Here is a 576,716-nt window from a genome sequence, read left to right as displayed (position 1 = left end):
AGTATTACAGTTTGTTTTTCGAAACTCGAAAATGGGCGTCGACACAGGCGTGCCAGTAATACTATCCCTAGTGTGACGTCCACTGTACCCAAGATCCCTCACGCGTCTAGGATCCTCAGATTGTTTTTTTCCGCCATACTGGTCGGAAGCATCTTGCGGAGTTCCCTGGCCTTAGCCATACTTTTGCTGATCATTTAAATTTAAATTCTTATTTACTCCCTTCCCCACCCCAACGTCGACCCTCAACCTCGACGACGGCTGGAGAAGTCATCGACCGTTGGCTGCTGCACGACGGATCTGGGCCTCGGAAGGCCGCTGGCCTCGGCCCGGGCCTAGTAGGCCGCTGGCCTCGGCCCTTACAAGTAGGGAGAGTGGGGGGGGTGGTACATACTCTTCACTCTTGATATATAGGTACACCTTATATATTCCTACACTTAACAGCCCGCTGCCTCAAGGTGCGTATGGAGGGTACCCCTTTCCAATTCTGTCCCAAGTGCAATCGCAAATACCCTTGGGTCGACAGGCACGCCACGTGCAATCTCTGCTTGCCGAGGGACCACCCCGAAGCGATCTGCAGAGCGTGTAGTAGGTTTAAACCTAAGACACTTAAGGACCGTTCGACAAAGCGTTGGGCCCACCACGCCAGGCAGGAGGCCATGGCAGCGGAGGGCGCCTTCAGCGATGGCAGCGACGCCGTACTTTCGGACGGCGAGGGCATTACGGCGTCGAAAGACAGCCGGCGAGCGCAGGTCCCCGACCTCGGAAGGTCGTCCAGCAGGGCGGCTATGGGGAAGACCCCCGGCGACGCAAGCGCTACACACCTTACACACACTAAGCACACTAAGACCAACCGGACCTCGACGACGTCGACTTCCCGGAAAGAGGCACAAAAAGAACGGTCCGACTCGGTGTCCTCTGGGCGCTCTCGATCGAGATCGCCTCACGACGCAAGGCAATCATCCAATCTTGCCAAGAGTGCCTCGCTCCACACATTAACGGAAGTTCGATCGTCGGGAGACGAAGACGACTTCCACCCCCAGACCGCAAACAAAGAGACCGGGCCCGCAGTTAGCACCTGCGAGGCGCTAACTCTAAAAGCAAGGAAAACTCTTATACATCTCCAGATCTGGGGCCTCCAAGGGACAGGGGAAACATTTTTCCACGCACGGGGAGGGGGCAAAACAGCGAAAACCTTCCTTCCTCCCTAAGCAGTCAGACAGAGTCAAGTCTACTTCCAGCAAGGGTACCCTTGATAAGTCCACGAAGTTTCCTACTAAAGTCATCCCCTGTTCCAAAAAATGGTCCAGTGAGGACATAGACAGGGTCATGTCAAGGATGTCTTCCTTGGCCGATTTTTACGAGAAAAATCCAGATCATTTCCTTTCATATGACCCTCAAGGGGCCACACCCTCAGGTTCCTCTGACCCTATCCCTCTTAGTAAAAAGCCCCGGTTCGAAAGGCTGGACCCCCTCGAGGTACAGCCTTACGCAACTCCATACTCTACTCCACACCACAGATACCAAGGACAGCCTTTCTCTGAGAGTGGACAGGAATTTGAAATTATGGAGGAACAAACCGGGACTGATTACTACGCGGATGATGAGGACCTGGAGGAGGTGGAAGACGACCAGGAAATCTACAGGGTTGATTCCCCAGTAGAAAGCGAAGCGCCAGTTACCGACTCTCCAGTTGATAACCAGCCCCTCCTTAATGAAGTTCTCGGCTCGCGCAGCGGAACATTTTCACATCGACACCCACGGTGTACAGGAGGAAAGGGACTTCGCGGAGGAGTTGGTGGGAGAAAGGAGACCGGTCGTGCAGACCATCCCTATCCTTAAATCCATCCAACGAAGAATAGATCCATCCCTGGTGAATCCTAGCCTCACCAGAGCTGTCAACCCCAGAATCGAGAAGATTTTCCGGGCAGCCCAGTCTGACCCTCTTTATATAAGGGGACATCTTAAACCAGATTCCCTAGTGGTTACCAACACTCGGAAGAGGGCTGGCACGCCCTTATCCTCATCAGAAGCTCCTCCCGACAAGGAGAGCAAGAAACTTTACGGGTTTGGCAGGAAGGTAGCCTCAACGTCCGCCTACCAAGCAAGGATTGCTAATTCCACCACCCTGTTGGCCAGTTACAACTGCCATCAATGGGAAGAGGTCGCGGCGCTCATTGTCTCTGCTCCAGAACCGATTAAAGGCCAGTTGGCGCGGATCTCGGCAGAAGGGAGAGCCGTGTCTGGTTGCATTTTGAAAGCAACTTTCGACGCCGCGGACAACGCAGGCAGATTGATAGCAGAAGGTACTGTTATCAAAAGACATGCGTGGCTACGGCAGTCGGGGTTTAAAACAGAAACCCAGGCTTCTTTGATAGACAAGCCGGTGGAACCCGATCTATTGTTTGGGAAAGCGGTCGAAGACGCACTTAAAAATGCCAAGGACGAATACGAGACATTTAAATCCCTTGGCCAACTTACCAACAAACCCCCGAACCAGAGGGGAAACAGTAATTTTCATCGCCCACGCGGCCAAAATTCACAAAGGGGCAACTACGCCCAAGGACAGGGTACACAATGGAACAACCAACAGTCTACCCAAAGTTACGCCAGGGGTAACAAGAGAGGTCGTGGAAGAGGCAGAGGCAGCCCCAACAAGGGAGGTGGCACGCCTCCACCAAAGCAGTGACGCTCAGTTCAGGGTCCCTTCTCACGCAACCCCAGTAGGGGGACGCATTTCCGCCTTCACCCAGGCTTGGGAAGGGATCACCTCAGACAGATGGGTGCTGTCAACAGTGTCCGCAGGATATTGTATAGAATTGCTGCAGCGTCCCCGAAACCACCCTCCACGACAAAGAATACACTCCTTAGAACATCAGAAGATCCTTCTCGAGGAGATCGCCATTCTGCTAGAAAAGGACGCGATAGAACTCGTCCCGGGACACCAGGTAAACAAGGGTATCTATTCAACCTACTTCCTTGTGCCAAAGAAAGATTTGACAATGCGCCCAGTATTGGACTTACGGCCTGCCAACAAGTATGTCAAGCCCCAAAAATTACGTATGACAACGCTACAAGAGGTAATCCCCCTCCTAAAAAAGGGGGATTACATGGCAACCTTGGATATGAAAGATGCTTATTTTCATATTTCCATGCTCCCGGCGCACAGAAAGTACTTGCACTTCAAGGTAGACAGTCGCCACTACCAATTCAAGGTACTGCCCTTCGGAATAGCTTCAGCACCAAGGGTATTCACCAAGGTACTGGCGGTGGCAGCTGCACACCTACGCAGGGAGGCAATCCCAGTGTACCCTTATCTGGACAACTGGCTCATAACGGGGGAAACCCCAGGAATTTGCAGGACAAACATTCAGAGGACTATCGACCTCCTCCACGAATTAGGCTTCTCTATCAACGAGAAAAAGTCAAGTCTGGTGCCAAGCACCTCAAAACAGTTCCTAGGGGCAATCCTAGATACTCAGAAAGGGTTGACCTTCCCCTCGGAAGAAAGAATTCGGAATATACTACTGCAGATTCCACATTATCAGTCAGGTCAACAAATAACGGTACGCAAAGCAATGCGGTTACTGGGCATGATGGCGTCCTGCATTTACCTGGTCCCCCACGCGCGTCTGCGCATGCGTCCCATGCAGGAATGGTTGGCGAAACAGTGGTCTCAGGCAAGTGGTCAGTGGGACGATCTAGTGGTCGTTTCGCCAACACTCGTACAAAGCCTACACTGGTGGACAAGAGAGAATCTTGCAAAGGGGAAACCCTTTTACGATCCAGAAGTACAGGCAGTAGTGACTACAGATGCATGCCTGACTGGTTGGGGAGCTCACCATCTCCACCACACAGCTCAGGGTCTCTGGTCTCACTCAGTAGCCAAGAACCACATCAACCTGCTAGAGCTTCTGGCAGTATTCCGAGCGCTTCAGGCGTTCGAGCCCCATCTACGGAACTTGTCGGTGCAGATCCGGACGGACAGCACGACAGCCATGTTCTATCTGAACAAGCAAGGAGGGACTCGTTCGCCAAATCTGTCCAAGCTTGCCCAGAAAATATGGATATGGGCACTCAGACGGAACATCTTCCTGTCATCGCAACATGTTCCAGGGGAGCTCAATTCCCTAGCGGATGCTCTAAGCAGAGACTCCCTCCCAGAAGAACACGAATGGGTCCTTCACAGAGATGTCGTAGAAGATCTCTTCTCTCAGTGGGGTTTCCCCACTATAGACCTATTCGCCACAAGCGAAAACAAACAATGCCCAGGTTTTGCATCCAGGTTCCCCCAGCCAGGCTCCCAGGGGAACGCCCTGTGGATGAACTGGTCAGGGATGTTTGCGTACGCTTTTCCACCAACTCCTCTCATCAGGAAGGTGGTGTACAAGATGAACAAGGAAGCGATGACGCTCATCCTAGTTGCTCCCATGTGGGTGAGACAACCATGGTTTCCACACCTACGCAGGATGGCGGTGTGCGAACCCATCAAACTCCCAGCCTGGTACAACCTACTGTCCCAGCAACAAGGTCTAACAGTGCACCAAGAACCCAACTCAATGAACCTAGCAGCATGGCTCCTGAAGTCATAGAGTTTGGACATCTCAATTTACCACAGAGGTGTATGGACATCCTGAAAGAATCCAGGAAACCAAACACAAGGCACTGTTACTTTGACAAGTGGAAAAGATTCGTTATCTGGTATCAGAATAAACAAATCAACCCTGTTGATTGCACTCCTTCCGACGTAACATACATGCTCCACCTGCTGGATGCGGGATTGGTTTTTAACTCTCTGAAAGTACACCTGGCGCCCTATCGGCTTACACCACATCCCATAGCAAAGTATCGTGGTGGAAAGTACCAGTAGTTAAAGCCTTCATGGAAGGAGTAAAGAGACTTCACCCTCCTATTTCGAACCCACCGCCAGGATGGGACCTCAATGTGGTGCTAGCTAAGCTCATGGGACCCCCTTTTGAACCCATGCATAAAAGTAGTCTCAAACACCTGACTTATAAAACGGCCTTCTTAGTAGCCATTACCTCTATAAGAAGGGTCAGTGAAATTCAGGCTCTGTCAGTGCAGGATCCTTTCTTTACTATCCACAAGGACAAGCTGGTTTTACGCACACACCCTAGGTTCTCACCTAAATTTATATCCAAGTTCCATGTAAACCAGTCCATCGAGCTTCCGGCTTTCTTCCAGAACCCGCAAAGCTCGGCTGAGGTGAAACTACACACCCTAGATGTGCGTAGGGCGGTCCTCTACTATGTAAATAAAACCAGACCGCTAAGAAAAACAGATCAACTGTTTGTCTCCGTAGCTACAGGCAGAGAGGGGGATCGCGTCTCTAAAGGCGCTATCTCAAAGTGGATTATCAACTGTATACAGCTGTGTTACTCTCTTTCTGAAAGAACTCTGCCTTTTACGCCAAGGGCCCACTCTACTAGAGGCATTGGGGCCACTCTGGCTTTCATTGCAAATGTTCCCCTTGGCACCATTTGCAAAGCAGCTACTTGGAGCTCTATTCACACTTTTACTCAGCATTACTGCATTGACACTCATTCCAAGGCAGATACACAAGTGGGACAAGCGGTTCTAAGACATCTCTTTGCTCATGACCCTTCTCACATCCCACCTCCTTCTGGTACTGCTCGCTAATCTATGCACAGCATGTGATCTAAGCAGATTCCACAAGCCTCAGAAGGGATACATTACTCACCGTAATCGTATTTCTGATGCTTGTATCTGCTTAGATTCACATGCGACCCACCCTTCCTCCCCTCCGAGAGAAGGCGCATGATTGCTTGTAGTCTTACCTTTTCTGTCTATCTGCTTGGATTATCTGTACTCACGCTACTCCTCATGCTTCCTCATGTCAGAAAAAATACAATCTGAGGATCCTAGACGCGTGAGGGATCTTGGGTACAGTGGACGTCACACTAGGGATAGTATTACTGGCACGCCTGTGTCGACGCCCATTTTCGAGTTTCGAAAAACAAACTGTAATACTCTGCAGCTTCCACTAGATGTCGGCCTATGCACAGCATGTGAATCTAAGCAGATACAAGCATCAGAAATACGATTATGGTGAGTAATGTATCCTATATATATATATATATATATATATATATATATATATATATATATATATATATATATATATATATATATATATATATAGGCTTGTGGATCTGCTTAGAAATCACATGCTTTGCATAGTCCGCCATCTAGTGGAAGCTGCAGACTATTGCACATGAAGTTTTTCAAAGTTCGAAAAGGGTGTCGACAGGGCGTGTTTGTAATGTTACCCCTAGTGTGATGTACCCTCTACCCATGATCTCTCATGCATCGAGGTCCCTCAGATTATTTTTTCCACCATCGTGGATAGTCTTACCGCAGAGTCCCATACCAAAGTTACTTTGCTGTTTATTCCTTTTAATTTCAAGTGCCGGTTACTGATCGACACACCTTCTCGACAGCTAACCATCAGAATCATCTCCATGCCTGATTCCGGACACCGAGACAGATGTTGGTTCCGACAACGTGCCTCCGTCTACACCTGGCTCTGGCCTACCAGTAGGGAGAGCGGGAGGAATGATCCTTTCTGTATAGGAAATACCTCCCCCTACTGCCTTTGTCTTGCTGCCTCTTTGTCCACCTTTCATTATGGAACACACTCAGTTTAAATTATGTTAATATGCTTGTGCACATCACCACATAAAAACTAGCAGAACATATTGTGGGAGGTTTCACGGGAAAGGGTTAAACAGTGAGAGAGGTAGTGTGTGAGAGAGATTGGCAACGATTGGTACTGTCAGCAGTGTGCGGTATACACTACACTAACATGCCTTACTGCACTGAACAGTAATGGTAGAGGAGAGAGGGGGAGAGTTTACTGGTTGGAGAGTACTTGCTGTTGAGTGGAGTACCTGGTTCTTCAGTGCCATATTGGCAGGAGAAGTTTTAACTTCTTGCATGGTGGGGTGAGAACCTAGTAAATGTTTGCTTGCTTCCTTGGCCAGGGAATATTCCAATACCAAGACGAATGGTGATACTTTCGAGTGTTGCCTGGGTTCTAAACACACTCTCGCCTTTGTCCAGGCAGTGGGGGTCTTTGTATGCTAATTACATACGCCCACCCCTCCAGGAGGCAAAGCCAAAAGAGGGGAGGTGGGATGGTGGACGAGAAGAATGCCTGTGTAGGGAATGTTCTTTATTTCGTGGGGGTTGGGGGGCACAGGAGATAGTGGCCTTCTATTTTTACACTATATGTTGTGGTCTGTGTTCTATCTAATCTGAGGGTGTGTATGTGCTGCATTGCACTGTGGCCTTCCTGCCAGGTGAACAGGTATGCCCCCACTATGACCATGCAGCTGATATTGACCTGGGACCTTCAGCAATCTTTCTTCAATACAGAGACGGGAATTGAGTCCTTCAAATATTTACAACTACACTGGATTTAACTGGGAGACACCGGGTTGCAATTGGTGCAGTCAGGTGGGCAGACGGAACAGTAGCTTGCTTTTACAGAATTGTAAGATCTATTTTGCAGATCCTTACTGTATTCCCCTAGCATGGCGACTAGAGATGCAGGGCCTTTACTTGATGTACAGACTCTACAGTAAGCAAATATTGTAGAGCTGAAGGTTGAGGTCTGCAAACGGCACCTCTCTGGATGTTCTGTACTACATCATCAATGGCCCCTCGCCATTGAAAATACCGACTGGGTTAGATGGGAACTGTAGGCAGAAATTCATCTGGACATCCAAAGGTTGTAGATCAATGATTAGAAGAGTGGTTAGAAAGCCTCCCCCCCTCCCCCACACCCCACACGCCCAAATCCTGATGCTAGGGCAGGTTTTTGATGGCTTGAGGCAGACTCTTCCAGTCTGTTGCGTGTTGCAGTTATGGCCATGGTTGGTAGCATATTCCTCTATGCAGCGACTGGAACTCTACCTTTTGGATCAGCCATGCCAATCTTGCTAATCGTGTCCTGTGACGGAACAGAAGGTGTCTGAGATCTCAACTCCCCATCTTCAAAGACTGTTTTTCAACTGTCAGTGCTGCACTTGTATGGTAATAATGAATGATAATAAAGACAGAAAAATGTGGTAGTTTTATAATAATGTTTTACTGTTGCATTAAACATACATGGAAATAGCTTGGCTGCTCCGCAAATCCCCACAGGTGCTGGTTAAAAACCTTTGCCAAACTCACTCAGTAAGTTAATTGTCAATCGAAGCAACGTCAAAGTCTTTGGGAGAAGTTGGGGTAGCAAAGGTAACAATGTCTTTAATGGGAACACACGTCTAGGTGTCAGAGGGGAGGGGCGAAGTCTGTGGTGCATGGCACACAATCTCACGCTAAGGGTCCTGTTAAAGGGTGATAACCAAGTCGAGTGGCTTAGTCAGGTGTCAATGTGCCACTCTGCTGTAAGAGCAAGCAAACACAGACAGGGATTTAAAGTGTGGGATCTGGGAAGGGACCAACTAATTGATGCTTGGCACACAATCCCTTACCAACTATAGTTAAGTTGCCATTACCAAGTGGATGGCAGAGGAACAGCCTAAATCGGGTGAGAATGTGCCATTGTGCTGTAAGAGCAGTCTCCAGTGGAGAAGCGAAATAATTCAAGTGTCGGGAGTGGGATGGCAATAAAAAGGTGTGCTGCCTTCTCTGCATGCTATACCTAAGCAAAACATACAAGAATGGTGCTGAATTTGTTGCTGGTGGGGTGGTACACGTGGGGCGTGTACACTGCATGTACAATAATAGAGGAAAGTGTCTTTTATTTTTTTATTTTTTAGCTGGGGTTTGAATTGAGTACTGCTTATTGTACTCCCACTCTTAGGCATGATTTGAGGTATGTCTTTGACTCTTTGTGTGCTTATGGACTATGGGGTTTCTTTCTACTCCATATGGTGGTATCTGTTTTTCTGTATGTGTGGTACATAGCACCCTCAGTGCAGTACCACAGGGGTGTCATAGTGACCCCCAAACATAGACTCCATACCCTGGGACTGACTACTGTCTCCCAGGGCATGTAAAGTCACCATTGGCTTTACTAGTCCAAAATTGTGAACAGAACCAGTACAAACCATCATATTGTGGAAGTACTGGTAAGGGGTAATTCGATTACCCCTGGGTCTGTTTTTCAAGGGGGCACTGTCCCGTCCCGCCTTGTCGAGTTTCTGGCTGGCAATGGCTGGAAATGGTTACCACGCAAAATATTCCACTGGAATATTCTCTATGGGATTTTCCCATTCATTTTAAACGCACCACTTTTTGGTGCAATGTTAAAGATACCGCCGGTTTATTTATTTAATATTAAATCAACGGTTGGGTCTTTTTGCCAGAACTCGATTCTAAAATGGCGTTTGTGTCCGTCTCTGTAACTCTGACCAAGGTCGAGCCCTTTGTTCCACTATTTTGGCAGGCTTCTCCACAGAAGCCCTCCAAATGGTGCCACTCTGTCTGGCTTCCACAGGAAGGGTGGAGGGGGGAATTGGCACCCTGGACTGCATTGCCTTAGCAACCCAAGTCGCTCTCTACTCCGATTGGCCCACTGGTGAGCCACCCAGCTCACCACTTAGCATGTGTGATTGACAGCTAGGCTGATGAATGGGTTTTTCTGCATAAAAGCAGGGCCTTTGGGACTGGAACTTCAGAAGTCGCCACAGGACCTAAGAATCTGAAAAGGGACGAAGCTGAGCCATCTGCAACGACGACATCACCGGTGAAGCCCTGCTGCAGCTACCTCACCACTTTCCCGACGACAAGAGAAGATCTTCTGCTGGATGAGTCTTCTTCCTCTGAGCTGGTGGGACCAACCAGTTCACCCTTTTCGCCTTCCAAAGACAGCCCTTGGTCGAATCGCCCGTGCCAAGCACCCCGGCGGCCGGATAGCCAAGCTCACCACTTTTGACCGCGAATAAAAGGATCGCACCTTTTAATCGGGAACTCCGCGGCTGGTTTCATCCCTGTGCAGTGCAACGACTCCACGTTTCCTCCTCGATGAGATCTTATCTTCCCCTGGTCGGAACCACGAACTTCAACCACTGCCAGGAACAACTGCCCCCGCTGGAGCTTCCTTTCTCTTTAAGGTACTGTGTCCTGCCTGACCTCCCTTTCTACAGATTGCTAAAGGTGACCCTTAAATCCTTGGCTTCTAAACTGGGTTGGCTCCAGGCCTTCTAACTATATCTTCTGACTCACCCCAACTTCTTTTGAACACTATGCAAAGACTTTCAGTGAACATTTAACCGTGTGATCCTGGGCACATTTCGCTTGGCTCCCTTTAAAGTGGGCCTAGCCTATGAACTTTGGCTCTACAGTATAACCTGCCTTTCTCCCCTTGCTCTGAACTCTTAAGTGTTGGGAACGGTTTTATTTTATGTTCTGCCTTTTCTCTCCCTTTTTAACCTAAACTATTGGAGTGCCATCTAGGTTAAGCGCTCACTTCTGTCTTAACAAATAGTTGTGCTTTAACCCTGACTTGTCTGATAGTTATCAAGGGAGGTGTGTATACTTACCTGACTGTGTTTTAGATTACTTTTCATTGAGAGTGCTAGTGTATTACCTAAAGTGTGTTTTAAATAAATAACTATATACTTTTTATACAAAGCTCTGGTCAGTGTTTGTTTGCTCTATTGTGTATACTCTGCATACTGCCCTACTCTTCTTGAGAGAAGTCTGACTGCTCAGCCACAGCTACCAGGTAAATCTGGGTGGTGCAGACTGCTACCAATTGGGTTTACTGCTGCTCCTGTAGTCTTAATCTATTTGCAGTGTTCCCCAAGGCAACTGTACAGGATTCTGCCTAACAGTGGGGTAGGGCATGTACACTGTATGTACAATAATAGAGGAAAGTGTCTTTTTTTCTTTTTTTTTTTTTTTAGCTGGGGTTTGAATTGAGTACTGCTTATTGTGATGACAATGTGTGGGTTGAATCACATTTACGCTTCTCCTGGCTTAATTATTGCAGTGCTAGATTATTTACACTTTATTTATTTACAGAACATAGCCATCATTTAATCAGAAAGGCCAACATCCCAGGCAGAGCCGAATCTCAATCTACTACCATGTCTTTCTCCAAGTTATTGCATTCAATACACTAGACATTTCAACTATTACATCATAGCCAATTCCAAGAACCTGCTCCAAGTTTCATTGTAAATGTTACCTTATTTCTGCTGTCTCAGTGTGACTTTTGATCGGAGAGAGCTAGTGTAACCCCGAAAATCCATGCTGCTCTAGACCAAGGGCCTGTAACATTTGGATCTCCAGTTGTTTTGGAGTACAGCCCCCATGATCACTCACCATTGACTATGCTGGCCTGAAAAGTCTCTCAGAACCACCTTTTCAGCCAATAAGGCTGCCCTAAAAAGCCAGTTCTGCTGACCTGTCGGGACTTCCATGAGAGCATCCTCCCCCAGAATCTGTTTCTAAATCATATTCCATATCAAGCATTAGCACCTAGGACGGGCGGAGCAACCAATCGGGTTGCTCGGATCGCAGGCTGAATCCCATGATCCAAGCCTGTGTTCCAACAACCCAATGTCCACCAACCACCCCCCACCCCCTCAAACCCTCCTTTCCCTTAACCTTATTTATTTATTCGCATTTGTTGAGCGCACATCAGACCGAAGGCATCGTGGCGCTAGTTAGTGTTGCTTATACTTAGTTACATACAGTTCATGTCCGTACGGTTACATTGGACGAGAGATACTTTTTTTTACAGATATGCAAGAGCAGCAGGAGCACATGAAAACGGGGTTAGTTGAATAGGGCAGTTTTGAGCTTTTTTCGGAAGGAGAAGAGAGATGCATCAGCTCTGAGGTCAGAAGGTAGGGAATTCCAGAGTTCAGGTGCGAGGAAGGGGAAGCCTATGCCGCCTGCTTTGGTTCTGTTGATGCGAGGTATTGCTTGTTGATTCGTGTATTGCGCTCTTCTTGGTCTTGTGGATTGATATCTACCTATCGTGTCAGATAAATAAGAGGGAGCTGTGAGGTTGATGCATTTATGGGTGGTTGTGAGAATTTTGAAGGATATACGGTCTTTGACTGGGAGCCAGTGAGCTGCCTTTCTGGCTTGTGTGATGTGTTCTCTTTTTGGTATGCTGAGGGCTGCTCTGAGAGCGTTGTTTGGGTTGTTTGGAGCCTAGATACGTTTTTTTGGGAGGTGCCGGCTAGGAGTGCATTACAATAGTTTAGTTTGGCTCCTATAGTTGCTTGGGCGATGGAGAGGCAGCTATCCTTGGTTAGGAATGGTTTTATTGCGTTAATGAGTTTAGTACTCAGTGCTGAGGCCGAGACTATGGCGCTGACTTGTTTGTCCATGGATAGCGTTGCGTCTATGTGAGCCCCCAGTGTTTTGACTGAGGATAGGATTGGGATAATACAATTGTCTATGTTGAAATGGATGTACAGTGGGTTGAGGTTGGAGAGGGTGGATTTCTGTCCTAGAATGAGGATTTCGGTCTTGTCCCCGTTCAAGCAGAGGCCGTTAGTAGCCATCCATGCTTGTATGGTAGAGTAGATTTGCTGTAGGGTAGAGGCGTCTTGGTGATAATTCCCTGTCAGGGGGGAGGAGAACCTACGTGTCGTCGGCGTAGTTTCTGTAAGTGATCCCCAGCGCATCTAGTTTATCAAATAGTGGCTTGGTAAAAGGATTATAGAGCATGGGGGCAGTACAGGAACCTTGTGGCACACCACAGTGGATGATGGAGGGTGCTGCATGTGCTGTTAGAGAACACTTTCATCGCTCTACTCTCTAAGAATGATGTTACCCAGGATGCTGCGTCATTTGAGAAGTGTGCCGCGTGTGTCAGGTGACAGGTAAGAGCAGTGTGGTGTACCAGATCAAACGCAGCTTAAAGGTCAAGGAGGAGGAGGAGGGCGAGCTTGCCTTTGTCTAGGATGTTGGTAATTTCGTTTTTTAAGTCTAGAAGGGCAGTTTCAGTTCCGTGTCCCTTGCGGAACCCAGATTCTTTTACCTAGGATTGCGTTCGATTCAAGGTATAGTTGGATCTGTTTGTGGGCAACCTTGTCAAGTAGTTTCAGGAGGAATGGGACTGTGGTTCTCCAGCATGGGGTCTGGCATGGATTCACATGCTCATGAATATTCCCCGTCGTCAGGCCGGGAATCCTCGGTATAGAAAAAAATCAGTATCAGTCTCTTTTCTGATCTGTCTTAGTAACCAATCACTGGTCTCTGGGTCATACTGCCCCCAGCCAATGACTGCCCTCTCCCTAAGCCCCGCCTCCGGCAGCCATCCTCAGATTTTTACCGCACGTTCAAGTGTTGGGAGTCCTCGTGCTGTAGCTCTTGAGCTTTTGCTGCGTTTTTGCGCTTTTTCCGGAGATTTTTCTGATTTTTCGGTTAAATAGAGCCTCGAGCTCCACCGTTTCTACATCCGATCAACGGGGATCCGTTTCAGAGTTTTCTACGCCCCTCAAGGGTGAAGATTTTGTTGAGTTATGCTTTTGGAGGATTCCAGAAGTTCCGAGGCCTACCCCGGACATGGCCCAGGAGAAAGGAAGCTTGACGCCCGGGAAGCTGTTCAGGACCTGCCCTGGATGCCAGCTTCAGAATGTTTTCAAGGAGGACGAGCATTCGTTATGCCTCTGTCTCCATGAGGACAAGACGCACAAGGAGAAGGACTGTGCGTTTTCTGGGAACATGTCGGAGTGGACCATGAAGGATCGCCACCTCCGTCTCGCCAACTGGCTGGAAGGGAAGAGCCCGTCAGGCGAGAAGAAGAAAAATAAGTCAGAGCGGTCTTCTAAGTCCTGTGAGGGCGCCCCGGCGACGGGGGCCCAACAAAAGGCTAAGCACCGCGAGTCCGCGGGCACCGGGAGCGCCGAACGGTCGGGCTCCTTGGCCGCCAGGCAGCGTGCATCCTCCCTGGTGCCATCAACCAACAGCCAACGCTCTGGCTCGGGTAAGAGGAAGTCCGAGAACCTGGCAAAGCTTCTGGAGAGGCCCGGTCGATCTCGAAGATTCCGGCAGAGGGGGAGCGAGGCTCGGACCCTCCCCCCAAGGTGAAGGCCCCAGGCGTCCAGAAGGTGACGATGGCCTTAATTCACCCTGCTAAAACCTCGATTGAGGATGTCGCCGCGGCCCTGGCTCAGCCTGTGGAGGCTACACCAGTGGAGGCGCCCTCAGGACCCAGAGTCTCCCTGCCACCGCGTAGGGAGTCGTCTTTCAGGCCCATTGAGAAGACCCCCACGAAGTCCTCGTTGGAAAAGGTGCTGGTGGCCTTCGTGGATACGGACACGACCTCTGAAGAAGAGCTCATCGAAGTCGTGGAAGAGGCCCAGCCCATCGGGAGGGATCCCGACGACGAGAGCGACGGTGTCGCCGACAAGGCTCCTCAAGAGCCCTCGCGCCCGTCGTTTCCGGCGCCGCAGGACACCTGGGCGGCCATTTTGTCAGCGATTCAGTCCTTATGCTTGGAGATAAGGACAAGGTTGCCCCTTCCCCCGACGGAGGTACCTGAGCCAGACCCGACGGGGGAACCGGAGCCACGACCTTCGGAAAGTCCACCGCATAAGAGGAGGACGACGCATCCTACGCCACCTCTCCCACCTCTGCGGCCTGCTCTGCCTTCCCCCCGGTCTACTACCCACGGGGATGATATAGGCACGGCTACGACAGGTACAGATGACGACGGAGTCGACGACGGGACGTGTCCCCCGTCGCCCCCTGCTCGGGCGTCCCCGCCCGACGAGATTGGATCCTTTCATGCCATGATTTCCAGGGCATCTGAGCTTTTCCAGCTCTGCCCAGAAGAAAAGAAGAAAGAAGGGTTCCTTTACCAACGGCGCGAGGCTAAAAGGAAGACGGTCCTTGCCGTACCGCTTCTTGATGACCTCTGGGATGAGGGGCTCGCCCTCCTCAAGAATCCTGCCACGGCGCCGGCAAAGAGGGACCGGTACTAGAAGTACCGGGTCCCCGACGCTGCCCCCTTGTGCCTTCGGGCACAACCTACCCCGGATTCGGTTGTCTAGGCGGCGGCAAAGAAGAAAGCTGGGGGGGCATCGGCCTCGACATCAACTTCCCCGCCGGACGGCGAGGGCAGGAAGTTGGACACGATGGGACGACGGATCATCTCATCCGCAGCGACGACTATCAAGGCGGCCAACGCCCTGGCTATCGTAGCCCGCTACGACAGGGAGTTGTGGTTCAAAATCGCCCCTCTGTTAGACTTCCTTCCGGACGCCAAAAGGGCTGAGGCCCTTGAAATCCTACAGGAGGGGGAGATTGCTTCGGACCACGCCATCACGGTGGCAACGGACATCGCCGACACCGGTTTCCGTCAGTTGGCAACGGGCATTTACTTGAGACTACGAGGATGGCTCAAGGCCACACTTTTTCCGCCAGGATGTACAAACCAAGGTTTTGGACATGCCCTTCGACGGGAACAACCTGTTTGGGAAGGCGGTTGTTGAGTCCCTTCAGGCCATCAAGACAGACACAGAGACTGCCCGGACACTGGGAGTGCTCCAACAACGACGGCCGTCCTTTCGGAGCTCCGGATGCAGACAAGGTGCCTCCAAGGGATCCGGCAGTGGCTCCTCCACTTACCGCCAAGCGGCAAGATCTTCGTCCCAGGATGCCTACAGGGGACGCGGCAAGTCGGGTGGTGCCGGTCGTCGTCGACAAGGAGGCAAGGCGGCCTCCAAACAAGATTGAACCGCCCGTGGGGTCGGGCCCCCGCCGAAGCACCCCGGTGGGAGGCCGGCTGGCGAGGTTCGTCAGCGTGTGGGAGTCCACCTCCACCGACTGTTGGGTGCTGGACGCCCTGGTCCAAAGGCACGCCCTCGAGTTTCAGAAGTAGTGCCCTCGCGTTCCACCTGTGGCCAGGAAGGAAAATCACGTCCCTCAACTACTGTTGGAAGTAAGGGCGATGCTCAAGAAGGGTGCCATCGAGCTCGTCCCAAAGAGGCTTCGGGGCTCCGGAGTTTTCTCAAGGTACTTCCTCGTAAAAAAGAAGACAGGAGGATGGTGCCCCATCCTGGACCTACGACGACTGAACAAGTACATCAAGGCACAGAAGTTCCGGATGGTCACCCTCCAGCATGTGCTGGGACAGCTGGAGGAGGCGATTTCCTGTCGTCGTTGGACTTGGAGGATGCGTACTTCCACATCCCCATTCTAAAAAGACACCGAAAGTTCCTCAGGTTCGTGGTCCAAGGCCGGCACTACCAGTTCAAGGCCCTCCCGTTCGGATTGAAGTCGGCACCCAGGGTGTTCACCAAGTGCCTCGCACCGGTGGCGGCGCGGCTGCGCCTACAGGGGATCCACGTCTACCCCTACCTGGACGACTGGCTCATCCGGACAAGGACAAGGGAGCTCGCCGTGGAGCACACTGCGAAGACCGTCCAGCTGCTCACAGACCTGGGATTCTCCATCAACTTTCCAAAATCCCACCTGGTCCTGTCGCAAGTCGCCCTGTTTCTGGGAGCCAAGCTCGCCACAGTGGCGCGGCTGGCCTCGCCGTCGGAGGAAAGGACCAGGAACATTCTGGGCAAGGTGCAGCGTCTGCTGGCCACGGACATGGCCAGGGTAAGATCCATCAAGTCCCTCCTCGGGATGATGTCCTCCTGCATTTATCTGGTGCGCCTTTGCAGGCTTCGGATGAGACCCTTACAGGAGTTCCTCGATGCCCGCTGGATCCAGTCGACGGGCAGATTCGAAGACAGGATCCCTCAACGAGACGTTCCGTCAGGCGATCCGGTGGTGGAGTACCTGCTCCCATCTGTCGGCGGGCACGGACTTTCAGACCCCAGCCCACCAGGTGACGACGGACGCCTCCCTGGAAGGTTGGGGAGCACACTCCGGAGATCTTCACGCGAGAGGCCTTTGGCTCCCGGAGGAGAAGTCTCTCCACATCAACATCTTGGAGCTCCGCGTGGTGTTCTGGGCCCTCAGGTCCTTTCTTCCGTCCCTCAAGGGCAAGGTGGTGAGGATCTTCACCGACAACACCACCACGATGTTCTACATCCGGAAGCAGGGCGGAACCAGGTCCTCGGCCCTATCCAAGGAAGCCCAGGATCTGTGGCATTGGGCCATCGCCCAAGGGATGTTTCTGGTGCCTCTTCATCTGGCAGGAATAAAAAACACGATCGCCGACTCACTCAGCAGGGAGCTGCGCTCGTGCCACGAGTGGGAACTACGGCAGGATCAAGTGGATCGACTCTTCCGACGATGGGGTGAACCCCAAATCGATCTCTTCGCGACGGAGACGAATTCCAAGTGTCGGAGGTTCGCCAGCAGGTTCCCCCAGCCGAGGAGCATGGGCGATGCTTTCTCGTTCCCCTGGGACGGCCTATTTCTTTATGCGTTCCCTCCGCTGCCATTGCTGCTCTGGCTCATCAACCAGCTCAAGAGGTCCAGGTGCAGGATGATCCTCGTCGCACTGGCGTGGCCGAGGCAGATCTGGTTCCCGGACCTTCTGGACTTGTCAACGTCCCCACCAGTCAAGCTGCCGACGGACGCAGACCTTCTCTCCAGAGAAGGAGGCGCCATTCTTCACCACAACCCGGAGTCGCTGAGCTTGCAGGCCTGGCTCCTGCAGCACTAGAGTTTGGAGGGTACGACATCCCGGCCAACTGCAGAGAGGTTCTTGCAAAGGCCAGGGCGTCCTCAACTCTCAAGTGCTACAGACATAAATGGAAGAGGTTCTCTGTCTGGTGCCGTGCACAGAAGATTAACCCTCTGCGGATTACGGCCCCTCAAGTACTGCCGTAGGTACTACTGTCGCTGGCCAAAGCTGGACTGGCTCACGCCTCCATCAAAATACATCTGGCTGCAATCTCCCGATATACCAGGACGACGGGACGGGTGTCCTTGTGGTCTCATCGCCTGGTGAAAGAATTCATGAAGGGACTATTCCGATCATTCCCGCCGGTGAAGGCTCCCGCCCCGGCGTGGGAGCTTAATGTGGTGCTGACCAAGCTCATGGGGGCCCCATTCGTGTCTATACATTCGGCGCCTTTGAAGTTCCTGTCGTGGAAGACAGCTTTCCTCGTGGCCATCACCTCCGCACGACGAGTGGGAGAGATCCAGGCCCTATCTTGCAAGCATCCATATTTGACTTTTCATGACACGAGGGTGGTGCTGAGGACACACCCATCCTTTATGCCCAAGGTGCCGTCGGACTTCCACCTCAAAGAGCCCTTGGAGTTGCCAGTTTTCTTCCCGTCGCCTTCGTCGCCGCCCGAGAGGACTTTGCACTCGCTGGATGTAGCTAGAGCGCTAAAGTTCTACGTGGACCGCACGAAGAGTTTTCGGAAGACGTCACAACTGTTTGTGAACTTTGGGACTGTGAATCAAGGGAAGGCTCTCTCGAAGACTTCCATTTCCAGATGGCTCTCCGGCTGCATCATGCACTGTCACCGGTTGGCAAACCGACAGCTGCCTGGCAGTCCGAGAGCCCATTCGACGAGAGCGATCGCTGCTACCACGGCGTTCCTGTCTGGTGTGCCCCTGCTGGACATCTGCAGGGCTGCGACATGGAGGTCGACGCACACCTTCACAAGATTCTACTGCGTCGATCGGGACTCCAGGGAGGAGTCCAGGGTCGGCCAAGCAGTGCTGCGCAACCTGTTCGCCTAAGGTGAGCCTGGTGAGGAGGTAAGAGTTGCTTAATGTTGAGTTGTTGTATTGCTTAATGTTAAGCCTGTTGCCACCTCCCGTGGTTGTGCATGTGTGTACTGCTATGTATTCTCTTATTCATGAGCATGTGAATCCATGCCAGACCCCATGCTGGAGAAGGAACAAGTTACTTACAGGTAAGTAACTTGTTCCTTCTCCAGCATGGGGTCTGGCATGGATTCACATGCGAACCCTCCCGCCTACCCCGTCTGCGGCTCTTCACTTGGTCATACTGCCACTTTACGTGCTACCAAATCTGTGGATGGCTGCCGGAGGCGGGGCTTAGGGAGAGGGCAGTCATTGGCTGGGGGCAGTATGACCCAGAGACCAGTGATTGGTTACTACTAAGAAAGACAGATCAGAAACGAAACTGATACTGATTTTTTTCTATACCGAGGATTCCCGGCCTGACGGGGAATATTCATGAGCATGTGAATCCATGCCAGACCCATGCTGGAGAACAACAGTTACAGGTAAGTAACTTGTTCCTTATGGGTCGGTAGTTGTTAGGGTTAGCAGGGTCTAGCGTCGTTTTTTTTAAGAGAGGGCGTACCCAGGCCTCTTCAAGGCTTTCTGGGACTATGCCCGTTTTGAAGGAAGCATTGATGAAGGCTGTGAGAAGAGGGGCGAGTGGTTCTGCGCAATCTTTGATGATTTTAGAGGGGCATACATCACCCTTAGATTGTGAGGGTTTGAGGTGTCTGAGAATGTCAGTGACCTCGGTTTCAGAGATTTCGGTAAATGCAAATTTGGGCATGTTTCTTACTTTTACATTAGGTTTTATCTGTGCATGTGCACTTTGCTTTGGTAAGGTATTGAAGTGGTGGGATATTTTGTTTTGGAGGAGGTTTATTTTTGTAAGCATGGCTGATTGAATGCCTGTACACCATGCCTCGTCTTTGACGATCTCATCAGGGCATGTAGGTGTTATGGTTAGTTCTTTGAATATATTGAAAAGTTCTTTAGAGTGGGAGTTGGCATTGGAGATGCGGTGGTTGTAGGCTTCAGATTTAGCAAGGAAGATTGCATCTTTGTATTTTTTTGCTATGGATTTGAAGTTAGCTTTTGTGGTATCGCATGGGTTAAGCTGCCAATTTTTGAGTGCTAAGCGTTTGCCTTTGCGCAAAGTCTGGAGTTCCTCTGTGAACCAGGAATTGGAATGGAAGGATCTTTTTTCTTTTTTGTTTTCCAATGGGGCAACAGTGTTGACAGCCATTGTGATGGTGTCTTTGAATATTTCTGCGAGGATTTTGGGGTCAGCGGAGAACGGGGGCGCTAGGCATGGTAGATTGAGGAGTGCACTGATATTGTCTGCAGTGAGTTTTTTGCCGCTTCTGGCTAAGGTCGCTGGTGCTCTAGTAGGCACTTTGGCGCTTAGTAAAACAGGGATGTCAAATAGGAGAAGGTTGTGGTCTGTCTGTGTTACAGTTGTGGTCTACAATCCAATCTAGGATGCGTCCTTTAGCATGAGTAGGCGAAGTGCTCTTTTGAGAGAAGCCTAGGTCTTGGATGTCTTTGGCTAGAGAGATAGCAGTTTTGTCCTTAGAGTCGTTGAATCCGAAGTTAAGGTCACCTATAAGTAGTGATTTTGTGGATTTTTTAAGGTTGTTTCCTAGAAGGTGATTGACTTGACCTATGAAATTAGTGGTTGGGCCAGGTGGACGGTATACGGTATGAATATTTATTGTGCTATTTGGAGAGAGTGCTAATTTGACTGATAGGATGTCAATATTATCTTCGTCCTGGTGGGGTACGGTTCTGATAGTGTTTCTTTGTGAATAATGGCTACCCCCCCTCCGGTTCTGGCTATCCTATCTTGTCTAAGGATGGTATACCCTTGTGGTAGGGCTAGTGAAATGGCTGGGCCGGAAGCTTTGTTGAGCCATGTCTCTGTGATCGCGAGTAAGTCTAGATTTTGGGTAGTTATTAGGTCATTTACTTCGAATGCGTGGGCATTGAGTGATCGTACATTGATTAAGGCACATTTGTATAGCGTTGGGCAAAGGCAGGAGATTTTTTTGTGTATGGTGTGGGTGTCTGCTTTAGGTACAGTGGTACATTGAGAGTAGGAGTTGCCGCTCGGTGTAGTAAGTGTGGGTTTGAATTTGTGGCATATGGATGTATTATCACGGAGGTGGGGTGTGTGCACTTTAGAGGTGCGTTAGCTAAGTCTGCAATTTCTGTGTGGTATGTGTGTAGGGGTGGCATGGTGGTGGATAGGGATGGTGCGGGCTCGGAGTCTGTCTAGTCTGAGGCTGAGGTTAGGTATCATTAGTGCTGTGTTATTTGGAGTGTGTGAGGGCTTGGGCAGGAGGTCCATCGTGTGTCCTCGATGACGCGAGCTGATTTGATAGTGGTGGAGGTGCTTTGATGTAGAAGGGTGCGGTGTGGTCATAAAGGTGAGTAGCGTGCTAATTAAGCAGGTGAGGACGGACAGCGAGTACATAGCAAAATAGAAGTGGCAACCTGCCTAGATTACAATATCACAAAATGGAGCAAAATGCAGTGTTTAGACAGTAAACCTTCCTTTTCCCCATTCCTCCCAGCCCCACTTACCTGATGGCTGTTGCCGCTCTGTCTTCCTTCTTCTGGCCGCCATGGAAATGGAAGCTCTGTAGTGGCCATCTTGAGACTATCTTCAACGAATGAACGGTATGCTGCAAGGTGTCTAGTTAATTAATTCAAATGAAACTGCTATCATTACCCTGGGTTACCTTATTGGCAACCAGGGATGCGAATAGCAATAATCGCCTGTTCCCTGGGATGGAAACTGCACCTGGGACCCTCGTCAAAGACCCTTGTGTTCCCTTTGGCCCACAAGGAATGCACCTTACTGCATTACCATATCTTATGTTTTCAGGTGCCTTTCCTGTGTCTGCATCCCCCAGCATGCTTTGGAATCACTCATTCCCATCCATGCAATCTCTCAGAAGTCCAATATACTCTTAACAATTTAATTTGTCTGGCCCGTTCACACAAATTCAAAAACATCTGAGGTATGTTCTACATTTGGCCTTCCATCTCCCCCCAGTTATATCTATTCAAGTCTTTAATAACTAAGTCAAAGGCTTTTGGCCTTCAGGCAGAATCAGTCTTCCCATGTTCACTGCAGTGTGTTTTCCTTTCTTGAAACACGTCTGATTAGGGTCCACCAGCATTGGTTAAATGTTCTCAAAGTGTTTTGCCCTCGTCTTCGCCAGTATCTTGCGTATGAGTTAATAAGGCAATTAGACTTCAGAGTGCTGTAGAAGTCCTGTCCTCCTTCACCAAGACTGATATCGTGGTGTGCTAAACCGACATTGGAAGTGGACCCTCTTCCAGGATAATTTGTACATTGCCATGAGGTTGAATATGCGATCAAGCATTACCCTTTACAATTCTGCTGGGAATCATCCAGTCCTGGGCATTTCGCTGGCTTCATTATGTAGACTGCTTTCTTTAGTTCTTCCATTGAAAGATCGTTATCAAAGCTTACTTTCTCACCCTCTATCAATTTGGATATGTTACCATTTCCAAGAAGTCAGACGAGTCCACAATATTGGCTTCTTTCGGCTGCAGTGTTTTGGCCTTCAAAATATGGCAAGAACTCATTATTGATCACATCCGAGTCTTTTGTCTGGCCTCCAGACCTCTTCTCCTTGGCACCTATCCCTCTGTCGTTATCCCTCAATAGCAGCCAATGAACAAGTTGACAGTTACACTTCTCCCCCCTTTCAAAGTATGAGCAGTGTGTTACATACACTACCTATTCAGATATCAATTTGTTCAATTCATATGTATTTAGCTGGAGTTCCCCTTTTACTTGAAAGACTCATCAGTTGACCATGCCTGCCACATTGAAGGGCTTCCCAGTTCGTTTGATCCGCAACATCGCTGTTCCTGTTTGTTTACATAAAATATTCTGCTTCTTGCACAATTCGGTCCACCATCCCTTCATTCTCTAAAATAGAAATGTTCATTTATTTTCCCTGCGCAAATGTTTTGGAGTGTATAGTCTAGGTATACTTCTATCTAGATCAGAAATGTGAGTGCTACTGATCTTGCTCTTCAGAAAGTTCTGTGTATCCGTTTCAGCCGACAGCATAAAGTCAATTCACCATACACAGTGCACGTCAAGTGCCACGCAATGGGAACAATAGTCTCCATCGGTCGGGTGTGCCAACTGCCACAAGTATAGCAAGTTTAATTCATCTAGTAAAGCCTCAAGAGCCTATGGTTGCTGCCCCTCTCCCCCTGCAACGTCATGCTACTTGTGTCCAGTACTTCATTGAAGTCCCCTCCTAAAGAAATCAAATTAAATCCATTGGCCTGCAAATGTTGTGCGATGTTTTTGAACAATGATCTAGTCACCCATTGTGGGGGGGGTATAATATTACATATTGTCAATTCTTTCTCCTGGATTTTCATCATCACTGAAACAATCCTCCCTCCCTTCCTTCCTTCTTGCAAACTAAAATCACCACTGCACTTGATGTACCTTTATGAGGATGCAAATACCTGGCCCGCCCAGCCCTTGCACAGTTTTTGTGACTCTCCTTCTGTCAGGTGGGTTTATTGCAGTAGCGCCACACCAATCGCATTTTTCCCAAGGGTGTCAATATGTTCTTTTCCTCCTGACAGGGTTTGTTAACGCCATTAACATTCCATGCGACAATCGGTGCACTTCCGTTTGCTTGACCTATCCCAGTCATGTTTTTAACATGAATAGACCTTCTGTAGCAGGTGTTTCTGCAGAGAGAAAAGAGTAGAAGAAACAGAAGAGAGGACCCCATCCTCCCTGCTGCCCCCCCCCCCACCCCCCAGACACTCACCAAAAATCCTTGCAAAGGACCATTTAGAGACTGTCTACTATGTTCCACCCGTTGATACTTGGCTTTCAATTATTATATTATTATCCTAACAGATTTTATTGCCCCCTCCCCCGACACCCATGATCATCAGGCCATGAAAGGCATTCTGCATTCCCTCTCTCAATGTATGTAACCACTTCTGACATAGTAGCCGTTAAAGACAGTAACTGTGTGGCCCTTTACATTCATTTTGTGCACACAGCTAGTTCCCAATGATTGTGTTTCTTCTGAAAAGCAGATTTTCTCTGGGTTCAGGATGGTGTTTACCTCTATCATTAAATCCCCCATACCAACACGCCGTGGGACCTCTTCTAGTCTTCCTTTATTCCGCACTCTCATGTTACATTACCCATGAGTGCTTTACATCTTTCGGGTGGTCTCTCCTTAGTGCTTCGTGATGCTTTTCAGAGCCAAGACACTCTGTGCATTCAAATATTTGAGGAGAGGACTTGCTTCCTGTTGCTCGAGCCCAGAAGTTGGCTTTTAGTTCCCCATGCAAGGTGAGCCATTAACTACTTTTATCCTGTGGTGCCATATTACCCATCAGTTTACAAATTCAGCCTAATATAATTTAATGTAATGAAAATGGTACAACTGCAACAAAGTATTAACCTTGAGAGCCACGGAGGGTGGGGTTTATCCTGTATTCAAATTGAAGAGCTTGGACGGGCCCATCTGAACCAGGCCAAGAATAAAACAGGGTTGTGTACGCTGCTGGTCCCTTCCGCAGAAACACTTTCATTATTGCTGGTGTTGGGTGCCATTTTTGTCTTCAACGTTAGAGCAGAAGTGCATCCATCTTTGGGTTGCTGCTAAAGCTGGAGAAACACTTGAAGCAGACTAATGTTCGCGCTGAGTCTGAGGTTTCACATTTCAGATAAACCATGGGGAAAGGAGGAATGTGAGGTTGCCTGTGAGCGATGGCCGAGGGTCTGTTTGTCGAGGAAGAGGTAGGTTGGGTGGGCTCAACTCCACCAACAAGCCAGGGTCATTTGTGTCCTGGGAAGGAAGGCTATGCAAACTTTCCACTATGTAATGAATCGCACGCAATGATTGTTTTACCGCAAACCATGAGGCAAAGAGAACAGACGATGAAAGATTGAAACGTTCGTGCTTGTTCTTGCATACGTTTCCCATAAATGATGCATGCTGTTTTGAGGAACTAAAAAGGCAGATGGGATAACCAACATTTGTACAAAATACAGAAACCAGACGGTGTGTCATGTTTATTTTCTGTGTGTGCCCGCTCCTCCTACATGCGAGAGACTGGGATGTGAGAAGTAACCTGACAGAAGAGGTGCCTTATGGTCTCTGGCTATTTCGGAGGATGAGCTGACAATCTGCCGAGGAGCCAGGGGTGTTTGTTTAGCTGCATTGCCTGCTGCCGTTGCACATGCTGTTTTAAACTTGCCATCCTCTATAAAGCAACCACAATGCACACATTCTCGCTAATGAAATGGATCCCCGGGTTTTGAAAGGAGTTTGTTTTCAGTTAAGTGATTCATTTTTGGTTTGAGTGCTATCGTTTTTTGTTCTTTCTGGTGCATTGATGCCAACCCTCTCCCTGTGTTGTCTCTGGGATGTTGTTGCAACCCTCTCCCTTGTTGTCCCTGCAGCAATTTTCGCTAGTCCATTCCCTTAAAGAGAGAATGAGTAATACAGTCACGTAGATGTTATGTTCAGTACCCAGCTAACACGCCTGCAGCTAAAATGGAGTTTGCCTATAACCCAGATTCAGTTAAATTTGTTAAGTGGCATGAAAATACAGCTGGTTAATGGAGGATGAAAATTCCCACAATCATGTTCATTTGATCAGGGGTGACTAAATTCTGTCTGGGTCCTACTGGACTCTAAAGGATATAAAGCTAATCAAAAGGAGTGGTCAACCATTTCAATATGGAGTAAAGAAGCTTCACATAAAGTGGAATCACTGTTGCAAAAGCATTGGGAAGAAAAGGTTAAATTGGAGAAAAAGTTGGTAAAACTGTATTTTGTTGCTGGGCTTCTCCCGGCTATTAAAAATGATGTTGAAAAGGCAGTCATTGATTGAAAATGAAAACATATGTCTGAAACGATGCCAACAGTAGTGCTCATGTATAGTTTGTATTTAGATGAGGATCAAAAGACAGACAAGCTGTTGACACTGCAATAAGCTCTGTTTGACCGACCGCAAAAGCAAGCCCCTGCGGGACCTGGCACATGAGGGGGCGGGGGGGTTCAACAGACCTCAGAAATGTTGCCCCATTCAGTCCCAAACCCCACAATCAGCCCGCACAGGTTACTCAATGCCACTATTGCCAAGGGTTTGGCTACTGGAAAGCAGAATGATAGGAGGATAGCTTAACGGCAACATGCGCGCCTTGGAAGCAAGACGACACGAAGCAACACAGGTTCGATCCCTTGGTCCGCGCTTAGAAACCTCTGGGTGTTTAAGCGCGTTACAAATACGCAACTAAGATTAACAAGAAAGAATTATGCAACAAAAAAACAAAACAAAAATTCCTGTAACAGCGCCTTGATGCCCGCAGGCTGTGTGAGCACTTTAAAAATGCAAAATAAAAAAAATAAGAATGTCTTCACCAGTTTACCCCATACTTGCAAGCCCCTTCAAGTGTATATGGATGACCTAGTCAAATTGCAGAGACCCTGGTACCCTAGGCTACTAACACAGCCGATATAAGGGCCCCCCTAATCATCAAGGACACCCTGGTAATAGCAACAGTGTGCAAAGGCAACCTCAATATCAGCCTAGCAGATTAAATCTACAAGCAATGATACCGGTCACCTGTCGAGTTCCTCAGGGTTCAATCCTCTCCCCAGTGATGTTCAATCTATACATGGAACCGCTGGGAGCCCTCCTAGCTGCACACAACATCCACCAATATGCAGAAAACGCACAGCTGTACCTCAAGATCGACTCCTTCAAGGACATCCATACACTCAAAACCTGCCCGTCGCTGATGGTCTTGGATGTCCAGTGCATACTTGTAGCTCAACCCCTCCAAGACTGAATTCTTACTCCTCACCACCAACAACACTGCACGCACGAATCACCTTCAAGTCTTGCTGCATCATTTATAAGGCGATTGGAGTGTTGTGGATTCGGTATATGTTCTGTGCGCTCTTGACCACTTTTCTATTAGGTATGCAAAGTATAGATTTAGTAAAAATGGGTTATGTCAGAACTGGCAGCGACCCTACCTAACCCTCCAACTCATCCACCAAAGCTGGAAAAAAATTAACAATCAAAAGGGGTGTGGTGGTTAGGAAAGACGCGCTCAAGTTACACAGTCATTCAAAAACCAATAGGTGTTGTCTTGATATGAGAATGCTCACAGGTATAAATGTCTTGAATGACAATATTTATTTAACCGGTTAGACAGCCAACACGTGTTTCGACCGACGGGTCGTTCTCAAGACTGCATGAGTCCCATAATGCACATGTTAACAAATCAAGTAACATCCAAGATTGAGATGCATTATACAATTAAATGCAGTTCAATGCAAATTTCACAGAAAAGATATCAATTCAAAAGAACAAAAAAGAGTGACAAACATTGTATGTAAGACGTGAAAAATAAAATGACGTGTTGCCTATTTTCCTTCAAATGCGAACATCAGTATTTAAAAAAAAAACACATACCGATTGCAGGCGGGAGGGTTCAAGCAAATGATGAACATCAAATTGGGAAAGAGATACAAGATATCCAAAGTAAAACTGAAAATCAGTGAGATTCACAATTGCCAAACCCCTTTCCACCAATCAGTGGTTTGTAAGATTATGGATAGGGTGCACGGTTGGGCTTAGCGTTTAGCACTCTACAGTGGAATTAGTTACGTTAAATTCTACCACATGACCAGAAAGGGTTGTGCCCAATTTGGTTTGCTACCACAAATACCCTGATTCATTGTGCAGTAAAGTTGGGAATGTCAAAGAGCGTGCCAATACCCAGAGTGTTAAGGGATACCGATTACAATCCTTTATGAAACGGAGTGAGCCGTGCTGTTGTGATTGAAGTGAGGGTTGCTTCCTATAGTCGTATAGTGGAAAAGCACCATCTTACCCCAATGGTTAATCCTGTACAAATAGTTACTATAGATAAATAAAGGGGAAGACAATAAAGCATCACATTGGTATGTATCTATTACCAATATAAGAGGCAAATAATGCATGCTGAAAGCATACCTGAAAGTGGATTGATATCCAGATTTCCAGAATGAGTGCTGTCAGATCCGCATAATGCGTGACTTTAAACGTGTATTCACCAAAATATAGCCGTATTTCGTTTCAGCCTGCCATCAGTTGCTCAGTAGAACTTGTATACCTGAAACAAAGTAAGGTGTAACCTGTATAAGCTTCCAGGAGCCGAAATATCGCAAATCACTAAAAAGGCATGGCATTCGTGATGCAGCGTTATGTTGCAAATCACAGATGCCATGATAGAAATTGGCGTCCTTTCTGACACAAATGTACTTTATTTTTATAGAAGTCAATTATCTCTAATGGGTACCAATCCCCATAAAAGGCTAGTTGATATGGCTAAGTTAACATTATGTCGAAATATTTAGCAAATTGAGACTTACCGGAAAATAGGAGTAACCAGGGAATAAAGGGGCCAGATCCCCACGAGTAACGTTAAAGAACACGGACCGCTATTTCCGTGTTGTTCATATCAACCACTATGTCACGGGTGTGACGTAGTTGACGTGATGTCATACGTTCATGGCGTCTGATGTCATGAATGTAAACAAGATGGCATAGATGGAATTCCAAGGAACTGAAAATTAACATGGTATTATGGACGTGGTTAAGAGAGCCAATTATGCAGAACAAGTGTATAATGCGGGAAATGGGATTTAACCCAAAGCACCCATCAACCTCTTCTGAAGTTAAAACCATGGATCGGGTGGCAAACCCCAATTGTGAATTTTTTTTAAAAGAAATTTTTTGTTAAGAACTTAATTCCAATGAATAAATCAAGATTTGAATGAAGGATGACTGTAGTGGGGGCCCTGAAAAATTCCTCGGGCGTTACCCTATTCTCATATTAGACTGCTAGATGAATCACCCAACATAGAAATAGGAGTATAGGCCTAGTAATATGAATTCCTAAATGTCAATGTGAATAAGCCAAAGTAAGCAGTCAGTGCTTACAATATTTCGAAGAGAATTACAGTTGCTCTACCTATATATTGAACATTGTCAAATGGAACGGCTATGGGCTAAATAGTAAGTAGTATATATTGAAATATTAAAGCAACATAAATTCCTAAAATAAATTATATTATGGCTTCTGCCAACTCAGTGTATCTGTGCACTAGGTAGTGCAATCAGATTAACTTGCCAAATATGATGTTCGAGTAAAACAACATGTACATTCATTAGGCAAATGCCAAAATAAAAGAATCTTCAAATATGATAAAGAGTAGAGTGTGAATGTCAAACACAAGAGGAGGTCCTTCAATGCCAGAATTACAAAATAAGCTATTTGACATTCATGGCCAGTGTCAATAACAGTTTAGAGAAATACATGCATTTCAGGGTCACTGTTCAGGCCTCTTACAGTACATCTGAGGAAACAAATGTGTTTAGATTCCATTTGTCTCAGTCAGAGTTGAATATTGCCCCCTCTTCTGCCCCTACTTGCTTTCATAAGGCCCACAAATCTCAGATTTGCTTAGTCACTTAATTGGTGTTCTAATTGCCAATGTAAGGCTAAAGTCAATTTGGCCTCAGGCATCCTGAGACTCGCTAGATGTTCTCTGATTTGGATTCTCAATTGTCGGATGGTACTCCCAATATACAGTTTGCCACACACTCATATAATTGCGTACACAATATAACATGATTTGCAATTCATGAAACTGTTAATTTTGACAACTGTTCCAAAAGCATCAGTAAAAGATTGGCAATTATCATAAGAATATGGACATTGGTTGCAGTTTCCACATTTGAAAAAAAAACAGTTACTGTTTTGAGCCAGTTTCCACGAGAAGCAACGTCTGTGGTGTCCAAAAAAGATGGACATATTTTCTGTTTGATAGTAGGTGCTTTGGTGAACGTGAATTTGGGATTTTCAGACAAAATTGGTGCTAAATCCTTATCAAGTCGTAGGATGTGCCAGTGTGTTTTGAATAATTTATATAAAATTTGAGTCTCTTTGGAGACACTTGTGATAATGGATATTTGTGATGGTGTTTCCCTCGGTGACCTCTCATTCACCAAGTCATTCTGATTTTTATCTGTGAATTTCGATGCTGCTTTATTGATGGTATGCAATGAATACCCTCAATTCACAAATCTTTGTTTTAGAATGTCACATTCATTGGAGTAGTCTGAAGTCATACTGCAATTTCTTCTTGCTCTTTGGAATTCGCCACAGGGGATGTTGTCAATAGTGGCCCTTAGGTGACTACTCGGGGCAAATAGTACAGAATTGACTTCAGTTGGTTTACGATAAGTTTTGGTTTAAATAGTGTTATTCTTAGTAAAGATGTGTAATTCCAAAAAATCTATTTCTGCACGGCTGGAACTCCCAGGGAGTTTGATCTCAAAGGAGTTATTGTTAGTGTACTATAGGAAAGCTTGAAAATATACCGGTGTTCCCTTCCAAATTATCAGAATATCATCGATAAAGCGTCGCCACATGATCAAATTCTGACCGAACATTTCATTATTCAGAACATGTGTTTCGAAGGGATTGGTTCCTCTGACGTATTCCACATCTAGGACAGGTAATCACCACAGCTGTGCTGCTTGGGAACATTTTCTGCGTCCTGCGTTGATGACATCGATACGCCCCTTCGAGGACCTCCTCCGACAGCTGACGTCACCCGATGTTATATGTAGGACACGCGACGCCGGTAGCCTCAGTTCCGTTTTTTCTGCGAACGTGTTCGCTTTGGATATCTCGGCGCACCTCGGTTCTTCGAACTTGTTTTGTGAATTGCATCATGTCTTCTTTTACCCTGCGGTCGGGATTGATGAAGTGTCGAGACTGCGGTTCCAAGATTTCACTTACGGACCCGCACAACGTCTGCCTCTGGTGCCTCGGCTAGGACCATGCCACCGATGACTGTGACGAATGCCAGTCTTTGATGTCAAAGGCCTTGCGGGAGCGAAAGAAGAAGCTGTCGTTTGGTAGGGTTTACAAGCCCCGTAAGTCGAAATCCGCTGGGCTTTTGACCGATGATTCGAGGGGCGACTCCGCATCATCGGCGTAAGTCCAGGGAGTCTCCGTCCCAGAATGGTTCCTGCCATTTCTCTGCCTCTCGCCTCTCTCGCGGAAGCACCGTCACTGGTCGCCTTCTCCGTCCTCGTCCGAGGACTCCGCCAGACGGCGGGTTGCTTGTCCCAACAAGCATTCTTCTGCAGAATGGGATACATTTCGTACGGAGATGATGGTGTTTTTCCAATCGCAGGGCTCTGTTCCGTCCGCTCCTTCAAAAGAAACCGGCAGGGAACGTGCTAGGGCCACCGCTCGCACGCCTTTGGGCTTGGGCGGTCAGCGAGATCATCGGGAGCCTTCGAGGTCCCGATCGGACAAGGTGGATCGCTCTAGCCATGCCCGCTCCAGGTCCCGGTCCTCAATGCTCTCGGCACCGGCGGCACCTGTGAGGTCTTCTATGAAGACATCGGCGCCATGTCCGTCGAGGGACTCTCTCAAAGCTCTGCCTCGGAGGAAGTCTACGATGCCGAGGCAGTCGAAGGACACACACGGGGCACCGCCCTTGAGGCCTGTGTAGAAGCCATCGCCGCCACGCTCGACGTCGACACCGAATCCATCTATGCCTTTTGTGGAGGCTTTACCGGAGGTACCCCGTGCATCGGTGGAAACTCTGAGGAAGGCCCTGAAAAAGTCAGGGAGGCCGGTTTGTGAGCCTTTTTCTGTGCCCTCATCCAGGAATTTATTCCAGCCTCTGGATTATATTTCTGAGGTGGATGAAGGGTCTGAGGAAGGTTTGATTCCTGATGGCGTTCCTGACAAACTCTTGTCTGGTCATAGCCAGTTGGAAGACCTGCGTCAGTCGTTGCATGACGCCAGTGGTCTTGATACCTCCCCGGAGGTCGAGTTTGGCAGGCCTGAGCCTGGTACGCATGCTGAATCTTCATACAGGCGACTCATGTCGAGGGTGACAGAGTACTTGGGGTGGTCTGCGCACCAGTGGGTTTTCTGCAGGATGACCTGACAGATCTCCTTGACCAACGTCCACCCACTGACCCGGTGCTGCCATTTCATATGGCTTTACAGAGAAAGGTGGCGGCGGCGGCTTGGACTGCTCCGGTGAGTCTCCCGGCAGTGAGCAAGTCGTTGCTGGAAAAATACCATCCAGCCAGTAGCAACCCCTGCTACTTGACGACGCAGCCCACTCCGGAGAGGAGTTTGGTGCTGGCGGCTACGGCCCCGGCAAAGCAGGCTTCGTACCCTACCATCCCTCCTGATAGAGACGACAAACGTTTTGATGGCTGGGCAAAGAAAGTGTTTTCTTCAGGGGGTATGGCTTTACAGGCAGCCAACTCCGTGTGTGCCTTAGCACGTTTCACTCACACTCTGGAATTGTGTCTTTGGCGGCTGAACATATTCCCAAAGTGGAGGAACGGGATGGTTTTCTTGCCTTCGTTCAGGATGGCGAGGATGCCATGTGTGAATCCTTCAGTCGGGTCTGGCCTTGGCAGACTGTGTCAGCCGGTCCATGGCGGCGAACACCGTGATGCGCAGGTTTGCGTGGTTGCGGAAGTCGGTGTTTGCTGCTGACTTACAAGCCCGGCTTCTCAACATGCCCTTTGATGGTGTGCATCTTTTTGGCAGCAAGGCTGACGAGAGCCTTGAGAGGTTGCAGACCTCAAAGGCTGCAGCGAAGTTGTTGAGCGCTGCAGTTCGCCAACCTCTCCCTTTTTCGTCCTAGTGGACCGCAATGGAGGGGAGGTTCCTTTCGATACTACTCGTCTTTTGGTAGATCGAGGGGAGCGGCCAGTCAAAGGGGCCAATGTTAGGAGTACCAGAGGTGGAAAACAAGGTACTCGAGGTGCCAAGGCCGCTCAAGCTGTTGCCTCTTTGCCCTCAGGCACTGCCGCAGTCACTTCAGCTCAGTCCTCATAAAAGAAAGACGGGGGATTGAGACCCATCATGGACTTGCATTGTTTGAACAAGCTCCTCAGGAAGGACAAGTTCAAGATGGTTACACTCTCTCAAGTCCTCCCGGCCCTTCAACTTCAGGACTGGTTGGTGTCTCTTGACCTCAAGGACGCTTACTTTCATGTGCCGATTCATCCCAAGCACAAGAAGTACCTGAGGGTCGCGGGTGGCGTCTCGCACTTTCAGTTTTGGGTCCTGCCGTTCGGATTTACCTCCGCCCAGAGGGTCTTCACCAAGCTCATGGTGGTGGTGGCAGCATATCTCAGGAAAGGGGGTGATTCACGTCTACCCCTACCTGGACGATTGGTTGATCAGGGCACGCTCTCCCAAGCAAGTCCTGGATCATCTGTCAGTCAGCTGCCACTCCCTTCACAAGCTGGGCTTCTCCCTCAAATTAAAGAAGTCCCACTTGACACCTACCCAGCGGCTCCAGTACATCGGAGCAGTGCTCGACACATCACTGGGGCTGTTTTCCACCCCATGTGAGGGCTCATCACATTCTGCAGATGGTGAACAAGTTTCAACATGCCCAGTGTCTCCCGGCGTTCGAGTTCTTGAGGTTGCTCGGCCTCATGACATCCTGCATTCTCCTGGTGCCAGAGGCCAGGCTGCGGATGAGATCTCTGCAGTGGGCTCTCAAGATGCAGTGGTCACAGACCTCCGGCAGGATGTCGGATCCCGTTCAGGTGCCGCCCTCGGTCGCCCAGGATCTTCTATGGTGGGCCGTCAAAGGCCATCTGATGAAGGGGGCGCCATTTTGGCTACCCTGGCCGGAGGTGACGATCGTGACGGAGGCATCCCTGACGGGATGGGGAGCTCATGCCAACGAGTTGACAGTCAACGATCATTGGTCTCCGTCGGAGTCCAGACTCCATATCAAACTGTTGGAGCTGAGGGCCGTCAAGCTAGCACTGAAGGATTTTCTGCCGTCTGTGCGGGGGAAGAATGTCCTGAGTCTGACGGACAATACAGTGGCCATGTACTACCTCAACAAAAAGGCAGGGCAGGGTCTCTCCCACTGTGCAGAGAGGCGATGCAGCTCTGGTTCTGGGCCATCAGCAAGAAATTTCGATCTCGGCAGTTCATCTGGCCGGAGATGAAAACGGGGCGGCAGACGCTCTGAGCAGGCAGAGCACGGTCTCTCACGAGTGGGAGCTGGCTCAGGAAGTTCTCTTGGAGATCTTTGCCCTTTGGGGGACCCCACAAGTGGATCTCTTTGCCACCAGTGTCAACCGGAAGTGCGAAAGATTCTGCTTGCGGGAATTTCCTCCAAAAGGAGCCTTTGGGGACACGTTCATAGTGGAGTGGTCCTTCCCACTGCTGTATGCGTTTCCTCCAGTCCTCGTCATTCCACAAGTGCTGCGGAGGGTACAGAGGTTTGGTTCCCGAATGATCCTCATTGCTCCGGCATGGGCCAGGAGAACGTGGTAGCCGGACCTTCTCGACATGTCCAGCGGCCCTCCACGCCGTCTTCCCTACCGAGACGATCTGCTCTCACGGGAAGGGGGTCACGTTCTCCATCCAGAGGTCAAGTCCCTCAACCTTCAGGCTTGGCTTCTGAAAGGTTAAGGTATAAGGATTGGGACCTCCCTGAAGACGTGATGGAGGTGTTGCTTTCGGCCAGAAGGCCTGCAACAAAGTCCCTTTACCGTTGCCGTTGGAAAAAGTTCTCCGACTGGTGCAGGGTTAGGAATGTGGATCCTTTTTCATGTGCCATTCCTGTGGTTCAGTCTTTTTTGCTTTCGTTAGTCCATAAGGGCCTGCAAGTGGGTACCATTAAAGGTTACCTGCTGGCGCTGTCCATATTTAAGCGCTCGTCTGAGGAGTGTTCTTATTTTAAAATTCCTTTGATTTCTCAGTTTCTGAAAGGGCTCACTAATGTGTTCCCACCGTCTCCTTTCCAGGTGCCCGGTTGGGATTTGAACCTGGTTCTAAAATTCCTCATGGGAGCTCCGTTTTAGCCTTTACATTCTTGCCCTTTGAGACTGTTGACCTTGAAAACTGTATTTTTAGTTGCAGTGACTTCCACTCGCAGAGGGAGTTAGTTGCAGGCACTTTTCGTTAAACCACCCTTCACAGTGTTCCTATAAGGACAGGGTTGTCCTTGGGGTTCGTCCTTCTTTTCTTCCGAAAGTTGTGTTGGAATTTCATTTAAGCCAGAAGATCATTCTTATGGCGTTCTATCCTCCTCCGCCTCCTGGTAAGGAAGAGGAGAGGCTCCATAGGTTGGATCCTAGGAGAGCTTTAAGTTTCTACATCTCACGCATGTCCCGGGTCAGAGTGGACGATCAGCTCTTTGTAGGATACGCTGGAAGGCGTTTGGGACAAGCTGTTACTAAACAGACTTTGTCTAGATGGATTATCTTGACAATTTCTGAATGTTACCGCTTGGCGATTAAGGACCCTCCGGTAGGCTTACAGGCCCATTCTACTAGGGGTGTGGCTGCCTCTACTGCCCTGCAGAGGGATGTTCCCATTCTTAACATTTGTGAAGCAGCCACATGGGTCTCTGTCCATACTTTTGTGAAACACTACTCCCTGGATTCTATTCATGGGCAAGATTTGGCCTTTGGCAAGGTGGTCCTCTATTATGCAATTTAATTGGGCATTCTAAAATTCAAAAATGTTTTCCCACCTCCTTACGTTGGTACTGCTTTGGGAGTCTGTCATAGATGGAATACGTCGGAGGAACCAATCCCTTTGAAGAACAAGTTACTTTCTTACCTGGTAACGTTCTTTCGATGGGATGTTCCAACGACGTATTCCACATCGCTCCCTCCCTACCTGCCCCTCTACAGAATTTCTTATGTGATTGCAGCTTTCGTTTCCGCAAGGCTTTCTGTAGTCATTCTGGCAGAAGATTGGTGCCACACGTTCTGGGAAAAAACGACAACTGAGGCTACGGGCGTCGTGCGTCCTACATATAACATCGGGCGACGTCGGCCGTCTGAGGAGGTCCTCGAAGGGGCATATCAATGTCATTGACGCAGGACACAGACGCAGAACATTTTCCAAAGCAGCATAGCTGTGGTGTTTACCTGTCATAGATGTGGAATACGTCGTCGGAACATCCCATCGAAAGAATGTTACCAGGTAAGAAAGTAACTTGTTGTTCTTCATACTGTCACATAAAGAGATTAGCAAGTGAAGGTGCAAATTTAGCACCCATTGTAACTCCCCTTAGTTGTACATAATATTCATTGTCAAATATGAAAACATTATTACAAAGTACAAATCTCAGAAAACTTTTCAACATGTTGTGAATAGGAGGCTGAGTAATTCAGAAAAGTAGAATCAATCCCCTTCACCGCCAACTCATGATCTATGCTGGTATACAAGGAGACCACATCAATAGTGGCCAGCAGAAAATCTGGTTCCCATTTGACAGTTTTCAGAGACGGAAGTACATGAGTACTGTCTCTGATGTAAGATACAGTGGTAAGTACAAATGGTTTTAATGCCTCATCAAGATATTTGGATATGCCCTCTGGTGCCCAATTAATACCACTCATGATTGGTCTAATTTCAGGAAGTTGCTCAAAAGCCTTATGTATTTTCAGAAGAAAATAGTGTGGGCATGGTTGGTTCAGAGATGAAGAGAAATCTTTTTTCATCATCTGTTAGAAAACCTAAATATCGTCATTCAAGATATTTACACCTGTGATAATTCTCATATCAAGACAACACCTATTGGTTATTGAATTACTGTTTGTGTAACTTGAGCGCGTCTTTCCTACCCACCACACCCCTTTTGATGATCATTTATATGGCAGTCGCCCTTATGTCACCAAGCTACTTTGCAGAGAAACTCAGCATTCTCCGGCAGACAGCGTACCATGAGACGCCAGGACACATGCAGACCGCTGTAAAAAGGAAAGGACCAGAAAAGAAAACGAGCCTTCTTTGCCTACGCCCTAAGACTATGGAACTTCTTCCCTGTCAGCATCAGACTTGCCCCCCACACTGCGACAATTCAAAAAAGAACTCAAGACCCACCTCTTCAAGGAATCTCTCCTCCTTAACACCTAGGCCATCACGTTGCCTAGTGCACCACCTGACTAGCCAGACACTGCCCGCCCCTCTGCTCCCTGCCACCCAGTGCAACTGTACCCCTCTTCTATGACCCTCTATATCCTACCACCACGTAGATCTGTTCTGTTGTTACCTCCTGAAAAACGCTCTGTTATGCATCTGTACTGCTGTATACCTCTGTAAAGTGCTCCATTATGTATCTGTATTGTTATATACTACTTTAAAGTGCTCCATTGCTTCTCGAAGCAAGGTCAGCGCTCAATAAATTACATAATACTTAAAGCAACCCCCCTTCCCAACTTGATACTCAGATCTCATCTTGACATGAGATGCCTCAGGACCACGCGTTATTGTGCCCATATTTAAATTGGATACATCCAATCAACTCCCAGCTAGAATACAGAGAGGCCACACAAGTCTCCTAGTGGACACATCAGCTTCAGGAAAACCCCCTAGCAGCACAAAACGTTCCCCTACCTCATTCAGGGAAAGCTGCAGTTCTCCAGCATTGGATCTTTCATGGATTCACATGCTGTGAATATTTTCTGTTGTCAGGCTGGGAAGCCTCGATAACTTTAACTTAGCATTTTCCTATGGAAATCTTCGACACTTTAGTGTCCTATCGACGTTCTTTTTGGGTGCTTTAGGCTACACAGGACGTCTGATATAAATAGCTCTGCCCCCGGAGCTTCCTTCAGATTTCAACCGTCTCCAAACTGTTGGATCACCTTGTGTTTCTCTTCGTGTTTGGCACGTGCTTTTTGTATCTGGCCAGTATGTCATGTGTGGCCCAGAAAAAATAGCTGTTTAGGCTTTGCGCTACCTGCGGCCTAAAGAAGGTCTTCGAAGGGAATGGCCATACAGATTGTCTATACTGTCTGTACCCCCATCATTCGGCGGATCCCTGCGAGATATGCCAAGGGTTTTCACAGAAGACTTTGAAGGACCGTAACTGTTGGCTGAACGAGGGCACTCGCCTGGCTTCGGAAGTGGGTTCTGCCCGGGGGAGCCAGTCTTCAGTTACGGCAGAGAAGGCCTCTTTGCACCAACAGGCTGCGTCAGCGGAACCCACCACTAAGAAGCAACGGCCGGAGTTGCCTACGTCGGAGGTGGGGAGTGGTAGCAAGTAATCTACATCCATGTCGCATCATTCGAAAGGGGCGAGTGGCTCCTCGCTGTCCAAGTTGGATCGGCCAGACAAAGTCAAAGAGATCTGGTGGTAGGCCCGAGAAGTCGAAGGTGTCAGAAAAAGGCCAGGCGAAGCCAAGGGATTCTTCCTCGAAGCACTAGTCTAAAGATCATCATGGATAATAGTCCAGCCAGGACTCGTCGAAGCACCGTTCCGGTTCGTCCAAAAAGTCTGTCACCGGAGAAGGCTAAGACTGTAGTTCTGATGACGAGAGTGTCGTCGACGGATGTTCCCTCGTCGACGGTGGTGGTACAATCTGCTTTTCCGTCGACGGTGGTGGTATAATCTGCTTTTCCGTTGTCTACGGTTGTGTCTGCTCTGTCCACGGCAGTGACTGACAGTGGTCCGCTGTTGTTGTTGTTGGCGCTGATGGATTCGGAGGGCTTGTTGCCGATGGGAGGACCGTGGCAGCCTGCCGGCTTTGGGCCCATGCTTCCAGTGGACATTCTGCAACAGGAACCGGCTGCGTATTCTGTTTCCTCGGGAATGGAGGAGGAACAAGAGCCACTTTTCGATCTGTTGTATCTGGGTCTGCAAGATGCATGCCAGTCGACGTTGAGTGGGGTGTGGGCTGGGCCACCCCTTTACCCGTTTGTGAATCCACAGTCCCTGCTATCCTTGCAGGTGTTGAATACGCTCCAGTGGTCGTTGGGGCAACTGGATGCAAGGCTTCCTCCGAGCCCGTCAGCTCCAGTGGTTGAGTGTGGGCCTGTTGAGGCCCCTAGGAAGTCACCTCCAGTGTGGTTGCCATTGCCGGTGGATTGGACCGTCCCAAAGTCATCCTGAAGAGGGGGAGTTGCCAGATTTGGGTCCAGAGAGTGCTCAGCGTGATACCCTATCGACGGTGTCTTCATCACCAATGAGGGACGATGCATGGGATACGGATCATGAGGTGGGACAGCCCAGTAGCCCAGCTCAACCATCTCCACCGGATGATGTTGGGGCATTCCATGCCATGATGGTGAAAGCGTGTCAGGAGTTTGGCCTGGCTCCTGAGGAAGAATGTAAGGACTGCTTTCTCTTCGACCATATGGGGAATTGACGCAAGGCTGATCTTCTCAATTCCGATTCTAGACCACGTGTGGCAGGAGGGCCTGCGCATGATGCGCCACCCGTTTTCTGAACCTCCGGTGAAGGGGCGTCTGGAAAAGAAGTTCAAGGCTCCCGAGTTCACCCAAAGATTTCTTGTATCGCAGCCCATGCCCGAGTCGGTGGTCTCGGCAGCGGCTAGCCGTAAGGCCAGAAGCCAACACAAATGTGTTACGCCCCCGGACAGTGATGCCAGAAAACAGGATGTGTTTGGGAAGAGGAACCTGATGGTGGGGGCTACCACGGTGAAAGCTGCAAATTCCTTGGCTATTATGGCCAGGTATGACAGTGAGATGTGGCACAGGCTGGCCCCGATACTTGATCATCTCCCGCAGCAACACCGCAAGGAGGCAATGCTGCTGGTTCGAGAGAGGGAGGCGGCCTACAACCACAGGATCAACATTGCAGTGGACCTGGTGGTGGAGTCGGGTTTTAAGCAAATCAATAATGGTGTGGTACTCCGATGGCAGGCTTGGCTGTAGTGCACAAATTTTTGCCCAGAAGTCCAGTATAACGGCGTCAATATGTCCTGTGAGGGTGAACACTTGTTCAGGGAGAAGATTGACGAGGCCCTGAAGGGGATGAAAGAGGATACTGAGACGGTGAAGTCTTTAGGTTCCCTGCAGTCTTGCTGGTCTTTTTGCTCGTGTAGCCTCTGGTAATGCCCGGTTTGCCACCTCCCGAGACAGAAGATACGGGCGCTCCAGCTATTCGTCTCAAGGCTACAGGTGCTCTTTCCAGTCGGCTCAGAAGAGCAGAGACTTTCAAGCACAGCGCAAATAAGGTTCACACGCCTCGGCTGCTAAAGGGAGGCAGTCTAAGTCTCAACAATGACTGCCATACGGGCAGTCTGCTGGGGGGCAGGGTGGCAAACCACGTCGACGAGTGGCAATTTATCACTTCAGACCGCTGGGTGCTGGATACAGTACGTCTCGGCCACTCAGAGTTTGTGTCCTCCAGTCCCCATTTCGCCCTTGTATGTGGCACAACCGCCTCTTCCAGTCTTGTAGCAGGAGGTGGTACTCATGCTAGCGAAAGGGGCAATAGAACCAGTTCCAGTCTTGGAACGGGACCAGGGGGTGTACTCCTGGTATTTCATCGTAAAAAAGCCCAATGGCAAGCGGAGGCCTATTCTAGATCTTCAGCCACTAAACAAGAATCTGCTGTGAATATTTTCTGTTGTCAGGCTGGGAAGCCTCGATAACTTTAACTTAGCATTTTCCTATGGAAATCTTCGACACTTTAGTGTCCTATCGACGTTCTTTTTGGGTGCTTTAGGCTACACAGGACGTCTGATATAAATAGCTCTGCCCCCGGAGCTTCCTTCAGATTTCAACCGTCTCCAAACTGTTGGATCACCTTGTGTTTCTCTTCGTGTTTGGCACGTGCTTTTTGTATCTGGCCAGTATGTCATGTGTGGCCCAGAAAAAATAGCTGTTTAGGCTTTGCGCTACCTGCGGCCTAAAGAAGGTCTTCGAAGGGAATGGCCATACAGATTGTCTATACTGTCTGTACCCCCATCATTCGCCTGAAGTTCAAGATGCTCACACTTCAGGATGTCATCCGCTCGGTGCAACCGGGCAAGTTCCTGGCATCGTTAGATCTGCAAGATGCCTACTTGCACATCCGATGAGGCCACAACACTGCAAGTCCCTGCGTTTGGTGGTGGGGGAGGATCAATACCAGTTCTGTGTCCTCCTGTTTGGCCTGAAGTCGTCTCCCAGGACTTTCACAAAGTGCCTGGCTCCGGTGGCAGCCTTCCTCCCCAGGGAAGGCCATCATGTGTACTCCTACCTGGACGATTGGTTGGTAAGGGGTCTGTCGCCGGAACGGACAAGGGAGTCTCTCATGGCGACCATGGGCCTGTTGCAACGGCTGGGATTTGCTATCAACTTTGAAAAATCCTATTTGACACCGTCCAGGGAATTGGTATTTCTTGAGGCACAGTTTCTTACCCAGGACAATCTGGTGAAACCTTCCAGTGAAAGAGTGGTGAAGTTGCGGTCAAAGGCTGGCAAGTGGGGCTGTGGTACAGTGGTCTTGGTCCGAAGTTACATGTCGCTGTTGGGTGCCATAGCATCTTGTATTTCGCTCTTTCCAAATTGCCGCCTGTTCATGAGACCAGTGCAGGAATTCCTCGCAGACAGAGGGTTGTTGTCGGATGAAATGTTCATTGACGGGTGGCTGGTGGAAGCCCTTCGGTGGTCGACTTGCACAGACAATCTCGTACGGGGCATGCCCCTGCTGGAACCAGAGTTTCAGTTCACGATTGTGGCAGACGTTTCCCAAATGGGGTGGGGGGGGGGCTGCACCTCGGCAAGTCACAGGTACCGGGCCTATGGTCTTGGGGGATGGGGGGAATGGTTGCATTTCAATGTGCTGGAGTTGAGAGCTGTGCACTGGGCTCTGAAGTCATTTCTCCCTCGCATTCGAGGAGCAGTGGTGCAGGTGTTGACGGACAATACCACCACGATGTTCTATTTGAGGAAGCGGGGGGGGAAATGTTCTCGGATCCTGTCAAAGGAGACTCCAGAGGTCTGGCATTGGTCTCCGACTCAAGGGGTCCATATTGTAGTTTTCCATCTGCTGGGAGTTCTGAATGTTCAGGCAGACGCACTCAGCAGAGACACCTGTCAGCTGCACGAGTGGCGTCTGAAGAAGGAGCTGGTTGCAATAATGTTCCGAAAATGGGGGTCTCCCCAGATGGACTTGTTCGCCACGATGGAAAACAAACAGTGTCCAGGGTTTGCCAGCAGAGTGGCGCATCCTGACTCAATGGGGGGCGCGTTTTCGTTCCCGTGGACGTGTCTCTTCGTGTATCCGTTTCCCCCATTTCCACTGATTCGGAGAACGATCCAGTGGATGAGCAAGTACCATTGCAGAGTGATTTTGATAGCCCCGTTCTGGCCCAAGCAGATGTGGTTCTCAGATCTCCTCTAGCGGTGAAAGAGCTGTTTTGTCTAGGAGCGGACCAGGATCTCCTGTCTCCGGACGACGCCGAATGTGGCATCACAATCCAGCATCTCACAGCCTGGCTGTGTGGCTCCTGACCACGCAGAGTTCGGTCATCTAGGTATCTCGCAGGAGTGTAGTTGGATCTTGGAGGCGGCAAGGGCCCCTTCTACCAATGTATTGCATGGTCATAAATGGGCGAGGTTCTGTGCCTGGTTTGAGAGTCACCCAGAGATACAGCCATTGGACGTCTCTCCGGCCCAGATTCCCCCATACTAGTTAACGCCAGCCCCCATGCGCAAGATTTATCATCAATCAAGGTGAATTTGGCTGCGATTTCCAGGTTCACAAGACAGCGCCATGCTACTCCACTGTTTAGTGATCGCTTGGTCAAACATTTTCTGAAACGACTGTTTCGGACTCCCCCCGCATCCCACCCCCCCGGAGAACATTTTTGCACCGGTGTGGGGCCTCAATGTGGTTCTCTCTGCTCTGAAGAAGCCACTGTTTGAACCCATGTCGACGGCTTCCCTGAAGTTCCTCTTGTGGAAAGTTGCATTTCTGGTTGCGATCACGTCAGCCAGACGGGTGTCAGAATTGCAGGCGCTGATCATTGACCCTCCGTATCTGAGGTTTGAGGGACAAGGTTCTCCTGGCTACTAATCCGTACTTTATCCCGAAAGTGCCGTCAGCGTTTCACAAATTTGTTTCCATTGCCTTACCCTCGGTCATTACTAATGCCTCCACGCTGGACGTTAAGAAGGCGTTGACATTTTATCTGAACCGCACTCAAGACTTCCGGAGGTCGAAGCAGCTGTTTGTGGCATTTGATCCCTCCAAAAAAGGGCTATCTATTTCCAAGCAAGGGCTTTCCCGTTGGGTCTAGTCTACAATTTCATTATGTCATGCAAAGGCTGGCAAGCCTTTGAGGGGCACTCCTAAGGCCCATTCTACACGGTCCACGGCATCTTGGGCGGTGCTATGGTCTGGTATACTGCTCGTGGACATTTGCCAGGCGGCTTCCTGGGCGATGCTGCATACCTTCACCAGGCAATACTGTCTGGGGCAGCAGCATGTGGATGATGTGCAGGTGGAACAGGCAGTCTTCCAATGTCTGTTTCTGTAAGGTAGGCTTCGGGGAGTTTTCTGTTTTACTCACTTGCTGTTTTTTGTTCTCATGCATATTGGTGGAGGTTATTATTTGTTTGCCTTGCTCCGTTTTAGGGCATGGGTATGGTTTGCCTGTCGTGCACCTCCAAAAATGGGTCATACTGCTATGTAATCTATTCACAGCATGTGAATCCATGAAAGATCCAATGCTGGAGAAGGGAGTAGTTTCTTACCTGTAACTCCATTTCTCCAGCGTTGCTATCTTTCATGGATTCACATGCGCCCACCGGCCACCCCTGCAGACAAACCTTGGTTCAGGTTCCCTTTACTTTGGAGGTTCAAATCTGAAGTGAAGCCATGGGGGCGGGGCTATTTATATCAGACGTCCTATTGGTGTAGCCTAAAGCACCCAAAAAGAACATCGATAGGACACTAAAGTGTTGAAGTTTTCCATAGGAAAACGATAAGTTAAAGTTACCGAGGTTTCCCAGCCTGACGACGGGAAATATTCACAGCATGTGAATCCATGAAAGATACCAATGCTGGAGAAATGGAGTTACAGGTAAGAAACTACTCCCTTACCATGGGAATGGAAGGTGTTACTACGCGCCTGCCTTTAACCACCTCAACCGCATAAACCTCAGCCCAACTAACCCTAGAGAATTTTTGGGTATGGACTTCCTCAGCGCCATGAGCTTGACAATCTACTGCAGACCACACGGCTCATACATTAATCTATGTCAAGACCCTACATTGGTGGTAGATCTACCCACAACAGTAAAAGCATATAATCTAGCCACACATACTGAAGTACTTGCTGCATCACAGACATTTTGGCCCAATTGGGTTCAAGATGTTCCACAACACATGGGTCACAGGCTGAAATGATGCAGGACTTGTTACTTCCTGTGAACCAGTAGTGATACCTTTTTAAAGAGTTGCTTTCCCTAGAGTGAAGAAATACCCCCTTACTCCTTAAGCAATACAAGGAGTTCAACTCATTTTCTATGACCTATTGGCATAAAGTCTACACTGTCTCCCCTGCATTACCCCAATGTTCCCTGTGTGGAAGGGTGGTGCAAGTACACCGTTAAGATGCAGGGTACCAGTATAGTCAAATGACTTGGACTAGGCTGCCCCAGGGATTCATACACTCCCCCAGCATCTTTTCAAGGATTTGTGCATACTGATACAGCATCTCTTTGCTTCCTGGGAGATTCCACACTCATTCGGAATGTTTGATTTGTTGCTTTGCTCCTCTGATCAAGAAGCAGCACAGAAGGATGTTCATTATTTGCTAACTAAATTGGCAAATTCGCGCCACAAGCTGGCTCCATCAAAGTTGCAGTTGTCAATCTGAAGTACATTATGTGGGACACAGCTTTACGCCTGGTCACTGGGCCTTAGATCCGTTCAGAGTAAAGATCATGACGACTGTCTCCACCACACCAAAGCTGAATTCCGATGGTTCTTGAGTGTCTTAGGGTATCATCGGGCTTGGATTTTGGACTATGCCATTTTGGCACAGAGTTTTCAAAATGCATGTCAGCGGGACGCCCCAATGAGATTGTCTGGACACTGGTGTTGACAAAGGATTTTGAGGCATTGAAAAAATGCATTGTTTGGCCCAAGCGCTGGGTTTACCGTGTTATGAAAAAATGTTTGTTCTGTACTGCCATGAGTGCTCAGGCGTAGCGTCTGGAGTACTCGATGTTATTGAATAGTTGAATGATGAATTTTAGTTTTATTAGCTCGGTTGACGCACGTTCCCACCTCAGCCCAAGTTGCAGAACTCATTGCACTAACATCTGCATGCCATCTCTCATCCGCCGACTCCGTCACCGTAGACACAAACACATATGCATGGGGTGTAGCTCATGAATTTGGCCAAATTTGGAAAGAGCAGGGATTTCTAACCTCTGCATGGACACCTATTCTTAATGCCCCCTACATTGCAGCCGTTCTTGATGATATCTTGTTACCTAGCAACATTTCAATTGTCAAATGCTTTGCACGTACAAAGGGGGTAGACTGAGCTTTCAAAGGTCATCAAGCTTCTAACACAGCATGGGTTGTGGCCCTGGGGATAATACCACCTACATGTAGCACCCCGTGAAACCATGGCCTATATATATATATATATATATATATATATATATATATATATATATATATATATATATATATATATATATATATATATATGTGAGCGACAGTCAGGTGTATGTGACAGACGGTTTAAGAAAGCTGCAAACACTGGCCACAAAAGAGAAGGCCAGTTGGGAGAAGTGAAGGAAACAGAGGGGATTTGGAGACAGGTAGGGAATCTATAGTGCCTCAAAAGGCATTTTTTTTAGTTAGCCCGAAGTGTGCATGGATTAACACATGTGGATAGAATGAACACACCATGGTCCCACTGGTGTATTCGGCATGATGGGGCCCCAAGGTTCCAGCGGCAGCACGTCATACTGTTTGTCAATGTTCCAAATGCCACCAATCTAATCCAAGGGGATCCCAGAAGGTCCCTTTTGGGCTGGCACCGCCCATGGATTGCCCATTACAGGCCCTCCAAATTCACTTTGCCCACATGTCACCATCTTAACTCCTGCACCTACCTTCTTGTAGTGGTTTATGTATTCAGCGGATGGGTCAAACCATACCCCTGCAAGAGGGATGATGCCCAAACAGTAGCTGAGCACTTGAAACATTTTATGGGGAATCTGTCTCTATAAATAGTGACAGGGGTAGTGGGGTAGCATTTTGACAATGCTTTAATCTCTCTTATTAGTAAAGCAAAGCAGCGGAAGCAGGAGAACCAGTCTCTCATCGCTCCCATTGTAGGATTCTCTGCTGCAGTATTTTATTTCCTTGACATCTGCCCTCCAGTCTCTTCATTCGCAGGTCCCTGCCTCGTTTTGAGAACAGCCGACCAAGCCACTACATGACATACAGCCTGAAGATCTTCTTTTGTTTTTGTTAAATTTCACACCCAAAAGTCTGCGCTGAACTGTTATCACCATCCGCAAGTGTCAAATGTTGGCAGCAAACTGGTGGCAAAAGACATTGGGCCTCATTACGACCTCGGCGGAGGACCATGGTGCAATTAGCACCATGGTCCTGGCGGAAATTCGAAAATACCGCCATGGGGGTTGGCGGACTTACCGCCCCATTCCGACCTTGGCGGGGCGGTAAGTCCCCAATCCCCATTTTACCCTTCCCCATTCCCATTCTTGCCCCATAGGGCATAATGGGAGTGGGGAGGCGTTAATTACGCCACCGTAAATTACGGTGGCGTAATTAACACAAAGTTCCCTTACCGCCATGGTTTTTAACGCCTGCAAAAAGCAGGCGTTAAAATCACCATGGCGGAAAGGGAACTCGTAATTGGCGGAAAGGGGTCGGGCCAGTTTACGCTGGCGTAAACCCCTTTCCGCCAGGGTCGTAATGAGGCCCATTGTGTAATTGTCCTCGCCAGCATGTAGAAACAGATTGTAGAAGCGCTAGTAAGGAGGATGGTGTAGATATTCCTAGTAAGCATTATCTTTATTGTGTTCTCACAGAAGTTTGTATTTGTACAGCAATAGGTGCTAGATAATGTTTCATCTACTTCACGTCAAACACTACCCCTTGGTCATCAACAGAGGCGTGTATTTATCAAATGGTCAGTGCATGAATGTTATTGGGATTGTGAAAAGGTGACTCAGCCCATGTTCTACGTATGTACCAGTTTTAACAGTCCCCAAGAGCTGCCTGTTTGGAAATGTATGCCCGCTTGGTCTGCAATACATACAGAAAACAGGTTCACTACAATAGCCAAACACATTAGGTGGGAATGCGCACTTCCAGATAGTTTAAAACTCTAAAGTACCCGCCATTCCTATATTTGTGAAGTTCTCACCCGACAGATTGTATTGTACCAGGTTGTCTAACCAGCCCTTTTCAGTGGGCAAACTCTGAATGGGGTGTAACACTGGGTTTGGAACCAAATGATCAAAGGCCCGAGACCCCACTAACACTGCAATTGAAGGGAGGCAGGACCGTCTTAATTCACGACTGGTTCCAAACAGCCAATTCCAAGATGGCTGCCGGCAAGAACCAAACTAGCTGTCCCCAAGATGGTAGCCAATAGTCCTGCAGTTCCTAAGCCATGGTGAACACTGTAGCCAGCAGGAGCATGTGAACCCATGGCTTTATAAAGCACGCCCTGGGTACACGCCCCTGTTTTGCATTCAGGATTGCTGCCTGCAGCAAGGGTGCTCTGCATATCTGCTCTGACCCCAAATACTCGTGACAGACACAAGTAACACTTACCTGGATCTGCGGACTATCTGCCAGCTCCCTGAAAACCACTGCCTTTGCTCTCTAGCTCCCTGAAAACCACAGCAGTCACCCTGCAGCTCCTGAAAGTCAAAAGAAACCAGTCTGAAAGTGCCAGCAGCATAGCCAGCACTGCGCCGGCAACAAGAAGCATTCCTAACCACCTGAGCCCCGCACATGCCTACTTACCATCAGGGGGTTCTCTTCCGCCCCAGGTGACCTGGTCAGCAATACTGCACCTGCATCTGGAAAAGGTGACAGACATTAAAGGCTGAACAGCGTCCCTGGACAAGGATGAAGGCAAGACTAGAGACAAAACTATATCCACAATTGTGAAGACCCTGGACTGGTCACAACAGGCCTGGACCAGGACCAGTGAAGTAACTGGTCAGTAACTGCAAGCCTAAAAGTATTACGGTGAGTCCAGCCTCCATAGGGTTATGACCTGTGTTTGGGGAGGGAAGTTCCAGGTCTATAGCAATCCTCAATCCATGTTTTTATGGGACATCACTGCTGTCAAGCCACCCCGGGAGACAGCCATCTTCACATCCAAGCACTACTCCTTGCACCCTTAACACGCCTGTGCGTCATTGCAGAAGCGCCAGATGTAATTGCGGTAGGAAGAGGTGTGGGGGCAGTCCATAAGGGATCCACACACACCTGTGAGACATCAGGTGAGCATTGCAGAATGAAAAGCCCACATATTGGTCTCGCCTGGTTGCCATGGAATCTTCAGAGGTGGGATCTTCTAGCCATGGTCCTGAGGGAACTTAGAGCCTAGGTTCACGCTGCCTGTTCCGAAATGAATGCCTTTAGATGGAAAGTGGTGGTTGCCAGGGAGAGAAGCGAGGACTTGGCTAGGCATTTCGCTCAGACACAGGCAGGCCAGGTTCCCTGGCAATGGACCCAGGTACCGCCTTTGCCTGCGCTCCTGCCAGTACCCGTCCAGGTGATCACACCAGTCTTGGTCCTCTTAGCTCCCCCAGATTGCTTCACAGGTGACCCAACAAATGAGCTGTCTTTATGAATCAATGTTGATTTCACTTCCTTTGCATGCCAGGGGCCTTCCCAGATGATCAGAGTAGCCTTTGTGTTGTCCTTTTAAGGTGGTCACGCAGCCAATTGGAAGATTCCATTAGTCGAAAGAGAAGACCCCAGCCTATGTAACTTCCAGGGATTTCAAAAGGAAATCGAAAAAGTTATTTGATTGGGAGGCTCAGGCCCTTGACAATGAGCTACTGTCCCTCTGGCAAGGGTCCAAGGACCTGTTGACCTATATTTCCAATTTTAACAGACTAGTGGCAGAGACAAATTGGTCCGAGGACAAGCGGACTACCCTGTTCAAAGAGTTAAAAGATGTCCTAGCCCATGTAGTGAACCCACCAGACAATTGCCCTGAGTATATCGACCTGATAGTGTAGCTTGACCACCATTTGCAGGAAAGGAGGGTTGACCGCTGCTATCCCAGGTCCCGCCATAGGTACATACTGTGGTGCATGAATTGCTGTTGGAGGGACAGGGCCTCCTCGTCCTTGTCCTGCCACTTCTCAGTTGATTTTTTTAGTCTGTTTGTCTGCACAAGGTCTTCATTATTACCTTTTGGTGACATGTACCCATGTGATACCCCTGGGGCAACCATGGGTATGGGTACACCCTTGTACCACTAGTGTATGTACTGCCTTTCCTAACAGCCTTCGTCAATGCCTCCTTCACCACAGGGAGAGTCCCCACCTGCCTCAAGGAAGCATGGGTCCGACCCCTCATAAAGAAACCCACACTTGACCCCACCTCCCCTAATAACTACCGCCCCATCACCACTGTCCCTTTCCTCCTCAAGATTCTAGACAAAGCAGCCTACCTGCAGGTCCAGCACTTCCTTGAAGAACAGAACCTCCTTGGACTGAGACAATCCGGCTTTCGCCCCAGGCACGGGACAGAGACTGCCCTACTCGACCTCAAAAACCAAATGGACGACGCAAGGGACCAAGGCAAACCTGTCCTGCTCCGTCTCCTGGATCTGTCGGCAGCCTTTGATCTTGTAGACCACTACATCCTCTGCCACCACCTCTCCTCCACAGCCAACTTCTCTCAAGAAGCCACCACATGGATCACCTCCTTCCTCCAAGGCAGGACCATGCAGGTCTTCTCTGATCTAGCCACTGCGTCACCCACCATCATGCTATGTGGGGTGCCCCAAGGCTCCTGCCTCTCCCCTACCCTTTATAACATCTTCACCCGCCCCCTCTTCCTCATCCTTGACGCCATGGGCATCTCTTACACCAACTACGGCGACGATACACAGATCCTTCTCACGCTGACAGGCGACTATGACACAGACTCTGTTACCCTCAACAACATTTACAACACAATTCAAATGTGGATGGCTATCAACGGCCTCTGCGTTAACTCCGACAAAATTGAGCTCCTACTCGTAGGCTCCCCTGACACCATCAAGAAACTTGACGCACAGTTCAGTCACTTCACTATTGACTCAATCAGGATCCCAGTACTAGACACAGTAAAAACACTAGGCGTCTACTTAGACTCCAACCTATCCATGACCAGACAAGTAAACGCCATCGCCTCCTCTGCTGCTTACCATGCAAAACTCCTTAACGCAATCGGACCTTATCTGTCAAAAGAAACATGCACTAACATAGCCAGGGCCATAACTGGCTCGCGGCTTGATTACTGCAATATTCTCTTCCTAGGGACCTCCAACAAAAACCTCAAAGCTCCAAGTAATACAGAACAGTGCCCTGCGTGCTGCACAAGGCATTGCCAAGAGAGAGCACATCACCGCTGCCAGAAAAGCATCCCACTGGCTCCCCATAAAGGAAAGGATCTTATTGAAAGCGCTAAGCATCACCCACAAATGTGTCCATCTTGCCGCCCCAATGTACCTTTCCCAGAGGATCCACCCGGTCTCCTCCGCAAGACCCACTAGGTCACCCTATGCCAGCATGCTCTCAGTACCCAGGGTAAAAAGAGCCAGAGCAGAGGGCTCCAGCTTCCCGTACCTCGCTGCCGTACACTGGAACACCCTCCCTAGCTCCCTGCGCTCTGAACCCTCACTGGCCGCCTTTCGGAAAGCCTTGAAAATGACCCTGTTCATCTAACAAACATATGGCCTAGCCCTCATGAATGTCATGTATGATGCATTACGTGGTATGACACCACCCATATCTGATCACAGGTCACTGCCTCACTGTAACCCAAGGCACAACCTGTACCCATTGCAACTAAGTTTTCCTTACAAGTAACAGTGCCACAATGCCCCTGGGCTGTCTGCGCACTATATAAATGTAATAAATATGTTTTGGGGCACATGTGTGTTTCCCACAGAGCAGGGTATGGGCTGGCGGCGGCTACATGCTGATCTGATGCTGGCACTAGTTATCCTCAATTTTGGTGATACCCAGACCCTGCCATAGGAATCAATGGATTCCTACACAAAGGCAGGATAGCCACTGGTGGCCTCTTGTTTTGCTTTGCCATACCCCCTTGTTTCTCAAAGTCCTGAGAAGCCCTGGCTCTGTTTCCTTCCCCTGAATGGCTGTTGGGTGGAAGGACCATATATGGCTCTGGGACTGCTTCCTGCCAGACTGGCTGGAGCCTTCCCATGGGCTGCTTGTTGTGGGTACACCCTTTGGGTGGTGCCTACCTGAATGGAGTGAGTAGTCAATTTGCATTCTGTATTGCGGGTATCTGGTTTTGGTTGTCAGACACAATGCCTGAACCAACCCTGACTGAAACTGGAATTAATGCAGTGTATTGCACTGAGGCTGGGGAGTAGCCCCCAATCCGCATCCTGTGTTGTGGGTGTCTGGTTTCTGATGAATGGCCTGAATGCGTGTGAGCCTGATTGGGTGCTGCCTGCATGAATTCACTTGCATGTGATTGGCTGGCCAAGCTTTGCTCAGCCTGAGTGAATGGGGAGTGTTTTGTATAACAGGAGGCCTTGCACTCGCCTCCTTGTCAGAAGCTGAAACAAGAAACCTGAAGCAGAAACTGCAATCATCTTAAGCTTGTATACTGGAATTCAGCTGGAGAACGAATTCTGCGGCTGCATCTCATCAAATCTGAAAGCTGTCCTGAATCAAGGACTGAACCAGAGAGGACCTTGATAGGTGCCCTCTTCCTGTAGCTATGAGGGAACATCATGCAACTGCTGCTTTTCACCCAAAGTGTCCTGGAAAGAAGCAAGTCCTGTGTGCCTGCCGTCCAGAGACAGGATCTTTGTGGGTCCGGAAGAGGAGTGCCTGAACATCTTGAAGCCAAGAAGTTCATCTGTGTTGCTTAGGGCGCGGAGGAATGTTCTTGACCGATGGAAGCCAAGTTGCATAGAATCGCAGAAGAGGGGGTACCCTGGCATAGTGCTGCTTGACACCCGGAGCTGCGAAAGTTCAAAATCATTGAAGAATCCTTCAAGGGCCATCCCTGCCACATCTGTACACTTGTCCATGCGGGAGAAGGTACAGGGTTGCTGCCTGCAGTTGAGTTCCTACTGGTGGGTTTCCCAACACCAAAATCTGAAGATGTCCTGAGTGTCCAGACTTGGTGAGGGTCCGTAGTCAAGTCCAGTGGTTGTGTCCAAGCTGCCAGAAGCCATCCTGAGGTCTATGTTGCGGCTACAGTACAGAAGAACAGAAAGGGTATAAACCTGAAACTAACTTCTGCCACTGTAACCGTCGCCACCTAAAATCATCCATGGCCACCATGTGTCTTATCTTAATCAGCAAAGCCTTGTTAAGGTCCACAGCAAGTGACACCTTTGTGGGACATCCACAGTCTTGCGAAGTAACCCAACATCGTAGACCACGGCGGAAGACCTGCATTGCCATGCCAACACTGCTTGGTTCCCTTCTTGAGAACACTGACATCCCAGAAACTCCTCCTTCCATGGAGGGTCCATCCTCGAGGGGTCTCGTCGTGTAAAAGCAAGAAACTCCACCACTTCGCCTGCCAAGGCACCGAAGGTATTGTGCACCTTCCATCCTTGGGATTCCTCCAGGGGTCCCAGATTCGTCTTGGATCCTGTTCACCTGTGGCTTCTTGGGTAGTTAGGGGTAGTGGAATCTGTAAAAATGGAAGAAGACTATTACTGAACATATTTAGACTGGGCTGTAATATACAAGATAAAGTACACCTTAACCCTTCCTTCCAGGTTGCCCAGGTGGGCGGGTCCTCCTATAGTATTGCATTGTTTATCCTAAAGAAAGCATTCTCCTTATGTTCGAATTATTACCTGCCTATATACAGTGTACAGGGGGTGCCAACACCTCCCCTTTCAACTGAATATAGATAAAATGATAGGTAGGTCAAATAGTTCACTCTCCTGTCCATCATTGTAGAAATCAGGATGAATTGCCTTTATTAAAAGTAAAAAGTACATTAGATACTGCACACACTTGAATAGGGGTGGCATGAGAAATGAAGGGTGCTTTAATATTACACACTCCATAATTGCACAAGGATACATTATGAATGAAGTGTTTACAAAATAAGAAATGCTCACATAAATGAAGAATATAACTCCCTGATTAAAAGGAAAGCACAGTGTCAGATAAATATGTATTCTTTTAAAATGAATACTCAAATGTATATTGGTTTCCAGTGCTAAGCCAGGTGGGGGGAATTGTAAACCATGCCAAGGGTTTTCAGATAAGCAAGAGGGACTGATGCACTTGGAGACAGAGTTTGGCAGCATCTCGTAGTGAGTTGGTGAGGTTTGTTAGGTTAAAAATGGAATTGGCATAGAAATCAGACAAAATAAGATGGTTAGGCAATTAATAAAAGCTTAGATACATTTATCTGTGTTCTTATGGAGAAGGGTACGAAGTGTATCATACAAACTAATTTGAAATCCTAGCTGTATTATTTTGGCACCATAAAATAAGAGGATATATGTTCTCCAATGGTGTTAAGTACCAAAAAGACTTGGCATAACTTCAGTAAATAGATATGGTGCAGACATTGATTTGTGTAGAAATGTCCTCGGCAGGAGTTGAGCACGTTCATAGTTGTGTCCAGCCAAGTTTAAAATAGGCATTCATTTTGTGCGTCAGAGAAAATTGTGGATGCCAGATATGCTAATGTGGAGTTGTTGCACATGTGTGATAAGTTATCCAATAGTAATGAAGGGATGTTTGACCTTTGACTAAACTTGGCCTATCAAAAGCATACTCTGTACAAGGTGGTAAATTGCATAGAAGTGTTACGTAATCTTGACAAATCTATAAAGATAGGTTGGAGGCAAGCAAGCATTTGTGTGTGTTCTGTGCTTTGATGAATAAACACATTGTGCTCCCAGGCGTCTGTATTTTCCCGTTTCTGCCTAAGAGAAGATAGCATGATAATCCATGAATGCAGAGGGGGGGGGGCCTTTACATTATGGCCCCAGAGGACCCCCTATACAACAGTAATATCTATGAAGTTGCACATTGCTTTTAGTATTTCTTATGCTTTTTTTTAACATTTCTTTATTAATGCACTTGGTAGCACAGTTACGGCAGTACAAAAAAAACTGCAACCAAATGAAGTATTAAATCCAATAATATCTTGATGCTATGCAGCAGACTCAATAAGTAGATCTACATTACAGCATATGGCTATGCAGGGATGGGAGCAGTAGACAGCCTACAGTGAACGGAAAACATACACAAGAATGAACATTCAAGCAGTCCAGCTAATCGGGGGGGGGGGGGGGACTGTACATGCAGTTGGTATACTTTGAAGGGTTGCCAAATGTCAGTTGGCCGCCACCCTGGTTGCTGCATCATCGCCCACTGTTCTTCAGTGTTATTAGCCCACGCAACTGCACGCAGTCACTGCTTAGTCAGTGCCGCATGCTTGAGCCACAATAGGAATATGTAGTGCACCGCCAGCAACTAACCGAGCCTAGCAGGTTTTCACTAAAACCCCCCTCCATACCTCTAGGTCATTAAAAATATGGAAGAGACACTGTAGTGGTGTGGCAACAAAGTTACAACCAAAAATATCAGAGAGGGATGTACAGACATCTTTCCAGTAGTCCCAATTTAGTTCAATACCATACCATTTGATACTACCCGCCATTGCTTGTCCTGCATCTAGGACACACGCCCATATGGGCTTGGGAGATAAGTTTGTCTGGCCGGGGTGTAGTGGTATCTATGAAGAACCTTGAGCTGTATCAGATGGACTCTGGATTGGTAGGAGACCTTTCGGGTCTGCGTGCACATTGCCATCCAGGTCTCGTCTGTGATATTGAGGTCCACGTTTTGTGCCCATTTAGCATGGGCCTTACTTGGAGACGCATATGCATGGTCCTGGACCAGGTTATATAAGGACGAGACAGTTCCTCGGGCACATGCACGTTCATTAAGAAGCCCAGCATGGGGTCATCAGGGGGCTTAACAGGGAACTCCGCCCACACGCGCTTAAACGCCCCACGGATTCCCATGTACTGTAGCTATTGCGATGACCTGCAGTGCATCAAACCAGATATATCATCCACTACAATGATATTTGCATCCACATACATGCACTCTAGCATGTCGAATCCATTACACACCCACTGCCGCTCTGTTGCAGTATCCACTCTGTGGAGGGCTAGGGTGCAATTCCATAAGGGGAAACCACCATGGAAGGGATGAGTCGCCTCCAGAGTCTACCCCAAGCCAGCGTGGTCACACTAGCAGGGTCAAACAGGCAAAGGTCTGCGGCATCACCAGCTATCTAACATCCCGCTTCCCCGCCGGGTACTTCACGAGTTTAACATGCTCAACCGGAGAATCCTGCATGAACCAAAATGCTGCGTATTCTGCTTGTGCTGCTATCCAATACACTTTAAAGTTGGGTGCGGCAAATCCCCTTTGTGCATAAGGCATTGTTAATACTGACTTCTAGGTCCTTAAAGGACCCTGCACCGGCCATAGCGGGACATTTTGAAAAGAATAGAGCAGTTTGGGGAGGATCACCATTTAAGGGTGGCAATTTTCTCTGCGACTGTCTGCGGCAATCGTGCACTGGACTTGAGCTTAGTTGTGAGTTTTGTCAAATATATGGCATAGTTGCGATCAAATAGGGGAGCGTGTTGCCTAGCTACCGTCATACCCAAGTATTTTATCTCCGGGGGGGGGGGGGTGGGGGGGTCAGGTGAAACCAAAAAGGTCCAGAGGCTCTGTCGCTGCATCAGTTTGGGGAAGCATATCTGTCTTTGCACAGTTGACACAGAGTCCAGCTAACTCCCCAAAAGCAATGACATGCGTAATCGGAGCTAAGTGGTTGTGCGGTTCCCTAATGTACAGAATCGCATCATCAGCGTAGAGGGATATGATTTCCGGCTCCCCGGACAGTCTGATACCCTGTGCCTGTCTTCGTCAGATCAAGTCTGCCAGTGGCTCGATAACTGTCGCAAATAGCAGGGGGACCAAGGGGCATCCCTGAAATGTGCCTCTGGCCATTTTAAATGGGGCGGAAAGTGTATCATTGGAGCAGACCCTGGCAGATGGAGAAGTATACAGCAGTCGCACCAATGATACAAACGCATGTCCGAAGTTGCATTTATGTAACGCCTCAGCCATAAACTGCCATGAGATCGAGTCAAAGGCATGGCCTTCTGTGTAGCTGCCACTGCCTGTTCCAACGAGTCCACCTGAGCTAGGATATTAAAGAGCCAGCATAGTTTGAGCGCTGTGGATCGCCCAGGCATAAAGCCAACTTGATCAGGGTGAATGATGTGCGGCATGTAAGCGGACAGAATCTTTGCACATTGTTTTACCTCCGAGTTCATTAATAAGAGGGGATACGAGCTGCAGTGTTCTGCAGACTTGCTGGGCTTTAACAAAACGATAATTATCGCCTCTCTCTGCGTGGGCGGGAGCATACGCTTGTCCACGGCCTCAACCCACACTTTGCGTAGGAAGGGAGCTAAGAGATTTTTTAAATGATGGTAAAACTCGGCTGTAAAACCACCCAGCCTGGGACCTTGCCAGTGGGCAAAGCGTCTATAGCACAAGAGATGTCCTCTAACAAAATAGGGTTATCCAACTGCTGACAGCTTTGTAAGGGGGAGATCTCCAAAAAGTCCTCCATATCAGCAAGGGAGCAGGCATCTTTGTTAGAGTATAAGTCTGCGTAGAAGGCCTCAAACATCCGAGTGATCTCAGTGTGTGCACTAGGGTACCCAGACTGTCATAGACGGAAGGGATATAGTTGTTGCCTGTCGCATCATTCGGGCCAGCAGACCACCAGGCCACTCTCCATCCCTATAGCATCTTGCTGCCATCGGGGTGCTCAAGAACCGTAGTTCTCTTGCAGCGTTGTTGCAGAACTCATCCAGGGCCGCCTTCACTTGAGAGAGGGAAGCAGTAGGGGGTCGGGCTGCTTGCTTTAGCTCCAGACTCTGGTGCCTCGCCTCGTTATTTGAAATGTCCCTTTGTATGGTTTTAAAGACCCGGTGTTCTGTGGCCATTGCAATATCCTGTATGCATGCCTGAAAGGCCTCCCAGATTGTACCGGCATACGAGACAGACCCCACATTGGTCTTGAAGTATAGTTTAAAGTGCTCCCTGAGGTTACTCTCAAAGGCAACATCCAATCATGCCTAGGACCAGTTGGAGCAGGGATTAGCGAGTCCTTCCAAATGAAGGGCAAGCAAGATTGGGGAGTGATCAGAATATGTCCTGAGTAACACATCCACTTGGGCAACACCGCTGAGCCAGCAATTGGAGATTAACCATTAATCAATACGGGAGGATGAGTCATGGACCGAAAAGTAGGAGTGGTATGCACGCTCCTCCGGATGTAGACCGCCACATATCCACGATGCACATCTCAGTCATGCTATCATGCAACTTTCTAGCGGCCCTCTTCGAAGCATTCTGGCGCTGTGACCAGATTGGTCCAGGTTTATATCTAATATAGTGTTGAAGTCACCACCCCAAAGGACAGTTATAAGGGGGTAGAGGCCAGTATATCTGTAATTTCCTCATAGAATGCCAATATTGTGTTTATGAAGAAGGATCATTACCCCCCGTGATTGCGTAGAATATGCTGTGTAGAACCTGTTCTCCCAGTTTCTTGCGAACCCCTCATCCAGTAGCCATGGCATGGGTTTTTTGCAAAAAATAACTTGACTCTATTCCTCTCAATATGGGTAGAAGTTTACGTATTTTGCACAGCGTTCCCCAATCCACGCACCTTCCAACTTAAGCATGTGAGCTCACCCACATTCGGTATACCAGACGTTTGTGGACCACAAATCGAGAATTAACTGCATCAGTGCCCCGCTTGCGCTCCACTGCTGCACACGCCTGCTATTTAATAGTGCCTCTGGTCCTGTACCAAGTGGGTTTTGAACCCAACGGAACCCCCATCCCCTCCAACCACCCGCATTCTCCTCCCAATCAGGCATAGGTAACCTCCAAAATACACTACCCCAGCAACACTGCAACCTAGCATGGGGAGGCCGCCGCACGGTGGGGGTGGGGGGGTAACCCCAGGCTCAACCACAACCTATTGAAATAAAAGGCATGATTTTAAACCACAATATCTCTTGTGAGCACCTTTTTCAGAATGCTATTGGCATAGTGTGAACCACCAAAATGCCTATATCTTTATCTCAACAATGGCACGAGCTTTGCATAGCGGCAACACCGCTGGAAGAGAGTAGATGTGCAGCCCAGGGGCACCCTGGCTGTATACTGACTCAACGCTTGCTGTGCCCCGGGCTATCTGAACATTCATCCAAGAACTTCATGGGTTCTTCAGGTAAAGTAAAGAAGTACGTCTTGCCCCCCCACCCCCCTCTCAATATGTAGTTTAGCTGGGTGCAACATAGAATATTTTATGCCTGCTCACTGAGTCTCTTAACTACAAGAAACAACTTCTGTTCCTGCTGCACCGCTACCGAGAGGTCCGAGTAGATAGGCTACCTCTTAGACCCCAAATAGAGCTCCCCTTTTACTCAGGCAGCACGTAAAATAGCATCTCTGTCCTGGTAGTTTAACAATCTTGCAAATATGGGATGGGGCGGTGCTCCAGGTTTGGGCTTGCGGGTAAGGTAATGGTGAGCAGGTTACACCATGAACTGGTGCTGCCAGTGTAGGGTTGTCGAGTAGCGTGCAAAGTGGATCTTCCATGAAGTGTTCCATAGATCCATTCAGTAGATCTCCAATGATCTGGATATTATTCTGGTGCGACCTTGATTTGAATTCATTGTTTTTCTTAGTCACTAGCTGTACCTGCTTAGTCAGAGCCACCATGTCCGCCTTCAGCTGAGATAGGTCATCTTCCACAGTTCCCACTCTAATCTCGACTTCCATCAGCCACACATCGATTTTCTCGAGGTGGGATTTAAGGGAGCTAATGGCACCGCTCATGTTGTCCAGTTTTGTATGGATGGCCCTGAACCCCTCAAGCATGCACGCCATCATGCGTTGAGTCTCTGTGGGTTCACTGGCATCTATTGTGGCCACCTGGGGTTCCTTTGGGGCACCTTTAGTGAACATATTCATAGACCTTTGTTTCCTGCCAGCCCCCTTTGTCATCTCTGAACATGCAGATCTCAGTGACGCAGATCCCTGACCCCTCGGGCGACACTTATCACTCCACTCCAGGGGGAGCCAAGCTCAGAGATGCAGATCGAGGGGGGGGGGGGCTGTCCCATCCGCAGCCACTGCCAAGAGGAATAGCAAGGATTCTCCTCGAGGGCTCAAGACCTCTCCACGCCTCCATTAGGCAAGAAGTGCAGGCCACACAGCTAGCTCAGGATGTCTCCAGGAGGTGTACTACGGTCCTGGAAGTGGTATCAGTAACAAGGCCTTATGAATACATCAAGCAATCCACATCTGGGTGGATCTGCAGTTTCAGTAGTGTCTCGGCACCAAGCACCCCACCTTCACCTGCAGCCCCGTCTCCACTCTGACGCTGACCTTGCAGCACCTCTCCCTACTGATCTGAGTACTGCTGGTGCCTATATTGGCAATATACATGTGGGGTGCAGGGGCTGTCTAGCAATATCCTCTGTCTTGATTCAGGATGTCCAGGACGCTAACGCCGCCTGGCAGCTTCCCCAAATGGCAGCACTCGCCCACTCCAACTAATGTTCCTTGTACCTGTACCAGTTGGTGATCCAGCCGGTTGCACAGTTGTAATCCCAGGATATTATCCAGAGGAAACTTGGCAATGAGATGGTGTCCCCCGGGGCTCGGAGTCTGCTGCCCTGAAACATTAATGCTCCGGCTGGCGCTCTAAGGCTCTCCACGGCAGGCCCCCACCTGCAGAATCACTCTTCTTCCGCTGTAGCAGCTGACCAGCAGCCAGGAGCAACCTCCCCGCAGAGGTATCCAGAGCAGGGGAGCGGGATTTGCCAGTCCCCTACCGACGGTATAGATGCTGCTTCAAGATAGTTATGAGCCACAGATTGGAGACCGCCCCAGGGCATCACTCCTGCATGGCCCAGACATAGGCCGCCATTGCGCCCTGCGGCTGGATAACAGGTAGTCTGACCCGCACTGCAACACTCTGTCATCTCTTCCCCAAGCAGCAACCGACAAGTAAGCTGGAGGCCAACTCGATGCTCATTAATCCGCCCTCCGTGCCTATATCAGGCAGCTATAGGAGTCAACGAAGGCCGTGTCTTGCACCGAGTCGCAGGAGCTTTCTTAAAGTGCGCCATCTCAGCCTGAGTGCTGCAGCTCTCTGAATTCTTATGCTTTTTAATAACTGTCAGCAGTTGGTGCATTTTACCTGAATCTAAGTATATTGTGGTATCTCATAGCAGTGTAAATATTTGCCATTATGAGGATAGTGTTGCCTGAGTACAGTGTGTTATTTATTGCTGTATATATTTACCTGAACCTTATTTTATATAAAACTATTGTGTTGGCACATAACATAGTGTGTGGGCCTTCATTTGTGGGGGCTTGGGGATTCACTGTACCCGAGAACCTGCTTGCATCACCTCCCTTGAGTCTCAGCCTTGGTGACTCGACCTTTGCTACCATTGGAGAACCTTGGCTGGGGTGCTCTGTGCCTCTACCCCAACTGCATAGTGGGCAGAAGTACAGATACCACCTCAATTCTTTACACAGGTGGCAGAGTGATGGGATCACTATTTTTAAGACTCAGTGACTTTGCTACTTATAAAATATCCACTCTTTGGTAATTGAAGGTTTAGTGGTACATACTAAAGACATCACTTCAAACAATGGAACATATCACAATGGATACATTGACTAGAATGAGCTTGGAGGCTCTACAGAGTGCTTGTGAAGAGTGAGATATAGACTTTGAGGATATGTCTGGGGCACAGCGTATAGCTCTCCTTGTGGATTACCAGACTGATTGTGATACTCTTGATGAGGGTGGGGATTCCAATGGGGACCTTGCCTCTGAGGGTATTACAGACTATATTGCTGGGATTGTCACCTCAGCAGTGGGGGTGGCATTCCCAAACCCAGCCCTGAAACATGAACTCTTGAAATTGGAGCTACAAAGAGAAATGTTAACCTTTCATTACAAAACGTTGGAAACAGAAGCAGAGTTGAAAAGGAAAGAATTGGCACACCAAGTAATACTCAGACAGAGACAATGAACATCAAAGACTTCAGCTGGAGAAGGCCAAGGTGGAAACTTCAGCTAAACCAGTTCAGTGTGTCAGGTCTCCTGCCACCAATTTTATGAAAGATTTGTTTGTTGTGTGTGGAGGGTTCTGATATTCTCCAATGGATAGAGGAATTTGAGATGGCTTGTGATTTCATGATGTTGACCATAGGGATTGGGCTAAGTGTTATGACTGTATTCTGAAGCTGAGTGTGGAAGAAAGAGGCCAGTATGAGTGTATGAAAGCTACTTTGATTGCCAAGATTATCAAGACACCTACTCAATACCTTAGAAGGTTCAGGGAACGTAAGAAGAGAGATAGTGTGTCTTGGGTTGACTGGGTGAGTTTTGCCCATAGGACCATAATGGGGTGGATTGATGAATACTAGGTGAACACTTTTGGTGAATTACCTCGCCTCTTGTTTTTTGAGAATTTTTCTGAAGCCTGTTCACCAGAGCTGCATCAGTACATTGCTGAACAGAAACGTTTAGATCCTTTTAAATTGGCCAAGCGGGTCTCCCACAGGGTGTCTCCTAAGGATCCCAGTGGGAATGACAAGGACATAGAAAAAGGGACCTCTCAGAAACCTGAGGAGTCCAAGGAGCACCCATAGTCAAATAAACCAATACCTCCCTCTCTTAAATTGCAAGTTCCAGAAATCTTGTGGAAATATGTCTAATGCGCGGTGGGAGTAAGAGTAGTGGTCCTCCTGCTGTAAAGCAGACTCCCAGTGATGCTAATTCAGTTCCTCGCACACCCGGAACTTGCTGGGGATGTGGGGCCAATGATCACAGGAAGGGTGACCCCCCAAGTGTAAAGGTAAGTCACTTGGAGTTCAGGCTGTAAGCCTGGCCTGCTTTTACCCTATGCCTGAGGTGAAGGCCACTGTCCTCGCCTCCTTTGCAGGAATCACCAGTGGTTGGCACGCCATTTGAGAGGCTAGGCATCGCCATTGTCAGTCCTTTAGACGTTCCTACATCAGTTGAGCACAGGCTCATACTGGCACTTGTTGATCATGCCACCAGGTGCCCTGAGGCTATACTTTTCTTTTTAATTGTTAGTCTACAGACATTTCACAAATCTTAATATAAAAAAAAGAAACAAGTATAAAAGAACAAAACAAATCCTGCTTCACTACTACATTATACACAAAATCTATCATATTAAACAATTCATTGAGTAAATACACGTTTTTACAATTTATAAAACCAAGTAAATTCAGAACTCGTAACACTTCAAACACCAAACCGATTTCCTGCCCTGAGGCAAGTCTCTCCCAAAAAGGCCAGGAAGTGAGCCGTTCCTCCAGCCCCCACAAAACACGAGAAATGTTTCACTTTGAGGCTTTCACGGCTATACATTCGATCAAGATATGCCGTAGGGATTGGAATGTCTGTGTACTGCACAAGTTACATCCAGATTCCAGCGCCCCCGAATTACTCCTTGCCCGAATCCCCCGTTTCTCACCTGTTATTATGGCATTCAGCCTAAATCTTAGAAATTCTGTTCCTCATCTGGTATTTGGAGCGTCGGTGAGATATACCGGCAAGGTACTCCTGGACTTATCCTTAATCAAGTGAGTAGAAGCGATCACTGACGATCCATCACCTAACTCTGAGGGCCCAGTGCCGGTCCAGGGTGGCCTTCTGGACACCCAAAGGATTTACAATTATGTTTTCCATAGAGTGGTTTGCATTTTGCAGGATCTTAATAACGATACCTCACATTTGTGTCAGGACGGAGGAAACCCCAGAATTCATATGATGGGTTAAGTCTTCATACAGAGACTCCTTTTCTGGAACAAGTATGTGCCTTAAGAGTGCTATAAGTCTACAATCCAAAAGGGCCACCAATGATGTTGGGCCCAACTCATATCGAAGGCATGTCATCGGGACCGATTGTGGTAACTTCAGAACTTATTTCCAAATGCGGCCCTCAATCCTCACCCAATCCATAGACCAAGACCGTGGATCTACCTACAAACCATATTCTAATGTAGGAACAATTTTATTCCATAGAAACAAAACAGAGGGAGAATTCAATCTCTTAATTTGTGAGCAAAGCTGGTCCACCACCCGGTCCAGCCTCTCCACGAATGGAACCATAGAGGGCCCTTCACAGAGCACAAACCTCAAATACTTCACCTCTGTCACAACTGGAACCACTACTCCATTCAAATGCCATCTAAATGGAGGTGCACGTTTCAGAGGCCAACGGAAGAGTACTATGTTGGACTTGGATGGATTGATTATTAATTCATTGAGCACCACATATTGACCAAAAGCATCCAATAGTCTCTGCAATCCCACAGGCGTGTAGCCAAGCAAGACACACATCTACTGCGTATGCTAACCAAAATATGTTCCTGGAACCAATCTTTGGACTAACCAGAGCACAAGGGGAAAGAGCCAGAACTAAATCGACAAGATAAAGGTTAATGAGGCAGGGGGTGAGCCTGCACCCCTGCTTCACTCCCCTGCCGTAGGGATTGGACTGGAAAGATGACCTTCACCATCCAGGGGCACTTGGATTTTGGAATTGCCATAGAGGTGAATCAGTATTGTGAGCAAACCCTGTGGGATACCCCAGCTCTGAGGTTTACGCCAAAGACGTCCTCGATTGATCATATCGAAGGCTAGGAAGGGATCCAGCTTAGCCCCATATAGTACCGGGCCGCCCTTCTGCCAGGACCTGCTGATGGATATATTCGTAATCAACCCATTGAGAGAGGTGGAGAGGCCCCTCCTGAATCCAATCTCCTGTCTGTGAAGAATGGCCCTGGCTCCTGTCCAAGCCTCAAGATCTCTAAGGGCCGAGGCAACAAAGGGCAATAGGACGATAGTTAATTGGTAAGGCTCTGTTCCCTTTTTTTTATATGTGGGAATAACTATGGCTGATTCCCAATGGTCAGGGAGCATTCTAAGATCTATAATGTTTTTGAAAAGGTCCAAAAGAATCCCAGACTACAGCGAGGCATCTGATCTCATGATGGAATTTCACAGCCCGTTATGCCCTGCTGCTCCAGACGGAGAAGCCCTACTGATCAGTTCCTCGATATGTTCCTGAGATAAAGAGAGCCGCCAAGGCTCTGAATCCTGCCATTGCACTGTTCACTTTCCGTTTTCCTATTTAGCTGATGGAAGTGAGCCCGCCAGACTGCTTCAGGAATAATGTTGGACTGCAACGAGGACTGAGTCCTACCATCTCGATTTACCACAGCCCAGAACTTGCATGTGGACTGACTTCCCAAAGATCTTAACATCCACTCACTATCCCTTTGATGGTAAAAATATCTGAGAAGGCGACCATACTTTACAGGCATTCATTATACCTTTGTGTTGTTTCATATAGTCCAAGGGTGCAAGTACATTTCCTCCATTTAGAGACCAAATCGCTCTCCTCATGGCCTTTTTCCGAGCACTGCTAGCCTCGTCATATTCACCTCAAAAAGGATGTAACTTGACCAGGTTTATCCAATGACCATAAGAAATCATGGAAACGATTGGAACTTTTAAGATCAGCTGCCTCTCCCAATGCTCCTCCGGGTATATAGGGATGTAATTTTCTGTTTAGTGCTTTCCCGTTACCTTTAAATTGAATTATTCGGGTCCCAGACAGATTTACCGATAATGGCGACTTGTCCATCCTATACAACTGCTGTTTATCTAGATTCAATATTGCTGTTAGCATTTCATGGTCACTAAGATCCATATGCATGACTTCAAAATGATCACATTGTTCAAATGGATCTGCTGATAAAAATATGTAATCTATGAGGGAACAAAGAGAGCCCACTCTCCTGGTTGGTGCGGGGGGAATAGCTCCTTCAATATTGCCATTGATCATCTTCAAATTCCAGCAATGGAAAAAATCTGCCCAAATCTTCCCTTTGGATCTGGAGTGCCCCACAGCACCTTTCCAGCCTTCTGGCAAGAAACAGTAGGGGTTTAAATCCCCTGCTATTATGAGCCCTGGAAGATTATCTCTGGATAATACACTTGACAGAACCGAGGAAATCGATGACAAAAAATCATTAATGCACAGAGAAGGCGGGGTTCCAATATAGGTTGATTAAAACTATGTTCCTGTAGGATTCGGCCAATTCTGCTAATCGAAGAGAAGCAGTCGCGGCCAAAATACCTGGGTGGTTGACCAGGATCCTCACTAAATTGAAAAAAAACAGGATTTTGAGTTGCTATCACCAGGCCACCCGCTGGGCGGCCTCCATTAAGATTGGAAGCTAAGTTCTCAATGATGGATGAACTATCTCTCACGGAGGATTGCAGAAGCCATGTCTCCTGAAGGAGCGCTATGTCGTGGGCACCAGATATCTTCACTCCAGACCTCTTTGTTAAAAAACTACTGAAACCCTGTGTGTTCCAACTGAACCAAGAGATACCCTCTCCCCTCCTACAGCACGTCTCCAATCCGACCCAGAGGTGAGACAACCTGGGAAATAATCTGCAACAGCAAAGTAAGAACCTTGTTGTGGGGCTCCCTTGGCCTCTCCCCCATTACCTTTAAAGAATTGCCCTCTCCCTCCTGTTCTTTTGCCTGTAGATGCAACAGAAACCTCCTGAGAGGTGGTGGGCAGGCCATCAACCTGTGCCGATTCAGCCACCTGACCCAAACTCGGGAGGGTGCTTGACAATACATATCCCAATTTTTTAAACTCTGACCCAGCAGCTCTTAAGGCGTCCACCCGCATTCGGGAGTTTAGACCCAGTTAGAAAATATCAGTTCTTGTTTCAAAGGGAAAGCAGATATATTCTATATCAAGGGTAGAGGACAAATATAATTCTGGGATAGACCTAGTAATGGCCAACACCTGTGATCTGTTTAAAACAGACCGCCCCTTTCCTGTGGTAGACTGATACAGCCACAATCTGGGCAAAGAAGAACATTTTGTGTCCGCCGTACTCTCTCTCAACTTCTATTGGTTTTTCCCTGCACTCTCTGATGGGTCCAGAAGGTCGGGAATTGGGGGCGGTGGTAACACGCAGTCACTTACTACTGGTCCACACATCAAACATCACTTGGAATATCCGTTCCCGCGGCCCCCTCATTCCTAGATATGGGCTGCTTCTTTCTTTGGGTGAAAATTGGTGCCAATTTAATTGGGCGGACTAGATTCACCTGGACCGCCCCCCTCATTGGCATTGTGGAGGCTAGCACATTGACACTCAAGTCCGTCTGCGAGGGAAAATCTCTCACCTCATGAGATCTTACTGACTGCCCCAAAGTACTGGGAACTGGAGGAAGAGGTGTCTGGACTCCATTAGAAGCTCCTAGAACCCAAACTTCTGTACCTTCTGGACCTGACTCCACCACATTTCTAGCTCTTAATCTCTTCGTTCTGGATCTGTTTAGATTTTTTATTTTTGTGGCTTTAGCGCTAGGGTCAATACAAGACTGGAAGAAGAGACAATGCGATGCCTACCTGCCCCTATCTTGAGAATCCCTCAACCGAGAGTGAGAGGAACAAGAAGAAGGCAAAGTGCAAAGAGGAGCTTGGCACACAGGGGAATCTGCTAAAGCCCCAGAGGCACTAGGACCTGTATTACAATCGTTATCCAGCACATAGTCACATGGCAATTGCGCAAGTCTCACAAATTCCAAAATTGTCGACTGGGATAGGGGACTATCGTCGAATTCATCTTGCACAGCCCAGTGACCCCGAGGAATAGCTGTCTAGCCTCCCTCCCGCATCATGCTTTCCTCCCAAGCACTTGGAGAGGCATTTTTAAGGTGACTCAAGACAGTCTCCATACTGCCTGCAAGCAACGACATACGATCATTCATAGAAGATATATTAGCCTGCAAATCCCCCATCATCAAATCCTGTTTATCTACAGCTAATTTAATGTCCCTTAGGTTGTCAACAATCCCATGGTTAATAAAAGACCTCAATCCCACCAAGGAAGCATCGCCCACTTCGACGTCCTTAATCAGTGCCCTCAACGACCCTGTATCTAATTGCACTTCCCCCACAAAACATCAAAGAACTTAACCAATGAGTTCAGTACAAAGTATAAGGCATATATATGTCTTCAGGCCGGGTGACCTCTTCTGAAGCTGGCGGCGCTGTAGGTAGACGAGGGACCGAATTAATCGCAGCCCCACAGACAGCTGGCTCTCCTACTTCCCGACTGCGAAAAGTGAACTGGTTGCACATTTGGCAATCCTACCAACAATTTGCGACCAGCCAAATCATCTTCCAATCGCTGATCCACTGGCAGAGCCTCCAGTAAAGCAGACACCAATTCCAATTCAATATTTGTTCAACTCGCTGAAATTGCTCCACCCGCCGTAGAATACGCTGTGGGTGCGGCCTTATGATTCTGAACTTGAGCCTCTAGCGCTCCCTCCAAAGCTTCATCGAAAGTTCCCAGACTCCAGCCATAGACGTGGTCTGAAGGAAAGAAGGCTTTGATCTTTCTCCTTGGTGATGATGTAGATAAAGTGTACTATAGACAGTTATTTAGAGGGGGGTCCGTAGATGGAGACCTTGGTGTTGAGGTGGGGCTCAAAACTCCCATTCCAGAGGTGGACGGGTGCTGGGGAGTGAGGCTAGTAGATTAATTACTAATATAAGTAAAAACCCGTGAGGAGAGTATTACTGAAGTGAGATGGGGCAGGGGGTGGAACAAGTGCTGTCGAGTTCTGTTCGCACATAGCTGAATCCAATTCACACGCCCTTAAATCAATTCCGGTAAACTGCTTCTCAGGTTTTACATTTTGAGCACCCAAATAAAGTACCAATACAAAAGCTCCAAAACCGGTCAACCCGAGTATTGTCCGGGACCAAATACAACTCCAAAATACTCCTGAAAACTGCTAACCGGTTTACATTTATAAAGCACACAAAGGAGCCCTAGGGCATCATGGCGATGTTACATGAATGGCTTACTTAGTTAAAATAGCATGACAGCCTGTCTGTGGTTTGTGGTCACAGGGAACCTAATACCAGACAGGTAGCGGTTAGCGTATAATGTTACAGAGGATGGGGGGCTCTAAGGTACAGTGCATTAGAGGTGAACCAGCTACAGCTAATACCTTCATGAAACACATGTATAAAAGGGGAGAGCCTAAGTGTGAGGTGCGGACTAGTTGAAGAACCTCATTTTGAGGGCTCTGTGGAAGGATAGGGGCGAGGTCTCATCCTTAGGGTAGTTGGGAGAGCATTCCATTGTCTTGGCGCTATGAAGGGGAAGCTGGTGCCGCCCGCTTTGGCCCGTTTAATGGTGGGATGTACAATTGGTTGGAATAGTGTGATCGTTCAGGCCTGGTGGAGCTGGCTCTGATTACTTTCTCTGAAAGAAAAGAGGGGGCTTTGAGGGAGAGGCATTTGTGGGTTATGGCTAGGGTCTTGAAGATGTGTTCTTTGACTGGGAGCCAGTGTGCAGCGCGCCTAGCAATTGTGATAGTCTCCCTCTTGGGGATGTTTAGAGCTGCTCGGAGCACATTATTTCCAATAATATGTAGACTGTTTAGATTTTTTGCAGAGTTACCGGCAAAGGGAACATTGCAGTAGTCAAGTTTACTGCCTATGGTGGTTCTGGCTATTAAGAGACAGTTCTGGGTAGATGGGTAGGGATTAACTGCTTTGATCAGTTTCATGGTGAATGATACCGAAGAGGCAATGGCGCTAACTTGGCGTGTCATGGAAAGTGTGGAATTGCGGTACGCACCCAGGGTCTTTACTGAGGGTGAAACTGGGATTTGTGTGTTGTCTATGCTGAAGGAGCTGTATTGTTTTTCAAGTTTATTAAGGGTTTCCTTGGGGCCGACTAAGAGGATTTTAGTTTTGTCTCCGTTTAGGCAGAGATCATTGGCTGCCATACAAGCTTGGATGGCGGCATAGGTAATGTGAAGTGTTTAAGTATTACTTTCATATGCCCCATAGAGTGGGAGGAGGACCTGAATGTCGTCAGCATGTTTATTTTATTTTTTACATTTTTAAAGCGCTCACACAATCCGCGGGCATCGAGGCGCTGTTACAGGAATAGTTATCTTTTTTAATTTAGTTGCGTATTTGTTTTTGTCTTAGTTGCATATTTATAACATGCTTAAACACCCAGAGGTTTCTAAGCGCGGACCCGGGGATCGAACCTGTGTTGCTTCGTGTCATCTTGCTTCCAAAGCGCGCACGTTGCAGCTGAGTTATCCTCCCGGGACAAGCATGGTTTGTGTATGCTATGCCGAGCGCGTCCAGATTGTCAGAGAGGTTTAGTAAATATATAGTACAAGGTGGGCGAGGTACAGGAGACCTTTGGAACTCTGCAGTGAATGGTGGTAGGTGCTGCTAAGACCTGCTCGGAGAAACCCCTCATGGCTCTCCCTTCGAGGAAGGAAGTGATCCAGGTAGTGGCTTCTAGAATGAATTGAGCTGATGCCGTGAGATGTCTGCAGAGGGTCTTATGGTCAACTAGGTCAAACGCTGCAGATAAATCAAGGAGGAGGAGTAATGCTGGTTTCCCTTCATTCATGATTTCTGCTAATTGTTTTTTTAGGTCCAGTAAAGCTGATTAGGTTCCGTGGCCAGGGCGGAAACCCGATTGCCTCTTTCCTAAAATGCTGTTGGTTTCCAGGAAGTCCTGGATTTGGGTGTAGGTGGCTTTGTCAAGCCGGTCAAGTGGCACAGCGAGTAGAGCGCTCGCTTTGACACCGCAGGTTTCGAATCCCAGCAGGGCCAAACTCAGCCTTTCATCCTTCCGAAGTCGATAAATGAGCACCACACACCGTGGGTAATAATAAGCAGCGCTCAGATGCCTGAGGGTTCGTAGCGCTAAATAAATGCCAAATTATTATTATTATTATTATCTTTAGCAGAAATGGGACTGTGATGATGGGCCTATAGTTGTTGGGGGAGGAACGGGCTAGGGATGGTTTTTTCAGGAGTGGGTTTACCCAGGCCTCTTTAAGGCAAGGTGGGACAATGCCTGAAGCAAAGGAGGCATTTATGAATGCTGTGAGGAAAGGTGCTAGGGTGTGGGCACAGTCTCTGATGATATTGGCTTCTCTGATGATATTGGCTGGGCAGATATCACCTTTACAGTTGGAGGGTTTGATATTTTTGAGGAGGGCCAAGACTTCAGTTTCTGAGACATCTCTGAAGGTGAAGCGTGTCTTGTCTTGAGAGGGGGAGTTCGTGGTAGGGAGGATGGGAGGGTCTGTACTGGTCAGGGAGTTGTGATTGGAACTCATTTTGCCCTGTAAGAGGTCTATTTTATCCAGCATAGCTTTGTGAATGCTTGAGCACCAGGATTCGTCTTTAATGATGTCTTGGGTGCAGAGGGCTGGGGTCACTAGTTCCCTGATTTGGATTCTGGTTTGGCATTAATGGCAAATTAATGGCATTAATGATTCTTGTGTTGAGGGAGGTCGATTTGGCTAGGATAATGGCTTAAGGGAGCGTAGTTCCTGAAGTTCTGACGAATACCAGGAGTTGGCATGCTGAGTCACTTTGGCTTTCTTTCGTTCTAGAGGAGCTATGTTGTCAACTGCGTTTTTGAGGGTGAAGTTGTAGGTTTCGGCTAGAACAGTTGGGTCGTTGGAAAAAGGAGGCCTGAGGGCTGGGACCTCCAGATAGGTTAGGAGGTTGTCTTTGGTTAGTTTCCGGGTGCTGCTGGCTAGAGCTGGTGGTAGAGGTGTATTAGGCTTAATTGCTTTAGTGGACGTGGGCATGTGGTAGAGGAGCGGCACAGCAACCATGCTGCAGTGCTTTCATTTTCCTGAATTTGTAGTGCTAAGCAGGATGTTATTGCTTGTCTTTCAATAGCCCCACCATTAATCTCATAAATGAGAATGTCAACAAAAGTACCCCTGCTCCGCCTTGCTTGATTTTTAACTGCACGCCACGTGGGAACATGAGGGGTAACAACCTCTCAACAAATCTGGCTATTTAGCTTGTTTGACTCAGTTGTAGAGGTGTATCACAGACGCTTACTGCCACACACTGCAGCTACCACCATCAACATGTGTCGACCTTTGCTGGAGTTTGGGGGGGGGGGCTCAGCAGCAGTAAATGCTCTGACACTGGTGGACTGAGAGCCGAGCATCAGGGAGCTAGAGGAAAGGACCTCACCAGTACATGGACCATAGTTGCCAGGGCTCCCCTGGGTATTTTCACCAGAATGGGTTTCCCTAAAGAGGTAGTCTCTGACGGGATCTGATTTCATGTCTAGTCACATGCAAGCAATGTGGAAGTTGTATGGTATAACTTATGTGCGCTCTACATCCTACCACTCCCAGACCAATGGTTTGGTTGAGAGATTTAACAAACCGCTCAAAGGCATGTTGGGTGCTTTGGAAGAGCCACTGAGAATTAAATGATGCCTTCTATTACCATGCCTGCTGTTTGGCTACAGGCAGGTGCCTCAGGAGGTTGCTGCATTCAGCCCATTTGAGCTCTTCTTTAAACATCATGTGAGGGGGCCCCTTGCCTTAGAGAAGCTTTTGAAGCCACCCCTCCAGGTCCTGCCAAACTGGTCGGGGGATATGCATTAGGCCTCAGAAGGAGGATGGCACAGATGATGGACCAGGCATCAGCAAATCTCAAGGCTAGCCAAGAACTGAACAAGTATTGACATGACCTTAAAGCTTCACAAGTGGACTGGACTCCTGGCCAGGAGATCCTTGTAATGACGCCCACTAAGACTTGAGCTTTGGCAGGTAAGTGGACTGGACCCTTCAGGATAATCTCCAGGATGGGCAAAGTCAACTATCTGGTTGACATGGGTACCCCTGGGGTAGCCCCTCACGTCTTCCATGTTAACGGGCTCAAGCCATACCTCAGAAGAGAGGAAGCTTCATGCCTCCTGCTAGCCTCAGGGCAAGAGGAGGATGAGAGTGAGCACCTTCCTGACTTGCTACATAGCAACCCTCAGGATCACTCAGTGGAGGGAGTGCATCTCTCTCCAAATCCGATATCAGAGCAGCAGAGGGCATGCAGGGCTTTTCTCCAGCAGTATGTCCCTCGGTTTTCACTGACACTAGACCTCACCCCATGGTGCAGACATGTAATTTATAGGGGTGATAGTGTACCTGTCAAAAGCAGATGCTACAGTGTGTCAGACACTGTGAAGAACCACATCCAGGCAGAGGTTGCCAAGATGTTGGATCTGGGTGTAATTGAACCCTCAACCAGTCCATGGTCCAGCCCTATGGTCCTTGTACCCAATGCAGTTCCCAAGGATTGGAGATTCTGTGTGGACTACAGAGCAGTCAACACAGTCATCAGGGCAAATGAGCTTGTGGACACCATTGGTGCTGTCAGATTTGTAAGCAGCGTTGAACATCAGGCTGTTGGCAAATAGCTCTGATTGACCCGGCCAAGGAGATCACTGCTTTCTCAACCCCTGAGGGACTCCACCAATTTAGAGTCCTGCCTTTTGGGTTTATGAATGCCCCTGCCACCTCCCAAAGGCTAGTCAATCATGCCTTCAGTGGGCTAGAGGCCCTCTTTGTGGCCTATCTAGATAGCTTTGCTGCCTACAGTTTTACTTGGGTAGAGCATTTGACTCATTTGGATAAGGTGTTGCAGGCCATGAAAAGGGCCAACCTCTCTAAAAAGGTCACCAAGTGCCAGATAGCCCACCTTGGTCATGGGGTAGGGCCAAATCCAACCTCTCCCTAGCAAGGTACACAATGTACAGGACTGGGGGAGCTTTTCTGGGCCTTACTGGGTACTACAGAAACTTCATGGCAGACTATGGCACCATAGTTGCCCCACTGACAGCTCTTGACGTCACCCAAGCAACCTAGGAAGCTACATTGGCTTGAAGACTGTCAGAGGGCCTTTGATGGCTTGAAGGAAAGTCTGTGCACGGCACCTGTGTTGTGTGCTCCTGACTACAGCAAACCCTTTATTGCACAAACTGATGCCAGTGACACCGGAATTGGAGCTGTCTTGTCCCAGTTGGATGGCAAAGTGATAAAACATCCCATTATCTTCATCAGTAGGCAACTGAAAGGTAGAGCACTTAGGTGGGCCACTGCTGAAAAGGAATGTTTCAGTATAGTTTGGAGCTTTAGGCGTTTTAGACCTTACTGGGTCTACCTTCAAGGCCCAAACTGACCATCAGCCCTTAAAGTGGCTTATACAGATGAAGGGTGAAAACCCCAAACTGCTCAGGTGGTCTGTTATCCTGCAAGGGCTAGACTTAACTATTGAGCATAGACCAGGGAAGAGTCAGGATAATGCAGATGGCCTTTCCAGAAGGTATGTTGACCGTCTGGATGAGGGTGACAACCCTGTGGAGGCTTAGTTCACCCTAACCTCAGTCTTGAGGTGGGGGGATGACTGTGATGCTGGAAATGCTGTTAGCGGGACAAGCCCTCCTCATTCTTGTCATGCCACTTCTCTGTTGACTGTTGATGGTTTCTGTGGTGTGTTTTTCTGCACAGGAGTCAAGTGTGGGCCCCTGGCAGTGCAGCTCTTCATTCTTACTGTTTGGTGAACAGTACCCATGGGATACCCTTAGGGCCCCCATGGATAGGGAACAAACTTGTACACCTAGTGTATGTTTATGAGTACATGTGTGTTGCTCACAGAGCAATGTATGGGCTGATGGCAGCTACATGCTGATATGTTTGTGGAAACAGAAGACCCCCAGGGTGGTGTGCGCACATCAAAAAGGAAAAATTAAAGGCTGATATTTGTGTATGTTTCAGGCTGGCTGCAGCCGTGTGGCGAGTAAGGCGATTTTCCACTACCGCTTATGTAATAAACAAATGAGGGGAAAGAATCTGACCTCACAGGCTGCGCACTACATATATACTTGACGGTATAGGTAAATAGTAAAGAAAAGGTCCTGTAGTCAGAGTAGCTATAGAAACTTCTGTATTAATATTCATACAGATTAGCAATTATCAGAACAAACATATTTTTTCCCGTATTATTATTCATACAGTTTGATGATGTCAAGTTCAAGAGTTCAGCAACATATTTTATAAATGTGAATACCACATATACCACGCCGACACGTGCTTCAACCCTAAAAAAGGTCATCCTCAGGGCGTATCACAAGCTATTGTTTTAACAAATTGTGTTCCAATTTTTAGTCAAGACCTGGTTTTTATAACAAAGCATTTCAAAAGATATTTATATCATTCCCCTGTGATAAGAATGGAGAAACAAAAGCAGGGCAGGGGTAGAAGTGGAGAAAGTAAAACACAAAGAAAAGAAAACAGAAAAAAACATTGTTAGAAATGTCCCATTTCTGGTTTGTAATTATCACACACAGATTGTCAGAGTTTGCTCTGTCACTTAATACAAGCCTTGGTAAATCACCCACGTTATAATAGTAGTAATTACCCAAGATCTTTTACTTCGTATCAGTCTGTCACACAGAGTTTAGTAAACCGGTTCACATAATATAGTAACTTGGTAGATAGTATCCTTTGAGTGCGGTTTTTAGTCACTAGTTGGCCCAAACAGCTTGCCCTATTCTGTTAAAATAAATGATTACCACTTTATTTCATAGGTGACCGTTTACCCAAATCCCATTCTGATAGAACATTTTTGGGGGAGACATATTGATTTAGAATTACCTATGAGTCTGATTAATTTCAATATGATAGTTCTTCAAGGTCCCAGTTGTCAGGTATCTATTTGTTTGACCACTATAGGATATATAGAGAAGCACAGAAAGTCATATTTAATTTAGGCTGATAGCATGAGTGTACTGATAGTTCTCTGATTTATTACTACTAAATAGTATAAAAATTATCCTGTACCTGCATGAAGTATTAACTGTGGATAACGTAGCAACCGCTCATTCAATGCAAGTAGTTACCGGTGTATTTCCCTCTATTACTTATAAGGCCGTAATCTACAAAATTAAAAGTGAAAGACAAAATAGATTCCTGCTCAGTCTTTCGGTAATTGAATCATGGCGCAATCCTCAGAGGCATGTATGCCGCCTGCAGGTTTTTGTCCTCATAGACTAAATTGCACGCTCTCACTGGCTTCCATCTGGAAAAGCTCTCGCACAATGGCGAACGCCGTCTAGCAATGCGGCTGCATCGGAGGAAACATCAGTTGCTAAGCAACATGATAAGGGGCCCGGTCAGGTGACTTAGCATGTGAGCCCTGTTGCTAAGCACCCGTGTAGTTTCCCGGAAGAGCTTGGCTCAAAAAATAAGTGTTAGATTGTATGAATTAACACCGTTCGTACAATGTTTTTGTCAAAAGGTCCCTGTTTTAAAGCCTGATTATTGTGTGCACATGGTCGCTTGGCACATATAATATGCATTTTCCCTAAGAGCTCGGTTTCACAATTAAAGGGAGGGGTGTTTAAGTGGATGTAGTAACACCGTGATCTATATGCAAAAGATTCTCTATTTGTACCCAGATTATTTTGCATGATTAGTCGTCTGACACATCTAATAGGAAGCTTTAGTAATAGCTTGGAGATCTACATATTGTCAAATAACAGTTTGATAAATGTAGAAAGAGGCGGGTTAATACCGCAGTTGGTTAAGTCATTAAGATACAGGTCACATGGACCTTTCCATTTAAGACTATTGTATACCAATTAATGCATCCATGGTCCATGCATCACAAAGAGATCAATGCTAGTAGTTTAGCTATGTATAACAGTGAATGCTGGCTCCATGTAACAGACAAATAGTGCCCCATTCTTTTTTTTTTTTAATATGTGTCGGGCATTCCATTTCTCCTAATTTGTAACTGCATATCAAAAGCTATATATATACCACATTGGCTTCCCAAGGTTATACATCAGCATAATCACATCTAATAAATTATTGCCTGATATGTTCCAACATTCAGAAATTCTTATTTGGTATTTATAAAAAGACGTTGAGTTCATGCTCCTGGTTTAGACCAAGTGAAGGGCAGCGTAATTTTCAGATTAGTCTGGCTTCTTGCTGACGTAGCATCAATTCTCTGTCACCACCTCTCGGATGTGGTCGAATATGTTTGAGTCCAATGAATTTAATGTCTTTGCCGTTGTCTAGCTGATGGTATTATTGCCAGTGAGATGCTAGCGGTAGTCTGATGTCTTGGCTGTTGAGATTGTGCAAGTGTTCCCGAATCCGGAAACGTACCTCCCGGATTGTGCTGCCAATGTACATTTTCTTACACACACACTGGGTGCCATAAATTACAAATTTAGAGCGACAATTGATGAAGTCATGAATTATAACTTGAAGTCCTCCATGGCAAGTAAACATTTTCGTTGGTGACATCGCATATTGACAGAAGTTACATGAACAACATTTGTGACAGTGACTCTAGACATCCTCCTTATTGGGATACCCTGGCCCTGCCATAAGAAACAATGGATTCCTACACCACTGGTGACCTCTTGGTTTACTTTGCTTTACCCCTTTGTTTCTCAGTCCTAACTAGCCCTGGTTCTGTTCCCTTCTCCTGAATGGATGTTAGGTGGAAGGAGCATGTATGGTTATGGGGCTGCCTCCTACCAGGCTGGCTGGTGCCTTGCCATGGGCTGCTCGTTGTGGGTACACTCTTGGGATGGAGCCTACCTGAATGGAATGAGTAGTCAATCTGCATTCTGTGTGGTTGGTGTCTGGTTTTGGTTGTGTGACACAATGCCTGAGCCAGCCCTGACTGAAACTGGAATTAATGCAATGCCGTGTAGTGCGCTGAAAGGCTGGGGAGAAGCCCCCAATCCACATCCTGCGTTGTGGGTGTCTGGTTTCTGGTGAATGGCGTGAATTCTTGTGAGCCTGATTGGGTGCTACCTGCATGAATGCACTTGTGTGCGATTGGCAATGAATGCAGAGTGTTTGTATAACGGGGGGGCCTCACACTCGCCTCCTTGTCAGAAGCTGAAACAAGAAACCTGAATCAGAAGCTGAAGTCATCTTAAGCTTGCATCCTGGAATACAGCTGGAGGAAGAAATCTGCAGCTTAATCTCTTCATCTAATCTGAAAGTTGCCGTTCTGATTCAAGGACTGAACCAGAGAGGACCTGGATAGGCAACCTCGTCCCATGGCTACAAGGGAACATTGTGCAACTACTGCTCTTCACCCGAAGTGTCCTGGAAGCCAGTCCTGTGTGTCTGCCGTCCGGAGAAGGGATCTTTGTGGGTCCAGAGAGGCAATTAATATTTCTTAATTGCCAGTCTCTTAACCTCTCAAAAATAATCAGTCCTTCAGGGTAATTTTCTTCTTAGCATATGTTTTTCATCGTGGCACTCCTCATGGTTTTACTGGCTATGTGGTAATTCCCAATATGATAGTGAGTGTTGACATGTTGCATATTACAGGCACTTGTCCCCTCGTTCTCTAATGGCGACACAATTTGTAAACCATGTCCCATTCCTACTCCCAGTCTGCCTGGATAAAGCTACCTTCCTGGCAGCTTCTATTCTGCCTATTCAGAGTTGCATGTATCTTGTCACAAATAGTCCTACATTAATACTGCAGGCTGCATACTTTTCCGGATGCTAAAGGTATCTTGGTTCTATACTAGAAGTGAGGTAACCTCTTTGCAGATTTACTAATGTTGACCTTCAAATGTTTCTTGTCTCTCATTCTGAATAGCGCAAGAATGGAGAGGGTAGGGGCCTCAAAAGGGCGGAAACATGCTTAACTTGAATGCTGAACAGCAGCATAGTATGTCTCAGAGAGAGTATGGTCTCTAGGTAATACTGAATATTCCCATACAGATGCCTCTCATGAGAGAAGCGCACAGGTTATCAGTAAGAATGTATTTCTTGTTACCTCATTGCAGCGCGCAACATATGTCTTTTCGTCCGCACTCATTCACCCTTATCGGAATGTTGGCTTCAATCATCCGGCTTTTAAGAGCTGGGATGTCCGCTTACCAGTACTAAAATGAAAGAATCTTGCAGTGTTTTCCACAACAGGCCGGATGCATTAACATGCAATCAAGCCCTTTTTCTACAATTGCTGGGCTGCTCTGCCGTGGGGCACTCAAACATTTTATAGATCACTGAAATAACCTCACAATTACGTCCGCTGCTAGCATTCCCACCACAAGTCAAAATTAAAACATGTGATGACCCAGCCAGAACTGAGCCCTGCGTTTACCAGCCATCCCACAGAAATATTTGGCTGCCTGTCTTTTTATAAGATTCTGTGTGATTTAGACAATCTTGCAAGGCGCACGTGGAGAACGTTCTCCGTGCTTATCTGCAAGGGCTGCTAATTTCCTTTCTGGCATGATCACTGTGTTCTCTCTCGTGGGCTCTTAGTGAGGGGCCTGATTTATTTCTCTTGTCAACCCCCCTTTTCACATTCGTTCTCAACTGTGTTTTTCCAAACTGCTGCTCTGATGTAAAAACAGCAAGGATAAAAAACTATGTTTAATCCCCACTTGCAACTTCATGCAGACATTCTAACAAAACCAGGGCTCTGTTTAAGAATTTTTCAATCATCTTTTATATTTGTACACATTCCAGGCTTGCAGTTTAGCCGGACCTCCCCTACATCTCTCAGTTAAAACATTGCCACATGTTGCATTCCTTTTTCGCGCAGTGCACTTAATGCACGAGAAAAGTACTTCCATAACTCCGCCATTTCAATGTGAAAAATGTATCGTTCTGAGCACGATCTATTAGTTATCTTGCCTGCTATAAGGAAATACAACTTTAACTCCATAGCTGCTGGTTTGAAACACAATGTGTTAGCTTAAAGTACCAGCATTTTTACACTTCCGACAGGTTGTCTAACTCCGTTTGGGCTGCAATCACCACAAATTTGTGTGCTTTAAAACTACAATATCTGACCACTTCTGTTGATGCAATTTTTGCAATTTCAAAACCTTGGCTTGACGCCAATTTTTATTCAGCTTAAAATATAATTTTTATACTAGTTCCAATGTTTTAACTGCGCACGCATAAAGCGAGCCTCATGAACAGCCACAACATACAACTTTAGACACATAGTGTGACATGTAACAGAGTTAGACACAGACCCTGACCACCTGCATGCATGTCCCTCATTAATATTTTACTCCTGTTATTAATTTTTAAATGCAGTTAACGTATTTGTTTTGTTCCCACTCTCTATTGGCTATGGCAGCTTTTCACTCACCTTCTGCTCTCCCGACCCTCTCTTGATCACTGTCTTCTTCAGGTTATCATCTGGTCCGCTGGTCCCTTCAGGCCCCGCCTGCAGTCATTGTCTATGGGGAGCTTCACAGTCCACTCAGCCCGAAATGGCGAAGGACTTGTGATATTGCCGAAGACCTAGAGTTACTTTGTCAACGGCCATTAGGTGACATTTTTTTTTAATCAATAATTGATGGTCAGAAACCGTCCTCTTGCTACCAAATGTAAACGAGGACCTAATGACCTCTGACGGGCCCATGGGATCAGGGCTGGCCCTCGAATACCTTAAGACAAAGTAGCTGCACCTCGAGGAGTTTGGGGTGCAGGATTCAAATACTCCATCACAATCCAATAAGGACCACTCAAATGGATCAACACAGACTGTTAAAGTTCATAAGGGTTTATTCACCATAGCTGACACAGCGCAGCCCTAACAACTGTCCCCACGTTCCCTGCATCCAGGAGAACCCCCCTCTCAGCATTACACAGACACATTTATAGCAAAAATGGGAGGGAGCGAAATGCCCCACCTCTCCCTGCACAGTTTTAAGCAACTACATTGTTACATTAGCTCATTGTCCAATTAATTTTAATTGGACTAAAACCATCAAAATGAAATACATTCTAAAATGCATTCCTAACTTTGCTTTGGTGCTCGGTTCAACTTTTAATTGGTGCAGCTGGACTTTTCAGATTAGGGTTTCGACCAGGCCTGTCTGGTTTCTGCCCCTTAATCAAGTTTCTGAAGGCATGATTGTCCCTGAACGTCTCAACTTTTAAAATGATCTCATCATTGCATACTTTGAGCTTCTCAGTCTTCTTGTTCAAGCCACATTTTGGTTACATGCATTTTCATTTAAAGGCATTTTTAGCCTGAATGATTTCCTGTCTGTGTATAGAATATCTCATTGTCCATTCTGTGCTTTGCCACCTTACTACAGCATGGTGATGCCATTTTCGACTTTTATAGATACCACAGGATCTCATTACCTTTGAAAAATGCGTGTTAAGGGATATCAAAAAAATGAGCAAAAAGAATATCTCCACACGTCAGAATCTCACCAAGAAAGAAAGAACAGCTCTAAAACAATTAGCTGAGAACAGCAATATTGTGATCAAACCGGCTGACAAGGGGGGCGGGATTGTACTTATGACCAACGAACAATACTGCCACATGATCATGGACCTACTTAAGGACCAGACCAGTTACCATCCACTTAAATTAGACCCCACTCGTGAAATAAATACAGAGATTGCAGAATATGGTAGCCTTCGCTGCTGACCGTGAGTGGATTACACCCAAAGAAGCATCCTTTCTGACTTCTTCCCAGGAGCGTACTCCATGTTTGTACGCTTTTCCCAAGATGCACAAAGACATCCGGAACCCACCAGGACGTCCTATCATGTTGGGATGTGGCTCCATATTGGAACCCATTGGCAGATTCATTGACTATTTTTTTAAACCCATTTGCATCGGAACTAGATCATATCTCGGCGACACGACTCACACTATCCAACTGTTTGAAGGCCTCCCGTTTGACCCAGCATCTCAATATCTAGTCACCCTTGATATTAAATCACTGTACACGTCCATACCTCAAGGGGCAGCCATAGATTGTATTTACGAACATCTCACCCATAGTAGCACACAATCTAGGGTCCCGACTGAATTCATTATTGAACTCCTCACATTAGCCTTAAGCAAAAATTTCTTCACTTTCAACAAACAATTTTTTACAAATCAAGGGCACGGCCATGGGGGCAACATTTGCCCCGAGTCTGGCCATCCTATTCATGGCATCTTTTGAAGACAAATATGTTTACAACCAAACCAATCCATGGCTGGCACACATACAGAATTGGCAGAGGTACATTGACGACATTATTTTTCTGTGGTCAGGGGATGAATCCTCCCTTGGTAATTTCCTACTATGGCTCAACTCTTGTGACAATAATATTCAGTTTACAATGGAGTATGACCGCAAGACCATCCACTTTTTGGACTTAGAAATATCCAACACAGAAGACAAACTCACATGCAACCTCTACAGAAAACCCATAGATCATAATACTCTGCTTCACTTTAGAAGTGACCACCCACATCACGTCCAACAGAACTTACCATACGGGCAGTTCCTGCGAATTAGGAGGAACTGTACTTCATTACCTGATTATTATGCCAACTCTGATTTACTGACGGAAAGACTCCACCAAAGAGGGTACCCCAAAAAACTTGTATCCACTGCCCAGAAAAGGGCAAGATTCACCAATCGAGACAGCCTTCTGACACCTGAGCCATCACAAGAACAGGTGACCCAAGACAGGACCACATGCATCACCACACATGGCCCCAACTCACTTCAAATCAAAAGGACCATTAAAAAATATTGGCCTATAGTGAGGCTACAATTACCAGAGGAACCACTCCCCAGATTTGCCTTCAAGAGAGGGAGGAATATTAGAGAACATTTAGTACATTCCATGCACACACAGGACACCCCTACCACTGGACCCTGGAATTTACGTAAAATCACTGGACATTTTCCGTGCGGATCATGTTCAGTATGCAAATTCACCATGAAAACCAAGTCTTTTTTCATAAATGGAAGACCATGGACCTTGAAACATCACACGAACTGCAAAAGCAGCCAGGTGATCTATTGCATTCAGTGCCCATGTGGACACAGATATGTAGGTCAGACCATACGCAAGGTGGGGACCCGCATATCCGAACATCGATCTAGGATTCGCTGTAAGCTTACTACATCACCTATGGTAACACATTACCTAGAGAACCGACACACACCAGACGATCTCATCTGGTGGGTGCTAGAAAAAGACAAATCAGGTCCCAACATCCAAACCAGACTTCTCGCATTAGAAGCCAGATGGATCCATTGTTTGGACACCTTTGAACATGGCTTAAATGAACTTAACATTCCCCAGTTCTAAACAGACATTTTCCCATACAACAATTGTATCCTTCCAGCTCTCTCCCTCTCACACCCCCTCCATTGGGGTACGCCAGTTTGAGTCACCACTGATTTCCGACATGTCACTTTCCTTCTCCCCATGACATGACTCCTCTGACTCATGCCACCCGCTCCTACTAGGCAGGTAGGCACTGATTCCTGGCTGTTGAGGACCAGTTAACACTTCCATGTCCCCATTTGGTCCTCCCATTGTGACACCCTGTGGGCGTCTGCTTTACCGCTCACCATCTTTGTCTCGTCATGACTGGATATCTTCCCACACGCACACCGCCTCTCATCCCCTTCTGGTGGGGTACTGCAGTAGTCCACAGCTACTCCGTAGGATCACGGATACCCTCATGAGGGTCATGCTTTCTGGACAAGCATGCCCCTCCACAGCCATGACCCTCCCTCCCCTCCTACATCTTCACCCTTGATTTTTCAGGGTCCTGCCCACCCTTTCCGCTAGCGCGGGATCTGGGCACTCCCCGTCTTTAATCGCATTCTGCTCTGCAATCCGGTTCACTGTGTATGTTGCACACCGACTGAGGCCCCTCCCCCGTGCCTACGTGCACATTCCAGGGGTTCCCTGGCAACCGAGCCACGCTCCTGGCTTGCACAATGAAGCACCGCGCAGACTCACAGGCTGAGTTCTGATTACGCTGCGGGTGTGGCCCCGACAGCCAATGGCTGTCTGACACGTCTCTCACTCCCGCCCTCTACGAGCTTTACTGTTGCAGCTCGGCGTCTCCCTTCGCAGACAGGCTTCGTCCTGCACTACACAGAGTCGTTTGTACACTCTGCCCGCGCATCCGAAGCGTTGACTATTCAGGTAAGCCGTCACTTCCACTTTTTACGTAGCAATCATTTTCCTATGCCGGCCCCTGGTTCCATTCCTTCCTCCGCCCGCCTTCCATTAATGATCCCTCCCTCCTCCCTCTTCCAGGTCCTCTCCAGCTGACGGTCTCCTGGACTGCAGCCGGTTCTTGGAACCACACAGCAGTGCCGTTCCTGTTGGCACTCTCCCATTTGTGGGGTCGGATTTGCCTTTCACCATCCCATGGCCTCGGCGCGCTATCTATATTTCTATGTTGCCTGAATCTATTGAAGCTGCGCCTCTCTTGGTACCCCTTCCCACGGGAGGTCCCCAGCACCCCTGTGCGAATTGGATCTGTTCTTCAACAGATTCCCAGGTACCTTTTCCAAATCATTATATTTCTGTGACATGCGGGGAGCACTCGGTCTGTGGGGCACCACTCTTGGGGAGCATGCTGGATTAGAATTAGTTCACTTCTTTTCCACCACTTCCCTGTTCATTAGGCAGACACAGGAGAAAGTGTTACATGATTTTATTATTAGTTTACTTATCTCTGTTCTTCACTGTGGAGATTCCCTCTGCTATCTATCTATTTTAAGCACATTTTTTACTACTACACTTGATTTTAAACCCTGACTTATCTACTAAGATACTAACGGTAGGGACCACACACCCCACTTGTATACAGTCTTTTCTCTCTTCCGTACACTGAATTCCCCTTTTACTTCATTTTCCTTGCAGAACTCACCAGCCCTGATGAAGGCGGAATATTAGAACTGGTCCTCAGCCTTTAGGGACCGGCCTCCGCCGAAACGCAAGAACATGAGGGGAGTGTTGGGATCATCTCACCCACCCACACATCTTTTCAAATCCATTGGAATAGATTCCCCCACTGCATTGGCAAAACCTTGGAAACAGACGATGTACCTGAACAATAGTATCAGGATTTTTCTGTTTTGTTTTTACCCATCCAGACCATTATACTGGGAACATTAAAGATTCACTCCTTGACTAGAGCAGCACAACGAAAGGTTGTTTGTCTTGGAATTCTCCCCAAGACCCTGGCAGGACAGACAGACGTACCCAGGTCCTACCACTTTGCTGCCAACATTAACCGCATTTCCGGTTATACTTTTTCAGCCTATCACTCTTTTACTTCTTTTCTTTTCTGCATATCTGTCGCTCCCTGGACACCACCGCTTTTACTTAAATGCTTCTTTTTCTGTGATGAAATAACAGACTAAGTTTAGGTGTGTGTCACACCGCCCCAATTTGTTTTATATGTTTGGAGACTCATGTTTTTATTGTTGTTTTTTCACTTTTCTTTCCTTGTTGATTCATCACTTGTTGAATGCTTACATTAAAAAACACTTGTTATGTGAAAATTGCCTCCCTTCTGTATCTTACATATTGTGTCAAGAGGATTTATTTTCTCAAAACAATTGACTGTAGCATTCACTGCTTAAACATTGAGCTACCTAGGGGAGCCCCGGGAATCAAATGGCCCCTGTTTCAGCTCTTAACCTTTGGCACAGCGACACTTCCCTTTTCCATGATTTATATTTTCGACTTTATAAACACAATGCCTTAGAATACTAGTATGTTGTAACATTATAAAACCCATTTTTGCATAATTCAACATCACATAAGTCCCTTTGACTTTCTCAGGTTAGGTTTAAGTGGGGGGGGGGGGTCCACTTCATTCAGCTGTTGATTAAATTCATATATATATATAGGTTGGGACCTCCATTACAGTTGTGTGGGCCCTAAGGAAGCTGAGGCCCTACCTCTATGGGACCCGCTTCACTTTGCAAACTGACCATAAGCCCTTAAAGTGGCTAATGAACATGAAGGCAGAGAATCCAAAGTTGCTCAGGTGGTCCATAGGCCTCCAAGGTTTTGACTTCACCATTGAGCATAGGCCAGGTGTCCAACATAGCAATGCTGATGGGTTGTCCAGAATGTTTAGCCGACCTGAACATGACTCATCCAGGGGTGGATTAATTCCCCCTGTCCTTGGTCTGGGAGGGGCAAGTGATAGGAAAGATTCCCATTTATGTGAAGTTTTCCCTCCAGTTGTGTACCCCCCAACCTTTTGCTGCTGTTTAAACACCACAGTCTGACTTTTCCAGTGGAGCACAGCCTTCAGCTGCACTCCTCTGGGCTTTTCGCTCACTTTGTTATGGGGAAACTGACATGTCCTTAAAGACAGTCAGTACTGGGCGACTTTGTTTCCCTTAGTCCTTTTCAATGTTGCAACTTTTCTGCAACATGTTAAAAGTACACAATGTACCTTACAGTACAGTGCGCTTGGGTTGCCATTTCATTTTCAAAGGCCTTAGACCCTCTCAAAGGATTTTTATGGAGAAGTGCGGATGTGCCTTGGACAGGGCTGGTGGCAGCTATCTTTTCATGTAATTTTAACCCTTTCTTGCCATGCAAACCGCGTTTACTGTGGTTGGCACAGAAAGGTGGCCTGGCTCCAAAATGGCCATACCACAAGGTTCTTTTTCCTGCCCTTTGTGCATCTTGCCCCTTTCCCTTCCTCAGGTCGAAGACACTTTGACCCATTGGACCCATTGGAATAGTGGGACTAACTATTATCTGCACCTTCATCAATCCATGCAAGTAAGCCTTCTCGGAAGTGTCCCTGGGGCAACCAGTGGGCTGACCAGATTGCGCTGGACCTTTGCTCTGACACCACCGCCAATTCGAGGAAACCCTTGAAACTTGGTACATCGCCATCTCTCTTTTCACTGCACTCTCACACTGATTTCCGTACACTTGGCATTCCCAGGTCTGGAGTAAAGAGAGCGCGCCTGAATCGGAGTACATGCCGCAACTGTATCTCCCAGCTGTGCTGACTAACTTTGCAAGTTCCTTGCTGCTGTGCCCCTCTGTACCCTGAAGCCTGCTACGGTAAAACAGGCCTGATCCATCCACCAGGAGGGGAGAAATTACCACTGTCCCATTTGGGAATCAACGCTGTAACTTTGCAGCTGAAAGCCGCACAGCCGCCACATTTGAACCAGCAACCAAAGGGAACTCGAGTGCTGAAGTTTGGTCTGGAGTGCGCCAGGAGTCGGTGAGTACTTGCAACCCTTACCGGTTGCCCCTAGCACATCCACCTGTTTTTACGCACAATTGTCCCATGAGGGCCACTCTCCTTTCCCCAGATAGCATGAGCTATCAAACCATTCCCAAGTCCTGGAACCTGTTCTGCCCTCTTGGGGGAGACTGTCCATGAATAGTGGGAACTTATTCTGCATCACCTCACCCACCTTCCTGAGCTGCTACAGACACTACAAGAGACCCTGTTTTCGCCCTTCTGCACTGTCGCGTGCACCTCTCATCGTAGGGACTGGACTGCCTTTCAGTTAGGTATTGGACTTTGCAGAACTGCCTAAAGATAATTTGCACTGCTTGTTTCCTTCCCTTGCAGGCTGTGGACCCATTCTGTGCGTTTAACCCTTTAGGCCACTTGAAATTGCATATATGTATTTTAGGTGTTGGCTGAGTACAAAGTGTTATTTATTGCTGTATATATTTACCTGAACCTTATTTAACATAAAATGACTGTTAACACCATAATATAATGTGTGGACATTCCTGTGTGAGGGCTTTGGGGATTCATTGTACCTAAGAACCTGCCTGCATCACCTACCTCGAGTCTCAGCCTTTGCTTGTTCGTCCATTGCTACCATTAGAGCACCTTGGCTGGGGTTCTCTCTGCCTCTACCCAACTATATAGTGGACAGTAGTACAGAAACCGCATTCCAGTCTTTACACATGCGCCCTAAATCTGATACACTACCCAAACCTATGCAACTATGCAACGATTGAGGACCGCTGACCAGAGTGGTGAGGGAGGGACGCAGACAGCAACAGTTATGCTTGTACTACGGTAAGGCCGGACATTTTCTACGAGACTGCACAGCAAAACTTGAGACTGCACAGTAAAACTCACTCGGAAGGCTGTCTGTGCAGTAGATTCAGCTCCCCGAGCAGAAAAGTCTGAAAACTGTTGAGCCCTGCGGGCATTGAGGCCCACTTGTCGAGCGGCAGGAAAGTAACTCGGGTCTTGCACCTTGCCATACCCATTGTACTAATCTGTCCTCGGCAACCACAGAAAATGCATGCTCTGGAGGCTTCTGTGTCTGTGGACTGCAGAGCTAGAGGGAACTATATGGACCTTACCATGGCCACTCGGATAGGGATTCCATTGTGCCCCAAAGCCACAGCAGATAACGTGGTGGTCGGTGGACAGCACGCAGCTGACCTTTCGCTCAGTGACCCAGTGCTCCGAAGAAGTCATTCTGTTGTGTCAAGATGGGCAACGGGAACAAATATCTTTTTGATCTCATCGGTGCCTTGCGGTTTCAAATCATGCTAGGTATGCCCTGGTTAGACGTCCACAACCCTGGCCTTGATTGGAGAGCCAGGAACCTAACTTTTCCGGCAGATTGTAGGGACACCTGGTGTGTGATGGCCCCCTGCAATAATTGTTCCCTTACCTGCAAAAACATGCCACGCAGTTCGGACGTGTTTTTGGGATTGCTGGTGATCTACCTCCAGAATATGTGACTTCTTCCAGTAGGAACAAGCCAACACCTTACCCTTTCACAGGCCCTACAACTGCCAGATAGACCTGGTCCCGGAAGCACAAGTCCCCTGTAGCCAGATTTATGCATTAACTGAACAAGAAAACAAACAGCTTTGTACCTACTCGGACCAGTACTTGGCGAACTGATTTATCATGCTATCAAAGTCCCCAGTGGCCTTGTGTTACGCTCACCTGGTATCCACAGGGACGCCACCCAGCCGGGTTACTCGCTGGTATGCTTCTCAGCTTTGCCCTGATGTGGTCTGTGGGGAAGGTTCTGCCTGAAAATAATCGAGGACTGTGTTCAAGACTGACCGACTGGGGTAAGTATCCTCCCTCCACCACCGTATGATTTCAGTCCCTCTGGCGCCCTCTCCTCACCTTGTGGTAGAATTAGGCGTGCTCTCCGTCCTGCCTTCTTTGCAGGGGCGTGTTGTCTTTCATGGGCGAGTGCGGTCCAGTTACTTCACTGACGCCGGCCCGTTTGATATTGTTCAGGTAGGTCTTATTGCTGTTCTTTAGTTTTGTTGCATGCCTTTCTTTGTTTAAAATGTCTCTTTTTTTCTCCCTTAGATATGCGGAGCTTCAGCGCGGCGAACTGGCTTGGTTGAGCCCCGCTGGTAAATGATGGCGCATTAAGAGCACTATGATGCAGTAAGTAAGCGCTATGCGCAGCGCTGCGAAGTATTGCCTTTGCTAACCTGTGTTTTCCTTACTTGTAGGTCGCAGTGTTCTTCAGAGCGAGTGGAATGTCCGGAGTGGTGCCAGCCGAGAGGCGACCAGCCAGGTAAGCCTTTTGAGCAGTTCGTAATTTCTAAATGTCTCTACTGTTTTCTTTAATGTTGCCTCTATCTTCCTCTTTCAGGTCGTTCTGTCCGGGAGGTGTGCAGATTCGAGGAAGCTGTTCTCAGTAGCTGCGAGTGTTTAAAGATGAAGACTGCAGGTAAGATGCTGCTGCTAATGATGTTCCTTTTGTCTCCTTGCAGGTTCTGCTTCTCCGAGGATCGAGGGAATAGCTGGACACGGTGAGCATCACGTTGCAAGCTGCAAAGTAACGCGAAGCGTGTTGTCTTGCTCGGGTGTGGTTTAAATAGCCTCAACAAAATAGTCCAGGTAAAGTAGTCCCTAGGCTACCACACCCAGAACACTAGACTGCATAGGTTGGTTCTTAGGAACCAAGCTATGTGGATGCCTCCATGTTGGCTGACAATACAATAAAGTAGTTCCCAAACACATTGTTTTTCATGCTTATGAGCTTAGCGCCATAGGCGCCAGGACTGGCCGCATGAGGGCTTTTGACGAGGATGCCAGGCTCTAGAGGCCCGAGTCCTGACTTCAGCTGGCCAATGGGTTTGCCAGAAGGGGTTTTGGGGCGAGGGTCGTGACACCTTGCACCTCTTCTTTGTTCCTAAGAAGGAGGGGGACTTTACAAACCTGTATAGATAACAGAGCCCTAAATCATATGACGATAAAGAACAGGTACCCACTCCTGCTGATCCCCGTACTTGGGGACCAAGTTAAAGAGGCCAACATCTATACCAAACTAGACCATAGGAGGGCCAACCACCTCATGCGCATAAAAGGTGGTGAATGGAAGACCACTTTCTGCATGATATATGTCCTGTATGAGTATCAGGTCGTGCCCTTTGGGTTTTGCAATGTCCCGGCAGCCTTCCAATACCTCATGACTGACGTCTTACTGGAACTACTTGATGTCTGTGCCATTGTCTATATTGACAACATCTTGATTTATTCATGATCCCTGGTCGAACACAAAGGACGCGTGAGAGTTGTCCTGGAGAAGTTACGACAACATAATCTCTTAGCCAAGATGGAAAAGTATGCATTTCATGTAACAGAGGTGGAATTCCTAGATTTCATACTCTCGCCACATTGTGCATCGCATCACATTGCTGCTCCATAAGAACAAGACCTTCCAGTGAGATGAAGATTCTGAGCGGGCCTTCGTTACCTTGATAGACCGGTTCACTACCACACCCATCCTACAACACCCAAACCCCCTTACGTAGTGGAAACGAATGCCTCTCACATGGCCATGGGAGCCATTCTGTCTCAACAGAATCCCAACACTAGACAGCTGCTGACCATTGTGTTCTGGTCAAAGAAATTCACAGTGCCAGAACAAAGCTATGCCATCAAGCCGAATTCAAAGAAAGTCAACACCATCTATTGGGTGCCAGGCACCCTGTTATGGTTCTCACGGACCATAGGAATCTGTAATACCTAAAGACTACACAGGCCCAATCCACCAGACAGCTGCAATGGGCGCTCTTCTTTGCAGAATTCAAATTTGTCATCACCTTTCATCCGGGTGTACACAACCGTAAGGCAGATGCTTTGTCCAGGCTGGGGTGTGGAAAAGGCGAGGAAGAACATGCTTACGCCACACCAGAACCAATGGCAATCATCTCACCACATCGAATTGTGGGAGACATAGACACCGCACCTACCAAGTTACGGCTATTACAAGACATGGTTCGCGAGACATTTACACAAGAGGAGCTGCACGTTTGTGCCGCAGAACATCCAGAACGAACAATCAAAAATAAACTGCCCTACCACTGCAATCTGATGTAGCTTCCAGCCCTTCCAGTGTGCACGCAAGTGCTCCAAAGTGATCACAACACCCTGTTGGAAAGACATACAGGGATCACAAAAACCCTTGACAAGGTTCAACAGCATTACTGGTGGCCATTGCTTCGGGAAGACGTGGCTTCTTATGTGAGAACCTGTGACATCTGTGCCCGACAAAAGACACAAAGCAGCAAACCTCAAGGCCTCCAACTGCTTCCTGTACAACCCTGCAGCATGGCACACAATATCATTGGACTTTTATCCCAAACTTACCTAGAAGCCACAGGTTTGACACCATCCTAGTAGTAGTCGGCACAATTCATATCCCTGAAAGAAGCACCAAACACCACAACACTGGCCTATACCTTTCTGAACCGGATTATTAGACTCCATGGATTTCCCTCTGGGGTAGTCTCTGACCGGGAGAGCCAGTTTATGTCTCACTTATGGAGAAAGTGTTGTGCCCTAGCACAGATTGACATTAGTCGATCAACTAGTCCCCACCCACAAACCGATAGACAAACAGAGAGAACCAATCGGGTGCTAGAACAGTAGCTTTGATGCATGTTCTCACACACAGATCAGGATTGGGTGGGTCTCTTCTGGGTAGCAGAGTATGCCCACTGCATCACCATGCACAGCTCAACTGGGGTGTCCCCTTTCATTTTCCTCCACGGAAGGCACACCTCTACCTCGGTCTTTGAACCCCCCCCCCCCCGTTATGGTTTTGAGATGCCTGCAGTCCAATCCGTGCATGATACCATCCGTCACACAATGAACCAGGCTACAAAACACCTTCAACAAGCCAAAGACACTTGTAAGAAAAATGCAGATCGCAAAAGAGGACCCACACCGAAATACCAAGCGGGGCACCAATTGTGGTTGATAAACAAACACATGCAGTTGAAGGGGTCCAATACATTCCACCCTAGATATGTATATGTAGATCTGTATACCATAATCGCCCTTATCAACCCAGTGGCTGTCAAGTTGAGTCTCCCACTTTCACGCCGCATCCACCCAGTATTTCATGTGACATTGCTAAAGCTTGCCCAACCAGGCACACAACTCTCTTTACCCAACCCATTACTCCTACAGCTAGAAAACTCAGACCCCAAGTCTATAGATAATAAGAAAATGATGGGTCCCTTTCCTTACTAGATATGCAGCCATCTAGATTCCAAGCGGGTGAGAAACACTCTATACTACCTGATAGATTGGAAGGGTTATGGGGTTCTAGAAAGGTCATGGTACCAGCCGCCAATGTTCATGTCCCACGCTTAGTGTGTCGCTTTCATCGAGATCACCCAGACAAACCACTGCCTTGAAGGAGAGTGCTGTCATGATCACAGGGACTGAGACCCCACTAACACTGCAGGTCAAGGGAGACTGGACCATTGTAATTCATAGAGAGACAGTCTTGGTTACCTCGCAATGCATTTATTAGAGAATTCTATATATGAATGGATTCCCACTCTAAATGCGTTTTTTATACAGTGAACTTTTTATTACAGTGTTGACTCATAGGGCCTCATTATAACTTGTGCAGAATGTGTTTAACGGTGCCGGTAATGGTGCCGGCGCTGTTAAACCCACTCCGCACTATTACAAGGTCCCCTCGCGGGACCCGCTCTGGACGTCTGCTTTTTCCAGACGTCCATAGCGGGTCCCGCGAGGGGACCAGGGACCTCACATCCGGCCCTTTCGTAATGGGCCCGTTTGTAATGGGCCATTGTTAGCTCCCTCCCCATTCCCATTAACCCCTATGAGGGCTCGAATGGGAATGGGGAAGGACCGGGTCCGGGACCGGGCCCGGGTTCCCTGAAGGAGTAAATACCGGGTCCTCCATACTCGGAATGGCCCGGTATTTCCCCATTCAGGGAACCCGGACACGATTGTGGAGGCAGCCATGCCCTTATTAAGGGCACGGCTACCTCCAAAGTCTTAATGAGGCCCATAGTCTTGTGGTGGTCACCCGACATGTGTTTCGACCTCGAGGGATCTTTATCAAGGTAAGGTATAGTTTTCTAGGATGAGGGAGTGTTGCCCCAGGTCGATAACCCTTTGGGTTGGAGTTTTCTTATTGGGTCCCAGTCTTGGGTGTTTGGATTTGCCTGAGGCTGTCGTTGCAGTCCCGGCAGTGCTGCTGCAAATGGAGGGATTGCGCAATAAAAATGTCACTGTAAAAAAACGCATTTAGCGTGGGAATCAATTCATATATATGATTCTCAAACAAATGCATTGCGAGGTAACCAGGACTGTCTCTCTATACCTACCTAGAGGTGTGGGTTCACCTCTACCAACCTGTGACCTTGCACAGAAGAACCAGGACCACAAGACTAATGAATGGAGCTTAGCGCAAGAGCGTTCAAAACTAGAGCCCGATTCCTTTCCATTCCATTGTAATTCATGACTGGGTCCAAACAGCATATTCCAAGATGGCCACCACCAAGAACCAAACTAGCTGTTCCCCCAAAATGGCTGCCGCTAGTCCTGCAATTACTAAGCCCTTGTGAATGCTCTAGTCAGTAGGAGCATGTGAACCCAGGGCTTTATAAACCACTTCCTGGGTCCATACCGTACTCTGCGTTCAGGACTGCTGCCTGCATTAGTAGCAAGTGCATTCACTGTGAATCCGCTCTGACCCCCCAAAGTCTCCTGACGGACACAAGCAACACTTACCTGGATTCTCTGCCAGCTCCCTGAAAACTGTTGCCTTCACTCTCTGGCGCCCTGAAAACTGCTGCAGTTATACAGCAGCTCCTAGAAGTCAAAGAAAACCAGTTGATAAGCACCAGCAGCATAGCCAGCGCTGCGCCTGCAAGAAGCGTTTCTAACCACTTGAGACCTGCGCACGCCTACTTGCCCATCAGGAGAGTATCTTCTGCCCCAGGTGGCCCGGGCAGCAATATAGCACCTGCATCTGGAAAAGGAGAGCGACTGACATTAAACAAAACCTGAACAGCATTCCTGGACAAGGAAGAAGGCAAGACTAGAGACAAAACCATATCCACAATTGGAAAGACCCTCAACTGGTCATAGCAAGCCTGGACCAGGACCATTGAAGTAACAGGTCAGCAACTGTAAGCCTAAAAGTCCTACGGTGAGTCCATCCTCCATAGGGTTACGACCTGGGTTTGGGAAGGGGGGTCCTGGGGCTATAGTAATTCCAACCCTTCATGTTTTCAGGGGACATCACTGCTGTCAAGCCAGCCGGGAGACCACCTTCACAGCCACACCCTACCCCTTTTACTCCTAATACATCTGTGTGCCATTGAAGAAGTGGCACATGTAAATGCGGTAGGAAGAGGTGTGGGACACTCCACAAGGGATCCAGATGCCCCCACGAGACATCAGGTTAGCGTTACTTATCACCGTTTGTGGCCCACGATCCCATTACATATTGGCCACCTTGCCCACATAACCATAGGAGAAAAATCTATGCGCAATACATATACTCAAACAGAGGACAATAGCCCCCTGACATTACAGGCATTGGCACAACTACACCTGAGAGGCCTGCAGCCTATACGCTCCTCTGGTCAAGAACAGGTAAGGATCTGGGCCACCACTAGGCCAGTGGAGTAGCAATGGGGAATACAAAAGAAAATGAGGGTCAGTCAGGTGACATTAGCCATGGCAGTGACGGGATCATCAGAAATGTCCTTGATCACCGTGCCCATGCTAAGCGATCATCTTCATTAGAGGGTCATGTGTGCATGAAATTGGCATACATAACTGCTTCTGAATTGAATGAGTGATTGCTGGGTGTGCAACTACCTGCCACACCATTCTGAAGAGACTTGTCCTCTTGTTGCTTGTTGCTGTCTCTGACCTAGCAGTATGGAACTACTCCAATTTAGTGCTGGGACCCACACATTTGACTACCTCCAAGGGCCAGAGTAGATTGTCCAGGACGCTTAGAGTACACCTTACATACCACTTCCCTTTTTGTGTAGAGATGATGATGAGGAGGAGGAGGGGGGGTGGTGCTGGGTAATAAAATGGGGTGAAACTTTACAGTAGAACTACTTGCAAATGGCACTGCCCTACTGACAGGAGACAATTGGGGGACAGCCTTGTAGACAAATGGACCAATACCATGTTTCCTGTCTTGCGGTCACTGAAAAGGCAATGCTGGCTTAAGAATGTGCAGGCCTCTGTCATTAAGCAGTATTCTTATAATGAGACTAACAGTCCCATGGGCACAGTGAAGGGCAATGATCCCCTCACCAGGTTAGTGGGGCAATATCACTGCAACATGAACAACACTGAGTCATACTCTAGCCCGTACCGCCTAAATCACACTAGCCTGCCACTACCACGAGGGGTGTTTTTGGCTATGCAGGACAAGAGTGCATAAGGCACTACCGTCCCCATAGATGGGGGCGATGCACCGTTGCATATGCGTTTCCTAGGTTGCAGGTGTTTAGGGACCCCTTCACCCACTCACTGCATAAGAGGAGCAGAGAGGATGCCCTTAAAATGGTGGCTGCTTACCGTCAATTAATATCTTGCAAGAATGTAGGAGGGTGATCCCACAGATCACTCTATGAATTGGTGCACGTCATTCATGATCCCGTTTGGGGGCTCGGGTTCCGAATGGTCATGTTTCTCCTAGCAGGCAAACTCATATTGGTAATAAGTTGCTTGTTTTTCCGGCTAATATCGGCCTGGTGTACTAGTAGCACGAATCCCATTACCACAATAGCGCTGCACACACTCCCTGACACAGGCGTAGGGAGAGTGGATCACGATATAGGTCTGCAAGAATATTTTAGACTGACTAGGATGGCAGAGTGATGGTTTATAGTAAAATAGTATAAAATGTGGAGCGGCCATGTGGTGCCATTTTTTTTCTTCAGCGTTAGAGCAGAAGCTCAGCCATCTTGAGCTTGCTGTTAAAGCTGGAGAAACAAACTTGCAGTAGACAAAGGTTTGCGCTTTGACACATTTTAGATACACAAACCATGGGGGAAGGAGGAATGCAAGGTTGCCTGTGAGCGATGGGTGAGGATCTGTTTGTCAACAAAGTGATAACGGGGAGGGTTGTCTCAGCTAACAAGCTCAGGTCATTTGTGTCCTGGGAAGGAACGGCATGCAAACTTTCCACTACGTAATAGATTGCACACCATGACTGATTTACCACAAACCTTGAGGCTGAGTCTAGACATTAATGATCAAAAGCAAAGAGAACATAACATGAAATAGGTACACATTCTTGCATATGTTTGCCATACATTATGTATGCAGTTTTGAGGCATAAAAAGGCAGATGGAACAACCAACATTTGCACATAATTCAGAAATCAGAAAGAGATGCCGGTCAGAGTGGACTTCCTTTCCCCCAAATCTTGCTCTACCTTCCATAGAAAGTTGTAGATCCCTTTTGGGACTGTGTCATTCTTCCATCTCAGGTTGTAATTGGACCTGCTTAAGCTTCCTCGGGTGGATTGTCCACAGTAACAATCTTTATTTTCAGTTTTGGCTATTAGGTGGAGCTTTATAAGCTGACATTATTGTATTAGAGTAAAGCTAGGGAGAAATGGCCTATGAGGAGGGACATTAAGCTTGAAGGTGTTTGGTTATTTACCCACCCTTTGATTACCCATGTACATGCTAATCCCTATGGCCATTACCGTCCAATTCACACCCTTCCCATGCACGAAACACCTCCTCTCAGGATCTTGTTGAGCTAACTTTATCAAGCCTTACCTTCAAACGTTGTGTTCGCCAGTGTTTTCCCCCAAAGCAGTCTTCTGAGAGTTAATGACTTAATCGGAGCTGTAAATGTGCTATGGTGCAATCAGAGTTTTTACACCAGGTCTGCCTTCAGCCACTCGATTTATAAGCACTATACGTGTCCTTCACTGAAGTCCTGTTAAAAACCAGAATTGGCAAAGCCGACAGTTTTGTCTTGTATGTAAGTATTGGGCATTTTCCAGGCATTGCTTTTATATGCCCAGGTGCTTGCACCATTTTACAGCTGCTACCATCTATGGCCAGTTAATACCGCTACAGCAGTTCCTGGCAAGTCCCTTTCCCATGCCTAGACAAAAGCCAAAACTGTTGGAATTGCCAATGCTTGTTTACTATTGGATGAGCTCGTTATTATATTCAGTAACCACAAAAGTGATGGGTGGAAGGTTTTGAATGAATCTGAACCACTGGCATTGCTCTGGGCAACCTTCCACACCACTGTTTTTAGCCCGTCTGCGCCGTTGCAAAAGGGCTCCAGCCATATGTAAATCAGTCGGGTACTGCCACCAATGGTAGCAGTCCAGCCCAAACTGCTAGGCCGGGTTCCCTTTGCACAGAAACAAAAGCGGGCGAAAAAACGGTGGCCTGGAAGGTTGCCCAGAGCAATGCCCGTGGTTCAGATTCATTCAAAACCTTCCACCCATCACTTTTGTGGTCACGGTTTCTCACTATGTGAGAGAGGGTATGCCCAGACGTGGGTCCCTTGCTCGATGCACCATAGGGAACCAAGCTGGACCTCACTGAGGAGGCCCAACAAGGCTGAAACATGTCTGGGGTTGCTTGTGTTTCTGTGCAGAGGGGACCTGGCCAAGCACTTCGGGCTGGGCTGCTACCATTGTTGGCAGTACCTGACTGATTTGCATATGGCTGGACCCCTTTTGCAATGGCACACACGGGCTAAAAAACAGTGGTGTGGAAGGTTGCCCAGAGCAATGCCAGTGGTTCAGATTAATTCAAAACCTTCCACCCATCACTTTTGTGCTTACTGTTTGTCTCACTATGTGAGAGAGGGTATGCCCAGACATGGGTCCCTTGCTCGCTGCACCATAGGGAACCAAGCTGGACCTCACTGAGGAGGCCCAACAAGGCTGAAATATGTCAGGGGTTGCTTGTGTTTCCATGCAGAGGGGACCCGGCCTAGCTGTTTGGGCTGTGCTGCTACCATTGGTGGCAGTACCTGACTGATTTGCATATGGCTGAACCCTGAAAGGAGGTGTGGAAGGTTGCCCATAGCAATGCCAGTGGTCTAGATTCATTCAAAACCTTCCACCCATCACTTTTGTGGTGTTTGTTCGTCTCCCTATGTGAGAGAGGGTATGCCCAGACGCGGGTCCCTTGCTCGCTGCGCCCTAGGAAACCATTCTGCACCTCACTGAGGTCCTCATTATTATATTCAGGCAGGAGCTTCAGACCTAAGCTGCTGCTTTGTCAGCTGACATTCCAGACTCTGCAGTGCTAGTTTGGAAGCTATGAGAGTGTTCGCCTCTGGTGGCAAGGAGCAGAGTCTGATTCCCACCCTTTGGAATGGCCCTTCATTCACAGCCATTTCTGCCGTGATTTTAAGACCGGGAACCGATGGGCGGCTGCAGCGCACGCCTGCACGCCCGCACGCCCATTCCGTTGAATGGCAAGGTGCCATCTAGTGGTGAAATGATAAACTGCACCTAAAAAGGCTGGGACCAATCAACATGAACCAGTGTTGAGCTTTGTGGTCATGCATGGGTTTATTGTTCATATAGCCACAGGTACTGCAGCTGTGCAGTGTTCATCTGTGGGTGAGGTCTATGTGTAGAGATCCCTGTGGATAGGGGGCCGTGAAGTGTTCCCTCAGCATAACCTCTGTGTGGATTGCTTACTGTGCATGAGGACCGTGGCGTGTGCACAGTGGACCCAGTGTGCGTGGTGTATTCCTAGTGGACCCGGTGTGCCAGGAGGGCTCAGTGAATTGGAGTTACCTGCATAAACGTTGTCTCTGAAGAGTTCCCTGTACTCAAGTGCTCAGTGTGGAGGTGTGAGGGTATTGTATTCCCTGTAGACTTGGTCTATATGAAATGGTCAGTGTGGACCACATTGTCCATTCCATTTGGGAGATGTTTACTTTGCATTCTGGAACTTGTAGTCCTGGATTCATAAGGGGGGGGGGGCTACAGAACTACAAGGCCCAGAATGCAAAGTTAAATCCAGGACTCAAATCTAGCATCTCCTGAATGCAATGGATAATGTTGGCGTGTATGGAACAGAAAGAGCATGGCATAGACAGGGCAGGGCCTGAGCGGGCAAGGCCCACCCCCAATCTGTAAAGGCCCACTCAGCAGTCCTGTGTGGGTATTTGCAGATGTTAATGTCACTGCATTAGCTTCAGGCCCCGCTAGTTAGAATCCTGGCCCACCTGTTGTGGCTCGTCTACTGTGCAATAACAGTCGCTTCAGACAAGTATGCGGATCTCTGGTGAGGCATTGCAGTCACTTTTCTATTAACATAGCTGTGAGTGCTCGGTGTACCGGTGGGGGCTGTGCAGGGGGCGGATTCCTTGCTCATCCCTCCTTGGCATGGCTCTGCCTGCGGGCACGCCGCCCTGTCCAGTCCTCCTCTAACGCGGCTGTTGCTTGTCATGTTGTTGATGTGACCCCCTCCCTGCGGTAAATGGCCACCTGTCGCCCTTCTGTTCCTTGCAGGCAGGGGGTTGGGATTGGGTGTGTGTGTGTCTTGGTGGGGGTGTTGGGGGTGCCACGTAGAATTCCCGGGTGGAGGGCAGGGGGTGGCAGAGGCCTGTCAAGGTGACTGGGTGACTACAGAGCAGAGGCCGTTCTTTCAGCCGGAACACCCTGTAAGCGGAGGGCACCATTTCACACAAGGTATTTATAACTCCAAGGTGCCTCACAGTGGGTGATGATTTGCAAGATGTGGGAAACCTCCCAAAATACCAACCCGGAATTATATAAACCCCCCCCTACCCCCCAAAACCCCCTCTCGGATTTGCAGGTGCCTGGGCGGGGAAAAAATGGTTGGGCTCCCCTTATTTGCATACATAGTGACATCAGTGATATTACAGAAAATTATATCACATAATGAGCCTTTAATACGCAAAGGTATCATGGGAATTTAAATTAAAGACACGTTGCCATTAGCAAGAGACAGATGCAATGTGACGTCCAGTATATGAATTGTCACTGTTAATATTTACCTATGTGACAATATCAGGAGTGAGGCTTATTTAATTTTTTTATGTAGCAGACAGTGTGAGCGGAATACCTTGCAAAGACTACTCATTTTGGCAGATATAGAATAGTGAGATAAAAGGATTTGCCCTGGAGCACACACTTTGGTTAAGTGTCAAAGCCGGGATTTAAGACCCACGCCCAATCCCTGTCGGGGCAGGGATTGGATGCGGGGCAGACCGGGCAGGTTGCGTATACTGCAGGATTACGTTAAGGTACAATAGAGCCTATATCCTGGGAGATCTTGAGGCAGTCATCGTAAGCAATTTCGAAGGGCTTCAAACACTAACAAAATTAACAGGGCTCAAGTCCTAAAATAGAGATCACCATCCTGATAATGGATATCCTACCTAGCATTGCAATGGGAAGCGTTGACCATCTGACTTTTTGCCAGATATCCTACCTAGCATCGCAATGGGAAGCGTTGACCATCTGTTGACTTTTTGCCAGATATCCTACCTAGCATTGCAATGGGAAGCGTTGATCATCTGTTGACTTTTTGCCAGATATCCTGCCTAGCATTGCAATGGGAAGCAGTGACCATTTTTTGACTTTTTTTCTGATCGTCCGGTGTGTGTACTAGGTTAATATCCAGATAGCGTACCATTGTCTCGGGAGACGGGGGCAACGTGCTCGTCTTGGAAGTAAGACCACACGGAGCAACACAGGTTCGATGCCCAGGTCTGCGCTTAGAAACCTCTGGGTATTAAGCGTGTTATAAATAACCTATCATATCATATCATGTCAGGACTCTAGAGGAGCTGTCTGGGCTGAACTGTGCATGCTGTGGGGGAGGGGAGAGCTTTGGATTTTGCCGGATTGACTCTTAGAACCAGTACTCCACCAAAGGTGGTTAGCTCCTCCAGCAGCAGTTGCAGGTTTTCCTGGGGGTCTTACACATGCAACATTAAATCGTCAGCATGTTTGTTTGTTTATTCATTTGTTATGCGCACCAGACTCGTAAGTAAAGGGGCGCAGCAGTATGAAGATGCAACACGTCAGCTTTGGGAGCCGGTAGAAATGTAAACCCAGACTTCTGTGTCTGTCCTGTAAGGAACATGCCAGAGTTCAATGCCCACTGAAAAGGGCAGCAGACACAGCGGACATCCTTGACAAGTGCTTCTTGCGATCAGAATGGGAGCGGACGATATACCATTCGAACTTTGCCAAGATTTTATGATCTATGTTCAGCATTGATAAAGGCCTATATGAACCATAGGACGTTCTATCCTTACCCGATTTCGCCATCAAAATAATATTGGCCTTACCAGTGTGTAGGAGGAAGCTGCCCCTGCTTCTGCAAGTGCTGATAAAGACGAATCGGTTTGGGGGCTAGGGTAACTGGTTATCTGCAAAGTGGCAGTAGAACTACACACACAGCCTATCAGGGACTGAGGATTTCCCCAATGGCAACTCGCTAATAGTTTCTTTAATTTCAGTCTCAATGATAGGACATCCTAGTCATTCTCTACGGCAGTCTTCTAACCATATCATTGTTAGATCATCCAGGTCTTTATTAATAGTGCCTGGCTTGTTGGTGCTTACGGATGTGTATAGTTCGGGGTAAACATTCCTGAGGGTCTCATTTATCATGTTTGGGTCCATAGTTTAGCTTCCATCAACCCACCTCAGGCTGGCTACAGGTGTGCGTTTGTGCTCTTGTTTCAAGATTCGGCCCAGGATCTTACCCAGTCTCTCTTACCCATACTCCCTGGCGTCATTCACGCCAAACATGAATTTAATTTCCCGGTTGGCTAGTTCCTGAAATGTATCTTTTTGGGAAGTAATCACGGTAGTTACCGTAGCCGAAAAAAGGACCAATCACCCTCCCGCTCAAGATTTTTAAGACTACACTCCACCGTGGCCAGTTCCTTTTGAATCGATTTCAAAATCCCCCCGTTCCTTGGAAATATTGATTCCCCTGATACAAACTTTAAATGATTCCCACATTAGACTAAAGCCAGTGAGCAACCCTTCATTAACACAAAATGTGCATATTTCATCCCTCACGGACATAGTGAAGTTTTGGTCACTGACTGAATTCCCTTAAACCTCCAAAGGGAGTGAAAGACTTCCAGGCATCCCAGGTTTGGCACTACCATGACTGACACATGGTCAGACAAGGTCCTAGGGTGTATGGAGCAATCAATAGTGACTTTGAACAGTGAGGGTGTGAGTAGCCAATAGAAAGTATATTGCTTCTCATTGGCGTGTATGTCCCATCCACGCATCCCTTAAGGCAGGCTTGTCCAACCTTTTTGAATGTGGGGCCGAAGCATTCACTTTTTGTCACCCGGAGGGCCGGCGAGCCAAAAGTGAACATCCTGACCCAAAGCAGGATATTCAAAAGCGATGGTGTGTGACCTTTCACACAATAGCATCAAAGGCATAGCCATGCAGTCCCAAAGATAGCTTTTGGTGTTGGGGGCAGTGATGAAAGGTTAGTTTCTTGTGATTTCTTCCAGTGTGTATGTGTTGATATTTCTCGGAAATAGTGGGGGCGACCGAGCGTAACGAGGGAGCTATAACAATATAGGGAGGGTTTGCGGGGGTCGCCCCCCCCAGATTTTTTTTCCAAATATAGGGCTGAAATTGTGCATTTTACAGCAGGAAAAGTGACCAAAAAGCCATACGTTTACAATCAGTTCTAAAGGGGAACATGTACATTCCATGTCACTAACAGCAGACAAGAACATTGTAGAACACAACACATTTTAATGATCAATGTGTCCACAGTGTAAGACAGCACTGTCACTGATGTAACACATTGACATGCTGGTTGTGCCCAAAATATGCCTCTGTAGCAACATGTCTATGCTGGCTGTTACCAATTTAGGCCAGCATTGTCCTCTACAAAGCATGATTGATGCTGCCTGTGCATGTGCAGTGTGCCCAATACATATGCCAGCTTATCTCTGTAATACATATTCAATACTTCTGTGGTAATGAAAGAAGCATGATCCAATTCCAGGGGGCACCTGAGGCAGTAAAAGTCCTCCGCCACGGCCCGGTTTATTGGTCGGACCCAACATTGCAGAAATCAATTAATTAATAGTGTCCACGGACCCGACAAACATTGAACAAATAAATAAATCGGGCAGGGGAGCCGACTTATGAATTTCCCGGGTGGTGCCCAAATATAGGAAGTGACATACCAGCACTTATATGACCGCATTTGCACATAGTCGCCAACTTGGTGCGGGGGGGGCAGGGGCGTGCAGAACAGTGGAAACATTGGCTAGCATGTATTGCATATACTAAAGGCAAGTAAGAAGGAGGTTTAAGCCTTCCAGTTGCATCCCAGTAGGCCAATACTGCCCCTACTCCACCCCTCTATAATCATCCAGGTTGTAGTAGCCCTCAAAAGGCAGAGCAACACAACTAGGATAGGAGAACGAAATGCCATCCCATCCTGTGAGTGTGTCAAACCTCAGAGCAAAGACTGTGCGTGTGCCTTGGAGCACAATCTCACTAATTTGGTGCAATTCGCGCACGTGGGTGCATGGGAATGCCATGCGTGTGTGGGCTGCATACCCCGGATCACTTGCTCACTTCTTCACTGTGAAACTCTGTCCAAGGCAGTACTGTCCCAATGGTGAGAAGTGTCATATTTTCACATTAACTATGCTTAAGCACTTTGGGTTATTGAATAGTGCTGCTACATTCGGAGTAATTCCATCCCTTTAAATATATTAGCTCTTGTATAACCACAACAGTGTTGATTTATTCTGATGATGATGATGAAGATGATGTTAGACTTGCTCAATAGTTCTGGTTCTGTATCATTAAATGTACTTCAGATCTTCGGAGTCTCGGGAGGATAGCTCAGGAGCAACACAGGTTCGATCCCGCTGGGTACATTATACCTCTACATCTGTGCACCTCTCTTACCAAGAGTGGTGCACAGAGGGGTGCACAGATGTACAAATACACCCAACCCAAAACGATTTTTTAGAAATTGGGGGACAGACTTGCTTTGCATCTGTGCCTCCATTTCTAAAAATCGTTTTGGGTTGGGTTACTTCTACATCTGTGCACCCCTCTTGCCAAGCGGGGTGCACAGATGTACAAATACATCCAACCCAAAACGATTTTTAGAAATTGAGGGACAGACTTGCTTTGCATCTGTGCCTCCATTTCTAAAAATCGTTTTGGGTTGGGTGTACCTCTACCTCTGTGCACACAGATGTAGAAGTATACCCGAACCAAAACGATTTTTAGAAATTGAGGGACAGATGCAAAACAAGAGCATCTTGCTTTGCATCCGTCCCACAATTTTTAAACATTGTTTTTTACCCGGCTTTTACCTGGGCCGCCAGAGAGAGACACAGTATGGATGGAACAAAGGACCATCCATACTGCGTCTCTTCTCTCTGGCCTGGGGGGCCGGAGCACCCGCATACTCTGCGCCCCTGAAACTGGGCCGTGGCCTGTAACTGCCTCTGGTGCTGGGTGCACCAGAGGCAGTTACAGACCACGGCCCGGTTTATTTATTTATTTGTTCAATGTTTGTCGGGTACGTGGACCCGATTAATTTATTTATGCAGAAATAAATAAATTAATCGGGTCCACGGACCCGACAAACATTCAACAAATAAATAAATAAACCGGGCCGTGGCAGAGGCAGTAACAGTCCTCCGCCACGGCCTGGTTTATTTATTTATTTGTTCAATGTTTGCCGGGTCCGTGGACCCGATTAATTTATTTATTTCTGCAATGTAACATTGCAGAAATAAATTAATCGGGTCCACGGACCCGACAAACATTGAACAAATAAAGAAATACACCGGGCCGTGGTGGAGGACTGTTACTGCCTCTGGTGCCCCCCTCCCCCCTCCCCCTTTTAGGGGGCACCAGAGGCAGTAACAGTCCTCCACCACGGCCCGGTGTATTTCTTTATTTGTTCAATGTTGTCTGTACAGCCTCGCGGGCCACATGAAATGGCTTGGAGGGCCGCATTGTGGCCCGCGGGCCGTATGTTGGACAACCTTGCCTTAAGGTAAAAAAAGACATTCGTTCTATGTCTCCACGCATAGTTCTCGTGAGGCCCCTTTTTGCTTTGGACGATTTGTCCAGGTCTATATTAAAAACCGTGTTGAAGTCTCCCCTATTAGGATATTCGAATCAAGGTGTGGAGCGCATATTGCCAAATATGCTAGAAAAAAACAGTGTCATCAAAATTTGGGACATAAATGTTAAATATTGTCAAATATTTATGCCATGTCTCCTAGCCTAAGCAGCAAGTTTCATTGTCTTCAGCACGTTAAAAAGACCCCCAACTTTCCAAGATAAGCATCTCAAATCAGCCATCGTCTATCCAAAGAAATAGTCGACCTGCCCTCTCCCCCTCCTAGTGATATCCAAATCCATACAGCATGTATAGCCTCCCTTCATTTATATGCCTAGCACTGCTATCCGGAATGCAAATGGAATGAACGCCTACACATTTCCCCAGTGTCCACCCTCACTGTGCACTCCGACTAACAGTGATATCCCCTAACAATATCCTCCCATGATCAGCTTGGCCTACTCTCCGATCAATAATGGTGCTTCTGCACAAATGGGGGTCAGGGGTGTAGGAGTCTCCAGAGCAATGCCCCCTGAAAGTAAACGTGTCCGAAGCGAGCTACCACAGGGATGTGAGACTGGCTTGCGGCATACCCACACTGTGGAGTGTACATTCTCAGAGTTGGCAATTGCTCCAGAGGACTCGGAACTGCATGATCAGGTGGAGCTGCAGCTGTTTTATATTTGCTGATCAATAAAGTGTTGGGCTTCTGCAGGAGTCGTAAAAAAAGATCACCTTTGCCTGGAATAACATTTTGCATTGAATGTTCCTTTTCTTTCGATTTGCCTTAACTTCAATAAATGGTTTCTGCACTGCTCGGACAGCTGGGTTGAAATACGGGAACAGCTGGAGTTGGGCGCCGTCAGATTTGATCTCCTTCAGCTCTCTTGCAGCTTTTATTACGAGATTTCGGTCATGGTAGTTGAATATATTTGCTATTTTCGGCCCAGGAGGTTGTCCCAGTGCTGGTCTGGGCCCCATAAACCTATGGGCCTTCTCCACAAGGACATGTGGTGAGCAGATTGTCTAGGATGTCTGGTAGTATCTTGACAAGGAACAATTGCACCAGACCCTGAAACACTTGTTTCCGGAATCCCAAGTATCCAGATATTGTTCTGCCATGTACAGGACTCTAAATCTTAATGTATTGCTCGGACGGAGGCTAGTTCTTTCTTCAGCGTGGTAATACTCATGTCATGGTTATCCACACTGGTTTCTGTTCCTGTTATTCTGCCTTCTGCCTCTCCAAGCCTCCCACGCCTCCCACATAGCTGTTCCATCTTCTGCTGCGAGGCTTCCAGCCTATTCAAGAGGGTATCCTGTTTGTGGTACATTGATGTAATAGCGTTTTTCAGTTCTTCAAATATCTTCGTATAGCAGGGTTGCAATCTGGTTGTTTAGGCGGGTTCTGTGAGCCCCCTCGCTCGGCCGGCTCTCAAGATTTATCCCAGGTCACCCCACCATTGTGGAGTTTTGTGGCAAAGCCATCCAGCTTAGACTGCTTTTTAGCTGCACTGACATTGAACATTTTCCCCTGTGATCCACAGTGTGTATGTTGCAGGAAAGGTACGCCTATATGACCCACAGGACGATGTATGCTTGCCTGGTTTTGGCAGAAAAATTATATAGGCCTTCTGGAGGAAGGAAGGAGGAAGTTGCCCATGCTCCAGCTGTGCTGATAAATAGGGATTAGTTTGCTATTTGATGGATGGAGCCTTTTTGGTAGCACAGTTGAGGTCCATCACAGTACAGACTGCTGTATCGAGCTGACCTGCAGGGGCAACTTCGTCCTCCCGCTATCAGCCACACTTCGTCGCAGTGTATTATGCCGTCACACTCACCTCAGGGAGTTCCTTTCCCCCACAAGCAAGGTGGCACACACCCAATGTGCTTATACAGATTCAACTTTAGTGAGGCCTCCCACTTATTTTGCACCACCCCAACAAATGCCATATGTACCACTAATAAGCTACAAACCAGGCCTGTGTATAGTAAAAATATATATATTTATTTAAGGTTTGAGAAAATGGAATAGCAACCAAAAGCCTCAACCACCAATACTGTGGCACTACACCATATCACAAATTACTTTGGGTTATTAAAACACACAGGTAGAATTTTGAAATATGCAGTCACAACTTTCATCAGATTTAATTGCAAATGAATCAATAGAAAATATTCACAAAATATTAGAAAAATTGTTTTGGTTTTATTTTGAGAAAGGCAATGTTTGAGAAAGAAACTCAGTGGGAACATTGTTTTTCAACACACATTCAAGTGAGATGTAAGACTTTGTAATTCTGACTTTGGAATCACTGGGAATAAATGGGAAAATTCGTTTTACCCCCTCCCCATTCACTTGAAAGGTACCATTTGTGAATTACTTCTTTTGGGATTCAGGACCCCCCTTCTGGACAGAAATCTGGGGTTTCAGAAGAGCAATCACCAAAGTCTTTATGGTCTATACTGGTGCATGAATTTTGCTAGTTTCTAATTCTAACAACATTCATCCTGTGAATTTCTGTATGCAAATTCATTGATTTAACTTCAATTCAATGCACTAAGGATCTACACAGCTTTCCCCTCCCCACAATTTAATGGAAAAGATTAAGGCAGGCTGTTCCCAACATAATTCAATTTAAATGGATAGGGTGATTTTCTATAGTGGAATTAATTTGAATTACATTTAATAAACTGTGGCATGGGTCTTCCCAGTTCCACCCCCCTTACCCACTATGTGAGATGGAAATTAATGCTGGCAGCCCTCCCCCCCACACCTTTAGGATATATCTACTTACATGGGAGGTCTTGGTTATGGGGCATTGAGGTAAACAGCAGGGCTCCTCTGAGGACAGCACAGATCCATTCAAGGGCTTCAGTCAAAGATTTTATCCTGCACCCAGACTTCCTCTCACTCCTCTTATGGGGGTCCCAGCTAGCTTCTAGATTTCCCTGTCACTGTCTCTAATGCAAGGATTGAGGCCTCTCTGATGGTTGTTCTTTGCAAGAGTTCGGCAGTAGACTACCTCCAGGAATAACGTTCCTGTTCTGGTGTAAAATTAACCTCTTAAAGGGGTGAGGACAATCTGACATTATCATAATTCCCATGGTAAGTATTGGCTAGTAGTATCCCTTCATCTCCCACCAAGATACCCACTGGCTGCTGATGGGGCCAGGAGTTTGGAGATGTGTATGATGTAGGCTGAGGGAGGAGGAAAAATACATCATTTCAAAATTACAGATCGGTTTTACCTTTTTCGATTCTGAAAATCTAACAATATGACAGCAATGCTAATATGTCAGATAACTACATGAATCTATATATTTTTGGATTCTACATTTTATAAGAATTTTATTTCGACACGCCCTTCCTGGGCGTAGCTATCATTTTTCACAGTTTGCTGCGACAAAATAGCTAAAAATGGGACACTTCTCACATCAAACATTAATTTCATGATCTTCCACTTCATCAATTTTCCAGTTCCTCAGACTTCTGAAAATGCCAGAATCATAACTTTGATTTTAACATAAGTTATATATATCACCAACATTACATTTTTTACATGGTGTCAACGGGTTTCTTATCCCCTTTAAAATAAATCTGCGGTGAGCTCACAGGGGCATACGATTCTCGTTTAATTAACGAAAATGTGTTTAATGTTAAACATATGGCAATGCATTTCATGGGTCCCTCAGTTTCAGATAGCCCCACCAAATCTTAGGTTGCACTTCTCTTTAACCATGTGACCAGGCCATCTGCTGGGACATGTTTATTCTACCCTCTCCTCCTGAGCTTCAAAGGTCTTTGCTCAGAGCTAATGCACAATTTATGGGGAGGTTTGACCATAAGGGTCATTTCTGTTGGTCATGTTATCTATAAATTCCCCAGTTCAGATCTCTCTTGTAACATTTGTCATATTTTTAACTGAAGCTCCAAGCCAGTATTCTTGATAAACCCAGCCCCAAAGGTCTTGGGGTCAAAGTTGCAGCTCAGAGAGAAAAACAAATTGCAGTTCTCAATTCTGAAAGATTAGCATATTACATTTACCCATCGTGTACATGTAAAGTTCAATACTGCACCAGGGCCTGTTGTTCACAATATAATCTTTCTTTATATACTATTTAAACAGAAATAAGACCACTCTTGGTATTCTTCACAGAGATAGGCCATAGTTACATAAGGAACCAGTGTTCATTGCTACAAAAACAAAATAGGCCTTTCTCTTTACAGGCTGTCATTTTATATGATGAATATGAAGTCTCTTTATTTCTGATAAATGCAATATGTCACATGAATTTATTTCTTAAATGTAAGGCATCATTCCTCCTTTTTAGCTTCCAAATGCCCAGTGTTTAAAATGTATCTTTTCTTTCCATGTGCACTGTTGCAGTTTTGAATCTGTCAAAGTTGGCATTCTCCCTTTTTACACGAAATCAGCATCTGCAATGCCAATGACTTTTTGGAATCCATTGGACACAGTTAAAAATATTCCAGTTCTAATCCACACTCTCCTTCAACTTTGTGTCTTTGTCTTTAATTAAAGTAGAAATAGGCCCATTTGTATTCATTCACTAGGCCTTCGGTCGAAATCACTGTTTTGTACGGGCTTTTGTATTTCTATGGAACTCGATACTTAGGCAGCTTCACTCTCACAATGGGGCCTAGCATGGCCTCTCCATCTCTATCACTCTGGGGCTGTCTTTTTACCCCACAGTATACCAGACTGCTCAGATCAACCGCTCTGTGCAGCTGAGCGAGGCTACTCCTTGCGATCCCTGGCGGACCCTCGCCCAGCTCCCTGCTCGTATGGCTTCCCTGGAGTGGATGGAAATTGGCTAGTCTCACCCGTCTAGGTGGCCTTCACAGACATCAAGAGCACGGCTCTCCACACCGAGCTCTTTCACCAGAGGATGAGCAGGTTTGCGAGATGGCACAGCCTCCCTAAAAGGGGGGCGTTAGGGCACCAGGCCATAACATGGCAGAGGGCAAAGCCTCCCACCCCCCACCTCCTTCCCCCATCACAGGATGGGATACCTACTGTCAGGAAGCTAAGGTGACCTGGGGGAGATAGGCAAGGGGATTCTCCCTTGAGGGAGCGAGGGACTTGCAATTGGAAGGGTGAAGCGTTCTTTGCACCTTTCCAAGTGCCATCAGAGGCCCGGGGCCAGGGTCGTTAATGCAGCTAATGTTGTGGACGTTAATGCGTTGCTGTGCATCTTCCTGTAACTGCTGCGCCCTGAAAACCTCGGGTCTAGTGCGCATTACAAATAAACAAACAAACAAATAGCCGTGTAGGGCACTAACCAGCCTCTCTCTCTTCTTCAGATACCTGCAAGCAGCAGGGAAGCCTGGACCACCCACCACTCCCATACAGGAGTTTCTTTGCAGGTATGCTACATCTACTGTTGGTATTGTCACAGTTGGCGGTCTCACAGACAATGGAGCAAGGGAAAAAAAGCCTATTTGCAGAGGAAAAATGACATGGAGCGATTAGTCCCTTGTTTAGCCTAACGCAGTGAGGGGCGGAAAGGTCTTGAAAAAAAGGTGAACCCCCAGTTTTTAGCTTCCTGTCCCGGCTGGTGAAAAAGAGATAACAGCGATCCCTACAGCCCAATACCAGGGACGCACAATTCATCCTGAGCTGGAAGCTCAGGAGGTTTTGGGGAGTAAAACCTGGATCATGTAAAAAGTAGAAAAGTGGGCTACAGTGACAAAAAGGAAGCTGATGGGCTAAGAAAGAAGGGGGTGCTGGAATCGTACACCGCCTGTGTTGATTATGTGTGACGTATGTGTGGAATATTGATTTTGTGTGAACAATTAATAAACTGCAGCCTTGTTTTGCCACAAATACAATTATGCCTGGCCTACATTTGTTAGGGGAACTGGGCACATAAGAGCGCAAGGCCAACAGCAGGTCATAGCTGGGGAGATGCCGGACTAGCTATGTTATGGGTCCACCATTGCGACTGTACATTCCAGTCTGAATGTAGGCCTCGGGTTCATATTGGGAGGTTCTCTTGGCCTCCCCTCCTCAGCGGCTTGCTGACGTCGCACGCAACTGACTTCACGACTGCACCGCTGTCCTTGCGGACCCTCCGCTACGGAACCCTGACAGCTGCCACACTTCTGCAACAGCAATTTCCCTCAATTCAGACCAGGATTTGGTTAAGGATTATTGGGGCTTGCGCGGAGCTCCTCGTTCAAGCAGCCATGTTGGTCGTGGCTCGCTAGCGCACCCCACAAACATACACAAATCCTCTGTAAAAAAAACAAACCGGTGCGCACGCTCTGTGCCTACCCGAGCACTTCAAGATACATCATGAACGAACCAGGCAAAACTCGCACACACTTTGTTTACACTGCCTTAACTTTCGTCATTGCTCTACAAATGAAAGGATTTTTTCTTTAATAAAATATAAAGTGCGGTGTGGTTAAGAAGGTGCAACACTCTAATAAGTTAAACAATTCTAAAGGTTATAGTAAAAGTTAAGCTAGCAATGCAATTGATATTCCCAAACATATAGACAAATTTTCCTGAGTAACAAAATGTCCCAAATGTTGTGTGATAGAAGCTTTAATGTGTTAATACAACAGTTATTGAGCTACAAAGAAACAACAATGAATCCCCCATCAAAATTGCTGGTTGTAAGTCAGAGGTCTGCCCAACCAGGACTTTATTGCTGGTGCGCTGTAATTCTGTTCGGCGTTACATTTTGTGTACATACTCCCTGAAGGAAATGTACAGCGTCAGATGGGTCTCTGGCGCATTCTCTTGTTTAATGACAGCCACCAGAGTTACTGCCTCTACTGATCTTGGCAGCAATACATAGACACAAATCAAATGCGTTTCATATGACCTTGATAAAAGCACCATTAGTGCGAAACACGCGTTAGTCTATATTCGATAACAAATCGAGCTTCATATACTGCCAGTGGGCGTGTTGTTATTTGGAAATGTGTATATCAAACATTCATGCACTATTTCCATCTTGGGCTGTCGGATTACCGGGGCGGAAGTGTTTACTATACACGAGGTGGCAGTACGGCTAAATCCAGTTCATTGCTTCATTGGACCAACAATTTAGTGCAAATGGCAAAGCTTCTAAAGTGCTCCATCGCCTTTTTGTACGACAATCCGGAAAATTGATTAGCTAAAGCCAGGCTGAAAATGAGATGGTGGACCTCCCTAAGATAAACTGCCTCGGGGAGCATGATATGCGCCACACTTGCATGCCTTGGCATCTGAGACTTGGGGCGTGCCTGAGAAAACAAAAGGTTTCTGGGTTTGATACCCAGGTTCTGATCCACAAACTCCTTTGCTAGATGTGTAACCCTAAATGCAAGCGCATCCCCTAGTCAAGAAATATTTGAGACGACTCAACATTTGGATCCAACAGTTTGTATTTTCATTAATTTCAAAACATTCACAAGCATATGTTCTGGGTGTGTTAGTAAGTGTGACTTGATTGACAGCAAGTATGCCCGCTGTGAGGCTATCAGTTTCACCCTCTGTGCTTCTTCAAGGCAGATTACTCAAATCATTTTTAGTCCGACTCAAATAAAAAGTACTGCCAATTTAAACTTGGACAGCAGGTTCCTAGACGAGAAAGAGGAGATCCATGTGCATCAAGAGTTCCTATTGCATGTTTAGAAAACAAATGAAACAATAAAATAAGCGAGAGAAGAAGAGAAGAAATTAAGACAAATGATAGGTTTTCTATTAATGACACATGAGTAAATCATACACATCCTAAAGAAACAGAAAAACATCAACAAGTATTAGCACAATAACTAACAAATAATAAAAAGATGTGTAAATACAAATCAAGGATGACTTAGTCTGTGTTTAGAACCATCCTTCTGTGTGCCTGTTTCCAATCAAATCTTGGTTAATTCGTTTTTCAGAACACTGAAAAAGCCTTGAGCTTCTTCATTGTTGTCACATCCATCAAGTTTGAGGGACACTGACCAGTAGCTCATTTGTAATGTGCAGCCTCTCGAGAATTGGCCTCTTCCTCATTAGTCAACCGGCCATGTTCAGATAATGTCTTCATTGGACACAGTGTACTGCCAGTGGGCGTGGCTTAATTTGGAACTGTTTATACCAAACATGCATGCAGTATTTCCATCTTAGGCTACTGGATTACCCGGGCTAAGGTGTCTACTATAGACGAGGTGGCAGTCCGGCTGAATCCTATTCACTTCTGTACAGAGGTGTTGCTAGGTCTGGAAAAGACCCGGGGCTAGGCTGATGTAGGAACTGTCTGGTCTGGGGACTAGCTAGCTTTTTGGCTGTAGCTCCTGAGATTCTATCTGGGGCTACAACCAAAAGACCAGGGGCTATAGCCCCCTTAGCCCCCCCCCCCAGCAACGCCTCTGCTTCTGTATTTGACCAATTATTTAGTACATCATTCATTCACCGCCCATTTTTTTTTCCCGCTGAGTTTTTTACAGAAATATTTCGGCTGAAAAAAACTCGAAAAATATGGGTGGTTGGGTGGTGGGAGGACAGAGAATAAATAAAAGGGAAGGGGTTTTGGGAGGTAACCCCTCCACAAAAAAAAAAGATTCGAGGAGTTTTTCCAGCAAAAACATTTCGGCAAAAAACTCAGTGAAAATAAAATCCGGGGATGAATGCATATAGAAGCAGCTATTTATTGCAGGGGCAAGGCCTCTAACTGCTCCATCACCTTTTCGTACGAGAATAAGGAAAATTGATTAGCTGAAGCCAGGCTGAAAATGAGGTGCTGGACCTCACACAAAAATAAACTGCCTGGGGGCACCCGATGTGCGCCACGCTTGCATGCCTTGGCATCTGATAATCGGGGCGTGCCTGAGAAAACAAAAGGTTTCTGAACTTGATGGCCAGGCTCTGATCCACAAACACCTTTCGCCGAGCTTTGCAAGAGGATATCACAATTAAAAAAAAAACAGATATCTGTGAGGGGTCAGTATCACCAGGTTCTGGGCTCTGTGGTATGGGGAGGGGCGATACACTTGATTAAACTTGCATATGGTAAGTACATGTGAATGCAGCCTTTTTCTTGTATTGAGTCTGCTAGGATGATCAGATGTAAAGTCATCATTTTATGTGTCAGAGGGTGTGTTGAGTGGCCCTAGCTCTGCCACCCTTGGTTCGCCCACGTGAGCGGGCACTCTGTTCTCCCGCACAAGGAAAAGGTGGGCTAGCACCTACTATTCATGATCAGAGCCACTAGGGCAACATTTCAGTGCAGGCATCTGTTTGCTGACATGGGGGAGCCTCGTCATGGCCAATGTTGCTACATTCTAGCCAGAGTGGCTGCACCAATAATGCCCATTGCATATCCGCATGATGGCTTGTTCTCTTAGACTGGTATGCTGATTCTAGATGCAGTGCCCATGTCTTTAATTGCTGCGGTTCCTCTATAATCCACCTTGCTACTTTTCTCCGAGTATTTCCGCCTGCTACCTACCCAGTGAACCCTCTTGCTGGGTTATCCACTACCGGGTATGTCTGTTCTCTGGGAGATTGTGACATTTTGGTCAGTTGGAAGGACATGATTCTCCCTAGCTGTTAATTTGTGCCCCTCTGCTCATCTACATTACCACTATTGGTTTTGCTGGTTAATTCCAGTGTGCTGGACCCCACCTGACTCCACTTCATGTCCCACCAGAGTCCTAGCGAGGGATCTCAGCCCATTGTTTACTATGCTGCAGTGAGCAGTAGTCTTATCGGGCTGGTTTCCACGAATTGATTGGTTCCTGTGCTCGTGGCGTGTTCTACCCCGACGGTTCATGCAGACACCCTTCACGCGTGAACCAGCGGACCATAACCTAACCCTTCAGCGGTTAGTGGCCAGTTAGTGTGTTAGGAGGAGCTAAGTGTCACACATGGGAGATAGTCATCTATTATGTGTTGTTGTTTATCATGCAACCTCAGTGCATCAGGTAACCTAGTTACCCTGGAACCTCACTGCTATCTTTCAGTTATAGTTCTAGGTTCTAGAGTGGTGGATGGTTGATGCAGAGGGAAGAGAGGAGGACAGTCGTGGTGTCCCTGGCTGGGGGCCGTTTCCCCTGGAACGAACATCCATACATAATAAAGTGTGTTGACCAGTTACAACGTGTTCTGGAGTGTATTAATGCAACATAACATTGGCGACGAGGACTGGCCCAGGGAGAAACGGCCCCTGGCGAACTTGAGGAGATAGGCGCAGACGACCGGAGCGGAAAGCTGCACTTCGACACTATCTGGTGGACTCTCGGAGGGTCACGCACTTGATATTGACCATATAGCGGTTTGGCAAGCTGAGGAGATCCCGCAGAGCGAGGGGTTGCGACACCGCTTCGAAGGAGTCGGAAGGGATGCTGACAAGGATTGCAGGGACCACGTAAGGAGCCACGTCCCTGATAGACTTTACGGCTTATTGTGTTGGACATGCACAATGTTCTTCGACTCCAAGAATAACGGCACATGTACCTGATTTTGTACATTGATCCAGTTTCGGAGTGAGTAGCGCGAGAACCCCACACTACTCGCTGTTTACATTTGAGTCTGAATAGCCAAAGTTGGAGATTCCAGGTCACAGCGTGATCATCTCTTCCCCTGACACGGCAGCACGTCACCGCGGTCCTGAAGAAAGGACCTTAGGACGTGGCAGCCATTTTGCTTGTGACCTGACTGTTACTTCAAATATAGCTGCACGTCAGCATGTCCCTAGAGGAAGGGACCCTGCAACGTGGCGGCCATCTATGGTCCGCATCATAACATTGTTTTCCGGTTGCCTGCAGCTAGGCAACCATTTGTTTACAGTGATTGGGGAACATCACTCGTCTCACGGGACGGTACCTTGCAGCCTTATTTTTAATAGGAGAAACACCGCCGGTGAGTTGATGCAGGGTTATGAGAGTCCCTGATTTCACGTGTGATAGTGAAGAGATGCATCCCTGGATGTGCTTACGATTTTGAGAGGGTGTGCCATTGTGTTGTTCTTGGGAGTTGACATTATCCTGGGTGGGGCATGGCTAACGTACCTGCTCCAATTTTCTTTCTGCCCACCCAGGCAAACCTAAAGTGCATTGGTTACACTGGAAGGAAGGTTTTCATAAGTATGCACTTGCAGTTTTTGGTGCTATCTTCTCCAATGAGCGCAAGGAGGCTTTGCTTTTTCATTGTTTGGGGGTTGCAGGGCAAGAGGTTTTGAAAAAACTGCCATATCCCCCAGATGTACCCAAAGGGGGCCCCTATGAGAAGACATTAGCGAAATTGGATAAGCATTACTGTATTGAGGAGAACATACTAGAACGGTACACGTTTGCGACAAGGAGCCAGAAGTGTGGAGAGAGTATTGAGGATTTTGATACAGCCTTAAGGGGCTTAGCAGTTAAGTGTATGTTTGACCATTGTCAGGATGAGCATTGAAGGGATCAGTTAATGATTAAATGCTCCACTGACAACATCAGAAAGGAATTGTGGAAGGAAAGGAATCCTTCATTGGACAGGGCAATCGAAATTGCAAAGGCTGTGGAGCATACAGAGAAGTGCATAAGATTACTTCAGGCTGACAATCCTTCTGTTGAAAAACCCAAGTCAGATGACAATGAAGGTGCAATCCAGAAAGTATCCAAGGTGGCACAGAGACATATTGTAGGGCCCCCAAGGCGCTCTGTACAAATGGGCAGAAGACTTGAAAGTCGTCAATGGCCAGCTAGTAGAGCTTTGGGCCAGCAATGGTCTTCAGCAAGGGATGCCAAAGGGTTGACTAAGGAAACTAATGTTTTTAGGAATGTTGGAGAATCTGGATATTCTAAGGGCCCACCAGGAAGGAGATGTTACAGATGCGGGAGCCTATCACATTTGGCATCTGATAAAGAATGCTATGCGATTCACATTATATGTAATGATTGTGGTATGAGAGGACACATTGCTGGGTGTTGTAGGAATTATAATGCACACACAAGTCAGGTACATGAGGTTAGCATGGAGTATGAGGATGACCCATACAGTGAAACTGGTAGAGAGGTAGTGTTTTCCGTGAATGCTATTGATGGTAAGGTAAAGAAAAAAAACCTTATGCCACTGTGATAATTGGAGGAGTGCCAGTTTCGATGCTCATGGATAGTGGGGCAGATTACACTTTGATAAGTGTACAAGTGTGGAAGGAACAATTTGGATGCTGTACATTATGGGAAAATACTGTCAGAGTGAATGCTTATGGAGACATCCCCATAGAAATCATAGGATGTTTTGAGGCTGAACTGCAGTTTAAAGACAGGAAATCTACAGGAACTGTGTATGTTGCCAATAGAGGTGGAGAACTCCTTTCTTGGAGTGATCAAGTGGAACTAAGAATACGGCTTGAGGCAAGCCATCCTGAACAGGTTATGGTGGTGAAGAGTGAGGTTACCACCACGAACATCAATGTGGGTGTCACTGGGGTACAAACCAGTTGTGCATCCAATAAATTAGGATGCTTGAAGGGGTTTGTGTCATGATGCCTACCTCCAAGGAGCCAGGTCCGACCCAGCAACCCCAGAGGCAGGCATCATTTCCCCCAGGGAAGTGCCAGCGGGCCCAAGCTGGGGCCCTTTGGACACAGTCCTGGCGCCTTAGGCGCCAGGCTCATATTGGACCCCTGTCCTGGCGCCTTAGGCGCTAGGCTCATAAAGCTAGACATGTGTTCAAGTGTTTTAAGGTGCACTTACCTGATGCAGACCATGCTGCTACATCCAGGCCCTCTTGAGGCCTGAATGGAACTACTTTTCCTGTGGACCTACTTTCCCCTGGGTGTGGTCGGGGAAGGATACATACCTGATCGGTGGAAGGATACATACCTGGAACTTCATCCAAAGCTATTTAAACCACGCCCTGTCGGGGGAAATTCTCCCAGGGTCGGCAGAGCCGTCCGCGGACCTCCGGGCAGGGAGGCCCCAACTCCTCCCGTATATCCCAAAAAATGAGTTTGAGGCACACGCAAGAAGCAAGGTGGTTCTGCTGTTTATTGAACAAACGGCAGGGATGGATCAAGGAACGTACGCGTCCGTCCTGACACTCTCACCTCACCATGGGCTCGCAGGCTCTTTTTACCTTAGTATGACGCGTTACTTGCGTCACCTGGGAAAGTTAGCAAAAAACCTATCGCCACTCTGGATTGGCTCTTCGAGTGGTAGGGTTAGTATAGCATACGTATAGAGAGCTTTGTTAGTGGTCGAGGGTTAGTCAGGTGGTATACTTGGGTTGTCCCTTCAAATTGATACATGATAATTGTTACATGAAGGCCCCTGAGGATTGGTCAATGTTAGTGGCGTCAGTGATAAGAGCCCCATGTTCTGATTGGTCCACACACGAGCCCCCCAGTCTGGGACCATCGCTGTTCCCAGCTCGCGGTGCACCTGTCATTTGCAACAATGTTTCACTATTGATATGTGTAGACAATGTAAGATTTATTCATATGCTGGAAGGCCGGTTACTCCCACCGCTGCAGATGTCCTTTGAGGCGCTTACTTGTATCTGCCTGAGCCTTTGAAGCGGGGAATCCAGGCGTCTCTCTCCTCCCGGGCCTGGCACTCTGTCAGGTTCGGCTTGGTCACGTGAGGTGGGACCGTGGTTGAGGCATAATTCTGCACAATTAATATTGCATTTTCCACTGTGCGCCTCGCTTAATTGCAGGGGTGACCTTGGTGTCGACTTGTGGCATGCGAGTTAGCAACATCGTGCCCTTGACTGTCTGCTTCCGTCGGGCTCATTCTGCGGGCTCAGCAACTGTACTCTTGCTCATTCAATGTTCATGGAAAATTCTTGCTTGAGGCCTACTCGGGCCTGGTGTATAAGTGGAGCCGTTGGGTACACAGGCACTTTAGGTCATGGTGCCATATTGCTTTGTCCCCAGTATCGTGTCTTCATTAGACTTTTCGTTGTTGCACGTGGGTTTAGGAGAAGCGTAAGCAAGCTTTTAGATGAGTTCATTGTGCGTCTTGCGTTTCTGCATTTTGAGAAGCCTAAGTGAAAAATAATAAAGATGCGTGTCTGTGGGTGTGTCCGTCACCTACGTCATAGCACTGAATATGTTCTTCGTGCGGATTGGTGTGGGAGTGTCCAGTGTGTATGTTGCACGGGTATTCTGTCCGTTGGCTGAGTAGTCATGGCATCTCTAACGATGTGTTGAGTTAGTGCTGGATGATTTAGTCGAGTCCCTCCATGCCGCAGGCGTCGGCAAGGGTACGGCGGGCCGGCGGGCACGCGGGTGGGCACATCCGTATGTTCTTGTACCAGGGTATTTGGTCATCTGGCACATGGGCAAATTCTTCTCGTGGTGGGTGTCTGGGTCGTGATCCTCTAGGCCAGGGGTGGGAGATGAATGTTGGGAGCCGTTTCTTCCATTCTCCCACTTCAGCCCGATCAGCAACTCACGCTTCGCGTTGTTCTGCTCCTCGCAGCTGGACGCTCACCGTGTCAGCTCCTGCATCTGGACTTCAGCCACGCCTGTCAGCATCCTGGGTCACCTGATAAGAGAGAATTGGTGAGAAAGAAGACCTTACCTGCTAAAGCTGCATCACGGAGACTTCACACCGACGATCCTGAAAGGGAAGACATCATTTTAAAAGCATTTCGCTTCGATCGCTGCAGCGCTGCATTTCACTCACCTTTCCTGGTTACCTCCATCTTCAGCAGCGATCATCCGGATCCGCAGCCACTTCCCAGAGCCTAGAGAGAAAAAGACAAGAACACAAGGTGAGAGAAGGAAGGGAATAGGAAAAGCTCAGTTTCCTTCTAAGACTTACCTGTTGGGTCATTCCCATTTCATTTCGGGTCCTGCCGCTTCCTGGCATTCCGGACCCCGGCCCCTATGGGGAAAAAAGACAAAGACATTGAATGAGCGAATGCAAAGACATTACCCGAACGCTCTTCCCGAACTTACCTGTCATTTACTGGAACTGCACGTTTCACTTCGGGTCGGCGCCATATCTCCGGCATTCCGAACCCCGGCCCCTAAGGGGAAAAAGACATAAGCGTTAGCGCTTGCTGCAATAAGACAATGAACATTATTATTAAGCTTGAACTTTTGAACTTGCTACAGAACTCTTACAGCGCCTTACCTGAATAGTCAAGCTTATTTGAACTCCCATCAAACCTCAATCCAGTGAAGTAACTGGGTTTCAACGCGCCCCTGCATCAGAAGCAGGATGGAGAACTCATCCTTGCAGACCCTAAGGTGAGACTTCACGGGGAATTGTGGAAGGGTATCGTGGAGGGCTGGAAGGGAGTGGGAGGCTTGAGCATTATTCCGTCAGTAGGTAATACTCCCTTTTCACGCACAGGGGAATATTCCTGCGAGCCAGTGAGTCCATCTTCAGAGTCCTGCGCTTCACCGTAGAAGAAGCATCAGCACTCGAAGTCAGACCTGTGCCTCCATGGGAATCAGGTGAGCGTGACAGAACACGAAGCCTACCCACAATTTCCCACCCGGGCGCTATGGAGACTTCCGAGACAGATCAGCTGGCCAGCTTTTGGGGGAATTACGGGCAGAAGTGCACTCAGCCCGCCAGGAGACTAACGCTCTCAAAAGAGAACTGATCCTATCCAAGGAAAGAACAGATGACCTGGCCAAAAGGTTATTGCAGGCCCAGGCAGGGCACACTCCTTTACCTAATTCCAGAGATACTTCCACATCAATGGGTTTGAATAACCCGGTACAAATCAATCTACTTGGACACATGCCTTTGGCCCCGCCTGAACGTTTTGCGGGGGATCCCAAGAAATATGCCGTCTTTATGAACCAATGTCGTTTACACTTTCTATGCAGACCCGGGGCCTTCCCTAACGACCAGACCAAGGTAGCCTTTATACTATCTTACCTCAGTGGCAGTGCTGCCGATTGGTCTATTCCATTGGTAAATCAGGATGATCCCATTCTCAAGAATTTTCAGGGTTTCCAGGCCAGCATGGAAAGATTGTTTGCTCGACACTCTCAAGGACAGGCCCTTGATAACGAACTGCTATCCTTACGACAAGGTAATCAGGATCTTCTGTCCTACGTTGCCCTCTTTAATAGACTGGTTGTGGAAACTGGATGGCCAGAAAACAAAAGGATCACATTGTTTCATCGAGGCCTGCGTGGAGAGCTTAAGGATGTTCTAGCTCAGATAGTAGATCCACCCCAGGTCTGTGCAGACTACATAGACTTGGTGGTTCAACTTGATCACAGACTTCAAAATAGAAAAGCAGATCGGTTCAAGTACGAAACCCGAGTACCGATCAAAACCCATGCTAACTCCAAGAGTACCGACGTATCCGAACCTATGCAAATAGGCGGTGTTAAAGGACCATTAACACAGAAGGAACGAGAGAGAAGGCGGCAAATGCAACTTTGCCAGTATTGCGGGACATCCGGTCACTTTCTTCGAAATTGTCCGGTTAAACCACCTAAGAAGGTGGTTGGAGCCACTGATAACGATTTTTTGACACCTGATTCGGGAAACGACCTAGCCCGACAAGCGTAGGGGTCCGCTTGCCGAGCTTGAAAACAAACTCTTTGACCTCGCATTTTGTCATGCCAATGGTGCTCGTGGACCCAAAACAGCCTCAGCTGTTGCATGCTATAAAAGCATACATCGACAGTGGAGCTATTGGAAATTACATAGACCGTGAATTGGCTTCCAGGATTAAGCTCCCTCTCCGCCCGAAAGTAACCCAAGATGTCATTACTACAGTAGATGGAACCGAAATAGCCTCAGGGCCTGTAACGCATTCCACTGTTGAAATGACACTGGTGGGTCAGGATGGACATCGGGAAGCAATCGTGTTTGATGTGATCAAGGCCCCACAATTTCAAGTAATTCTTGGACTTCCTTGGTTAGAAACACATAATCCCAGAATTGACTGGCGAGCAAAGAAGATAAGTTTTCCTGATTGTGAACCAACTTGTTACCCAAGAAATCCAGTTATGGGTCTAGCCTCAGCAACTTCCACCCCTGTACAGCTACCGTCAGAATACCAAGAATTCCAAGACGTTTTTCAGAAGGAACAGGCTAACACGTTACCTCCCCATCGGTCTTATGATTGCCAAATCGATCTGGTACCCAATGCTCAACTACCTTGTAGTAGGATTTATGCCCTTACGGAACCAGAGAACCTACATTTGCGTCAGTATTTAGATCAGTACCTAGCCAATGGTTTTATTCGCCCGTCCAAGTCTCCTGTCTCCTCAGCTCTGTTCTTCGTGCCGAAAAAAGAGGGCGACCTTAGAACACGTATAGACTATCGTGCCCTAAATCAAATAACGATTAAGAATCGTTATGCTCTGCCCCTGATCCCTGAGCTTATCGACCAGGTGAAAGACGCTTGGGTGTACACCAAGTTAGATTGCCGAGGAGCTTATCACCTGGTGCGTATAAAAGAAGGCGACGAATGGAAGACTGCATTCCGCACCAAATTTGGGCTCTTCGAATATCAGGTGATGCCCTTCGGTTTGTGCAATGCACCTGCCGCCTTTCAGTACTTTATGAATGATGTTTTTCGGGAACGTATCGACGTCTGTGTCATTGTTTATATTGACGACATCCTGGTGTACTCCTCTTCAGAATCCGATCACAGAAAACATGTTAGGGCAGTTCTTGAGAAATTGCGCCAGCACAGACTATTTGCAAAGTTCGAGAAATGCGTTTTTCATACCACAGAAGTGGAGTTTCTCGGATTTATCCTGACACCTCAAGGAGTCCGAATGGACTCGCGAAAGGTGGACGCCATCCTCAAATGGCCATCTCCTAGCTCGGTGAAGGGAGTTCAGAGCATGCTCGGCTTCGCCAATTTCTATCGAAGATTCATCCCGGAATTTTGCCGAACAGTCCAACCCATCACAGCTCTCCTAAAGAAAAACAAACGCTTTGAATGGAAACTTGAGGCCGAACAAGCCTTTCAGGACCTGAAAACCAAATTCACCTCTGCACCTATATTGAAGCACCCGCACCCAGATCTCCCTTACATTGTGGAAACTGACGCATCCAGTTCGGCCATGGGAGCTGTCCTGTCGCAAAGAGACCCAGAAACTAACCAACTACACCCTGTGGCCTTTTGGTCCAGGAAATTTTCTCCTCCTGAAATCAACTACGCAATTACCGACAAAGAGTTACTGGCTATTAAATCTGCTTTCAAGGCTTGGCGTCACTACCTTCTCGGGGCAAGACACACCATCACCGTAATTACGGACCACAGAAATGTACAATATTTAAAGACGGCCAAGGCTCAATCTTCACGACAACTCCGATGGGCTCTATTCTTTGCGGAATTGTATTTTGTAATTACCTATCGCCCTGGCTGCAAGAATGGTAAAGCGGACGCCTTATCCCGGATTGGCATGGAAGAACCCAATTCGAGTTTAGAACCTGTGCCAATCATACCAGAACAAAGAATCTTAGGCCTAACTTCATTGCAAACTATTGAGGACATCCAAACCCAAGTAAAACAACTTCTAGACTCTTCAGCCTTACTGGAATGGAGTCAAAAGGGTCCTTATTACACCGTTAAGGATGACTTACCCTACTTCCAGGAGCGGTTGTTTCTGCCTAGTAAAGAATTGCAAGAACTTGTTATTGCCCATCATCATGAATCATTAATGGAAGGACACCCTGGTATCGCTAAAACGGAGGAAAAAATCAAACGCCACTTCTCGTGGCCTTCTTGGAGAAAAGACATAAAGTCTTTTGTTTTGTCTTGTGGAATTTGCACCCAAAACAAGGGTCAAAAGAAAAGGCCAGCCAGCCTACTTCAACCCTTGGATATTCCACCGGCACCCTGGCACACCTTGTCAATGGACTTTATAACTGACCTGCCTCCTTGTGCTGGTTACAACACTATCCTTGTAATTGTGGATCTATTCTCCAAAATGGCCCACTTTATCCCTTTAAAAGGTTTGCCTTCAGCTTCCACCTTGGCCAAGGAATTTCTGGAGAATATAGTTCGCATACATGGTTTCCCTTCCATATTAGTCTCGGATCGTGGAAGTCAATTTATCTCCCATTTTTGGAAGAAGTGTTGCCAACTAGCACAAATAGATGTGCGGCTATCCACCGGCCACCACCCCCAGACCGACGGACAAACCGAGAGAACCAATCAGACTCTCGAGCAATATCTTCGGTGCATGTTACACCAATCCGAGTTAAATTGGAAAAACATCCTTTGGATCGCAGAATATGCATACAACAATTCAGTGCATTCTGGAACCGGACAAACTCCTTTTTATACTTTGTATGGTCACCATCCTCGGACCTCTGATCTAGATCCACCTCTGACCCTGGAAATGCCCGCAGTAAATCATCTGCATTCCACAATAACCCAAGCCTTCAAAGAAGCTGCAACTCATTTACAGCAAGCCAAGAAAAAGTATAAAGAAAACGCTGATTTGCACCGAAGTAAAACTCCTCCTTACCAAGTAGGAGATCAGGTATGGCTAGCAACGAAACATTTACCCCTCAAGGGCCCGCGAACCTTCAATCCCAGATTCATAGGACCTTATCCCATCAAGGCTATAATCAATCCCGTGGCCTTTAAACTGGATTTACCGTCTAACATGCGTATTCATCCAGTTTTTCATGCATCACTTTTGAAGCCAGTACAACCAGGGACCCGACTGTCCAAGCCTCCAGACCCAGTTCAAATTGAAGGGGAATTAGAATTCGAAGTTAAAGACATTTTAGACTCCAAGGTGTTAAAGTTCAAACTCTTCTATCTTGTTGACTGGAAGGGATATGGACCTCAGGAGAGATCGTGGGAGCCTAGTAACCATGTTCACGCACCTCGATTAATACAAAGGTTCCACCGGAGATTTCTGAACAAGCCAAAACCCCCGGAGGGAACAACCTTGGGAGGGGCCTTGAGGGGGGGTACTGTCATGATGCCTACCTCCAAGGAGCCAGGTCCGACCCAGCAACCCCAGAGGCAGGCATCATTTCCCCCAGGGAAGTGCCAGCGGGCCCAAGCGGGGGCCCTCTGGACACAGTCCTGGCGCCGTAGGCGCCAGGCTCATGAAGCTAGACATGTGTTCAAGTGTTTTAAGGTGCACTTACCTGATGCAGACCATGCTGCTACATCCAGGCCCTCTTGAGGCCTGAATGGAACTACTTTTCCTGTGGACCTACTTTCCCCTGTGTGTGGTCGGGGAAGGATACATACCTGATCGGTGGAAGGATACATACCTGGAACTTCTTCCAAAGCTATTTAAATCACGCCCGATCAGCAACTCACGCTTCGCGTTGTTCTGCTCCTCGCAGCTGGACGCTCACCGTGTCAGCTCCTGCATCTGGACTTCAGCCACACCTGTCAGCATCCTGGGTCACCTGATAAGAGAGAATTGGTGAGAAAGAAGACCTTACCTGCTAAAGCTGCATCACGGAGACTTCACACCGACGATCCTGAAAGGGAAGACATCATTTTAAAAGCATTTCGCTTCGATCGCTGCAGCGCTGCATTTCACTCACCTTTCCTGGGCACCTCCATCTTCAGCAGCGATCATCCGGATCTGCAGCCACTTCCCAGAGCCTAGAGAGAAAAAGACAAGAACACAAGGTGAGAGAAGGAAGGGAATAGGAAAAGCTCAGTTTCCTTCTAAGACTTACCTGTTGGGTCATTCCCATTTCATTTCGGGTCCTGCCGCTTCCTGGCATTCCGGACCCCGGCCCCTATGGGGAAAAAAGACAAAGACATTGAATGAGCGAATGCAAAGACATTACCCGAACGCTCATCCAGAACTTACCTGTCATTTACTGGAACTGCACGTTTCACTTCGGGTCGGCGCCATATCTCCGGCATTCCGAACCCCGGCCCCTAAGGGGAAAAAGACATAAGCGTTAGCGCTTGCTGCAATAAGACAATGAACATTATTATTAAGCTTGAACTTTTGAACTTGCTACAGAACTCTTACAGCGCCTTACCTGAATAGTCAAGCTTATTTGAACTCCCATCAAACCTCAATCCAGTGAAGTAACTGGGTTTCAACGCGCCCCTGCATCAGAAGCAGGATGGAGAACTCATCCTTCCAGACCCTAAGGTGAGACTTCACGGGGAATCGAGGAAGGGTATCGTGGAGGGCTGGAAGGGAGTGGGAGGCTTGAGCATTATTCCGTCAGTAGGTAATACTCCCTTTTCACACACAGGGGAATATTCCTGCGAGCCAGTGAGTCCATCTTCAGAGTCCTGCGCTTCACCATAGAAGAAGCATCAGCACTCGAAGCCAGACCTGCGCCTCCGTGGGAATCAGGTGAGCGTGACAGTTTGTGCATAAAATTCGGTTAAGAAGGGGTGCCATTACCAAAATTGCTAAGCTGCGTACCTTTCCTCTGGCTCTTAGAGAATGGGTAGAAAAGGAATGGAAAGAATGGAAAGTGAAGGGGTGATAAAGAAAATTAACTCTTCAGAGTGGGTTAGCCCCATAGTGGTAGTTAAGAAAAGCAATGGGTCCTTGAGGTTATGCATCGACCTCAGACACTTGAATAGTATGGTGGTGGCTGATAGGTTTCCCTTACCCAGGATAGATGACCTGTTGGTGGGTGTATCTGGTGCCAAGGTGTTCTCCATTCTTGACTTAAAATCTGCCTACCATCAGGTAGAGTTGCATCCCAACTCTAGGGATTTTACAGCATTCATTACTCCAATTGGGCTGTTCAGATGTGTGCGTATGCCGTTTGGGTTAGTTTCTGCAGCGAGTGTCTTTGAAAGTATAATGTACAGGTTGCTTGGAAGTGAGAGAGGTGTTGTGTTACCAAGACGATGCGCTTGTGTGTGGGAGCAATGAAATGGAACATGATAAGCGGCTGGAGAGAGTCTTAGAGATATTGAAAGAAGCGGGTCTTACAGTGGCCTTGGAGAAATATATATTTAAAGCCGAAAAAGTGGTAGATCTGGGCCATGAAATCACAGGGGAGGGTGTCAAACCCAAAGAGGAAGCCATAGAAGCCATAAGTAGGATGGAGGCACCCGAATCGAAGGAGGATGTTTTGTCTTTCCTTGGCTTAGTAGAATTTTATGGCAAATTTATCAGAGGTCTGTCAGATATGTCAAAAAACATGAGAATGCTTACTCGCAAGGGAGTTACTTTCAGGTGGAGTGATCTATGTGAGGAGGAATGTGAGAAAATTAAAGATTCTATTGTTAATGCCCCCATTTTGAAGACTTTTGAGGAAGGTAAACATACCTTGCTCTTCGTGGACGCCAGTAACTATGGTATTGGTGCTGTCTTAATGCAGGAAGATCAATTGGGTCTGCACACTGTTGCATTTGCATCGATGTCTCTCAAAGGACCTGAAAACAGATACTCAGTGGTGGAAAAGGAAGCGCTAGCATGTGTCTGGGGAATGGAAACATTTAAGAGGTTTCTGTGGGGCAGAGAGTTCACGATTTGTACTGAACATAAGCCTTTGATTGGGATATTCACCAAAGGTGGCTTGGAAGGAGTATCCAGGCGCATCATGAAGTGGGTGACTTCGTTGCAAGGTCTTCAATATATTATGCTTCATGTCAGTGGTGAGACTAATGTTGTTACTGATGCCTTGTCCAGATCAGTGCAGAGGGAACATCGAATTGAGGATTGTCATTTGGGTTATGAGGAGAATGTAGAGATATTTCAGATGCATGAAACATTAAAGAAGGACGATTGGAATACTGCTTGTGCTGAAAATGCCACTTACCAAAAACTGTTGAGTTTGGTGATGGATGGTAAAATAAGGAGTTATAATGGTGATTTATGTGGATTTGCTAAAGTTAAGGAAGAACTATGGGTCGAGAATGGTTACTTATATAGGGGACATCAAATGGTGGTACCTTTCAAGATGAGAAATTTAATAATAGATTTGGCCCATGTTGGATACTTGGGTCTGGCCAGAACGAAAGGTTTGGTGAGGTTAGAGTTCTGATGGCCTGGTGTTGACAAGGATACTGAGGAACAGGTCAATTATTGCAGTGATTGTATTGAAGGAAATAAGGGACTCGGAATACAAAAAGTGCCCATGACTGTGAGGGAATCACCTAGAGTGCTGTGGGACGAGATTGCTCTGGATCTGTTGGGTCCATTTAATATTAGAGGTGGAAGAGACAGCTATGTGTTGGTAGTTATGGATCTGCTGTCAAAATGGCCTGAAATCTTCGTATTAAAAGATATTTCTAGCAGTAGTATTATAAAATTTATGGAACTGTTGTTTTGGAGAGAAGGATTCCCCAGAAAATGTCTGTCTGATAATGGCTTCCAATTGGTGTCCAGGGAATTTAGAGAGTTCCTGAGTAGTCATGGAATAGAACAATTGAACACATCTTTGTATCACCCCAGAACAATGGGTGTGTAGAACGCTTCAACTGGACTCTCATGGATGCCATTAGGATCGCTGTAGCCACTGGTGGTGATTGGATAAGAACGGTGATGGAAAGAACATTTCAATATAGACTAGCGCCCCGAAGTGTCAAAAGTGTGTCTCCGTTTGCAGAGATTTCAGACATGGAGAAGGTGACTGGATTAAGGTCAAGCTTCCTACCAAGGTACACAAGGGGGCTTCATTATTTTCCCAGCTCAAACAAGTTGTAAAAGACCTTGGTTCTTCTGTTTTGGTCAAAGGAGGTGGTGTCTGGAACAAAGAGAGGGTAGCTCTTTGCAAGAAAGTTAAGGATATGAATGTAGGTTGATTTAATTTTATTCTAAGGGGACCTGGTTCCACAGGTTTTAATTTTAATCACCACTTTCTATATCATTCATATTTCAGCAGTTTGTTGTGCAGTTCAGATTATACATTTTATTTTGTTTTTTGTTTTTTGTTTTGGAAAGGAGGTGTTAGGAGGAGCTAAGTGTCACACATGGGACATGGCCATCTATTATGTGTTGTTGTTTATCATGCAACCTCAGTGCATCAGGTAACTGTCGGGGTGATCTCCTTGAGGCCAGCAGAGCCGTCCGCGGACCTCCGGGCTGGGGAGGCCCCAATTCCTCCCGCGTCCCAAAAGGAGTACGAGATACACACAAGGAGAAAGGCAACTACTGCTGTTTATTAGAGTAACGGAAGGGATACGCTCAGTCCGTATGCATCCGGAGTGGCTCTTGTCGTTAGCGGGGCTCACAGGCCCTTTTTACAGCAGTATGACGCGCTACTTGCGTCACCTGGGAAATTCATCACAAAACCTATCGCCACTTCAGGTTGGTTCCCCGAGTGGTAGGGCTAGTATAGATCCCCTATGGGAAGAAACATTAGTGGATGAGGACGGGTCAGGTGGTACACTTGGGTTGTCCCTAACAGTTGTTACATTGGAATTGTTACAAGGGGACCTTTGGTGATTGGTTAAGAGTAATAGCGTCAGTGATGAGCACCCCTGTATTCTGATTGGTTCTCCCACGAGCCCCCAAGCCTGGGACCATCGTCGTTCCCAGCTCGTGGTGTACCTGAAGCTAGCAACAATGTGCAACTATGTGTTTGTGCGGAAAATTGACAGGTCTGCTTACGGGCTGGTGAGCAGGTCTTTCCCATTGCTGTAGGTGTCCAACTTGCCGCTTCGTTGTTGCAGATTGTGTCCCAGACGTGGGACCCTGGCGGTTCTCTGTCTCGTAGGCTTGGCACCTTGTCAGTTCGGCCTAGTCACGTGTGGGGACACCGTAGCTGGAGTAGAATTATGAGCATTAGATTTTGTATTTTGTCTCTGAGGGCTTGGCACCTGTAGGTATAACCTTGGCGCAGGGCATCGCGGCATGCAGGTTGCAACATCATGGCCTTGGCTGCGGGCTCTCGTTGGGGCTCGTTCTGCATGGTCAGCACTTGTATTTCGTTATGAGAGGATTTTCGTTTGCGAGGCTCCTGCTTGGGGACTCTTGCTTGCGGCCTACTTGGGCCTAGTCCGTGGGTGGCAGTACATAATCCATACCGTGGGGGTTGCAGGGTGACAGAGTGCCATACGCAGCATTAGATATACATGGTGGCATCTTCATAGTGATAGGTAGCAAAAAAAAGCATCGGCAAGCATATACACAAGCTCTTCAGGCGTCTTGCGTTTCTGTGGTGCTGTAGAAGGCCTATGTGAAAAATAACAATAATGCATGTCCGTGGGTATGTCAGTCCGCTACGTCATAGCACTGAGTATATTCTTCGTGTTGGTCGGTGTGTGAGTGACCAGTGTGCATGGTGGCACGTGTGTTCTTGTCTGTTGGCTATGTCGTCATGGCATCTCTAACGATGTGAATACTTGTGGTTGTTGTTCTATTCGAGCTGATCCATGTTGCAGGCGTTGGCTTGACCTGGGCGTGCTAGTGGGAATACTCTTCGTATATTCAACAAAGGTAGCAGGCACCCCTCTCTCGGAAGAACAAGGCATGATAACCTGTTCAGTGGTTGTTAACCACATTGAGAGTTCGCAGCCATCTGCTTTTTGCTCACTGTACCTTTCACAGATGGGAAATATCCATTTGCATATCAGTCTTTGTCCCGCCCACATGGGCAGTCCAGCACCAAAATGCTATGACAATTCCTCTCTGAACAAGAGTACCTACAGCAACCCCATACACATGTTTCAGCCTTGTTGGGCATCATCAGTGAGGTGAAGCTGAGCCTCTCTGAGCACAGTGAGCAGGGAGTCCACGTCTGGTTGCCCCCAGGTAACCTAGGGTGAACAACCCCAGGTTTCTTCAAAAAATTCAACAAAGGTAGCAGGCGCCCCTCTCTTGGAAGAACAAGGCATGATAACCTGTTCAGTGGTTGTTAGCCACATTGAGAGTTCGCAGCCATCTGCTTTTTGCTCACTGTACCTTTCACAGATGGGAAATATCCATTTGCATATCAGTCTGTGTCCCGCCCACATGGGCAGTCCAGTACCGAAATGCTATGACAATTCCTCTCTGAACAAGAGTACCTACAGCAACCCCATACACATGTTTCAGCCTTGTTGGGCATCATCAGTGAGGTGAAGCTGAGCCCCTCTGAGCACAGTGAGCAGGGAGTCCACGTCTGGTTGCCCCCAGGTAACCTAGGGTGACCAACCCCAAGTGCCTTCAAAAAATTCAACAAAGGTAGCAGGCGCCCCTCTCTCGGAAGAACCAGGCATGATAACCTGTTCAGTGGTTGTTAACCACATTGAGAGTTTGCAGCCATCTGCTTTTTGCTCACTGTACCTTTCTGCATGGTCAGCACTTGTATTTCGTTATGAGAGGATTTTCGTTTGCGAGGCTCCTGCCTGGGGGGGACTCTTGCTTGCGGCCTACTTAGGCCTAGTCCGTGGGTGGTGGTACATAATCCATACCGTGGGGGTTGCAGGGTGACAGAGTGCCATACGCAGCATTAGATATACATGGTGGCATCTTCATAGTGATAGGTAGCAAGTAGCAAAAAAAATAATCGGCAAGCATATACACGAGCTCTTCAGGCGTCTTGCGTTTCTGTGGTGCTGTAGGAGGCCTGTGTGAAAAATAACAATGATGCATGTCTGTGGGTATGTCAGTCCGCTACGTCATAGCACTGAGTATATTCTTTGTGTTGGTTGGTGTGTGAGTGACCAGTGTGCATGGTGGCACATGTGTTCTTGTCTGTTGGCTATGTCGTTATGGCATCTTTAATGATGTGAATACTTGTGGCTGTTGTTCTAGTCGAGCTGATCCATGTTGCAGGTGTCGGCTTGACCTGGGCGTGCTAGTGGGAATACTCTTCGTATATGCATGTTTTTGAAGCAGGGTACTTTGTCATCTGCTAAATACGTGAACTCCTCTCATGGGGGGTGCCTGGGCCGTGATCCCCTAGGCCATGGTCTGGATGAGATCGGGGGGAGGGTGTAATCCCATTCTCCCACTTCATAACCTAGTTACCCTGGAACCTCACTGCTATCTTTCAGTTATAGTTCTAGGTTCTAGAGTGGTGGATGGTTGATGCAGAGGGAAGAGAGGAGGACAGTCGTGGTGTCCCTGGCTGGGGGCCGTTTCCCCTGGAAAGAACATCTATACATAATAAAGTGTGTTGACCAGTTACACCGTGTTCTGGAGTATATTAATGCAACATAGCATAGTGGTAGTTAAATAAGAATTAGTGGCCGCGTGCTCAGAGAATGCTTCCGTACTGAATGCTCCTCCTACTCTACAAGGCCACATGTCTTATTTACTTGGTGGAGCTGCTCCCTAGTGTCATAACCAACCTTTACCAATAGGCGTTGGAAGGCCACGGCAGGCACGTGATGCATTCTGTAATATTCTCCTACATTAGTACTTCCGTGGGACTCCCAACTTCCAGTCTCAATGCTTGTTATGTCTCCTCGTGAAACATGCTCACTTTTTGACTGGTCGGCTAAAAGTGATGCTTATCTTCTCCTGCCAAGGCGGTAACAGGTGGGATGTACCTTTATTGAGCTCTGATAATCCCATCTTGCATAAATATGCACATTTTAATGCCATCCTTTGGAAATTGCTCAAATAATCGTTATACCACACATTGAAAAGGGCCGAGGTTTTTGACAGCAAACTGGGGTTGTCTGGATTTGGTTGTTTGTATTGCCCATGTCAGGACATTGATTTCCAAGGTCCATTGGTTCAGTCTTCCAGCATGGACGTTGTGATCAATTTCAGGGTCCCTTGGTACAAGTCCATCCATCAGCTGCAACCAGTGATTACATCATCCATGTAATTGTAGACATTATTTGGAGACTTCATGAAAGACGATCAAGGAAAAGAGCAAAAGCATCTCGTCCCTTTATTCTTAATCGGCTTCCGCGAACATATCTGCAAAACCAATTCTGGCTGATGTGCCTGTTCCCGGACCCGGAGGGCGCTCTCTTCAGGATTATCCAATGTCATGCTTGGAGGGTGGTCAGCCTCTGGCCACATCTGTTTCACTGCACCGTTGTGGTGGGACATCTCGCAGCATTTTACTGCCGTAAGTTTGGGGTGGATATAGGGCATTGGGCCGTGAGGGTGGAACGGAGGATATGGGGGTGGCCTCCTATTTAAAAAAAAAACACAGTAAAATTCAGCGAGATATCCCGGGTGGACAGATGCACCGGTTCCAAGCGCACTGGCCTGTCTGTCAGGGGGAATTCATATCAGCAAGTCTTTAGGGTATTGCTCGTCTGCATGGAGCCCATCACCTCTGCGAGTTGGCGATCAGGTGGAAGGCTCCATAACAACGCCATTTAAGAATATTGCCTCAGAGTCTGCTTACTGAGGAGTGTCGTGGAGAAGCTCCAGCAGATACCTCTATGTCTCAGCAGCTTGCCGCCTCAAGTGAGGGTGATCCTGTGGAAACAGAGAAATTGACATGAGGCCGGGACGCCCAAATGGAAACACACCAACACAGGTTACAAAGGACCATACAAAGCGCTTTATTTCAAAGTTACAAAGTTACCAAGTTATCAAAGTCAATTGACATGCGAATAGCTATTCGGCCTTCTGACTATCGCACAAACCTTCAACGTTAGGTTCGCACTGAAAGTGGGAGAGACCGAACATCGGGATGCTCGGGTTTTTATACAGTTTGTACCACATTGGCCAGCCCTCTTACAAGTTAACCATTCTTGGAACTATGGCTAGGGTTCGTAGCCAGGTCGAACACTCAATTTACATACATTAGATCAGTTCCGCTGATACGGTTACATATTTACACATAGGTTAAACAGAGGACAGGGTCTTAGTTCACGACCCTAACAGGTAGCCTGCGGACATATTATTCATTCACGGGTGCGGAGGTCACCATGGCCGAAGTCTTACTCGAAATGTGATACGGCCTCCATTTTGTGATTCGGGGTGACTTCCACACTGCAAGAATACCTAAAATGGCGGCTAAATCTAAGATGGCGGCTTACACGATTCTTTAAGGTCAAGACCTTGCCGCGGAACCTATGTACACAGTATCCTTTTAGACAGCTTGGCGTAGGCCAACATACATTAAAACAATGCGATTGGGGTCACAATATTATATCGATTTCCACAATCCCCCAGAATATTGTCAGAATGTGTTTTCTTGCTATGCAGGAACTACCACCGCCGAACTGACCATATGATTTTCCTATTACCCTGATACCGGAAGTCGAGATTCACATGGCCAAATTCATTCCCTTTCGTTCAAGGTCGATCAAGTCTTAGAAGGCTCTTTGGATGGCGGAGTCAGCCGCACATCCCCTTCGTCCGCAGGATCTCCTGTCTACAAGGCAAAAAGGAGAATTGAGGAGCTGCAATGAGTACCAAGGCCTCAATGTTACTGCTGTTGAAAGTCAATACCCTTTACCTTTGATTCCTAACCTAACTGACCGGGTCAAGGATGCTTCTCTGTTCACCAAATGCAGGCTTGGAGGGCTTACAATCTAGTAAGAATATGAGCAGGAGATGAATGGAAAACCTCTTTCAAAACCAAATGTACTCATTTTCAATATCTTGTGGTGCCATTTGGTGTCCATTTCAGCACTTTATTTCCAATGCATTTCCGATGCATTTCAAGATTTTACAGGAGAGTTTGTGGCAGTATATTTGAATGACATTTTGCCATGTTATATGTGCCAGCTGTGTCACTGAAAACACTTTCATGTTACTAGACCCACAATATACGACATATTTGCCCCAAAAAGAACATTTCTATGAGGCCTTTGCTCACAATAACTGACAGTACTCACACCATAACACATTTGCTGCACCAAATGCATGCCCGTAGTGCCACTGTAAAACATTTTCATGCTGCCTGTGAACAATAAATACCAGTACCACTACTGTAAAACTTTGGCATGCTGCCTGAACCCAGTGTATGTCGGGAATGCTATTTTTAATAGACATTAAAATATACCTGCCTTTCCCAAACTGTATTTGCCAGCTCTGCCATGGTAACAAAATACATTTCTCTGGTCTTTTAATCAACTATATATTTAGCTGTGGTTCACAATAGTGCCAAAGCATGTCAAAAGGGGGTCTGTCTTCTGAGAAGAGTGTCCGGAGGTTAGCTTCTAGACAGTTTAGAGCCTGTGGCGAAACATTAGAATGTGCCACTAAACTGGAAACCATGCACTGAAACCCCTCCCAAGACTTAGATAGATTTATCAAACTTGTTTAATTTAAGGTCTTAAAAGCAATACACAGCAATGGCAAATGCCAATGCCGCGTCTTCTCCTATCTCTTTTGAATTCACCATCTCTACTATTGCTCCACCTCACTTGGTTCTCATCATCTCCATCTATTGCCCTCCTGGTCCCACTGGGCCATTTCTTGATGAACTTGGGCATCTCCTTGATTCTCTTTCCACTAAACATCAACTCATTCTCTTAGGTGACTTTATCCTTCTCTTTCCAACCACTTCTCAGAAATCTGAACTTCAGTCTTAGTGGCCATGTGCTCCGCTCTATCCATAATCTACCAACCCATATTGGGAGTAACTCCTTGGATCTCTTATTCATCTCACCCCTCTCACAGCCACTAACACAACTGCCACACAATCCCTATCTGATCACTCCATTGTTTCCACCTCCATCTCCTCCACCCTCTGACCTCTGACTACACCACTTGCCTCGCCTATTGCTAAAAGGAAATGTAAACATTCTGCCATTCCTCCCTTTCTCTCTGACTTCCAGTTCTCACACGCCCCCTTCATACCTGATGCCTCATCCACTAACATTGCCTTCTCCAGCTTTTAATTCCTACTAGGACTCCTTCTCCTCTCCCTTCCCACTGCTAACTCTCACCCCTAAGTCTCAGCATCCTCAACCATGGGGCACACCAGTCATACGTTCTCGCCACACAGAAATGCGTCGGCTGCTGCACAAATGGAGGTGTACTAGCTTGCATGAGGACCTGAAACCCTACCTCTATGCCCTGACCCTTCTCAATTCCTCTATTGATAGAGCAAAAACATATTCCTACCTCACCCTCATTGGCTCTCACTCCAACAATCTTTGCTGACTATATGGTGCCAAACCCACTTCTTACTCATCTTAAAACTATGACCATCAACTCCACTCTGACAGCTAATGACCTAGCTAAATACTTTGCTGCAAACATTTCCAAAATTAGAGACTCTCCTGAACTTCTTCACACTCACTCCTCCTACATTCTGCCTACTCTACCATCATTCTCTGCCTCCATCTCCCACTTTAGTTACATTAATACTGAAGAAGTGCTGTCTCTACTGATGAAGGCTAACCCCTCTTGTGCCTCATCAGACCCTGTTTATCATCAGCTAGTCAAGCCTATTGCTCGATTGACTCCTCTCGCCTCACTTAACTCTTCAACCTGTCTTTCAGCTCCGCTTGCTTTCCCTCTATTTTCAAAACAACCATGGTCGTCCCTCCCTTAGGAAAGCAAGGGGCTGACCTGAACCTACTGGCTAATTTACGTCTTGTCTCTCTTTCAGCACTACTTTAAAGTGCTCACTAGGGTTGTGTTCAACTATCTGCCACATTTCTTAGACAACCACAACCTTCGAGAGCCACTAGAAGCAGGTTGTCTTTCCTGTCACTCCACAGAAGCTTCTCTTATGAATGTCTCCAACTTCATTGCCTCTGTTAAGAACCACCAAGCTATCCTCTCTCCTCCTTGATCTTGTCCACTGCCTCTGACACTGTCGATCACTCTGATATTCTCAATACACCAGTCTACCTCTAACTCCCTCAGGGTCAGTCGTTTTTCAAAGAAACGAGCTGGGGGGAGATCTGTCTTCAGCTAGGTCCACCCTCTGGAACAGCCTTCCTGCCACTCTAAACCTTGAGGAGAACCATCTCCGGTTCCGGAAGTAGCTCAAGACCTTCCTCTTTTCTTCTGCCTTCGCTCCCCCTCTGTCCTGCTGATCCGCTCTCTTGGCACTGTGCACCTGGCCACCCTCTGTCCCCCGGGCCCAGGTACCGGCTCACCCTGCCACCCTTCTGCACTGCCTCCCGGCCACCCCTCACACTGGGGACTGTACCTGTAACCCCCACAGTCCTCCACGCCCCATCTTATCTCTTCTTTTATGCACTTACCAAACTTACCCAGTTCTGCTGCCGTAAACCTAGCTCTTGCTACTTGCTGACCGCACTACCCCTGTTATTACTTCATTATCTATTTATTATTATTTATCTGTTCTCCTCTGCTCTGCACTTTCCACTCTCCCCCTTCCATGCACTTTTCCCCTTTCCCTTTCCCATGCACTTGTACGTTCTCAATGTCACTGGGCCTAGTAAGATCGTTGTTTTGTTCTCCCCTGTTTCCCCTCCCTTGCCTTGTCGCACTCTGAAACACTTGTGTACGAGCGCGATACAAATAAAATATCACATCATATCAATACTCTATCTTTTTTTGGGATTTGCAATCAAGCCCTTGCCTGGATTGAATCCTACCTGGCACCTTGCCAATTCTCTGCCTCCTGGAGCAACAGCACCTCTCAGCTCAATCCTGTAACTGTTGGTGTTCCACAAGGCTCGAACATTACATTCTACACCACTGTTCTTTGGGCACTAATCTCATCCTTTGGGTTCTCGTACAAACTCTTTGTGGACAACACCAAATATTCTTCTCTTTTCCTGACTCGCCACTGGTCTCTCTATAAGACATTCTGTCTGACTCTCTGCTATTAAATATTGGATGGTTTTGCACTCTCTGATGTTAGACTCTACCAAAACAGAGGTGCTCTTCTTCCCCGCCAAATACTCTCTCTCATAACCTATCCAATTCCCACCTGACACTCTCCCCTACACTTCTTCAGCTAGAAACCTCGGTATCATCTATGGCCCTTCTCACACTTTCTCTACTTTCATCTCCAAAACTGCAATGACGGCTCTACTCGACCCCCTAAATATTAAGTAAAACAGGCACGTCCTTCCTTTCTACACTGCTGAGCATCTCTTGAACACTCTTGTCTTCTCTTAAGTTGAAACTTTGTATCCTCCTTGAACTCCCGAACTGTACTTTCTGTCATCTCGACAAGATCGTTAGCTTTGTTACAATGACTCTCTTTGAGTTCCCCTCACTTCACACCAACTTCCTCATACCGTCACACGTCTAGATGGCTGACTATGCAAAACAAGGCTAGATTAAAATGTCTTCTCCTGGTTCACAAATGTATCCACAGTAAGCAGGGCCACACTTAGAGCAGGGCAGCCTGGCCGATTGCCAGGGGCGCCATTGGCCTCCCACCACAGCAGCTCTGGGGAGTCTTTCAAGGGGCTCCCACGAGTTGGCGTGATGGGAGTAGGCACAGCAAGTGCCCTATTAAAATTAAATGTGCACCGCTCTCTGTAGCAGAGTGCATTTAATAACAATAGGGTACTGATGCTTTTGCATTGTGCCTATCGAAAAATGTGGACCCTCCCCCTTCCCCGCATGACATGGGGCATGTGCTGGGAGGTGGTGGGGGGGTCGCCACAGTTTTGTCGCCGCTAAGGCCAGCCCTCGTGGTAAGGCACCACTGTAATCCCTGCTCTGCCTCCTAAACTACCCTTGCGGCACCACGCCCTCCCTGTGCTTCCTCTCACTTCTGCTCTTTCTCTCTTCTTGTTCCACTTTTGAGGAATTAGCTCCCCTGGACTTCCAAGAAACAGTCCACACCAATTTGTTCAAAACATAACTAAAAGCCCACCTCCTCGCCTCCGAGTTACCCTCTTAACCTACCTCACATCTTTCTTCTAGCTAACATTTCTCCCTCACATCTAATCTGTCTCCGTCCCTCACTTTCTCTTCCTACACTCTAGCACTTCACCCATCATGGTCACATCCCAAACACAGCTGGCCTCTTGCCTACCTGCACTTAAAAATGTCTAATGTTCCTTGTCCTTAATCTATGTCCACCCATGAACTGTTCCCCGTGGCTGTTCCATTTACTCCCCTCCACAACATGGTCAGAATGTCCCTCAAACTCAGCATATTGCAAGAAGATCACTGCGTCCCATCAAATCTGATATCTTATCTATTGTAAGTTCTTTTATGATGAAAAGAGCATTGTTCCTCCCTGTATATAAATAAAATAAAGCACAGAATATTGCAAAACAATTTAATGTCATTATTCATTATCCAATCTCCTAGGTTTTGCTGCTACAAAATTATTTATCGTTGTTGCATTATATTTTTGCAATGATTTTCCTCTCAATTGAATGCATAAATAAAACCAATTGCCCCTCTTCAGAATTTAAAGATGGTAAATATGTTTTTGTCATATTTAATGTACTAAAACTCCTCAACAAACAGCAGCGACACTTAAAATCAAAATCATAAGGGCGACCTGGAAACAATAAATATGTCTTTGTATGGTGACTAGGTTGCAACAAAGAAAGCATTTTCACCTTCCGCAACCAATTATTGGTGGTGTGGTCAATAACTATTGTCTAGGTAACAATGTGTAATGCTTTTTTGAATAGCGCCCATTGCAACCTGGATCACTTCCAGGGACTCACAATTTTCGTAGCTACGGCGCAGTGAGATTAAATGATTTGGCCAGAATTAGGATGACACATTGTGATTAAGTGGATTATATAGTTCTGGGGTTCAAAGGCAGCCCCCAGACAAAAAGGAAACCACATTAGGCTACATTGGCCTAAAATCCAGGGCATTGAAAACACACAGAGATGACCGTCAAAATGAAAGGGGAGCATTTCATTCCCAAATGCCACATCAAAATGCTGTTTCCAGAGAAATTAAATGGGCCTAAAAATGCAGAAACACTGTCTTTGAAATGTGAAAGCACAATTTTGTCTGGCAGACTGAAAGGCCAGCAATTCCTTTTCAAACTGCAAAACAGGAAACCACGGTTTCATTTGATAAACCAAAGACCATGGAAAATGTGTGCATTCTGCAGCTTGAAACCAGGAACATGGAAAATGAAACAACACTGCAGAAGTAAATTTAAAGATATACATGATCGAAATGGGGGGCTTGTCACAACTGTTTTGAAAGAAACTGCGAGGAGGAAGACTAAAATTAAGTGTGCCATATGTGTGAAGGACAAACAACTAAAATCAGAGGCCTATCTTTCACTACAGTATAAAAAATGAACGGCTCTATTCACAAAAAGAGAGTAGCGTGGAAAAATAAAGACATGTGCATCTGGGAGTGAAAACTACTGTTTATCAGTGAAACTCCAGTGCCTGTGCACGTTTAATATAAAGCATAATTTAAGGATGAACATTGATGGCCTGGCGCAGGAGAAATCTGCATACGAATTGAGGTTAAGTCTTAAAAGGACCAAATAAAAGAAATTGTAACATGTAAAGGCATCAGCTTATGTTCATGAAAAATGGCATCAGTTTCTGTTCAGGAGAAATGGCTTCAGTTTCTGTTCAGAACTCTCAAACACTGACCAAGAAGGAAGTTTGTTGGGGTTGGGAGTTGGGGCCTGCTCCCAAAGATAAACCACAGATGATCCTTTTTCCCTGAGAGAAAGAACGTTTATGGATTAATTGCAGGCAAGTCCAACAAAGAAAGCAGATGTCCAGAACTCATGTTCAGTTGGGGAAACAAAACCTATTGTGCAATTGAAGTCAAGATATGCATATACCCTTGGACATTGCCATACGTTTAGATGGAGGATCATACTTTGTTCATTTTTTCAGGAACCATATATCGCATGATAATGGAACACATATCAATGTAAAGCTTGTAAGAAGGCCTACCTGTGGTTTCAACGGTCATAACAAACTGGCCTTGAGACCAGGTGTTACAACCGAAAATGTGTTTTAGCTCGCCAGAAAATGCCACGAAGCAGAGATTTTGAGAGATGCTAGCTGAGTGAAGTATTTAATTGTATATGGAAAGTTGCAATCATGACTTTGATCATTTTTGAGGAAAATAAGAAAAACCCTCATTCGAACCTGCAACTGCGTGCAGTCACAGGACTCATTTCAAGAAGCCCAGCATGATAAGAAGAACCCAAATATATGTATATATATCTATACATAGATATATATATTGTTATGCTTAACTGTAAAGCAAAAATATTTGCCATGTTAGAGTTAAGTGCATAATTCGAATGTGTAAAATGTAAATTCAAGAGAGTGGCCTTATCCCTCCCAAAAGTTGGGCTTGGTAACTGAAGGGACCTATCAAAAGAGAAGGGGTTAAGCTTGGGATAAGGGGATGGAGTATCGTGGTCCAATCCCAAGTAGGAGCCAGTAAACTGGCACATCCTAATTTTAATAGTTGGGGGTGTAATTATGGGTTTATAAGATGTCGCACAATGGCAATCGGGGAATTTGCTGTCTGATATCACCTGAATGGGATTACCGTTGACCACATTTTTGGAGGAGACCAGGGAAGGACTACAATCTGGCCAGGATCTATACAAGGGGAAGCAGATGAGGGCTTGTTGCTGGAGCCATTCTTGACTGATCGTGGGGAGGCATCTAACCCAGTCCCAATGTTTCCCTTGAATAGCCAGAGGCCTTGAGGATTTTTCCCTGTGAGATGAAACCAAGAGATATTTTATGTAAGTAAATTTGTCCAACCAAACCAAGTCTTGTGGGGATCTGTTCAATTTAATATGTTCCCTTTATTGGTGGTGTGGGCAGACAAAGTAGATCCTTAGTATTTTAACTAAATAATATTGCCAACTAACATGGGGTGATTTTGTTGAAATTCAAGCTTACTCAACAACATTGCTTCCAGAGTGAATAAACATAAAGTCTGTAAAGTAACTGGGTAATCCTATTTCTGATTGCCAACCTACAAATTCCCTAAATGCCAGGGTGTATAGAAAACAAAATTCCCAACTGTTCACCATTTCTCAGACCCTGCCTTAAAGCAGAGGGGTGCTCTATATCTGGGGTTTTGTGCTGGTACAGAAGAGTCTTGCAAATTAAATAAAGTGAAGTCCCTGAGTGAAACACATACTCTCTACTGAGAGTGGGAAAGTGACTCCTGATAGATGAGAGATTCTCCATTGCATTCCGGTGAAGGAAGAAGGTTTTATATATATATACATATATATATATATATATATAATTGTTTTAAAAAATCTTTTGTGCTCCAACACTGCTAACTTTGCCTAGTGCACAGGGAAATAAAAAATACAGAGTGCTGCATGTAATTGTTCTTGCAAATAGAAAAGTGTTGCATATCATCTAAATTACACTTCACATCAAGTAGAGTGCCAAGCTTGTGATCTTGTCAACTAGTGTTTTCAATTTGGGTGAAACGTAGATGTTAGGAAAGAAGAACATTTGGGCTACGGAGTGAGGTGGTGTGATTTAAATATAAATATTAATTTTCCTATTCATTAATAAATATAGATACTTTATTCTATAATCCAGAGGCACAGTAACTGCTCTCCTGAACACCTGTGAAGAATTACTTGTATCTCTTGACTCCAACTCACTGACTGTTCTCATTCTACTCGATCTCTCCTCTGCTTTTGACATGGTCATCCACTCCAACCTCATAAACAGGCTCCATGATACCCTTGGTATCTCAGAGCGGGCACTGGGCTGGCTGACCTCCTTCCTCACTGACTGTCCCTCCCAAGTTATCCTGGGTTTTTTCTCTAGAAGCACGTAATTCTAACTCCACCTTTGGTGGTCCCCAGGGCTCTATCCTTTCGTCTTGTCTCTTTAACATCTATTTCTCTGAGCTTGCTCACCTTATCTCCACTTTCTCCCCGCACGTCCAGTGTAATGCAGATGACACTCAACTGTTCTTCAGATTACCCACCTGCATCTCTTCCGACTTCCTCTGTCATTCCTGATTTCCTGTCCACCATCCAGTCTTGTTGCACCTCCAATGATCTCTGTCTCAATGCCAGCAAGACTGAGAATCTTCCTATCGGGACTCCTGTTCCCTCTTTTCTCCCTTCACTCTGGCCGCCCTTTATGGGCTCTCCCCCTCCCCTTTCTCTGAAACCAGAAACCTGGGAGTTATCTTCGACTCCTCTTTCATTCCCCACATCTTGGACCTTGCCAACTCTACCTCCTCAGAGGCATCCTCCCTTTCCTCACTTTTCCCCAGAAGCGTAATGTTTCCAAGCTCTGGTGCTCTCCAGGCTGGACTATTGGAACAGCCTCTTCCTCAATCTACATTCTTCTTCTCTCCGCCCCCTACAGCTAATCCAGAATAGGGCTGCAAGACCTATCCTTGGCCTCAAACCCAGGGACTGTATCTCTCCAGCCCTAAAATCTCTCCACTTGCTCCCGGCTGCTGCAGAATCACATTTAAATCCCTCTGCATCATCCACAAGGCTGTCTAGGGCCGGGCACCACGCCATCTGCAACTTGCTCTCACCAAATATTCTCCTTCCAGACCCCTGCTATCCTCCGCCTCCAACTCTCGGCTTGTCAAGAGCTTCTCTAAGCAGAGAGTGGTTGGCTGTTCTCTTTCCTCAGCTGGCTCCCTCCTCTGAAACAGCCTCTCGCTTTCTCCCCATCTTGAACCGGATCTCCTCAAGTTCCACACGAACCTCAAGACTTTCCTCGTCTCCTCATTCCACCTCTCCCTCCCATGCTAAACCCCACAGTCGCTGTGATTGGTGGCCTGGGCCCTTGTGTCCTTCTGTGTCCTGGCCTCTGTCCAATCACCCAAGGCATGCGCCCTCCCCCTGCACTTGCCTTCGGGCACCAACTGGCCTGTGTTGTCCCACAGGCCCTGCACTTATTGTATTGGCTGGTGACCCTATTCCACCAAGTGGTCACTGCCTGGCACTTATCTGTTGCCTCTGCAACCGGCTCTCTAGCACGCCCCCTCCCCCTCCTCTGTGGAACCTCTGGCACTTACCCCCCCTGACCTGTTCCTTCTCTCTCTCTGCACTTGCATGCTCCAAATGTTCACAAGGCCTTGTAGGACCGCCTTTGTATTTTTGCTCATCACTGTTATCATACTCCATTGTCTTGCTGTTCCCGTCCCTTTGCCCTGCGGGCGCTTTGAAACACAATTTCTTAATGTATACGCGTCTTACCAATGCCCAATAAAATAAATAAATATATCTGGCTTACTTTGTGTTAAAGGATGAGGGGTCTAGGTGGTACGATATGAATCACAGACTGGGCTAGACTGAACTTGAAACGAGGCATACTGGTGTGACGCTTATGATTGGGCAAAGAAAGAATTCCTTGCGTCGATGGTTGCAGCATAAATATCTCCTAACATGGTGAAGTCAAGACTGGAGTCCTGGCTGGAATTGTGGCACGAAAACATATTTTCCAAGCTCTAGCCAGCACAAATATAAGTTAATGAGAGCCTAAACAAAGCATCTCTGGGTCTTACAGCTGCATTATAGAGAGTTTAAGACAACCGTGAAAGAAAATGCATCATAAGGTCAACTGCTTGTAGAAGTTATTTTCATAGCATGGAGCTTGTGCACCCCTCATATTTCCAATCACACAATATTTTCATTTCTTTAGGAACATCCCACTGAGAATATTGGCTGCCAGTTATGATATAATAGGTTATTTATAATGCGCTTTATTACCCAGATGTTTCTAAGCGCGGACCGGGGATCGAACCAGTGGTGCTCTGTGTCGTCTTGCTTCCAAGGCGAGCGCGTTGCCCCTGAGCTATCCTCCCCCTAGTTGCCCATTCAAGGCCGTGTGTGTGCATTCATCTGCCAATCATTGCTCCCCATTTACATTGCTCTGCTGACAACAAGGACATCTTAACGACACACCGGACAGATTCTGTACCATCCTGTTTTTGTTTTTCTGATGCAAAGCAAATAAAACCAAAAATAACCAAACAGGAACAGGGCTCATACATGTGTCTCCCAATGCATGCTGGGAAGAACTGATCTTGGGCCCTCCAGGAAGCTGTGCCTACCCATGTACAAAGACCGGAAGCTGCACACACTCATTAGCCAACGCCTTTCTTCATCCTGATCTTTGGTTTAGAGTCGTTGTTGGATACGGTCAACAAAGAATTTGTATGCGGTTGTTGTCCCGAGAGACCTCTTTCTGGGTTGTTTGCCGCACCACCTAAACAGTGCAGCGCACCAGGGCTAATGATGCCCTCAAACAAAGAGGGTGCTATCTTTGGAGGCACTGATGGTAATGCGTTAAGCACGGGCCAGGGAAAGGGAGTGAGTTACAAAGAGATGGCATGGGCGTGACGCTATGCATTACAAATGGCAGAGAGTTGCAGAGGCGTAGTTAGCCAAATGTGATTCCACTCCGGGCCTCATTCTGAGTTTGCCGGTCTGGAACAAATGCTGGTAATTCTGGCTCTGGCATTTTTTCCGAGTCGGCACTCTTCAAGTTTGCCAGTGGGGGCCACGGATCTCCTGGCAGGCCTGACCTCCCGGGAGTTCATGCCTCTACCTGCAAATAAATGCCTGAATCACTGGTAGCGTTACTAACGGTGCCAGTGCTTCAGGCAATTGCATCACATGGAGTCGGCAATGGGAACTCACCGGCTCTCCATCGCCCATAATATAATGCCGGGATATTGGGCAGCAGAGATGGTAAGGCTGGTACGGAATTACCGGCGGGATACCAGCAGACCTATAATGAGGGCTTATGAGATGTTTTTTGTTTAGCATCACAGTTGCAATATGTATGCAGTTTGGACTCCCTTAGAGTCACATGATAGCCCTCATCCTTTACAAGATGGTAAAATAAGTATAATTGCAGAGAGTAATAGCACCTGTAAGCAATGTACTTCAGAAATTCAATTTCAGCGGGATACTCCAGTTATTCTATGACGTGCTGCCTAGAATGCTGGTAAACAGTAGCCTTCAAGCCCTCGCAAAAGATCCAGAAGAGTGTGTTGGATCAACTGGTGAGGAAGATGAGCAGTGACATGTTTAGGCGCATGCTGTGGAGATGCAATCCCAGTAAGATAGTTCCGCCGGCTAATGCATCTACTGCAAAGGTGCCCTCAATCACCTGGGCTCTAATAATGCCACACGGGCCCCCCTGGAAGCCTGATCCAGCAGTGCACTGGTCCCACCAGCCACAGTACTGACACACTGACATCCCCCGCCAGTACATGCATACTCCCATGCACATATAACCACGCTCACCTACACACATTCACAGCGCAACACTGATACACAACTTCTTTTTAATACATTTTCTTTTTTAGTTCTTAAGAATACAGAAAAATGTATAACCCATTCTCTAGTCCACCCTCTGATCGACAAAATAACCCAATCAATTCTGATGAATGCCCAATTAATTATAGAAGCAGACATTCTACCATCGACAGAGGCAAAAACGAACCTTATCTGGAAGAATGGTTCCGCAACTTGGCCCTGTGGTCCACTAGTCTTCTTCGGCCTGACCAGAAGCAGAGTGGAAAGTTGCTTGACAATTCCCTACTTAGTGCCGCTCCAGCACAGTCAATCAGAAAAAGGCAGGCATGTCTAAATAGTCCTCATGAATGCCTATGAGTTGTGTTCCTTTGCCACCGGCCTGCTCTGTCTAGAGACCCAAGCTACTCTTCACTGATGACACCCAATAAGACTGAAACATGTCTGGGGATGCTTGTAGTCTCGTGCAGAAGGGATGTGACCTAACAGTTCAGGAAGGACTGCCCGTTTGGGGGTGGCACCAAGCTTGATTTGCATATGGTCTTTCCCCTTCTGTGATGGCTTAGCAGGCAAAGAACAATTGTCTGGAGGGTTGCCCAGAGCACTGCCAGAGGTTAAGATTAATTCTAAACCTTCCACCTATCACCTCTTTGTTTTTGCTTTGTCATTGCCACTGGCCTGCACGGTCTAGGGACCCAAGCTACTCCTCACCAATGACACCCAATAAGACTGAAACATGTCTGGGGATGCGTGTGGTCTTGTGCAGAAGGGATGTGATCTAGTAGTTCGTGAAGGACTGCCCTTTTGGGGGTGGCACCAAGCCTGATTTGCATATGGTCTTTCCCTTTCTGTGATGGCTTGGCAGGCAAAGAACGATGGTCTGGAGGGTTGCCCAGAGCAATGCCAGAGGTTAAGATTCATTCTAAACCTTCCAGCCATCACCTCTTTGTTTTTGCTTTTCCTTTGCCACCGGCACAGCTTACTGTCTGCAGAGGCCCCCAGGTCTCCATTTAGGAGAGTAGCCCAGACCGTATCCTCTCTGCCTGCTGGTAACCATTCTGTCATGCACAGCACTTCGGAAATGGGTCCAGATAAAATGCATAGAACACATTGGAAATTCAATAATACACCAAACGAAAAGTAAAATTTTAGAAGAAAGATCAAAATCAAGGCAGATTATCATACCACAGTTTTAAACCACAAGCGATGACAGCTTGTAGAAATCACTTAAAGAAAGCAGCCCTCGCTTGTTTATGAAAACAGAGGCCTCAGCCATACAAAGCACAAACTACTATACAAGGGACTAAAATGGGGGAGAAATGGGTTCTGGTTTCCCCAATTTTCACTGGCGGGGTACAGCAAAGTCGAGCCTCCAGAAGCTCCTGTCACGTCCCCATCAAGTTCAGCGCAGGAAGCGGCCTCAACCTAAACTGAGCAAACAGAGACGCTGCACCTCAGGGCAGATGACCCTCAAATAACCCTCTAACCTTGATTCCAAATGGGCTAGGGGAATCAGGCTTCTGGTGGCACTCTCTTCTTACACTGCCCTGCCGACTTGGCCATGACGATTCCTAGATTCCTCTGCGAGGGGCTTTCTTATTGCACTCGGGGCAACTCAGGTCTGAACTGGTGAGGGATCCCTTGCTCTGGGGCAAGAGCCAGAGCCATGTTTGATTTGGTTTAGGGTGCAAACACATTTGGTCGAAGGAGAATTGGACGCATTTATTTATTTTTTGACAGGTTGATTTTGCCGCATATACATGCAGGGGGTACCCCCGCATCCCTCTTAACCCACCTCCAATAATTATTCCCCTAATCCCACCCTTACATATATATGCCCAAATCTGCTGCTCGGTAGTATGCCATTCCTGTTTTATTTGGCAGAAGGACCATGTCTCCTGCAAAGAGAAGCACTGAGGGTGGCCGAAACCCCTGCAAGTTCATCTTCAGATCAGAGCCACCTGAGCGAAGCTTTGTGGATATGCAAATGAGCTCAAGTGCAAGCCTTTTCGCTCCCGAAAGTTCTCTTTCTCTTAAAGAGCGGTGCTATCTTATACATAGCATTGTTCAACCCAAGACAGACAGCTCTCAAGGATGCAGACAACTGGTTTAAGGCTTTTTCGTCTGGCGCCCTTGAGGTTGGAGCATTGGGGTATGTTTAGAATACACCAGCAAAGCGCTGTAGCGTGAGTGACTCGGCGGAAATGACTTAGTTTACTTTCACAGTTCAGGTAGAAGGGGTGTTTCAAGCTTTTCTAAACCCACCATATCTTCACTGGTGTATTCTAACCACACACCAAAGATAGGAGTGTCCTTGCCAAAGTACAAGCCAGAAGGAGGGGCTTAATCCTGTGTCACGAACATCCAAGATACACTTGCCTGCCCAGGGAATCGCTGCCTAGCCGATTCTGAGACGTAGGGAATGCTTGGCACCTCTGCGGATGTGAAGCCACACGAGGGTTGGGGAGAAACTCTTCCCATTTCAATGTGATTGATTGGACCTATTGGCTGATGACACTGAAGTGGACAGAGTTTTCATTTGTAGATTAAACCTGTTGCCAGGACTTGAGTGAGTCTCCGGTGCCCCAGGTTCTAGCTGTGTCCTCACTTCTCGCTTGTTGATGCTGACCTGCATTGCCCAGCTTTAAACCAATGTGTCTGATCCAGAAGGCCAGTGAGTTTGTTCTTATCATCTATTTCTGCTTTTCTCTGCAGCCCAGGAACCGGTAGGCCAGGGCTACTGGGCTGGGAGAGAGTGCTGCCACATCCTAGGGTGGCTGTGCCCCTGGGCGGGAGTCCTGGTTGCCCGGCTCATGCGGGGGGAGCCTCAGCTGTGGGACCAGATGGGTCAGATCTTCTAATTGGAGCATGATCTGAGAAGGGCGTCTACTGCTATCCCAAGACTTCCTGATACCCATGGAAGTGCAGCAACTATGGTGACCTTAATGCCGTCATCCACCGCCTGCTACACCCACTGGCTGTGCCAGCCTTGCACAGCGATGCACTGTTCTCTGCATCTCCCCACCATCTCTGCTCGCTCTCCTCACCAGTACCTTCCGTTTCTGCCTGTGTGTACAGGATTTGTGTACATCCGCCCCTTCTACAGTAAATTCCCTGGCCCCTTGTATGATCTCCCTCAGTATTCTGCCTCTGTATCTTCCTTTTCCATAAAGAACTTTGGGCCAGTTTGGTTAGTCAGAAGGTGTGATGCTGGAAATGCTTTTGGAGGAACAGGGCTCCTCGTCCTTGTCCTACCACTTCCCTGTATGTGTTTTCTGTATGTTTTCTGCACATAAATCCAGTTTGGACCCCTGGCAACGCAGCTGTTCATCTTTTCCTTTTGGTGAACAATACCCATGATATAATATATGATTTGGTATTTATAACCCACCTTTACACAAGTGTTTCTAGGCGTCACAAGACAAGGAGGGGAGACAGAGGGACGGCAAGACAACAATCTTACTAGGCCTTGTGACATTCTGATCGTGCAAGTGCAACGAGAAAGTGCAGGGGGGGAGGCGAGGGGAGAAGTGCAGGTAACAGGGATGAAGGGAAGTGCAGTCAGGGCAGCAGGGCTCTGAGCAAGTGTGAGGACAGCACAGGACTACATGGGTGCAGTCCCAGACTGGAAGTGCTGGGTAGGCCAGAAAGCAGTGCAGAGAGACTGGTCAAGGGTGGGGCGGGGGGGGTGATACCCTGTGTCACTCCGAGGGCAACTGTCAGGACGAGCAGACAGGCCGATTAGCAGGGGAGAGAGAAGGAAGAAGAGAAGAGGAAGGTTTTGAGCAGCATCTGGAACTTCAGGTGATCCGACTCAAGTCTGAGATGAAAATGGAGGCCATTCCAGTGGGAAGCACCTACAGAGGAGAGAAATCTACCACTCGCTCTCTGCTTGTAGAAGTGTCTGACCCGCCAAGAGTTTGAGGTAGCTGAGTGGAGGGTTCGAGAAGGTAGGTATTCAGGAAGAGAGTATTGGATATAGAGAGGACCACGGCCCCAGAAAGTCTTGTGGATTTTGAAGTGGGTCTTAAACTTGATCCTCGAGGCCAGTGGAGAGATGTCAGAGCTGGAAGATAGAGAGGGAGGATGTTGCAGTAGTCCAGCCTGGAGAGAACCAGAGCTCTGGAGCAGTGAGTTTCTGAGGGAAGATGAGAAAAGGTAGGATACCTCTGAGGAGGTGCAGCTGGAAGTGGGCCTTCCTGGCAAGGTCTGTGATGTGTGGAGAGGAGAGAGTGGAGTCAAAGATGGGACCCATGGGTAGAGGTTCACCCTTGTACCCCTGGTGTAGGTTTCTGTGCACCTGTGTGTTGCCCACGGAGCAGGGTATGGGCTGGTGGCACCTACATGCTAACTGAACAGTGGCTCTGGATGTCCTCCATTTTTGGGACACCCACCCAGGCCCTGTCATAGGAATCATTGGATTCCTGAACACTGGCAATATGGCCACGGTTACATCTTGGTTTCTTTTGCCATTACCCCTTGTTTCTCAAAGTCCTGAGATGCCCTGCCTCTGCTCCCTTCCCCTGAATGGCTGTTGGGAGGAAGGACCATATATGGCTCTGGGCGCTGCCCATGCCGGACAGCCTGGGGCTGCTTGTTGTGGGTACACTCTAGGGGTGGGACCTGAATGAATGAAGAGAGGAGTCAAATCAGATCCTGTGTTGTTGGTGCCTGCTTTTGGTTGTGTGACACAATGTCTGTGGTCTGCCTCAGCAGGCCTGACTGAAACTGGATTTAATGCAGTGTGTGTTCTGAAAGGCTGGGAGTTGCCTCCAATACACATTCGCTGTTTTGGGAAAATGGCCTGAATTCCCGTGAGCCTGATTGGATGCTGCCTGAGGAATGCACTACAGTGTGATTGGCTGACTAAGCCCAGCTCAGCGGAGTGAATGGGGGACATTTGTGTATAACAAGGGACCCCTCGCTTACCCCTGTGTCAGAAGCTTGGAGCCTCCTAGTAAGAAGCTCAAATCTCAGAAGCTTGTCTCCCGAGTCCAGCTGGAGGAAGAAGTCTGTGGCAACAGCTCTTCAACAAATCCAAAAGCTGCTTCAAAGACTGAACCAGAGAGGCGACCTCTTCCCGTATCTACGAGGGGACATCGTGCAACTGCTGCTCTTCACCCAAAGTATCATGGAAGCCAGCCCTGCATGCCTGCTGTCCTGCAGAGGTATCTTCGTGGGCAGGGTGAGACTGGGACAAGAAATAGGCCCGGCACCCCCCAGAAAGGTGGCCCTCCTCCGTGAAATGCAGCAATTCACGATCTTAAATAGTACCCTACTTTTGGAGGTTGAGAAGGGTAGATGGTGTTTGTTGCAAAAGCAAAGTAAAGATGACAAAAACCCAATAAACGCAGTATTTGTTATATAAATACAGTGCAGTGATTGTAACAGAGATATGATGAGAACCCTGAATATCGAGCATCACCCAATAACTAGGGGCTATCTATGTGGCTCCGGACTGGAGAACTAGTAGAGCACAGCATGCTGGAAAGCTAACCTGCAGACACGATGTAAACTATAACGTTTGCCCTTTTACATGAGTCTCGATGCTGCACCATTCCTACAGGGCGTGGAGAAAACAAACCGAGCGAGCAGAATGCATACCTCTGATCATACCAGACATGCTGCAATCAGGCTCCCGCTTTCACCCATCACAGGATTTGTTATTGTATATTTTGGTTTGTGCTGATTCCTCCTGCTTTTAGTGCAGCCTCTGCTGTAATAACAGGGGTTATTATTCCAATGAATGGTGGTCAAGGTATCAACCTCGGTTCCTAGTCACTTTTTTGAATGCAATATTTTTGAAATGCCATTTTGTTGGCACAAAATTGGCGAAGTAATTTTTAAAAAAATGTTTTTTTTTTTTTTTAATGGGGGGTTCCTCCCCAACACCCTTTTTTATATAAACACTTTGTTTTACTCGCGAAACCCAAAAAAACATATAAAATAAAAAAAACCATTCGGAATTTTTTTTCCCGGCAATTTGTTTTCGACAAAATGGCATGTCGAAAATATTTTTGGGATAATTTAACTAGATACCATCAACCTCATAGATGAAAGGCCGAGTTGGCCCGGCTGCAGGATTCGAACATGCAAAACGCAGGCTGGTGTGAGAAGCAAGCACTTAACCCATGAGCGACCCTCCTTTAACGCACACTTCATTTAAATCTGTGTGCAAGTGTTCTGTGTGTGGACGCAAAACGAATCACGCTGGGGACGTGAGGGCCTCTTAATAATGGCATTCTCACAGGAAGACTTGTTTGGTGCGTGCAGAGGCCTTGCATTTCCTTCCGTCACTTAGCTTCAGTCATCACAGAATCAGATTGTTGGTTCATGGACAGACAGGTGTGGACTTGCATTGTTTGGAGAAAGAGGACAGCATGTACCTGTATTGTGTTGTAAGCAGGAGGCAGGGCAAGGGGCATGTGTTGTCGGAGGTTCAGTTGCAGGACGCCAAGATATGGGCGTTTTGCTGGGAAATCTGGTGTGTGGCTTTTTGAGCCAAGCTGGATCCCCGGCAGCCCGCGCAGTCCGCCAGCTGCACTCTCTTATCTTAATATATTTATATCGCGCACCAAATGACCTGTAGGCTTACGAGTGCAGACAGCAAGTAACATGTAGTACAAACAATGGGGCTTCCAACAACAGATAACAGAGCCAGGCTTGGGGAGAGCAGTCCCATCAGATTGCCCCAGGCCCCGGGCCGCACGAAATGCGGGCCGATGAAGGGCCTGGGAGTTTAGGCGCGGGGTGGAGGGAAACGGCGCGAAAGCAGTAGGGAGGGGCGTCCGAACGGCGCCACAAGAAACAAAAGCCCAGGAAAGGGCAGGAAACAGCACCTGGGGAAGGTGCAAAAATATAACAGCAAGGGGCCGGGGGGAAACCCGGCCCCCAAGAAGGAACAAAAGGTCTGGGGTGTATAAGTAAGCCAGGAAAAGGTGAGGCGGCACAAACCAGGTAAAGAGCTCACCTCTCTCGGGTAGGCTCTTAGTGCCTGGATAAAGGGGAAGGAAAAACGTTTGCCACCCAACCCACCCTACAAGAATAACGGAAGAAGAAGGGAGCAGGCAGGAGCCGGAACGCCGAGTACTCTTTCGGTACACGGTCCAAAAGCAGGAGCAGGCAGGAGTGGGAACGCCGAGTACTCTTTCTGTACACGGTCCAAAGCATGTCGTAGGCGGCATGTGCCCAGGAACGAAGGCCCAAGGGTAACAAGGATGCAGGAGGAGCCTTGGGCAACTTCGAGACTGGACACAAGGTGCCCAAAAGCATATGGCAGTGTATTGATTTTGTTGTTTTGTATTTTCTGTGAGAAAATAAAATGCCTACGGTCTACAACTTTTCCATAAACATAAGTTGTCTGTGATTTATTACTTAGGTAGGGATCTGGTAAGAAGAGCAAAGCGAGCCCACACTACTCAGCCTATGGAGTGGCGCTGATTGCCCAGATCCAGCAGTGTGGCATTCCAAGCTCTTGGAGCGGCGAGGGAGAAAGCGCATTTCTTCACCTGCACAGGTTTACATGCCAGTATCTTAAATTGTTGGATCTGAGGGTCCTGATACTGTCACTATTAACCAGCACTTCACTCAAGTATGCAGGACTAACCCCAGTCACTTTTTTTTGTGTGAAAAGGAGGAGGCAAAATTGAATTCTGGCCTCAATGGGCAGCCAATGCAGACTGCGTCTGGCTTCAGACACATGGTCCCTCCTTCTGAGCCCCCAAACCACTCTAACAGCACTAGTTTGCACAGTTGCCAGTCTGGCACTGTCTGCCTTTGCAATGCCCACATGCAGGCCACTGCAGTAGTCCATTTTAGACCCTATGATGGCTCTGGCTAGTGTCTCGCAGCTGGTTTGGGAGATGTAAGGGCAAATCTGCTCTTGCAATTTAATATGATAGGCTGTCAATGAGATTAAGCTGCCCACATGGGCCTGCATATCCAGGTCTTATCCAAGTAAACGCCTAGTGTTATCTTTAATCGTAAGGTCCCAGCCTACTACTATAAAACAGGAGTGTTCATTTCCCATCTTCTGTAGTTTAGATTCTGTGCCTATCTACATCAGTTCTGTTTTCTCTTTATATAGCACCAAACCATTGCTTACCATCCAGGTTTGAGTGAGATTATATATTCTGTTAACAGACTTTTCATCCTCTCGGTAATGGCACGACAATGGGATGACACACTGTGTGTCATCCATGAAGTTTGTGAACTCAATTTTGTTTTCTTCCGGGAGGTCGACAAAGGGAACATTAAAGATGTTAAGGGCGGGGGATAAACCAGCCCGGGTTGGCACTCCATAGTCCAGGAGCGACGGTTCTGCCTCTGCCTCCTTGCTACATACTCGACACTAGTGGGTGTTCAAAAAAAGAACTAATCCGTAGGGTGGCATTATCCGAGAATCCTGCCACCTCCTTTACCCTGGTGACCCACAACCTGTGGTTCACGAGGTCAAAAGCCGTGGATAAGTCAAGGAGCATGAGTGTAGCGGCTTTCCCTCTGTCCATGACCTGAAGAGGTATGAATTTCAGGTCCAGCAGGGCCGTTTCCGTCCCATGCTCCTGCCTGAACCCAGAGTGTGGTCCTTCAAATGCTTTGAGACCTGCTCATAGGCAACCCGATCTGAGATTTTTAGCAGCAACACGGTATTTGTAATCACTCAGTAACTGGGCGGAGTCTCTGGACATAGGCCTGGCTTTTTTAACAGTAAGGTTATCCAACCTTTTTGCAAATTGGTCGGGACTTAATTCTCTCTAAAAGAAGCATTAACACATTTACAAAAGGTAGCTATCGATGTGGCGGAGCACGCCTTAATAACCATGCGAGGACACGCATCCGCTATACAGCAGCCGGTTTAAGCTTTTCAATAATTATGGGGAGTTCCGTTTCTGACATGGGTTTGAACTTGAATTGTTATGGTAGTCTCTTCAAGCAATAAGCCCCGAGCCGCGGGGCCATTACTGAGTCAGGTAAAGCCCCGGGGCCCAAAGTTATAGGCCCGAGCAAAGTAATAGTATGTTTACGCGTGTCAACCCTTTCTCAACGTGACCAAAAAAACGCTAAATACATGGCCACCATAGATCGGGGAGAAAGGATTAAAACTAGTCCCTTCTCCCTTTCAATTGCAGTCATTAAAAAGATAGACAAAAAAAGAAAACAAAATTGCTGCCAAGGATCGGGGCGAAGGGACTACATGTAGTCCCTTTCCATGACGGTTGGATGAAGAAAGGGAAGGAACTCTGTGGGACGCAGCGCTCCGAAGCACAGCATGTGAGTCTTTGTCAGCTGGGTAACGACCCGACGAGCCCCAATCAGATCGATTGATATAATCTGATTGTCCCTCGCTGGGTACTAATTATATATCAGCTAACATTTTAGCCATTTGGACCATGAGGGAGTCCTTTTTGAAGAGTGATTCCCGAGAACTAAATGACTCTTAGGATCTGACAGTTTTGACAGGTTAGGCACTATTAGATTATATGATTTTCCCAGGATTACATACTTCTGCTAAATGGTGAGCTAGGCTTTTAGCACAGTCTGCAATTGTGGCCCTTGACTAAATTGTTTCCCAGTTTTTGTCATGTAGCAAATATTTCTGAGTGTTTGATTTTTATGAACTAAAACAATACCCTGTTTTGTTGGCATAGCGTAGAATGTACACAAATCACATGATAAACCAACATGACACCATTTAAAAAAAATTACTCATGCAAAAGGAGAGAGTGTAATGTAGCTTTATTCGTGCCTTCATCAAAGAAAGTACACAAATGCACTAACTGGTGTGCACATACACATATCATCTCGGTTGTACTATTGCATTTTAAAGCTTTAAATGCCCCCAAACAAAAGGAACTGTATGATAAGGTCACCTGTAAATAGACATTGCTTAATACAGAGTTGCAGGCTCATAATGTGAATAATTGCATGTGCAATCGTACAGAAAAAGCCTACCATTTTGTGTGTCATATAAGCATACATGAAAGTAAACTCACCAGATGACTGTAACATTAGGTTGGCGCTCTCCTGCCTAGGACTTCTTCCACTCAACTGGTCTACGTGAAAAAAGGGCAGAGAATGGTCTAGGCAAGGCCCCCAGAATGAGATGAGGCAAAACGTTCTGCAGAAGGCAGCACAGTACCACACAGTGCAATAAGATGGTTTGACCAGGATAACAGTATTGTGCGCTGCAAAGCTGTGATATCAGCCTTTGGTTCTACAGACTCAAATGTGGAAGACCAGTCATCTCTACTGACTAATACTTTGCTATGTTTGTTTTTTATCATGAATACTTTTTGGCACAGTATGTTGCTTCATAACACAGTGGGCCATCACCCAAGTTTATATAGAGAATTTTAGGAACCACCGAGAGAGGAAAGGCTGAGTCTGCCTTGCCGGGATTTGGTACTGTGATCTGACATGACTGGAGAGCTCTGCAATGGGTGTTTAACACACTGAGCTATCCTCAAAGAAAGGTGAAAACATTACAGGGGTTGTGCAAAGGTGAACATACACACTGTATGCACTAGTGATCAGTGAATGCATCAGGGGTGCATTGCTCAGAACGGATCTTAGTTGTAAACAGCAGCCAGACCGCAGGTTCAGAACCTCAGCAGCGCAATTGACAATATCATGGCATGTATTATTTATGTCTTGTTGCGAAAAAGTGCAGTGGATTCTTTCTACCAGGCAGACAATTAGGGGCCTGGCATATGTGGATCTTTTGCCTTCCCAAAAAGATGTCTCTGGTCTGTCTGGGAGCAGAGGTGAAGGTGTGCTCCAGGTTGGCATTCTAAATGGCATTGTGGTTCGTGGTATCTGGCAGAGGGATGTTGGTGCATCTGTGGTGGGCTAGTGTGGCGTATAGGGACCTGAACTGTAGGTCTGTGTTTCTAGGAATGGTGTACATTCATGCCTTTAAGTGGACCTGGGCTCTGCCTGGTCAGTTTTGACAAATTGCCCACAAGCCAGGGTTCTAGTGCACAAAAGTAAATGAAATGAGTGACATTCCTACGGGGGGATATCGTGCACCTGCTGCTCTTCACCCAAAGTGTCCTGGAAGCCAGTCCTCTGTGCATACCACCCTGCAGAGGTATCTTCATTGGTCCTGAAGAGGGGTGTCAGACATCTTGAGCCCAAGAGGTCCACCAGAATCGTCCAGGGTCCAGAGGCTCTTGGTGATTGCTGGGATGCCAGATGGCTGTGTATCACCCAGAAGAGGGGGGTACCCTGGCATAGTGCTGCACGATGCCCAGAGTTTGCCAAGTTCCAACACACTGAAGAAATCTTCAAGGCGCACTGCACCCACGAAATCTGTCCACTTTTCAAATGCTGAGGAAGTCCAGTGTCCCCACCTGCGGGGTTTAGTGACCTTAACTGTAGGTCTGTGTTTCTAGGAATGGTGTACATTCAGGACTGTAAGTGGACCGGGGCTCTGCCTTAGCAGTTTTGAAAAATTGCCCTCAAGCCAGGGTTCTAATACAGAAAAGTGAATGAAATTAGTGACAATACTGGTCTTCTCCCGTAGATGGCACTATTGCCCATGTTTAGAAGAACACCATCATGTGGCATTGGATCATATGATTTCTTTTTTTTTTTTTATTCTTTTTTTATTAGGCAGCGTGGCAGCAAAACAACAGGCGAACAGCGCCCAGCAGGTACAAACTGACAATATAAATCATGATACAGTCATACGGAGATTGCACATTAAATGATTCAAAAAAACAGAATTACAAACGACATGCGGAGAGGGGAGGCTGATCAAAATAATATGGGGGGAGCTCTCAGACTAGTAAGAAAGAGCCGGTGGAGGGGAAGCAACCGGAGTCATGTCAAGGTCGGACAAGTAGGAGCGGAATCTAAGCCAGATGTCCCTAGGCCTGGAGTGGGTAGGTTGCATGTGAGACCACATTTCCTCGGAGTCAGAGGCCCAAGTAACCGCCTTTAACCATTGGGCATGTGTGGGGGGGAGAGGGGCGAAGCCAGCAGAGCAGGATGGACCGAACCGCTAAGAGCATGCAGAGGCCAGTCAGTTTTTTGGAGTTACGAGGGAGACCAGGGAGGTCATGGAAGAGACACAATGCTGGAGAAGGATCAATGGGGTGATCAAGCATAGCAGATACCGTCGAGCAGACCGCTCCCCAGAACTGTGAGAGGCGGGGGCAGGACCAGATCATGTGGATGTAGTCGGCGTCATCATGCCCGCATCGAGGGCAACTAGATGGATGCTCACTGGACATGCGATGCAATCTAGCCGGAGTATAGTGGAACCTATGCAGCACTTTTAACTGAATGAGTTTAAATTGGGAATTAAAGGACACCCGGTGAGTGCGGTCGCATATATGTGCCCAGCGGTCGTCTGACATTTCCACCCCCAGGTCCCTCTCCCAAGACCCCCTGAGTTTAGAAAATTCTGGAGAGGATCTGGACTGCAGCATGGAGTATAACCTGGAGATTTTACCTTTCATGGGTGAGGGGGAAGCGAGTTCCTCAATGGCCGGGTCGTCTGGTGGTAGCGCAGGGAATGTTGGATAATTGCGCTTAAGGCTCTTACGGAGAGACGCGTATTGGAGCCAGACACTCCGGTCACTCCTCAAGGGTAGAGGAAGATCAGTCCACTCGATGAATATGCCCTGGTCAAACACGTCCCGCAACAGCTCATAGCCTGCCTCGGCCCAGCGACGAACAGTAAGTGGTGTGACCTGGGGGACCCCCGGGAGGAAGTTCCAGAGGGGCAGGTTGCCGTGGAAGGCGCGGGCTATTCCTAGCAGCTTCCATGTTTTGGCTATTGCAAGGGATGTGCAGGCGACCGGACTCTGTGAGTCCAGTACCTGAGGAGCGGGTTGTATAACCAAAGAGCGGATTTCGCGATCACAGACCGCAAGTTTCTCGAGCCGGACATGGGGGGGGGGTCAGTTGTATTAAACCAATGGGAGATATATTGGATCTGGGATACTAGCCAATATTAGAGAAAATCAGGGGCACCAAAGCCCCCCCTGGCCATGGGGGTGGACAAGGTCTCATACTTAAGCCGGACCGCTCCCGAGTGCCAAAGGAAGGAGTTAATTGTACGAGTCAAGTCGCGAAAAAAGTCTGCGCCTGGCCACAAGGGTACGTTGGCAAACTTGTAAAGCAGCTGAGGTAACACCACCATTTTCAATAGGCCCATTCTGCCCGCGAGAGTGGGCAGTTTGTCCCAGGCTAGGGCCTTGGCGGACAGAAGTGTAAGGTATTTCCGGAAGTTCTCTTCGAGGGTTAGTGCCTGTTGGCGCGTTACTGCTATCCCCAGATAAGTGAATGCGGATTGAGCCCATGTGAATCCCAGAGTGCCAGGGGGGGGAGAGTGCATTCCGTGAGTGGGAAAAGGGTGGATTTCGAGCAATTCACCCTAAGGCCCGAGACCCGGCCAAAATAAATGATATCCTCCAGCACTGGAGGCAAGTTGAGGGATGGAGAGCGAATGAACAGTAACGCGTCATCCGCATATAGGGAAACTATGTCCGCCCTCCCGGCAGTACGGAGGCCTCTGTGGGCATGGCGATGCCGAAGCATGTCCGCGAAGGGTTCTATGGCAATTGCAAAAACCAAGGGAGAGAATGGGCACCCCTGCCTTGTCCCCCTGGCGATCCCAAAGGAAGGAGAGCAGTGGTCACCTGTATGGACCCTAGCCACGGGGGACGAATAAAGTAGCTTGACCCAAGAGAGAAAGGAGGGACCAAATTTACAGCTCTCGAGAACCCGCCAAAGGAATTGCCATGAAACCGAATCAAAGGCCTTTTGCATGTCCAGCGTAGCCGCTACAGCCTGAGTCTCTGGGCTAATCCTGTCAATTATATTAAATATACGCCTTAAGTTCAGGGAGGTGGACCGCCCCGGGACAAAGCCCGCTTGATCGGAATGAATGATGGACGGTAGGATGGGGGCCAACCTGAGAGCCAGGCCCTTTGCGTATATTTTGGCGTCGCAGTTTATAAGGGAAAGCGGACGATACGATCCACAATGCGAGGGAGGTTTGCCAGCCTTTAGCAATACTGTAATCGTGGCCTCACGTAGTGAAGGGGGGAACACACCTGTCTCGACCGACTCCTCCCACACAGCCAACAGGTGGGGAAGGAGAAGTGACTTATAGGACTTGTAAAATTCGACTGGGATACCATCGGAGCCGGGGGCTTTCCCCGAGGATAGGGAATCGATAGCGTCGGAGAGCTCTTCCAGTGTGAGTGGGGAATCAAGAGAGCCCGCGGCCTCAGGGGATAAAGTTGACAAGGGAAGGGATTTGAGAAAGGAGTCGATTTCTTCCACTGATACTTCGTCCGAATTGGAGTATAGGGACTCGTAGAAATTAAAGAATTCCGTGTTGACGTCCCGGGAGGTGACAGCCAAAGAGCCGTCCAGTCTCTCAATCCCGAGAATGTGTGGGGAACCCGTCTCATGTCGGATCAACCTCGCGAGGAATCGACCAGGGCGCTCGCCCTCCCCGTATTTCCGCGCGATACCTGGGTTGTCCAGAAACCTCTGTTCACGGTCAGCCAGGGAGCGAAATGTATCCAATTCCATCCCAATGGCCGCTAGGTTACCCAGAGAAGAGTGAAGTGAACATGCAGCCTCCAGGGTCGACAGCTTGGATTCACTCTCGGCTAGGCCTCTCCTAATTGATTTGAGGACTCCGTTTTCCTTGGAAATCGCAATCCCTCTAATATAGGCCTTGAAAGACTCCCATAGTGTGGCTATTGATGGTACCGAGCCTGCGTTTAACTCGAAGATCTCTTCAATAGAGTCCTCGAGCTCGGAATGAAACTCTGGATCAAGAAGGGCGAGGGGTTTCAGTTTCCAACAGCGGGACCGGCCAGGATCAGGGGCCCAACTCACGGTGATGGTCACTGGAGAGTGGTCAGACAAGGTTCTGGGTAAGATCATTAACTGTTTCACGTCTTTAACCAAGACATTGGAGATAACCCAGCGGTCAATTCGGGAGTATGAGTCGTGGACTGAAGAGTAAAATGAATAAACGCGAGAGTCGGGGTAAAAGAACCTCCATGCGTCCACCATGGCCAACCGGGGCAGAGATGATAATGCAGCATAGGCTGCCCTGGAAAGATGACGGGGCTTGGTCCCAGATCTATCAAGGGCCACATCGAAGATAGTATTAAAGTCCCCCCCCCCAGAGAATTGGAACAAGGGGGAAGCCATCTAGAAGGGACGTGACCTGTCTGTAGAACTCAGGGTCATCGAGGTTGGGGCCATAAATGTTCAGCAAAACCACTTCTTTCCCTTGAAGCGTGGCATGTAACAGAACATACCTGCCCAGGGGGTCAATATGTGAAGAGATGAGGGTGAACCGGAGACTCTTGTGAATAAGGGTCATGACCCCACGACTTTGAGTAGAGAAGTCGGTAAAGAACCTATGGGGGCCCCAGGTTTTGGCGAAACGCACGCATTGTTCCATGCGAGCATGTGTCTCCTGCAAAAAGAGGATCTTGGACCCGTGGCGCTCAGCCTGCAGCTGAAGCTGCCTCATCTTTCTATAGTTCCCCAACCCCCGAACATTCCAACTCATAAAGGTTAAGTCCCCCTCAGCCATAGATGTGGTAGTGGTATAGTCAAAAAAGGTGTCCAAGACCAATGGGTGAGTGCTGCACCCCAGTCCGCCCTAGCTGCCAGTGCCAATTTTCTGATAATAAAACCCCAAACATGTCCCACCCCCACCCACATCCCCCTCCCAAACAGAGGAATGACATTCCCAAACCCCCTCAACCAAAACCAAACTAGAGGCATCAGCGCCTGGGGGCCTGTAGGCCGGGCTGACCGCAGCGCTCCGGGCCGCAGCAGGACCAGTAGAGCTCAAGGTGCAACTACAAACATTGAATGTAACTTAGGCAGAGTGTCTTGCACTTAGCAGTATGGCACATCATTGAAATAAAAGGAGAAACTTGAACAAGCCGAATCCGGGAGAGAGGATCAATGCGGCTCCCGTGACGGGGAAGGGCCGAACCCGGCCGCCCCCCGCAGGACCCAGGGGGGAAGATGCAGAGTTGTGGACAAGAGAAGGAGGTCAGCCTGGGAAGTGTTCGTCCATAAACTTGGAGGCCTCTTCCGGGATCGTGAAGAAGAACACCTGATTAGCGTGTTCTATGCGCAGTTTGGCGGGGTAGAGCATGGCATATTTAATGGAGTGATCTCGCAGTCTCCGCTTCACAGCCTGAAAAGTCTTGCGTTCTCTTTGAACGGCAGTCGAGAAGTCGGGGTAAAGATGTATCCTCGCACCCCCCAATAAGAGCTCGCCCTTGTCCCTTGCAGCTCTGAGTAGAGTATCACGATCCCGGTAGTTCAGGACCTGGGCTATGATGGGACGAGGCGGAGCCCCGGGTCTGGGTTTAGCGGCAAGGGCACGGTGCGCCCGCTCAATAGCGAAGTGGGGGGAGAGCTTGGGCGAATCCAGGAGTGACATTAATGTGTGCTCAACGAAGTCCTCCATTGGCTCGTGCACCTCGTTCTCAGGGACCCCGATGATGCGAAGGTTATTGCGCCTTGAGCGGGATTCCAAGTCCTCGTTCTTCTTCTCCACCTCGAGGACTCGGCTTGAGAGAGCGACAACCTCGGAGCGCAGTGCACCCAGTGCATCCTCGGCGGAGCCGACCCGTGTCTCGACCTCTGACACGCGGCTATCGGTCCTCTCGATGTGGGCCTTGATTGAGGATATTGTGCCGTTCATATCATCCAGTTTTGAGTGTAGGGCAGTGAAACCCTCCCTGATAAAGTCCATCATGCCTTGGGGCTCAGGTGCCACTGCGGACGATGACGCCTCAGGGGCCTGTTCAACGGGGTCCTCCGGGGATCTCACAGCCGCCTTCGCAAACATATTGATGGAGCTCTGTTTCCTCGCGCCCCCCTTGGTCATTTTGACAATGGTGATGGTTGAGTGGGGTAAAGGGGAGCCACCAGCAGCCCCGAGAGGGAGACGGGGGGGATCCCAGGCCGTGCAAGTCAATAATCCAGGTAGGGTGCGTAACAAGAGAGGGAAGCAGGGAATATCGTGGCCACGAGACTATGCCGGAGAAGTGTAGGCTGCAGGGTTCCCGCCCGATCAGGAAGGTGTGGAAGACAGCCAGAGATGGGAGAGTAGGGACCAGCGGTAATGACGGAACTCTTCTGTAGAATATCGCTCCGGGTGGAGTGGCAGTAGCTTCCAAAGTAATGAGGCGGGGAGAGGCCAGCCCCCAGTGAACGATAGGGCCACACAGAGCGAGGGATTCCAGCCAAGGTAGAAGCAATATGAGGTTGGTGAAGGCCGAGTAGTCCCCCAAGGGGGGGGAGAGCGAGAGCTGGGCCTCAGAGCGGGAGAGCCAGGAAGGACAGGGCTCACCAGGCGGAGCCGGTCGTCGTTGCTTGTGGGCCTCAGACACCCCTCACCGCAGAGAGGGAGACCCGCCAAAGAGGGGTGACCCCAGAGTCCCGAGGCAGGGTGGCGGCAGTTCCGGCGTGAAAAGTCAGTGGAGCCTCCCCAGCACGCACCCGGAGGCCGCGTCGCTCCACCAGCACAGGGTGTGCAAGCAGGGGGGGGGAAGGTCCCCACGACCCCCCTTTTGGGTCCCAAGGAAGAAGGAAAGGAGACCCCACGGCGACTCCCAAGCTGGGACGAGGGATCAGTCCAGGCGCTTCTCCAGGAATGGCGGGGGCGGTGCGCGGTCGCGGCCCACAAGATCACCCCAGGAGGGGGGGTCGGCCCAGCGGGGCCCGAGGGCTGCAGGAGCACCGAGGCAGCGGCCGCAAGATCGCCCCCGGAGGCAGTGAGACCCCCCGCAGCACGTACCTGGACGCCGCGCCGCTCCAGCAGCGCAGCGCGTGCTGTCGGGGGGGAGAGGCTCCGGCGACCCCCCCCCACACGTCGCGGAGATCCTCTGAAGAGGGCGAGGAGGGCCCAAGATGAAGTATGCAGCAGGGGGGGGGAGCGGGACGGCCGCCTCACAGGCCCGACGTCCCTCCAGGGACACAGGGGCAGCCCGCCCCAGGCCGCACCGTCCCAGTAGAAGCGGCAGCCCGGCCGGCGGGTCACGATCCCGGGTCCCCGATGACCCCGCCGCCGGAAAAGATGAGGCACGCCGGCCCCCGCCGATGCCCGGGAGATGTGGGAGGCAGTGCAGCAGGGCCCCGGGCGGGTACGATCACCCTCCGCCCAGGCCGAGTCTTAGGCGCGCAGGAGCGCCGCAGGCGGGGGATGGGTGTTACGGAGTCGGGGAAAGCCCTTCCCGGCTCCGATTCACAGCAGGATCAGGACCGCAGGATCCCCGAAGCCGTGGCAGAAGAATCGTGTATCCGTACACGGCAGCAGATAGGAAAGGCGCCAGAGAACAGGGTTATGAGGTCCGCTCGCCACGGAGCTCACGCATCAGGCGGCCATCTTGCTCGGCGCACAACAGCGCCCCCTGGATCATATGATTTCTAACACTGAGGGAAAGGGAAAATATAATACAAAGCAAACATAAGACAAGAATCACAGATTTATTTCAAAGGAACTGAGGGAATGGAATGCAGAGTGACCTCTTTTGATTGTATCTCATATGTGAATATCTTTACATTAGTTGATTTTTTGACTGTGCATTAATTACATTTAACACACCTTTTAAAATAAGATTCTCGGTTAGCCCACCCCCTTCATTTCCATAGGCCCCCGTGTTTGTATAGGTTCTTTAGCTACTTGGGATTCTGGGGCCACGATAAATACATTTTATATCCCAACCCCACATTTTTCTTTGCAGCCCACTAGGAAACCTCCCCACTCAATGCCTTAATCCACTTAAAGCGCTGCGTACAGGTCACTGTGTTAGTCTGTGCTGTTTCTCTGAGTGTTGAGGGGTTGGCTAGGGTGTGGACGGTGCAATGATTTTGAGGTGCTTAGCGTCTGTTATCTGCCGTTGCCCGGAAGAGAACTCGATAATGGCTGCAGAAACCTTTTTGACATTGAGCCAATATGAAACCAAACCAAACCACAAACAATCATACCTCAACACCACATGACGACTATCGACCGGAAACGCACCTATGCTCAGCGACCGGTTTCTCCGGACTGAAGCTGCCAACAGCACATCACAGCTCTCTTGCTCTTTCTCCCGTTCAATCCCACTACCAAACCCCGCCTCACTCCTTGCATTCCAGATCCACAAGAGTGCCGCGAGACCACGCGAGTGGCAACAGTGCGCGGTACAAGAGCCTTTAACATGACATAACATTGAAAACACTAACAATGTTACAATTATTTGCTTATATCCAACCCCATTTTTGCTCCAACTTCTTATGCTGTATCTATCATGCAAGGTTCGTTTACGTCATTCTATTCCAGGGCACCAATTCAGGGCCCATAACGTATATTTTTTTTCTTTTTCTTTTTATTGTAACATTTAGTTTATACAAACTTTTATTACAAACTCAAACACAACAAACACACAAAATTACACAATTTCTCGTTGAATCTAAAACAATCCTATTATTCATTAATTAATTCTAGATTATAGATTAAGTCCAGGTTACATTCGAATGTCTACTTTCGCCTATCATCAAGGCCTGCTTTCTGTTGCAGTGACAACTTCTATCGTCAAGATTTTCTCTAAGAAATCTACCACTGCACACGTTTGTGGTACATTGTTACTAGAAAGCATCGTAAACCACCAGGCCTCCATGTTGGCATTTAGAGGGGCGTATTTCCCCAAATAAAACGATCTTTCAGAGATTAAATCGGAACATTCGATGATCAAATGTTTGGAGGACTCAACATGCTTTGTGCAATATCTACAAAGATGATCGTTGGTTTCTTTATCGTCTTTAATCCACAACATCTCTTTTATTTCAATAATATTCAGCTGAAATCTCAAGAACTGATTCCGATGGAATCTTGATGGGAATTTTGAAAGATATTTCGATAGGTGATGAAGACTATTAATTGCAGCTCCTCCCGCGTAGAGTGAAGTCACCAACTTACTATTAATTGCAGCTCCTCGCGCGTAGAATGAAGTCACCAACTTACTGCGTTGTTCATTGTTTTGTGTCCAATTCCACAATCTTAGTCTTCTAATGTATCATGGATCGCCCCAGCCCTCTCTGACTGCCCAAGGGCATCTTAAAGACCACGGGGCCTTTCAGACCTGCATGGGACTATGCGGCAATGCCACTATGCGGCAATGCCACTGGGCGTGCACCATGAATGACAACTGGCAAAGCCAGGCCCAGCACTACCGTGCTGGCTGTTACCAATAAAACAAGCATTGCCAATGCCAATAGTTTGGGCTTTTTTTGTAGGTATGAAGAGAAAGGCCCTTGCCAGGCACTGTCATAGTGGTATTAACTGGCCATTGATGCTAGCAGGTGCCAAATGGTGCCAGCACTTCCACATCTAATAGCAGCGGCTGGCAAATGCCTAATATTTATACACGAGTCAACAGTGTTGGCTTGGCCAACGATTGTTTTTAACAAGACTTGAGTGAAGGACATGCATAGTGCTTATAAATGGAGCAACTGAAGGCGGACCTGGTTGAGACATTTTTATTACACCAGTATTGTCTTTAGTCTTCCAATTAAGTCATGCTTTTAGAAAACACTGACAGGCACTTTGAGGGCAAAGTTTGATGGCAAAGCTTGAATAAAGTGAGCTGAACGAGTTCCCATGTTTTGGGCGGGGAAGCGCGGGCAGTGGGTGGAAATGGTCATGCCACACCATGGGCAGTCAATGGGTGGTAAAATAGCCAAACAGCACCTGCAAGCGTTGTCGCGCTCCTCATATGCCCTTTCTAATGCAATAGTTTCTGCTTAGTGCCACCTAAGAGCCCAAACTAAATATGTGCCTGTTAGACCCTGTCATATTTTGGAGAACGTCACTGTCCGCTCCGCCTTAAAAAGCACCACGTGATGCTGCGTTGACGCTCGTTCCGTAAACATTCCTGAGGAGGAAGGGAGGGAAGCACCAGGCAACTAAGCTTGCCCTGGCTGCCTTAAGTCTGCAAGGTGGCACACCCCTCAGCATTTGAAGTGTTGCTCCCCACCAAGATGTCGAGTCTAGTGGCACCCTGTGCATGCCACGTGCTGCAACGATGCCCTCGTGTGGTAGATGGTTAAGCAACGTGCCCGAGAGAGGGAGGCAATGGTGGGGGCAGGGCACGGTGGCGTTTCCCCTCCATGCATGAGGTCATATCGTGATGAAATCTCCGTGACAGGAATTTCTTTGCCGTCTCTGGACTTGTTCTCTCTGGAAAGTCTCACTGTTTACGAAACTTGAAGCGATAAAAGTGTCGCGGCCTGGGCGGCCTGCTCAGGCCGGCCCTGAGGTGGGAGTTAAAATAAGCCAGCAGCAGCAGCAGCTCAGCTCAGCTGCCAAGAGGGGACTCTGGGAGGCGTCCGGGCCCCGGTGCCCAGGGAGACGGTGCATGCCTGGAGGTGCCGCGCAGCACTGCCAGCGAGTGACACCCAACCCCACGCCCAGAGCCAGCGGAGCCCCGGGAGAGGGGGAGAGACCGCAGGTCACAGGGAGACAGAGAGGGAGCAGAAGAGACCGCAGGCGTCAGAGAGAGAGAGAGAGAGAGAGAGAGAGAAAGAGAGAAAGAGGCAGCAGGCGTCACAGCAGGAGCCACCAGGATAGACAGCAGAAGAGACAGCAGGTCACAGGGAGACAGAGAGAGAGAGAGAAGGCAGAAGAGACAGCGGGTGTCACGGCAGGAGCCGCCAGGAGGGACCGCGCGAGACAGCAGGTCACAGGGAGACAGAGAGGGAGCAGAAGAGACCGCAGGCGTCAGAGAGAGAGAGAGAGCGCCAGAGAGCAGAAAAGGCAGCAGGCGTCACAGCAGGAGCCACCAGGAGAGACAGCAGGTCACAGGGAGACAGAGAGAGAGAGGGCAGAAGAGACAGCGGGTGTCACGACAGTAGCCGCCAGGAGGGACCGCGCGAGACAGCAGGTCACAGGGAGACAGAGAGGGAGCAGAAGAGACCGCAGGCGTCAAAGAGAGAGCGAGCGAGCCAGCTAGCAGAAGAAGCAGCAGGCGTCACAGCAGGAGCCACCAGGAGACAGTAGAAGAGACAGCAGGTCACTGGGAGACAGAGAGAGAGAGGGCAGAAGAGACAGCGGGCGTCACGGCGGGAGCCGCCAGGAGAGACAGAGCAAGATAGCAGAAGAGACAGCAGGTCACAGGGAGACAGAGCGAGCAGAAGAGACAGCAGGTCACAGGGAGACAGAGAGCGAGCAGAAGAGACAGCAGGCGTCACAGCAGGAGCCCCCAGGAGGGACAGAGCAACACAGCAGGCACCCCTCACATGGGAAGCTAACAGGGGAGACGAAGCAATACAGCAGAAGAGACAACAAGTCACGGGGAGACGGAGAGAGAGAGTAGAAGAGACAGCAGGTGCCAGAGAAGGAGCCACCAAAAGAGACAGCAGCTCACAGGGAGCAGCCGAAGGAGACAGAGAGAGAACAGAACAGACTAGACAACAGTCGCCAGAAAGAGAGAGCGAGAAAGCAGGAGAGACAGCAGGCCATAGAGGGACAGAGAGCAGAGAGACAGAGAGGCTGCACGAGAGACCTTGTAGAAACAGCAGAACGAGAAAGAAGGAGTAAGAGGGGGAGGCCAACACTGGAGCAGACCATTGCCAGGAAGAGAGAGGCAGCAGAGAGACAGCTGGAAGCACAGACAGCCAATAGGGGAGAAAAAAGAGAGAGGTGGTAAAAGAGAGACGGTGTGAGATACACGACCGGAGAAAACGCCAGAGGCCGCCGGCGTGTGGCTGAAGAGGCAGTAAGTCACCCCCCCTGACAGTGACACCCAACCCCAGAGCAAGCTGATCCCCGGCAGAAGAGAGGCAGCGCCGAGCCAGCGGGAGGGAGCGAGTGAGGGAGAGAGACGGGAAGGCAGCGGGGCAGCACACAGACACAGTGCAGAGAGACAGGCGAGAGGGACAGCAAGCTAGCAGGAGGGAGGCTCGAGGCGCTGCAGAGGCAGGCACATGCAGAGTGCAGGCTCGGAGGAAGGCTGAGTGCAGGACACACTGGCAAGGCTAGCGGGAGGGAGGCTCGAGGCGCTGCAGAGGCAGGCACAGAGTGGCAGGCACAGAGTGACAGGCTCGGAGGAAGGCTGAGTGCAGGACACACTGGCAAGGCTAGCGGGAGGGAGGCTCGAGGCGCTGCAGAGGCAGGCACATGCAGAGTGCAGGCTCGGAGGAAGGCTGAGTGCAGGACAAACAGGCAAGGCTAGCGGGAGGGAGGCTCGAGGCGCTGCAGAGGCAGGCACAGAGTGACAGGCTCGGAGGAAGGCTGAGTGCAGGACACACAGGCAAGGCTAGCGGGAGGGAGGCTCGAGGCGCTGCAGAGGTAGGCACAGAGTGACAGGCTTAGAGGAAGGCTGAGTGCAGGACACACTGGCAAGGCTAGAAGGAGGGAGGCTCGAGGCGCTGCAGAGGCAGGCACAGAGTGACAGGCTCAGAGGAAGGCTGAGTGCAGGACACACAGGCAAGGCTAGCGGGAGGGAGGCTCGAGGCGCTGCAGAAGCAGGCACAGAGTGACAGGCTCGGAGGAAGGCTGAGTACAAGATACCCTGGGAGAGAGAGGGACTATGAAACTGGAGAAAAGGGGGCACAGAGTGAAAGGGGACATCAATAGGAGAGTGAGAGACTGCTGTGTAGAAACGGCAAGAGAGTAAAACAAAGAGTGGTTGATGGAAGCAAAGAGACACACAGAGTACAAAGGACAAGTAAGCGAGAGACAGGGAGGAGAAGACCGAGATCAGGCGAGATAGGAATAAAGAGACCGACACACCAGGGAGAGAGAGGCAAACAGTTGGTAGGGATAAAGAGACAGAGGCGGGGGTTAGAGAGAAAAAATAGTGAAATGTAGAGGGAAAAGAGGGGCACATCGAAATGTTAAGAGGAACAGTTAGAAGACAGGCAGGAACCGCCAGTGCGAAGAGACATCCCTAGAAAGGGGGATGGGAATGAGAGACAGGTCAGAAGAGTGGAAGGGGCGGTGTAGGCCGGAGGGGCAGCAGTAGGGTAGGGTTGAAGGGACTGTTTGGGAGGTACAGGCGGTGGGAGAGAGGGCACGAATTATCACAGGCGAGCAAGAGACGGACGAGAGACAGCCGCTCCAGGAAGTCCAGGAGAGTCGTCATGGATCCAGCACGGGAGGAGCCAGGCCAGCAGGTATGTGTGGGGGGCTGGGGGTGGGAGGGGGTCATTTCTCTATGCCCGGCCGGTTTCCCGGGTTGGGGGGGGGGGGCTCGTCTCGGGTTCCTTGTCTTCCCTGGGTTTCACAGGTTGCCCAGGTTACCAAAGCTTCCTTAGGTCCCCTGGGGCCCCAGCCCCCCCCCCCCAAATGTTTCTAAGTTTCTCTAGCTACAGCAGTTCCCCGTGTTGTCTGGGGCCCGTTGGTCACAAGGGTTCCCAAAGTATTCCTGGGTTTCCCTGTGTGGAGTTGTTCCCCCATGTTGTCTGGGTTCTCTTGATTACATGGTTTCCCAACGTTTATTCCTGGTTTTCCAGGTGCAGAGTAGTGCCCCATGTTGTCTGGGATCATTTGGTTACGAGCGCTGTCAACATTTTCCAAGGTTTCCCTATGTTGAGTAGTTCTCCTTGTTGTCTGGGGTCGTTTGGTTACAAGGGGTCCCAAAGTTTTCCTGGGTTTCCTTGTGTGCAGTAGTTCTCCATATTGCCAGGGCTCCTTTGTTTACAGGGGTTCCCAACGTTTTCCTTGGTTTCCCTGTGTTGAGCAGTTCCCATGTTGTCTGGGTTCTCTTTATTACAAGGGTTGACAACGTTTGTCTGGATTTTCCTGTGCAGAGAAGTTATCCTTGTTGCCTGAGAACCTTTGGTTACGAGGGTTTTCAGAGTTTTACTAGATTTCCGTGGGTCCAGTAGTTCCCCATTTTCTCTGGTTTTCCTTCGTTACTAGGGCGTCCAAGATTTTCATGGGTTTCCCTAGCTTCAGTAGTATCCCTGTGTTGTCTGGGGTCCTTTGGTTTCAATGGTTCCCAAAGTTTCCCTGTTTTAAGTAGTTCCCCATGTTTTCTGTGTTCCTTTGGTTACGGGGGTCGCCAAAGTTTTCCTAGATTTCCCTGTGTGGAGTAGTTCCCCAGGTTGTCTGGGGTCCTTTGGTTACGGGGGCTGCCAACGTTTTCCTAGGTTTCCCAGGATTCGGCAGTTCCCCATGTTGTCTTGGGTCTCTTGGTTACAAGGGTTTCCAGAGTTTTCCAAGGTTTCCCTGTGTTGAGTAGTTTCCATGTTTTCTGTGTTCCTCTACCTACAAGAGATCCCACATTTTTCCTGGGTTACTCCTGTGTGGAGTAGTTCCCCATACTTCCTGGGTTCTCTTTATTACAAGGGTTATCAAGGTTTTCCTGGGTTTCCCTGTGTTGAGTAGTTCCCCATGTTGTCTGGGGTCCTTTGGTTACGAGGCCTCCCAAAGTTTTCCTAGGTTTCCCTGTGTGGAATAGTTCCCCTTGTTTTCTGGGTTCCTTTGGTTACAAGGCCTCCCAAAGTTTTCCTAGGTTTCCGAGGCTTTGGTAGTTCACCATCTTGTCTGTATTCTTTTTGTTACAAGGCATCCCAGCGTTTTCCTGGGATTCCCTGTGTGCAGTAGTTCCCCATGTTGTCTGGGGTCCTTTGCTTACAAGGGTTTCCAAAACGTTCATGATTGTCCTTAGCTTCAGTAGCTTCCTATATTTTCTGGGTTATCTTGATAACAGGGTTTCCCAAGTTTTCCTCGGTTTCCGTGGGACCAGTAGGTCCCCATTTTCTCTGGGTTTCCTTATTATTAGGGTTCCCAAAGTTTTTCTGGGTTTCCTTACCTTCAGTAGTTCCCCATGTTGTCTGGCGTCTCATGCTTACAGAGGATCCCAAAGTTTTCCTGGGTTCCCCTGGCTTCGGTGTTTCTGCATATTTTCTGGGGTTTCTTGATTTCAAGAGTTTCCCTGGGGTTTCCTGGGTTCAGTAGTTTCTCATTATGTCTTGGCTCCCTTACTTACAGACTTCCCTAAGTTCCCCTGGTTTTACCTACGTTCATTAGTACCCCACGTGGCCTAGGTTCCCTTGGTTGCTAGGGCGTCTGGGAATTCGTGGGGTCCTCTAGGGTTCGATACCTGTGTTCCTCACGTTCCCTGCCTTGTTGCCCTCCAATCCTCGTGCTCCCGCATGGACGCCCCTGTGTATTCACTCTTCCTGTCCTGTTCTAGGGACCGCGATATGATTATGGTGATAAAAGAAAAAACATGTGGTGGTTTAAATAACTTCTATTTTTAAAATAGCAACTAATGGTGTGTTGGGATTGCTGGGATATTTACCGGTTGCGGTACACATAGTCTTGTCGTGTGATACCTAGTTATGATTGGGCGACATTTTAAAAACAATGATGTTTAGCATATCAAATGCTCACAAGGCCTTATGAATCCAGCAATGCTAATGTTTTTTTTGTGTTAAGTGAGTTCTTTTTATTAAGTTTGGTAATGAATAAATACGGAATATAATAAACAGCAGTTGGCAACAATTATAAGACATAGAAATTAAATCATTCATTGCCGGTCCGAGAGCACAGTGAGTACAGCGCTCGCTTTGACATCTGCGCAGAGCCTGGTGACGCAGGTTCGAATCCCGGCAGGGCCAAACTCAGCCTTTCATCCTTCCGAGGTCGATAAATGAGCACCACACACCGTGTGCAGTGCTCAGCATTTGTAGTGCTATTTAAATGCTAAATTACAATTAGGAATTATTATCCAATATAAACAGTTGAGTTAACAGGTAAAAGACATCAGCGTAGTGTATCAAGGTTGCAATAAATGCTGAAATTCACTAGATTTTCATATCAGCACTAATGTTGGATATGTATTTATCGAAATGGGGATATTGAAAGCGTTACTTTGTACTGGCATTCTTAGGGCAGAGACCATAGCAGTACAAGGAGGTAGGATGAGTCAAGCGAGTGCACATGGATAATGAGGTGGGTGGGGAGATCACGCATGTGATGGTCGCAAGGGGGCTTTGTGTCCAGGCAAGGGGCCCCTGAGGACCTGATGAGGTGTTCCTTAACCCCTTGAGTGCCAGGCTATTATGCAAGTCTATGCAAAACTTGGCCATTTTAAAGAGATGTGTTTTCAATTGCTTTCTGAATCGATTGGGCAAGTCCAGTGGAGTAGCTTTGCTGGAAATGTTGGGGATAGGAGGGTATGACATCCAAAGGAGATAAACGAGGGAGACAAAATGGTGTGCCATAAAAGTTTGGGGGGGGCAAATACCCTTGTACCCCACTAAATTACACCCATAGGCAAGTCTGATGTTGATGTTTCACGGTGGGTGAAATTTCCCCCAACAAAACAAAATTGGTGAAATATGCGCCCAGTTTCTTTCGCCCGTGGAGCTGAATCTTTTCCCGATTTGCCACTTTTGGGGGGCTTTTCAAATTTTTGGCAGATTTTTTGTTTTCTGAAACATTTCCGGCCCCCTAATAGGCTGACATGCCAGACAAAAAACAAAATTTTAAGCAAAAAAGCAACATTCTGGGAAGGAAAAGGTTGGCAACAGTCAATATTACACTGTGGGCGACACTGGCGAAGCAGGCACATTTTGGCCAGAATTGACACATGTTGCTAGGTCTGGAAAAGATCCGGACTGAGCTAATGTCGGGACTGTCGGGACTCGGGGCAAGCTAGCCTTTGACCCAGGCCCCGGGCCGCATGAAATGCGGAACGATAGAGGGTCTGGGAGTTTAGGCGCGGGGTGGGGGGAAAACGGCGCGAAGCGTAGGGAGGGGCGTCCGAATGGCGCCACAAGAAACAAAGGCCCAGGAAGGGCAGGAAGCAGCACCTGGGTAGGTGCGAAATATAACAACAGGAGGTCAGGGGGTAACCCGGCCGCCCCCAGGAAGGAACAAAAGGCCGGGGGGGTATAAGTAAGCCTGGAGAAGGAGAGGCGGCACAAACCAGGTAAGAGCTCACCTCTCTCGGGTAGGCTCTTGGTACCTGGAGAAGGGAAAGGAAAAACGTTGCCACCCAACCCACCCTGCAAAAAGAAACAGAAGAGGTGGGGGTGTGCAGGCAGGAGCCAGGACGCCGAGTACTCCTTCGGTATACGGTACAAGATGGTGCAAAAGTGGAAGAAAGAACGCCGAGTACTCTTTCGGTACACGGTCCAAGGGAAGAAGGAAGAAGCAAGAGGAAAGAACGCTGAGTACTCTTTCGGTACACGGTTCAGGAAACGTCGTAGGTGGCATGTGCCCAGGAACGAAGGCTCAGGGATAGCAAAGACTCAGAAGGAGCCTTGAGTGGCTTCGGAACTGGACACAATGTGCCCAAAAGCATATGTATATGTAATGTTTTGTTATAATGGTTTTTCTGTAAGAAAAATAAAATGCCTACGGCCTACAAATTTTCCATACACACAAAGTTGTCTGTAACTTATTATTAGGTAGGGTTCTGGTAAGAGCAGCAAGGTGAACCCACACTACTCAGCCTATTGGTTGTAGCCCATGAGCTTCTATCCAGTGCTACAACCATAACACCCAGGGCTATAGCCCACTAAGCCCCCCGCCCCCACGCTAGCAACGCATCACCAGTGCCATCTCTGATACGGTTGCTCTAGTGCTTTTCGCTTACGGCCAAATTAAATGTTTAGGGCAGCGAGTCTCTAAATCCAATCATTAGACTCCCAACCACACTGGGTTTTCAGGCTCGACACTGACTTAATAAATAACTCCTATTTAAATTCACTGCCTTTGTGTGGATGTCATCACAGTATTAGCTTGTACAGCGACACCCTACACTAAATGGAACCTTTTATTAAAACATGAGTGCCCGGGTGTCTGTGTCCGTGCCAAGTGTGAGGGCGCCACCTACCTATGGGCCAGACCTTTGACCTTTTAACAAAAAGAAAAATGGAGCGAATTAGTTTAGCACCAATTTTTTTTGCTAGATAACAGGGAGTGGAATAAACCGGTTTTGCCTACTCCATATTATCTAAAAAAATGTGCATTCGGACAAAAGGTTTTTACTTTTTATTTTTGATGCTTGCTGCTTAATATATTTATTTGTATGAAGGGAAACAAGGGGGGGGGCACTAGAAACTGAGTCCAACTCGCGCAGCACTTAACAATTAGTAACAAAAGTCTCCAGACAGTGAAAGTCACTGGAGAGCTGGACCTGCCGCAAGAACACGGCTGGGGGAGGTTTTGCCTGCACCTCATATAAAACAATAAGGAGTTTGCCTGGCTATCTCGCGTTAAACCAAGTAATCATCACAGAAACGATTACTATATAAATATATGTAAAAATATAATTTAAGAAATAAGTGAGTCAGCTGACACGTGTTTCAACCCACACAGGCCTTCCTCAAGGCAAAAAATGTTCAAGGTTCCCAGTTCAAGCTGGGTCTATCGCTCACTGCGAACAATTGAATCTCAAAAGCACATTTGGTCCACATAGGGGTGGCCAATATGGTGTGAATGCTGTCAATGGCATAATGTAATGACCTCCTGTTGGGCCTGTTACAGATCATTCCTAGGTTTCTTATTCAATAAGACAGCTACGTGGTTCCAGCTGGGTATTCCTACGTGGCCCACTTCAGGGACGTCATTTCACCAAAACGCTGGTGTAGCGGAAGTGACATCACACAACCCTTGACCTCTGATAACATCACAGGAAGTTATGTCATTTGCCGCCACCCTGAAGTGACAACACGGCAAGCGAAGGAATACAACCTTTAACTCCTTGATAAAACAGGAAGTAGCATCACAAAGCATTGTTCCTAAGTACACTACGAAGCATGTGGTTATGGTATCACTATAATGTGATATACATTTCATACCAGAATGGATCACCATATGTATCATTAATATCATTATGTTTAGGCCCATATTACCAAATTACTGCTATTGCAAGCAGACGTCCAAGGCCAAATGGTAATGATGTGTTTTTGTATAGCACTTACGCTTAAGCGCTTTATATAGAACAAATATACATACAATATCAAACAAGAAAGATGTGGATTATCGCATTGAGGGTCTGTGCGCTAGTATTCACTGTTTGTGTTAAACCTAGAGAAATTGAAGTGTAAGCTGCACTACCACCTGCGCCAGCCAATCCACCCTAGCTGGTACCAGAAAATATGTACAAGAAGGGAGTTGAGGTGGAGATGCGCTAAACACCATATGAATAAGAAGCACTAGTTATAAAATTGATGCTTTAATTGTTGCAGAAACAGCCGACACGTGTTTCGACACGCAGGTCGTTCTCAAGGCTGAGTAGTCACATGCACCATTTGATTTATCATATTTTGCATGACAGAAAAGAGGACACAAGAGATTGTTACAATCACATTAAATTTGGAAAAGGTGTAAACAAACCATATGACATTAAATCAAAAAATATAGTGACATATAATAAATATCACAAAACATTATATAAATAAAAAATCATTGGCATACCGTAAACCATGGTTGGAGGGTGGAGTAAACAGAAGCAAACGGTAGTTGTAAATAATGAAACAAAACAGAAAAAATACAGTAAGAAACATACTTGAACATTTGAGGAATACATCCTTCCTTAAATGGAAGTAAAACATAGGGGTTTCCTTGACCTATGCGCTGCAATACCGGAGCCCCCAATCAAGCATGGTGTGCACACATCACCCATGCAGATAATGAAGTTGTGAACGAGTCGACACCAAAAGTTAAGGACCACACTTTGAGTAGTAACCAATGGCTAATACAAAAGATACAAGATCAAAGTGATAAATTGAGCTTACCACAGATACACAAAGTATATCGGAGAAATCAATAAATGGGAAATCCCTGTGTAGAGCAAACATCAGTGTCAGATGGACAACTCAAAACAAAAGATTTCTGATAATTGTAAGCAAAAACAAGATATAGCCAAAATTGTTCGAGTCTACATACCACAAGAGGAAGAGCGTTATAAGTATCACGCTGGTATCAAGTCCAAGCCGTAATGGCCGTAGCCAATATATAACCTAAAAACCAATCAATAGAATATCTAAGTACTTAAGCCAGATAGTATGGAATCAGTTCACTGACAATTCAGCAGCAAAAGATCAAACTCACTCGTTAAATCGAGCAGTCACAGTTATAGAGGAGTTCCCCAGAGCAGTCATCAGTACCAGAGGTTGGAAAGAGATAAAGAAAAGGCAACCGACGTCACAGCGGTGACGTAGGTTGCGTCGCATGCATCAGGCGTCGCGTGAGTGACGTCAGTTGTAAACAAACAGTTAAAGTGAAAGTATACATAAGACTAAGCCGTCAAGTAGGGATAATATGGGGAAAACAAGTGATGTGGGGCCAATAACCCAATACTAATTAAAAGGAAGAAGAAAATACTAGAAAAGAAGCAGCAGACGTCACAGCGGTGACGTCCGTTGCGTAGAACGCAGTTAACGTCGCCCTGATGACGTAAGTGTATTCAAAACAGAGAAATAATTATCATAAACTCGAAGAGATAATAAGGATCAGCTCACTACCTATTCCAATGGTCGGGCATATCAAATACTTAAAATCAAATAAAATATTTAAACTCTAAGGGTGCCAGTGCACACGAGCATGATGTAGCGGCTCCGGCAAAGTGCGTCTCCATGTCCTGTTTGAAAACCATGCAATCCTGATTCATTTGTCAGAGTTATTACAAAAATACAGACATCTCGTGGTCTGTGTTGAGACCCCGTGTGGTACAACGTAATAGACAGATAATTTTCGCCTCCATTTGGCGCAATTTCAGTTGGAGGTTACCACCCCTTTTCCCCTTATGAGCCTTCAACAAACCAATGAAGCGCAAATTAGAAATGTCATCTAGCTGGTGTTCCAATTGCCAATGAACGGCCAAGGGTGACTTAGGTTCAAGCATTTTGAGGCTGGACAGGTGTTCCCGTATTCGGATACGGAGTTGACGAATGGTGCTACCCACATACAATTTCTCACAGGTACAAATAATAGCATAGACCACATGAGTAGTTTTGCAATTAATAAAATCACGTATTGGAATTTGAGTTCCAAAATGATCACAAAAGGTTTTACATTTGTCAACAGCCCAAGCGCATTGGTTACAATTGCCACATTTATGAAAACCCCCCGGTTGTTTTAACCACATGGAAGAACTTGGTTGGTTATCAAAAAATGAAGGACTCACAATACTTTTGATCGTAGGTGATCTTGTGAAAATGAATTTGGGCTTTGGAGTCAAAAATGGTTGTAGATCTTTGTCAAGTCTTAAGATATACCAATGCTTTGCAACCATTTTATATAGCAATGAAGAATCATTCGTGAATGGAGTGATTAGTGAAATATGTGACTAACTCATCAACGTGACCTCTTGACTAATGTGACTAGGTCAAAAGAGCATCCCTCACATATTTCACTAATCACTCCATTCACGAATGATTCTTCATTGCTATATAAAATGGTTGCAAAGCATTGGTATATCTTAAGACTTGACAAAGATCTACAACCATTTTTGACTCCAAAGCCCAAATTCATTTTCACAAGATCACCTACGATCAAAAGTATTGTGAGTCCTTCATTTTTTGATAACCAACCAAGTTCTTCCATGTGGTTAAAACAACCGGGGGGTTTTCATAAATGTGGCAATTGTAACCAATGCGCTTGGGCTGTTGACAAATGTAAAACCTTTTGTGATCATTTTGGAACTCAAATTCCAATACGTGATTTTATTAATTGCAAAACTACTCATGTGGTCTATGCTATTATTTGTACCTGTGAGAAATTGTATGTGGGTAGCACCATTCGTCAACTCCGTATCCGAATACGGGAACACCTGTCCAGCCTCAAAATGCTTGAACCTAAGTCACCCTTGGCCGTTCATTGGCAATTGGAACACCAGCTAGATGACATTTCTAATTTGCGCTTCATTGGTTTGTTGAAGGCTCATAAGGGGAAAAGGGGTGGTAACCTCCAACTGAAATTGCGCCAAATGGAGGCGAAAATTATCTGTCTATTACGTTGTACCACACGGGGTCTCAACACAGACCACGAGATGTCTGTATTTTTGTAATAACTCTGACAAATGAATCAGGATTGCATGGTTTTCAAACAGGACATGGAGACGCACTTTGCCGGAGCCGCTACATCATGCTCGTGTGCACTGGCACCCTTAGAGTTTAAATATTTTATTTGATTTTAAGTATTTGATATGCCCGACCATTGGAATAGGTAGTGAGCTGATCCTTATTATCTCTTCGAGTTTATGATAATTATTTCTCTGTTTTGAATACACTTACGTCATCAGGGCGACGTTAACTGCGTTCTACGCAACGGACGTCACCGCTGTGACGTCTGCTGCTTCTTTTCTAGTATTTTCTTCTTCCTTTTAATTAGTATTGGGTTATTGGCCCCACATCACTTGTTTTCCCCATATTATCCCTACTTGACGGCTTAGTCTTATGTATACTTTCACTTTAACTGTTTGTTTACAACTGACGTCACTCACGCGACGCCTGATGCATGCGACGCAACCTACGTCACCGCTGTGACGTCGGTTGCCTTTTCTTTATCTCTTTCCAACCTCTGGTACTGATGACTGCTCTGGGGAACTCCTCTATAACTGTGACTGCTCGATTTAACGAGTGAGTTTGATCTTTTGCTGCTGAATTGTCAGTGAACTGATTCCATACTATCTGGCTTAAGTACTTAGATATTCTATTGATTGGTTTTTAGGTTATATATTGGCTACGGCCATTACGGCTTGGACTTGATACCAGCGTGATACTTATAACGCTCTTCCTCTTGTGGTATGTAGACTCGAACAATTTTGGCTATATCTTGTTTTTGCTTACAATTATCAGAAATCTTTTGTTTTGAGTTGTCCATCTGACACTGATGTTTGCTCTACACAGGGATTTCCCATTTATTGATTTCTCCGATATACTTTGTGTATCTGTGGTAAGCTCAATTTATCACTTTGATCTTGTATCTTTTGTATTAGCCATTGGTTACTACTCAAAGTGTGGTCCTTAACTTTTGGTGTCGACTCGTTCACAACTTCATTATCTGCATGGGTGATGTGTGCACACCATGCTTGATTGGGGGCTCCGGTATTGCAGCGCATAGGTCAAGGAAACCCCTATGTTTTACTTCCATTTAAGGAAGGATGTATTCCTCAAATGTTCAAGTATGTTTCTTACTGTATTTTTTCTGTTTTGTTTCATTATTTACAACTACCGTTTGCTTCTGTTTACTCCACCCTCCAACCATGGTTTACGGTATGCCAATGATTTTTTATTTATATAATGTTTTGTGATATTTATTATATGTCACTATATTTTTTGATTTAATGTCATATGGTTTGTTTACACCTTTTCCAAATTTAATGTGATTGTAACAATCTCTTGTGTCCTCTTTTCTGTCATGCAAAATATGATAAATCAAATGGTGCATGTGACTACTCAGCCTTGAGAACGACCTGCGTGTCGAAACACGTGTCGGCTGTTTCTGCAACAATTAAAGCATCAATTTTATAACTAGTGCTTCTTATTCATATGGTGTTTAGCGCATCTCCACCTCAACTCCCTTCTTGTACATACATACAATATCACCCAACCTGTGTTGGTACTCATTTATCGACCTCAGAAGGATGAAAGGCTGAGTGGAGGCGTTTAAGGACAGACTAAATCAGGGACTCATCCCCTGAAGTGTGCCTGAAATAAACCTTTCATGAGTCTAGCAATTATTGAATAGAATTCCAGAAAGACACATTATGTGTTATCCCTATTCTTTCTCATTTAGGGCCACTCCTCAAAGTGTTACAATTGTGGGACCCCCTGTTTTTGTAAGAGGCCTGAACAAGAAAGCCACTCCCTCCAGAAACAAAGAGCCACATGGCGCTGGCCACAGCCCAGGAGCTTACGTTTAAATATATATATATATATATATATATAATTATCATTTTTTTAGGGGCAGCAAGGGAGACCACAGGGGTAGCAAGGGAGACTACAGGGGCAGCAAGGGAGACCACAGGGGTAGCAAGGGAGACTACAGGGGTAGCAAGGGAGACCACAGGGGTAGCAAGGGAGACTACAGGGGTAGCAAGGGAGAACACAGGGGTAGCAAGGGAGACTACAGGGGCAGCAAGGGAGACCACAGGGGTAGCAAGGGAGACCACGTTTCCTCAGATTATATGGATCGAGGCAAAACCTTGTTTGCTCCATCCCGTATTATCGAAGACCCAAAACTGGTGTCAAGTGCATTTGGCCAATTTTTAACATTGCCAATCATGTGAGATATTCTGGCCCCAGGTGTATTCAGCTATTTAACAGCACATTAACACAACAAATAAACATGGTGCAGCCTCTTTCGGCCAATCACAGGTCCTTCAGGAGGGAACTGAAAGCGCACTCACGTCCTATGTATGACTCACGCCCCAAGATGTAATGCCACCACCCTATGCTGTAAGACTCGCGTTCTATGTTGTAATGTAATTACCACACTGTTTCCATCGAGTCCTAACTATGTACTTTAGCTCTGGGATACCTCTGGGTTTGGGCGCTAACAACAAATACAATAAATAAATAAATAAAAATAAACACCTGTTTAATGTTCGTGCCTCCACCTGCTCATCCAGGAAGCATCATGATCAGAGGGGGATCATTTATGGGTATGTGCTATAAAAGACCCCCGAGTCCATCGCTAGAAGGGATTAGCTCCGGGCGCTTGTCGAAATCCTGGACTAGTAAGGGCTAGCTCCAGGCGCTTGTCGAAATCCTGGACTAGTAAGGGCTAGCTCCGGGCACTTGGCTAAGTCCTGGACTAGTAAGGGCTAGCTCCGGGCACTTGTCTAAGTCCATCGCTAGTAAGGGCTAGCTCTGGGCACTTGTCTAAGTCCTGTACTAGTAAGGGCTAGCTCCGGGCGCGTGTCTAAGTCCTGGACTAGTAAGGGCTAGCTCTGGGCACTTGTCTAAGTCCATCGCTAGTAAGGGCTAGCTCCGGGCACTTGTCTAAGTCCATCGCTAGTAAGGGCTAGCTCTGGGCACTTGTCTAAGTCCTGGACTAGTAAGGGCTAGCTCTGGGCACTTGTCTAAGTCCATCACTAGTAAGGGCTAGCTCTGGGCACTTGTCTAAGTCCTGTACTAATAAGGGCTAGCTCCGGGCGCGTGTCTAAGTCCTGGACTAGTAAGGGATAGCTCCGGGAGCTTGTCTAAGTCCTGGACTAGTAAGGGCTAGCTCACAGCACGGCTGCTGGTGAAGGGTAGGGGTCAGATGGCGACAATTTGGTTACATGTCTTTATATCGAAATATTTTATAAAGAATGCACTTATAACAAAACTTTTATAATGAAGAGTTTTATGGAGAATGCACTTTTTTGGGTGGGGGAGTCCCCCCAAACCCCTTTTTCAAACCCCTAAAAGCCCACCCGAACCCTTTCTCCAGAAGATTTAACCCTTTAACCCACACCTAAGTGTATGCTTCATAACATTTTTCGTTATAAAATATTCGATATATAAGCATTCTTTATAAAATGTTTTGATATAAAGACTGCATACCAACAATTTATTTATTTATACAATTATTAAGTGCACACAGCCCAAGGGCATCGAGGCACTGTTACAACCAGGTACTTTTACATTTTGGAGAAGAGGGAAGGAACCGAACGAGTAGCAGGGAAAAGGTCTTGGGTACTAGGTAAAGAGCCGGGCTTCAAGGCTTTTCTGAAGACAGTGTTATGGATGGTGGTGTGGGAGGTACAGCTCCGATTCTGGTATGTGCAAGTCCCACCGTGATGGGGATGGGGCGTAGCATGTGTGCAGGTACAGTTAAGATGGTACTATTTGCAGAAACCTCAACAACTGTGATGGTGACATTGTGAATGTTTCTCGGGGCTTCTGTGTAGGTAGGTATTGGGATTTTCCAAGGATGGTGGGACGGTTTCAGGAGGCACATGGGTGAGGCAAGGCGAATAGCTGTCCATGTACTACTGCTGCTATTGTTGCAGTAGGAGGTTAATGGGGGAGGTGAACTTGGGGCTTGAAAGAATAGCTGGGTTTTGAGTCTTGGAAGGATAGCTCAGGGGCAATGCGCTCGCCTTGGAAGTAAGATGACACAGCGCAACACTGGTTCGATCCCCGGATCCGCGCTTAGACACCTCCGGGTGTTAAGCGTGTTATAAAGGACCAATCGTCCTCTATCATTATTGAGTAGCTTTCTAAAGCTCACCAGGTTGGCTGTAATAGAGCCCTGTTACCACTAAATGCCCCAAAGGTTACTTGGTACGACTGCCCTCCTATACCAATGAGTTTGTGCTTGTACAGTTGGGTCGTCCCTGGAGGGTGTAGTCTGGCCACTGTCGGGGAGGATCGACTTGCTAGCGGGGTGTGCTGGCTTCCTTTCATGAGTGAAGTGCCTCGTTTATGATGCAGAGGGGTTTAAACTGGGTGTGGTACGAATGACGTAGAGGAGGGTGAGGGGTGGTCCTGCTATGAAGTCTGACGTCTGCATCGCTCATGACTTGTCAGATGTGGATATCTAAGTCTCTGAGAACAAGGTAAGGGTGGGGGATGCAAAACACTAGCCTAGAGAGGAACAGGGCTTGGTAGATGGCAATGACATGAGCCTCTGGGTTTTTCTGGAAGATTCTGGGAGTGTGGGGCAGAAGGGGCAAACTAGCTTTCTGATGTGACTCAGTATGTGGGGGTAAGGTAGACTGTTGTTATACAGCACTTACATTTTTGTATTTCTGTTATTAAGAATTAATTTGTCCCGCCACTGCAGCATGGCCCGTCTGAACATAGTCCCCCCCTGGAGGGAGTCTGAAGATATTCCCCTCTGGAAGGAGTCTGAAGATATTCCCCTCTGGAAGGAGTGTGAAGATATTCCCCTCTGGAAGGAGTGTGAAGATATTCCCCTCTGGAGGGAGTCTGAAGATATTCCCCTCTGGAAGGAGTCTGAAGATATTCCCCTCTGGAAGGAGTGTGAAGATATTCCCCTCCGGAGGGTGTCTGAAGATATTCCCCTCGATAGAGAGCCTAAAGATATTCCCCTCTGGAGGGAGTTTGAAGATATTCCCCTCTGGAGTGAGTCTGAAGATATTCCCCTCCAGAGGGAGTCGGAAGATATTCCCCTCCATAGGGAGTCTGAAGCTATTCCCCTCTGGAGGAGTCTGAAGATATTCCCATCCATAGGGAGTCTGAATCTATTCCCCTCTGGAAGGAGTCTGAAGATATTCCCCTACGGAGGGAGTCTGAAGATATTCCCCTCTGGAGGAGTCTGAAGATATTCCCATCCATAGGGAGTCTGAATCTATTCCCCTCTGGAAGGAGTCTGAAGATATTCCCTTACGGAGGGAGTCTGAAGATATTCCCCTCCATAGGGAGTCTGAAGATATTCCCCTCTGGAGGGAGTCTGAAGATATTCCCATCCATAGGGAGTCTGAAGCTATTCCCCTCTGGAGGAGTCTGAAGATATTCCCCTCCGGATGGCGTTGAGGCAAGTGGCGCATGTCTTCTCAGTGTTGGCCTCCTTTTCATGGAAGAATAGCTGAGTGATGTCTGTCTATTGAAAACCGAGAAGCCCTGAATAGGCCAACATTTGTAAAACATTCTAATGGGTGACAGTGATGAGCCAAGTGGGGAGCTGCACGTTTGGAGTGAGGGGGATTTGGAATAGTGACAGACAAGAATACAATGTTAGTTCTTTCATGTGGGAAGGTTCTGTCCCATGATAATATCCCATCAGATAGAATCATTTGGCTCAGTCCATTTAGATCTGATGGATCAGGGCTACGATTGGTGCACTGGAAGGGGGCCCATGGTCAAGGAGCTCTTGATGATGGCACAGACGATGAGGTGCAAGGGTAGGTAGTGAGTCCCTTGCCCGCTGTGGAAGCTGGACATTGAGGGAATTGGAGGTGGTTGTTTTCATGAATGTCCATAACCAGTGTGCTCATTGGAGTGTTGGGGATTGGTGGACAGGAAGGTTGCGGTCTTGGTGTAATCGTACTACAATACTCAGGATGGCCGATCTGGCAGGAAGAAAGAATGTTGATGGGATTATTGATCACCCTACAGGAGGAGGATGCGACCATGTTTCACTTGCTTTTATGGCCGGTGTTGGGGAGGTAGCGGGATACCATTTGGAGGCATCAGGGAGGATGATAATACAATTACTGGTGTGATTGGTAGAGTGGAGAGTGTGTCTGAGAGCAAGTAGGCTTGCTGTGTTTGCTGTATATCTTTGTCTGATTGAGAGGATGAGTGTTGTTCTTAGTGATTTGGGTATGCTCTTTGAAAGATTTGTGATCAGGACACGACCAATGAGATCAGTTTTATGGCTTTGCTTATTCTTCCCTCGTGGCTTCACGAGAGTCTAGTGTGAATAGCAGGATATGTTTGTTGGATCAGATCTGAACTTCTGCAGTCCTGAGGAAGGCAAGCAGTCGGGTTCCACTGTGACAGCCAACAGTGGAGACATAAGGTCTTATGTGCTGCATATCCATTTGGGAGGTGAGCTAAAGGCTTAGCTCTGACATAAAGAGAAAATAAGAAGAGGACCTGAACAATGGAACGTCTCGGCAGAGGTTGTGTATGTCAGGGAATTTCTGATGAAGATTTTGGTGACGGAGTAGAGATGAAACAGTATTTGCTTGGGCCCCCAGGGTCTGGAATGATCTTCCACACTCTATTAGGCAGCGGCCGTCAACCGCACAGTCTAGAAAGGCTCTGAAGACCCACCTTTTTTCTATTTTCCTGATTCTTGATTCTGGCTCGCTGCTTCTGGTTTCCCTGCTTGTGTTTTTGTTGTCTGTCTGTGGGCACCCTGAGGCTTGCAGGCGTGTTGGCGCTATAAAAAAATCTTTTAGAATTCGAACTGAGCAAATACTATTACGAAGTAGAAGGTTGACAGTGACCGTGCCCTTGATCCAGAGGGAGAGGCGGACCAAAGATTCATGCGACCAGCTGGGAGGAGCTGACATGTATGCTGGAGCAGAAATTTCGGAAGATGTGAGCATTGGTGGTGGTTTGTCGTGAGGGCCATTACATCAAGGTGATAGCAAATGATGTGGTGATGAATAGTAAGCTGGTGAGCAAGAGGTGTTTGAAAAAAAGTGAGTTGAATGGTTGAGTTTGGTGAAATGAAGACTGGTCGTGGGTGTGGCTAGCGGACATGCCCTGAAGACACGGTCGGCAAGAGCTCCTGAGATCGATCAGTTAATGTGATCCTTAAAAGGTGTGTTAGGTTCTTGGCTAAGGGCATAACCTGAGTATTGCGGCAAAGGAGGGTACAAAGCTGGTGGCAAAGCAGCAGTCAGAAGAGGCAGATTTAGCCCGGGGAGCGAAGAAGGTATGCTCCTAAAATGGTGGTTGGCTGCCGAGCAAGACAGGCCTGGTGATAGGGGGAGCTGCCACAACTGAGTGGAGGGGGCCCCTGGAGTACCGACACTGACCTTCTGGTGGTGAGGCAACTTGACCCCCCCTTCAGCCCCTCTCCATCCTCGCTCCCTGAGCGAACCACCGGGATCCTGACTTTTCACTGGGGATTACAGAGAGGCACTGAGGAGAAGGCTTGGGAACACCTATGCTCCCATAGCCCGGGAGACATTGGCCCCCGATGTACCAGGCTGATAACGGAGGTGTTGAATGGAAAGGGGTGCACGACAGATTGGAAGGCAGACCAGCTGGGGAGGGTGGACACAGCACACAGAAGGAAGGCTCCATCTGGAGAAGGAGGATTATTGCTTAAATAACAAGGCCGGTGAGACCTGCGGCGTGGGGTCTGCTGACAACCCAAGATGGCGACTAGCAGCGTGGCCCGAGGGACCTTGCAATATGAGACTGGCGGTGTGCTGGTCCTCCCAGATGGCGGAAGATAATAGACAACCCCCAATTCAGTACAGTGAGAACAGGGGCTGATTCTGCTTCCCTAGGAATTTATTTGCAGAAAGACAAAAGGCTAGAGAACGCAGTACGGCAGGGAAGAATACAATAAGGGAACCTCTGATCTGTTGCAGAGTGATAGGACACTTCACTGGGGAGGCCGTGCTAAGAGGAACAGATAGGGCGCTTGAGCATGATGACGGAGGATATTAACTGCGAAGCCACGATGATAAGGCTACACTAAGGATCAGCTGAGAGGAACATTTGTGACACACAAAAACTGTCACCTGATGTGACCTAAACGAGCCACAGTGGGACAGACAATGTCGCTGAGTTGCCTGAGGAACATGAAGGGAGCTCAAAGGAGCGTGGCAGCACAGGCTGGTGTAGCCGAACACCCAGGGACTTTACTTTTTACTCTGCCTATTCTGGGACGTCACTTATGCCAGACACCAAAGGAAAGGGAGGGCAGAAGAGATCCGTCATGGACTCCTTCACGGCCTAGTGGAGGGGGCGCATACTACAGATGCGAATGCCCAAACATTAGAACAAGAGGACAGGGTCCTGGCAGTGATAGCAGTATTGCGTAGTGAAAAATAGACGAAGTAAAAAATTATGTCAACCTTCTACGATTGAAAGAGTAACTACTGCTGAAATAAAACTCGCTGAAAACATGTCCACAACAGGGATCCTGGAGGCCGTGTTACAGGACTTGCAAACCAGAAACACAGCTTTGGAGCTACAGGTGGAAGACGTAGAGGGAAGGTCACAGCACAACAACATTCGTGGGGTGGGTCTCCCAGGAGATGAAGAGGGTAATGACCCAACAACATAAAGATAGAACATGCTCCTACAGGAAATTGGACCGGTGAAGTTATGTCAAGGTTTTACAATTGAAAGAGCCCATCGCTCCCCAATATGACGGCTGCCGCCAGGTGCTCCTCCTAGATCTATGCTATGCTCTCCTGGTATCCACGGGGACGCCACTCAGCCCTGGTTGGATGATATGCGCCTCGAACCCTCTCCCTGATCCCTGGGTAGTGCCTCTGACGGAGCTAACAATTTACTCATGTGCTTTTGGAAGACTTTTTTAATTTTTAATTATTTGTGCCTGAAATATAGGAGGGCTGGATTCAAGACTTAATTGTCTCTGGTAGGGTGTCTTCCCACCCCCCGCACCCTGTGCATTCAAAACCTTCCCATGGCCCTCTACTCACCTTAATTCTTTAGAAGGCATGCTCTCCATCCTACTCTTCGTGGCAGGGGTGCGTAGTCTCGTGTGGGCGTGAGCGACCAAGTTGCTTCACTGGTGCGATCCCTTTTGAGTGTCTTTAAGGTAGGTGTTGCTGCTTTACAGTCTTTGTATTCTATTCTGTTCTTTCCTTCCTTCCTCTTATTGTTATTAATGTCTTTTTCCTGCTCTTTAGGTGTGCAAAGAGATTTTGGCATTTTCGTGCGGGTTGGAGCTGAGCACGAACCGGTAAATGAAGGCGCGGTGTGCGCGATGCTACCCAGTAAGTGATGAGCGATGCGCGGTGCTGTTTTGCCTTGTATATGCTAACCTGTGTCTTTCCCCTTCCTTCGTAGGCCGCGGTGCTCTTCGCCATTGCAGTGATGTTCCGGAATGATGCTGACCAAGAGGCAACTAACCAGGTATGAATCTTGTGGTTTTAGTTGTTTGTGTGGAATCGTGAGTATGCACTGACTAATGCTGTTCTTCTCTCTCCTTTTCAGGTTGCTGCGTTCCGGGAAGCATGCGGTGCCCAGAAGATGGAGTTCACTGTATCGACTGTCTCCGGGTAAGCAGAATCAGGAGCTGACGATGGGCTGAAGACAGGCTGCTACTCACAGGTAAGATTCCAATAACAATGTTCTTTTTCTCTCTGCAGGCACGCGGTTCCAAGAATAGCTGGTATCAAAGAATACTGGAGGCCAACTGGACACGGTGAGCGTTACGCTGCAAACGGCAGAATAACGTGAAGCGTGTTCTGCTGTTTGGGTGTGGTTTAAATAGTCTTCAGGAAAAGTAGTCCAGGTAAAGTAGTCCCAGGCCAACCACACCCTAAACACTATACTGCATAGCTCAGTTCTTTGTAAATGAGCTATGTGAGTGCCTCCATGTTGACTGAAGCCCCCCAAGAAAGCAGTTCCAAGTAAAATAGTCCCAATCTAAAGATGTTCTCCATAGTGATTATGAGCCTGGCGCCAAAGGCGCCAGGACTGACTCCAAGAGAGTCTCGGGTGAGATTTTAGGGCCTTCAAGGCCATAATGGAACCCCGAAACCTAGTCCTACCTGGCAGGATGCCTTGCCAGTGGGGGTCAACGGGTAGGGGTCATGACAATCTATCATAGCGCGAGTACTCAATTTTAGAGATCGGGAAGTAATCCTTCAACACTCCCGGGACGGCGGTGCTCTAGAATGAGGAAACGCAAAGCTGGCTATATACCCGGATTATATACCGTTGGTCCAGAAGAAAAGAAACATGTTTGTTCCAGTGAAAAAGAGGCTTCCACATTTAGGCCTAACATATATTTTAATACTTATCTGGCAAAATGTATGGTGATCTGTTAAGGAAAAGCTCTATTCTTCAAAGGCCCGGAAGAAGCAAACAGGTGGATGGACCACAACAAAATGCCAGCAAGGCCCATGGAAGGCAGCAAGGAAAGACTGAAGGGTTGAAATTGGGTTCACCCATTGGACACTAAACTGTGGGTACTGCAAACCTGGACCACTAACTGGAAGGATTTTGGACTCATTGTTGCACACCAGTTGATATTCACATAACCTGTATCGGAAGTGCTATGCTGATCCCATGGCAAAGGAAAGAGTCTCGCACCCCCAGGGTTCTGGGCATTACGGAGGGATACCTATTGTTATGGTACTCCACCATCTGCAGGCCTTCTGTAGTGACCCTGCTCTAAAGGGTGCAGGTTGGGTCAAATGGTGTGGAGCTGCTGAGCCGTTTCATTATTTATTTTGTTATGGGCTGTTGTCTTTCTAGTTTGTTTAGTTTGTTTCAGGGAAATGACAATGCATGCTGGAGACTGGGAATGTGTTCTTAGTGGCAAGTGGGGGTGTGTGGCTGGGGGGTGTAGAGGAGAAGATAGGATTAGCAATTGGCAAAGAATTTGAGTGGGCTACTATCATGCTTATAATGAGCAGAACAGAATGCTGGAAAGCCGGCCGATGATGGATTGCTGAAGAGATGAAAGGTGTATCGGTAGCATGTCAACGCTCAGGGTTATGACGTGGAACGTCAGGGGAATTAATACATACTTGTGAAGAAATAGAATTGGTTCATATCTGCTTAGGAAGAAAATAGCAATTGCTTTTCTGCAGGAAACGTATCTACTGCCGGAGGAACAGGGTAAGGTGGTAGCCAGGTGGGATGGGGTTGGATATTGTTAAACTAATTCAACATGTGCTTAGGGTGGCTCCTGGTGTGGATCACTCCCATTCAAATTGATTAAGGCTGAATCTGATGACGAAGGTAGGCTGATTGTTGTCCACGGGTATATTGAACATAGCGATGTAAATATTGTTAATTCGTATTCCTCTAATCATGCAGCATCTGAATTATTCCTCTCATTGTATGATACGCTGGCACGCATAAGAGGAACACTCTGGGTTTGGGGAGGCGAATTGAGACCAGTCCTTGGGAGGAAAAAGCTACTTAGCTGTTTTTCTGGTGCTGACAACCAGTGTAGCAGATGACACATCCTTGGGGCAAAATAGTATTAGTGTGAGGGACAGACCCCTCAAGAAACTAGGCTGCGTTTGTACCACATAATAATGGCATGAGGATCCATGTCTACAGGTAGCAGCACCAAGAGGAATGTTAACATGTAGCAGAGAGGAATGAGTGCTCTGTCTAAATTAACTAACTTGGCGAGCCAATAGGCAGCGGCATCGGGAGCCAGGCCAACTGGTAGCAACAATCAAACATTGTATTAATTGCTACAGCAAGGAAACAAAATATGAAAATATACCTCAATGAAATAACCCTTTGTATGTATGAGTGGATGAGTGAAACTGAAAAGGCTGTTGCTCTGAAAAATTGACGCCACTCAGCTGCTGAATCAAAGTGCAAGGCTTTGGTGGTCTGTTTGGTCTCTACTCGCTTAAGGGGATAGTTCAGGGGTAACGCGCACTCATCCTGGGAACAAGATGGGGCTGCGCGCCATGGGCTTGAGACCTGGTGAGGTTTGACATTTAGTGCAGAATAAATGACCAACAAAAAAACTAAATTCGATTCAAATACTAAAGGAATCAAACACACTGTGTGGATTACAGATCAGAATGACAGTGCTGTTGGAATTATGTTACCCTACTTAACATTTTCTTCTCTGCAGATTTGAATGTATTAGAAACAAAAGAAAAAAGGTAGTTAGGCTATTTCTCCCACTCAACTACTTCCAAATATGCAACATAGTTTGCACACAATAAATATACATAAAGGTGGCAGAGGTTCTTATCCTTTCCACGAATAGGGGAAAGCTGGCCTACATAAACAGACGGTGCAGAGCCATAAGGTAGACGTACAAACACTAGATAGGCTGAAAATATAGACATTTTAAGGTCATCAAGGCCAAAAGATAGACAGCGTCAAGATATAGTCATTTTAACTTGTGAAGGCCAACAGATGGAGAGGGTCAAAATATAGGGACGTCAAGGCCAAAAGATAGAGAGGGTCAAAATATAGACATTTTATGGTCGACATGTATATCTGGGGAGGGAGATGTGGAATGGGGACGGGTGTGAATGGGCCTGAAATGGAAGAATGGGGGTGACAACCGCCATTATCACAGCAAAGCAATCTGAATGGAAGGGAAAAGTTCAACATGAACGTGTTTCTAAGTGTTTTCCAGCCAGCTTAGCTAGGGTTGTATGGGAGAAGGCATGAAAGGGGCTGGGCAGCGGGTTAAGGGGTTGAACCCACCTATTTAGACATTTTAATCTTTTAATCTATTAATGATTCACTGTCAAAATGAAACACATTTGCCATTTCAAATTTGGCCTCTAGAACTATGTAACAAGTCAAAATGAAAGCACAAGGCATGTTGACCTTTGTAGCAGGTCCACCCTTTGCACAAGGCATGTTGACCTTTGTAGCAGATCCACCCTTTGCTGTCTACCTTTTGGCATGAGGACCGCTCGCTGTATATGAAAGCACAAGGCATGTTGACCTTTACAGCAGGTCCACCCTTTGCACAAGGCATGTTGACCTTTGTAGTAGGTCCACCATTTGCTGTCTATCTTTTGGCACGAGGACCGCTTGCTGTATATGAAAGCACAAGGCATGTTGACCTTTGTAGCAGGTCCACCCTTTGCACAAGGCATGTTGACCTTTGTAGCAGGTCCACCCTTTGCTGTCTCCCTTTTGGCACGAGGACCGCTCGCTGTATATGAAAGCACAAGGCATGTTGACCTTTGTAGCAGGTCCACCCTTTGCACAAGGCATGTTGACCTTTGTAGCAGGTCCACCCTTTGCACAAGGCATGTTGACCTTTGTAGCAGGTCCACCCTTTGCTGTCTACCTTTTGGCATGAGGACCGCTCGCTGTATATGAAAGCACAAGGCATGTTGACCTTTGTAGCAGGTCCACCCTTTGCACAAGGCATGTTGACCTTTGTAGCAGGTCCACCCTTTGCACAAGGCATGTTGACCTTTGTAGCAGGTCCACCCTTTGCACAAGGCATGTTGACCTTTGTAGCAGGTCCACCCTTTGCTGTCTCCCTTTTGGCATGAGGACCGCTCGCTGTATATGAAAGCACAAGGCATGTTGACCTTTGCAGCAGGTCCACCCTTTGCACAAGGCATGTTGACCTTTGTAGCAGGTCCACCCTTTGCACAAGGCATGTTGACCTTTGTAGCAGGTCCACCCTTTGCTGTCTATCTTTTGGCACGAGGACCGCTCGCTGTATATGAAAGCACAAGGCATGGTGACCTTTTTGAGCACAAGGCATGGTGACCTTTGTAGCAGGTCGACCTTTGTAGCAGGTCGACCTTTGCTGTCTATCTTTTGACATGGGGAACCTTTGGATGTAGATCAAAAGTCATACAACCAAATAGCCAAGGTGTAAGACAGGATGGTTCTCTAAACACCATATATGGCTTAATATAGTGCTGTTGAGGGGAACAATTAAAGCGGTAGCGGCACAGTAACCATGACTTTACACTCTAAATCTGAGTGACAGCTGTTAATGGCATAGGCAGCCATCTCCAGAGGGAGTCTTATGGGCTCTTTCTATTGTTACTAAGAAAAAGGGACACACCAGTCAGTGCAAGTGGCAATCATGTCAACAGCTAGGGACGCTGAGAGAGTCGGGCGACTGCCACCAGCAGCCATGTTTTCTAGGTTAATCAACAGAGTGACGGATCAAAGCAGGTACCACCGGAAGACATGTCAGCGGCTAGGTACAAACGGAGACAGGGAGCGGCACCAACAGCCATGTCAACAGGTTGCTGGATTTATGACCTATTTCAGCAGCCTCTTACCTGGGTGCCATGTCAACAGGTGGCGGTATTGGGACCTGAGAAGCCACATCAACAGGTAGTGTCACTGGAAGCCATATTGGCAGCTAGTGGGTCCTGTAACCCTCACCCGGAACCCCAGATTTCATCACTCGTGCAGGAGAAGCCTCTTGCTTACTTTCAGGTTGAGCCCGCGTGTCCAGCCCACGCCGCCCTGTGCCGCTCGTACGTTCTGACCACGGCTAACCTCCTGGTGTGGTTATCCGAGGCTTGGTTGGGCCTGCTCCAGGATTCCTCTGGAAGGATCCCAAGAATGGGACGTGAGATGCCGACAAGGGCCGGGCAGAAGTTAAGCTTCTCCATCTGTGAGAGGCCTTCAGATGGCAAGGAGGGGCTGTTATCTGGGGCTTGAGGGTCTGTGAGGCCGGTTGAGGGCTTAGACCTATCGCCAAGAGTTTGCAGGCACTGCAAGCACTGACGTCCATACATTAATGATTAAGGGCCCTACTGAGCCCTAATTCCTATTACCGAGGCCCTCATTATGAGCCGATGCTGCCTGGTCTTACACACTACCTCATTATGAGTTGGAGCGCCCATGCAGTAATGACCCCATGTGGGTATATACACTGGAAATCCTATACACTATTTCATGCCCTCCGTAAGTGCCGAGGACGAGCATGCTCGTCTTTTTTGCATAGACTTGCATAATGGCCTGGCAATTAAGGGGTTAATTAAGTAAGTAATGCATGATGTATGCCAGAAAGAAAACATATCTTTTGAATAGCCACATAGAAAATCCCCCACAATACACCCAAAATGTATGCCCAACTAAAATGTGGTAATGAGTGGTAGCGGAGTCCAGTAAGGTTCCACGTGCAGCCAGCCAATCAGAAGGAAAAGACTGCCAGTGCCAAGGCTCGGAGATGTGTGAGCCCACCGTGGACCAACATGCTGGGTGGCTGCGGGCAACCTTCATGCCAACGCGCTGTTGCTGGAGCATGAGTTCGAGATTCTGCTGCCCGGGCAGGAGGAGCGGAGACGGGTCCCTCCCGTGGAGGAAGAGGAGGACGCATCAAGTGGGAGACCCTCTCCCTGAGTGCCCATCGGCGGGCAACTTCTCACCCTACACAGGTGAGACTGCCACACCACCACCTGCTTCCTGCAGCACCCCAGCCACCACTGAAGTACCCCCCACTCCAGATGTTGGTGCCAGTCTTACGTTTCGGTGCCACTGTCGGCTCCAGCCCACCATTAGGATGCTATATGGAACTTTACAGGCAACACCTTCTGTTTTGCCCCAAGTCAGGGTTTGGCTGCCCGCCTAAATCAAGTCCAAAGGTACATCTCCCTCCCCAAAGCAATGCTGCTAAACCCCACCTCACCTGCCATTGTTGGCTTTGCCAACATCGAGGGGGCTTTGGACTGTACGCCCGTTGGGTTGGTTGGTACCCAGCAGGCAAGGGCGCAGGCATTATGTAACGGGAATTACCAGCACACACTGAGCATCCTGATGGCACGCGATGCCAGCCTGTGCATCGACACAGCTACGCCGGATCGCCAGGATCCAGGCATGGCTCCATGATCCTGCGGTGAAGCAGCCTGCTGGCACGCATGGAGGCACACAGAGCAAGTCCGGCCTGGCTGCTAAGCTGCTGACATGAGGAGGTTGGTTATTTGTTGTTTGTGTGGAGTGTTGTATTCGCCCTAGGGCATCACTGTGCTGCAGAAGGTCAGTCAATGAGTATTTGATTACAGCAGGCAGGCTGCATCATTAATACAGTCTTACGGAGCCAGGCTGTCAATTTCCGCCTCAGATGAAGATAGCATGGTGTGTTCCTCAATAGGGCACGTGCCTTCGATCCACCCCTTCGATGCCAAAGTAGAGAAGTGTTTTGGACTCAGCCTTGCTTTCCTGCATCAGGAAACAGCTAAACTGTCTGTCTAAAGTGATCCTAGGTTAGAAAATGGCTCTGCAATCTCGGGAGGATAGCTCAGCGGCAACGTGCTCGCCTTGGAAACAAGATGACACAAAGCAACACAGGTTCGATCCTCGGGTCCGCGCTTAGAAGCCTCTGGGTATTAAGCGCATTATAAATAACGTAACATATCATATCTGACAGACAGAACAACAGGCATGCTCGAATTCATAATGATTTGAGATAAAGATGTAACGACTTGTAAACAGCCCCCGGTTCCATTTGGAAATGTGGCTGTTAAAAAGTCGCCAGTTGGCTACTTTTTTTTTTCCTGACCCCTAAAATTCTTTCCCATTCTATTCTAGGAAGGGTATAATTATATATTATTACCTCCAATCATGGAATATTTGGGAAAGCATTTGCCTGGAGGGTGCATTTTCAGGGCAACATTATCACTGGATATGGGAAAGAGGACGATTTGACAACAATGTTTGGCAGGGTGTCCTCAATTGACGCTTTGTCCGCAGTGCTAATGGGATGACACACAAAAGCATTAACCCCTGGCAGCTTTTTGCAAATCGTAGGAGGCGTAGTGTTTTAAATGGAAAAAGTATGACTTCGCAGACGAAACCTGTGCCTTTAAGGGAAGCTGAGAATGGATAACAATAGCCAGGTACTGGACTGCGGTGGCCGGATCAGGACAAGGATCAAAGGAGTCTGCTCAAAAGCGATGATTCTAGGGGTTGTGTAGTGCATTTAGCGTGTTATATAGCGCCAACTTGACAAACAAATTGTATCAGAGTGCTGTACACAAATGTCAATCATAAAAATGCAATCAATTTCTAAACAACCATAAAACAATTATTATAGAATATGTCATACACTAAAAATGCAATTACCATCATCTCATAATAAAAAGTCCTTTAAGCTATTTTGAAATGTTAACATCCTAAAAGAAACCATATTTATGCTCTAAACATTAAAAACCTTTGATTGATTTTAAGGTGGTTGTCAGTCAAGGAGTGGTGATAGAACAGAGCCCTGGGGTTACGCCACAACCTATTGGGTTGAATGAGGATCTGTCAGGGGCGATGTTCACTGCTTCTTGCCGGTTCAAAAGAAAAGAGTTACCTAGGCAAGCATGGATCCGCTGAGACCGGCGGCCTCCAGTCGACACACGCGTGCGAAACGATCAGCAGGGTCCCAGGCAGCCGATAAATCAAACTATTGTCCGCTAGGAATTGATCAAGGATGACCATTGTAATGACCTGAATGCTGCGCCGTGGCCCGAATCCTGACAATGCAGTATCTAAAAGATCTTGATCCTCCTCAAACATCTGGAATTGCTGCAGAACTCCTCGTTCCAGTTGTTTTCACTAAGAACGGGAGTTGTGATACTCAGCGAACGTTGCTCGGGTTCCCTCGATCAAGTGATTTTTCAGAAGGGGTCACAGCACAGCAAGATTCCAGGACCCAAGGACTTGCCCTGATCTCATTGAGCTATTGAACAGGGACAACATGTTATGTTAACTTATTAAGGAGCACTAGTTCTTTAAGATATGAATGGTAGACCTAGATCCGCCAGAGAGCCTGAACATCGTGCAGTGTTAATGAATATCTCCTGATCTTCAGTGGATGGCTCCAGGGAAGATCCAGAAGGAGTGTTGGAGGGATTGCCCACAGTAGCGTATCAGAAGGAAGGGCCTCCGCTCGGTTCAGCCGATCAGTTCTTGCCGAATCGATCTTATGGGTAGAGTGTCTGGCTAGATCGTCTACCAGTGTTTGAGACGGGATAAAGGGGACTGTCATTTTCTGAGGGTGCCTTCTTTCTTTTAATAGATCCTTCATCACACGATGAGCATTATCGTTCCTACTGCTACAATATTTCCTCTTAGTGATTGCGACGCATAATTGTGCAGCAGTTGTGTAAACATGATCTCATCTTCATGTTAATGTTAAAGGAAATTTATACCGTGCACTATCGCCACCGGAGCGGTCCCCTAGCACTCAGGGGCAGATGTTCTCTTTTTCCTTTCTTAATTCCTATTTAGGCCCTTCTTGACACCTTCCCTCACACACTGCCTTAAATTCCTTCACGCTCGGCTTCCCTCACGCCCTCTATTACCGCTCCCTTGGTGCAAAGCAAATAAAATTAAAATAAATAAAATTAAAATAAAAGGAAAGCGGTGCCTGCAATTTTATGCCGGCGAGGAAACGAGGCGTTCGCAGTCACAACATGTATAGCGTACCTGCATAGTAAGAGACACCTGTGTACCCCATCGCAACAATATCCGTATTAAACTTCGAGTCAACTCAGTATACACTCCTGTCATGGCTCTTGACACCGATGATGCACCCCCTAAACTCTGTGAGGGGAACTTGAAGCGGACGTGCCTTAGGACCCAGGGATCAGCGGAACAGGCCGACCTGCAGTGAGCTGGAGTAGGAGCAGGATGTCTGTCTAGAGAAGTGGATGCTCCGACTGGGTGACTAACACTTCCGGACATCATAGACCGGTCATTATAAGGACCAGGCTGGTGATATCCAGATATGATGAGACGACATTATTTTGTTCTGTTGCCCAATTAGTTTCAATGAAAAATACCATTGACACCAGCATGTGTGCTCTCATAAGGAATTATTTCCTTGACATCAATGTAAATCTCCAACCCCACAAAATCCCTAAAAGTCTGCAGTGTACACCCCAGGCAAGAAGGCACACCCTAACCACAGCAAGACCCATCACACACCACAGGCAAGAAGGCACACCCTAACCACAGCAAGACCCATCACACACCCCAGGCAAGAAGGCACACCCTAACCACAGCCAGACCCATCACACACCCCAGGCAAGAAGGTACACCCTAACTACAGCAAGACCCATCACACTCACCAACCATGAAGACATGAATGCTCACTTCCTAACCGTAACAAGACGCATCACACACAGCACCCACCACAATGGCATATCCTACAGTGCCCATTCCCTAATGCCAACACAACTCCAGCACACACCCAACCACAAAGGCACATCCTACAATGCCCACTCCCTAACCCCAACAAGACCCATCACACACCCCGGCCACAAAGGCACATCCTACAATGCCCACTGCCGAACCCCAACAAGATCCATCACACACCCCAGCCAAGAAGGCACACCCGAACCACAGCAAGACCCATCACACACCCCAGGCAAGAAGGCACACCCTAACCACAGCAAGACCCATCACACTCCCCAGGCAAGAAGGCACCCCCGAACCACAGCAAGACCCATCACACACCCCAGGCAAGAAGGCACACCCTAACCACAGCAAGAACCATCACACACCCCAGGCAAGAAGGCACACCGTAACCACAGCAAGACCCATCACACACCCCAGGCAAGAAGGCACACCCTAACCACAGCAAGATCCATCACACACCCCAGGCAAGAAGGCACACCCTAACCACAGCAAGACCCATCACACACCCCTGGCAAGAAGGCACACCCTAACCACAGCAAGACACATCACACACCCCATGCAAGAAGGCACACCCTAACCACAGTAAGACCCATCACACACCCCAGACAAGAAGGCACACCGTAACCACAGCAAGACCCATCACACACCCCAGGCAAGAAGGCACACCCTAACCACAGCAAGACCCATCACACACCCCAGGCAAGAAGGCACACCCTAACCACAGCCAGACCCATCACACACCCCAGGCAAGAAGGTACACCCTAACTACAGCAAGACCCATCACACTCACCAACCATGAAGACATGAATGCTCACTTCCTAACCGTAACAAGACGCATCACACACAGCACCCACCACAATGGCATATCCTACAGTGCCCATTCCCTAATACCAACACAACTCCAGCACACACCCAACCACAAAGGCACATCCTACAATGCCCACTCCCTAACCCCAACAAGACCCATCACACACCCCAGGCACAAAGGCACATCCTACAATGCCCACTGCCGAACCCCAACAAGACCCATCACACACCCCAGGCAAGAAGGTACACCCTAACCACAGCAAGACCCATCACACACCCCAGGCAAGAAGGCACACCCTAACCACAGCAAGACCCATCACACACCCCAGGCAAGAAGGCACACCCCAACCACAGCAAGACCCATCACACACCCCAGGCAAGAAGGCACACCCTAACCACAGCAAGACCCATCACACAACCCAGGTAAGAAGGCACACCCTAACCACAGCCAGACCCATCACACACCCCAGGCAAGAAGGCACACCCTAACCACAGCAAGACCCATCACACACCCCAGGCAAGAAGGTACACCCTAACCACAGCAAGACCCATCACACACCCCAGGCAAGAAGGCACACCCTAACCACAGCCAGACCCATCACACACCCCAGGCAAGAAGGCACACCCTAACCACAGCAAGACCCATCACACACCCCAGGCAAGAAGGCACACCGTAACCACAGCAAGACCCACCACACACCCCAGGCAAGAAGGCACACCCTAACCACAGCAAGACCCATCACACACCCCAGGCAAGAAGGCACACCCTAACCACAGCAAGACCCATCACACACCCCAGGCAAGAAGGCACACCGTAACCACAGCAAGACCCATCACACACCCCAGGCAAGAAGGCACACCCTAACCACAGCAAGACCATCACACACCCCAGGCAAGAAGGCACACCCTAACCACAGCAAGACCCATCACACACCCCAGGCAAGAAGGCACACCGTAACCACAGCAAGACCCATCACACACCCCAGGCAAGAAGGCACACCCTAACCACAGCAAGACCCATCACACACCACAGGCAAGAAGGCACACCCTAACCACAGCAAGACCCATCACACACCCCAGGCAAGAAGGCACACCGTAACCACAGCAAAACCCATCACACACCCCAGGCAAGAAGGCACACCCTAACCACAGCAAGACCCATCACACACCCCAGGCAAGAAGGCACACCCTAACCACAGCAAGACCCATCACACACCCCAGGCAAGAAGGCACACCCTCACCACAGCAAGACCCATCACACACCCCAGGCAAGAAGGCACACCCTAACCACAGCAAGACCCATCACACACCACAGGCAAGAAGGCACACCCTAACCACAGCAAGACCCATCACACACCCCAGGCAAGAAGGCACACCCTAACCACAGCAAGACCCATCACACACCACAGGCAAGAAGGCACACCCTAACCACAGCAAGACCCATCACACACCACAGGCAAGAAGGCACATCCTACAGTGCCCATAGCCTAACCCCAACAAGACCCATCACACACCCCATCCACGAAGGCACATCCTACAATGCCCACTGCCTAACCCCAACAAGACCCATCACACACCCCAGGCAAGAAGGCACATCCTAACCACAGCAAGACCCATCACACACCCCAGGCAAGAAGGCACACCATAACCACAACAAGACCCATCACACACCCCAGGCAAGAAGGCACATCCTAACCACAGCAAGACCCATCACACACCCCAGGCAAGAAGGCACACCGTAACCACAGCAAGACCCATCACACACACCAGGCAAGAAGGCACACCCTAACCACAGCAAGACCCATCACACACCCCAGGCAAGAAGGCACACCGTACCACAGCAAGACCTATCACACACCCCAGGCAAGAAGGCACACCCTAACCACAGCAAGACCCATCACACACCCCAGGCAAGAAGGCACACCCTAACCACAGCAAGACCCATCACACACCACAGGCAAGAAGGCACACCCTAACCACAGCAAGACCCATCACACACCACAGGCAAGAAGGCACATCCTACAGTGCCCATAGCCTAACCCCAACAAGACCCATCACACACCCCATCCACGAAGGCACATCCTACAATGCCCACTGCCTAACCCCAACAAGACCCATCACACACCCCAGGCAAGAAGGCACATCCTAACCACAGCAAGACCCATCACACACCCCAGGCAAGAAGGCACACCATAACCACAACAAGACCCATCACACACCCCAGGCAAGAAGGCACATCCTAACCACAGCAAGACCCATCACACACCCCAGGCAAGAAGGCACACCCTAACCACAGCAAGATCCATCACACACCCCAGGCAAGAAGGCACACCCTAACCACAGCAAGACCCATCACACACCCCTGGCAAGAAGGCACACCCTAACCACAGCAAGACCCATCACACACCCCATGCAAGAAGGCACACCCTAACCACAGCAAGACCCATCACACACCCCAGGTAAGAAGTCACACCGTAACCACAGCAAGACCCATCACACACCCCAGGCAAGAAGGCACACCCTAACCACAGCAAGACCCATCACACACCCCAGGCAAGAAGGCACACCCTAACCACAGCCAGACCCATCACACACCCCAGGCAAGAAGGTACACCCTAACTACAGCAAGACCCATCACACTCACCAACCATGAAGACATGAATGCTCACTTCCTAACCGTAACAAGACGCATCACACACAGCACCCACCACAATGGCATATCCTACAGTGCCCATTCCCTAATACCAACACAACTCCAGCACACACCCAACCACAAAGGCACATCCTACAATGCCCACTCCCTAACCCCAACAAGACCCATCACACACCCCAGGCACAAAGGCACATCCTACAATGCCCACTGCCGAACCCCAACAAGACCCATCACACACCCCAGGCAAGAAGGTACACCCTAACCACAGCAAGACCCATCACACACCCCAGGCAAGAAGGCACACCCTAACCACAGCAAGACCCATCACACACCCCAGGCAAGAAGGCACACCCCAACCACAGCAAGACCCATCACACACCCCAGGCAAGAAGGCACACCCTAACCACAGCAAGACCCATCACACAACCCAGGTAAGAAGGCACACCCTAACCACAGCCAGACCCATCACACACCCCAGGCAAGAAGGCACACCCTAACCACAGCAAGACCCATCACACACCCCAGGCAAGAAGGTACACCCTAACCACAGCAAGACCCATCACACACCCCAGGCAAGAAGGCACACCCTAACCACAGCCAGACCCATCACACACCCCAGGCAAGAAGGCACACCCTAACCACAGCAAGACCCATCACACACCCCAGGCAAGAAGGCATACCCTAACCACAGCAAGACCCATCACACACCCCAGGCAAGAAGGCACACCGTAACCACAGCAAGACCCATCACACACCCCAGGCAAGAAGGCACACCCTAACCACAGCAAGACCCATCACACACCCCAGGCAAGAAGGCACACCCTAACCACAGCAAGACCCATCACACACCCCAGGCAAGAAGGCACACCCTCACCACAGCAAGACCCATCACACACCCCAGGCAAGAAGGCACACCCTAACCACAGCAAGACCCATCACACACCACAGGCAAGAAGGCACACCCTAACCACAGCAAGACCCATCACACACCCCAGGCAAGAAGGCACACCGTAACCACAGCAAGACCCATCACACACCCCAGGCAAGAAGGCACACCCTAACCACAGCAAGACCCATCACACACCCCAGGCAAGAAGGCACACCCTAACCACAGCAAGACCCATCACACACCCCAGGAAAGAAGGCACACCCTCACCACAGCAAGACCCATCACACACCCCAGGCAAGAAGGCACACCCTAACCACAGCAAGACCCATCACACACCACAGGCAAGAAGGCACACCCTAACCACAGCAAGACCCATCACACACCCCAGGCAAGAAGGCACACCCTAACCACAGCAAGACCCATCACACACCACAGGCAAGAAGGCACACCCTAACCACAGCAAGACCCATCACACACCACAGGCAAGAAGGCACATCCTACAGTGCCCATAGCCTAACCCCAACAAGACCCATCACACACCCCATCCACGAAGGCACATCCTACAATGCCCACTGCCTAACCCCAACAAGACCCATCACACACCCCAGGCAAGAAGGCACATCCTAACCACAGCAAGACCCATCACACACCCCAGGCAAGAAGGCACACCATAACCACAACAAGACCCATCACACACCCCAGGCAAGAAGGCACATCCTAACCACAGCAAGACCCATCACACACCCCAGGCAAGAAGGCACACCGTAACCACAGCAAGACCCATCACACACACCAGGCAAGAAGGCACACCCTAACCACAGCAAGACCCATCACACACCCCAGGCAAGAAGGCACACTGACCACAGCAAGACCCATCACACACCCCAGGCAAGAAGGCACACCCTAACCACAGCAAGACCCATCACACACCCCAGGCAAGAAGGCACACCCTAACCACAGCAAGACCCATCACACACCACAGGCAAGAAGGCACACCCTAACCACAGCAAGACCCATCACACACCACAGGCAAGAAGGCACATCCTACAGTGCCCATAGCCTAACCCCAACAAGACCCATCACACACCCCATCCACGAAGGCACATCCTACAATGCCCACTGCCTAACCCCAACAAGACCCATCACACACCCCAGGCAAGAAGGCACATCCTAACCACAGCAAGACCCATCACACACCCCAGGCAAGAAGGCACACCATAACCACAACAAGACCCATCACACACCCCAGGCAAGAAGGCACATCCTAACCACAGCAAGACCCATCACACACCCCAGGCAAGAAGGCACACCGTAACCACAGCAAGACCCATCACACACCCCAGGCAAGAAGGCACACCCTAACCACAGCAAGACCCATCACACACCCCAGGCAAGAAGGCACACCCTAACCACAGCAAGACCCATCACACAGAAGGCACACCCTAACCACAGCAAGGCCCATCACACACCCCAGGCAAGAAGGCACACCCTAACCACAGCAAGACCCATCACACACCCCAGGCAAGAAGGCACACCCTAACCGCAGCAAGACCCATCACACACCCCAGGCAAGAAGGCACACCCTAACCACAGCAAGACCCATCACACACCCCAGGCAAGAAGGTACACCCTAACCACAGCAAGACCCATCACACACCCCAGGCAAGAAGGCACACCCTAACCGCAGCAAGACCCATCACACACCCCAGGCAAGAAGGCACACCCTAACCGCAGCAAGACCCATCACACACCACATGCAAGAAAGCACACCCTAACCGCAGCAAGACCCATCACACACCCCAGGCAAGAAGGCACACCGTAACTGCAGCAAGACCCATCACACACCCCAGGCAAGAAGGCACACCCTAACCGCAGCAAGACCCATCACACACCCCAGGCAAGAAGGCACACCCTAACCGCAGCAAGACCCATCACACACCCCAGGCAAGAAGGCACACCCTAACCACAGCAAGACCCATCACACACCCCAGGCAAGAAGGCACACCCTAACCGCAGCAGAAGGCACACCCTAACCGCAGCAAGACCCATCACACACCCCAGGCAAGAAGGCACACCCTAACCGCAGCAAGACCCATCACACACCCCAGGCAAGAAGGCACACCCTAACCACAGCAAGACCCATCACACACCACAGGCAAGAAGGCACACCCTAACCGCAGCAAGACCCATCACACACCCCAGGCAAGAAGGCACACCGTAACCACAGCAAGACCCATCACACACCCCAGGCAAGAAGGCACACCCTAACCGCAGCAAGACCCATCACACACCCCAGGCAAGAAGGCACACCCTAACCGCAGCAAGACCCATCACACACCCCAGGCAAGAAGGCACACCCTAACCGCAGCAAGACCCATCACACACCACAGGCAAGAAGGCACACCCTAACCGCAGCAAGACCCATCACACACCCCAGGCAAGAAGGCACACCGTAACCACAGCAAGACCCATCACACACCCCAGGCAAGAAGGCACACCCTAACCGCAGCAAGACCCATCACACACCCCAGGCAAGAAGGCACACCCTAACTGCAGCAAGACCCATCACACACCCCAGGCAAGAAGGTACACCCTAACCACAGCAAGACCCATCACACACCCCAGGCAAGAAGGCACACCCTAACCGCAGCAGAAGGCACACCCTAACCGCAGCAAGACCCATCACACACCCCAGGCAAGAAGGCACACCCTAACCGCAGCAAGACCCATCACACACCCCAGGCAAGAAGGCACACCCTAACCACAGCAAGACCCATCACACACTCCAGGCAAGAAGGCACACCCTAACCACAGCAAGACCCATCACACACACCAGGCAAGAAGGCACACCCTAACCACAGCAAGACCCATCACACTCACCAAACATGAAGACATGAACGCTCACTCCCTAACCGTAACAAGACACATCACACACCGCACCCGCCACAATGGCATATCCTACAGTGCCCATAGCCAAATCCCAACAAGACCCATCACACACCCCATCCACGAATGCACATCCTGCAATGCCCACTGCCTAACCCCAACAAGACCCATCACACACCCCAGGCAAGAAGGTGCACCCAAACCACAGCAAGACCCATCACACACCCCAGGCAAGAAGGCACACCCGACCCACAGCAAGACCCACCACACACCCCAGGCAAGAGAGCACACCGTAACCACAGCAAGATCCATCACACACCCCAGGCAAGAAGGCACACCGTAACCACCGCAAGATCCATCACACACCCCAGGCAAGAAGGTACACACTATCCAGAGCAAGACCCATCACACACAGGGCCATTTTAAGCACTTTTGGGTCCCCCAGGGTGCAGACATCTTTGGGCACCCCCTCGACCAAACCAAAGGAATGAAGGGATCAAGAATACTGGTCGCTCGCAACAACCCCCCACCCATCACGCTCTCAACCCATAGGTTGATATGCTGTCTCGCAGCATAATAAGCATGTTTACTCCCTTTAAGCCCCTTTACCCTCTTCCTTCAGAATGATAAACAAGTAGCATTTGAAGGCCACCATTAGCTGTCTACGAAGAGGTTACTGTGCTATCACACACAGGATCATTTTTATCAATAGCATCCAGGAAGGTATGCAGCCTGTAGTATTAATTTATGCAGGACCGTATGTAAAAGGTACATGTAACCCAGAATAGAACTCACATTAGCTGCCTCACAGATTGTAAAAGGGCTCATGCATGGATAGAGGAGACCAATTGTAAGGAAAAGATAGCTACGCATACTGTAGCATGGATAGTGGGTGCAGATTAGAAGCTACCAGGAACGTGTCTTTATCCTGACCGACTGAGATTAGAAGTGGGACATGGTTTTCAAATAGTGTTGCCATTAGATATCAAAGGAATACATGTCTGTGGTGTGCGATATAAATATGCTCACTATTAAAGTGGAAGCAACCCTATAGCCAGTGATACCACGAATAAAGCTTTTATGAAGATCATACCCTGAGGAAAGGAAATCGCTCTGAAGGGCTGACAATTTGGAAAGGTTTAGGGAGTGGCAATATTGAGAGGTTAGGCAATACAAAATTAAACGAGATGCCCAGGATCACACATTGGTAAAGGGGTGAAGCTGGGCTTTGTACCAACTGCAATATCTGCATTTGAACACCTTCTTTTCCAGTTCTTACAATGAACTAAAACAATCTCTTTTTATAAAAATGGACTTGGAAAGTACACAAATCACATGACCAAACATGACCATTTTTAAACAAAATATTATAGACGGGTGGTATGCAAAATGGGAATGATTCTAGCTTCATCCTCTCCATCATCAAGGAAAATATATAAGAACCAGCATACCAATCGATGTGATTTAACAAATGTAATCTGGGTTTGTCTTTTGTATTTTAAAGCTTTAAATATTTCCAAAACAATGGCTTGTGACATTTTCATTTATAAACGTGCATAAAACCTTCCACTTTTACCAAAAAGCAAACCGTCTTTTGTGTCAAACAAGCAGACCTTAAAATATGCTTCCCTGAGGCCTGGAACATCTGGTCTGCTCTCTTCTGTCTACCACCCCTTCAACTCAAATGGCCTACATAAGAAGAAAGATCAAGTAATGGGCTAAACGATACCAGCAGCATGAGAGGAGGCAAACCTCAAAGAAGACAGCACAGTAATGTAAGATATATTAGATGATTTGACCAGTATCACTGTATCATCTGCTGGCAAATCCAGGATACAAGTATGAACGCTTTGGTTCCATAGTCTTGAATTTGGATACTTATTCACCTCTTGGACTAACAGTTTATGCCATTGTTGGAGGCGATTGCCTAGGTTTTACAACACTCCATCTCAGCAAGCAAATTTTATAGACCTTCTCCATACCGATGATATGTTAGTTTTTATAGCAACCCCTATCTGGTGCAGGTACATTGCTGATAATAGCAGATGTTGTTCTACAAAACCAAGTACATATGCAGGCAGGTTTATATACTTCGGACAATGGAAAGGCTCAGCCAGCCTTGCTGGAATGTGATATTCTAATTTTGCATATGAACTATCTCTGCAATGGGTGCTTCACACACTGAGCTAACCTCTGAACCATTGTGGCACTCATTTTATCAATATGCATTTCACCGTTACCTAGTGCAGATGATCAACATAATATCCCACAGGAAGGAAAGAATGCTACAGAGTTGTGCCGTAAGCAGTACACAAACTGTGCATACCACAGTGAACATAGAAAGCAATACATGATGAATTGATCAAGGCAGAATGCACTTGTCAAAACAGAAAGGCAATGGGTTTAGACCCTCAGTAGCATCCCATAAAATATCCTGACGTGCTATTTAGGACTGGCGAACAATGGAATCTTACTTCTTCAGATCAGACAGCTTTGTGGGGCCCCCTCCAAGGTGGGGGCCCTGGGCAAGTGTGTAAAGACTGGCAGGGGGTGTCTGTACTCCTGCTCTCTGTATGGCAGGGGAGAGGCAGAGAGGACCCGAGCCAAGATTATCTATTTTGGTAAAACGTGGCCGAGCAATCAAGGTCTAGCTTTCAAGAGGTGATGCGGGCTGGTTCTTAAGTACAGTGTAGTCTCCAAGCACCCACAAAGTAATGTCCACACACTTTATAAGTGAAAACACAGTCTTTATATAATTAAGGTTCAAGGTTATATTCACAATCACAATAACTCACTTTGTGCTCAGTTAATCTACAATGGCAAATATATAGGCAGTTCTGCGTGGTACCATAGTTACTATCAGATTTCATTAAAGTGCTTCAACTGTACTTAGTTTAAATGTCACACAAATCAAGTAATAAAGAGAACCAACAATAGACATAGGAGGAAAAGCAGTTGGTTAGAACAATAGGCAGAATACTGGCCCCTACCACTAGACACAGCTCTGTCTGGAGATCCCCCCACCTGGGCAACCTGTAAATGAAGATATAAAACAAACCCAGTCCATATATTGTTCACAAGTCTTATTTCCTTCTAGTTATACAACCCCAATGTACCTGGAATAGTAGTATTCGACGTCGGGTCATCGACGGATCCTTCTTGAGCGGCTCTCTTTAAGGCAGGAGCCACGGATCGTCGATATCCCACGAGGAAAAAGGGTGAACACTGTTGTTGTGTCAGCAGCTTCGGCTCTTTCGGTGCTCGTTGACGATCAGTCGAAAACATCCTGCAAGCGGAGGCGTGCAGTGCACCTCGACGACGAGTGGTCGATGCCACAAAGAGTCAATGAAGAACTTTGGCCCAGCAAGGGCGTTGGGTCATCGGCGTCTGGCGTCGGTGAACAGGATGTGACCACGGCTGACTTCATTAGCTTTGTCAGCGTCTCTGAGGTCTTTGCGTGGCGGGAACCCACCGGCGGATTCTCCTTGGTCATTGATGGCCTTGGCTTTCTCCAGCAGGACAGAAGCGGTCGACGAGGATGAAAAAGGGAGTCCTTGGATCAAAATGTTCTTAGGCAAAGGGAGCACTGCGGCTCTGGTCAACGGCTCTGGTCAGTGACGGTGGTCGTCGACAGTGGATGGCTGTCTGGTGCTTCTCTTGGTTCTCCTCGGCGGTCCCCGTCTCCGGTCGGCAGCCTTTCGTAGGTCTGTCTACCAGGGAGCTTTGGCAAACATCCACCGGTGCACGATGGTCCCTCGTAGCTCAGGGAGAGGTCTCCTAGCCAGGTCCTCTCTTGGACCAGTTCCTTGAAGGCACAGCAGCTTTCAGATTAGCGAAGGACAGCAGCAGCGTTTCTTCTTCTTCCAGTGGGCTTCAAAGTTAAGCATCAGTTTCAATGTCAGTTTCTACTTCAGCTTCTGAATGATTTCTAGCAGTAAGAGGCCCCCAGATATACTGTTGATCTCCCATTCACTCTGCTGGGTCACACTCAGGCAACCAATCACTCAGAAGGGCATTCAGGCAGCTAATCGGCTCACAGTGCATTCAGGCCATTCTTCTCCATCCATACACTCACAACAAAGAATGTGGATTCCGACAAGCACTCTGCCATAAGGCAGTACACACTGCATTCATACCGGTTTCGGGCAGGTCTGTCTCAGTTATTGTGTCAAACATCAGATACTAGACACCCATAACACAGAATGCGTATTCATCACACACTCCATTCACCCAGGTCCCACCCCACGGGCATACCCACAACATACAGTCATTGGGAAGGGCACCATATATGGAATTTACTGCCAACAGACAGTCAGGGGGAAGGGACAGAGTCAGGGATTCCTGGGACTCCAGGAAAAGTAAGGTAACAGCCAATAGAAAGCAAGAGGCCACAGGGGCCATCTTGTTTCCTATCAGGAATCCACTGATTCCAATGACAGGGCCTGGGCATTCCAAAATGGAGGACGCTCAGGGCACCTGTCAATTCAGCACAGAGCTGCCACCAGCCCGTACCCTGCTCTGTGGGCCACATAAGTGCCCAAAAACATACACTAGGGGCACAGGGTTGTACCCCCCCACTGATGGGTGCCATAAGGGTATCCCAAGGGTCTGTATACCAAACCAAAAATAGGAAGAGCTGCCCTGCCAGGAGTCCCACATGGGGCAGAAAACAACACAGAACACACATGAAAAAGGACTTTAGGACAAGGACAGGAAGGCCCTCTGCCTCCAATGCATTTCCAGCATCACAGTCGCCCCCCCAGACTGAGGTTAGGGTGTCTAATCTCCCACGAGATTGACGCTCTCCTCCAGACAGTCAACATACCTTCTGGAAAGGCCATCTGCATTATCGTGACTCTTCCCTGGTTTATGCTCTATGGAGAAGTCTAGCCCTTGCAGGCTAATGGACCATCTGAGCAGTTTCGAGTTCTCACCCTTCATCTGCATAAGCCACTTCAGGGGCTTATGATCTGTTTGGACCTTGAAGGTAGACCCTGTAAGGTAGGGCCTAAAACGCCTAAGGCTCCAAACTATTCTGAAACATTCCTTTTCAACAGTAGTCCACCTAAGTTCTCTACCCTTGAATTGTCTACCGATGAAGATGATCGGATGTTTCCTCCCTTTGTCATCTAACTGGGACAAGACAGCTCCAATTCCGGTGTAGCAGGCATCAGTCTGAACGATAAAGGGCTTGCTGGAATCAGGCACACACAACACAGGTGCCCTACACTGGCTTTGCTTCAAGCCAATAAAGGCCCTCTGACCGTCTTCTGTCCAATTAACCTTCCTTGGTTGTTTGGGCGAAGTCAGAGCTGTCAGAGGGGCAGCTATGGTTCCATAGTCCGCCATGAAGTTGTGATAATACCTAGTGAGGCCCAAAAAGGCTCTCACCTGGGTTTGAGTAGTGGGAGTCTCCCAGTCATGTACATCCTGTACTTTACTCAGGATAGGTTGTATTTGAACCCCTCCTATCTCATGACCAAGATATGTGACTTTCCCTTGAGCTATCTGGCACTTGGTGGCCTTGATAGTGAAGTTAGCCCTTTTCAAGGCCTGCAACACTTTATCCAAGTGAGTCAAATGCTACTCCTAAGTGGAACTGTAGATGGCGATGTCGTCTAAGTAGGACACACAAAAGGCCTCCAGCCCACTGAGTGCATGGTTGACTAAACGTTGGAAAGTGGCAGATACATTCTTCAACCCAAAAGGCATGACTCTAAACTGGTAGAGCCCCTCAGGTGTTGAAGATGCAGTCTTTTCCTTGGCATGATCCGTCAGAGCTATTTTCCAATAGCCTGAGGTATGGTCAAAGGTGCTCACAAATTTGGCAGAACCTATGGTGTCCACAAGCTCATCAGCTCTGGGCAATGGGTGCACATCCGTTTTGGTGATGGCATTGACCCCTCTGTAGTCCCCACAGAACCGCCAATCCTTGGTACCTGCCTGGGAACTTGCCTTTGGGACAAGGACCACTGGACTGGACCAGGGACTGGTTGAGGGTTCCATAACACCCAAATCCAACATCTTGGCGACCTCAGCCTGGATGTGGTTCTTAACTGTATCTGACATACGGTAGCACCTGCTTTTGACAGGCACTCTGTCACTAGTGTCAATTCCGTGCCTACACCATGGTGTAAGGCCTGGTGTCAGTGAGAACAGAGAGCCATACTGCTGGAGCAAAGCCCTGCAGGCCCTCTGCTGCTCTGTCGTAAGATCTGGAGAGAGATGCACTCCCTCCACTGAGCCATCCTGAGGGTTGCTATGCAGCAAGTCAGGAAGGGGCTCACTCTCATCCTCTTCTTGCTCGGAAGCCAGCAAGAGACATGAGACTTTGGCTCGCCTACGGAAAGGCTTGAGCCTGTTATGGAAGACCTGAGGGGTTACCCCAGGGATACCCATGTCAACCAGATAGTTGACTTTGTCCATCTTGGAAATGATCCTGAAGGGTCCTGGAGTCCACTTGACTTGTGACACTTTAAGGTCATGCCAGTACTTATTCAATTCCTGGCTGGCCTTGAGATTTGCTGTCGCCTGCCCCATCATCTGTGTCATCCTCCGTCTGAGGCCTAACACATAGTACCCAACTTGCTTGGCAGGACCTGGAGGTGTGGCTTCCAAACCTTCTCTGATCAAGGTAAGGGGCCCCCTAACTGGATGGCCAAAGAGTAGCTCAAAGGGGCTGAAACCAACACCCACTTGAGTTACCTCTCTGTAAGAGAACAGCAGGCATGGCAGGAGGAGATCCCATTTCCTCCTTAGGGGATCTTCCAAAGCGCCTAGCATGCCCTTGAGAGTTTTATTAAATCTCTCGACCAGACCATTGGTCTGGGGATGGTAAGAGGTGGAGAACTTGTAGGTTACCCCACACTCTTTCCACATGGTTTTCATGTAACTCGACATGAAGTTGGATCCTCTGTCAGCCTCCTTAGGGAATCCAACACGGGTGAAAATGCCCAGGAGAGTCCTGGCAACCACCTTGGCAGTCACAGTCCAAAGGGGTATAGCCTTAGGGTACCTGGTGGCATGATCAACCAAGACCAGGATGAACCGATGTCCACCTGAAGTGGGAGGATCAAGCGGACCAACAATGTCAATGCCCACCCTCTCAAACGGTGTGCCAACCACTGGCAACGGTTGCAATGGGGCAATGACACTGCCTCCAGTCTTGCCAGACAACTGACAAGTTGGGCAGGTCCTACAGTGGGACTCCACTTCTACTCCCAACCAGGGCCAGTAGAAATGGTCAGAGAGCCTCTGCTTAGTCTTCTTGGTACCAAGATGACCAGCTAAGGGCACCTCATGTGCCATCTGCGAGAGGAAGGGCCTGTAAACCTGGGGTACCACCAACATCTTGAGGGCACCAGGTCAGGCTTAGTGGGCTCACTAACAAGGAGCTCACCCTCCCAATATATCTGGAATGTCCTAGGCCCTTCTCCCTGTGCCTGGAACAGGGCCTGTTTCCTCAGACCCTCGAGAGAGTGGCACTCTCTCTGACCATTACAGAAGTCTGCCCGGGAGGGTCCCCCTTCAGCCAGCAGCAATTGAAGCTCGGGTGGTCCCTCTCTCGCGCAGGAGGGTCTTCTGCCTCTTCTCCCTCAGGAGTTGACTTTGGGTTTACTACTGCATCCATCCCGTCTGGAGCATGAATCCCAATGGGTGCTGCTGAAGCAGCAGGAAGAGAAGGGGTCCCTTTCTCAGAGGCGGCCTTCTTGCTTTTCCTTCGTCGTGCCTTGTGTTTCCCTGTCAGCCAGGGTACTGGACTCGCAGCCGGACTCTGTGTGACCTGTGATCGGGTGAGCGCCGTAGCAGCCATGGGTAGACCATCCGTGATCATCCCCATTTCCACCAAATAATTTCCTAACAAAATGTTAGCAGGTACATTATCCTGAACCAGGACAGGAAACTTTGCTGTCTTTTCTCCAATCGTAATGCTGACTAAGGCTACAGGCGATAATTTGGGAGGTCCACCAGCTAACCTGGTGGTTCTCAGAGGAGCACCTAGATAGTCCTCTGGCTTGAGCAGGGTCCTGTCCACCACTGTCATGCTCGCCCCAGTGTGTCTCAAGCCAGTAGAAGGCTGACCTTTCAAGAGGACACTTCTGAAAAACCTACGGGTGTTCTGTGGGATTGTCGCCAGTACTTCTGCGTACTGTTCCCAGGCCCCAAGGGACACTAGGGAAAACTGTACAGGAACACCGAATGTGATCCCTGTAGAGGAGGGGGGGGACAGTGGCCTCCACCTCAGGCATGGGGTAAGGGTCAGTCAGGCTAACATCCTGTACTCTAAGTGCCTTACCTTTACACTTGGGGTCACCTTTTTTGTGATCCAGAGCCTCACAGTCCCAACAAGTGCCAGCAATGCGGGGTACTGTACTGGGAGCCTGCTTTGCAGCAGGTGGACCACTACTCTTACTCCCACCCACATAGGACCTATCCCCACTAGACTTTTGGGTCTTAGGAGAGGAAGCGTTTAGTTTACACGACTGTGATTGCTTCTGGGACTCCTCAGACTTCTGAGAGGTCCCCTTTTCTTTGTCCTTGTCCTTCCCACTGGAGTCCTTAGGGGACACCCAGTGGGAGACCAACTTGTCAGCCAGCCTGGCCAGCTTGAAGGGATCTAAAATGTTCTGGTCAGCAACATATTGACACAGCTCTGGTGAACAGGCTTCAGAAAAATTATCATAAAACAAAAGGTGGGACAATTCAACAAACATTTTCACCTTGTATCCATCAATCCACCCCATCATGTTCATGTGCGCAGCACTCACCCAGTCAACCCAAGACACATTCTCTCTTTTCTTAAATTCCCTGAACCTTTTAAGGTATCGGGTAGGTGTCTTGCCAAACCTGGCAATCAAAGCAGACTTCATACACTCATACTGACCCCTTTCTTCCACACTCAGTTTCAGAATACAGTCATGACCAGTCTGATGCACTCTGCTTAGCAAACACTTAGCCCAATCTCTCTTATCAACATCATGGATTCCACAACCCATCTCAAACGTTTCAATCCATTGGAGGATATCAGAACCCTCCGAATACACCAACCAAATCTTTCATAAACTTGGTGGCTGGGGACCTGACACTCTCAACTGGTTTCGCTGAAGTCTCCACTCTAGCTTTCTCTAGCTGGATTCGCTGACATTCAGTGTCCTTGTTCTTAAGTTCAAGATCCCAATCCTTTAGTTCCAGATCACTGGCTTTAAGGATCACTTGCTGTTCCAACTTCTCTTTCTTAAGTTCAGCTTCTGTTTGCAACCTTTTATATTCAAAGGCCAATTTCATCCTTAATAATTCAAGTTCCAAGGAATTCCCTGAAGAAACATTGCTGGAGGTCAGAACAGAGGCAGCAGGAATGTTGGCGTTCCCAGAATCAGATTCAACAACGCCCGCAGGGGTAGGGCCCTCATTGGGTACACCCCTCGTTCAAGAGCTTCACAATCAGTCTGGTAGTCCTACAGGGCAGCTATCAGATCAGCCCTAGACTTATCCTCAAACTCTAATTCCCTGGCTTCACAAGCACTCTGGAGAGCCTCTTAGCTCATACTAGTCAATTTACCATTTGAAATAGACTCCATTGCTTGTAATGTAGTTATCTTGTACACAACTAAACCTCAATTTAACAAAGTGTAGATATTTTGTAAGTGGCAAGGTTACACACTGATTCTTAAAACCATAAGCATCCCACAGCTGCCCCCAGTGTAAAGACTAGAGGGGGGGGTCTATACTTCTGCTTTCTATATGGCAGAGGAGAGGCACAGAGGACTCCAGCCAAGATTCTCTATTTTGGTAAACGTGGGCAAGCAATCAAGGCCTAGCTCTCAGGAGGTGATGCAGGCTGGTTCTTAAGTACAGTGTAGTCCCCAAGCACCCACAAAGGAATGTCCACACACTGTATTAGTGAAAACACAGCCTTTATACAATTAAGGTTCAAGGTTATATACACAATCACAATAACTCACTTTGTGCTCAGTTAATTTACAATGGCAAATATATACACAGTTCTACGTGGTACCACAATTACTATGAGATTTTATTAAAGTGCATCAACTGTACTTAGTTTAAATGTCACACAACCCAAGTAATAAAGAGAACCAACAATAGACATAGGAGGAAAAGCAGTTGTTTAGAACAATGGGCAGAATACTGGCCCCTAATACTAAACACAGCTCTGTGTGGAGATCCCTCCACCTGGGCAACCTGTAAATGAAGATATAAAACAATCCCAGTCCATATATTGCTCACAAGAGTCTTATTTCCTTCTAAATAGTTCTACAACCCCAATGTACCTGGAATAGTAGTTTTCGACGTCGGGTCGTCGACAGATCCTTCTTGAGCGGCTCCCTTTAAGGCAGGAGCCAAGGATCATCGAGATCCCACGAGTAAAAGGGGGAACACTGTTGTTGCTGCAGCAGCTTCGGTTCTTGCGGTGCTCGTTGACGATCGGTCAAAATCATCCTGCAAGCTGAGGCATGCGGTGCACCTCGACGAAAAGTGGTTGTTGCCGCAAAGAGTCAATGAAGAACTTTGCCTAGCAAGGGCGTCGGGTCGTCGGCAGGGCACTGTGGGGTTCTCCCCCCGCATATGTATGCAGCCAAATGAAGTTGTCCAAAAAAAAATATTCGACCAATTCTCCAACTACTAATTGTATTCGACTTAATGGACCCAAACCTCCACCTAGAGTGGCTGGTGCAGCCGGGCTGAGGATTGCGGCTGAGCTTGAGGCTCTGGCACTGGTGGATGGTGCTCAGAGTGGTGGTTGAGCTGACAGTGCTGGCAGTGGCGGATCTGGTGGTGAAAGTGGTGACTTGGGTCATGGAATCGGTTGGTGTGCTGCTGGTAGAGGTGGCAGTGTTGGTGGTAGTCACCACGGTGGCCGGTGTGGCAGCGCGCCGGTTCTTGGCAATGGTGGCGATGCCACTGGTAGCATCGCTGGCACTGTATTGGCCACCTGCTGGCAATGCAGCTGGTATCCAGTTACTAACCGTACAGTGCTGGTTCAGAGTGACACCGAGTGGCCATCTAAAGGCCACTAAGTAAGTCCTGCCAATTGAGGCTGTATCTGGACCGCATTCTATGTTAATGGACTGTACTTTGAATGTTATGTGGGTGCACCATTGTTCTTCCTACACTGTACATTGCTTCGGCTACACATGTTGCAGGCATGTATCACCATGAGGCCATGGCTATGTTGTAGCTATGCAGACCAATCTACATGATACCATCTAAGAAGGCTACTGCAAGCTGAGGTCCTCCCATGTGAATGGTATCATACACTGAACACGGTACTCCTTCGCATGTACTCACCCGCCACCTTTCCACGACTGCCTTGTGTTGAACTGTGCATGTTGCGTGTAAGGTTGCAATTCATTATCTAGTTTCTGATACTGCCCATGCCATGGGTGCCTAGGTTCCACCACGTTCATTGCATTCTGGGACTTGTAGTCTTCCTTTCACCATTGTTTGGATTGCATATCACAGGGTGAAACGGGTCTATATGTGTCACAGGCTAAGGGGGAGACATGGGAGCACTTTGTTGGACTGTGTTGCCCAGGTTTGCTGGAAGGTTTGTCACATGGCATATGGTCACGTGCACATTTGACAGTACACAGCCGGTTGTAAGATCACTGCATGCATGACATGTATGTGCACTCAGCACCGGCTGCAACGGCAATGGCGTTTCCAGTCTCTTTTCACTGGGGCGGCCAAAGCACACACACATAAGGATCATAGTTTAGGGTGATGGGGTTGCCAATCAGATTCCAGGGGTAGCACGTGCCACTCCACTGCGCAAGGGGTCCCACTCCCTCCCACCCTCTTCCTCCAGCACCCCCTTTCCTCCCAGGCAAACCTTTCTTAATGATTTTCTCATAAGGATCTAATAATGAGCTTATGAGAACTTACACAGATCATGCTTGAGACTTTATAAGAATTCAATACTTGTTAGGGTGTCATATACGTTCTTATGAAGTTCTTGGAACTGTTCCAAAAATCCCATTAGTTTCTCACAGAGTCTTACACGAATCTGATGAACTTTTTTGAAGGAGGTTGCTCTGAGAATGCCATCTTGTACTGATGCCAGGGATGTTATTTCGGGGTCGCCAGGGGTCACACCTGCGACCCCTGAGGTCTCCCTTGCTACCACTCTGGTCTCCCTTGCTACCCTAAAAAATACAATAAAAATCCCCACCCCTTTTTTCTATTGAGGCTCCTGGGCTGTGGTCGGCAGCATGTCGCTCTGTGTTTCTGGAGTGGCTCGTTTTCTGATAGCTAAAGCCAGTGAGATAGCTCAGTGGGTTGAGCGCTCGCTGCTGCAATGTGCGTGTGATCTGTAGGTTGCAGGTTCGGCTCCGCAAGGTCAACTCAGCTTTTCATCCTTCTGAGGTTGGTAGAGGAGTACCAACACAGGTTGAGTGATATTGTATGTATATTTGTTCTATATGAAGCGCGTAAGTGTTTATGTTTATGGGATTTATATAGCGCTTTACTCCAAAGCGCTTTACAGTTTAAGCGCTTTACAGTCTAACAACAGGTACAAAAGTGAGAGAACCATAATTACAAACATGAAACAAGTCAATTAGAACAATATGTAGAACAATTTACTGAAGGAGGGGAGAGTGGGGGAAAGGGGAGAAGGGTTAGTTGAAAGGGGTTACAATGTCTGTTTTGAGGTCAGGGAGGTGGGGGGAAGGTATGACCGGTTTGAGGTCATGTGGGGCGGAGGAAGGGGGGAGGGGAAAGGGGGTAAGTGCTTTACAATAACACATCATTATCGTTTGGCCTTGGACGTCTGCTTGCATTCACAGTAATTTGGTAAATGGGCCTATGTGCACTGATATTAATGACACATATGGTGATCCATTCTTCTATGCAATGTATATCACTTTACAGTGATATCGTAACCATATGTTTCATAGTGTACTTAGAAACAATGCTATGTGATGCCACTTCCTGTCCAGGGGTGAAAGGTCGTGTTCGCTTCCCATGATGTGACTTCTGGGTGGGGTCAAATGACATCACTTCCGGTGATGTCATCAGAGGTCAAGGGTAGTTTGATATTACTTCTGCAGTCCCTGGCATTTTGGTGAAATGACGCCCCTGACTGACGCCCATTGGGCCCAGCAGCAGCAGCAGCTTCTGACATGTTGACTGGATCTTTGGGGGGAATTGCAGATTGGCAGCGCATTGCACCTGGTGCTCTGCATCGCTCATGCTCAGTCACAATCCTGTACATCATCCTCACACACTTTTGCAACTTATGTGATCACTTGAGATCATGTTGAATGCCCGCCCAATCACTCAAAAACGACTGATATCTGATTGAAAACTACGATGAGCCGGAATAGCAAGGGATCAAAGGGAAAAGCTGTCAACAATAAAAAGACTAAAAGAGAGGAAAAGAAATAGAGATATGGTGTGGAATGAACCACCGGGGCTGAAGAAGGGATGATGAGTTGGGTCATACCAAGTGTGTGAGGAGCAGAACCCAGGATGCGACGCAGCCGATCCCTGGGAGGCACCCGAGATTGATGGCCTTTTGGAAACAGTGGGCTAATGGCAGATCTATTCAGGCATGTAATTAAATCTGGAATCGTAATTGAGAGATTAAGTTTGGCGTGCCATACTTTCAATTTTCAGAACGTCGAAGACTGGATGTTTGGGAGAGGGTGGTGTTGCTGAAGTTGTGCAAAATAGAGTTATACGCTCCCCCTCTATTGGTCTTTCACTGTGAAGCGTCCCGGGGGGACACTGATAAAGGTAAAGGTGCAGGGATGGGGGATCAGAGGAGGAGAAGTAGGACAGAGTGGGTAAAGGTACAGAGATGGCAGAGGAGCCGCGCTGGATGGGGGATCAGAGGAGGAGATGTAGGACAGAGTGGGTAAAGGTGCAGGGATGGCAGAGGAGCCGCGCTGGATGGGGAGCAGAGGAGGAGTAGGACAGAGTAGGTAAAGGTGCAGGGATGGCAGAGGAGCTGCGCTGGACAGGAGATCAGAGGAGGAGAAGTAGGACAGATTGGGTAAAGGTGCAGGGATGGCAGAGGAGGTGCGCTGGATGGGGGATCAGAGGAGGAGAAGTAGGACAGAGTAGGTAAAGGTGCAGGGATGGCAGAGGAGCCGCGCTGGATGGGGAGCAGAGGAGGAGTAGGACAGAGTGGGTAAAGGTGCAGGGATGTTAATGTTAATGTTAAAGGACATTTGTACCGCGCACTATCACCACCGGAGTGGTCCCCTGGTGCTCTGGTGGCTCTGACAAGGGAGCGGGGAGTGAGTTAGTGGGAATAAGCTGGAAAAGTGCAAGAGAGCAGTGATGTGCTGTTGGCGGCCTCAACCTGGAAGTCCTTTGGCTGGGCTTGGGGTGTTTTACGGTCGGTAGCCGTCGTGTGCTGTTGTGCGAGTCTATGTGTGGTTTGTTTTGTTGTTGCAGTGTAGTGAAGTTTGTGCAGATTGTTGTGTTGTAGGCTTGTGGTTGTGTTTGGTTAGAGTTTGAGAGGTGTATGCAGAAGGGTGAAATTGTTAGTGGATTGGTTAATTGGCATTGCTGTCTGGAAGCGAGGCGCTAAACTTCTGTATTCTCTTCAGGTGGGGTACGTGAGCATTTCTGCGTCTCCGTCCAGATCTGGGGCTGTCCGACACTCGCAGTTCATTTCCCAAATGGCATCCACTCACATTCATAACCTTGCCCAAGTTGGGCACCTGCCACCTACGTGACACCTGTTTGTATGCGGGGCATATCAGAGGAGCTGCGCTGGATGGGGGATCAGAGGAGGAGAAGTAGGACAAAGTGGGTAAAGGTGCAGGGATGGCAGAGGAGGTGCGCTGGATGGGGGATCAGAGGAGGAGAAGTAGGACAGAGTAGGTAAAGGTGCAGGGATGGCAGAGGAGCCGCGCTGGATGGGGATCAGAGGAGGAGTAGGACAGAGTGGGTAAAGGTGCAGGGATGTTAATGTTAATGTTAAAGGACATTTGTACTGCGCACTATCACCACCGGAGTGGTCCCCTGGTGCTCTGGTGGCTCTGACAAGGGAGCGGGGAGTGAGTTAGTGGGAATAAGCTGGAAAAGTGCAAGAGAGCAGTGATGTGCTGTTGGCGGCCTCAACCTGGAAGTCCTTTGGCTGGGCTTGGGGTGTTTTACGGTCGGTAGCCGTCGTGTGCTGTTGTGCGAGTCTATGTGTGGTTTGTTTTGTTGTTGCAGTGTAGTGAAGTTTGTGCAGATTGTTGTGTTGTAGGCTTGTGGTTGTGTTTGGTTAGAGTTTGAGAGGTGTATGCAGAAGGGTGAAATTGTTAGTGGATTGGTTAATTGGCATTGCTGTCTGGAAGCGAGGCGCTAAACTTCTGTATTCTCTTCAGGTGGGGTACGTGAGCATTTCTGCGTCTCCGTCCAGATCTGGGGCTGTCCGACACTCGCAGTTCATTTCCCAAATGGCATCCACTCACATTCATAACCTTGCCCAAGTTGGGCACCTGCCACCTACGTGACACCTGTTTGTATGCGGGGCATATCAGAGGAGCTGCGCTGGATGGGGGATCAGAGGAGGAGAAGTAGGACAAAGTGGGTAAAGGTGCAGGGATGGCAGAGGAGGTGCGCTGGATGGGGGATCAGAGGAGGAGAAGTAGGACAGAGTAGGTAAAGGTGCAGGGATGGCAGAGGAGCTGCGCTGGACAGGGGATCAGAGGAGGAGAAGTAGGACAGATTGGGTAAAGGTGCAGGGATGGCAGAGGAGCTGCGCTGGATGGGGGATCAGAGGAGGAGAAGTAGGACAGAGTAGGTAAAGGTGCAGGGATGGCAGAGGAGCTGCGCTGGACAGGGGATCAGAGGAGGAGAAGTAGGACAGATTGGGTAAAGGTGCAGGGATGGCAGAGGAGCTGCGCTGGATGGGGATGAGAGGAGGAGAAGTAGGACAGAGTGGGTAAAAGTGAAGGGATGGCAGAGGAGCTGCGCTGGATGGGCATTAGAGGAGGAGAAGTAGGACTGAGTGAGTAAAGGTGCAGGGATGGCAGAGGAGCTGCGCTGGACAGGGGATCAGAGGAGGAGAAGTAGGACAGAGTGGGTAAAGGTGCGTGGATGGCAGAGGAGCTGCGCTGGACAGGGGATCAGAGGAGGAGAAGTAGGACAGAGTGGGTAAAGGGATGGCAGAGGAGCTGTGCTGGATGGGGATGAGAGGAGGAGAAGTAGGACAGAGTGGGTGAAAGTGAAGGGATGGCAGAGGAGCTGCGCTGGATGGGGGATCAGAGGAGGAGACGTAGGACAGAGTGGGTAAAGGTGCAGGGATATCGGAGGAGCTGCGCTGGATGGGGATCAGAGGAGGAGAAGTAGGACAGAGTGGGTTGCGTTCAGCCTTTCTCCATAGTTAAGCATCTTATTGACAATGTTTGTAGATTTGTTATTCTAGAGGGGGAAGAATAGAGCGTTCTCTCAGCTCATTGGCCAGAATTGAGTCACCCTCGTGGAGAGCGTGTATTGTATCCAAAGGAACATAATTGTCCAGAAAACGGATCCATAGGGACTGCATTACTTGTTCTATTAAATTCTGTTAGTCGACAAGCTCTTACTTGACAGCAAGTCATACAGAATGTAGTGTGTGAAGATATTGCAATGTATTAAAATCTATGCCCGAGTACGCCAGACTGCTTCAAATGGCCGGAATCTATAACTGAGTGTGTGAGGATACTACAGAGTACTTAGGTCTACCCGGGTCCGTGCTAGATTCGCTGGGGTCTGGAACTGAGTGTGTAAAGATACTGGAGAGTAATTCAATCTACACCTGAGTATCTATAACTGAGTGTTTGAGGGTTCCACAGAGTACTTAGATCTACCCTTGTCTATGCCAGAATGGCTGGGATCTGCAACTGAGTGTGTGAAGGTACCAACAGTGTATTTAAATCTACACTTGAGTATGCCAGAATGGCGCCTATGGCTGTGATCTAGAAGTGAGTGGGTGCATCAAGTGTGTGATGGTAGAGCAGTGTACTTAACTCTACACCTGAGTATGCCAGAGTGCTGCCATTGGCTGAGATGTAGAACTGGGTGCATGAAGATAGCACACAGTGCCTACATATGCACCTCAATGTGCAATAATCTGGAACCGAGTGTGCAGATATACAATACACCTGCGTATGCGAGGATGCTTCCAGCGTCTGGCATCTAGAATTGAGTGTGTGAAGATACTTTACTCCAAAGTACTTAGATCTACACCTGAGTATCAATAGCTGGGATTCAGAACTTCATGTTAGAACTTTCGGCAAGACAGGCAGAGCTATAGCTGAGCATATGATGGTCAGTGGTGTTGATTCACCAAAATGACTGGGCTAGCGGAAGTGACATTCCTTGACCTTTGACCTGCAGCCATCACAGGAAGTGGCAGTAGATGACATCCAACTAAGCCTTTCACTCTGGTGCCTTCCCAGGAAGTGACATCATACATACTTTATCCCTGCTGATATCAAAGACAGGTACCTCTCCACCTGTTCATTCCACAGGGCGAGTGAACTGGAGGATTTTGTTTTGGGCGTCTGAGATCCCATTACTAAGAACAGATGGGTGATTCCATGCAAGCGTGTCGGGCAGGGTTTGGTGTAATACAGTGTGCCGCTTGCTGTGCGAGCATGGCGATACGCCGCCTTTCGCCGTGCGCTTTTGCACTTTGCTGTGCAAATGATGAAAATTCGGCGTCCGGGGACTCTGCACGTCAAAGTGCATGTGTACAGGTCCCTGCCTCTGAATTTACAGGGAACTCAAAAATGAGCACCTTAATGCCTCCCTTGCTGCATTAAAGCACATCAAGGTGGCTCCAGTAAAAGTGTGGCATTGTTCAGCGGAGTGGTCTTTTGTGTTGCTTGTCAGCTGGAACCGCTCGGGTGGGACGGAAGAAGGCCTATCTTTCCGTAGTGCTAGAAGGGTTTCCCTGCCTATCTAAAGGTGCTCGTCTGTCGTCGGGAAGTCCCAAAATAAAGAAATCTCCTCAGTCCAACCCTAATTCTAGCTGACCCTACCACTCGTACAATCAACCTAAATAAGGCCAGGAGATTGGCTTAATTCCCCTGGTATTCTGTTGTCTTCTGATGGTCTCTTTATATCACTGTCCCTTTTTCCTGGCACGATCTTCTATAATAGTCTCTGGATAGCGCCTTGATTAGTTTGTGTAGCTCTTGGTTTTTTTTACTCTCTTTAGTGATGTGTCTTTGACAACGTTCCTTGTGATATTTAATCACATTTTTGTCTAAATGTGTAGACCTCTCATGACCTGTTAATCCAGGCGTTCTCAATGTAGATGTGGTTTGATTCAGTTTGGTATCTTCCCTCTCCTGGGTTCTCTCTCTGTAACTATCCTGTTCACTGGATAGTCTTATCTCCCCGCTGTTATTACAGGATTTGAGCTAATATTTTCTCCACTCTTCACCTTTGAACTCATAGGGTAATTTCCGTTATTTCTCTGGTCTTTGTTCGCAGTCTTTACTTCCCACACAGGGTTAATAGTTCTTCTCTTCATCTGATTTGCACATCTCCAGTTAAACGGGTTTTGTATTTAACATCTCGTTGTTATTACTGAGATAAGTTTGTGTTTCTGTGTAATATTGTCCCGGCGGCCTCCCTCTTCTCCCGTTCTTCTCATTACCTCACTGTATGCAGCTGGGAATGGGACGCGGGCATTGCCTTCGCTCTGGCATTCCTCTTCAGTGTTTGTCTTCTCGTTCCTCGTTTTTGCCAGTCTCCCGTTCTTGGCTTCCCTTCTGGCTTCTGCCGTATGCAGGTGCTGGCGTTAGGAAGCTGTTCGCCCTTCCTTCTCTGATGGTCTTACCGTGGTTCATTGAGTGTCCTGCCCGGCATGACATGGACAGGGTCCTGCCACTGCATTTTACAGGAATACGCTCTTGTTCTTTCGCAACGGTTTCTCTGTTGTTGGATGTGCCGGGCCTCTAGCATGTCAGACTGGCATTCTGTGTCTCCTCGAAAGTCGCGGGCTCCGCAGCTCACCTGAGGACTGCCTCTCCAGGGCGTGATCACGTCAGGGGGCTTCCACTGCATACGATGCTATCTGCTCCTCCATGGTACTCCACTCGTCTCAGTAAAGTATATATCTCTTCCTAAATAGACATCTTCTTTTTTGGGTTGGTTTATTTCAACATTGCTTTCAGCCAAAGATGCAGAGGCCAGATTATTCTTTGCCGCACATAGTCCCATAAATAATGTGGTATATACTATTATACTACTATGGTATGGGGCTTAGGTAGTTCCTCACAGGACCGGGAGTCCTTGGCACCTAAGGGGGAACTTTCTTCCAGTGAGATCTCACTTGCCATACCCCAACGAAGGGTCTTGCGGAGCGGGCTCACCTCCCTAGCCTCAAAGGGGGAGGCTCCCCCTCGCAGAGAAGGGACAGATAACCTTGATTCTTCGCACAGCCAAATCAAAGCCATGCAATTACAAGCGGCCTCGTCTATATGTGCTGCCACACTCTGTCAAAAGAGTCAGGGCTGAACATAGCCAGTGCAAATGCTGGGAGTATTTTTATGGTAGAGAGGAAGGGAGCGGCGGGAGCGCAAGTTGCGTTCCGCTCCTCTTCTCCACCAGACGAATAATGGAAAATGGGGTGCAAGGCTTTTGGCCCTTTAGTTTAGTTTATTATTTGATAATGCGCTCCAAACCCTGGGGTAGCCGGGCGCAGCGGTAGCAAGAATATTTAAGCTTGGTTACATACAGTGGTTGCAGTACATGATTATTACAGTATTTGCAGTACATATATACGAGATATGGGTACATCACATCACAAAGAAAGAAGAGAGATGGTCTAAAGTACAAGTTTCCAGAAAATCATGATAGTTACATGCAGAAATCCAGGATCTAATGCAGTGGAACAGTTTGATGGGCGTCAATGGTCCAGAGCCAGCTTTTCACGTTACATCTGAATCTAGAGTAGGGCTGATCAGCTCTCAATGCAGTGGGGAGTGCATTCCAGGCACGAGCAGCTCTAGCAGGGAAGCTAACTCCACCCACTTTTGTTAGTCTGAATCTGGGAATGGTTAGAGGCTCTGGTGTGGCGACTGGAGGATTTTCTGGTCAATCTAGCAGAGCTATATGGGGGCGCAGTATTGTTCAGTCCTTTATAAGTGAGAGATACCGCTTCAGGAGAATTCTGTCACTGATTGTTAACCAGTGGTGGTCTTTCCTGATATCAGATATATGCTCTCTTCGGGGTATGTCCAAGGCTGCACTAAGAGCATTGTTCTGCAATATTTGCATTTTGTTTATGACAGTTTTGTTGGCGGCTGCATATAGTGCGTCGCAATAGTCCAGCTCAGACATTATTAGAGCGTTGGCTAGGGTGATGCAGTTGCTTTTGGAGAGGTAGGGTCTACAGGCCCTGATTGATTTACAGGTGTAGGCTGTGGAAGAAGCCAAAGAGTTGACTTGTTTATTAAGAGATAGTGTGGAATCAAGGTAGAAACCCAGTGTTTTTACCTCGGTTACCACCTTGATTACTTTACCATCTATATTAAAGGCAGCGTAACTGGGGCTACGTTTTTTAAGGCTGGAGTCGGAGCCCAGGATCAGTATCTCTGTTTTGTCCTCATTCAGGCAGAGGCCGCGAGAGGCCATCCATGCCTGAATGAGGAGGTAAATCTTACTTATTAGAGCTGGGTCTTCGACAAAGTTGCCAGATAGTGGTATGAGGATCTTCGTGTCGTCCGTGTAATTAGTATAGGTTACCCCCAGTCTGTCAAGTTTGTCGAAGAGTGGCTTAGTGAAGATGTTGTACATTGTTGGGGAGAGACATGAACCTTGTGGGATGCCACAGGTGATTTGTATTGGGTCCGCTGAAGCTAAGGGGGAGAACAATCTGATTGTATGGTTGGCTAGGAAGGATTGTGCCCAGGCTATAGCTTCACTTGAGAAATAGGCGTCAGACGCTAGATGCTTGCATAACACTGCATGGTCCACCAGGTCGAAGGCCGCCGATAAGTCGAGGAGGAGCATGGCTGTTTTACCTTTATCCTTCAACTCGTTGATTTGTGTCTTGAGGTCAATTAAGACTGTTTCAGTACCGTGTTGTGGTCTGAATCCAGATTGGCGTGATCCTAGTAGTTGGTTTGTCTCCAGATGGCTTTGGATCTGGAGGTAGGCTACTCTGTCAATGATTTTGAGGAGGAAAGGGACCGTAGTAATGGGCCTATAATTAGTTGGGATAGCCGGGTCGAGGGTCTGTTTTTTGAGGAGAGGCAGTACCCAGGATTCTTTAAGGTTAGTAGGCACAGTACTTGATTTAAAGGAGGCATTAATTAGTTTAGAGATGAAGGGTGCTAAATCTCTAGCTGCGTCCTTAATAACTTGTGCCGGGCAACTGTCGCCCTGGCAGTTCGATGGTTTCAGAGATGATATAACCTTTTCAGTTTCCAGTATGGATATATTGGTGAACCTGAATGTTTTGCAGCTACTTAGTGTATCTGTACTTGGTGTATCTGTCAGAGGGGTGGCATGTGTTCCTGTGGAACTCAAGGAGGCTTTCTTCTTTGCAATTTTGGACTGTAGAGTTATTATTTTATTAGCTAAGGCATTTTGGATGCTAGTGCACCATTGTATGTCCTTGGGGACACTGTCAATGGGAGCAATCAGGTTTTCCATTTCCCGGAGGATGGAGAAGAGTTCTTTGGAATTAGAGTTAGCTTTACTGATTCTCTCATTAAATGTCTTTTTTTTGGTTTGGATTATTTCTTTCTTGTATTTGTTCGCAAGGTTAGCAAGTAGAGTTTTATTCTCAGCTGAAGGTGAGTGCCTCCAGATTGCTTGGAGTTTACGTTTTTGGATCCGTAGTTCTTTGCGATTTGGGGTGAACCATGAATTGAGGTGTGATTCTTGTTTACTTTTACGTAGTTTGACAGGGGCAATAGTATCCAAGGCTTTGGACATAGTGTTGTTAAATGTCTCAACTAGCGTGTTTGGGTCAGACTTGTTAGCGCTAGCAGTGAGAGCTGGTAGGACGAGAGGGAGTCGTTTTTCAGCAGTAATTTCTTTTTTGCTTCTGGTTAGCAGGGGTGGTACTATTTCACGAGTATCTAATTTTAGAGGCTCTATAATGGATTAGAAACAAATAAGGTGGTGGTCGGTCCAGGTTTGTGGGGTAATATTAGAGATGGTAGTGGCACAGTTCAGGTTGGCTATCCAGTCTAATGTGTGTCCTTTTATATGTGTGGGAGCTAAGACTTTTTGGGTAAGGCTATGTTCGACTAAAATCGATTGGATAGATTGGGCCCGTTTGTCCTCAACATCATTAAATCCCAGGTTAAAGTCAACTATTAATAGGGGCTGGGTGGAATCTTTGATATTGTTAGTGAGGAGGCTGGAGAGGTCTTCCTCAAAGTTACCTAGAGGGCCTGGTGGTCTGTACACAAGGAGAATAGTTAGTGTACTATTATTGGAGATGGGTAGTTTAGCTGATAGTAGTTCAGAAGATTTGATTGCTGGAGGTGGGGTGAGTCTTAATACTAACTTAGTTTTAGCAGTGATGGCCAGGCCGCCTCCTCTAGAGTAGGGCCTATCGACTCTGAGTATATTGTAGTTGTCTGGTATGGCAATCATAAGTGCGGGACCTGCAGCATCGTGGAGCCAGGTCTCGGAGACAGCCAAAAAGTCTAGATTGTCCATAGCGAGTATGTCGGCAATTTCCGTGTTATGTGCTATGAGGGACCTCGCATTGATAAGGGCTCCTGAAAGGGTGGGAGTTGTATTTCTTTCTTGGATAGGTCTTAGTTTGAGGTGCTTGGATCTGTTTTGGTTGTGAAGATAGTAAATCTGCGTTTTTGGAAGTCCTTCAACAGCTGCGGCAGATGGGTTGGGGTCAGTGGCCGTTAGAGTGGGCATGATGACCGATGGTCTAGTTCCTTTGTTTTTGAGATCATAAAGCCGTGGCAACCTAGCTCTGAGTCGAGTGTTTCACTCCTGCAGATTGCAAGGTGTAGAGTTAGTGCAGGCCATTGTTGTGGTGGTTATTAGAGTATCCCAGAGTAGGGAACAGAGTGGATATATAAGGTGAGTCTTGGTGGTGCGCATGTTAGGTTATTATGTGATCACATCTGCATTATATAGGAAGGTGCTGCGTAAATGCTAGTTATGGGAGCTAGACATAGGTATCGTTAGTCCTAACATGTCAGAGACTCTGTGGTGGCCTGATACTGAGGTAGGCTTCAAAGAAGGTCTGGCATGCGGTTTACACTAGTGCAATTCATGCAGGCTTGCTATGTACTGGCTTGAAAACACAGGCTAACAGTCGGTACAACAGGACTAGGTAGATATAGGTACCAAGGCAAGAATGGTCTAAGTTGACATAATTACTCTCAGAAGAGTCTGGTAGGGGCCTAGGATGTTGGGAGGAGCACGTTTATATGGTGGGGAACAGTTACAATAATAACCAGTAAAGCAGTAGCCAGTCGGCGCAGAGGTCTATAATACCTTGAATGGGAGTGGGCAAATTGCTATAGTACATACAGTAGTTCTCTACGGTCATGGACAATAATATGCATACATTCAGCAAAGAGGGTTCACCTAAGTTTGACAATCCACGTAATGGCTAAAATGCATACGTTCAGCAGAGAAGGTTCACCTAAGTTTGACAATCCCCATAATGGCTAAAATGCATACGTTAAGCAGAGAAGGTTCACCTAAGTTTGACAATCCCCATAATGGCTAAAATGCATACGTTCAGCAAAGAAGGTTCACCTAAGTTTGACAATCCCTGTAATGGCTAAAATGCATACGTTCAGCAAAGAAGGGTCACCTAAGTTTGACAATCCCCATAATGGCTAAAATGCATACGTTCAGCAAAGAAGGGTCACCTAAGTTTGACAATCCCCGTAATGGCTAAAATGCATACGTTCAGCGGAGAAGGTTCACCTAGGTTTGTCAATCCCCGTAATGGCTAAAATGCGTACGTTCGGCAGAGAAGGTTCACGCAGACCAGTGGGTAGATTCAGTGGTGGCTGGGTACATACAAAAGGGTAAATTCGAGTTGACTTAGGTGCACATGAGTGGGCAGAAATTCAATATTGGGCAGGAGTACACAGGTGTGGAGGCAGTATCAAGAAGTATGGGTCCGGAAGATCATAGGGGGAGGACTCGTAGCGACTGAAGCGAGTAGCGGGATAAAGGTAGGAAGGCTAATCCAGCATTAGCTAAAGAGGGATAACAGGGACAGGCACTTATCATCCCATGTGAGGTTGAGGCAGTGCTCTGGAATAGTAGCAATGTGGTGGTCAAGGCCCTGAGCAAAAGAGTATTTACCAACAGCAGGCTATGTACTTGGTACAGATGCAACTGGCTTGCAAGGACAAGGACATTGATATAAGGCACTGCAGCAACAAGTAGGATTATTACAGTAAGAGAGCGTTGGAATGCAAGTGGGAATGTCTACTTACAGTAGAGTCACACGGTATGCATGGAGTTGCAGGATACATAGATCACACAGCATGCAGGCAAAGAGGTAAAACGAAGTGTTCCGTGCATAGGGGTATGGACAGTTCCGTTAGCATTTACCTTTCATTTACGTTACACCCTTGTATAAAATGATGAGCCCCTATGTCTGATTCTGTACCCGGTTCCCAAATCAGTACTTTTATGTTAGCGATGTGAAACCTTCACTCTTCTAGGTGCTACAATTTTCAATAAAAATGGTAACAAAGTCCAGGTATAAGAAGGCCATCGAGCTGGAAAACCATGCTCAACGTATCAAGGAATAGTGGCTGTGAATTTCTAAGTGGCCTTTAAGATACCTTCGGGTTAGGTGCGCTCTATAAATAAATAAATAAATAAATAGTCTACCAGCCCCACGTGTGCTGCCACTTGCTGTCCACCTTGACGCGCCTGCCACCTTACTTTACAAGCCACAGGGTCGGCTGGCTGCTGCCGCAATTAATAATCGGTTAAAAGCATGGAGCAGGGGAGAAAAGGGGCCTGGGGATGAAAGGGTCTGCTTACCCTGGGCCAAAGTTACCTCACAGCAACTATGTCTGGCAGGGCTCTGAACCAGGTGGTAGGTTCTGGGGAGCAGAAGGAAATTCTGTGGTGCAGGGGGAAGGGGTTGATGAAAGAAAGACCATACACAGCTTAGGCCCCGCAGGAGGTCAACACAAGCTGCACAGGCCACAACGAGGGCAATAATGGCACCGGGAAGGGGTGGGGCGTCTGGGTGAAATGGGCAGGAAGCAGGCGGAAAACTCTTGATGAGGTGGCAAAAAGTTTCGATAACTTTATCCTTGCATAACTGCTGCACTAAGTCAAATACTCCTACTACTGTTTTTCCAGGACCACATGAGCCTCAATCACTGTATTCTGAGTGGATGCTCTGGGGGGGATAGCTCAGGGGCGACATCCTTGGGTCCGCGTTTAGAAACCTCTGGGTATTAAGCACGTTATAAATAACCAATTACAATTACAATGTTAAGCGGGGTAATTTGACAAGCCACAGGGCTGGGTACTCCTAATTATGCCCCTGCTCCAAAGGGCTAGTATCTATAATTGGGTCTCTCAAGATACACATAGAGCCTTTAGATATTTACCTGAGTATGCAAAGGATGTGCCAATGACTCAGATGTATAACTGAGTGCATTTGGAAAATGCAGAGCACTCAGATCTATACCTTAGTATATAAGGCAGGTGGCAAGCACTGGCATGTATATTTGGGTGCGAGTGGATAATGTAGCACATTCAGATGTATACCTGAGTATAAAAAGGAGGTGCCAATGACTGAGATGTATAAGTGAGTGTGCACGGATAATGAAGAGCACTCCGCATTACAACTATACTCAAGTGTAAAAGGAAAGTGCCCAGGACAGAGGTGTATAACTGAGTGTCTGCAGATTATTCTGAGCAATCTGATATATACCTGATTATGCAAGTAAAGTGTCAAGGACTGAGATGTATAACTGAGGGCATGTGTATAATGGAGAGCACTCAGATCTTTACCTGAGTAAGCAAAGGATGTGCCAATGAATGAGATATAACTGAGTGTTTGCAGATAATGCAGAGCACTCAGATCTATACCAGAGTATTCAAAGAAGGTGCCAATGACCGAGATCTATAACTGCATGCTTGAGGATAATGTAGAGCACTCAGATCTATACCAGAGTATTCAAAGTAGGTGCCAAGGACTGAGATGTGTAACTGAGTGCTTGTGGATAATGCAGAGCACTTAGATCTATTCCTGAGTATTCAAAGTAGGTGCCAAGGACTGAGATGTGTAACTGAGTGCTTGTGGATAATGTAGAGCACTCAGATCTATACTTGAGTATGCAAAGGATGTGCCAATGGCTGAGATGTGTAACTGAGTGCTTGTGGATAATGCAGAGCACTCAGGTTTATACATGAGTGTATAAGGAAAGTGTCAAGGACTGAGATGTATAACTGTGTACGTGCATATAATGCAGAACACTCACATTTATACCTAAGTAGACAAAGAGGTGCCAAGGACCTAGATGTACAACTAGGTGAGTGCAGATAATGCAGATCACTCAGATATATACCTAATTATATAAGGGAGGTGTTAAGGGCTGAGATGCATAACTGTGTACGTGCATATAATGCAGAGCACTCACATTTATACCTAAGTAGACAAAGAGGTGCCAAGGACCTAGATGTACAACTAGGTGAGTGCAGATAATGCAGATCACTCAGATATATACCTAATTATATAAGGGAGGTGTTAAGGGCTGAGGTGTATAGCTGGATGTGTGCGGATAATGTAGAGCACTTAGATCTATGCCTCGGTATATATGTCTTTAATTTAATTTTGTAAAGTGCTGTCTTAGCACAAGAGCCACGGAGCACTACACAAAGTGTGGGTAGCCGGCATTTGGGCTGCCATCTTTTAACAGTAGCTCATTACTGTGAGATCTGTGCGCTGGCATGTGCGTCCATTGGAATCAGTCCTTGTTCAGGTGTTGTTGATAGAGCCATGTTTTGAGAGATTTGCCAAATTGGAGAATTGTGGGTGTATTCCGAGCTGACAACGAGATCGAGTTCCAGAGGGTGGGTGCGTGACAAGAGAAGGATTGTTTGCTGGTCCTCTCTTTGCAGACGAGTTGTGATTCAAGCCGGTTGGTCCATTATATTAGAATGGTGCCAAGGGCTGTGATGTATAGGTTGCTGTGTGTGGATAATGCAGGGCACACCGATCTATGCCTGATTATATAAGGGAGGTGACAAGGACTGAGATGTATTGCTGGGTGTGTGCAAATAATGCAGAGCAATCAGATCTGTGCCTGAGTATATAAGTACGGTGCCAAGGACTAAGATGATATAGCTTGTTCTCTGCGGATAAGGCAGAGCACTCATGTTTATACCATAGTATGTAAAGGAAGTGCCAATGACTGAGAAGTATAACCTAGTGTGTGCGGATAAGGCAGAGCAGTCAGATGAATGCCTGAGTATATTAGGGAGATGCCAAGGGCGGACATGTACAGCTGAGTGTGTGGGGATAATGCAGAGCTATCAGATCTATGCCCGAGTATATAAGTACAGTGCCAATGACTAAGATGATATAGCTGGTTCTGTGCGGATAAGGCAGAGCACTCATGTTTATTCCCTAGTATGTAAAGGAAGTGCCAATGACTGAGATGTATAGCCCAGTGTGTGCGGATAAGGCAGAGCAGTCAGATGAATGCCTGAGTATATTAAGGAGGTGCCAAGGGCGGAGATGTACAGCTGAGTGTGTGGGGATAATGCAGAGCTATCAGATCTATGCCTGAGTATATAAGTACGGTGCCAAGGACTAAGAGGATATAGCTGGTTCTGTGCGGATAATGCAGAGCACTCATATCTATACCAGAGTATGTAAAGGAAGTGCCAATGACTGAGATGTATAACCTAGTGTGTGCGGATAAGGCAGAGCAGTTAGATGAATGCCTCAGTATATTAGGGGGATGCCAAGGGCAGAGATGTACAGCTTACTGTGTGGGGATAATGCAGAGAAATCAGATCTGTGCCTAAGCGCTACAACTGAATATGGGAAGCTTCTGCATAGCATTCACATGTATGCCACGCGGGTGAGGTTGATGCCATGGGCTAAGAGCTATGAGCATGCATGTGCGTGCGTGCGTGTGTGTGTGTGTTTATAGGTGGGGTTGAGTAATGAGTAATACAATTGAGTGTGTGAAGGTGGTGCAAAGGGCTGACATCTATAATTGTGTGTGAGAAGGTGTTGTGAAAGACTGACATCTATAATTGTGTTTGTGAGGGTACTGTCGAAAACTGACATCTATAATTGGGTTTGTGAGGGTGCTGTCAAAGACTGGCATCTATACTTGTGTTTGTGAGGGTGCTGTCGAAGACTGACATCTATAATTGGGTTTGTGAGGGTGCTGTCAAAGGGCTGACATCTATAATTGTGTGTGAGAAGGTGTTGTCAAAGACTGACATCTATAATTGTGTTTGTGAGGGTGCTGTCAAAGACTGACATCTATAATTGTGTTTGTGAGGGTGCTGTCAAAGGGCTGACATCTATAATGGTGTTTGTGAGGGTGCTGTCGAAGACTGACATCTATAATTGGGTTTGTGAGGGTGCTGTGGAGGGTTGTAGATTATCACTGAGTTTGTCAAGCTACTATGGAGTGCTGAGACCTATAAGTGAGGATGTGAGGGTGTGAGGGTGTGAGGGTTCTGGTGAACCATGCTAAGGTGTGCACGTTTTAATGTGCCACCCAAGGACAACTTGACTGAACAATGAAGGGGTACAGATATTACCCCTTTCTGAAAAAGAGATGACTTAGATATCATCTCGTAACCTGACTGCCTTCATCACCAGTATCCTCATCATCATCACTTGCATAGCGCCTTTCACCAGCTGCATGTAAGGCTTCTTCTTTCTAGCAAACATGCCAGGAGCTTGAGCTTTAGGTGGAGTGCCTGGGACTAGCAGTAATGCCTTAGGAGTCCATGGTAACATCTCCAATGCATCTTATATTGCTCCACTTGTGTTCTCAGCCTCACACCTCCACCTCCACCTCCACCTCCACCTCCACCGCGCTGGTCTGGCGGCTCCGAGGCTGGTACCCAGTGTGGCACATTGTGCCGCCGGAATGACAAGAGAACGAAGAAAGGGAAAGGTTAGGGAGCCATGTTAGATCACAATTGCCAAAAATAAAAAAGGAACATTCTAATGTGACTGTAGGTCATGGGAATGTGTGTGTGAGGCAATTGATACCTAGTAGTGGGTGGTGGCCTCAAGCAGGCCCTCGATATGTAATGCCTTTTTGCACAGGTGTACTTATAGTATTGACAGTGTTGAGATCCTCTTCCCTTAGTTTTTAGCATAACCCGCTACATCTTGCAAATATTGTACATGATAAATAATAATAAATGTACATAATAAATCATTGCTGTCAATTTTCTATTTATTTTATTTATCTGCGCTCCTCGGCTTCTGCACTTTCCACTCTCCCCCTTCCATGCACTTTTTCCCTTTTCCCTTTCCCATGCACTTGCACGTGCTCAATGTCACTGGGCCGAGTAAGATCGTTGTTGTGCTGTGTTCTCCCCTGTTCCCCTCCCTTGCCTAGTCGCGCTCTGAAACACTTGTGTACGAGCGCGATACAAATAAAATATCATATCATATCATATCATAATTGTCTAAGGATCATGTCTGTGCATCGGCAGCTGGGAATGTGCACGGAATGTGCACAGACACTCCTCCTGTGAAACGGGGGTTCCCTCTCAGCCCCTCCTTTGGGTTTAAATCAGCCCTCCATGCCCGTTTCGAAAACCGGAAGCTGCACGGCCACGGCCTCCTCATTTTGAGGCTGACTGTGTTTAGTGTTTCATGTGTACACATACTTTAATGTTAGGGTGTGTCTTGTTATGTACTTAATAATCCAAGCCTACAGCCCTTTCATCACAGATATATTTGTCAAATATGATGATCTGGGTCATTCCTTTGTTCCCAGAATTCTGTTTGGTTTTATGCAAAGCAGCCAGGAACCCTCAGTGGTGCTATATGCACCCCCTCCAGCTTTCTCATAGAAGTGTTTTGAGAATTACAATAAAAGTGTACCGGGCTGTCCTTGGAATTATCATTTTTGAAAAGCACTAAAAACGTATTGTACATTTGAGTTGTGTGATCAAATTACTGTATGTAGAGTGAGTGGTTTTATAAAAGTGGAAATTAAGGGAGTGTGTTAGGTCAGGTTGTTGTTTTAACAGGAACTGCCAACTAATTTTGTTGCAAATGCTTTAATGTATTTGTGTACAATTTGAAATTAAACATTTTGTTCAAATAACAATTAATATTTCTCATGAAATTTATGGCTATGAGGTGTTTTCCTTTTTTAAATACATACATGTGTTTTTGTTTACCATCACGCTCCTTATGAACATTTGTCTAAAAAAACGATCAGAAAATAATTTATGAAAACCTAGCATAACCTTATAATGCCGTTTGATCATTCAGACAAGTGTAGCGTGTTTATTGTGACTACAACCTGTAGCAGAAGCGCTCATAGGAAATTAACTTTGTAAAACCTTAAAACGAGCCAGTTTACAATGTGTGCACGTTAACAATAGCTTCTTTTGCCAAGGATACACACCATTTGTTGTCTGAATAAATACAAAATGCCAAACACAGTTGTAGGCCCTGCAGCTCGGTCTTCCGCTCTCTTACAAGGTCTGTCAGAACCCCTGCACCCGCCACAAAGCCTACCTGTCTAAGTGTCGATCTTGCCTCCCTGGACGGTGCGCCCAGAACTGTCAACATTCCTGCAGGACACACACAATGACAATCCTCCATTTCAGGAAACACCTCTGTCGCTTCTGCTCCCATTCTACTTACGAGCATGAAGAAATACAGCACCCTGCGCTATTCCTCTGGTGGCATTGCTGCCAGCCACAGCTGGGGCTGCTCTAGCAAACGCGCACCTGAGAACGGGACTCCCGTCCAATGAGAGAGAGGCATAGAACAAAATGGAGAGGCAGAGAGAAAAATAGAGCATGGAAAGAGAGAGAGGACGTGATTGGAATATGATACACCTCAGTGTGATTATGCTTTAGCAGCGTTTTTTGTCGAAAACATTTCCGGCTGAAAAACTCATTGGAAAATATAGGGGGTGGGTGGGTGAGGGCATATAAATTGTAAGGGGGTGTTGGGTATAGGGACTACAAAATAGGGAAGAGGGATTCGGGGAGACCACCCCAAATATAAAAGAAAAATTGATGGATTTTTTCAGCAAAAAACTCTGCGAAAGAAAGCCTGGCGATCTAAGAGCATAGATCCCAAAATCTATACAATAAAATTGGACATTAAAATTGTATACACCAGGTGCCACAAAACATAGTATGGGAAGTCCAATATTGCAATTATGCCATTATTCTTATTTGTTGTGACCTGGTTGTCATCACGTGGTGAGTGTAGCAGTCACACAGCGGACACACAGCGCACACCACTAGGAAGGACTGCGGACTGGTAGATACAGGGAAGCGCCTACTTCGAGTGGAACACTGCACGGCTTAGGACGGGAGCAAGAAACCGTTATAGCCATAACTAAGATACCCCATATGGGCAGCACGATGAACCCATAAACACAGCAGATTACAGACACAGTGAAAAACCAGCTCGGGACTTAATTATTCCAGCAAAGGATATTGCCTTCCAAGTGTCATGAAGGCAATTTACCTTCCCTTTGGTCTATGTCCTCAGCTGTCAGACGCCTCTGTGCTAGTTTCTTTTTAAAAAATAATTTAATTTGATTTAATTGATTTACAATTTTTACAAAAGAAACTGATACTATTTCATTTATTATGTGCTAGCTTCTACTCTCCCATGAAGCTGAAACAACCAGCGATGGACATCCTCAACACAAAGCCACGGGGGAAGCAGGGGGCTGTCGTAATGGCTTTAAGCAAGGAAGCCCCTGGCAGGGGAGGAGTTGACAGTAGCGTGGAACTCTCTGCATGAGAACCCACAATAGCCTTTCTAGCTATTCACAGACAGAGGACAATCCAAAGCATCTTGAAGTTCTCACGACTCACCTGTAGGTAGCGCATGCTGAGTTTAAAGCTGATCTCTGCCAGAAGAGCTGGAGGAGGCGTGACATAAAGCTGATCTCTGCCAGAAGAGCTTGTGGAGGCATGATGTAAAATCAATAGTGCGCAACATTTTAAGAAATAAGATGGAAAAAGTCAGAAACAGGAGTATTTATAAAAACAGTAAACATTTAGTAAATTGGAACCACAAAAAGATCTGAAGTGAAAATTATAGGAAGTATAATAAAATAGTCCCAACAATTTTCTGGTGTAAGTCTGTGGGGGCTCACGACATGGGCCTCAACAGGGACCATTTAAGTCTACGAGGGGAAAGTAACATTTGAGAAATCTTCCAGGTGCCCTTAAAGGCCTTAAACCAATCAATGGGCAAAGCTGGCCGAATGGTGGTGGTTGGACACAGTGAAAGTAGTTACCTGTCAAAGGGAGATATTTCAGGCTTCGTTGGGCTACATTGGCTCAAGTAGGGTTGAAGAAAGCCCACACTGGCGACAACCGGTGGTGGACTAAAAGATCAGAGCTGGCTTTGCAGCATTGAAACACCGAAGACAGATGCACTGCGGTCAATGCGGTTGGATGGATTCTCTGTTCTCAAAGACCAGTATTTCTGGACCATAGACATTGGGGGCATTCCATTGACATCTGCGTGACCGTTGGTCGTGCACAGTGGGATGCCCCAGCGAATGGCCTTTGAAATGCCTGAAAAGTTGAGAGCCGGGTGGGTGGATTCTTGCAGAGGCTGGGCTGGGGTGCAAGGCCATGAGATGGAGGCTGAGCTCCAATCTGGTTGGCCCATGAGGTGCACCAAGTGTTTATGCAGACTTCTCTATACCCATGCTCCTTTGGGCGTGGAATCCGGCAATTCTGGCTGTTAAATGGAATGATTTTCATTCTTTAGACGGTACCGCCAGATCATAGGTGCTCTTGCGTCTTTTTCGGACAACCCTTTCCGTCCCCTTCCCGCCCCCCTCTTTTCTGGAGCAACCGTGTAGCAGAACTTTCCAAGCTCTTCTGGCCAGGCTGTCAGGTGCTTGGACACATCACTGGGAGTCAGAATGATGGCTTCCGGCCTCAAGGTAAAGCAGGCCCACTGGCCCTCGAGACAAGCCAAGAGGCTAGGTTTCCTCAGCGAATGAAATACACCTTCAGCCCAAAGCAGGTGCAGCAAGCAAGTGGTTCCTTAGGCTTGCTAGGGAAGCAGCAACCTTCCCAGAATGCCCCGCAAGTGGTCAAGCATTGTCACATACTGCTTGCCATCTGTCCAATGTATACTGTATTACTGGCTTCTGTAGCTCTGTGGGGCCACGTGCAAGCTCCTGCCTCCTGAGTAGCTAAAATGGCGACCGGATGTTTACTGTTGCACGCTTCTCGGCCAGTGAAGTCCTTTCCCTCGCCGGTGGTTGGCAGAGCGCCTTGGCACTGAGATGCCAAGTCCATGCGGCTGAAGCTGCGCTGGCATACTTTGCTCTAGCTCCCACAGAGGCACGCCCCTCTCGCGTCGTTAAGGGGGGCTATTATCACAATGCTGAGAAAACGCAGGGGCCTAGGGCTGTGCCAGGAGGGTTGCCAGAGCTGCTGCCTTTGGCAGGCCTTCCCAGACAGCTCTAATCCACAGACTGTACTGGAGACTGGGATAAAGGCTGCGACGCTCTGCTATCACTCTTAAGTTGCGTTTGCAATACATTTCATCAAAGCCCATTTCATAATCATACCTGGAGGCTGAGCCCTCAGCCAGGGTCAAAAAAGTGTTAGCGTCAAAGTGAATACACCCGGGGCTTGAAAAGGTAGGTGAATCAGTTACAGATGAGGGTCCCACCCCCAACAGCCTTTTAGACCTGTCTCTCCCGGCGAGCTGACAGCCCCCAATCCTAAGAATAGTGGTGTTAGCAATATGGCAACTTGGTTTAGTTTAGGGAACCCTAGGGTAACTGGGCGCTGGTTCTTTAAGATCAACAATGGTTACAGACGGTTGCACATACAGAGGCATGTAAGAAAAATACACGACAGCGGCAGGAAAAGGGGACCCAGGTTACAAGATGGTCCAAGACGGGGCACAGTGGATTGTGGCAGGACCAGGTTACAGTTTGGGCTGCCGTCATCATGGTGTACATTTAAGCAGGAAGCAAATATCAGAATGACGTGCGTAGGATTTAAATAAAATAATGGGTCAGTTGAGTATAGCTAAGTGCAATGGACGCCTGTGCCCTGCAAGCACCACAGTGCATCCAGTCCACAAAAACCTGTGCCCTACAAGCACCACAGTGCATCCAGTCCACAAAAGCATGCGTCCTGCAAGCAGCACAGTGCATCCAGTCCACAAAAACCTGTGCCCTACAAGCACCACAGTGCATCTAGTCCACAAATGCATGTGCCCTGCAAGCAGCACAGTGCATCCAGTCCACAAAAACCTGTGCCCTACAAGCACCACAGTGCATCTAGTCCACAAAAGCATGTGCCCTGCAAGCACCACAGTGCATCCAGTCCACAAAAACCTGTGCCCTACAAGCACCACAGTGCATCTAGTCCACAAAAGCATGTGCCCTGCAAGCAGCACAGTCATCCAGTCCACAAAAACCTGTGCCCTACAAGCACCACAGTGCATCTAGTCCTCAAAAGCATGTGCCCTGCAAGCAGCACAGTGCATCTAGTCCACAAAAGCATGTGCCCTGCAAGCAGCACAGTGCATCCAGTCCAAAAACCTCTGTGCCCTGCAAGCACCACAGTGCATCCAGTCCACAAAAGCATGCGTCCTGCAAGCAGCACAGTGCATCTAGTCCACAAAAGCATGTGCCCTGCAAGCAGCACAGTGCATCCAGTCCAAAAACCTCTGTGCCCTGCAAGCACCACAGTGCATCCAGTCCACAAACGCCTGTGCCCTGCAAGCACCACAGTGCATCCCGTCCACAAACGCCTGTGCCCTACAAGTACCACAGTGTACCCAGTCTACAAAAACCTGTGCCCTACAAGCACCAACTGCTAATCAGTAGGGTTTCATGGGCAGCGGCCCCCCACCCACACACAGCACAGTTGTCATCTGCTGCCTCCCCGCGCCTCCCTGCCCTGGCAGCTCATGAAATGAGTTCTAATCAGCCCCGCTGACTCTGCTCTTCCGCACTTCAAAGACATGTATCCAGTGATGTTACCAAATAAAAAACAGAGAATTACTTTTTTAATGAAACGAAAATAATGAAAAAATACTGAATCTTTAATTAAAATGTATACAGGGGTTATTGAAAAGGGGTAAAAAGGGGTGGGGAGGGTTTAGAAGCACATGGAAACAGAGGGTTTTGGGGTTACCTCCAAAGAATAAAAAATAAAACAATCGATATTTTTCGATAAAACGTATTCTCTGAAATCTGATTCGGTAACATCAAAAATTTAAAATAAATAAAATCGATATTTTTGGAGAAAAAAGGTTTGGTAAAAAAGTATTCTCTGAAATCTGATTCGATAACATCAATAATAAAAAATAAAACAAAATAAATATTTTTCGGTAAAAAGGTTCGGTAAAAAAAGTATTCTATGATATCGGATTCGGTAACATAAAAAATAAAAAATAAAACGAAATCGATATTTTTGTTAAAAAAAGGTTTGGTAAAAAAGTATTCCATGAAATCTGATTCGGTAACATCAATAAATTTTTTTTAAAAATCAATATTTTTCGGTAAAAAGGTTCGGTAAAAAGTATTCTGATATCTGATTCGGTAACATCACATAGATCTGAGGGTATCACTCTTCCCCATTATTTACTTACGTTCCACCCCAAGAAATCTTAACCCAAATATACCTTGCCCGAGCCAGGGCGGCACTCTTATCTAACAACTCAAGACTATACTCCAGATAACCAAAACATGACCATAACCTTAACATACTCCCCCCACTCAAGACTGTTGTAAGTGCAATGTTAGAGTGCATTGCCCAAGCGATAGGCGACTGCGACCCCCTCGGAAAGAGCTGGAGTAATCGCTTACACCACTGCCTGGCTCACAGGCCTTCATGAGCCCCCTGAACCCTATCAAGCAAAGCCACAATGCCTAGGCACAAACCTCCAGCCAAAACTAGATCTGCAGCGTGCAGCCTCTGACCGCCCCAATGCTATCTTTGCAGCTGAAGAAGAGCACCCTTTGGGAAGGTTTCTAGTGGCCTTCACTAGCCCTCCATTTGCCAATCAAAATGAAGCAAAGATTGGTCTACACTCAGTGCTCTGCTCTGTCCATCCCTCATACTCAAGAACTCTGTACAATGCTCACCAGCCTCCTCACAGGCACAATCCAAAGAAATGGGGGCAGCCAGAGTCATAGCCAACACGTACGTTACTCCTTGCCCGCGTCAATCAGTAGAACAGCCACAAGACCCCACTTATGTCAGCCTTCTGAGCAGCTCCCTCTACTCAAAAAGCTAAGATCCTGTGCTTGGAGACCAGACGGCTGCAGCCATGCACCTGGCTCAGGCAGGCTGTCTGGCTTATCCAGCCTTTCTGGCTCATGCAGGCTTTCTGGCTTATCATAAAGACGTCTCTTCAATCCAGACTTGTCCAGAAAGCCCTGAAGCACTCACTTATCGTCCCCATTCTTCAAAACGTCTTCCTTAATCCAGCCTTTCTTACCAATTTGAGCCTTTTACAAAGGGTCTGATGCAATACAGTATTTTTACTGTGAGGACTGAGGAATTATTGAAGGACCTACAGAAATAGGACTTGCCCTGAGGAAGACCTTTTTATGAGTCGAAACACATGTTGGCTGTTCAGTTTAAGGAAACAGACTGTCCATTAAATATAATTTCATGGAAGATTTGATTTATTGATTATTGGGTCATTTCATCTATGTGTTGTAGATTGTTAATAGGTTTGGTGCAAGTGACCAGTGTTTAGTGCCTGAAAACCTTATGGCCACATCCATTGCCTCACAAACCCAGGGGGGGACCATTGCTCATAATAAACCTATGTGGGTTATGCCCGAGCTGTTTTTTGTAACACAAAAGATAGGGCAGGCAAACCTAATTATTAGCAAGGAGCTCCTGGCACCCCCAGCAAACTAGCTGTGATAGAAGCGATCTCAGTGTAGAGACAGATTTAGGGCCTGATTCAGAGAAGAGTTTTATAATGGCGCAATCCCATAGGAAAACGTTCTGTGAATCAGGCCATTCGTCAGCACCAGGAGAGGTGTGGCTTGGATACTGCAGAAGACAGATTGCTCGCTATATGGAAAGGTGATCATGTGTGTATCATTTTGATGAATACAACTGGAGCAATAGATGAAACATAGGAAAAGAAAACACGCATTGGCAATGCCAATAGTTTTGGCGTGTACTACTGTTCTTTGCATTTTTCATTTATAAGCACCAAGGTGCAGGGAGGAAAGTGCAAAGTTTCAAAGGAGGATGCGATAAAGGATGCAGGTGTGCAAGAGAATGAGAAGGAAGGAGACCAGAGCTAGGGAAGAAACGATTGAGGGAGGGTGCCACTGATGATGACCAGGAGGAAATATGAGCGAGCAAGGTTGAGAGTGAGAGGTTAAGAAATAAAGCAAGTGTGTGAGAGGAAGGATGAGAAGGGGGTAGAACGTTAGGGTGGGTGGGTGAGTGGTTTGTAGAGAGAGTCCGGTGGGTGTGGGTAGAGAGAGTGGAGGTAGGGTGGGTGGAGGTAGAGAGAGTGGGGAGGTTTGGTGAGGGGACAGAGTGGGGTAGGGTGGTGGGGTAGAGAGAGTTGGGGTAGGTTTGGTGGGGGTAGAGAGTTGGGGTACAGTGGGTGTGGGTAGAGCGAGTGGAGGTAGGGTAGGTGGTGTATGCAGTATGGAGAAGGGTGGGTGGCTGCGGTAGAGATAATGGGGAAGGGTGGGGGTAGAGATAAACGGGTGGGGTGGGGTAGAGATAATGGGGTGGGTTGTGTGGGTGGCCGTAGGGAGAATGGGGTGTGGTGGCTAGGTGTGAGTAGGGAGAATGGGGTGGTGTGGGAGGGGGTATACAGCATGGGGTGGTGGGTGGGGCTAGAGAAAATGGGGGTTGGGGGGTGGGAGTAGAGATAATGAAGAAGGATGGGTAGATGGGGAAGGGTGGGCGGATGGGGGAAGGGTGGGCAGCTGGGGGAAGAGAGAATGGGGAAGGGTGAGTGGGGTAGAGAGAATGGGGTTTCCACAAGGAGAATGGGGTGGGGTCAGTGGGTGAGGGTAGGGAGAATGGGGTGGGATGGGTGTGGGTAGATAGAATGGGGGCTGGGTGGGGTAGAGGGAATGCGGAAGGGTGGGTGACTGGGGTAGAGAGAATAGGGAAAAAAGTGGGTGGATGTAGTGAGAATGGGGAAGGGTGGGTGGCTGAGATAGAGAGAATGGGGAAAGGTGGGTGGGGCTAGACAGAATGTGGAATGGTGGGGGTAGAGAGAATGAGGAAAGGTTGGTGGGGTAGTGAGAATAGGCGAAGGGTGGGTGTGGGTAGAGAGACTGGGGGTGGGGTAGAGAGAATCGAGAAAGGGGAAGGGTGGATGGGGTAAAGAGAATGGTGGTAGGGAGGGCGGAGGCAGACAGAGTGGCATTAGGTTCAGTGGGTTAGAGAGAATGGCTGTAGGGTGGGTGGATGGGGTAGAGAGGGCGGTTTAAGAGAGAGTGGGGGTATGATGGGTGGGGTACAGAGAGTGGTGGTTGGTTGGATGGTTGGGGAAAGAGAGCGGGGGTTGTTTAGGTGGGGGTAGAGAGTGGAGCTAGTGTGGGTGGGGGTAGAGCAAGAGGAGGTAGGATGGATGGGGTAGGAAGAATGGGGTAAGGTGGGGGTAGAGAGAATGGGGGAAGGGTGGGTGGGGGTAGAGAGAATCAGGTAGGATGGGTGGGTGGGTGGAGGTATTTAGAATGGGTGGCCAGGGTCAGAGAGAATGGGGAAGGGTGGGTGTAGATAGAATGGGGGAGGGTGGTTGACTGGGGTAGAAAGAATGGGGAAGGTGGGTGGGGGTAGAGAGAATGGGAAAGGGTAGGTGTAGAGAGAATAGGTGCCGGGTGGTGGGTGGGTGTGGAGAGAATGGGGAAGGGTGGGTGGGTGGGGTAGAGAGATTGTGGGAAGGGTGGGTGGCTGGGCTAGATAGAATGGGGAAGGGTGGGTGGGGGTAGAGACAATGGGAGAAGGGCGGGTGGGGGTAGAGAGAATGGGGAAGGGTGGGTGGGGTAGATAGAATGGGGGAACGGTGGGGTAGAGGGAATAGGGGAAGGGTGGGTGTAGAGAGAATAGATGGTAGAGAGAATGAGGGATGGGTGGGTGGGGGTAGATAGAATGGGGGAAGAGTAGGTGGCTGGGGCTAGAGAGAATGGGGAAGGGTGGTGGGAGAGAAAATGGGGACGGGTGGGTGGGGGTAGAGGAAATAGGGGAAGGGTGGGTGGGGGTAGAGACAATGGGAGAAAGGTGGGTGAGCTGGGGTAGAGAGAATGGGGAAGGGTGGGTGATGGTAGAGAGAATGGGGGAAGGGTGGGTGCGGTAGATAGAGTTGGGGAAGGGTGGATCCGGGTAGAGAGAAAGGTGGTAGGGTGGGTGGAGTTAGAGAGAATAGTGGTAGGGTGGGTGGGGGTAGAGGAAGTGGGGGCAGGTTTGGTGGGGTAGAGCGAATGGCTGTAGGGTGAATGGATGGGGTAAAGAGAGTGGAGGTAGGGTGGGTGGGGGAAGAGAGAGTGGGGGTAGGGTGGGATGGGTGGGTGGGGAAAGAGAGTGGTGGTTGTTTGGGTGGGGTTGAGAGTGCGGCTAGGGTGGGTGGGGCAGAGAGTGGGGATACGGTGGGTGGGGTTAGAGTGAGTGGATGTAGGATGGATGGGCTAGGAAGAATGGGGTAGGGTGGGGGTAGAGAGAATAGGGGAAGGGTGGGTGGGGTAGACAAAATAGCGGAAGGCTGGGTGGGGGTAGAGAGAATGGGGTAGGGTGGGTGGGTGGCCATAGGGAGAATGGGTTGTATGGGTGGCCATTGAGAGATTCGGGGATCGGGAGGTAGAGAGAATGGGGAAGGGTGGGTGTAGAGAGAATGGGGAAGGGTGGGTGTAGAGAGAATGGGGAAGGGTGGGTGACTGGGGGTAGAGAGAATGAGGGATGGGTGGGTGGGGCTAGAGTAATGGGAAAAGGGTGAGTGGGTGGGGGTAGAGAGAGAGGAGGTAGGGTGGGTGAGCCTAGAAAGTGGGGGTTGGGTGGGTGAGTGTAGATAGAGTGGGGGCAGCTTGGGTGGTGTAGAGAGAATTGTGTAGAATGGGTAGGGGTAGAGGGAATGAAGAAAGGGTGCGTAGGGGTAGAGACAATGGGAAAAGGGTGGTTGGGTGGGGGTAGAGAGAATGGGGAAAGGGTGAGTGGGTAGGGGTAGAGAGAGTGGAGGTTGGGTGGGTGGGGATAGAGAGAGTGGAGGTAGGGTGGGTGAGCGTAGAGAGAGTGGGGGTTGGGTGGGTAAGTGTAGAGAGAGTGGGGGTAGCTTTGGTAGGTTGGAGAGAATTGGGTAGAATGGGTGGGGCAGAGAGAATGGGGATAGGATGGGGTAGCAAGAGTGGGGGTAGGGTGGGTGAGCGTAGATAGAGTGGGGGTAGCTGGTGTAGTGTAGAGAGAATTGTGTAGAATGGGTAGGGGTAGAGAGAATGAAGAAAGGGTGGGTAGGGGTAGAGAGAATGGGAAAAGGGCGGTTAGGTGGGGGCAGAGAGAATGGGGAAAGGGTGAGTCAGGGGGGTAGAGAGAGTGGAGGTTGGGTGGGTGGGGATAGAGAGAGTGGAGGTAGGGTGGGTGAGCGTAGAGAGAGTGGGGGTTGGTTGGGTAAGCGTAGAGAGAGTGGGGGTAGCTTTGGTAGGTTGGAGAGAATTGTGTAGAATGGGTAGGGGTAGAGAGAATGAAGAAAGGGTGGGTAGGGGTAGAGAGAATGGGAAAAGGGTGGTTAGGTGGGGGCAGAGAGAATGGGGAAAGGGTGAGTGTGATGATGTAGGGAAGGATTGGACTAATGGAGACTCTGGAGTGGCCCGGCATCACAGCAAGCAGAGGACAATAGGGTGATGTCATCAGGGAGGGTGTGAATTGATTGACGGTGATCAAGAGCCAATCGGGGGAAGAGAAGGAAGAAAGGGGCTTTTCTCTAATCCTAGCGTTGTTGGTGTTGTGTTTTGAACAGGGATCGAATGCGGAGGAGGAAGAACCGTCTTATGAATGGGCGTACTGAGAAATAGGAGGAGAGGAACCTGTTGTTTCGGCACCTGTTGTGCCCAGTTGATGGGGAGGAGGCACGTTGCCGAAACCCCTAAGTGACGTCACGCCGAGGTGTGAAAAGAGGGGAGGAGTTTGGAGAGAAATCTCGATGACGAGTGGCTGGCCGGGGGGAGCCCCGAGAAGATACAAAGTTACCCATAGGGAACGGCGGCTGAGCGAAAGAATACCCGAATAAGAAGTCGGAAGGGGAACACGTCGCCACCACAGCAGATCGAGGGGAGAAGAGAGATCCGGAGGAAAGGTTACCGCAGAAAGACGGTGAGGCGAGCCGGACCGGATAAAGGGACTATATCCGGAACTTAGGGGTAACGAGATATGGACCTGAATTAGTGTATCGTCTGGGAACGCAAGAAGATACCCCGTTGAGAGATTAAGACTATATAAAGCCGCAGAAACCCCCCCCCGGGCTATAATACCTCGCCTCTGACCCTGAGACTCTAAGCCGGCCCTTTTTCGTTCAAGAAAATTCCTGTTTCCAGCCTTTATTTACTCCCAGTTGCAGGTTAAACTTAATAAAATAGAAGTTTTGTTAACGAAACGGCCTCAAGAGAGTTTGTCCCACCTGCTGAGTTGTGACATTTGGTGGCAGCGGTGGGATAGACAAGGACCATGGAGGAGTTGATCAAATCATTGGCCGAAGGACAACAGTTGTTACAACAAGCGCTCCAAATGCAGGGACAGCAAGCACAGGCAGATAGGCAGGCGTTCCAGCAAGCCTTGCAGCTACAGCAAGCCCAACTGATGGAAACAACCAGTGCGAGGAGCCATACGCAGGTGCCTACCTCTGTGCTCCAGAAATTTACTTCAGGGGAAGATCCGGCACACTTCTTTGTGAACTTTGAGAGAGTGGCTAGGAATGCCCAGTGGCCTACGGATCGGTGGTGTCATTATGTGGCTCCCCTGATGACGGGGGAGATGCAAAGCGCATACCAGGCAGCCAACCCCGCAGGCGACACCCCATATGGGGAAATGAAGCGAGCCGTCCTGGAGAGGTTGGGTCATGATGAAGAGGCATACCGAATTAAATTTCGAGAGACCCGTCTGCTCACGGATGAGACTCCCCGCCAGCTGTATTACCGGGTGAAAGAAATAGGGGACAAGTGGTTGCAGACAACCACCTCCACCGCCCATGAGATGTCGGAGAAGATAGTGCTGGAACAGTTCCTCGAAGCCCTACCCATACCAATCCAGAGATGGGTACGGCAACATCATAAACCATCTCTGGTTGAAGCGGTGAACATAGCTTCCGCATACCAGAAGGCGGGTCAGGGGAAGCTATTAACCTATCCAGCCGTCCAGAAGGGGATGACAGGAAACTCCGGTGCGGGCCCGAAAAGCTCTAGCAGTTCCAGGTGGCCGAACTCAATGCTCCGAAAGCCCGAGTGGGAGGGACTAAAGACTCGAGCTCCCAGTGAAGGTTTTCCGACTTCAGTAAGTCCCAGACCACCCAGCCTCGGTGCCCGGGGACCCCAGTGTTTCGAGTGCGCCGAATGGGGACACTTAGCTCGACTATGTCCCAAGAGAGGAAAACCCGAACCTATGGATGTGGGGACACTGGAGGTCGCCAGGGAGAGTAACCAAGCTGAGGTGGGTTGCGGAGCAAGACCTTCTTACCCCTATGTGTGCGAGGCAGAAGTGGAGGGCCGACCTACCAGAGCCATGATAGATTCCGGAAGCCTACAGACGGCCGTCAATCCTGAATTGGTAGGTGGTGTGCCAGAGACGAATGAGACTGTACAGATACGCTGCGTGCATGGGGATGTCAAAAGATACCCAACTAAACAAATTCATTTCAAGTTAGTTGGGGAGGAGATAGGGGTACGAGCAGCTGTGATGCCGGTGCTTCCGGAGCCCCTGTTAGTCGGGTCTGATGTACCAAATCTATCACGCATTATCCAGAAAATTGAAAAGGGATGGTTGGAAGAGGCACCTTTCTACCACCAAGAGATCGCATCAGGATCAAACAAGTCAAAGAAGAGTCGAGTAGAGAAACGGAGAGAGAAACGAGAATGGGTGGTGCAGAACATGTGTCCTGTAGCAGTAGATTGGACTATGGAGGATCAGGGGGACAGTTTCCGTTCAGCACAGGAGCTGGATCCCCTATTGAAGAACGCGAGATCTTCGGTAGGAGAAACGGCAAGTAGGACGGGGCCCTTCTTCATCAAGGACAAAGGATTGTATTATAGGGTGGTCATCGACCCCAACGAAGGAGAAGTTCGACAGCTGCTGGTCCCCAACAAATATACCAGGTCTGTGCTGGAAGTAGCACATGTCCAGTTGGGAGAAGGTCATCTCGGAGTGGAAAAAACTACCAAGAAGATACTCGCCAGGTTCTTTTGGCCAGGGGTATATGGTCAAGTGGCGCGCTTCTGCCAACAGTGTCCGGAGTGTCAGAAAAAGAACAAAGCCAATGTCCGAAAAGTGCCTCTACAAACGATGCCGTTGATCCTGGAACCGTTTCATCGAATCGGGATGGACATAGTGGGTCCACTGGATCCTACAAGCAGGGGCCACAAGTACTTATTGGTAATCGTAGATTATGCAACTCGATACCCGGAAGCTTTTCCTTTACGATCCATTAGTGCGCAACAAGTCTGTGATGTCTTGGTCCCATTTATTGCAAGAGTCGGCATTCCCAAAGAAATCGTAACGGACAGGGGCACCAATTTTATGTCGGCAGTGCTAAAACAGGTGTGTGACACCCTCCACATAGAACAGATTAAGACAGCGGTATACCACCCACAAACAGACGGCCTAGTGGAGAGGTATAACCAAACGATAAAGCTAATGCTAAGAAAGACCATGTTGCCCGGAGAACGGAATTGGGACAGACTAATTCCTTGGATTCTAATGGCCTTAAGGAATACACCACAGTCTTCGACGGGTTTTGCACCGTTCGAACTCTTGTTTGGCAGGCCGGTGAGAACTTTATTAGATATCCTACGAGAGAACTGGGAGGAGCAACCGAGCTCAGAGATTACTCTGACCGAATATGCCTTGCAATTGAAGGAGAGGGTGGAGAAACTCCAGGCAGTTGCACAAAGTCATCTTCTACAAGCTCAACTTAACCAGGAGCATTACTATAATCAAAAGACTCGCATGAGAACTTTCCAAGTGGGAGATAAGGTTCTAGTTCTCCTACCCACCTCGGAGAACAAAATGCTAGCCTCTTGGAGGGGCCCTTATACCATCGAAGAAGTCTTGGGTCCCGTAACGTACCGAGTTCGTCAACCAGACAGAAAAATCCCGCTACAGACCTACCATATTAATATGTTAAAAGGGTGGGTCGACCCTGTGTCAACCATTACTATGATCAACGTGGAGGAGATGACGGAGGAGAGTATGCCTACCTGTAAGGAAGAAATAGGAAAGGAGGCGTTGAACATTAATCCGGGGTTGACTACCGGGCAGAGGGATGAGGTGTCGAACTTGGTGGGAGAGTATGCAGAAATATTCTCGTCACTTCCCGGGAGAACCACGATAACCTGTCATCAGATTCAAACCGACCCGGGAGTCAAGGTCCGTCTCCGCCCATACAGGATTCCCGAGGCAAAGGTCCAGGAGGTGAACCGAGAAATACAAGAAATGCTCAAACTAGGGGTAATTGAGCCGTCTTATAGTGAATGGTGCTCTCCCCTGGTCCTCGTACCCAAAGCCGACGGGACATCGAGGTTCTGCCTAGATTTTCGAAAACTGAACGAAATATCAAAATTTGACGCATATCCCATGCCCCGTATCGAAGAACTTTTGGAGAGGCTAGGGAAAGCCAAGTACCTGACAACGATAGATCTAACTAAAGGTTACTGGCAGATCCCTTTGAATCCGACGGATAAAGAAAAGACGGCTTTTGCCTCACCCACCGGCTTATATCAATTTACTGTACTGCCGTTTGGCCTTCATGGAGCTCCGGCAACGTTTCAAAGACTGATGAACTTTCTAATAAAGGGGCATGAAGGTTATGTGGGGGCCTACTTAGATGACATCATTGTCTACAGCCAGAGCTGGGCCGAACATCTCAGTCATTTACGGGCCATCTTACAGACACTACGAGAGGCCGGGCTGCACATTAATCCAAAGAAATCTCACCTAGCCAATTTCCACACCAAGTACCTAGGGTACCAAGTGGGTCAGGGACTAATTAAACCCCAGAAGGAAAAACTAGAGGCCATTCAGCGGTTGCAGTTTCCAGTAAACGCCCGACAGGTGAGAGCATTCCTGGGATTTGTGGGATATTACCGACGTTTTATCCCCCATTTTTCAACAATTGCGGCTCCTTTGACGGATCTGTTAAAGTCCACGGCGCCCCGTCAAAGGGAATGGAAGAATGGGGAAACTGAGAAAGCTTTTGAGGATTTAAAGAATGCCCTCTCAGACAAAGCAGTGTTGAAGTGCCCCGATTTTCAAATGCCATTCTTTCTTCATACGGACGCCTCAGGTTCGGGTCTGGGGGCCGTACTGTTTCAGAACGATGGAGACCAGGAAAGACCCATCCTGTTTATAAGTCGTAAACTGTTGCCCAACGAGATAGGATATGCCACCATCGAGAAGGAGTGTTTAGCGGTAAAGTGGGCCATAGAAGCCCTAAAATACTATTTGTTAGGAAGATCCTTCACGTTGGTAACGGATCATGCTCCCCTAGTGTGGCTCTCGAGAAACAAGGACACGAATCCTCGAGTATTGAGATGGTTTCTATCCCTGCAGCCATATTCCTTCAAGACGATACATCGACCTGGCCGTGGAATGGCACAAGCTGATTTCCTGTCTAGGATACATGCTCTTCCCGAGCGTAAGAGCTCAGAAGAGGGGGTCTGTGATGATGTAGGGAAGGATTGGACTAATGGAGACTCTGGAGTGGCCCGGCATCACAGCAAGCAGAGGACAATAGGGTGATGTCATCAGGGAGGGTGTGAATTGATTGACGGTGATCAAGAGCCAATCGGGGGAAGAGAAGGAAGAAAGGGGCTTTTCTCTAATCCTAGCGTTGTTGGTGTTGTGTTTTGAACAGGGATCGAATGCGGAGGAGGAAGAACCGTCTTATGAATGGGCGTACTGAGAAATAGGAGGAGAGGAACCTGTTGTTTCGGCACCTGTTGTGCCCAGTTGATGGGGAGGAGGCACGTTGCCGAAACCCCTAAGTGACGTCACGCCGAGGTGTGAAAAGAGGGGAGGAGTTTGGAGAGAAATCTCGATGACGAGTGGCTGGCCGGGGGGAGCCCCGAGAAGATACAAAGTTACCCATAGGGAACGGCGGCTGAGCGAAAGAATACCCGAATAAGAAGTCGGAAGGGGAACACGTCGCCACCACAGCAGATCGAGGGGAGAAGAGAGATCCGGAGGAAAGGTTACCGCAGAAAGACGGTGAGGCGAGCCGGACCGGATAAAGGGACTATATCCGGAACTTAGGGGTAACGAGATATGGACCTGAATTAGTGTATCGTCTGGGAACGCAAGAAGATACCCCGTTGAGAGATTAAGACTATATAAAGCCGCAGAAACCCCCCCCCGGGCTATAATACCTCGCCTCTGACCCTGAGACTCTAAGCCGGCCCTTTTTCGTTCAAGAAAATTCCTGTTTCCAGCCTTTATTTACTCCCAGTTGCAGGTTAAACTTAATAAAATAGAAGTTTTGTTAACGAAACGGCCTCAAGAGAGTTTGTCCCACCTGCTGAGTTGTGACAGTGAGTCAGGGGGGTAGAGAGAGTGGAGGTAGGGTGGGTGAGCGTAGAGAGAGTGGGGGTTGGGTGGGTAAGCGTAGAGAGAGTGGGGGTAGCTTTGGTAGGTTAGAGAGAATTGGGTAGAATGGGTGAGGCAGAGAGAATGGGGATAGGGTGGGGTAGCAAGAGTGGGGGAAGGGTGGGTGGGGGTAGAGAGAGTGAGGGTTGGGCGGGGTAGCAAGAGTGGGTTAGGGAGAGTGGGGGTAGGTTGGATTACAGAGAATGGGGGTAGGGTGGGAGAGTGAGGGTACCGTAGAGAGCGAGGATAGGGTGGGTGGGTTTACAGGGAGTTGGTTAGGGTGCCAGGTGGGGTAGGGTGGGTGAGTGGGGTTGCGAGAGTGGGGTTAGGTTGGGTAGGGTGGAGAGAATTGTGTAGAATGGGTGGGGGTAGACAGAGTGGATTAGGGAGAGTGGGGCTAGAGAGAGTGGGGGTAGGGTGGGAGAGTGGGGATACTATAGAGAGCCAGGATAGGGTGGGTGGGTTTAGAGAGAGTGGGTTAGGGTGTCGGGTGGGGTAGGGTGGGTGAGTGGGGTAGCGAGAGTGGGGGCAGGTTGTGTTAGAGAGAATGGCGGTAGGGTGGGAGAATGGGGGTAGGTTGTGTTAGAGAGAGTGGGGGTAGGATGGGAGAGTGGGGGTACTGTAGAGAACGAGGGTAGGGTGGATGGGTTTAGAGAGAGCAGGGCAGGGCCGGAGGGTAGGGTGAGGCTGGGTAGAGAGTGGTAAGCCGTGTGCCACCTGCCTATTCCAGGAAGACGCTGTGTAGCTTAATCCTTGTTCTACTTTTCACTGCAATGGAACAGCGACAAAAAACGAAGCCAAACTCATGTATTCCCTGGACACCTTGAAATGAATACATGCCACACGATACGTGCTTGAGGATGGGGGGTGGGGGGTGCTCAGCACACGTGGTCCTTCATAACGCAGTAAAACGCAACGTAATTTAAACTTTCCCAAAAGTCTTACGTTACTTTATCAAACATCAATTATGCATGGAGGCGAATTGTGAATAAATTAAGACTAATTAATGGTGATCCTAGGAGGGGGTGCGCAGCAACACTACACATCTTGTAATTAAATTACATACATCACAGCATGCCAACATTATACCCTGGTTTTCCTCTGGCGATCCGCGGACATTGGGCTCGAACTAAAAATACCCGGCTGCCAGCGATGGTACAGAACAAATGGCCTGCGAATGAGCCGCGCTCAACAAGTTCACTGACCTGCTATGTTCCCAAATCACGCACTGCCCTATGGGAGCGGCCCGACCGGGCTCCGGTTACCAGGCTCTGGAGCGCCGTTCAGTAGAGACGGGGAGGGTGCCTCCTGCCCCAGACAATGCCTCTTGTGTCAAGCTGTGGGTGAAGTTACCGACCGAGCGCGGCGTGCAATGGCCGCCACCCCCTGGTTTGCCTGCTGAGCTTCTTGTCTTTATTTTCACGTCATGCGTGTGCCTGGGCTGCCGGCAGCAGCCCCAGGCTGCAAAGATCACTCTGCGGCAGACTTAAAAGAGTAAAGATAGTCCGACAGGAGTTCAAGTAACAAAAATCATTATTGCATAAAAATGAAAATATTAATGGGCATATAGTTAAGTGCAGTCATTTTGCTCCTATTTCGGAGTACACACAGCAGCAGGCCAGCAGGCGTGAGCGAGAGGGTCAAGGCCCGAATGGTGCTTCGGTCGTTTCATCGCCCAGGCGTCGGCAAGTTGCCGCGCAAACGCTATACACTGCTCCCAAACAACCCTTTACAGTTGTTTGCTTACATTAGCAATGTTCTCAATATTTTGGTGGTTACACCGAACAAAATGCGCCAAAACCAAAAAAGGACCCCAGAGAAATTGTGCTGGTGGGCCGCCGGTATATTAGTGGATAGAATACAGACACAAAAAGGATGGTTTGTCATTATAAGCATAGACCGGTTTCCTGCTTTTTCGACTTCTCACAGTACTGTTTTCCAATAGAAAGTAGCAGTCTAGATCCTCCTCAAGAGTGCGGAGTAAAACGCCTAGTAGTCTATCTATGGCAAACTTGAATGTTATTGGCCGATACCCTAGGAGTTTAAACCAAGCTTAAACGTTATTATAATTAAACATTATTATAAAAGAAAAAGGCTTCTGGCACCTTTTGTTTTCTCTTCCTTTGTTTAATCTATTGCTCCAGTTGTATTCAGCAAAATGATACACACATGATCACCTAGCCATGTACCGAGCGGTCTGTCTGTTGTAGTCCTACCTCTGCTGGTGCTGACTAGGACTGTCTCTACACTCAGATCGTTCTTATCGCAGCTAGTTTGCTAGGGGGCGCCGGGAGCTCCCACACCCACTGCCCCCATGCCCTGGACAGTTGCAGATCTGGCGTCCAGCCACTCCACGGAACAGACAGCACACTGACATCCATTCCACGTTTAACCATTACCTGTCTGGTATTAGCTTCAATGTAACCACGAGCCAAAGCCAGGCTGTCTTTCCTTCTGTCTCCTGTAACTAAGTAAAGCCGCGCTTGTAACAGCGCCACGATGCCCGAGGGCTGCTTTGTGCACTTTATAAATGTAAAAAAATAAATAAATAAAATCCATGTGAGGTGGCCTGCTCAGTACAATGGCTCCCTTTGCCCACCTTTACTGCCAGACCCCTCAAACAGTGTGTCACACTCTGGGTCATTCACCCGCCTGAAACCGTGACAACGCTTTCCTCCTGTACTAACATGGTTCCAATCTTACCTCTCCCATCCCACTACTAACCCACCACCCATGTCCTGTAACTCGCGAAATACCATTCGGCTACCCTACGCAGATCTCCATATTTATGTAAACACCTACGTTGCTCTCTTGCTCTGATACAGCGACCCCATGTTATGTTATATACATGTATAACGTGCACTACCACCCAAAGGCATCTTGGCGCGAGACGTGTATGTTAATAGCCCTAGGCGCCTGTTGTAAATACCCTCATTGATGTGACCGTCCACTCACAGACCAGCTGCAGAGCCATGATGGATTCCAGGTCACTTGAGGGATATTTACATATTATATGGGAAGTAGATCAAGGTAACATCCAGTGACGGGGAAGATACAGGAAACACCCACCGGCCATCCTCATCCATCCAGCTCAGGGCCCCGACTGACCTTCATGGAACACTCATGCATCACACTCACTCAACATTCCTCTGAGCTGTCATCATCCCTACACCAACATTCTGTAAGCATGCATTCATGGCGGTTCCATGTAATAATGTCCCCTCAAAAATATTGCCATGCAAAAATGTCGCCGAAAAATGGACGCTTTTTGTGGGGACATTATTGCATGGAACATGCAGGGGACACCCCCGCAAACCACAACCCCCTTTTTTTTCTTTTTTTTGCTGCCCCTCTCCCTATATATATGGTCACCCATATAATATCGCCACAACCTTTTCCCAGTGATATTATATACAGCGACCATATATATGGGGATAATATTACCTGATACCTTCGTGGCCAGTGAGACAAACAGGACCAGCTCACAACATAACAGCGCCCTTTCAGGAAGTAGCTGAAACTCAACCTCCTCTCTCAATATCCTCTCCTTGCAATCTGACCCTGCCCCGACCTCCCTCTTTACGCTCCACAGTCCTGATATAGGGCCTGATTCACAGATCATTTTCCAATGGGATTGCACCATTATAAAACACTTCTGTGAATCAGGCCCTATATAGGGTCTGTTGCTGTCTGGCCTGTGTGCATAAGCCCTGATCTATGCAAGCACCCCCACCCGCCTCTACAATCAGGCACATCTTGGCTTGTATACTCCTTTAGTGCCCCGCCTGCGCCCCTGGGGCTGGTCGACTCGATATAAACAAGCCCCTCCCCTTAGAGAAACACCAGTGTGCCACCCTGCTGTTTCCTGGCTGTTTCTTCCGCAGTACCATCTTGGTTTTGTGTCCAGAGTGTGCCCTGTACAGTCTCATATTGACCAACTTGTCCTCAGGTAGCGCCATTTAAACTTCATCGAGAGTAGTTTTTCTCCTAGAAAGGAAACCTGCATACGAGGTCAATTACTTGAGTTGGAGTAGCCTAGGAGATGACAATATCCTAATATATTAAATGATATGTGTCTGGTGTGAAATGGAGGAAACTCTTGAAAGAATGCAACTCAGGTTTTGTCTGTTTATAAATAAGGATGAACTTTGATCCTTCACTTGTTTTAAAAGACACTGGACCTCATTACAAGTGTGCCGGTACGGTAACAGCAGTACTGGTAAGCCTACCGGCACTGTTGTTACCAGACCAGCACAGTACGAATCTCCGGGGGCAGGTCGCGGCCGCCAGTGTCAGACCTGGCGGGCGCGACGGCACCCGGTTGCAGAGTTTCATGGAAGCACCAGCACCATTCCCATCCTTTGGGACTCCATGGGAATGGGTACTTACAAAATTACCGGCGCCTGACGTCCCGGTCACTGGGGTTGTAATACCCCAGTATTACTGGGAAGTCAGGCACCGGTCGTTTTTTTTCGAGTCTGGCGGCAAGCCGCCGTTATCACCGGGAGGCTTACCACCGGACTCAAAAGAAGGCCCACTATATACAAAGCCATTTTTCTGACTGTGTAATACTAATAATAAAAATGAAACAAGAAACCTCCACACCCAGAACCTCTTTTTCCTGGTGTTACGGGGTGCCTGAGGCTTGTTGCTGCGTCTGCAGATACGTGCAGGAGCTTGTACATTCCCTGCTCTTGTCTGCTCTGCTCATGAATAAAGAATCGCCCAGGTAATAGAACACCTAGCCAAACCCTGCCACCCCTTAAACAATCACTTTAGAAGTCTCTAGAAGGAGCAGGCTGGAGCCGCACTCCTTTCCAGGATACCATGCGCCCGTGGCCCTCCCACTGTGTCCCTCCCAGTTATGACACCGCCCTACTCCTCCTCTCCTGGCGGTCTGGGAACTAACCCACATCTGCTCCTGCTAGTGGCCCCCCAGAGCTCCCTTGCCTGCCGTCATCAGTCCAGGTCAAGAGGGACTGTCGGCCTCTCATTGGGTGTTCGGGATCGGGCTCCCTCCCTCCAGTGAAAGGGCCTGATGACAGGCTGCAGAAGACCTGAAGACAGGCCACGTCACATTATGCAAGTTGTCCCCAGAGTGTTCTGAGGGAGTGGAGTCCAGCTGCACTCTATGAGCCTTGGTTGTGATGAGGTCACCCATGATGATGGCGGGTTCTTAAGCTGGGAGAGCTTCACTTTTCGGGTTGAAGTCTGTAAAGGAAAGGTTAAGGGTGCTAGTTTGGTGGAAGATGAGAAGGTCGAAGAGGAAGGTGGGAGCAAGACGTTGTACAAAGGTGCCCAAATGAAGTCAGAGGGTGGGAAGAAGGGCTGATGGTGTGTCCTTATTGATCGACAGACCAACATAACCACCAATTATTTTGTTAGTCGATCGGCATGTGTGAAAGTAGCGAAGTCTGCAGGCAAGCAGCGATAGTGGCAGTGTTTTGTTGACGGACCACTTTTCAATAATGGCCAATCCAGAGAGTCCGGGGTGATGGGAGTCAAAGAAGTCAGTGAGGAAGGAGATTTTAATTCAGAGGTATTGGGCATTCCAGAGTGCCAGAATGAGTTCAGTTGGAGTGTAAGAGGGTGGTACGAGGGAGCATGGGGCGTCTTCAGGGTGACAAGTGGGGCAGAGTAGGTTTAAGTGGGTAGGATGAGAAGAGCAAACTGGTTGTTGTTTGGGGAGAATGTGAAGGGAAATGAGGTTCGAGGGGTGTGAAGGAGAGGTGGAAACGGTTTGTGAGGGTGGGCCACGATCCCAAGAGAAAGGAAGACAGAGGGTAGTTAGGAGGAGTTGGTTGGGTAGAAGCATGGTCGACAGATTTGTGGGCAGGGATTATGTAGGAGTCTTAAGTGGAAGGTGGGACCTCAGGGTGCGCATTGTGTTGACGCTTACCATGTCAGGTGGGAGAGAAGCGAAGCGTGAGCAGAGCTTGGAGCCCTCTGCCCCAGCAGGCCCGAAAACAGCCAATCAGGAGTTGCTTTTAGTCTGATGCCCTTCAACATGGACGAAGATGTTGGATCCCTTTGACCTAAGGAATACAATAAAGAGAGCCCAAATTCCACGATTGTGGAGTCCTATCTTGTTTTTGGGACTTAAGGTTACACAAGACTCGAAAAGATAGGACTTAGTCCTTTATCAACAGTTATCCATTCATCTGAATACCATTGGTTAATTCAAAAAGTACACATTTTAATGGAGATAGCAAAATAGTCTAAAATACATGATTAAACCCTCTAAAAAGATACTAGTGTATCGTGTTGACAAAGACAAACATTAAGAACATACAATTCTAAAAGATCTTAGAGATAATGACTTTCTAATCTCTAATTCTTCTAATCTAATTCTATTCAATAATTAGGATTAGATTGTCCCTTCATTGGAATTTTCAATTCACTCAGACAGTTTAACTAATTAGACTGACAAAAAATTCTCGACATGTTTCAGTCCTCTGTGTAGGTCTTGGGACTTTCTTCAGGAGTAGTCAATAAGGGGGGTTTAGAATGGGCTTCAGCTAAGTATGAACTCTTCTGACCTCTTCTTTAAGATGATAATAACTGTTGATAAAGAAACATTAAAAAAGAATCAATGTATGTTTCTTTAGACACGTTTAGAGGTGTCAAAAAAGACTACAGGGTCCATTTGGTTACCTGGTCTTCTTAGTGTGGGGGCTTTCTTGATTAGCAGGCGAAAAAATGTCCACATGTGTTGGGCATAATTTTCTTGGGAGGAAGGATATTCCTACCGAATCTGCAAACAACAAATTATTTTATTTACAAGTAAGTCTACTTCAGCCTTCGGCTTAGAAAACACAAAGCATTCTGGTAATTGCAGTTCCTCTGCGAGGTCGTTTAATTTGGAGAGGAGTGGTGTCCTTTCTTTAGTAATTGGTTATGGTTTCTATATACTTTAAACGTATTTTAAACATAATGGCGAGATCATAATAGCTTATCCCTTATGCATGGGTTCTTAAAAAGGTCGCATTTTAGTCAGCTTACCAGTAGTTTAGTCAGAAAACTCTCTCTGTTCTTTTCCTTGCCGCGATGTTTTGCGGATGTGTTAATGCAGTTTTAGCTTCTGTGTAGAGGCTTCTACAATTGGTTTCTGAAATAAACCACAAGGGTTGTATCCGTTAGCTCTTAATGTATTCCTGTTTCCCATTGTTGAAAACAGTTCGAAAAAAGACTTCAGTAAAACTGTTCTCCAGCTATTCTTAAAGCTAGAAAAGTGCTAAAAAAAATGCTAAAAGGATGTTAAAAAATACAAGTCAAATGCTGAGTTTAAATCTAAGTGCTATCTTACTTCTCTGTATTTCAATACTTTGCACAGGCTACCGTGTGTATGATGATTTACCTGTTTCTTGGTCTCTAGTCATTCCCAATGGTGCCACTACAGTGTGGAGTGGTATCCCTGTGGGCTGGTGTCTTCTATGGGCTGATTTTAGCTCCTTCTGTAAGATCCTCCTTCATGGGTGCCTGCGCCTGTTCTGGTTAGTATCTATGTTTGGGCCGCCATTTTGAGAGGTCTATATATAGCTCTCTAGTAGTCCTTTTTTAGTGTTTATGTCATTAAAGGGCCTCTACTTCAATTGTGTTCTCTGGCTCTGCTATTAACAGTCAAAAAGAAGGTTGTGCGGATGATTATAAATTATACATTAGGGCGATCAGATTTTTAACCAATCTATAGACTCGTTGAGTCCTATTTTGTCACTTTTAGTTAAAAAAATTAATCTCTGTTCTTTTTCAAGTAGGATTCTATTTTTTGTATTGTGATCTCCCCCTTGTACCATTAGTAAAACGGTCCAGCTGAAGTTTTCATAACCATGTTGTGCTTCCCCAAAATGTTTTACTAGAGGTGCGTTAGTGACTTTATTTTTCAAACAGCTTTTATGTTCAAGCATCCTGGTTTTTACCTTCCGGTTTGTTTTCCCTATGTAGTGTTTATTACACGGACATGTGATCATGTATACTACATATTCAGAATTGCAATTAGTCATTAGTTTTTGTTTCCAAGGGGTGAGTAACCCTATGTCTATTTCTTTGGTTTTTTGGGTTAATTTACACATTGCACAATTAGTGCATGGGTAATGTCCAATTATAGGTTTAAGTCCGCAGGATTCAGTCAGGCTCAGGGTTTTTGTTGGTTTTTCTTTGAGTTTGTTACTACTCACTCTGTTCCCAATCGTCTTGGATTTTTTGTATGCAAAAAGAGGAACAGGAATCCCTATTTCACTCTTCTCAAAGATTTTCCATTGGGTTTTTACTATTTGGCTAATTTTCAGACTCAAATTAGAGAAAGTGTTAACACATACTAGCATATCTTGTTGCGGTTGTTTAATTTTTGCTTCTAGGAGGGCTTCCCTGTTGTTGTTCGCCGCTCTTTTGGCTGACTTTTTGATCAGTTTTTTAGGGTATCCTCTTTGATTTAATTTGGCCGTCAGATTTTTTGCTTCTGTTTCAAAGTCTGCATTTTGGCTGCTATTTCTCTTGAGTCTTAAAAATTGGCCGTATGGAAGGTTATCTCTCAGGTGTTTAACATGATGACTGGAGTAATGTAAGAGTGAATTTCTTTCTGTTTTTTTATGGTAGGGTTTAACCAACAGGTGCCCGTGCTCATGAAAAATGGTGAGGTCGAGGAAATCGATGGAGGTTTTTTGAATATTAATGGTAAATTGAAGATGTGGGTTACAATTGTTGAGCCAAATTAAGAATTCCTCTGCTTTTTCTACTGTCCCTGCCCAGATTAACAGGACATCATCGATATACCTCGCCCATGACTGTATATGTGCTTCAAAAGGATTTGTTGTGTAAAGGTATTTTTTCTCAAAAAATTCTACAAATAGATTAGCTAGGCTCGGGGCCATCGTAGCCCCCATCGCTGTTCCTTCTATTTGTTGAAAGTATGAGCCTTGAAACTCGAAATAATTTTGTGTAAGAGCTATTTCTATACACCAGATAATAAAAGAGCTGGGTACTGGATCGTTGTCAAGTCTATTGAGTAGAATTTCGCTGATGGTTTCAAGTGTAGCTTGTTGAGGGATGTTAGTATATAGGGATACAATATCTAGACCTATAAGGAGTGTTTTCGCGGGATCGTATGGGAGATTTTCATATTTATTGATCACATCTTTGGTATCTTTTAGGTAAGATCTCATTTTCTCTACAAATTAACTCACATTGCTGCAAGATGGTATTTGGTTTGGACAATAGGAACACCAGAGTTTCCATATATCCATTCAAGATCATTGGGGGTTAGGGTTATGGAACCTTGGGGGAGGCTCTGTAGTTGAGGGCATGAAGGAGATCTGGATGACTCTGGTCCAATCATTGTTTAATGGTGAGAACTGAGCTCTGCCATCCTTATGCTGTTTTCCAGAGGCCCAAGTGGGAGGAGAGGGCCGTTGAATGCTGTTGACGTGTCTACGTGGACCTGAAAGCAGGGAGGACCCTTCTTGCAATCCAGTAGGCATTGCGGATGACGTGTTGCTGCCTCCATTCGTAGTCAGGGAGACAAGAGACATTTAATTCTCTGTACCTCTTGGCAATCGATGCGCTCTTGATTTCAGGGACCTCACCAAGTGATTAGGTCTTTGTTATGGGGAGTCGGGGTGGGATGTAGAGATTTCATTGAGGTCTCGCTGGGGGTTCTTCGGAGCGAGGTTGATCTGACAGGTTTGAAGGGAGGAGTGGAAGGTATGGCTCCCCACATTGTGGGCCAGGAAGGACGCGGGACAGGAATGAGGAATCACAGTCTAGGGGGTGTATTGGATGTTTGGGTGCGGCCGACGCTGCGTCTTAAGGTAGAGGATACAGTCTCGGTAGATGGCATAGGGTTAGTCAAACGAGGCTGGTTCCCAGGGATTTGGGTTGTATTTGCATGGAAGGAGGCGTAGGATGGTGCGGGCGGGAGGGAGGGCCTATGAAAAAGAGAAACGGTTACATTGGAGGGAGGCATGGCAACGCTTTGCCCTGCTGGGATTCTTTTCACTACTGGTGGCAATGCCATTACGAAAGGGGGGAAATAGGAACAAAAAAATAAAATGATGTTTAGTTTTTAGATTGATATGTACATCCAGCTGGTTTTATGAGCATACCAATTGCATGACTCTATTCAGGAATAACAAGCTCGTATTTATTCCTATAAATGGCGCGGTTGAGGGGAAACAGTAAAGGAATACAAGTCAAGAGAAAGAAGGCAGAATAAGAAGGACCGAAGGATAAAAGAAGAAGTCCTAGGTAGTGGAGTGACTGGGGTGCCAGCACCATGGAAGTGTCAAGAAGCAGGTGAAAACTATCCAAAAGAAACAGCATATTTAAATACATTAAGTCTATAAAATAAAAAAATATTAGACAATATATTCACATCATGGATTTCTTCTTATAATAACTACATCATATCGCGAGATCTGAAATAATGTATTTGCTTCACTGTATTTGCCCTCTCACTATAAATATCATTATGACTGACTTAGAAGTAGAGACGTTTACTATTATAAGCAGGGGACCTACATATAGTTCTAAATGTTCTAAATGTTGTCTGACTTTTTATCTCCTTCAAATGTTGCTGGCACATGTTGTCAAGCTGTGTTAAACGAGCATCATAAGAGCTAAGATGATGTGTTGGTTCTATGGGATTTCATGTACTTCCATTTAAAAGAAGCAGACGAGGAAGATTGATTGATTGTTTATTTATTATGCGCTTATACACAAGTGTTTCAAAGCACAACCATGCATGGGAGGGGAAGACATAAGGAGGACAAGACAAACAATCTTTCGAGGCATGGTACATTCAGATCATGCAGTGCACAGAACTGGAAGTGTGTGGGGGGTTTGGGGGTGACAGTAGGGACTGAGTGTGCCCGTCAGCGAAACCTAAGCAGAAGTAGAGGAGAGGGAGCGAGAGAGCAGAAAGAGATGGTTAGCAGGGGAGAGGGAGAGAGAAGGAGGAGGCGAAGAGGAAAGTCTTGAGGAGTTTCCGGAATTTAAGGAAATCCGGCTCAAGACGGAGAGAGGCAGGGAGGCTGTTCCAGAGGGATGCACCTGCAGAGGATAAAGATCTCCCTCCCCCCCCCCCCCCCCCAAGTCGCTGCTTGGGGAAGCAGCTCACCCACAGAGAGTTGTAGGCAGTCGAGCAGAGGGCTCAGGAAGGACAGTATTTAGGGAGAGAGCGTTGCAGATAGAGTGGGCCCAGGCCTCAGTAAGACTTGTGGACAATGCAAACGGTCTTGAACTTTATCCTTGCAGTCACGGGAGCCAGTGAAGGGATTTCAGGGCTGGAGAGATGAAGTCCCTGGGCTTGTGGCCAAGGATAAGTCTTGTGGTTCTGTTCTGGATGAGTTGAAGAGGACTGAGGGTAGAAGAGGGAAGGTTGAGAAAGAGGCTGTTGCAGAAGTCCAGCTTAGAGAGGACCAGTGTTCTGGAAATTGTAAGCCTCTGGGGGAAAGTTAGAAAAGGTAGGATACCTCTGAGAAGGTGCAATTGGTAGTGGGACTTTTTAGAGATGGCTGCAATGTGAGACGAGAAGGAGAGAGTGGAGTCAAAAATGACCACCAGATTTTTTGCCTCATTGGTAGGTGGAGGTGCAGGGCCAAGGGAGGCCGGCCAGAGAGAAAGAGGAAAAGCGGGAGCAGGAGTCCCGATGAGGACAATCTCTGTTTTACTTGCATTGAGGCAGAGGTCATTTGCAGCACAAAACGACTGAATTGCGGACAGACAGTCAGGTATGAGTGAGGAAGAGGAGGAGGCAGAGGGTAGCCTGAAGGAAAGCTGCATGTCATCCACGTATTACTGAAAGTTGGAGGTGAAGGTGGCTATCTTACGGGCCAGAGGGGGCATGTAGCCATTGAAAAACCAGGGGGGAAAGGTTAGATCCCTGGGGGACACCGCATGAACAGAGGACTATATTGATGAGGCTATGAGCCAACTTGATAATGCTCAACATTATGTGAAGCTATAACAGGATCCAGAGTTGGAGCTAATGGAAGAACTCATATTTTTGAATTGAGAATTTTAAGACATCTGTATGATTCATCCCAGCTGAAAACACATATTTCCTGGCTCCACATCCTGTTAAAACTTCCCTTTATCTATTTCCAAAAAGGTATGAAACTTGACAAATATTCCTGCCATGTTGCCCAGTCATCAGTGGGATTAGCTCAGCAGAAAATATCTCACACTTAATGGCCATTCATCTCTGACCGTTTGTCTCAAATCATACAGCCCATATTAAAGACACTGGAGATGTTATTGGACAATTAGAAGAACTTGAAATAGACACCAGGCATGTACCATGTCACCTTCGACATACTTCAATTTGTACTTCAATACAACATCATCAAGGAATAATGGCAATTCAAGAATTTCTAGATGTTAGATTGACGAGTTATCTAGAACACGATGATCCTAGATATTCTCGGGATTTCCACTAGATAACATATTTTTGTTCAATGAAGAACTAGGCCGTCAATGCCAGTGCATGGCAATGGGAGCAATATTTACGCGAAACTATGCAAACATCTTTATCTTTATGGGGTACTTCGAGCAACGTGTGGTCTGCAAGCACTTACAGCACAAGAACATTGACAGCATACTAGATTGAGACCGTTCTATTGATAATGTCCTTGTGATTTGCAAGGCAACCGTTTAAACATTTAATGCGTTTGGACGTTTCCTGAATCATAGTGCTTATAATCTTCAATTTCCAAGGACAATAGACAAACAGCAAACTTTCTTATGGACTTGGAAATGTACATCATGAGTACCTCAATGCAGACAAGAAAATATAGAAAATGAACTGTGAGTAACTCTGTTCAACCTACAAACTGATACAGAATATCGAGGGTACGGCAGAGGGGCAAGAGCACTACAATTTATGGGAACAGGTATGCTAAAGTCATTAACGCTACAAGGGTATAGCCGAGACAGAAGAGCTGGTTTAGTCAAATCTCTTGCCATTACAAAGTCAAAATGTGGGAGGTCAACGTATGGACAGAACTAGGGGAACTGGCCCAGCAGTTGATTAGTTGCTGTGCCAAATGTTGAAGGTGTTGAAGACAACTTGCTGGCTAAACAACAAACTGAAGATCATCAGAGAAAGGCTGATAACCAACCTAGTAGGAGGTATTTAGGCACTAGGACAACATTGAGGTACACTGGTTCTTTGTGGGTCCATACTCTCTAATGGAGGAGACAGAGAAGCAAGGGTGCCTTTACAAGTCTACACCAAAATAACTTGCTCCCTTGGTACCTAGTGCCAGGCCAGGAGGGATGGCATTTAATCAACAAATGTGTTTGAAAGAGTAGGCAAGGTTTTCTTAGTTATAGGTGGTTTTCTTCATTTCTCAAGGTGGGTGGCAAGTTGTTTCAGAGGGTAGCAACAATGATACCACCAAACCTACATCCAGGTCTCCCTTTTGCTGCAGGCTATCGGGAGCATCCTCACACTAGACTCACTGAGAGCTACTGGGGGACAGTATTTGTTGACATTCCGGATGATTCTTTACCTAAAGGAGCCCAGTTTATCATGCAAAGGGTTAAGTTTGTTGGAGTTGGTGGCATGCTTTTGGGGAGATTACGGCAGGAGATTACGGCATCTGTGGCAATAATCAATCACTTTCTGGTGTATGTAAAGGCAGAAATGGGACAACAAGGTTCCTGGAAGTGTGCATGGGTGGTGAAGGGGTGCAGTGGTAGATATTGAGAACTCAAAACTGGATCAGAAGCAAGGGGGACATTAACTATTTTGAAAGCTTTAAGTGATGCCAGCGTGTGCCCTTGCAAAATGGTAGGGGAACCTAGAACTTTACTGTGCATAAAGTCACAGAGAACATTTTATGTATCTCACCTTTCCCATCAATTGACCACCATTACCATCAATGTACTGTACATTGACAGAGGTGGTCAAATGTTGAGAGGATTGAGAAAAGTCTTGGTTGGACTATGAATAGACCGATGGGAATTTAGTACACATTTGTTTTGGAGGGTGACAGCCACAGAAAGGGCCAACAATAGGTATAGGGGCCTGTGGCAAGGAGACTAGCAAGGTACTGATCACAAGGATAGAATGGAAATGTCTGACATGATATGGTGAACGAATGCAATCTTGTGCACTGCTGCAATTTTTAGACAGGTTTTTAGGAAGACCTGCATCAAAAAAATATATCTAGCTTCGAAGGCCTGCCATTCTTAAGGAGCCAGGAGTTTAAATGATAAGGTGGTCCTTTTGAAGACCACTTGGGAGTGAAGATGCAGGAAATCTGCATTGATAGTTCTGGTTGAGGGGCATGGCCATTTGATGTTTGTGCTGTTATTGTTGAGGGCTCTTAGACCACAGCCAATCATGGTTGTTCCTACATACAGCTCTGGCCACCCACAAATACGGGCACATGTATGCAGAAATTCTTTGGCTATAAAATGGTACCAAAACATACAGTGTGATCACGTCCGGCCAGAGACCGTTATTGTTAGATGTTTCAATGGTATGTCTTGCCACAGTTAGGCAATTGCTTCAAACAGTGATACCATCTCTGACTACAGCCAGGATCTCCTTCGTGCCTCCCAGTGACCACAAGCTACTACAGATGCATGCAGCGATTCTCTTTCCGGTGACCTGCGCATACTGACGCCTTCAGCAATAACATATCAGGACACAGATAGCTACTACCACATCTAGTGATACCATTTGTTTGATCCTTGATGAAGAACTGAAATTGCAATAATTGCTGGAATTGACTTTCGCTACATTACATCGAAAACAGTGCACTAACCTACACAAAGATATCGCCAACCCCCTGTATTCTATTTACTAACCAAAATTCACCAAATCGTTTGTTTACCGCCAGATCATCCGATTGCTTCATGGTGTCAGGAATATTTGAACTCATTGCAACTTACATCGACACATTTCTCAAATGGCTAATCATCAACGAACATCATTTTACAAATGACGCATCAGATTTCATACAACGTATGGAAAAAGTAAACATTTGGAATTCAGATAGCCTTGTTGCTGCAATAGACATTGCAGGGCTTTACACCAGCATCCCACTAGAAGGCTGTATTGAAGCCATCCAAGAGAAAAAATAATAGGATCTCACAAAAAGTATCTGGTGGCCCCAATTGGGCAATTACTTCAGATTTGACTACCTGCATCAACCAAATAGAGGGAACTTCAATGGTTGTCAAATTTGCTCCAAAATATGTATATGTAGTCATGGAATGGAAGGAAAGAATGTATAATGCATTCTGATTTTTGGAACGCTGGAAGTGTAATTTGGACCCAATATAGTGGTGACGTATTTATTGTTTACCAATCTACACATTTTCAACTTTAACTATTATTTGAGTATCTTAATTTGTTTCATCCACCAGGCATGTGGGACCAAAGCAAGTCAACTTCCTTAATACACCGATAGATATTAACAGCAATCCCATTAACGTTTTCACTTTACAGGAAAACCGAGGGATTCAGTTTCTCAGTTGAACGCAAGCTCCATGCATCCTAGGACATCCTAGGAAAAGGATCATTGTTACCAGAAGCTCAATCACTCTGAGCTAAATGCGTTCCTAGTTTACCATTACCATTTCAAAACAGATCTGATAGGATGGAATAATCCCTTCTGGCATGCGTGGCTAATCGGGATATGACATTCGGAATATCCGCAGCAAGGTCAATAACGCGTCATGTAATTTAGCACTAACTCCTCGCCCTCTTTCTAATATTCCAAACATCATCCATTGCATTTTAACAAATGGAGCAGCAAGAGAGACCGAATCATCAGCAACATTTGGCACGTTTTTCAAGGAGACCCAAAATACCAACAATGATTTGTGAATTTGTCATTGAGAGCATAGCTCAGGGGCAAAGCGCTCACCTTGGAAGCAAGACGACGTGGAGCAACACAGGTTTGATCTCTGGTTCCGCGCTTAGAAACCTCTGGGTATTAATTGCATTATACATAATCAATTACAATTTATTTATTTAGAATTTCTGTTTCACATTCATTAATTGTCCAATTCATTAAGCTGTGCTAATGTTAAATCCAAAAAAGAAACACTAACCTATTTGGAACCCTCTAAAAAGGGCACAATCCCCAGACTTTCATGATCCTGATGCCACATGTTGCAACATCCTCATCAGAAGTGCTCACTCATCCAGTCACAAGCATAACATTGAAGCACTTTGCAACATGTTGGAGCGAATATGTAGTTTATACCCTTAAATTCCCATGTACAAAATGATGTCAGCCAGACTACTTGAAAATTCAAAGTTAGGTTTTAATAGAATAACAAAGCAGCACCCACAACTCCTCAATCACATCGAGTGGGGCAGCACACTTCAGGGTGATGTATCATAATGTCAAGCAACATCTGAGAGCCCAGACCGGGAACAAGAACTGTTCATGTGCAAGACCGTTTGGGGGACTTAAAAATTAATTGCAGAAAGGACTTCATGAAATATTTCTGGAATGGGTACATTTTGAAGGCTTTTTTTTAAAAGTGGTTTGTAACATTGCTGATTTAGTGGTTTGTAGCATCAGCAGTGCGCTCAGAGTGTGCTGTTTGGCTGTTGCAGGAGACGCTGCCGCAGCCATTGCCTCAGCTGCCGTGGTTGCTGTTTAAAGCAGAGGCAGAGATATTTTGTATCCGAACACACGTTCGAACATTTCTCGTGATTGAATTGGGAGGTAAAAGACTTCTTTGGATCACCGCCTTACAGTCTATGCAATCCATACTAACTTGACAGTAACATTGTTCTGCTTTCTACTTAGTGGAAAAATGTGGCTTCAGAAGCCCCGTCCACCTTTATCATCCTATAAAGATTCCAGGTAGAGCCCATCCACACGCGTGCCGCAGGAGTGCGCTCGGAGTGTGTGTTTGGCTGTTTGATGGGTGAGGGTCTCATCATGTTGGGCATGCTTGGTATAAATTCACAGAAATGATCGGATCTTTGATTTTGTCTATGCCGACAGAGCTCACGCTTGCTAATTCAACGGCGTGGGGGTCGTGCCGTGTAGCTAGCTCCTGCTTATTTTTCGCAAGCCTCTTGAACCTGGAGGATTAGGCTGCTTGGAACTATACGACTTAATTCCATAGTGGAACATTTGTGACGTTCTTCTAGGCTCTGTCCTACACTAATGGGATATCTGCCATAGGGTGTAGGCAGGTTTAAGGTAGGGTGGCAGGTTTTGAATAAAAGTGCAGTAAGCGAGAGTGTGTGAACTTGCGGGTGTCGTACGTCATTCACCTCCATTCAAGCAATTTCTGACGCATCACTCATAATGCAAAAAAGGATGCCATCCTCAAGAAAAGACATTTCATCTGCGTCGCTGGTTTTCAGTCAGTCGCAGGGATAGCATTTCAAAGGCTCTGGTGCTGCCCCTGCCGCCTTCTCCAGAAAAAGATTGTGAAGCGATGGGGCAAGGGTACACCAGTAGCCCCCCAATTCTGCCAGTGGATATTCAAGTACTGGGGGGTCAGGATAACTCCCAATCATTGTTTGTTGAGGATACAGCAATAGACCTAAGGGGAACTGGTAATGACGCTAGGATCTTGCCAAGGAAGGAGCATCTCTTAGATCAGTCCTTTCTGGACACTCCCCCCATTTATTTGCGTTGCCGGGAGAAATCACCTTAATGCGGCTATCGCAACACTTAGAGGGGGGGGGGCGATAGGTGTGACCAGTAATAGTCCCAGCTTTGACAGTCCCTCCACAACAAAGAACACCGTGGAGTCATCCATAGCCAAAATAATGTGGGAATAGAAGGTAGAGCTTATGGATGAAATTAAAAGTCAGACATACAGGCTGAATAAGATACTAAAGGCATGTCTTCTATCTCAGGTGGGTGCCAGACCACCATTAAGGAGTGTATGGAAAATATGACAAGTGCTATTAATCTAGGTGCTGGGCTAACTAAAAATGATTGTGTGTGGGGGGGGGCGGGGTCCCGGTGCCTTGCTATCTGCGGATGTGTTAAGAGGATCCACAACTCCAAACAGGGTGCCAGAGAAGGAGGTGGCGGTGGAGCCAGGGTTGGGTACATCTACTAGCGTAAGCTCTAAGAACTCGAAGAAAATGGAGAAAAGAATCAAGAAAGAATTGGCGCCAGACCTGAGGGCATCAAAGAAGTTTTCTCGCAAGTGTTTGCATGGAATTGTGCTTCGTGACCTTCACAACTGGACTGCAGTCGAGGAAGACAATCCTATGATAGAATTGAGGGAGAGTAGTGAGGAGGGGGTTATGGAGATCTCAGATTGAGAGGTGATCTGGGAGTGAGGTGGAACCACTAAGCACCACAAATCTATCAGGGCATAAAAATCCGGAGTAGAACGCACGATTATGTGTAAGGGACTAATCGTATGCCAGAGGCTATGAAACATCACCCAAGTAAAAGTAGAGTAGTCTGGAAATAACCAGACAAGGAGCAGGGAGACAAACACATTTATGAAATATTTAAACCACCAACGGATTCTCTGCGTTCAGCTCCCTCAGAAGTTGTAAGACTTAATCCCCTGAAACAGAGAGCTAAGGAGAGGATGTAAATGGCCCGTGCAACTTGAAGTTTGGCTCGGGGGTCTGATGGTTACTCGGGGGACAGATGAACCTATGGGACCCTGTTCCTTGTTTAAATCAGGGGTACAACTGCTGCCCACAAGAAACGGAGGGAGGTAATCCAGTACAAAGGAAGTCCCCCAAGGTGATGACAGAAGCACAGGTGAGACTGCTGGTGAATTCTATTCTCCTTCACGAAAAGAACATTGTCGCCCTGGTCCTCTGGAAGGAGAACTCCCAGGGGAAAGGGGGAAGGGATGACATATTAAAGGGGGCGGCATTCAATCAGCATGATCATAGACATGAGAAGGTACAGGGCGCAGAGCAAGAAAAGCAGAGAGATATGCTACGGGATTCTACAAAGAAATTAGATGGTATGGGATGGGAGGGCCATCATATTAGACTTCATGATCCAGTGTTCCCGGAGGTACCCAGCCTCATCTTAAATTATCTATTTGAGGAGGGTGGGCCGTATTCCCTGCACAGAGCTTGTATATTTTCACTCTTTGATGACATTCCACAACTAAGGCTGATCTCTTCAGCAGATATTAAGTTAGTTGACTTAATTCATCCGTATAGATATGATTATGTCAGACTTGTTATTCCTTCCCCGCTGGTTCGATCTACACTACTCAATGTGGCAGGGAGTTTACAAAAGTACGGCTATGATATCACCAGCTTTAAAGAGACCATTGTAGAACCTGCTGAGCTGCTGACAAGGCCCAATTTGACACATATTGGGGCATGGAATATGGGGGAAGAAGGGCTGAGGAAGCAACAAGGTTGTCCTCCTCTAGCGGGCCCGAATTGGCGCTGGTTGGCACTCTCGTTAAGTGAATCAATAGCACAATTAAAAGTGCTGATTCAGCCACTTTAGTCATGTTGGGAGTTTTAGCTTTATGTCTTGGAACTCAAGAGGTCACTCGCATTTAACTTCCAACGACACCTTGATAAAGGAAGTGAAGTCCTTTGATCTGATATTTCTGCAGGAAACATGGGCCTTGGGAAATCTTAGTTGCAATGGTTGTGAAGTGACCTGCCTGTGTGCTAAGCAGGGGGCGAAGGATCGTCCTAAATATGGACTAGCAATCGCTTTCAGGCAGGGCCTCAATATGACCAAAACGGCTGAGTGGAGAATTCTGGATGTTTTTTGATTATTGAAATTCATGCACTTGATTCCGGGGGAATTAAGGATATGCTGCTTGTAAATGTTTACTGGAACTCCAGTGAGAAAGATGAACATGGACTGGAAATTGCCCTTGAACATGTAAGTACTGTCATAGATGAATGGATCTACAAGGTTCCCGGTGGGGTAATTATTCTGGCAGGAGACATGCATGCTAACTGTAAGGAGGCCTTGGGAAATATGCAGGAGCTACTATCTTTTTCTAATAAGTCCAAGCATAAACATTTGAGGAAATTAATTCGGGTGGGGGGCGGGGGCTATTGGTTACATTTTGCAGAGATATGGGGGCTGGAACTAGTTGTGCACGATAGCCTGACATGGCAGGCAAGGGGCTCGAGTTCTACAATTGATTATATATTTCTCTCCAAACAATTGTTTGCTAGGATAGTGGATTTTAGGATTAGTACATCACATCATTGTGATAATTCAATGGTATGCTTGAATCTCAGTTGGCACCCTAAGGGTCCCTACTCTTCTTATGCATTGGTAAATTATCAAGTCAACGTCAGAGGAGATGGAGCAAAATGGTCCACGGCCAAGACCCTTAAATTGAATGCTACCATGTTGCATGATTTTAATTCTTGCAGCCTGGAAAAAAAAATACTCAATTAGCAATTTTCTGATATATCTAGAGAGAAATATGGCTAGGCTCTTTAGTCTCAATCTGTAAAGCTGCCCTTCAAAAAGAAGTTTGAAACATACGCAAAAGAGGGGGCTCCAGTTCCCTGTGCAAATCTCAGATAATGAAAGTTAGACAAACCTTTAAAAAGGGGATGAAACAGCATAGATTTTCTTTATATCAAAGGGACAGTGAAGTGAACAGATGTTGGCTTTCACAATACACACAATTTCTGGGAATTAGTAAACCGCACAGATGGTAAGCAAGTGCAGTTAATGATCAACCCTATAGCTGAGGACAAATGTGTAGAACACTATAAAAGTCTATATAAGGTCCCAGCTCTGGTAGTTGAAACTCCTGAGGTGGTAGGTTGTGATTGGTTTCTGGATATTTTGATTGATAATATTAGCAGAATTATTATGACATCTAAGGCCTCCAAAGCAGCATGCCCTAATAATCTGACCTATGTAATCTTAAAACAAGATGTGAGTTTTTGGGTGAAGCTATAACATATCTACTACGGGCTAACCGGACACACTGTCACTGAACCACGTGTTTGAGATCGAGGAGCTGAGACCCTCTGACTCGGGCTGAATAAGAGCCTGCACGGTCCCACACGTTTTTTGAGGAAACCAGATCCCAAGCCACACCAGGATGTCACAGAGCCGCTTACCTCAAGCAAATTGTTTTGCAAACCGGCACTCAGGTGTACCTGTCACACCACAGTACCCTGTGGTCATTATCCCCTGTACTTAGAAAAGGGGATCTGCGCAACCGCATTTACCATAGCGATATCCAGCACACGAGACCAACAGGATCCTTTCTTTCCCAACCTGTTCTTCTGTCCTGATGAAGGCCTACTACATGCCAGCTTCCTTACAAGGCGGATCATTCTGGCCGAAACACAGTAGTGTCGACTACCAATTTTTTATACCAGTGTCCACCACTAACACTGTCAATTGTGCACTGTAATGTATTGTGCTCACATGTTATCTACAAATTGAATTCCCGAGATGTTGTAAGGGAAGAAACGTGTTTATGTATTATTTTCTATCAAATTCCAGTCAACCTGACTGGACTGTACTGTTTTGTATTTTTGTTCAGAGCTTTGTAAGTGAAGTGTGCCCTGTTGTTTTGTATGTTACCCTGATTTACTGATTTATATTAAAAACTTGTGGTCAAAATATTTTTTTCTCTTGACCCAGTCAGTAATTTTAGATTGATGTAATTCTTCTTGCATAGAGTTATCACCATGAAGGTATGTGGATTACAGTCACCCTGATCAATGTGTTTTTAAAAAATATAATATCTACTACGGCAACACAATTACGAGAAAGTTTGTTCCTTCTACATGGCAAATATATTGTGTCATTCCTATCTTTAAAAAAGGTTGCAGGTTAAGCCCATTGAATTGCAGGCCAATCACCTTAATGGATGTAGAATTTAGGATTTTTGCATCCATATTGTTGCAGCACATACAGAGTTGGCGTGACAATATATTAGATATCAGACAAATGGGCTTCAGGAGAAACATGGGAATGGACTGTGAAGGACTTTTGCTCACTTGTTTATAGAGGAATGCATGGCGATCCAACGCGCCACCTGTTTTGGTGGCTTCCATGGACCTGTCTATGGCTTTCAATAGGGTCAATAGAGCCTTGTTGTGGAGCTCTAATTCACATATACAATAAAACTCAAAAGATTCAATGGAATTCTGATGGCTTGATGCCAGCCAGTCTACTTACACACAAAGGCCTTTTCCAGGGTTGTATATTAGCGCCTACTTTGTTCAACCTGTTTGTAGCAGATGCAGGTAAGGCTTTGGATCAATCTGGTCTTGTTTCACCCAAAATAATGGGGAAGTGTTGGCCTCTTGGGGTTCCCTGCCCGGGGGCCCATTTGGGCTATTGTTCCTCCCCCCAACCAGCGTTGTTGTTCCTGGCTGGGAGGAAGGTGAGCATGTGGGAAGAGGGGGGCGCCTGTCAGTCGCCCTCTTGGCCTCCACCCACCGCCGACCACTAGCTCAGCTGCCCTCTTCTTAACACCTGTGCCCTTTAGCTACGTGGGTGCCCCATTCCGCGGCACAGGGAAGATTCATTACGGAGGGGAGAATAAATAGCTAAGTGAAGACAATGAAGAAAGGGTGCTGCCCGAGAGAGAGGAAGGGTGGGTGGGTGAACGGAAAGGGAAGGGTTGGAAGGTTGGCGAAGAAGCAGGTGCAAGTTCTGAGTTGGGCTAAAATGGGGCTATAGGTACCCAAAAGATAGTTAACAGACCCAAAACAGCAATGCGCTTTGAATCTGTTCGGTAACAAAAGCTCTGGGGTGAATGGATAGTCAATGGGTGGAAGGATCCGTACGTGTGGAAGCAGAAGTCAGGTAGAGGGTGCGCTTGGTGAAGTCCTGGCTTTAGAATAGGGGTTCTGGCCCTAGGCCCTTTCCGGTCCCAACAGGCCCACACAGGGAGCCACCCTTTGCTGGTTCTGGCCCATGGCTGCATACTTCCGGGCTGGATGCCCAGGGGAGACTGAGTAAGGGAGGCAGTCTGTCACATGGCACTTTGGGAGCCAGTCATAGTGTTCCAGGTGGCTTTCATATTTGCAGACAGAGTCCTGGGCGTTGTAGGTCCAGGGAGCTTGGTTTTGTAGGCAGGACCCTACAGGTGGTGCACAGGGTCTTCTGGCAAAGCAGAATGTGGCCAGGTAGTGTTGCCATATGTGGCCACAGACAGCTTGACATATAGCAATAACACATGTTGACACGGACCAATAAATACTGCAACATAGAGGAGTGATATGTGGCCACAGACAGGTTCTGCAATGTATAGCAATAACATATGTGTTTACTGAGACATGTGACAATACCATATATGTGCACAGACACTTTCCTGCTACATTTGGCAATGCCATATTTGGCCACGAACACCTACTGCCATGAGGTCATGCCATCTGTGGCCACAGACACTTATGGCTACATGTAGTGACAGCATACTGCAATATGTGGCTTTAGCAGCCATGGCATGTAGCAATACCACATGTGGCCTAAGACAGCTACATATAGCGCTAACGTATGTGGCCACAGACACTTATGGCTACATGTAGTGACAGCATACTGCAATATGTGGCTTTAGCAGCCATAGCATGTAGCAATACCACATGTGGCATAAGACAGCTACATATAGCGCTAACGTATGTGGCCACAGACACTTATGGCTACATGTAGTGACAGCATACTGCAATATGTGGCTTTAGCAGCCATAGCATGTAGCAATACCACATGTGGCCTAAGACAGCTACATATAGCGCTAACGTATGTGGCCACAGACACTTATGGCTACATGTAGTGACAGCATACTGCAATATGTGGCTTTAGCAGCCATGGCATGTAGCAATACCACATGTGGCCTAAGACAGCTACATATAGCGCTAACGTATGTGGCCACAGACACTTATGGCTACATGTAGTGACAGCATACTGCAATATGTGGCTTTAGCAGCCATGGCATGTAGCAATACCACATGTGGCCTAAGACAGCTACATATAGCGCTAACGTATGTGGCCACAGACACTTATGGCTACATGTAGTGACAGCATACTGCAATATGTGGCTTTAGCAGCCATGGCATGTAGCAATACCATATGTGGCCTAAGACAGCTACATATAGCGCTAACGTATGTGGCCACAGACACTTATGGCTACATGTAGTGACAGCATACTGCAATATGTGGCTTTAGCAGCCATAGCATGTAGCAATACCACATGTGGCCTAAGACAGCTACATATAGCACTAACGTATGTGGCCACCGACAGCTCCTTACAGATGTGGCAATACCATATGTGGCCATGGCCACTACTACACCATGTAGAAACCACTTGGTGAACATGAGAGGTTTCCAAATAATGAAGGTCACCTGATGGGGCTGAGGGCACCCTCGGCGACCACCGTGGTCATTCCACCTTCGCTCCTTCCTATGAGGGTCTGGCACTGCCCAGAGTGCCCCTTCAAGTCTTCCATTTTCACAGCCATGACATGCCAGGAGGAACAGTGGAAGCACCAGGCCTTACAGGCCTGGGTCCTGTGTGTCGACTCTCACAGAGGACGGCTGTGGAAGGCTTTCGTCGCCCTTCACCATGCGACCGGACAATTGCCAACCCCCTTTTTTTTTAGGTTTGGTTGTTAGATGGAGCTTTCCCACCATCTATAAGCCACACATATTGGTACTGGAGTATAGATTGGAGTGAGAGTATAGATTGGAGTGAGATGGTATGTGAGGCGGAACACACAGCTTGTGTTTGTTGTTGACCATTGACACCCGCTACCTGCCCCTCCCCATCCAATCTCTTTGAATTCGCTTTTGCATGCAGCTACAGCCAACTTTGTGCTGTTAGGGCCCTGCCAGTGTTACTTCCAAGCATTCTTCTGGCAGTTAATGGCTTGATCGCAGCTGTAAATGAGCTCCAGGTGTGAGAACAATGGGCCTCATTGCATGTCGGGCGGCACTTTACTGGACCAGCCGACTACAGGTTTGCTGGTGGGGCACCTGAGTTACCTCCAGCTAAAAGCTGGAAGTAAGGCAGGTGCCCCACCGGCAAAAAAAGCTATCATTACCGGCACCGGTGTTGGTAATGATGGCAAATCCCCTTGGGATTAACACTGTCACTCCGGCACTCAGAATCCGGCAGCAGTGCCGCCGGACAGAGTGGCAGAAATGCTAATAGCCTTTGCTGGTATCCTGGCGGGTTTACTGCCAGGATACCGGCAAGGTTAGAATGAGGCCCAATGTCTTAACCAAGTGTGCCTTTGGCTACATGCTTTATAAGCAATATGTATGTTCTTGCATCGGTTCTTGCAATGAACCCCTGTTAAAAACAAGCAATAACAATGGCAATAGTTTTGTCTTGTGTATATGTATTAAGAAGGCACTTGCCAGGCACTGCCATCGTATGCCCGAGTGCTCACATCATTTTCAGCTGTTGTTATCGAATGTCCAGGTAATACCATTATGGCGGTGCCTGGCAAATGCCTAGTCTAGGCCTACACAAAAGCTACAAATGTTGGCTTTGCCGATGCTTGTTTTATCTTACTGCCTGTAAGCAGAAAAGAAGTCCCCATGCCATTGATGGAGGTGCTGGGTGTGTGCCAAAGGGGTAGGCAATGATTGCATGTGCATGCTGAATAGTACACTTGGGTACTAATCAATGGAATTCTTAGTGACTTTACACTGCCAACAAACACCCTGATTGACAGAGCAGTGCAAAGTAACTTTGCTCTGGTGAAAACGTGGTGCAAAGTGACTTTGCACTGCAAAAATGCACTTTGCACTGCTCTGTGAATCAGGGTGTTTGTTGGCAGTGCAAAGTCACTTTGCATCGCGCTAACGTTTCCATTAATCGGGACCCTTAATCTTTGATGATGTACTTACAATTTTCCGAATCTGCCCTGGAAAAATGACCCAATTATCACAACACTTTAGGACATATCTACCTCCTCCATTTTGTAGAACCATGGTCCTCCACAGGTTCTTCCTCACCCCGTCCTGGCTGTGCCAACAAGACTGAGATCCTCCTCATGGGTACACCCACTGCATCCTTCCCCTTCACGCTCTGACCGGCCTCCCTTGGCCCTCCTCCTGCCCCCACCAGTGAAGCTAAGAACCTCGGGGTTATCTTTGACTCCACACTTTCCTTCTCTGCACACATTTCTGGTGTCTCCAAAAAGTCTAACTTCATACTACACCTCCTTAAAGGCTCTCTTCCTTTCATCTCCTTCCATCAGAAGGTCCTTGTCTGCCAAGCTCTGATTCTCTCTAGGTTGGACTACTGTAACAGCCTCTTTCTAAATCTACCTGCACCCACTCTCCGCCCTCTACAACTAATCCAGAACAGAACTGTAAGACTTGTCCTTGGCCTCAAGCCCTGGGATCGTATCTCTCCAGCTCTGAAATCCCTTCATTGGCTCCCAGTGGATGCAAGGATTACATTTAAAACCCTTTGCATTGTGCACAAGGCTTTCTGGGGCCTGGGTCCACATTACCTTCCACTATCCCTCCTTAAATACCTCCCCTCTAGAGCCCTTCGCTCCTCTACCTCCAACTCCCTCAGGGGCAGTCGTTTTTCTAAGAAACAAGCTGGTGGTAGATCCTTGTCTTCTGCGGGGGCCTCCCTCTGGAACTGCCAACCTGCCACTGTGAAACTTGAGGAGAACCATCTACGGTTCCGGAAGCTCCTCAAGACCTTCCTCTTCGCCTCTGCCTTTGCCCCTCTTCTCTCCTGCTGATCTGCTTTCTCGCTCAGCAATGCCGCACCTGGCCAACCTCTGCCCTTTGGGCCCAGGTACCTGCTCAACCTGACACCCTCCTGCACTGCCCCCTTGGAACCCCATGCACTGGGGCCTGTATCTGTACCTATACAAGTCCCCCCACTCATTGTCTGCACCGATCATTTACTCCTTATCTGACTAACCTTGCACTTGGCCTGCACAGGCTGCACTACCACTGTTTTTGATTCACTGTATTTATTTATTTATTTATCCACTTACTATTTATCTTGTCCTCTCTTATGTTCTGCACTTTCCAATTTTCTCCCCCTTCCCATGCACTTTCCCCCTTTTCCCTTTGCCATGCACTTGCGCGTTCTCAATGTCACTGGGCCTAGTAAGATCGTTGTTCGTTTCTCACCACTGTTCCCCTCCCTTTGCCTGGTCGCGCTCTGAAACACCTGCGTATGAGCGCGATATAAATAAAATGTCATATCATATATCATCCCTTCCACCCTGTATTTGTAGAATCTATTTCCATCTTCTTATCTCCCCCTGTATCATTTTCTTTCCTTCAACAGCCAAAGGACTCAACACCTCTCCATGAGCACTGTACACCACCGCAGAGGCAAGCCCAGGGGCTCTGAAACTACTGCAGTGGTGATTTGGCGCAGTACAAAAGCATATTGACATAACATAAAACGCAGTGCTGATCTGCTGCATGCCCCACGCTGCGAACACCAAAAGCTTTGAATTAATCATAACAACTAGGAATGTGGCCAGGCTTCAATTCCATCCTTTGTTAGTGTGTCTGTGCCATTATAAAAGACGCCTAGACATTCGTGGCTCAATTGGGTCACTTCAGCCTGGATTGCAAGGCCAACCCCCTAACCCCCTTTCCTCCGAACTCGAGCAATTCCGAACAAGTTTTGGTCTTACATAAACTCACTGCACTATCTGCGCGCACAGTCGCGGCACCAGTCCAAGGCACATGCAGGTAGACTGGTATCCGCCCAATTTTTATAGAGGGTGCATGTGGTCCCCTATTGTGTTTTTAGGGCCAGAGTATAACAAGTGCAGTTTGCTTCCTTGGTTGTGTGTTTGGCTGCTGTAGTGGGTCATCGGGCTGCCAGCCAGGGATGTTGCTAGGTCTGGAAAAGATCAGAGGCTACACTGATGTCGGGACTTGGGGCTAGCTAGCCTTTAGGTTGTAGTCCCTGAGCTTCCATCCGGGGCTACAATCAAAATACCCGGGGCTATTGCCCTCAAACCCCCCCCCCCTAGCAATGTCTCTAATGCCAGCCAAAAGCTTCCACACACGTCCACATGGAAATGTGATGAGCATGTGTGTGAAATACCTTGCAATATCATTTTTCCCCTTTGGGGATATTTACATATAGATGCGCAGCTTCTATACTTTTATAGCAATGTTGCTGTTGCAGGAGTATCTCCTGTCTGGGTTTATTTTTTGAGATGATTAATTTCCTGAGAAGCAAATGCTTGCTGTACTGAGCACTTTCTTCAATTTGGAACATGCCAGTTGAATGAAATTTTCATATTTCACTTTGAGATGTTCACTTCCTGTAATGTCACTTCCTGTTGCAAGTTAATGAGTTCACTCACTATTTATGTCAGGACTTGTGCCATGCACACATGCTTGCAGTGCTGTGCTGGGCTTATGCCACCTCTATTATGTATCTGAATTGTTGTACACCTCTGTAAAGCGCTCCGTTGCTTCTCGAAACTAGGTCCGCGCTCAATAAATACCATAATAAGAATGCTCATGGGAGCTATTGAATTGCATCAGCTCTGTTGATACGGCCCGTGGCTAGGGCAGTGTCCATACACAGGGAAAACAAAAGATACAAATGAATAGGTCCAAGGATGCTAGGCTCAGAACAACACCTCCACATGTATTATCAAACTCTGCATTGCTAAGGAAGGAATCACTCTTCAATAGTGTGTTGTAGAGATAAATCTCATTTTTTTATATTAAAGTTGTGTGCAAAAAGACATAAATCCAACATTTAGAGAAATTAAGACATCAAAATGGTTTGCTAAAACAGAACAATCAGACAAACAAACAGAAAGATATTTACAACACACAGTGCCAAAAAAAACATTTTTTGGGACAATCTCCAAATTGTGTGTGTGTAACAAACCCGACTCCTAGTAGGATTTGTCAAGAAATTCACATATTGCAGTGTACATATTCAAGTCAATCATTTGTGGAAAACACATAGAACAATGGTGGGTACACAAAATTATTTTTCTTGCGTAAACAGCTTTAATGTGCTGTAGTTTTGGGGGGAGTAGTGCGTCTACACCAGGTGTTTCAGCCGTTTCTAGGTGGGCTAGGTGTGCCTCATCTTTAACACGGCCTTCATCAGGACGGAGTTCTGTGTAGATTGACGTCTGTGCTGCAGGGGAAGGAGACTACAGTCAGGGGGGTGTCTGAGCCAAAATTATTTAGTTTGAGTGAATCACGTGTGGTTGATGTAAAATCAAAAAGCACATAGCTTACCTATGGGTTAATAGATTTCACAGGCGCTAAATTTGAGATCTGCTAGCCGCATGGGCTGGTCTCTGTATGGTCCTGTTGCAAATAACAGAGAACGAGAGAAGCAAAGGGAGGTTGAAGCTAAACATGTCCCCGTTTAAAAAGGCATCAAAAAAAGTTTTTTATTATATGCAGGGAAAAAAGTCTTACCTCTCGCTGGAGGTCGAAAAATGCTGATCCAGGGTGGTATCAGTGGGAAACAGACACGGCTTGCACAGCTAAAAAATATATATGGCTCAAGGTGAGAGTGGTTACCTAGTAACAACTGTCTCATATATATAGCAGTAAGTGCAGGGTTTATTTTAAAGTACCTGTGAGGGTTGCAGCATGGGCAGCCTGTCTGCCAAAAAAGTACGAGCTGGAGCTCCTCAGGCTGCTGTGTCACAGTTGAGACTGCAGGGGCCTAACTGCAAAGCATTGGCAACGCTGTTGCTAGGTCCCTGTAGGTATTTATATGTCAGCCATCTTGGAATGGCCCTAGAATCGAGTGAGAAACAAAATGATGGATTCTGCTCCATCCGGGGGGCACAAAAAAAGCTCAATCAATTATGGGTGTGATTAGTGTCAACGCGTGTCTAAAAAGTTAATTTAGACAATATTGTTGACAAACGGTTGTCATGGCAACCGTAAGCATTGCGGGGTGGCATTGGTTTTTTATACTCTGAGACAACATAGCTAATGGCCCCCTGAGGTTGTGATTACCGAAAATACTTCATTTCAATATGTTGTGGCATGGATCACAAAATGTTTGTGTCTCAGGAATCTCAGCAGAGAAAAACCATAATTAATAGGTGGACAGTTTGTATTGTATTACTAACAGCCCGAGAGGGTGAGAATTAGGGCGTGTCGCCTGGAAACTTAATACATAGTTTCATAATGACAGAAAACATTTGGAATTAACAAAGAAAGTATAGTTTTTCATGTAGGTGATTTCATACATTGACCAAAAAAAACACACAGTCTCATAATGTCTACTGACTTCTGCATTTCATGAAATGAAAAATGATCATAGTGTTAAGAAGTTCATAGCTCATACTCAATCATTGGGCACATGTCATTACAGGAAAGACTTCCATTCAACTGACACATTTAGACCAGCCTGAACGGAGTTAAGTCTGTGGACCCACCGTTGTTCTAATTGGATCAGCGTTTTGTTCAGATCCCCTCCACGCTTTGCTGGTTTCACTTTTTGGAGGACAAACCATCTTAGATCAGTATCACTATGGTTCTTACTGATAAAATGCTCTACTAGGGGCTTGTCTGCTACCTTGTTCCTGATACAGGAACGATGTTCAGAAATGCGCATTTTGATGGCACGTGTGGTTTTGCCTATGTAGAGGAGTTTGCAAGGGCATTGTATTACATATATGACACCCTTCGTGTTGCAGTTTGTAAAATCTTTCATTGTCCATTTAACTTGTGCATGTTCGAAAGATTTCTTTTGTAGGGTCAAAGGGCATGCCACACATTGACCACATTTGTGATGTCCAACTATCGGAGGTAAATCCCATAGTGTGTTCTGTGTTTGTGGGGGTGGCTCTATGAAGGTGTGTACTAGAGCGTCTCTTAGATTTCTGTTTTTCTTGAAAGCAAAACATGGCACATTGTGCAGAGTGCCGGGGTGTTTCACCAAATGCCAGTTCTTCTTGATGGTTTTACAGGGAGGCAGCCCTAAATCAACCCCAGGCCAGCCCTGGTGCCTGTTTTGGGGCTGTCTGGGCGGGCAAAAGCCCGATCTTCTAGGACCCAGTCCACCCCTGGGTCAGACCAACCCCATCATTATCCCCAATATGAGCAAACCTTAACATGTACACACTTGTCAGGCATACAGGTTACGCCACTGGCCCCAATTGCTTATATTTCCCATTGCGGAAATTGAGATTTGCTCAAATTCTTGCTAAAAGGACCCTGCACCAATGTTTTAATAAACAAAATGAGCAGACTTATTTGCTGGGTATGTAATAATAACGTAGCTGCACATTTGGCCGAATGCACTAAGTACAGACGTGTGGTCCATACGCAGGTGGACGTCAAGCTGGTTACCCACAGTGCATTTGGAGGCAGAACGTGTTGCAAAGTTTGAACCTTGCAATTGCCATCTTTGATTTATATTATGCTGTGTGGCATTTGTGACCAGCATGACTTCCATTTTATGGCCCTGAAGAGCTGAGGCAGCCTGGACCGTCTTAACATGAATATATTTGCATGCATTGAGAATCATTGTATGCACATTTATCTCATGTAGATTAATGAGGGTTATCCTGAAAACCCGACATGGATCCGACCCTCGAGGCCTGGAGTTAGACAACTCTGCATTACACAATCAAGCAGCACATTGCATAATATGGCCAAGTATTCTTTCTGAGCCGGGTTACTGCCTACACCCACCCTCCTGCCCTTCACCAGTCTAGAATGCCCTAAGAAGCACGTGGAAAGTGTTTTTTTTTCGCCACAGTTGGCATTTGCCACTCAATGACTAACCTCCACATAACATCCAGAGTGGGTGGCAGAGTCCCCTGGGCATAGCACGTGTGGCTAGCCCGTTGGACAGGTCTGTCCTAGCCACGTGCAGAGAGTTGGCTGCGGCTGCGGGCACGGCTCACTTCCTGTCTCTTGCAGAACAGCGCTTCACTCTGTGGAACATGTTCAGCTTTGTCCCACTGGAAGCTTGTGCAATTGCAACAGTCACTACGTCAGAGGGGGCGGAACCCTTCTGTAAGTGATGCACGGCGCATGCAGGAGGATTTGTATGCGCATTGAGAACGGCCATGCACACCTGTTACAGTCAATTACTGAAAGAGAGAACTAAACGCCCCCCAAACGCGGCCACCCACTTCCTGGGCTTCCTTTTGATACCAGGGTCGGTCGGGGGCTTAATATTGTCTCGGGCACCCGTGAAAAAGTGGCTCACAGCTGCAAATGGCAATTCATTCATTTTGTGACAAGTTTGAGAGGACGTTTTTTGATAAAATGTGATGCAAATTGTGAATGTTAAAGAATATTTATTCAGCAACACTGGTCAAAACTATTAGCCGCATGGTGAAGTGACTTATCAAAATGGCCCACATTGGGCAAAAAATACTGCCCCATACCAGCATTTTGCGTTATTGGTTCCGGCATTGCCTTTTTGACCTATAGGCCAGTGCAAGCCTGTTTGATAGTCAAGTTGAAGGAACACCACACTGCGTTCTACTGTAATGCAATACTCAGTAGAAACACGACTTTTCCTAAAAATGCAAGGTGCACATGATACAGGAACTCTAAAATTCCACCTGTCCCAAAAATATGCCTGCGAGTCCCTTAATGACTCCGAGACCAAGCATCTGCTATCAGTCTCAGAGAGAGAGAGCTAACAACAAAGTAACGCCTCTCTTTCCACATTTTAACAGTCCCAAAGCAAAGAACTGCAACACCCGGGGTGGGGGAGCAAAGAACTGCAACACCCGGGGTGGGGGAGCAAAGAACTGCAACACCCAGGGTGGGGGAGCAAAGAACTGCAACACCCGGGGTAGGGGAGCAAAGAACTGCAACACCCGGGGTGGGGGAGCAAAGAACTGCAACACCCACGGTGGGGGAGCAAAGAACTGCAACACCCAGGGTGGGGGATTTGGAGCCAATGAGCAATCGCCAAAGCTACTGATATTAGCCCACAGCAACATGTGAGCTATGTGTCCCCTGCCCCCATCGCCTGCTCCCGTCCTCTGCCCTGCACCATTAGGACTACACACCCGCCACACTCAGCCCCCTGTGCCGCCGCTGAACTGAGCCGCTTCAAGTCCCTGCTCACCATGAAAATGGAAGAGCTGTTCTCTTTGAAGCCCTGGCTTCTATTTCCATTATTGACTATTTTAAAGAACTCACTTGCTTGCCGTGGGTCTTTAAAAAAAAAAATATTTACACACAATTAGTACCTCAGGGTGGGCCTGCGGTACTAACAGCACTAATACCTGAGGTGGCTTGCTTGATTTTCTGTTAATGCCATTGGGGCTCGGGCCTATAACTTAGGCTGTTACCGGGCGTTGAAGCCCTGTGTTGTATAATAATCAGGCCTTCTGTAGCTTTGTAACTTTGGCTTTGATGACAGGGACTTGTAACAACTATGTACGTAGATTTGTAAGATCCATTTAGCTTAACTGCCTCATATTGTCCAAGTCTCTGGGGCTTTTTAGCAGTCACTGTGTGCCTGGGTAGCCTCTGGCTCCACATGCAGGAGGAGCGCCGAGAGCTGCTACTGCTTTGTAGCTCTGGAGCCTTCAGGATACCGCTGCCGCTTCCTGCGGCTTCTGCGCTTCTCGCCACAAATCTCGCGAGAACTCGGCATTGCCGAGTCTGGCGAGTATCCTACATACCTCCCTTTGATAACGCAAACAAAAGTGTTATTCCATGATATAGTCTTTATACCTCACCTGTCTGCTGCGCTCTCTCCTCGGCCAATCCTCCTTCTCGTACTCACCAACCAGCATGTGGATTGCTTCATATGTCACCTCGGGTTGCTCGTTCTCAATCTCACTTTCTCTGTGCGGTGTCTTCTGTGCCTCCGACTCCTGTTTCACTGCTGACTCCTGCTCTTGGTGTTCTCGAATGCTTGACTCCTCTCATACTCTTTTGCTTGGCTGATGCCTCTCAAACATTGCCACACATTCCATATTTCACATGCGGCCATCTTGGGTGCGGACATGGTTGGACCCTCTGTGTACTACTTTCATTGGCCTACTGAACTTTGATCCGTCACTTGATCTTTGAGTGGTAGGCAAATTTTCATCCAGTCCCCCTCTCTGACTTCTCGACTTTGGGTCACTCTCCACCAATCGCTCCATCTCTTCATTTGGGCCTTGCTGTTCTTTATCCTCCATACCACAGCTTCCATGTTCACTTTTTCGTCTTCCCTTACACTGGTCAACCATGGAGATACCAGCGTGGATGCCTCTCTCCTCCCTTTCATCATGTGGAAAGGTGACACTTGGGTGACACTGTTGTTGGTCAAGCTGCAACGGCTTCTTTGACAGTTTTAAGGGGATCCATTCTGGATGCCGTTGCTAACTGTATTGCTCCCTCTATGAACCAGTTTGCTCTTTTCACTAGCCGATTGGCCTGGGGGTGGAACAGCCCTGCTTTTATCTGTCTTATGTTGTGCTTTCTCATGAAGGTCTCCATTTCCCGTGAGACTAATTGGACTCCGTTGTCAGTAACAATGCCCTTAGATAGGCCTTCCATTTGGAATACGGATGTCAGTACTTCTATGATGGTTGACGTGGTGATATTTGGTACGAATTCGGCTCCAACTCACTTGGATAGACAGCCGACCATGACTAGTCCATAGCGATGTTCGGGGGACATGGCTTTCAGAGGGCCGATGAAATCTCGTCCTACCTTGTGCCACACTCCTTCCGGAACTTCAGTGTGTATGAGTGGCACCTGTCTTGTCTTTAACCTCTTGTCTCTATTCAAGCACTCATGATATCTGTCGATCATTGTGCGGATGTCCTGATCCATGGCCGACCACCAGTAGGCCTCTCTCACACAACGTCACATCATGGTGTTCCCTAAATGCCCTGAGTGGGCCGACACAGGATGACTTTTCTCATGCCCACTGGCGGAATCACCTGATTGCCCTCGTAAAATGAGCCCTTCCACATCAAATATGTCTTCCACTACCTTTCAATAGGACCTCATGCCTTCTGGGATGGCTCTCTCCTTCGGCCACCCTCTCTTGACCAATTCCCGGAGCATCACCATCGTGGGGTCTTTGCAGGCTTCATTGTTCCAATGGGCCTCGCTCATTTCCAGGAATTCAGCACTCTTCAGATCCTGAATGGACGCTACTATGCATTTGTCCTCTAAGAACGTGGTGGCCCTTTCTCTGTTTCCTGGTAACCTGGACAGGCAGTCAGCTTGAGCGTTCTTCCACCCTGCTATGTGCGCCCTGTCAAATGTGTACTCCTGGAGCTTTGCAGCAATGCGTGCTAGGCGAGGCATGGACGTTTTAGTCTCTCCGGGGCTTAGCATGTGGATCAAGGGCTTATGGTCCGTGACTAACTTGAATTTAGTCTACAGCCCATGCGCAGGCTAACATCTCATTCTCCACCGTCGAGTAGTTTCTTTCCGCCTTGGATAATGCCTTGGATGCAAAGGCCACCCACTGCATGTTCTGTATCTCCCCTCTTCTGGGGCAGTACTGCTCCCAACCCGTACGCACTGTGGTGATGACTGTGTCCCACTCAGGATTAAATCGCTGTAAGCACAGGGCTTTCACAATCTTTTCCTTTATGGCCTCAACTGCTTCCTTCTGTGCCTGGGACCATGTGAAGTGAGCTCCTTTCTTGAGCAGATCTCTTAATGATGCGGTAACCGCCGAAAAGTTGAGAATAAACTTAGCGTAATATTTCACAAGCCCCAAAAAGGAACTTCATTCCTCTTTGTTGGCAGGCTCCGGGGCTTTTACGATGGCCTGCACAAGGTTTTGCGTGGGACTGATCCCTGACAGGATATCTTGTATCCTAGGTATTCAACATCCTTGGCCCTCAGCACGCACTTATCCTACCTCAGCTTCACGCCTGCATCTTGTAGCTTGTTGCAGACTTTTCTTAGTATAATGTAGTGCGTATGCTCATCTTTCGTGTAAACTAGTATATCGTCTTGAAAATATGAGTCGTTTCCCACGTCCTGCAGCAACAAATTCATCATCCATTGGAATGCGGAAGCAGCTGACGATAGGCCGAACTGCATCTTTGTGAACTGATAGGTGCCGAACGGGGTGATGAACGCTGTTAGGGGCCTAGATTCCTTATGCAGATGTATCTGGTGATAGGCATCCCTCATGTCCAGCTTGGAAAATACTTTGGCCTCCTTCATCATTAGTATCAGTTCATTTATGATGGGGAGGGGATAGCTGTCCGTAATGACCTCTAGATTGGGGCTGCGGTGGTCTATACATACTCTCAAGTTCTGTTTCTTTATTAGCACCACCAGACTTAGCCACTCTGAGACTTCTGCTTCTTCAATGGTGCCTTCTTTCACCATTTTGTTGAGTTTGAACTTCAGTATGTCTCTAGCTGTTGCTGACACAGACCGTCCTTTGTCCTTTACCTGAACTGCATTGATTTTGAGCATTATCTTGTGCAAGTAATTCTTGATTCTTCCCCACCCTTTGGAAAATAGCTTGGGGAAGTCTTCTTTCAACACTGGCACTCCCCCCTGCATTGACTGGCAATACTTGATCCTCTGTGCTGGGATCCAGCTTAATTTTAGTTTGGCTTGATCGTCCCACCCCAAGACTGCTGGACCTTCCTGGTCCAAATACACTCTGGTCCTCTTCTCTCTTCCTTTAAACTCTACGACGCCATTGATGTGTCCCAACAAACTTACTGAGGCGCCTCCAAACACTGTGGGCTTGTGTTTGGTGCTGAGTACTTCTACTTTGTCACTTCCTACCATTTCCTTATCATGGGGATGGGTGGTATTGTCAGATCGGAGCCTGAATCGGCCATCACTCTCATTTGCAATCCGTCTACTCTAATGACACAATGGGGCTTTTTTCTTCTGGCGCTGGAGCTGTTGACCATTATGACGGTGGGTCTTCCTTCCTCTTTGAACGAAGTGTCTCCTTCCTCACTTTCCTCCGCATGTACAGTGGTCACTTTTTGGTTGCGTCACCTGCATGCGAGTGCGAAGTGCCCAATCCTTTTGCAAACCGAGCACTTTTTGTCCCTCGCAGGACATTCCCTGTCATTTGCCAGGTGCTTTGTGCTGGTGTATCTATGACATTTGAAGGGTTCATTTCTCCCCGCCTTCCTTCTGTGGCTTTGGCCGTTTGCTTCACCTTCCTCCCTCTAATTGTAACAGCCTGGACTTCCACTGCGATCAAGCTACCAGCCAACTCTTTGCGTCTGCCTGCCGTTTCTTTGGCCGCTGTCTCGATTTCCATGGCTTTGTCGAGCTGAAGTTCTTTCTCCATGATGAACTTGTCCTGAATATTCTGCTGTTTGTGTGAATCATTAACATGTCGCTAATTACCCCTTCTTCATTATTCCCGAAGTTGCAACGGGCCGCCAACTCAGATAGCTTTGTGACATAGTCATCAACTGGTTCGGAAGCTTCTTGTTTGTGAGCGTAGACCCTAATCCTATGTAATACATTGTGTTCCTTGCTGGCAAATCTCCTTACAATCCTTCTCACAGCTTCCTTGTACACATCATCATTCTCATCCGCCACCACTTCTGGTGTGAGACTGGCAAACACTCATTGTCCCTCTACTCCCATGCATTCAGGAGCATTGCCATGCGCCACACAGACATGTATTCTGCACCTGCCAGCACATCCACATACGTCATAAACAGGAGTTCCCATTGAGGCCATGGAATTGTGGGCCTACCTGGAGTCTGAAGGAAATGCGGGGTGGCGTTGCACCTTGCACAATGGGTCACAGGTTTTCAGTAGCTTCTTGTCGCCAATTATGTTGTATAATAATCAGGCCTTCTGTAGCTTTGTAACTTTGGATTTAGTTACAGGAACTTGTAATAACTAGGTACATAGTTAGCACATTATTACCAGTTTACATTATGCCTAGTTAGCACACAATTCCCAGTTTCCTGCAAGCTCATATAGCACATTACTAGTTTACATTATTCCCACTTAGCACACCATTGCCAGTTTACAACAAACCCAGCTAGCACATCATTTCCAGTTTACACGATGCCTACCTAGCACATAGTTGCCATGTTCGTGCAAGCCCACTTAACAGATGATTGCCAGTTTACAATAGGCCGAGTTAGTACATCATTACACTAACATCATTAGTGCATCATTGCGGGTAGCCAATAAACCCATCTAGTACAAAATGACCACTTTACATTATGCTTAATAAATTATTGTTAACCCAACGCCCACTTATGATGGCAAATCACACACACACACACACTCTCTCTCTCTCTCTCTCTCTCTCTCTCTCTCTCTCTCTCTCTCTCACACTCATTATGAATATTACTCTGAAATTTACACATGCACTCACTCTAATGGTCAGACACAACACTCACTATCACACAGGAACTCTAATACACTAGCGCTCACTTTCACGATCGCATTCACTGTCACGTTCACTATCACACATACACTCATGTCATGGCATGCCATATCATGGGATTTCCAATCATCATATGTCTCAAGTCATAGAATGGCATGACATGACATTCCCAGTAATCTTGATACATTTACCAGAAATGTCTAGCAAGTTTGCAGTTCGACTTCTCCAGTGAGCTACACTTTGACATTCCCAATGTACTTCAGATTCTCAGTATGCTCCCAGTTAGACATTCCCAATGTACTCTCAGTTTGACATTTCTAGTAAGATACGATTTTAGCATTAAACATAATCTCACAGTAAACTTGATATTCCCTGTACATTCCCAGTTTGACATTCCCTATGCACTCCCAATTTGACATTCCCAGCCAGCTCCTAGTTTGGCATTCCCAGTAAGCCCATAGTAAGCTTTACATTCAGGATTGTTCCCTCTGCTATCATGAATGATCTAATAGATGTAAACCATTTTTAGCTATTGCGGCTGCATGAGGCCAGCCTAAGAATAAGGGGTGCCCTGGTACACACCACAGTGCTCATATGTCATATGTCTAGGAGCCATTAACTTGGTAGTGGAAGTATAGCTATTGCCTATTGAAACCCTTTTTTAGGCTCCATAGCACATGGGCTAAGTCAAGTAAAAATAGAGGCCGAGAAGAAAAACACATTGATGAATAAACACGGCAGTACTAGGTCACTCACCCCAGGCAGGCCGGCGCCATAATAGATACCCCCTGGATCATCTTGAGGCAGAGCACAGGGCAGACAAAGTAGGCACATCAGAAGGAGGCACAGAAGATAGGGTGGCCAAGGGGGCCTCAAACTATTTCAGCAACAAGGATTTGAATGGTCTTTTCCACATAATCTCAGAATAGGACGGAGGGTGGCTAGTGACTCCACATTTGGATGGTTGCATCAAGTGGAAGTATATGTATGTATACACTTCTGAAACTGCTGCAGGAATAAATAGACTACTTTAGGATCACCCCATAAGACATCATGGCAAGCAGTGCAATGAAGCATAGGCCCCATTGCCCTGAGAAAGGGGTCTGCAAATACTCGGTCACATGCGCTGACTGCAGGTTTGTTCTTGGCACCTTCAAATTACAAATGCATGCTTCAGATTCATGAAATGACTACACCGGGTACCCAAAGAATACCCCAAGTCCCAAACAGTGACACTCAGGTCTGTTTCCATTGTGGCCAACTCCCACTGAATGAGAGGTTGTAGCACTGGACAACAGTCACTGTGCAAGACAGGTATCCATATTAGGTTGAGGCCATAACCCCTCTCTTGGCCCTCTTCCTGGCCCTCTTCCTGCTCCTACCTGCAAGGCAAAAAAACTCGGGGTCATCTTCGACTCCACACTCTCCTTCTCTCCGCACATATCTGACGTCTCTAAGAAGTCACACTACCAGCTGCACCTCCTCAGAGGTATTCTTCCTTTCCTCTCCTTCCCCCAGAAGCTCACTGTCTCCAGAGCCCTGGTTCTCTCTAAACTGGACTGTTGTAACAGCCTCTATCTAAATCTGCCTGCCTCTACTCTCCGCCCTCTGCAACTCATCCAGAACAGGACTGCGAGACTTGTCCTTGGCCTCAAGCCCAGGAACCGTATCTTTCCAGGACTGAAATCTCTACACTGGCTCCCAGTGGCTGCGAGGATTAAGTTGAAAACCCTCTGCATTGTCCACAAGGCCTTCTGGGGTCTGGGGCCAAAATACCTTCAACTCTCCCTTCCTAAATATCTTCCCTCTCGAGCTCTTCGCTCATCCGCTTCCAACTCCCTCAGAGTCAGCCGTTTCTCCAAGCAACGAGTTGGGGGTAGATCTCTCTCTGCGGCAGGGGCCTCTCTCTGGAACAGCCTTCCTGCCTCCCTGAAACTTGAGGAGAACCATCTCCGGTTCCAGAAGCACCTCAAAACCTTCCTCTTTGCTTCTGCTTTCTCTCCCCCTCTCCCCTGCTAAATTCCTGACTGAATTTGCACTAATTCTGCAACTGGGCCACTCTCACTGACCTCGGTCCTTGGCCCTGCCACTTTCCCCTTGCACTGCCTCCCTGGCAACCCCTGCACTGCGGGACTGTCTCTGTATCCCTACAGACCCCCTTCCCAGCACTTGTCTGCACTTACCTTGCAATTGCCACCAGCTGGCCCTTATTATTTATCTTGTTATTCTACTATCCCTGTACTGCACTTTCCCCTTGCACTTTTCCCTTCCCCTCTACCCATGCACTTGCGCGATCTGAATGACACCTGGCCTAGTAGGATCGTTGTCTGTCTTCCCTTTGTCCCCCCAACCCTGCCTCGTCGCGCCTTGAAACACTTGTGTATAGGCGCGTTACAAATACCATATTATATCATATCATATCATATCATATCATATTAAGATCCAACCTGGAAGCACTTTCTCTGGGATTAACTTCCTGTGAAGTGTGACCTGGTTGTCTCTTTAAGATTTCCATCTCTCCGCTGCTGTATCCATTGGAGAACCATTATCTAACTTCCACTTCACCTCGCCTTGTCTAAAAGATGTGGGAGAAGTCTGAAATTGACAGACCCTATTGAATTGTAGTTGTACGATGGTCCTTTGAATTTCCCTTCAACGTGTAGTGAATTCAGGGTACAGCTGCATTACTGGGGTGTAAAACAGAGTTTCGAGGGCTGTTCAGAATGGATGAAAATATAGCTCCAGTGTTCATGTCTACCAGATACTTATCATCACACTAGCTGGGGTACCCAGCATTGCTCCTGTCCTGATCGAGTGGGGTGTCATGTACCCTGGAGGATGTTGCTCTTGTCCTCTTGTCAGCAAGTCTTGCTTCAGTTTACTCTGGTGTCTCATGTGCACTGGATTTGTATAGCCGGACAAACATACACACACATACAAACATTTTTTGCATATAAGATGTTTGCATCCAAACATAAACGATCTAGCCCCAGATAAAAGAGGAATCCATGTGAAATTTGGTACACGTGGGGTCAACGGTGTGGATTTGTATAGCTGGACAAATATACACACACACCTACATACATTCAGCTTTATATATAAGGATTGCAGACTGGCACCGCTTTGCCCTTTATATAAGATGTGTGCACCCTCCAGCTGACAAGCCCAAAACAAATGTAGACCCACTCACTTCTTCAGGGTCTGTTAGTTCTGCTTGGCAGATCCTCATCCGTTAGTCTACGATGAAAACCCCTAGAGAAAATAGGAGGTACACAAAATCATGTAGGACCCCTCAATCATCTTCTTAACCTGAACTGGTGCATAGAGAGACCGCAGATGCAATGCAGATAACACAGCAAGTCAGCCCGAATTAGTGGATGCCAGTGTCTCGAGGTTGGGGGGCATTCTCTCGACTATCTTCCAGGACTCCGTAAATGAGGTTGCATGATCTGTGGCCTTGCCGTCAAAATCTCTCTGGGATTCTAACTCAGCTGACAATGGTACATTTGTGGTGTTGCACCCCGTTCCTGAAGCTACTGGTAACACCTCTGCTGTCATCACCATCTACTACCCCGTAGACCCCTACAGCAGTGAACATGGGAGTGAGTGGGTGCAAAGGGGAACCAAAGCCGCACCCCGAAGCAGGTGCGCAGCTCTTCACAAAAATGCATTAGGAGGAAAGCTGTGCATGCTGAAATCTAGTTTAGACAAGCATTGGCAAAGACAGTAGGCTTTGTATATGTAGAGGGTAAGATGTGTTTTTAAAGCCCCTGCAGGAGAAAAACAGGTTTTCCCTCTACATCTGAAAGCTAGACCTTTTGGCTTTGCCAGTGCTTGATAGTGTAGATTCGCTGCTGGTGATGATTTCCAATGCTTCTACATCATCATGCCTGCACGTGTGGCAAGCAACATGTTTGCTGTACAGGCTTCAATGCCTTCAACCGGCGGCCATCATGCCTGTTCCAGAAATCATCCAGGTCTCATTTGCATACACATGAAATCCTTTTATTTGGATTGGACACTTCGGGCCTCCAAACCGGGCTCCATTACCGGGTTCCTTCGATGAGGAATAACCGGGTCATTCCAACATTGGAGGACCCGGTAATTTCTCCTTGAAGAAACCATTCCCCATTCCCATTTGAGCCCCCATAGGGCTCAATGGGAATGGGGAGGGAGGTAATAACGGGCACATTACAAAAGGCCCGTTATTACCTCCCTCTTCCCCTCGCGGGACCCGGAAAGGAAGTCTGGTTTTACGAGACGTCTGGTCCGGGTCCCGCAAAGGGAATCTCGTAATCGGCGCTCACGTAATGAAGGGTGCCGGTCCCGTACCGGCACCCTTCATTACGTGAGCGCCAGGGTCGTAATGAGGCCCCTCCTCTTTCTTCCTGTAAATCAAGCTATATTTTCAGGGATTGGGCCTCATTAGGAGTTTTGTGGTAATACAGTGCTAATTTAGTCTCAGCGGAATTATCGTTATCGCCGCAGTGTCTGGCAGAATTCCCGCTGTATTACAATTTGGTGGGAATTACTGCTAAAAATTAGTCCCTGATGGTAATTCTGCCCAGAATCGGCAGAATTACCATTACTGCTGTACGATTGGCATTAATTCCACCAGCGGAATTACCAAGCGAATGAAATAGCATCATCGCCTGAATGGGAAGCAAAGCGGTGGCCATTTTGAGAAACCCAATCCACTCCGAATCCCCCACTTCCAGTTGCCATCCCGACCCAGAAGGGAGTGCAAATATGTTTCAGGAGAAAGGGAAACGGAAGGTGGCCGATCTATGCCTTAGGAAGCAAACATTCAGTGAGGCCAAGCTTCAGGCCGTCATTGACGAGGTAGTGGCCATGTCAAAGAGCTCTATGGCTCTAGGCATAGAAACACATCTGACCTGGTGAGTATGAATGTCCCTGCCCCCATGACCATGCACTGGCCAAATGACATCCCAAGCATGTGTCCCTCACCATAGATGTGCTCAATGGAGAGTGGAAAGTGGCACCATATGCCAATGCATCCAAAGGCAACGCTACATAATGCGTATGCAAGGGTAGTCGGGAAACTGTGCACGTACCCATGCACAGTAGTATGAATGTGCATGTGAGCCCATGCAACTACAGCAGAACCCACGTGTGCTGGGAGAAGCCAAGTGCCAAAGTGAACCCCCAGCGCAACCACATGTACAGGCCACATTGTCAGCCCAACACGCAAAGAGCACATACCAAGGGAGTGTACACCATCAACAGCCACTTCCCCCACCTTGCATTGGCCATATGCATTGGCCTGAAATTGACCATACCCATCAGACCACATGTGTGCATGATGTCCTTCCACCATGTAGCATGAATGGCTAGCAAACCCACGTGCAAGCATGCATGATGACTAACAGCATGTCATTGTCCACCCAACTGGTTCACAGGTGAGTCAGGAGGAGGATGCAGGCCAAACTACCTTCCATGGCCAGGCCTCCAGAGCAACTGCAACAGCCTCCACCCCTGCACCGCCCAGCAATGGGAAGAGCAGGAGAAAAGGCAGGAGTGAGGCACCAGAGCCCAGCCGAGCTGCACATGCCAGCACTAGCACAGCACTTGATGGCAGTGATACTAACGCAGCTGCAGCTGTGTCAAGGGAACCAGATGCTGGCACCGGCACACATGAAGCTGCACCCTCACCCACCCAACTGGCCCATGACACCCTCTTGTCACCTGAGCATGATGTTCAGCCACATGTCCAGCGTGACCAGGAGTCAGAGGGTGACGACAGGGATGCAGGTGGAGGTGACAGGGCTTTCAGCTCACCCTGCTTCAGCCCCAGCACTCCCCATAACCCATAGCGCTGCATTCACTGGATGCAATATGGAGAAGGGCGAACACAATGGAGTGGTGGCAGGTGCACATGGAGATGCTGGAAGACACCTGTTTGCTATCCGAGACTCTGTCCAGGTAGCCTCACGCAGGATTGCCACCCTGACTGTTGTGGGACAGAGAGTGAGGGAGGTGACGGAAGGGCATATTGGTGTTCGCTGAGGCAATGCAGTCTAGCATGCTCCTGACCCTCCAGCACATTCAGGGGCAAGAGTCGGACCAGTCCACCTTGGTTTCCCCCCATGGATGTATCTGCAGCTGGCAGCCGATGGTGCCACTTGTTAACATGGATTTCTATACTTTGGCCTGGTGGACAGATGTTTAGGAAGCCACCCTTGTTAAATGAACAGGGCACACTTTTGGGAAGATAGTCAGACCAATTCACTTTAGCTTGGAGAGAAGTCAAGGCTAAATCTCAGGCGGAGAGAGGGTTATCAGGGGTCCCCAATGAGCACACACAACGAAATACCAAGAATTGCAACTAGACAGCAGTACATGAAAATATACCATTTATTATAGGGCCAATAACAACACACATGAATAATGAAACGTTATAGCAACACACCACACAAGCAACATACTTTGTAATATATATACAGTCACTATGGTCAGTATGAGAAAGTTAATAATCCCCCCAGTACCTGTATGGGAAAAAGGGTGAATAATTTATATAGTAGACAGTCTTCGGAGATGGCAACCCTAACTTTATAAGTCCAACCCTAAGATGTATGGAGCCTTATACTAAATGTTCAATGCATGTGTATAAGCGCATGGCGGTGCGCAAAGTACTTCTTAGGAGGGAGGGAAAAGTTAGGGGGGATCTGAAGGAGTGAAATGGGTTCCAAGTGTCAGGAGGATCTGCTACGGTGAACAAAGCTGTTCCTGACTATCCGAGGGCTTTAGTGTTCGGATACTACCCAAGCCAAAGGAAGGCCAAAATTAACCTTCGATGCGTAAAAACCTTTGGATGAACAAAGGGCCACCGGTAAGTGACTTCACCACTTGCTGTCCTTAGCTCAGTTTTGGCCCAGACTTGGCAGGTTTGGAGGTAGTCGTCGGAGGTACGATTTCCCACCCTTGGTTCAGTTCCCAGATGCACAGGCGCTGCGTGTGCTCATACAGGTCCGGTATGGGACATGAGCTGCTTATCTTAATTCAAATGAATGTAGCAGGCCTCAAAGCACTGGAAGGAATGTGGGAAAACCTCCATCAGCGACCGTCACTGTTGCACAGTGACGCAGTGGAGCCCCACTCTCGTGGTTTGATGCAGCCTCCTATCTTGCAGCTCATAGGGGCTGGGATGATGACATTCGGCAGGAGGGTGCTTCGTTGCATAGGCTGGGATTCCACAAAGTCTTGGGCCGAAATTCAAAGCGGCAATGCTCCTCCATGGCAACCAAGGATTAAGCTGGACAGTCCACTGGATGGCACAGGGACACTTCCAAACAGGTTCACTTGCAGGCTTACCAGAAGACGCTGAGAGTGATTGTTCCCACCAATCCATGGGTTCAAAGCACCTTCACAGGTCTTCTGAGATCAAGCTTAAAGCAGGGCTCGGCCGGGACAACAGCAGGATTCGGTGCCAGCAATCTACAGTGCGTCTCAGGATCATCCTTTGTTCTGCTCGGCTCTTCAGGATGCTTGGTTCCTTAGTCCGATCCATTTGGATCTGTTGCTGATCTGCTGGAATTAATGCAGGATCCCTCCTCATATCCAGTCAGGCAATTCAACGCACCAGGCCCACCAATGGGAAGATCTGCTGGATGCATGCGCACGAGCAGTGGCCCAATCTGGGACCACTGGGGTTCTCATGTTCTCGTGCACACCAGACACCCTGGCACCAGTAGTGTGGATTGAGACCAGATAGCCCCAGCCCACTTCCTGGTGCCTAAACATGTAACTTGCAAGGACCCGTGAAAGAAGTGGCTTTTGCGGGCATCTAAATGCCCAAATAAGGTAATCCCAACCCTGGAAGGCCAGGGAGAAAGTCAAATGACAAAATGGCTAAAGGGACAGGAAAGGACCAAACATGGTAAACGCAGGATTGCTCAGTAAAAAGTTACACAAATATAAGACAAAGCTACTTCTGTCACAATTCTGATCCAAGGCACATTGTACAACCACCAAAAATTCCTTAGAGGGTCTCTAGGGCTGAAAAATACAATGGCCCCATTCCGCGATACTGTAGGTTACTTTACACAATGATAAAATCTTACCAACAAGAGGCAACAAAGCTGAAAGGCTAAGAGAAACAAAGTTTCTCAGTACTGAAAGGCTGAAGGACGTGTCAGTTTCTGCATAACAATGAGCAAAAGCCCAGTGGAGTGCAGCTGAAGGCTGCGCTCCATTATAATAAGTCAGCTTTAGTATACAAAAAACAAATGCAAAAGGTTTGGGGGTCCATGGTCTATGGACGAAACGTTGCCTTTAGACAAATCTTTTCTAACACCAATCCATGCACAATGTGGCCCACCCACAGCCAGACCTGCCTGGCAAGGGCAAGAGGACCAGGAAATAAGTGACAAAGTGCATTGCACGTCTTTCACCAGGCACGGGGGAGGGTGTGAGAGGGTTTGGTGGTGGGAAGGGTGAAGGGTAGTGGCGAGGCTGTGTTGGGGATGGGTGTTGGGCATGGGGGAGCTGGGTGGTGAGGGTGTGCTGGGAATGTCTTTTGTCATACTTATAAATACCAGTTCACTCAAAGCAATGTTAGGATAGTCCTCATTCTGTGAATGTGATTTATTCAATACGTGGCTGTACACTAAGCGAGCAGCATGAGATTATCGATCATCCGAAATAATATTCTATTAGTTCTTGCCGCACAAGGTGACCATCCCTTCCCTCCTCCCGCTCGTTGTGTGGCAGCACTGCATCTGCAGGTAGTGAGTCATTGTCTTCTGGGGGTGGCATGTCCTCATCAGGGTTCTGGGGGACATTTCGCCTGTGGCAGATGCTGTTCAGCATGGCATAGGCAAGGAATATTGGTCCAACCTTCTCTGGCCTGTACATCAAGGCCCCTCCGATCTGGTGTAGACACCGAAAACAACCCTTCAGCAGGTCAAAGGTCTGCTCTTTGCACAGCCTGGTCCTGACGTGTGACTCATTGTAAGTCACCTTCTGTGGCATATGTGGATTGTGCACAGGTGTCATTAGCCATGGTAGCTGGGGGTATCCAGATGCATCTGAAAGGGCAAAGGTAACAGGTGTCGGTCACAAATATTGTAGATCAGTTTCCTATTCAAAAGGCATGTTGATGGACACTCTGTTCATGCATTCTTCCCGCATTGTTGCACAACATGGTTTTCCAGCTCAGTAATTGAATGTTGGGTCATATACTATGGTAGTACATATGCATTATCGTGTTACACTGTGCACACAGCTCTCTACTAGCAGTCGTCACTTTCATGGCCTGTGATTGGCATTGCACAGTGAAAGTTGCCTGTGTGGGGCCTGTGCATTGCTTTCATGCATGTGCCCTGATGGTGATTAGTGCATGTTTGTGGTTTCTGATTTCCTTCTATTATGGCTTCACATATTACCAGATGACATGCAATCACTGTCTGCCAGCGTTGCATTGTCTTTGTGCAGTGTTGAACTGTGACATTGGATGCGTAAGTATGTGTTCCCTATGCATTGTGGTTCATGCAGTCCTCTGTGTGTGTATTACCTACTGATTGGGGCAATATGCATCACTGACAAACTACTATATTGTCCTGCATGGCTTAGTCGTGTGGGTTGGTGCCGGTCTTGCATGTACAGGGCCCTGAAATGATCCAGGCAATCACCCATGTGAAAGGAGAGGGAGACACATATCACCAGTAAAAACGACATGGTTAGCATAAAATGGAGGAGTATTTTGGGACCATCAGAACAAACACAACTTCTGTGTATATGATATGTCTGTGATAGTGATTCAAGCCTGCAAACCTTCTGTGCACAGAAATGAAATAAGCACAAAGGCATTTGTGCCTTATACTAACACCCTACCAGTAAATTGATGGAAAACTATGAGTCATGTATACACACTTGAAACTTATATTTTGCAAGTCAAGTACTTTAGCAGACAGCTTCCCTGCACCACACTCACATAAGTGCTCTCGACTAAAATAGTGTTAGGTGCTGCTCATTCTGGACTAAGGGAACACAGTAGCACCCCAGCTCAAACGTCCAGGCCACCTAAAGGCCAGGTGTTTTTATATGCAAGGCAAGTGTAATGCTGCATTGCATTTCGGGCCCAGCATGTTGCTGTCAGTGGACAGCATAACATGTCTCCAAACATGTGGGAGTCCGCTGCAAACATTGTAATGCGAAACAACATTCCCCCCCCTTTACTATACATATTCTACACCATCCTCAGTCCCCCTCACCTCACCAGAGGTTGTTTCATATGTGAAACAAGAGTACTGTAGTATTTTGCAAGGCCCCAAGCAATTTTATAGCTGCGAACATCCCTGCGACTCTGCAAAAATGTTACTCTCTGTGAACATCAGAAAACAAACAATGCCCTAATTTTACCTTTTACTACATATATTGCTCTTCTCCCTCACAACCCCTCGTGTCGTCAGAGGTTGTTTCATGTGTAAAATAAGTGTAATGTTGTGTTTTTGAGCATTTTCTTACCGTGCTGTTCTAGGTCCACCGCACATGTCAAGGATCCAACATGGTGTTCGATTAAAAAATGTTGACGTTCATCACGTTTTTCTATTGACCAATCAGTGCCTTTGCATGTGGTCCGCAAATGTTATGCCCCTTTGTGATTGGTCCAGATGTGTCCACGGATGCCGAATCAAGAAGTGGAATTTATTTAAAAATCTACTGGATGGCTTAGCACCAAATTTGCAAAGCGCACATTCGGTACCAGGCCACCACCCCACGTGCAAACCCTGTCACCCTGGTGAAAACCCGTTCTAGGCTCTAGGTATGAAAGACACATATTCCCCATTCATATTGTTCTGTATTTCTAAAATGTTGGGACCCCCACTGTAAATTTGCCCCATCGCCCCTTGACAAAACCGCTTCAAGCTTTCCAAAAAGATTCAGGGTTGGGTATATATATGTTTTGGAAAGGTTTATGCAGATTTGTTGAGTAGAGCAAAAGTTATAAACCGCCCAAAAAGTGAGCTTCCTGTGGGAAGCCAACTTAACCATAGCGACAGGGTCGCTGTAAAATCAAATCCACCTGTATGGGGGCAGTGCAGCGGCAGGTGTTCCTTTGGGACATGGCGCACCTGTGGAATTATTTTTCCAACATCCGTGGCTATTCTATATTGCTGCCAACGTTTCATACATGGCTATCCAAGGCCTCTGTATGCGTGCTAGTGGATGTTACACTGTTGTGTTACATCAGTGGGTGTACTATTTTATGCAGCAAATTTCCTGGCTAGAAGTTAGTTCTAAAATCACCCAGGGATGCCATGTGGGGGTCGCTTACTACCCCTGTGGTCTCACTTGATACCCCTTTTTTTTACATTGAAGCTCCTGGGCTGTGGCCAGTGCCATGTGCTCTTTGTTTCTGGAGTGGCTGGAATTTATGTTGAGGCCTCTAAAAAAAAACAGGGGGCTCCACTAGTGTAAGTGACCCTAAACAAGAAAGAATAGGATTAACAAATAATCTGTCTTTCTGGAATTCTATACAATAATTGCTAGACTCATTAAAGGGGTGAAAGATCATGTTGTATCACTTCCCATGATGTCACTTCGGGGTGGGGTCAAGTTATATCAGTTCCTGTTGAAGAGGAGGAGTCAAGTACCCCCACTCCAACTACTTTGCCCATATTGCCTATATGTTGGGAGCCAGAGTGTGAAAACCGTGCAGTGCCATTGGGGATACCAATACCTAGAAGAATCCTGGAAGCAAGGTTCCCATTGAGAAAACCGTACCTGCATACAAGAAAATATGATGGCCATTTGAATAAGATTCCGGAAGAAGCAGAGCAAATGAATGGTCAAGATGAATGGTGACATCAAACAAAGTTGAACTGACGTACATAGAAGAGATGTAGAGACAAGAAAACGTATATATCCTATAAGAAAGCATCAAGGATAAGTGACATCTCGTGCTCGAGGTGAAGAAGCTTATGCCACAGAAACGATGAAGATATCCAGTCATTTTACATGTGTATATATGCAAAGAAATGCAAGCAGACGAAGTATTCATGAGGCTAGCTTTATAGTAAATAGATTGCAGCAAGTGCCAATGTATATATATATGTATATGATCAAGTAAAGGAATGATGTTTCCACTACGTATTTTTAGCAGTGCTGGACTTTAAAAAGAAGGCCTCGTTTCTAGTGTGTCGCAGTTGACAAACAAGTGAATTCCAAAATGAATTTCAGAAAGGCAAGGCTAGATTAGGCTGGATGAGCCAAGGAAGCCAAGGTCTTACCGACTGGAGCAAACTGACATTGGATACAAATCGTGTGAAAGAACAAAACTCCTGTTCAGAAGGCATGGGCAAAACAAGAAGACGTCAGAGGTCTACTAGAAAATAGTATTTTAAATGCACTAGAAGCTCGATTTCTTGGTCTCCAGTCACGTGGAAGGATGAAGCTGGATGAGCAAGATGATCACACCTACGCATGAAGGCACAGCGTGCCTTCACTCCCCTGAATTCTCCAGAGCTAAGAACACTCTCGGACAAGTTCAAAGCCCTAATTGACAGCAGGCCACTGAGGTGATGATGGACGATTATGTTAATTGGTGGGAAGCAATAGTGAAGGCGAGCTCACCAGCACCTGGATGGCCATCGTGCTGCTAGACATAGGTGGAAAAGTACTGACGAAGGTTAGAGGCCAATCAATTGTAGGGGACCGCGTAATTAGGGGTCCTATAGTTTGTGTAGCCAAAGGGACGTCGTACATTTAGTGACATTCACAGTGGCCATTTCGAGGGGAGGGCTTAGTTGCCCCACCTGATGTTAAGAAACCAATCACTTTCACTCATTGTCCCAGACTAGTATGGAACGTATACCTAGATGTTCTTGTAGACCCAATCACTTTCTTCACTACGTTTTTGTAGTTTGCCACGTAGGATGAAGTTGGTAACACGTAGGTTAATGTCAATGATGACAAGTTTTTAGTACATAAGCTACATTTTTTATGATACTCGTTGAGTTAGAGGAGCAAGAGGATCGAGCAAGATCGTTGATGTTCGTTGTACTCCCTGTTTTAGATCATTGATATTAAAACAGTTATCCTTTTGCCAACCACCTGAGTCATTTCGATTATTGATGTATGAATAAAAACCTGCATCCCCATCTATCTCCAGGGTATTGCTACTCATGGGTTGTTATCCAGTTCACTGTGATGTCATTAGAGGTCAAGGGTCATGTGATATCAGGTCCGCTACCCCTGGCATTTTGGTGAAATGACGTCCCTGAAATCACCAATATTTCAAGATTTCCCTCTGCAGAGATCCTCTGTATGGTAGGCCCTAAGTATGTCCATGTGCGCCGCCACACAAATGACGAATGCAAAGGCTCATGGGTAGAACAGGTAATGGCTGTTTTTCAAATGTTAGAAATGTTATTTAGGCATTTAACAAATGTCTGGATTATTAAATTATTACCTGGGAGTTTTAAAAGCAGAGCATTGTTCATAGAATATTTTTCTGGGAACAAATTGAATTTTAATTACATGGGTATACAACTACTGTGTTTGTTAAATTATATAGAAGGAACAGATTTGCTAGATTTCCAATAGTAATGTGGTGCACACTTTCACTAGTTTGGTAAAGGGGGGGGTGTGAAGGTGATCCCCTTTTTAACCTCTGGGTAATGTGATCTCCAGCAGAACTTCCTGAAGGTGGAAATATAATGGTCCTGTCTACTGCAGAAGTCGATTCACCAACACACATGGCCCTCATATTGTGGCCTACTTGAAGAGTGCATCTACTGGGGGACGGTGGTGGTACAGTGACTATCAACGCTGTAGCGCTATTCAGATCCATTGTGCAAAGCACGGTCCCGGGAACTTGGTCGCCATGCTTGACTGGTACATGGTAGAGTATTGAGATGAAGATCCTTGACCCCGTTCAAGAGGTCTGTCAAAGATTGCATCCACCTAGCAATCTTGGCATGTATCTCGAATACTGCTTCCAGCCCCAAGTCAATGGGGTTCAGTGGGAGGGGCAATGGGCTGGGCCTGCAATCAAGGTAATTGTAAAGAGTCAGGCTGTGACTGTCACTTGTATATAAGGTCATGCTTGAACATATGAGTAAGACAGAGTGTGGAAAGCTGCGTGAAGCATGGCCAGAGAGGCGTAGCCACGATTTTCTAACAAGCGTCCAGCAGAGGCTTTACTACGGGGGCCGGCGAGAGCTATAGCCGTGGGTCTTTTGGTTGTGCCTCAGATAGAAGCTCAAGGGCTAAAACACAAAACGCTAGCTAGCCCCAAGTTCCGACAGTCCCGATATTAGCGTAGTCCCAGGTCTTTTCTAGACCTAGCAATACCCCTGGAGTCCAGCAACAGAGGGCGTATGCAGCAAACCGGAAACAGGGGACGGAACAGGCTTTCTTACTACTGCCCTCACTTTCAGGGCTCGAATTGACAGATCACGGTCACCTCTTGTTTGGTAGAGAATAGAGCACCCGTGACAGTTGATCAATCGAAAGGTAGGTTGGTGGCAGGTCTCCCAGGTGTGACCAATAAGATCTTGGCCTCTGATAAGACTCTCCTCCGCCTTACACCCCTTTTTGAGTTTTAGTGGGTTCTCCGCAAGTGAGCTATGCAGCAGGGGAGCATCCCCCTTCTTATCACTAAGAGGGGATTGAGGCTGTAGCGCATGCAGATAAGATGGGGGATCCCTTTCCTCATTCCAAGCCCCCGAAAGTCCAGTACAGAGAGATAAGTCTCTAGGTTGCGGAGCAGGAACTGTGACATCACAGGGAGATAGGGAATTTTGCTTGCGTATGGGATTAATCCCAACTCCGATGGCAGTGACATAAGTGGGAGCAGAGGGAGCCAGCTGTACCAATTGATCATGTAGGGGGAGGGATTGGAATTGTTTGCACCCTGAGAGTTTGCTTTATAAGGAACTCTTTTTTTTGTCCCTTCCATAGTATTAGACTAGGGTTAACCTCCCTGCAGGGGACTTTCCCCTGCTTCAGGCAATTTAGAAGGGTTTGTATTGCATGGCCACCCAACAGTGGGGATATGGCCAAGTAACGGGGAACATGAGTTGGTTAATGGTCCAAGAATGGACTCGCAGGAGTAATAATGAGGTAAGACAGAAGCCTGAGTATCTTAGAGAGGCGGCCTCACATGGGGTGCAATGAGGGTCTTGCGGATAGGACAACTGCTAGGCATGTGTCCGTGCACGTGAAATGAGTGTTTAAGTGCACTATCTCATGTGCAGGTTCAATGCGCGCCCCGCAGAGAACAGCGAATTGAGTTGCAGTTTCTTGGTCCTCTCTTGGGATTGCTCTGGGAGTTGTTACAGTCACACCAGAGGCACGTGTGTTCGTTGACTTTTCTCGAAGCTGAACTATTGGGCAGCTATCAGGGCAAAGGACTGTGTGGAAGGCATATTATGATGGTGTCTGCAGGATAGGATGTGGTGGCATCAGGTGGTTTGATGTAGGCCATTTGGACGGGTTCTGTGTCACATCTGGGCAAAGCAGCCATTTGGTTTGTGAAGGTTGGAAGTGCACCACAGCTGGAAGGGCCATGACTTGGATTAGTCAATTATGCAAAGGTCCACTTCTTCAGAAGACTTCATGGAAGCACTGCGCTAAGTGCAAGACCCTGGAACTGCCTGTGCCAAATAAAATATTATGGGAAGGTGGAACAGAGGTTCATTCAGGACCTATTGAGTAAGGGCCCAAGTGAGAATTGCGGTGGATTGGGTGGCAAGGATCTGGGCAATCGAGAACAAAACAGGATCAACACAGTAGAGATCCTTAGGACAGGAGAAAGAATTAGGGGGGAGTTGAGTAAGAGGAAGACCAACCGTCCACCCGAGGCAAGATCAGCAAAGAACAAAAGGGGGAGACAAGTGTGGGTACAAGGAACTGATCCAAGAGCGGACCTGGCTAGGAGACCTCTTCCCGAGCTACGAGGGACTATCGTGCACCAGCTGATCTTTGCCAAAGCTCCCTGGTAGACAGACCTACGAAAGGCTGCCGACCGGAGAAGGGGAGCGCCGAGGAGAATGCAGAGAAGCACCAAACAGCCATCCACCATCGACGACTGCCCTCGCCGACCGGAGCCGCCGTGCTCCCTTTCCCTAAGAACATTTTCATCCAAGGACTCCCTTGTTCATCATCGTCAACTGCTTTTGTCAAGGCCGTCGACGACCGAGGAGAATCCGCCGTTGGGTTTCCCGCCACCCGAAGACCTCAGAGACAACGACGAAGCTACTGAAGCCAGCCGTGGTCTTGTCCTGTTCACTGACGCTAGACGCCGATGACCCGACGCCCTTGCTGGGCCAAAGTTCTTCACGTACTTTTTGCGGAAATGAACACTCGTCGTCGAGGTCACCACATGCCTCTACTTCACAGGATGTACACAAGCTTTCGTCAACGAGCACTGTGAAGATCGAAGCTTCTCCCTCAACGACAAAGTTCACCCTTCCTAAATCTCGGAAGTTCAACGACCCGTGGCTCCTGCCTGAAAGGGAGTGCACTCAAGAAGGGCCCATCGATTCCCAGATGAAGAACTCTACAACACAAGGTACATTTGGGTTACAGAACTATAGAAGAAGATAAGACTTTAATAGACAATATCAGGCCCGGCTCCAGGAATGTTCATCTGGGTGGGCCAGGTTTGTGATCAGGGGGGCCCAATTTCTATTCTGTTTGGGCGTTTGAGTACTCTAAAGAAAGGGCTGATATTAATCCAGATTTCCCAGATCCGTGATCCAGAAGAAAATGTCTTCCCAGATCCGGACAAAAATAAATGTGCACCACTCTATAAAAACAGCACAGAGCAAAAGAGAAACTAGGAAAATAGTATTGCAACATCAATCTACCTATCTTCACTTGTCATCTGCTCCTCCCGTTTCTATTATATCCACTTCTCCTTCACCTTGCACACCCAATCACCTTCCATCAGGTCAGGTCCCCCTGAACACCATTCCCATTTACCTCCAATCCCACCTACCCCACAAACCCACACCATGGTCATCATTACAGGTTTGCCGGTCCGGAAATAATGGTGCCGGTAAGCTTACCAGCACTTTTGTTTCCGGACTGGCAAACTACGAGTCTGCTTGCCAGAGCCGCTGTGTCTGACAGGGCAGACCCTGCCGGACACATCGGCCACGGTAGGCAGACCGTCACGGAAGCACCAGCACTGTTAACAACGGTGCTGGTGCTTTCCTGGTCCCCATTCCCATGGAGTCTTACGGGACTCCATGGGAATGGGGACTTACAATTTACCGGCGCCTGACTTTCCGGAACGCCCGGGTTGTAATACCCCAGTCTTTCCGGCAAGTCTGGCGCCGGTAAATCATTAAGGGTCTGGCGGCAACCTGCCGGTAGTACCGGCACGGTTATCGCCAGACTCTTAATGAGCCCCCCATGTCTTTCTTGGCCTGGCTGCGGAGAATCAAGGGTGATGCTGCCTCTTCCTCTGCGAGGATTGGGCAGCGAGGCCCCCAGTCTTTGTTCCATTTCAGTTGGTGCGTGCCCAACAATGCCATCCTAAACACTGTGGCTACTCCCAGCAGGCCCAGAAGGAGGTGCTTTTTGTCCCGCCATCTAGTTGTAAAAGACAGTCCCCCCCCTCTCCAGAATACTGAAGCAACGAATAGGACATCGTGTTTCTTACAAAATGACATTTCGAAGAAAAACATTTTATTTTTTTGTTACATTTTTGAAGAACACTTTAATTGAGTTGAGTGCACGAGGGAGTGGTAGCATGTAGGAGAGAGAATTTAGGGTTGGGGGAGTGGGATCAATAGGCAGACAGTGCAGGTTCAGGGGTTTCCAGCTGCCTGGTATCGCTCCCAGTTGGGCTTGGCAGGGAGGAGAGGTGCTTCCTCCCTGCCATCCCCCGTACATCATTGTCTAGAACATACTGTTTACATGCTGGTTAGAAAATATGCAATTGTCCATGATGGCTTTTTGTTTGATGTGTTTACTTTGATTTGCTATTCAATTTCACAATTTTGTTCAATATATGTGGCCTGATATTTTCAAAGAATGGTGCGTGTGTTCTTGGCAGGTCCTGACACATGCGCTACTCATCTTTTAAACCGCGAGTGAGGCTTTTTTGAAATAGCTTATACTGTGAACTGAATGATTACATTATTGCCCATGATCACACACTTTGGTTAAGCGGGAAAGTCAGAATTTGAAACTTGCTTGAAATTTAGATAGTTGACTACGCATCCTCCAAGCTCAAGTTGGTACAAATATGTGTTGAAATTTGGTTTTGAATATCTAAAATAATACTAAATTTTATACAATTGCTTTAAAAAGTCACATGATAAACCAACCTGACAAGGTTATCATTGTAGAAACGTGTTGATGAAAAAGAGTAAGGGAGTAATTTTGTTTGCAATCCTAAATTGCACCACTCCTGTTTTCAGTTTTTTTGCAAAAGTACACCTCCATGCAATTGTAATTGTTTCCACCAAGTACTGGTAAAGTAAAGCATAAAACACTGGTAAATATCGCCTTTGTTCTTCCCTTTTTCTCTATGTGTCTGGAAAAGTGTAAATACCTCCCACAATTAACAATTGTGGGAGCCATCCACAATGTTTTCTTTTGGAATCTGCCTGCTTTTACCAGTGTAAAAAAGTCAGGCGGATTCCATAGGAATCCATTGGTTTTGCAGCAACATTAAAAATACATTCTGGTGGAAAACCAATCGGATTCGGCAAAGGGACCTTTAAGAGCAGGCAAACTTGTTAAATTCGATCTGCTCTCCAACTTCGCCTACCACACCATCCAATTTCCTGCAGTGAACAAAAAGTTGTGATAAATGCTTTTAGCGCAACCTTTTCCACTTCGCTTGACTTGGAAAATGATCCACTATGATTGTAGCTTTATTTTCCCCATCCTGAATGATAGCCTACAAACTCCAGCATAAAAGTTAATGAGAATTTAAAAGAAATCTGATAAGAGTACCAACATCAACCCCAGACAAGTGTTTCGGTCTGGTTGGACCTCATCAGTATGGTGGAGCTGTGCCTCTCTAAGAATAGTGAGAAAAGGGTCCACGTCTGGGGCTGTTGCTGGTACTCTTGTTCAGAGGAGAATTGATTAGCATTTCGGTGCTGGACTGCCCTAGGGCAAGACAAAGACTGATATGGTTTAGATATTTCTCCTTTGTGAAAGATAGTGAGCTAAATGCTCTGGGTAAGTCTATCATAACCAGGACTAATGTCCGGCAGAGGTACTCCCAGGTCCCCCCTTGATTTTTGCATATAAAGTAACTTTGGTTCTCACCCTAAGTTACTAGGGGAATCCAGACGTGGACCCCTTGCTCACTATTCTTAGAGAGACACAGCTCCACCCTCCTGATGAGGTCCAACTAGACCGAAACACGTGTCTGGGGTTGCTGTTGGTACTCTTGTTCAGAGGAGAATTGCTTAGTATTTCAGTGCTGGACTGCCCCAGGGCAGGACAAAGACTGATTTGTTTTAGATATTTCTCATCTGTGAAAGATAGTGAGCTAAAGACTTCGGGTAAGTCTCTCGTAACTGGGACTAATGTCCGACAGAGGGACTCCCAGGGCCCCCATTGTTTTTTTCACTTTTTGATTTTATTCCTCTCCGCTCCAGAATTACATTTTTGTTACTACCAACCTTATTTTTTCACTTATACTTAAGTTGTTATTGCAGCAGAATATATATTTTCAATGTAATTTGTAAAGGACCCCAGTTGATTGATGCACCTTCTGTAGACATCTGTGTGAAAGCAACATCATGGGGGTCATTACGAGATAGGCGGTAGCCATGGTGCTATTAGCACCATGGCTGCCTCCCATACCGTGACCGAGTCCGGTCTTGTTCAAGTACATTGTCCAGTCCATTCCGCCCCGGAGGGACCGGTAAATCCCTAATGAACAAACCATTTCCCATTCCCATTTGAGCTCCCATAGAGCTCAATAGGAATGGTGAGGGCGCTAATAACGGGCTCGCGACTAGCAAGCCTGTTATTAGCGCCCTGGTCCCTTAGCGGGACCCGTAAAGGACGTGTGGTCCGACCACACGTCCCTTACGGTTCCCGCTAAGGGACCTCGGAATTGGGCGGTAGGGGATTACCGGCACCGGTCTCCTTACCGGTGCCGGTAATCCCTTACCGCCCAACTCATAATGACCCCCCATGTGTCATTTATTGTTTGATATAGTTAAACATTTAATAAAGCATGATGTGAAAAAATGCTATATTTCCACAACAAAATAGACATGCTTTAAATGACAGAAACCAACTTTGTGATTTTAGGTTTGAGAAAATAGTTGTAGGCCTGCTTAAGTAAGTGTGATTGAGTATGCTTGAGTAAGTGTGCGTCTTCACTTAGTGGTGTTTAATGGCCCTTCATCTCCCTGGTTGTTTATGCTTTCATGTCTGTGAGGCATAGATCATTGTCCAGGGCAAGCAAACAAATCCTGGCTGGGCCTCCTGCAGTGCAACCTCTCAGAATGATAATCTCTCAGAGGTTCCTGCTGCACATTTAGGGCCTGATTCACAGAATGCTTTCCTATGGGATTGCGCCATTTTAAAACACTTCTGTGAATCAGGCCCTTCAAGTGAAATGCCCAGTGCTGGGATTGAGCCGGCTCTCGCCAGAACCGAGATCTGGCACCAGATGTGTAGCTGGATCTCGGGATCTGGCCAGAGCCAGCGCTGGGGGAAAAAAAAAAAGGAAGCGCCCCTGAGCAAACTATAACTTCCTCTGGTGACCATGTGCAAGGGGTCACAAGAGGGAGTTACAGTCCTCAGCCACAACCCGGTTTATTTATTTATGCAATGTTTGTCGGATACTTGGACCCAGATTATTTATTTCTGTAATGTTTGTAAAATACCTGTATCCGACAAACATTGCATAAATAAATAAATATGCAGGTATCCGACAAACATTGCATGAATAAATAAATACCCCTATTAACATTGAAACTATCACACATGATGCAGCCACCCAACTGCTTTCAGAGGGGAGCTGCAGGAGCTGTGCCGGGTGTGGTTCAAGTAAAAGAAAACCTTGCTTATAGCAACAGAAATCACCCCGTTTGAATAGTACCGAAGGGGAAGTTTTTAAAAAAAAAATGGGATGCAAACTGTGCATTTTAAAGAATATTTACTCAGCAACATTGGTCAAAACTATTTTTCCGCATAGTGAAGTAACTCCTCACCAGTGCCATGGAAGTGGTTTAAAGTGGAATTGATATATAGTTTAGAAAAGAAGGAGCATGAAAGTAATAGCGCTGTTTAAAACTATTATTTTGGACATTTCCTTTGATCGGAGGTCAACTGCTAACTACGCTCCCCTAAACCCTGCCTCCTCGGGCACCGTCCCCCAAAACCACTTCCCCCACCCGGCCCTTGTGGGATCCCCCACCAATTTCTTTCCATTTCCACCACTCTAAAATTCCACACTCCCTTGGGTCCCACATTGAAGGCCTCCTTTCTAGGGGGGGCCAGGGAGTGGCCTTGGGGGGGCCTGGCCCCCCTGGCCCCCCTGCTGGAGCCGGGCCTGGACAATATATGGACTGCGCTTGTAGTGCATCTTCATTTACAGGTTGCCCAGGTGGGGGGATCCTCATACAGAACTGTGCCTAGTGGTAGGGGCCCAGTATTTTGCCAATTGTCTAACCAACTTGTTTTCCTCCTAAGTCTATGGTCGATATCGTTTTGCTGTATTGATTCATATGCTATTTGAACTGAGTACACTTGATGCATTTTAATGGAATCAGGGTAATCGTGGTACCACCTAGAACTGTATATATTTAACATTTTAGAATTGTCGCAGCACAAAGTGTATTATCGTGATTGTGTATATAACCTTGAACCTTATTTATATAAAGACTGTGTTTTAATTAATGCAGTGTGTGGACATTCCTTTGTGGGTGCTTGGGGACTACACTGTACTTAAGAACCAGCCTGCATCACCTCTTGAGAGCTAGGCCTTGATTGCTCGCCCACGTTTTACCAAAATAGAGAATCTTGGCTGGAGTCCTCTGTGCCTCTCCTCTGCCTTATAGAGAGCAGGAGTATAGGCACCCCCCTCCGGTCTTTACAATATATTTGCAGCAAAATCTACCAGTAAAAAACATGAAATCTACTGCGATCAAATGTTTTCAAGCAGACCACATAGAACCCACACTAATAGCATCAGAACTCAACAGTTCTCCAAACAGCTCGTACAACAAAGTCCCCAGCCCACCCATCACCAAGGGCACATGCGGCCCCCTTCTGTATTCACACACCTCAGGTGGCTTCCCCACAAACCACCTAGAACCACACTAGCACACAGAGCATTGGTGCTTCTGATCGGCATGCATCCGGCAGAACGCCAACAGAATCCTGCCTGGTGGGCTCGGTCTCTACTAACCAAACCCAAACCATTTTTCTGGCAGATCCCATAGTGCCCAGAGACCATGAAGATGGCAGCAGTCTGAGGAATACAACCCAATTACAGAAAGCGCTTTCAAGCACAGTTTTGCTGTGTTGCGGCACTTTAAAGGAGAGGTGTTTCTAATGCACGGGTTAACTTGTTTTACTTTGTGGGACTGAGTATTGTTTTGCACTGTCTAGAGGGTTGTTGAGTGGTGTGAAGAATGTTCACCGCCATCGAAAGTGCATTCAGGCCTTACAAATGGGGAAAGAGCGCTATATAAATAACCAAATACAATACAATACATAGAGGATATCTTGAAGAAAGAGGCAAGCCTGGCTCGTTTTGGTTCAGTTCTTGAGGACAGGTGAGGATCTGAAATGTGTTTTCTGTATTCACAGGACGGATCTGAGGATGTGCAGGCAATCCCAAGGAAGCCTGCTTCTGCTGCCAGCCCATTGCCCACTGAGCTGGATCTGAGGCTAGCCACAGCTGAAGCAGTTCCCAACTCGGTATGTCTTTTGGCGATGTTTCTTTCATGGTATTGGATGAAATGTGGAGGTGCAACCAGTAGACCCACCTTCTTCTGAGACATTGTAGGGTATTGACCAGCCCCTGGTGCATCACTCTCAAGAGTCCCTCACTTGGATTTTGTGACCAGCACTCATTTCATCCTTATTCATAATGACTAAGCGTACATTTTATTTTTTTATTTAATTTGCAGTATGTAATAGAACAGAGAACATCCTCACTGTGTAGTTCAGGGAAGTAGAGTATGAATGAAGTATTAGCATTAGAAGCTTTCAAGTGAATCCGTGCCATAACTGAACACCCCCTCAGCATAGACAGGGGGTGGGGGGCATTAGTGTTGCACTGAGTTGAGCTGGCGGAGTCTGCATTTCTTGACGCCCTTTGGAAGGGCGTGGACCCAGCGCCCTCTGGAGACCTATCACTGTCTGTAGGAAGTCGCTTTTATGTTTCTCAGTGGAGTGTGACCAGCTCTCCTTTCCCCACTTCTTGATGTGGCGGCCCAGGTGATGCCATTTTGTGCTTGAAGGAAGGCTCTTGGCTATAGCTCATAGTTTGGCAGAAGGGTGGGTGAGGTTGAGCGATGTGTGTGTGAGCAGCAGATGGACCTTTATCTTAGTTATTGTGTTCTGGGGGTCCCGGCTGAGGAGTAGGGAGTTGCAGGGAGGGGTTTTCTGTGTCAACTGTCGGGTTTTTTTTTTAAATTTTTATTTTTAAACTTTTATTTTTGCTGGCAGAGGCAAACAGCATACACACACATCTGAGGCATAAGGACAAATTTGTAGCATATACATGCGCATACAGAGCATATTGGCAGAGATCTGATGACAGCAGTCGAGAAACAACATATCGCAGAGAACCAAACTACCAAGCAGTTAATTGAGGGGCTAGGAGGACTCATCCATCGAAGAAGTGTCATTTAAGCTAATCAAGTAGCTGTTGAAAGCCGACCATATGTTTTGAGGTCGAGAACGCACTGGGTGCATACCCAGGAACTCCTCCTCGCAGTTTCGGGACCACGTAAGTAGATTTAACCATTTCTGGAATGTAGGGGGAGTAGGGCTCTTCCAGCTTTGTAAAACACATTTCTTGGCTACGACACAGCTCACATTCAAGAACTTAACAATGTCCTTAGCCCCCCCAGTCTGCCACACTCCAAACAGAACCCCCATTGGATCGGGATCAACAACAGTATCGGTGATTGCGGACAATGTCTCTATGACTTTACTCCAGAATGTGGCCAGTTCCGGGCAGTCGCAAAACATGTGCAGGTGGTCAGCACCCTCCGCACCGCAGCAGGGGCACAGTCGAGGATCAGAGCGAGCAAACTTCGAGATTCTACATAGAGTGTAATACAGCCTGTTGAGTAATTTATATTGTATGGTGCGGTAGCGGAAGTTTAGGGACACCCTGCTAGTATGGGAACACATCTTCTCCCACTGTTGATCAGTGAGATCCAGTTCCAGCTCGGAGGCCCAGCCATCACAAGCCCTGGATGGAGGGGGAGAGGCAGCGGTCAGGAGGAGCTACCCCAATGAAGAAACTACCCCACGGGCGCCACCCGAGTTAGCAATGTAAGCAATCCCAGGAGAGTCCTGGGGCTCAATGGGGAAGACAGGCCAGGCATTTCGAAAGGCAGCGCGGAGTCTGTAGAACTGCAGAAGCTCCAGAACCGAACCTGAGTGCCCCGGCCTCCACGTTTGCGGTGTTATAAACTGTCCCTCTGGATAGAAATCAGTAAGGGCACGGTAACCCAGGGCCTCCCAGTGTCGCGCCAGGGCGGTATCATGTGTGGGTTCCAGCCCGGGAAAGCTCCAGGCGGGGAGCCATTTGTAGTACGGATATTGTTCGTCGCAAGTTTTGAATATCTGGCCCCAAGCCTGCACCGTAGTCCGGACCGGGTCAATGGGCGAGTCTGGCACATACTGCCGGCTTAGAATCAAGGACATTACATCAGTGCCTGCTGCTGCCAGAACCTCGAGTTTGACGTGGGGACGGGGTGGGGGCCCAGGGTACCAGTAAGATGCGAACTGCGCCTGTGAGGCAGTCCAATATCGCAGCAGGTCCGGGGCTGTGAAGCCCCCTCTGTCATAGGGTAATGACATATCCGTCCACTTTTTACGCACGGCACCAGAGTGCCATAGGAATTGAGCAAACAATTTGTGAAGGTTCGTGAAGTATCTCCTACCCGGCCAGATGGGGACATTACTAAATACATAAAACAACTTGGGGAGCAATATCATTTTTACCAGCGAGAGTCTTCCGGCCAATGATAGTGGAAGGGCACGCCAGCGCGTGATTTTGGCCTCGGCCTGCTCTGCAACAGCCTGGTAATTGTCTGCTAGTAGCAAGTCTTTGGAGAGGGACACCTGAACTCCCAAGTACTTGATCCCATCCGGGGACCAACGGAGCGGGTACTCGGTGGTGGGCTGTATCTTGGAGCTAGTGAGGGGGAAAATCTCAGATTTAGTATAATTTATAGTGAACCCAGAGTATGTACCTATGCGGGTGACGTCACATAAAAATGGGTCCAGATGAACAGCTGGGTCTCTTATGAAGAGCAATACATCGTCCGCATAAAGCGAAATAATCTCAGGGGAGTCTTTCAACCTCACCCCTTTGCGCGCATGCCGCTCCCTGACATAATCGACCATCGGCTCTATAGCCAAGGCAAATAGGATCGGGGAAAACGGGCAACCTTGTCGAGTGCCTCTGAAAAGAGGGAACAGACCGGATGTCTGGGAGTTAACTCGCACCCTGGCCACCGGGGAAGTGTACAGTAACCGAATATATGCTATCATGTTAGGCCCTATACCCATATTTTCCAAAACCAACCAAATATATTTCTAAGACACCATGTCGAACGCCTTCTGGGCATCCAGTATGACCGCAACCGCACTCGCCCCCTGGTCAATGCGTGACATGACATGAAGCAGCCTTCTAATGTTGTGGGATGTTGATCTCCCGGGTACAAAGCCTGACTGATCATCGTGGACCATGTACGACATGACCAGGAGGAAGCAGCTAGCAATCACCTTGGCGAAGATTTTGGTGTCCAAATTCATTAGCGAGAGGGCCTATATGATCCGCACTCATTAGTGGGTTTACCGGGTTTGAGCAGGACAGTGATGACGGCCTCACGCAACGATGGGGGAAGGGCACCCAGCCGGAGTGACTCGTTCCAAACTTCTAGTAGTTTGGGGGCCAAATGGCCATGTGCTCCTGATAAAACTCAGCTGTCAGCCCGTCAGGACCAGGTGCTTTTCCTTTAGGGAATTTAGATATAGCCTCAACTATTTCATCCAGCAGGATGGGGGAATCCAATTGGTCTCTGGTTGCGGGGCAGACAATAGTCGTGGGGATCTGCTCGAGGAGGTTGCGCATTTGGGCCTCACTATGCTCGGGGGTTTGGGTGTACAGCTCTGAATAGAAGTCTGTGAAGACCTCCAAAATATGTTGGTCAGACCACCGTTCGACCCCAGGCAGTCCTTGACACAAGAGATCTGTGCTTGGCCCCACTCACCCCTAGCCAATGCCGCCAGCGTCCTGACAGGCCTGTCTCCCTCTCCATATTTACTAGCAGCGTGTGGATGGCTAAAGTAGTGGACTTCCCTAGTGGCCTGTTCGTTAAAGAATTGGAGTTCCTCACTGATCCGGGACAGGATAGCAGGGTCAACGGATGTAGGATGGGCACTCTCAAGTTCACGTAATTTGGCTTCAGAGTGGGCAAGGGCAGCCCTAATGGCCTTGAGGACTCCCGCCTCCCTAGATATGGACATTCCCCTGATGAAGACTTTGAAAGCCTCCCACCGGACCCCCATAGAGGTAGACTGGGGCGTATTAAGCTAAAAATAGGACTGGATGTCGGACAAAATGTCAGCCCTAAAGACTATGTCTTGTAAAGCCAAGGACTTGAAGCGCCATGTGTTAATTGTGGGGGCGGGCACACCCAGTTCCAGAGATAGTCGGATTGGTGAATGGTCCGATAGGGTACGCGCCATTATTTGAGTTTCCACCACCCTCCCCAGCAAGGTACCGGACAGGAAGAACATGTCAATTCTGGAGGAGCTGTCATGCACAGAGGAATAATGAGTATATTCACGCGTCTGCAGGTGCATTACCCGCCATGGGTCTCGAATGTCAATGGTAGTGCTATGTGCAAGGAGCTTGCGCGCCGCATTGGAAAGGAGTCTGGGGGCCGTGCCTGTTCTGTCCAGTGTGGTGTCTAATATGAAATTCATGTCCCCACCCCAAATGATTTGCACCCCTACGTATCCCAGCAATATGGAGGCTACCTGGTCAATAAAGTCGGGAGAGTCCACATTAGGGCCATACGTGTTAACTAGCACATATTCCCTGTTAACTATTGCGCAGTGTAGGATGACATACCTCCCCTCCGGGTCGATGTAGCTCTTATGGGATACAAACTTGAGTGACCTATGGATCATTGTCAATACCCCTCTGGCGCGGGTCGAGTAAGCAGTAGAATATCTATGGAGACCCCACGATGGTGCCATGCACCTAGCCAACCGGCCTTTACAGTGTGTTTCCTGCAAAAGCAGTATCTTACAGCCATGCCTGTTGGCGTGGGCCATGATTTTGCGCGTCTTGGTGTAGTTACTTAAACCCCGGACATTCCAGGACATCACTGTTGTGGACATTTCAGACGCCTAAGGTACATCCCACAGTCGCTGTCGGAGCTTACACGATGAATGAAGAGAGCCCCCACAAGGGTGCCCCTCCCACCACTGTCGTCGCAGTTCAGATGTGAAACTAAGCCATCTCGGATGCAGATGACCCGATGTGCCGCGGTCTGTCAGTCCGCCTCTGCCTTTTCCTATAACATTTCTCCAAACCCCAACAGTGCCACCCCCCTCCCTCACAACCCACCCCCAACTTGCAGTGTAAGTCCCCCACCCCCCAGTGCAGGCGTCACCAATAAACCCGACTCTCCCCGAGAGGTAGAGGTCGGAGGGCGAAATCCAACCGGAATACGCCCCATTCAGAGCCCAACAGGGGCAAAAAAACAGTGACAACCAACAAAACATGAACATTGCAATCGCAATTAGGTGTGCTGTTGCCGTGTGGGCGGCTCTGAGAATAACATGTAGGACAGCAAGTGCTGCTACGGGCGGATCTCAAGATAGGTCTCCATAACTAGCTGAACGTTGCGGGCGAGACAGGACCAAAGAAGTATCTAGGGCACATGGCCGGTACATGGGGCAAGGAGAGCACTGTCAACCACAGTCGGGTCTAGTCTCAGCCCGATCAGACGCCAGAGGAGCATGGTTCGTTGGGTGTACAGTACGTTGTTGCCATATACACGTTCCGAGTCTCGGATTCACTGGATTGATAAGTGGCTTCCGGGTAGTGTCTCGCTGAATCACCCGTCATTGGCAAGGGCCCCTGCTGGATTGGGAAGTGGCAGGTGTGCCTCAATGAATTTCACCGCCTCTTCCGGAACAGTGAAGAAATATAGTTTGCCATTATGGGTAACCTTGAGGCGTGCCGGGAAAAGGATGGCATAAGGAACATTTCGCTCTCTAAGAAGCTTCTTGACTCCGATGAACTGGCGCCTCTCCTGCTGTACTGCTATTGAGAAATCTGGAAAGATCCTTATAGTGTGTGAGTCAAGGCGCAGGTCTCCATTCTCCCGCGACAGGCAGAGGATAAGGTCTCTGTCCCGATAGTTGAGAATTCTGGCTATAATGGGCCTAGGGATGTCGCCCGGTTTGGGCCTCGGTGATAGAGCACGATGAGCACGCTCAACAGTGAAGTACGGTGACAGGGCCGGGTTACCGAGCAGATCCTTGAGTAGGGTTTCCACAGCATCTTCCATGCGCCCCTTAAGGGCATTTTCAGGGACTCCGATGATTCGTAGATTATTTCTGCGAGAGCGCGATTCAAGGTCGTCGCACTTCGCTCTCACACTACGCATGTCACGCGACAAGGAGGCAACAGTGTTCTGCAGCACATGTATTTCGTCCTCATTTGCAGATATCCGATTCTCAGCGTCAGTAATTCTGGTCCCCGCCTGATCCACCCGCGTTTTTAAAGAGGCGACATTGGCTTTGATGTCGTCCAATTTCTCGTGGAAAGAAGCAAAGTTTTTGGCCATCGATTCCATGAGTGTAGTCAGATCAGGGGGTGTGACAGTGGGATGGCGGTCCACCTCCTGTTCCTCCTGTATGGGCGAGTCATGATCCTCCTCTCCCCTCGGGACAGCCCTGGCGAATCTATCCATGGCTCCCCCCTTGGAAGTCCCCTTGGTCTTGTTAGGCATTGTTGGTTGAGTTTCAGGAGTGACGCAGAACGAAGATGTGGTCACCAAGGGAGAAAGCATGGTCCCTAGGCCAATGGGGCTGGGTAGAGATGTCGGTATATCCCCAGCAGTGAGGGAGGCAAGTTCCAGTAGGGATGAGGGCTCCGGTCCCCGAGGGCCAGCCGCCGCAGGGGTTGCGCTATAGGGGGGGCACCCAGTACAGGTGACAGGGCAAAGCTTGACCCGACAGCAGCCGACCCACAAGTAGCCCAGTCACTGCGCAATGGTCTCAAAGCAGGGGTCAGGCGCCCAGCATGCAGGATGCTATGTAACAGAAAAAATAATGTGCGCTACCGACTGTGCACACGTCCCAGGGAATACAGGCTTGGTATGTTTCCTCGTGATGCGTACTCCAGGAGGCGCGGGGCAGGTCCCACGGGGTAAATCTGGGGAGTGTAATAGCCCCCGGGGTCTCTGGAGGGCAGCAGGCCAGCAGCGTGGGAAAAAGCATGTGGGTGCCGCAGCCGCCCAGAGCGGGGCTCCCCCCCGCACCTCACCTCGATGTAGCGGCAATCAGCCCAGCCACGGCACGTCCACTCCACACGGGCCAGCGGCGGGGGCCCACAGCCGGATGGAGAATGTGGGCTGGGGCGCACTCCCACGACGGCCCCAGCAGCAAGTTGCAGATGAGGTGATTCACCCAGGGGGGGCAGCCGCAGCCGGCCGCATAGCCACACGGCCCCGATCAGGCCAAAGTCAGTCTAGCAGGGCACCCGGAAGGGTGAGTGGGGCACTCAGGAGTTGTCTCCCCACGCCTCGGCAGCAATCAGCACCCTCCCAGGGCCCGCCGCACCAGCCCAGCCTTGGTACGTCCACTCCACATGGGCTGGCGGTGGAGGCCCACAGCCGGATGGAGAGCGGGGGCGGGGGCGTGCTCCGGCGACAGCCCCAGCAGCAGGTCGCCGACGGAATGTTTCGCCCAGGGGGGCAGCGGCAGCCCGCCTCACAGCCACACGGCCCCGATCAGGCCGCAGTCAGCCCAGCGGGGCACACAGAAAAACGAGCGGGGCACACAGGGGTTGCGCCTCGTCCCGCGCCGCCACACAGCACGGCAGGCCGCCAAAGGGATGGGACAGGAGTCAGGCCGACGCCGCGGCTTCCGTGAGGCTGCGGGCCGCAGCAGCAGGGGGCCCGTTCGGAGGCTTCCCGACTCGGAAACAAGCCGGAATTTCTCAGGCTGCAGCACAGCAATGATGGGCAGCAGCCCAGCCGAGATGCATACAAATCGTACACCGTTGGCCGCAGATGAAAGCAGATGTCCGCCAAGCCCACACGGAGCTCAAAGGCTAAGCAGCCATCTTGGGCTGCTCCACAGCGCCACCCTGTTGGGTCTTTTGCAAAGCAGAGCTGGGGGCAGAGAATGGAGGGCAGGTTTCCCCCACAGGGGCATAAAGATGGGGTGCTTGAGTTAGGAAATATGTTTACTTAGTTGAAGATGGAGATCATCTAGTAAAGGCACAGCGGTCCACGGGGGGAGGTCAAGTAATGGGCCTTTTGGCCATTTCCCAAGAGATACCCGCGAGCAAGGGGCCGGGAAAGAGAAGGCAGAAACCCCGAATCAGGGTCTTCATCCCAGTGACAGTGAGCAAATAAATATATATATTACACGAAATGGGATCAGGTGATAATGTCCCCATACATATTGTCCCCGGGCAAAGCTATTGGTGACATTATATATGGTGACATTATATATGGTGACATTATGTATGGGGGCGGTTTGCAGGATGTCCCCTGCACCCTTTGTAAAAAAATATAATAATTCAGAGGCTGCCGGGGTGTCCCCTGCTAATAGTATCCCTGCAAAAAACAGCAACTTTTTTGTCAGGAGACATTTGTGCAGGGACATTATTACATGGAACCCACGAAATGGAGTAAACTACCTCAAGCGCCAAGGTCAATGCGAAATGTCACAGTTGATGCCACAGGGGTGGCCGGGCACAGACCCACACTCATTCAGGAAATGTGAGTCTAGAAAGGCAGAGACAGGGTTCAGCGAAGGCTGGATTGAGGATGGCTCACAGTGAGGAAAGTGGGGGGGGGGTATGGCTGGTTTGAGTATGGCTCACAGTGAGAAAAGTGGGGGAGACTGGCTGGATTGAGTATGGCTCACAGTGAGCAAAGTGGGGGGTGTCCTGAGGCTTGGGGGATGATATGATATGACATTGACATAGGACACATGATGAGGCAGAAGAGGTGGTTAAGAGGTATCTAATATGCTCCCCAGGGACAGATGTTGTACAGATGTTGTACAAGGGAGATGGGGGGGGTGGATTAATGCAGGGGATAAGTATATGATGAGATACTAGGCCTGCAGAGAAGGTTTTCAAAGGGCCGTTTTGGCCCTCATACAACAGTGGGCCGACGTACAGCCATCTTCTGTAGATGCTGCGCGCATGCCTATTGGGTGATGTGTGCAGCTGCAAAATGAAGCTGATATATGCAGATTATAGGTTCCTGATCTAAGTTTGCTCTTTCAACAGAACGGAGCTGAGGATGACGAGGCGAGCCGGAAGAGGTCTGGATCTGCAGCTTCTACGCTGTCCGAGCCGGGTTCCGGGCCCAGGGCAGGAGATGCTCTTCCCAGCTCGGTAGGACCTCTGGTGATGCTGTGGTTCATTGGGCTGAAAAGCTGGCAAACACATAAGGACGTGTGCGCATAGTTTAGTAAAGTGACATCCTTAAACTAAAGGTCGAAACTAACAAAGCATTGCATGCTTGGGCAGATAATATGCTAACAGAGATGTTGCCAACTGCATGGCCACCAGTTTCACCCCAAAAGGGGCTTCATCAAGCCAAATTGGTCCAATCTTTAAGCTGATCAAAAAATGCAAAATAGTAGTGGTGGAAGAGAAAACAACCCCATAAGTCATCAAATAGAATTATTCGCTAAATGAGATGACTGGATATAATAGGGCATGAAATGGGGACAGAGCTGACAGGCAATGAAATGTTAGGATATGATAGTTTATTTATATAGCGCCTATACACAATGTGTTTCAAAGCGCTTCAAGGCAAGTGAGGGAACAAGGGAAAATACACTGACATTCTTATAGGCCATGAACAGTAAGGATGTGAAATTAACTATCGTACTCGGCCTGACGACATTTCAGATAGTGCAAGAGCTAAGACATAGATAAGGAAGGGAGGGAGAGAGTGGGAAGGAAATGGAAACAGACAGGCGACTACCGTACTAGGCCTGACGACATTTCTAGTAGAGCCAGAGAAAAACAAAAGATGAGGTAGAGGGGTGTAGAAAGGGAGGGGAGGAACAAAACAAACGACTATCATACTAGGCCTGACGACATTTCAGATAGCGCAAGAGCTAAGACATAGATAAGGAAGGGTGTGAATGAAATTAGAAATTTTTATATTCTCTTTTTTTCCATACTAGGTCCAGGGACAATTCTGATAGAGTAAGTGCATAGAAGAAAGTAAGGGGAGGAGGGGAGAAGATAGGAAAAGGGTGAAAGGGATAGGAGGAGAGAACCGAGAGAGAACAGAGGGTAAGCAGTCAAAAAGAGTGGAGAAGCAAGAGGGGAGAGCGAATACAATTGCAGAAATCAGTAGTAACACATAATGTTGCAAGCCAGGATACAAGATGAAGATGGGAACAGCATGATGTGAATATTAATGCATAACGGGCAAAGATGTGCATGCAATATATACAATGGGGGGGGGGCAGGAAGGGGAAAGGATGACGGCTTGGCTTAGGGCAGAGTGTTCTTCCAGAGAGCAGTGATGCACTTCAACAGCAGATTTGAAAACTGAGAGTGTGATTGGGGCGGGGGGCAAGTGGGAAGGACAAGATCTTGGGGTAGCACAGGGTCCCCTTCTAAGGGGAGGAGATGCAGGCTAATGGAGGATTTGAAAACAGAGCTCGTGGCCATATGACAGGGGGAGGAAGTTCCAGTGCAAAGGTCAACCATAGAGACTGGCAGCCATAGATGCAGGTTTCCAACTACAGGAAGACCAGCGGGCTGAACAAATTGGGGACTTTGACAGTAAAACAATTCCAAAATGCATAACCTACACACACACTACATAAGGTAAGGAGGAGAAAAATAACTATAAAACACGTAAATATATTCCAAAAGCCTATCCAACGCTGGCTGGGTGTAGGTGAATTCCAGATACCCATGGGATGGTATAATGTTTGTGATGAGCAATCCCATTAAAGTCAGTGCTAATGAGGGCCTTTTAGGAGGGTGGTAACTATTTTATGGTGGGAGAATGATTCAATTCAAGCATATGGGGGGCCTTGAGTTTGTTGGGTAAGGGGTTGAGTGCAAGGCACTTGACAGCCTTCAAATGAGGTTGACTTGAGATATTTATAAAGATAACCCAACATCTCATGTTGTGGTCATTTAAGCGGGGAACTGTGCCCCATAACCTGCCTTCAGGGTCATGCCCCCTCCAGTTCCGTTGGCATTTGACCCTCAAGGAGCTCATTCTCCAAACTGCAACTCCCACGCTGCAAAGGGGGCTGTGACCTCTTGCCCGCTCCCCCAGCAGGAAGATCCTGAAGTACGATTGGTGCAAAGTGACATGTGGGTGGTTTATAAAGCAATTGGCGTGTGAAAAAGACAAGTAACAATAAAGCCAATACCCAGTGGTGGAAGTGTATCGAAAAAAGTAGTGGAACAGTTGTCTCGGCAGTGGAGAGGGTAGGTGGAAGCCTAGTGCAACATGTGACCAGGTGCTGCGGCATTGCAGTAGTCTAAGTGACTAGTAACTAAGTCTCCTTTTACAATTCTCCACTTGCACAATGGCATGAAGGGACAAATCCTCTATATAGAATGGTGGATATGGCCGTAATAATTAGAGGATTGGTAAACAGAAATAAATAAAAGTAGTGGAACACCGCTCCCGACCGTTCCCGCTCACTTCGATCGCTGCCAATACCCCTCAAAAGTAGACAGGCATGTGTCCTATTGAGCAGGGCGCTTAAGTGCGCTGTGATATAATCCTTGCCCCATCCATGGCCAAACGAGCCTTTCAGATCCCTTTGACTTCCTATAGTCTGGGATACGAGAGTGTTGCCCATGCGCCGAGGTCAGACACTCCTCGCTCAGTGCAGAGCGTGCCACGCGCAGCTCATGTGTTGGGGGCGAGACACTGTTCACCCATTCTTCCTTACTGGTGAAACAGTTACTTCATGGAGGGACCGGGAGCTTCTTCAGAGGGTTGACGAAGTATTCCCAAACCTAAGAAAGACAATATTCAAGTAATGTGGTCACCAGTGTCACTGGTGATGGGCTGCTGTCCTGGAGGTGCATGTTTTAGGAGGGCAAGGTGGGTCTATGCCTCCATAGGAGACAAGGCGACAGCCACCGTTACAACCTGTTTCAAGGGATGTCCTTTTTAGGGAGGTGTAGCAGGATGAAGCAGAATTATGGAAGAGATGGCCTAAGTGATGGTGGCTCGATGGATCAGGTTTGGCGGTATGAACCAGGACTGGAGAAATCCTTTTCCTTTGGAAATTCTGCTGGATTATTTGTGGTAGTTGGTCGTGTTGCGGGGCGGTGGTGGCAAGGAATCTGCATAGATCTAAAGGAATCCTGTTGATTTATAGTCCTGTTGCCTTGCAGGTTCTGGGGTCTGTTGTGCAGGTGAGATAGTAAGCAAGGGGCTGATCCAGGACAGGCGATATTAGGAAGATACAGTGGCTCGCCTCAAGGTGTTTCACGATGGGAGAATATGGCCTATGAAAGCTTCTGAGATATACTTCAGAGGTGTAGCCAAGTGACAACAATTGAAGCATGCTGGGATGCAGGAGTCATCAAACCGACGGTTGTTCAGATACGTGGTCATGCTACGGACATAGATCAAGGCAACCAATACTTGTTAGGGAACATTTCTGAAAAGGCAACTTTCCCTTCTAGATTTGTGGACCCCCCCCCCCCAAACCTTTTTCTTTTGTTGCAGTATCCTGACCTGACCTTTGCCAATGGAGTACAGCCTTCAGCTGCACTCCCCTGGGCTTTCACTCATTGTTACGGGAAACTGACATGTCCTCCAGGCTGTCAGTACTGAGAAACTGTGTTTCTCTTAGTCTTCCTACTTTGATGTCACTTTTGGTAACATTGTATCACTGTGCAAAGTACATTTATGTACCGCGCAATGGGGTCCTTGTGTTTTCTGGCACTAGTCATCCACTAAGGATTTTTTGGTGACTGGACAATGTGCCGAGGGATAGACTGGTAGCAGCAGAAACCTTTTCGTGTAATTTTATAATTTTTTACTGAGCCATAACACGCTTGCCACGTTTGGCTCATGACTGTGGCTAGTGTCCGTCCCGGGCATGCCACAAGGTCTTTACCTATTCCTTTGTCCATTTTGTTTGTTGGCCTTCCCCCCTGGTTTTTGTGACCTGGGACTTCCTTATTTGGACATGCAGTAGCCCGTGAAAGTTGCTTCTTTCGCTAGCTATTGCAGGTCCCATGTGTGAGAACCCAGGAAGTGGGCTGGGACGGTCTGGCCCCAATCCACACTACTGGTGCCAGGATGTCCGATGTTCATGAGAGCATGAGAGCCACAGTGGTCCTTTATTGGACCATTGCTAGTATGCATGAGTGGGGCAGATCTTCTCATTGGCCGCCGCGTGTGAGCACTCACCAGACTTATAGATATAAGGATGGGTCCTGAATGCAGATCCGCAGATCAGCAACAGGTAAGAATGTACCTGTAGACAGAGCCAAGTATCCAGAAGACCCAAGCAGAACAAAGGACGATCCTGAGACCCGCAGATGATGGTTGGCACCTGAACCCTCTTGTGTCCCGGTGGAGCCCCGCTTTGCACTCACCTTTGGAGTGGTATGACTAATCACTCTCGACATCTCCTGTTGCCCTGCAGAAGAGCTTTTTAGGAAGTGTTCCTGAGCCATCCAGTGGACTGTCCAGCTCAACCTTTGGCACCCATGCAGGAGTGTCGTTGTATGGAATTTTGTCTCAACACTTTGGGTATCCTAACTTGCACTGTAAAGAACATTTTCACTGAATTTCGTCATCCCAGCTGCTTTGGGGCCGCGAGAGAGAAGGTTGCGTCTGATCACGAGAGTTGGGTGCTCCTGCGTCACTATGCGACAGTCGCTGAAGGTGGTTTTTCTTGTGTTCCTTCTTGTGCCATGAGACCAGCTGCGTCAGTGTTTTCTTTGTTCTTCAACCGAAACGAGAGATACAGCTCATGTTGCCAAACTGACCCGCATCCGCACCCGAAGCCCCTGTGCACTTTGAAGCCGAACCAAGGGTGGGAAATTGATCCTCTGACAACCCCCTCCAGACCTGCCAAGTTTGGACCAAAACCGAGCTCAGGGCAGTGAGTACTGAAACCACTTGCTGATGGCCCCCATAGCATTTTACGCAAAGAGGATCTCTTGTGATCCTCTCCTTGGCTTGGGTAGCCTCCGCTTCCTAAAGCCCTCCGAAAGTTGGGAATATCTTTGTTCACCGCAGCAGATCTTCCCCTGACTATCGGAAACGGTTTTCACGCTTCAGAATTCTGTCCCTAAATTGTCAAGCTCCTTTGAAAGGTACTTTGTGACTTTTACGCACGACCGAGCGCTTTTACGTACGGATTGAACATTGAGCACAAGGCTCCATTCATCGTAGGGTTGGATTTATAAAGTTAGTTTTTTTCATTTTTGAAGATTGTCTATGCTATAAAGATCGCCTGCCCTTTACCTTACAGGTATTGGTGGTGTTTCCAACTTTATCGCATTGACTCCAGTCACTGTATATATTTGACATAGTGTGTTGATTATGTGGTATTTTTACATTGCATTATTCATCTGGATTTTTCTTGGGCCTAATTCATTTGATATTTTCGTATACTTCTGTCTGATGGCAATTCTTGGTGGTTCACTGTGTGTGCTCATCAAAGACCTCTGATAACCCCCACTACTCCTGAGAAGTAGGGCCTTGGCGGTATAGCGGTGGTAATTGCACTGGGATACCAGCAGCGCTATTAGCGTTACCGCAACTTGGTCCGGCGCAATTTGCACTTGATCCTGAGTTGTGGTGGTGCTGTAAATCCCCATCTTTTTAGAGTCCATGTGACTCTATGGGGCTTTTCAGCACTATTACCGCTGACGGTAATAGTGCCACCAGTAAATGTCCCAAAAAGGGGTGGAAAGCTGGAGATTTACCTCCAGCTCAAAGCTAGAGGTAAATCTCCAGTTTTCCGTCCAAACTCGGGATTGGGCGGAGCGGTAATGCAGCACTAATAGTGTTACTGCTGCATTTTTGCTGCTCCGCCCGACCCCGGATGAGGCCGTTAGCTTTGACTGCTATCCAAGCTACCGTGAATTGGTCTGGCTATCTTCCCAGAAGTGTTCCCTGTTTCGCTAACAAGGCTGGCCTCCTAAACATCTGTTAAACAGGGCAGAGTTTAGAAACACATTCTAAAAATACTCATTCCTGGGAAGAATTCCATTAGCGGGGCAAGGGCTCCCTGCGATTGGTGAAGGTCGGCTCGCGTTTGGGTCTCAGTAAGGTGTGTGTGTGGGAGGCTCTAGGAATCGTCTCCAGATCTGAACCTCTCAGTGGAGAGTCACGTGGAGCGGTAGAGGAAAGCAAGAGGGTTATTGGAGAGTTAACGCACTTGACCACCAGGAATAAGGTCTGAAATAATTATAGGAGGATCCAAAGTGGATACGTGCCGAGTGCCGTTACCATATACATTACTTCCCATCATCTGGAAAGCCTTCCGCAGGGCAAATTTGTCTCCTAGCCATACAGTGGGATCTCATTTTGATTTTGTGATGCAATGGAGGTCGTTTAGAGGGTAGGATCACCGGTGGTGCAGAGTAACAAGACTGGGAGAGTCAAATGCACCTTTTCCGGATACTAAGTGTGAGTGTAATGGATGAAGAGCAGTAGCTATATAATGTTATGTTATTTTGACTTATACCGCGCACCAATACCACCCAAGGGCAGTCTCCAGGTGCTCACGTGGCTCTGCAAGAAAGAGGACGGGGTTGGTTAGTGAGGGAAGAGTGAAAGGATAGGTCCAGAACCAGGAGAAACTGGCATCTGTGTGCGTTGGCTTGCAGGTGGTAGGTTGCGTGCACTGGCTTGTTATATCCGTACAGGTCCAATACCTGGGATGTTTCTATGTGACTGTTTGTTATGTTGGGGTGTGTATGTGTTTTATGTGTAGATTTGCAGGTGTGAAAGGTTGTGTGCAGTGGCTTGTTGTGTCCATATGGGTAAGGTCCAGTGTTTGGGTTTGTTTGTAGTAAGTGTGTGTTGCTTGTGTTGGGTGTGTGTTAGGGTATAGGTTGTCTAGCCCAGGGGCTTGTATAATCTTTGGGTGGTGTGGTTGAGGTAGTAGAAGTGGGGTAGTTAGTACACAGGCCTATCTGTTGTGACAAATGACTAATCGCCACAATTCTATCTAAGTGTGACGTATGGATAATCTTCTCAATTCTATCTCAATGTGTCCCGTGGCTAAACTTCACAATTCTATCTAAGTGTAATGCATGGTTAATCTTCTCAATTCTATCTGAATGGAACGCGTGGCTAACCATCACAATTCTATCTGAATGGGACGCGTGGCTAACCATCACAATTCTATCTGAATGGGACGAGTGGCTAACCATCACAATTCTATCTGAATGGGACGCGTGGCTAACCATCACAATTCTATCTGAATGGGACGAGTGGCTAACCATCACAATTCTATCTGAATGGGACGAGTGGCTAACCATCACAATTCTATCAGAATGGGACGCGTGGCTAACCATCACAATTCTATCTGAATGGGACGTGTGGCTAACCATCACAATTCTATCTGAATGGGATGCGTGGCTAATCTTCACGTGGCTATGATGTAGTCTGAAGTGTGGTCATTACAGGATCATGATGTATGTCTTCTCCATCCACAGGACGGGCCAGAGGAACGCAAGGGAAGCGTAAAGGCATCAGTATCCGCGGCAACTCCATTGTCAACCGAGGCAGAGCTCAGTCCAAGGACGGACCGTGCTGTTTCCAACTCGGTATGTCTCTATGCAATGATGCTGTTGTTGATAAGGTTTGAAGAGGAAAGGATATGGGACTCACCTTCTGTTATGATCCCATGGAAAATAAAGTAAACAATTCATACTCCCGTCCGCACAACCGCCTTCCCACGTTTGGTATATGTTCCAAGTACCTTCGAAAGAGTAACTTACCCTGCAGCCGTGGGCCTCTACCATTTTTGAATTCAAGTTACATAGAGGACGTTTCTTGATAGCATTTGGGTTGAGTGGTAAGCGAATGGGCTCTTGAATGGACACGCTCTTCCCGGCCCCACTGCATGTGATGTCATCAGAAACTCCTTCCTACTAGAATGATACCAGTCAGTAAGGAGGGTTCTTCTGTGGGTCACATGTTCACCTCCAATTTAAGAGGTATGTAGCTCCTTCCAGGGACATCCAAAAATAAAGTAGGGAAGGTCCCTGGATGGTCACATGATTAATGGAAAGGATGGGCTTTTATTTATCTTGACAGCAGGTTGGATCACTCTTGGCTTCCATGCTCTTGTAATCCATTCCAAATGGTTAAACGGCAATATGCCTTGTCAAGTAATGTAACTAAGCTGCGAGTGATCTTATGCAATGCGCCCTAATACCCACTGGTCTGGTGTGCAATACAAGTAATAAAACAAACAAACACACAATTTATTACGGATGCCGCTCTGGCTCGCATGGGCGCGGAATGCCTGCACCACCCCCCGGTTCCACAAAAAAACACTAAAAACGTGGTTCTTTCAGCAATACTTGTCGGATGAATTAAAATCCTACTGTCCCGCCACCAACAATGCCGTGCTACTGTAAATAATACTGAGCCCAACACTGGCACCCGCCCTTGTAAAGCACTGCTCTGGCCTCGAGCTAGATTTAGGCTATAAGCAATCAAAGACATGCACCTGTCTGCTAAGGCACTATGTACCCATGCTGCTATGCCACAGCATTCATGCATCAGTAGTGGTTGGTTTTCCTATTTCAGGCACTCAAAGGAGAAGCCGCGCGTCCTCACCTCTATGGGTGGTGCCCCCAGACGGGGCTATGCTTCCCGATTCCAGGAACATTGTGTCAAAGATCAATGTGGCCTCTAGGGAGGGCTTGGGCAAGGGGTACCCTCATTATTAGGGTGTTTAGTCAACAGGCCTCACCTGTTCCACCAGATGGATCTTAGAGAGGGTGACCAAGCAAAAGAGCAGGGCAGCTGGGCCGATCAACATTAAAGGAAGTCTAGACTTGCCAATCCGCACACCAGGGGCGTTGCTAGGGGGGGCTAAGGAGGCTATAGCCCCTGATCTTTTGGTTGTAGCCCCGGATAGAATCTCAGGAGCTACAGCCAAAAGGCTAGCTAGCCCCCAGTCCCGACAGGTCTGACATCACCTTAGCCCCGGGTCTTTTCCAGACCTAGCAACTCCCTTGCCGCACACCATGCACCATATGACCAGTAACCCTGGAGGTGTCGTATACTGTAATGTATTGCCCTTGAAGATGGCATTGCAGGTGGTTGAATACACAGAGGGGTACTCACGTTCGTACTGCAAATACACGGGACTACTGATAGAGGCTTCTTTTCTACAGGGCCGTCATCTGAGTGCATGGTGCATGAAGGAAACCGCGATAAGGCACTCCGTTGGTGTTTGAAGAAGGCTTCTATTCAGTGGTGTATCATCCTGAGGGCACAAACCAGCCATGGTAGTAGGAGAGGAAAAGGAGGTGAGAAGAAGAGCCGTGAACAACACTCAAGAGGTGATTTAAAATGGCCACCATGCCTTCCATGACTTCGGTCACCACCATCAGCCAACATTGAGAACTGTGTGAAGGTGGCTAGAACAGAAAGCCACAAAATGAACGAACAGAAAGGGAAAGTGGAGAGAAACTCCCTACCAGTCGGGTACAGGTGGAGGAATATAAAAGGAGAACAATCGAGAACCAGCTCGAGAGAGCAGTTCTTGAAGCTGTGTCCATGAAGGAAACGGCTGACGCTGACCCATATGAAGGAAATCCTGAAGCTGTGCAGAAGACTGCAACAACTTAGGGTGAAATATGGAAATGTGTCCAGGGACAAATGGTGTCCGGTCAATTGGTCGACAACAAACTGGTCGACTGCAATTTGGTCGACACCATTTGATCGAATGCCAAATGGTCAAATTTTTTTTCTTTTTATTTATATATGTGTTTTGTGGGTTTTCGTGTGGGGGAAAAAAACCCAAAAAAGGGGTAAAAAAAAAAAATTCGACCAAATGGTGTCGACCAGTTGTCCCGTCGACCAAATGTTTTCAACCAATTGACCCGCAACCGGGACAAATACATGTCTCAGAGAAGCCTTGTGATGATCCAATAAAGCCAGGATGCTTGAGATGTTAATGGGAATCACTTTCTGTGCCCTGATGAAGCCAAGTGACTGGTGAAGCCTCTGGGAACAGATTGTTGTGCCCTGATGAAGCCAAGTGACGGGTGAAGCCTCTGGGAACAGATTGTTGTGCCCTGATGAAGCCAAGTGACGGGTGAATCCTCTGGGAACAGATTTTGTGCCCTGATAAACCAAGTGACGGTGAAGCCTCTGGGAACAGATTGTTGTGCCCTGATGAAGCCAAGTGACGGGTGAAGCCTCTGGGAACAGATTGTTGTGCCCTGATGAAGCCAAGTGACGGGTGAATCCTCTGGGAACAGATTGTTGTGCCCTGATAAACCAAGTGACGGGTGAAGCCTCTGGGAACAGATTGTTGTGCCCTGATAAACCAAGTGACGGGTGAAGCCTCTGGGAACAGATTGTTGTGCCCTGATGAAGCCAAGTGACGGGTGAATCCTCTGGGAACAGATTGTTGTGCCCTGATAAACCAAGTGATGGGTGAAGCCTCTGGGAACAGATTGTTGTGCCCTGATGAAGCCAAGTGACGGGTGAAGCCTCTGGGAACAGATTGTTGTGCCCTGATGAAGCCAAGTGACGAGTGAAGCCTCTGGGAACAGATTGTTGTGCCCTGATGAAGCCAAATGATGGATGAAGCCTCTGGGAACAGATTGTTGTGCCCTGATGAAGCCAAATGATGGATGAAGCCTCTGGGAACAGATTGTTGTGCCCTGATGAAGGCAAGTGATGGGTGAAGCCTCTGGGAAAAGATTGTTATGCCCTGATGAATCCAAGAGCCTGGGGAAGGCTTTGCAGTTGACTGCAAATCCTGATAAGGATTTTAGAGGTTTATGCCAAGCCTCTGAGAGACTAGGAATCATGCCAAAGAATACAGAGCTAAGCCTCTGAGAGTTTTTGAATCATGACAGTGAATGGAAAGTGTATTGTCAACAGAAAGAGATGTCAATGAGGGACTGTAAATCCTTTCAAAGAATTCAAAGGTTAACGCCAAGCCTCTGAGAGCCGATGAATCCTGGTTCAGCGGCTGATGCCAAGCGTCTGGCAGTTTTTAAATCATGACAAAGGATGGCAAGTTTAATGGCAAGCCTCTGAGAGACTGTAAATCCTTTTCGAGGAATCTACAGGTGGATGCCACACCCCTGAGAGCTGGTTAATCTTGAGAGGGGGTTCAGAGGTTGATGCCAGTCTAGGAATCTGGACAAGGAATACAGAGGCTGAAGCACAGCCTCTAAGGGGCATGGAAATCTTGGCAAGGAGTTGTTGACAAGCTTTTGAGAACCTGTGAACCCTATATAGGAATCTACAGGTTGCTGCTAAGCTTCTGGAACACCAACCCAATACATGTTTCTCTTGTTACAAATAGAATAACCCTCTCTCCAAAATCCTGGTATACGTGCCTTCTCGGCGTAAATTTGTGACAACACACAGGCCTGAGCAGGGTGCACTATGTGTGTTGAGGGGAATGCTCCTCCTCCAGTGCACTTCCTTCGAAACGTGACCCTCCCAGGGGTGCACTGCGCCCCTTGAAACCTTAGACCTCGTTAATGTGTTTGTGGTGCCCATAATATTTGGAAGACGCCGATCGGAGGCCGCGTTACAGGGGGACGATCATATCATGTTGGCACCCTACAAACTTTGTTTTCTAATGACGCCTGCATAGCATATGCGGGAAAACAGCCACTTCTGTATGTTATAAGGATATTGCAAGCCACCGAGGAGTCACGTGAGCGTAGAAGACCGAGGCCATAGAGTCGCTCGTGCACAAAGGCCTGGAACCGTTCTGTCTGCGCCTCCTTGGCAGGGAAGCGAGGCCTTTATTTAGATCCGCGCACACGTCGCATCTTAGTGACTTTCCTGTCGCCCAGGAGCAGGGGCGTTGCTAGGGGGGGGCTAAGGGGGCTATAGCCTCTGATCTTTAGGTTGTAGCCCCGGATAGAATCTCAGGAGCTACAGCCAAAAGACTAGCTAGCCCCCAGTCCCAACAGTTCCGACATCAGCTTAGCCCCGGGTCTTTTCCAGACCTAGCAACTCCCCTGCCCAGGAGGCTTCCTGTTACTGAGGGAGCTCACAGTGAGTGGGGTTAAGGCCCCCCCTCGGCCCGAAGTAATTCTGTTCTATTTTGAATTATATATTGTTCAGTTTATTTTTCTCTGTCAGAAATGTTCTTTGCAATGGCTGCATCTAATCGGAAGAAGCAGCTTCGCGTAGCTATGGAACCTTGCGCTTTTCTAACAAGGGCATTATTTTGCCGATTCTTATGTCAGCCACACTGTGCCTCGTGTAGCGCCTCGCGCAGCACCTGGCTTCTTCAAGTCGTTCAATGAAAGTGCATGGCTCCTGTGGAGGTTCACTACTTGTACATTAGGAGGGCCCTTTTGCGGTGTTCCCATGGACATAAAGTTTTCCAGTGAGGCAATAAGTGGTGGCAGAGAAAATACGCATCACTGATCAATGCATTTATTTATTTATTTAGTCATTTGTAGTGCAGACCTTGCTGGAGGGCAGCGGCGCGCTCCAATGCGCACGGAAGCGGAGCGTTGGGCATGGCGTTTTTTGGACAGTAGCGCAATACTATTGGCAGAAGCTCAGACAGATCTGGATTGCGTCGGGCGGGAGGTATCGGTGGAAGTGCCATTTATGTAGAATGTTGTGGAACTGGAGGATGTTGGCGGCATTCGAGGACAGTTTGCGGGTCTTCTCTTTGTGGGCTTCCTTTGAGCCTAATGTTTTGGATGGATTCGCTGCGGGCCAGCGGGAGAGCTTCCAGAGGCGTGGTCCATTGCGCAGAGAGGCCCCGTCTCCCTGGTCTTTGGCTACTATCAGGGGAGTTGCTAGGTCTGGAAAAGACCCGGGGCTAAGCTGATGTCAGAACTGTTGGGACAGGGGGCTAGCTAGCCTTTTGGCTGTAGCTCCTGAGATTCTATCCTGGGCTACACCCAAAAGATCAGGGGCTATAGCCCCCTTAGCCCCCCCCCCTAGCAACGCCCCTGGCTACTATGATGCAAAGCTTTTAGACAACAGTAGAAGCCTCCTGCCACTAATGGCTCTGTTCTAAAATAACAAAGAGCTTCTCCTTATATCTAAAGTTTTCATATCCCATTATCTATGTTAGAAAACGTTTGAACTGTCGCGGTGGTCGGTACTCCCTTTTTAAATGATAAACGGTTACTTATAACGCGCTTAATACCCAGAGGTTTCTATGCGCGCACCCGGAATCGTACCTGTGTTGCTCCACGTCGTCTTGTTTCGAAGGCGAGCACGTTGCCCCTGAGCTATCCTCCTGAGACTAAACATGCAGGACAGGTGAACATATTCAAAAACAGGATCTTTTCCTGCCACACCTCCAGCACAGGAATCCTTTCTGGCCCACAGCACCTGCCCCGTGTTCGGAGTCTGGCCGACCCAGTCACTGCATGGAGTCCCTCCACTCTAGTTCAGTACTGTGAGTGCCGCTACCCTCTCCGGTGCCCACCCCACACGCAATATGTCTTGCATCACCTACCTCAGGTGCCATGAAGTTTGCCTGATTCATCGAAAAACATATTTGGAACATATTCACTGGGTATACAGTTGTTTCATCGCCAGTATATATATTTTTTCGATTCTTTTTTTGCATAGCTTTTCTCAACAAATAAAAGTGGAAAAATATTGGGGGGGGGGTGGGGAGTATAAGGGATGGGGAGGAATATGGAGTATATAATAGGAGAGGTGGGATTAGGGGCAAACCCCCCACATTTAAAAAAATGTTTTTGATTACTTTTTTCAGTAAAAACGTTTCGTCAAAAAACTCATCGAAAAAACGGGGGAGGAAACAGCATAGAAGCATTCAGTGTGCTGTAATGTACTTACCTGGGAGCTGCGGAGGGACGGGGTGGGTAGGTAGAATGCGGGCTCTAGGCCATGGTTACTGAACTGCGCTTCTGTTTACTGCTTTGCATCAAAGACATTACTGTGGCATTAATGAACGCAGAGCGACCTAATCATGCTAGTTATCAGCCCTCACCTGTCTTATATGCTTGAGCCGCAGATCGGGCCCATAACGCAGGTAATGACCGACTAGGAGCTCGGTTATGTTTTCTCACGGATGAATTCCCCAACTTCCACCCTCCTACCTTTTCTCACCCTCCCTCAGCAATTCCTTTTCTTCTCACCGGGAATGCTTTGAAGGTGCTGTGTTCTGAGAGTGGTCCCAAAGGAGGCCTTTACCAGTAGTTACGGACTGCATTCCGAGGAATCTGATTGGCTATCCTGCTCTAAGCTTTTCAGTGAATGCAGTCTATCCAAGAGGCTCCCCGGTTCCTGAGCACATTTTCTAAAGGCATACCGATGTCTGTAAGGATGGAATGGTGTCTGACAAGTTCTAGGTTACACTATCCCGGGGATAATGCACCAGACTCAAAAAACAGCTTTAAATATGAAGTGGTAAACATACCAAATTTTGTTTACATTGAAAGTAATAATAACACATATGAAAGGAAGAAAGTAAAAATAACTAAATGTTTTTGATCGTCTTTATGATTTTGTTCGATTAAATATTAAAGTTGGGATATTCTTGCTTGCTGCATTATTGCCTTAGTTATTTTCAGTGAGTTATTTTGACCTCTTCGTTTGTGGTATCCTTCATTTCTGCAGCATTGTTTTTACTCTGTGCGGTTTGGTGGGGGCAAACTTGCTGAGGCTGAGATGTGGTGGAGGGTCACAAGTGGCATCGTAATCAACAGAATGTGTGTGGGCTCGGAGTACTGGAGGGTCAGGGCTTTAAGTGGGCTGGGGCTAGCCAGGGCAGAGTCCGGGCAGACTCTGGAAATTGTGTTTAAGACGGGGCCCTGCCAGGGCCCATGAAGTCCCCTGCTAAACCCAGCCCACCAGCCTGCTAGTAGGCAAAGCTTTTTTTGTAAACTCTGAATCTCTCACGTGTAAGTCTTGCCTTGTCATTGTGTCGCCGACCTCCCTGCATCTCTAATGAAGGGGGTGTCTGGCGGGGGGACAGCAACACAATCAAAAGGCGAGGCTTTTTTTTTGTAAAACCTGAAGCTGTTGCGTGCAAGTGAGAACTTCATGCTTTAGAAACAACAACAAAAAAGCCTTGCTTTTCATTGCGTCTCCAGCCCCCTGCCAGCCACCCCTTTCATTAGAGATGCAGGGATCATCACCCACAGTGAGAGGGTGCTGATCCGTGCAACTCCAGATCATCACCCATACTGAGAGGCTGATGATCCGCGCCTCTCCAGATCATCACCTACAGTGAGAGGGTGCTGATCCGTGCAACTCCAGATCATCACCCATACTGAGAGGGGGATGATCTGCGCATCTCCAGCTCATCACCCACAGTGAGAGGGTGCTGATCCGTGCAACTCCAGATCATCACCCACAGTGAGAGGGTGATGATCCGCGCCTCTCCAGATCATCACCCATACTGAGAGGGTGATGATCTGCGCATCTCCAGCTCATCACCCACAGTGAGAGGGTGCTGATCCGTGCAACTCCAGATCATCACCCACAGTGAGAGGGTGCTGATCCGTGCAACTCCAGATCATCGCCCGCAGTGAGAGGGTGATGATCCGCGCATCTCCAGATCATCACCCGCAGTGAGAGGGTGATGATCCACGCCTCTCCAGATCATTAACCGCTGTGAGAGGGTGATGATCCGTGCATCTCCTGCTCATCACCCGCAGTGAGAGGGTGCTGATCGGTGCAACTCCAGATCATCACCCACAGTGAGAGGGTGAGGATCCGCGCATCTCCAGCTCATCACCCGCAGTGAGAGGGTGCTGATCGGTGCAACTCCAGATCATCACCCGCAGTGAGAGGGTGAGGATCCGTGCAACTCCAGCTCATCACCCGCAGTGAGAGGGTGCTGATCCGTGCATCTCCAGATCATCACCCGCAGTGAGAGGGTGCTGATCGGTGCAACTCCAGATCATCACGCGCAGTGAGAGGGTGAGGATCCGCGCATCTCCAGCTCATCACCCACACTGAGAGGGTGCTGATCCGTGCATCTCCAGATCATCACCCGCAGTGAGAGGGTGCTGATCGGTGCAACTCCAGATCATCACCCGCAGTGAGAGGGTGATGCTCCGTGCATCTCCAGATAACCACCCGCTGTGAGAGGGTGCTGATCCGTGCATCTCCAGCTCATCACCCACAGTGAGAGGGTGATGATCCGCTCCTCTCCAGATCATCACCCACAGTGAGAGGGTGCTGATCCATGCAACTCCAGATCATCACCCGCAGTGAGAGGGTGATGATTCGCGCATCTCCAGTGAAAGTGGTGCCTGGCAGGAGGTCAGCACGGCAATTTTAAGGCCAGGAAACACTTACCTGACCTGAATGGTGCCTGTTAGGCCACAGGCCCTGCCCTTTTGCACAATCAAATTGGGGCTCTTACAGGGTTGAGGGGGTGGCCTAACAGGCAATTCAGGTGCGGTAAGTGTTGCCTCCTAATTGCGGCACCAGCTCCCTGCCAGGCCACGCCCCCTAAGAGCCCCGGCCGGCTCGAGTGTGCAGGCCACTAAACGCACTGTGGAGGGTGATCAGGAGCCTGGTGGGGGCTGGGAAGCTGAGAGGGAGACCAGATGCACGAGAAGTAAATGAGTGGAATGGTGTTGAGGGATGGGTGGGATGCGTGAGGAGAGAGCGGCTTGAGAGAGATGTGGGTAGCAGTTTGCCAGTACACATGCCAACATTGTCCGTTCCATTCAGGAGATGCTAGTCCAGTCCTGGTTTTGCCTTCTGGGTCCTTGATTGCCCCATTATAAATCCAGGACTACAAGTCCCAAAATACCAAGTTATCCCCTAGGCAAGGCACTGCTTTGCTCGCAGACAATCGAAATAGATCCCAAATGTGTAGCTGTAACGACACCTACATTTGGCAAGTTTGCTCATGTACCATTTTAACGTTTTACCAGAGCAGTGTTAGTGCAAACGCACGGCTTTATACAAATGCAAAGTCTGTGTTTTTATAAACTCTCCTGCCCTGCAGCCATGGGCCGCATCTGCGCCTTCTGGAATTGTTCCCGGAAATAGATACCACCGAGGAGCTGTCATCGCAGGAAGGTGCCCTGTGGCGCCCTGTGGCGCCCCTATAGATCTACAATGACTAGGGTCCTCAAACGAGAGACCTTTAGAAGCTTAAAACATCCACTGCTTGAAAACGAATTCCTGACGAGGAAGGCGTGGGCCGTGTTTTGACTAACCTTGCCATGAACGGTAAACATTTGGAGCAACGTTCTGCAGCAGTTCTGTTGCTGGGATATGCTGTTTTTTTGGCAGAACACGCAACAGAATACGCTCTTGCTGCTGTTAAGTCAGACCCGGAAGGAGCCAGGAAGCCCCTCCTCCCCTCCCCACACTCTGGGCTGTCCATCACGCCGTCGCACAGCAAACAGAAGGGTATATTCCAAATGCACGTTCAGAAACTTGGACCACGTATAACGTATGTACACGTATAATAACCCGTGCATCCGTCCATTTTGAACCCATTATTTAGCAATACTCACACCCCTTTTTTCCCCCCAGAAAAGTGTTACATGAGCCTTGCTTGGTTTTTGGCATAAAAAGGCCGCAGATTTATTCTCCACAGATCATAAAACACACTGCACACATTAGTGGAGATACTTTGTAAGATGCGCCGACTGCTCCGTGTCCGAAAACCTGCTTCCCCCTTGCTTTCCAAAAGTCCTCATAGGCCCAACTCTCCCAGCCCTTTTTGCCTGAGCCTCGCCTGCCCCTGCAGGTAACCTTGGGCGGGGAGAGTGCCGTTTCTTTGGGGGAAGCTGAGCCCTTGTTGTTCCCCCCCAGACGCCCCTGCCGTGTTAGGCTCCCTAGGGGCGCTGGGTCTGGAAAGGGCGAAGACCCTTCCCGCTTTCTCCTGGCACTTCCGGAGTGTGTCTCTTGTGTTTGGTTGCCCAAACACCGCCACACCGCCTGTCGTCCTGCAACGTCGACGACCAGGCCTCCTGCTTGTCCTTGTTTGTAGGGTGGGTGGAAAACAAGTTCCTCGGCGGCAGACGGGTCCCACTGCCAGGGGTGAATGAGTTCTGCAGAGGGGACCCGCCTGCTTTAAAGGGGGTAACTCCTCCCTTTTCCATTGTCCCGCTTCGCGGGCTTTCTCTTCCTTTTGCCGCGCTCCACCCTTCGCGGGCTTTCCTTGACTTTGCCGCGCTCTGCCTCCCCCCTCTGAGGAGAGGGGGAGGGCGCTTTCGGAGGAGGACACCGCACGGGTTATCGGGGGTGCCTCCTCCATTTTGGGTTTCCTCGTCAACACCTGGCATAACCCGTGCATCCGTCCATTTTGAACCCATTATTTAGCAATACTCACACCCCTTTTTTCCCCCCAGAAAAGTGTTACATGAGCCTTGCTTGGTTTTTGGCATAAAAAGGCCGCAGATTTATTCTCCACAGATCATAAAACACACTGCACACATTAGTGGAGATACTTTGTAAGATGCAGCGACTGCTCCGTGTCCGAAAACCTGCTTCCCCCTTGCTTTCCAAAAGTCCTCATAGGCCCAACTCTCCCAGCCCTTTTTGCCTGTGCCTCGCCTGCCCCTGCAGGTAACCTTGGGAGGGGAGAGTGCCGTTTCTTTGGGGGAAGCTGAGCCCTTGTTGTTCCCCCCCAGATGCCCCTGCCGTGTTAGGCTCCCAAGGGGCGCTGGGTCTGGAAAGGGCGAAGACCCTTCCCGCTTTCTCCTGGCTCTTCCGGAGTCTGTCTCTTGTGTTTGGTTGCCCAAACACCGCCACGCCACCAGTGGGTTACCGCCCGCTGTGGCCCCCCCCTGCCTCCTTGCTTACAAGTCTGATAAATGCGAGCAAATGTTCCAGAAAAACAAATCCAACCCCTGTGGGGACAAATGCACCTCGTCCTTCAGGAAATACTCGGGAGATTTTAAATTGATTAAGCCGTGCCTGATCTGGCCAAAGCCCCTGCCCTTGCAGAATCTGGACATAGCGCCGTTCAGCTTTCTTCTGGACCTCTCAACGGCTGCATGATTGTCCGCCCCCGCCATACCTGCCTCGGGATTAACTCGGACCAGATGATTTCCGTGTCCCCCAGTTGACCTGCCAGCTCCTGTAAGGAGGCCATCATCGCCCGCATCAGAGCCCCTCTCCCTAAGCTCGTCAAATCGTTCCTCCCCAGGTGTATGATCAACAGATCCGGTCTCTGCTGCTTCGCCAGCAGCCTGTGCACCTGCCCCTGCAGCTGAGCCCACCTCATGCCTGGTTCCCCGTGCCACTCCATTCGAAACCTGCCGTCCGTCATTTCCTCATGTTCAGCCGACCAGCATGCCCCTGCCCTTGACACAAATGAGTGCCCTATCACCCAGATCGTCCGTTTCTCTCTCGGGGCTGCCGCTGGGAGGGAGAGAAGGTGGCACGTTAAGTTATATTTTTTCGGGCCTGATATATCTCTTAAAACACCCTGACTTCCATCTGCCAATCTGTTTGATCCTCCCTTCACTCATACCCATCATTGCGGCAGAAGTGGCTGCTCCAATCTTGAATGAGTGTGTTCCGAAGACACCCTTGGTCTCCCCAATCCCTTCCAGAGCCATTTCCATTACCCGTCTGAATTGAAAGCGGCTTAATGCCAACCCCTCGTGATGGATGAGCAGCGGTGCCTCTTCTCTTGAGGGAGGCCTCACTTTTAGAAACTCTGCCATCGCCCTGACTGGGCAAATAGGGTCGCCCGCGATGGCTTGGAGGGTTACTGTGCACCCTCTGCCTCCTTGATCTGTTTTAGACCGTCTCACCCACCCTGACAGCTGCATCCCTGTGACCTGGACATCCTTTACCCTCAAAAACCCGACCCCTTTTGCCTCTTTGTTTTCGGGTACTAATTCACTAATTCTGAAGGCCCCAAAAAACGCCAGTGTGAATGCTGCTTTAAAAAGGGCCACCTCGAACCCTCCCCGGCACACCTCCTGCAAATGTGCCACGATCCTTTGGAGTTTGGCCACGTCTATGGGCCTCCTATCATCAACCTTATATGCTCCTTGTTTAGCCCACCCCTTCATGGCCGTGACAATGTAGTGATCCTTGGTGGGATCCCTTTCCCCCTCGAGTTTGCAGTGGTGGGCGATGGCTGCCAAGTGGTACGCCATCCATGACCTGGACTTCCCTTCGCGCCAACCCCACCCCAAGAAGGCCCTTACTGGTTGCTCCCCCTCGATGCCCGCCAACACCTCCTGCTTGAATTGCAAATAGCGCTCCCAGCATGCCTTGTATCTGCTCGTGGTACCCGGGGCAAGCGCCGTTTGGATCAGTGCTCTCAGATTGCCCCAATCATGCCCCACCACTGTGCCTTGAATGTGGCCATCGTCTTGTCTGCTCCCGGGCAATTCCTTCGAAATGTTTCCAACTGCAAACGAGAGAGAGCATCAGCTGCTGTGTTCTGTACCCCTGGAATGTGCCTAGCTCGCACCTCAATGTTGAGTTGCAGCATGCATTTGTTGAGCACCCTTAACAACCGTAGTACCCTGGAGTTGCTAGCGGAACCCTGATTAATGACCTGGACTACTGCCAAGTTGTCAGACCATAGCACGATTTTGCTGTCTTTCAGTTGTTCCCCCCATAATCTGAATGCAACTACAATGGGAAAGAGTTCTAACAGCGTGATATCTTTGGTGACCCCTGCCCGGTGCCATTCCTCTGGCCAGGCCATGCCGCACCATTTGGTGCCCAGGATTGCCCCGAATCCCAGAGCCCCGGATGAATCTGTGAATAGCCTGAACCTGTCATCCTTTTCCCTCTCCCGTCTCCATATTCGAACCCCGTTAAAATGATCCAAAAACTTGTCCCACATGTCACGGTCTTCCTGAACCTCCAACCCCAACCTTACGTGTTGATTTGCATGTTGTAACCCCACTGTTTTCAGTTCAACCTTCCTTGCAAACACTCTGCTTACTGGGATGACCTTTCCTGCAAAGTTGAGGTTGCCGGCCAAAACCTGGAGTTCCTTCAAAGTAGCCTTCTTCTTCCCTTTTAGCCCTTGGATGATTTCCTTCAGTTTGTGCACCTTTTCCGGAGGGAGCCTGCACTCCCCCTTTAAAGTATCAATTTCGATTCCCAGGAATGATAGACAAGTCACTGGCCCCACTGTCTTGTCCCCTGCTAACGGGACCCCCATCACCTTTGTCAATCTCTGGAATGTGCCCATGAGAGCCCCACACTCATCCGACCCCTTCTTCCCCACAAAAAGGAAATCATCCAGGTAATGTACCACTGCCCCCTTCTTGCACTCATGCTTGACTGTGAATTCTAGAAAGCTGCTAAGTGCCTCAAAATACGCACAAGAAATGGCACAACCCATCGGAAGACATCTATCAAAATAGTACTTGTCTTGAACTTTGAACCCAAACAAACGTTGGCTGTCTTTGTGGATTGGTAGTAACCGGAATGCAGACTCAATATCTGCCTTCCCCAAGACGGCTCCTTTCCCTGCCTTCCTTCTTACATCCACTGCATCTTCAAAGGAGGAATACTGTACTTTGCACAGCTCCTCATCGATCCCATCATTGACTGAGTCTCCCTCGGGAAAAGAGAGGTGGTGAATCAGCCGGTACTGTCCTTCCTCCTTTTTAGGCACCAGCCCTAAAGGGGATACTACCAGGTCCTTCAGCGGGGGTTAAAGGAAAGGGCCTGCCACCCTCCCCAACCTGATTTCCTTGGCGACTTTGGCTGCCACCACCTCCGGCATTGCTAATGCTGACCTGAGGTTTACCGCCTCCACTCCTTTCTTTACTCCTGCACATGGTATCTTAAAGCCCCATCTGAATCCTTCCCATAAAAGTCTGGCATCCTCGCTATTATGATACATATTCAACCAAGGAGTCATAGCTTGCAGTTTGACCGGAGTCGGCAGTCCCTCTTTAATGGTATTATTACACAAATGCAGTATTGGCCTGGACATACTGTTACACCCATCAATCCCTCTTAACTTTCTCATTCGGTTTGGGGCTGTTCTTACGCTTCCCCTCGCTGGATGAGGAGTTGTGTTCCCTGGCCCTCCCCCCTCGGGGGTGTTTGAATCTGCATGTCTTCCCAAAGGGGCAGCCTTCCTCAGAATTGACCCTCCAGCATTCCGCTTGCTCCCCCTGGTAGCTGGTTCTACTGTTCCAGGAGGAGTGCCCGCGAAAGGACGCCCTCCCCCGTTTGGTGTATCCACCCCTACCCTTCCAAACTTGGGGTTTCTCCCCCGGGGATTTCTCACCCCCCGCCCCAGGCTGGATCATCTTGTCTAAAAAACCGCCTACATCCATTTCATCCCAAGACAAAGCTGGCCACACTTGCATTTTTAGACGAAACGCTCGGTCATATTGCAACCATCCATCCCCCCCATGCTTCAAATACAGGTCATGGATATACTGTTCATATGCCAACATTGACGCATCTTGTGGATACTTTTCAATCATAATTGATGTGTACACCTTAAAAGATTTCAGCCAATTGTGAATGGACGCCTCTGTTTTTGGTTGCTCCTTATCCCTCTTCTCTTTCTCCTTCTCTGATAGTTCTTTCAACCCGTTACCCAGAGGTTCCATCCCTACAAAATCCAGAATATCAATAAATTCTTTTCTCCACACCCTCTCTTTCACCGTCAATGGAATATGCCATGACAAGGAGTTCACTGCCACCCTTACCGGACCAAACCCTGGCATTGTCCTCCCATACTGTGTCATCATGGGCCCCCACATCCCTTCCAGACCTCCATTACCTCTAGGCCCCGGGGTTGTGCCTGCCCCTGCCACCCCTTGGCCCCACCAGGCCGGTGCCTGACCGGCTCCTGCCACGGGCCCTCCCCCCTGCGGTGTTCCTGCCACCGTAGGGCCTGGCCCCCACCCAGCTGGTGCTTGTGCCACCCCTGTCCTTGGCCCTTCCCCTTGCGCTGCAGCTAGGCTTTGCCCCCCCAAGGGGTTAGGACTGCTCCCCGCCGTAGATTGTGCACCTTGAGGCCCCTGCCCCTGGCCATTCTGACCTAAAGCATTCCCATTGTGCATAGTCGTCGGCCCGTTCCCCTGCTGTGCCACCCCACTTGCAACTGGGGAGTTCACCCAGGCCCCGGACCACTGGTTCGCCCCCCCTGGCAACCCATTAACACTCTGATTCCCTGCCTGGAATCCCCTTGCCCCCAGGCCCCCTGGTCCCCAAGCCCCCATTGGCTGCTGCCCCATTGCTCTGCTGGCGCTCACTTGATTAAATGCATTCACATTCCCGCTTAGTACCTGCCCCGCACCCCCGCTACCCCATGCCTGCATACATTGTATTAGCATACCTTTAACCGCCTCCAGGGATGCTGGCCCTTCCTCCCTTGCAGCCACCGGTACGGTCACAAGCGTGCTGGGTGGACCTCTTTCCCCTGGTGGCGCCACAGGTGCAGGTGCCGGACTGGCTGCAACCTCCTGTGCCCGTCCCTTGTTCTTTGCCTCCACTGTCTTGGGCTTCCTTGTCGCCTGCTCCTTGCTCGCCTTGGCTCGCTGTGTTTGAATCCTCCTCCTCTTTCCGGCCGGCTCTTCTTCCTCCTCGACTTGTTCCTCTTCTCCCAGCTCCTGCATTTCGTCATTGTCTGGGAAAAGCACCGGGGAGCTAGGCCCCTGGCTTGTGCTTGCTCGACCTTCCCCTTCCTGTTGGTCCGCCAAGACCTCTAACCACTTGGGCCCATGTTTTGCTGCAGCCTGTTTGGCCATGTTCAAAAATGCAGCAAGGTCCATTCTCGTTGCTGAGGTTCCCCCTTCTCTGTTGGCCTGCAACCTTGATTGCTTTTCCCCCCGGCTTGAGCCGCCCTGCCCAGCCCGACGAGTTGTGGCCTGCCGATCGTCCTTGGCTTCTGGCCACGCGGGGTGCGCCGTTGCTTCGTGGCCTGGCGAGTAACTCTTGCCTTGCCGTGGGCGGGGCCCGCTCGCTCACCGAGCCGTGGCTTCTCAGTGGCTCCGACCTGCTTACCACTGTGCCGGCCCGCCGTGAACCGCCGTGCGCTCCCTTGTGAGCGGCCGTGGCCTCCTTCGCTGCTCCCCCGCCGCTCGCTTGCCTCTGGCTCTTCCTACCTCCGGGCCCGCTCGTTCGTCGAGCTGTGGCTTCCCTGTGGAGAGCACCGACCTTCGCTCCCTTTTGCCGGCCCGCTTTGAACCGGCGTGTGCTCCTTTTGTGAGTAGCTGCGGCCTCCTTCGCTGCTCCCCCGCCGATCGCTTGCCTGGCTCCTCCCTCTGCTGTTCTTCTCCCGTCGGTGGGTTCTCCCTCTGTGTCGCCACCGCTGGCCACTGGCTTCCTCTTCCCCGCGCCTCCGCTGCTGGGCTGCCGCTGCTCTTCCCGGCTTTCTCCCCGTAACGCTTAGCCCGGCGAGGGCTGCTTCCGCTGCTGGGCTGCCGTCGCTGGCCTCCTCTCCCCGCCGACGTCCTTTGGCAGTCACACGAACAAAGTCCTGTAAACGAAAACAAGTTCCTCGGCGGCAGGCGGGTCCCACTGCCAGGGGTGAATGAGTTCTGCAGAGGGGACCCGCCTGCTTTAAAGGGGGTAACTCCTCCCTTTTCCATTGTCCCGCTTCGCGGGCTTTCTCTTCCTTTTGCCGCGCTCCACCCTTCGCGGGCTTTCCTTGACTTTGCCGCGCTCTGCCTCCCCCCTCTGAGGAGAGGGGGAGGGCGCTTTCGGAGGAGGACACCGCACGGGTTATCGGGGGTGCCTCCTCCATTTTGGGTTTCCTCGTCGACACCTGGCATACGTATACCTTTGGATAGTGTTCTTTTGCTCAAAATATTTGTTCGATTCAAACCAGGTATGTATGTATGAATGGGAGTTGTGGGGAGGGGCGAGGGGCACGGAGGGGAGTCTCCCATAAAAAATCGGTCAACTTCAGGTTGATCAAAAAGAATCCTATTTAAAGGGTGGCCTATCAAACGACGTAGAACTGTAAGCGATTAAGGAGCTAAAACACTGGGGATGACCACTGCCACAAACGGAGTGTTATTAAATTAGTGGTACAAAAGGCCAGAGGCCCCTCCCTGGATCTGGGCCCCCCTTCTTGATCATGATTATATGGATGGTTGGTGGTTGCAGGATGAGTGACGCACAGGAACTCAGGCCAAGTTTCCAAAGTAATATGAGAGCACACAAAGTGTTAATCACTCTCAACCAGAACCAGCTGTGTAATTAGACACAATGTCACATCTGTTTGTGTGTGTTAGGATTAATTGCACAGTATGAGCCTACACGTGTTTCTACCCAATGGGGTCTTCCTCAGGGCTTTATTCGGTGGCTGCACATTCCAGTTTCAGGTAAAGTTGCGGGCAAGGTCACCCAGGCGCTGGGTTTCAATCATTGACGTTGTAGGTGAGCAGAGAGTGCATTTTAAGTGTTGAATTATAGTACAATGAGCAGGAGGGGTCAGTAGATACTGAAACAGGTACATCAACAACAGATAGACCACAGACTAGAAGTGACACATCATTGAGAAGTGATACAGAAAAACAGGGGAGTTGCTAGGTCTGGAAAAGACCCGGGGCTATGCTGATGTCGGAACTGTTGGGACTGGGGGCTACAACCAAAAGACCAGGGGCTATAGCCCCCTTAGCCCCCCCCCCCAGCAAAGCCCCTGCAGAAAAACAAGTCGCTTTTTTACAACCACAAAGAGGGCGAGGCGAAGTAAGAAAAATAAATCTTCCACGACCTCTGAGAGTTTGAGTGCTAATTTCTCAAATTATAATTTGTCAAAGACTATTACAAAAAAGATAATCCTTTATCCATGCTCATAACTCAAGATGGTTGGATGATGCAATTGGCTTATTCAAGCTAGTTCGTAAAATGAAAGTTAAACTCTTTTTCTCAAGAATTGAAGCGAATACAAGGGCAGAACAGGAGAATCCTTTGTATAAAGAAAAGGTTTCTTCAATCCTGAAGTTCACAATACAACACTACAGTGTTTTCAAAAAGCAGTAAAACATGATATGAAGAAGATTAATTGTAATTCCAAATTGAGAGACACATTAACAAAGGCTGAGCGAAAGGCATTAATTGATTTCAACAACAACCCTGATATCGGCATTAAACCAACAGACAGAGGCGGGGCATTGGTAATTTGAAACACCAAAGATTATTTGAAAAAACCTGGATGTCAATTACACGACACAGATACATACCAACACTTCTCCTCGCTCCTCTCCTGCATACCTAGCAGACACCACAGATGCCCATTTGGGCTAGCCTTACTTCACACAAAACACACAAGCCACACCCCCAACAAACTGCCACAAATAACAACTAATGAACAAGCCAGACACTTTACTTTGCACACAATCAAAGCACACTCGGAAAGCTGACAAGCACAGACAGTTTCTCCTGGTTCTGCAAGCACCAACAGAATTGGACAACCTCTACCCTATCCTACCAATAACAGCCGAGCCATGGTGAAAGTAGCCGCACAAAAATTGTCGTGATTAAAACACATGAAACCCTCTAAGTAGAGTGCGGGAAATCCAAGTGCAAGAGGTAATGGGGTTCTGATGATTTGTATATAAAATACAATAGAGCCCCAGGGGACGAACTAGTTGACCTAATCAGGGAAGTTGCTTAAACACTTAAGATGGTTAAAATAATTATAGAGGGTGAAGCTTCAGCAAATGGTGTTAATACAAGTACAGTTGACAGGGTAGGCAGAACAGGAAAAATGGTAGCAGAGGCTATAATCATTAAAAGTCATGGGGCCTCATTACGAGGATGGCGGTAAGCCATGGTTGCCGCCATCCTCGTAAAACCGAATCCACTGGGACATTACAAGTACCGGCGGCCCAGGATATCAAGCGGTGGATTCGGGAAGTCCCCATCCCTGTGGAGTTCAGTAGGACTCCACAGTAATGGGTTCACAGAAGCACCGGCACCATTTTTAATGGTGCCGGTGCTTCTGTGAAAACTTTGTCGTCCGGGGCCGTTGCACCCAGCAGGTCAGACCTGCCAGGCGCAACGGCACTGGAAGGCAGAGTTTGAGTGTGGCGGTCTGGAAAGGGTGCCGGTATGGTGCAACCGGCACCCTTATTTTCGGACCGCCACACTTAGAATGAGGCCCATGGATTGCTTTGTGGGTCAGGTTTTAAACCGCAAACTCAAGCAAATGTACTTGACAAGCCACTTGAAGACCCATCTTTGTTTTCCAAATCAGTAAATGATGTTTTAAAGAAGGCTAAAAAGGAGCACAAGCCATAAAGGGTTTAGGCCACACTATAGGGAAAACATTCCAGCAAAGTGGTTTTCCTTTTGGAAAACATTCTTTTTGAGACCAAACGTCAACATATTCTGCTGGCCAACAGAACTACCCATCAGTAAGTACATGGCTCACAGGCTCAGGAAGCCATAACCCCAGGGTATCCTGAACCTCAATGTCAAGAGCGCAGAGGCAGGTCACACAGCTGTGGTCAGTTCTCCAGAGGGGGAGCCGCTGCTTCAAAATGACACCTCAGTCATGCCCCCCTCTCAGGTTAGCCCAGTAGGTCATCGAATAACCTCATGCATCCAGTGCTCAAGTCCTAAAAGATAAAGTGGGGACAGTCAATAACATGGCAAATGTGAGTGACAACATCAGAAATGAAGCATCTCAGTGGTATATGCACATGTCATTTAATTAGCTATGCATAATCGAACAAAGTGCACTGGATGAAAAGGCATTTTCCTTTCTGCAAATCAACCCACAAAATGTAACCCAAGAGAGGATAGTTTCTTCTAATAGTGTTGGAAAATTATAAAAGATGTGCACTTTAAAACCCAAGAATCAATACCATGTTTTCCCTCGAGCACGCACTCCCATGTGACATTTCACCTTCATTGGCTTCTGTTCACAACTTAGTCCTATGGTGTAGTGGTGGAGTGTCCAACCCGGTGATCGCGGTTCGAATCCCCACCGTGCTTCCCACAAAAAAAATCGGAACATTTCCAAAACACAATGCAGCGTATCTCATTTTACCTACAGTTTAAATACTCAGGGGGGATGGTGTCCGCCTACTGAAAAAAAGTGGTAGGTTTCCATCCCCCGCATGTACCCTCGACTTGATCCCTGCTCAAATCCACGCCTGGGAGGAGATAACGTCAGACAAGTGTGTGTTAAGCGCAGAAAGTCTGGGTATTCTGTGGAGCTGGTGTGAAAGCCTCGTGATCTGCCACCAAGACACAGAAAATGTCCACAGGAGCACCTCGCCTTACTACAAGAAGTGATAAAAGTTCTTGTCCAAAAAGGGACAATCGAGCAAGTGCCTCCAGAACAGGTAAACATAGGACGGTATTCTCTATATTTCCTAGTACCCAAAAAGGACAAAACAAAGGCCAGCAAACGATTACGTCAAAACCCCAAAATTTCAGGATGGCCACTCTACAAGAGGTCATACCTCTATCAAAAAGGGAGATTACATGACCACATTGGATATGAAAGATACATACTTTAATTTTTCAGTGTTTCCTTGTCATCGCAAATCCCTATAATTAAAAATAGATCAAAGACATGTTCAATTAAAGTACTTTTTTGGGAATTGCATCGGCACCACGTGTATTCTCCAAGGGGCTCGCAGTTATCAGTGTTGTGGTGCATGTAAGCCGCAAAGCGATTCCTGTGTACCCTTATCTGGACGAGTGGCTGATAATGGGGACAAGAGCAAGACAGTCCTTGGGATAGTTTTTAACAGTGATCTTAACCTTTACCACTTTATTACCTCTACCATGACAGCAGCCAGTATGAACATACTTAATATAAGGGAAATTGTCTCCCTCCTTACTTACACCTTCACAACAACCCTCATTCTAAGCTTGGTACTCAGCTGTCTGGACTACTGTGCTGGCCTCCTTGATGGCGTCACTCTCCAATTCTTCTCCCAGCTCGACAAGGTACTCACCCTTGCCACCCGTCTCCTATTCCCTGATCTTTTGCCACTACCTACCACTGCATTCCTGTTGGTGGGTTCTCACTTAAATCTTGATCTCTCCTTACATGCTCGTTATTAAATCCTTGACAGAACTTTTACCCTCTCCCACCGCACCTATCAGCTTGCACCCTGCGCTCTGCTCGCGCTAGGCTTCCACCGATACTGGAAATGTGAGATGGTATGGATGGGATGGGAACAGTTCTGGGCATAAGGATTCCCAGTCCGCATTTGATAAACTGCGGTCTGTATTTGCACCAAAGCTACATCCAGCACCTGATCACTTATAATAATAATAATAGTTTGACATTTACATAGAGCTACGAACCCTCAGGTATCTGAGCGCTGCTTATTATTACCCATGGTGTGTGGTGCTCATTTATCGACCTCGGAAGGATGAAAGGCGGGATTTGAACCTGCGTTAGCAAGCTCTGCACGGGTGTCAAAGCGAGCGCTCTACTCGCTGTGCCACTTGACCGGCTTATGTTGCACTGTTCCCAGGCAATTTTGCACTGACATTTGCACCAACTGTCCAGGGCCTATTTTTCAGCTGTTGTAAATGTGGGTTTTGCAAAGGATTGAATTGACCAGCAGTAGTGCAATGCACCGAGTCCTACAGCGTAAAACCTACCGCGTAAAGCAACAGAATGGGAACGACAGCTAAACCGAGTGTCTATACATTCTGAAGTCTCTCCTGCTTGATTGGAGAATCATCCATGTGGCGAGTTTGCCCCAAATTTTCCATGTTGTTTGTCCAATTACATGAAGCCATTTCAGACTTTATTCTGGGTTATTTTTTCACTGCCTGCAAGATTTGCTCTGATCTATAACATACAGTTTGATCTAGGTTTTAAAACATGTTTTGACTTTTTTGAAATAACATTCTTGTTTGAAAATATATAACTGGTATTTACCACTAAAACTGTGTTTAGAGATATGCCCTGGTTCAAATCCTGGCTTGAGAGGATTGGGAGAAGTTAACTGGATAATTTCTAAATTTCTCATCATATGGAAAATGTGGAGTTTGGGGTAAGATCATGTCTTGTTTTAAGGATTTGTCAAAGAGGGCATTGAATATATGGTGGGTTTGTGAACATTACTGAGTTTTTTTAGCCATCCCAAATGCTATATACTCAATGTTTAAAATATATAATTCTGGAACTTTGTATGCAAGTAGAACAAAACCACACCTTCAGCTTAATATTTAAAGAATTAGAAGCGGTTTTAGACTAGATTTTGAAAAAAACAGGTAATATCCTATACTGAGCAGTCACAACGGGCCTATGTTTTTCAACAGGGATTATTTAAAGAAGGTGCAGGAATTGGGGGTGGGGGGGGTAGCAAGGGTTATAATGTTTTTTCCCTTTTATTTCAGCTTAACTTCAGTATAGTGCTATGTGGGGATGGGATAATACACCCATTTCAAATCCTTTTTTAAACATAGAAAACCCTAACTGTATTGCCTCAAAATATACACAATTTTAATCAACCTACCCGGGACCATTTGAATGACGTTTTTTACCTCTATTTTTTTAAGGGATAAGGAGGGACTATCCATCGAATTAATTTTCAACATATTATTTTGATAGAATGTTGCCCCACATATATGCGAGAGGAGGTGGGTTTAGGGTAATAACTAATGAGGTGTCTGCGGGGTGGTGGGGGGTCTCCCCCATATATATTTGCAGAGAAATCTACCAAAAGAAAAAGAATTCGAAGAAAACAGATTCGATGGATTGGTTTCGACCAAATCACGTAGAAGCTTTTTTGAATATAGAGTTTTAATGTTGCCCTAAAATCTCCCTGACGTGAAATCAATTGCATTCAATCGCGCCTGAACTCGACCCATTGCCCCCTTGGCTCTGCTAGAGACTAGCTCATGAGGTCTCCTCCCTTTGCAGCCACTGCAGACTTTATTCCAACTCGTAAGATAGCCAGTGGGTTAATGCACTTGCCTTAGAGATCTGTGTCCACCCTGTAGGCCTCTGGTTCAGTGCGGAGAGGGTTTGCTCAATCTTGTATCAGTCTAATGTCTTTACAGTGAGTATCATTTAGAAGAGTAAAATGAACACCAGTTACTTACAGCTCTGTAAAGGTTGCATTAGGGCCAGAAAACACAATAGAAAGGAAGGTTTTTGGACTTTATCAGTGAAACTGTGTTTTCTACCCACAGTCACCAACTTTGGATGGGATCTCCATGCCAACTAATGTGAGAACAGGTGAGTTGCCTTCTGGTCTGTAGCTCGCGTCTCTCCTCACCCTGCGTCGTGCGTTCCCCTGAAAGGTCCTGCTCATGGCATCTTCCTTGTTCCCCAAAGCAGATCCGCAGCGGGAGGCGGAGGTCTACATGGAATTCATGGCGAAGCATAGCTGCTACGATGCAACCCCTACCAGCTGCAAGCTTGTCGTGTTCGATACCACGCTACAGGTAAAGGGGAGTGGTGGGCACAGGAGATGGGGTGCAGGAGCCGGGTGCCGGGGGTAGGTTCCTCAAGGCAACGGTGTAGCATGGGCAGTGTGTGGAATGTGTGCCGTTGAGCGAAGAAAAATTTAGAATGAGAGAAGGAGGGGACTTGTTCCCATTGGGCAAGCGTCGCAAGGGTCTGTTGTAGGGGGGGTGAGTAGGGTTTCTGGTAGGGGCTGCAGAGTGATGTTTGTGAGGAGTGTGGAGCCATTTAATGGTCATGAGTAAGGGTTGAGCTGACACAGCTGAGAGATGGGTGTGAAAGAACCCCGTCCTCTGAACACTCCTCTTTACGCTCTCCACCACCTCCCTAGGGAAACTCCTATCATCGATTGGCTTTCACTACCTCCTCTCTGCCCATGGCACCAAGATCTTCTCCTTTGCATCCTTCATCCCTGACATCTCTGAAAGAATGACCAACTGCCTTACAGCCACTCACCACTGGAAGGCACTGTGTTGCACAATGCTAAACCCATCCAAAACACACATCATGTTTCTTCCTGCTTCCAATGCTAAACCCCACCCTCCATTCTCTTAGCCCCTTCACTCCCGACATCCTCTTATCCTCCTCGAAGGGATGCAACCTTGGAACCCTCTTTGAGAGCGCCCTCATGCTCCAAAGGTTTAGTAGGGCTGTTGCCATGCCGGCGAGAGTTATCCACCGCACCTCATCCATTACTTGGCCAAAACTCTAATTTCTACTCTTGTGGCAAGCAAACTTGACTATCTTTCAAGTTCACTCCATAGTCTTCGACACTTCTCTTCCCCGATCAACAAAGTCTTCAGCTTCACTACGTGCACGCGCCACAACCTACCCAGATCCTCCCCCACCGCCACTCACCACGCTGGATGGCTCCCCCTTTAAATGCCCACTTCTAGTCTACCAGTGTATTTGTGGTCTGCCCCACTCTACTTTGTCAATTACATCCCTCCGTACCAACTGCACCTCCTACACGTCTGCCCCTTCTCCGTACCTGCGCCCCGCCACTGGAATGCCCTCCGCCCATGCATCACAGCTAGTCCATCTCTGGACCCATGGCATTTCCTACATGTCTGCTCCTTCTCCGTACCTGTCCGCCGCCACTGGCATGCCCTCTGGCAAAACACTAAGCTAGTCCATCTCTGGAGAAGTTCCAGACCAGAGAAGCTCTACCAGCTAGCCTCTGATTGGACATCTCCCACCCTCTATCCTCTTCCCAATATCTCACCCTCACTTGACACCACTCTTTTTGACCATATGCAAGTATGATATGATAGGTTATTTATAACACGCTTAATACCCAGAGGTATATACGAGGCCAGTATTGTGTATATGTCTCATTGGTGTTATCCAGTCTTTCCCCCAGTGTATGTCAGAGCCCTATACCCCCCTCACCAACTGGCCAACTTTCATCCAAATATCCATGTTAATTTTGGAGAAGGGGCCCTACCAAAGGACCGCCTCTGTTGTCTGTATTTCTTGCTATGTTCACCATTTCTGTTCAACATGCCCCCCCCTCCCCCTTCAATAAAGACCAATAGATGGGGCTAGCGCTGTACGAATTCCCCCCTTAGGGAGGTTGCTTCAGCATGAGCCCCTGTGGAAAGTGTTCCATATTATGAGTATCACTCAGTGGTCTGCAACCTGTAGCACTCTGGATGCTTTATTAGACTACAATGCTCATGATCCATCGCCATTCACTGTGCTGCTTAGGCCTCATGGGAAGTGTAGTCCAAAACATCCAGCAACCTGTAGGTTGCAGATTACAGCTCTAGAGATTGTTGGGGCTTCTCATAAGGTGCAGAACCGTGTAGAAGGTGTTCACGATAATGAGGTGTGCCCAATGCCCATCTTTGCCCCAAACATGGGAAGTGCTCTTTAGCTAGAACCACCTCCCACCAGTCAGATTTGCCACCTGGTGAGCATCCGCCTGATGCAAAGTGTTGCACAATGCATGACTCCTCATGCGGCAATGCACCCATGCGTCATCACAATAGATCTAACTCATTATCGTCAACGTGGAGCAGGTGCGCGTTGTATGCCACAGATCTGTGAGAGTTTAGGCCAACAGGGCCCAGTAAGGCAGACACAGATATACTGAGTGCATGTGTAGGGGCAGGGGTGTTGCTAGGTCTGGAAAATAACCAGGGCTGCACTAATGTCGGGATTCAGGGCTAGCTAGCCTTTTGGTTGTATCCCTGAGCTTCTATCATGGGCTACAAACAAAAGAGCCGGGGCTATAGCCCCCCAGCCATCCTTTAGCAACGCCTCTGTGTAGGGGTATTAAAGCTGTGGGTCCGGGCTGCACTGCGTCCATGCACATGCATCCATCTTGGGAACGAGGCCTCATTGTTTTGTGATAGTGAAAGCCAAAGGAGGATATTAATTTACCCAGAGCAGAGGTATAGAGGGTGAAGAACAGAGATCCAAGGACTCATTCTTGGGGGATGCCAACAGGGAGAGAGGTGGGTGCAGAGGTCTGTCATTACCAGGGGATTTTAAAAGAGCAACCTTCCAGATAGGAAGCAATTCGGACAAGAGCAGATTTGTGAAACCCACGGCATTGGAATGTGAGGAGGAGAGAGGAGTGGCCAACAATGTCAAAGGCGTACTCCGTTGGCTCCCTATTGCGATATAAGTTGTCGAACTGGTTTAATCCTTGTATTGTGTGGGAAATGAGTAATCGTAGGGCTCATGATTGCTCTACCAATGTCTGCGGGGACGTCTGCACAAAGCAAGGCACATGCAGAACCCAGCCAGCTTAGGGCTGCACAGTAACACTAGTAAATATGATTTATTATTTGCCATAAAGAGGAGAAATGTTCATCGAATGAATGACCTATTGCCCAGTGCTCCGTTGCTCTCAAGCCGGGCTTGCGCTTTAATAAACACAAACACAAATACAGAGATTTGGCAATGGTTGATGGGTTATGAGATAGCAGCCAATCAAAAGCTGTTAGCGTTTATTTATTCCTCAGCACCTCATCGTTGGGCCACACACGTTCAACCACATGTCCTCTACCTTATGCAGGCTGCACCGATTACCCTCACCAGCTTGGATCCTGTTAAAAATACCTGCATCACCCATTAAGCTACTTCGGCCGGCACCCAGCCTTACCTGGCGCCTAAGTTAAATTCCTCCATCGGATCCTGCAATACTTGCAATAGGACTTAAGGTTAGACAGGCCCGCAAGGAGAAAATGAGTACACAGTCATTTTCCTGCTACGCTGCAATCCAATGGAACGCCATCCCAGTAACAATCCGGACCATCATTCCCCCCCTCCTCCTGTTCCGGAATGGGATGTAAACCTGACTATTTCAGTCACTCCCTGGCATGACCTAGATTCCAGGTGTACTCACCAGCCGTAACTCAACAGAGTGCTGCCATGGTAATTGACACACACGCACACGCACACGCACACCTACCTGTATGCTCCGCAACACTCCTGCTTGTTAATGTTACCCTTATCCTGCGATACATTGCTCTGCTGCTTCCGAGAGAAGTTCCGAGAACATTATTATAAAAAGAATATATTTTTTAATCAATGAAAGACTTACAAAGAATGTGATATGAGAATATGTTGCTTCATTTTGAATTATCAAGATCCATTTGAGGAAAATAATATTAAAAATCTATATGATATGATATAATATGGCATTTATAACGTGCCTAGACACAAGTGTTTCAGACTTCTTTTATGACCACAAAGTAGAAGTAAAGATGTAATACATTTGCAAGAGTTTATGCTCTATTTTGTGTACTGCTCACATGTGGGTATTCATGGGGGTGTGAAATGACATAGATTTGTGAATATGTGGCAGCTTCAAGGGCTGGGACAGGGTAGCTGAGGTTTTGCCAACTCTTGAGCTGTGTCAGGGTCAGGGGTCATGAGGAAGTGCCTCTACCTGGCATCTGCTTGAGATGGCAAGTGGTGCAGGGACATGCGTGAGATCAGCTCCTGATAGCCTTGAAGTTGTGTGATGGTTTAGGGAGCAAGGCCACAAAGTGTGATAAAGTCCATTGTCCCCTTACTGGCCTAGAGACATGTCAGGGTCAGAGGCAATGAGGTAGTCAATGCACGCCTCCTCACTTCTCTGGTAATACAAATGATTGAGGTATTTGTATTGTATTGTAGTCGTCATTTATATAGTGCCATTTCTCCATTTGTATGGTCTCAATGCGCTTTGTGGTCGGAACGACCTTAGCGACTGAAGTCCAGGTATGGGAAATTGGAAGAGTTGAATTTAAGATGCTTGTGTGCATTCTTCCGGGTTAGGAGTTAGGAGGGCTGGCTAGGCCCCAGTAAGCCACCCAGAGTTGAGGTAGCCCCTCAGTAGTGAAGTCAAGCAGTGAGTATGACCCTCCTCCACCGCCCATAACCTGTACTCTCTCCTTTCTCTCTGTACAGATAAAGAAGGCCTTTTTTGCCCTGGTTGCCAATGGTGTGAGGGCAGCGCCTCTCTGGGACAGCAAGCAGCAAAGCTTTGTGGGTAAGCGTGTAAGGAATGGTGTGATGAAATTGGAAACTTTCACCAGTAGCAGGGATGTGAGATCCCCCCACTGCACGAAGGCACCTGGAGAGGCAGCAATTGATCAGTGAGCAACGATGCATGTTGGGTATATACAGAATTAATTCTGCACTACAGGACATGTAAGGGAGGGAATGCAAGACTGGGACCGGGGCACGTCCTGGGCCATGGTTGTGACTGGAAGTCCCATCAGTTTGTAAACTTGACATGAAGATTGCATGCATTAATGCCAGGACATCTAACAGACCAGTAGGGCTGGGTCCAGGTTGGACACTTGTCAACAAAACCCTCCGCACGTACCACTGATGCTTTGCCCTCGCCTAACAGCTTCCCCAGCTCTTAACACTGCATTTGCCTCCACCTGCCCAGACCCTACAACTCTGCCATGAACCTCTTCTGCTGTAACCACCTCTACAATGCAAAATGGGATTAGAAACAACTAACCCTTCGGGTTAGGCCGTATGATTACAAACCTGAACATGTGGCTGGTGCATTTAAATAAATCTACCAATGAACCCGTGAAGAGGAGACCCGTTGGGTGCATCACTTGCTGAGCGGACCCTAGGACCTGGATGCCTGAGGGCTTTGGCGCTCTATAAACATATAGAAAATAGAAATAGGACCAATTCAATAGAAGACTGCATCGAAGAGCCAGAGTGTGTTGGCAGAGACGTGTTAGTCTTTTATATAGGAAGCCGAGGTGTAGCCAGGATTGTCTAACAAGTGGGGCCTGAAGCTAATGTAGTCGGGCCCACCGCAGTGATATTAACATCTGCAAATACCCACACAGCACTGCTCAGTGGGCATGTACAGCTTTTGGGTGGGCCTTGCCCGCTCAGGCCCTAGCCTGTCTACGCCTCTGAAGTGAGTAAACAACACTGGGTGATGGCGTTTAGGGGAGACTGCGAGTTTTGAACATGAACATCAGGGGTTGCCAGAAATTAGCATATCCAGGTGAAATATGCACATTTCATTAAATTGCATTTGTATAACCACCCAAATTGCACAGGACGAATGGCATTTGCCTTTATAAACTCAACGCACACACACAAAACCAAGAGAGGATATTTTCTTCTAATAGTGTTTTTGAACTTTTAAAAGGTGTACATGTTTTAAACTCCAAGAACCAATACAAATGTTTTCTCTGGGACTTGCAGTACCAAAATGTGACATTTCACCTTTAGTTGGTTGTTACTTTTCATTAGGTTATATATTGTAGTGGTTAAACCTGACGACTGCGGTTCGATTCCTGGCTTTAATTCATAAATTCAAAGAGAGCATTTCCCGAGTTTGGCTTTAATTCATAAATTCAAAGAGAGCATTCAATGTTTCGCATTTTAGCTGGGGAGGACTGAGTCCACCCTCGTGTACCCTCGACTTGAGCCCTAAACATCACTTACTGCGCAACCCGCGGCAAGGGCAGAGGCGTAAATTCACACAAAAGTTCCACTACGTGGCCAAAGGTCACCCAAGACTCAAGCTCTTCCTGGAATAAGGGGTGCTCTCCACTCTCGATCTGCTCTGGAACCTTGTTTCTCCAAAGGTACACATTGAGGGTCGCTGATTTGAACCTCTTCAGCTGATGATGAGAAGCAAGAATTAAGGATGGGTTCCTTGCGACAGGAAGAAGGAAGAAGGGGGTGGAGTGGTCGGCAATCGCAAGCCAAGCCTTCATCAGTTGACGGCTCGGCCTTATGAAGATTCAATGATCACACCTTGATGAACAGAGCGTGGCCTACTCTACCTTCATGGAACCAGTCCATCCAGGACGACATACCTACCCTCCTCCTCAGCGTTGTAGATGACATGCCTGTAATTCTGCAAAGACGGTTGGAGGGAACGATCCCCCGCATCCAAGCATGGATCTCCCCCCACCCACAAGCAGGGGCGTGGCGGATCACAGGAAGTAGGTTATGCAGAAGCAGAGAGAGGTAAGAGAGTAACAGAAATAAATGCAGTCAAGTATTCTTCTCAATAGAATCGTAATGGTACCTTGTGCCAACCGCGTGGTAAGCTATTCACTGGCCGGTTTCGTATACCAGAATTTATGACAGATATGCTCTGGGTATGTTTTTATCAGTGGATCTCAGAAAATAATTTCATGCACCGTTCACCATTAGCACCCTGGAGGCCCCCCGCCCCCCGCCCCCCTTTGAGGTGGACCGGACGCAGGTACTATCTCCCTGTAATCCAACCACATGCCGACTCAGCTGCTTCTCACTGCACCTCTACCAGATAAGCACCACTCACAACTGAAATACCTGGTCCTCCTGGCTGCCCCTGACACCTTTGCCTCCCCCTCCTCTGTCACCTGCCTCCTCTTCCTGCCGCCCCTGAGCCTCGTTGCCCCTCTTGGTGCCCTGCCCCTTCTGGCCATGCATACCTTCACCCACTGTACTTTCGGGCTAGAATTGGGAACTGTTTGCTACATATGCCGGCTATCCCGCTCCATCCAAGCTGGATAGTCTGGTTCAATCCTAGTATACACTTTAAAAACACTCATGCTGGCAAAGGGGAGGGGACAAATAACACCATTCAGCTTTCCTGGCTTCTTCACATAAAATCAAAGAGCACTTTCGGAACATTAGAATCATTGCGCTTCTTTATGCTGAACAAATATGTCTATGATAAAAGAGTTGCCTGATTGAACCAAATACACAACGCGCACTCGGCTTGGCGCTCGCTTAACTTTTTCACAGCACTCACCCTAACATTAAACTGCTGGTTGAATTGAACTATATACACGGATTTGGACTGCCTCATGATTTGGGTGTGAGGATAGAATGGCTGTGACTTCAGTCATTCCCCCAGGGTCTCTGACAAATCTGGACAATGTGTCCCTTCCCCCAGGTGGGAGCCACCCCCTTTGAGGCTAGGGAGGTGAGCCTGCTACGCAAGACCCTCCCCAGGGGTCTGGGCAAGTGGGACCTCACTGGGAATGACTCCCCTCTTGAGACAAACACTCCCATGCCAGCATGGAACTCCCTTTGAAAGCAACCATTTCTGCATATAAAGATGTCGGAAAAACTTTTGCATTTCCTGTTGCAACTATAATTCACAAAGATCCTTCTTTGATTCTATTGGCTTCAGGTAACAGTGAAACTGGCTTGGAGGCCATGATCATGGAAGACAGGCATCATTTAATTCATTCTAATGACGTATATGAGTAGGAAACAGACTGTGAATGGAGAGGGAACTCCCACGGTGAGAGGTGAGAAAATGCTACGCAGAGGTGAGCCAAAGTAGCATCGACGTCCTGGAGGGGCAGAGCCACATCAAGTCGCGAAACCAGCGGTGACGTGCAGAGCGAGAAACATGCTAGCTGGAGGCCGCAAGGCGGGTGCCTTGATCGGGCAAAAGGCTCCGTTCAACAGGAAGGAGGAGACAGAAAAACATGTGTCTTCTCGGGTGGTGTGACCAATGAAAAGCAGTGGTGGGCCTGGAGCCCAGCACCCAACGCTGATACCCGAGAGAAGACAGGTGCAAAGCACCCGCGCTCCTCGTGACATGCGCCTTTTCCGCCATGAGAGGTACAGATGGGGAAAGAGATGCTACGGATGTGTGGAGGCGAGGGAGAGCACAGCTTTAAGGTTTCCAGGAGCACCACAACCAACGCAGGCACGAAACGCAAAGCAAATGCAACGGGAACCTGGCCCTACTAAACCAGAGAGAAAGGGATACAAACAATGTGATTCAAGGCTGGAATAGCCGTTCAAAGTAGGAAAAGTCAAGGGAACGTAAAGGGCACCTGATCCCACTAATCCAGAGAGAAAGGGAAATGAACACTGTAACGAAGGCTGGAATAGCCGCCAAAAACATGAGAAGAGAATAAGATGGGCATAGCCCCACTAAATGAGAGTGGAAAATCCAGGCACGGTGTATCAAAGCTGAAACAGCCGCTAAGAGTATCATGGAAGCACAAACACTGGTCCTATGTTGAAACAGAGTGAAGGGAAGTTGAATACTCTGTAACCTGAAGATCAAAGTGCATCCGGAAGTGATTGGAACATTTAGAAATTAAAAACTGTTTCCTTATCAAAGGGAGAGGGAAACTCATACCGATGATAATTGTTAATTTTCCAAAAGCATTTGAAACTAGTTACTTAGTTAGTTTTTTTAGTTTCGTTTATTTATTTGTTTAGCGCGCCTAGCCCGTAGGCATTGTAGGCATCGTAGGGCCCTTAGGCCCGTAGGCATCACACTAAAGCTGTGAAGGCAATCTGCAAGAACTCTAAGACAGAGAACAAGTCAAATGCAAGTGGGCCAGGCAGAAGTTCGTAACGAGGCTATTATGCAAGCCTCCATTTTCTTTTTAGTTAGATATTTTAGGATTCGGACAGAAGGCTTTTTGTTTGAACCTGACCCTTAGTTTCACTTTGGTTAGGTAGCGAACATTCCTCATAGTGATAGAGCAAGTACGTTTTCCTTCAATGTAAATGAAACCCTTTTAGACATGCCATTAAGTTGTCCGACTCCTACTGGTTCACCGCAGGTCAAATGGTCATCTTTAGATAATGCTTGCTATCCCCAGCTTAATTTATGCCCAGTCTCAGGGTAATGATGGGCCAGCACATGTTCAGTTCCCACTGCGACCAGACATCCCGGTTTTGCCAGGACGGTCCTGGAATTGGGCCCTCAGTCCCGAGAGTTTTTTAAATGTAAAAACCATGTCCTGGTTTTGGGCAAAGGGCAGGTGACAACAATTCTAATTGTAATTATTTTCACAACACTTTCAGAATTTTGAAGTTGGAAGATTGGCTCGAACCCCCAAACGTTCAGGGATAAGCCACAACACTTACTGACTGTGCCACAGAGACTGGCTTGGAAATGGTTGTACAGCAAGCCATGTGATATCAACTAGACCGAAAGCTTGTTTTTAATTAACATGCCGAGATTAACAGGCAAAACTGCGCAATTTAGATCATACATCATTTATAGAAAAGAGAAGTGCTGGAAATGGTGTTGGGTGGTGGTTGTAGGGGCATCTAGGAGGAGGGGCGGTAATGGGTGGGCTGAGATGGGGTAGTCCTTCTTTTATGTAGTAGGCCGTCCCGGGTTTTCGTTTTGTAAATCTGGTCACCCTAATGTACAGGCATCCTCAGGGATCTATATACGCAGCATTAGTGATGGCACTAGATCTGCGTGTTCTCTCGAAGGGCTGTAGCGCCACCTACAGGGGGCCAGAATTGGTCATTTTCCCCAGATTTTCTCGGACTCAAGTTGGAATAGGATATTTAGGGGGGAAAGGTCTAATATGTGTCTAGCAAGCCACTGAGGCAGAGTGGAGGTGTTGTTTTGGGGTCACAGAGGGAGGAGTTTATGGCATGTGGTAGGAAGGACTTGTGTGTGATGAGGGGTGGGAGTCCTGTGCAAGGGCAGGCTAGCTCCTCACACCCAGCAGTCCAGAGTGTTGCTCTGCCAGGGTGAGCCCACCTCACAGGCTAATCTCACCTCATCCCTTCGCTGTACATTTAGTACCACGTCTTCATTTGTATTGGGGTCAGACAATATGTAAAACTGTGGGACGGGGGGAAGGGAAAAGCACTGCAGAATTGCTTACTTCCTACCACTAAAGCTGGACGCCCCAATAGGTTGCTGTTGGTGAGATGTCCATTTTTCATGAAAATCCGGTGTGGCGGAGTCCTTAGTAAGGTCCAGAAGATCAGAGCTGTGCTTTCCCGCCTACCAGCAAAGGACAACGTGTGTCACTTTCAAAGGCTTAGAGAGAAGGAGCGTGACCCAAGGGCACCTGGCCTGGCCACAAGCTGCCTCGGTGGATCTAGCCCTCAACCTGTCATTCGCATGAAATTGAAGCCTGTAAATTAGCTTAGTTATTTGAGCACCCTATGTAGCCTGGAGGCAACGAGCTCAAGTCCCACAAGCTGACTAACTCGCCTCTTGGTGCTTTTGATAATAGGTGTTCTCATTGCCAAACTCACCTGTACTGCTTGTGTTGACTTGACTTGAGGAGGATTAAACATTGAATCAGTCGAGCCTGTGTTACAACCTGTGACCTGCCTGTGATACAGAGAGCTGCATAATGTGCATTAACCCATTGAGTTATCTTACCTTGCAAAGACAGTGGAAATACATATTGTCCATTTATGAACCATACAACAGTGTCCTTTTGATTCCAAGTTTAATAAGTATTTGTATTACTGAGTGAATACTGTGAATGTTTGTAATGTTCTTTATACTATGTGATTTTAATACTGTGTAAAGGTTTGCATTAAACATGAACACAAATAAATCAATGTTAAAAAATGTATTTGTTATACCTAATTTATTGATAGACAATGTGGTTCAGACTTCAGAAAAATACAAGACATACTTCTGCCGTATAATGTCTCCATATATAATGTCGCTAATGGCTTTTTCCGGCAACATCATGTATGGGGACATCATGTATGGGGACATATTACCCGATACCCTTCTGCCTCGCCAGATTCCATCCTGCGGCCTGGTTTCTTGAAAGATCCCTGCAGTGCGTGCCCTCCTTGGTAGGGGTGGTTAAAAATTAAATATACCTATTGGTCCTTTTTCCATAGAATACCTTTGGATCCCACCCATTGAACTCTGCTAAATAACACCTGTTTAACTCACACTTGAATATATTTATATACTGTAGTTGGAAAAAATATGTTCATCTGTGATGTTTACATTTTGTAAAATTTAAAAATGATATATTTATTTATTTATGTATTTATTTTGTCATTTGTATAGCACACCTAACCCGGATGCATCTGGGCATTGGTAGTGATTTAGCAGCTATTACCATTTTTTTTCAGCAGGTGCTCACCATATGTCATCTCAAAACAGAGCATGTTCCCTGTAGAGAACCCCCTTCTGAAGTGGTAATTTAGTTCATTGAATTACTTTGAGGTAATTTTTCTTTTAATGGGCAGCCTCCCCATATCCCTCATTACCAACCCCCTAACCGTCCACTCCCCTATCGTGGGATACAGACTGTGTGTACGGACCCAAATTATGGAACGGTCTTCCATGGGAGATTTGGAAATTGGAGATGTTCCACCAGTGTAGTAAAGTGGTAAAAACCAATCTGTTTAAATGTTGGATGGTTTTTGACCACACTCTCTTAGGAACTTGTTCTTGAAATTTATCTCCAATCCTCCCTTTTCTAGTTGCCAACTGAGCCTAAACACAATTGAGTTTGTTATGTTGCACGTTATAATACTCTCAATCAGCTCTCAATCACCCCTATAAGCCCCTTACCGCTCAACATATCCATACTGATTTTACTGTCACAAATTAATTTTGGCGAAGTATATTACCACTAAGTAATTTCAGTCGATGAAACACTCAGAAACGACTGTATATTCTTATGCCGTAATCCCAACTAACAGAGCAGTTCAGCGACTTGGCCAGCTACTATTTCAAAGCTGAACCAAACAAATTGCTTGAAAAACCCTGAGGAAGACCATAATAGGTCGAAACACTTGTTGGCTGGCAATTTTGTAATTAAACCCTTTTTGAAATCCACAAAAACACGTGACTTTGTTAATCAAGCTGACACAGGTTGAGAGTGATAAATACACGTTTTCACTTCAGAAACAAAGTAACTATTTTTACCCTTGTAAAAGAGAGTGTACTGCCAGAGGCAAAACATAGAGTTAGCATAAAAATCTGTACCAATGTATTCTTTTCCCCAGATACATTCAATCTAACTTCAGAGGCGTTTTTAGGATTTCAAGCCATGTCTCACACGTGCCTTGCTTCTGGTTATCCTGGCGGGTATTAGGGTAGGGGCCGGCCTAGCGGTGTTCTGCATCAGGTTCTTGGTGGGGGGCAGGGGGGGCAGTGCTGGGGTTGTAGGCTTCTGCATTAGGGACATAATGTCATGGTGCTGTTCTGCATGGCAGGCCATGACAACTTGTTTGGTGGCTGGGACCTGGGCTATGCCAGTGTTATAGCAGGTACCCCTTCTAAGATGTCTGCCAATATTTACAACATTGCTTGCCTAGCATGTTGGCCCATTGAGGGTTTCCCAAGCTATCATGGTGCACATGCACTTCTTTCCGGTTGAGTGGTTTCCAGGTAGTACGCAGAGGCTTGCCAATTAGAAGGCAGATGTGATATGATATGATAGGTTATTTATAACGCACTTAACACCCAGAGGTTTCTAAGAGCGGACCTGTGGATCGAACCTGTGTTGCTCCGTGTCGTCTTGCTTCCAAGGCGAGCACGATGCTACTGAGCTGTTGTATGGGATGGTAAGCCATTGCTGAACCAGAAATTCAGTCCTTAGGTTGCTCAATAGGAATATGGCCGGGCAGTATAATAAAATGTTGGCAATAAAATGAGCAACATTTGTACTGCACCGCCATCGTCCATCTATGCAGGTGAATTAGATGAAAATGGTCCAGCCCTTGGCTGGAGGTTTTTCCTCAGAAGTACGTAGTATTTTCCATCAGCAGAATTACCACCAGCGGTAAATCTTCCAAACCCCACTGGAGTGCTAAGGGACTTCATAATGCGAAACACCCCCAAACTCATAATTAAAGTGGTTTGCACAAAAGTCTAAGGCAACCGAACTGCGGATCGTTAAGCATTGAGCAAGAGCCAAGAATAAAGAACCTTGCCATACATTATTCTATGCGACCCATTTTAATAGAGTACTGTTAGAAGCAGCAACCTTGCTGTCCCTTAAAGAAAAAGAAATACATGAATTCAACCAAAATCACCATTGAGCCTCTATGGATGGCGGTGTGCACAAAAGTGGCAGTCATTTCGTTACTGCCACATTACTATGTAATACCGCATCACTGTACTACGAGTTTGGCGGTATTGTGGAACATTTACCTCCAGTAAAAAGCTGGCGGTAAAACTTCCACCTTTACTCCAAAAACAGTGGAATTATCCCAGCGGATTTACTGCCAGCAGTAATTTTACTGAAATCCCCCTGAAGTCCTACAGACTCCAAAAAAAGCAAAAATACACTTCCCTACCACCACTTGTAATCCCATAGAAAAGCCACAGGACCAAGCGGCTGCAACGGTAATTGAACTTGGGGGTAATTCAGCAGATTTACAGCCAAATTACCACCAAACTCGTAATGAGGCCCAATTGTCTTTTTGATAGAAAGTCAAGGAGCACCTTCATGTTATGTTAACTGCACTTGTTAAGCGCACCATCACCAGCTAGGGCAACGTGACGCTCAGAGGGTAAACTGCACAAGGAGCACCTTCATGTTATGTTAACTGCACTTCTTAAGCGCAACATCACCAGCTAGGGCATTGTGACGCTCAGAGGGTAAACTGTACAAGGAGCACCTTCATGTTATGTTAACTGCACTTCTTAAGTGCACCGTCACCAGCTAGGGCAACGTGACGCTCAGAGGGTAAACTGTACAAGGAGCACCTTCATGTTATGTTAACTGCACTTCTTAAGCGCACCATCACCAGCTAGGGCAACGTGACGCTCAGAGGGTAAACTGCACAAGGAGCACCTTCATGTTATGTTAACTGCACTTCTTAAGCGCACCATCACCAGCTAGGGCATCGTGACGCTCAGAGGGTAAACTGCACAAGGAGCACCTTCATGTTATGTTAACTGCACTTTTTAAGCGCTCCATCACCAGCTAGGGCAACGTGACGCTCAGAGGGTAAACTGCACAAGGAGCACCTTCATGTTATGTTAACTGCACTTCTTAAGCGCAACATCACCAGCTAGGGCATTGTGACGCTCAGAGGGTAAACTGTACAAGGAGCACCTTCATGTTATGTTAACTGCACTTCTTAAGTGCACCGTCACCAGCTAGGGCAACGTGACGCTCAGAGGGTAAACTGTACAAGGAGCACCTTCATGTTATGTTAACTGCACTTCTTAAGCGCACCGTCACCAGCTAGGGCATCGTGACGCTCAGAGGGTAAACTGTACAAGGAGCACCTTCATGTTATGTTAACTGCACTTGTTAAGTGCACCGTCACCAGCTAGGGCATCGTGACGCTCAGAGGGTAAACTGTACAAGGAGCACCTTCATGTTATGTTAACTGCACTTTTTAAGCGCACCAGCTAGGGCATCATGACGCTCAGAGGGTAAACTGTACAAGGAGCACCTTCATGTTATGTTAACTGCACTTCTTTAGCGCACCATCACCAGCTAGGGCATCGTGACGCTCAGAGGGTAAACTGTACAAGGAGCACCTTCATGTTATGTTAACTGCACTTGTTAAGCGCACCATCACCAGCTAGGGCATCGTGACGCTCAGAGGGTAAACTGTACAAGGAGCACCTTCATGTTATGTTAACTGCACTTCTTAAGTGCACCATCACCAGCTAGGGCATCGTGACGCTCAGAGGGTAAACTGTACAAGGAGCACCTTCATGTTATGTTAACTGCACTTTTTAAGTGCACCAGCTAGGGCATCATGACGCTCAGAGGGTAAACTGTACAAGGAGCACCTTCATGTTATGTTAACTGCACTTTTTAAGCGCACCATCACCAGCTAGGGCATCTAACGCTCAGAGGGTAAACTGTACAAGGAGCACCTTCATGTTATGTTAACTGCACTTCTTAAGCGCACCATCACCAGCTAGGGCAACGTGACGCTCAGAGGGTAAACTGCACAAGGAGCACCTTCATGTTATGTTAACTGCACTTGTTAAGCGCACCATCACCAGCTAGGGCAACGTGACGCTCAGAGGGTAAACTGCACAAGGAGCACCTTCATGTTATGTTAACTGCACTTTTTAAGCGCACCATCACCAGCTAGGGCAACGTGACGCTCAGAGGGTAAACTGCACAAGGAGCACCTTCATGTTATGTTAACTGCACTTCTTAAGCGCACCATCACCAGCTAGGGCAACGTGATGCTCAGAGGGTAAACTGCACAAGGAGCACCTTCATGTTATGTTAACTGCACTTGTTAAGCGCAACATCACCAGCTAGGGCATCGTGACGCTCAGAGGGTAAACTGCACAAGGAGCACCTTCATGTTATGTTAACTGCACTTGTTAAGCGCAACATCACCAGCTAGGGCATCGTGACGCTCAGAGGGTAAACTGCACAAGGAGCACCTTCATGTTATGTTAACTGCACTTCTTAAGCGCAACATCACCAGCTAGGGCATCGTGACGCTCAGAGGGTAAACTGCACAAGGAGCACCTTCATGTTATGTTAACTGCACTTCTTAATCGCAACATCACCAGCTAGGGCATCGTGACGCTCAGAGGGTAAACTGTACAAGGAGCACCTTCATGTTATGTTAACTGCACTTCTTAAGCGCACCATCAGCAGCTAGGGCAACGTGACGCTCAGAGGGTAAACTGCACAAGGAGCACCTTCATGTTATGTTAACTGCACTTCTTAACACACCATCACCAGCTAGGGCATCGTGACGCTCAGAGGGTAAACTGCACAAGGAGCACCTTCATGTTATGTTAACTGCACTTCTTAACACACCATCACCAGCTAGGGCATCGTGACACTCAGAGCATAATGTTGTATTGTGCCTGTCTGAGGTGAGGTAGCTTGAGATGTCATGTGGAATGTTTATGTGTGGATGATGGAATATTCTGAGTGAGTGTTCTGTGTAGAGGCGGTTACAGCTGGCTTGCCCTGGGTGATGGGAGCCGGTGTTGTCACAGCTTATGTCCTTTATGTCTTCATGTGGATATGTAACTAAGAACTTGGAAATAAACTTACCTGAAGAAATCTTAAAGAGCCTGGAACCTGCTTTTTAACAATGGCGACGAGTCGGTCTTTGGTAACCTACGTGCCACAACCTGATGGACTGAGGACCCTGCTGCAGGGGGTGCAGGAAGGACAAGCTACTGGAGAAGGACAACACCGCCCCCAAAAAGTCCCATCACCCAGGGTGCAGGGGGAGCCGGAGGATTAAAGCCCCATCTTTGGTGGGACCAGCGCACATAAGTAGTGGGCAAGCTGGGCCCCAGGGAGTCTTCAGGGAGAAGCCCTGACATGGCTCCCCAGAGCACAGGGGCAGGAACAGGAATTGGGCCCCATTGCAGAGGGATCAGCTCCAGGAGCAGGAAGGAGGACTGCGTCCCAGGGTTCAGGGGAAGTCCAAGAAAGAGGCCCCTTTTTGGATGGGCAGCTCCTAAGTAGGAGGCAGAGCTCTGCCCTGGCGGCTGGAGATGGCGCTGGACCAGCAGGTGAAAGATAATACTGGCAATACTGGGAAATTGATGTTGAAAGCAAACGCTGTACCCTGGTCCTCCGTGAGATGTAATGAAAAGCTAGCCCACTGGGAGGAATGTGATGCTACTCTACGTTTTTTTATTTTTTAAGTTAGAATGGCAATAGAAAAAAAGAGACGCTGCTCTGAGTTTGGGAAATGGATGTGAATTTGACATGAACAAGGAGGACTGTTTGCCTGACTACACGTGACTCCCATGTCTTGTGCACTCATAGCAATGGGGAGCTGTTGTTTTAAACGGTGTCCTTCTCACGAGACGATTGCAGGCTTTGAAGTTATGGGAGCCTGGCAGCACCGTACTGTGCTTATCGTGCACATCATGTTTTTGGCTGTGTGAAACTCTGGTGATTTATGAGCCTTTCGTGGCGAGGTCTCCTGGGAAGTGAACGACCGTTGGCCTATGAAGCTCTGCATAGCCCTGCTGAGCAGTAGTGACTGATGATGTCACACATGCAGCAGGGGGAGATGGTGAAGCGTAGAATGTTCTTTGGAATGTGCTATTGTTTGAGCTTTGTATTATAAGTGCTGTTTGCCCTTAGGATGTAAAAGGGAAAGTACTTTAAGGAATCTGATATTTGGCAAGACATGTGTCTTAGAAGGAAGGAAGCTAAATATGTGTGCAGCTATATTAAGGCAGGAATGAACAATGCTTAGAACATGGGAACCCTATGATACGAATCGGATCCAAGAGACATGGTTTGTTTAGGTGCCAAATGCTGTGGTCTCTGCTTGGCAAAAGAGACATTTTCGGCAGATTGTGATGCTGGCATGTCGCTCGGTCTCAGTTAGTGAGGCGACAGGTAGCGGCCAACAAATAAGGGGACATTTTTAGGTCATGACAGTATGGTGGGGTATAGGCTTGTGCCGAGAGTAACAGCCATAATGTTGGGTAGTTTGGAACTTTAATATACCTATTTAAAACTGACGGAGCATTTTTGCATGTTCAGGATGGTGAGTGCCTTCGTGCGCTGTGAATCTGTAGAATGGGGGCACTGCGAGGATGCAAATGAGTTTGTGTTTATAGACGATATACATGCATCTTAAACGGTGCTGTTCTGTTATGAAAATGGGTAAGTGAAACAGTGACAATATAGTGTGGTAATATGTTGTATTGAAGGGTATTTAGCATAATTCTTTTGTGGAATTGCAGGTTTCGAGTGCGAAGCACCATGGCACATGGACACTAATGTGCATATATCATTGCTGTTAGTGTAAGATGGGTGGTATGTGTATGAGTGCGATAGCTTTAATCATTTTGAGGATGTTCAGCTATATTGCACATGTCAGTAGAGCCTGTGTAAATGGCTATGGACTCATAGGTTCGCTTAAGAGCCTACAAATGGCTATGGACGTTTTAGTTCATAAAAGTGTTAGTTTTGGGGATTTTACTTACTATGAGCAACATGGTTTTGTATTCAAATGTGCACAATGCAAATGCTTTCAATGCGGTTTATGTATTGTTTACAGCATATGGTTGCAGCATTCTATGATTTTGGAATGCATGTTATGATGAATCTGACTCAGATGGGTTGGAGAGAGTCAGTGAGTGTTGGGTATTGGGTGAACTCACATTCAGCATGGAAGTGTTGCAGTGTGAAATGCATGGTTTGTTTGAATTGTTTGGGTAATGTCAGTGGGGGATATAGTTTTCCTTACATTGTTTTGGTTTGGTTTGGGTAGTTACCTGTCGTGGTAAAAGTTGAACACCCATGCGATTGTTCTAGAGTGAGGTAGCACCTCGACTCTTTCAATTAAGGATGTTAGGATTTTCTAATTTCATGTGAGGGGATTGGTCTGGTTATAGGGGTTACCTGATTCCGGTAACGGTTGAACAGTGATGAGGTTGTTCTGTGAGGGAGGTAGCGCCTCCTCTAGGGTTTTTTTTTATCCTTATCACATTGGACAGTAGGTAGCTGGTGGTAAAGGGGTAGCTGGGGACGCCTGGTAATGACCCGTTGGTATTGAGTGTGGTAAGTCCTGAGATGATGAGTACATTGTTTTCTATGTTACCTGTGGTATTTATTGTGGATTTCGTTGTATCCATGGGTTCAACAGCTTGTTTTGGGTTAGGATGTTTTCCTTGCTATAAGACCGTTTCGTTTTTACCAGTCATTGATGTTGGCATTGGGAGTGCGTGGCCACCACTCCCAATGTGTTTGGAAGGCTTGTACATCCTGGTCTGGTGTAATGAGTATGGTATTAAGACCATGGGTGTTTGTGATCTCAGTGATGTTTTATGTTTCCACTTTGTGAATCCCTGTTGGAGTGAGGTTGTGATTGTCTTTTTGGAGGCTTTGAGGTCTCAGTTCTCTAGAGTGGACGTCTAGAGGCCTGCTGGGGTTCCAGGGTGGCAGCCTGGACACCCGCGTTGTTGTAGGCGGGGGCAGGTGGTAGGAGGTGTAGCAGTCTTGTGGTTGTTCAGGAATGTAGGTGAAGTAGCCCAGTTTCAGGGTTGGCCAGGTCCTGGGGTGAGAGCCCAGTTGCTTGTTTGTGGCAGAAACAGGCAGATGGATGACAGTATTTTTGTTATTGGTACATGGAATGTAGTTTGTCAGGGTGTGATGTTCTGATGGTTGGGTTTGGCCGTGGAAGTGTCTGTCTGCCAGTTGAGTGTTACGTGTGCGTATATCTTGGAAGGCGGTAGTTGTGTTGTTCTGGTATGTGACTTGTTCTGTGCATGTATGGTTTAGTAAAGGAGGGAGGTGTGGTGTATTGTGCCTGTCTGAGGTGAGGTAGCTTGAGATGTCATGTGGAATGTTTATGTGTGGATGATGGAATATTCTGAGTGAGTGTTCTGTGTAGAGGCGGTTACAGCTGGCTGGCCCTGGGTGATGGAAGCCGGTGTTGTCACAGCTTATGTCCTTTATGTCTTCATGTGGATATGTAACTAAGAACTTGGAAATAAACTTACCTGAAGAAATCTTAAAGAGCCTGGAACCTGCTTTTTAACACATAAACCTGTACAGAAGCAATAACAAAAGGTCGCGAAGAAGCACAGGCTGAAAACAAAAAGGTCTTCAGGGTGTGCCGAAAAGACAGGTGGTCAACAATCACCCGCAGGGACAAAGCGGTGGAGTTCCATAACTGAGCCGTGGCCACAGAGAAAGAAAGGCCTCCGACACAGGAGAGTTTGAAATGGGGGACAAGAATCCAGAGTGCGGTAGAAGAACGTAAAGAACGGGAGAGAACGTACTCATTGAATTTAACTTGTAGATATCCGTGCCCGGTTTTATAGAAGGCCCTATGGATGATGCACACGGCTTAAAACATTATCCGTTTTGCCACAGATAGCCAGTGCAGAGCGTCCAGAATGGGGGGAGCAGAGGCAAGGCGGGCATACATTCATGAACCATAGACATCCGATCCCACCCGCCAGTCAACTCCCACCAATTACTGCTCATATTGATCGACTGTAATGTTACACTGCCCTGCTGCAAATTGTGCCCCTTTACCTGTCTCCCTATTAACCCACTGATGTACAGCGCTCGGCTGCTTCTCGACGCTAAGTCTGTGCTGGATATAGGACGTGTGCAGTGCCCTTTTCTATCCAAGAAAAGCACAATTAGCAGTTATGCAACTCCCTTCCCAAAGCATCCTCTCTGCATATACAGATGTCAGAAAAAATGTTCCATTCCCTGTTACAACTATAATTCACAAAGATCATTCTTTGACTATTGGCTTCAGGTAAGTGTGAACCACGCCTGAGTGCCTTGATCAAGGAAAACAGACATCATTTCATTGATTCTAATGACGTATATAAGAAGAGAACAGACTATGAATGGAGCGGGAGCTCCCACGGTGGGAGGAGAGCAAGTGCTATGCCGAGGCGAGCCGCTGTAGCATCGTCTTGGAGGGTCGGAGCCACGTCAAGCCGCGGAGCCAGAGCTGACGTGCAGAGTGAGAAACCTGCTAGCTGGAGGCTGGGAGGTCAGTACCTTGACTGAGCAAGAGGCTCCGGTCAAGGAGAAGGAGAGGATGGAAAGAAAACCGTCTACTTGGGTGGCGTGACCACTGAAAGCAGTGGTTGGCCTGGTGCCCAGCAACCGACGCCGAGACCCAAGAGAAGAGAGTAGCCTGAGGTCCTGCCGACAAGCGCCTTTTCTCACCACGAGAGGTACGGATGGGGAAAGAGACGCTACAGATGGTTGGAGGCGAGTGAGATTTATGACACAGGTTTGATTGATAAAGTGGATGTAATAGACACCTGGCCCCACTAAACCAGAGAGAAAGGAAACAATGTGATTGTGGAAGGCTGGAATAACCGCCCAAAGTTATGCAACTGTGGTTGTGCAAACAGGCACTACGCAAGGAAGTTTCCACAGTTGAAGTTGGGAAATAAGCAGGTTCAGCCTTGAATCCAGGCAAGGCAGGAATTGGGGGTCATTCCCCCACATGAAGCCATACATTATAATCCCTACCATCTCTTTCTTGAAGTCATGCGCAGTGTTTCTTCGCCATCGAGTTCGATATCACCGTTTAGGGAATTCCGTAGCAGAGGGCGCGATTGTGGATAACAGATTTGAGAGGCACTGGGGCAGGAAGCAATGGGTGGTTGGGCAATTACCTGTAGGCTGTCAAGTCGTCAGGGCGTGGATGGGGAATGGGTTTGGGAACGATATGATTAGACCAGTGGCCTTCAAACCCAGAGACTTGGCTCCACAGGGGGCCTGAAGGATGTCCAGGGGGACCCAAACTCTTTAAAAAGGGATTAAGAGGACTGTTTTTAATATAGCATACAAGGAGATTTTCTACTGTTTATATTATCTGTGAAACACAGTCACCTTAATTATTTTTAAAACAGACTGGGGCCCTGTGGATAACCTTTAGGTGGGTGGTGGGGGTGTTTCCAGGGGTGGCGGAGGCGGAGGGGGAGGGATCAGCGGGAGGAGGAAGAGGTGGGGGTGTATGAAAACGTTTGAATACCACTGGATTAGATCGTCCTACTCCTGAAAAAAATGCAAAATATGTTCGGCCATGTTTTGGGCGACGACCCAGTTCTAGGAATGGATTGTACTACACATATGAACATGCTTGAAAGTTGTTCTGAAGGTGGGGGTTGGGTGGGCACAAGTCCAGATTCCAATCATTGGCCTGGAGCTTGTTTACTTGCACTGAGTGAGAGTTTAGTTCCACCTCAACAATATGACTGCGAGGCCCAAATAACAGTAATTCTTCACGTCAAGATCTATGCGTTCGGCTTCTATGGACTAGGAAGTCTTGAAACAAAATAAAACGGATCATTTGCGTACAATTTTATTGAACTGTCCACATCACGACGTCAGCACTGCATCCAAACCAATGCAGTAAGAATTCATCCTCCGAGGCGCTGTTACAAGTCTGCCTTGTCCCTGGTAGCAGCAAAGACGGATAAGGACAAGGAAGGTGGAACGTGCAAGGTCCTTTCTTCTAAGCGTTTATTTATGGAAGCTAATGGCAGGGCTTCAAAGACTGATATACCAGGAAGAATAATCAAAGTTCCAGCAGGGGCCTTGCAATAAGTGTTTCATGGAGTACCAGTGCCTCCTAGTGGACAAATGTGAAAGGTGCGAATCTGCTGATAAACTACTTTCTTTTCATCATCTATGGAAGCCATAATTTGTTTTTACTTATACAGCGCAGTCATGCTGGATTCTTGCACTTTGCAAACATTGGGCCTCGTTACATGTTGGAGGTAAATACTCCACTTCAAGTTCAAAATCGGAATTTGGCAGTCTCTGTTGCTGACAACTGTCGCTCTGCCTGCCAGGCTCGGGTGGACTGCGGAGCAACAGGGCAAGGCCCCAAAGGGCTGGACCGATAGGTCAGAATGGGCTAATGTAGGGTAGGGCAATGCCTTCGAGCACCCCGCCGTGGAGCTGGCCGTATTCACCAGTTGGTTTATTATAGATGGATCCGCTATTTGCAGGGAGAAGGCCGCTTACGTGTAGACTAATGTGTAGGGAGTGGTCTCTGTGCAATGTTGATTCTTTTTGTGTGGATTAGTTTAGTTTAGTTTATTATTTATATAGCGCGCCGCTTGGCCCTGGGGCATCCAGGCGCTTGACATGAATCCACAATTGTGAGCGTGTTACAGGCAGGAGTTACAGGCATGGTAGGCAAATGTTACAGTCATGGTAGGCAAATGTTACAGGCATGGTAGGCAAATGTTACAGGCATGGTAGGAGTAGGTAAATAGTGCTTGAGTAGGTGAACATTGGATGAGATAAGGACGTTGTGATACAGTTGCTGAAAATATACACATCGTACCGTAGTTACAGACAAAATACAAATGATGACGTATTTGCACGGTATGGGTTTTTGTGCACAATTGTGTTGTAATAAGTCGGCGATTTAGGCTTCTTTGGCCAGCAGCCAAGTTTTGGCACTATGTCTGAAACGGTGGAAGGATGGTTCCACTCTCAGGTCGGTAGGTAGTGAGTTCCAAAGTTTTGCGGCAAGCGCTGGGAAGCTTGTGCCGCCTGCTTTTTGGAGCTTAAATCTAGGGATATCTAAACAGTGGGTTTGGGCTGATCTGGTTGGGCGGGATGGCGTATGGTATGTGAAGTTATCCGAGAGGTATCTAGGTGCTTGGTTGGCTAGGCATTTGTGTGTGAGAGAGAGAGTATTTTATATTCGATTCTCTGAGGTATAGATAGCCAATGACAGTCACGTCTGATAACAGAGATGTGCTCGTGTTGGGGTATGTTCATGGCTGCTCTTAGTGCGTTGTTCTGTATAACTTGAAGCTTGGAGGTGTAAATAATGCATGGACATCTTGGTGGTCCATAGTTTCCATTCATGTTTATATCAAAACTTGAAAACAAAAGGAAGTACCACCAGTCGTGTTAGTGCATGGCGCAAGGCATGTACATGGATTCCTATGCAATCCGCTTCCTGTTTACAGGTGCAAACCGCATGCAGATTCCATAGGAATAGAAAGCGTCTCCGCCTGCTTCAGAATCAGATGCTGGCGGCGATGCTGTCAGATAGGTGACTTCGAAGTGGGTGGCATAATTGATAAGGGCGTTGCTGTCAGATATGTGGCGTCAAAGTGGGTGGCATAATCGGGCATTTCCATCCACTATGTCACAAATCCACCAAAATCAAAGGGTGCATAACATTTTTACTATGTTTTATACACACCATACGTATACGCCATTGCAACTAAACTAACCTCCAATGTATTTTTAAATGCTTGTTTTTCACAAATGTCCCTAACATGTACCGAAGGTGCTATTCAGATTCTAAAAATGTGTCTATTTTTATTTTCCTGCCTGCCCTTGTATTTTGTCTGTCCAGGCCTGCTGCCTCCCTTTGCTCTGTCTCTCTATATTTGTGTGCCTCTTACTGTGCATGTATTTAAGTGCCCTTCTGTATATCATTTTTCTTTTGTTTCTCCCCCTAGGTATGTTAACCATCACAGACTTCATCAACATCCTGCACCGGTACTACAAGTCCCCACTGGTGAGTCCACCCCCCTCGCCCCGCTCAGACTGCAGTCCCAGGGACGACATCAGGGCCTTTCATCCTTTTCAAACAAAGGGGCCCTCAAGCCTCGGGGGTCCCCTGGCAACAGCCCCAATACTGCCAGTCAGAAATATAATTACACAGCAATTATATTCCTTTATATATTACTTACGTTCTGGGGCTTATAGTGTGCGCTTTGCAGCGCTCGCCTTACAACCTGCGTTTGATGGAGCCTGTCCAGCTGTCAATTCCATTGGGGAACACAGAAGTGTTATCACCTCGTTGCCTTTCAACACCAATTCATCCACATCAGCCACTTGCTGACAAAGAAGGATTCATAGCTATTTATAGCTATCGTCTGGGGAGGATAGCTCAGCGGCAACATGCTCGCCTTGGAAGCAAGACGACAGGGAGCAACACAGGTTCGATCCCCGGGTCCGCGCTTAGAAACCTCTGGGTATTAAGCGCGTTATAAATAACCTATCAACATATTCAGCGGGCATTCAGTGTTTCCGCTCAATGTCTAGTTAATAATCGACCGCTGTTAACCTTATCTTTATGTCCATTAAAATGTACGCCCCTCACGGGTGCCTCAGACTGCTTTCCGCTCTTAGAAAAGGGTGGGCCCAACCATCATCCTGAAATTGTCTCCCACACCTGTTCAGCCGTGCTGGATGTCTCTCCTCGGCCTGATGCGGGTGGCAGAGTGTGTGTAAGAATGGCTGTTAACACGTCCTCTGGCACATAACAGCCCTCATAGCTTGTTTGTGGATATAGTTGGGTGCCCCTGTTCTGCACTGCAGAGGTAGATAGTTGCATGTCCTACTGAGGATGCAAGCACTTATAGAGCATGCGTGCAGAGGTGAGGGGGGGGTAGCTCAGGGGCAATGCGTTTGTCTTGGCAGCGCAACACGGGTTGGAATCCCGATCCCACGCTTAGACACCAATCTCTGGTATTAAGCGAGCTATAAAAACAAACGATTATAATTATAACCCACCTCTAGGCACTGATCTAGCATGTAGCAACTGCCTGTGCTCAGACTGGCTGGATTAGGAATGTTCGAATAACTTTAAATGTGTAAAGGCAGTTATTTATGTATGAGCTCTGTAACGCAACCTAGAACATAGAATCTGTCCCCTCCTATAGACAAGGTCGGACTGGGACAAGAAATTAGCACGCACAACGAAATAAAAGTGCCCACAAAATAAAATCCCTCCAAATCTCGGCAATTTGCAACATTTTCCAGTACTCCATTTGAGAGAATGGTGGAAGGGCCAGCACAAACAAGGGGGCTTCTGGGAGTTTCTCTACTACCGGCCTATATCCCGGGTGAGAGCCTCAACCAGAGTCTTTAGCTCACCATCTTTTCACAGAAGAGAAATGTCCACTACATATCAGTCTTTGTCCTTGCCAAGGGCAGTCCAGCACCGAAATGCCTGGCAATTTTCTTCTGAACAAGAGTACCAACAGCAACCCCAGATGCATGTTTCGGCCTGATTGGGCCTCGTCAGTGAGGTAGAGCTGTGCCTCTCTAAAAAACAGTGACCAAGGCATTCACGTCTGGATTACCCTAGTAGCTTAGGGTGAAAACCCAAAGCTACTTAAAATGCAAAAGCAAGGGGGGCTCTGGGAGTTTCTCCACTATCGTCCTATATCCCGGGATAGAGCCTCATCCAGAGTATTTAGCTCACCATCCTTTCACAGAAGAGAAATGTCCACTACATATCAGTCTTTGTCCTGCCCAGGGGCAGTCCAGCACCGATTTGTGGTTGTTGCATAACATAACATAATAGATTAAATAAAAAACATCCTCAGAACCAAAGGGAGTCAGTCACACAGTAGTGCAGGGATCTGCAGTAGTGCAGGGATCTGCTCGCCAGAAGTTTCGGATGACAAATCCCATCAGCCCTAGCCAGCATAGTCAATGGCGAGTGATCATGGGAGTTGTAGTCCAAAACGTCTGGAGAGCCACCGGTTGCAGACCCCTGAGTGTAAGCTGACTTTGCTGCCCCAGAACTGCATAAGCAGACCATTCCTTGTGAGGAGTGTGTATGCCAATCTTTGCTCATTAGTAAAAACACGCCGCTAATCCAGCTGTTTTCCTCCTTTTCACTATCAGCCTCACCAGCTACAATAGGCGTGAAATATAAGGAGCTGCTTCATCTCTAGGCATAATGGGGCTCCAGACCTTCTCGCACAAGGCCTACTGGGTTGTGATGGAATGGAGCTCCGCCAGTTCATGGTATTCTCACCAATCAGTCGATTCACATTGTGGCCCGCCCGAGGTTGCAGATCACTGAGTACTAGGAATTTTAAGGCATGGCACAGACGTTAATATTACACTTCATAATCTTCATTGCCACTTTGCCAACCACCTTGCACAGAGAACTTATGCAGACCGTACAACTTGTCATTTTTATTCACAATTTCTTTCTGTACCTGTATATATTATACATATATGAAGCCCGTTCAGTACCGTTTTTATTATTTGCATATTGATAATTGTGCTTTTGCTTTTTACTATTATAAATGCAACACTACAAGTCTCAGAATGCATAAGAGAACAAAATGTGTGTGTGTGTGTTTGTGTGCGTGCGTGTCTATGTCGGAAAAACATGATGCTGCATGCACATAGGCACATAATTGTTCATACTGTTTGATATTTTTCTTGATAGGACCAAGTGACTCTGCTCCCTCCTCGCCCATTGGTATTTGTGCGCGCTGCTCCCTTGCCGTGTAAACACACACCTTCCGCTCTCATTTCACTGTTTGGCATCTACCTTGGAGCATCTGCCTTCCTCCCCGGTGGCCAAGCACCTTACCTGTGCTCTCTTATTTATTTTATTTATTCTGCATTTGTAAGGTGCTTATACATCAAGTAAATTGTGTTTCAAAGCGCCCACAGGACAACAGGGAAGGAACATGATATGATATGATTGGTTATTTATAACGCACTTAATACCCAGAGGTTTCTAAGCGCGGACCTGGGGATCAAACCTGTGGTGCTCCATGTCATTTTGTTTCCAAGGCGAGCACGTTGCCCCTGAGCTATCCTCCCGAGACATGGGAATGAAAGGCAAATATAACAATGAAAGAGAGAGGCGGTCCTACTAGGCCTTGTCAATGTGTGGGCTGTTTTTGATTTTCAACTATGCATGTTTAATTTAGTTTAGTTTAGTTTAGTTGATTATTTGATAATGCGCTCCAAACCCAGGGGTAGCCGGGCGCAGCAGATACAAGAATACTTAAAGGATAGTTCCGGGACTTTTTTTTTATTGTCCCCACGGGTCGGTCATGTGTTTGTAAGCATAAATCGGTAGATCGTAGAAAACTTTCCTATGGACCTTACCCGACTTTTCGCCCATTATCGCACTCGAAATCAGCCTCCATTTTGTGATAATCCTATCATTTCCCCACATCTACCTGGCTCACCTGCCTTTGCGGCACTAAATCAAATCCCCCGCCCCTGAGCCTGACATCAGCAGACGCGTACTGCCCATTTCAAGCACGTCTCGTGTCAACAATCGCTGCGCCTCAGCTATTGACGTGTCGCCATGGAAATGGCAGGACGCCTCTTTCCCCAATAGGTATAAACAGACCGTTTCACAACACACAGCAGCAGATTTTCGATTCCATTCCTCTCTCTGTGTTACTTTGAGTATTCTGTGACTCGTTTCAGTGCTCTGCTCAGCTACCTTCGCCGCTTGTAGCCCGTGTGAACACCTGTACCATCTCTGTAAATTATTTTACTATCTTTACCGCACAATGGCCACAATAATGCCGTATATGTACGAGCCCGAGTACACCGAGGAGGAACTACTGGAAAGGCAAGCACACGAAAACGATGGGGATTCGGACGGCAGTTGGGAGGACCAGTCAACGGATGAAGAGCCTGGACCATGTCGCATGGACGGCGTCTCCACCTGGTGCACGTGCAATCGGTGCGAGCTAATGCCCACTGAGGAGGAGAACTGCTGCTGCCGTGAAAATTCCGGGTGCTTGGCCTACATTTCGGAAAGCGAGCAAAGTCTGCAGGAAGGCGAGCAAAGTCCGCAATGCATCACCGAGCTGCCAGAGTTCAGGGAAGCCTGCCTCTCACGGACCGTGTTGAGGATGATGATGGTGCTTATGCACGAACTTCGCGGCACTGTTCGTCCGCGTAATCCGAGTAACGAGTAAGTATACTCTGTTTGTGATGTCAGTGATGCCACTACTATTTCATGGTCGTCTCCCACATATAAAATTACATCTACATATCATTCGAACGCATGTAAATTGGTTCCATATAGTGCATTTTCTAGATATAATGTTTTTCTAAGAAAAATGACATGTTTTACCTGAATCGACATTGATAAGAAAGTTTTGTCAGTTTAATACAGTTTGCATCTTTTTTTTTTCACAGGTGGTACAGGCTGGTGGCCTATCGTTGCTTCACTTGGTGGCTTCACGGGAGGCTCGGACACCGCGTTCGGAGAGTAATACCTGCCTGTGCGGTACTTGCCATTAGACAACATTTCCCCAGTGACAGTGGACAATATCGTGGATTTTCCCTCGATGTGCTGCAACCTCAACTTTACAATGTCTAATGTTTATTATTTATTTTTAATTAAAATCTAAAATAAAGCCCAACATATATTTTAACAATGGTTGTTTTGATTTTTTAAATGAATCTAGTGTGTCTCCGTTGAATAGCCTTCCAGTGCCTTGTCTTGTCACACCACATGTCTCCGGCCAGCATCCGCCCTCACGCTGGCCGCACACCTTCAATCCACATAACCGTTGAACCCATATATGCAGCAGTCATACATATATTATTTTGTGGGTTGGCATCAACCGTTGGCAATAAAAAGCCATTGGATTTTATTGATACAAAACATGGTTATAGGTAAATAATAAATATGGTGGATCATAATAAATCCTCTTTTTGGGCACCGGGTACAGAGATGACCCCCATATATTCTCCTGGGAGGGTGAGGTATTTATAAACTCACCCCCCTGCCTTCCATGTAGTAGATCCTGCAGCCATCCTCTTACATTCAGTTAGATGGCCTCTCCTTGGTGAGGCCCTGCGGCAAACGGGTCTTGTCTGCACGACCACCGCCCCAATCCACCCCCCGCCCTATCAAAGGCAGTTCGCACTAGGGTACTTGTGCCGCTGGCAAGTGGAGCTGTCAGGGAGCGATAAAGGCCAAGAGGTGCCAAAGACCATGTACACTTCAAAGTGGTCGATAGAGCATGGGTTGTTGTTCCCATGTCTACCTCCAGACCCCGTGTCTCCTGCCAAGCATCCCCCCTCACGCTGGACGCCCCCCTGCAATCCACATAAGTGTGTCTCCATTCACGCGTCTTCCTGTGTCTTGTCTGCACGACCACCGCCCCAATCCACCCCCCGCCCTATCAAAGGCAGTTCGCACCGGGGTACTTGTGCTGCTGGCAAGTGGAGCTGTCAGGGAGCGATAAAGGCCAAGAGGTGCCAAAGACCATGTACACTTCAAAGTGGTCGATAGAGCATGGGTTGTTGTTCCCATGTCTACCTCCAGACCCCGTGTCTCCTGCCAAGCATCCCCCCTCACGCTGGACGCCCCCCTGCAATCCACATAAGTGTGTCTCCATTCACGAGTCTTCCTGTGTCTTGTCTGCACGACCACCGCCCCAATCCACCCCCCGCCCTATCAAAGGCAGTTCGCACCGGGGTACTTGTGCTGCTGGCAAGTGGAGCTGTCAGGGAGCGATAAAGGCCAAGAGGTGCCAAAGACCATGTACACTTCAAAGTGGTCTATAGAGCATGGGTTGTTGTTCCCATGCCTACCTCCAGACCCCGTGTCTCCTGCCAAGCATCCCCCCTCACGCGGGACGCCCCCCTGCAATCCGCATAATGCCACGACATATACACGTCATTCATTCACAAACCCACCCCTGTTTCGAATTCTTTATAACCCACTTCATATTTCTAATGAGAACTTCTTTGCGCTTTGCTAGTCAACCCGTGAAGGTGCTGGTTATCTGCTCTTCGTCTCTGTGAACTTCCGTGACCACTTTGAGCAAACTCGTCAGTTTGCAACCTGTGAACTGCTCCCTGTTCTACGACAAGAAACTACTCTGATCCCTGCATCTAACTGTTTGTTCGTCACGGTAAGTCCATGTACATAATCATTTTGCGTCCAATTTTTTAATTTATATCTATTTGCTAGTAGTCATCAAATTGCATCCATGTTTTCTTTTCGTTCACGACAGTACATGCAAGGAACTAGTCACATGTTCTGAGTTTAGTCAAATTACTTTTTCTATTTTTTCAAAGTTATTGAAATACTTATCCGCATGTGAATAACGTGTATAGTTCCAAGAACCAAAACGAACCTTGCATTGAACCTTTTATGTGTCATTTAATGTTTTAACACATTGGTATTCATAGAGAATTGTTGATCTTTACTTTTCAGAACTTTCCATAATGCCTGCCTGTTCCATTGGCGGTTGCCCTTCGAAGACCCATAACAAATCTGAAGGTACTATAATGCATGTTTTCCCTAAGACAATAGATCAGATAAGAGAATGGGTCCGATATTGCGGATATCCAGCCTCTGAGCTAGAAAGTAGAGTCCTAGAAGTCTTTGCGGACAAGAGGGGTGATCGATATCGCATCTGCAGCAGGCACTTTAGCCCAGAAATGTACTCCACATCATTGCTAATAAAGAAGAAAACACCGCGAGCGAGGCGAAAATTGCTCTCAACCGCTATTCCAACTCTATTCGTCCACATCCCTCCACTGGTGAGTCAAGTTTACGGATTTAGCTCTCAGCCTTGCGGTAGTGTGTAGCATTAGCTAACCATAATTTCCCCATTTATGTATCCACTCAATATGAAGGCGGAAGATTCTCCATCCGTGTCGTTACTGCAGTCATCAGCCACTTCAAGCGCCTATCGGGTAATCTTACTTAGCTATTCTGCCACTGACTTGTTTTAGGCATGTAAATCAATAGTTTTAATTTATCGTGTAATTATTTTACCTAATGGTACACCACAGTACTCGTCCTCTAGTCTTTGTTTTCAGTTATAATTATTGTTATCCAAAATAATGCAAGTACTGTCTTTCAGGGAGATGCTGAGGAGTCCAACACATTGACGACAACCGTAGATGTCACTCAGATGCTCGAGGTACGTTTCCGGACAGTTCCATCGATGGAGATCATCAGATCTTGCATTCCTGTAGCGTGATTGTTACACACAATGTTTCTTTCGTTTTTAGCCATTGGTATGTCCTTCTGTCATCGCCCTCCTATGGGTCTTCTTTTTTCAATATTGTGTTCATTACTAATGAAGTCCTATGTTTCAGGGAGTCGATGGAGCATTATTAGTCCAAGAAGAAGGGGGAGCATGCAGTTACGGGTCTGCGCAACAGCTTGCAGAAGTGTGCACCGCAGTTACAGCGTCCCTTGATGTTCTTATGCATTTCGAGGTATGGATACTGATAGATCAATCATGCGAGATCAAATGACGTGATTACATCCGCTATACTTCCTTCTTTATTAACGCAAGTACTATGTTTCAGGGAGCTGACGGAGCTTCTTCAACAAGAACATCACCCCTAGTAGTTGATGCAGATCTCTGGGTGGTGACACTTCCAACGATGGAGCAAATCGAATCATATTTAGATATCCATTATTTATTTTAGACAACTGATCAAAGATTGTGCAGGTCTATTTAGATGAGCCGTTGACGCCTGCAGAAAGTTTATGTTCTTTTAAACAAAATAGAAAACCATACTAATGCAATTACTGTGTTTCAGGGAGTTGCTGAAGCGTCATCTTCAATAATATCATCAATGGAAGTCTATGCGGAGCCCGAGGTATGGATCTTGACAGTTCAATCTAACTAGATCAACAATGCGTGAACTATTGTCGTTTGAATGTTCTACACAATGCGTTCATTCGTGTTTTGCTATTGAGATGTACGTATGGGTATTGGTCCCCAAGTACATTTTGTGTTTTCAATATTACTGTACATACTAATGAAAGTTCTATGTTTCAGGGAGTCGATGGAGCCTCAGTGAGTGATGGATGTGCTTATCATGAAAATATAGTCGTTGCAGCGCGAGAGGAAGTGGAGACATGCACATACGAGTCGGAGCAACAGCGTCCAGATGTTGAAGTTCGAGGCAAGAAAGTTTCAAGGAAAAGAAAGCAAAAGAAGGTTAGTGTCCTGTTCACTATATTATGTTGTCTTTCACTGTCAATAGTTCAATACTGTAAGTTGTGTTTAAACTGAACATCCCTTTTCTAATCTGTCCTCTAGTTGCGAGTGGGTGTAAGAACTAGATCTACACAGACAGTGAAGCGAACGAGAGATGTTGCTTGTCAAACCTTTTGGCAGGGACTTGAGACTGGAGATGCATCGTGCCAATGGGAAGAATATGAAGTGATTGAAAAGGGAGCTATACCACCACCAGCCATTGATAGTGAATGTCCTCCTGGTAGTTCGGATGCAGTCGGAGATCAATTCACAGAATCCACACCCGCAAAAAATAAGAGCGCGCGAAAGTTGAAGACATTGTTTTTTTCTCCCATCTCCGGACAAGGAACAGTTGTTGCAGTGGAAGAGAATGACATGGACGACAATGAAACACCATCAATATCACTCAGCATAGCGGAAGACGATATCAGAGATTGTACCTTTCATGCGAGTGACATGTCCTCAACGTTACAGGCCGAACCAGCTGGTATGCAGAGTGACAGTATAAGGAAAGAGGCCAAATTCATTGTATTCGATAGCTGTTTGATGGATATTATTATGATGATGAAATGTGGGCATTGGGTTGGTGGGGAAGTATGTGGGGAGCCATTGATTAATGTGACTCGTGCAATTCGAGGCACTAACCTTAAAATACATGCCACCTGTACACAATATCATCCGTTCGCATGGTCTGCACAACCCATGCTGGGGCAACTGCCAGCAGGCAATCTACTTTGTGCAGCGGCCGCACTTTTTAGTGGTTCAAGTTTTAAAAAGTTACAGTATTTCTTTCAGTTTGTGGGAATCCATTTCATTGCGAAAACTCAGTTCTACAAATACCAAACCGATTATCTATTTCCAGCCATCAGCGAAGCTTGGAGAATGGAAAAAATGTCAATGGAAAGTACATTCGCGGGCAAACGCTTCAGGCTAGCCGGTGATGGACAGTGCGACAGCCCAGGATTTTCAGCCAAGTACTGCACCTACCACTTTCAGGACATGGAAAGTAAGAAAATTGTGAGTTCGGTGGTCGTGCAGGTGTCACAAAGTACATCCTCAGTGGCCATGGAGAAAGTTGGCTTTGTAGCATCATTGCAAGAACTACAATCGCGGGGAATGGTGATCGACCTGATAGCCACGGACAGACACGTTTCAATTGCCAAGACAATGAGAGAAGAGTACAAAAATATAAATCACCAATTTGACGTATGGCATCTTGCAAAAACAATCAATAAAAAATTGTCGGCTGCAGGAAAAAAAAAAGTTACGCAAGGTATTTCACAGTGGTCCAAGTCAATCAGCAACCATCTTTGGTGGAGCTCAAAAACATGTGAAGGGTCGTTGGAAATTCTACTGGAAAAATGGCGGTCAGTAATGTTGCACTGCAGCAACGTACATCGATGGTCGACAAATGAACATTTCCACAAATGTGAACATGGCCATTTGTCCACAGAGGAGGCACGGAAGAAGAAGTGGTTGATTCCTTCATCACCCACTCACAAGGCCATTGAAAAGATTGTATTTGATAAAACTATAACAAGAGATTTGAGGGGACTCACGGAATTCTGCCACACAGGAGATTTGGAGGTGTTCCACAATATGTGCCTAAAGTACAGGCCCAAAAGATTGCATTTTGGCATGGAAGGCATGATAAATCGGACTCTTCTAGCGGTCTTGGCACATAACCATAATGTTGGCCGTCAACAAAGTAGGACGACCGGAAATTTAGGGACGCTTCGCTACAATAAGGCCTTCACTAAAAGAAGTAAACAATGGGTGATCAAACCAGTGTTTGAGGATATGCAATATGAGTTTATTGAGAGACTTATCGTAGATGTCCTCGATAGGCACATACATGGAGTGGTGAACGAACCTATGCAGGGGACAACTGCATTGCCACCAAACATTGCCTCTGTTCCATGTCCACCTAAAGCAGAGCTCATTGAGAAATACACATCACGGTTTAAATGATTGTAATTTGATTGTCTGTTGTCTCGAGTCTCCTCATGTTGCAGGCCCATTGCATATGTGTAGCTATGTATTGTGTAAATAAAAGTGATTGCTCAGTGTACATGCAATGTGTCTCTCCACCCTTGCCCCTCCCTTCACCGTGCAGTAGTGCGAACCACCCGGGTGTCAACTGTGACTTTGCTCTCGAGTCTCCTCATGTTGCAGGCCCATTGCATATGTGTAGCTATGTATTGTGTAAATAAAAGTGATTGCTCAGTGTACATGCAATGTGTCTCTCGAACCTTGTTCATTTGCGCATTAAATTTAACCAAACAGTAATATAAATCATTTTTACAAAAATTATAGAATGTTTCCGTATTACAAACACATGGCCGACCCATAGGGACAGTAAAAAAAAAAAAGGCACGCAGACAAGATGCCCTTACACTAACTGTAGCAAACTAGAAATGTGTGCTCGCTAAAAATGAAGGTCAGCTGCTTTGATGTTTTGCTCGGGTGGCGGAACGGCCCACGACCCAGTATAAGGTTCTATTGTGATTTGACCTTGACAGGCCGGGACCATCCCGAAAGACTAAGAAAAGATAATGAATAAAATTTCAGAAACGAAACGATGAGCCACGTTCATTAGAAGAACTAACGTCGGCAAAGAAGGATTGTCAACTAACGTCTGCCCTACACAGAGAAACAATGGAAAATGCAAATATAATGTAAGTAACTTTTGATGAGTTTATACCGCAATTTCATTACTATACAGTGGCTTTAAAGACGGGTTCAGTTGTACTTGTTCGTTCTATGTGGCACATTGTTTTCTACCGCGCACTATCTTGAGGAGAACCATATACTTTTACGGAAGCACCTCAAAACCTTCCTCTTTCCTTCTGCTTTCTCTCTCCCTCTCCCCTGCTACAACTGGTCCACTGTTCCCCTGCTACAACTGGTCCACTGTCTGCGACCTCGGTCCTGGGCCCTTCCACTCTCCACCTGCACTGCCTCCCTGTCAACCCCTGCACTGGGGGACTGTCTCAGTATCCTACAGCCCCCCCTTCCCAGCACTTGTTCTGCACTTACCTTGCACTTGCCACCAGCTGACCCTATTTATTTATTATTTTATGCTACTTACCTTGTACTCCACTCCCCCCCCCCCTCCCTGCCTCGCCACGCCTTTAAACACTTGTGTACACCCAGTAGCGCTGTCCTAGCTATGAAATGAATAATTTTAATAAAGATCTGATGGTGAGACTAATTTCATTTTTTATGTTTTTAGGTATCTCCTCCATTATTGTCTGTGTCACGAGTACCAGACACCGGTGGACGGCTTCTACAGCCGCCAGTTGCTTCTCCGCGTGAACAACGTTACCACCCTGACCATTTTATGGGACGATCGCCAAGTACAAGTATGCCCTTACGCGGTACTAACGGTTAGATGCAACATACCTACCGTTGTGGTGGCCTAGTGCCTCGTTGTTGGAACAGCCATTCGATTATCAGTGCGACCGAAGAGCTTATTTTTATCGTAAACCAACACCCTGTGTACTGCACACGAACATCGCTTGCCTCAAGACGAACTAATTTGGATCGAGAGCAAAGAAAAATGCAAATCGCTGAATATTCTCTAAACATTTGATGTCCAATAAATGTACTTTGCCAAATGTACAATCTTGCCGTTTGCTTTTAAACCACGGTTTCACATTCCGAATTGTGGCGCTGTATTGTGAGATGATCTAAGACCCTGTGTACAGCAAAGGACCATCGCGTGCCCCAAAACGAACTTTTTGGAACGTGAGCAAATAAAAATGCAAATCGCTGAATATTCTCTAAACATTTCATGTCAAATAAATGTACTTTACCACATTTACAATCTTGCGGTTTGATTTCAAAGTACAGTTTCATATTCCGAATTGTGGCGCGCTGTTTTGTGAGCTGATCTGTGTTGATTTCCGGGGTCTGTGTGGAGTCGCGTAGAAGACGCCTGGGCGCGTTTGCCTACGCAGCACAGTCACGTCACGGGGAGAGGCGGGGAATATGAATGTTTTGATGAAGTCTGTTTCAGGGGCGGGGGATTTGATTTAGTGCCGAAAAGGCAGGTGAGCCAGGTAGATGTGGGGAAATGATAGGATTATCACAAAATGGAGGCTGATTTCGAGTGCGATAATGGGCGAAAAGTCGGGTAAGGTCCATAGGAAAGTTTTCTACGATCTACCGATTTATGCTTACAAACACATGACCGACCCGTGGGGACAATAAAAAAAAAGTCCCGGAACTATCCTTTAAGCTTGAGTTACATGCATAGGAAACATACAGAACATAAACAGCGATACAAGAATACAAGGTGTAAGAAGGACTGTTATCGGGTAACAGGGCAGAAAGGTGGTAGTAGCTCCCGACTTAGCGCCTCAGCGCTGAGCGTGAGTCGTCATTAGTCCGAAGCCAACTTTTCACATTGCGTCTGAATCTGGTGTAAGGTAGATTAGCTTTCAATCCAGAGGGTAATGCGTTCCAGGCATGGGCAGCTTTAACAGGGAAGCTTACTCCACCCGCTTTGGATAGTCTAAATCTGGGCGTTTCAAGTAGTAAGTGGTTAGAAGCTCTAGTATGGTAAGTAGTCGTTTTTCTGGTCAGTCTAGCCGCAATGTAAGGGGGTGCAGTGTTATTCAGGCCTTTGTAGGTGAGGGATAGCATCTTGAAAAGGATTCTATTGCTGATTTTTAACCACTGGTAGTCTTTCCTAATGTTGGAAATGTGGGCTCTACGGGGTATGTCCAGGGCTGCTCTCAGCGCATTGTTCTGGAGTATTTACAATTTGTTTATGACTGTTTTACTAGCACCCGCATAGAGGGCGTTACAATAGTCTAATTTAGACATTACTAGGGCATTGGCTAGTGTGATACAATTAGTTGTGGAGAGGTAGGGTCTACAGGATCTAATTAATTTGCAGGTGTAAGCTGTGGAGGAGGCAAGGGCATAAGCTTGTTTTTTAAGGGTTACAGTGGAGTCGAGGTAGAAACCTAATGTTTTAACCTCGGTTGCTACTTTAATTATGTTGCTGTCTATGTTGAAGGCACAGTAGTTAGGATGAAGTTTTTTGAGGTTGGAGTCGGAGCCCAGAATCAGTATCTCTGTTTTGTCATCATTCAGGCAGAGGCCGTGGGAGGCCATCCATGCCTGAATGAGGAGGTAGATCTTGTTTACTAGAGCTGAGTCTTCTACAAAGTTGCCAGAAAGTGGTATGAGGATCTGCGTGTCATCCGCATAATTAGTATAGGTTACCCCCAGTCTGTCAAGTTTGTCGAAGAGTGGCTTAGTGAAGATATTGTACATAGTGGGAGAGACACATGAACCTTGTGGGACGCCACAGGTGATTTGAATTGGGTCCGCTGATGCTAAAGGGGAGAGCACTCTCATCGTACGGTTGACTAGGAAGGATTGTACCCAGTCTATAGCTTCACTTGAGAAGTGGGCGGCAGACGCTAAGTGGTTGCATAACACTACATGGTCCACCAGGTCAAAGGCCGCCGATAGGTCAAGGAGTAGGAGCATAGCTGTTTTACCTTTATCCTTCAACTCGTCGATTTGTGTCTTAAGGTCAATGAGTGCCGTTTCGGTACCATGAAGTGGTCTGAATCCGGATTGGCGAGATCCTAGTAGGTGGTACGTCTCCAGATAGTTTTGGATCTGGAGGTAGGCTACTCTATCTATGATTTTAAGGGGAAATGGGACCGTAGTGATGGGCCTATAGTTGGTAGGGATAGCCGGGTCAAGGGTCTGTTTTTTAAGCAAGGGCAATACCCAGGATCCCTTTGAGGTTAGCAGGTACCGTGCTTGTTCTGAACCACGCGTTAATTAGTTGCGAGATGAAGGATGCTAAATCTCTTGCTGCGTCCTTAATAACTTGTGCTGGGCAACTGTCGCCTTGGCAGTTAGAGGGCTTTAGTGATAAGATCACCTTTTCAGTTTCCAATATGGAAATTTTGGTGAATCTGAAGGGTTCGTGGCTACTTTGTGTGGCTGAACTGGGTGCGTCAGTTAGGTGTGAGGTATGGGTTTTTGTCGGGCACAGGGCGGCTTTCTTCTTAGCAATTTTAGTTTGGAGGGTGACAATTTTATTAGCTAAGGCATTTTGGATGCTAGTGCACCAGTGTTTGTCCTTGGGCACATTGTCTATAGGAGCAATAGGATTTTCCATTTCCCTGAGGATAGTGAAGAGTTCTTTCGAGTTGGACTTAGCCTTACTGATCCTCTCGTTAAAGGAGTCTTTTTTGGTTTGGATAATTTCCTTCTTGTATTTTTTGGCGTAGTTATCAAGAAGGGTTTTGTCCTCTGCCGAGGGTGTGTGCCTCCAGATGGCTTGGAGTTTACGTTTTTGGATTCGTAATTCCTTAAGGTGCAGGGAGAACCATGAGTTGAGGTGGGATTCTCGTTTGCTTTTGCGTAGTTTGGTCGGGGCAATAGTATCCAGAGCTATGGACATGGCATTGTTGAATGTCTCAACGAGTACATTAGGGTCAGGGTTGATATCATTAGTGATGAGAGCTGGCAGGAGGAGTGGGAGTAGTTTTTCGGATGTGATTTCTTTTTTACTTCTAGTTGGCATAGATGGTATTATTTCCTGGTTGTTTGGTTTAGGATGCTCAATGGTTGAGGAGAAGCAGATGAGGTGGTGGTCGGTCCAAGTTTGAGTTAAGATATTAGAGATGGTGATATCACAGTTTCGGTTAGCTATCCAATCTAAAGTCCGTCCTTTTATGTGTGTAGGGGCTAGGACTTTCTGGCTGAGGCTGTGATCAGCTAGTAAGGATTGAATGGAATGGGCTTGTTTGTCCTCGTTATCATTGAATCCCAGATTTAAATCTCCTAGTAGGAGGAGTTGGGTGGATTCTTTGATGTGGTTTGTAAGGAGGCTAGATACGTCCTCCTCAAAGTTGCCTAAAGGATCTGGTGGTCTGTACAGCAGTAGTACAGTTAGAGTGCTATTATTGGAAATGAGTATTTTAGCCAAAAGGAGTTCGCAGGATGTGATTTCCGGGTGAGGGGTGAGTCTTGCGTCTAACTTGGTTTTGGTGAGGATGGCTATGCTCCCTCCCCTGGAATTGGGTCGATCAACTCTTAGTATATTATAATTGTCGGGTATGGCAGTCATGAGTGTGGGACCTGCGGCGTCATGGAGCCATGTCTCAGTAATAGCGAAGAGGTCTAAGTTATCCATGGCAAGTATATCGGCAATTTCAGAGTTATGGGCTATAAGGGACCTCGCGTTGATGAGTGCTACTGATAGGGTGGGAGTTGTCGTTTCTTCTTTGGTGGGTCTAGGGTTGGGAGTGTAGGGCCTCGTTTGGTTATAGGGGGAGTCCGTCTGTGTTTTATGGTGCCTTCCTGCCATCGGTGCAAGAGAGTTAAAGTCAGGCGTAATTGAGGTAGGTGTAGGGCCAGTTGGTCTAGTTCTTTTGTTTTTGATGTCATAGAGGCGAGGCAGTCTCACTCTAAGTTGTGAGTTTCTTTCTTGCAGGTTGCAGGGTATGGAGTTAGTCAGGGTCATTGTTATGGCAATGGTTAGGAGAGTCCCGAGCAGGGTACAAAATGTGTATATAAGGGCAATTTTAGTAGTACAGATGATGGGCTAAGTCACAAAGGGTGGCAATATTTATCAGTCTCAATAATGCATAGATGAAAGCTATCTAGATTCGACAGTCACCAGTAATGACAAAAATGCATAGATCAGGGCTACCTAGATTCGACAGTCACCAGCAATGGCACCAGCAATGGCAAAAATGCATAGATCAAGGCTACCTAGATTCGACAGTCACCAGCAATGGCAAAAATGCATAGAACAGGGCTACCTAGATTCGACAGTCACCAGCAATGGCAAAAATGCATAGATCAGGGCTACCTAGATTCGGCAGTCACCAGCAATGGCAAAAATGCATAGATCAAGGCTACCTAGATTCAGCAGTCACCAGCAATGGCAAAAATGCATAGATCAAGGCTACCTAGATTCGACAGTCACCAGCAATGGCAAAATTGCATAGATCAGGGCTACCTAGATTCGACAGTCACCAGCAAAGGCAAAAATGCATAGAACAGGGCTACCTAGATTCGACAGTCACCAGCAATGGCAAAAATGCATAGATCAGGGCTACCTAGATTCGACAGTCACCAGCAAAGGCAAAAATGCATAGATCAGGGCTACCTAGATTCGACAGTCACCAGCAAAGGCAAAATGCATAGAACAGGGCTACCTAGATTCGACAGTCACCAGCAATGGCCAAAAATGCATAGAACAGGGCTACCTAGATTCGACAGTCACCAGCAATGGCCAAAAATGCATAGAACAGGGCTACCTAGATTCGACAGTCACCAGCAATGGCAAAAATGCATAGATCAGGGCTACCTAGATTCGACAGTCACCAGAAAAGGCAAAAATGCATAGATCAGGGCTACCTAGATTCGACAGTCACCAGCAAAGGCAAAATGCATAGAACAGGGCTACCTAGATTCGACAGTCACCAGCAATGGCCAAAAATGCATAGAACAGGGCTACCTAGATTCGACAGTCACCAGCAATGGCCAAAAATGCATAGAACAGGGCTACCTAGATTCGACAGTCACCAGCAATAGCAAAAATGCATAGAACAGGGCTACCTAGATTCGACAGTCACCAGCAATAGCAAAAATGCATAGAACAGGGCTACCTAGATTCGACAGTCACCAGCAATGGCAAACATGCATAGATCAAGGCTACCTAGATTCGACAGTCACCAGCAAAGGCAAAAATGCATAGATCAAGGCTACCTAGATTCGACAGTCCCTTACATGATTAGAGCACATATATGCATAATACTACGTATGCTAACTTCCAGCCATGACTAGAGTGCATATAGTGGGGAATACTTGTTTAGGCCGAGACATGGAACTATGCTTGCTTAGAGTAGAGTTGGTGCAAGCATGCCCGGCTGTACCAGATGGTGCAGCCATGACAGTAGAGGCTGTTGATGCTTAGTAGCATGGCGAGGTCTGTGCGAGGTGCAATAACAGTACATTTAGCGAGTCCGTGGGCGTCAGTGTAGCCTTTAGCACAGGCTAATATGACCCCCTGGGTTCTTTGTGGTGACGTCGCACTCAGCCGCATGCGGGACATGCGGCATGTGGGGGGCGGCTCGTTGAAAAGTTCGCAATGAGTCAGTGAACAGGAATGAGCCAATCTGAAATGAACTTTCTCTCCAGTGATAGCAGCGAGTACGTGATAGTGATACTATGTGGCATGTTGCACTGAAATCATTCTAGTGCAATGTGTCAGGCTTGCAAATAATAACGTCATGGGCCCTGCGGACTGGGCCATATGTATCTAAAACCTCAAAAGCCTGGTGGATCCTCTTATAGTGGGGGATGGGTGATGTGTGGACGCTGAAGTGATTTTCGCGCAATAGGCCGCCTGCATAGTTGAAAAAACAAAAACAGCCCACACAAATTACTACAAAACCGGCCCTTCCTGGTGGGGAGACCTGTTGGCGGACAGGGCAATCCGACCCTGGCTGTAGGCATGTGTATGCAACAGGACTCCCAGTTCATGCCACATGCCTCCGAAGCCGGTGCTGGGGGTGGGGGCTCGGGGTGTTCGGGCCAGGGCGCAGGCGCCCCGCCATAAATCATTACCGTCGGCCATTCAGTGCCCTTTCTATCAATAGACACGCATGCGCTCTCCGGTTACATATATAATTACATTTAGCTGTGAAATTCCCATTCTGTGCTACTGCAGGTCCCTGGGCACAGGCCAGTGACCGAGCCTCATTAAATAACAGTGCACATAGGCTCAGGTTCAAGTGTGCACAGCTGTGAGTTTTCCAGATGTAACTGGGCCCCGGTGAGTGTTCCTGTTCCAAGGCACTTGGTGAGTGTTCCAGATGCAAGGCGACATGGGTGAGTGCTCGAGTTCTAGGTGCATATGGGAAAGAGCTCTGTTTCTAGGTTCACAAGAGTGAGTGTTCTAGTTCTAGGCACACCCGTGTGAGTGTTCTAGTTCTAGGTGCATATAGGTGAGTGTTCTAGTGGTGAAGTGGGACTAGATGACCATTTTAGACACACTTGTCCGAGTGTTCAACACGTATTTATGCACTGTGAGTGTTCCAGTTCTATGTGCACATTGGTGAGAGATCCTGTTCTAGGTGCACCGAAGCGAGTGTTCCAGATGCAAGCCAACATGGGTGAGTGCTCGAGTTCTGGGTGCATATAGGAAAGCGCTCTGTTTATAGGTTCACAAGAGTGGGTGTTCTAGTTCTAGGCACATCTGTGTGATTGTTCTAGTTCTAGATGCAAATGGGTGAGTGTTCTAGTTCTCTTGTGGGACTAGATGACCATTCTAGGCGCAACACATGTTTAAGCGCTGTGAGTGCTCCAGTTCTAGGTTCACAAGAGTGAGTTTTCTAGTTCTAGGTACACCCTTGTGAGTGTTCTAGTTCTAGGTGCAAATGGGTGTGTTCTAGTGGTGAAGTGGGACTAGATGACCATTTTAGACACACTTGTCCGAGCGTTCAACACGTGTTTAAGCGCTGTGAGTGTTCCAGTTCTATGTGCACATTGGTGAGAGATCCCGTTCTAGGTGCACCTAAGGGAGTGTTCCAGATGCAAGCCAACATGGGTGAGTGTTCTAGTTCTGGGTGCATATAGGAAAGCGTTCTGTTTCTAGGTTCACAAGAGTGAGTGTTCGAGTTGCAAGGGCACATGTGAGTATTCTAGTTCTAGGTGCAGGCAGGTGAGTGTTCTAGATCTAGTCACACCTGTGTGAGTGTTCTAGTTCTATGTGCATATAGCGAAGTGTTATAGTTGTCTTGTGGGAATAGATGACCATTCTGGGAGCACCTGTCAGAGCGTTCAACATGTGTTTAAGCGCTGTGAGTGTTCCAGTTCTACGTGCACATAGGTCAGAGTTCCAGTTCTTGGTGCGCCTGAGTGAGTGTTCGAGTTGCAAGGGGCACATGTGAATATTCTAGTTCTAGGTGCACATAGGCAAATGTTCTAGTTCTAGGTACACCTGTGTGAGTGTTCTGGTTCTAGGTGCATATAGGTGAGTGTTCTAGTTCTAGGTGCAAATGGGAGAGTGTCTAGCTGTAAGTGGGCAATGGTGTGTGTTCTAGTCCCAAGCACACCTGCATGAGTGTTCTAGTTCTAGGTGCACATAGGTGAATTTCCGGGCATGGGTGGGTATTCTAGTTCTAGGTGCACACATTGAACACATCAGTGTTACAGTGGTAAGCGGGCATGGGTGGGTATTCTAGTTCTAGGTGCACACATAGAACACAACAGCATCAGTGTTACAGTGATAAGCGGGCATGGGTGGGTATTCTAGTTCTAGGTGCACACATAGAACACATCAGTGTTACAGTGGGAAGCGGGCATGGGTGGGAATTCTAGTTCTAGGTGCACACATAGAACACATCAGTGTTACAGTGGTAAGCGGGCATGGGTGGGTATTCTAGTTCTAGGTGCACACATAGAACACATCAGTGTTACAGTGGTAAGCGGGCATGGGTGGGTATTCTAGTTATAGGTGCACACATAGAACACATCAGCATCAGTGTTACAGTGGTAAGCGGGCATGGGTGGGTATTTTTGTTCTAGGTGCACACATAGAACACATCAGTGGTAAGCGAGCATGGGTGGGTATTCTAGTTTTAGGTGCACACATAGAACACATCAGTGGTAAGCGAGCATGGGTGGGTATTCTATTTCTAGGTGCACACATAGAACACATCAGTGTTACAGTGGGAAGCAGGCATGGGTGGGTATTCTAGTTCTAGGTGCACACATAGAACACATCAGTGTTACAGTGGTAAGCGGGCATGGGTGGGTATTCTAGTTCTAGGTGCACACATAGAACACATCAGTGTTACAGTGGTAAGCGGGCATGGGTGGGTATTCTATTTCTAGGTGCACACATAGAACACATCAGCATCAGTGTTACAGTGGTAAGCGGGCATGGGTGGGTATTCTAGTTCTAGGTACACACATAGAACACATCAGTGTTACAGTGGTAAGCGGGCATGGGTGGGTATTCTAGTTCTAGGTGCACACATAGAACACATGAGCATCAGTGTTACAGTGGTAAGCGGGTATGGGTGGGTATTCTAGTTCTAGTTGCACACATAGAACACATCAGCATCAGTGTTACAGTGCGAAGCGGGCATGGGTGGGTATTCTAGTTCTAGGTGCACACATAGAACACATCAGCATCAGTGTTACAGTGGGAAGCGGGCATGGGTGGGTATTCTAGTTCTAGGTGCACACATAGAACACATCAGTGTTACAGTGGTAAGCGGGCATGGGTGGGTATTCTAGTTCTAGGTGCACACATAGAACACATCAGCATCAGTCTTACAGTGGGAAGCGGGCATGGGTGGGTATTCTAGTTCTAGGTGCACACATAGAACACATCAGTGTTACAGTGGTAAGCGGGCATGGGTGGGTATTCTAGTTCTAGGTGCACACATAGAACACATCAGTGTTACAGTGGTAAGCGGGCATGGGTGGGTATTCTAGTTCTAGGTGCACACATAGAACACATCAGCATCAGTCTTACAGTGGGAAGCGGGCATGGGTGGGTATTCTAGTTCTAGGTGCACACATAGAACACATCAGTGTTACAGTGGTAAGCGGGCATGGGTGGGTATTCTAGTTCTAGGTGCACACATAGAACACATCAGTGTTACAGTGGTAAGCGGGCATGGGTGGGTATTCTAGTTCTAGGTGCACACATAGAACACATCAGCATCAGTCTTACAGTGGTAAGCGGGCATGGGTGGGTATTCTAGTTCTAGGTGCACACATAGAACACATCAGCATCAGTGTTACAGTGGTAAGCGGGCATGGGTGGGTATTCTAGTTCTAGGTGCACACATAGAACACATCAGTGTTACAGTGGTAAGCGGGCATGGGTGGGTATTCTAGTTCTAGGTGCACACATAGAACACATCAGTGTTACAGTGGTAAGCGGGCATGGGTGGGTATTCTAGTTCTAGGTGCACACATAGAACACATCAGTGTTACAGTGGTAAGCGGGCATGGGTGGGTATTCTATTTCTAGGTGCACACATAGAACACATCAGCATCAGTGTTACAGTGGTAAGCGGGCATGGGTGGGTATTCTAGTTCTAGGTACACACATAGAACACATCAGTGTTACAGTGGTAAGCGGGCATGGGTGGGTATTCTAGTTCTAGGTGCACACATAGAACACATGAGCATCAGTGTTACAGTGGTAAGCGGGTATGGGTGGGTATTCTAGTTCTAGTTGCACACATAGAACACATCAGCATCAGTGTTACAGTGGGAAGCGGGCATGGGTGGGTATTCTAGTTCTAGGTGCACACATAGAACACATCAGCATCAGTGTTACAGTGGGAAGCGGGCATGGGTGGGTATTCTAGTTCTAGGTGCACACATAGAACACATCAGTGTTACAGTGGTAAGCGGGCATGGGTGGGTATTCTAGTTCTAGGTGCACACATAGAACACATCAGCATCAGTCTTACAGTGGGAAGAGGGCATGGGTGGGTATTCTAGTTCTAGGTGCACACATAGAACACATCAGTGTTACAGTGGTAAGCGGGCATGGGTGGGTATTCTAGTTCTAGGTGCACACATAGAACACATCAGTGTTACAGTGGTAAGCGGGCATGGGTGGGTCTTCTAGTTCTAGGTGCACACATAGAACACATCAGCATCAGTCTTACAGTGGGAAGCGGGCATGGGTGGGTATTCTAGTTCTAGGTGCACACATAGAACACATCAGTGTTACAGTGGTAAGCGGGCATGGGTGGGTATTCTAGTTCTAGGTGCACACATAGAACACATCAGTGTTACAGTGGTAAGCGGGCATGGGTGGGTATTCTAGTTCTAGGTGCACACATAGAACACATCAGCATCAGTCTTACAGTGGTAAGCGGGCATGGGTGGGTATTCTAGTTCTAGGTGCACACATAGAACACATCAGCATCAGTGTTACAGTGGTAAGCGGGCATGGGTGGGTATTCTAGTTCTAGGTGCACACATAGAACACATCAGTGTTACAGTGGTAAGCGGGCATGGGTGGGTATTCTAGTTCTAGGTGCACACATAGAATACATCAGCATTAGTGTTACAGTGGTAAGCGGGCATGAGTGGGTATTCTAGTTCTAGGTGCACACATTGAACACATCAGCATCAGTGTTACAGTGGTAAGCGGGCATGGGTGGGTATTTTTGTTCTAGGTGCACGCATAGAACACATCAGTGTTACAGTGGTAAGCGGGCATGGGTGGGTATTCTAGTTCTAGGTGCACACATAGAACACATCAGCATCAGTATTACAGTGGTAAGCGGGCATGGGTGGGTATTCTAGTTCTAGGTGCACACATAGAACACATCAGTGTTACAGTGGTAAGCGGGCATGGGTGGGTATTCTAGTTCTAGGTGCACACATAGAACACATCAGTGTTACAGTGGGAAGCGGGCATGGGTGGGTATTCTAGTTCTAGGTGCACACATAGAACACATCAGCATCAGTATTACAGTGGTAAGCGGGCATGGGTGGGTATTCTAGTTCTAGGTGCACACATAGAACACATCAGTGTTACAGTGGTAAGCGGGCATGGGTGGGTATTCTAGTTCTAGGTGCACACATAGAATACATCAGCATTAGTGTTACAGTGGTAAGCGGGCATGAGTGGGTATTCTAGTTCTAGGTGCACACATTGAACACATCAGCATCAGTGTTACAGTGGTAAGCGGGCATGGGTGGGTATTTTTGTTCTAGGTGCACGCATAGAACACATCAGTGTTACAGTGGTAAGCGGGCATGGGTGGGTATTCTAGTTCTAGGTGCACACATAGAACACATCAGCATCAGTATTACAGTGGTAAGCGGGCATGGGTGGGTATTCTAGTTCTAGGTGCACACATAGAACACATCAGTGTTACAGTGGTAAGCGGGCATGGGTGGGTATTCTAGTTCTAGGTGCACACATAGAACACATCAGTGTTACAGTGGGAAGCGGGCATGGGTGGGTATTCTAGTTCTAGGTGCACACATAGAACACATCAGTGTTACAGTGGGAAGCGGGCATGGGTGGGTATTCTAGTTCTAGGTGCACACATAGAACACATCAGTGTTACAGTGGTAAGCGGGCATGAGTGGGTATTCTAGTTCTAGGTGCACACATAGAACACATCAGCATCAGTGTTACAGTGGTAAGCGGGCATGGGTGGGTATTCTAGTTCTAGGTGCACACATTGAACACATCAGTGTTACAGTGGTAAGCGGGCATGGGTGGGTATTCTAGTTCTAGGTGCACACATAGAACACATCAGCATCAGTGTTACAGTGGTAAGCGGGCATGCGTGGGTATTCTAGTTCTAGGTGCACACATTGAACACATCAGTGTTACAGTGGTAAGCGGGCATGGGTGGGCATTCTAGTTCTAGGTGCACACATAGAACACATCAGTGTTACAGTGGTAAGCGGGCATGGGTGGGTATTCTAGTTCTAGGTGCACACATAGAACACTAAAGCATCAGTGTTACAGTGGTAAGCGGGCATGGGTGGGTATTTTTGTTCTAGGTGCACACATAGAACACATCAGTGTTACAGTGGTAAGCGGGCATGGGTGGGTATTCTAGTTCTAGGTGCACACATAGAACACATCAGCATCAGTGTTACAGTGGTAAGCGGGCATGGGTGGGTATTTTTGTTCTAGGTGCACACATAGAACACATCAGTGCTACAGTGGTAAGCGGACATGGGTGGGTATTCTAGTTCTAGGTGCACACATAGAACACATCAGCATCAGTGTTACAGTGGTAAGCGGGCATGGGTGGGTATTTTTGTTCTAGGTGCACACATAGAACACATCAGTGTTACAGTGGTAAGCGGGCATGGGTGGGTATTCTAGTTCTAGGTGCACACATAGAACACATCAGCATCAGTGTTACAGTGGTAAGCGGGCATGCGTGGGTATTCTAGTTCTAGGTGCACACATTGAACACATCAGTGTTACAGTGGTAAGCGGGCATGGGTGGGTATTCTAGTTCTAGGTGCACACATAGAACACATCAGTGTTACAGTGGTAAGCGGGCATGGGTGGGTATTCTAGTTCTAGGTGCACACATAGAACACATCAGTGTTACAGTGGTAAGCGGGCATGGGTGGGTATTCTAGTTCTAGGTGCACACATAGAACACATCAGCATCAGTGTTACAGTGGTAAGCGGGCATGGATGGGTATTCTAGTTCTAGGTGCACACATAGAACACATCAGTCTTACAGTGGTAAGCGGGCATGGGTGGGTATTCTAGTTCTAGGTGCACACATAGAACACATCAGCATCAGTGTTACAGTGGTAAGCAGGCATGGGTGGGTATTCTAGTTCTAGGTGCACACATAGAACACATCAGTGTTACAGTGGGAAGCGGGCATGGGTGGGAATTCTAGTTCTAGGTGCACACATAGAACACATCAGTGTTACAGTGGTAAGCGGGCATGGGTGGGTATTTTTGTTCTAGGTGCACACATAGAACACATCAGCATCAGTGTTACAGTGGTAAGCGGGCATGAGTGGGTATTCTAGTTCTAGGTGCACACATAGAACACATCAGCATCAGTGTTACAGTGGTAAGCGGGCATGGGTGGGTATTCTAGTTCTAGGTGCACACATAGAACACATCAGCATCAGTGTTACAGTGGTAAGCGGGCATGGGTGGGTATTTTTGTTCTAGGTGCACACATAGAACACATCAGTGCTACAGTGGTAAGCGGACATGGGTGGGTATTCTAGTTCTAGGTGCACACATAGAACACATCAGCATCAGTGTTACAGTGGTAAGCGGGCATGCGTGGGTATTCTAGTTCTAGGTGCACACATTGAACACATCAGTGTTACAGTGGTAAGCGGGCATGGGTGGGCATTCTAGTTCTAGGTGCACACATAGAACACATCAGTGTTACAGTGGTAAGCGGGCATGGGTGGGTATTCTAGTTCTAGGTGCACACATAGAACACTAAAGCATCAGTGTTACAGTGGTAAGCGGGCATGGGTGGGTATTTTTGTTCTAGGTGCACACATAGAACACATCAGTGTTACAGTGGTAAGCGGGCATGGGTGGGTATTCTAGTTCTAGGTGCACACATAGAACACATCAGCATCAGTGTTACAGTGGTAAGCGGGCATGGGTGGGTATTTTTGTTCTAGGTGCACACATAGAACACATCAGTGCTACAGTGGTAAGCGGACATGGGTGGGTATTCTAGTTCTAGGTGCACACATAGAACACATCAGCATCAGTGTTACAGTGGTAAGCGGGCATGGGTGGGTATTTTTGTTCTAGGTGCACACATAGAACACATCAGTGTTACAGTGGTAAGCGGGCATGGGTGGGTATTCTAGTTCTAGGTGCACACATAGAACACATCAGCATCAGTGTTACAGTGGTAAGCGGGCATGCATGGGTATTCTAGTTCTAGGTGCACACATTGAACACATCAGTGTTACAGTGGTAAGCGGGCATGGGTGGGTATTCTAGTTCTAGGTGCACACATAGAACACATCAGTGTTACAGTGGTAAGTGGGCATGGGTGGGTATTGTAGTTCTAGGTGCACACATAGAACACATCAGTGTTACAGTGGTAAGCGGGCATGGGTGGGTATTTTTGTTCTAGGTGCACACATAGAACACATCAGTGTTACAGTGGTAAGCGGGCTTGGGTGGGTATTCTAGTTCTAGGTGCACACATAGAACACATCAGCATCAGTGTTACAGTGGTAAGTGGTCATGGGTGGGTATTCTAGTTCTAGGTGCACACATAGAACACATCAGTGTTACAGTGGTAAGCGGGCATGGGTGGGTATTCTAGTTCTAGGTGCACACATAGAACACATCAGCATCAGTGTTACAGTGGTAAGCGGGCATGGGTGGGTATTCTAGTTCTAGGTGCACACATAGAACACATCAGAATCAGTGTTACAGTGGTAAGCGGGCATGGGTGGGTATTCTAGTTCTAGGTGCACACATAGAACACATCAGTGTTACAGTGGTAAGCGGGCATGGGTGGGTATTCTAGTTCTAGGTGCACACATAGAACACATCAGCATCAGTGTTACAGTGGTAAGCGGGTATGGGTGTTTTTTTTTGTTCTAGGTGCACACATAGAACACATCAGTGTTACAGTGGTAAGCGGGCATGGGTGGGTATTCTAGTTCTAGGTGCACACATAGAACACATCAGCATCAGTGTTACAGTGGTAAGCGGGCATGGGTGGGTATTTTTGTTCTAGGTGCACACATAGAACACAGTGTTACAGTGGTAAGCGATCATGGGTGGGTATTCTAGTTCTAGGTGCACACATAGAACACATCAGCATCAGTGTTACAGTGGTAAGCGGGCATGGGTGGGTATTTTTGTTCTAGGTGCAAACATAGAACACATCAGTGTTACAGTGGTAAGCGGGCATGGGTGGGTATTCTAGTTCTAGGTGCACACATAGAACACATCAGTGTTACAGTGGTAAGCGGGCATGGGTGGGTATTCTAGTTCTAGGTGCACACATTGAACACATCAGTGTTACAGTGGTAAGCAGGCATGGGTGGGTATTCTAGTTCTAGGTGCACACATAGAACACATCAGTGTTACAGTGGGAAGCGGGCATGGGTGGGTATTCTAGTTCTAGGTGCACACATAGAACACATCAGCATCAGTGTTACAGCGGTAAGCGGGCATGGGTGGGTATTCTAGTTCTAGGTGCACACATAGAACACATCAGTGTTACAGTGGTAAGCGGGCATGGGTGGGTATTCTAGTTCTAGGTGCACACATAGAACACATCAGCATCAGTGTTACAGTGGTAAGCGGGTATGGGTGGTTTTTTTTGTTCTAGGTGCACATATAGAACACATCAGTGTTACAGTGGTAAGCGGACATGGGTGGGTATTCTAGTTCTAGGTGCACACATAGAACACATCAGCATCAGTGTTACAGTGGTAAGCGGGCATGGGTGGGTATTCTAGTTCTAGGTGCACACATAGAACACATCAGCATCAGTGTTACAGTGGTAAGCGGGCATGGGTGGGTATTCTAGTTCTAGGTGCACACATAGAACACATCAGTGTTACAGTGGTAAGCGGGCATGGGTGGGTATTCTAGTTCTAGGTGCACACATAGAACACATCAGCATCAGTGTGACAGTGGTAAGCGGGCATGGATGGGTATTCTAGTTCTAGGTGCACACATAGAGCACATCAGTGTTACAGTGGTAAGCGGGCATGGGTGGGTATTCTAGTTCTAGGTGCACACATAGAACACATCAGCATCAGTGTTACAGTGGTAAGCGGGCATGGGTGGGTATTTTTGTTCTAGGTGCACACATAGAACACAGTGTTACAGTGGTAAGCGGGCATGGGTGGGTATTCTAGTTCTAGGTGCACACATAGAACACATCAGCATCAGTGTTACAGTGGTAAGCGGGCATGGGTGGGTATTTTTGTTCTAGGTGCAAACATAGAACACATCAGTGTTATAGTGGTAAGCGGCCATGGGTGGGTATTCTAGTTCTAGGTGCACACATAGAACACATCAGTGTTACAGTGGGAAGCGGGCATGGGTGGGTATTCTAGTTCTAGGTGCACACATAGAACACAACAGTGTTACAGTGGTAAGCGGGCATGGGTGGGTATTCTAGTTCTAGGTGCACACATTGAACACAACAGTGTTACAGTGGTAAGCAGGCATGGGTGGGTATTCTAGTTCTAGGTGCACACATAGAACACATCAGTGTTACAGTGGGAAGCGGGCATGGGTGGGTATTCTAGTTCTAGGTGCACACATAGAACACATTAGCATCAGTGTTACAGTGGTAAGCTGGCATGGGTTGGTATTCTAGTTCTAGGTGCACACATAGAACACATCAGCATCAGTGTTACAGTGGTAAGCGGGCATGGGTGGGTATTCTAGCTCTAGGTGCACACATAGAACACATCAGTGTTACAGTGGTAAGCGGGCATGGGTGGGTATTCTAGTTCTAGGTGCACACATAGAACACATCAGCATCAGTGTTACAGTGGTAAGCGGGCATGGGTGGGTATTCTAGTTCTAGGTGCACACATAGAACACATCAGTATTACAGTGGTAAGCGGGCATGGGTGGGTATTCTAGTTCTAGGTGCACACATAGAACACATCAGCATCAGTGTTACAGTGGTAAGCGGGCATGGGTGGGTATTCTAGTTCTAGGTGCACACATAGAACACATCAGTGTTACAGTGGTAAGCGGGCATGGGTGGGTATTCTAGTTCTAGGTTCACACATAGAACATATCAGTGTTACAGTGGTAAGCGGGCATGGGTGGGTATTCTAGTTCTAGGTGCACACATAGAACACATCAGTGTTACAGTGGTAAGCGGGAATGGGTGGGTATTCTAGTTCTAGGTGCACACATAGAACACATCAGTGTTACAGTGGTAAGCGGGCATGGATGGATATTCTAGTTCTAGGTGCACACATAGAACACATCAGTGTTACAGTGGTAAGCGGACATGGGTGGGTATTCTAGTTCTAGGTGCACACATAGAACACATCAGCATCAGTGTTACAGTGGTAAGCGGGCATGAGTGGGTATTTTTGTTCTAGGTGCACACATAGAACACATCAGTGTTACAGTGGTAAGCGGGCATGGGTGGGTATTCTAGTTCTAGGTGCACACATAGAACACATCAGCATCAGTGTTACAGTGGTAAGCGGGCATGGGTGGGTATTCTAGTTCTAGGTGCACACATAGAACACATCAGTGTTACAGTGGTAAGCGGGCATGGGTGGGTATTCTAGTTCTAGGTGCACACATAGAACACATCAGTGTTACAGTGGTAAGCGGGCATGAGTGGGTATTCTAGTTCTAGGTGCACACATAGAACACATCAGCATCAGTGTTACAGTGGTAAGCAGGTATAGGTGGGTATTTTTGTTCTAGGTGCACACATAGAACACATCAGTGTTACAGTGGTAAGCGGGCATGGGTGGGTATTCTAGTTCTAGGTGGACACATAGAACACATCAGTGTTACAGTGGTAACCGGGCATGGGTGGGTATTCTAGTTCTAGGTGCACACATAGAACACATCAGTGTTACAGTGGTAAGCGGGCATGGGTGTGTATTCTAGTTCTAGGTGCACACATAGAATACATCAGTGTTACAGTGGTAAGCGGGCATGGATGGGTATTCTAGTTCTAGGTGCACACATAGAACACATCAGTCTTACAGTGGTAAGCGGGCATGGGTGGGTATTCTAGTTCTAGGTGCACACATAGAACACATCAGCATCAGTGTTACAGTGGTAAGCGGGCATGGGTGGGTATTCTAGTTCTAGGTGCACACATAGAACACATCAGCATCAGTGTTACAGTGGTAAGCGGGCTTTGGTGGGTATTCTAGTTCTAGGTGCACACATAGAACACATCAGTGTTACAGTGGTAAGCGGGCATGGGTGGGTATTCTAGTTCTAGGTGCACACATAGAACACATCAGCATCAGTGTTAGAGTGGTAAGCGGGCATGGGTGGGTATTCTAGTTCTAGGTGCACACATAGAACACATCAGTGTTACAGTGGTAAGCGAGGCATGGGTGTGTGTTCTAGTTCTAGGTGCACACATAGAACACTTCAGCATCAGTGTTACAGTGGTAAGCGGGCATGGGTGGGTATTCTAGTTCTAGGTGCACACATAGAACACATCAGTGTTACAGTGGTAAGCGGGCATGGGTGGGTATTCTAGTTCTAGGTGCACACATAGAACACATCAGTGTTACAGTGGGAAGCGGGCATGGGTGGGTATTCTAGTTCTAGGTGCACACATAGAACACATCAGCATCAGTGTTACAGTGGTAAGCGGGCATGGGTGGGTATTCTAGTTAGATGAAGGTGATCATTTTAGTCCTAGGTGCACATGGGTGAGTGGGCTGGGTGTAGGTCGGTGAGGATCAGTATTCCGCTCTAGGTGTGCACGGGGGAGTATTCTAGTTGTAAGTAGACACAGGTGCCCCTTATAGTTCTAGCTGCACACCGATGAGTGATCTCATTGCGCGTGGGAACGGGGGAGTATTGTAGTTCTAGGTGCACATGATGTGGCTCCCAGATTTAAGTGGTCATGGGCGAGCTTCCTAGCTCTACGTGAACATGTGCCAGTGTTCTAGTTGGAAGCTGGTGCAGGTGGTAGAATATGAGTCACTGCTGCTAATACAAGTGCAGACGTGTGGCTCAGGCGGCAAGTGTGGACTCATGACCTACGGTGCAGGTGCTGACTCATGGCCCAGGGTGCTGGTGTGGACTCATGACCTACGGTGCAGGTGCAGACTCATGGCCCAGGGCGCAGGTGCAGACTCATGGCCCAGGGCGCAGGTGCAGACTCATGACCTACGGTGCAGATGCAGACCCATGGCCCAGGGCGCAGGTGCAGACTCATGGCCCAGGACGCAGGTGCAGACTCATGACCTACGGTGCAGATGCAGACCCATGGCCCAGGGCGCAGGTGCAGACCCATGGCCCAGGGCGCAGGTGCAGACTCATGGCCCAGGGCGCAGGTGCAGACTCATGGCTCATGTGGAGGTGCAGACTCATGGCCCAGGGCGCAGGTGCAGACTCATGGCCCAGGGTGCAGATGCCGACTCATGGCCCACGGTGCGGGTGCTGACTCATGGCCCAGGGCGCAGGTGCAGACTCATGGCCCAGGACGCAGGTGCAGACTCATGGCCCAGGTGCAGACTCATGGCCCAGGGCACAGGTGCAGACTCATGGCTCAGGGTGCAGGTGCACACTCATGGCCCAGGTGCAGGTACGGACTCATGGGCCAGGGTGCAGGTACCGACTCATGGCCCAGGGCGCAGGTGCACACTCATGGCCCAGGGCGCAGGTACCGACTCATGGCCCAAGGCGCAGGTGCACACTCATGGCCCAGGGCGCAGGTGCACACTCATGGCTCAGGTTCAGACTCATGGTCCAGGGCGCAGGTGCCGACTCATGGCCCAGGGTGCAGGTGCTGACTCATGGCCCAGGGCGCAGGTGCAGACTCATGGCCCAGGACGCAGGTGCACACTCATGGCCCAGGTGCAGACTCATGGCTCAGGGCACAGGTGCAGACTCATGGCTCAGGGTGCAGGTGCACACTCATGGCCCAGGTGCAGGTACGGACTCATGGGCCAGGGTGCAGGTACCGACTCATGGCCCAGGGCGCAGGTGCACACTCATGGCCCAGGGCGCAGGTACCGACTCATGGCCCAAGGCGCAGGTGCACACTCATGGCTCAGGTTCAGACTCATGGCCCAGGGCGCAGGTGCCGACTCATGGCCCAGGGCGCAGGTGCCGACTCATGGCCCAGGGCGCAGGTGCAGACTCATGGCCCAGGGTGCAGGTACGGACTCATGGCCCAGGGCGCAGGTGCAGACTCATGACCTACGGTGCAGATGCAGCCCCATGGCCCAGGGAGCAGGTGCATGGCCCAGGGCGCAGGTGAAGACTCATGGCCCAGGTGCAGACTCATGGCTCATGTGGAGGTGCAGACTCATGGCCCAGGGCGTAGGTGCAGACTCATGGCCCAGGGCGTAGGTGCAGACTCATGGCCCAGGGCGCAGGTGCAGACTCATGGCCCAGGGCGCAGGTGCAGACTCATGGCCCAGGTGCAGGTGCAGACTCATGGCCCAGGGCGCAGGTGCAGACTCATGGCTCAGGGGCAGGTTCAGACTCATGGCCCAGGGTGCAGGTGCACACTCATGGCCCAGGTGCAGGTACGGACTCATGGCCCAGGGTGCAGGTACCGACTCATGGCCCAGGGCGCAGGTGCACACTCATGGCCCAGGGCGCAGGTACCGACTCATGGCCCAAGGTGCAGGTGCACACTCATGGCCCAGGGCGCAGGTGCACACTCATGGCTCAGGTGCAGACTCATGGCCCAGGGTGCAGGAGCAGACTCATGGCCCAGGGCGCAGGTGCCGACTCATGGCCCAGGACGCAGGTGCCGACTCATGGCCCAGGGCGCAGGTGCCGACTCATGGCCCAGGGTGCAGATGCCGACTCATGGCCCAGGGTGCAGGTGCTGACTCATGGCCCACGGCGCAGGTGCAGACTCATGGCCCAGGGTGCAGGTACGGACTCATGGCCCAGGGTGCAGGTACGGACTCATGGCCCAAGGTGCAGATGCAGACTCATGGCCCGGGGCGCAGGTGCAGACTCATGGCCCAGGGCGCAGGTGCAGACTCATGGCCCAGGGTGCAGGTGCACACTCATGGCTCACGTGCAGGTGCAGACGCATGGCCCAGGGTGCAGGTGCAGACTCATGTCCCCCAGTACAGATGCAGACTCATGGCCCCCAGTACAGGTGCTGCCCCCATGGCCCAGGGTGCAGGTGCAGACTCATGGCCCAGTGTGCAGGTGCAGACTCATGGCCCAGGGTGCAGGTGCAGACTCATGGGCCCGGGCGCAGGTGCAGACTCATGGGGCGGGGCGCAGGTGCAGACTCATGGGCCGGGGCGCAGGTGCAGACTCATGGGCCGGGGTGCAGGTGCAGACTCATGGCCCAGGGTGCAGGTGCAGACTTATGGCCTAGGGTGCAGGTGCAGACTTATGGCCCAGGGTGCAGGTACGGACTCATGGCCCAGGTGCAGGTGCAGACTCATGGCCCAGGGAGCAGGTGCAGACTCATGGCCCAGGGAGCAGGTGCAGACTCACGGCCCAGGGTGCAGGTGCAGACTTATGGCCCAGGGTGCAGGTGCAGACTCATGGCCCAGGGCACAGGTCCAGACTCATGGCCCGGGGTGCAGGTGTAGCCTCATGGCCCGGGGCGCAGGTGAAGACTCATGGCCCGGGGTGCAGGTGCAGCCTCATGGTCCAGCACGCAGGTGAAGACTCATGGCCCAGGGTGCAGGTGCAGCCTCATGGCCCAGAGCCCAGATGCAGACTCATAGCCGAGGTGCGGGCACATGACCACCAGTGCAGATGCAGCCTCATGGCTCTGGTGCAGGTGCAGACTCATGGACCAGGGAGCAGGCCCAGACTCATGGCTCAGAGTGCAGGTGCAGACTCATGGCCCGCGGTGCAGATGCAGACCTATGGCCTAGGGTGCAGGTGCAGACTCATGACCCAGGGTGCAGGTCAGACTCATGCCACAGGGCGCAGGTCCAGACTCATGGCCCAGGGTGCAGGTCCAGACTCATGGCCCGGGGTGCAGGTGCAGCCTCATGGCCCGGGGCGCAGGTGAAGACTCATGGCCCAGGGTGCAGGTGCAGCCTCATGGCCCAGGGTGCAGGTGCAGCCTCATGGCCCAGGGCACAGGTGAAGACTCATGGCCAAGGGTCCCGGTGCAGGTGCAGCCTCATAGGCCAGGGCGCAGGTGCAGGCTCATTGCCCCCGGGTGCAGGTGCAGACTAATGGCCCAGGGTGCAGGTGCAGCCTCATGGGCCAGGACGCAGGTGCAGACTCATGGCCAAGGGTGCAGATGCAGACTCATGGCTCAGGTGCAGACTCATGGCCCGGGGCTCAGGTACAGCCTCATGGCCCAGGTGCAGACTCATGGCCCTGGTGCAGACTCATAGCCCAAGGTGCAGAGAATACGATGCATTGGGGGCTGGGACGAGGTCAGTGAAAGTTGCACTGTCGAAATAAATCACAAATCTGTTGTTTTTCCATTGGCGGCGGGTGCTTTTCCTATTGACCTATCTTATTCGATCAATCTACTTACAACCTTTTTATGTTTTCTTTTTATACATTTCAAAGGTGCAAATCTACGAGATTGAGGAACACAAAATAGAAACATGGAGAGGTAAGAGTCACACGTGTGTGTGTGTTTTTGTCCGTGCGTGTTTGTATTCAGTTGTGCATAGGTGGGCATGTGAAGTGTTGTGACCTCATCGGTTTCATGCAGGATGTATTTATCGAAGGGTGTGTGTAAACTGTCACGCGCCATTTTGTCCACTGCTGGGCGCCATGGGGACTGGAATCAGTGGGGGGCAGGTAGGAGGACAGGTCGCTTGCACTGGTAGCCGGTTAATGGAGGTAATGGTTCCACTGTCAAAGTCCTAGTGTAGAAAGATTGCTATTCCTGTGTACACGCGCGATATAAATAGAATATCATTACATCGTAAGCCATTTCTTCGAACTCCATTACATCGAATTTATTTTAACACATTTCGTCGCAATGTAGATGGGGTAGAGGGGTTGGATTAGGGTAGTATGGTGGGTGGGATTTGAGGGGGCTGCGGTGGGCCTGAAATTACATTTTTTTAAATATTTTTTTTAAACAATGAAATTGGCTTCGAGGCAATATTCTCGAGCAAATGACGTAGATCCAAAAGATTCACTGTATCGGACTTGCAAATTGAGAATAAAATCAAGAAATGCTTTAGGTAGGGGTGAGGCCAGTCTTATGTCGCTCACAAGCACAAAGCACCACTGTCGATCAGTAGGAGGGCTGAGGTGTCCGGAGCCTGGTGATTAGGGGCGAATTGGTCCAATTTTCCATCGATCGAGCAGAAGAACAGTGTGTTGAAGTCCCTCCGGAACTTCAGGGCATTCCAGAGGTTTAGCTCCCCATCCTTTCGTGTATCTGGTCAGGCATACAGGAGGTTGAGCCTGGATGACCTCATGCATCTAGGAGGCTGGCAGGGTTGAAGACCTTCAAAGCCCATACCTCAGTGTGGCCATGGAGGACCGATGGACCAGACACTAGGGGCCTCATTACAAGTTTGGCGGTAGGTAGTCTTGCCGGTAAAACCGCCAGGCTGCCGCCAAACTTGCACATTTTTTCTGGCACCGGCGAATGGCCAATTACCGGGTCATTACAACCTCGCCGGACCAGGTAATTGCCCAATCGCGGGCGCCGGAATAAAATGCTCCCCATTCCCATTGGGTTCATTGGGAATGGGGAGGTCGGATGCACCGGCACCATTCGTGAATGGTGCCGGTGCATCCGACATGCTCTGCTCACGGGTGCCGGTACGCCCGCCAGGTCAGTTCTGAAGGGCGGGAAGGCACCCACGAGCAGAACTCGTAGTTTTCTGGTCCGGTAACTACGGTACCGGCAACCTTACCGATACCATAGATACCAGACCGGCAAACTTGTAATGAGGCCCCTGGTCTCATTTGCATGTTCTTCCCTGGACCAGGTGCCCATGAAAAGACTTCAGAGGTGGTGTGACATTGTTTTGGAGCTTCAGCATGAAAATGGGTCAGGCAGAGCAATTTTCGACTGAAGTAAGAGGTTAGAATTTTTTGAGCCTTGGCTAGAGGCTTTTGCATTAGTGGAAAGGGCACCAACTATATCACTGCAACAATGCAGACCGTTTTGTGGGGAAGACACAGAAGGACAACAACCCCTCTGAGAAGCGCAGGTGGTACAGTCCGTTCCTGACGACTGCGTTAACGCGCAGTGTTAAAAGAAGCTGAAGTTCAACCAGCGCTATCAGATCCGGGGCAATGAGGACTGCCACTGGGGGCAGCCACTGGGGCAGGCCCAGAGAATGCAGCCAGGCAGGTGGGAGGGGTAAGGTACCCCCAAGGTCATGGGGGAGATCTCGTTTTTCATCTTCATCCAGTGTTAGTATTTCTTTAAGAAATTTACCATTTGTGGATGATGAAATTCACCCCCTTATGGGGCCTGGCCCCTAGGAACCATTTTGAAAGAGCGTGTAAAATGAACAGTTGTAGGAATGAGGCTATGACTTGGGAGCATGCAGCCTTCAAATACATCATTGGGGACCGTTGTCAAAGAGTGGACAACCATAGACGAGGAGCACCAGAAACGTAGGCCCGATCCACGGTAAACACATACAGCAGTCAAGATCCTTGGGACTCACTATCATAGAAGCATAACTTTGCTCTACTTGATTGTATATATATCTCTTCGGAGCCAAGCTCTCGTAGAATAATCACCCCAATGCTAAAGGCAAAGTGAGTGGAGCTGAGGGGAGATCTTGAAGCAAGGTTTGTGAGGCTTTCCATTGCCCATTGCCCATTCAGCGCATGATCGGTGGGGACAGGAAGTGAAACAGAGTTGTTCCAGTGCATATGACGTGTTCAGATCCACCTGGAGCACGTTAACCTTTGGCTCGTGTCCAATCCCAGAACTGTTTGCTCTGAAGCTCTTTGTCAGCGTCCATCTTGTGATCTCGAGAGGAGGGAATGCTGTTTTAAGATGGATGCCATTCCTTAGGATCAAGGTAAAAAGATATAGCATAAAAGTCCAGACTGGTGAGTTTAGACAAAAAAAAGCAACCAGATTCTGGCTTCACCGCAGGTAATCACAGGCTGATCAGAGCGCCACATTACCAAGGTCCACTGTGTCTCTTTTAATCAGTGAACGTGTAAGGCAGGTGTAACAGCACACAATCAATAGGCTTTATCATGTTTAGATAATGAATTAAAAAAGCTATACATTCTAGAATAAGTTATGCGTTTAAATGGTACATACTAGATATTAGAAATACTAGAACGGAATGTTAAACATATAGAAAATATCAAAGCATAGATGACACTAAAATGGTGGTTTATAAGGTTTAAAAACCCCAACATTTATAGTTCTTCTAGAATGCTGATAAATGTATATTCGTTATGGAAATAGGAAAACATTGGGCCTCATTACACGGATGGCGGTAAGGGTTTACCGGTACCGGTAAGGGCACCGGTACCGGTAAACCCTTACCGCCTTACTACGAGGTCCCTTTGCGGGTTGGTACTTTAACGCCTGCTTTTTAGCAGGCGTTAAAAACTAACCCGCAAAGGGACCATGGTGCTAATTACGGTACCGCAATTTGCGGCACCGTAATTAGCACCTTCCCCATTCCCATAGAGCCCTATGGGGCAAAAATGGGAATGGGGGAGGGCAATGGGGCAAGGGGGAATTATCCCCCCGCCAACCTTGGAATAGAGCGGTAATTCCCCTTTCCTCCAAGGCGGTGCCGGTATTTTACCGGCATGGACCAAGGTGCTAATAGCACCTTGGTCCTCAGCCTGCCGTGTAATGAGGCCTGTATTACTAATATTGTGGCACACCAACCAAAATGGTCAGACACAAGAAATGGAATACTTTACCATTAATTCACTGATGGAACCAGCCAGCTGCCAGCAAAAGGGACCTAATTAGCAGTCATTACAAGTATTTCCACAGGATACTATTAATCGAATCATATCACGATCAGCCATGATATTCCAATTTGTTCTAGATAAGCTAACACCGTCGGACATTCCCTTATTCCAGGTTTATGGGTAGTCTTCCAATCTTTTTGGATTGGCCATTTGCTGACGTCGATGGCCCAGCTAATCCACGCTTAAAGAATTTGATCAGATTTAATAGCAACTTCATTGAAATTATTATTCTTAGCGAGAGGTATTAGAGTTTGGGAAGTGAATAAAAGGATATGTTCCTTAAAGGATAGTTCCGGGACTTTTTTTTTATTGTCCCTACGGGTCGGCCATGTGTTTGTAAGCATAAATCGGTAGATCGTAGAAAACTTTCCTATGGACCTTACCCGACTTTTCGCCCATTATCGCACTCGAAATCAGCCTCCATTTTGTGATAATCCTATCATTTCCCCACATCTACCTGGCTCACTTGCCATTGCGGCACTAAATCAAATCCCCCGCCCCTGAAACAGACTTCATCAAAACATTCATATTCCCCGCCTCTCCCCGTGACGTGACTGTGCTGCGTAGGCAAACGCGCCCAGGCGTCTTCTACGCGACTCCACACAGACCCCGGAAATCAACACAGATCAGCTCACAACACAGCGCGCCACAATTCGGAATATGAAACTGTACTTTGAAATCAAACCGCAAGATTGTAAATGTGGTAAAGTACATTTATTTGACATGAAATGTTTAGAGAATATTCAGCGATTTGCATTTTTATTTGCTCACGTTCCAAAAAGTTCGTTTTGGGGCACGCGATGGTCCTTTGCTGTACACAGGGTCTTAGAGCATCTCACAATACAGCGCCACAATTCGGAATGTGAAACCGTGGTTTAAAAGCAAACGGCAAGATTGTACATTTGGCAAAGTACATTTATTGGACATCAAATGTTTAGAGAATATTCAGCGATTTGCATTTTTCTTTGCTCTCGATCCAAATTAGTTCGTCTTGAGGGAAGCGATGTTCGTGTGCAGTACACAGGGTGTTGGTTTACGATAAAAATAAGCTCTTCGGTCGCACTGATAATCGCATGGCTGTTCCAACAACGAGGCACTAGGCCACCACAACGGTAGGCATGTTGCATCTAACCGTTAGTACCGCGTAAGGGCATACTTGTACTTGGCGATCGTCCCATAAAATGGTCAGGGTGGTAACGTTGTTCACGCGGAGAAGCAACTGGCGGCTGTAGAAGCCGTCCACCGGTGTCTGGTACTCGTGACACAGACAATAATGGAGGATGTACCTAAAAACATAAAAAATGAAATTAGTCTCACCATCAGATCTTTATTAAAATTATTCATTGCATAGCTAGGACAGCGCTACTGGGTGTACACAAGTGTTTAAAGGCGTGGCGAGGCAGGGAGGGGGGGGGAGTGGAGTACAAGGTAAGTAGCATAAAATAATAAATAAATAGGGCCAGCTGGTGGCAAGTGCAAGGTAAGTGCAGAACAAGTGCTGGGAAGGGGGGGCTGTAGGATACTGAGACAGTCCCCCAGTGCAGGGGTTGACAGGGAGGCAGTGCAGGTGGAGAGTGGAAGGGCCCAGGACCGAGGTCGCAGACAGTGGACCAGTTGTAGCAGGGGAACAGCTGACCAGTTGTAGCAGGGGAGAGGGAGAGAGAAAGCAGAAGGAAAGAGGAAGGTTTTGAGGTGCTTCCGTAAAAGGATATGGTTCTCCTCAAGATAGTGCGCAGTAGAAAACAATGTGCCACATAGAACGAACAAGTACAACAGAACCTGTCTTTAAAGCCACTGTATAGTAATGAAATTGCGGTATAAACTCATCAAAAGTTACTTACATTATATTTGCATTTTCCATTGTGTCTCTGTGTAGGGCAGACCCGAAACACCACCATTCCTTATTTGCCGACGTTACTTGTTCTAATGAACGTGGCTCATCGTTTCGTTTCTGAAATTTTATTCATTATCTTTTCTTAGTCTTTCGTGATGGTCCCGGCCTGTCAAGGTCAAATCACAATAGAACCTTATACTGGCTCGTGGGCCGTTCCGCCACCCGAGCAAAACATCAAAGCAGCTGACCTTCACTTTGAGCGAGCACACATTTCTAGTTTGCTACAGTTAGTGTAAGGGCATCTTGTCTGCATGCCTTTTTTTTTTTTACTGTCCCTATGGGTCGGCCATGTGTTTGTAATACGGAAACATTCTATAATTTTTGTAAAAATGATTTATATTACTGTTTGGTTTAATTTAATGCGCAAATGAACAAGGTTCGAGAGACACGTTGCATGTACACTGAGCAATCACTTTTATTTACACAATACATAGCTACACATATGCAATGGGCCTGCAACATGGGGAGACTCGAGAGCAAAGTCACAGGTGACACCCGGGTGGTTCGCACTACTGCACGGTGAAGGGAGGGGCAAGGGTGGAGAGACACATTGCATGTACACTGAGCAATCACTTTTATTTACACAATACATAGCTACACATATGCAATGGGCCTGCAACATGGGGAGACTCGAGACAACAGACAATCAAATTACAATCATTTAAACCGTGATGTGTATTTCTCAATGAGCTCTGCTTTAGGTGGACATGGAACAGAGGCAATGTTGGGTGGCAATGCAGTTGTCCCCTGCATAGGTTCGTTCACCACTCCATGTATGTGCCTATCGAGGACATCTACGATAAGTCTCTCAATAAACTCATATTGCATATCCTCAAACACTGGTTTGATCACCCATTGTTTACTTCTTTTAGTGAAGGCCTTATTGTAGCGAAGCGTCCCTAAAGTTCCGGTCGTCCTACTTTGTTGACGGCCAACATTATGGTTATGTGCCAAGACCGCTAGAAGAGTCCGATTTATCATGCCTTCCATGCCAAAATGCAATCTTTTGGGCCTGTACTTTAGGCACATATTGTGGAACACCTCCAAATCTCCTGTGTGGCAGAATTCCGTGAGTCCCCTCAAATCTCTTGTTATAGTTTTATCAAATACAATCTTTTCAATGGCCTTGTGAGTGGGTGATGAAGGAATCAACCACTTCTTCTTCCGTGCCTCCTCTGTGGACAAATGGCCATGTTCACATTTGTGGAAATGTTCATTTGTCGACCATCGATGTACGTTGCTACAGTGCAACATTACTGACCGCCATTTTTCCAGTAGAATTTCCAACGACCCTTCACATGTTTTTGAGCTCCACCAAAAGATGGTTGCTGATTGACTTGGACCACTGTGAAATACCTTGCATACCTTTTTTTTTTCCTGCAGCCGACAATTTTTTATTGATTGTTTTTGCAAGATGCCATACGTCAAATTGGTGATTTATATTTTTGTACTCTTCTCTCATTGTCTTGGCAATTGAAACGTGTCTGTCCGTGGCTATCAGGTCGATCACCATTCCCCGCGATTGTAGTTCTTGCAATGATGCTACAAAGCCAACTTTCTCCATGGCCACTGAGGATGTACTTTGTGACACCTGCACGACCACCGAACTCACAATTTTCTTACTTTCCATGTCCTGAAAGTGGTAGGTGCAGTACTTGGCTGAAAATCCTGGGCTGTCGCACTGTCCATCACCGGCTAGCCTGAAGCGTTTGCCCGCGAATGTACTTTCCATTGACATTTTTTCCATTCTCCAAGCTTCGCTGATGGCTGGAAATAGATAATCGGTTTGGTATTTGTAGAACTGAGTTTTCGCAATGAAATGGATTCCCACAAACTGAAAGAAATACTGTAACTTTTTAAAACTTGAACCACTAAAAAGTGCGGCCGCTGCACAAAGTAGATTGCCTGCTGGCAGTTGCCCCAGCATGGGTTGTGCAGACCATGCGAACGGATGATATTGTGTACAGGTGGCATGTATTTTAAGGTTAGTGCCTCGAATTGCACGAGTCACATTAATCAATGGCTCCCCACATACTTCCCCACCAACCCAATGCCCACATTTCATCATCATAATAATATCCATCAAACAGCTATCGAATACAATGAATTTGGCCTCTTTCCTTATACTGTCACTCTGCATCCCAGCTGGTTCGGCCTGTAACGTTGAGGACATGTCACTCGCATGAAAGGTACAATCTCTGATATCGTCTTCCGCTATGCTGAGTGATATTGATGGTGTTTCATTGTCGTCCATGTCATTCTCTTCCACTGCAACAACTGTTCCTTGTCCGGAGATGGGAGAAAAAAACAATGTCTTCAACTTTCGCGCGCTCTTATTTTTTGCGGGTGTGGATTCTGTGAATTGATCTCCGACTGCATCCGAACTACCAGGAGGACATTCACTATCAATTGCTGGTGGTGGTATAGCTCCGTTGTCAATCACTTCATATTCTTCCCATTGGCACGATGCATCTCCAGTCTCAAGTCCCTGCCAAAAGGTTTGACAAGCAACATCTCTCGTTCGCTTCACTGTCTGTGTAGATCTAGTTCTTACACCCACTCGCAACTAGAGGACAGATTAGAAAAGGGATGTTCAGTTTAAACACAACTTACAGTATTGAACTATTGACAGTGAAAGACAACATAATATAGTGAACAGGACACTAACCTTCTTTTGCTTTCTTTTCTTTGAAACTTTCTTGCCTCGAACTTCAACATCTGGACGCTGTTGCTCCGACTCGTGTGTGCATGTCTCCACTTCCTCTCGCGCTGCAACGACTATATTTTCATGATAAGCACATCCATCACTCACTGAGGCTCCATCGACTCCCTGAAACATAGAACTTTCATTAGTATGTACAATAATATTGAAAACACAAAATGTACTTGGGGACCAATACCCATACGTACATCTCAATAGCAAAACACGAATGAACGCATTGTGTAGAACATTCAAACGACAATAGTTCACGCATTGTTGATCTAGTTAGATTGAACTGTCAAGATCCATACCTCGGGCTCCGCATAGACTTCCATTGATGATATTATTGAAGATGACGCTTCAGCAACTCCCTGAAACACAGTAATTGCATTAGTATGGTTTTCTATTTTGTTTAAAAGAACATAAACTTTCTGCAGGCGTCAACGGCTCATCTAAATAGACCTGCACAAATGATCAGTTGTCTAAAATAAATAATGGATATCTAAATATGATTCGATTTGCTCCATCGTTGGAAGTGTCACCACCCAGAGATCTGCATCAACTACTAGGGGTGATGTTCTTGTTGAAGAAGCTCCGTCAGCTCCCTGAAACATAGTACTTGCGTTAATAAAGAAGGAAGTATAGCGGATGTAATCACGTCATTTGATCTCGCATGATTGATCTGTCAGTATCCATACCTCGAAATGCATAAGAACATCAAGGGACGCTGTAACTGCGGTGCACACTTCTGCAAGCTGTTGCGCCGACCCGTAACTGCATGCTCCCCCTTCTTCTTGGACTAATGCTCCATCGACTCCCTGAAACATAGGACTTCATTAGTAATGAACACAATATTGAAAAAAGAAGACACATAGGAGGGCGATGACAGAAGGACATACCAATGGCTAAAAACGAAAGAAACATTGTGTGTAACAATCACGCTACAGGAATGCAAGATCTGATGATCTCCATCGATGGAACTGTCCGGAAACGTACCTCGAGCATCTGAGTGACATCTACGGTTGTCGTCAATGTGTTGGACTCCTCAGCATCTCCCTGAAAGACAGTACTTGCATTATTTTGGATAACAATAATTATAACTGAAAACAAAGACTAGAGGACGAGTACTGTGGTGTACCATTAGGTAAAATAATTACACGATAAATTAAAACTATTGATTTACATGCCTAAAACAAGTCAGTGGCAGAATAGCTAAGTAAGATTACCCGATAGGCGCTTGAAGTGGCTGATGACTGCAGTAACGACACGGATGGAGAATCTTCCGCCTTCATATTGAGTGGATACATAAATGGGGAAATTATGGTTAGCTAATGCTACACACTACCGCAAGGCTGAGAGCTAAATCCGTAAACTTGACTCACCAGTGGAGGGATGTGGACGAATAGAGTTGGAATAGCGGTTGAGAGCAATTTTCGCCTCGCTCGCGGTGTTTTCTTCTTTATTAGCAATGATGTGGAGTACATGTCTGGGCTAAAGTGCCTGCTGCAGATGCGATATCGATCACCCCTCTTGTCCGCAAAGACTTCTAGGACTCTACTTTCTAGCTCAGAGGCTGGATATCCGCAATATCGGACCCATTCTCTTATCTGATCTATTGTCTTAGGGAAAACATGCATTATAGTACCTTCAGATTTGTTATGGGTCTTCGAAGGGCAACCGCCAATGGAACAGGCAGGCATTATGGAAAGTTCTGAAAAGTAAAGATCAACAATTCTCTATGAATACCAATGTGTTAAAACATTAAATGACACATAAAAGGTTCAATGCAAGGTTCGTTTTGGTTCTTGGTTCTTGGTTCTTGGAACTATACACATTATTCACATGCGGATAAGTATTTCAATAACTTTGAAAAAATAGAAAAAGTAATTTGACTAAACTCAGAACATGTGACTAGTTCCTTGCATGTACTGTCGTGAACGAAAAGAAAACATGGATGCAATTTGATGACTACTAGCAAATAGATATAAATTAAAAAATTGGACGCAAAATGATTATGGTACATGGACTTACCGTGACGAACAAACAGTTAGATGCAGGGATCAGAGTAGTTTCTTGTCGTAGAACAGGGAGCAGTTCACAGGTTGCAAACTGACGAGTTTGCTCAAAGTGGTCACGGAAGTTCACAGAGACGAAGAGCAGATAACCAGCACCTTCACGGGTTGACTAGCAAAGCGCAAAGAAGTTCTCATTAGAAATATGAAGTGGGTTATAAAGAATTCGAAACAGGGGTGGGTTTGTGAATGAATGACGTGTATATGTCGTGGCATTATGCGGATTGCAGGGGGGCGTCCCGCGTGAGGGGGGATGCTTGGCAGGAGACACTGGGTCTGGAGGTAGACATGGGAACAACTACCCATGCTCTATAGACCACTTTGAAGTGTACATGGTCTTTGGCACCTCTTGGCCTTTATCGCTCCCTGACAGCTCCACTTGCCAGCAGCACAAGTACCCCGGTGCGAACTGCCTTTGATAGGGCGGGGGGTGGATTGGGGCGGTGGTCGTGCAGACAAGACACAGGAAGACTCGTGAATGGAGACACACTTATGTGGATTGCAGGGGGGCGTCCCGCGTGAGGGGGGATGCTTGGCAGGAGACACGGGGTCTGGAGGTAGACATGGGAACAACAACCCATGCTCTATAGACCACTTTGAAGTGTACATGGTCTTTGGCACCTCTTGGCCTTTATCGCTCCCTGACAGCTCCACTTGCCAGCAGCACAAGTACCCCGGTGCGAACTGCCTTTGATAGGGCGGGGGGTGGATTGGGGCGGTGGTCGTGCAGACAAGACACAGGAAGACTCGTGAATGGAGACACACTTATGTGGATTGCAGGGGGGCGTCCCGCGTGAGGGGGGATGCTTGGCAGGAGACACGGGGTCTGGAGGTAGACATGGGAACAACAACCCATGCTCTATAGACCACTTTGAAGTGTACATGGTCTTTGGCACCTCTTGGCCTTTATCGCTCCCTGACAGCTCCACTTGCCAGCAGCACAAGTACCCCGGTGCGAACTGCCTTTGATAGGGCGGGGGGTGGATTGGGGCGGTGGTCGTGCAGACAAGACACAGGAAGACTCGTGAATGGAGACACACTTATGTGGATTGCAGGGGGGCGTCCCGCGTGAGGGGGGATGCTTGGCAGGAGACACGGGGTCTGGAGGTAGACATGGGAACAACAACCCATGCTCTATAGACCACTTTGAAGTGTACATGGTCTTTGGCACCTCTTGGCCTTTATCGCTCCCTGACAGCTCCACTTGCCAGCAGCACAAGTACCCCGGTGCGAACTGCCTTTGATAGGGCGGGGGGTGGATTGGGGCGGTGGTCGTGCAGACAAGACACAGGAAGACTCGTGAATGGATACACACTTATGTGGATTGCAGGGGGGCGTCCCGCGTGAGGGGGGATGCTTGCCAGGAGACACGGGGTCTGGAGGTAGACATGGGAACAACAACCCATGCTCTATAGACCACTTTGAAGTGTACATGGTCTTTGGCACCTCTTGGCCTTTATCGCTCCCTGACAGCTCCACTTGCCAGCAGCACAAGTACCCCGGTGCGAACTGCCTTTGATAGGGCGGGGGGTGGATTGGGGCGGTGGTCGTGCAGACAAGACACAGGAAGACTCGTGAATGGAGACACACTTATGTGGATTGCAGGGGGGCGTCCCGCGTGAGGGGGGATGCTTGGCAGGAGACACGGGGTCTGGAGGTAGACATGGGAACAACTACCCATGCTCTATAGACCACTTTGAAGTGTACATGGTCTTTGGCACCTCTTGGCCTTTATCGCTCCCTGACAGCTCCACTTGCCAGCAGCACAAGTACCCCGGTGCGAACTGCCTTTGATAGGGTGGGGGGTGGATTGGGGCGGTGGTCGTGCAGACAAGACCCGTTTGCCGCAGGGCCTCACCAAGGAGAGGCCATCTAACTGAATGTAAGAGGATGGCTGCAGGATCTACTACATGGAAGGCAGGGGGGTGAGTTTATAAATACCTCACCCTCCCAGGAGAATATATGGAGGTCATCTCTGTACCCGGTGCCCAAAAAGAGGATTTATTATGATCCACCATATTTATTATTTACCTATAACCATGTTTTGTATCAATAAAATCCAACGGCTTTTTATTGCCAACGCTTGATGCCAACCCACAAAATAATATATACTATTCAATGGAGACACACTAGATTCATTTAAAAAATCAAAACAACCATTGTTAAAATATATGTTGGCCTTTATTTTAGATTTTAATTAAACATAAATAATAAACATTACACATTGTAAAGTTGAGGTTGCAGCACATCGAGGGAAAATCCGCGGTATTGTCCACTGTCACTGGGGAAATGTTGTCTAATGGCAAGTACCGCACAGGCAGGTATTACTCTCCGAACGCGGTGTCCGAGCCTCCCGTGAAGCCACCAAGTGAAGCAACGATAGGCCACCAGCCTGTACCACCTGTGAAAAAGAAAGATGCAAACTGTATTAAACTGACAAAACTTTCTTATCAATGTCGATTCAGGTAACAAATGTCATTTTTCTTAGAAAAAAATTATATCTAGAAAATGCACTATATGGAACCAATTTACATGCGTTCGAATGATATGTAGATGTAATTTTATATGTGGGAGATGACCATGAAATAGTAGTGGCATCACTGACATCACAAACAGAGTATACTTACTCGTTACTCGGATTACGCGGACGAACAGTGCCGCGAAGTTCGTGCATAAGCACCATCATCATCCTCAACACGGTCCGTGAGAGGCAGGCTTCCGTGAACTCTGGCAGCTCGGTGATGCATTGCGGACTTTGTTCGCCTTCCTGCAGACTTTGCTCGCTTTCCGAAATGTAGGCCAAGCACCCGGAATTTTCACGGCAGCAGCAGTTCTCCTCCTCAGTGGGCATTAGCTCGCACCGATTGCACGTGCACCAGGTGGAGACGCCGTCCATGCGACATGGTCCAGGCTCTTCATCCGTTGACTGGTCCTCCCAACTGCCGTCCGAATCCCCATCGTTTTCGTGTGCTTGCCTTTCCAGTAGTTCCTCCTCGGTGTACTCAGGCTCGTACATATACGGCATTATTGTGGCCATTGTGCGGTAAAGATAGTAAAATAATTTACAGAGATGGTACAGGTGTTCACACGGGCTACAAGCGGCGAAGGTAGCTGAGCAGAGCACTGAAACGAGTCACAGAATACTCAAAGTAACACAGAGAGAGGAATGGAATCGAAAATCTGCTGCTGTGTGTTGTGAAACGGTCTGTTTATACTTATTGGGGAAAGAGGCGTCCTGCCATTTCCATGGCGACACGTCAATAGCTGAGGCGCAGCGATTGTTGACACGAGACGTGCTTGAAATGGGCAGTACGCGTCTGCTGATGTCAGGCTCAGGGGCGGGGGATTTGATTTAGTGCCGAAAAGGCAGGTGAGCCAGGTCGATGGGGCGAAATGATAGGATTATCACAAAATGGAGGCTGATTTCGAGTGCGATAATGGGCGAAAAGTCGGGTAAGGTCCATAGGAAAGTTTTCTACGATCTACCGATTTATGCTTACAAACACATGGCCGACCCGTAGGGACAATAAAAAAAAAGTCCCGGAACTATCCTTTAACATCGATCCAAAACTCGCCGGACATGACACAATCTCGAAAGAAATATTAGCACGCGTGACTGGAAAATCAGATTATATATATTTCTTAAATTAATCTTTCTTCCAACGACGATGCCCTGCAGATGAAGTCCGTTTTCAGTGTTAATAGGGATTTTCATCAACACTGAAAAGGGGACTTCTGTCATAAACGTGTCGTTGTGGGACAATTGGGAAGTAAATATTTATTTAACTTAATCACACATTAGCACCGGCGTCAACATTGCAAGTGCTAATGTGACTGCGGGGGCGAGAAGAATGTGGAAATGCTTAAGCGTCATGGAGAGACAACAGCATGCAGCTAACAGAACACAGGCTTGCACTAGTGAATACATCCCGCTATCTGAGCACCCTGATTGGCTGGCTCCCTAATCAAGGGTGCTAATATTTCATAAAAAGCAGTTGACATTAATATTCCATCCATTGCAGATCCATTCGAGATGCCACCATCTTGGACAGTGTTGCTTCCCATTCTGCCACGGTCAGGTCGCGTTCCAATTCTACGGCAAGAAACGGTGGCTCGTATTATGCTCTGCTCTCTTTACTACTCGAGCAGCCAACGACAACAAGTTTAAACAAAAAGTACACACTTCCTGCAAGGACAGTCTTTACATATTTAAAACTCAAATGCTCCATTGTTCCCACGTGATCTCACCTTCCAATATGAGCACGCCTTCTCACATACCCGTCGGTGCACTGTGAGGAATCTGAGGCCGTCCTCACAATTTCCCCCAAAATATTTTCCTCCCAGGTAGCCAGGGTAAGGCTGTCACTATCGTATCCTGACCCTGGGGGTGGATATGCGAGGGAGGACTACCTGGGTGGAGGAGAATTGGGAGAGTTGGCGAGGCACCGTTGGGTGAGACGCGGTATTCCCCATTTCCCTTTCATAATGAATCCGCCATCCCTCAGGCCTTTATAAGCTATTGTCAATCTCTTCCCTATTTTTCCCATAAATCAAACCCCAACAGACACCATTTAAGTACTGCGATGAGGAAGAGACAAGCCAGAGTTATCCAGCCTCTTTTTATTGACTCACACACGTACGCACACCAGTTAGGAGCAGCCTAGTTCTTTTTGGACCAATCAACCTGGCAGGAGGTTTAAAAGCAGCAAGAATGAGGAAAATGGAGTCAGCTGTGGAAGCAAAGCAGATTTACAGACTGCTGGAAGAGCGCAGACCTCTCCTGGAAGGCGGTGTGGCAGACGGAGTGCTCGAGAACCCTGCTTCGATGCAGAGTGTATGCCGTGGGAAGCAAGGCTGAAAGAAGCAGGAGGCCGGTGGCGGACTACGGAAAAGGAGCTGGCGTGACCAGGCAACGTTTTGGAGTGGGCCCGGACTTGCAAAAGACGCATCATGGGCGACAGTGAAGTCATGGAGAACCGCTGTGGAGACAGAGTGAGGCACCACATGAGAGAGAAAGCTTGTGGTGGCCAGAAGCCTCGCCGTATAACCATAAGCACCTACTGGTGAGTCAACCTAGGCAGAGAGACACTGGGACGTCAGGCGAGCATGTCAGATCTGTGAGAACTTTAATGAATGCTGATTTTAATGAAAGCAAGTACTGTTGAATATCAGTCTGAATGAAAGCAGTTTTGTGAAATCTCATGATAAAAGGGAACTGTGTAACCTGAGAGAACAAGCATTGCCAAGAGCCATAGGAATACGTGAAAGTGCAACAAGTGAATAGTGGCAAAATAAGTAATGGTAAAGCATCATGAGAATGTGAAAAGAGAATAAACCAAGCACCGCTGTAGAGCTGAAACAGTGGCAATGTGCATATAAGGAAGGAGAAGCAAGTAAAGTGTGTCGGTTGTGTGACCTGTAATGGGTGGGCTGTATGGTCCGACAACTGCGCCTAGACCGAGATCACCTATCAATGGAAAAGCCACTTAAGTGATTGTGAATATAAAGGAACATTTGTTTGAACTGAAATTAAGGAACTGTGATTTGTGAAATTGATGAAAGATAACCAAACCAGAAGAGCTGGGACGTATTACAAAGAATCTTGTTTTGAAGGAATTGAAAGACTTGAAACCTTGGGTAAGGGAACCCCTTTGCATTGTGAACTAGCTTGAACCTTGGGGAATGGAACACCCTTTTTAAACCAAGAGCTGGAAGAAGCTCTAAACTTGAACACTTATTACTTGGACGCTGACATCCCTACACATTGTATACAAATAGTTGTGAGGCCAAGCATAGGTTTCGAACACAGACAGATATTTACTTTGGACTTCGTTAGTTTCACTTAGGTAGGGAAATCCCACCTTAGCATAGGGCAAGATAAGTCTTTTTCCACCCCTTTTTATGTTTAATAAAAGTTTGTAGCTCAAACTTCAGTTCAGTTGTCTTTGTCTACTCAATGATGCCTTCACAGCACATCCACATTCTTCCTCTTTCTTTGCTGCTCAACGGCTGATAAGATAAGTGACAGTTCCTTTCTCTCCACATTGATAATACACACATGAGTGAAGCAGCGCAACGAATTAGAGTGTTAGCACAATAGCGCAACGCAGCGCACAGGCTCCCCACCTGGAAGTGCGAGCGTATCTTGGCACGGCAATAGCTCCCCACCTGGGAGCGCAAACACGCTTGCTTGACAGTGCATAGCTGTGGGCAGAGACGGCGAGCAGGAAGCCGGCATCGGAACCCCATTATGAAGTTCCGATCGCCAGCATCTTTGCTCCATAGTCTGCGCACAGTGTCAGTGATTACGGCAGGCTGTTTGGCCTCGGGATTACAAGGACATTATTAGTCACAGGCACACAGCATATAAAGACTGCACCAGCAGGTGGCATGCGGTTTGATACAGCCACACATGACCTCAGACAGCAAGTGCTCAAGCAGGCAAGCTCGGGAAGCATTTACTAACATCAGCCACAGCTAACAGATAAAGCAGCCAGCAGACAGGAAAGGCACAAGAAACCTGATTAAGCAGCTGGCACAAAACATGGCAGAAGCAGCACAAGTACTCCACAGACCCTGCAAGCATCCTAAGCAAGCTAGATGATGGAGTATCTAAGAAACATGTCCTCTGATTCAGAGTCCCCACAGGCAGGGCCACTGGGCTTGCACTGATTGTCTGCAGACGAAGAGCAGATGCGTCAAATGGTGCTTTAGGCAGTCCTGGGGCCTATCACAGGCAAAGCTGCACACCTACAAGACTGTCTCTCCTTTTCACAGGGTCCCATGGCATTCCACCCATCACAGCAGACAAGAACAGAAGTGAGCAGGGGGAAGAATGTGACAAGAAGCCCAAGAACCCTGTAGTGAAGAAAGCCTTGATCCCCCACCCCACGGGTCCACAGCCGAGTGCCAAGGCGAGCGTGGTTGTTCAAAGAAAAGACTGCCAAGGTCCTCAAACTGCACTCCGTGCTGGAACGTACCCTGTAACCCAGAGCAAGAGCAAAAGGGTGATGACGAAAGTAGAGTCTGAGGTGTCGGAGTTCTCCTTATAGTCCGGAAAAGAGCCCAAGAAAGCCACGGGCAAGCATAGGAGAGACAGGAGGCCGCCGGAGCATTCTGAGGGAGACTTCGACCCATATCTGTTGGTGCAGCCCAGATCCGCGGAATAGGAGCCTTCCAAGAAAGTGGCCGCCTACTTGCACTAGTGGCTGAAGATGCCGCTGTCAAAGGAAGCCTGCTGTAAATTCCAGGCTGAGCATCCCAGACCCTTGCTACCAGACAAGGGGGGCAGAAACATTGATTATCGACTCTAAGATGCAGACTTTTATGGCCAATTATGCAAAAGACATCAGGAAGGGCATGTACAGGTCCTGGTCATCCTGTCAAGACAATTTGCTAGATGCCTTGGTGCCGCTCACCAACATCATGGAGATGGCAGAAGAGGCCAAGCAGCTCAAGAGCGAGAGCGACCCCCAAGTGTTGTCAGGGTGGTCGCAGTTCCCTTTGTAAAAGGGAACATTGCTCTGGCAGGTAATTGGCGTCTTCTGAGGTGGCCGCACCAGTGAAGGGATACCTCTTTGAAGACGCCTTTATTAAAGACATGACAACATTTGTGCAGACAGTCGCAGCGTTGGATAAAGCACAGCTGTCCCTAAGGACGTTTTTCGCCCCAAAGGTTTTTGGGTTGGCCAGCAGAGGAAGAAGACACTCCACCAGCCGTGCAGGAGGAAGGTTCTCGTACAGGGTATCTTGTTCGACACAAGATGCCAGAAGACCAATAAGATTTTTATGCAGAGCCCAAACAAGCAGAGCTCCCCAAACCATTGGTGTTCTCTAAACAGGAGCAAGATCTTATGATAGGGGATGTCTCAAAGCTTCTAAAAAAGGGGACCATCAGGCAAGTTCATTACGGAGTGGAGTGCTTCATGAGCAATTTCTTCCTGGTACAGAGGAAAAAGAAAATCAGGCCTGCTTATATATCTGAGAGTCCTCAATTTTTCCTCTTTTATCAGCACCTCAAGATGGAAGGCATCCATCTGCTGCGAGATATTCTACAAGCACGGGATTGTCTAGCGCGCATAAATCTCAGTGACGTGTATCTAGGAATTCCTGTGTACGAGCCGCACCAATGTTTCCTCCAATTCTTTTGTTAGGGACAGAGATGGCAGTTCACCTGCTTCCCATTTGGACTGTCCACAGCGCCTTGGTGTTTACCAAGATTTTAAAGCCTGTAGTGACAGAGTAACAACAGCTCGGGGTGAGGCTGATAGTCTATTTGGGTGACATCTGCATCATGGCGCAAGATGCCTAACTGCTGCGAGAGCAGGTGGCAGATGGAACACAACTGCTGGAATGACTGGGGTTTGTCGTGAATTGGGAAAAATCCCAAGTGATCCCCACCCAGAAGATGGAATTTCTGGGATTTGTCATAGACTCAGTGCAAGGGACACTGAGCATGCAATTGCAAAAGATCAACGACATCAAGAAAGAGATCAGAGCCATTATCACCAAAGGCCAAGCCTCTCTGAGGGAATTAGCCAGGATAGTAGGAAGGCTTGCGTCCTCCATCCAGGCAATATTTCCCAGGCCCCTTGACTACAAGGTGCTGAAGTGGCTGAAGATACAACACCTGTAGCAATGCCTCTCGTACAAACACAAAGTTCAGCTGAATCAACGGAATTGCATTGGTGGATGCAACACATGGAGGCCTGGAACGGGAAAGCCATCCCTGCTGGACCTAGTTATAGAATCTGCTGCAGAGTGATCTCGACAGGGGGACGCTGGTCCTCAATTGCCTGGAGCTGTTGGTGGGCTCCTTCGCAGTCCGGAGCCTGACGCAGGACAAGGTGCAATGTTGTATTTTGTTGAAGCTGGACAACGTCTCAGCAGGATGATACATCAATTGGCTGGTCAGCACGTAGTCCAAAATCTTAGCAGAGATAGCCAAAGATTTCTCGACACCTCTGCATAGCCAGGAAAAACAGTGTGATGGCGGAATACCTGCCCGGGTTGGAAAATCATTTGGCAGATTGGATTGGATTCCCAGTACCTATAGGACTCCAGTAACTGGCAGCTGGGCAGGGTGGTTTTTGACAACCTGATGAGTTTAAGAGGACCTTGCGAGACAGACCTGTTCGCATCCAGGCTCAATTGCCAGGTGGTGTGTTTCTTCAATTGCCACAAATGCATTCCTTTAGGAATGGGTTTCGTGAATCTCCCCCCGTCTCACCTGAGATCGCTTCTTGCACAGATCCGCGGGAAGATTCTTCTTGCGGTCGGATCGGGTTTTGTACAGGCCAGCACAAGTCTCTTCCGACTCCAGCGTGCATTCAGTGTTCCAGCGTTGAGATGCGCAGTGCCGCGGGGGCGTGGCATATTTATGGGACGTACTACGTCCACCATGAAGGCTGGTGCAAGGCGTGTCACGTGATACAGCCATGTTGGGAGATACAATGAATGCAAGCCCGCCACAATAAGGACCAGGAAGTCCAGAAGGGGCGTGTTCTGTGGGTCATGACAGCATGCCTCCTCCTAAAACCTGTTCCAACCAGTTTGCCCGGGTGTATGAGATGATATCTTCGGAGCAATCGAGGGGTGTTCAGGTTAGAAAGTGGTTCCCAGGTTCTTTCACTAGGAGGATATCCTTTCCACTCAACCAAGCATTGACGTTGACCCCGTTTATATCTGGAATCGCATATTTTGGATACTTCATATTCCAGTTGGTCGTCCACAACCACGGGACTGGGTCTGCAGGATTTCCGGGAGGATCGGATGTAGGGTTTCAATAAAGAAGTGTGAAAAACTGGGTGAATTTTCTTCCAGGAGTCTGGTAGCTTGAGCCGGAATGAGACTGGGTTGATGACTTTTATGGAAAATGGCCCATAGTACTGGGGGGGACAATTTGTTTGGTCGTAAATGTTGTGGTAGTAGTTTCGAGGACAACCATACTTGATCACCGACTGAATAAGAAGGCCCTGGTCTTCTCTTGGAATCCGCATAACGCTTAGTGTTTGTTTGGGCCTTTTCTAAATGTTCTTTGGCTTCCTTGTGTATGTTGATGAGAGTTTCGATCCAGGAGTCGACAGTAGGTATTGGTGTAGGATGTGGAAGAACAGAAGGTAAAACTGATGGGTGGAATCCTTGACTGCAATAGAAGGGGCTGGTCTTGACTGCTGAGTGATTGGAATTGTTGTAGGTGAATTCAGCCACAGGTATAAGGAGCGACCAATCATCCTGTACCTTGGTGGCGAAACAACGAAGGTATTGTTCCAGGGTCTGATTTCCACGTTCCGTAGCTCCGTTAGTTTGTGGGTGATAACCTGATGAAAGAGCACGTTGGATTCCTATAATGCGACAGAGATGTTTCCAGAATTGTGAGACGTATTGAAGTCCTCGGTCTGATATGATCTTGGAAGGAAGTCCATGAAGGTGGAAAATGTGTTCCAGGAAGATTCCAGCGAGTTCTGATGAGGATGGTAGTTTGTACAGGGGTGTAAAATGAGCCATATGAGTGAACAAGTCAATGGTGACCAGGATAGTCGTGTATCCCCTGGAAGGTGGTAATTCCACAATGAAGTCTGTAGCGATGAATTCCCATGGCCTTGTCGGTAGTGTAGGTTGCAGTAGGAGACCCGCCGGTCTCTTGTTATCGTGTTTGTTTTGACTGCAGATGGAGCACGCATGGATGTACAGTTGTACGTCAGTCTTCATTCTAGGCCACCAAAATTGTCTTTGTATAAAACAGAGAGTGTTGGTGATGCCACGATGTCCGGAGTGGAGGGTATCGTGGCAGAGGTTTATTATCCTTTGTTGTAGTTTCTGTGTGGGAATGACTAGAGCGTTATCTTTGAACAAATATCCATCCTTGGTTCTCAGATTCCATGGATTCTTCCTTGAAATATCCTTCCAGAGCTCAGAGGATTGGGTTTGCATCCGGACTTCTTCCAAAAGACTGACTGATTCAGCTACAAAAATCGTGTGGGGAAACATCTTGGGATAGGCTCGATCTTCAATAGTTTCGTAATCAGGATGTCGAGATAAGGCGTCAGCAATTATGTTTTGGGATTCAGGAACATGACTGATGTGGAACTGGTACTGGGCAAAGAAGAAGGCCCAACGGGCCTGACAACTGTTCCTACACTCCAAGGACTGTAGAACTTGAAGGTTTTGATGGTCCGTGCGAACCTGGACTGGATGTCTATCTCCCAGGAGTATATGTCGCCATTCTGTGAAGGCTTGGCGGATGGCTAACAGTTCCTTTTCCAAGACGGAATAATGTGTCTTACTGGGAGTCAGGGTTCGTGAAAGGTAAGCAATGGGGTGTTCCAACTTGTCCTCAAATTCTTGCTTCAAGACTGCTCCTATGGCGTAGTTAGAGGCATCCGTCGCCACTAGGAATGGCCGATTAATGTCAGGTTGGGCTAGGATGGGGGCTTGAGTAAACTCTGTCTTTAGGCGTTGGAATGCCTTGTCTTGAGGTGCAGACCAGAGAAAGGGAGTGTCTTTCTTCAAGAGAGCGATGATCGGTTGAACAATCTCAGAAAAGGTGGGTATGAACTTTCGGTAGAAATTGGCAAGCCCCAGCAAGGATTGAACTTGTTTGACGGAAGTGGGAGCCGGCCAAGATAGTATGGCCTTTACCTTCGAATGATCCATACCAATTCCTTCTGGACTATGGGCAAATCCTAGATAATGAACAGAAGTAACGTGAAACAGGCATTTCTCAGGTTTGGCTAGGAGTCTGTGTTCACGTAGTCATTGTAAAACTGCCTTTACATGCTCTTCATGCTTTAAAGGGTCCTTAGAGTAAATCAAGATATCGTCCAGGTAGACGATGACGAAGAGAAACAACATGTCAGAAAACACCCTATCCATGAATCGTTGAACGACTGCAGGGGCATTAGCAAGTCCAAAGGGCATGACCAGATATTCGAAGTGTCCAAAAGGTGTTCTAAAGGCTGTTTTCCATTCGTCTCCTTCCTTGATACGAATCAGATGATAGGCACCCATGAGATACAGTTTCGTGAAGATTACAGCTCCTCTCACCGCTTCCAGGATATTCGAGATCAAGGGTAAGGGGTAGCGGTCCTTGAGGGTGCATTGATTTAATCCACGTGATCGAGCCAAGGTCTAAGTTCCGCACCTCGGTTGTTATTTCTTGCATGCCACGCATGAGATCCTGGATGGCCTTTTCCATATCGGTTTCAATGTCAGTCGTTCGTCGTCTCAAACTGTTGTGAATCTCCCCCCGTCTCACCTGAGATCGCTTCTTGCAGGGATCCGCGGGAAGAATCTTCTTGCGGGCGGAGCGGGTTTTGTACAGGCCGGCACGAGTCTCTTCCGACTCCAGCGTGCGTTCAGCGTTCCAGGATACTCGCGGGTTCAGGATGTTCAGGATGTCCAGGAAGGACGAATCGGTCGCAAGGATACGTGGATTCTAGGAACAGGGTGGAAAGGAGAGGGTGGAAGGAGTGGGAATAAGGGTCCGGGAACTTGGATAACAGAAGGGTTCACCAAGCTGCGAAGTACACGTCTAGTCACTATCTGTTGATGGCGTTAAGAAGCATGGGGCCGCGGGGGCATGGCATATTTATGGGATGTACTACGTCCGCCGTGAAGGCTGGTGCGAGGCGTGTCACGTGATACGGCCATGTTGGGAGAAACAATGAATGCAAGCCCCGCCGCGATAAGGACCAGGAAGTCCAGGGCGTGTTCTGTGGGTCATGACAATGGGTGCAGAAGCCAGTTTATGCCTTCCCGCTTTTCACAATGATAGCAAGGACCCTAGCACAGGTGAGCAGGCAGAAGGCAAGACTGGTTCTGCTCACGCTAGCTTGCTCGAGCCAAGAGTGGTTCCCTGACCTACTGGATCTGTAATGCGATGATCCAGTATTGTTACCCAGCTGGCCAGGGATTCTTCAGGATCCAACAGGCTCCCTGACCCATTGGTACTCACGGGGACCCTCTGATTGGTGGTCTTGGCAATTTCAGGGGTACCTGGAGAAGGTCAGCTCTATCAGGAGAGGCTGACCGCCTCATTGGTGAATTGTGGGCACTCAAAACGACCAAGTGGTATAGAGCAGCCTTGGCAAAATGGCGTGATTGGCGTCTGGCTAGGAACGCCCATCCTGCTTCTGTGGATGTGATCTATGTAGTAAATTGTCCATCAGGTGAGCCATCTCAGCAGGACATGAGCACGTGGCAGGCGCTTCTATAGGTGAGCATATGCTGGTCTCAAAGCTACTCAAGGGGGTAAATGCCATTCGGCCTCCCAAGCCCAAGTGTACGCGTTTGTGGAACGTGGACGTTGTGCTGAAGTTTTTACAGAGATGGCCAGGTAATTAGGAGCTGAACAGGAAGGAGCTCTCCGCGAAGTAGGCCATGCTTCTTTGCTTGGTAGCATGCAGGAGAGTGTCGGACATAGGAGCATTGGAAGTGGATAGTAAATCCTTTTGCCAAGAATGAGTGACCTTTCACGTGAGGAAGACGATGAAAACGACCATCATGTCAATGTCATTTAGGAGCTTCCCAAGTCAACCTAAAATGTGCCCAGTTAGAAGTCTCAAGGGGTACGAGACGAGGTCCAATCCACTCAGACCCGCTGAAGAGAGCAGCTTGTTTATCGCACTGTGTAAGCCTTTTAAAGTAGTCCCGGTGGACAACTTGGCCCGTTGGATTAAGTGGGTCATACTCCAAGCAATACTTCACCTCTGTGTCTTTAATAGAATTATGTCTTTCTGGTACGCACGTCTGGAAAATCTGAATTCTACTTTCCATTAAGCACAAATCTCTATGAAATAATACTGCCACAAAGGTTCCATTCCCTTGTAGAGTTTAGAACCGATGGAAGCAACCTACAACTCTCGACATATTTGTGTCCTACAACTCATCCAATCATCCCGAGTCAGTATGGTCAACGTTGATGGATGATGGGAGACTGAGGCCGCAGATTGCCGATGCCTGGTTTAGGAGATCGGTTTCTAACATCGTGAGTTGAGAACTAAGGGTTCTAAGCACATTTTACTGAATCTATATGAATGCATTTATTTAGTTTTCATTGTATTCATTGGCTTCATGACACTAGAAGCATCTGGTTTTGGATGCCTGGTAGTGCATTCGGTAGCTCCTTCCGCAACGTGGCTGCTTGGATAGAGAAAGCTCCGCTCCCATCCTCTTCCATTTAAAAGTGACTAGAGTTAGGAGTGCTTGAGTGGAGCGTGTGAGTGGGTTGATATTGAAGGAGATTCTGGCTAATGAACGTGGAGATAGATTCGTAAAAGGCACAGTGGACAATGGTGAGACTCCTGTAGATGATGTGCTGGCATACTGACAGGGTATTGCGATCCCTGTGTGACACGCATACTGGTAGCTAGTGCAGTGATCCTAAGCCAGAGGTATTGCGATTCCTGTGTGACACGCATACTGGTAGCTAGCGCAGTGATCCTAATCCAGGGGTATTGCGATTCCTGTGTGACATGCATGCTGGCAGCTATTGCAGTGATCCTAAACTAGGGGTATTGCGATCCATGTGTGACACGCATGCTGGTAGCTAGTGCAGTGATCCTAATCCAGGGGTATTGCGATCCCTGTGTGACACGCATGCTGGTAGCTAGTGCAGTGATCCTAATCCAGGGGTATTGCGATCCCTGTGTGACACGCATACTGGTAGCTAGTGCAGTGATCCTAATCCAGGGGTATTGCGATCTCTGTCTGACACGCATACTGGTAGCTGGTGCAGTGATCCTAATCCAGGGGTATTGCGATCCCTGTGTGACACGCATACTGGTAGCTGGTGCAGTGATCCTAAACCAGGGGTATTGCGATTCCTGTGTGACACGCATACTGGTAGCTGGTGCAGTGATCCTAATCCAGGGGTATTGCGATCCCTGTGTGACACGCATACTGGTAGCCGGTGCAGTGATCCTAATCCAGGGGTATTACGATCCCTGTGTGACACGCATACTGGTAGCTAGCGCAGTGATCCTAAACCAGGGGTATTCCGATCCCCGTGTGACACGCATGCTGGTAGCTAGCGCAGTGATCCTAATCCAGGGGTATTGCGATTCCCGTGTGACACGCATACTGGCAGCTATTGCAGTGATTCTAAGCCAGGGGTATTGCGATCCCTGTGTGACACGCATGCTGGTAGCTAGTGCAGTGATCCTAATCCAGGGGTATTGCGATCCCTGTGTGACACGCATACTGGTAGCTAGTGCAGTGATCCTAATCCAGGGGTATTGCGATCCCTGTGTGACACGCATACTGGGAGCTAGTGCAGTGATCCTAATCCAGGGGTATTGCGATCCCTGTGTGACACGCATACTGGTAGCTAGTGCAGTGGTCCTAAAACAGCGGTATTGCGATCCCTGTGTGACACGCATACTGGTAGCTAGTGCAGTGATCCTAATCCAGGGGTATTGCGATCCGTGTGTCACACGCATACTGGCAGCTAGTGCAGTGATCCTAATCCAGGGGTATTGCAATTCCTTTGTGACTCGCATACTGGTAGCTAGTGCAGTGATCCTAATCCAGGGGTATTGCGATCCCTGTGTGACACGTATACTGGTAGCCAGTGCAGTGATCCTAATCCAGGGGTATTGCGATCCCTGTGTGACACGCATACTGGTAGCTAGTGCAGTGATCCTAAGCCAGGGGTATTGCGATTCCTGTGTGACATGCATACTGGTAGCTGGTGCAGTGATCCTAATCCAGGGGTATTGCGATCCCTGTGTGACACGCATACTGGTAGCCAGTGCAGTGATCCTAATCCAGGGGTATTGCGATCCCTGTGTGACACGCATACTGGTAGCTAGAGCAGTGATCCTAATCCAGGGGTATTGCGATCCCTGTGTGACACGCATACTGGTATCTAGCGCAGTGATCCTAAACCAGAGGTATTGCGATCCCCGTGTGACACGCATGCTGGTAGCTAGCGCAGTGATCCTAATCCAGGGGTATTGCGATTCCCGTGTGACATGCATGCTGGCAGCTATTGCAGTGATCCTAAACTAGGGGTATTGCGATCCATGTGTGACACGCATGCTGGTAGCAAGTGCAGTGATCCTAATCCAGGGGTATTGCGATCCCTGTGTGACACGCATGCTGGTAGCTAGTGCAGTGATCCTAATCCAGGGGTATTGCGATCCCTGTGTGACACGCATACTGGTAGCTAGTGCAGTGATCCTAATCCAGGGGTATTGCGATCTCTGTGTGACACGCATACTGGTAGCTGGTGCAGTGATCCTAATCCAGGGGTATTGCGATCCCTGTGTGACACGCATACTGGTAGCTGGTGCAGTGATCCTAAACCAGGGGTATTGCGATTCCTGTGTGACACGCATACTGGTAGCTGGTGCAGTGATCCTAATCCAGGGGTATTGCGATCCCCGTGTGACATGCATGCTGGCAGCTATTGCAGTGATCCTAAACTAGGGGTATTGCGATCCATGTGTGACACGCATGCTGGTAGCAAGTGCAGTGATCCTAATCCAGGGGTATTGCGATCCCTGTGTGACACGCATGCTGGTAGCTAGTGCAGTGATCCTAATCCAGGGGTATTGCGATCCCTGTGTGACACGCATACTGGTAGCTAGTGCAGTGATCCTAATCCAGGGGTATTGCGATCTCTGTGTGACACGCATACTGGTAGCTGGTGCAGTGATCCTAATCCAGGGGTATTGCGATCCCTGTGTGACACGCATACTGGTAGCTGGTGCAGTGATCCTAATCCAGGGGTATTACGATCCCTGTGTGACACGCATACTGGTAGCTAGCGCAGTGATCCTAAACCAGGGGTATTCCGATCCCCGTGTGACACGCATGCTGGTAGCTAGCGAGGTGATCCTAATCCAGGGGTATTGCGATTCCCGTGTGACACGCATACTGGCAGCTATTGCAGTGATTCTAAGCCAGGGGTATTGCGATCCCTGTGTGACACGCATGCTGGTAGCTAGTGCAGTGATCCTAATCCAGGGGTATTGCGATCCCTGTGTGACACGCATACTGGTAGCTAGTGCAGTGATCCTAATCCAGGGGTATTGCGATCCCTGTGTGACACGCATACTGGGAGCTAGTGCAGTGATCCTAATCCAGGGGTATTGTGATCCCTGTGTGACACGCATACTGGTAGCTAGTGCAGTGATCCTAAGCCAGGAGTATTGCGATCCCTGTGTGACATGCATACTGGTAGCTAGCACAGTGATCCTAATCCAGGGGCTATTGCAGTGATCCTAAGCCAGGGGTATTGCGATCCCTGTGTGACACGCATACTGGTAGCTAGTGCAGTGATCCTAATCCAGGGGTATTGCGATCCCTGTGTGACACGCATACTGGTAGCTAGTGCAGTGATCCTAAGACAGGGGTATTGCGATTCCTGTGTGACACGCATACTGGTAGCTAGTGCAGTGATCCTAATCCAGGGGTATTGCGATCCCTGTGTGACACGCATACTGGCAGCTAGTGCAGTGATCCTAATCCAGGGGTATTGCGATCCCCATTTGACACGCATGCTGGTAGCTAGCGCAGTGATCCTAATCCAGGGGTATTGCGATTCCTGTGTGACACGCATACTGGTAGCTAGCGCAGTGATCCTAATCCAGGGGTATTGCGATCCCTGTGTGACACGCATACTGGCAGCTAGTGCAGTGATCCTAATCCAGGGGTATTGCGATCCCCATTTGACACGCATGCTGGTAGCTAGCGCAGTGATCCTAATCCAGGGGTATTGCGATTCCTGTGTGACACGCATACTGGTAGCTAGCGCAGTGATCCTAATCCAGGGGTATTGCGATTCCTGTGTGACACGCATACTGGTAGCTAGCGCAGTGATCCTAATCCAGGGGTATTGCGATTCCTGTGTGACACACATACTGGCAGCTAGACTAGTGCATTGATCATAAGGCATGGTAATGCAATCCCTGCGTGGCATGCATACTGGCAGCTAGTGCATTGATCCTAAGGCGAAGTAATGCGATCCCTGCATGGCACACATGCTGGCAGTGAGTGCAGTGATCATAAGGCAGGGCTAAGGTGATCTATGCGGGACATGCATACTGGAACCTAGTGCATTGATCGTAATGCATGGGTAATGCGACCCCTGCGTTACTAGCCTACTGGCACCTAGTGCATTTAAGGCAGGAATAACGCCATCCCTGCATGACATGCCCAATGGTAGCTGGTGCATTGATTTTAAGGCATGGGTAATGCGATAACTGCCTGACAGGCACACTGGCTGCATTGATCGAAGGCAGGGGTAGTTTGAACCATGCATGATACCCTACTTTGCCTCGCATTTTGTTGAAGACGGTGAAGACTGTAGCATGGCAAGGCAAGATCATTGGTGTTGCTGAAATCTGTATGTGGAGAAGCAAGAGCTATGATTGGACTATATGGGGAAGAACCGCATTGGAAATATTCTTTTCAGCAGGTCAAGGAAATAGAGGCCACTTTTGTGACATGTGCAACCTGAGTGATTAGGGAATGGGATTGGTCTATAAAAACTCTGAGGTTCTTGACCGTAGGCCCCGGAGAAGGGCTGGCTTCCAAGGAGGATGGCCAAGCCTCAACCTCGCTTCCAGTGAGGCTCTCCGTCATGCACAAATTCGGTTTGAGTTTATTATGAGGCACCCAGAGGTTTTTAGCTCTAAGCCATTATGACAAGTGAAAATGAGAGGTTGCAGAGGAGGGTCCCAGTTTGACATGAAGCTGGGGGTCATCCACATAGTCACTATCATGGAGCATCAATTGAAATGAGGGTAAACGATACATTTTGAAAAGTAAGGGTGACAGAGCAGAACCCTGAGGGACACCGCCGGTTGCTGGTGTAAATGCAGATCTGGAAGCTGACATTAGCCCTGCGTGCTCTCTATCTGTCAGGAAGGACTGTATACCATCCAGTGCAAGATCACCAACTCCAGCCCTATTTAATTGGTGGATAAAATAGCGGGGCCAAGAGACAGGATTTCATGTGTTTGTGGGAATCTAATTCATGGAAAGGTCTATACTCCCCTCCAATCCCTTCCACCCCGTGTTGACCCTGATTTATGAACCTGAGGAATGAGTGCCAGGTAAGAGGCTCATGTTTGTTCCACCACGGCCGAGCCCCGGAAGTGTGGCAGAGACAGAAAGACATTAAGAAAGATTTGAATAGGCAAATAGTCATGATTTCTCTATGTAGGTTGGTGTGCTACAGAGAGAACTTTCCTAGTTATGAAGCCAAAGAGAGAGGTTATTTTGTTATAGTTGTGGCCATGGCATCAGGGGGCAGTGCCCCGTCAGCACTCGCAGTGCCCCATGCATTTACCTGTCCCTTCCCTCCTAGTCACGCTTCTTTCTTTTTGGCAGCCCATCGCCCCCCACTGCTCCACTGCCATGTCCTCTTCCAATTGTAGAAATTGAAAGATGGTAGAAATTGAAATAGGACACCGCTGCTGATTTGGCTGCCATCTTTTTGATGTTTGTCATCTCTGAAGTATTTTCAATAATGCTTTCTCTAGGGTAGTCTAGAGTTATCCGAGTCCACATCATGTTTACTGACACCGCGGGTTACACAGACACTTGCTCCTAGCTATGCACGTTGTGCCGTGGAGTGCAATGCTATTATTGGACCCAACACACAAAGATCTGTGTAATAACTCATAATGAAGCAGGGCCATGCTCACTCCGGTCCACGCCAACCTGTACTTGGGGTTCGTATCCTGGAAGAAGTGAAAGGGCCTGAATTAAGGTGCACTGACTCTAGGGAGATGTTTGAATATCTGTAACATAGGGTTAAACTGGTATCCAGAAAATGTGAATAACAAGTCGGTGGGGTGGCCATAGACAAGCCTAGCAAGATATCTCCAGATCGCCTCCTTTCCTGTCCACCTCTGAGCGTAAGTAGCTGTGGAAACATGTGTCCCTGGATGTTGTGCCTTGGGGTGGGAGGAGGTGAGCATAGTTCCAGGAACCTGAAGCTTTATGTGCTTTGTGACAAGGATGAGCTATTTGCTATTTCACAGACCATCTTCTCTTCTCTTTTCAGAGGTGTACCTGCAAGGGTCCTTCAAACCGCTGGTCTGTATCTCTCCTGGTGACAGGTGAGTCTGGGTGGAGATGAGCGTGACCACTTAACGTGGACATTGCTTGCCTCTCCTCTTTGCGCCAACCACATAATCTAGATTTATTTCTCGAACAAATCAGAAGAGAGGCACATAACCAGTAACACAAAATTGTATACCCAACGAGAAACCAGCCTTTTAAGTCAGCAAAAATCCTGCAATCTAGCCCCCCCGCCCCCTGCCTAGACATGGGCTGCTGGGACATTTTATGGCATCCTGGGCCTTACTCGCCCATATTTTCCTCTGCTGCAAATTTCAGAGATGTCCAAAGAACCTTGGGATTCCACAACTCCACATCCACCAGGATTCCTACTGGCACAAGCCTGGAGATGCCGGAAGCATCTCTGAGATGATCTTGTGCACAATAGAAGGGTGGGGCTCATTAGTGGGAGAGTGGGAGAGGCAGATGCAAAACCTGTGGTGTTGATGGGTGAAGGTCGGAAGAACTCAGTACCTGTGTGCCAAACTGCATTCTCTGGGCTTGGCAGAGGCAACTGGAAGTATCTTATCCATAGGGAAGAGCCTAAGATATGAGAAACTACAGCGCTTTGGGTCTACTTAGCTGCCGATGTGGAAGAGTGTGCTAGGGGTAAAGAGGAGAGCTTGGTCATGCTTTGGTTAGAGTTGATGTGCTAATGACCTTAGCCCGTGGCTGCTGCCTGTGGGGGGTTTGTGTGTGTAGTGTAAGGTGGTAGGAGATGGTAGAGGGGAGTCTGTTAGCTGGGGCAAGGGGTGAGTAAGCCTTACAAGGCAAAACAAAATGCAACCCTGCACTCCTATCCCTGGCCATTTGCAGACAGGTCCCATTTCTCTAGCTCCCAATGCCACCCGTCAATCCCCCTACATGTCTCATGCGCTCTCTCTGTGGCTCTCTCTGTCTCCAATAGATACATTGTATCCCATGAGGAGAATAGCAAGCATCTATGAGTTGGCAGATGAGGATCAATCATCTGTGAGTTGGCAGATGAGGATCAAGCCTCTGTGAGTTGGCAGATGAGATTCAACCATCTGTGAGTTATGATATGATATGATATGATATTTTATTTGTATCGTGCTCGTACACAAGTGTTTCAGAGCGCGACTAGGCAAGGGAGGGGGGAACAAGGGAGAACACAGCACAACATAAAAACAATCTTACTAGGCCCAGTGACATTGAGAACGCGCAAGTGCATGGGAAAGGGAAAAGGGAAAAAGTGCAGAGGCCGAGGAGCGCAGATAAATAAAATAAAGAGAAAATTGAGGCAAACTGTGGTAGTGCAGCCAGCAAGTGGCAAGTGCTGTGTTTAAGGCAGCAGACTGGGTAAGTCTGAATACGTGCAGACAAAGAAGAAAAATGGGGGGGGACTGTATGGGTACAGATACAGTCCCCAGTGCATGGGGTGGCCAGGAGGCAGTGCAGGAAGATGGCAGGGTGAGCAGGTACCTGGGCCCAGGGGACAGAGGGTGGCCAGGTACACAGTGCCAAGAGAGCAGATCAGCAGGGGAGAAGGGGAGCAAAGGCAGAAGCAAAGAGGAAGGTTTTGAGGTGCTTCCGGAACCGGAGATGGTTCTCCTCAAGTTTTAGTGTGGCAGGGAGGCTGTTCCAGAGGGAGGCCCCAGCCGAAGATAGAGATCTACCCCCAGCTCGTTTCTTTGAAAAACGACTGACCCTGAGGGAGTTAGAGGTAGAGGAGCGAAGAGCTCGAGAGGGGAGGTATTTGCGGAGGGATAGCTGAAGGTTTTTTGGACCCAGGCCCCAGAAAGCCTTGTGGACAATGCAGAGGGTTTTGAATTTAATCCTTGCATCCACTGGGAGCCGATGGAGAGATTTCAAAGCTGGAGAGATACGATCCCAGGGCTTGAGGCCAAGGACAAGTCTCGCGGTCTTGTTCTGGATTAGTTGTAGAGGGCGGAGAGTAGAGGCAGGTAGATTTAGAAAGAGGCTATTACAAAAGTCCAACCGAGAGAGAACCAGAGTTTGGGAGACAGTGAGCTTCTGAGGGAAGGAGAGGAAAGTAAGAATACCTCTGAGGAGGTGCAGTAGGAAGTTTGACTTTTTAGAGACATCAGAGATATGGGCCGAGAAGGAAAATGTGGAGTCAAAGATGACACCAAGGTTCTTAGCCTCGCAGGTAGGGGTTGGAGGAGGGCCAAGGGAGGCCGGCCAGAGAATGAGGGAAAAGGATGGAGATGGTGTGCCGATGAGGAGGATCTCTGTCTTGCTGGCATTCAGACAAAGATCATTGACGGCACACCCATTTTGAATGACAGTTAGGCAGTCAGAGATGAGAGAGGGAAAGGAGGTGGCCGAGGGCAGCCGGAAAATGAGTTGAGTGTCATCAGCGTAGCACTGGAAATTTGAGCAGAAAATGGCAATGCAGTGAGCAAGAGTTGACAGGTATTGGTTGAAAAGCCAGGTTGAGAGGTTAGACCCCTGGGGAACCCAACAGGTGGAGAGGAAGATAGATGATAGGAAAGACCCCAGTTGGACCTGGGAGGGTCGATCAGAGAGGAAAGAGGTCAGCCAGGCCAGAGCCGGATCAGTGATACCCAGATTATCACAGAGACGTTTGATCAATCATCTGTGAGTTGGCAGATGAGGATCAAGAATCTGTGAATTGGCAGATGAGATTCAATCATCTGTGAGTTGGCAGATGAGGATCAATCATCTGTGAGTTGACAGATGAGAATCAAGCATCTGTGAGTTGGAAGATGAGGATCAAGCATTTGTGAGTTGGCAGATGAGATTCAAGCATCTGTGAGTTGGCAGATATGGATCAAGCATCTGTGAGTTGGCAGATGAGGATCAAGCATCTGTGAGTTGGAAGATGAGGATCAAGCATCTGTGAGTTGGCAGATGATGGAAAGTCTGGAATTGCAGACATTACCACGAGCAGCCTGCTAAGAGTTATGGCAAGAACGTTTGTTTCAGAGGAAGGCACATTAACCCATTTCACCTTCATCAGTATGTTGATATCAGACTGAGAGTAGTCTCAAACCTCATACGTGCTCAGGTGCTATGCCTGGTAGCCTGTTAGGAATTTGGATCATTGAGGACAGGGCCCATCGAGGTGGGGCAAGGCATTTGTCAGGCGTTGCCAGAGTCCTTTTTGTTTCTCCCAGAGGTCTTCCCTGCTGGTCCCCAAAAGCCCCAAACTCTTTTCACACAGTCAAACATGAAATTCAGCTCTCCCCCCCAGCCCCAGTGGCCCCCAGTGGCCACAATGCACCAGGTTTTGACATAGCACCAGGATTTCAGTATCAGAGTGATTCTGCAACCCTGCAGGGTGTTCTTCATGATGAAGCAAGACGCAGAATAAAAAGACAATGGAGTGAGGATTTTGCAAAAACCTTGACCTGAAAATGGGGTGGGGCGTTCGACGGCTGTCGGATGGTAAACAGCAGTATATTGGTAGTGACAGCGAGGGGTTTTGGGTGTGTGACATAGGATGGGATTTCCAATAAATTAACAGATACCCTTTGCATTGGCGCGTTCCTAAGGGAAGGCCAAATGTAGACCCCCAGTAAGGCGTGCACATCCTGCATCTGTCAATTATATCTTTAGATGCAATCATGGAAAGCAGCCACTTGGGGATGGGTGAGGTGCATCTTTCCAAAGCCAAGACAGGGGCTCCCTGGCAAAGAGCCCAGAAAATGCCAGTGCCGTGCCCAGGGATCCCTCCATCTGGTTTTGATGTGCCTGATGGACTCATTGTAGGAGGATTCAGTCAGGGACATCAAGCACATTGGGGAACCCACATTGCCTGCTTACGCCCCCTCCTCCCCCCCAACAAAGGCCTTCGGAAAGAGTGAGAGGTAAACCCACTGCTCTTTTGTGGGCTGGCTTGGGATCTACCACTCTATCCAGGTGAGACTTGTGCTGTAGGGCACATACTTAGGGTCCACTGCGCGCTCTCTCTCTCTCTCTCTCTCTCTCTCTCTCTCCCCTTCTCTCTCTCTCTGTCTCTCTCTGTCTGTCTCTCTCTCTTTCTTGCTCTCGCTCTCGCTCTCTCTCTCTCTCTCTCTCTCGCAGTCTGTGCTATGGGGCACCTGCTCAGAGACCCCATCCTCTTTGGGTTTGCCTTGTGTGACGGCCCGCCACAAATAACCACGCTGACTCGAATTGCATGTCCAAGGGTGTTTATTGAAAATGCAGGCATATTGAATGGCTTTGGGTTTGTATGATAAAGGTCTTTCTGGGCCTACCGGGTTCTTTGGGAAGTTTGACACTAGGGCCCTCCCTCGCTCTCTACTTCCCACCGGTTTGCCCCCGCCATAGCCCAGGCATCCTAAACGGAACCGAGATGCTAGTTTCCCCCTAACGCGGACACCTATCTGTCTGTCAGCCGTCTTTCTCTATTGATGTTTCCCTAAGAAGGTGGCTATCGGACTCTCTAGGGAATGTATATCTATCCCTAGCCTAGTCCCCCTTAGTATCCTAGGGAGTTAGGGACGGTGCCTTCTCTCACCCCATGTCACTCTCTCTTCTTCCACACACGTTCTTACCTGAACCCTCACTACACTGGGTTTCTAAGATGTTCTCCTCCCACCATGTCACTATCCCTCCAATCTCTCACTCCTCCTTTCCACCTCCACCCTGCTATCTTACGTCTCTTCTTACTCCTGATCTTACTGCCTCTCTACGTCTACCCTCCAGCATTATCTTCTCTGTCCTCCTTCCTCCCTCTCTACTTCTTTGCCTCTTGCTATTCTTCTGTTATTCTCTCTCCTCGCACCACTACTCTTATTCCTCAGTCTTACTACTCTCCCTCTACTATTATTTCTACTTCGTTTTTAACACTATCACCCGACTACTTGTCCTCCCTTTAGTCTTGTTCTTCACGGCCATTACAATCACTACTTACTACCTCTCTCGCTCACTGTTACTCTCACTACTCCCTTCACCTGCTATCTCTACTCCCAACTACTACTACCTGTGCCACTAGTACCACTAGGCTACTGCTACTGCACCTCTGCCCCTCACACTCTCCACTTTGACCCACAAATACTCCACAGACCCCCCCTCTCTCCAATAGCCACTGCAATCTTGTCGCTCTCGCCTCCTTTGGTCTCTTGGATGTTCTCCACCACCTCCTGTCCTTACCCAACTAACCCACACGGCACGCTCACCAGACTTCCCTTTAAATACCCAACCCCTCCCAGGATTGGCCAACTTCCCTTACCAATCGCTTACCTTCCTTGAGGGTGTGGGTTAAGGAGAAGAGTTCAGGGATGCTTCGAAAGGGCGTGTAAGCCCCGCCCTCTTCTTAATGTAGTCTGACACTATGTCTACTATAGAGTCACAATAGCCCATAGGGAACTGCTGATCACACCTTATCTGACCTAACTGTAGGGCTTTTCCCAAAATGTCAATCCCTGGTGGGCTAGTGGACTGGGGAAGGCCTTCCTGGTGGCCTTTATTTAAGAATTTTAAAAGTCCCTGGTGGTTTAGTGGGTTTTTCCTCTCCGCGTGGGCTCTTCTTTTGCAGCAGCGGCTGGTGTTGTTACTGGGCCGCTGCATGCTTCCACCCACCTCGTCGTCCCTGGGATTCTCCGCGGACTGGAGGCACGGCAGGTAATGATGGCCTGGGAGGGGGTCCCACATTCAAGCACGATAGCGGGGCAGAGGTCGGGCTCCTCCCTCTCTCCCTGAAAGCAGACCGTGTCACACTGGTCAGAAACCACCATTTTCTCTGGTTGCATCATGTGTTATGGGGTTCATGCTTAGGGACCACCTCTTGCTTAATACGGTGCATGCTCAAGAGCCTCTGTTTTCTCTGTGTGTCTATTGTGTGATAAGGTGAAAGCACAGTAAACATGTCTCTCTCTGCATGTGTCTTGTTATATGGGCCGCATGCACAGGAACCACTGCGCTGTCTGAGTGTGCCTTGTGTTATGGGGTGCATGCTCAGCAACCACTACTTTTCTGGATGTGCCTTGTGTTATGGGGTGCATGCTCAGCAACCACTACTTTTCTGGATGTGTCTTGTGTTATGGGGTGCATGTTTAGGCACCACCACTTTCTCTGGATGTGTCTTGTGTTATGGGGTGCATGCTCAGGAACCACTACTTTTCTGGATGTGTCTTGTGTTATGGGGTGTATGTTTAGGCACCACCACTTTCTCTGGATGTGTCTTGTGTTATGGGGTGCATGCTCAGGAACCACTACTTTTCTGGATGTGTCTTGTGTTATGGGGTGCATGTTTAGGCACCACCACTTTCTCTGTATGTGTCTTGTGTTATGGGGTGCATGCTAAGGAACCACTACTTTTCTGGATGTGTCTTGTGTTATGGGGTGCATGTTTAGGCACCACCACTTTCTCTGGATGTGTCTTGTGTTATGGGGTGCATGCTCAGGAACCACTACTTTTCTGGATGTGTCTTGTGTTATGGGGTGTATGTTTAGGCACCACCTCTTTCTCTGGATGTGTCTTGTGTTATGGGGTGCATTATCAGGAACCACTACTTTCCTGGGTGTGTCTTGAGTTATGGGGTGTATGCTTAGAACCACCACTTTCTATGGGTGTGCCTTTTGTTATCTGGTGCATGCTCAGGACTCACTCCTCTCTCTGGGTGTGCCTGCTCAGGAACCACTGCCTTGTCTGGGTGTGCCTTGTGTTATTGGGTGCACCTTGTGTTATGGAGTGCACGCACAGCAACCACTGCCTTCTCATGGTGTGCCTTGCCTTACCACAGTCGAACACTACATTTGGTATTTACCTTGTCTTTTTATAGTATTCGAAGTCTATAGCTATTTCTTTTTTTAGTACTATTTTTAAGCTAGTATATGAATGCTATTCAGCCTGATGAATACTAGTCGAATACTAACTTGTTTCTAGTCTTTTAGTCTTCATTTGGTATGAAATACTACATTAACACTATTGACCAAAACTGAGAAGAGAAAAAAGATGAAAAGGAGATCTTTCAATTTTTCTGAGGGCGGCTGTATGGGGGAGGATCACATTGGAAGGATACCCTCAAAGGGGGGAGTTGACATCAACAGACGAGACATGGTATCCCCTTTTAGGGATGCCCCTTCCATTCCCCATGCTTTAATGGCATTTTGTCATGGCTCCCTTCAACCACCCATGGAAGCTACTGAGAATACCTTCCCTTATTCTATACATAAGTTGGTTTATAGTGATAGCATCGAATGCCAAGGCATCTAAAAAAAGCAACAAAATTATATCTAAGATAAAACCTTTACCTATGAAAAAAATGCATTCAATGCTTTTTTTCGATGCTTTTTTTCCGATGCTTTGGCTTTCAATGGTTTGTATTCGATGCAATCACTGGTTACCCATAAGTTACCAGGAATTGACTACCATTTCCATGCATGTGAAAGTACTGCAACAGGAAAGCTGAATGGAGTATTGAGGATCAGCAAAGGCGAGAAGCACAAGATGCGCTCTAGTGGTTGCGAGTGCATAATAGGTGCTGAGACATTTAAAAATGCTAACCAGCTGACAGCAGAGAGACACTGCATGGGGACGTTTCATCCCTCTCGTTATTGACCGAGAGACCACCAAGCAGAGAAGTACATGGAGCCATCCAGTTCAGGGAGAAGGGAGAGGACAGAGGACTGAGAGAACTGGTTCGCTGCGTGAAGAATGCAGAGAAGAGACTTCCTTGCAGACACATTTACCTGGGAGCAGCCTCAAAGCCGCCCAAAGACAGAGAGAGGCTCAGAAGGACAGCAGTTGCTGACAGGTTTGTGGAAGCCCACGGGTGAAGTTGGTGAGCCTGCGAGGTGGGGATGAGGCACCACACCGCTTCCCGTTTACCACAGAGGAACCAAAGAATGTCACGAGAAGCTGGTGAGTCCTGCATTGGGGAACTGAGACACTGGGGTGCTTGAGCAACGCTGCCAAGGAAGGATAAAGGAAACTAGAACAATTGAGAGGGAATATGAGACCCAATATTATGAGAAAAAGTCTACTAGAATGAATGCGAGAAATATATCATTGTGCAAATGTGTAAAGTCCTGGCAGGTGAGTATACAAGGCACAGACAAGTTTACAAGTGTGTAAAGCAAATCAAATGCGTAAACTCCTGGCAGGAGAGTATATTAGGCATAGGCAAGTTTACAAGTGCATAAAGCAAGTCAAGTAAAAAGACCTGGCAGGAGAGTATAACAGGCACTGTTGAGTTTACAAGTATGTAAAGAAAGTCAGATGAGAATTCCCTGGCAGGAGAGTATCCCAGGCAAAGTCAAGTTGACAAGAGTGTAAAGTGACTTACATGAGGAAGTCCTGGTAGGAGAAGACACCTGTCAAAGTCAAGATGGTGAGACAATGTTAAATTAAACAGGAGAAGAAACCTGGCAGGTGAGTACATCAGGTATACTATGAAATTGGGACTAACAGCCAAGTTGTCAAGGAACTCTCATACTATTAGGAGTTTAAAATGTTGTGAAGGAAGAGAGAAATCCCCTGGAACTGTGAACTGTGTCCATTGACAACCTTTGTGTTGGAGTTACACCTTCCCTTTTCGAACATTTGTGCACTTTCAAGGCCAAAAACATTATCCTTTTTACCTTAAAGTTTTCTTTTAGAATGTGAGGGCCAGATCAGTATTTTGCACAGAGGAAATGTTTGCTTTGGACATCTTGACAACAGACAGACCCTTATTTTTGGTTGAGGTAGGGAAGCACCTCCTAGAATGGGGACAGTGAGGCCTTTTCAACCCCCTTTTAATTTGAATAAAGGTTTATAGCCAAAACTATGAGCTCTCCATGCCCATGTCTCATTCATGGCTCCTCACACAATGTTATCATATCCTGCTACCAGCTCAACAGATAAGGTGTTTATCCACCACTTGTACTCCCTAAAAATAGGCAAATACTCCCACAAAGAAAGATATGGAGCAAAAAATACTCCCAACAAAAAAAATAAACAGACAACTAGGAGCCTGCTCCCTGCTTTCACCCACACAGCTCTGTTGGTAGGTTCAGACCAGTATTTTACCTTGATCCACAGGAAGAAGCTCTGCAGTTATTACTGCCTGATCGGAAGATCTTTTAATATGCAGTTTGCAAGAAACATCACAACAACATTTTTCATTTTACAGTTGAAAACTATTTGTACTGACTTATAAAATACTCCCATTGGGAATGGAACTTCATGTTTTACTCCCTAAAAATCATTTCACTCCGAAACTAGGGTGTGAAATTCTCCCACTACAAAATCTCATCTGGAGCACTGCCTACCACTGTATACCCCATGTTGTACACCGCTCTGTTGCTTCGCAGCTGGCCTGCACTCTATAAATACCAAAACATACATAATACAATATTGTGGTAAAGTTTGGAACTTAGGTTTTTAATACCTACAGGGAACTTGGGTTAGTTTTGAAACATTTCATGACTGGAAGAGTTCTGAACAAACATCGCTATAACTGGAGCATATAATCTGAGTTTGGGTAAAATATAGAAATCGACCGCATCAATGACAGAGCTAAGGAACAGACAGCCTCATGTTGGCAGTGCTGTCGGCTTCACATGTAGTGTCAACCCTTTCGCTGCTTCGCACCACTTCATTTTCTGTAATAATAGTAACTTGTTATATGATAATGATTTGTTATTTATATAGCGCTTTCTCCAAAGCGCTGTACATAGAACATATTTACATACGATTATCACCCAACAGAAGTGGGTTCTCATTTATCAACCTTGGAAGGATGAAAGGCAGAGTTGGTCTTGCCGGGACTCAAACTTGTGACCTGCAGATCACATATAGATTGCAGCAGTGAGCGCTCAACTGGCGGAGCTATCTTACCACCTATCTTGTCATGTTTGAACCCCATTGGGTGATGCCACCGCCAAGAACCGTTAAATGTTACAGTTCTTGACTCAGTGGTACTCGTTTTATGTACCCCGTAAGGATGAAAGACTCAGTCAGCGTCACTTGAATTCAAATGAGAAATGCATGTTGAACATTTTGTTCTACAGCAGGTACATTATCCCACTGAGTTATCTTGCCGGTCATCTGCTGCATTTGCGTTGTGCAGAACGTTCTTTATGTCAGTATGTGCTAAAGATATTTTACAGTGCACCACCAGATCACCACCGCAATGGTCAGAAAGCACTGGGACCGGTCTGGAGTGGGGTATTGTGTCTCCACCCGCGGTATTCAGACCATGGTCTGCAAGGAAAACGAAAAAAGCAAAGAGAGTAGAGGAAGAGGAAAGCTACAAAGGATGTAGTCTACCATTGGTGTAACCGTTGTGTAAGCTACATTCCGGCTATCTTGTGCACGCCCCCATCTGTATATTGCACTGTGATAATTATTACTAATCTTTACTTGATGACTTGTTAAATTCTGGCTACCACTATGACCTGTACAGCGCTCCATTGCTCCCGAGCTAGATTTGTGCTGTAAAAATAAATATATAATATTAATAGTAATACCATTACCAGATAGTAAATTGCGCTGTTCTTTCTTTTTTCCAACTTTGTTCTTTTAGCAATAGATTACTTTTGGGAAAGTACTTTTATTTTGTGGGTTGCGGGGTGATGATATAAGAATGCAGAGTTCCAGTGTGATGAGGTGGTAGTTGACAGGGCCTTCTGTTTGCTGGGGTTATATATTGACTGCAAGTCTGAAGACATTGTTGGGTGTGGTGTCCTTTTAGGCTAAGGGATAGGGTAGGGCATTATGGGAGTCAGTTCAAGGCATGTAAACGGTGGCACATAGGCACACAGGGGCTTGAGGGAGGCGTGAAGATGGACTTGGGAGCAGAGAGGAGGCGGTTGGGGTGGTCATATCTGTGGGGTAAGGGCATCAATAAGAATTTAAACAATTTAATTTTTTATTTCATTTGTTGTGTTTTTTGTGTTTATTGACTGCTAACTTAGCTTTAGGGAGCAATACAGTGTGGTAGGTGCTACAAGCGTACATTAGAGGTTGTCCAACTCCGGGCTTCGAAGGCCAGAATTATGCCAGGTTTTTAGGATATCCTTCATTAATATTCATGAGGAAAAATGTGCATATATTTAGAATCATTGTATGCAAATTGATCTCATGAATATTAATGAGGGATATCCTGAAAATCCAGCATGGATCCGGCCATCGAGGACTGGATTTGGACAGCCTTGAAATGTTTACAGCCAGTGTAGGGAGGCTGGTCTGGTGTTTGAGACGATGGGTTACCTGCTGGAAGCAAGATAGTCAAGGGCAGGTCCTGCCAGTTGGCATTAGTAGTGCCATCTGGGAGGTGGAGCAGACTTAGCTGGTCACCTGGGCACACTTCAGCAAGGAGAAGCCTGCCCCTCCCCAAGGTTGCCATGCCATCTGGTTTGGAAAGGAGAGACCTCTCCAAGACTCAGGCTCCATCAGGGTGACACAGTGCCCAGGGAGACGTACAATAACAAAAAAAACTCCACCCTTGTTTCCCCCAAATATGACTACTCAATCATAATGAAACATTTTGAGAAATTGAACTTTCCTGTGCAGCCTTAAAATATGTACCATATTCTATGTTTTGGAGTTCTCATCCTGACCACATATGCTTTCAAGCTATCTAGTGAACCCCTCATCAAGGAAAATACTGCCAGAGAGCGACATTTCCTCAAATATAGACCCTCCCCTCAGTAAAATCAAACACTTTCCCCAAATTTTCTAGGATTGAAGTTAATAATCATAAATGACACCCCTCCTAGAACGTTAGGGGAAAGTATTGTAGGGGTCAGGAAAAGATATTCGCCTCCCTGACACGATTTTCCAAGTGACATAGTAACATGGAACCGACCTCTATCAGAAGCCAGTTGTTTACTTTCATTGACAGTGTAATTGACCACTGCAGTCTCAAATGTGTAGGGGTGATTTGTGTTGCCAGAAGGTCGTCTGAGTTCAAATGTTGCCTTTTCTAAATTGGCAATTTCTGTGCTTGCTGTAAACCTTGGAATCAATGGTCCATGTAATGTGTTATAACTTCTGCCCTCCTGTATCTGATACTTTCAGCAGGTGCTTCCCCTGAGCCCTAAACGTCCTTCCCCACTCGACTAGGCAGTTCTTTCCGAGTGCATACACAGGCCATCAGAGTATTAAGCAGTATTGGTACAAGGAGGTCATTATTGCCCTCCTCCAAACCAATCAGAACGCTCGAAATACAATCAGTAATCGCTATCAAAACATTTTCTTCAGCAGCAGCCTAAACGCCAACATTGTATTGCAGACAATCAAAGAAATCAATGGAAAGTAAACATATTTAGATAAAAATAGCCAAAAACGACAGCATTATATTTTAGACACATACATATTAAAAGTTTGAAAAATGTTCAAGTTTATGATATATCGTAATGTCCATCCTCAGCTACACCAAAGCCAATAACTTGGGGGTGGGGGCGGAATCCCCCCATAATGACCCCTCCATTTGCCTATAAGGCTTAATAATATTCATGAAGTCTTCCTATACCCCTATACATTTCCTGGCCACACATATGACAGCTCAGGGCGGATGTCACAGCCCCTAGTAGCAGAGGGGGTTGGTAGCAGCACTTAAGCAAGTCATGACAGGGAGGTCTCCCTTTTCAGGTTTCTTCAGTGTGAGATCTCTTGCTATGACATTTCTCACTCATTAACTGATAGGGAAACAGAGCACATGAGCAGCAGGAGTCAACTTATTACAACCATGTTTAGTTTGGGCGATTAGGTGTCGCTTGCAACACCTTTAAATAAAAAACGATTGCATTAGAGTACAGATGGGGAGGAATGGCATACGAGGAGGGACACACAGCCTGTAAGTGTTGCTTGGTATTTTCCCACCCGTTGACTGTCCAGGGCCATCCTAATCCATATGGCCATTCCCACCCAGTTCCGGCCCTTCCTGCCCCAAAAAACCTCCGCATGGGAACTCTTTGAGCTCGCTTTAATCAAGCCTTACCATCAAACATTACACTTGAAGTGCTTGGCAGTGTTGTTTCAAAGCATTCTTCTGCGAGATAATGACTTAATTGGAGTTGTGAACCCGCTACTGGTGTAATAGAAATGTCTTGCCAGGCCTGCCTTGGGCCACTCCATTTATAAGCACTCTGTGTGTCCTTCACCGACGTCCTGTTAAAAACCAGCATTGGCAAAGCCAACAGTTTTGCCCTGTTTATAGGTATTAGGCATTTGCCAGGCACTGCTGTTAGATGCCCGGGTACTCGTGCCCCTTTGCACCTGCTACCATCAAAGGTCAATTAATACCACTACGGCTGTGCCTGGCAAAGTGCCTTTTCCATGCCTACATAAAAGCCCAAACTGTTGGCATTGCCAATTCTTGTTTAAAGTTGTATGTCGACTGTATTTAACTGTGAAAGACCTGTTGTCGTGAATTTCAGGTTGTATATTGGTTTTATGTTCACATTCCTTATTGTATGTTTGTTTAACTTATCTTCACCAGAAGAATCTCTTGCACCAAAGGGAATAAGACACCAACTAATAAGGGGGCGGGGAATGAGGGAGGATGTGCGTGTTTTATGCCGGCCACGTCGCAGTATGGTGACACTTATTGGTGACTGCCACTATTCTTATATTGTATAGTACAGCAGGGGTCTGTGATCTTTGGCTGTCCAGACGCTTTGAACACACATCTTGCATCAGCGTTAGCCAACATATTCAATGGTGAGGAATCATGGGAATCGTAGTCCAAAACATCTGGGGAGATGCAGCATTAAAGACCCCTGAACAATGGGGTACTTAATCAATTTAAAACGTTAACCTTTATGTTCCACTTTAAGCTGCTCGTATATTCAGGTCACAAGTTAATATGTTTTGGGTTTGTGGCCAACATACACCGCACATACCAAATTCCATTGGGCAGATGGTAGTACAGTTCAGTGTTTTCCATTCATTCTGGGACTTTTGGTGTTGGATTTCCTTGTTATAAATCTAGGACTGCAAGTCCCAGAATGCAATGAAAAAAACTGCACTGCAATTCTTTCTTCTGGCAGAGACAAGCAATTGGACACATGTGGTCTCAGGGTGCTCGCGCATGCATGCAACAGAGTTCTTATGATTCCCCTTGCAATGTGTGAGAAGGGTGTCCAGTCCTTTTTTTCCCCTTTGAAATATGGGACTTGTAGTTGGTTTTACTCATTTTAAATTTGGGAAAACTACAAATCACAGAATGCCAAGAAAAATCAGGATTGGATGGCATTCTCATGCTTGGCAAGGGGAAACTTGAGAGCTGTAACGGATTGCGATGGGGGAGCGGGATTATTTAGAGGGTTGAGCAGATAATGGCGGATCCCTGATCAATTTCTTATTGCCTTCTTCTCAGCCTCTTTGACGCAGTGTACTCGTTAATTAAGAACAAGATTCACCGGCTGCCGGTGCTGGACCCGGCCTCGGGCAACATCCTCCACATCCTGACGCACAAGCGCCTGCTCAAGTTCCTCCACCTCTTTGTGAGTATCCATGGGAGGGGAGGAACTTGGGAAGGAGTTTTGGGAGGAGCTAGGGTGCCGCCTGAGGAGGAGTTAAGAGGTGAAGTGGGTTAGTAAGAGGGCAGTTCACCTTGGGAACCAGTTTCAAACTCTGCCACATAATTCTCTGCTCAGGTTATTCCATCTATGTGAAGAGGACGGGTGGAGCTGTGATCCTTCCTGGGGGCGGTGGGCAAAGGCTGCTGGCAAGTCAGAAAGGGGGGACCTAGCTGTCATAGTCTTTAGTTAGGATCAGGGCAACACATTTGGTGAGGGTACCTTGCTCTTTTTTGCTCTGCGCCAGTGGCACTGTGTTTATGAGACAGGAGTTTATGTGTGGAAGGCATAAATATGTTGACTAAGCTGAAATCCAGCTGTTGGTCAGTTGCACTTACCCTAAAAAGGGAACCTGCTTAGTCTACAATGAACGTCCTGGTCACCAAGAACATATACCAGATAACACAACTTCAACCAATCACTTTTATGGCTTGGAATTAATCTACAACCCTTTGCTAAAACTATCTCTGTCCCTGAGGGAGGAACTAAACTCTCCCCGGGAACCTGAGATGATCCAATGGAGATGTGTTGCGCCGCCTGTCTAACAGGAATACAAGGAGAGATATCCCTCCTCTAAACTCAACCTAGTTATCCAACCAGCCAACAGCTTGGTACTGACTTGTTATAAAATATATCCAAAAACAACTAAGAAACAAAAATCGGATTGTCGCAGGACCAACCCATCTAGTATTTAAGAGGGGTGTTTTTATATTTATTCGACCCACCTTTAAGTGCGTCCATATGATTTGTCTACAAAATTATTCACGTACTGGCAAGCAGCCTCATGCGACAATACCCATAAAAGCACAAACTAAAATGCGGTATCCTCATAACGTAAGTCAAAAAAGGATATCCACAAAACAGGTCAACCGGTTTCAGTTGAATACAAATTGTCACTTTCTTCAGGACCAACAATAACACAGCAATGTACAACTGGAAGCCACTCTCCTGTCATCAATTGTGGGGGTCAGATGATCAAAGGACAACCTAAGAGAGAGAGACGGTGAACAACAATTCAGCATGAAGAGCGGCTCTTCTGCTTCACATTACTTATAATTATGTCCCATATTCGGGTTTATGCGTTATTTTTAATTAATCTGACACGGGTTCCAGCCCCAGAAAACACTTGCCTAACTGTGAATGACTAAAAGACGACTTTTGGTCATCACGGCTCAATTAGTGCTTTTTTTTATATTCACTGATGCAGTGCCCCGCCATGTGTAAGCTGCCACCTATACACAAACCATAGGGTAGTCATTCACATTATTCCCCATTACAGGGGACACAAGCCCCACACACTTCCTCTCGGCAAATGCTGAAGGCTAAATTGCTGAGTACAAGGTCACTCCCCAGGTCCTGTGAATGGTACCTCATTCATTTCCACGTCTTATTTCCGCAGCTGCCGCCAGCTCCAAATTATTCTGCTCGCCCTGATGCCTCCTGCATGTCTGTCAGAAGTACGCACGGCTTGCAAGTCCGGTATATGATAGTCCAGTGGGCGTCAATAATTGATGACAGGATAGTGACTCCCAGATGTAAATTGCTGTGTTATTGTTGGTCCTGAAGAAAGTGAAGATCTGGATGTCACTGAAACCGGTTGCCCTGTTTTGTTGATATCCTTTTTTGACATAGGCTCTAAGGATACCCCATTTTAGTTTGTGCTTTTATGGACAGTGTTGCATGAGGCTACTTGCCAATATGTGAATTATTTTGTAGACAAATCATAATAAATACAAAAGATCTTTCTTAAATGCTAGATGGGTTGGTCCTGTGACAATCTGTTTTTTGTTTTTTAGTTGTTTTTGGATACACTTTATAACAAGTCGGTACCAAGCTGTTGGCTGGTGGAAAACTAGGTTGAGTTTGGAGGAGGGATATCGCACCTTACATCCCTGTTAGATAGGCGGCACAACACCTCTCCCTAAGGTAGGTTCCCAGGGAGAGTTTAGTTCTTCCCTCAGGGACAGTGATAGTTTTAGCAAAGGGCTGTGGATTAATTCCAGGTCAATTGCACTTACCATCAAAAAGATTTGTAGGGTAAATCTGCAGACTGAACACACTAGAAATCATGCAAAGATCATGTCATGGTTGCTCAGCATATGTCATCTTCCACCAGTATGTATGTACAGTCATGAACCATGGCCCTTCCTTTTAAACTCTAGTAAGATGAAATCTCCCATCACAATACCTCCTTGCCAGACGCCTTCCTTATTTCATGCATGCTTTGACTCTTTTCTAATGTGGCATATTCACAAAGGTGCAGCTGGAGAGTAGTGTGTGTCGAGCCAGGCCAAGCAGACTGGACACCCCACACCCAGACATTCTTGATTGTTTTATGTTTCTGAGGCCACTTTTTGATGTTAGTGATGTTAGTGTGACCTGGAATTTCGCACATCCAGGTAGAATACTTGCTATGATGTCATATTTTCATGTACAGCGCTCCATGCCTGTTGCTTCCTGCTTCTAAGCGCTGTAAAAATAAGTGTTATTACTGTGAAATGTATTTGTATTTAAGTTATCCACCTGAGACGGATGAAATGCTGATTCAGCCATGCTGAAATATGAACTCGAAAAGTGCCGGCTTGAACACGTCAGCGTTGCGCTTTTAATTCACTGAGCTATCCAATTGCAACATAGTATGCTGTGTAATCCACTATGCAGCTCAAAAGAAACATTAATTAGGATATCTACCCACCACGCACTCCTCCCCCCTTAATTTTAAAACCAAATATAACACTACTAGTTTTACGTTTACTAGTGGGCCATGACATATTCCTCCTGCTTCTAAGCACTGTAGTAATGCGTGTTATATTAATGAGAAATGTACCTTCCCCCAGCCAATGAATTACCAAATGCTGCGTTATGAACATTTAAGCTAATTTGCTGGTAGGATAGCTCAGTGGGCTAAGTGCTCACTGTGTGATCTGCAGGTAACCGGTTTGAATACTAGCAACGTGTACTCAAACTTTCATCCCTCTGAGGTCGACAAATGAGTATTCATTTTGTGTTGACAGGTAATAATAATTTAATATAAGAGTTTTTATGGAAAGTACATGGGCAAAAGCGCTATATTAGTAATGGATTATTATAAATGCCTAAATGTTAGCATCAATAAAACCCAGGTTAGGCCGGAATAATGTCTTGGTCCTAAATTAATGTTACTTTAAGTGTGACCTCTGAGATTCTTATTCAACGTCAGACCTGACTGTAGAAACAACATTTGCAAGTATTTCTTTCCTTCCTTGAGATATGTGCAAATCTTATTTTATACTGGGATTTCTGAAGCTGAATGCATTGGAGAAAACCAGGACGCAAACTTTGTTAATGCTATAAGCAACTGTGTCCCATCCCCACAACCCCAGATATAACTGCTAGACACACCTCTGTCAACTTCTGCCCGCTAACCCACCTGGCGGCCACGACCCAAAATACCTCCCCTGGGCATGCTTCTTCCTGAACACTGGATAAGGGAGTGGGGCTACTGGGGCGATGGCCCGGGTCACAGACAGGAGCCGGGGCCAGAGATAATGCAGGAAGCAGGTTGAACACCTCCTGGTGGTTCAGGGAAGCTGCTGTGAGTTCAGGGGGCAGGGAGGTGAGCTCTGTGTGCAGAGAACAGTCGAGAAAGGGCACACAATGGGAGCTGTAGTCACGCTCCTTTAGCACCTAGCCTGCACCTTGGACTGACACTGCTGGTGGGAGATGGTAGGTGTTAATAGCCAAGGGACTTCACTAGCCTGATGGTGCCAGCAAGGCCCTGTGTAACGTAAAGTCGCAAGCAGTGGTGGCTGGTTATTTATTAATACAAGCAGCCTAAGGCAGTGGAGGCACTGACTGTACCATGGTGCACTCAGCAGCACAGGCTGCTATGTTATGTTACGTTCTGTTATTTGGCATTCATATAGCACTCTATATATCATTGGTATGACCTCAAAGCGCTGGTAGGTTGAATTCCCTCGGGAACCGTAGTTCTGGTCAGTAGAGAGAGATAGTGTTGTAGGGTGCGTGGGTGCACCAGGTAAGTGTGCAGCTGGTGTGATTGCCGGGTGGTAGCTGCGTCCTAGCGTTTAGGTGTGGTGCTGGAGATGTCCGTTGGATGTGTGCAGTCTGGTGGGCAGGAATCCAGACTGGCCTCTGGCTGTATTAGGCCTGAAGGACGCATATATGTAAGTATCTAGGCCGTAATGTGCTCGGCTAGCTGCGTTTTATTAGGGTGATGAAGTGTTGATGAGATCGTATTCGTATGTGGACAGCTAGGCCGAATTAATCAGGGGTATAGCTGTGTTCTAGTTGAGTGATGGTGTATAGTAGAGAGTAAGCGTAGTGATGTGATGGTTATCTTTAGAGCGCCCGAGACCAGGCACGTGAACAGGATGGTGGGGACATAGCGACAAATTGTAATGTTTTATAAATACATAAATAATGCTGCTGCTATGGCCGGGCATGGGGTGGTCATTGTCTGAAGGGATGTGACCCTTGTGACGCATGCATTTCTTTATGATTTGCGCGAACCTCAAGGGCACCCACAGATAGTGTAAATTATATTATAGTGTTTAAATTAGGTGGCTGGCGGGCACCAGAAGTGTGGTCCCGACAGTTTGATTTGATGTGCAAACCGCGCAACAACGCTTTTATTTGAAACTTGCTTTGTGACTGACTGATTGCCAGTCACGGCCATTTTTGAATTTCATTGGTTGTTTCACAGCCAACAAAATTGAATATGTTAGTGGTTGGGCGGGCCTGCTTGCGAGCCAATGAAATTGAATATGTTAGTGGTTGGGCGGGCCTGCTTGCGAGCCAATGAAATTGAATATGTTAGTGGTTGGGGGGGCCTGCTGTGAGCAGTGCCATGTGCAGGGAGACAGGGCAGCCTGCGTGAGCCAGGGCGGAGTCGTAACTCACTACTCCTGAGTGAACAGGTGTTAGGAAAGTTTTCTCTTTTAGCAACTTTCCCTCCCATCCAATGGATCCCCAAATCTGTTGCCTTTGTTTTTACACCTTGTGCTGACTTTTTGCAGAAAAGGGAAGCCTTCAGCCTCACTTCACTAGCCTTTTTCTCACTTGTTATGGGGAAACAGACTAGTCCTTCAGCCTGTCAGTACTGGGAAACTAGATTTCCCTTAGTCTTTTAAATGTTATCTATTTTGGGTAACCTTTTCATATTGCACAATGCATCTTCCAATGCAGTGCAATGGGGATGCTTTTGTACCACTCTGTACTCTCACTCAAAATATTTTTTGGTTACTTACATATGTGCCTAAAGACAAGCCTTTGGCAGCAGTTACATTGGTACCATTTTTACTGTATTTTTAGTTGGCCTTCTAGCGTTTACAGCATTTGGCTGCTAACAGTGGCTAGTGTGATAACATTGTCATGCCACAGGGTTTTTCGCTTTCTCTTTGGCTATTTTGTTCTTTGTCCTTCTTCCTGCCTTGCAAGGTCAGGCATCTCCTTATATGGCCATGCACTTTCCCCGGGAAAGCCTTGCTTTTCGCAGGCTAGTGCCTGCCATGTGTGTTGGGTCCCAGGAAGTGGCCTGGGACTGTCTCGTCCCAATCCACATACTGGTACCAGTACATCTTCTTGAGTCCCTGCAAACTGGAGTCTTCAGAAGTGTCCCAGGGTCATTCAGTGGACTGACTTACTGCGGTTTGGGCTACTATAGTAGAAGCAGTGCTGTTCCGCGTTTTGACTCAGAATGCCAGGGGCCTCCAGCTTGTCCTGCAAGTAGCCTTCCTGCAAGAATTTGGCATCCCAGCATTGACGGGTCCAAAGATAGAAGGCTGTCTTCAACCACAACAACTGTGACGCCTGCTGTCGCCGTGCATCAGTGGCAATCGCTGTAACCAGCTTTCCCGCATCTAGTCGAGAGTCCTGCATTGGTGCCTGCTGCATTGTTCCTTGGGATCAATTTGAACATATTGAATCCATTACTGCGGAGCCGAAAATGCCGATTTATATTTGTGAGGGGAGACCCCGCACCCTCCATAATGACCCACATTTGTTATTAACTTAACCCATCTCCCCACATATATATATATATATATGCAGTGAAATGGGGCTGTTAAAAATCTGTATTTTTGCGATATTTTGTAGTAACACCGTTCCACGAGAAGAGGTTGAACACAGCTGCTGTACCCCACTAGAACTCTTCTTGTACCCCCACCTCCTGGGCTTCTTCGGCCGGAACCAGTGGTGGAAAACCCTACCTCTGGAGATCCGCCTTCGACCTGTTAAGTCTAAGGAAAATCCAGAGTATGGGTGGTGAGTAGAAACGATACTTACCAGTGGCCCTATCCCCACCCTTTAAAAGTTGTGAAGAACTTTGATTTTTTTTTAATAACCTATTGGCTTTGGTAAAACTTGTTCCGAAAGCCCTCCAAAAGCTAGAAAAAACATTTTACTTACTAGTAAACTCCTTGAACACCCTTTGGACCCATCTTCGCATCATCAGGAACCATCCCCTTTCTTTTTTCCAAATCCTAAAACTCTTTGCAAACTGTGAACTTTGGGCACAAGGCCCCAGTCCACTTAGGGTTGGACTTTTTAAGATAGGGTTGTAATTCATGTGGACTCTCATCACTATAACTACTTACTTACCTTTTCTTTCAGGTATTGTGGGGTTAATAGATTATTCTCCACTGACTAACTGTGATTGTATATATGTTTAAGATTATTGGTGTTGTGTAATATTATTACCTGCTCTAAGTCACTTTCCTAGTGTGTTTTGGGCCTATAATAAATATAATATTTGTATAACTTACTGTCTAAGTATAATCCTTGGCTGCTTCACTGTGTGGACTCATTGTGGCCCCCTGACCCCACTCACCTCTCCTGAGATTTAGCCTTGGCAACTCTCCATGCTACCTCGATTGGTTTGGGTAAACTCCCAGAAGTTTCTCCCTGTTCACAATAACTAGGGTGGCATCCTAAACTCTGTCCTCCAGGCCAGAGTCTAGAAATCCATTCTAGCAACAGAGAACCGAGCATCTAAGCCGCCACCTCTGGTGCAAGGAGCCACCAATCTGAGGAGGTAAGGTCATGATGAGTCAGAGACAGTCACGAGGGAATTAGACATAGAAACATGAGCTGGAGAAGCCTAGAATGCTGCGGGGATTGCGAGCCAGCCTAGACTGCTGCAGGGACTGCGAGCCAGCCTAGACTGCTGCGGGGACTGCGAGCCAGCCTAGACTGCTGTGGGGTGAGTCAGCCTAGACTGCTGCGGGGACTGAGAGCCCGCCTAGATTGCTGCGGGGACTGTGAGTCAGCCTAGACTGCTGCAAGGACTGCGAGCCCGCCTAAACTGCTGCAGGGACTGCGCGCCAGCTTAGACTACTGCGGGGACTGCGTGTCAGCCTAGACTGCTGCAGGGACTGCGAGCCAGCCTAGACTGCTGCAGGGACTGACAGCCAGCCTAGACTGCTGCAGCTGCAGGGACTGAGAGCCACCCTAGACTGCTGAGGGGCCTGTGAGCCAGCCTAGAGACTGCTGCAGCTGCAGGGACTGAGAGCCAGCCTAGACTGCTGCAAGGACTGCGAGCCAGCCTAAACTGCTGCGGGGACTACCAGCCACCCAGACTGCTGCAGGGACTGCGTGCCAGCCTAGACTGCTGCAGGGACTGCTTGTCAGCCTAGACTCCTGTGGGGACTGCGTGTCAGCCTAGACTGCTGCGGGGAATGCGTGCCAGCCTAGACTGCTGCAGGGACTGCGAGCCAGCCCAGAATGCTGCGGGGACTGCGAAACAACCTAAACTGCTGCAGGGACTGCGTGGCAGCCTAGACTGCTGTAGAGACTGTGCAGCAGCCTAGACTGCTGCAGAGACTGCGTGCCAGCCTAGACTGCTGCGGGGACTGCAAGTCAGCCTAGACTGCTGCGGGAACTGCATACCAGACTAGAATGCTGCGGGACTGCCAGCCAGCCTAGACTGCTGCAGGCACTGCCAGCCACCCAGACTGCTGCAGGAACTGCCAGCCAGCCTAAACTGCTGTGGGAACTGCCAGCCACCCAGACTGCTGCGGGGACTGTGCGCTAGCCTAGACTGCTGCGGGGACTGCGTGTCAGCCTAGACTGCTAGGGGGACTGCGTGTCAGCCTAGAGTGCTGCGGGGACTGCGTGTCAGCCTAGAGTGCTGCGGGGACTGCGTGCCAGTCTAGACTGCTGCGGGGACTGTGTGTCAGCCTAGACTGCTGCGGGGAATGCGCGCTAGCCTAGACTGCTGCGGGGACTGCGAGTCAGCCTAGGCTGCTGCGGGGTATGCGCTCCAGCCTAGACTGCTGCGGGGACTGTGAGCCAGCCTAGACTGCTGCGGGGACTGTCAGACACCCAGACTGCTGCAGGGACTGCGCGCCAGCCTAGACTGCTGCGGGGACTGCGCGCCAGCCTAGACTGCTGCGGGGACTGCGTGTCAGCCTAGACTGCTGCGGGGACTGCGCGTCAGCCTAGACTGCTGCGGGGAATGCGCACCAGCCTAGACTGCTGCGGAGACTGCGAGTCAGCCTAGGCTGCTGCGGGGAATGCATGCCAGCCTAGACTGCTGCAGGCACTGCGAGCCAGCCTAGACTGCTGCGGGGACTGCGAGTCAGCCTAGGCTGCTGCGGGTAATGCACGCCAGCACCAGCCTAGAATGCTGCAGGGACTGCGAGCCAGCCTAGACTGCTGCGGGGACTGCGAGTCAGCCTAGGCTGCTGCGGGTAATGCACGCCAGCACCAACATAGACTGCTGCAGGGACTGCGAGTCAGCCTAGACTGCTGCTGGTAATGCGCGCCAGCCTAGACTGCTGCGGGACTGCGAGTCAGCCTAGACTGCTGCTGGTAATGCGCGCCAGCCTAGACTGCTGCGGGGACTGCGAGTCAGCCTAGGCTGCTGCTGGTAATGCGCGCCAGCCCAGACTGCTGCGGGGACTGCGAGTCAGCCTAGACTGCTGCTGGTAATGCGCGCCAGCCTAGACTGCTGCGGGGACTGCGAGTCAGCCTAGACTGCTGCTGGTAATGCGCGCCAGCCTAGACTGCTGCGGGGACTGCGAGTCAGCCTAGGCTGCTGCTGGTAATGCGCGCCAGCCCAGACTGCTGCAGGGACTGCGAGCCATTTCATCACGGGCACTGGGCAGAGTAAGTTTACACAAATCGGTCAGAAACACAGTCCCTCGCTCTGCTCCCAGTGTGGAAGGGCGTATTGTTGCTCACTCTGGCAGCACACTACAGCCCGGTCTAGGCTGGCCATCCAGACCTTCACACACATGAAATGTGGGATGCGGGCCTCCCGTGCACATCTTGTTTCAAATCGGATGTGAAATCATGCTGAGATCTACGGTCCAAAATCCAAAAACAAAATCCGAAAACACCTATCTGTGGCTGCTTAATAATGTCCCCCCCTCCCCCCGCCCTGGCAGCATTGCTCTGTCCATCCATGCCCCCTTCAGTCATGACTAAGGTCTGTCCCCTTTGTTTGGCAATGGGGCAGGAAGTTGGAACCTCTATTTACCCCCGTTACTGTGTTAACAGTGAAACTGCACGCACTGCTGATGTGGTTGGAGCTGACAATGTACAGCAACTTCACTGATGGCAATGAGTCAGGGGCATCCTGGTCTCATCTGTGGAATGTGAGTCCTGAGGAAGCTGGAAGGGGAGCTCCGCGGGTTCAGTGACTGTTGCTAAGCTCTCCCGCCCCCCTCACGCTCTCAGAAGGACTCTGCTCCCAGCTTTTACTTTGTCGCATGCTTATATTTGAAGAGTACAGGGGCCTCTGCCCGAGTATCAAAAGGGGGGCTAGCCATTGCCATTTAATTGCCTGGCCGCCCAAGTAGCTGCCCCATAAGGGCACTTAACTATAACCTTATCTTTAATAAAGCAGCTACTGGCCTACATCCATCCTCTCTGATCCCCCAAATTCGAATAGTCTATTTTATATTTTCCACCACAGTTCTGGAAAAGGAAACGATGTGTTGTGGGAACCCTCTCCTCCTTTTGGAGTGGGGGAGCGGAGGGCGTGGGACGGAGGGGGGGGGGGGCTAAGGGGCGTGGCATCGAGTCCGGTCACACATGTCTTCATAGACTACAAGTCTAGTAATTTGCATAAAAGCAAAGCGCATTATGGGAACATACGAATAAGCCACAATTTTTAATTTGAAACCTGTTAGATAGTAATTCTGCAAGAAACCCTTTGGAGCGAGTGATGGAAGTTGGGCTCTGCTCTTTTCTTTAGTCACAACATTCACACTAACAAAAAAGTGTCTGCAAATTGTAAGACATGTATACCAATGTTGGCAGCCGTTTAAGAGCAGGTCAGGCTTTGGTTGTTTCGGAAGTTTGGTTTGAGGACAGGGAGTCCTGGGCTCCAAACTGACCCACTCTGCAGAAACGTAGTAGGCCTTTTCATGCCAGAGAGCGTTTTGTAATGTGTCCAACCTACTTTGCAAGATGCACGCATTACATTTTAAAGTGAGGCTGATTCTGCTGTTTATTTAACATTTTTAACCCACTGCATTCCACGAGCGACCATGTGGCTCCATTTGCAGTGAAAGGCACACACCATACTCCTTACCTTCTAACACTGCAGCTGTTGCACAATATAAACATGTTATTATATATTGAGAAATACTATAAGTGAGTTTTTTTAATAGCATGCAGTGTGACATGAAATACGTATAGAAACATCTAATTTGGCGAATAAGGCACAGTGAGATAAAAAGATTTGCCCAGGATCACACACTTAATTGAAGCGGTGGAGCTGGAATTTATTTTAGACTAGCTGTGCAACTTGGGCACTTCACCACATATTCTTTTTCAGATATTTTAGGCAGACGTGTTTTTTGACTTTCAAGAATGCACACAGTTTAATATTGAGGACTCGAAACGATTCACAGCTCATGATATATCAAAATAACACTTATATACATCCTTTCAGAAATAGGCTACGCCAAGAGAGTATGGCTGTTGCTTTATTTTTCATATCTTGAATGAAGACTATAAGTACCAGAATGCAAAGCAGTGCAAGGCTATCAAATGATGACTGGATTTCCCCCGTAATGGACTGTAGACTCATTAGCGGAGTCACGATTGATTCGTTTTCAGTTTTTGCCTGTCTACATTGTTTTCATGTGTATCCCAACTACAGCATGTTGGCACATGCTCCTTGTTGCTAATATGTATGCAATACAAAACTATGGGGAGACACGAGGCGAATGAAGGTAGAGAGGGTCGCCCTGAAATAAGCAAACTAAACTAAGAAAGAGACGCAAACTACTGTGCACTGTTTGTGTGGCTTAAATCTACCAGAGAGCACACTATGGAATAAACATATATATCCCTTTTCACATGTAATAACAGTTTGTAATGACCCTTAAGAGAGAGCAATAGTTCATAGAGATATTTTATTGATATACAATTGATATTAAAAACACATAAAAAATATATTCTTTATCAAAATAAAACAGTATTCTTCAATGCCGTAAACTGAATAGTGCAACCCATGAAAGTGACATGTGCAAATATAATTTCACAAGTTCAGACAATATAATTAAGCTAACAGTTAAAAGAAAAAGAGCCTTAGCTCAAAAGCGTCTGCTGTCCAAAACACAATATCCGAATTAATTATAGACACGTCTTAGTGCAAAAATCGTGTCATGCTGTTAAGGTTTCAATATACCAAAACAAATACTGAAATGTAGTTCACAAAGACATCCAATGTATTATGAATACGTCTGTCCTATAGGTAAAGTACGAATGTGCCCAACATGTTTCATTCTTCCTTACATGATTGCACTATTGGTAGAACTTCTTCAGTGGACAGTTTTCATAATATTAGGATCGTTTTCGTAAAAGAAAATCCCAAGGATCAGCAAGTTCTTACTAACACGCGGTAGAGATGAAGGGCCTCATTACGAGTTTGGCGGCAGCCATGGAGCTGTTAGCTCCATGGCTGCCGCCAAAGCGGGCTCATTTACCGGGTACCTGCAATGAGGAATAACCGGGTCATTCCAACATTGCAGGACCCAGTAATTCCTCCTTGCAGGTACCATTCCCCATTCCCATTTGAGCCCCCATAGGGCTCAATGGGAATGGGGATGGAGGTAACAACAGGCAGATTACAACTGGCCCATTGTTACCTCCTTCGTCCCATCGCGGGACTCAGAAAGCAAGCCTGGTTTTACCAGGCGTCCGATCGGGCTCCCGCAATGGGAACCTCGTAATAGTGCGCAGTGGGTTTAACGGCGCGTGCACCATTACCGACGCCGTTAAACCCATACCGCACAAGTTGTAATGAGGCCCGAAGTCTTTACTTCTGGCATTAGTGGCCACTTGAAGCTTGGCTTTTCCATAGTGGTGGTTCAAGCATCTAATCATTAGACGAATACTGCAGCTCATAGGAAGTGACGTTAGCTCATCAGTTTAATGTCAAGACATAAATAGTAGGGGTTGATTTTCAGGAAACCATGCTCCTGAGTACTCTTTAGCAAAGTATGCTCTGTGTTCAAGAGCGAGGTAGAGGCGAGAAAACGTTAGCTGTACGTTATGAATTTTAAGACATTACCTTTTAACTGAGGGGGAAAAACTATTGTTTTTAAATTGAATGTGATAAATTAACACTGTTGTATTTTAGATACAATTGTGTATGTTGATTATTTAAAATGTATTGTATTTCATTGTAAAGGTTGAATTTGTTCTGCCATGTACAATTATTAATAGAATACAAGATAGTGGGCCTCATTACACGGTAGGCGGTGGACCAAGGTGCTATTACCTTGGTCCATGCCGGTAAAATACCGGCACCGCCTTGGAGGAAAGGGGAATTACCGCCCTATTCCAAGGTTGGCGGAGCGGTAAATCCCCCTTCCCCCATTGCCCTTCCCCATTCCCATTTTTGCTCCATAGGGCTCTATGGGAATGGGGAAGACGCTAATTACGGTGCCGCAAATTGCGGTATCGTAATTACCACCCTGGTCCCTTTGCGGGTTGGTTTTTAACGCCTGCTAAAAAGCAGGCATTAAAGTACCAACCCGCAAAGGGACCTCGTAGTAAGGCGGTAAGGGTTTACCGGTACCGGTGCCCTTACTGGTACCGGTAAACCCTTACCGCACTACGTGTAATGAGGCCCACTGTCCCTTTTTCTTTTGACTGGTCAGACCACTTTGTGTTTCCCTTTTCTTCTTTTTTGTTTCCCAACCCACTTCCATTTCTAATATAAATAATACCCGTTTTTATATACAGCCCTAGCTCACCCGAGGGCATTAGATTGCTGTAATAACAGTTGATATCATTACCCACCTCGTGGTACTCAAATAGACCACGGAAGGATGAAAGGCGGAGCTGGCCCTGCTGGGATTTGAACCTGCATCAGCAGACACTGCACACAGAGATCAGAAACAAGCTGTGCTATCTGACCGACCAATCAGTTAACAGTCCACAAAATCTAAAAAGAAAACTCCATGAAACACTCTAGAGAAGATTATGTGGATGTGAACTCTACCATTCACAATCATCGGGTTTATGAATTAGCATCTATTTCACTAAAACACCAGACCAAGCCTTGAATGGTACCATGCCAAAAATAAACAACAGGACAGGTACGACAACTTGAGAAAGCATGGTGGATCTGCCATCAGAGAACTCTCTCTTGAATTGACACTCAGCGCATCACCACGCATCACCATTGTTGAATGTTGGTGGTAGAAGCCCAGGCCTCTTTTTATACCTCAAAGATCAAGAAGACAACGATCCGAAGCCGTGCTTTGTTTTGATTGGTTCGCCATAGGGCCAACCCAAATCCTCCGCCTGCTGTTCCTTTTTCCTGTGCTAATTGTGCCACTTTTACCTTTTTTTTTTCATTGGATTTAGAAACTTGAGTGCAAAAACAATTGGTTTTGACTGTTTTTTTCTGACCCAGACTTATCCAACCATGGGATTCCTTCACTCCTGTCTCCATGTCAGATTTTGCCTCTGTTGTAGGCTCTCTTAAACCTATAGAGCCTACTATTGGCCAATGACCGGTCTTCCATTTACCAGTAAAATCTTGGTGAAAGTAGTCTCAAATGACTTCCGGGCTGACAGTAAAACACATACATTTCTATATTCTTATCAGTCGAGTTTCCTGTCCATAAAACTGAAACCACCACCGTTCAGGCTGTAGGTGGCATTCTCTGATCTAATGATGGTGGTGGGGCCTGCTTGTTTGTGCTACTCAACCTCTCTGCGGCCTTTGACATGGTGGACCATGGGGCGCTCCCAGCTATACAGTCTGCTCAAATAGGCCTGGGAGGTCGAGTGTTGAGTTGGGCCTGTAACTATGGGGCCCAGGGTATTACCTGAAGTGGTAATGCCCCCCCGCCCCATGCTCGAGGGTTATTGCTTAAAAATGAGTCACAAAGATTAACCTGAGCAAATGTGAGGAAATAGCCCATGTCTGGAGTAAATATGTCTTCAAAGAAGTCTGGGACTGATATATTTTGGTGAGAAAAAGCAAATATCTGCTGTTCTTAAAATCTTCCTGCAGAGTGCTGATTTGCTATTCCTGCCCAACTCATAGATTATTTGCAGAAAGATACACTTATCTCTCTTGTACACTACTGGGTTCTAATGTCTGGCCATTGTAGGTGACGGCTTACAGCAGTTGCAGTATGGACACATGGATGCCGGTCCACAGGAGAACTGGTGCTCAATGCACACTGGTACACAGGGGTGCAGCTTCCAGTGGTTGCAGAATGTAAGCATGGAGGCTGGGCCACATGAGGGCTGGTGTGAAATGCACACTAGTACACAGGGGTGCAGCTTCCAGTGGTTGCAAACGTAAGCATGGATGCCGAGACACTCGAGAGCCGGTGCTCAATGCACAATAGTACCCAGGGGTGCAGCTGCCAGTGGTTGCAAATGTAAGCATGGAGGCCGGTACACACGAGAGCCCGTGCTTGTGGTGCTGGAAATCCATTGGAGGGACATGGCCTCCATGTCCTTGTCCTGTACCCCCTTAGCATGGGTGTTCTCTGTTGTTTTCTGCACAGGAGCCAATGTGGTACTCCTAGCAGTGCCGCTCTTCCTCTTTTTGGTTGTGGTGAACAGAGACCCTTGGGATACCCTTATGGCACCCAAGGGTGGTGGTGCAACCCTGTCCCCCCATTGTATGTGTTGAGGCCCCTGTGTGTGGCCCACAGAGCAGGTTATGGGCTGGTGGCAGCTCCATGCTGAATTTGACAGGTGCTCTGAGTATCCTCCATTTTGGGATACCCAGGCCCTTCCATAGGAATCAGCAGATTTCTGGTAGGAGACAAGATGGCACCTGAGGCCTGTTGCTGTCTACTGCCTGTTACCTTGTTTTCCCAAAGTCCCGGGAAGCCCTGATTCTGTCCTTTCCCTGACTGGCTGTTGGATGGAAGAACCATATATGGTATTGTTGGGAATTCCAGGCCAGACTGGCTGGAACCTTCCCAGTATGTTGTGGGTATACCCTTGAGGTGGGACCTGTGTGAATAGAGTGTGTGACCAATATGCATTCTATGTTATGGGTGTCTGGTTTCTGGGTGTGTGACATAATGGATGAGACAGCCCTGTCTGAAACTGACATGAATGCAGTGTGGTGTGCTAAAAGGCTGGGTGCTTCCCCCAATCCACATTCCTTGTTATGGATGTCTGGGTGGAAGTGAATAGCCTGAATGCATGTGAGCCTCATTGGCTGCCTGCCTACATGAATGCCCTCCTGTGTGATTGGCTGACTGAGCCTGGCTGAGTGAATGAGGGGCAGATGTGTATTTCTGGGGACCTCTCACTTCCCAATTTTTTCAGAAGCTGAAGTTGAAACTTGAAGCTGCTTATGCTTGAAGCCTAGCTGGAAGAAGAATTACTGCTGCTTTCCTTTGACGAAATCTAAACGCTGTTGAGTCTGTCGAGGACTGATCCGAGAGAGGACCTGGCTAGAAGACCTTTCCTGAGCTATGAGGGAACATCGTACAAAAGCTGATCTTCATCGAGGTACCCTGGAAGCCAGTCCCGAAATTCTGCTGACTGGAGACGGAGTCCACCGAGAAATCCTGAAGTGAAGCACCCAGACATCGAGGCCATCGAAGTCCATTGCCATCAACCCCAGTATGGAGGATTTCCATAACCGCTGGAAGCCAGTCGAGTCGTGTTGCCCAGAACCGGGGACAGCTTGACGCCATGCTGCTCGATGACCAGAGCCACAACGCTCCACCTTGCCTAAGAACATTGACCGGAGGGCACCCTTGCCATCCCTGTTGACCACTTTGTCACACCCGAGACACTGACGAAGTAAAGTTCCAAAGTCCAGCCCATGGTCGAGTCCTGATACCCAAAGCTATCCCGAGGTACGTGGTGTGGCTGCAGCACCGACAGGCCAGAGGACCCCCGAAGCATCTCTCGACACCCGACGCCCACTGCTGGGCCTGCATCCATCACCAAATCTTCTTTTGCTGCACCAAACTCTTTGCACCGAGGTGGACCACATGCCTTATCTTCACAGGACTTCCACGATCGATCACCGAAGAGCACTGCGATGAGCGAATCTGCAGTCTCGTGCAAGTGTTAACTTTTCTTCGAGGAATCTTGACGCCCTGTGGCTCCTGCTTTAAAGGGAGTCCACTCTCGAGGGATCCGTCGATGAACCATCGAAGAAACTCCTCTATCTGAGTACATTGGGGTGGTTGAACATTTTAACCAGGAAACAAGACTATTTTAACATAAATGGACTGGGCTTGTTAATACTCTTTATTACAGGTCGCCCAAGTGGGGGAATCCTCACTCAGAACTGCCTCTAGGTGGTTGCAGAATGTAAGCATGGATGCCGGGACACACAAGAGCTGGTGCTCAATACATATTAGTACACAGGGGTGCAGCTTCCATTGGTTGCAAATGTAAGCATGGAGGCCGAGCAACATGAGAGCGGGTACGTAATGTACAATAGTACACAGCAGTGCAGTTTATAGTGGTTGCAGCATGCAAGCATGTATTTCCGGCCAAATTAAAGCTGGTGCTAAATGCACAGCCGCACACAGTTGAGTGGCTTACAGTGGTTGCAGTGTGGAAGCATGGAGGCAAGGCCACATGAGAGATGGTGCTTAATGCACAATAGTACACAGCAGTGCAGCTTGCAGTGGCTGTAGTGTGGAAGCATGGAGTCCTGGCCACATGAGAGCTGGTGCATAATGGGCAATAGTACACAGAGGTGCAACTTAAAGTCGTTGCAGTGTGGACGCACATAGGGTGGGCTACAGGAGAACTGATGCGTAATTCACAATAGTACACTGCAGTGAGGCTTACCGTGGTTGCAATGTGGAAGCATAGAAGGCCGGGCCACATGATAGCTGGTGTATAGTGCACAATAGTATAAAGCGGTGCAGCTAATAGTGGGTGCAGTGTGGCAGCATGGAGTTTAGGCCACATTAAAGTTGGTGCTTAAAGCACAAAAATACACAGTGGTGTGGCTTACAGCGGTAGGCCACAAGAGAGCTGGTGCGTTATGCACAATAGTACACAGTGGTGCTGCCTACACTGGTTGCAGTGTGGAAGCATAGTGGCCAGGACAAATGAGAACTGGTGCACAATGCACAGTAATGCACAACAGTACACTGCTGCATACACTGCGTTTGCGGCAGAGTACATTCTTATTTTTGTACTAGAGATTTAGATGTATTTTCTAATTAAAAATAATGCATTTGATTCTTATTAATAGAGGTGCAATAGTACAGAAACCATTAACTACAGTATTCAGGCCTGTACAATTCTGTGATATTGGACAGCACATTTCCATGTACTACTGTATAATTTGTAGTCTACTACAAATACATCTCACACACTATAGCTTAGATGGGGATACTACAGAACACAATAATATATACTATAAATGTTTACAAACATTGCAATGTGGAAACCATTAAAGGCAGCATTTATTGCAGAAAAAAAACCTAATACAGTTCGCTAACATTCCACAGTGTATTACAGTAAATTGCTGAATAAACTGCAGTTTACCCCTCAGTAGATGCCTTCCCATTATATCGTTTTTAGTATGAACACATACAATTTAAGAAACCTGCCAAAAACGAACACACATCCTTACAGCCTATACCCAAAATGAACAACACGAGTTGTTAATGGCCTGGAAGCTTAAGAGTCTGATTCATGGAAAAGTGTGTATTCTTGCCGCAAAGGCCACGCGCCGAGAACGACACTGCGTGAGCCTTCTTTGCTGAATAAAAAATGCGAGCAGCTCATATTCATGGAATTTTCTGTGCAAAGTAACCGTATACGCAAGTCGAGTGTGGAACGCCCCCAACAGACTCCCATGCAAAGGAAAAACAGCCAGAACAGCTACGTTTGCATGTTCCCCGTGTGCGAATACACGCACCCTTCAAACAGTGCATGGGGTCCCCCGCAAGTGGGCCTGCATCTCGAGGTAAAACTCAGAATATCTGCGTGCGAGCCCCCACAAATCGTTCCTGCACCACACTACACTGCGTACGCGCACCCCTAAGTCCGATCGGATCACCGGCTGCATACACACACCTCTAAATCTGACATGCAAACCCACCTCTGCGCTGCAATTCCTATGCGCAAGTGTACTTATGCTTGCTTTCGGGTGGCGGAGAGATGAAGGGTTTTGCATGGGCTTTTCGCAGGTGAGAGGTTGTGTGGTCACATCCATTGATACACTTTGTTGTGCGCATTTGTGGGCATACTATGGACTGCCTGCGACCTATTCCTCGTAACGCCCACTTTTTCCCTTGTTCTTCCTCATTTTCCTAGCTCAGCCCCCTACTCTGCCCTCTGCGCAGGCCTTGCCCACGGTCTGCGTAGTGTCTCGCGCAAGGCACTGGAACACTTGCAGAGATGTGCTGAGCTTGCGCAAAGTCCCTGCAAGCTACAAAAAAATGCAGCAGAGTCGATTCCATAAATCATCGAACGGGTTTCCTCACGCAGAATGGCGCGCAAATCCCAGATTTTCCACGCAGATAATTCCATGAATCGGGCCCTATGTTAATTGCTGGAATGAAGCACAGGCTTTAACACGGGCTGTCGGACATTAACACGCTGATGTGAGCTATAATATTAGCACCAGGGAAAAGGTGCTAAAGCGATAACAAATTAACGAGCGTGTGCTTCGAATGCTGCACATTCAAAGTGCTGACAGCTTGAGGGGCAAAACAAAAAACCAGTTATATGATGATATGATATGGCATTTATAATGTGCCTATACACAAGTGTTTCAAGGCGTGAAGAGGCAGGGAGGGGGGTGTCAAAGGGAAGACAGACAACGATCTTACTAGGCCAGGTGTCATTCAGATCGCACAATTGCATGAGAAGAGGGGAAGGCAAAGTGCGAGGGGCAAGGGAGAGGGGAAAGTGCAGTACATGGGGTAGTAGAATAATAAGATAAATGAATAAAGGGCCAGCTGGTGGCAAGTGCAAGGTAAGTGGAGACAAGTGCTGGGAGGGGGGCTGTAGGGATACAGAGACAGTCCCGCGGTGCAGGCGTTGCCCGGGAGGCAGTGCCGGGGGCAAGTGGCTTGGCCAGGGACCGAGATCAGTGAGAGTGGCCCAGTGCAGATTCAGTGCAGTTTCAGTCAGGAATTTAGCAGGGGAGAGGGGGAGAGAAAGCAGAAGCAAAGAGGAATGTTTTGAGGTGCTTCCAGAACCGTAGATGGTTCTCCTCAAGTTTCAGGGAGGCATGAAGGCTGTTCCAGAGGGAGGCCCCTGCTGTGGAGAGAGATCTACCCCCAACTCGTTGCTTGGAGAAGCGGCTGACCCTGAGGGAGTTGGAGGCGGATGAGCGAAGAGCTCGAGAAGGAAGATATTTAGGAAGAGAGAGTTGAAGGTATTTTGGCCCCAGGCCCCAGAAGGCCTTGTGGACAATGCAGAGGGTTTTGAACTTAATCCTCACAGCCACTGGAAGCCAGTGAAGAGATTTCAGTCCTGGAGAGATACGGTCCCTGGGCTTGAGACCAAGGCAAGTCTCGCAGTCCTGTTCTGGATGAGTTGCAGAGGTTGGAGAGTAGAGACAGGCAGATTTAGAAAGAGGCTGTTGCAGTAGTCCAGCTTCGAGAGAACCAGGGCTCTGGAGACAGTGAGCTTCTGCGGGAAGGAGAGGAAAGGAAGAATACCTCTGAGGAGGTGCAGCTGGTAGTGTGACTTCTTAGAGACGTCAGATATGTGCGGAGAGAAGGAGAGTGTGGAGTCGAAGAGGTCTCTGCTGCCAAGAACTGGAACGCACTTCCTCCCCACCTCAGATCTGGACAATCTTACTGGACCTTCAGAAAACACCTTAAGATTTTACTATTCACCGCTTAAGAAGACCACCTTAAGACTAAGCAACTGTTATGTCTGTAACCTTCTATCTTAACCTATAACTAGCGCCTTGATGCCTCCGGGTTTAGTGCGCTTAACAAATGCAAATAAATTAATAATTAGAAGTTTCATTTCGGGCACCTCTCCTTTGAGCAGCAGCAGTACTCGTCCAAATATGTATTTATTTATTCATATACAGGAGGAACAATGCTCATTTGATCACAAAAGAACGTACAATAGATAAAAAATCAGATGTGATGGGAAGCGGTGAGCTTCTTACAATGGGGTGAGTTTGAGGGACATTCTGACCAGGCTATGAAGGGGAGTAAATGGACCAGACACTAGGGCAATACGTAAGTGGATATAAATAGATTAAGGACAACCTACATTTGGACCCTTTATAAGTGCAGGTAGGCGGTACGGCCAGCTGTGCTCGGGATGTGAATATGATGGATGAAGTGCTGGATGGAGGCAGAGAAAGTGAGGAACAGTGGCAGGTTAGAGGCGAGGGAACATGTTTAGCAAGCAGGCAGAGGAGAGGGAGGGTAACTCAGAGGCGAGGAGGTAGGCCCTTTTAGTTTGGTTTTGAACAAATCCATGTGGACTGTTACTCAGATGCCCGGGGGAAGAGAATTCCATGCAAGAGGAACAAGAAGAGAGAAAGAGCGGAAGCGAGAGGAAGCACATCTCTCATTTAAGAAAATGTATCAATTTAGTGGAGTAGACCCTTTAAGGTCCTTCTTTCTGAACTGCGCTTCCAGCATGGAAGGGAGAGCTGGGGTCAGGTGAGTCAGCAGGTTACATCTCTCCACACCGGATGCTGGGAGCCAACCAATAGGTGGAGGTCAGATGCTTCTGCCCATGGCCACGCCGACTGCTCGGCCTGCCAATTTGTGCGGCTGACATTATTAAGGAGACCTGTGCAGTCTTTAGAGATGGACCCAATGCTCTATATGCTTACATGAAAGCTTTTCCTGTATTTTTACCCCTACTTCTATTTCATCACTGAATGTTGCATTTTTGAATCCTCCCCTTTTTTAATTTCAGTGTGGCAGCAAAATGTAGGGCAATCCCCTACACAACCTCACATTAACGTCCACCCTGATGACTTAATAAACATTACCCCCTTTCCAAACTATCTGTAACTTTCGTTTAATTACACATTGTAGGTGAATTTCTTGGTGATAAATCCTGCACTGAAAAATGTGTGTGATGAATATTATGCAATGAAGTCACTGAGCTCTGCTGAAATGCCTTCAGTAGTTTTAATTGCAATGCTCCCACAAGACCGGCATTACATGCCTTTACTTGCACTAGAGTGAAAAATAAAACACAACTTTGAATGTTTAGTGACACAAAGAGGTTGGAAGATTGGGGTATTTGTTCGCCGAGGAAGCTCCTTGAAGAAGCCACATTCCACAATAGGCACCTTATAAATCACCAATAAATAAATAAATATGATATGTAACAATCTTAACGAGGGACATCCAAAAAGGGTTATGAATTAAGTGTTTCTCATTGTAATCTAGATGGCTAGAACACAACGCAGATGTTTTTAAGCAAAATTACAAAGTGGCTGTGCTGAGAACCTAGTGAGAATTTAGTGTGGCTGGCCTTGGATAACCAGAGTTTGATGCCAAACTGCCCTAAAAAAGCACAGGCCACCGATGGGTTTGGAGACCACTGCACCCACTATACACTCTTGGGCGTTGCTCAGTGATAACTTGAAAGAACTCAAGCAAATGAGTTTGTATCCCCAAAAGTGTTATCATCAGGAAATAATACAGCAAGCAGACAATCCACTCTCTAGTCATTTCAGTAGGTGATGCATGTTTCGCCTTCTGCAGCTTTTTCAAGGCAAAACAATGAGAAGTAGTTTGCGGTGTCACTGTCTCCTGCTGTGTTGCTAAAAGCCTGTGTGTGCTTCTAGCCCTTCGACCATGAGTCTGAGCGCGGGAACCTGCACACTAACTCGCAGCCCAGATGCAGGAGACCCAACACGGATCAGGGTCTGCTGATTGCTTTTTATTGCCGCAGTTCTTTGCTGCGGTTCTTTCAGTGAAGCGCGAATGGTAGCGGGGTGGGCAGGTCTATAGAGTGATCAAGAGGCTACATGACAGGCGGTGCCACCGGAAGGCTGCCAGGGCTGGGGCAGAGTCCATCACATGTGACAAACTCAGCCCCAGCTCCACAAGGATTTCAGGAATTCTTGCAATATTTCCCAACTTGTAACTGACAGAGAGCCAGTGCTCCTGGCTTTCTCAACGCATTGTAGCACTATTATTATTTTTGTAAAACATGTTTTTATTACTGTGTTATGGTTTCAAAAGCAAACCTTTCACATTTAAATTCAAGTACATTGAAAAACATTCCACATCAAAAAATAATTCAACACAGTATCAGATCCGAAAGTGAAAAAAACATTCATATTTGCATTAAAAATCATTCCCATGTACATCTGCACGTGTGTTAAACTAATGGCCATGCTGGTTAACCATGAGGTATGTTCCAAGCACATCCTCAGGCTACTAATCAGTGGGTAACGTGGGATGTGTATACAATCTAAGCTAATAAAGGGCACAATGTTTCTTAGATTACAATCCCATGAATATATAGAAAGTGCTGTAGTGCTGTAGGCTAGTCCCAATGTCCATACACTTCCCGAACAGAGAGGTCACCAGGGCCGCCACAGACACCGCACAGGGGCGTTCCAGATAGCACGATGAGCCGTGGGCGGTCCAAGGGCCCCACTTCAGGGAGCCGCAGGAATCAATGACCTTAAGCAGATAGACGCCAGCGCCCCAGATCACCTTCCTACGCTACCAAGCTTGGCTGACAACATGACCAGAACGCAAACCTAAGAACTCCACGTTGCAAGCCTTTCTGGGGACACACCTTGAGATAGCAGCCCTTTCCCTTTAAGGGAGCTCCTGGAGAGGAATACATTTAAGGGAGACCTTGTCCTGGCCCAAGAAGAAGGCTATTTCACTTACCAGCCGAAACGTCATTGGACGCCGCACCTGGTGTGCTGAAGCAGTCCTTACCAAGAACACTTGTTTTTGATTTACTTCTTGACGTAACATAAGGATGACACCTGGATATGTGAAACTAAGACATGTGTAGTAATCTGGCATTTCTTTATATATGTTAAATGCTTTTGTATTTGCACTGTTCATTGTGTAATCATTATACTATGACAAAAGAGACAAAAAAGTCATATAGAAAATAGAAAAATATTTTTTCTAAAAAAGCATTGACAAAAGAAGGAAAAACCAGATTCACTAGCAAAATAAAAAAAATGCTGTGTGAACTCAAACCAGTTTAGTGTTCTTCTATTAACATTAAGGTTATAGTAGACACAGAGACATACCTGTCAAGTGAAACATGACAACATTAAATATATTTGCATGAATAATATGTAAATACCCAAATGTAGATGGTAGGACGCCCTGCCTTTGTTTCAATTCTATTAAGCCCATAGTCCTCCCATCAATAGGGCTGTCCCTCCTGTTACCAATGTCAATACTGGACAATGCTAGTAAAATGCATGAAATTCCGTATGTCCCGATCCCGTAAATGAATACAAGTTGCTGTGAATAGAAAGTGCAATACTCTATGGTACGGATCATGCTAAGGTCATAGTCATTTTATACCTTACATTACAGTGAATTTTACATGCAAGTAGGTATCTTGTTATTCCTATATTACAGGAATTTGGCATTACATTTTACATTAGAGTGAATTTAACATTTAAGTAGGTATCTTGTAATTCCTACATTACAGTAATTGTACATTACAGTTTACATTTTGTACATTACATTGTGCATTTTACATTACATTTTTACATTAGAGTGAATTTTACATCTAAGTAGATTTATTATAATTCCTACATTACAGGAATTGTACATTACATTTGACATTAGAGTGAATTTTACATGTAAGTAGGTTAATTATAATTCCTACATTACAGTAATTGTACATTACATTTTACATTTTATGCATTACATTTTGCATTTTACATTACATTTTACATTAGAGTGAATTTTACATGTAAGTAGATGTATTGTAATTCGTAAGACAGTAGAATAGGGTAGGTGCACTGAATTGGGTCCTTTTATATAACTCTTCTCCAAATTTGTATTTGTATTTGTATTTTATTTATTTGTATTGTGCTCCTTGCCCAAAGGCTTGCGGGCGCATGTTTGGTAGGCAGTAGCAAGTTACAGAGAGGACGTTTCAGGTTACAGACAGGGTGATACAGTATACCATTACAGATGCAAGTAACATAGATAATAACCCGGAGGTTACAGAATAGGGGTACGAGCTGTGTGCAGTTATAAGTTACAAGCTGTCTTGTTCCCGTAACCAAAGTTTAGCTTTGGCTTTGAATGCGTGGCATTGCGGAATATTCCTTAGGGCATTGGGAAGTGAGTTCCAGAGCTTGGCAGCAAGGACCGGAAAACTCGACCCTCCTGCCGAACGTAGTTTGAAACTGGGGATATCCAGTGTGTGCACCTGGGCGGCTCTCAAGGGTCTAGTGGTTGTGTGTTGCGAGAAGCGTGATACTAAGTAGGCAGGAGCTGCATTTTTCTGTGCCTTGTGTGTGAGCACAAGTGATTTGAGTGATATGCGGTGCGAGATAGGTAACCACTGGATGTTGCGTCTAATATTGGAGATGTGATTCCGTCTAGGTATGTTGAGTGCTGCCCTTATGGCAAATGTTCCCATGATTTCCACAGCAAGTTTAAGGTAATTGCTTTCCCTCCATACATCTCCCCCAGAACTCTTCATGATCAAGTGTCGCCTCATTACGTACGAATCGGAAAAACAAATCCATTCCCGCCTCTCCAGAGTTGCCTCACCATCTATCACAAAATGTTTCACTTTATATTTGCATAGTTGGCCAGTACGCTCTAATATTCTAGGGTTCTGATGGGACCAACAAGGTCTAGCGCGTTTAGGACAATGAGGTGAACCCTAAGATAACATTGTCTATTGCTACGACAGAGATTTTATTATTTCTCCTGTAAATCTTCCCAGATGGGCTTCTTTTTAACTTCTTGTAATTGCTAGCTGGGGTATACATCTTTAACTTTTAATTTGTTATTGTAAGTTTGTTGGAGCCATTAAAAATTGCTATTTAAAATTGTGTTATTTATGTGTTTTTCTAATAAAGTAATTGTGTAAGGTTTGCTTTAAACCACATCACAAATAAAAAATCCACCTATTCCATAAAAGGAGAATTCTGCTGATCAGAACCGAGTTATCAGGAGTTTCACTCTTGCTCTTAACAGCCACTAAACAATGGATACTAAAGAGAATTTACAAAATAGGGTAATACCATACTCATATATTTCCTGCGAAATGTAATGCCTCTTCTCAGTCTAGCAGTACTTAACAACATTACCACCTGGTGGTTTGCGGGCAGCCAATCAAGTTGTTTGTGGGTGTTTAATCCTGATGCATGCCCGCTGTCCAAGCAGCTTGTTTGGCTGCTTCGCCTCTTAGCCCCTCACGCTGCCTACTGGTGTCAAGGTGAAGGACCTGGGTCATTGCATGGAGGATCAACCTGTGGCTGGCTCTCCAGAGGTTTTGGACTACTACTCCCACGACCTTTAAATTTGCTCGATAGGGTTGATGGGAGTTGTAGTCCAAAACATCTGAGGCACCAAAAGGTTGCAGATCCCTGATAGAGGTTAACTTAGAGGTGTATTTTTACATGGCATCTAATATGGGTTGTAAATTGTATCTATGTGACCCAAATATTTGGGCAGATCAGGGAACTCGCTGAGGCCAAATGAGTTGAGCGGTGTTCCTGGGACCATGAGTGAGAACACCGGGCCCCCAGTTCTTTATTCCTAAATCACTCATTTGCATACGCTGCACACAGCATTATCACCTTGAAAAGGTATATAAGACACACACCGCACGGGTCGGAGCGTGATAGTCGGTCAGGCAAAGAGGACATACACGAATTAGAGCTGTCCGTGTACGTTGGAATGAAATAGACTGAGTGAAGTCTGTGTCATGCAGAATCATGGGGCCGTGGTAGATTCTGGTGATCAAAAATGATCAAGTGTAATTGTCTCATCCTGCTTCGCCTGGAATTATTAAAATTATTATAAAAGAGTAGAGTTTAGGATCCACCCACTTGATCTCTACAGGTGAGAGGGGGGTCGGTGGACCCGCCCAAGCTCTTCCCAGCCAATCAATCTCCATTAGATTCCAGGACTTGCATTAACAGTGCCCTCTCTCTTCTGTCAGGGCGCCATCATTCCGAAGCCACGCTTCTTCCAGCAGTCGATCGAACAGCTTGGCATCGGCACCTTCCGGGACCTGGCCCTTATCCATGAGAATGCACCGGTGCTCGCCGCCCTGGAGACCTTTGTGGACCGCAGAGTGTCGGCTCTGCCTGTGATCAATGAAGCCGGTAAGTGGTTCACCGGGGGAGTGGGGTTAGATCACGGTGGCCAACTAGGTCACCAAAGTCACCTATTTACATTCCCGACTTTCCAGCCAACTGGACTTAGCCTAGCCCTGTGCATGCTGGGTCTATGAAAAGTCCCAACATGCAAAGTGTTGGTACACTAAGCAGCCTCCTACTTTCTAATAATGCTAAGAAGAGCAAAAGGGAAGTCACTGCTGTTTTGACACCCAGCCCCCACTGCAGCAACAGGGAGCCGTTATGCAACAGCAAGCCATTAAGCAACATCTGGTCAACAAGTTTCATGCCTCCAACTTCTTCAGGGCTGAGTAAATACAAATGACCCCTGATCAGCTTAAACTGGGCATATTTACATAGTAATGTGGAATGCCCATCTTGCAATTCATGATAAAAAAAAAAGTTTTACAAAAAGACAACTCACAAAATTATTGATAACATCTCTGACATTCATTAATACAAACAAAACATGTCAGGTTCAATAAGAAACACAGTTAGACCCGCTTTATCCCACAGTGTGCACCACCAAAATAACAGCATGCACCAATTTGATACTACAGAATCTAAGTAATTCAAAATACATTTACATGGCTGTGTCATAATGTAGTTTATTCTTTTATTAGTCCATTTCACAAGTTTTAAAAGTTGGCACAATAACGTCCAGGTGGCTGCGAAACCCAAAGTGCCGTTGGCTAAAAGTCCAGGACTGGATAAAGGTGAATCTGACGACACGGGGCCAGTAAGCAACATTGGTAGATCAGGTCGGGTGACCACATGTGCCTTCAACACATGTACTGTGCGACCAAGAGAGGAAGGGAGGGGGCCCAAGTAGAAGACCAGACAATGAACAACATGTCACTCAGCCAAGTGCCTGTCCGATGCAAGCCCGCGCGTATACTCCCGCTTCCATTGAAAGATATAGGGCCTCATTACAACTGAGCTGGTAAGGGGTTAACGGCGCCGGTAAAGGTGCTGGCGCTGTTAACCCCGTATCGCCTCATTACGAGGTTCCCTTGCGGGACCCGCTCTGGACATCTGCAAGGGGACCAGCATTCTAGCAAGGGGCCGGTCATTAACGGGCCCGTTGTTAGCATGCTCGCCATTCCTATTGAGCCCTACGGGGGCTCAAATGGGAGTGGGGATTGTCCGGGTCTGGGTTCCCTGAATGGGCTAATCCCGGGCCCTCCAAAGTCGGAATGGCCCGGTATTTCCCCATTCAGGAACCACGGACCCGGACCCGAGTTTGGAGGCAGCCATACCCTTATTAAGGGCATGGCTGCCTCCAAACTCGTAATGAGGCCCATAGACTTTGCCAGCAGTGCCTTCCCATGTCCTGCTTTCTCTGTAGTCACAGGTCGGCCTACCCTTTGGCTCCATCCTTCTTTACTGAGTGCTTTTAGTCCCCTTTCTCTCTCTGGCCTTTTAGTTTACTCTTTGTGTTGCCATCACAGCCTCCCTCTCCTTAGTGGCGGCTCCTGGTGGATGCATTGCTGGCAGTGCTGCAGTCTTTGTGTCCTCCTTGTGATACAGCACAATTACACAGCCCAAAGATGGAGTGGTTCTCTCCTACCTGTGAAGTGGTATCATCTCACCTAGTCGGTGCCTGAGGGCTCTCTCTCACTCTCCTGTGTATTGCGGTTGCCTCCTGACTATGTGGCATTTTGGGTTTCCTTTAATATGGTGGTACTTTAACGGCACTGCGTGGTCAAAATAATGCAACGACGAGGAGAGAGAAGGGAAGGGATGTTAAAAAGCAGAACATTTTGTGGACCTAGCAACAGATAATGCTTGTGGAATGTTTTGGATGCAGTACCGATTGGTGTTTCCTGTGTTTTCTGCCATTGCATACAATGATAGGCTGTTTGATTAATGTTAGCCAATCAGGGGTTATTATGTAGGGGTGCCCCAGTTCCCTGTAGCTGCATGCAGTGCACCACGTTCACTGCTCAGGCTGCTGCGAGCTGGTCCCTGGTTTAAGGACAGGCATGGTTGGATGTAGAGATGTAAAGCTGGCCTGGTGTTCTCCTATGGGAGAGGACAGTACTGCTTGACTCCTCAGGGAGATATGGAATGTACTGTCAGGGTGGGGCCGGCATAGCACTGTCCTGCACTTTCAGAGTCCATACCTCTGTGCACACACCCCCTTGGCGGTAATAATGATACCCTAATAGAAGATGCCATTGGAATGGTCTCTTCTGTGTGAAATGGTAATGTCCTACAGGCAGGATCCTACGGGCCGGGTCCTACGGGCAGGATCCTACGGGCCGGGTCCTACGGGAAGGGTCCTACGGGCAGGATCCTACGGGCAGGATCCTACGGGCCGGGTCCTACGGGAAGGGTCCTACGGCAGGATCCTACGGGCCGGGTCCTACGGGCAGGGTCATATGGGCAGGGTCCTACGGGAAGGGTCCTACGGGCAGGATCCTACGGGCCGGGTCCTACGGGAAGGGTCCTACGGGCAGGATCCTACGGGCCGGTGCCCTATGGGAAGGATCCTACGGGCAGGGTCATACGGGCAAGGTCCTACGGGCAGGATTCTACGGGCCGGGTCCTACGGGCAGGGTCGTACGGGCAGGATCCTACGGGCAGGATCCTATGGGCCGGGTCCTACGGGAAGGGTCCTACGGGCAGGGTCCTACGGGCAGGGTCCTACGGGCAGGATCCTACGGGCAGGATCCTACGGGCCGGGTCCTACGGGAAGGGTCCTACGGGCAGGATCCTATGGGCCGGGTCCTACGGGAAGGGTCCTATGGGCAGGATCCTACGGGCCAGGTCCTACGGGAAGGGTCCTACGGGCAGGATCCTACGGGCCGGGTCCTACGGGAAGGGTCATACGGGCAGGATCCTACGGGCCGGGTCCTACGGGCAGGATCCTACGGGCAGGGTCCTACGGGAAGGGTCCTACGGGCAGGATCCTACGGGCCGGGTCCTACGGGAAGGGTCCTACGGGCAGGGTCATACGGGCAAGGTCCTACGGGCAGGATCCTATGGGCCGGGTCCTACGGGCAGGGTCGTACGGGCAGGATCCTATGGGCAGGATCCTACGGGCCGGGTCCTACGGGAAGGGTCCTACGGGCAGGATCCTAAGGGCAGGGTCATACGGCAGGGTCGTACGGGCAGGATCCTACGGGCCGGGTCCTACGGGCAGGGTCATACGGGCAGGGTCCTAGGGGCAGGATCCTACGGGCCGGGTCCTACGGGCAGGATCCTACGGGCCGGGTCCTACAGGCAGGATCCTACAGGCAGGGTTGTACGGGCAGGATCCTATGGGCAGGATCCTACGGGCCGGGTCCTACGGGCTGGGTCCTACGGGAAGGATCCTACGGGCAGGGTCGTACGGGAGGGTCCTACGGGCAGGATCCTATGGGCCGGGTCCTACGGGCCGGGTCCTACGGGAAGGGTCCTACAGGCAGGATCCTATGGGCAGGGTCGTACGGCAGGGTCCTACGGGCAGGGTTGTACGGGCAGGGTCCTAGGGGCAGGATCCTACGGGCCGGGTCCTACAGGCAGGATCCTACAGGCAGGGTTGTACGGGCAGGATCCTATGGGCAGGATCCTACGGGCCGGGTCCTACGGGCTGGGTCCTACGGGAAGGATCCTACGGGCAGGGTCGTACGGGAGGGTCCTACGGGCAGGATCCTATGGGCCGGGTCCTACGGGCCGGGTCCTACGGGAAGGGTCCTACAGGCAGGATCCTATGGGCAGGGTCGTACGGCAGGATCCTACGGGCAGGGTCCTACAGGCAGGATCCTACGGGCAGGGTCATATGGCAGGGTCCTACAGGCAGGATCCTACAGGCAGGGTCCTACTGGCCGGGTCCTATGGGCAGGGTCCTATGGGCCGGGTCCTATGGGCAGGGTCCTACGGGCAGGGTCCTACGGGCAGAGTCCTACGGGCAGGATCCTACGGGCAGGGTCGTATGGGCAGGATCCTACGGGCAGGATCCTACTGGCCGGGTCCTATGAGCAGGGTCCTATGGGCAGGATCCTACAGGCAGGGTCGTACGGCAGGGTCCTACGGGCAGGGTCCTACGGGAAGGGTCCTACAGGCAGGATCCTATGGGCAGGGTCGTACGGCAGGATCCTACGGGCAGGGTCCTACAGGCAGGATCCTACGGGCAGGGTCATATGGCAGGGTCCTACAGGCAGGATCCTACAGGCAGGGTCCTACTGGCCGGGTCCTATGGGCAGGGTCCTACTGGCCGGGTCCTATGGGCAGGGTCCTATGGGCCGGGTCCTACGGGCCGGTCGTACGGGCCGGGTCCTACGGGCAGGGTTCTACGGGCAGGGTTCTACGGGCAGGGTCCTACGGGCAGGATCCTACGGGCAGGGTCGTACTGGCAGGATCCTACGGGCAGGATCCTACGGGCCGGGTCCTACGGGAAGGGTCCTACGGGCAGGATCCTACGGGCAGGGTCCTACAGGCAGGATCCTACGGGCTGGGTCCTACGGGAAGGGCCCTACGGGCAGGGTCGTACGGCAGGGTCCCACGGGCAGGATCCTATGGGCCGGGTCCTACGGAAGGGTCCTACGGGCAGGATCCTACGGGAAGGGTCCTATGGGCAGGATCCTACGGGCCGGGTCCTACGGGAAGGGTCCTATGGGCAGGGTCATACGGGCAGGGTCCTACGGGCAGGATCCTACGGGCCGGGTCCTACGGGAAGGGTCCTACGGGCAGGATCCTACGGGCCGGGTCCTATGGGAAGGGTCCTACGGGCAGGGTCATATGGGCAAGGTCCTACGGGCAGGATCCTACGGGCCAGGTCCTACGGGCAGGGTCGTACAGGCAGGATCCTACGGGCCGGGTCCTACGGGAAGGGTCCTACGGGCAGGATCCTACGGGCCGGGTCCTACGGGCCGGGTCCTACGGGCCGGGTCCTACGGGCAGGGTCCTACGGGCAGGGTCCTACGGGCCGGGTCCTACGGGAAGGGTCCTACGGGCAGGATCCTACGGGCCGGGTCCTACGGGCAGGGTCGTACGGGCAGGATCCTATGGGCAGGATCCTACGGGCCGAGTCCTATGGGCCGGGTCCTACGGGAAGGGTCCTATGGGCAGGATCCTATGGGCAGGGTCATACGGGAGGGTCCTACGGTCAGGATCCTATGGGCCGGGTCCTATGGGCAGGGTCCTACGGGAAGAGTCTTACAGGCAGGATCCTACGGGCAGGGTCGTACGGCAGGGTCCTACGGGCAGGGTTGTACGGGCAGGGTCCTACGGGCAGGGTCCTACGGGCAGGGTCATATGGCAAGATCCTACGGGCAGGGTCATACGGCAGGGTCCTACGGGCAGGATCCTATGGGCAGGGTCGTACGGGCAGGATCCTACGGGCAGGATCCTACTGGCCGGGTCCTATGGGCAGGATCCTACAGGCAGGGTCGTACAGCAGGGTCCTACGGGCAGGATCCTACGGGCCGGTCGTACGGGCAGGGTTCTATGGGCAGGGTCGTACGGCAGGATCCTACGGGCAGGGTCGTACTGGCATGATCCTACAGGCAGGATCCTACGGGCCGGGTCCTACGGGAAGGGTCCTACGGGCAGGATCCTATGGGCAGGGTCGTACGGTAGGGTCCTACAGGCAGGATCCTACGGGCAGGGACGTACGGGCAGGATCCTACGGGCTGGGTCCTACGGGAAGGGTCCTACGGGCAGGATCCTACGGGCAGGGTCGTACGGCAGGGTCCTATGGGCAGGATCTACGGGCAGGGTTGTACGGGCAGGATACTACGGGCTGGGTCCTACGGGCTGGGTCCTACGGGCTGGTTCCTACGGGCTGGATCTTACGGGCCGGGTCCTACGGGCAGGATCCTACGGGCAGGGTCCTACGGGCAGGGTCCTACGGGCAGGGTCCTACGGGCCGGATCCTACGGGCCGGGTCCTACGGGCAGGGTCGTACGGGCAGGATCCTACGGGCAGGATCCTACGGGCAGGGTCCTACGGGCAGGATCCTATGGGCAGGGTCGTACGGCAGGGTCCTACGGGCAGGATCCTACGGGCAGGATCCTATGGGCCGGGTCCTACGGGAAGGGTCCTACGGGCAGGATCCTATGGGCCGGGTCCTACGGGAAGGGTCCTATGGGCAGGATCCTACGGGCCGGGTCCTACGGGCAGGATCCTACGGGCAGGGTCCTACTGGCCAGGTCCTATGAGCAGGGACCCCGGGCAGGGTTGACGTGTTTTTGTGTGTGACGTGCTGCATTATTGCCCTGTTATGTCCTATATCTTGGTGGCGAGGATGGAGCAGTCTTCTGCTCAGTTTGGAATTCAGTGCATCACTGAGCAGTTTGCCAGACTCCCGCAGGTGTTATTCCCCACTCAAGGTCCGAAAGGATTGTCTGCGTTATGTGATCTGGTGCCATCACTCAGGGGAGTGCTGGAGTGGTTGTCCCCTCTGGATTTGTAGTGATTTAAACGAAGAGAAAATAACGAATGACATTAATATCTAAACATTTATAACAACAACAAAAAAACAGAATTAAAAAAAATATATATATGGCGGTGGGGTAAGGGGTTAAAACGGTTGGGGAAGGTGGTGGCTATTATAAATTAAGGAAAATCGGAAGTTTGGGCCCCCCACGCCCAAATAAAGGAATTAAAAATCGGTATGTGTTTGTTATAAATGTTTAGATATCAAAGTTATTCGTTATTTTCTATTCGTTATAATCACATGTACCCGTCCCTCTGAACTATGTGATGTGGTTCGCACCCTTCAGATGAGCACTGGAGTGGTTGTCTCCTTTGGGTAAGAATGGTAGTTGTTATATACCCCATAGGGTGTGTATCCTCGCACGAGCAAAGTTCAGCAGTAGTTGTCTCCAATATGCCATTGTTCTACAGATGGGGAATGCAGTTGTTGCCCTCTCCCTGGGATTTAGTGTGTGGGGTTGTCTCCTTGAGCCCCACCCATGCCCCAGTCTGTGGGATGCTGGGGCAGTGGGGTATTTAGGGGACTTCCAGCTGTTATTGGGGTGACTTGGGGACTGGGTTGTTAGTACCCCCATGGACTATGTTGGCTTCCTGATGGCGAGGGTGTGAGTTGTCTCTTGGCGTGGCATGGCGTTCACAGTGAAGGGTTTAGCGAATGCTCGTGGCAGTCAGGGGCGTCACTTCCTGCCCCTTCACCACGAGGTGAAATGCCCAAGTTGAGTCATATCTGAAGGCTTTGCAGATCTCAGGCCACACTGGCCCATGATCTCGGTTAAATGCAGTCTAATGATTGGTTGGAACAGGGATTTCTTTATGGGTTAATTGGATAACACGTGAATGGTGCTCACCTGGAGCTAATTAGGGAAGGAAAACAGATTTGGCTAGATTTCTAAAAAGTCAAAACTAACTTGAGCCAACAATCAAATGGCCCCTTTTGTTGCAGATCGAGCTCAGTTTTTCCAATTTTCAAAACTCCAACTCCACTTTCCAAAAAGTGCTTAATATTTAACCTCCTTCTTTTCCGTGTTCTCTCTTGTCAGTGTTGGCCATAAATTGCACTTCTGCACCGAAGCACTTTAAACTCCCTCTCGTATTGTTACTATTACTTATGAAACAAAACAAGCCCCTAGTGCTCTAGGAAACAATACAAAAGCACAAACAGTCACATGACTCAGGCTAACAAACAAAAGGATAAAAACCCAACACATATAATGTATGTTCTTGTGAATTTAACGGCAATCCACTGATTATATTTATCCATGGTGTATTTTGCTTGTTGTTTTCTTTGTTTTCCTTCTCTGTTTTTTTTCCTCTTTCTTCTCTTTTATCTTTTCTGTACTCTTAGTTGTGTACATGCTAATTTGTAATTGACAAGAATCTTGTTTTATTGTAAAAGCTTTATTTTAAACCAAATCGCAAAAAGCATTAAAAAAAACAAAACCAAAGCATTTATCTAAAAAAGATTGATCCTGCATAAGTGTAGGAAAAAAAACAAAAAATGACTAACCGTATCAGCGCTTCCAAAGCTTGTTTTCACCAGTGATGAATAACACTGTGCCTTCTGCTGAAAGAGTTTACCGCCATCATCACTCCAATTAACAATAGCAATTGCTAGAGCCTATAAGCCGAGGATGCCTTTGAGCCCTTAAAAGGAGGGTGCTGAAATAGTATGGGCCTCATCACAAGTCCTGCAGTAACCATGCCGGCAAAACAACCCCAGCATTCCGGGAAGTCAGGCGCCGGTAATTGTACATCCCCATTCCCATTTGAGTCCCATAGGATTTAATGGGAATGGCGATCATGGAAGCACCGGTACCGTTAATAATCCTCCCGCCCTCAGAGTCGTACTGTGCCTGGCCGGTAACAACGGTGCTGGTATACTTACCGGCACCGTTGTTAACGGACCGGCATAGTTAGAATGAGGCCCAATGCCTGTTTCATGTCCTCGTCCCTTGTATGCATGAGCAAATTATGTCATTGTGGGAATATTGATGAGTGCCTGGAATGTTTGTGTGTGAACAGTGTTCCAGCTCAGGCTTTTGGTCAGATCTAGCCTAGTTGGTGGGTGCCAGTGGGTCCCCTCTGGGGCTCTGCCCCTTAACTGAGCCATCTTCTTGTAGCATCATGAATAAAGAAACCTGTGTGAAAATACCTTTTGCCTCCTGGAGTTCTTCATTACAACACACTGCCTGTGTAGCAACATATGTGGGAATTTTAAGTTATGCGACAAAGTGTTTATATTGCACCAAATCAGCACGCAAGCGCCTGAGAGCCCCTAGACTTGTCTGGAAGTTGGTGTATTGTGCCTCTGGCTGGGGCCACCACGAGACCTTAGTCTAGAGAGGAGAATGAGTAGGGAGAAGATAAGAGTCTGGGAAAAAGCCTGTGAATGCCACACACACATAGGGAAGGGATGTTGTAGAAGGAGAAATTAATGTTTTGTGATGCATAAAGGCTATTAAGAGGTACCATAGATCAGAACTCCAGGAAGGAAGGTTTATTTAGCCGTGTTTGGAATGAAAACAGAGGATGTGGGGCAGTTCCAAAGGGCAATAGGTAGTTAATACCATGTAGTGTTTGGCTGCGTTATGGGCTCCAGATGGGATACAGTCATCCAGTGAAGTCGTGGCAGCTTTTGGATCCAGGATTACCTTGACATTTTTATAGGCCAGGTATTACCCGGTCAATAATAGACTGTGTGAAAGGTAGCCAAAGGAGGGGGGGGGGCAAGCTGCTATAGACGGGGTGACACATTCCAGCATGTATTGCAAGCCTGGCACCCACAACTGTGAGAAGCGCTTGTGATCACAATGTGCCAGCGTTCCTGCCCTTAGAATTCAGCACATGCTGCAATGGCAGACCCAAACAGCATGCTATCTGCCCCTACGTGCTTGTGAAAGTTGACGTATCTGCACGTACGCACCTGGGCACGTGGCCCAATGATTATTACATGTTTTGCAATGCATCTGATTATGAGAGAGAGAGAGAGAGAGACACAAACAAGCAGAGTTTTTGGGCAATAACCATTAATTAGACCAGAGACAATGTACCGATTTTAGGGCGTGATTGGCTCGGCCGGCACAGAGTACAATGCCAAGGGCGCGCCGCATAATGCCAGTTCTGATGCCCATCTGTCCTTTCTTGCAGGTAAAGTGGTGGGGCTGTACTCCAGATTTGACGTGATCGTAAGTATATCAAAGACAGTGGTGATGTTGCCAGGCAACGGCCATGGGGGAACCACACAGTGGAGCGTTGAAGGCACCGGGGGTCGGGGAGGGGGTCAAATTACCATAAACTCACTGCATCCCTGTGATTGGGAGCAAGCAGCTCTGGCTTGCACCGTTAAGGGTCTACGTGCCCCTTGGTCTGGAGTTGATCCTGAGATGTCCAGAGTGACCGAGAGTGCTTGAGCTATCCGCCATGTTCTCTGCCACAGAGGGTCTAACCTCCAACAAATGTTTTTGTCTTTTTCTGGACTGTTCTTTCTCATTTCATTCAGCTTGTCCCTCCTGTGTACTGCACATACGCATTTACCCAGCCCCATCCATTTCCAGTGTTGTATCATTCCTTCTATTCAAGCCCTTCCTATTTCTCTCCCTCTTTCTTTTTCCTAGTGTTCTCTCTTACTTCTTAGTCTTTCTTCTTTTCTGTTCTACTTTGCTGCCCTGCACTTCTGTTTGCATCTTGTTTCTTTTCAACTTTTCACAGTTTCTGCAGTTGTACTTCTTTTGCATTTATTTCCTTTTCTCTCAGTATCTGCCATTACCCTTTCCTCCCTTTTAGTGTCTCCCTTATTTGCTTTCTGTTGTTCCGTTTACCCCTTCCCTTGGCCAGATAATAGAACCCCCCAACTGGGAAAAAAACAGAGCACGTGACAAGGACCATCTCTCACAAATAAAAGTGACAAACAGGTGAGGGCAGGGTCTGGGGCAGATCAATTTATCTGTGACATTGAACCCACTTCTGATGAGTTTTGCAGGCAAGTGCAATATATGGGATAAAGTACCCCCAACCGTACCCTATAGGGATATTGCAAGGCCCCGGGGAGTACTGTGACCATATGGAGGAACGGGACTGAAGCCTGCACTCCTTTATAAGGTCATAGACTTCTGGGGTGACCCGCAATACCCTTATAATGTGCAGCATGGGGTATAGTATTCCTTCTAATAAATGGTATCACAATCTTCGCCTTTAATACTCGGTCTCTTCATTAGTCACAGGCAAGAAATATTCCCATTGTTGATCTGTGAAATGCAAAGAGAATCGGATGAGATGGAAATACAGCACCAATATACAACTTGCAATATGTTAGAGCGAACATTTTGTAACCAGTTTAATAAAAAAATCTATTCAGAATAAGTTATACCATGCACACAGATTCCTTCTCTCTTCTGGTAAAACCCATCAGTACACCTAATGAATATACTACCAGAAGTGTCGCCATATGTATCAACTATTTTAATGTATTGTGACAAATTAATGAACTCAAAAGAATGGAATCTGGAAAACTTGTCATGGCTTTAATTAGCTGTTACGTGCCTTTCACACGGGTTGCTGGTGCTAGAAGGAGGCATTGTGATGTCAGAACCCGACTGTAGTAATAGTCTGCTGGCTATGGCAGCTGCTATTGTGATGCCAGAACTCCACTTTAATAAGGGTGTCCCGGCTCTTGCAACAGTCATTGTGATGTCACAACTCAACTGTAATAATAGTGTGCCGGTGATGGCAGCTGGTATTGTGATGCCAGAACTGAACTGTAATAAGGGTGTTCTGGCCCTAGCAGTAGCCATTGTGATGTCAGAACTCAACTGTAATAAGGGTGTTCTGGCTCTAGCAGTAGCCATGGTGATGTCAGAACTCAACTGTAATAATAGTGTGCCGGTGATGGCAGCTGGTATTGTGATGCCAGAACTGAACTGTAATAAGGGTGTTCTGGCCCTAGCAGTAGCCATTGTGGTGACAGAACTGAACTGTAATAAGGGTGTTCTGGCCCTAGCAGTAGCCATTGTGATGCCAGAACTCAACTGTAATAAGGGTGTTCTGGCCCTAGCAGTAGCCATGGGGATATCAGAACCCAACTGTAATAATAGTGTGCTGGCGATGGCAGCTGATATTGTGATGCCAGAACTCAACTGTAATAAGGGTGTTCTGGCCCTAGCAGTAGCCATGGTGATATCAGAACTCAACTGTAATAATAGTGTGCTGGCGATGGCAGCTGATATTGTGATGCCAGAACTCAACTGTAATAAGGGTGTTCTGGCCCTAGCAGTAGCCATTGTGATGCCAGAACTCAACTGTAATAAGGGTGTTCTGGCCCTAGCAGTAGCCATGGTGATATCAGAACTCAACTGTAATAATAGTGTGCTGGCGATGGCAGCTGATATTGTGATGCCAGAACTCAACTGTAATAAGGGTGTTCTGGCCCTAGCAGTAGCCATTGTGATGCCAGAACTCAACTGTAATAAGGGTGTTCTGGCCCTAGCAGTAGCCATGGTGATATCAGAACTCAACTGTAATAATAGTGTGCTGGCGATGGCAGCTGATATTGTGATGCCAGAACTCAACTGTAATAAGGGTGTTCTGGCCCTAGCAGTAGCCATTGTGATGCCAGAACTCAACTGTAATAAGGGTGTTCCGGCTCTAGCAGTAGCCATGGTGATATCAGAACTCAATTGTAATAATGGTGTTCTGCCCCTAGCAGTGGCCATTGTGATGACATAACTCAACTGTAATAAGGGTGTTCTGGCCCTAGCAGTAGCCATTGTGATGCCAGAACTCAACTGTAACAAGGGTATTCTGGCCCTAGCAGTAGCCATTGTGATGCCAGAACTCAACTGTAATAAGGGTGTTCTGGCCCTAGCAGTAGCCATGCTGATGACAGAACTCAACTGTAATAAGGGTGTTCTGGCTCTAGCAGTAACCATGGTGATATCAGAACTCAACTGTAATAATAGTGTGCTGGCGATGGCAGCTGATATTGTGATGCCAGAACTCAACTGTAATAAGGGTGTTCTGGCTCTAGCAGTAGCCATGGTGATATCAGAACTCAACTGTAATAATAGTGTGCTGGCGATGGCAGCTGATATTGTGATGCCAGAACTCAACTGTAATAAGGGTGTTCTGGCTCTAGCAGTAGCCATGGTGATATCAGAACTCAACTGTAATAATAGTGTGCTGGCGATGGCAGCTGATATTGTGATGCCAGAACTCAACTGTAATAAGGGTGTTCTGGCCCTAGCAGTAGCCATTGTGATGCCAGAAATCAACTGTAATAAGGGTGTTCTGGCCCTAGCAATAGCCATGCTGATGACAGAACTCAACTGTAATAAGGGTGTTCTGGCTCTAGCAGTAGCCATGGTGATATCAGAACTCAACTGTAATAATAGTGTGCTGGCGATGGCAGCTGATATTGTGATGCCAGAACTCAACTGTAATAAGGGTGTTCTGGCTCTAGCAGTAGCCATGGTGATATCAGAACTCAACTGTAATAATAGTGTGCTGGCGATGGCAGCTGATATTGTGATGCCAGAACTCAACTGTAATAAGGGTGTTCTGGCCCTAGCAGTAGCCATTGTGATGCCAGAACTCAACTGTAATAAGGGTGTTCCGGCTCTAGCAGTAGCCATGGTGATGTCAGAACTCAACTGTAATAATAGTGTGCTGGCGATGGCAGCTGATATTGTGATGCCAGAACTCAACTGTAATAAGGGTGTCCCGGCTCTAGCAGTCGCCATTGTGATGTCAGAACTCAACTGTAATAAGGGAGTTCCGGCTCTAGCAGTAGCCATGGTGATATCAGAACTCAATTGTAATAATGGTGTTCTGCCCCTAGCAGTGGCCATTGTGATGACATAACTCAACTGTAATAAGGGTGTTCTGGCCCTAGAAGTAGCCATTGTGATGCCAGAACTCAACTGTAATAAGGGTGTTCCGGCTCTAGCAGTAGCCATTATGATGTCACAACTCAACTGTAATAATAGTGTCCCGGTGATGGCAGCTGGTATTGTGATGCCAGAACTCTGCTGTAATAAGGGTGTTCTGGCCCTAGCAGTAGCCATTGTGATGACAGAACTCAACTGTAATAAGGTTGTTCTGGCTCTAGCAGTAGCGATGCTGATGACAGAACTCAACTGTAATAAGGGTGTTCTGGCTCTAGCAGTAGCCATGCTGATGACAGAACTCAACTGTAATAAGGGTGTTCTGGCTCTAGCAGTAGCCATGCTGATGACAGAACTCAACTGTAATAAGGGTGTTCTGGCCCTAGCAGTAGCCACAGTGATGTCACAACTCAACTGTAATAATAGTGTGCCGGTAATGGCAGCTGGTATTGTGATGCCAGAACTCAACTGTAATAAGGGTGTTCTGGCCCTAGCAGTAGCCATGGTGATATCAGAACTCAACTGTAATAATAGTGTGCTGGCGATGGCAGCTGATATTGTGATGGCAGAACTCAGCTGTAATAAGGGTGTTCTGGCTCTAGCAGTAGCCATGCTGATGACAGAACTCAACTGTAATAAGGGTGTTCTGGCTCTAGCAGTAGCCATGGTGATATCAGAACTCAACTGTAATAATAGTGTGCTGGCGATGGCAGCTGATATTGTGATGGCAGAACTCAACTGTAATAATAGTGTGCTGGCGATGGCAGCTGATATTGTGATGGCAGAACTCCACTGTAATAAGGGTGTTCTGGCCCTAGCAGTAGCCATGCTGATGACAGAACTCAACTGTAATAAGGGTGTTCTGGCCCTAGCAGTAGCCACAGTGATGTCAGAACTCAATTGTAATAAGGGTGTTCTGGCCCTAGCAGTAGCCATGCTGATGACAGAACTCAACTGTAATAAGGGTGTTCTGGCCCTAGCAGTAGCCACAGTGATGTCAGAACTCAACTGTAATAAGGGTGTTCTGGCTCTTGCAACAGTAATTGTGATGTCACAACTCGGGATGTAATAATAGTCTGCTGGCTATGGCAGCTGATATTGTGATGGCAGAACTCAACTGTAATAATGGTGTTCTGGCTCTAGCAGTAGCCATGCTGATGACAGAACTCAACTGTAATAAGGGTGTCCTGGCTCTAGCAGTAGCCATGCTGATGACAGAACTCAACTGTAATAAGGGTGTTGTGGCCCTAGCAGTAGCCACAGTGATGTCAGAACTCAATTGTAATAAGGGTGTTCTGGCCCTGGCAGTAGCAACAGTGATGTCAGAACTCAACTGTAATAAGGGTGTTCTGGCTCTTGCAACAGTAATTGTGATGTCACAACTCGACTGTAATAAGGGTGTTCTGGCTCTTGCAACAGTAATTGTGATGTCACAACTCGGGATGTAATAATAGTCTGCTGGCTATGGCAGCTGATATTGTGATGGCAGAACTCAACTGTAATAAGGGTGTTCTGGCTCTAGCAGTAGCCATGCTGATGACAGAACTCAACTGTAATAAGGGTGTTCTGGCTCTAGCAGTAGCCATGCTGATGACAGAACTCAACTGTAATAAGGGTGTTCTGGCCCTAGCAGTAGCCACAGTGATGTCACAACTCAACTGTAATAATAGTGTGCCGGTAATGGCAGCTGGTATTGTGATGCCAGAACTCAACTGTAATAAGGGTGTTCTGGCCCTAGCAGTAGCCATGGTGATATCAGAACTCAACTGTAATAATAGTGTGCTGGCGATGGCAGCTGATATTGTGATGGCAGAACTCAGCTGTAATAAGGGTGTTCTGGCTCTAGCAGTAGCCATGCTGATGACAGAACTCAACTGTAATAAGGGTGTTCTGGCTCTAGCAGTAGCCATGGTGATATCAGAACTCAACTGTAATAATAGTGTGCTGGCGATGGCAGCTGATATTGTGATGGCAGAACTCAACTGTAATAATAGTGTGCTGGCGATGGCAGCTGATATTGTGATGGCAGAACTCCACTGTAATAAGGGTGTTCTGGCCCTAGCAGTAGCCATGCTGATGACAGAACTCAACTGTAATAAGGGTGTTCTGGCCCTAGCAGTAGCCACAGTGATGTCAGAACTCAATTGTAATAAGGGTGTTCTGGCCCTAGCAGTAGCCATGCTGATGACAGAACTCAACTGTAATAAGGGTGTTCTGGCCCTAGCAGTAGCCACAGTGATGTCAGAACTCAACTGTAATAAGGGTGTTCTGGCTCTTGCAACAGTAATTGTGATGTCACAACTCGGGATGTAATAATAGTCTGCTGGCTATGGCAGCTGATATTGTGATGGCAGAACTCAACTGTAATAATGGTGTTCTGGCTCTAGCAGTAGCCATGCTGATGACAGAACTCAACTGTAATAAGGGTGTCCTGGCTCTAGCAGTAGCCATGCTGATGACAGAACTCAACTGTAATAAGGGTGTTCTGGCCCTGGCAGTAGCAACAGTGATGTCAGAACTCAACTGTAATAAGGGTGTTCTGGCTCTTGCAACAGTAATTGTGATGTCACAACTCGACTGTAATAATAGTCTGCTGGCTATGGCAGCTGATATTGTGATGTTAGACCTCAACTGTAATAAGGGTGTCCCGGCTCTTGCAACAGTCATTGTGATGTCACAACTCAACTGTAATTAGAACGGTGAGGCCATTCTTAATGTGCTTTATACCTCTAATAGGAATGTTGCATGCATGCATTTAGAGGGATTTTGCAGGCTTTCATGTATTATAAGAACATTGACCATTAAGCTGTTAGTACAGTACTCTGGGCATATTTCTAATTTGTGCAATAAAGTGTCCCTACTGTACATCACTGAGGGGTTATGTGATCATGTGGGCATCCAGAGCTGAAGGACTGCATGTAAGGTTACTGGCTCGCGCCTAACATTTATGAACTTCTACCAGCATTCCAAAGTGATCTTTCGCCATTCAGGAGAAGTCTTGAATTATGCAGAATCAATGTTCGAAAGGTACGTTGTGGTGTAGAAGAAAAACCATCATGGTTTTTATGGAAGTTACATAGACCCACAGCTAGAGTTTCTGCTTCCTGACCTGCTTTGGTATGCGGGTCTGCCAGTCTAGCGTTGGAGTTAAGGCCATTCCAAGCGGCTGAAGGTGTCTATCTATATCGGATATTTCCTCCCCAAAAATAACTATGACCTTTCAATTCTTGGATTGCTAACCAAAGAGATCAAACTCAACGCTACATTGTGAATGTTCTTTGTAGACCAATGACTGATTGGTCTAGTAAGACTCCGGCGCGTGGTTAGAATCCTGGGGCCATCATGCACCGTTCCGCTTTAAACCTGGAGTGGATGTCAAAGTGATAGATTCAATCACATGAGTGCTTATGCGCCTCCCTTTTTGACCCCATCTTCTAGTGGATCACTGGGGACAATATGTGATTATAAACTCTGATCTAGTCCTGCACACTCTAGCATTGCACCTCACTTATGGGGTTCCACTGCCCCAGCTGCTGTTCGTTGGGTTCATCCTCTGCCCACCAAGCGCATACAGTGGCAGATCTATGCAGAGGATATGCAGAGCCATCTTAGAATGGGGGATGGCTCTAAGTGTCAAACCAACATCTAGAAATACCTGAAACGCACCCACCACTGGATGTGGGACAGCTGCCGGTGAGCCATACAGGTGTTAATGGCAATGCACCGCGGCAACAAAACCCTCTCTGTCACATGGCCACAGATGATGGGTAAAGCCCCTCCAGAAGGTGGTCACAACTGCTGAGCCATGTCCCTCCACCCGGGTGAGAAAGCTCAGGAATCTGGGAATTCTGTTTTACACAGAGATGCTCTTCAGAGGGTAGGAAGTGGAAACCCAAGGGGGATACTGAGAGGACCACCCTCATCAATCCAATGAGAAGGAGTGCTTTGAAAGGAGCCTATTTTGCTTCCGGGACACAGGCATTGGGAACCAATCAGTGTTCCTCATTTTCAATATGGCCTTCATTTCATCACCTCCCACCCAACCCTTTCATCTATGAACCCTTTCATCTACTGTCTCTATTTTTCTTTTTGGTAACTATGACTTCATTCCTCCACAAGCCTTTCTTTAGTATGTCTCTGTGATCCCCTTTCTTGCCCTCCTCCCTCTTAGTGTCTTTGCTGTCTATTCCCCATGCCTCCTGCAACTCTTCCATTAACAGTCTCTCATATCTTTGTCACCACTCATAGCACTTGGCGGCCCAGAAGACCTACAATAACTTGGACATCAGCGTCAAGGAGGCTCTGCGACGTCGGACGCTGAGTTTGGAGGGTGTGCTAAAATGCTACCCCTACGAGACGTTGGAGGTTGTGATAGACCGCATCGCTCGAGAGCAGGTACCTTTAATCTTCTGGACAGTTTTCTTCCAGCAGTGAGACATCCAACACTGCAGCTTAAGTGTATGTTAGATGTATGCGGGTGCCCTGAAAGTCACATCCACACCGGTCCCTGACAGTCTACCATCCCTGCCTCCATTCCTATCTATGCCTCCCATGTCCCTGTCCCATCATGACCATTTGGAATATGTTTCAAGAGGGAATTCATTGGTTTTCTCGAATGGCACACCTGTTGGATCTGCTAGATGGAAAATGTATTTGATTTTTGGTAATTATTAGCCTGTGGATCCTGGACAGGGATTGACTGGGAGATCCCTGGAAGGGATCATCACACAGATTCCTGCAAGGGAGGGATGTCCAAGGCTGGCCCTGGGTGGATGCAATCATGTCAGGTTTTCACAATAACCATTAATTATTTAAATACACCCCAATAGATTAGTTTAGAATGATCTTGTGTGAATCTCTTCTGGCCCAAGCACTGGAATGGGACCCACTCTTGGAAATGATCATCTATTTGATCCCTGGAAAGGTGATTGCATTGGATCCTGGAAATTATTATCTAGTTGTTCCATAAAAAAAGATCTTCTCTAACATACCTAAAAAGGGTGACTATTGAATCCCTGGAAAGGGTTATGAATTGGATCAGTGGCAAGGCTCTTACATGTAATCACAATACATGGTCCTATATTGAATCCCTTGTATTGGTCATCCATTGGTCTTCTTTAAAGGATAATCTATTTGGTTAGTTATGCTATATCTTCTATGGGTCCTACTGGCCGTGGCCACTGTCGATGTTGCCCAAATTATTAAAAAAGATGGAGGCCCATCCATCCTGCCTATTAGCTTACCAGATCCCAACAGCCATGACCTTTGAATTTGACCACAGGCAGTGGCCACGGTCTTTGGGCTAGGCCACTGTGCATAATGCCTAGATTGTTAAAAAAAAAAAAGGCTGAGTTCCCACCAGCCATTAAGTTTAGGATGTGTCCCATGGGCGAAGCCACCTGGGGGGGCAAAAATGTTCTGGCAGAAAAGGACTCCCCAGTCCACACTTAACTTTCCTGCTTCACATGTGGTCCTCTTTCCCCCTCCCCACCTCTACCCTAGTGTAAAACCACTTATTTCCAACCTGCAGATTCCCTCTGGATTACCTCGGTATACGCTTGCACTGAGGAAAAATAATGGCGGATTTTCATTTCTCAAAAGCCTCACCTATGCAGTGCACCATGGGCGATATATAGAATATTATTGTGACAAGTGGTATCCCCTTCTCCATCAAATTATTTTCAAAGCACTGGATGGATTTACACCAAACCAAAAAAGTCAGTGCTGTGTGCCCAAGTAGTTTCTTTTTTGATGTGGGTGTTGAACAGAAGCACTTTTTTCTCTATGGGAAAATGAATGGGAGTTGGCCATAAACAGCCTGTTTTGTTTTGCTAATAACTTTTGCATTGTTTAACAAATGTTCCCCAAAATGTCCAGTTTGGAGGGTCCTGAGGCATGCTTTTCTTTGGGAATATTTAATCCAAATACATCCAGCGAGCCAAAGGTTATTAGCAATAGAAGTTTGGGAAAATGCAAATTGGTTTTATCTAACCACAGGAATGGCTACATTTGCCTTTAAAAGGGTGATATTGGGGGGCTTATAGCTAAGATGCCCCTGAGCGAAACTGCATGATGTTTTTAACCAAAAAATAAATAACCCATTCTGACTTATTTTTGAAAGGTTTGGGAAGTTTCATGCGATGGGCAAAAAAGGATTTCCAATCCAAATTCCCATAGAGTATTTTTGTCAAGGAGTAGGGGAAAAACGTTGAATGGATTGACTTGACTCCACATTAGCCAATGGGAGAAATCCCATTCTGAGAAGGACCAGAAGCTAAAAAGCCTCTTCTGTGAGACGGTGGCCCACTTAGAAGGTCCACAATCACATTTTATTCAGCTCTTTTTGCCTTACAAGAGGAGAAATACGTTTGCATATCAACTGATCTCCTGATGAAGGCAGTCCAGCTGACAATTTCCCCTAAACAGGTGTACCAGCCGAAACCTCAGACACTTGCTTCTGCCTTTTTGGGCATCATCAGTACAGCGTGGATGTGGTGCTGTGTCTCTACGCACAGAGCAAAGAGTCCTACGTCTGTATGCACCTGGTAATCCACAGAGAAGAAACAAATGCTAAAATAGCTTGCTCTATGCGCTGTTGTAAGCAGCGGTGGGGGATCTCAGTCATGTCTTAGCTCTCTGTGCCACATTAAAAAAATTGCTATTTGTCTTTCGTCCGCTCCCACCCCCAAAGGGCTGTCCCTCTCTAAATGTCAGGCAAATCTCCACTGAACCAGAGTACGAAAAGAACAACCATACCCATGTTTCTGCCACCCTTGGAGTCTTCAGCAAGGTGCAAGTGGGGAGTGTATTATTTTTGGAAAGTTTCATGATGATCAATCTATGGGTAGGGGTGCCAAAGTTATAGCAGGGTTCCCCAAAAGACTAACAATTCCAGGTTAACCTTGACTCCTATAGCTGGAAATGCACGAAACATTATTCACATATACAGTCCGCTCTAAATTATTTTGTAAATCTCTCTGACCCGATGATAACATTGTAGACGTTCTGAGAATTAGTGAAGTATTAGTGAAGTTGTGAAGCGGGTACATTGGCATATAACCTGGTGATTAGCACATTGGAGGACATGACAGTCCTTGCATAGATGGAACTTAGCTCCTTGTGCCGCTCTAAGGAAACAGGTCCGACACCATTTCTCGGGTTATAGGCCGAGGTGGAGAATCAAGAATTCAGCAAGCCCTTCTTAGCACCATAGCCATTGGAGTAAGGCTTGATTACCAAAGAGAGAAATTCAATGCAGAAACAACCAGCAAATGCCAGGTGAGCCCTGAAAAAAAGTGTGGCCTGTCGGGAGGCCTCAGATTTTAAGAGGATATGGGCCACCATCTTAGACAATGGGTGTTCAAACCCTGTAGTGGTCCTAAAACCCATCCAGGCAACAACCGGATCACTTGGCCAAAAAAGCAATAATTGCCAGAAACAGAGGCTGTGTTGGATCTGACTCTGCTCTGAAGAGGCCTAACTGATGTCAGAAACACTATGAACAATATCTCTATCCCTGTGCAGAACCCCGGGGGTGTTGGGGACGGGCAAAGATTTCTTCCAGCCACAGAGGTAATGACTGCCACAGACCTGACTGCTCACAGACCTCAGCCAAGCACCCCAAAGCACTGGCCTATTGCCTCATTCTGTCCAAAGCACTGCCAGTTACCTCAATCTGTCCACTGACCATAACCTGGTTCCCAATAACCAAGCCTTCATCTCTGGCCCTAGTTTGGCCACCAATCCCTCTTCTCTGTAATGCTAACCTGGCTTCATTACTGATAGTACTGACATTCTGTCCTAGTCTGTTCAGTCCTTCTCTTACCTCCTTCCTTGCACTCAGCTCCTGCAGACAGGGTTTAAGGATTCATCCATTTTGTCATTTGTATAGCGCCTTTCACCATAATTGTGGTCCCAACGCGCTGTTGGTTGAACGCCCTCAGAGGGACCGGACTACAAAGTTGGGAGAGGTTGGGAGGTGCAATTATGCCTGTGTGCTTTATAGCCATTATATTTTTGTGAGGGTGGCAAGACCCTGCTAGTTACCCTTGTCTGAATGGCATGTGGATGGGCGCAGCGGATGTTAACTATGAAACAAACAGGGGTGGGTTGTGTTTAAGGAGACAGAGAATTATGTAGGAAGTTCCAGTTTGGAATTGTCGTTAACGGTGGCTTCATTCTAATGGCAAATGTGTTGTACAATGGTGTTGGTGTTATATGTGAGTGCAGGGTGTGTGGCGTGAGCCCGTGCCTTCCGCTAAGTTATGAAAGTGCGGTGTGCAAAGGGAGAAAATTAGTTAGCTGGCTACCTTAAACAATTAGGCTAAATGCAAAATATGGGCGACTAACACAGTTGGGCTAAGTGCAAAATATGGCTGATTAACACATTTGGGCTAAAAGCCAGGTATGGCTACCTTATACAATTAGGGTAAATGCATGTATTTGTATGGTATTAGGTACTAAGAGTGGTGTGGTTTTACTGGAGTACAGTAATGGCTGTACTCGCCGCCCACACCACACTTACCTTAAATCACTGTAGCCTGTCTGCATCAGGTGTCCCAGGTGAAGACGGGCAAACACGGAGTGGAGCTGCTCATTATGGAACTGCCCTTTGCCTCTGGCCCTCAACCGAGGGCTGGCCAGGTAAGGCTGCCCTGGGTCCCTCTGTGAAATTAGCAGCCAGCAGCATTGCCGGTCCAATCACAGGCAGGGGAGGTGGGTGGAGGGTGGGAGAACTACAGGGCAGGGTCTGGGAGGCAGCAGCAGCAGGTTAGGGGGGGCGAGTAGAAAGGGGGGGAAAGAAGATGAAAAGGGTGAAAAATGGAGGGAAAAGATGGAACAAAAAGAGAAAAGACGGGACAGAGAAAGAGAAAGACTACCATGGAGGGTTAGGGAGAGTACTCTCCTGAAAGCAGGCCCAGGGACGGTAGTAGCAGGACACGCTGTCACGGGCCTGCTACAGGCAGAAAGACTGTCCTGGGCCCTGCAGACCAGGTAGCAGGGCCAGCAACACGTCCAGGCAAATAACGAGCAGGGGAGGCGAGTGGATGGTGGGAGCACTATAGGGAAGGGTCTGAGAGGGAGCAGCAGCGGAAGGCAATTGGAAAAAAGATGAAAAAGGTGAAAAGCCAGTGAAAAAGGGGGAAAGAGATGAAAAAGATGGAAGAATAAGATAAAAGATGGGCGAGAGAGAGATTTAACTTCCTAGTGAGAGTAGTAAGGCTTTCCTGTTACATGATTTCATGCAAAACCCCAGGAACTGGTCAATCAGAAATTGGACTTGCATGCTGACTTTTTCCTGCATGCTTGCATCTGTGAATTCAGGCGCTTGTTGATTGGTCCATGAATCACTTCATCTGCATGTTTACACCCCATCCATTCCATGTATTCATTTAATGAATATCTTGTTTACAGTTGGCTGTCTCTGTTTCTCCCTACAGGTTCACCGTTTGGTGTTGGTTGATGATGCCCACTTCCCGAAGGGGATTGTGTCCCTCTCCGACATCCTCCAGGCCCTGGTCCTATCGCCTGCAGGTATCGATGCCCTAAAATCTTAACCTCGCGATGGCACCGCCTGCTCACCGCTTGCACCCTCCTTTCTTCCGCTTGTCACCTGCTCAGGTAGGCTCTAGTGCGCAGTAGGCCCAGCATTGGTGCTGCTTTGCTTCGATTCTCATAGGCTTTGCAGGAGAGCCAAACTCACCCCATGATGTTTCCTCACAGGTCTATCAAAGCTATTTGGGCAATAAAGAGCCAAACTCTATTGGTCAGACCCTACTGTGGCTCAAAGGTCACTGGTTTGAGCAAACCTTAGTAAAGGGGGCAGGATTGTGAGGGCTCCTCTAAAATGTGGCTCCTGTGATATTCAAAGATCCTGGCACCTAGAAGAATATTATTAATGGTCGAGTAGTGAATTCTTCTGAATCAGGTATACCTCTTCTATCGTTACGGATCACAAAGACGCAAATTAATTATCAATGAACAATTAAAAATAATCCATTACTTTAAATAGGTTAGATACTTAGTCACACATGTTGGCTTTTATCGCTAAAGAATGGCATTGTAAGACATGATGTCAAGTTGATATCATTATTGATTCCACTGGGATATGTTGTGGCTATGTAGAAGATCCACGCATACCCTCTTATTTGACGTTTCTTAATCCATTTCTTAATCCTGCATGTGGGCCTGGAGAATGAACAATGTAACCTTACGACAGGGTCCGGAGTCATGTTCTATTGCTCTGCGCTGTTTAGCTGAAGCATGCGCACGCGCCTGTAAAGTGTAAATTGACAACGTAAGATGATTATAGTTTGCAGTGCTGTGAATTCTCTGAAGCGTCAATATTATTTCCGATCTTTGCTTTTGTCTTGCAGGGATTAAAACTCACGAACCATGAACGTGCCTGCAGTTTCATTGCTTCGTGGTAAAGAATGCTGTATTCTGGGATACAGGAAGCCTTATACAATGGCCGAAGCTTTGCAGGATAATTCTTCAGCCTTAAGTACTAGGCCTGACTGCTGACATTGTCAAGTCCGCGAGAGACAGACATTTCTCTGAACTGAGGTCTACTCCTTACATTGACCTTAGTTTGGTAGGGTGGGAGTCTGACGGGTGCCACACCCCACAAAATCCCACTACATGCAGAGCTAGCACAAGTCTAGCTAATAGTTATTTTCCCTCTCATGCCTCTCCATCACGAAGAAGATGAATCTCTCACATGCCTCTCCATCAGGAAAATGATGGATCTCTCACATGCCTCTCCATCAGGAAGATGATGCATTTCTCACATGCCTGTCTCTCATGAAGATGATGAATCTCTCACATGCCTCTCCATCATGAAGATGATACATCTCTCACATGCCTCTCCATCAAGAAGATGATGAATCTCTCACATGCCTCTCCATCACGAAAAAGATGGATCTCTCACATGCCTCTCCATCGGGAAGATTATGAATCTCTCACATGCCTCTCCATCACAAAAAAGATGAATCTCTCACATGCCTCTCCATCAAGAAAATGATGCATTTCTCACATGCTTGTCCATCACAAAAAAGATGAATCTCTCACATGCCTGTCCGTCAAGAAGATGATGAATCACTCACATGCCTCTCCATCACGAGAAAGATGGATCTCTCACATGCCTCTCCATCACAAAAAAGATGAATCTCTCACATGCCTGTCCATCAGGAAGATGATGTATCCCTCACATGCCTCTCCATTAGGAAGATGATGGATCTCTTACATGCCTCTCCATCAGGAAGATGATGAATCTCTCACATTTCTCTCCATCACGAAAAAGATGGATCACTCACATGCCTCTCCATCAGGAAGGCGATGAATCTCTCACATTTCTCTCCATCATGAAGATGATGGATCTCTCACATGCCTCTCCATCAGGAAGATGATGAATCTCTCACATGCCTCTCCATTAGGAAGATGATGGATCTCTCACATGCCTCTCCATTAGGAAGATGATGGATCTCTTACATGCCTCTCCATCACGAAAAAGATGGATCTCTCACATGCCTCTCCATCAGGAAGATGATGAATCTCTCACATTTCTCTCCATCATGAAGATGATGGATCTCTCACATGCCTCTCCATCATGAAGATGATGGATCTCTCACATGCCTCTCCATCATGAAGATGATGTATCTCTCACATGCCTCTCCATTAGGAAGATGATGGATCTCTTACATGCCTCTCCATCACGAAAAAGATGGATCTCTCACATGCCTCTCCATCAGGAAGATGATGAATCTCTCACATTTCTCTCCATCACGAAGATGATGGATCTCTCACATGCCTCTCCATCAGGAAGATGATGGATCTGATTTTGCAGTGAATCTTTCAGCATGAGGAACAGAGAAAACTATGGGATGGGAGGATCTGGGATAGCGGAAGAAGACTTTAAACATGAGGGACGATTGAAAGACTTTTGCTCACTAGCACCAACTAATAAATATAGTTTTGTTCTCTGAAATCATCCTTTGCCCCTCAATGGTTGGAAACTTGACCTCATCTATGCAACGGTATGTTTATCTGAGGGTGTGTGTGTGCTTCTACATCAACAATATCTGATGACCCCAAATCAAGGGGCTTGGGTGAGTTCAAAGCATGAAGATGATGGTAGATCCCAGACTGGTGCACAATTCACTGTGAGTGGGGTGGGGGAGGCAGATTTTTTTTTTAAAGAGTCCCTACATTGTCCCGCCAGTTGTTACAACGCCAGTAAAAATCATATTGACAACTTGGCAAGGACCATCCTTCTTGGTAGATTCCCTCCACTGTTTCAACGTGAGGGTATCTTTTGAATGACTGCCCGAGTGCATATCTTTTTTCATACAGTCGATGTGGTATGGACATGTCTCATAAACTTGTGCATGGGTTCCAAATTCAGATACCTTACCACCCACAGGCACTCCCCCAACCCCCGAACTTCACCCAGTTCTTTGCAGCCCCAAGTACAAAGAAGATCGTGGAAGAGAGGTTTGTGCCCAATACATCCTGTGGTTATGCTAGGGTTGCATGTAAGAGTAAACTGCCTGGAGAAGGGAGTAAAGTGGCACAAAACAGTGGGTACAATCGGAAACCTAACCAATATGGCTGCCATACACGTTGTGTGCTTACCAGAGACTTAGAGCGTTTTGCTAAGTTATCAGCCATATTTCTCAATGCAACTTGATTCACTTCTAAGTCTCAGTCTCGCAGCCATTTAACTCATCCACTTCCTGCGAAAAGGAGCACTGTCATGAGCACTTTTCTTTTAAAACATTGACGTTATCACTGCTGGTGCCTCAGAGGACACCAACCGACTCGTGTAATATGTTTAGTCAACCCAAAAATGGGCACTCCAGTTGGCTTTTGGAGGCACCCATCTTTCCCACTGCCTTGGATGAGGGCATGGCTCCGGTTACAGAGAATCAATAATAGACTTGTCCGGAGAGGCAACATTTGCCCTTAAAGAATATCAATAATGTATTGGACCTCAAGAGTAGAACCTAGAACTCTGGAGTGCAATGATACAATTATGAAATTGACTAATGTACAATCTGTATATTTATAATGCCATTATACACTGACATTTTGACACTTTCCATCTGTCTAATCGTCTTTCTTTCATTCTTAACATTAATCCCTTCTTCTCTTCTTTTTTCTTTCTTTCTCTTTCTTCCTGTCTTTCTTTCATTCATTTTATATTTCTTCCTTACCTTTTCACTTCTCTTTGCTTCTTTGTTTCCTCTTTCCTTCTTCATTGCTCGTTTCCTCATCCCCTTTCCCTCTTTTCTCTGTTCCTTCCTTGCTTCTTTTATTCCATCTTCTCTTTGTCCTCCCGTCTTTAATGTGTTCCACCTTTGCATCTTTCTTTCCTTCCTTCTTCCTTTTCTCCTATAGAGCGTTCACTCCTTTCTTCTTTCTAGCTTTTTCTCATTCCATTTTCTTTCCCTCGTTCCTTCTTTGTCAATGTATTTCTTTTCTTCTTTTATTTCCCTCATTTAATCTAGCCTCCTTTTCTTCCTTTATCATCGCTACGCTTCTTTCCTTCTTTCATTCATTCTATATTGTTTCTTTCCTTCACTACTTTCTCCTTGCATCCATCCTCTTCGTATTCACTCTTTATCGCGTTTGTTCTTTATTTCCCTCTTCATCTCCTTCTTTCCTTCTTTCTCTTTCGTTATACTTTACTTCTTTTCCCCCATTCACCCACCCCTTCCTTTCTCATTTCTTTTCTTTTTTGTAGTTCCTCTCTTTGTTCCTTCCAACCGTCTTTCTTTCTTTTCTCTTTTCAACTGATAAATAACACACACACTCGGCCGTGTTCAGCTTTCCGCCGATGATTGTGATCTGTGCAGTTGTCTAGTGAATGCTGCTCAATTCGTTGCCCTCCAGATATTTTCCACAAAAGCCGCCATGGTCCTTCACCGCTGTCAATGCTGCCCTGGGCTCATGGGATTTGTAGTCTAAACTGACAAATCAAACCCACATTTTTGCCAATTCACTTTTCAAAAAAAAAATACCAACCTTACTTGCTTCACTTATCATTATAATTTGGTTTGTACATTTAAAACGTACACAAAATAAATTCATAACAATTGCAATACAAAAACATTTAAGTTCATAAGCCCATATATAGATATAGAAACAGCTCATTTCAAACTTCCTTTCTGCAACATCATTCTAATATCATCCCATAACATTACATTAATATTCGTCCAAGTATTACATTTGAATACAACTATAAAGTGCAAAATAACAATACAAAGAACTTCAATACTTATGCCACGTCCTAGTTATTTCTCGAAGAATGAAAAAATAATCAAGAGATTTGGTTTTGCATCAAATCAAAAAGATTAATTGAAAATATCCCAATCGGAGCAATCACATATTCACCCTTTCTATGGCAGGTAGCAACTTGTTCACAAACATCTAGTGTGAAATTAGGTAAGGACTCAATAATTCACCCCGCATGGAGCCTAACACACAGCGCCACAGTCCACACTGTAAACACACGTGTTGCCTATTATTGCGCCTGTTCCATTAGTTATTCATCCACCTGTTTCTTTCTTCCCCTTACGCATCCAAACATACATCGTTTTTGGTCTGTGTTATTTAAAAAGTCACTATTATACCCTCTTGTGAGCCTGATGGAGGTTACTGGAGAGCTTTCAACGATGAGGTGTGAGGACTTTGGATGAGGGGCTCTTGAATTAAATGCTTTAGTATGTAGGCAAATCAACAAATGTAATCACTTTGGAAGTTGTTTTTTTTCCAGACTCCCACAGTGATGTTTCCAACTATAGGTACCCTAGAGAGTGCCTTAGATTCTGTGTATATATATTTCTGAGGCTTGTGGAATCTGCTTAGATCACATGCTGTGCATAGGCCGACATCTAGTGGAAGCTGCGGAGTATTACAGTTTGTTTTTCGAAACTCGAAAATGGGCGTTGACACAGGGCGTCCCAGTAATACTATCCCTAGTGTGACGTCCACTGTACCCAAGATCCCTCACGCGTCTAGGATCCTCAGATTGTTTTTTTCCGCCATACTGGTCGGAAGCATTTTGCGGAGTCCCCTGGCCTTAGCCATATTTTTGCTAAAATTTAAAATTATAATCTATTGACATCCTTCCCCACCCCAACGTCGAACTTTGACACTCGACGCTGGCTGGCGAAGAAATCGACCGTCGGCTGCTGCACGACGGATTTGGGCCTCGGAAGGCCGCTGGCCTCGGCCCTGCAAGTAGGGAGAGTGGGGGGTGGTACATACTCTACACTCTTCGTATATAGGTACACCTTATACATTTCCTACACTTAACAGCCCGCTGCCTCAAGGTGCGTATGGAGGGTAACCCTTTTCAATTCTGCCCCAAGTGCAATCACAAATACCCTTGGGTCGACAGGCACGCCACGTGCAATCTCTGCTTGCCGAGGGACCACCCCGCAGCGAACTGCATAGCGTGTAGTAGGTTTAAACCTAAGACACTTAAGGACCGTTCGACGAAGCGTTGGGCCCACCACGCCAGGCAGGCGGCCATGGCAGCGGAGGGTGCCTTCAGCGATGGCAGCAATGCCGTACTTTCAGACGACGAGGGCATTACGGCGTCGAAAGACAGCCGAGCGCAGGTCCCCGACCTCGGAAGGTCGTCCGGCAGGGCGGCTATGGGGAAGACCCCCGGCGACACAAGCGCTTCACATACTACACACACTAAACACACTAAGTCCAACCGAGACTCGACGACGTCGAGTTCTCGGAAAGAGGCACAAACAGAACGGTCCGATTCGGTGTCCTCTGGGCGCTCTCGATCAAGATCGCCGCATGACTCCAGGCAATCATCCACTCTTGCCAAGAGTGCCTCGCTCCCTAGGCTAACAGAAGTTCGATCGTCGGAAGACGAAGACGACTTGCACCCCCAGGCCGCGCTCCAGGAGTCGGAGCCCGCAGTTAAAGCCAGCGAGGCCCCACGATCGAAGGACAGGGACACCTCTCCCGATCCTCGACGCCAGGTGTCAAAAAACTCCGGAGCCACTAAGGGACAGGGAAAACATTTTTCTACGCATGGGGAGGGGGGAAAACAGCAGAAGAAACTACCTGTGCATTCTTCCACACCTGTGAAACACTCCACCCCCCCCCCTAAACAGACAGACAAACCCAGGTCTGCTGATAGGTCCACAACCAGCAAAGCTATTCAAAAGAAATCCCATAGACTTGCTGAGAGAGTCATTACCAGTTCCAAAAAATGGTCCAGTGAAGACATACAAAGGGTCATGTCAAGAATGTCTTCTTTAGCTGATTTTTATGATAACAATCCAGAACACTTCCTCTCATATGATCCACAAGGGGCCACACCCTCAGGCTCTACTGATCCTATCCCCCCGAGTAAAAAGGCCCGGTTTGAAACTACGATGAGGTCAGAACCCTTCGAGGTACAACCTTACGCAAGACCATACTCACGGTATCAAGGAGAGACTTCCCTTTGTGAGGACCAAGAATTTGGTATGATAGAAGAGCAAACCGGGACGGGCTACTATGGTGAAGATGAGGACCAGGAAGAAGAAGAGGATGACCCGGAAACATACAGAGTAGATTCCCCGGTAGAGAACGAAGCCCCGGTTACCGACTCCCCGGTCGATAACCAACCCCTCCTAAATGAGGTTCTTGCTCGCGCAGCAGAACATTTCCACATTGACACCCACGGTGTCCAGGAGGAAAGGGACTTCGCAGAAGAGTTAGTGGGAGAAAGGAGGCCTGTTGCCCAGACCATCCCTATCCTTAAATCCATTCAGCGGAGAATAGATCCGTCCCTGGTGAACCCAAACCTCACCAGAGCAGTCAATCCCAGGGTAGAAAAACTTTTCAGGGCGGCACAGTCTGACCCTCTCTATATAAGAGGACATCTGAAGCCAGACTCCCTAGTTGTCACCAACACTCGTAAGAGGGCTGGGACACCCTTGTCTTCGTCAGAAGCTCCTCCCGACAAGGAGAGCAAAAAACTATACGTTTTCGGCAGGAAGGTAGCCTCAACGTCCGCCTATCAAGCAAGGATTGCTAACTCCACCACCCTGTTGGCCAGCTACAACTGCCATCAGTGGGAAGAAGTCGCGGCACTCATAGCCTCTGCTCCTGAACCGTTAAAGGGCCAATTAGCTCGGATTTCCGCAGAGGGGAGAGCCGTGTCTGGTTGCATTTTGAAAGCAACCTTCGACGCCGCGGACAACGCAGGCAGATTGATAGCGGAGGGCACTGTTATCAAGAGACATGTGTGGTTACGGCAGTCTGGTTTTAAAGCAGAAACCCAGGCATCATTGTTGGACAAACCGGTGGAAACCGATCTGCTGTTTGGTAAGGCGGTCGAAGACGCACTTAAAAATGCCAAGGACGAATACGAGACACTCAAATCTCTTGGCCAGTTAACCAATAAACCCCCTAACCAGAGAGGGAATAGTAATTTTCGTCGCCCACGCGGCCAAAATTCCCAGAGAGGATCTAACTATTCACAGGGGCAGGGTACACAGTGGAACAACAACCAACAGTCTACCCAGGGTTACGGCAGAGGTAATAGGAGAGGTCGTGGTAAAGGCAGAGGCAGCCCCAGCAAGGGAGGCGGCACGCCTCCACCAAAGCAGTGACGCTCAGTTCAGGGTCCCTTCTCACGCAACCCCAGTAGGGGGACGCATTTCAAACTTCACCCAGGCTTGGGAAGGGATCACATCAGACAGATGGGTGCTGTCAACAGTATCCACAGGATATTGTATAGAGCTACTGCAGCGTCCCCGGAACCATCCTCCACGACAAAGAGTACACTCCTTAGAACATCAGAAGATTCTCCTCGCCATTCTTCTACAAAAGGACGCGATAGAACTCGTCCCGGGACACCAGGTAAACAAGGGTATTTATTCAACTTACTTCCTTGTGCCAAAGAAAGACTTGACAATGCGCCCAGTATTGGACTTACGGCCTGCCAACAAGTATGTCAAGCCCCAAAAATTTCGTATGACCACGCTACAAGAGGTAATCCCCCTCCTAAAAAAGGGGGATTACATGGCAACCTTGGATATGAAAGATGCTTATTTTCATATTTCCATGTTCCCAGCGCACAGAAAGTACTTGCGCTTCAAGGTGGACAGTCGACACTACCAATTCAAGGTACTGCCCTTCGGGATAGCTTCAGCACCAAGGGTATTCACCAAGGTACTGGCGGTGGCGGCTGCACACCTACGCAGGGAGGCAATCCCAGTGTACCCTTATCTGGACGACTGGCTCATAACGGGGGAAACCCCAGGAATTTGCAGGTCAAACATTCAAAGGACTATCAACCTCCTCCACGAGTTAGGCTTCTCAATCAACGAGAAGAAGTCAAGCCTGGTGCCAAGCACCTCAAAACAATTCCTAGGAGCAATCCTGGATACCCAGGAGGGGTTGACCTTTCCTTCAGAAGAAAGAATTCAGAATATACTACTGCAAATTCCGCATTATCAGTCCGGTCAACAAATAACGTACGCAAAGCAATGCGTTGACTGGGCATGATGGCGTCATGTATTTACCTGGTCCCCCACGTGCGCCTGCGCATGCGTCCCATGCAGGAATGGTTGGTGAAACAGTGGTCTCAGGCAAGTGGTCAGTGGGACGATCTAGTGGTCGTTTCGCCAACACTGGTACAAAGCCTTCACTGGTGGACAAGAGAGAATCTCGCACAGGGGAAACCCTTTTACGATCCCGAAGTACAGGCAGTAGTCACTACAGATGCATGTCTGACGGGGTGGGGAGCTCACCATCTCCACCACACAGCTCAGGGTCTCTGGTCTCACTCAGTGGCCAAGAACCACATCAACCTGCTAGAGCTTCTGGCAGTATTCAGAGCGCTTCAGGCGTTCGAGCCCCACCTACTAAACCTGTCAGTGCAAATCCGGACGGACAGCACTACAGCCATGTTCTACATGAACAAGCAAGGAGGGACTCGCTCGCCAAATCTGTCCAAGCTTGCCCAGAAAATCTGGATATGGGCACTCAGACGGAACATCTTCCTGTCATCACAACATGTTCCAGGGGAGCTCAATTCCCTAGCGGATGCTCTGAGCAGAGACTCCCTTCCAGAGGAACACAAATGGGTTCTTCACAGAGAGGTCGTAGAAGATATCTTCTCTCAGTGGGGTTTCCCCACTATAGACCTATTCGCCACAAGCGAAAACAGACAATGCCCAGGATTTGCATCCAGGTTCCCCCAACCAGACTCCCAGGGGAACGCCCTGTGGATGAATTGGTCAGGGATGTTTGCGTACACTTTTCCACCAACTCCTCATCAGGAAAGTGGTGGACAAGATGAACAGGGAACCGATGACGCTCGTCCTACTTGCTCCCATGTGGGCAAGACAACCGTGGTTCCCACACCTACGCAGGATGGCGGTGTTTGAGCTCATCAAACTTCCAGCCTGGTACAACCTACTGTCCCAGCACCAAGGTCAAACAGTGCACCAGCAACCCAAATCAATGAACCTGGCAGCATGGCTCCTGAGGTCATAGAGTTTGGACACCTCAATTTGCCACAGAGGTGTATGGACATCCTAAAGGAATCTAGGAAACCAAACACAAGGCACTGTTACTTTGACAAGTGGAAGAGGTTTGTTACCTGGTGCCAGAATAAACAAATCAACCCAGTTGATTGCACTCCTTCCACTATTGTTACATACATGCTTCACCTGCTAGATGCAGGATTGGTTTTTAACTCACTGAAAGTGCACCTGGCAGCCCTGTCGGCTTACACCACTTCCCATAGCAAGGTTTTGTGGTGGAAAGTACCAGTAGTTAAAGCCTTCATGGAAGGAGTAAAGAGACTTCACCCTCCTATTTCAAACCCACCACCAGGGTGGGACCTTAATGTGGTGCTAGCCAAGCTCATGGGCCCCCCTTTTGAACCCATGCATAAGAGCAGTCTCAAACACCTGACTTATAAAACGGCCTTCTTAGTAGCTATTACTTCTATAAGAAGGGTCAGTGAAATTCAGGCTCTGTCAGTGCAGGATCCCTTCTTTACTATCCATAAAGACAAACTGGTTTTATGCACACACCCTAGGTTCTCACCTAAATTTATATCAAAATTCCATGTAAACCAGTCCATCGAGCTTCCGGCTTTCCTCCAGAACCCGCAAAGCTCGGCTGAGGTGAAACTACACACCCTAGATGTGCGTAGGGCGGTCCTCTACTATGTAAATAAAACCAGACCGCTAAGAAAAACAGATCAACTGTTTGTCTCCGTAGCTACAGGCAGAGAGGGGGATCGCGTCTCTAAAGGTGCCATCTCGAAGTGGATTATTAACTGTATCCAGCTGTGTTACTCACTCTCTGAAAAAACTCTGCCTTTCACGCCAAGGGCCCACTCTACTAGAGGCATTGGGGCCACTCTGGCTTTCATTGCAAATGTACCCCTTGACACCATTTGCAAAGCAGCTACTTGGAGCTCTATTCACACTTTTACTCAGCATTACTGCATTGACACACATTCCAAGGCAGATACACAAGTGGGACAAGTGGTTCTAAGACACTTATTTGCTCATGACCCTTCTCACATCCCACCTCCTTCTTCTGGTACTGCTTGCTAATCTATGCACAGCATGTGATCTAAGCAGATTCCACAAGCCTCAGAAGGGATACATTACTCACCGTAATCGTATTTCTGATGCTTGTATCTGCTTAGATTCACATGCCACCCACCCTTCCTCCCCTCCGAGAGAAGGCGCATGATTGCTTGTAGTCTTACCTTTCTGTCTATCTGCTTGGATTATCTGTACTCGCGCTACTCCTCATGCTACCTCATGTCAGAATAAATACAATCTGAGGATCCTAGACGCGTGAGGGATCTTGGGTACAGTGGACGTCACACTAGGGATAGTATTACTGGCACGCCCTGTGTCGACGCCCATTTTCGAGTTTCGAAAAACAAACTGTAATACTCTGCAGCTTCCACTAGATGTCGGCCTATGCACAGCATGTGAATCTAAGCAGATACAAGCATCAGAAATACGATTACGGTGAGTAATGTATCCCATATATATATATCTGAGGCTTGTGGAATCTGCTTAGATCACATGCTGTGCATAGGCCGACATCTAGTGGAAGCTGCAGAGTATTACAGTTTGTTTTTCGAAACTCGAAAATGGGCGTCGACACAGGGCGTGCCAGTAATACTATCCCTAGTATCTCTGCCATCTGTGGAAATAAGCCAAAGGAATTCTGGAACCTGATTAAGGGCACACACAGCAACATCAATGATAATATCCAGAACAACGTGGGTGAGGCCCGCTGGATTGATCTCTTTTCAAAACTATTCATACCAATCACGGATGAGAATAAAATCAAATCTCCAAGTAGAGAATGCCACAAAATTAACACCCCGTGGAACATCCCTGATGACAAAGATTCAATCCTAAACAAACTCAAGAAATTGAATAACTCAAGGGCCCCCGGTCCTGATGGTATCAGCAATTTGGAACTTAAAAAACATCCTGAGTTGTGGGCCAATATCATGAGCAAGCTTTTCTCAAACTGTATTCAGACTAAGGAAATTCCACCGACCTGGAAAAAGGCAAACATCGTACCTATCTTTAAAAGAGGCGCAAATGATGATCCAAATCAGTACAGGCCTATTGCCCTATTAGATGTCATGGGTAAAGTTTTCTCGTCTCTTGTACTGAATGCTTTCCAAAACTGGTCTCGCTCCACCAATGCAATGGACCCCTTTCAGAATGGTTTTATTAGAAATTCAGGGACAACCACCAACATCTTGCTCATGAGCGCACTGAAGGCAAAAGTTCTACAAGGTGGCCTTCCGATCTACGTTGTCTTCATTGACCTGGTCCAAGCCTTTGACCAGGTCAACAGGCAGCGCCTTTGGGCGAAACTAGAAGCAAAAGGTTGTCCAGACTCAATCTTAAATCCCATAAAGTCTCTACATCAAGAGACCTCCATACGAGTTTGCCTCAGTGCGGACGGACGTCTATCTGAGGAGATCAGGACAGCACGAGGAGTTAAGCAAGGTTGCCCTTTGGCTCCTTCTCTATATAACTCCTATATTGCAGATTATAGGGAATCAATCCACATGGTAAGGCATTTCCCACCCTCATTTGAGGTGAGAAGATCGATCGTCTACTGTATGCCGATGACATCATCCTGATGGATTTGACGCCCATAGGCCTTCAACACCAACTGGATAACTTGGTAGCCTATATGTCAGAAAATAACCACCGACTAAACAACGAGATGACAAAAGTGCTCATTTTGGGCAGGCCCTCAAAGAAGAAACAAAAACTCTCCTGGCACTGCGATGGTAAGAAACTAGAAACGGTCCATGCCTTTAAATATCTTGGAATTACAATCAGTAACGTCAAGGACGAAAAGACCATGCAAGAAATACTCTGGCTAAAGATAAAAAATCTCACAGCCCAAGCAAAGGCTGTGGACAAGAAGCATGGTCGTTTCTCGATCACCCCTATCTTGAAATTTTTCAAGTCAAAGGTGGTTCCTGCCTTGATATATGGCATGGACGCAATGCCATTGGCTCCTAAACACCATATGGCAGAAACTTGAACGTTTTTTCTGGCGAAATGTCTTAGGCCTGGCGACATCCACACCAATTGCATTAATAAGGAGAGAACTTTGCATATCATAAATTGCTAGCAACAAAAATGAGAGCCACCTTGATGCTTTATCGCAAAGTCATCAACAACCCTGAAGCACGAGTGTTGGACCTCATACGAAAAGAAATCGTTGATGGTGACAACTGGATGCTCACAAAATGGGAACAAATGAATCTAGCGATTTTGAAAGAATTGGATCTGACGATCGAGATACTAATTCAAAATCCTGATAGAGTATCAAAAAAACTGTTCGAAGCAGACTGGATCCATACACAAGAAGTGGCATGTACGTATTCTTTGACAGCCAATTTGCCATCTGCTCCGATGAAGCTAAACGCATTGCGAGGCTATCTTCATAGATTTCCAGACAGAAGTCTTAGCCGGATGTTCTTAAGATTTAAACTAAAACAACTGAAAACCAATGAGATCCTTGCAATTCGTAAACAAGTGACATCGAACACATGCCGCTTCTGCAAATCAAAGGAAAACATAGAAAGGACAAAGCACTTGATAATGGAGTGTTCCAGTTTGGTAACGGAAAGGTCTCGGTTTCTCATGGACCCGCTGAAGCACTACTCAACCCTAGACTTGGAAAATCTTTGGTCACTGTTGACTAATGGGAACAATAAGCGATGTGTCAAAGGAGTGACTTTGTTTCTCAAATCTCTGAAATTATAGTAGAAGTAATCTGCTTTCGGAAGAAGTTACTGAAAATGCCTAATTGTGAACCAACTGAAGGTTTCTTTGTTCTGTATGCTGGGACTCAGGATCAACGATGAATGACGAAGCTAAAGTCAAATCATGGACTTGTCTTATGGAAGTTTGTAGACAGGAGTCCAGAAATGGTTTTCTGTTTTCTTTTTTGTAAAAATTGTCATACAATTAAATAAAAAATAAAAAATAAAAAAATAAAAACAATACTATCCCTAGTGTGACGTCCACTGTACCCATGATCCCTCACGCGTCTAGGGCCCTCAGATTGTTTTTTTCTGCCATACTGGTCGGAAGCATTCCGCAGAGTTCCCTGGCCTTAGCCATACTTTTGCTAAAATATTGTTATATTTCCCCATTTCTCCACCGCAACGGCGAGTCACCGCATCCACACTCGACGCCGGCCCAGAGAAAAAATCGACTGTCGAGAGCTGCACGACGGATTTGGGCCTCGGAAGGCCTCTGGCCTCGGCCCAGCAAGTAGAGAGAGTGGGGGGTGGACATACTCTACACTCTTTTGATATATAGGTACATTCTTATATATTTCCTACACTTATTAGCCCGCTGCCACAAGGTGCATATGGAGGGTACCCCTTTCCAATTTTGCCTCAAGTGCAACCGCAAGTACCCTTGGGTTGACAGGCACGCCACGTGCAATCTCTGCTTACCGAGGGACCATCCCGAGGCTAAATGCAGAGTGTGTAGTAGGTTTAAACCGAAAACACTCAAGGACCGTTCGATCAAGCGTTGGGCCCACCACGCCAGGCGTCAAGAGGCCATGGCAGCGGAGGGCGCCTTCAGTGATGGCAGCGACGCTGTGCTTTCGGACAGCGAGGGCAACGTGGCGTCAATTGACAGCCAAGCGCAAGTCCCCAACCTCGGAAGGTCGTCCGGCAGGGCGGCTATGGGGAAGACCCCCGGCGACACAAGCGCTACCCACAGCACTTCCACAAAATACACGAAGTCCAACCGAGACTCGACGCGCACGTCGAGTACTCGGAAAGAGGCACATAGAGAACAGTCCGAATCGGTGTCCTCTGGGAGTTCTCGATCTAGATCGCCACATGACTCCAGGCAACCATCCACTGTTGCCAGAAGTGCCTCGCTCCCCAAGGTAACGGAGGTTCGATTGTCAGAAGACAAAACCGACCTCTATCCCCAGTCCGCACTCCAGGAGTCGGCGTCAACAGGCCACGCAACGGCTGCTCCCAAGTCCCAACCTTCACTACCCAGAAATAGGGTCACTAACCCCAAACCTCGGCGCCAGACGTCGCAAGGCTCCTGAGGGGCAAAGAAACAGGGTAAATACTCTTCCACACACGGGTAAGGGGAAAAACAACAGAGGAAGCAGTCTCAGCCTCCTTCCACACCTCAAAAACTTTCTACCCCACATAAACAGATGGACAAGTCTCGGTCTTCTGTTATCCCAAAGACCCCTGTTCAAACCAGTAGGTCTAGTCTAGATAAGACAGGGAAAGGCCTTCAAGAAAGAATCATTCCCAGTTCAAGAGAATGGTCTACTGATGACATAGACAGAGTCATGTCCAGGATGTCTTCATTGGCAGATTTCTACGCCAAAAACCCTGAACACTTTCTCTCTTTTACCCCCAACGGGTCAACTCCCTCAAGCTCTAAGGATCCTATGCCCCCAAGTAAGAAGTCCCGGGTTGAAGCTCCTACTTCAGACCCCTTCAGTATACAGTCCTATTCTCAATATTAGGGAGATCCCTTTATGAGGATCCAGATTTGGGCATGTTGCAAGAACAAACTGGGACAGGCTACAATGGGGATGATGAGGACCAAGAGAAGGAGGAGGACTACGCAGAAACCTACAGGCTAGATTCCCCGGTAGATAAAGAACCCCCGGTTACCGACTCCCCTGTCGATAACCAGCCTCTCTTGAATGAAGTGCTGTCCAGAGCAGAAGAACACTTCCACATTGACACTCAGGGTGCTCAGGAAGAGAGGGACTTTGCCAAGGAGTTAGTGGGAGAAAGGAGACCTGTTGCCCAGGCCATCCCTATCCTTAAGTCAATGCAAAGGAGGATAGACCCTTCCCTTGTTAATCCCTATCTCACTAGGGCAGTAAACCCCAGAATTGAGAAGCTTTTCAGGGCAGCCCAAACAGACCCACTGTACATAAGAGGGCATCTGAAACCGGACTCCCTGGTAGTTACAAACACCCGTAAGAGGGTGGGAACACCCTTGCCATCGTCGGAAGCTCCTCCCGACAAGGAGAGCAAGAAGATTTATGGCTTGGGCAGGAAAGTAGCCTCGACTTCCGCCTACCAGGCAAGGATTGCCAACTCCACCACCCTGCTGGCGAGTTACAACTGCCACCAGTGGGAAGACGTCGCGGCACTCATAGATTCCGCCCCAGAACTCTTAAAAAGCCAATTGGCACGAGTTTCGGCGGAAGGAAGAGCCGTGTCCGGTTGCATATTAAAAGCAACCTTTTATGCCGCGGATAATGCCGGCAGATTGATAGCAGAAGGTACTGTTATCAAAAGGCATGCTTGGTTGCGACAGTCTGGGCTCAAAGCCGAAACCCAGGCTTCATTGATAGACAAACCGATGGAGCCGGGTCTATTGTTTGGAAAGGCGGTCGAGGACGCACTGAAATATGCCATGGACGAGTATGAGACACTCAAATCCCTAGGCCAGCTAACCAATAAACCCCCAAACCAGAGAGGGAATGGCAATTTTCGTCGCCCACGCGGACAAAATTCTCAGAGAGGGTCTAACTATTTCCAGGGGCAGGGTACACAATGGACCAACAACAGCCACCAGTCTACCCAGGGTTATGGCAGGGGTAATAAGAGAGGGCGTGGTAAGGGTAGAGGCAGCCCCAGTTGAGGCGGCGGCACGCCTCCATCAAAACAGTGACGTTCCGTTCAGGGTCCCTTCTCACACATCCCCAGTAGGGTGACACATTTCCAACTTCACCCACGCTTGGGAAGGGATCACTTCAGACAGATGGGTGCTGTCCACAGTGTCCACAGAATACTGCATAGAACTGTTTGAGCGTCCCCAAAACCACCCTCCAAGACAAAGAATACATTCTTTGGACCACCAGAAGATCCTCCTCGAGGAGATCGTCAATCTTCTAGCAAAGGACGCGATAGAACTCGTTCCGGTGCACCAGGTAAACAAGGGTATTTATTGAACCTACTTCCTTGTGCCAAAAAAAGATTTGACAATGCGCCCAGTATTGGATTTACGGCCTACAAACAAGTATGTCAAGCCCCAAACATTTTGCATGACTACTCTCCAAGAGGTAATCCCCCTCCTAAAAAAAGGGGGATTACATGGCAACATTGGACATGAAAGATGCCTATTTTCATATTTCCTTGTTCCCAGCGCACAGAAAGTACTTGCGCTTCAAGGTGGACAGTCGGCACTACCAGTGCAAGGTACTGCCCTTCGGGATAGCCTCGGCTCCAAGGGTATTCACCAAGGTACTGGCGGTGGCGGCAGCACACCTACGCAGGGAGGCAATCCCGGTGTACCCTTACTTGGATGACTGGCTCATCACGAGGGAGACCCCATAATTTGCAGAACAAACATTCAAAGGACGATCGACCTCCTCTTCGAATTAGGCTTCTCAATAAACGAGAAGAAGTCAAGTCTGGTGCCAAGCACCTCCAAACAGTTCCTAGGAGCTTTCCTAGACATGCAAGAGGGGTTAACCTTTCCATCAGAGGAAAGAATTCGGAATATACTGCTGCAAATTCCGCAATATCAGGCCGGTCGCCAGATAACGGTACGCAAAGCAATGCGTTTGCTGGGCATGATGGCGTCATGTATTTACCTGGTCCCTGTTAGGGAGAATTCTCTGTTTAGGCTGAATTTCCCTACCTAGTGAGTCCCCCAGCAGCTTTGCTGGATTTCTGGGGTTTATTTTTTTCTCCTGCCAAGAGTGAGACTCTTTAACCCTCACTCTTGGACATGTTGAACTGTGTTATCTTGGACAAACCTTGTGTTGAATGGGCTATGGGGTCTTTTACTCCATAGGGCATCATGTATTTTTGAAATGTGGGTTACACAGCACCCTCTGTGCAGTAACCCAGGGGTGTCCTAGGGACTCCCCAACATAGACTCCATACCCTGGGACTGACTACTGTCTCCCAGGGCATGTAAAGTCACAAAAGGCTTTATTAGTCTTGAATCCTGAACAGAACCAGTACAAACCATCATATTGTGGACGTACTGGCTGGGGCAATTCGATTGCCCCAGGGTCTGTTAGTCGAGGGGGCACGTCTCCGTCCCCCCTGATCGAGTTTTGGCTGGTGGCAGTGGAAACTACTTTTTATATTCGACCGCGAATATTTCCCTATGGGATTTCCCATTGTTTTAGGCTAACACATTTAATTATTTATTTACGGTAGCCTTAAACATACCGCCGGTTTATATATTTATTATTATAACTCCGGTCGGGTTATTTTGCCAAAACTTGATCCTAAAATGGCGTTGGTATTCACCTCTGTAATTCTGACCCAAAGTGGAGCCCTTTGTCCCACTTTTGGCGGGCTTCTCCACAGAAGCCCTCCAAAGTGGTGCCACTCTGTCTGGGGTACTTAGGAGGGGTGGAGGGGAATTTAGGCACCCTGGACTGAGTTACCTTGGTAACTCAAGTCGCACTCCATCCTGATTGGCCCAAGTGGTGAGCCGCCCGGCTCACCACTTAGCATGTTTGAGTGACAGCTAGGCTGGGTGAATGGGGGTTTGCTGCATAAAAGCAGGGCTTTGGGGACTGGAACTTCAGAAGTCGCCACAGGACCAAGAATCCGACGAGGGAAGAGCTGAGCCGACCTGCTTCGACGACACCAACCGGTGGAGCCCTGCTGAACCGTCTCACCACTTTTCCCAACGACCGAGGAGAACTCTTAACGGAGTGGCTCCTTCCCTTGACTGGTGGGGACAACCAGTTTTCGCCTTCTTTCCGCTTCTTTGGAGTATCTCGTGGCCGCCTTGCCTGTGCCAAGCACCCCGGCAACCGGTATACCACACTTTACTCCCATACCGCGAAAGTCGGTACAACCCTTTAACCGGAGGACTCCGCGGCTGGTTTCTTCCCGGGCAGTGCTACGACCTTTCTCTTCTGCTCTTCAGCGAGATATTCTTCTCCCCTGACCGACGTCGAGCCTTGCTGTCACTGCCTGGAACAACTGCCACCGCTGGAGGATCCTTTCCGCTTGAGGTACTGTGTTCCGCCTGGCTTCCCTGGCCACCGACTGTACGGGGTAGATTTAGTCCCCGGCTTTCGACCCTAGGAGTGCCTGGGACACTTTGGCTAAACTTTCTAAGCCACTCTAAACTCTGTTTGACTATTTGCAAGACTTTGAATCCCTAACGAACAGTGTGATCTTGGGCACATTTTCGCTCCGGCTGCTCTAAGAGTGAGCCCTGCCTAGTGACTTTTGCTCACCTGTGACTTTGTACTTCTTTAAGCCTAGTGCAAGTGTGTTGGACCTTAGAGTGGTGTGTTTAACCTATTTCTGCTTTTTCTCTCCCTTTCTTGGAAACTACTAGAGTGTCATCTAACGTTAGGCACTCACCTCTGTTTTAATTAAGTGGTGTTAACCTAGAGTTGTCTAGATAGGAGAAAGGATTGAATCTACTTTCGTTATAACTGTGTTGAAGTGATTTTTACCATATTCTTTGCTAGAGTGTTTTTACTTATGTGTGATTTTAAATAAATAACTATATTCTTTTGAAACCGAGCTCTGGTCAGTGTTTGCTTGTGCTATTGTGTTTTGGTACCTATTGTGTATACTTCGCATACTGCCTAACTCTTCTTGAGAGAAGTCTGACTGCTCAGCCACAGCTACCAGGTAAATCTGGGTGGTACAGACTGCTACCAAAGGGGTTTACTGCTCTACCTGTAGTCTTAAATCTTTTGCAGTGTTCCCCAAGGGAACTGCACAGGTTTCTGCCTAACACTGGTGGCAGCGGTGGGATTTGTATTGAGTATACATTCTAGTGTGCTTTAGATACCTTAGTGCAACTAACCACAAAGCTTAACACTATATAAGTAAAACCTCTAACATGTCAGTTATAGAAAGCTATAGTCAAGAGTCCCTGGCAGCCAAAACTGCGGATTGTTTAAGAGTGCTCTGTAAACATAAGGATCTCATGACTAAGGGCAAGAAAATGGAGCTGATTGAAAGATTGTTAGCTAACCAAAGTCTGGGTGATGGTTCAGAGGAACCTACCACTCCAGCAACTGTAGATGACAGTATTGAAGTTAACATGGATCAAAATGTTGATAATTCTGAGGAAGAGTCAGAAGAGGAGGGTGAGGCTGTTGTGACTGTCCCCCCTAGGCCTCTGCCTGCTCTACCTGCTGTACCTACTGGGCCCTTACCAGGCCCCACATTTAGTCCTCAGTACTTTGAACTGGAGAAAATGAAACTGGAATTAGAGTATAAGAAACTTAATGCTCAAACTGACAAAGAACTAAGGCTAAGGGAAATGGAGCTCAAGTATGAGCTAGAATTGAAGAAATTGTCTGTCGAAAATGCTTCTCTCTCTGGCTCCTCTAGAAGTTCCAGTCCTAAAAGACCCCGGATGCCTAAAGAATTGGTTGGTATGTATGAGCCTAAGTTGGATGTGTTGGATTGGTTGTCTCTGTTTGAATATAATCATGGGCTCCAGAACATCACAGGAAATGACTTACTCACCTGGTTGTTCTCTAGGCTTCCCCCTGTTGCAACTGATGTGGTAATGGAGATGGGGGAGGAGGATAAGAAGGATTATGAATGTGTGAAACTAGCTTTAATAGCTAGGTTTGGGAAGACCCCTTCCCAGTATCTTAAGAGGTTTAGAAGCCTCAAAAAGCATGATGGTACCCCTTGGGCTACCTGGGTGAGTGAAGGGTTGAAAAACTTAGAGGGATGGATTAAGGGTTACAAAGTGAACACTTATGAAGGTATGAAGAATTTGTTTATGTTGGAGACTATTTATGATGCCTGCTCTCCTGAGCTCAGACAGCACTTGGCTGATTCCAAGGAATTAGATTCCCGGAGGCTGGCTAGGGCTGCTGACTTGTGGGTTGCCAACAGGGCCACTCACAAGGATTCTGGGGTAACTCAGAAAAAGGATGGGGAGAAACAGCCTAAAAAGGACTCCAAAGAGAATTCTAATAGTACAAATTCCAAAGAGGGCCCCAAACAAAACTATAAGGGTAAGCCACAAGGGAAACCGAATCAGGCTAGTGTACCTTCTGGTCCAAGACCAGAAGGAGGTCAGAACAAGCCTCCATTCCAGCGAGCCTTTGGCTCATGCTTTGTTTGTAAGGCTACTGACCATGTGAAAGGAGATCCCAGATGTAAGGGTAAACCTTCAGGGGTCCAACTTGCCTCCTTAGCCTTCGCTCCAGAAGAGGAAGTACATATGGCAAGTGGAAACTTTCTACTACTGGCTGATGAACCCACAGGAGTCTCAGCTAGTGTTTCTTTAGTCTCTCTGGGGTTGTGGGAACAACAGAATTTAGATGTGTATAACTCTATCCCAGATAATACTAAAGAGTATTATAAGGACAGTGTCCAGGTGAATGGTCAGGAGACTCCTGCCATTAGGGACACTGGAGCCAGCATAACTGTGGTGGATGAATCATTTTTCAAGGCAGAGGATGTTGCTAAGGCACCCAAATGCCTCACCAAGTTAGCTGGTGGGCCTGTGCAGATGTGTCCCCAGTTACCAGTTCTCATCCAATGTAATGATATGGCTGTGAAAATACCTGTCAGTGTACAATGTGAAGTGCCAGGTAGGGTTCTGTTGGGTAATGACCTCAAAGCTCTTGGAGTTGTATCTCATACCCCCAGACCCCCTAGCAAAAGGTTACAGGAGCTCACAAAACCTGCAAGAGAGAAAACCCTGCGAGGGTTATCTCAGGAGATGATGACAGAAATCACTCCTCTCCCACTGGAGCAACTTACTGCAGTAACAACCAGATCAGGAGCAAAGGGGCAACCCAAGACTCCTAGGAAAAAGCCAGCAGCAAGCACTCCAGTGCTTCCAACAAGGACTTCCCCTAGGTTGTCCAAAGTTACACCTGTAACTCCACCTCCAGCTGAGGCTGAGAGGGAGGTACAACCCTGTGTGGTTGAACTAGACTCTGAAGAAGAGCTAGAAGGAGGCCCAAACCTTATTGGTGATTTGGACCCTGAGGACCATCCTGAGCTGCAGTCTTTACTGGCAGAAGGTGGACCTAGCAGGGCCGCTTTTCGTAAGGGACAGAGAGAATGTCCAACTCTGGAAGGTCTCCGCCACCAGGCAGCTTCTCAGGCTGATGGGCAAGAGCCTGGGAAGTATAGGTTACACTGGGAAGATGGCCTCTTCTATAGTGAACCGACTGAGTCTGAACCTGGAGACTACAAGCGCCTTGTAGTCCCCCAAGAGAACAGGCAACAGTTCTTACAACTAGCCCATGAGATACCTTTGGCTGGTCACTTGAGTTTCAAGAAGACCAAGGAAAGGCTCTCACTCTACTTTTATTGGCCAAAGATGGGGGCTGAAGTAGATAGATATTGTAAGAGCTGCCATACCTGCCAGACTTCTGGTAAGGTTGGTTCCAAGAACGTGGCACCTTTAGTGCCTCTCCCAGTTGTGGGAGTCCCATTTGAGAGAGTAGGGATTGACATTGTTGGTCCCCTTGATCCTCCAACCTCCTCAGGCAACAGGTTTATACTTGTTGTAGTAGACCATGCTACTAGGTACCCTGAGGCAATTCCTATGAGGACTGTTACAGCTCCGGCTGTGGCTAAGGCCCTCCTTGGTATTTTTACCAGGGTTGGGTTTCCTAAGGAAGTAATCTCTGACAGGGGGTCAAACTTTATGTCCCACTACATGAAAGCCATGTGGAAAACCTGTGGAGTTACTTACAAGTTCTCAACAGCATACCACCCTCAGACAAACGGGTTGGTTGAAAGGTTCAACAGAACCATGAAGAGCATGATAGGTGCTTTAGAGGAACCCCTTAAGAAAAAGTGGGACCTTCTACTGCCATGCCTTCTCTTTGCTTATAGAGAAGTCCCTCAGGAGGGAGTAGGTTATTCTCCCTTTGAGCTTCTCTATGGCCATCCGGTCAGAGGTCCATTGGCCCTGATTAAGGAGGGATTGGAAGGTGCTCCTCCCCTCAAGCCAGTCAGAGTGACTGACTATGTGATAGGTCTCCGGAGGAGAATGTCACACATGATGGCAGAAGCAAGTGACAACTTGAAAGCTGGTCAAGCTCTGGTCAAGCATTGGCACGACCAGAAGGCTAACATGGTTGAGTTTACTCAAGACCAGCTAGTTCTCGTTATGCTTCCAACAAGGCAGAGGGCCTTGCAAGACAAGTGGATGGGACCCTTCAAGATTGTGGGAAAACTTGGAGAGGTCAACTATCTGGTGGATCTGGGCAGACCCAGGGAAGCTCCTAGAGTCTTCCACACCAACAGACTAAAAGCATACATCTCCAGACCTGACGTAGGAGCCTTGCTTCTAGCTTCAGCTGCAGAGGAGGAAGAGAGTGAATCTCTCCCTGATCTCCTCAGAGGTGTGCCTTTAGATGAAAAAGTCGAAGGAGTCAAACTCTCTTCAGACCTGACACCTGAGCAACAAGAGGAGTGCAAAGCTACGTTGAATCAGTTTGCCTCCCTGTTCTCACTGTCACCAGGCTTGACCCCTTGGGGCCAGCATGATATACTCACTGGTGACTGTCTGCCAGTCAAAAGCAGAGGATACAGAATGTCAGAACATATCAGAACCCACATCAAAGGAGAGGTCAAGAAGATGCTTGATCTCGGGGTAATAGAGCCCTCTACTAGTCCATGGTCTAGCCCAGTTGTGTTAGTACCAAAGGCAGGATCCAAGGATTTGAGATTCTGTGTGGACTATAGAGCTCTAAATGCAGTCACCAAGACTGATGCCCACCCTTTGCCCAGGACAGATGAGTTGGTGGATAAACTTGGTGCAGCCAAGTACCTCAGCACATTTGACCTTACGTCAGGCTATTGGCAAATAGCCCTGACAGACCATGCCAAGGAGAAAACTGCATTTTCAACCCCAGTTGGCTTGTACCAGTTTAAGGTCATGCCTTTTGGATTAAAAAATGCACCTGCCACATTCCAAAGGATGGTGAACCAAGTTCTAGCTGGGATGGAAGATTTCTGCATGGCATACTTGGATGACATTGCAGTCTTCAGCCACTCCTGGGAGGAACATGTGAACCACTTAGGACATGTGTTGCAGGCCCTTGAACAGGCCCATTTGACAATCAAAGCCAGTAAGTGCCAGATTGGTCAAAGTAAAGTGGTCTACCTTGGACATGAGGTAGGAGGTGGAGAAATAAGGCCTTTGCTCAGCAAGATTGAAGCTGTGCAAAATTGGACAACACCTACTACTCAAACCCAAGTGAGAGCCTTCCTAGGCCTCACTGGGTATTACAGGAATTTCATTGAGAACTATGGGACCATAGCTTCTCCACTGAATGTAATCTCCTCTCCTAAATTCCCTAAAAAGGTAAAATGGAATGAGGAGTGCCAGCAGGCCTTTGAAAAACTGAAAAGAGCTCTTTGCCAAGCTCCAGTATTGAGAGCTCCTGACTACCACCAAACTTTCATTGTACAAACTGATGCTTCCAATGTAGGTATAGGTGCAGTTCTAAGCCAACTGGATGAGAAGGGTAGGGAGCACCCCATTTGCTTCATCAGTAGGAAACTGAAGGATCCTGAGACAAGGTGGGCAACTATCGAAAGAGAATGCTTTGCTATTGTGTGGGCACTGAAGAAGTTTAGGCCATACTTGTATGGTTCTACTTTTGTCATTCAGACTGACCACCAACCCTTGAGATGGTTAATGCAAATGAAAGGGGAAAATCCAAAACTATTGAGATGGTCAATCTGCCTGCAAGGGTTTGATTTCACCATTGAGCACAGGTCAGGGTGTCACCATCAAAATGCTGATGGACTCTCTAGGATGTATATCATCGACTAGAGGTATGAGGTTCATCCAGGAGTGGATTAAATCCTCCTGTCCCTTAGTCTGGGGGGGGCGAGTGTTAGGGAGAATTCTCTGTTTAGGCTGAATTTCCCTACCTAGTGAGTCCCCCAGCAGCTTTGCTGGATTTCTGGGGTTTATTTTTTTCTCCTGCCAAGAGTGAGACTCTTTAACCCTCACTCTTGGACATGTTGAACTGTGTTATCTTGGACAAACCTTGTGTTGAATGGGCTATGGGGTCTTTTACTCCATAGGGCATCATGTATTTTTGAAATGTGGGTTACACAGCACCCTCTGTGCAGTAACCCAGGGGTGTCCTAGGGACTCCCCAACATAGACTCCATACCCTGGGACTGACTACTGTCTCCCAGGGCATGTAAAGTCACAAAAGGCTTTATTAGTCTTGAATCCTGAACAGAACCAGTACAAACCATCATATTGTGGACGTACTGGCTGGGGCAATTCGATTGCCCCAGGGTCTGTTAGTCGAGGGGGCACGTCTCCGTCCCCCCTGATCGAGTTTTGGCTGGTGGCAGTGGAAACTACTTTTTATATTCGACCGCGAATATTTCCCTATGGGATTTCCCATTGTTTTAGGCTAACACATTTAATTATTTATTTACGGTAGCCTTAAACATACCGCCGGTTTATATATTTATTATTATAACTCCGGTCGGGTTATTTTGCCAAAACTTGATCCTAAAATGGCGTTGGTATTCACCTCTGTAATTCTGACCCAAAGTGGAGCCCTTTGTCCCACTTTTGGCGGGCTTCTCCACAGAAGCCCTCCAAAGTGGTGCCACTCTGTCTGGGGTACTTAGGAGGGGTGGAGGGGAATTTAGGCACCCTGGACTGAGTTACCTTGGTAACTCAAGTCGCACTCCATCCTGATTGGCCCAAGTGGTGAGCCGCCCGGCTCACCACTTAGCATGTTTGAGTGACAGCTAGGCTGGGTGAATGGGGGTTTGCTGCATAAAAGCAGGGCTTTGGGGACTGGAACTTCAGAAGTCGCCACAGGACCAAGAATCCGACGAGGGAAGAGCTGAGCCGACCTGCTTCGACGACACCAACCGGTGGAGCCCTGCTGAACCGTCTCACCACTTTTCCCAACGACCGAGGAGAACTCTTAACGGAGTGGCTCCTTCCCTTGACTGGTGGGGACAACCAGTTTTCGCCTTCTTTCCGCTTCTTTGGAGTATCTCGTGGCCGCCTTGCCTGTGCCAAGCACCCCGGCAACCGGTATACCACACTTTACTCCCATACCGCGAAAGTCGGTACAACCCTTTAACCGGAGGACTCCGCGGCTGGTTTCTTCCCGGGCAGTGCTACGACCTTTCTCTTCTGCTCTTCAGCGAGATATTCTTCTCCCCTGACCGACGTCGAGCCTTGCTGTCACTGCCTGGAACAACTGCCACCGCTGGAGGATCCTTTCCGCTTGAGGTACTGTGTTCCGCCTGGCTTCCCTGGCCACCGACTGTACGGGGTAGATTTAGTCCCCGGCTTTCGACCCTAGGAGTGCCTGGGACACTTTGGCTAAACTTTCTAAGCCACTCTAAACTCTGTTTGACTATTTGCAAGACTTTGAATCCCTAACGAACAGTGTGATCTTGGGCACATTTTCGCTCCGGCTGCTCTAAGAGTGAGCCCTGCCTAGTGACTTTTGCTCACCTGTGACTTTGTACTTCTTTAAGCCTAGTGCAAGTGTGTTGGACCTTAGAGTGGTGTGTTTAACCTATTTCTGCTTTTTCTCTCCCTTTCTTGGAAACTACTAGAGTGTCATCTAACGTTAAGCACTCACCTCTGTTTTAATTAAGTGGTGTTAACCTAGAGTTGTCTAGATAGGAGAAAGGATTGAATCTACTTTCGTTATAACTGTGTTGAAGTGATTTTTACCATATTCTTTGCTAGAGTGTTTTTACTTATGTGTGATTTTAAATAAATAACTATATTCTTTTGAAACCGAGCTCTGGTCAGTGTTTGCTTGTGCTATTGTGTTTTGGTACCTATTGTGTATACTTCGCATACTGCCTAACTCTTCTTGAGAGAAGTCTGACTGCTCAGCCACAGCTACCAGGTAAATCTGGGTGGTACAGACTGCTACCAAAGGGGTTTACTGCTCTACCTGTAGTCTTAAATCTTTTGCAGTGTTCCCCAAGGGAACTGCACAGGTTTCTGCCTAACAGTCCCCCACGCGCGCCTGTGCATGAGTCCCATGCAAGAATGGTTGGCAAAACAGTGGTCTCAGGCAAGTGGTCAGTGGGACGATCTAGTGGTTGTTTCGCCAACACTGGTACTAAGCCTTCACTGGTGGACAAGAGAAAATCTGTCCAAGGGGAAAGCCTTTTACGATCCCGAGATACAGGCGGTAGTCCCAACCGATGCATGCCTGACAGGGTGGGGAGCTTACCACCTCCACCACACAGCTCAGGGTCTCTGGTCTCACTCAGTGGCCAAGAATCACATCAACCTGCTAGAGCTTCTGGCAGTCTTCAGAGCGCTTCAAGCGTTCAAGCCCTACCTGCTGAATCTGTCAGTGCAGATCCGGACAGACAGCACTACAGCCATGATTTACCAAAACAAGCAAGGAGGGACTTTTTGGCAAATCTGTCCAAGCTTGCCCAGAAAATTTGGATATGGGCACTTAGACGGAAGATCTTCCTGTCATCTCAACATGTTCCAGGGGATCTCAATTCTCTGGCGGATGCTTTGAGCAGCGATCCCCTCCCAGAGGAACACAAATGGTGTCTACACAGAGAAATCGTCGAAGATATCTTCTCTCAGTGGGGTTACCCCACCATAGACCTATTCACCACAAGCGAAAACAGACAGTGCCCAGGATTTGCATCCAGGTTCCCCCAGCCAGACTCCCAGGGGAACGCCCTGTGGATGAACTGGTCAGGGATGTTTGCGTACGCTTTTCCACCAACACCTCTCATCAGGAAGGTGGTCAACAAGATGAACAGAGAATCAATGACGCTCGTCCTAGTTGCTCCCATGTGGGCGAGACAACCGTGGTTCCCACACTTACGCAGACTAGCGGTGTGTGAAGCCATCAAACTCCCGGGCTGGTACAACCTACTGTCCCAGCACCAAGGTCAAACAGTGCATCCTCAACCCAACTCAATGAACCTAGCAGCATGGCTCCTGAGGTCATAGAGTTCGGACATCTCAAATTACCACAGAGATGTATGGACATCCTAAAGGAATCTAGGAAACCAAACACGAGGCACTGCTACTTTGACAAATGGAAACACTTCGTTAACTGGTGCCAGAACCAGCAAATCAACCCAGTTGATTGCACTCCTTCCACAGTTGCCACGTACATGCTCCACCTGCTGGATGCAGGGCTGGTATTTAACTCACTGAAGGTACACCTGGAAGCGCTGTCAGCATACACCACATCCCATAACAAGGTGTCGTGGTGGAAGATACCAGTGGTTAAAGCTTTCATGGAAGGAGTAAAGAGACTTCACCCTCCTATTTCAAACCCACCACCAGGATGGGACCTTAACGTGGTGCTATCTAAACTCATGGGCCCCCCATTCGAACCCATGCATAAAAGCAGTCTCAAACACCTGACTTATAAGACGGCCTTCTTAGTAGCAATAACATCTATAAGAAGGGTCAGTGAAATTCAGGCTCTGTCAGTGCAGGATCCATTCTTTACAGTTCCTAAAGATAAACTGGTTTTACGTACACACCCTAGGTTTTCACCTAAGTTTATTTCTAAATTCCACGTGAACCAGTCCATCAAGCTTCCGGCTTTCTTCCAAGACCCACAAAGCTCGGCTGAGGTGAAACTACACACCCTAGATGTGCGTAGGGCGGTCCTCTACTATGTAAACAAAACCAGACCGCTAAGGAAAACAGATCAGCTGTTTCTCTCCATAGCTACAGGCAGAGAGGGAGATTGTGTCTCTAAAGGTGCCATCTCTAAGTGGATTGTTAACTGTATCCAGCTGTGTTACTCTCTTTCTGACAAAACTCTGCCTTTCACGCCAAAAGCCCACTCTACAAGAGGCATTGGGGCCACTCTGGATTTTATTGCAAATGTACCCCTTGACACCATTTGCAAAGCAGCTACTTGGAGCTCTATTCACACTTTTACTCAGCACTACTGTATTGACACCCATTCCAAGACAGATACTCAAGTGGGACAAGCGGTTCTAAGACATTTATTTGCCCATGACCCTTCTCACATCCCACCTCCTTCTTCTAACACTGCTCGCTAATCTATGCACAGCATGTGATCTAAGCAGATTTCACAAGCCTCAGAAGAGATACATTACTAACCGTAATCGTATTTCTGATGCTTGTATCTGCTTGGATTCACATGCGACCCACCCTTCCTCCCCTCTGAGAGAAGGCGCATGGATGCTTGTAGTCTTATCTATCTATCTGCTTGGATTATCTGTACTCACGCTACTCCTCATGCTACCTCATGTCAGAAAAAATACAATCTGAGGGTCCAAGATGCGCGATAGTATTACTGGCATGCGCTGTGTCAACACCCATTTTCGAGTTTCGAAAAACAAACTGTAATACTCTGCAGCTTCCACTAGATGTCGGCCTATGCACAGCATGTGAATCTAAGCAGATACAAGCATCAGAAATACGATTACCGTGAGTAATGTATCTCAAATATAAAGAGCGAACATATGTCTATTCACTAAGACTGGACCAAAAGGGTTTCATGTGATTTTACTGACGGACATTACTGAGTGGTACATTTCATTGCAGCCAAAACAGTTTTTATTTATTGGGGGGAGGAGAGTTCCCCCACAAACCCCCTGATTGTCCATCCTTATAACGCCACCCCAACCCCCGTCTGACCCATTTTAACCCCTTACCCGTCTACCCTTTATATATTTATTTAATGTTTTTGGAGTTTTTCGGTGTTATGGTCCGTGGTGAAATGTACCACTCTGTAATGTTTTTGATAAATTGACTGGGTACCAAAAGAGGCAAAATAACTAATAGGGAGGAATTGCGTTACTGTGTGAGCCATTGCTCTATGCATTAGGCTACTTTCAGATGGAATGATTCTAGCCACCGCCTTATTCAAGGTTAAAAGAGTACTGTTACTTGTGTATCAGTTGTCGCAAGGTCTGATGCGTGATTGCGCGTGATATTTAAAGACAGGAAGTAGGGTCATCCCTTCGGGAAACAAGATTTGCAAACATTTCAGATAATTGCACGCAATGCAAAGCTGGGAGGAAGCTGAACGTGGTTAAGATTTTATTATGAGTTGAAAGAGAAATCAGGAAATAAAAGGAGGAACGGTAGAAACAAAGAATTAAAAACAAGCAAGGTAAGAAACAAAGAAAGAAACAGAAAGAAACAAACAAAAAGTGATAATAGGAAACAGGGAATTAAAGAAAGAAAACGGAGGAAGTGGGTAGGTGGAATATACGAAACGGAGAGAAACATGAAGAAAATGGCTATACGGATATGAGGAAGGAAAAACTAGAAAATGAATAGATGAAAGAAAGCTCTAAATGAAAAGCGAATCAAAGAAAGGAATCAAGAGAGAAAGAAAGTGAAAGAAGGGGAAAAGCGATGAGAAAATAGACCAGAGTTGGTGAGTCAAAGGAAGAGAAACACACAAGGAAAGGAATTATTAAAAATCTAAATAATAAAGGAAAGAAAAGAGAAAGAGAAAGAAATACGTAGGGAAAGAAAAAAGAAATGCCAGAAAGAAGCATAGGCAAAGAGAAAGAGGGCACAAAATATCAGAACAAAATATCATTGCATTATACTTGCACTACTTACAAAATATTCAATTGTGCAGCTGTATCATTGCATGTCAGAGTTTGAAACGTTCTTTGCAGTCAAGTCCATTCGTAATATTTTGTAACAGCAGCCGTTAGGTCTCAGAATTACAGAAATTGGCGAGCAGCGTAGAGCCAAGTCTACTAGTGATACTTTGTAGCAGCAGCCGTTACCTCTCAGAGATACAGAAAGTGGCATGCAGCACTTTGCAACAACAGCCATTTGTATGTAGAAAGTACACTGCAGCACAGAGTACTTTGTAACAGCAGCTTGTAGCTCTCAGAGTTACAGAAAGTGGCATGCGGCATTGACTCAAATGTTTGAGTGATACTTTTGTGCTCTAGCACCTTGAAGCACCTTTTGTGCTAGATGGAATTACAATAATGATCTTAGACCAAATAATCAGACAGACACAAAGAATATGGCAAAGTACTACTTTATTCTCATTTAATAAATGGAGAACTGACAGACATCGGACTGATGCATGCACACTCACACAGCAACTTGATTACAGAGAGGTCTTATACCACAATATGTGTCACATATGATGTCACTCTATGTGGCAAATCATAAAACCTATTAAGGTACGGGCTTGGTTTAAGGGAACATATGTACATATAGAATTCATATGGATTAATACTTAATTGGTTACCCCTTACCTGTAGGGCACGCCTTGAACTACCTCTAAATACGTATAGTACTGATTATTGCCGGCAAAATGGCAGTGGATTAGTCTATGCAACATTGTATGTTAGGTTGCCTCTCAGACCTACTGATTGGTTGGCATGCTATCCCAACCTTGGACTTTGGTTCTTTAGCAGCACTCACGTGAAATGAAACTCAGGTGTTTGAATCCCGTCAGACTACTCCACATTTTCCCAACTAGGCCATCATCTCTCATCGGTCTGCCATAAGCCAAAGTCTATACCGAAAAACACTCAGGGACAAATTGAGTTTTACTTCATAGTTTGACCTGAAGTGTAAACTTCTTGTGAAGGTCAATAAAAGAAAAAAGGTCACATGACCTATGAAACAGTTCCTCTCTGAAATGTGGCCCCAAGAGCCTCTGAGACACAAACTTCCAGCCTTACTCCCAAATGGGAAGAAGATCCGTGCACCCCACTCCTAAGGACAGAAGCCTGCATATGTTACGAGGGCTACTCCAGAAGAAATGACATTTGAGGCCACACATTAAATGGTACCTGCATAAACCAAAGTCTTCCATCTGTAGCTGACCTTGTAGCCTGCTCACTGTCCTGGAACATTCAAGGGAGTGCGAGCACATCACTATCTCCATCTGAGGCCCTAATGAATATCCCTTGTCTTCGAGTTCTGAGTCACATGAAGAGACCACGAATTTGTCCATTTTAGCCTTTCATTTACTGCTATTTGATTTAAATATACAGGGTGCTGTTGCTCCTCTTTGCCTCTAGAGACTTGCTCACTCTACCTTGCATAAACCTCATACACATTTAATTGCCCAATACTTTAGCCATTGTAGATGTTTTCTTCTTTAATCTAAGAGAAATGTCTTGTTCGTTCATAGCTTATCCTGGTTGACTCCCCTTGTGTCTTGCAATTATTTCTTAAAATAGCATCCTTGGTCCTAGGCCAACATGCCCTTTCTGTTGTTCGGCACACAAAGCTGTCCCAGCCTTTCCTGCTTCTACAACCTTGATGTGTTGCTGAGGAAGCCTAGTTGAATTCGACGTGAGCCAGCGTCCATTTTCCTATCATGGTCCTTATCACGTTATATATTCCTCTATAGCAAGCCTCTATTTGTTTCCTTTCTACCTTGTGTTACTGCGTATTTCCAGTTATTGACCAGTGAGTTACTTCATCTTCTTTGTATTCACTATTTCATTAGCCTTAGGTACATGTTTCTCTTGGTGGTTCAGTTATATTGTTACTAAGTATTTTCATATCGTTTCAGCATAGGCTCTTATATCTTCTTCATTACATCACTTTTCTCTTGTCAGATTTCACTTTAACATTCCATGATGTCTATAGGTGCGTGCTGACATCCTTCCATGTGGTATCCTTCCACACTTTCATTGCAAGGGCACATTCTATGTGGCTGTCTCAGTGCATAACATCTCTCATACACCCGATGTGGTATAGGAACAATACATAGGGTCCCATTTACTGCTCTTCTTCTACTATTCCAATATGACAGCAGTGAGGGGGTGGGATCTAGTGTGAAAGCATCCACCTGCTCCTCTACATTCCCGCGTCTGGTTGAATTTTTTACCACATTTTCTTCTTCCATTATCTTTACCTTGTCTTCATCATTAGTTTTCATCTTTTCTTCATACTGTTTCTCATTGTCCTTTATCATTTCTTCATATGATCATTTCTTGGGCGTCCAAATCTTTGTCACTGCCTCAGATGACCTGCAGTCTTTATATGTTCATCCACACTTCAGGTCATGTGGCCACACTCTCCAGATGGTGGACAGAATACCCAACGTCCAACATATTTTTTATGATCCTTGGGATAGTAGAACTTAGTTCCTGGAAGTGAAAGGGTGCTCTTCTTTATATTCTCATAGGTAGTTTCCTCATTTTGCATCTGCTCACTAGTTCCAGAGTCCATATCAATCACGATCTTTATCCCAATAGCTTTCTTGGCTCTCCTGGTTTTTTAGTCTTTAGCAATTCAGCTTATTCATCTGGACAACCTTTAGTCGTTCTCCAATCTGGGATGTATACATACTTTTCCTACGTGTCTACCCTAGTCCATTTTCCATCCTACTTGTCTTCACATAGGTATCTTCATATGGGAATGTTACTTTTGATCACCATCGTATCATAGCCCATTTTCTTTCAAATTGTCCTCTGGTTGTGCACGCTGCTAAATGACGAAGACACTTTGCATCATGTGTAGAAATTTCCCTTGCAATAAATGTTTTTGACGCATTCATGACATATGGTATTAGGGAACAAACATAACAGATTTAGTCTGACGTTCTTTCTCCCACCTTTTAATATGCTGATACCATAGATTATTCTTTAAATTTGTATTTGTATTTATTCAATTTTAAATAGCGCTTTACGCCAAAGCGCTTTACATTACAACAACAAGAATACATTAGAAGCATAAGTAGCAAACTTGAGTCAAATAATCAAGAACAGTGTGCAGAATAATTTTCCGAGAACAAAAGAATAAAACCAGGATAGGGGAAGAGCAAGAGGGAGTAAGAAGGAGCTGTCAGGAGGGGTGATGAAGAAGGTGTGATTTTAAGGAGGAGCGGAAGGAGGAGTAAGAAGAGATGGAGCGGATAGGGAGAAGTGGAGTTCCAATGAAGAGGGGCAAGGAGCTGAAAGGATCGGAAGTGGGAAGGACTGAATTTAAATGGACTGAATTTTCAAGATACGTATTTATATCTTCATGGTTTTCCTCAACATCCCTTTTAAATTGAAATAGACCCCTAGTTATATTATAAAACAGACTCTCTGTTCCTTGTGAGAAACCTAAAGGTTTCTCCCAAACTAGCCCCCAGGGATCTGTCATCCAGGTGGCCAGGACATGGCCATCGCTATTGGAACCAGTTCCTGGGGGTGGACCAGTGAGGGCGGATCACCTGGATGGGGCGTCCTTGGGGAGTGTAGCGGGAACAATGATGGGTGAGATGCGGTATTCCTCTTCTGTTAAACCCTCTTTTCCATCCTACTACATAGGACACTCAGCCCCTCTACCCCCCTTTTCTTACACGAACACTTTCGCACACCACGAAAGACAACAGACTGACTTTAGGGCCTGTTACCTGACATTTCCCAACGCGAAGGTCAGGCAAAGCCAGGTAATTGACCTAATTCACTCACACATGACGGTCCTTTCCTTTCCCCGCAGGGCTATAAGGTGGAGCACAGGAGCACAATACGAGCAAGGCAGACCGCACGACGAGAGAGCTAACTTAGCACCACAGTTTAAGAGGAGGAGAAAGACGGCATGTACCGATAGGGTTACAAGGAGAGAAGCGGCCTTGCCCTTTCCGTCCAAGGTCCGTGAAACCTCTGCAGAAGGAAGCGAAAGACTGCGAACAATAACCAGCATGTGTTGCAGCAGATGTCAACGGTACACGGGACACTCCTCTGCTGATAAGCAAGCTGGGGAGAGACGCTTGTCTCCGTAGCACCAACCTTGACTCCAGAGAGAAGAAAAGCCAAACGGTTCATAACAGCCGGTGAGTTGAGGGGAAAGCCGATAAGAAACTGAACTGTGTTGAACGACAAATGGCAAATGGCTAATTGAACTGGGAAAGTACAAAGAACTGTTTGATGTGGAAGGGGAAAGCCAGCATAACAGAGTCACGCACTACGTGGATGTTTATTTGAGAAACCCTAATCAATTAGCCTGCTGTGGAACTACAGTAACCAGAAGGCCATGGGAAAGGCGAGAAGAGGGTCAAAGTGGTCATACAGGGGTCTTGTAAAACCCTCTGTACAGTTGAAGTCTTTGACCGACAGATGATTGTACAGCTGAGGGAAGTGAATCCTGCATCGTAAGATTTGAATGGAAAAGGCAATTAACAAGATTGGCAGGAGTGAATCCGAATGAGGGATGCTGATAAAAAGGGGGCAAAGTCTAAAGTCCCAGAATACGGTGTGTTGACAAGAGTGAACTCGGCTGAGGGAGGCCCACAGTGAACTGTATAAAAAGACCTTAAGATTTGTGAAAGTCAGCAGATAAACTGCATTAAGAGCAGTAGTGAACCCGATCGAGGGAGGCGAACAGCCGAGACAGATCTGAGCCCAGAAGAGGGGGATCCAAGGGTGAGAGGCCAACATCCACCGAATCCTGAATGCAGCCAAAACAAAGTACGAGAGGGAAAGCCTTTCAATGTATGAGAGAAGCTAATAGTAGGGAGGGGTCTGAGCCCGGAAGAGGGGGAACCCAGGGTGAAGAACTGGCACCAAAATAAAGAGAAGAACGTTTTGTTGAACTTTTGTTTCGATACTTTGAACCTGACAGGCCCTCGAAAGTAAGAGAACCTAACCATCATAGGTACTGATATAATTAAGGAACTTTCTAGAGATCTGCGCCCAGAAGAGGAGGATCCCTGGGTGAAAAGCATCACCCACTGTATATGTGAGAAGGAACCCTTGGTTTATTATTTGATACACCGGATCTACGGAGGCAAGACACTTTTTATAGAAAAGAGACTTAACCACCGAAGGACCTGATAAGCTGAGAATGGAACTGTTGCTCGTGCTGGGAAAGCTTGAGCGTGTGCTGTGCTCCAGAGTCCTACCTTGTCCTGTGCTCATAACGTGGGAAAGGGAGACCCGACTATCACATCCTCGCTTATTATTTGTGAACACTTCTTTCTTTCCGGTGAACCCTATTCCACACTCTTTGTGTTTAGTGCAAGGATTGGCAATAGTTTTTGTTCTTATTATAGGCCCTTTTATTTGACAAGACGCCACAAGGACTGCCTTATTGATGGCCGTAGCTTGCTCCCATCTTAGATTTAGGCTCAGATTAGGCATTTTTGCAAACCGCACATACAGTTTAATAAACACCCTTGAACTGTGATCACTTGAGTCTGTCTTTACTGTTGCCACCATGAGTTCCTTACAGCCTCTAGTAGGGATACTAATAGATGTTACATTGACACCCTCCATATCATTATCACTTTTTATAACATGTTGAAATGCCATAATAATGAAAGAGACACAAATCATAATACCAAATGATATCATCATCAATATCCCATTAAAACGTATTGACCTTCTAGATGACAGTGAACCTCTGAAATTGTGAAGCCTCTCCATCTTGTGTTTACTCTAATATGCACATTTGTTTTCTCCTTTTATCTCCTTTTGAATCACTTTTATTTCAGAAATTGTAACATAATTGCAATAATCACTCTCCAAATAATACAGTAACAGTGTAACAGTGTTTACTCCTCTTTCGGATCAGAGCTGGGTAAGACTGTAATATGTAGGAAAAAAATAACATACAAGAATGTGTGTATTGTCACTATGATGGGTAGCATACACGATAAACGATACTCTTTCTTCTCTTCAAATTCCAGATTCTTCTCTCATTGTTCTTTGAGTGCCATCTAAAAAACATCTAAAAAAAGTTCCAAGATGGCTGCAAGTCTGTTTTCTCCTTATCGAATTTCAGAAAACGTTAATCCCTAATCTAAAGGACTGATGTGCTCAAGTTCTCTTTATCCTTGCTTCTGGCCATCAGACTAGTCTGGATGCACGGAACTACTTCTCATGCTTCACTTTGGGCAGTTGCAGGAGGGATCCGTTTTTTGCCTTTATAAGGTTTGATGTTGTGTAGTTGCAGCCACGTTCTTCGTGCCTTTAGTTTCACGGTGGTGCAGCTAACTTCTTCCACTTCATGTGGCACCTCAAAGCGAGGCGTACTCCAAGTTCGTACACATTTGCATACCAGCACCTGGTCGCCTGGATACAAACTTGGGGGCTTTAGTAATTCTTCTGTTTCAAGAGGTTGATTGTCTTTGTTGCTTCTTTTTGACCCCTCCCTTCTGTTCTTGATCTGTTGAGACATCATGGAAATACTTGCAATCATTGTTGTTCGATAATCATGCATCTGATTTTCCTAATGCCTTCGCTACACTGTGGGCATTAGTTCTTACCATAGTTGGAGGAGAAAGTGGGGTTCTCATACATCGTCCAGTCACCAACTCATGAGGAATTAGATGCTGATCTGAACAAGGCTGATTTCTCAAGGCATAAAGAGCAAAGGACAGACAATGTAGCCAAACCTTCTTTAAGGTTATTTTAAGATTTGCTATTCTTTCCTTTAATACTCAGTTTAATCTCTCACAGAAGCCATTCACCTGTGGGTGATAAGCAGAAGAAAATGTATACTTTATAAACAGCTCATTTACAAAATTACGTCCATTGTCAGACTGCAAATCCTCACACACACCTCATCTGGGGAACACCTCACGTACAAGGAATTTAGCTGCACACGAAGCACCACGGTACATGCATGGACCTACCTAGATCCACCTAGAAAAGGGGCATACTACGACCAGCATATATCTGTAGCCATTGCACGTCTGTAACATATCCACATAATCTATATGTAGATGCTGAAATGGACCATTGGGTCTGGGAATTGCTCCTCTCACTGTTCGCAAAGTGTGCCCTGCAGTACATTTCTGGCACATGATGCAATTTACAATGAACTGTGCCACGTGTTCTGACAGATTGGCCGGAAACCACTCTTCTGCAATTGTAGTAGCAAGACTCTCTCGAGTCGTGGTTGCTGGGTAGTGAAGCTGCTTCAGCACTACTCTCAATAATGCTAGAGGCATAACTGGCTTTAAAGTTTATCCTATCTTCAAATTGTTTCATTGGGGATAAAGAACACCCCCGCTTTCTGTATAAATCCTGTTCTTCTTGTGGTGCTCGACCTTATATCTCAATTAACTGAACAATAGATAGCATGCTAAAGCCCTCCTTTACCAACATGCATCGTCCTGTCATTTGTTTAGCATCTTTGTCTTCAAGACTAGATATGGGTGGATAATAGGCTGCTTTTTTGGCCTCTAAATCTGCGGCTTCCTTTCCGCAGGAAATTAAATCTGTTCTTTTGGAATGTGCTGTGCATTTTATGACTGCTATGGTCAATGGAAGACTTAATGCTTCTATAAGCGTATCCATTGGGGCTTCATGTTGCATTGGCGTGCCGTCTGCCCAGAGGAAACCCCTCCCCTTCCATCGTGACAAACCTGCATGTACATCTGATGTCACATAGGCAGAGTCAGAGTACACAATCACTTTCTCATCCTCAAATCTCTGCAACACTTCAATGAGTGCCACTAATTCTGCAGCCTGTGCTGAGTAAATTGAAGACTGTCTCATACTCGTCACTAGTTCAAATTCACCTTTGTGATTTGTTTTTTTTACCGCTGATCCAGTATGTCTTTCCCCAGTTATCTGGTCAATTCTTGAGGAACCATCAATACAAATATTTTTCCCCCTCCCAAGGGAATTTTCTCTAGCTTGGGGAATATCATTATACCTCTCAGTATACGTTGTGCAATCATGTACATAATCATCCTCGCCTACTATTTCTGATATAAACAGTGCTGGATTTACTGTCTTAGATCTAACAATTTTAATAACAGGGTTGGAGATAATCCAGATACTCTTTGTATAGTCAATGTACTCTTGGGTTTCTCTAAAATCGCAAATAATGCATGCTCTACAAATAACATTCTTGGGCATCCCATTGTTATACTTGAAGCCTTTTCAATTGCAAATGCAGCAGCAGCTAAAGATTGCTCACATGGATAATGTCCCTTCATTACTGGATCTACACTCCCACTATAAGAAGCCAATGGTTTGTGTCCATTTCCTAATGTTGTCTTCTGTGAGAAGATTGCGGTCATAAATTCTCCATTTGAATGAGAAAATAAATAGAATTCTTCATTTTAATCTGGGTTCCCCAACAAAGGGGCTTTACTGATTGCCTTTTTTCATTCTTCAAATCCTTCGGTCATCTCATCTGTCCATGTTATTGGGCTTTTGTCCACCTGTGCTTCTTTAAGTCCTTTTAATATATGTACTGTAATCGAAAACCATGGCCCTACAATAGGCCTAGAAACTGTTGCATTTCCCATTGGGAGCTATAGTTTTCACGATTGCTTCTGCTCTTCCAGGTGTCACTTTTCTCCCTTTGTGAGAGATCAACTGTCCTACGTACAAGACCGTTTCCTGACAATATTGCAACTTCTCTTTATCTAGCTTGTTTCCTTTCTCGGAGAGTATAGTCATGACTTTAACTGAGTCTTCTCCACATCTTTCTTTTGTCTCACTGCAAACCAAAATGTCCTCATATACAGAATAACTGTACTTTCGAGGTGGATATTACCCAAGTCCATCTGGAGGACTCTGTTAAATATTGAAGGGGACTCACAGTACCCCGGGGCCAAACGAGTATGATTTAGGTGGGTATTTCTATAGGAAAAGGAAGTCAAATCTTGGGAGTCTTCATGAAGGGGAATCAAGAAGAAGGCATTTTTTAAAATCTATAACAGTGAAATATTTAGCCTTACATAGGATGTTACACAATATTGTCACAGGATTTGGTACCAAAGGAAATTCAGCTTCGACTATATTGTTTAGGGAGTGCAAGTCCCGGATAGATCTCCAAAACCCCACCTTTGATTTTCTTCATGGGGTACATGGCTGTGTTACATGATGAATTTGATGGAACTGATATGCCTTGCTTTATTAACGCGGACCCCGTTATACACACTCATCCGCTCTGCACATTCATCTGCTCTATGCACTCCTGCGTTCTACGCACTCCTCATCGCTCTACACACTCATCCGCTCTACACCCTTGTCCGTTCTTCACCCTCATCCGCTGTGCACATTCATCTGCTCTATGCACTCCTGCGTTCTACACACTCCTCATCACTCTACACACTCTTCTGCTCTACACACTCTTCCGCTCTACACACTCTTCCACTCTACACACTCTTTCGCTCTGCACACTCTTCCGTTCTGCACAGTCTTCCGCTCTACACTCTCTTCCGCTCTACACACTCTTCCGCTCTACACACTCTTCCGCTCTACACACTCATCTGATCAACACATTAATCCGCTCAGCGCACTCGTCCGTTCCACGTGCTTCATCTATTCTAACGTTTCATCTGCTCCATTCTAACGATTTCATCCAAACCATTTGCTTCGTTCATTCATCATGCATTGTCGATTCAGGCCATGTCATTTGTCATGCACACTGGATCCGTTCCGTGCTCTCTATCTATTTCATGCAGTACACCCGTCACATGTACTTGAATCGTCTATTCTGTATTTTCCATTTATGCCATGCGCTCGTGCAGTCGGAGTCATCTGTCTGTGTACTCATCAGTCTCTTGTATTCATCTTTTCATCCTCTTCTCTTTCTTCATTTAGCCCATTTCGTTCATTTTGTCTATTGCACTCATTACATCCATTTCATTAATTTAAACCTCATTACTGTTTTCGTACGATCTATTCTTTTTATCCATTTCACCGCTTTGATCTACTTTATTCATTCTATTCTGTTTGTCCTCTTAGTTTACATTAGCGGTTATTAGTTGTCGATTTCTCGCATGGATCTTGATGTTGTATTGTTATTTGTTTTATTGCTATTCAGGATCTAGTAGATAGAACGATTGGTTTCATTGGGATGCTGTTGTTCTGTTTAGGTTTGTTTGCGTATGGGTTAGTTTTAGGGAAAGAGTCAAGTTTTCAGTAGTTTGCGGAAAGACATTAGATCTTCAATTAGGCGGATGTGGGGTGTGAGTGTGTTCCACAGTGTGGGGGCTAAGGCTGAGAATGATGATCCGCCGAACCTGACTGAGTTTGTTTTAGGTATGACTAGTAGGCCAGCCGAGCTTGATTTTAGAGTACGTGGAGGGTGATAGGGTTTTAGCTTGTCTTGAAGATATTGAGGTCCGGTTTTATGGAATGCTCGATGAGAGATGCATAAGGTTTTGAGTCACCCTTCGGGCTATTGGAAGCCAGTGGAGAGTCTTAATGGCTGGGGAGATGTGGTCTCTCGGGCCGAGCGCAAGTAGCAGTTTGGCTGCAGCATTTTGTGCCCTTTGAAGTTTATTCAGTTGGTAAGCGTGGATTCCAAGGTATAGGGGGTTTGCGTAGTCCAGTCTTGATATAACAATTGATTGGACTGCAGAGAGTCTGTTGGGAAAGGAGAGATATGGAAAGATGCACCTAAGAGTTTTAAGGTGGTAGTGGCAGGACTTTGAGACGTTGTTGACTTGGTGCGAGAGTGTTATGTCGGATTCAAGTGTGCATCCAAGGTTTTTTTACTGAGTTAGAGGGAGTCGGTGAGTTACCGATGGCGGATGGCCAGGGTAGTGGGTGTGGAAGAAGTTCGGAGTTGCCACATACCATGATTTCAGTTTTGGAGGGGTTTAAGAAGAGGTGGCTTTGGGGCATCCAGAGCTCTATGTCAAGGAGGCAGGAGGCGAGGTCAGGTCGACCGTTGGGTTTTGAGTTCAGGAGTTTTAGAATTAGTTGAGTGTCATCAGCGTAGTTGTAACACAGGATGTTGTGTGAACGAATTATTAGTGGGAGGGTGATCAAGTAGAGGTTGAACAAGAGGGCAGATAGCCATGCTCCTTGTGGGACTCACGTGTCGACTGGTTGGGTTTTGGAGGAATAGGTGGAGAGTACCGTTATTTGGTACCTATCTTTGAGGAATGAAGCTATCCATTTGAGAGTCGTTCCACGAATTCCTAGGGAGTGGAGGCGGTCGAGGAGGATTGAGTGATTGATTGTGTCGAAGGCGGCAGATAGGTCAAGAAGGATTAATGCGGCACATCCCACGGAGTCTGCCGTGATTTTAAGGTCATCCCAGATTGAGGTTAGGGTGGTTTCAGTTCTGTGACGGGCTTTGACACCTGATTGTGCGGGGTCTAGGAGATTGTTGGCTTCGACAAAGGCATTTAGTTGGGAGTAGGCGGTTCGGTCAATGAGTTTGGCAAGGAACCTGGTGTTTGAGATGGGGCAGTAGTTTTTCGGCTCGAGAGGGTCGAGGGAAGGTTTTTTTATTAGAGGTTTGACATGAACCATTTTAATGCTTTGGGAAAAATACCTGAGGAAAGGAAGTCATTTATGATGGATCTTGCATGTTCTCCAGCGCAGGTAGAGGCGAACATTTCTTTGAGGGTTGTGGCCGGGCAAGGATCTAGCGGAGAGCCGGATGGTTTGCGGGCAGAGAGAAGATTGAGAAATTGGTCGGGTGATATTGGACTAAAGGAGTCGAATGTTTGTTGCGTAGTGGTCGCAGGCGGTGGGTTGGACGGTATGGGCGGAGGGTTACCTGGTGGATGTAAGAGAGCCAGTTTGGTGATTAGAGCATTTGTTTTTTCAAGAGCGGTGGCATAAAACTGGAGAGAGAGCTAGTCGCACAGTGATTGTGAGGGGGTCGGATGGTGGTGGTGCATGCCGGTTTGGTGCATTCAGAGATGATTTTGTGAAGTTCTTTGCTGGGGTTTTTGCAGTTTAGGATTCGGGAGTTCTAGTGGGCTTTTTTTGCTTTATGGATTTCGGCTTTGTACTGATGAAGGTGTCGGGCCAAGGTGGCTCTGCTCTCTTGGATTTTGTCTTTCTGCCATTTGCGTTCTAGGTGTTTATATAGTTGTTTAGTGGTCTTTAAATCAGGTGTGAACCATCTAGGGAACAGGCCTTGGCAGGCTGACGGTTTGCAAGAGGATGTGAGCCGCATTAGTGAGGTGTTGAGCCATGAGTCAAAGGCGTCAGGGGTTAGTTGTTTATTGAGTTGGCAGGTAGGTGGAGGAGACTGGAGGAGTGCGTCGGCTAGGTCAGGAACGATTATTAGTTTTTCCAGCATTTGCGTAGATTCATAGGTTCCGATACGAGTATGGGAAGCGGGTCGGGTGAGCGAATGGTGAAAGAGACAATGAAGTGATCGGACCAGATAATTGGGGTCGGGGGGGTTTAGATGTAACCGGTTGTGGGAGCTAAAGATGGCATCAAGAGTGTGTCCTTTATAGTGAGTCGGGCGTTTATGTGGGGTTGGAGGTTAATCGCGTCTAGACCGTCAACCAGAGAGAGTGTCATAGGGTTGGTGGGGATGTCGAGCCACATGATGAAATCTTCAAGAAGGGTGAGGTTGGGATGGTTTAGTTGAAGGGTGGCAATAGAGTCGCAGCGGTTGTTTGAGAATTGTCTATCGTAGCCAGGGGGTCTGTAGATTATTAGGAAGCTGTGTGAGAACGACGGGGAGAGGGATAGTTTAACAAGGAGTGATTCGCAGGAAGGATTGGAAGGTTGGTTGTCGATGATTGAGGCGTGGAAGTGAGACTTGAAGACGAAGGCTATTCCCCCACCTCTAGAGGGACGGTTCAGTGGGGGAAGGCTTTATTGGCGATTGGGTCGAAGTCATCAGAGAACCAAGATTCGGTGATGAAAACCAGGTCTGGTTTGTCAGAGGCGAGGAGGTCAAAGATGCTGTGTCTGTTTTTTGCTACGGATCGGGCATTAAATAGGATGCAATTCACTTCAGTAGGTGAGGTTGGAGTCGGAGCTGCAGCGGAAGGGGGTGGGGAGGAGAGTCGAAACTGAAGAGGGAGAAGGGTGGGGTGGTTGATGATCGATGGGAAAAGTGGGCGAGCCAAAAAGTTGGCGGGTTTCGGGTGGGAGTGGATGGATGCGTGTGTTAGGGTGATTGGGTTTGGCACGGGGGATTTGAAGGTGGGGTGTGGGCGGTTAGGAGTTTCAGTTGTAGTCGGTGAGAAATCGAGGGAGAGGGGTTTCAGGAAGGGTGAAGCGAGGGGGGATGGGGGTGATTGGGGGAATGAGGAGGTAGGTCGAGACAGGGGAGGCGATGAGTGCTGAGAGATTGAGGGGGACCAGGTACATTTCCTTTTTAGTTTCTTTGTTGCGATTAGTGTGTGAGAGAGGGTAGGGGGATCAGAGGGGGAGAGGATCGAGGCTTCGGTTCTTGTTAGGGCAAGGCGTGCAGTTTTTTTAGGGAGGGGAAGGGGTGTGGTCGGGGGAGATGATGGTGGGGGTTAGTGGAAAAAGCGGGTGGTGCATGATTGCAGGGCAGGGTGTGTCCGGTATGATAGTGAGGGGAGCGGGCATGCTCAACGTAGGCTGGTCGGTGGTGGGGTTCGGGGGGGCAGTGGTCTTAGGGTGGTTGGCTCGCCAACGTGCCCCTCTGCCTTGGTGTTTGTAAAGGGGAAGGCTAGGGGATGTGAAGGAGGGTGGGATGATTTGGGAAGCGGGGACGTGAGGCAAGGCTGGCCGGAGAGTGAAGGTGGTCCCCGGTGAGCATTTCCGGCTGACCCTGGTGGATTGGGTGCACTCATGGCTATCAGGTATAGTTTCAGGTGCAAATTACACTTTATTGGACTTTATGGGTTCGGCTATATCACTGGGTGGTCTTGGTTTCAGGGTTCTACTAAGCAGGGTGATATTTATTCACTTATTCTAGGTTTTAGTGTCCTAATTGTAACTAGGCTGCAGATATTAGGCCGTTCTGAAGTGTGGCTAGACCTTAGGATATGCTGTTAGGCGGCCTATTTAGTTTCAACTACGACACAGTTACGCTGTTGGGTAGACGTTCTTCTAGCAGGCCCGGGATACTTGTAAGCTAATAGGGAGAAATTGAATGTAGCAACGCTACAGGTATGCTTTCAGGTGAACTTTTAGGTGCAGTTTAGGAGGACTTTCTAATTGTTGTTCTAAATTCAATCGGGGCACGCTATTAGGCGCACCTCTTGTACAGATAGGATGTTAGGGATGCTTCTGTATTCAACTAATGACTCCACGCTAATGGGCGCACTGTTGCACAGAGAGGGTATTAGGCACACATTCCATGTTCAATTTGCACAGACAGGGTATTAGGGATATTTCTGAATTCAACTAGGGCATGTCATTAGGCACACTTCTAAATTTGGGCAAGGCGCGCTACTAGGTCTACTTCTAAATTTAGCTTTGCATAAAGAGGACATTAGGGACACTACTAAATTCAACTTTGGACAGAGGGGATATTTAGGGACACTTCTAAATTCAAGTTTTGAACAGAGAGGCTTTTAGGCACACTTCTAAATTCAACTGTACACAGAGATGATATTAGACTATTAGGCACACTTCTAAATTCAACTGTACACAGAGATGATATTAAGCACACTTCTAAATTCAGATTTACACAGATAGGAAATTATGCACAGTTATAAATTCAGCTTTACACAGAGAGGATATTAGGGACATTTCTAAATCCAACTTTGCAAAGGGGGGATATTTAGGCGCACTTCTAAATTCAAGTCTTGCACAGAGAGGCAATTAGGCACACTTCTAACTTCACCTTTGCACAGCGAGGATGTTAGGCACAATTCTAAATTCACCAGGGCACGCTGTTAGTTACACTTCTGAGTTCAACTATGCACACTTCTAAATTCAACTATGCACACTTCTAAATTCAAATATGCACAGAGAGACTATTAGGGACACTAGTCAGTTCAACTAGGGCATGCTATTAGGCACACTTCTCAATTCAACTTTACACAGAGAGGCAATTAGGCATAATTCTAAAATCAACTTTGCACAGAGGCATTTTTAGGGACACTAGTCGGTTCAACGAGACGTTTTTAGGGACACTAGTCGGTTCAACGAGGCATGCTATTAAGCATGGTATTAGGCACAGTTCAAAATTCAACTTTACACAGAGATGCTATTAAGCACACTTCTAGATTCAACTTTTCACAGAGAGGTTATTGGGTACACTTCTAAATAGAACTTTTCACAGAGAGGATATTAGGGACACTTCTAAATTTACCAGTGCACGCTATTAGGCACACTTCTAAAATCAGCCAGAGCACAGAGAGTCTATTGGGCACCTTTCTAAGTTCTACTTCTACAGAGAGGATGTTCGGCACACTTCTAGATTCTACTTTTCACAGAGAGGATATTAGGCACACTTCTAAAATCAGCCAGAGCACAGAGAGGCTATTGGGCACACTTCTAAGTTCAACTTCTACAGAGAGGATGTTGGGCACACTTCTAGATTCAACTTTTCACAGTGAGGATATTGGGCTCACTTCTAAATTCAACTTTGTACAGACAGGATATTGGGCCCACTTCTAAATTGACCAGGGCAAGCTATTAGGCACACTTCTAAAATCAGCCAGAGCACAGAGAGGCTATTGGGCATACTCCTAAATCCAACTTTTCACAGAGAGGATATTAGGCACACTTCTAAATTGACCAGGGCACGTTATTAGACACGCTTCTTAAATCAGCCAGGGCACAGAGAGGATATTAGGCACACTTCTAAGTTCAACTTCTACAGAGAGGATATTAGGCACACTTCTAAATGCAGCTTCTATAGAGAGGATATTAGGCACATTTCTAAATTCAACTTTCACTGAGAGGATATTGAGCACACTTCTAAATTCAACTTTCACAGAGAGACTATTGGGCACACTTCTAAATTTACCAGTGCACACTATTAGGCACACTTCTAAAATCAATCAGAGCACAGAGAGGCTATTGGGCACACTTCTAAGTTCAACTTCTACAGAGAGGATGTTAGGCACACTTCTAGATTCAACTTTTCACAGAGAGGATATTGGGCTCACTTCTAAATTCAACTTTCTACAGACAGGATATTGGGCACACTTCCAAATTCAACTTTCTACAGAGAAGATATTGGGCACACTTCCAAATTGATCAGGGCACGCTATTAGGCACACTTCTAAAATCAGCAACAGCACAGGGAGGCTATTGTGCACACTTCTAAATTCAGCTTTTCAAAGAGATGATATTAGGCACACTTCTCAATTCAACTTTTCGCAGAGAGGATATTAGGCACACTTCTAGATTCAATTTTTCACAGAGATGATATTAGTCACAATTCTCAATTCAATTTTTCACAGAGAGGATATTAGGCACACTTCTAAATTTACCAGGGTACGCTATTAGGCACACTTCTAAAATCAGCCCGAGCACAGAGAGGGTATTGGGCACACTTCTAAATCCCACTTTCACAGAGAGGATATTGGGCACACTTCTAAATTCAACTTTTCACAGAGACGATATTTGGGACTCTTCTAAATTCAAGTTTTCACAGAGAGGCTAACAGTGGGCTCACTTCTAAATTCAACTTTCTACAGGCAGGATATTGGGCACACTTCTAAATTGACCAGGGTATGCTATTAGGCACACTTTTAAAATAAGCCAGAGCACAGAGAGGATATTGGGCACTCTTCCAAATTCAACTTTCTACAGAGAGGATATTGGGCACACTTCTAAATTCAACTTTCTACAGAGAGGATATTGGGCACACTTCTAAATTGACCAGGGAACGCTATTAGGCACACTTCTAAAGACAGCCAGAGCACAGAGAGGATATTGGGCACACTTCCAAATTCAACTTTCTACAGAGAGGATATTGGGCACACTTCCAAATTGACCAGGGAACGCCATTAGGCACACTCCTAAAGTCAGCCAGAGCACAGAGAGGATATTGGGCACACTTCCAAATTCAACTTTTTGCAGAGAGGATATTGGGCACACTTCTAAATTGACCAGGGCATGCTATTAGGCACACTTCTAAAGTCAGCCAGAGCACAGAGAGGATATTGTGCACACTTCTAAATGCAACTTTTCACAGAGACGATATTAGGCACACTTCTATATTCACCTTTTCACAGAGATGATACTAGTCACACTTCCCAATTCAACTTCTCATAGAGAGGATACTAGGCACACTTCTAAATTTACCAGGGTACGCTATTAGGCACACTTCTAAAATCAGCCAGAACACAGAGAGGGTATTGGGCACACTTCTAAATCCAACTTTCCCAGAGAGGATATTAGGCACACTTCTAAATCCCACTTTCACAGAGAGGATATTAGGCACGCTTCTAGATTCAACTTTTCACAGAGATGATACTAGTCACGCTTCCCAATTCAACGTCTCACAGAGAGGATACTAGGCACACTTCTAAATTTACCAGGGTACGCTATTAGGCACACTTCTAAAATCAGCCAGAGCACAGAGAGGGTATTGGGCACACTTCTAAATCCCACTTTCACAGAGAGGATATTAGGCACACTTCTAAATTTAACTTTCTATAAGTATAGGACAGAGTTTCTAAATGCAATTATTCCACAGATATAACGGGTTTACAATAGTGAGGCTTACTTAGTTGAGTGGTAGTTTAGTGAAGAGGGAAAATCGAGATCAAACCCGTGCCCCCTCACCCCAGGCGCATATATAAAAGAACAGCAGGAAGAACAAGGAGCGCACTTATCCTTTGAACCAGGCCCCAGCGCACCCATGGGTGACAAATATGCTGAAACACACCCACTTCACCAACAGTGCAACTTCCATGCTACATTAGAATCAATGCTGCAATATCAGAAACTACAGACACAAAAATCCCTGTTTAAAGGCTTGCAAATGCCTATATGAATTAACATGGTCTAATTGCACAGTGTAAAGCCATGTTTCAGGAAAATTACAGCCAAATTCATTTCGCTCACTGAACACTGGCTGCAGAAGCCTTCAACAACATTCCGACCTGCCAAGGCCACACATTCAAGATAAGACTGCCTTCTGCAGACAAACACTTCTCGCAAAACATTCTGACCTGTCAAGACCGCACATTCAAGATAAGACTGCCTTCTGCAGACAGACATTTTTTTTAATTCTCCACAAATGCGAATAAACCACGGCAACCCAGTGTGTTTTTTTTTTTCTTCTTTCTGGGAAAGAAAGACATTTTCTCAAGGACTCGCACAACATTTGAAACATAAATTGTAACAAGAATGGCGCAGCCCAGCCCAGAGCCCAGGTGCGAACTGCTTCTTCAGCTAAAAAGTTATGGGAACAAGGTCATAATGTAACAAGTTAGAATTAGGTAATGGGGGCTGGCACAGCTAAATCAACCCACTGACGCAGAAAGGCTAACACCCAATTATCAAGCTCTCTATAAGGGCTACATAGGTAGCCTATCACTTAGCAGCCAATAGCAGGAGGAGATAGGTTTCTGGGAGCTGATCCAATTCTGTGAGGTCAGCCTGCAGTGTGATTACAAAGCTGGCTTGCAAGCCAGCCCTGAGGAGTCGGCGCCTGAACTCTCGATGTGCACGTTGCTCTGCGTGTTTTTTTTTCTTTTTGCTGCCCAGAAATAAATGCATTTTGGAACATGCTGCTGCCTGCTTGGGACTCTGTTGCACTTCTGGGGGCCATATGGGAGGTGTTGGGGCCTCCCATAGCTGGTGAGGGTATGGCTGCTGGGAACCTCATCTACTCATTGACTTGCACTGGGGGGGGGGGGTCCAGCTTCTCCCCAACATGTTGGTGCCCTCTGTGAGGCTCATTGCTCATTGTAACATGGGTGAATGAGCGCTGCCTGCGCGAGCCCTGCATTGAACTGACCTCCCTGCCGCCGACTCAAGGAAGCTGTGGGACCCTCGCCTGCACCTGAAGACCACCGGAAAACGCGTAACCGGCTAAAGGCTTCGGGGGCCACTTGGAAATACCCCGCTTGAGGGCAGGTGAGAGCCCTGCAGGAGAAGGGGTCCGGTGAAGCGTCTTGAGGGGGTGTCGAGCAGCAGAGCAGATGCCAGTGCAGCATAGGAAATATGTAAGTCAACCAGCAACATGGGCTTTGAGGGGGGAAATGTTTAAAGTATTATGATGCATTGTTGATCAGTATGTTGCAGAAATGTCAAATTGTTTTGTTTAGGTAGAAAATAGGGGAGGGATTGTAAATTGGGTGGTGATTGTACATTGTCGCAAAATTCAGCGCATTGGTGGTGATCGGCACGTGAATTGTAGTTGGGACTGGGGCGGTGGCAGTGGTCCCTTCTTGTGTTTTTGAGCTTATTGGGTGGGGTAGTGACTCCCTACATATAGAACAGGAGTGCCGCGCTGATTGGTCTGGATGGTGATTTCATGTACGGGGTGTGGATTTCCTATGAATTGACGTTATAGATCAATGAGTAGATGAGGTTCCCTGCTAATTGAGCATTTTAGTTCAGTGAGTGGATGATAGTTGGCTGGTTAAGGTCCCCTGGTGAGGAGCGTATCACACGTAAGGCGACGCTGCGTGTGCAGTCCAATTATAAGAGTTTTTATTGTGGTTTACCTTGTTCCAGTTGAGACAGGAAGACAGCTGTGGGGATTGTGGGGTTTTATTTTGGGATTTTTGTGGGGTTGGGAGAAATGGGTTATTGTTCTGTGTATGCACATTTGTCTGTTCATTTGCACTGTGTTTTTAGTTTGGTGACGTCACCTTCAGATTGATGCATAGGACACAGAGTTTTGATGGTGAGGAGATAGTGGTGTGGTTTTGGATTTGGAGAATAGGTGACCCAGAGGCGGTGTGTGGAAGACACATGCACAAGATTGTGGGGGGGTGCCGGAGAAGGCAATGGTTTGGTGAAGATGGGCTGCACGTGGAGTGCACTGGCTAAGGTGCGGAGCCTAGAAGGCTCACAGAAGTTGAAAAATGTTCAATTATCTTCTAACTTTTGCTCCCTGAACAGCGGACTATCGATATTTTCAAATTGAATAGAGGTAAAATGTATCACACAATACAGAAATGACTCCCCTTCACCTGTTGTGTAGCACACAGCTCCCATGCCGAAATAAGTCAGTAAAACATAGTGTGCAAAGATTTAAAGGTACTGAAGGTAAATTAAAAAAGACCATGGCTGCTCATAGGCGGCTTCTCCAGAAGCGTGCAGCAATCGCTAAGGACACACATACACAGCACTTACACGGGAATAGCTTTAAAAGCACATGGCTACAGTTGAACTGTGTGCACGAAGAAAAGGGAAGATGCGAGGGGTCAGCTCATGCTGAACCAGCACGAGCAGAGGGAAGAGGGGACTCACCCTTCTGAACCTCCGTGAGTGTAATATTTGATGACACAGATGGTAAGAAAGGAATGCATTGCATGAGAGAACTGAAAACAGCAGAAGGACAGTTAAACACCACACACACGCACACACAATAACAATACATGTACAGACACAACAAATGACAGCACCACTACCCCAGGACTGACAAGAATCACAACACAGGGGCGCTGCACAGCAGCCAGCACCCATACAGAACACTGACACAATAGCAATGGTACCGGTTACATGACTGGGAGGGGTCTTCCTGATGGGAAACAAACCTTTCAAAGGACATAGATTGACATTATACCGCTAATAGGACAGCCCAAGACAAACTTGATTTGACTTACTCTGCCACACTCACTTACTCATGCTCCACCTCCCCGACAGATGGGCGAGACGCGCGCCGACAACACACTCACGCACACTCAATAATGCAGAGGACAATTGCATAGGGGTGGTGATAGGTATCAAAACATTTTCCTTTCTGGGTGACAGTGGGGCGACTAGGCCATGCATTAGGGAAAAGACATTTGTGACATCATGAGCAATGTGGATATGACCACTTTATTAACAGAGAAATCCATAACTTGTTAAACACCAGGCATACACGTGTTGAAAGTAAGGAAGATTGTTTACGCATAATGGGGGTGCACGGTACAGAGGGGGGTGCATAATGATAGCGCATCACAAGAGAGTACATTTAGCCACATTTTGAGCACACATCCTTCAGCGAGGAGACTGGGCTCATGAATACACGAATAACACAGAACAATTAAATGAGACACACACGGTGGAAGAAGGTGCACTTGAGGGGGGAGGCCTACATTTCATTGACGGTTCACCACGGGAGGAGAAAAATAGGGGTAAAGGGTGGATGATCCATGTTACCAACAGAATGAATTTGGCGACAAAATAACAGTGCAAGTGGTAATGCCACTAGCGCTTTTGAAAATAGCACAGGCACAAATGCATTAGCCAACACACATAGGGAAAGAGGTCATTGCTGCACGAACTGGAGAATGATGGTTGTATTAAAATTTGAGAGCAGATAATGGGGGGAGAAATATATTGTTTAAATGTAACAATAATTACAGTAGTGGAGTAATAAAATACTAGACTAAATGAGTAACTAACAAAGTAGGTATGGCGTGAAGTAATTGCTTCTGGCCCTGCCCTTTCCACACTTACTTGTTGTTGGCTTCTTGCTTCTTCTGCAGATACCTGCAGATATGATCTGGAGTCATCTCTGAAGGAGTCGTCCTTTGCCTCAGGTCCTTAGCAGATGGGCTGCCGTGCAGAGGGCTGCCCTGGAAGAACTGGTAATGGAGGGGAATCCTCTCGTATGGCCCAATCAGAGCACAGGGCGGGCTGGGAGGCCGGAGGGCTCGAGGGAACTGGAAGAGGGAGTGGGGAGGGAAAGAGGGAGAAGGCACGGGGCTCACAGGGCTTTAGGCCCACGGACTGCCAAAATATGATATAAATTACGGGCAGCACAGAGTCTTGGGTGCACACTCACTGGCTAGCTTCTCCTTCGCAAAGAGAAGGCGAGAGCCACCGGCGGGTTGCTAGACCCGGAAGATTGCAGTAGTTGGCCCAATCAGAGCATGGGGCTGGCTGGGGGGCGGGAGGGCTCGAGGGAACTGGAAGAGGGAGTGGGGAGGGAAAGAGGGAGAAGGCACGGGGCTCACAGGGATTTAGGCCCGCGGACTGCCAAAATATGATTTAAATTATGGGCAGCACAGAGTCTTGGGTGCACACTCACTGGCTAGCTTCTCCTTCTCAAAGAGAAGGCGAGAGCCACCGGTGGGTTGCTAGACCCGGAAGATTGCAGTAGTTGGCCCAATCAGAGCATGGGGCGGGCTGGGGGGCGGGAGGGCTCGAGGGAACTGGAAGAGGGAGTGGGGAGGGAAAGAGGGAGAAGGCACAGGGCTCACGGGGATTTAGGCCCACGGACTGCCAAAATATAATTTAAATTACGGGCAGAACAGAATCTTGGGCGCACACTCACCGGCTAGCTTCGCCTTCCTTAACGTGGTCGGAACTTGTCCAAAGGTGTTCTGTAGAGGCATTGGGCCTCATTACGGGTTTGGAGGTAGCCATGCCCTTAAGAAGAGCATGGCTACCTCCAAACTCGGGTCTGGCTCCAGGTCCTGCAAAAGGGGACTTACCGGTCCATTCCGGCCTTGGAGGGCCCAGTAATTCCCTTTCGCGGGACCTGGAGCCGGGACGCTCCCATTCCCATTTGAGCCCCCATAGGGCTCAATGGGAATGGGGAGGATGGTAGCAGCGGTACCATTCATAACGGTACCATTGCTACCATCCTGGTCTGCTCGCGGGTGCCGCTCTGCACGCCTGGTCTGACCAGGCGCGCAGAGCGGCACCCGCGAGCAAACTCATAATGTTGTGGCATGGCAAAAAGGGTGCCGGTAGCACTACCAGCGCTGTTGTTGCCATACCGCAACAGTTGTAATGAGGCCCAATGTGCCTCCGCACTTGGTGGAGCCTCTCTTTTTAAGGTGTTCAAAGCACAGAGAACCGATTTAGCTGGGTCCCTGCAATCGTATCGGGAGCAGTGGGGGCATCCGCCAAGTCAGAGTGGCAGAGGGCCTGACCAGTAGTAGGTCAGATGGCTGGATACAGCGGCGAAGGTTAGATAGGGGGCTTCACAGGGGGCGCACCCCTCCTGCGTGTTAGAGAGTGTTGAGCGGGTGAAGAGTTAGGTGATTGCAGTGAGCCAGTTGAGAAGTCAAGTTGACCTTTAAAGCTCAGGGACCTCCGGGCGCCGGGCCATACCTTTGAGTAGCCTTGGAGGGATGAAGTTCCTCACGGTTCCGTTGTGGCATGTGAGCATCTCCTAGCAAGATAACCCCAGCAGCTGAAGTAATGGAAGTAATGCAGGATCTGCGTTGGCTGGAGGCTGCCGGAGAGTGCCTCAGGATGAGGCAGCCATCTTGCGGAGTAAAGTTCTCAGATGCAGTCCCACGAGGCAAGTCCTTGATATTATACCCCCTCATGAGCAGAGGCTCGCCACATCATGTCCGTGCAACGCGAGGCGCAGGGGGAGGAATCTTTCCCTGCACCCGCGCTGGCTGCCGGGACCGGTCACATCCCCCGCCACCACCCGAGAGCTGGTGCCGAAGCTAGAGGCCCGTCGGCCCGGAGGTGCTGGTCTGCTGGTTTGGAGGTGCGAGGCGTGGTGGCGAGCAGCCAGCAGTCTCTGCTTCAGCAAATACTTCTGCCCCCGGGCTGGGACTGCAAGGCTATCCACCCTGTGGGGCCAGCAGCTGGTGCGACTCCTGCTCCAGGACGGCTGCGATTACAAGTGGGTCAGCAGTGGGGAGTAGGGGCTCCTCCAGGACTCAGCTGGGCTGCGATGGCTGGGTTCAGGATCAAGGCTCTCTTTTCTCCCTTCCCACGACGTATGTCCGCCATCTTGCATGCTGCCGCAATTGGGCTCATTGAAGATCCGTTGTGATCAGGTGATCGGGAACACGTGGGGGCACAAACTGCCACCATTTGTGCCTCGGGTGTTCCGCTTCTCACCAGTCCCTCGCTCGAGCGGCTTTACACGCTAGGACCATATCACTGCTGTTGTAAGTGCAGGCTTTGCACAGAAGCCATTAATGGAGCAGCCTCATCGATGGCACTCCAGGCCACGCCCCTATCTCGTCATCTTTTAATCCCCTACTTCTGTTAATTTCTTCTTCTCTTCTCCTTATCGCCCTCAATTCATCTGCCTCTCGCCTTCTTTGTAACCTACATACATTCATTCTTTGAGCTTCTATCTCTTCCTGTTTCTTTTCTTGTAATCTCTCCTTTTCTTTCCTTGCGTCATTTATTCTTCATTCTTTCCTTTACATGCATTCTTTATCCCTCTCTTCTTTGTATGCTCTTTCTTCTTCCTTCTCTTTCTTTTCCCACACTTGTCTTTCTTCTCTTTCCCGAACCCCATCAATGGCCTTATCGTCTAGCTTAAGTAATATTTGTCCTCCCATCCATTCATTCTTTCGTATCCCAAAAGGAAATATTTTAACTGCTCACTTTTTATTTAAAAATCTATGCAATAATATTTTGTCTGCTCCTTTGTTTACACTTTCTATCAGGTTTTGATATCTCTTTCTTTTATTGCTAGTATTTTAGCAGGCTCTTCTTTATCTATATATATATTAATTTCCTTACATTTTTACCCCCCTGATTGACCTCAATATCTTGGTCTAAATGTTCACTAATCTCCATCATTTTTTGCTATCTTTTTTCTTTTTATATTTATTAGTCTAAACGCAACCAAAACCTTTATATTGACATTTCTGCAACCCCCACTTGTGCACTTTAAATTTTTTTCCTGCGTACACCTTCCTTTACTATTTTCAGTAAATGTATCCCTTCTCTATTTTACTTGATTTCGGAGTTTGATACACACTCTTCTGTGGGCCTTGCCTCCGGAATCCTTAATACTTTAGTGCGTACCTTTCTGTCACTTGGAACCAGGAATCGAGGTATCTATATCTTCTCTTTATAATCCTCCCAAAAATTATACGTTTTATTCACAACACAATCCCTCCCCCCACTTTTGCCACCTTTGTTGTTCTACTTACATCTGTTACTCAGCTCAAGTCTCTTAGCATCGACTCTCCCTCAACCGACCAGTTGGCCTTCTGTCCATGGGGCACCTGCGGGGACCGAAGAGGAATTTCATCAAAGAGGGACCTGCCAACCGAATCTTCGTACATGTGTTTTCTGCGTGCCGATCGCCACAAGAAGCTCTGCGGTCTACTGGCTAATGGCAAGAGCAGCCAAGCATCTGGGAGTCTGGATATGGCCTAGGTTAAATAGACCGCAACCTTCCGCACTGCTACCAAAATGGGCTCTAGCACCTTGAAGAGTCTTTTGTGCTAGATGGAATTACAATAATGTTCTTAGACCAAATAAACAGACAGACTCAAAGAATATGGCAAAGTACAACTTAATTCTCATTTAATAAAGCATGGAGAACTGACAGACATCGGACTGATGCATGCACACTCACACAGCAGCTTGATTACAGAGAGGTGAATTCCACGATATGCATCATCTATGACATCACTCTTTGTGGCAAATCATAAAACCTATTAAGGTACGGGATTGGTTTAAGGGAACATGTCTACATATATAATACATATGGATTAATACTTCATTGGCTACCCCTTTTCTGTAGGGCATGCCTTGAACTACCTCTAAATATGTATTCTACTGATTATAGCAGACAAAATGGCCATAGATTGGTGCATGCAACATTGTATGTTAGGTTGCCCCTCAGACCTACTCATTGGTTGGCATGCTATCCCAACCTTTGACTTTGGCTCTTTAGCAGCATGTACGTGAAACGAAACTCAGGTGTTTGATTCCCGTCAGACTACTCCCTGTTTTCCCAAATAGGTCATCATCACTCATCGGTAGGCCATAAGCCAAAGTCTTCCATCTGTAGCTGACCTTGTAGCCTGCTCACTGTCCTGTAACATTCAAGGGATTGCGAGCACATCACTATCTCCGTCAAAGGCTCTAATGAATTGCCCTTGTCTTCGACTTCTGAGTCACATGTGAAGAGACCATGAATGTGTCCATTTCAGCCTTTCATTTACTGCTATTTGATTTAAATGTGCAGGGTTCTGTTGCTCCTCTGGCCTCTAGAGACTTGCTCACTCTACCTTACATACACGTCTTACACTTTTAATTTCCCACTTCTTTGGCCATTGCAGATGTTTTATTCTTCTTTAATCTTAGAGGAATGTCTCCTTCATTCATAACTTATCCTGGTTGACTCCCCCTGTGCCTTGCAATTATTCCTTGGTCCTAGGCAAATGAGCCTTTCTGTTGTTCTGCACATGGAGCTGTCCCAGCCTTTCCTGATTCTAGAACCTTGATCTGTTTCTGAGGTAGCTTGGTTGACTTCGACGAGAGCCAGCGTCCATTTTCAAAATCATGTTCGTCCTTACCACGTTATATATTCTTCTATAGCAAGCCTCTATATGTTTCCTGTCTACCTTGCATCACTGGGTATTTACAGCTATTAGCCAGTAAGTTACTTCATCTTCTTTGTATTCATGATTACTTTAGCCTTAGGTACATGTTTCTCTTGGTGCTTCAGTTACATCGTTACTCTTAAGCATTTTCATATCGTTTCAGCATAGGCCCATATATCTTCTATATGACATAACTTTACTATTTCACCTTAACGTGCCATGATGTCCATAGGTGCGTGCTGACATCCTTCCATGCGGCATCCTTCCACACTTTCAGTGTGAGGGTACATTCTGTATGGCTGTCTGAGTGCATAACGTCTCTCATACACTCGATGAAGTATAGGAGCAATACACGGGTCCCATTTACTGCTTTTTTTTCTACTATTCCAATATGACAGTGCTGAGTGGGTGGGAACTAGTGTGAAAGCATCCAGCTGCTCCTCTACACTTTGCAACAGCAGTCGTTAGCTCTCCAAGTTATAGAAAGGGGCTTGTAGCGTGAAGTCGTCTATTAGTGATACTTTGTAGGAACTGCTGTTAGCTCTCAGAGTTACAGAAAGTGGCCTGCAGCTTGGAGTCAAGTGTATTAATGATAATTTGCAGCAGCAAACGCTAGCTCTCAGAGTTACAGAAAGTGCCCTGCAGAGCGGAGTGAAGTCTATAATTGATACTTTGTAAAAGCAGCCAGTAGTTCAGAGTTACAGAAAGTGGCCTGCAGCGCGAACACAAGTCTATTAGTAATACTTTGTAACAGCAGCCAATAGCTCTCATAGTTACAGAAAGGGGCCTGCAGCGTGGTGTCAAGTCTATTATTGATACTTTGTAACAGCAGTCGTTAGCTCTCGGTATCACAGAAAGTGCCCTGTGCCGTTGAGTGAAGTCTATTATGGATACTTTGTAGCAGGATCCAATGGCTCATCTGAGGCAGTGAAAAAAGATGGCTGCCTCCAGGCTCCATCTAGAGTGCTCATTTTTGGGGCTATGGAACATCCTGTTGGGCAGTGCCCTTTTGGGGTGTTCAAAAACGAATGAAGAACATTGGTAAAAAATCCTGTTTGTCACCATCCTCTGTCGATCTGACCTGGTCTATTTCCCTTTTGAGTGAGAACCCTAGCCTTTCTCCTCCTTTTCTTTTTCTGGGGCTGGGGTGCAGTGCCTACCACTCTGGAGCCCCAGATCAAGCATTCCGTACAAAGCAGGTAACAGCACTGCACCCCAAAATCTGGTCTTGAAGGCTCACCCGTGCAGGTGGTACATAAGCTCTGATCGCACCCGAGTTGAATCCTTGCCCTCCCTGCAAACCTGAGTACTGCTCCATATCAAATCCTTGCCAGTTATGAGGGCGGGGGCAGAGGTTTGTAAGGGGCACACGCGCCCATTAGTAAAAGAATGCCACCAAACGCTTTATCTGAAACAGGCAATGTAGCTCTTCACACCTGATAGTGGACAGGGTAATCAGGTGGCTTTGCTTCTATTTTATTTCTGTTTGATCCCCTACTAGTATTAGCAATGAGTTATTTCATAGGAATGGGGTGTGAGTGTTTCTTGCATCCATTTTAAGTGTCACTTTGAAGTGCCTGACACCATACCCCCAGATGTTGAGGCTATTCTTAAAAGCCACGTGTCTTGCTGAACATAGTCATTTCAAATAGGAGGTAGGCAACCTTCTGCTCTGCAGATGTTTGGCCGAAGAATCCCGTGATCCCTCACCCCTGACTATACTGGCTAGGACTGATGGGAATTGTAGGCCTAAACTCATAAATTATCCAAGGGAAAGGTGGATTTTAGTCATTCTCAATCCATGGTAAAAGAAAATACAGCCTGTCGTAGAGATCTTTCCATAGACCATGTCTTGGACTTGCAATAGCCGGGCAACAGGGAATTGCTGATCTTTGTTGCCTGATCTCCTTTGTGGCCCTCTGGATGTTTTGGACTTCATCCCGTTAATTCCCAGCTAGCCTAGTCAATGGTGTAGGATCATGGAGCTGCAGTCCAAAATATCTGGAGGACCGCGTATGTGGTACCTATTCTAAAGATTGTAAACTACCTGGCTGGGAGGGAAGCAAGGGTGGGCCTTTTACTGCAATTAAATAAGACAGAATCTTTCATAGCCCAATTGTCACAGAAGCACCGAAAATGCTTTCATAACTGGCACCAGCTGGCAGTAGAATGGCCCTGTGGAGGCCCCTTCCCGTAAATTTGAGGCCCTGTAAACTCCTTGCGTTGGGTGAGGTCTGGTGTCCCTTAACCGACCGGTACGCCTCCCGATAAGGGTTTCATCTGGGATGTGAATAGTTGAAATATTTTTTGGGGGGACAGAAGCCGATCTGAGCAATCTCACATCAGCAAAAAAGAAAAGCAAGATGTCCACTGTAATAGTAAACAGAAAAGGAAATAGAGAAAGAAAGTCTCTTTTCTATGTCTATTGTGCTGGCCTGGCTCATATCGGAAGGAGCTAGAAACCGAAGTCGGGCCTGCAGGTAAGTGAGGGTATTGGAGATGATGTGGGGGCTAGGGGCAGGGTGGTGAGGGCGACTGGAGGAGGGACCAGGTGATGCAGCAACAAAGCATTAAAAAAAAAAGATGCCGGCACCCACGGAAGGGACACAGTGGGCTGGTGGAATGTGGGTGGACACTGGCAGTTTCTACCTGTTTTTGCAGCCACCAGATTTCCTGAGCGCCCTCCGCTGGGTGTGAATAATTTGTCTGTGGTGATACTATGTTCTTGATTTGACTAGTCAAGTTGAAGACGACAGACTAATTGAAGACCTCACGTCAGACTTGTAGGCATTTGGCTTTTGACAACTAATCAAGGGCCCCACTAACATTCGGGGGCACACACTTATCACTTGCAACATTTTTCAAAGATGTGAGAGGAAGCTGCAAAATGCTCTTAGAGGTATTTCTACCATGAGTGAAGTGGGCCCTAAATCATGCACTTTCTCTTTATATGCCAGGATCGGGCCATGAAGTATGCCATGCAGATTATCCCATCATGCATTGCAGTGCCATTGCAATCATATACAGTGGCGGCTGGTGACTTCGAAAGGTGGTGGGGTGTAACTTTGTCGGTTTGAAGTGAGCGAGCGGAGCGAGTGAGCCCAACACACCAACCCACACCAATGGGGGAGCGGGCGGTTCCCCAAAATGTGCAATTTACTGCCCAAACCCACAGAAATATGATATAAAAAGCATTAGGTTTTACATACTAATGGTGGTACATTGTGCTTATATGTGTAAGTGTCCACCGGTTTTTTACGGCATTGGTGCTGAGTATCTGTAAGCAATGTTTGTGCACTATATTCCTACTTGCACTCTTCGTTCCCACTCTGCTCTTCTCGTAGTTGTCCCCCGGTTCAGGCGCACCCGCTATGGCGGTCGCGCCTTTTCCGTTGTGGCATCAAGGGCCTGGAATAAACTTCCTCTAGACCTTCGAAAGATTGTTGACCACCTTCCCTTTCGACGGATGTTAAAAACCTTGCTATTCTAGAGCTCTCCTCTTCCGCTTGTATTCTACTGTCCTGGTTCTTCTTAGTGCCATGATGCCCCACCTGGCGTGCGTGCGCTTTACAAATCCTGCTAACATAACATAACCTAAGTGTGATGGTGTATTTTACAGCAGCTTGTATTTGAGAATACTTGGTACTATGTTGTGTACAACATAGTACCAGCTATTCTCAAATACAAGCTTGTATGCATAAAGAAAAAAGAAATTCATTATATAGATATCCAGTAATGATGGAAAAATATAATTTTGTCATGCTGTTACTGGCACTCATATGTGTTCATCCTCTTACTAAGGTGGGATTTTAGGCATTATCTAAAAGGGGAGAAAGTAAGCAAAGAAATTATGTTTTTACCACTTAATTTGCCCCAGGCCCCTGGCCGCATGAAATGCGGGCCGATGGAGGGCCTGGGAGTTTAGGCGCGGGGTGGGGGGAAACGGCGCGAAAGCAGTAGGGAGGGGCGTCCGAACGGCACCACAAGACACAAAAGCCCAGGAAAGGGTAGGAAACAGCACCTGGGGAAGGTGCGAAATATAACAGCAAGGGGCCGGGGGGGGGAAACCCGCCCCCAAGAAGGAACAAAAGGTCTGGGGTGTATAAGTAAGCCAGGAAAAGGGGAGGCGGCACAAACCAGGTAAAGAGCTCACCTCTCTCGGGTAGGCTCTTAGTGCCCTGATAAGGAGGAAGGAAAAATGTTTGCCACCCAACCCACCCTACAAGAATAACGGAAGAAGAAGGGAGCAGGCAGGAGCCGGAACGCCAAGTACTCTTTTGGCACACGGTCCAAAAGAAGGAGCAGGCAGGAGTGGGAACGCCGAGTACTCTTTCGGTACACGGTCCAAAGCAAGTCGTAGGCGGCATGTGCCCAAGAACGAAGGCCCAAGGGTAACAAGGACTCAGGAGGAGCCTTGGGCAACTTTGAGACTGGACACAAGGTGCCCAAAAGCATATGGCAGTGTATTGATTTTGTTGTTTTGTATTTTCTGTAAGAAAATAAAATGCCTACGGCCTACAACTTTTCGATAAACATAATTGGTCTGTGATTTATTATTTCGATAGGGATCTGGTAAGAAGAGCAAAGCGAGCCCACACTACTCAGCCTATGCAACATTTGTTCTACCTCTACTGGCTGTCTGTCTCGGCAAGTTGCCATTGCTTCAGTTGCTCAAAGCTGAAAAACGTGGAATGCACAGGTCACAGTTATCACAACCTACAGCCATAACATCATGATCTGATCAACAATTAAGCAAACTTCACATATCTCACTGTCGCAGTCTTCTGAAAGTGAATGACTTAATTGGATTTGGAAACCCGCTACTGGTGTAACAAAAATGTCTTAACCAGGTCTGCCTTCAGCTGCTCAATTTGTAAGCACTGTGTGTGTCCTTTACCGAAGTGCTGGTAAACCAGACATTATATTAGGCATTTGCCAGGCACGGCCATTAGATGCTGAGGTACTCGCACCATTTTACACCCGCTACCATCAATGACCAGTTAATACCACTACGGCTGGGCGTGGCAAGTGCCTTTCCCATGCCTACACAAAAGCTCAAACTATTGGCATTGCCAATGCTTGTTTTACTAAGCCATTAAACACGTGCTAAATGACAGTACTGGGCAGTTGCAATAAGCATCGTGTGATCCTGTGGCCTCATCCTTTCTTAAAGGCATTTTGGGCTGAGGTTGGAGGGTACAGACAGAGGCTCCTTCACTGCTGATATTTTCTAACATCGGTGAATCATTTGCATATCTTTGGTATTTAACAAATGTGACATACAAAATGTTCTGCCAAATAGCATACATAATGCTGATGGCGATCCTATCCTTATATACAAACAAACGTGTTCAAATGACACCTGCAAACATTTGCAAACTATTCCTTTGCTCCATTTGCTGCACAACTTCGTGCTTTGGCGATGCTGATGAAGTATAACCTTCACACAACACTTCATTTCTGTGCATGATGCACAGAAAATAAGTCATCCACTACGTGCTCCTCTTTCACAGGGATTCACGTGGTAGTTGCCAGGCACGCATGCGCCTGTCAAACCGCGAAATCCAAAAGGAACTGGTACTTTAACTTAATAGTTATCCCGATTCTCGCACTTCGCGTGGTCTGGGGGGTCAGCAGAGGTCACTGGGCCAATTCTGCTGGCAATTTGACCGGGTTGAGGTCTCTCTGGGTCCTTTGTCATGCCCAGGAGGAGGAAGATGGTTAATGCAGCACCTGCCCCTGGAGGGTGACGAGGGACCTGCAATGAGTTCCTGGGGAGCGCAGGCTCTTGGGAAGTGGCCTGGCCAGATTGGGCTCGCAAGTGGGACAGACACACATTGGGCCTCATTACGACCCTGGCGGAAAGGGGTTTGCGGCAGCGTTAGCTGCGCCAACCCCTTTCCGCCAATTCCGAGTTCCCTTTCCGCCATGGCGGTTTTTACACCAGCTTTTAGCAGGTGTAAAAAACCATGGCGGTAAGGGACCTTGGTGTTAATTACGCCACCGTAATTTACGGTGGCGTAATTAACGCCTTCCCCACTCCCATTATGCCCTATGGGGCAAAAATGGGAATGGGGAAGGGTAAATGGGGATTGGGGATTTACCGCCCCGCCAAGGTCGGAATGGGGCGGTAAATCCCCTTACCGCCATGGCGTAAACGTAGTTTACGCCATGGCGGTAAAGTCACGGCCCAGGCGGTAACTTACCGCCTGGGTCGTAATGAGGCCCATTAACAGGGGCAGCCGACTGGAGCTCAGCCCACATTAAGAGGGAGAAGTGCAAGATCAGGATGGCCCTCCCGCGTTGCCTTTTTGTGCACAGCCTTTCGACATTCTGGCGACTGCTGTGGAAATGAGGACCCCGCTTGTAGCGAGCGATACTGGACTCTGCTTTCTTACCAGCAGCCACGAAAAGAGAGCGCAACAGATGCCATCTTGCCGGTACTGCGGAGCATTGCGTAGTCTCCAGTCCTGTCCATGCTCTCATAAGATAGGACCCCATAATTTAGCAGGCGGATGGTTTACACAAACCATAAAACAGCTTAAAACATGGTGAACTCACAAGGATCACAGCGCCCCAACGCAAACATGTTCAGTTTATTTCTAATACCAACCACAAAAGATATTATTTTATTTCTATCACGCTCGTACACAAGTGTTTCAGAGCGAGACAAGGCAAGGGAGGGGAACAGGGGAGAACAAAACAGCGATCTTACTAGGCCCAGTGACATTGAGAACGGGCAAGTGCATGGGAGAGGGGGAGAGGAAAAAGTGCATGGAAGGGGGGAGAAGTGGAAAGTGCAAAGCAGAGGAGCAACAGATAAATAACAATAAATAAATAATAAAGGCAACAAACATTGGTAGTGCAGCAAGCAATTTGCAAGTGCTGGGTTTAAGGCAGCAGACAGGGTAGGTCTGATAAGTGCAGGAAGAAAAAGGGGTGGCTGTATGGGTACAGATACAGACCCCAGTGCAAGGGGTGGCCCGGAGGCAGTGCAGGAACGTGGCAGGGTGAGCAGGTACCTGGGCCCAGGGGTCAGAGGGTGGCCAGGTGCACAGAGCCAAGAGAGCAGATCAGCAGGGGAGAAGGAGAGCGAAGGCAGAAGCAAAGAGGAAGGTTTTGAGGTGCTTCCAGAACCGGAGATAGTTCTCCTCAAGTTTCCGAGTGGTAGGGAGGCTGTTCCAGAGGGAGGCCCCAGCCAAAGACAGAGACCTACTCCCAGCTCGTTTCTTTGAAAAACGACTGACCCTGGGGGAGTTAGAGGTAGAGGAGTGAAGAGGTCGAGAGGGGAGGTATTTGCGGAGGGATAGCTGAAGGTATTTTGGACCTAGGCCCCAGAAAGCCTTGTGTACAATGCAGAGGTTTTGAATTTAATCCTTGCATCCCCGGGAGCCAATGGAGAGATGGAGAGATAAGATGAAATCGTGCAGCAATTGCTATAGAACAAAATCGTGCTGCAATTGCTATAGAACACGTGCAGCACGTGTCTATAGAATTCACAATATGTATAAAAACACACATTTATAGAGCCAGTTTCCTCAACAGAGAAAGTTAGCACAGCTCCGAGATCAGCACTTGGGTGGAGGGGTCAGAAAATGGCTTCTGCGCCCCCTCCTCCATGGACACCTATGCTACTAGTATACCAGTGCTTAGGCCAGAGGGGCAGATGTCGCTGCGGTGCAGCAGAGAGCACAGTCATGGGCCCTTCGCCCCCTCATTAGGTGCATGCAGCACCGCTCCTCTCAGTGGCATTACCACCTCATGCCAGTGATGATAAAAGGCTGAGCAGAGTGAAATGCGAGAGTCAGGATAACTATTAAGTTAAAGTACCGTTTCCTCATAGACCAGGTCTAGACCAGGTCTAGAGGAACCGTTACTGTAACGTAATAGTTATTCTGATTCCCGCACTTCACGGACCAGAACAGACTCTCAGGTCCTCCGGGCAATCTTCTCCCTCAACCCCCAGGACATAAATATATGACCGCAGGTCCAGCCTCATGCATGCCGCATGTAAGGCTGGACGTTCATCATGCAAAAGCTGCCGCCTTACATTCCTCCAGGGCGGGCCTCCTCGTAGCATGGTGCATGCTACGCGGATGCCCGGCCCGTCCTGGCTGCATGTCCTCCTCTCATGTCACCGCCGTCTAGGCCCTGCTGCATCAAGAATCACCTCCTCTTCCTCTTAGAGGACATGACGCAATCCTAGACAGAAACAATAGGCCCTCCCTGGCCCAGGCCCTGCTGCTGCATTCAATCATTCCCTTGGGCAGGGCTCCAGAGGAGAGCACTGACTGTCCTGACCTGGGGAATGATTGAAGGCCAGCCCGGGCACAACCAACGTCTTCCGACCTCACCTCCTCCACCTTGCGTACTTACCACGAACTAGGCTGGCACGTGAAGTGGGTCCCCTGCTGTCCTGTTTTCTGGCCTGCGCAGCTCAACCAAGTTGAACTCAGCAGCACAAAGTCGAAGTTCTGTCTGGGGGAGAAGAAGTTCTAGAAGGTGGCAACAGCAGCACCCTACCCCACCTACACTCATGAATGTCATTGGCTGGCAAACAGTCAATGACGTTCAGTAAATAAATCAGTAAATAAATCTGTTGCTATGCCCCGACCAATTTACATTAAATTCAGAGGCTGGTGCGCTGTTTGCGCACAGATTAACACTGACAGGGCCATCCCTCTAGCGCCCCGCCAGCCTCTTACATTGTGACGCTAACGTAAAGTTTGTGGAACTACGAGTTCCACGCATTTACAATACAAAAAAGTTGCGTAGAAGTGGATGCGCCCCTGTGTGTGTGTCATTCATGCCCAGTCAGCAACATTTGCAGAGCGGTCTCACTCTGAGCGGCAGCCAAATGAATGATACATATTATTCCACCACACAGCAAAAAAAGAATTTCACCAAAAAAAACACACACACAACTTGTTCAGTCTGCAGCACACTGTGGGGGCCCTGGGTGAGTGGCGGCGCCCCCAGCCTATGTAAGCGGCCGCCATAGCATATAGCCCTGGGTTTAGTACTAATGGACATGTTATGCTATGTTATGTTACTTTGCATTTACATAGCGCCTTATGTACCATTATAGTCTCAAGGCTCTGGTAGGTTGAACGCCCTCATAGAACCGAAGTTCAAGTAAGTAGAGAGAGTTGAGAGAGTCAAAAGTGCGTGCGAGCACCAGATATGTGTGCAGCTGGTGTGGTATTCATGTAGTAGCTGCTTCATAGCGGTAGGTGTGGTGGTCGAGAGATCAAGAGTATGTGTTCGTTCTGGTAGGTTTTATCCAGAGTGGTTCTGGCTGCGTTAGGCCTGAGGAGAACGCCTGGCTGGAGGGTGTGAAACCAGCAGTGTTTAGTTAGAGTGATGTGGGGTATGAGGCAGATGTTAGTATGAGAACAGCTATACCGAATGGTGTCATAGTATCTCTGTGTTCTAGTTCAATGGTGGTGTAAGGAAGAGCGTAAGCATGGTGATGTGATATGATGGTTTACATGCTCTTTCAAACTTTACGTGCACTCCTACCCGTTCCATGAACGTCGTGCACTTCTATGCGCTGCAGTCCGCCCCACGCACTCCAGCCTGCCACACGCACTCCAGCCCGCCCCACACACTCCAGCCCACCCCACGCACTCCAGCCCGGTCTACGCACTCCAGCCCGCCCCATGTACTCCGATAATTTCCATGAATTCTAAGTTGTTTTAGGCACCCCATCCACATGTTTCACCCGTACCTTCACGTATTACACCTTCCACATATTTCACCCGTACCTTTCACGTATTACACCAGTAGCTTCTACATACTTCATCCGTTCCATCCACATATGTCCCCATTCCATCCACATACGTCCCCATTCCATCCACATTCCCCATTCCATCCACATATGTCTCGATTCCCTCCACATACGTCCCCTGTTCCATCCCCATATGTCCCCTGTTCCATCCCCATATGTCCCCTGTTTCATCCACATACTTCACCCGGTCCATCCACTCCACGCACTCATCCGCTCCACGCACTCATCCGCACTATGCATTCATCCGCTCTAAGCACCCTTCCGTTCTACGCTCTACACACTCATCCGCTCTACAAACTCATCCGCTCTACGCACTCATCCGCTCTACGCACTCATCCACTCTACGCACTCATCGGCTCTACGCACTCATCTGCTCTACACGCTCATCTGATCAACGCATTCCTCCGCTCAGCGCACTCATCCGTTCCATGCGATTCATCCATTCTACCGATTTCATACGGTCCACTCACTTTGTTCATTCATCATGCATTATCGGTTCAGGCCACGCCACCTGGCATACGTACAGGATCCATTCCGTGCTTTTTATCTGTTTCATGTACTACATCTGTCTCATGTACTTGAATTGTCTATTCTGTACTTTCATTTATGCCGTGCATTCATATATTCCATGCCATCTGTCTGTGTACTCATCAGTCTCCAGTATTCGTCTTTCCAACCTCTGCACTTTATTAATTTCGTCCATTTTGTTCATTTTGACCATTGCAATCATTACATCCATTTCATTAATTTAGGCTGCATTACTGTTTTCGTACGATTTATTCTTTTTATCCACTTCACTGCTTTGATCTACTTCACTCATTCTATTCTGTTTGACCTTTTAGTTTACATTAGCGGTTATTAGTTGTCGATTTCTCGCTTGGATCTGGATGTTGTATTGTTATTGTCTTATTGTTATTCAAGATCTAGTAGTTTGTTGAGTTGATGTCATTGAGATGTTGTTATTCAGGTTGAGTTAGTTTGAGTACGGGGTTGGTTTTAGAGGAAGAGCCAAGTTTTCAGTAATTTGCGGAAAGACATTAGATCTTCAGTTAGGCGGATGTGGGGTGGGAGTGCATTCCACAGCGTGGGGGCCAAGGCTGAGAATGATGATCCACCTAACCTGCTTGAGTTTGTTTTAGGTATGACTAGGAGTCCGGCTGAGCTTGATCTTAGAGTATGTGAGGAGTGATAAGGTTTCAGCTTGTCTTGAAGATATTGAGGTCCGGTTTTATGTAGTGCCCGGTGAGAAATGCATAAGGTTTTGAAGGTCACCCTGATGGAAAGACCAACCCCTCTGGAGTGTCTATGACAGCTCCTATGAACTGTTTGGTTGTGCTTGGCACTAGGCATAATTTTTTCTCATTGATGGAAAAGCCCAATTTGAAAAGTAGGTTGATAGTTCTCTGAATGTTGTGCCTGCAAATTAGGGCAGGGGGGTGACTCCCCTGTAATCAGACAGTCATCCAGGTTAGGGTACACTGGGATTGCCTCCCTGCGCAGGTGTGCTGCCACCACCGCCAGTACCTTTGTGAATACCCTTGGAGCAGATGCTTTATCGAAGGGTAGTACCTTGAATTGGTAGTGCTGGTTCGCCATCTTGAAACGCAAGAACCTTCTATGCGCTGGGAACACTGAAATATGAAAATAGGCATCTTTCATATCCAGTGTTGCCATGTAATCCCCTTTTTTGTAGAGGGATTACCTCTTGTAGCATAGTCATGCTGAACTTTTGTGGCTTGACATATTTGTTTGCAGGGCGCAAATCTAATACTGGGCGCATTGTTAGATCTTTCTTTGGCACAGGAAGTAAGTTGAATAAATACCCTTCTTTACCTGGTTGGCCGGGACGACTTTGATGGTGTCCTTTAGTAGAAGCATGGCGACTTCCTTGAGGAGGATACGCTGGTGTTCCTTGGAATGGGTCTTTTGTCGTGGGGGGTGGTTCCAGGGTTGCTCGAGGAGCTCTATACAATATCCGCCTGTTACAGTGGACAGCACCCATCTGACTGTGGTGATTGCCTCCCATGCGTGGATGAAGGTGGATATGCACCCTCCTACTGGAGAGGCATGGGAGGGCACCTGGAGCGAATAGTCACTGCTTTTGAGGTGGAGTGCCACCTCTGGAGGAGGTGGCTCTACCACGTCCGTGGCATCTGCATGCGCCTCTTGCGTAATTCTGGGAGGACTGACACTGATTGTTTCCCCAGGTAGTACCTTGGCTTTGGGTGTAAGTGGAACCGCTCTGTGAATTTTGGCCGGGTGAGCACCGAAAATTCCTGTTTCCCCTCTGGCCAGATTTATTGGTCAGTTGGCCCAATTACTTGAGAGTATCGTATTCTCCTTTGGCCGTCTTTAAGGCATCCTCGACAGCCTTGCCAAAGAGCACATTGAGCTCAATGGGAATGTTGATAAGGGTAGCTTGCGTCTCTGGTTTAAAACCCAATTTGCGCAACCAAGTGTGATGCTTGATAATGATCCCTTCTGCTATTATTCTGCCTGCGTTGTCCGTGGCGTCAAGATTGGTTTTTAATAAGCAGCTCAACACTGCTCTCCCTTCTGCATCCACCTGGGCAAGCTGAGACTTAAGTGGTTCCGGGGCCGAAGATAGTAAGGCCAAGACCTCATCCCATTTGTGGCAGTTGTAACTGGCTAACAGGCTAGAATTGTTAGCAATCTTAGTTTGGAACGCTGCAGAGGAGGCCACCTTTCTGCCCATCGTGTAAAGTCTCTTGCTTTCCTTGTCAAGCAGGGCCTCAAGGAAGCTAGGGGAGCACCAGCCCCCTTCTTTGTTGTGGATGAATCAGGCTTCAGTTGCCCTCTGATATACAGCGGGTCAGATCTAAAGAGTTTCTCTATGGGGGGGGGGGTTCACTGTCCGCGTAAGATTAGGGGTCTCCAGCGATGGCTGTATTTTTCGCTGAATGGACTTGAGGAGAGGGATAAACTGCGTGATAGCCTTCTTATCTCCTAGGAATTCTTCTACAAAATCCTTATCTTGTTGTACTTCCTGATATTCTATCTGAAAATGCTCTGCCGCCTTGACAAGCACTTCATTTAGTAGGGGATGGATGTCAATGGGCGACCCCATGACCGGGGGATCCTGATCAACAGGTGAGCCCATGGGATACATATTTGCCTCGGGGTCAACCTCAGGGTCTTCATCATCCCCGTAATAAGGGTCTGCTGCATCATCCCCGTAATAAGGGTCTGCTGCATCATCCCCGTAATAAGGGTCTGCTGCATCGTGAATAGAGAGGTCTTCATTGTCTGGGTCTGGGTCATAGAGATCAATGACTTGCCTTGCACTGGATTCTCAGGGCAAGACCTCTTAGCAGGGGGCTGAGAAGGGATCTGCGACCCAGAGGGGGCTGTAGTGAGGGAGTGGAAAGGAAACTTTTGAAATAGGCAGGGTCCTTTTCATAGAAGTTGGCCATGAAGAACATCCACCTCATGACCCTGTATATATCCTCAGCCGACCATTGTGCAGAACTAGGGATGACCAATGGTTTGGAAGGGAGCCCTAAATCTTCATCTGTTGGAGGAAGTAATACAGGTTGCTTGGGCATAGCCTCCTGGGTCTTCTCCCTATGAGGGGTCTTCTCCCTATGAGGGGTCTTATAGAACTTCTTGGCCTCTTTCTCCCTAGCCTGGCCCCCTGAAGTGCGTTTCCCAGACTGTTTGGGGCCTAGTACCTGACTTGACGCAGAATGTCTAATTTCCTGTGCGGGCTGAACCGGAGCCTCGTCCGCTAACGATCGGCCCTCAGTGGGAGTGTTTTGCGCGACATCCATACCGTCCTTCGGCGGCCGGGACCTGTCATGCAGCGATCTCAAACTAGAGTGCCCAGAGGACAGAGATTCCACTGACCTTTCCCTGGACGTTGTGCGTTGGCGTCCGCTTGACACGTGTCTCGAGTCTCGGCCTTGGGTTGTGTGCTTAGTGGTGGATGAAGTGATACCACTTCCGCTGCCGGGTGTTGTCCCCATAACAAGGCCGCCGGCCTGTCTTCCGGGGTTGGGGTCCTGTGCTTGGGTAACCAAAGCCACCCAGTCGCCTTCACCGCCAGAAACCGCAGCGTTGCTGTCGTCGCTGAAAGCACCTAATTCCATGGCCTTGAACTGCCTGGCGTAGTGGGCCCAGCGTTTGGTAGATAGGTCCTTCAAAGTCTTGGGCTTGAAGAGCCTACACGCTCAACAAGAATCCTTGGCGTGGTCTCCCGGGAGACAAGTTACAGACTAGGCATTTATCGACCCACGGAAATTTCCTATTGCACTTGGGGCAAAATTTAAAGGGGGTCTTGTCCATAACTGAAAGATATGGCAGCTATGCAAATGTAGTGTAAGAAAAGGGGCATATACATTCTAAAATGACCTCCCTCTCTCCCTACTGTGTGGGCCAAAGCCCGGGGCGGCCTTCCAAGGCTGAAATTGATCCGTCACGGGAGATTTCCGACAGTCATTTTTCTTGTCTTCATCGGCGTGATGTTTCGATAGTCGGTGATATAAAGGATAGAAAGAATAAACCATCAGTAATTGAAAATTAGTAAATGGCTATAAGCCGAAAGAGGAACTCTGCTATAAGCGTCCGTCTAGAATGGCGGAAAAAAACAATCTGCACGAGATTGCCAGATGACTGCCATAAATGATGCAGGTGGAACTGCCATGAGGGATAGCACAGCTATTTTATTATCTATGGCAGCGTATAGTGCCATAGTACATGGCAGGGTATAGCCGTTCTGTATGCCAGGTGTGTAATCATTTTGTCAGCCAGAGGTATTGCCATCAAGGATTTATCATTCATGCAAGTTGCATTGGCATCGCATATACCAAGGTTTTGCCACCGCTGTGCAACGTCTAACGTCGCCAAGTAGTCAATGAATTTTGCATCACTTATGCCAGGGGACTGCCATCACATCCCCCAAGCATGCTACCATCACGTAGCTCGTGGTTATTGGCATGTTCACCTGGCAATTCCAAACACCCGAATGCCAGGGGCATTGCCATCATTTCTGAAATCACATTGCCATTCTGTATGCCAGGGGCATTGGCATCAGAATGTTAATTTTCTATAATATTAGGAAGGCCAGAAAGCCACGTGGCTGCCTCGGTAGTTGATATGTTGTTTCCTGCTAGGATGTGCATGTCTAGTCAAGTCTGATGACTGATAATATTTCATCTAACTCTTTGTCTGTTGCTATGGCCATATAACTCCCAGCGTCGGGGCAGGGGGAGGGGAATGGGGAGCGATGATCATGTCGGTAACGGGCCGCTGAGTACGTCAAGGGCATGAACGAAGCCTTTAACTCTGCTGACGGGCTGGTACTATCTGCGGTTATTTT

The 576,716-nt window shown here is 47.6% G+C and overlaps 1 protein-coding gene across 3 annotated transcripts; it reads left to right on the top strand.

Moving 5' to 3' along the window:
• The first annotated feature begins 166,743 nt into the window (after positions 1-166,743).
• Positions 166,744-507,079, top strand: PRKAG3 (protein kinase AMP-activated non-catalytic subunit gamma 3). Of its 3 annotated transcripts, none has more exons than XR_011274756.1 (16): positions 166,744-169,063; positions 312,229-312,339; positions 321,158-321,265; positions 328,562-328,672; positions 352,107-352,152; positions 352,252-352,361; positions 356,788-356,869; positions 376,472-376,530; positions 410,496-410,541; positions 440,549-440,603; positions 454,866-454,992; positions 481,615-481,780; positions 491,363-491,400; positions 499,342-499,488; positions 504,534-504,714; positions 505,470-507,079. XR_011274756.1 is itself a non-coding variant. In XM_069616869.1 (16 exons), exons 1-16 carry the CDS (start codon positions 169,031-169,033, stop codon positions 505,490-505,492), a joined length of 1,356 nt encoding a protein of 451 aa, XP_069472970.1. In that variant the 5' UTR covers positions 166,744-169,030; the 3' UTR covers positions 505,493-507,079. The 3 variants fall into 3 exon arrangements, 1 of the variants encoding a protein (XP_069472970.1); XM_069616869.1 differs by having other exon boundaries at positions 504,534-504,627; XR_011274757.1 differs by having other exon boundaries at positions 166,745-169,063; positions 352,255-352,361.
• Positions 507,080-576,716: the final 69,637 nt, after the last annotated feature.

This window comes from Ambystoma mexicanum, chromosome 9 (genome assembly GCF_040938575.1).
Source record: "Ambystoma mexicanum isolate Mex_15411 chromosome 9, UKY_AmexF1_1, whole genome shotgun sequence".
NCBI lineage: Eukaryota > Metazoa > Chordata > Amphibia > Caudata > Ambystomatidae > Ambystoma > Ambystoma mexicanum.
This window is presented reverse-complemented; position numbering and strand designations above follow the sequence as displayed.

Excerpts from the sequence above, each read along its gene's own strand:
- PRKAG3 (XM_069616869.1), top strand. The coding sequence starts at position 169,031 with ATGGATCCAGCACGGGAGGAGCCAGGCCAGCAG. Across the intron at positions 376,531-410,495 it reads GGTACTACAAGTCCCCACTG|GTGCAAATCTACGAGATTGA; the intron begins GTGAGTCCACCC and ends TACATTTCAAAG. Across the intron at positions 481,781-491,362 it reads GCCTGTGATCAATGAAGCCG|GTAAAGTGGTGGGGCTGTAC; the intron begins GTAAGTGGTTCA and ends CCTTTCTTGCAG.